At 41.4% G+C, this 553,853-nt stretch overlaps 11 protein-coding genes, 1 long non-coding RNA gene and 1 other non-coding gene across 39 annotated transcripts; 7 read left to right on the top strand and 6 right to left on the bottom strand.

Annotated features, from left to right (window-relative positions):
- Nucleotides 1-15,184: 15,184 nt before the first annotated feature.
- KCNE3 (potassium voltage-gated channel subfamily E regulatory subunit 3) lies at nucleotides 15,185-27,037 on the top strand. Of its 3 annotated transcripts, none has more exons than XM_069555703.1 (2): nucleotides 15,185-15,376; nucleotides 25,097-27,037. In XM_069555703.1, exons 1-2 carry the CDS (start codon nucleotides 15,369-15,371, stop codon nucleotides 25,431-25,433), a joined length of 345 nt encoding a protein of 114 aa, XP_069411804.1. In that variant the 5' UTR covers nucleotides 15,185-15,368; the 3' UTR covers nucleotides 25,434-27,037. The 3 variants fall into 3 exon arrangements, with proteins under 3 accessions (XP_069411804.1, XP_069411805.1, XP_069411806.1); XM_069555704.1 differs by lacking the exon at nucleotides 15,185-15,376 and adding an exon at nucleotides 16,815-16,904; XM_069555705.1 differs by lacking the exon at nucleotides 15,185-15,376 and adding an exon at nucleotides 23,989-24,076.
- Nucleotides 27,038-75,581: 48,544 nt separating this feature from the next.
- PGM2L1 (phosphoglucomutase 2 like 1) lies at nucleotides 75,582-148,720 on the top strand. 3 transcript variants are annotated; one of them, XR_011249166.1, is made up of 17 exons: nucleotides 75,582-76,027; nucleotides 106,237-106,404; nucleotides 108,531-108,637; nucleotides 109,364-109,448; nucleotides 112,309-112,392; nucleotides 118,311-118,504; nucleotides 119,899-120,088; nucleotides 120,637-120,734; nucleotides 121,470-121,650; nucleotides 123,890-123,983; nucleotides 124,304-124,433; nucleotides 124,657-124,846; nucleotides 128,522-128,655; nucleotides 145,185-145,276; nucleotides 145,860-145,980; nucleotides 146,449-146,982; nucleotides 147,657-148,720. XR_011249166.1 is itself a non-coding variant. In XM_069553053.1 (17 exons), exons 1-17 carry the CDS (start codon nucleotides 75,896-75,898, stop codon nucleotides 147,996-147,998), a joined length of 2,253 nt encoding a protein of 750 aa, XP_069409154.1. In that variant the 5' UTR covers nucleotides 75,582-75,895; the 3' UTR covers nucleotides 147,999-148,581. The 3 variants fall into 3 exon arrangements, 2 of the variants coding, with proteins under 2 accessions (XP_069409154.1, XP_069409155.1); XM_069553053.1 differs by having other exon boundaries at nucleotides 146,449-146,604; nucleotides 147,902-148,581; XM_069553054.1 differs by lacking the exons at nucleotides 145,185-145,276; nucleotides 145,860-145,980; nucleotides 146,449-146,982; nucleotides 147,657-148,720 and adding an exon at nucleotides 130,480-133,104.
- Nucleotides 148,721-157,311: 8,591 nt separating this feature from the next.
- On the top strand, nucleotides 157,312-212,184 carry P4HA3 (prolyl 4-hydroxylase subunit alpha 3). Of its 7 annotated transcripts, none has more exons than XM_069553055.1 (14): nucleotides 157,313-157,571; nucleotides 165,945-166,087; nucleotides 167,089-167,312; nucleotides 172,429-172,578; nucleotides 177,531-177,582; nucleotides 179,541-179,704; nucleotides 179,949-180,125; nucleotides 188,501-188,565; nucleotides 190,793-190,952; nucleotides 191,906-191,968; nucleotides 194,941-195,009; nucleotides 196,334-196,414; nucleotides 197,423-197,560; nucleotides 197,677-198,038. In XM_069553055.1, exons 1-13 carry the CDS (start codon nucleotides 157,372-157,374, stop codon nucleotides 197,549-197,551), a joined length of 1,677 nt encoding a protein of 558 aa, XP_069409156.1. In that variant the 5' UTR covers nucleotides 157,313-157,371; the 3' UTR covers nucleotides 197,552-197,560; nucleotides 197,677-198,038. The 7 variants fall into 7 exon arrangements, 4 of the variants coding, with proteins under 4 accessions (XP_069409158.1, XP_069409156.1, XP_069409159.1 ...); XR_011249168.1 differs by lacking the exon at nucleotides 197,677-198,038 and adding an exon at nucleotides 210,766-212,184 and having other exon boundaries at nucleotides 157,319-157,571; nucleotides 196,334-196,430; XR_011249167.1 differs by having other exon boundaries at nucleotides 157,319-157,571; nucleotides 196,334-196,430.
- PPME1 (protein phosphatase methylesterase 1) lies at nucleotides 207,458-258,663 on the bottom strand. Of its 2 annotated transcripts, none has more exons than XM_069553062.1 (14): nucleotides 258,241-258,663; nucleotides 237,017-237,110; nucleotides 236,382-236,474; nucleotides 232,575-232,632; nucleotides 232,074-232,125; nucleotides 227,470-227,624; nucleotides 226,506-226,596; nucleotides 222,649-222,714; nucleotides 218,812-218,935; nucleotides 213,265-213,394; nucleotides 212,379-212,423; nucleotides 210,786-210,850; nucleotides 210,003-210,070; nucleotides 207,458-209,871 (listed from the first exon to the last, which is right to left on the bottom strand). In XM_069553062.1, coding segments are annotated over exons 1-14 (1,143 nt in total). In that variant the 5' UTR covers nucleotides 258,342-258,663; the 3' UTR covers nucleotides 207,458-209,870. The 2 variants fall into 2 exon arrangements, with proteins under 2 accessions (XP_069409163.1, XP_069409162.1); XM_069553061.1 differs by having other exon boundaries at nucleotides 207,458-208,674; nucleotides 258,241-258,653.
- On the bottom strand, nucleotides 243,385-243,456 carry TRNAE-UUC (transfer RNA glutamic acid (anticodon UUC)). Its single transcript has one exon. It is a non-coding gene; the product is annotated as a tRNA-Glu (tRNA).
- A 53-nt stretch (nucleotides 258,664-258,716) lies between the features above and the next one.
- On the top strand, nucleotides 258,717-380,114 carry C2CD3 (C2 domain containing 3 centriole elongation regulator). 2 transcript variants are annotated; one of them, XR_011249155.1, is made up of 33 exons: nucleotides 258,717-258,995; nucleotides 261,639-261,908; nucleotides 264,057-264,214; nucleotides 274,078-274,283; nucleotides 274,864-275,111; nucleotides 284,466-284,598; nucleotides 285,064-285,180; nucleotides 289,468-289,615; nucleotides 292,394-292,542; nucleotides 293,129-293,335; nucleotides 293,762-293,874; nucleotides 300,764-300,882; nucleotides 305,291-305,413; nucleotides 309,720-310,214; nucleotides 311,870-312,021; nucleotides 314,060-314,306; nucleotides 315,947-316,127; nucleotides 317,608-317,791; nucleotides 318,562-318,734; nucleotides 320,371-320,494; nucleotides 325,695-325,963; nucleotides 326,420-326,509; nucleotides 329,645-330,247; nucleotides 333,675-334,013; nucleotides 343,226-343,364; nucleotides 344,839-344,903; nucleotides 348,524-348,729; nucleotides 349,703-349,836; nucleotides 352,103-352,264; nucleotides 356,193-356,413; nucleotides 358,163-359,419; nucleotides 365,251-365,362; nucleotides 379,340-380,114. XR_011249155.1 is itself a non-coding variant. In XM_069553014.1 (33 exons), exons 1-33 carry the CDS (start codon nucleotides 258,941-258,943, stop codon nucleotides 379,478-379,480), a joined length of 7,005 nt encoding a protein of 2,334 aa, XP_069409115.1. In that variant the 5' UTR covers nucleotides 258,717-258,940; the 3' UTR covers nucleotides 379,481-380,114. The 2 variants fall into 2 exon arrangements, 1 of the variants encoding a protein (XP_069409115.1); XM_069553014.1 differs by having other exon boundaries at nucleotides 358,498-359,419.
- On the bottom strand, nucleotides 351,935-414,745 carry LOC138420030 (uncharacterized). Of its 7 annotated transcripts, none has more exons than XR_011249163.1 (7): nucleotides 414,692-414,745; nucleotides 379,128-379,235; nucleotides 378,664-378,777; nucleotides 365,907-366,072; nucleotides 365,384-365,493; nucleotides 359,568-359,697; nucleotides 351,935-352,495 (listed from the first exon to the last, which is right to left on the bottom strand). It is a non-coding gene; the product is annotated as an uncharacterized lncRNA (long non-coding RNA). The 7 variants fall into 7 exon arrangements; XR_011249160.1 differs by lacking the exon at nucleotides 414,692-414,745 and adding an exon at nucleotides 383,613-383,711 and having other exon boundaries at nucleotides 352,031-352,495; XR_011249158.1 differs by lacking the exons at nucleotides 379,128-379,235; nucleotides 414,692-414,745 and adding an exon at nucleotides 383,613-383,715.
- Nucleotides 383,352-394,678, top strand: UCP3 (uncoupling protein 3). The gene is made up of 7 exons (XM_069553049.1): nucleotides 383,352-383,445; nucleotides 387,641-387,860; nucleotides 388,339-388,549; nucleotides 388,807-389,007; nucleotides 390,113-390,214; nucleotides 390,908-391,088; nucleotides 393,452-394,678. Exons 2-7 carry the CDS (start codon nucleotides 387,735-387,737, stop codon nucleotides 393,564-393,566), a joined length of 936 nt encoding a protein of 311 aa, XP_069409150.1. The 5' UTR covers nucleotides 383,352-383,445; nucleotides 387,641-387,734; the 3' UTR covers nucleotides 393,567-394,678.
- Nucleotides 413,715-420,714, top strand: UCP2 (uncoupling protein 2). The gene is made up of 8 exons (XM_069553034.1): nucleotides 413,715-414,247; nucleotides 415,023-415,179; nucleotides 417,562-417,785; nucleotides 417,942-418,152; nucleotides 419,073-419,267; nucleotides 419,349-419,450; nucleotides 419,775-419,955; nucleotides 420,268-420,714. Exons 3-8 carry the CDS (start codon nucleotides 417,660-417,662, stop codon nucleotides 420,380-420,382), a joined length of 930 nt encoding a protein of 309 aa, XP_069409135.1. The 5' UTR covers nucleotides 413,715-414,247; nucleotides 415,023-415,179; nucleotides 417,562-417,659; the 3' UTR covers nucleotides 420,383-420,714.
- Nucleotides 420,715-423,719: 3,005 nt separating this feature from the next.
- Nucleotides 423,720-436,316, bottom strand: DNAJB13 (DnaJ heat shock protein family (Hsp40) member B13). The gene is made up of 8 exons (XM_069553033.1): nucleotides 436,163-436,316; nucleotides 432,163-432,266; nucleotides 430,960-431,121; nucleotides 427,636-427,793; nucleotides 426,485-426,598; nucleotides 425,008-425,121; nucleotides 424,652-424,728; nucleotides 423,720-424,059 (listed from the first exon to the last, which is right to left on the bottom strand). Exons 1-8 carry the CDS (start codon nucleotides 436,228-436,230, stop codon nucleotides 423,906-423,908), a joined length of 951 nt encoding a protein of 316 aa, XP_069409134.1. The 5' UTR covers nucleotides 436,231-436,316; the 3' UTR covers nucleotides 423,720-423,905.
- An 8,976-nt stretch (nucleotides 436,317-445,292) lies between these two features.
- PAAF1 (proteasomal ATPase associated factor 1) lies at nucleotides 445,293-486,842 on the bottom strand. 8 transcript variants are annotated; one of them, XM_069553022.1, is made up of 15 exons: nucleotides 486,642-486,710; nucleotides 485,600-485,711; nucleotides 485,340-485,450; nucleotides 485,041-485,081; nucleotides 482,996-483,114; nucleotides 481,447-481,550; nucleotides 477,760-477,849; nucleotides 470,069-470,167; nucleotides 469,301-469,451; nucleotides 461,482-461,676; nucleotides 457,732-457,823; nucleotides 456,259-456,374; nucleotides 454,643-454,725; nucleotides 448,521-448,603; nucleotides 445,293-446,441 (listed from the first exon to the last, which is right to left on the bottom strand). In XM_069553022.1, the coding sequence occupies exons 8-15, from the start codon at nucleotides 470,102-470,104 to the stop codon at nucleotides 446,364-446,366; spliced, it is 834 nt and encodes a 277-aa protein (XP_069409123.1). In that variant the 5' UTR covers nucleotides 470,105-470,167; nucleotides 477,760-477,849; nucleotides 481,447-481,550; nucleotides 482,996-483,114; nucleotides 485,041-485,081; nucleotides 485,340-485,450; nucleotides 485,600-485,711; nucleotides 486,642-486,710; the 3' UTR covers nucleotides 445,293-446,363. The 8 variants fall into 8 exon arrangements, 7 of the variants coding, with proteins under 7 accessions (XP_069409123.1, XP_069409117.1, XP_069409124.1 ...); XM_069553016.1 differs by lacking the exon at nucleotides 482,996-483,114 and having other exon boundaries at nucleotides 486,642-486,729; XM_069553023.1 differs by lacking the exon at nucleotides 485,340-485,450.
- A 39-nt stretch (nucleotides 486,843-486,881) lies between these two features.
- Nucleotides 486,882-490,111, top strand: COA4 (cytochrome c oxidase assembly factor 4 homolog). Of its 2 annotated transcripts, none has more exons than XM_069553050.1 (2): nucleotides 486,882-486,969; nucleotides 489,408-490,035. In XM_069553050.1, exon 2 carries the CDS (start codon nucleotides 489,420-489,422, stop codon nucleotides 489,672-489,674), a length of 255 nt encoding a protein of 84 aa, XP_069409151.1. In that variant the 5' UTR covers nucleotides 486,882-486,969; nucleotides 489,408-489,419; the 3' UTR covers nucleotides 489,675-490,035. The 2 variants fall into 2 exon arrangements, with proteins under 2 accessions (XP_069409151.1, XP_069409152.1); XM_069553051.1 differs by lacking the exon at nucleotides 486,882-486,969 and adding an exon at nucleotides 487,159-487,232 and having other exon boundaries at nucleotides 489,408-490,111.
- A 7,891-nt stretch (nucleotides 490,112-498,002) lies between these two features.
- MRPL48 (mitochondrial ribosomal protein L48) lies at nucleotides 498,003-549,811 on the bottom strand. Its single transcript, XM_069553040.1, has 8 exons — nucleotides 549,276-549,811; nucleotides 538,767-538,819; nucleotides 537,700-537,737; nucleotides 526,661-526,749; nucleotides 511,336-511,505; nucleotides 500,643-500,745; nucleotides 499,009-499,098; nucleotides 498,003-498,303 (listed from the first exon to the last, which is right to left on the bottom strand). The coding sequence occupies exons 1-8, from the start codon at nucleotides 549,294-549,296 to the stop codon at nucleotides 498,229-498,231; spliced, it is 639 nt and encodes a 212-aa protein (XP_069409141.1). The 5' UTR covers nucleotides 549,297-549,811; the 3' UTR covers nucleotides 498,003-498,228.
- Between the last annotated feature and the right edge of the window lie 4,042 nt (nucleotides 549,812-553,853).

Below are 553,853 nucleotides of genomic sequence, written 5' to 3'. Positions count from 1 at the left end.
GGTGCAGGTCATTAAGGGCTGTCTTGGAGACTGGCTACCACAGGCAGTTAGAATAAGAAGTCAGGCAACCTCAGTTCCAGTCCTGGCTCTGTAAAACAGTAACCAACAACATTCTAGATGGCAGCTGCTTCCTGAGGGACTGCAGAGAACAGAGCTCCCTGCTGTTGATTGGCATGTACTGGAGGTAAGCCACCAAAGTGTTCATTTGTGCCACAACTAGTGAAGCCCTCACCCTTTAGAGCCCGTACTCCACAAGAGAAGCCACCACCGTGAGAATCCTGCTCGCTGCAACTAGAGAAAGCCCTCACACAGCAATGAAGACCCAGAGCAATCATAAATAAATGAATAAATAGTCAAGATGGTAAATTTTAAAAATCCAAGAGTGGAGCTGCGGCTGGCTCCTGAACAAAACCAGAACTTGTAGTCCTTAGGAACCCACATGGTCTCTTCTGTTCTCTGCCGTGCTTCCTGGTGTGTTTGCTTCATTCTGTCTTACTCTAGTCCAGCTTTCTCTGTTTCTCAGGCCATGTGGTAGAAGATGGCTTCTGCTGCTGTTACCCATGTATGTTGGAGTAAAGTCAAGGAAAATCCCCAGGTTTCTGGATGCGAGGTATTACTGGAACAGAGAACACTGGATGATGACAAAGTTTGGAGAGGATGATAATGAGTCTGCTGCTGCTGCTGCTGCTGCTAAGTCACTTCAGTCGTGTCCGACTCTGTGCGACCCCATAGATGGCAGCCCACCAGGCTACCCCTTTCCTGGGATTCTCCAGGCAAGAATACTGGAGTGGCTTGCCATTTCCTTCTCCAATGCATGAAAGTGAAAAGTCAAAGTGAAGTCGCTCAGTCGTGTCCGACTCTTAGCAACCTCATGGACGGCAGCCTACCAGGCTCCTCCGTCCATGGGATTTTCCAGGCAAGAGTACTGGAGTGGGGTGCCATTGTCTTCTCCAGATAATGAGTTTAGTTTTTGATGAGTCAAGGTTGAGATACTTGTGGAAGATGCATGTGGAGAGGCCCAGTTGGGTCTGTGGATCTGGAGCACAGCTGTCTTGAGTGACAGTTTATGTCTGGAAGCCCAAAGAGAGAAGGGGAGGGCAGAGGGCTGATAAGTGTGAGGTGCAGGCCAAGGAGACCGAGAAGCAGTCTAGGCAGAGATGTAGCACAGGACCCAGAATGAGACAATACGCCGATCTCATTCACTCTTCTGGCTGCATAGCAAGATAGGGAGGTTTATTTCACAGATGACAAAACTGGCTTGGGAGGCGGAGTGACTTCTATGAGGTCATGCACTTAGGGGCAGAGTCAGTCCCTGGCTCCTAAGCTGGGTCTTTCCGCTCTTGCACAGCTGTCTCTGAAGGGAGAGCAGGGAGAGCCAAGGAGGTCGCTGGGCCTGTGGAACTGGGTCAGGCCACTGCTGCGGGTTCCCGACTCCTTCCTTCCTGGTCAGAGCCCACCTCCGGTTTCCCACCCGGGGCCCTTCCTCAAGGAAGGAAGCTAGGCATACGAAGGAGGGTAGTTAACACCCTGGCTTTCCCACCTCCAAAAAGTCTCTTCTTGTTTATGCAGAGTCTTTTCCTCCTAAATAAACAAACTGTCCAGGGTCTGGTAAATGAGTGCTAAGTGCGAGGACGTGACTGACTGCAGTGACTTTTCCAGCATCTTGTTCCTCAGCGAGGCTGGCAGGAAACCAGACAGGACCTGCTCTGGCAGTATGACCAGGTGCGCCTCGCTTCATGGCAAGAGCCTCTTTCTGAAAACCTTTATGGAAATCAGATGTTTGCAATCAAAATGTGATTTTTTTTTCACTAAATTGTAATTTACGTATCATCACACCATGTTACAATAACTATACAGTTTTAAAAAAACAAGAAAAATTTCACTCCCACCTAAGAAACATCCTTTCCATTTGTGTGTGTTTCCAGTACTTGATCGTAAGCCAACATCTTTTATTATTCTAACCCATTATTCTGTCTTATAATTCTATTATTATGAAGTATTACATGGAAAAAATTTTGTATATATAAGGACTCAAAATGTAACCACAATATATTAACACATGTAAAAAATACATCTTCAATATGAACAAATATTCAATTAATACTCAGATCTCTCTTCGCCCCTCCCTCTTCCTATAGGCGACTTGTTCAAACCAGAATTGAAACAAAGTCTACACACTGAATTTGGTTAAGGCTCATAAATGTCTCTTAAGTCTTTTTTCACCTATAGGTTCCTCCTCCCTCTTTTGAAGATCTTTTCCTCCTGTATTTCCTGAAGATTAAAACGTAGATCCTGATATTTGGTCTGATTCAGATTTGATTTTTTTTTTCTTTTTTTAGCAAGCCTCCTTCATAGGTGATGATGTGTTTTTACATCAAGTGGCACACAGTATCTGTTTTGGGGTTTAATTTTTTTTTTCCCTCTTTCTTGTGATGGCTAGACCCTAGATCTATTATTTTATTGAAAGTGAAAGTCACTCAGTTGTGTCTGACACTTTGAGACCCCGTGGACTATACAGTCCAGGCCAGAATACTGAAGTGGGTGGTCTTTCCCTCCTCCAGGAGATCTTCCCAACCCCTGATACTATCACCCCTTCTTCATTTACCAGTAGGAATATGTCTATAGAACTGACAGCTTCAAATGAACTCAGTATGACCTGTAGCATTAGTGTTATCAATATTAGCATTTTATTAGCTTATTGTTTTGTCCATTTTCATTAAAATGTGTACTTAAACACTGTATAAAAGAGTAGCTTTTACAGCTGCCTTGAAGTTTAAACTGAGTTTAAATTTGAATCATATTTAGATTATTAGCACTGAGTACTGCCTTTGAAAAAGGGGGTTCATACATCATTCAAGTCCAAGAGACACTAGCATAAGGCTACAGTGTTACATTTTTTCAGTTTACCTAAACTGTGAGCTTTTTAAAGCCAGAGATCTTTTCTTTATTTTGTTTTGTCTTTGTATCCTAGCACGTGAAAGGAAACAGTGGTTCAATGACTTGTAATTATGAGGAATTCCCTGTAGACTCCCCTTCAGTCCTTCTGTTGACAGACGTCAGTGTCTGTTCTATGAAGAGGTCATCCCAGCCCCAGATGTAGAGCATTCTTTATAGTTCCGATTGTTAGAAAGTTTCCTCATCCCAAACTGAAACCTGCCCCCAAGCGTCATAATTCTGTCCTCCTGCAAGTCCTCTTCTGAGAGCCCTTCCCTGGCCACACCCTGCACCCCCGTCACTTGTTTCCAAGTCTGAGCCTGTCCAGACTGGGAGCTTCCCAGGCAGGGACTATGGCTGTATCACCCATGGCCCCTCAGGACCAGCCCAAGGCCTCACATGCTGATGCCCAGTAATGCCTGTTGAGTCAGTAGATGAGCTCTATCCTAAGAGCAGTCTCATCTTCTCATTACACGTTCCTGATTTTTCTGCTCTTCATAAAATGTGGCCTCCGGACTCTACCCCACTTCAACAGGCTCCACTTGGCTAACATGCCCTTAACCTGTGTTGCTTGAAGATAACATGCCTGGTGTGGTCTGGCCAGTGCATGGTGTGTTACTGGGGACACAGAGATATATCAGACTTGGTTCCTGTCTTCAAGCAGTGTCACTGGGGACTGGGGACTTGGAGACACATCAGACTTGACTCCTGTCTTCAAGGAGCTCACGGCTTTGTGGAGGAGACACACCAGTAAAGAATGTTCACAGTAACCAATTATAAGGACCATGAGAGAAGTTTGCATGGGTACTGTGGAACACAGAAGTGAGTAATCTTAACAGGGAACAGGGGAAGAAAAGGCTCAAGTGACTCCTAGCTTGTAAGTAAGAGAAAAATCTAGCTCTAACTCAATGAAAAACAGTATCTTAGATCTGGGGATAGACATTAGCACAGATTCATCTCATCCCTGGAGTAGGAAATAGCAACCCACTCCAGTATCCTTGCCTGGGAAATCCCATGGACGGGGGAAGGAGCCGGTCAGGATTTCTTCACCCCTTTCTTTCTTCACCTTCTCTTTCACCCCGTTGCCCAGAGGAGACTGGAAAGGAATGGGAGGATCCCATCCATCTGACTGTTGCCACCGCCTCTGCTTGCTCCTCCCACTTGCCCCGCCAAATGCTCACACACTTTTTCACCTAACAAGGGCCTTACCTCCTTGCTCTTGAGTTTCCATCTGGGTTGGTGAATAAAGAGGCACCATAGAGTGGGAAGAGACAGAATGGGGGGAAAGGAGGAGGGGTTCCTACATGACGTCACAGTCCCAGCCTGGCTACCCTCCTTAGGTTCCAGTAAATACACCCCACCCTGGCCCTCCAAACCTAGCAATGCTTTCCCTCCTCACTGTTGCTACCAGACCTGCTTCCATTCCCTGTCAATTTCCTAAATCTGCCTTCATGCTCTCTTCAGAGTATCTAGTTGCAAGGTGCCATCTGACTTCTGCCAGGATACTGACTTAAATACAGCCCTGATTTGCAGTCAGAGGCTGGACAGGGAACATGCTATGCCCTGTGAGATGGGTGCTGGCAAGGAGTTCCTGTTATTCAGCTCAATTTCACCCCTCTAGCTCAACCCACATGGGCACAGGGCTATACTAAGCATAACTTTATAGTCATTACTTAATCATCACAGCAAATAACAAACCCACAAGTTTGTATTGCTGACTGTGTTCTGAGAAGAAGAAAGTGGCTCAGATGAAGAGTCGCCGAAGTTCATACAGTTAGCTAGAGGCAGGTCCATGATTTGAACTTGGACTCCAAAGACTGTACAATAAACAGCACTCCTATTGTAGGGGAAAGAATCTCTTTCTACTGGCTTTATTCACAGAATATAGTGTATACATGGAACAGCAGGCAGACCATCTTGTTACCACAAAATGGGATCCTGCCTGAACATGGAGCATCGGTGAGAAAAGCAGAGCCCAAAGATGCAAAAAGATAGATTCCTGAAAACATCATCTGAGCTTCTGGATCTAGCTATGGCTGAAGCTACATATGTCAGGATATTGAAATTTTGTGCCACGTGCTCAGTCATGTCCAACTCTTTGCGGTCCCATGGACTGCAGCCTGCCAGTCTCCTCTGTATGTGGGATTTTTCAGGCAAGAATGCTGGAGTGGGTTGCCATTTCCTCCACCAGTGGCTCTTCCTGACTGAGGGATTAAATCAATGCCCCAGTGTCCCCTGATTCTGCATTGGCAGGCAGAGTCTTTACCACTTATGAGCTGATAAATTCCCTTTCCTACTTAAGTCAGTTCGCACTGAGTTTTCTGTCTGTTACAGCTAAAGTTCCTAATTGATACACCTACCTCCTCTATAAACTCTAGTCCTCACTGAACCCACATTCTTCTGGATTCACATAGTCCTTATTGTTTAAACCATTCAAAAGTCCATATTCATACAACCATGAGCACACGTGCCCTTTTAATTAAAAAAAAATTTATTTGCCCATGTTGCATGACTTGCAGGATCTTAGTTCCTTGACCAGGGATTGATCCTATGCCCTTGGCAATGAGAGCAAGGATTCCTAACCACTGGACTGCCAGGAAATTCCCAATAGTTATTCTTTATGAAACACTTGCTATATGCCAGGTACCAAGTGAAGCACTTTAAATATAATATCTTACTGTAATTCACACAACAATAAGATGCAGTTGTTTTTATACCCATTCTACAGATAGGGAAACTAAGACTCAGAGGGGTTAAGCGCTCCCAGCTGATAATAATTGGCAGGGCTAGGATTCAAACCCAGCTCCACTGGACCCCAGAAGCTGTGTTCTTCACCACTGTTCTACCTTGCCGGCCAGGACCCAGCTTGTGTGAGGGTGAAGTGGAGAGAAGAGGCCACTGAGATGTTCAGTCTCCTGACACTGCACCTTGCTCCACCTCCTCCAGAGCTCTTTTCACTGCTTTTTGCTGCCTGAAGAGGCAGGAGAATGGTTAAGCTCAGAAGGAGAAGACAGGGACTTCCCTGGTGGTCTAGTGGCTAAGACTCCATGGTCCCAAAGCAGGGGGCCCAGGTTTGATCCCTGGTCAGGGAACTAGATCCAACACCCTGCAATTAAAGATCCCGCTTGCTGAATCTAAGACCTGGTGCAGCCAAATATATATATATATATATATATAAAGAAAAGAATGAGAAGACAAGTATTCTGCAGGTTAGACTGACAGGTCAAAATGAGACAAGATTGCGGAAGCACAGACACAGGCTCCTGATGAGTAATGGAATAAAATAACTTGATGTGACGATTAAACTTCCTCTGTGATTCATGCTGTATTTTCCTTGGTAACCTAGGCTTCTGAGACTGTTGACGACGGATATCGTTCATGCTCATCCTCCCTCCCAACGCTTGTTCCCCCACCTCCTAGATAGACACTGAGTTATATCCTGGGTATTCCGTGGTGAAAAAGATACCTCGTCTGTGTTCTTATAGTGCTTACCGTCCAGCAGGAAAGACAGACCCCAAATCAGTACACGGAAGTGAAAAAAGTGAAGTCACTCAGTTGCGTCCGACTCTTTGTGACCCCATGGACTGCAGTACCCCAGGCTCTTCTGTCCATGGCATTCTCAGGCAAGAATACTAGAGTGGGTTGCCATTTCCTTCTCCAGGAGATCTTCCCGACCCAGGGGTTGAACCCAGGTCTCCAGCACTGCAGGCAGATTATTTACTATCTATGCCACCAGGGAAGTCAAATCAGTACATAGATAAATAGAAAACTGCGTTGACTCTTATGAAGGAAACAAACAGGGGACTGCATGGATGATGGTTCTGTTGACCAAGAGATAGAAGACTCAAGGGAGCCAAGGAAGAAGTCACGAGTTCCAGTCCCAAAACGTTATCCAAACAGAGACTTTAGGTAGGTAGTTACATATAGAGTCTAGCGTTCAGAGGAGAGAGGTCTGGCCAAGAGGCTGAAAGAGCATCAGCTTCTCTAAGGTTCTATCCCTTCCTGGAAGCTTTCCCTGATAACATAATTCTGAGTGATCTTTCTCTTCATTACTTTTATTCATTCATTTATCAACAGGTTCTCAGTAAGGTCTACTCTGTGTAGACTCTGTGTTAGCTTAGTGCCCTTAAGGAGCTTATATTCTAAGTGTGGAGTCAACAAATAAAGTAGGCAATTAAAAGTACTGTGTTCAAGGGAAGTGCAGGGGGCTGTAGGAGAATGGCCTTCTGCATCAGCCAGGTCTGGCAGGAAGCAGGTGGCCTTCTCCCGTCAATAATTTGAGGAGGTCCTATTCAAATAGGTGGGCAGGGAGTAGGGAAACCACAAGGTGTTGTGAAGTACCCTGGATCTTGAAACATTTGGACATCACTACCACCCAAGGCCTGAAGGGGAGCAGGAAGGAGGTGGTAACAGAAATTCAGAGAAGAAAAGAGTACTGAGATAGGACTGACTGACAGGAGCTGTGACCTTCACTTGAGGGATGCAGCAAGAACAGTAGACATATATATCCCATCACTTCATGCCAAATAGATGGGAAAAAAGTGGAAACAGTGATAGACTTTATTTTCTGGGGCTCCAAAGTTACTGCAGTCAGTGACTGTAGCCATAAAATTAAGACGCTTGCTCCTTGAAAGAAAAGCTATGACAAACCTAGACAGCATGTTAAATTAAAGGAGAGACACCACTTTGCCAACAGAGTTCTGTATAGTCAAAGCTGTAGTTTTTCCAGTAGTCATGTATGGATGTGAGAGCTGGACAATAAAGAAGGCTGAGTGCCAATGAATTGATGCATTTCAAATTGTGGTGTTGGAGAAGACTCTTGAGAGTCTCTAGAACTGTCAGGAGATCAAACCAGTCAGTCCTAAAGGAAATCAACCCTGAATATTCATTGGAAGGACCAATGCTAAAGCTGAAGGTCCAGTATTTTGGCCGCCTGATTCAAAGACCTGACTCACTGAAAAAGACCCTGATGCTGGGAAAGATTGTGGACAAAAGGAGAGGAGGATGACAGAGGATAAGATGGTTGGATGGCATCACCAAGTCTATAGACATGAGTTTTAGCAGATTCCAGGAGACGGTGAAGGACAGGGGAGCCTGGTGTGCTGCAATCCATGGGGTTGCAAAGCATTGGACATGACTTAGTGACTGAACAACCACAACATATATATAAATATATATGTGTGTGTTTGCGTGTATATATATATATATATATAAATTTTTTATTTAAAAAATTTTTATTTTTGACCACATTCAGGATCTGTTACCCAACCAAGGATCAAACCTGTGCCCCCTGCAGTGAAAGCATGGAATCTTAACCACTGGACCATCAGGAAAATCCCTATTTTTTAAAGTTAAGTGTTGATAGATTAGATGATGTTAGATGTTATTGCAAAGCAAGGCAGGGAAAGGCTTTGGGGAAGGCAGGAAAAGGAAGGGATTAGAACTTGTAAATAGATGGTCAGGGAAGGCCTCACTAAGAAGTGGCATTTAAACAAAGACTTGAAGGAGGTGTATCTCGAGATGAGTCTTCAGTTGGCCCACTCCACTCCCTCACCCTCCCTGTTTCAAGGTCCAGGCCTTGTCCCCAACCTCTCTGAATTAGAGAGTTCCCTGAAGGTCCTTCTCAGGTTTGTCCAGAATAGGAATTCTGTTTTGTTCTTCCTTTTCTCATCTAATAATAATGGAGGCTGCCATTTATTAAGTATGGGCATCATATTCTTATCATGTTACACATCCGGTCATCTAAGCCTCATAGTAAGACTGAAAGTCACAGATGGGGAGATAAGGCAGTCTAGCCTACTTTCCATCGACTCTTTGGCCAGCTGCCTTTCCTGACAGGGTTCCTGCCCCATCCTCACTCCAAAGGAAGTGGAAGATAGACCTAAAGTTTTTGAAGAACTGAAAAAAGGAACAAAGCATGTACTTAATGTCTCCATTGGGCACAAGGACCAAAGTGTCCTTAGAAGGCAGTATTTGTTAAAATGTGAGAACATCCTAACAATCAGAGCTTCAGATCCCTTGGAGGCAATGAGCTCCTAGTCACTAGAGGTGTGCAAGAGAAGCTGATCAATCTGTTGTCAAAAATTAAGTCTTGCCCATTCCCCAGCCATCAGTTTCACATGCCCCAAAGGCTGAGGGCCTGTGCGTGACTCTCCTCTGCCCTGTGAAGGGTGTGTGCCTCCTGCAGCTAAGAGCCTTGGAGCCACTGCCCTCATTTTCTCTTGTTGTCTTGAATGTAGTCCAAGGGAGGTACCCTGCAACCAGCATGTTGAGTGCCAGCAAAGACCAGGAAATGGAATTGGAGGCACCATGTGCTATATATGAAGGAGATGAAAAGTTTCCAGGAATTAAGTCCAGTTTCATTTCATTATAGGATAGTAGAAAATGGTGACCCCAAAGCCTTTTTTATAGAAGTTTCCTGGACAAAACAAATCCTCAAACACCTCCAATCATGTCTATGAACGCATCTTTTAACACCATATCATCAGGTATAAGGCAGCACTTATCAGCCAAGTTACAGGAAGCAGTGAAAGTTAATCTCAAGATGGCCATGTTGCTTGTATACACCAAGGATAATAAAGAGTAGTTTATGGAGAATCACCATCCCCATTAATTCTACCACATCCAAAAACAATAACATCTTGGCTGAAAATCCTAACACATCCCATCAAATGAGAAAAAAAAAGATAAAGAAAACAACTTTCAAAAGCCCAGAGGGAACTACATCCAATCTCTTGGGATAAACTATAATGGAACAGAATATAAAAAAGAATGTAGTGACGAAAGAGCGGGGGCTGGTGCATGGGGATGACCCAGAGAGATGTTATGGGGAGGGGGGTGGGAGGGGGGTTCATGTTTGGGAGCGCATGTAAGAATTAAAGATTTTAAAATTTAAAAAATAAAAAACTAAAAAAAAAAATTAAAAAAAAAATTTCCTACTTGTGTTGTATAATATGCCCTTATAGTTTTCTAATAAAAAAAATAAAAATAAATAAAAAAGAATGTACATATGTGAATAACTGAGTCACTTTGCTATACAGCTGAAATTAGTACAACATTGTAAATCAAGTATATCTCAATTTCAAAAAAACAGTGACTAAAAAACAGAAGACCAGAAACATAAATTAACAGATAAACCATAAAGGAGAACTTCCTCAAGGATGGAATTGGATTGATATAGGAAGAAAAGTTATGACCAACCTAGACAGCATATTGAAAAGCAGAGACATTACTTTACCAACAAAGGTCTGTCTAGTCAAAGGTATGGTTTTCCCAGTAGTCATGTATGGATGTGAGAGTTGGACTATAAAGAAAGCTGAGTGCTGAAGAATTGATGTTTTTGAACCGTGGTGCTGGAGAAGACTCTTGAGAGTCCCTTGGACAGCAAGGAGATTCAACCAGTCCATCCTAAGGGAAATCAGTCCTGAATATTCATTGGAAGGGATGTTGAAGCTGAAACTCCCAATACTTTGGCCACCTGAGGGGAAGAACTGACTCCTTGGAAAAGACCCTTATGCTAGGAAAGATTGAAGGCGGGAGGAGAAGGGGACGATAGAGGATGAGATGGTTGGATGGCATCACTGACTCAATGGACATGAGTTTGAGTAAACTCTGGGAGTTTGTGATGGACAGGGAGGCCGGGTGTGCTGCAGTTCATGGAGTCGCAAAGAGCTGAACACGACTGAGTGACTGAAATGAACTGAACTGAGTCAAACAAAACTGGCTCTACAGATGATGAATGGCACTTGGAATTTGAGACATGGGAAGAGTATCCTTTAAAAACTAAACTGCGTTCAAAATCTTTTATTATTCTTTTTTAGGACTGAAGTGGCTTTTTATAAAACAGATTTCGTTGGTTTATTTCTTACATTAAAAATATTTTAAGCTGAAAGTCATGAGGATATCTGGTTGTATTAAATTATTTTCACAAACTTGCCTTAATAAAAGGTAAAAATGTTATTGATTGATATACTTTATGAAGCCATTTGAGCTTTTTAAATGACAAATATAGGGAATAATAATCATTGTTAACTTATGTGATCTTAGTCTAGTGGATGTAATTTTTTCTAGAGAAATATAACGCTGTTTTCAAACTCTCACTCCAGTGGAACAGAATAATGAGTGAGCAATTAGCCCACAGCGTGATGCATACTAATAGGCTCCTCATCTTATGAGGGAGCCTGGTGGGCTGCCGTCTATGGGGTCGCACAGAGTTGGACACAACTGAAGTGACTTAGCAGCAGCAGCATCTTAATAAAGTCTTCATCACTTCTTTCTCTTAATTACTGAAGCATAAATTGCTTCAGAGAAACTTAAATACTAGTATTTGTACTTTATACATAATATTCTTTGTAGTTCCTTTTTCTTTTCAAGGGCAAACTGCTTCTTTATAATAAATGAGAAACTGTTTATATTGATACTTTTCTCTTGGTTTGGGTCACAATGTTTAATTATGAGAGCTTTCCATGGAATTTTGAACAGGAGAATATAAAAACAAATCTGCCAAATGCATCAGAAAGTATTTGAATAGAAGTGCTGGTTCCTATTTAAAATATTTCTCTTTGCTGCAGATAGATGCCTTATATCTAATTTTTGTATTATTAGAGACCATGGTTTTAAGAAATTCCTATTTATCTGTTGTATGTTTTTAGTTGTTTGGTAACTGAGGTCTTCTAAATTTTTTAACACAAAACCACATTTGCAGTCTTGCTTCTTTTCAAGTATCCAAATGTATTCTCAGGGATTTCCCTGGTGGTCCAGTGGTTCAGAATCCCCCTGTCAAGGCAGGGGAAGTGGGTCTGATCCCCGGTCTGGGAAGATTCCCACATACCTCCGAGCAACAAAGCCCATTCACATATCTACAGGGCCCACACAAAGCAACTACTGAAGCCCAGGCGCCTAGAGTCCATGCTCTGCAACAAGAGTTCAGTTCAGTTCAGCTCAGTTCAGTCGCTCAGTCGTGTCCGACTCTTTGCAACCTCATGAACTGCAGCACGCCAGGCCTCCCTGTCCATCACCAACTCCCAGAGTCCACCCAAACCCACGTCCGTTGAGTCGGTGATGCCATCCAACCATCTCATCCTCTGTCGTGCCCTTCTCCTCCTGCCCTCAATCTTTCCCAGCATCAGGGTCTTTTCAAATGAGTCAGCTCTTCGCATCAGGTGGCTAAAATATTGGAGTTTCAGCTTCAACATCATTCCTTCCAATGTAGCCACCACAATGAGAAGCCCTCACACCGCAACTAGAGAAAGCCTGTGCACATCAACAAGACCCAGTGCAGCCAAAATAAATAAACAAATACATTAAAAGTTTTAAAGAACCAAAAGAAAAAAACAGAAGTATTTCTTAGTACCTTTGTCAGAGAAGGCAATGGCACCCCACTCCAGTACTCTTGCCTGGAAAATCCCATGGACAGAGGAGCCTGGTAGGCTGCAGTCCATGGGGTAGCTAAGAGCTAACACAACTGAGTGCCTTCACTTTCACTTTTCACTTCCATGCGTTGGAGAAGGAAATGGCAACCCACTCCAGTATTCTTGCCTGGAGAATCCCAGGGCAGGGGAGCCTGGTGGGCTGCTGTCTATGGGGTTGCACAGAGTCGGACATGACTGAAGCGACTTAGCAGCAGCAATAGCAGTACCTTTGTAATAAAAGACACAGAAGTCTCTCAAAATGCTGAACTGTAGTATATACTTACTTAAAAAAAAAATCATTCATAGGGGAAACTATTGGTGTAGTTTTACCAGGAAGTTTTTAATATATACATGTGATTCACAGGGATTCTGTATGCACTCCCCAGCTAAAAAAAACACATAGGACTACTGCGGTGGTATCTGGGAGAGTTGCTTGTTGGTTCATCAAGTCACAGCTGTGCAGCTTGGGTCTGAGTTTTTAAAGAATAGCTGTTATTAAAAAGTTTCCTTAGCAAAAGAGCAAATGAGCTGTGTCCATGAATTTTACTGGGCTAATGTTGGCATCAGTTAAATCGTTTGAATTATGAAGTATAATTACAATAAAGAAGATCAGCTTCATGTTTGAAAACTGAGTCACATTTCTTAAATTAGTATGATAGAAACATTAAAATTTAGGACCATTGGGATATTTTGATTTGTTTGCTGTGTTTTTTTTTTCTTTTTAAAGAAATTGAAACTAATACATTTGCTAGTGGAAGAAAATGGTTTGTTTTGCTTTGAAGATTCTGAAATTGTTCAGGCTTATTATGGTTCATAGATTACAAAAAATAATGCTAGTGAAATGCAAATCTACTATTTTTACTCTTTTTTTTTACATGAAATGTACAAGTTTCAGCGGGGTGGTGATGGTGGCAGTGGTGCCTCTTTACTATCTTATGTAAAACAGTTGAACAATCTCATCAATAGTGCCATCATCTATTTAACACTCCCAGTACATTTTCTAAGTTTGTTTAATTAAAATTATATGAAATGACACAATTAACAAGCAATAAAATCTCTATTACATACACACAGATACACACAACACAACTTAACACATACACACAGATACAAAGAAATGTAGGGAATTCTTCAATTCAGTTCAGTTCAGTCACTCAGTCATGTCTGACTCTTTACAACCCCATCGACTATAGCACACCAGGCTTCCCTGTCCATCACCAGCTCCCAGAGCTTCCTCAGACTCATGTCCATCGTATCAGTAATGCCATCCAACCATCTTATCCTCTGTCATTCCCCTCCTCCTCCTCCTGCTTTCAATCTTTCCCAGTGTCAGGGTCTTTTCCAATCAGGGGGCCAAAGTATTAGAGTTTCAGCTTCAGTGTCAGTCCTTCCAATGAATATTTTGGGGGAATTCTTGGGTAAGAGATTTGACTAGATAACTCTGAGTCCTTTCAACTTAGGTTGTATTACTAAATGATTCTAGAATTCTAACATGGTATGATTCTAAGGCTGTGACTCCAGAATTTTATTAGGACAAGAAACAGTCCCTATTTTCAAAGAACTCACAACCTAGTAGATGAGGAAGACAAATAGTTACTTTTGATAACTGTAATAAATAGTCCTATAGATTAGATGCAAGGCCTTGGCAGGATATGGGAAGGAAGGCTTACTGAGGCAGGGTTTGTTTCCTCAAGGCTGGTCTCAAGAACCATTTACATCACAATCTTTCCGGAAGCTTTCTTTAAAAAAAAAGAACAACTAATTTCTGGGCTCTATTCCAGATCTCCTGAATCAGAAACTCTGAAGTGGAACCCAAAAGTCTACTTCACTTAAAATAAGGGCTGAGGGGATTCTTAAGTAGACTGAAATCTGAGACTGCCTGCTAAGGGATTTCTCTGACAGATGATATACAGTCTGAGAAAAAGAAGTAGCTGGGTCAAAATATGAAACTACAGAAGTCACACAGAAGTAGTGTTTTGATGAAGATTTTGTACAATTTTGTACAACATTCCCTCCATGGGATAGGCCTTTTTTGAATGATAGCACTTCTTAGGTAAAATCTGAGGTTCTGTGATTGAGGGTATATGCTTCAGATGTCCCAGGACAGAGTTTTCTTTGCACAGGAGTCAGAGCTGACCTCAGTTTGTTAATAACTATTCCAAGGCCGTAGGCTGGCAAAGAGGTCCCTGATGCGGACTTCCCACAGAGTCCCTGAGAGTCTACTCCCTGCCACCGTCCACTCCATTGCCAGGCCTCCTGGCCCTCATTTCCCAATTGTCCCTGGCGTCTTCTTTTCTTTGGAACCTGCAGTGTCTACAGTAAGGAAGCAACAGCTTGAGTGAGGGCCTGATAGCCAGAAAGCACACAGTGTGCAGGATAGGGAGCAGTAAGACGTGTATCCCTTACCCAAACTGTATCCTGTCTGGAAAAGAGGGTTTGTGTTAAAATCAGATGATTCTCCAGTGACCATCTGGGTTTAGCATTTTGGATTCTAAGATCTCGAATCCTAACCATCGTCCTGTGAAGAATGCATGCAAGAATTGTACCCATTTTACTGCGAGGAAGCCGCGGCTCAGTGACGAGCAGTGACTTGTCCACCACCACACAATCACGGAGGAGTAAAGTCGGATTCCACCAGCACCCGGCTCTCTGCCTCCTCAGACCGGGCAAGCCGTCGTGAAGCAAGAAAACAGTCGGTCTCTGCTCCAGGAAGCAGGCGCTGCAGGGGACGGAAGGGTCGGAACCCATAGAGCTGTGGGGCCAAGCAGCTGGGCGGAGGTGCCCAAAGCCAGCTCGGGGAGGAGAAGTGGGTGGGTTAGGGGCCGGGCGGGGCCGGGGGTGGGGACGCCCGGGGGGAGGGAAAAGAGCTCAGAGAGCGGGTCGGAGAGCGAAGCAGAGGGGGCGCAGGCAGGGCTGGGCGCGGACTGCGAGCCGAGGGGCTGGCGGAGCGCCTTGGGGCGCAGTGAGGGCACCCGCGAGCCCAGGGCGAAGAGTCCAACAGACTGCGCTCTGGGAGCCTTACAGATGGGCAGGTAAGACGCACTCGGAAGGCCGAGCTGGAGCCGGGGATAGAAATGAGCGATCCGACCGTCTCCCTGGAGGCCGGCGACCCGACCTTGGGGGCAGCTCGGGTACAGACCCCTCCTCTCCAGGAACCCAGCCACAGGAATCCAGGGGCGCACGTGGCGAGGCTGGGCCCCTGGCACTCCTTGGCCGGAAATCTGGGGGTTTGGATCGGCACTCACAGGCTCCGGGAGGGCGGCACCAAAGCTCCTTCTACATCCACAGATGTGCGAGGGAGCACCTGCGGCTCAGCCGCGAGCGCACACGCGAGTCTTCTCGCTGGGCGGGAGCCGCTTGCTCTGCGAGTGGACTTGCCAGTTCGCCACTTCGTTGTGTTTCTCGTCCTAGGCGCCCCAGTCCCGGGAAAAGCCTTGGGGCCCCTTTAGCCATATTCCAGCGCTAATAACATAGATCTAGGCTGGGGGTCAGGAGACTTGCGTTCTAGTTTACAGCTTGTGTAAAGCTGTGCCAATCGCCCATCTACCTGCTCTATGCCTTGTGCCTTCTCCTCTTGGGTTACCACCTGTAAGATGAGCCTCCCGTTCCTGCCGCCCATGTACTCCGCATGGCCTGTGGGGAAGGGGGACTGGACCCGAGAGTCTCTGCTGTAGAAAGTACAGGAGTTCAGTCCCTTTTGTGAGGGCTCGTGGAGCAGTATCTCCTCCTATCCCCTCTTCCCACTTATCAACAGTTTGCCTATGGGGAAACAGGTCCAGAGAGGAGATGGCTTGCCCAGGGTCACAGACAGAAGTAGAACTCAATTCTCCTCACTCCTATCTCAGGGCTGACTCCGCTTCAACAAGCTGCTGTTGTTCAGTCACTATGTCCAACTCTTTTGCAACCTCGTGGACTGGAGCCTGCCAGGCTCCTCTATCTGTGGGATTTTCCAGGCAAGAATACTGGAGTGAAGAATACCCCATATCCTTCTCCAGGGGAATCTTCCCTAACCAGGCATTGAACCTGTGTCTCCTGCAGTACCAGGCAGACTCTTCACCACTGAGTCACCAGGGAAGCCCCTTCAGCCACAAGAGTGCATTGAAGATGTGTTAGCTGCTTCTTATCTTCTGGTATCCAACCAGTTGTTGGCTCTAAGTGGGGGAGAGCCATACTGGAGGCAAGGAAACTGCTTTCAGATTTTCTTGATTCCTTGAGATGATAGCAAACAAACTTCTTCATTCCTTTCTCAGTCCACGCTTTGCAAAGCACGTTTCTACCTATAAATTGAATAGGTGAATCCTCCAAATTACGACTAAGAGGGTAGCAAGACAAGAAAGCCCATCTTACTGATGGGGAGAATGAGGTCCAGAGTGAAGAAATGACTTAACCAAGACACACGGCTAGACATACCTACAAAACAGAACGAGTCTCTTGACTCCAATTCCATTGTGTTCTCTATCACCAGCAGGACTACAGAATAGTACCCCTAAATGGAGAGAGATTACAGGGCTGATCAGAAAGGATGAGAAACAAGAAAGATACTCTTTATTTCTGAAAGAGGTAAGTGTATCTGAGAATCAAGAATAATAAAGAACCTCCTGGCTTTCTCTGAGGCTAAGAGAAGGAAGGGAGGGGAGAGGAGACATAGAGTTGGCTGTTCTTGGTAAAACTGGGAGGCAGGGTAGGGGAGGTAGATAGGGAAACAGAAAAGAAAACAAAGTGACTGGCTGCCCAGTAATTCTCTCTAATGTTTATATGATATGTTGCAATTTCTTTTTTTCTTGTTTTCTAAATATTTATTTATTTGACTGTACCAGGTCTTAGTTGCAGCAAGTGGGAACTCTTAGTTTCAACACGTGGGATCTAGTTCCCCTATCAGGTATCCATCTGGGGCCATCTGCATTGAGTCTTAGCCACTGGACCACCAGGGAAGTCCTTGCAATTTCTAAAACACTTTTCCCCCATGGTCTCTCTCCAAATTGCGGTGTGAGGCAAGTTGGGGGGTGGATAATTATCCCCATCTCATAGATGAGATTCAGAGGAAATAAATGCAGTGCTCAAGGTCGCACAGCCAAGCAGACAGCCGAGATTGGAACCATGAAAGGCGCACTTGAAAGGCAAGATTAGAGGCTGGGAGACTGGGATTTGGACTGTGTGTGTGCAGCAGGTGGGTGTGTGTAGCCACACCCTGGGTAGGTACACAGGGAAGAGGGTTGCAAAGCCGCTGCTGGTGTTCCAGGCCAAGAATGTTTGCCCTTTGGATTGAATGGGGTTCAGGTGCAGGGAAATCTGTGCTTCTAAAGGCGGCTTAGAATGCCTCCTCCCCAACCTCGCTTCCCCACCTGACCAAGATAGTGTCTTTTCTTTGAGCTTTCCCTTCCCATGACCAAAAGGAATCTATTTCCACCTGCCCTTGAAGTTGCTTTGTAAGTGCTTTCATGAATGTGTATTTGTGTGTGCAGGAGGGACTAGTCTAATAAGAAGAGGTATTTATCCATGTGTTCTTGAGTGCCTACTATAAAGAAACGTATGAGGCACAGGTCCCTCCCCTCACCCTTCCCAGCTCACAGTTTAGCATATACATCTATATCTATTTATATTTCTACACCCCCAATATCAGTATACACCCCCAATATCAGTATAGTATAGTGCTCTAATAGGATTTTATGCAAAGCCCTTCAGGAACAGACAAGAGGAAGAGACTTAACTGGCTAGGGAGTGGAGAAGAGGATGTCTCAGGAGAGGGTCTACCCAGGTGACATTGGAGTGGGTCTTGAAGAATGTGTGGGAGTTTGCCAGGCAGATAAAAAGAGGATGGGCATTTCTGCCTTAGCAAACATCATGAGCAAAAGCAAGAGGGGGCAAAATGCAAGGAATGTTTGGAGAATGGCCTGTAGCTCAGTATCATGGGGCATGGGCAATGGGGAGAGCTGCAGTGAGATGAGGCTGGAGGCAGGGTCATATCTAAAGGAGCTTGAATGATAATCAGCAGAGGTTAGACTATCTTATAGAGAACAGAGAACTTACAGTGAAAAGATACGGAGATAACTGTTTTTCGTCCCAGTTCCCAGGCTATGAGACCTTGAACAAGTGACTTCCTCTTGGCGGTTGGGGGGCGGGCAGGGAAAGTGTATGGTTTTTCCCACTGGTTGAATGAGGGGGTTACACCAATGACATGATTGTTAAGATCCCTTCCAGCTCAGATTCTATTTCTTTGTCTCCTTCTAACTGTATGTTAAGCTTCCTTTCACACCAGCCCATGGTGGTGATAAGACCACCAGGCGGGCCAGAGGCAAAATTTGCAGTCCCAGGAGTTATCTTTGGATTCCCTACCTGCTTTATGTGACTGCTTTCCCATGCCTTTCTACTACACTTCCAAGCACTTCAGACACTCTTTCTTGAAGAATAGCTAAAACAGAGCAGTAGGGAAACCAAAAGAACCAATAGTGGAGTTTTACTTTTCCCCAGAGAAACCTGAAAGAAAACCTCACTAAGATACCCAATTTATCCTTCAGGTCACAGCTTTATGCCTCCACTCCCAAGAAACAGGTCAGGCAAACTGAAGTCAAGAACACGTTGGGTGAATCTGTTAATGTGCAGGGAAGAGTAGCACCAGGGTGTGGAGGAAGAGGGTGCACTTGGTTTGTATGGGGGCAGAAGTACATCTGGAGCAGAAAAGACCGTGGGAGACAAGACTGTAAAGTAAGGTGAAGTGTTAGTCACTCAGTCGTGTCTGACTCTTTGTGACCTCATGGACTGTAGCCCGCCAGGCTCCTCTGTCCATGGAATTCTCCAGGCAAGAATACTGGAGTGGGTAGTTTATTCCCTTCTCCAGGGGATCTTTCCGACCCAGGGATCAAACCTTGGTCTCTTACGCTGCAGACAGATTCTTTACCATCTGAGCCACCAGGGAAGGTTAACTCCTCCCAAAGTCACCAACTTCTGCCTTTATTGGATCCTCAGTTACAACTGGTGAGAGGGACTTCTCTTGTGGTCCAAGAGAAACCAAGAGCTTGGTCCATAGAGAACCAAGCTGTCCCTTTAAGAGCTCTCTGCCTCTCCTGAAGCCACAGGATGCCCTTGCACACAGGCCCTCCCTCCCACCTCAACCCAGCTTCTGCTGCTAAGTTGCTTCAGTCGTGTCTGACTTTGTGTGACCCCATTGACAGCAACCCACCAGGCTCCCCCGTCCCTGGGATTCTCCAGGCAAGAAAATTGGAGTGGGTTGCCATTTCCTTCTCCAATACATGAAAGTGAAAAGTGAAAGTGAAGTTGCTTAGTCGTGTCTGACTCTTAGCGACCCCATGGACTGCAGGCTACCAAGATCCTCCGTCCATGGGATTTTCCAGGCAAGAGTACTGGAGTGGGGTGCCATTGCCTTCAACTCAACTTCTAAAGACATGCGACTATGGCTCTTTTGCGCCCTCCATCAGAACCACAAATATCCAACCAGTGTGTCCAGAGAGGAGCTGGAAGAAAGTCTGAGGAATGAATGGTTTTGTGAACCTTTACTTTCCTCATTGAACCCTACCTCAGAACCCACCCTGTCCTCCATGCTTTCCCCCTAATCCCACTTTCTAACACAGAGTCTGTCTCCCCAGGCTAGATCTCACTGGCAGGTGAGCTATAAAGAGGAAAAATGAACAAGTCAACAGATTTGGCCTTCAGTTTATCTGGGCTGGAATATTAAATGTAACAGTCCTGGGACTCTGAAGAGTCTTAACCTTGGAGGAAAAAGTCTGCAGTCTTCTCTATCTTGTCATCTGTGGGACTCTAGAGAGCCCCCAAATCCTCTCCCACCAGCCTACCCAGTCTCCCAAATCTCACAGTGTGGTTTTATGGTATCTTCATGGGATGTTAGATCGGGACCTTACAGAATCACACAGTAAAACCCGTTCATTTTACAGATACACACAGGAGCTGGGGCCCAGAAAAGGGAAGTCACATACCCAAAGTCACACAAGTAGCAACTGAATCAAGACAGCTCTTTGGTTTTCATTTCTTTCACTGTAAAATGAGGGAGGTTAGCTAGATGGACTCTGAAGCCCCTGCCAGCCTCTGCTCTGCACAAATAAAACCACCACCACATCTGTGGTGTGTCTAGTGCCATGCACTCCCTCATTTTCCCCTTTAATTTTCACAACAAAGCTATGCTACAGCATTGATGTCATGCCTGTGTTTATACCCAGTCTATCCAAATAGGCAGATTGGTAACATGGTTTTTTCCTATGTAAAACAGCAACCCAGTTCTGGCCGCCATTCTGCCACTCACCTCATTTCCTTGGGTCTCAGGTCCTTTCAGCCTTTTAGAGACTCGTAATGAGATGTCAATACTCAGGGAAAGGGAATGTTTTAATTTTATTTATTTATTAGACTGCATCAGGTCTTCGTTGTGGCACTAGGGGTCTCCATGGAGCACAATTGCATGGAGCACAGTTTCTCTTTCATTGCGGCACATGGACTCTCTAGTTGAGGCACACAGGCTCAGTTGTCGCATCAAGTGGGCTTAGTTGCTCTGAGGCATGTGGGATCTTAGTTCCCCAACCAGGGATAGAACCCACATCCCTTGCATTGCAGGGTGGATTCTTAAACACTGGACCAGTGTTTCTTAAACCCAAAAGGGGATGTTTTAGACTGCACTGTTAGCTGATCCCTGAGCAGCAGCTCATGTGTTGAACTGAGGTTTCTCATGAAGTCACCCAGTTGAGACATTGTGAACCTGGTGTTGGGGGACAGCAATCAGGGGTCCCTTGGTCATGGCACAGTTCCCTTAACTACAACCCTAGGCTGGCCTGATCCCGCTGCTGCAGGAAGGGGAGGGGAAGTGGGAGGGAGTGATCACCCACAGTAAAGTTATTGCACAATTCTTGGGGCTTGGCCTTAGGCGATCCACAGTGGTTCTGAGGGGTTTTTTCCTGTGTGTCTGGTTCCTTCCTTTTCTGTCCCCCAGCCGCCCCCGCCCCCAGGTCTGGGCCTTCCCAGCTTCCAAAGTCCATGTGTTGCAGGAAAAGGGACCCCTTCCAGGGCCGCCTGAAACTGGGCTCTTGTCTAACACTCGGAAATGAATTGTCCGAGGAGATACATCTGCTGACAAAGCAAGAGATTTTACTGGGAAAGGGCACCCAGGTGAAGAGCAGAAGGGTAAGGGAACCCAGGAGAACAGCTCTGTCACGTAGCTTGCAGTCTCGGCTTATGGTGATGGGATTAGTTTCCGGGTTGTCTTTAGCCAATCATTCTGACTCAGAGTCCTTCCAGGTGGTGCACACCTTGTTCAGCCAATGTGGATACCAGAGAGGATTCTGGGAGGTGGTCAGACATGTGGTGTCTCCTTTGGACCTTTCCCGAACTCTTCCTGTTGGTGGAGGCTCATTAGTTCCATGTTCATTACCAGGATCTCCTATCCTAAAACAACTCATGCAAATAGTTACTATGGCGCCTGGCCAGGGTGGGCGGTTCCAGTCAGTGTGCTTCCCCTAACACATGCTGAGACCTCAGATGTGTCCAGGGACATCCTGAAGAGGCTGCAGAGCTAAGGAGCCTTGGGGCACCCACAGGGAGATTCCTGGAGCTGACGAGGAGCCAGTGAATTTGCCCGTTGTTCCATAAGCCTTCCCGGGGGAGGTGGCCCTCCACCTGCCCTGTCCGTTCAAGCCCCCTCACAAGGATATCTAAGGGAGGTGGTGACACTATCTGCCCTGGGAAGGAAACCTGGGCCACTGGAAACAGAGAGACTGCATTTTCGTCTCGCATACTGCTTCCGTTTTTCATTGTGTATATGTATTTACTTCACAAAAACAACAAGTAGATTTTCATTTTAATGAAAGCCGTGGTCTTTTTTTTTTAAATTAAAATGTGTTTTAAAACTCCTCTTCACCATAATAAATGTATATGCTCAAGCAAGCCTGAAGAGGGGGCAGAGCAAAGATAATAATCTTCTTCTTTCTAATTAATGAGATTTTTAATGTGGTTAAAAAAAAAGCAATGTAAATGTTATCATCTCAACCATCTCAGTAGTGTTCATTGTTATGAAACAGACCTCTAGATCTTTTTCATCTTGCAAAACTGAAACTCTACCCATTGAACCACAATTCCTGGTGATAATCTTTTTTGATAGATGAGGAAACTGAAGCGCAAACAGGGCAAGAAACTTATTTTACTCAAAGTGAGTTCCTCTAGCATTTATGCTATCTGTCTGTTGTCTGCCTATAAAACTATCTGAGGCCCCTTCTTCCTGCAACCATTACACTAGCCATCCCCTCCCTCAAGTGCCCCTCACATCTTCCATCTGTCCCTGCCCCCACCTTTATATCCCCTCCAGCTCAGCTCATGTCTCAGCATCTTAAACCTAGACTATTTCACCTGTCATGTAGCTCCCTGCCTCCATTCTTGCCCCTTTCACTCCGCACTCCACATGGCAGCCAGAGAGCCCTTTCCAAGTACAGATCTGATCATTTAACCCCACCTTTAAAATGTCATTCTGTGGTTCTTCTCCACCTACATGATAAAGTTCCAGCTCTGTAGTCTGGTACTCAAGGCCCTCCCTGATCTGGTTTGGACCAGCATCTCCACCCCACATCTTATCCTTCCAGACATATTATGCTCTTTTTGCTACTTTTCATTCTTTAAAACATGCTTTCTTGTTATGCCTCTATCCATCTGTTTCCTCCCCTTGCCTCCTCTACTTCCAAAAGATTCTTCAAGGTCCAGGTCAAATCCTTCCATTGCTGTGAACACTTTCCAAGCACCGATCAGAATTCATCCCTTCTTGCTTTAAGCCCCAGTACCTCCTAGGTTGTCTCCTACATTAAGAACTGGCGATGTGCCCTATGTGTAGGGACTGGTCTCCTGGAACTCCCAGGGTGAGCCTCCCAAGAGTGAGCCCCATTAGTGATGACTGGCCAGATGATTCATTGAGCCATTTGTCTCATTGTGCTGCTCCTGCTTCTCATTAGCCCATATGAGGAAACACGAAGGCACAAATTTCTTGCCTGGTAAGTGGGATAGTACATGAGAACTTATGCCTCCCAGATCTTAACTCTTCCCTCCTCCATCCAGACAAGGTTGTCCAAGTTCTAGATGGCAGAGGGCCCCAAACGCCTTGCACAAAATGTGAGCCAGTCCTGGGTTATTGCTGTATTACTTAGATTCTTCCCCCCAACATCTACATTCATAGCATTATTCATGAATATTTCTTATGAACATAACTAACTGTCAACTTTTCTGGGGAAAAGACCTTATGGTTAATAGTCAAGTGTGTTAACTTTGGTTGACAGCACTACCTTAGAAAAAAGAGTTGGAACCAATGTTCAGTGAACACTGAGTGCTTGGCCCGTGAAAAATCCAAAGTGGCCATTTTTACTGGAGACCACCAAGGGAAAGAGAGCTAAGGTAGTCCCCACCTTGCCAACCAGGAGCATGTGGCTGCTGATAACCCTTATCAGTAACAAGAGGACAGCCTCACATTGCCTCATATGTAAGTGCTGGGGCAAAGGGAAGGCTGTGATGATAAAGCTTGTGGATTGTGGTGGGAGTGCACAAAGGCTTCCTGAAGGAAGTGCGTGTGGAGCCTTGTTTAAAAGGAATGACATGTGTTTTTTCAGAGACTAGGATGCAAGGCTGTCTTTGGCAGTTTTTCTAAGCCATAGACTAAGGATATCTGAGCCACGTACACACACAGTGATGTTGTTTCGGAAGGCAGAGTAGTGGAGGTGGCCAGTGTCTTTTTATCTGAGGTAGGTAAAATCCCAAACCAGACTGAGTGCTCCTTTCACTCCACTCCCCTCAGGCCCAGTGCCTGCAATGGTTTCAGCCCCTCCCTGCTTCCCCAGCCACCTGTTTTCCGACAGAATTTCCTCTTAATAGCTATGAATACCTAGAGTGGGACCTAGGATGCTTTAGTGGTCAAAAGACCCAGTGTCTGCTTCTCGAGGCAGGGGGAAATCTAAGCCATCCCCAGACATCTTCTACATGGTGTCTGTGAAGCATGGAAAAGAACTGAGCTGTGGTAGAGTTCAGAGGCCTATCTTCTCACTGTGCTACATGGTCCTGCCCATAGCTGGCGTGGAGGCTGCAGGAGCTCTGAGCTAGTCATCAAAGAGCAGGGCTCTGTCTCGGCTCTACCGCTGATATTCTCTGTGATCATGGACAAGCCACCTGGTCTCTCTGGGCCTCAGATTCCCTATGTGTAAAATGGAAAGAATTATAGCATTAAATAATTCCTAAGGTCCTTCTAGCCTAAAGCTCAGTGACTTATAGAGTCCCCAGAAGAGGATAGATCAGCATGGTTATAGTGCTTAAGGAAGACTTCCTTCCACAGGCATTTATTGAGCACCTACTGAGTGCCATCATGAGTGCTTATATATAGCAGTGAATAAAACAGACATAGCAGGATTTCCCTGGTAGTCCAGTGGCTAAGAGCCCATGCTCCCAATGCAAGCGGTGTGGGTTCAATCTAGGGAACTAGATCCCACAAGCTGCAAGTATGAGTTCACATGCCACAGCTAAAGATCCCACATACCACAATAAAGGCCCAGCAGAATCAAATAAATAATATTTTTTTTAAACAACAACAAAAACCCAAAACAGACATAGTCCCTAACTTCCTCGGGCTTGCAGTCTAGTGGAGAAGGTAGGTAAACAGGTAGTTAGAATAAACTGTGAGGCTGGGATTTTAGCTGGGGTCTGAAGAAATGGTAGGGTCATTCAAGCTTTAAGTAACAGAAACCATCTTCTCTCTTTTCTGTCACTGCCAGGACATCCTCCAATTCTTCCCTCACCTTCCCTGTTGCTATGGAGACCACCAGTGGGGCTGAGACCTGGCATGAGAGCCTGCACGCTGTGCTGAAGGCTTTAAATGCCACTCTTCACAGCAACTTGCTCTGCCGGCCGGGGCCAGACAACCTGACTGAGGAGAAGCGGGCCAGCCTGCCTGGCCGCAATGATAACTCCTACATGTACATCCTCTTCGTCATGTTCCTCTTTGCTGCCACTGTGGGCAGTCTCATCCTCGGATACACCCGCTCTCGCAAAGTGGACAAGCGCAGCGACCCCTATCACGTGTACATCAAGAACCGTGTGTCTATGCTCTGATGCTAAGAGGCCGGGAATGGCAGAAGATCAAGACACCTGAGGATTATCTTCTGGGGCCTCCAGAACTCAGCTAGGGGCCATATCCAGCCTCTGTGTCCTTATCTGTAAGACTAACAAGGAACAGTGCTAAGGGAGGTCATTGTCAGGGTGGGAAGAGAAGATCTGAGGGACCTGGGCCTTGTGGATAAGGATTTTTTCCAGCAAAGATAGACTTTCTAACCTGTGGGAGCCCTATGAACAAATACATAGACACAGCAACATGTAATAAAAAGTGAGTGGCCTAGTTGCCAGAGTGTTGGGGGCTAGGGGTTCAAGGAAGGAGAAGAGGAACTCATAGCAAAGGGAAATGAGATAGGAAAATACCCCGAGGACACAGTTTTTTGATGTGTTATGGTGATGATTATCCCATATCACAGATAGGAAATCTAAGTTATGTTGCTTTTTCATAGTTGTTCACATTTTACGTTTTTCAGCCCATTCAACATTTGTGATGTTACCACCCCGTGAAGGAAGCAGAGCAAATGCTCTTCTGCCCATTTGGGCCAGAGTGGTGCCATGACTGGAACCCAAGATCTCTGGTCTCTTTGCCTAGTGCTTTGCAAAACTCTGTGCTACCTAAGAGTGGATCTAAGCCTGAAATTTACATAATTCTAGGGAGTCCTCCTTAAGAAGAGTAATTTTCAAATATCTTATTTTTGCAAATATTCCAAAAACATATCAGCATATTAATACATTGTTAGGTCCCCTCCTAAGACCTTAAGAAGGAGCCATGTGAGTACAGAACCCTAAATGTCAAGCCTCATTAGCTCCATGGTTCCTGTGCCCTTCCAGCCATGTCCCCCTGCCCTTCCCAGTCCCATCGCCAGTCCTGGGAACTTCACTACCTCTAAGGCAGCTTCTAACATTCTGATTGAATTCTGTGAGAAATCTTCTGATACAAAGTTGAAATCTTGCTTCTAGAAAATTATTATTACACCTAGAAGATATCATATTAAAAGAAGCAGGTACCTGATTCAGTGGAAAGAGAACCAGCTCTGATTCTACTACCAGTGTGGTGTATGATCTGCTAGACACTTTTCTGACTCTTGTCCTTCTTCAGAACCTTGAAATAGAAGGAAAATTGAAATAGTTGAACGTCTCTAAGTGCTCGATCAGATCTGACATTCTAGGTTTCATGTACATTGATTTGAACCATATAAAACTGCTGTGCCTGTAGATTAAAAAAACAGCTGAATATCAGTAGTCTCCCATGGTTCAGCTGAATTCCTCAAATGTGGCAAGCTACAAATCCCAGAATGGAACCTTCCACTCTTCTGTTTCATTTCTGTTTTTAAGGGATCTCCATGGGGTCTCCAGAAAGCCCTGTCAAAACATACACATTTGTGTACAGCAAACACTTTGAAAGAATATTTTGATAGCACTTACCACTGAAGAGGAGGATTATGGGTGATTTTCCCTTTCTACTTTAAAATTTTATGTAATATTTGATTTATTTGACTATAAGTATGTGTCTTATACGATAAGGTCAGGTGTGGGGGAGGGAGCTACTTCTGCTTCGAAAAATAAATGCCTGTGTGTTCCTTGAATGGAGGATCACAGAACAACTTTGCTTCCCCGAGCAGTTAGTTATGTTGATTCCGTGCAAATTCATGTGCTCAAGCCTTTCCTCATATCTTCTCGAGGGAGAAGGTGGAGACCTCATTAAGAATATGTGATGTAAGAGTGTACAATGGACTTGGAAGTCTACAGCTGGATGGGACTTTGGCGACCACCCAGTCCAAACGCCCAAATAACATACAGAATCCCGTGAGGTATGAGAATGAATGTCAAGTGATGGGTGCTATCAGGATTTGGGGAGATGAGATTGAGGAGATGTAGAGGAGCCACAGAAAGGTAGGATTTGAACTGGGCTTTGAAACAGGACAGATCCCAGTGGACAGAGTGAATGAAGGGAATGAAACAAGGAAGCCTGGAGGCAGAAATGTGGTGAGACCACCCCCCTGAAGAGAGCAAGGTCAGGTGGATGTTGGATGGAGCAAGAAGCAGCCCAGAGTGGCTGCATTGGGAGTTCAGTGTCCCCATCGATGGGGGAAACTCCCCTTCACACACCTGGAGAAGGAAGTAGCAACCCACTCTGGTACTCTTGCCTGGAAAATCCTGTGGACAGAGGAGCTTGGCAGGCTGGGTCCATCAGATCACAAAGAGTTGGACACAATGGAGCACACACACATGCCCCTTCACACAGTCCTTATAACTCACAGGGCTTAATAATAAAGTAATACAAATGCTTTGGAACACGAGTTACAGAAATCCAATGTGCATTAGCATACGCACAATAGAGGATTTACTGAGAGGAATATGAGGTAGTCACCAGTCCGAAGGAGGAGCTATAGACACTAGGGCAATTCCAGGGATCTGGGGCCTGGAACTACTTAATTGTATGGATTTACAAAGTCGGGGCTCAATAAACTTCATTGTGCACACCCACAGTTGGGCTAAATAGAAATCTAGGCTTTTGAGGTATAATTTAAACATATTAATATTTAATGATGTAGGTACATCCCGGCCCTCCCCTCAGCTCTAGCTGACTAGCTATCCCACTACCTCCTTCAGCCCACGTGCTCTTTTTGGCTGCACTGGTTCTGCCCCCTGCTGGCAAGATCGCAGCACGTCACCTCGAGCCTTCAAAACAAAACTTTGATAATCACATCAGTTCAGTTCAATTCAGTCGCTCAGTCGTGTCCGACTCTTTGCGACCCCATGAATCGCAGCACGCCAGGCCTCCCTGTCCATCACCATCCCCCGGAGTTCACTCATACTCATGTCCATCGAGTCCGTGATGCCATCTAGCCATCTCATCCTCTGTCATCCCCTTCTCCTCCTGCCCCCAATCCCTCCCAGCATCAGAGTCTTTTCCAATAAGTCAACTCTTTGCAAGAGGTGGCCAAAGTACTGGAGCTTCAGCTTTAGCATCATTCCTTCCAAAGAAATCCCAAGGTTGCTCTCCTTCAGAATGGACTGGTTGGATCTCCTTGCAGTCCAAGGGACTCTCAAGAGTCTTCTCCAAAACCACAGTTCAAAAGCATCAATTTTTCGGCACTCAGCCTTCTTCACAGTCCAACTCTCACATCCATACATGACCACAGGAAAAACCATAGCCTTGACTAGACGGACCTTAGTCGGCAAAGTAATGTTTCTGCTTTTGAATATACTATCTAGGTTGGTCATAACTTCCCTTCCAAGGAGTAAGCGTCTTTTAATTTCATGGCTGCAGTCACCATCTGCAGTGATTTTGGAGCCCAAAAAAATAAAGTCTGACACTGTTTCTACTGTTTCCCCATCTATTTGCCATGAAGTGATGGGACCAGATGCCATGATCTTCGTTTTCTGAATGTTGAGCTTTAAGCCAACTTTTTCGCTCTCCCCTTTCACTTTCATCAAGAGGCTTTTTAGTTCCTCTTCACTTTCTGCTATGAGGGTGGTGTCATCTGCATATCTGAGGTTATTGATATTTCTCCCGGTAATCTTGATTCCAGCTTGTGTTTCTTCCAGTCCAGTGTTTTTCATGATGTACTCTGCATAGAAGTTAAATAAGCAGGGTGACATACAGCCTTGACGTGCTCCTTTTCCTATTTGGAACCAGTCTGATGGTCCATATCCAGTTCTAACTGTTGCTTCCTGACCTGCATACAGATTTCTCAAGAGGCAGGTTAGGTGGTCTGGTACTCCCATCTCTTTCAGAATTTTCCACAGTTTATTGTGATCCATGCTGGCGACGGAATGAAACCAACACTGCAGAGTGGTTTGAATCTTTATATTTTAACACTTGCTTCTTACAGCTGCTTTATTTTATATCCCTTGCACAACAACCTACAGGGCAAGCTGCCAAGCACTATGATTCAGAGACTATACAGTGCGCAGGCGTAGGGCGAGATAACCTTTACCTTGACTTATTTACTGCAGCTAAGACTTTGTTTTGGGGAACTTCTTTATCAACTTAGAATCCGTTTTGTCCCTGGGTCTGTTCCTTTTGAGGAATCAGAGAAACATCCTTGTGTGCAAGAAATGTTCTTTTCCCACAGGAACAAACAGGATTCTTGGCTGAACATCTCGTTTGCAAGAATGTTCAGCCCTGGTTGAGAGTCTCGTTTGCAAGCACTTCTCAACCTTCCTTATACCTAGTTCCCTACAGATCCACACAGTCAAAGGCTTTGGCATAGTCAATAAAGCAGAAGTAGATGTTTTTCTGGAACTCTCTTGCTTTTTCCATGATCCAGCGGATGTTGGCAATTTGATCTCTGGTTCCTCTGCCTTTTCTAAAACCAGCTTGAACATCAGGGAGTTCACGGTTCACGTATTGCTGAAGCCTGGCTTGGAGAATTTTGAGCATTACTTTACTAGCATGTGAGCTGAGTGCAATTGTGCGGTAGTTTGAGCATTCTTCGGCATTGCCTTTCTTTGGAATTGGAATGAAAAGTGACCTTTTCCAGTCCTGTGGCCACTGCTGAGTTTTCCAAATTTGCTGGCCTATTGAGTGCAGCACTTTCACAGCATCATCTTTCAGGATTTGAAACTACTCATCTGGAATTCCATCACCTCCCCTAGCTTTGTTCATAGTGATGCTTAATCACATAGTGGCTACTATGTGTCATCGACTCATCTAGGCACACTTGAAATACATAAGCAAACGAAGATCAAAGAAATCCCTGCCCTAATACTTAAGAGAATGTAGGATACTGACTGTGGCCTAAACATTTTAAGGACATTAACTCATTTAGCTGTTAAAACCTTCATGATAACCCTTTGTGGGGCTTCCCAGGTGGCACAGTGGTGAAGAGTCTGCCTGCCAATGCAGGAGATGCAAGAAATGCGGGTTCGATCCCTGGGTCAGGAAGATCCCCTGGAGGAGGGGAAATGGCAACCCATTCCAGTATTCTTGCCAGGAGAATCTCATGTTCAGAGGAGCCTGGTGGGCCTACAGTCTATGGGATCACAAAGATTTGGTCACGATTTAGCAACTGAGCATGCACAACATCCCTATGTAGTAGGTATTACAGCTACTTCAGTAGAGCCCATTTGTTCAGTCAGCCCCTCAGCCCACTTTCAGCACCAGAGAATGGGTCTGAACAGTCCCCAGAGATGGATGGGAAAATGATTTTGGAAGATGATGGCAGAGTATTAACACCAGTAGACTGAAGTTGGGTTCCCTAGAAGCAGAGTCTGAGATAGGCATTTACTGAGGGAGCATTTCTGGGGGGAAACAGGCAAGGGAAAGAGTGAAGTAGAAAAGAAAGGAAAGAAGACAAACAAGGAATGTGTCAGGTCACATCTAGCCCGGGGGCCTGACCTACTGGGAACTGGAGCATAAACCACATGGCAGAATCACACCCACTTGAGGGTCAGACACCACTGAAGCGACTTAGCAGCAGCAGCAGCAGCAGCAGCAGCAGAGGCAAGAGGGGGCGGGGTTTTATGCCTCATATCAGTCAGTCATTGGTTGTGGGCCACCCTGATGGGGCGGGGGATGAGAGGAGGGTTACAAGGAGGTTCCATCATCTGAGAGCAGGTCTATGGAGAAGAGTGGCATCTGTGAGCAGTTGCAGCCTAGAGCAGTTGGCTTGGGTGGAGATTTGCAACAGCCTAGTTCCTCAGGAAGGTTCAAAGCTTAATTTTCATCACAGGATCAGTCTCATCTTTTGTGACTGTTTCTACTGCATGTCACTCATCACTGACTGCTGGATGCTAGAGGGGGCACATAAACTCCCACAGATGCTTACATCTGTCTGAGACCAAAACTCTGGAGAAGGGGCAGGTCTGAGCTGATGACAGCCAACACTCACGGCAGCTGGAGAAGGGGGCTGCATGGGGGCTCCGTCAGCATCCGCAGCAGCTGTGTCAGTGGGGAAATGGGAGCAGAAGCAGACCGTCACATCTTGGGATCTTCTAGCTTAACAGCCAAGAAGCACGCACTGAATAAAAACAAAAACAAGATAACACGAAAAAGAACCAAGTAGGAAACAATACAGTTAAGTATCAGAAAATGTAGGAAATGATATTAAATGTGATGATCAAGAAGAGGGAGAGAGACATATTCATAAAGTTTCCTGGCGACAGGATTTAATTAGAAGCTCTAGTGTATATGGTCCAAGGCAGCATTCCAAGTAGGTGGATGGCTGTCCTCTATGCGGCCTTTTTAGGGACTTGGGATGATGAATGCCATTCTCAGCATGTAGCTTCCAAGTTTACTCTGTAGAAGCACTTACAGTTAGTGGGGAGAGAGGAAGAACAGAATTCAAGGGCCAGAGATTTACTCTTAAGCCAGCAAGGCAAAAGCTGCCTGTGTCCCATCTGCTCACATCTCTTGACAAGGATTTGGTAGCATAGGCACAACTGGCTGCAAGGGGAGCTGGCAAATGATGTTCCTATCTGGGCAGTCACGTCTCAGTCAAGCCTCAATTACTATGGGAGAAAGAATGGATTTTGTAAACAGCTGGTTCTTCACTCCATCCTCCTCACTTTCCCCAGAACAGATCATGATCAAAAAAAGTATAGTCCTGGACTTCCCCGATAGTTGAGGAGTTAAGACTATGCTTCCACGGCAAGGGGCAGGGGTTCAATTCCTGGCCCAGGAAATTCCACATGCCATGTAGAAGGAAAAGAGAAAGAAAAGAAAGAAAACGTTCAGTCCTGCCAAGAAGGAAGAAGTGTTGTTTACTCTGATTCTATCATGTTTTCTGAGGGGTGCAGGTGGGAGCCTTGTAGGTCTAACTAAGCACGTCCTGGGAGTGTGACTTGCACTGGTGAGTCTGGTCTCTTCTGGCACTGGAGTGGTAATACCCACGATATTTGTTTAGGCTAAGGGGAAATAGACAAAGTAAGGCTTTCAGCCAGCTTTGTGTAGGATAAAGAATCCTCTTTCAGGTGCCGCTAAGAAACCAAGAACATGATCTGCCTGGATGAAACCAGAGAACCTATCTGAGATTAAACTGTGACAGAGAATCAGGTCTGGGAGCAGGAGAGAAAGAAATTTAGTGAACAGGAAAGAAAATGGGAAGAAAACCTAATATTTGATGAGCAGTCTATCTCTGCCAGGCACTGTGCTGGGAAACTCTTGAGGTGATTATTTTTTTAACCTCATTTTATAGACAAAATAACAGAAGTTCAGAGATGAAATAGGTTAACATTCACTTAATTATTATGGAGTGCTGTCTAGATTTTAACACAGACCTGTCTAAATTCAAAGCCCATGTTTTCCCCCCTATAGCTGGTCCCTTTGAAAGTCACATTAGATCTTTTCTTGAGACTCATGGTGATGATTTAGCTGCTTAGCCGTGTCTGACTCTTGCGACCCCGTGGACTGTAGCCTTCCAGGCTCCTCTGCCCATAGGATTTTTAGAATAAACATTCCTAATCTCCCAGCAGATTCTGTGGCTGGCCTCTCGGCTCCCCTTCCTGGCTCTAATAGAGAGCAGCCAGGATCCTGTCCTCACCTAACTCCTTCTACACCCAGGCAAGACGATTCAAAGAACAAAGAGGGAATTGTCATAGTTCTTAGGGGGAATAATAAGCCAACGGGGACAGCTTTTGGGTGAGAGTCCTTAAGTCCCTACTGTGCTAACTCAACACTGGGACAAGAGAAGAGACCAGCCACAGAAACTGTTTGGAGATTAGAAATGTTAAATCTCAAGAAAAGGTCTAACGTGAATCGTTGGTGACTCTCCCTCAGTTAGAGAGAGGATGAGATTATTTAAATACATTTCAAAAGATCTCTCTTGGACAGCTACAGGCTTACCCCTGCTCTTGGTTTATCATTCATTCATTCAAGTAATATATTAAGTACCAAGATGTTAGGCAATGTGTTTGGCAAAAGAATACAGCAAATGTGAAAGGCACAGACTCTTTGTGGGCAAGGATTAGCTTACTCACTTCAGGTTTTCTACCTATAAAACTCTTCTGTTTCTATGAAGCTCTACTTTGAACTCCCTTCCTCTGCACAGGTCAAGGCTTCTTTCATTCATGTTATGGCCCTGCTTACAATTCTTTGATAATTTTTACCACATTATACTCTCTAGGCATTTCTTTTCCCCACCTAGAAACACTGCAAAGGTGCAAGCAGGGACCATGTCTAATGCATCTCTCTGCCCTCATCAACTAGGCTGAGGCTTGGCACAAAGTGTCTGCTCCATAAACACTGGTGAAAAGAATCAGCATGATTATGAGTATTGTGCTACATAATCTCACCCATGTGTATGTGTACGGTGCATCCAACCTTTCAAGACATCTCCATCTCCATTCTTTCATTTGGTTTAGAGAGTTTGGTCTGGTGGATTCCGTGGATGTGAGAACACTTTGTAAAATATGAATGGTACGGATTGTTATGAACCATATTGAATATGACCAGCCCTGAGGCCAGGATACTTTAGGTAACATACTTAAGGTCATGCAGCAGGAGTCTGTGCTAGAATCTGTGTCTCGTGACATCTGTTTCTGGACTTCTCCTCCCTGTATCAGGGATCACTGACAAAAGAAAGGAACAGACACAGAACTCAGGAACCCCCTAAATTGCAAACTCCCAGAAGTGGAGATAGTGGTGCTCTGCCCAGATCTTTGGGGCCAATACACCCATCATCCAGCTGCTGAGAACATGGGCTACTGACAGCTCACGGCTGCAGCCCTCGCTGTGCATTTTCCTGGGCACAGGGTCATAGCTTTCATCCAAGGCTATGACCCCTTCTGGGGAGCAACTCATGGCCAGTGACACTGATGCAAGGATACAAAGATCTGGTTCCATCGTATCAATTTGGGACAACTCTGAGGAGCCATCTCAGCTTCAGAACTCCCAGGAGGATCAGCTGAGGTTTCAGTTGTAACCACGATGTGGGTTAGCTTCTCCCTCTGCCCACTCTGGCTTCCTCACTTCCTTATTGATGTGTCTCCCAAGAGCGCTCTCCAAAAGACCTGCAAGCCACTCTCCACCTTAGTCTATTTCCCAGGGAATTGATTTCTCCCTCAAGAACTCTTCCCTGGCACTGAGCCTGTTCCAAAGTAGTTGTCAGTAATAATAGAGAACTGGGGTGATAGAATATAGATGGAGACAGTTAGTGGTTCTGCTGCTGCTAAGCTGCTTCAGTTGCTTTCAACTCTGTGCAACCTCATAGACGGCAACCCACCAAGCCACACCATCCCTGGGATTCTCCAGGCAAGAACACTGGAGTGGGTTGCCATTTCCTTCTCCAATGCATGAAAGTGAAAAGTGAAAGTGAAGTCACTCAGTCATGTCCGACCCTTCGCAACCCCATGGACTGCAGCCTACCAGGCTCCTCTGTCCATGGGATTTTCCAGGCAAGAGTACTGGAGTGGGGGTGCCATTGCCTTCTCCAGTTAGTGGTTCTAGCAAATCCAAATTGAAGACAAGGCAGTTTGAGAGACTGGCAGTGTAGGAAAAGGCAAGTTATGGTCACTGAGTAAGAACTGGCCACTAGAGGGCCCAGCACTACACTTCTATAGCTCTGCGGCTACCATAGAGCAAAATTCTAATTTTGCCCTTGACTTGGCAGACACCACCTAACTGTCTACACTAGGGGGGAAGCTGCTGGTCCAATGCGTCCTTCTCTTTTATCTATGCTATGCACATCAGTGTCCTAGCCTGTTCCAATCCCCTGTCACCATCTATAGCATTACATATAAATATGTTCCCATAAATCAAAGCTTCCAAAACCTGTGTTTTTCCCACCCACTGCTCTCATTGTTCCCACGGGGTTCCAAAGATCAGAAATGTGGAATTCCAAACAGTTGACTGCTGCAGTTCTTACCCAGAAATGGAGAGAATCAGCAGCATAACCTGTCTAGTCCTGTCATACCTCCTTCCCCACCCTGCTTCCCCAGTTTGCGGTAAAGACACACAGGATTGCAGGTGAATTATAGTGGCCAAGGGAGAAAGGGGTCATGGGAGTCTACACAGAACATGAGAAAGTTTGAGAACCTCGTGTATGAATTAATGATTACTTGATTAAAGCAATGATTTTTTTTTCCTGTGTGGACTTAGTGAAAAGATTTATAGAAAATTTTTCTCTATATCCTTTATGGAAGGACAGTTAGTCCTTTGTAGGCTGGGAAGCTTTCTTTGAGGAATTGGGAGGGAGGGTCTGGACCATTTAGAGGTCTCTGTTTCCAATATATACATCCTTTTTTAAAAAAAATGTATTCTTTTTTTAACTGAATAAAAATTCTTTAAAGTCTGTAGCTGCTTTTTATGATTTCCAAAAGTTCCACACACAGAATTTCATGTAATCCCATAAAAACTTTTTCCCCCTTACTTCTATATTACCCTTCCCCCTTCCTTCTCCCCACTGGTAGCCACTAGTTTGTTCTCTAAATCTGTGAGTCTGCTTCTTTTTTGCTTTATTCACTGGTTTCCGACATACACATTCTTAAAAGGACAGAGCTGGGTTGTTTGGGTGGAGGAAAGCTCTGAAGATTAAAGAGGAGCAGACTTGGAGTCTACACAGGCAGGAGGATGGAGGGGAGGTGCGGACCTGAACTTGGCTCTCTCCCAGTGTCTCTGGCAGCGGTGACTACAAGCACACCTGAGGAATGAACACCAAGCCATGGCTTTGGGAGCGTGCAAGAGTTCTTGGGGACTTGCTTTAGAACAGAACGATCAGATGCTTTGAGCGACAGGCTGAGAGACATCTGACTTGGAAAAATGAGCTACAACTTCAATGGACCAAAGATATTTCCCCAGGTTTTCTAGACTGGGTAAGCTCTGAAGGTGTTAGTTTTGTTTTGTTTTGTTTTTAAATCCCCATAAAAGTTCTGATACTGAATGTCCCACCAACCTGATAGGTGAGGCTGAAGTTAAATTTGATTTGAATTAGAAAAAATAAAATTTAATTTGATTCAGAAAAAAAGTAGCTACATCTAATGTCCTTGCACTTGCAACTGAACATGTTAAATGGGTTCCAATAGTTGGAGCTCTGATGTGTGCTGGTCGCACAGTTGTGTCCAACTCTTTGTGATCCCATGGACTGTAGCCCACCAGGATCCTCTGTCCATGGGATTCTACAGGCAAGAGTACTAGAGTGGGTTGCCATTTCCTTCTGCAGGGGATCTTCCCAACCCAAGGATCAAACCCTGATCTCCCACATATCATGGAGCTCTGATATCACGATAGTAAATCTAGCCTGGGTAGGTTAATAAAAGAATAGGAATAATGTTTTGAGAGACTATCATGTGCTAGGCAATACACTATTGCACAGCAGTCCCCAACCTTTTGGCACCAGGGACTGGTTTCGTGAAAGACAATTTTTTAACAGACCAAGGTGGCGGGCATGGTTTCAGGATGATTCAACTGCATTACATTTATTATGCACTTTATTTCTATTATTATTATATCACCTCCACCTCAGCTTATCAGGCATTAGATCCTAGATATTACATTAGATCCCTGATATTACATTCAACCCTCACACTCTACCGATGAGGTAGGCTGAGACCAAGAAAACTTAGCTGGGTCAACCCCAGGTCACGTGGTTAGTAAATGGCAGAATCAGGTTTGCTGGACTCCACTTCTATCTAGCTTCTATAGTCACACATTCCCCGTCATCTAGCCAAGCATTCACAGACATCTAGTCCATTGCTCACTAATTCATTTAGTCAGATATTCACTTAGACAGTGAGTGGTATCAATATAGTTATTCTGTTATTTGAATAGTAAGATAGATCGAGTAGTAGCTTGAAGAACAAAAAATCTTAGAATTATAGAATGTTTGCCCTGATATCTGTATATTACAAGTACTAATACACATATATTAGACTGATGTAAAGATGAGAGATATAATCTGTCTCATACACATATATACACGCACACAGAAAAAGCTAAAAAAATTGCTACATTATTTTATGAGATCCCGTGCAAAATGATAATGCAAAACCCCATGTTTAAAAATTATTAAGAATTTCGAAGGACTTCCTGGTGGTCCGGTGGTTAAGAGTCTGCCTTGCAATGCAGGGGAGGCAGCTTTGATCCCTGGTCAGGGAACTGGGATCCCACATGCTGAGAAGCAGCTGAACCTACATGCTGCAACTCCTGAAACCCGTGTGATCTGGAGCTTGTGCGCTGCAACTGCTGAGCCCACGTGGCACCACCAGAAAGCCTGAACCACAGCAAAAGCTCTCACATAATTTAATGAAGATCCCACATGCCACAACTAAGACCTGATGTAGCCAAATAAATGGATGAATGAATGAAGAAAGAATTTCAAGATGATGATAGCAGATTATACTAAGCATGAAGTGAAGTGAAGTCGCCCAGTCGTGTCTGACTCTTTGCGACCCCGTGGACTGTAGCCCGCCAGGCTCCTTGCCCATGGGATTCTCCAGGCAAGAATACTGGAGTGGGTTCCCATTTCCATCTCCAGGGGATCTTTCCAACCCAGGGATCAAACCCGGGTCTCTTGCATTGCAGGCAGACGCGTTATCCTCTGAGCCACTAGGGAAGCCCCTAATACCAAGCATGGGGCCCCTCTAAGGACCCTGATGGCATGTCAGTGCCTGGCACAGAGTACATGTGCAATAAATGGTAGTCCTTTTTACTCTCTAGATTATTGATTGTAACCCTCTCCCTTTGCGTCTGAGGAAACTAAAGTCCAAAGAAGATGAAAAATGCAAGTTAACAGTGGAGCCAGGACCACAACCCAGACCTCCTCTCTTCCCAGTCAGTAGTCTTCCCTCTGCATTTCCCAAGTGTTCTCTGTACAGAAATAATAGCTATTCCATGAATAAAAGTTTCCATCAATAAGCAAGTTTGCAAAACACTGGGTTAGGGGTAAGGACACATCCTTTTCAGAGCTCTTCAAGACTTTTTTATGAATGAAATGAATCTCCATGACAAAGATATAAAGTGGAACATCCCCCCACTGCCCATCCCCACTGTATGAGTATGGAATCCTTTCTCAGGAGCGTGTTAAATATCTCCTAGAATGCTTTCTTATACATTGCTGCACGGCAGTGGAAGTTTCCATGGATTTTGATCTTAAGGGTGTGGTTGTTCTTATTCTAAATTAGAAGTAAACATATTCCTTCCATTAGGCCTTTCTGTCCACATCTCTGCCTCAGCTGACTTGTGAGCCTGAGGATATAAAAATAATGAAAACCAGACTCTAGAAAGAACATATTTATTTAGAGTCACCTAATTGCATCCAAAAGGCAGATCCATTCTGCCTCTCTCCCAGGAGTAGGAATATAGAGAAAAAACATGCATCATGACCCCTGAATTCTTTCCGTTCTTGGTAATTTGCTCACAGCTTCCACATCACAAAAGTATCAGTAATAGTCCCTTATGAAAGCACACGGGAGGCCAGGAATGCATGATTCTCATGTTAGCTCTTCCTCTATTAGCTGCTGGACCTAGACTCATTCATACATCTGCAGATTGGAGGACAGGGAAGCCTAGAGTGCTATAGTTCATGGGGTCACAGAGTCGGACACGACTTGGCTACTGAACGACAACAATCCTCTTATTCTTATTGAAAACCCTCTTGCATCAAATTAACCTCTAAAGGGCTACCATACACTTATATTTTGTCTGTAGCACTCCTCCCCCTAGGCCCTTGAGTATGTCTTTGGGGCACAGTTGGAGAACCAGCAGACTAAATGATATCCACAGTCCCTTTCAGTTCAGATAATCTGTAATTCAAGTTTGTATGTAGTTTTGCAAGCTATTGCCTCCACCTGTTAATAAAGGACCCTAGCTCCTTGAGAAATGCATCTCGTAATTTCTTAGAGGCCTGAATTTCTTAGATTCTCACTCACTGGGTTGTGAGATGCCAGGTGATGCTAACTAACCCTTCCTGAGTCCCCAGTCTATAGAATCCATTATATGAATTGTGCAGAGGAGAGAAGAACACTTTTCTCCCACCATTGTGCTATATGAGCTCTCAGTATGTTCTCTTTATGCCTTTTGCAGAGGCTTCCCTGGTGGCTCAGCTGGTAAAGAGCCTGCTTGCAATACAGGAGACCCAGGTTTGATCCCTGGGTTGGGAAGATCCCCTGGAGTAGGGAATGGGTTGCCTGGGAAATCCCACAGACAGAGGAGCCTGGTGGGCTACAATCCATGGGTCACAAAGTGTCAGACATGACTGAGCAACTAAGAATGCATGCAGGCATGCCTTTTTGACTTGCAGAGTTTTTAGCAAAGCAGCTCTTCTATATTTTGCTGATTACTCCTCACCCCCTCCATAAATTACTAAGCTTGAACCAATGGTGGGGTAGGGACAGGGCTGCAGTGAGGCCAGGAAGCAAATGTGAGTGATAAACCTAGCACTGATTGAACTTTGACTCACTTCTGTTTGACTCTGACGATTCTGTTGCTGGACATAATTGCCTAACTTCTTGCTTTTTTTAGGATGAGTTCCTGCCCGAAGGGACCTAAGGTCTTCATGAAAAATAGACTTTGTGAGTTGAGCCCTCTAAGGTGGAAGTGCCTGTTTGGGTCCTCTGGGAAGCAGATGTCAAGATGAAGCAAGAGGTGCAAGAGACTTACTAGGAGAAAATATCTAGGAAGGATACAGAGGAGAAGGAGGAGTAGGTGGGAGAGCCATAAATTGCAATGCAAGAGTGATGCCTTTGAAAGGAAAGCGAGAAGGAAGGAGGCTTGGGCAGGAAAGTCTCAGACTGATGCAGCTCTGAGACTGTCTGAGCCAGGCCAATCAAATGCCACAGAACAAGACTGACCATTGGAGGATCCCCATGTTAGGCAGCAATGGCTTGGTTCTAGCATGTCTGCAGAGCTCATTGACAGAGAGAAAGAGAAGGAGAGTGCGACTGTCGTATAAACACAGCAATACACTGTGAAGGTGTTACAGCTAGAGGCTGTCAGTTCACAACACTCTTCCCAGCAGGCTCTCTGTGTGGGAGATCTGAGCAGGGTACTCTCCATTCCTGCCACACTAGGCATGTACACATCTGTGTGAACTCAAAAAGTGAATACAATTTAAGTTCAAGCTTAGGCACATTTGATATATTTATTACAAATATTTATTGAGCCTATAAAAAGTATTACACTAGGCACTATAGCAGCCCTACCCTCTCCAGTGGAATGACTAAGTCTGAGAAGGTTTCAGATATCCTGGTAAGTTTTTTACTACCATTATTGTCAACACAAGGCATGTTTTATTTTCCTGGGCTCCAAAATCACTGTGGACAGTGACTGCAGCCATGAAATTAAAAGATGCTTGCTCCTTGAAAGAAAAGCAGTGACAAACCTAGATAATGTATTAAAAAGCAGAGATATCACATTGCCAACAAAGGTCTGTATAGTCAAAGCTATGCTTTTTCCAGTAGTCATGTATGGATTTGAGAGCTGGACCATAAAGAAGGCTGAGTGCCAAAGAATTGATGCTTTTGAACTGTGGTGCTGGAGAAGACTGAGAGTCCCTTAGACAGCAAGGAGATCAAACCAGTCAATCTTAAAGGAAATCAATCCTGAATATTCATTGGAAGAACTCATGCTGAAGCTCCAATACTTTGGCCGCCTGATGCAAAGAGACAACTCATTGGAAAAGACCCTGATGCTGGGGAAGATTGAAGGCAGGAGGAGAAAGGGACGACAGATGATGAGATGGTTGGGCGGCATCACAAACTGAATGGACATGAGTTGAGTCAACTCAGGGAGACAGTGAAGGACAGAGAAACCTGGCGTCCATGGGGTTGCAAAGAGCTGGACATGGATTAGCAACTGAACAACAACAAGGCATGTTTTACTAGCCTCCATTGTAAGTGGTGCTAGTGGTAAAGAACCCGCCTGCTAATGCAAGAGACATGAGAGACATGGGTTTGATCCCTGGGTCATGAAGATCCTCTGAAGGAGGAAAGGGCAACCCACTCCAGTGTTCTTGCCTGGAGAATCCCATGGACAGAGGAGCCTGGTGGGCTACAGTCTATAGTGTCTCAAAGAGTCAAACACAACTGAAGCGACTTAGCACACATTGTCTACTAACACTGGGTCAAGCTTAATACAACAAAGAAAAATCCTTAGGAAGCTCAAGATAAGGTTCCAGTATAATATCCCTCCCCCTTAGGGAGCTCAGAGGAGATTTTTTGAAGATTTCTTTCATGCCAATCACCAAATGTACCAAGGAGGAAGGAAACTTTTAGTAGAATTGACCTTGGAGTTTACCAGAGAGACCTTGAAACACATCTGGCAGCCATCCGGGTGGCACAAGGGCTTGCTCCACCCCCAGGACTATGCCAGCCAAGAGTCAGGATTTGCTGAGAGGCAGGCCCAACACCTGTTGTAGCTCCTGGATCACAGTCAATTTTGGGAGGGAAATGGGGGAAAAGAGGAAGGAACTGGGAAAGAGGGATTTGTAGTGGGAAGAGATAAGACAGCAGGCTTTTCAGAAGCATGCCAGAACTCATCTCAACCTCACCACTTGGCAAAAGAGATAGTGTCTGTGGCAGAAAGAATACTGAGCATGACACCCAAGCTCTGCCTCTAACTCCCTGGCTGACCTTTGTCACTCAATGCCCCTGTGGGCCTGTGCTCCTTGGCTATAATCTGCAGAGCTAGGCCAGACACTCCTTAAAGTTCTTCCCATTTGAACATCCTAACATTCTTTTCTACCCCGCCCCCCCCCCCGAATGGATTTTTACTGTATCTACCAACAAAATGAACCAAATACTATTTTTTCATTTTAATCTCATAGTTTTTTGATACTTAAAAAATTTTAATTAGAGGATAATTACTATAAAATATTGTGATGGTTTCTGCCATACATTAACATGAATCTGCCATAGGTATACATATGTCCTCTCCCACTTTAACCCCCCTCCCACCTCTCTCCCACCTAAACAGACATTTCTCCAGAGAAGACATACAGATGGCTAAAAACACATGAAAAGATGAACAGCCTAACCTTGTAACGGCTTCCAGAAAACAATCCTGGAAGAGCCTGCAGAGAGGCATGAACAACTGGGGGTAGAGGATGAAAAGAATTTCCAGTGAACTCAGGAATAATACAACATAATATAATGTAAGGAAACATAAAGCAAGCATTGTGATAGGTAGCAGAATGTAGGAATAGGGGCCAGTAAAAACCTCTAAAGTTGGGTTCATTTAATGATCAAGACATTCAGGACATCCAAATATGACTTTATATACAGGTACAGTTGATCCAGGGAGGAAAGTATTTCCCCCTGTCAGCTGGTTCTAAAAGATCTGAGTTCATAAACATTCCATCAATACATGAACCTTCACTACTATCAAAACGAAGAGAAAGCACTGTCCCTGTTCTTTGCTGAACTCTTCTCCAGTTTTCTCTTATAAAAACAAACCATTTCTACCCTCCTTTCAGCCTACATTTTCTGTCTGTTTTCTTACAGATAAGAACGCTGGGAGAGGAGAGCATACTGTGAGGGTTTCCCCCAGGCCTAACATTTTAGGATTCTAAGAACAGGATTGCATCCTCCCTTCTCATCTATCTCTCTTATTGAGCTAAGAAAACATCACAGTTAAAACACAAAAACAAAAAACCTGCAGTCCAAGGAATGGCATAATTAGCAGCCAATCAGGAGAAGGCTCCAGGCCCTCAGACACTGCATCTTCCAGGCTAGCCCCTCCCAGAGAGGATCAGGTTTTCTCTTGGGGTTTCTTCCCTTTTGAATTAAGCACGACTGACGGCTGCAGTCCGAAACACAAACCCTAAACCTAGTCTCCGGTAGACAAACAGGTCTGGGAAGATTGTATGACCCACAGGGATAGAGTGCTCTGGGCTCCCTGGGAGACCAGGCTGGGGTGAAGGGAAAAGGTGTCCATGGGGACGCAAGAGCAGCCATGGGAGGACTGAGTTACCTAAATAAATAATGGCGTGTTTGGCAGCAGACCCAGCTTATGTCTGGGCCTCCAGGTAGGGAGTCTGCTGACTCACTCTCAGCCTGTGGGTCTCAGCTTAAGTCGGATCTCCTCGGGAAGCAGGTGCCTCACAAGGCTGCGCAGGTTGCACACGGCACATACCTAGGATGTGTCGCAGTATAGGTATTACAGATTTACATGTTTTTATGACAATTTTCCAGCAGTTGGTCATCAAGGGTTTTGAGGAAAGGCATCTTGCTTTGCTGATTCATAAAATGGTGCCACATGGGCTGGCAGTGATCCTGCTGAGAAGCCTCCCCTAACTCAGCTCAGGTTCAATGCCCCTCTCATCAGCTGCAGAAGGACCCTGTACTTCCCCTACCATCACATTGGCCACACTTTATTCTAAATGCCTGTTTACTGGTCTTATCCATTCTGGATCATCAGCTTTGTGCAGGCAGAGTCTGTGTCTTGTCCAACAGTGTACCCTGCGCTGAGAAGGGTACTTGGCCTAGTGCAGGCTCCACGGTATTTGGTGAATGAATGAGCAACATATTCTGAGCCAGCCCAATGCTCTTGCCCAAGTGGACAGAGAGCCTAGCATAGTAGAAAGAGTCCTAACCACATCTTGGGTTCAAGACCTTGCTCTTCCTGTCCCAAACTATGTGATATTGGGTAAGTCATGCTGTAATTTTACCCCAGTGTCCTTGATGCAGAATAGGGACAACCCTGCCTTGCCCTGTCCACCTCAAAGTGTCATGGTGAAGGACAATTTAAACTTCCACTTGGCAAACTATAAAAACAGACGAAACATGCGAAGTAAACAGCTGTTCCAGGGAAGCTGGATTTTGAGAAGCCCAGGACCAAGAGTAGCCTTGTATCTGGACACAGTGGCCTCCAAGAGAAAACTCAAGACTTCTGGGTCAGGACAGTACTTGTTCAGTTGCTAGGAACAGTAAACCCAAAAATGTTAAAAAGCAAAATGTATTACTTCATATAACAAGGGGAAAGGTGCAGCTGGGCCTCCGGGACAATGGAAATAAACACAAGGATGCAGCGAGGTAGACATCCTTCTTGTTCTCCCCTTTATCCTTTCCCTCGATGCCCCCATCCCCAGCCCCTGCATCTGTCTCCCTCTCGTTTCCTCCTGCCTACTACAAATGGGCTCACTCAACATAGCAAGGGACATGGCTACCTGTAGTTTCTGGCTCCATCTCACAGTTTTGCCATCTGAGAGGGTTGTTACTATTTAGTTGCAAGTCAAATCCAATTTTTTGTGACCCCACGGACGGTAGCCTGCCAGGTTCCTCTGTCTGCGGGATTTCCTAGGCAAGAATACTGGAGTGGGTTGCCATTTCCTTCTCCAGGGGAACTTCCTGACCCAGGGATTGAACCCACATCTCCTACTTGGCAGGAGGGTTCTTTACCGCTGAGCCACCAGAGAAGACCAACTGAGGGAAGTCTCTCTGAGAGGGACTGAGCCCCTTCTCTTAATTCCAATTTGCAGAATCTCCCTTTGCCCTGGCTTGAGTGATGTATCCAACTCTACACGGATGGTGAGGGACACAACCTCTGGCCCACATTGGAACCACATGACTAGAGTGGGGCAATCAATGTGCCAACAGAAGGGAGGTTACTGTTCCAAGAAGAATGGGTGGGTGCCAGGCAGACAAAATAATAAATGTGGTCCATCTCCCTTTTCTAAAAGAATTCCCACACTGAGACATGAAATGCTACCATTTGCAATCAATTAGCTTTGGTTTGGGTTCTGCTCCTCTAGACTCATTTTGTCATATGAGTTCCCTATAACACAAGGAGGTGAGCAGAAGGATGAGCAACAAAGTAAAATCAGAGTGTGATTTCCTCTGCAAACCTTCGGTGAATAACGAAAGACCAGCCACAAGTCTAGAAAGGTTTACGTCTTTTTTAGATATGGTATCTACTGACCTCACCTGCTCAACGTGAGACGCTAAAATCCTCTGTACTTTGACCAGGTTGTGGATTGAGAGATGATTTTACTGAAACAGAATACTATTCATCCATTCTGACCTCTTTCACTTTCGGTCCTACAGCAGAACAGAGACAAGACCACCCTCTTTCTCATTGTAAATAGTCCAAACCACACACCTCACAGATGGAGAAACCAGTCTCTGAGCGGGAATATTTCTTATCCAACCTCACATATTAAAAGGGGGTTAATGGCCACATCAAGAGCAGATGCCATGTCATCTGACACTTGTTTTTCCCATGGGGCCACCCTTTGTTTTTCTGCACACTTATGTCCCGAAAAATGAGCTACCCTTTCATCTCACCTTCTTCCCAATCTTTTGTCTCTCTGGATCACCTACTGGGCTACTTTCTCTAGGTCAGTTTTACTGTATTACTGTTTAGTCACTTCTAGGTCCCAGTCAATTGGCTATTGCCTTATTCTCAGCTGTCAGAAATGAGAGATTTCCCCATCAAATACAAAATATTCTCTTCACTACTCTTCAACATAAATCCACTATTTAAGCAAACCAGTCTTGACTTGTGGCAGAATTTCAGGCATCAACTTGTTCACTCATGTTTATCTCTCAGATATCCATTTAGATTACTTCATTTTGGAAGTGAAATATTTTTTATTTGGTCTGTCTCTCCTGGCTGAGTCAGGAGCACCTCCTACAAGCACCATTAGTGCCCCATACTTCCTCCAACAAAACAGTTACAATATCACCCTGGATAGTAATTGCCTGCTTATTTTATCTCTGTTTTCTACTGTAATTTCTGTGAGCACAGAGACTATTCATTCCTGTTTCCCAGGACCATTGTTTCCCCCAAGACCTGAGAGTGCAGCACATGACAAATGCCGCATAAATATTTATTGAATGGATGACCGAACTCTGACTCAGTGGTTTCTAATTTATTTTCACAGTAGTGATCAAATGACAAAAAGATGTGAATATTAATACTTTACAGTTGAACACGTTATATGAAGGACTTATGTCAAAGAACTCATTAAGCTGGCTATCACTATAATAAAAACCTTCTTTGCTTCTGGTACAGAGATGCAAAACAAACAAAAAAAAAATCAACATTTCATCCACAAAAGACTCTTAAATATTTAAAAGGGCCCTGCTACTGCCATAGGTAAACATCATCACCAGAGTCAAATGCTGCCTTTGTGACATTATCCTGACCTCAAGGGCAGGCTGGACTCCCTGCCTCTGGTCTCTTCCTCAGTCTGCTTGGTATTCCTGTACTGAGTCTTCACTGTGAGTCAGTTCCTAAATTTTCACATGCTTTATCTCATTTAATTCTTACAACAGCCCTAGGAAGAAAGTTCTATTTTTATTTCCTTTTAACGATGGGAATACCAAGACACAGGGAGGCTATAAAACTTATGCAAAGACACAGAGCTATCACCTGGAGTATTCAAACCCAGCTCTTGCTCTTAATTGCTATAAGACCCTTCTTTCTAATAGTTCATGGACAACAATCTTCCATCTTTCTTAGAATGGCCTCCTCCTGTTATCTAAACACACCTAAGGCCAACCAGCTAGGAATTGAGGTAGATTAAGTATGGCCACAAATTCTTTTCAGTTCCTTTTCCAACTCCATGAATCTAGAACACAATTTTATTAAGAATTTGAAGAAGCCTGCTAGACTATCTTAGTGAATAATCCTGTGGTTCAGACAATAAAGAATCTGCCTGCAATGCAGGAGACTCAGGTTTGATCCCTGAGTCAGGAAGAGCCCCTGGAGAAGGAAATGGCAACCCACTCCAGGATTCTTGCCTGGAGAATTCCATGGACAGAAAAGACTGGCGGGCTACAGTCCCTGGGTTGCAAAGAGTCGGACATGACTGTGCTACTAACACTATGCTATGCTACGGTGTCTCTGACAAACAGTAGCATGTACCATGGAAACAGTACTACCTTTGGAACAAGGAAGGCCTAAAGTCAAAACTTGACTGTTTTTGTTACCTATGGTTGTGTAACAAACCACTCCATAACTTAACATTTAGAAAAACAGCAATTTTTTATTTTTCACAATTATGTGAATCAGCTGGGCAATTCCTCTGAGGGTTTCACTTGAACTCATTCATGGACTGGCAATTAGCAGGATAGAATGTTCATCATGGCCTCATGTCTGGCTTCGTTGGGGTGCCTGCCACATGGCTATTCATCTTCCAGAAGGCTAGACCAGTTTCCATAAATGGTGGTGTTGGTGAGAGGAACTGAAAAGATTTGTGGCCATACTTGATCTACCTCAATTCCTAGCTCTTTGGCCTTAGGCAATTTATTTCTCCTGAGATCAGTTTCCTTATCTGGGAAATTGTGAAAGTAATCCCAGTTGTCTCCAGTTCTTATAAATATATAAGATAATATATGTCAAGTACCTAGGAAACTCCCTGCCATTAAACAGCTATTTATCTACTGTTATTTTCATTTGCTCTAAGTCTTATAGTTACTCAACATTCCTAGGATCTGGAGTGAATGCTTCCTCCCACTCCCCATCATCTCTGCAGTCTGCTTAAATCCTATACTTCACAAAAATTTCCAAAGTCAGTAGGCTTCAATAATTGTCCATATTAGGAAATTCCAAAGTTCTATTTATAAATTAAAAGTTCCCAGCCTTTCCTCATCCCTGAAGAAAAAAAATAGTTAAATTACATGTGAAAGAATTTACTGTTGTGCACAATTTGTAACTTCTGGATGCTGCTGCTGCTAAGTCGCATCAGTCATGTCCCACTCTGTGCGACCCCATAGACGGCAGCCCACACGCTCCCCCGTCCCTGGAAGTCTCCAGGCAAGAACACTGGAGTGGGGTGCAATTGCCTTCTCCAAACTTCTGGCTGCTGCTGCTGTTGCTAAGTCACTTCACTTGCTTCCGACTCTGTGCGACCTCATAGACGGCAGCCCACCAGGCTCCCCCATCCCTGGGATTCTCCAGGCAAGAACACTGGAGTGGGTTGCCATTTCCTTCTCCAATGCATGAAAGTGAAAAGTGAAAGTGAAGTCGCTCAGCCGTGTCTGACTCTTAGAGACCCCATGGACTGCAACCTACCAGGCTCCTCCATCCATGGGATTTTCCAGGCAAGAGTATTGCAGTGGGGTGCCGTGGCCTTCTCCGGAACTTCTGGCTAGTTGGATATAACTCTACCCCGTTTCCCCCAATTGAAGAAAGTATACTGAAATGTGGATAGAAATGTCTTTATTATCCTAATTTATTTTATAAAGGCAAATTGTTTGCAAAATTTGCTCCGTTATTAGCAACAACTTACTAAATCACTCATTTGGCACTAAGCATATGCCCCTTTATTTTTTAAATCTTTTTAAAGATATGTCCTGTCTTCTAACAAGGTTAAAAACACTAATAAAAGCAAAGACCCTGATACATACACATATACCTATATAAATATGTGCATATATATATATTTAACTTATCTTGTGGTTCTATCAAAGTGAACTGAGTGTACTAGAAAGGCAATACATATATACCAAACCCTTTGTGTTGAGATTTGTGTCGAGAATAAGCATGAAGCCGCTTGGACAGTGAGAAAGAAAATTGGATTTAGAAGCACAGGTTCCAGGCTTATATGCTGGATTCTGGATCAAGAAGTACCTATTTATTCCTAAAACTTCTATGTTAAAATACAAGAAAAATTGGATGAATAGAGTGTGGGCCCTTGGGCACTCAAAACTCACTGTCTTAGGCCAATAATTCCCAAAGATTGGAGGGGAGGCCTTTTTTATCAAAATACACAGGCTTGATCCTTCCCTCCTCTTGCTCATTGTTGTACTCTTGGATGGGAATGCAACAGAGAAAGATATATTTGGGAAATGGTGTCCTGCTGAGAACCACTATAGTATTAGAATCAGATTAATTGGTGTAGTTAGCTCCAACAGCTTTGTGCAATGGCAGGGAGAAATCATCTTTCTCCATGAATTCAGTTCAGTTCCGTCACTCAGTCGTGTCCAACTCTCTGAGACCCCATGGACTGCAGCACACCAGGCCTCCCTGTCCATTACCAACTCCCAGAGTTTACCCAAACTCATCGCCATTGAGTCAGTGATGCCATCCAACCATCTCATCCTCTGTCGTCCCCTTCTCCTCCCGCCTTCAATCTTTCCCAGCATCAGGGCTGTTGCAAATGAGGCAGCTCTTCGCATCCGGTGGCCAAAGTATTGGAGTTTCAGTTTCAACATCAGTCCTTCCATGGACACTCAGGACTATTCTCCTTTAGGATGGACTGGTTGGATCTCCTTGCAGTCCAAGGGACTCTCAAGAGTCTTCTCCAACACCACAGTTCAAAAGCATCAATTCTTTGGCGTTCAGCTTTCTTCACAGTGCAACTCTCACATCCATACATGACTACAGGAGAAACCATAGCCTTGACTAGATGGACCTTTGTTGGCAAAGTAATGTCTCTGCTTTTGAATATGCTATCTAGGTTGGTCATAACTTTCCTTCCAAGGAGTAAGCGTCTTTTAATTTCATGGCTGCAGTCACCACCTGCAGTGATTTTGAAGCCCCCCAAAATAAAGTCAGCCACTGTTTCCATTGTTTCCCCATCTATTTGCCATGAAGTGATGGGACCAGATGCTATGATCTTAGTTTTCTGAATGTTGAGTGTTAAGCCAATCTTTTCACTCTCTTCTTTCACTTTCATCAAGAGGCTCTTTAGTTCTTCTTCACTTTCTGTCATAAGGGTGGTGTCATCTGCATATCTGAGGTTGATATTCCTCGTGGAAATCTTGATTCCAGCTTGTGCTTCATCCAGCCCAGTGTTTCTCATGATGTACTCTGCATATAAGATAAATAAACAGGGTGACAATATACAGCCTTGACATCCTCCTTTTCCTATTTATAACCAGTCTGTTGTTCCATGTCCAATTCTAACTGTTGCTTCTTGACCTGCATACGGATTTCTCAAGAGGAAGGTCAGGTGGTCTGGTATTGCCATCTCTTGAAGAATTTTCCACAGTTTGTTGTTGACCCACACAGTCAAAGGCTTTGGCATAGTCAATAAAGCAGAAATAGGTGTTTTTCTGGAACCCTCTTGCTTTTTTGATGATTCAGTAGGTGTTGGCAATTTGATCCCTGGTTCCTCTGCCTTTTCTAAAATCAGCTTGAACATCTGGAATTTCATGGTTCACATATTGTTGAAGCTTGGCTTGGAGAATTTTGAACATTACTTTACTAGGGTGTGAATGTAATTGTGTGGTAGTTTGAGCATTCTTTGGCATTGCCTTTCTTAGGGATTGGAATGAAAACTGACCTTTTCCAGTCCAGTGGTCACTGTTGAATTTTCCAAATTTGCTGGCATATTGAGTGCAGCACTTTCACAGCATCATCTTTCAGGATTTGAAATAGATCAACTGGAATTCCAACAGCTCCACTAGCTTTGTAGGTAGTGATGCTTCCTAAGGCCCACTTGACTTCACATTCCAGGATATCTGGCTCTAGGTGAGTGATCACATCATCGTGATTAACTGGGTCATGAAGATCTCTTTTGTACAGTTCTTCTGTGTATTCTTGATAACTCGTCTTAATATCCTCTGCTTCTGTTAGGTCCATACCATTTCTGTTCTTTATTGAGCCCATCTTTACATGAAATGTTCCCTTGGTATCTCTAATTTTCTTGAAGAGATCTCTAGTCTTTCCCATTCTATTGTTTTCCTCTATTTCTTTGCACTGATCATTGAGGAAGGCTTTCTTACCTCTCCTTGCTATTCTTTGGAACTCTGCATTCAGATGGGTATATCTTTCCTTTTCTCCTTTGCTTTTCACTTCTCTTCTTTTCACAGCTATGTGTAAGGCCTCCTCAGACAGCCATTTTGCTTTTTTGCATTTCTTTTTCTTGGGGATGGTCTTGATTCCTGTCTCCTGTACAATGTCACGAACCTCCTTGTATCATGACTGTTCTGATTATTAAGAGCTATTTTTATTCAATTGAAACCAATAACTGTTTTTTGAAGAAGAGTTACCAACTCCAGGAGACTGAAGAGGGAAACACAGAGATTCATAAGTGTCCCAAGCTCTCTACAGTCTACTTACAGAACCCACTTGGCCAGATTCTAACCATCACCTTCAGTCCTTTCCCTCTTGTCATGGCCAACTCCTAAAAGCCCTTATATTGATAAGAGTTTGCATAATGCCTAGAAGATAGCACAGTAAATGTTTGTTGCTTCTCCAGTTATGTTGGGCTTCCCTTGTGGCTCAGAGGTTAAAGTGTTTGCCTGCAAGGCGGGAGACCCGGGTTCAATTCCTGGGTTGGGAAGTTCCCCTGGAGAAGGAAATGGAAACCCACTCCAGTATTCTTGCCTGGAGAATCCTATGAACGGAGGAGCCTGGTAGGTTACAGTCCACGGGGTCGCAAAGAGTCAGAAAGTTCACTTTTCCAGTTATGTAGAGGGACTACTCTGTAATAATTCATGTTAACAATTTGTTATGGTGGTGGTGTTGCTCAGTTGTGTCCGACTGTTTGCAACCCCATAGACTGTAGCCCGCTAGGCTCCTCTGTCCATGGACTTTTCTAGGCAAGAATACAGGAGTCAGTTGCCATTTCTTCCTCCAGGCAATCTTCCCCCCCCCAGCCAAGGATTGAACCTGGGTCTCCCACATTGCAGGCAGATTCTTTACTGTCTGAGCCACCAGGGAAGCCCCAACAATTTGTTTTGGTTATATTTATATCTAGCACAGTAGGAGATATCAGAACTGCTTAATAAACATTTTTGGATTGACTAGAATGACCTGTACATCTTGGTTCTTTTCCAAGACAGTCAGGGGAACCCTCTAATTTAATACCACTCTGGATCTTAGTACCTCAGAGAAAAGTCTCTAATGAAAAGGGAAGAAGATGAAACCTTAGGGAAGTTGTAAGCAATTTAGCATTACTGAGTCAGGTGGGAATGTTTAATTTGCCTGCTAAAGAGAGCAACATGATCTCCAGGGTATGGCAAGAACAAAGCTACTGCTAATAAAAAGCCTTCACATTTGTTAAGCCCTTTATATTAGGTTACAAAGTGCTTTCATAGTGCTCATCTCACTTGAGCCCCCAACAACCTTGTTAGGCAGATATTATTCATCTTAATTTTATACAAGCAGAAACTAAATCTTAGATGGCTTATGCAACATACCCAAAGTCACACAAATAGGAAATGCAGCAGCGCTAAGACTATTCCAAAGTTTTCCTCGTTGAATTAATTAGGGCTTTTTCAAGATGAAAAAGAAATTTAACATACAATAGTTTAAGCAGGAAATGGTTTAGATAGCTAATAGGGTATAAAAGATATGTGATTATCTCCCCAATATCTATTTCCTTTTCTCTTGGTATCTCCCCTGTTTGTTGTTCATTCTCTGTTCTCCCCCTCCATCCCTACTGTGAAGCCCACGTGCTTTGGGAAAACTGACCCACCCCTGCCTGACTCAGAGAGGAGCTCATGCTCAAGTTTAAACTGATCGGTGTAATCCCACCTCCTGGCCGCAGTTATCAGTTCAAAAATGAACATGTGACAGACAATATATGGACTAATGAGAAGCAAGGAGGGGTTTGCTAAGAGTTTTAGGGAATTTAATGAGAAAGTATATGGAAGGAAATGTCTTCCATCAGATGTGAGGGGAATGGACACAACTTCCCTTTTACTATGTAGAAAACCAGCCTTAGAACAAAGATGTCGATGTGGATGGCAAACGGTCTTTGGTAACATTACTAAACTACTAGATCAACTATTTTGGAAGCCCAATATATCTCTGGACTTTGCAGTTTCATAAGCCATGAGCTATCTTGGTATACTTCATGGCAAGTAATAGAAAACTCAACTCAAATTGGCATAGACACTCATTGGCTTCTTGTTACTTGCCTGTTTGGCATGGAGTCTGCTAAGGTAACTGAAGAGATGGAAGGAAGAGCTGTAGAAACAAGTGCTCCAGGGACTGAAATTCAAATCTTGGTGGCATCAGGACTTTCCCTCTTCACCTTGTATTTTCATTCTCTCTGTTCTCTTCTACTTGAGACACGCCTGTTCCATTATATGGCAAGTAAATGATCACCTGGCACCTCAGGGTATCAGAGAGAGTGCTGACAGGAAAGAGAGGCCTTTCGGTTTGAGTCATGAGGAGCGTGCAAAGAGATTGCATACACACATATGGGTAGAAACACCACAAAGGATAATGTGGTATTATCTAGCCTGGACGTAGTGCCTGGGGGGGAGATGTTACCTCCCCAAAGCCTGACAGGTTAGGGGAGGCAACAGTTACTGGAATCAGAGACCAAAAACCTGCGTGAAGAGGGTCACTTGACAGGAGGTGTGCCAAGGGATAAATCAGACTGAGTTCCAACCTAAATCTCCTCCTTCCTCTAGTGAGCTGCTGGTGTTCTCCCTTGCCCAAACAGACTGGAAGCGGAGGAGAAGGAACCCTGTGGATGAACTTCATACAGGTCAACCCCATGAGGCAGAGTGAGCTGTGGAAGGGTGGAGGGTGGATTTTGAGAAGCCTTTGACTGTGTGGATCACAATAAACTGTGGAAAATTCTGAAAGAGATGGGAATACCAGACCACTTGATTTGCCTCTTGAGAAACCTATATGCAGGTCAGGAAGCAACAGTTAGAACTGGACATGGAACAACAGACTGGTTATAAATAGGAAAAGGAGTACGTCAAGGCTGTATATTGTCACCATGCTTATTTAACTTCTATGCAGAGTACATCATGAGAAATGCTGGGCTGGAAGAAGCACAAGCTGGAATCAAGATTGCTGGGAGAAATATCAATAACCTCAGATATGCAGATGACACCATCCTTATGGCAGAAAGTGAAGAACTAAAAAGCCTCTTGATGAAAGTGAAAGAGGAGAATGAGAGAGTTGACTTAAATCTCAACATTCAGAAAACTAAGATCATGACATCTGCTCCCATCACTTCATGGCAAATAGATGGGGAAACAGTGGAAACAGTGTCAGACTTTATTTTGGGGGGCTCCAAAATCACTGTAGATGGTGATTGCAGCCATGAAATTAAAAGACGCTTACTCCTTGGAAGGAAAGTTATGACCAACCTAGATAGCATATTCAAAAGCAGAGACATTACTTTGCCAGCAAAGGTCCATCTAGTCAAGACTATAGTTTTCCCAGTAGTCATGTATGGATGTGAGAGTTGGACTGTGAAGAAAGCTGAACGCCAAAGAATTGATGCTTTTGAACTGTGGTGTTGGAGAAGACTCTTGAGAGTCCCTTGGACTGCAAGGAGATCCAACCAGTCCATTCTAAAGGAGATCGGTTCTGGGTGTTCTTTGGAAGGAATGATGCTAAAGCTGAAACTCCAGTACTTTGGCCACCTCATGCAAAGAGTTGACTCATTGGAAAAGACTCTGATACTGGGAGGGATTGGGGGCTGGAGGAGAAGGGGAAGACAGAGGATGAGATGGCTGGATGGCATCACCAACTTAATGGGTGTGAGTTTGGGTGAACTCCGGGAGTTGGTGATGGACAGGGAGGCCTGGCGTGCTGAATTCATGGGGTCGCAAAGAGTTGGACACAACTGAGCAACTGAACTGACTGACTGACTGACTGGGTGGCTCAGATAGTAAAGAATTTGTCTGCAATGTGGGAGACCTGGGTTTCATCCCTGGGTCAGGAAGATCCCCTGGAGAAGGAAATAGCAACCCACTCCAGTATTCTTGCCTGGAGAATTCCATGGACAGTACAGTCTACCGGGTCATAAAGAGTTGGATATGACTGAGCAACTAACACTTTCACTTTCATGGAAGAATCCAATGTACTAAGGTTAGCAGCCTCTGCAGAATAAGAGCATTTCTTTCCCACATCATCTGAATGTCAACATATAAATAATTCCTTTTAGGGTTGACCTTGGAAGAATATCAGGGAGAAGATTATTATAAAGGAGTATCAGGGAGAAGTTTATTATAAAACATAAATATTACCATGAGTGGGCAGAATATTTAGATCTTACTTGATTTTCCACTGACCTTTTAAATTTATGACATAAAATACAAGGCTAGGCTATTATAAACATCTCAGATCAATGTAGCAGCTTATGATGGCAATCATGTCATTTCTTAGTAGTAGTACCACTAGATTAGAGTATTATTTTTACTACTGTTAAAACAATGTATTATTATTATATTATAGTCTAATGGTTAGAAGTTGGACCTTTGCTCATAACAGCAAAACTGAAAACAACCTAAACTTTATTGTTATGTGCTTACAATGGAGTATTAATCAGGAATGAAAATAAAGTGACAAGAAAACTTTAGTAACACAGAAAATCCTCAAAGATAACATAGATTATTAAAATCTTTTTATAAGAATAAAAAATAAGTAAAACAAGCAGTATGTGATAAAAAAATACACCCCCTCCCCTTAAAGTAATGATAAAAACAAAATCAGGAAGGTGGGAAACTAGGGGAATCTAGGTTTTTCTAAGGGGGAAGCTAGGGGTAGGGATAGGAGTAGGGAACACAGAAAGATGTAAGTTAGTTGTTGTTAGCTTGGATGGTAGATTCATGGATGTTTATGTATTAGTACAGATAAAAAATTGGAAAGAAATACATGAATAATAGGTCTCTGCATTGGACCAGTGATGGCATTGTATCATAAACCAAGGATCATATTTAATCCAATACTCTCTTTACCAAGATTAGGGTTCATAGCAGCTTTATTTGCAATAAAGAACCTGAAAATAAACCAAACATCCAATTCAAACAACACCAACTGAAGTAGTGAAAGGTTAAAAAAAACTTGGTACCTCCATACAGTGGAATACTACCCAGCAAAAAAAAAAAAAAAGAAAAAAAGAAAGCAGAGGGAGGGGTGGGGAACTAGTGATAAACACAATAACCTGGATGGATATCAAAGGCATCATGTTTAATGATAAAAGCTAATTTTAAAAGGCTGTTTACTGCATGACTCCATTTAATAACATTCTCAAAAATAACAAAGCTATAGACATGGCAAACAAAGTGGTTGCCAGAAGCTTGACAAGGTGGGGTAGGAATATTAATGGGTAGTGCCAGGGAGTTCTTTTGTAGTTATGAAACAGTTTTACATATTGAATGTGGTGATGGTTTCACAAATATACATATGGGAGAAAATTGCACAGAGCTACACACACACACACACACACACACATACACACACATACACACACACACACACACACGGTATTTTTAAAGATACAGTATTCTGTGCATGTGGGCTTCCCTGGTAGCTCAGCTGGTAATGAATTGACTGCAATGCAGGAGACCCTAGTTCAATTCCTGGGTCAGGAAGATCCCCTGGGGAAGGGATTGGCTACCCACTCCAGTATTCTTGGGTTTTCCTGGTGGCTCAGGTGGTAAAGAATCCACCTAAAATGGGGGAGACCTGCATTCAATCCCTGGGTTGGGAAGATCCCCTGGAGGACAGCAGGGCAACCCACTCTGGTATTCTTGCATGCATGTTGGTACAGACACATGAATGGACAAAAAAGATCAATGAAATGGAAAACAGATCAGTTACAGACCTCAAAACAGAGACATTAAGTATCTGATAAGATATTTCAATCAATGACAAAAAGACAAAAATAATTTAATAAAAATTATCTGCCCTAAATAGGTCAAAGATATATATAAGTAAAAAAGAAAAAGAATTAAAGTGCTAGGAGAAAGCATGAGATAATTTTTCTTAAAATAATCAAGCAGATACTCTGAAAGCATAAAGTAAAATACTTACATAGATGACCACATCAAAATTTAAATAATACAATAAAGTCAAAAGATAAATGACAAGATGGAGAAAATGCTTGCAAGACGTGTGACAAAGAAAATTGTTCTTGATAAAGAGTTCTTACAATAAGAGACAACCAATAAAAAATAGAAAAAAACACAAACAGAAGTTAATAACAAGCTAAAAAATGGCTGCAAAATATATATGATGTGTAATCTCATTCATAATTTTAAAGATATAAATTAAAATAAAAGATTCTTTAAAAAGTTGATATTAATTGTATTGAACAAGGTTTAAGGGGAGAAAAAACGAACTAATTGATACCTTAGAAGTCCAGACACCTTAAACCTTTCTAGTAAGTATCATTCAGATGTTTGTTCATTCAGCAACTCACAATACATAGCATTTACGTGTGCCAGGTATTTTTTATACTGAATGTGCAACAGTGAATAAAATAGATCACAAAAGAAAAATCCTGCCCTCGTGAAGCTCACATTCATTCTGGGAAGGAATGGAGAGGCATCCTAGGAGCAAGCTTTGGGGGAAGAGAAGAGCAAGATGGGAGAGACAGGAATAAACTTGACCTATTTTACACCTCAGTATATGAATTCCTTCTCTCTCAACTGTCTGGCAATGGCCTACCTGTCTATATCAGGGTTCATCTCTAATGAATCTTACTGCCTACTTGACTGCTTCCCATCCATCCCAGATTGTAAAAAATATTTTTAAAAATTATGAAACAGTATATAACGTGGTGTTGTTTTCACATTTCCTGCAATGTGTACAATTGTGCTGTGGACATATCAGATGTCAGGTAAATGAATAAGTGAATTTTTGTCAAAGGCAGCATGTAGGATATGTAAGCAGTAGAGCTGTCACAAAAGAAAGCAGATGGCTTGCAGAGAACGGGCAGAACAGATGACCAGGCTGCTGCTTCAAAACGCAAAGTATACCTCATATTAACTGTGTAATAAATGTGAATCATCAGTACTGTGTCAGCAAATATGACATCATTTTTAGTAGGTCATAGTGTAGCTAAAGGAAGTAATTAAATACAGGAAAGGCAGTCTAACATGCACACACATTTTTTCTTTTTTTTTTTAACTAAAGTATAGTTGATTTACAATGTTGTATTAGTTTCAGGTATACAGCAAATTGATTCAGTTATGCATATATCTATCTACTCTTTCAGATTCTTTTCCACTATATGTTGATACAAGATACGGAAGTATAGCTCCCTGTGCTAGACAGTACGTTGTTGTTGTTTACCTATCTTGTATATAGTAGTTTATGTCAGTTAATCCCAAACTCCTAATTTATTCTTCCCCACATTTTCCCTTTGGTAACCATAAATTTGATTTTTTGTGTGCGAAGTTATTTCTGTTTTATAAATAAGTTCATCTGTATTATTTCTTCTTTTTAAATTTTTTCCTTTTTTAAATTGAAGTGGTTTGTATCTTTTTTTTTAATTCCACATATAAGTGATAGCATATCTGATTTACTTCACTTAGTGCACTAATCTCTAGGCCCATCCATGTTGTGTAAATGTCACTTTAATTCTTTTTGAGGACTGAGTAATATTGATGGCTGTGTGTATATATACACACACAAAAGACATCGTCTTTATCCATTCATCTGTCAATGGGCATTTAGGTTGCTTGGCTATTTTAAATAGTGCTGCTATGAACATTAAGGTGCATGCATCTCTTCAAATTAGAATTTTCATCTTTTCCAGATATATGCCCAGGAATGGGATTACTGGATCACGTGGTAACTCTATTTTTAGTTTTTAAAGAAACTTCCATACTGTTCTCTACAGTGGCTGTAGCAATTTACATTCCCACCAGCAGTGTAGAAGGGTTCCCTTTTCTCCACACCCTCTTCAGCAGTTATTTGTAGACTCTTTGGTAATGGCCATTCTGACCTGTGTGAGGTGATACTTCATTGCAGTTTCCATTTGCATTTCTCTGATAGTAATGTTGAGCTTTTCAGCTTATGCATTTTTGCTTGTCTATTTGAAAACAAATATTAATAGCTAACCTGGTGGCTCAGTGGTAAAGACCTGCCTACAATGCAGGAGCCGCAGGAGACATGGGTTCGATCCCTGGGTCAGGAAGATCCCCTGGAAGAGGGCATGGCAACCCACTCCTGTATTCTTGCTTGGAGAATCTCATGGAAAGAAGAGCCTGGCAGGTTATGGTCCATAGGGTTGCAAAGAGTCAGACATGACTGAAGTGACTTAGCACAGCATTAATAGCTAAGGCTATAAATACAATTAAAATACATGTAATTAATAGCTAAATAAAAACTATCAGGTCAAAGAATTATTTTTTAGGCTCTTCATCACCCTAATTTTAACTAGCTACAGCTCTTTAGAAGTAGAGCCTATTCAGTCTTTTTGAAATAGAATATATTCCCTAGTGCTATTATTATAAAGCTGGAACACAACATCCTTGCCTTAGCATGTCATAAAAGCCACTTCTTTTGTGTATACTTGTAATTCAAGCAGGCAGTAAAGAGAGACTGCAGAACATTCAGGAGTAAAAACTGAGAACGAGTGGAAAAGAAGCATAATAAAAAGCTGGGATCATACTGCTCAAATGACGTGGTACTGGGAGCCTTAATGATTGCGCTTTTCAAAGATTACACACCACCAAACTCTCTCTTCACTAACAGGAGGCCAGGGAGATAGAAGAAGTAATACAAAAGGCAGATTTACAATAAAGATGTGACATAATTCAAATCAGCGATTCATTATGGAAGAGTTCCTGAGGGTCAAATGACTTATCAATTTTAAGCAGTAAAAATTTCCAAATCCTATTTTGGGGAATAAGCACTTACTCTATCCCTACTTGGAATCAGTATTGCAATAAACAAAAAGACATGAGTAAAAAAAAAATTTAATATTAGAAGTTTTAAAATGAAAAACAAGGGAGGGGTTCTGCATCTGTGATGGACAGAAATCAGAATCAGTTCTGAAACGGTCCCTGCGGCAGCTGAAGCCCAAGAGGTGGCTGTGCCCATGGCAGAAGTGGGCAGAATGACTTGCCAGGAACGGCATCCTGTGTGAGCACAAGCCTTTACCAATGTGTACCGAATCAGGCCAGGTCCAAATTAGGCCATGTCCAGCTTGGGAACAGCAGCCCCCTTCTAAGTTAGTCTCAGCTTGCCAGTTGCCAGTACCGATCCCCAGTGTCCCTGAAGTGGATGATGTTCCCCCACACACCTTGGCTGATCCATGTTAGGGAATTGCTGACTTCTGCACTTTGGAAAGGACTTGTCAAGGCCAGCTGCTGCTACTCTGCCACCAAGTCCCTTCCCCAAGGGCACTCTAGCAAGACAGCATCAAGCCGTATTCTTGTCAAGATGTATTCTTCTGCCCAAGATGTCTTGATAATGGGGAATGGGGCTGGGGGAGGGGAGGGATTTTTATTTAGCTATTAAATAGATATATTTTCACTGTGTTAGTGCCTTGGCTGATGAACCGGGTAGATCAGGCACTCATACCCTGGGGTGGATTAAGGCACAGAATCTGTGGTGGGAGAGAGCAAGGGACAATGTGGCTGCACAAGAATTTTCTGCTCCACTGCCTCTAGGTTTTCCATGACTCGCTCAAACACTCTGCTTTGTAATTTTACTCAACATCATGCCTGTCTTCCCCATAAAATGACATAAAATGCTCAGTAGTCTCATCTACATAGCTCCCAGCTCTTAGTGAATTTGTTGTTCAGTCATGTCCAGCTCTTTGTGATCACATGGACTGTAGCCCACCAGATTCCTCTGTCCATGGAATTTTCCAGGCAAGAATACTGAAGTGGGTTGCCATTCCCTTCTCCAGGAGATCTTCCCAATCCAGGAATCGAATCCAGGTCACCTGCATTGCTCAGCAGAGACACATCCAAATAGCCCCCAGCTCTTATGTTCCCTGATTTAAATCCATGTTTCTACACCTGTCCCAACTCTTCCTCCTACTCAGTCCAGCAGTCAAAACAATTTTTCTCCCTGATGAGCCCTCCAGTTGTCATGGTAACCAAGACATGTGCAAAGAAAGAATCAGGTAGCGAGCGTAGATACAAAATTTGAGCTATTCCCAGGTGACTGGCTAAGAACACTTCATTTCTTTTTATCTTGAATGCATGTAATAAATAAACTACAGTCTGTGTGGTTGGTTTTAACTGTTAAACTTGACTAGCTAAAGAAAGGAGGTGGGGGGGGTGAGGACTAGCTCAACCTATTTTTTTAGAAGCCTTTTTTCCCTTAATTTATTTGGCTGCCTCTGGTGTAGTTGCAGCACTCTAGAGATCATTGTGTCCTGTGGGACCTTCCACATCCCCTGCATTGCAAGGTAGATTCTTAACCACTGAACCACCAGGGAGGTCCCTCTCAATCTATTTTAAAGAGACTTGTTGCCAACCTTTAAGGTAGCTTGCTTTAACTACTTCAGGTTTTATGGACCTCTGAAAAAAAAACTTCAGATGGACTCACCAGTGAAATTAATGAATTCCACTCCAGGCAAATAATACTCCATCACTTGATGATAAAGAATGCTTTAAGTAAAAGCAAGTAGTCTACAGCAGTCCATCCTAGCTTACTTTGCTTTAAGATCAAACATAGAAACAATTTCTCCAAGTACTCCATAACTCCATATCATAGGGAGAAAGGACTGCTCTCAGGACAGACCTTATGCCAAATATTTGAAAAAAATGTTTCATGAGGTCAATTATTATTTCCTCTAATGTAAAAGTCCATGCACCGAAAAAAAAAAAAAGAATTGAACACCTGCTAATCTCTACATTAACTTGTCTCTCTCTTGAGGACCTGTGGAAAATATATGACATTTTGATGCCTTCCTCCCCCAGGAAATGTTGATGTTACTGTGCATTCAAGAGCTTAGGATTGTATAGCCTCTGCCTCTTGCTCACTCTTTTATGTCTCTGTCTCTCTCTCCTTGTTGTTACTTTTCCTGCCTTTAGCAGATATTGTTGAACCTTTTCCATATGCCACTTCTTCCTTTTCTCATGCCAGCAGACCTCCACTTTTGAGTAGAATCCATCTTCCTGCCCCAGGCTCTCCTGCCTATGCCAGGAGTGAAGGATGGTGATCCAAAGCATTCATGTGGTCTCATTCTCCTTGCCAGGGACTGATTAGGCATGGATCTAATTTGGGCAATTAGATATGAGTAGAAAGCTGCCAAGGACCTCTGGAAAAGGTTTCTCAGGCTAATAAAAAGATACACACAGTCGTTTTTTGCTCTTGGACATTACTGGATTCAGATGTGACGATTGGAAATAAATTAGTCCCTTACAACTTTGAGGATAAGAGTGACACACTGAGGATGGCAGAGTTCTGAGCCACTGAATGAATCAACGCTGTTGTAGTCCCAGGGCAGAACTTCTAGTTGTGGGAAATAGTATATTTCTCTAAGGTCATAACCAGTTAAAGTTGGTTGTTATTTACAGCTGAAATATCCTAACAAAATTTCTTACAAGTTTTCCATGGATAGCTAAGAAATGAACACACTATCAAATTTTATTCAGTTTGTAATAACCATTCAGTCCAGTTCAGTTGCTCAGTTGTGGCCGACTCTTTGCAACCCCATGGACAGCAGCATGCCAGGCTTCCCTCTCCATCACTAACTCCCAGAACTTGCTCAAAGTCACGTTCATTAAGTCAGTGATGCCATCCAACCATCTCATCCTCTGTTGACCCCTTCTCCTCCTTCCTTCAATCTTCCCAGCATCAGGGTCTTTTCCAATGAGCCAGTTCTTCGCATCAGGTGGCTAAAGTATTGGAGTTCAGCTTTAGCATCAGTCCTTCCAATGAATATTCAGGACTGATTTCCTTTAGGATGGACTGGTTTGATCTCCTTGCAGTCCAAGGGACTCTCAAGAGTCTTCTCCAACACCATAGTTCAAAAGCATCAATTCTTTAGCACTCAGCTGTCTTTACAGTCCAGCTCTCACATCCATACATGACTACTGGAAAAACCATAGCTTTGACTATATGGACCTTTATCGGTAAAGCAATGTTTCTGCTTTTTAATATGGTGTCTAGGTTGGTCATAGCTTTTCTTCCAAGGAGCAAAGGTCTTTTAATTTCATGGCTGCAGTCACCATCTGCAATGATTTTGAAGCCCAGGAAAATAAAGTCTGTCACTGTTTCCATTGTTTTCCCATTTATTTGCCACGAAGTGATGGGACCGGATAACCATTACTGTTTGAACAATTAACATCAGACTAAAACTGACAATGGCTAAAGTTGCACACAGTAAAATTTGTTGTTTTCAGAGAATAAAATCTTTTCAAAGGATTTACCTATCTCATTTTTTTATTGTGGAAAAATTCAATATAATTCAAAAGAACAGGAACTAGTATAATGAAGTACCATGTACTTATTATTTAATGGCAACAATTGACCTTGTTATCTCAAGGTCAATTCTGTTTTACTTATACTCACATCTACTCGCCTTACGTCTAGAATGTGCGAGTATATGCTAAGCTGCTTCAGTCGTGTTCGACTCTTTGTGATCCTATGGACTGTAGCCTGCCAGGCTTCTCTGTCCATGGGATTCTCCAGGCAAGAATACTGGAATACTGGAAGAATACTGGAATGGGTTGCCATACCCTCCTCCAGGGGATCTTCCCGACCCAGGGATGGAACCCATGTCTCTTTTGTCTCCTGCATTGGCAGGCAGGTTCTTTACCACTAGCACCACCTGGAATCCATCTCTGGAATTCAGTTCAGTTCAGTTCAGTCCCTTAGTCATGTCCAACTCTTTGCAACCCCATTAACTGCAGCACGCCAGGCCTCCCTGTCCAACACCAACTTCCAGAGTTTACCCAAACTCATGTCCATTGAGTCGGTGATGCCATCTAACCATCTCATCCTCCGTCGTCCCCTTCTCCTACTGCCCTCAATCTTTCCCAGCATCAGAGCCTTTTCAAATGAGTCAGCTCTTCGCATCAGGTGGCCAAAGTATTGGAGTTTCAGCCTCAGCATCAGTCCTTCCAATGAACACCCAGGACTGATCTCCTTTGGGATGGACTGGTTGGATCTCCTTGCAGTTATTTTGAAGCAAATATGGAGACCTCAGTATTGTTTCATTAAGAAATACCTCTAAGATTAACAATTTTGTTCAAGATACACAGACTTGTAAATAGATAACAGAAAGAGCATTATCATACCTAAAAATGAATGACTCATTTCCACCAGTCATTTTATTTTATTTTTTGGCTGTGCCACATGGCTTATAGGATCTTAGTTCCCTGACCAGGGATCAAACCCATATCCCCTGCACTGAAAGGCAGATTCTTAGCCACTGCTCTACCAGGGAAGTCCCTGAATAACTTATTATTACCATTATATACCCTGTCAATATTAAAATTTTCCAAGCTGTTTCATGCCATATATATATACACATACATATATACACATACATACATACATATATAGTGGTATAATTTCCAACATTTCATGTATAATTTTAATTTTGTTCATTTTCTTTACAGTTGGGTGCCTTGACTCCTTTAAGTTGTTTCATAATTTTTATGGCTGCTGCTGCACTCCTGCGAGGTTGCTTCAGTTGTGTCCGACTCTGTGCGACCCCATAGACAGCAGCCCACCAGGCTCCTCCGTCCCTGGGATTCTACAGCCAAGAATACTGGAGTGGGTTGCCATTTCCTTCTCCAATTTTGATGGCAAATTATTTAAATCAGGCTCAAACAAGTTACACAGATTGGATCTGAATGACATGTTTCTTAAGTTCGTTTTAATCTACAGTTTTCCCTCTCCCTGTTTTTCCTTATAATATATTTGCTTCTCAACAAAATAACATTTAAAATATCAATACCAGAAAAATTAGATTTTGTGTAAAAAATGACCACAAAAGGAAATGCACAAAGGCAGAGGTTATGGAAACATTTGACGTGCATGACAACTTATCAATGAATTAAATCTTTGTTGTAAAACATAAAGGGAAAATAATTTATTTTAAAACAATTTTTAGACAAGATAAAAATAGAGAAAACTAGGAAGAAATAGGATAAAATATAAAATTTATCATGCCAATAAATTAATTTGATAGAATTTACTCCATAAAATGAGATTCTTTACTCTCAAAATGTCTTCATGGTTGAAATAGTGGTGTTAAAATAGTAAAAAACAATCAAATCAGAATATTTAATATTTGTCTATGAGATATCCAAGTGAAAATACTTGATAGGATTGGGAGGCCAGAAGAAAGACAAAGGCTTGTGTCCTTGGTTGACAAACATGATCAATTAATTCATGATTGAAGCCACAGGAACATTAAAAAAAAAAATCACCCAGGATAAATGGGAAAATTAAGGTCTTCAAAGAGAACATGGATTTAAATAATGTGCTTATAGAAGAAAAGCCAGCAATGCAGACAGCAAAGAATGTCATAAATTGTAGAGGAAAAAATAGGAGAATGTGATGTTTTGAATACTATGGCAGCCTAGAGAATATACCTCCAGACTTCCAACCATAGGGAACGTAACTGATCAGGGTTCCCACTACCAGACTCTGTAAGCTACTGCTGTATTTGCCACAGAACCATGCTAGGTATTGGTCTAGATGTTGTCTAAATCATGCTGATATGCTCATCAACTTTCCAGAAAACATGCTATAGTTTCTAAGAGGTTAAGATGATAAACCCCTAATAATACATTATATAGTTTGTAGATTATCAAGGTCTTGAGCCTCTATTTGCCACTTCTGGTAAATACCTACTGATAGCCATTCTTCTTTTTCCTTACCATTAGAAGTTTGATTTGCCAGGAGTGGCCAGGTGACATACTTCTAACCAATGAGATGTAAGGGGAAAGTCTACTGGGTAGGGGTCATGGGAAAACAACTGCTTTTTCTGGTTTAAAAGAAGATGGGTGGGCTAACTTGACTGACATACACTTTAAGCCCTTTACCTTTCACTCCTCTTCTTATCTAGAATTCAGATACAATGATAAGGCGGTTTAGTGATCTTTTAAAAATAGTCTCTTTTTTTTAAGAGCAATTTTAGGTTCACAGTAAAATTAAGTAAAAGAGTTGGACATGAAGATACACAGATTTCCCCAATACCCCTGCCTCTATACACACATAGTCAGCCTCTCCAACTATCCACATCCCCCACCAGAGTAGTAGTTTGTTACAACTGATGAACTTGCATTGGCACATCTTACTCACCTAAAGTCTATAGTTTACATTACCTTTTATTCTTGGGGTTACATATTCTATGAGTTTGGACAAATGTATTGTGACCTATATCCACTGCTACAGTAGCATATGGAATAGTTTCACTGCCCTAAAATCCTTTGTTTTCTCATTCCTCTCTCCTCACTAATTCCTGACAAACAATAGTCTTTCTACTGTCTCTATAGTTTTGCATTTTGGAATCATACAATATTAGCCTTTTCAGATTGGCTTCTTTTGGCTTAAGTTTCCGCCATGTCTTTTCATGGGTTCATTTCTCAGGAGGGAAGAAGATAGTTGACTCTTGGACAACACAGATTTGAATCGTCAAGGTATGTTTATATTGTACATATAATTTTATATTGTATATACATATATGGCTTTGATTAGAAGGACCTTTGTTGGCAAAGTGAATAGTATGAAATCTGGGAGGTGGAAACACAAATAAAGCGGGCCAACTATGGAGTTCAAGCATCTGTGGATTTTGATAACTGTGGTTAGTCCTGGAATCAATCCCCTGCGAATATCGTGGGACAAGTGTACTATGCGGTCCAGATAATCCAAGTGTTTTTATCCACTCACCTACTAAAGGACATCTTGGCTGCTTCTAAGGTTTGGCAATTAGGAATAAAGCTACTATAAACATCCATGTGCAGGTTTTTGTGTAGGTATTAGTTTTCACCTCCTCTGGGTCAATACTAGGGAGTATAATTGCTGGATTTAATGGTAAGCATATGTTTAGCTTCATGAGACACTGCCAAAACTATCTTCCAAAGCAGCTGTACTATTTTGCATTCCTAGCAGCACCAAATGAGAATTCTTGTTGTTCCACATCCTTGTCAGCATTTGGTATTGTCAGTGTTCTGAATTTTGGCCATTCTAATATGTGTGTAGTGGTATCTCATTGTTGTTTTAATTTGCATTGTCATGATGGCAGATTATGTGGAACATCTTTTCATTTGCTTGCTATCTGTGTATCTTCTTTGGTGAAATGTCTGTTGAGCTCTTTGGTCAATATATATATTTTTGGGGTCCATTTTTTTAAATTGGGTTGTCATTTTCCTATTGTTGAGTTTTAAGAATTTGTTGTATATTTTGAATAACAGTCCTTTATCAGTATGTCTTTTACAATTATTTTCTCCCAGTCTGTGTGTTTTCTTTTCATTCTCTTAACATTGTCTTTCACAGAGCAGACATTTTTAATTTTAATGAAGTCCAGCTTACCAATTCTTTCCTTCAGGGATTATGCTTTTGGTGTTATATTTAGAAAGCCATCACCAAACCAAGGTCATCTGTCACGGCAAGGTGTAGAGGGAAAAGAAGCGTTCTGTAGTTCTAAGACTGGGTTGCTGTTGTTTCGTTGCTCAGTTGTGTTTGACTCTTTTGCGACCTCATGGACTGTAGCCTGCCAGGCTTCTCTGTCCAGGGGATTTTCCGGGCAACAATACTGGAGTGGGTTGCCATTTCCTTCTCCAGGGGCTCTTTCTGATCCAGGGATCAAACCTGCATCTCCTTCTCCAGAAAGCTTAAACTAAGTCCTCTACTTATTAGATATTTCTTTTCTATTGTGAGATAATATCCACCCAATAGACATTATTAGATATTATTACAAGGTTTATAGCTACAGGCGCTGGAATTCAAAAAGAATGTCCTTTTTGTTGTGCTTGTTACTTCAGTGGTATTTTTTCCATGGCAGTATGATAAAAGAGGCTTGATACTTGTCATTTTGATCTTTCAACATCCAAATATTCTTATGGTTGCTGTGGAGAAGGATGGAGGGAAGGGATAGTTAGGGAGTTTGGAATGGATATATACACACTACTATATTTAAAATGGATAATCAACAAGGACCTTCTGTATAACATATGGAATTCTGCTCAATGTTATGTAGCAGACTGGATGGGAGGGGAGTTTGGAGGACAACGGATACATGTATATATATATGGTTGTATCCTTTTGCTGTTCACCTGAAACTGTCACAACACTGTTAATTGACTCTACCCCAATACAAAAAAAAAAGTTTTTTTTCAAATAGTGAGACTTATTTTATTAATTTTGCCTAACTTTCCATATCCCCATTGCCTAACTATTTATTCTTCAGTTCCAAGCTATGCTATAAAATGAAACCATTTATATCTGTTTAAAAGAGAAAATATTTAGGAATATGCTTAAGACTTGTAAGACCTCTACACGGAAAACTATATAACCTTCCTGGGAGAAATTAAAGAAACCTTTTAAAAATAAACAGATACATCATTTTTATGGATTGGAAAATTCAGTATTGTTAAAATAACTATCCCCAAATTGATGTAGAGATTTAACACAATTCCAATCATAATCTCAGTTGGCTTTTTTAGGGTAGAAATTTACAAGTTTACTCTAAAAATTACATGGAAATGCAAAGGACCTAGAAAACTCAAAGAATACTGAAAAATCAGGACAAAGTTGGAGTACTAAGGCTACCTGTTTTCAAATTTTACTATGCATAGCTATTAGTTCTCTTAGGATATCTTCCATGGCCCTTCCAGCCTGGGTTAATTGTTTCTCTTCTGTTCTTCTGTAGCATTCTGTACTACCGTCATTAAAGCACTTACCACAGTGCATATCAATGATGTATTATTTGCTTATGTTCCCCACCTTAGGTTTCATAAGGGCATAGACCAGGATCTATCAGGTTTATCACTGAATCTGCACCACCTGCAGAAGGGTGCCTGCACACTACAGACATGCAAGTATTTACTGCATTAAGTTGTACTTAAATAATTTTTATTAAAAAGTTAATATTTTAAAAGAAAATTCATAAAGATCATCTTTTACTTGAGAGCTATTTATACAACTGGCCAGGATTAGTTTATCTGGCTTAATTTTAAAAGACAGTACTATGGTAACCCACTCCAGTATTCTTGCCTGGAGAATCCCATGGACGGAGAAGCCTGGTAAGCTACAGTCCATGGGGTCACAAAAGAGTCGGACACGACTGAGCAATTTCACTCACTTAATATTACCATGGAGCTTCCCAGGTGGCGCTAGTGGTAAAGAACCTGCCTGCCAATGTAGGAAATGTAAGAGACGTGGGCTAGATCGAGAAGATCTCCTGGAGGAGGTCCTGGCAACCTATTCCAGTATTCTTTCCTGGAGAATCCCATGGACAGAGGAGCCTGGTGGGCTATGGTCCATAGGGCCACAGAGTCAGCATGACTGAAGCAACTTAACATTCATACAAGCACAATATTACCATGAAAGAAATAAATAGATTAAGATCATGCAATTCAACTCAAAAAATTATATCAACCCTTTGGAAATTAAATGTCTTAAGCACATACAATATATTGCTCAGTAATTGTACTCCCAAGAAGCTAGATGTATGAAATAATGTAAAAGGCAAAACAGCTTTATGAACAAAATGTTCATTGCTATTGTTATTTTTTATAGAAAAAATGGAGACAAGCTAAGAGTCACACAAAATGAGATTCATTTAAAAAAATTATATGGCAGATCAACTTGATGTAATATTTTACAGACAAAAGATGATTATCAAAATAATATAATAGCTCTTAAAATGGGTTTTTTAAATTAACCTTCCTGCTATATATAAGTAGATAACAAAGCTCAATTAATATTTTTCACCTTATTTTAAATCATGGGAGAAAGGTGACAAGCCAACAAGAAATTACCAAGCCAAAAGTAAAGGAAAAAGAGAGGTAACGATTGAAATGTGGCTTTTTTCTTGAAAGCATTTGTCAATCCTTAAAATTTTGAACCTGAAATTAAAAAAACCTTTTGGGCAAGAAAGAAAATAAACCTTAGAGCCTACAAAAGACTGAGAGTCTCAGGAGAAACTTCTCACAACATGTTGGGACTTCACACCCAGAGTAAAGATAAACTAGGAGAAAAATATCTTACACAGAATGACACCCTAAGTAGGATGGTAAGAGCACCAGAGAATTATAAGCCTTAACGTAGTTGAACTCAGGAACTTAGCAGAAGCAAATACAAATCCTCTCTAGATAAAAGTACTTTCCTTGCAAGTCTAAATTTATTCACACAAATAGTTGGTCAAAGATAATGTCCAACACAAACACAAAACTCACAAAGAAACTATAATCAAGAACTCTATAATCAGACTCTATAATCAAGAACTAGGCAAAGGAAACAAAGTCACAAAGATTTCACATACTGAACAACAATGCTGACTATAGATAAAGGACATGAGTTTGAGTAAACTCCGGGAGTTGGTGATGGACAGGGAGGCCTGGCGTGCTACGATTCATGGGGTTGCAAAGAGTCGGACACGACTGAGCAACTGAACTGAACTGAATATTCCATTATATAGGTTTACTATATTTTATTGGTCTATTTATCCATTGATGGACATTTGGGTTATTTCTGCCTTTGGCTATTATGAATAATGCTGCTATAAACATTTATGTACAGTTCTTGTGTAGAAAAATAAACTGGACCTCTTCATGACAAAAAACTTCTGTTCTTCAAAGAGTATCAAAAAAAATATGGAGAATTCCCTGGGAGTCCAGTGGTCAGGACTCCGAGGTCTCACTGCCAAGGTCCCAGTTTCAATTCCTGGTCGGGGAACTAAGATTCCACCAGTCATTGCCAATAAATAAATAAATAAATAGGGATACTTAAAAATATATGTATGAAAAGACAACCCACAGAATGAAGGGGTGAAGTGAAGTGAAATTGCTCATGTCGTGTCTGACTCTTTGCAACCCCATGGACTGTAGCCCACCAGGCTCCTCTGTCCATGGGATTTTCCAGGCAAGAATACTGGAGTGGGTTGCCATTTCCTTCTCCAGAAGATCTTCCCCACCCAGGGACTGAACCCCGGTTTCCCACATTGTAGACAGACGCTTTACCATCTGAGCCATTTGCAGATCATATACCTGATTTAGCTCAGGGGCTATGTCCAGAAACATAAAGAAAAGTTACAACTCAATAATTAAACAATTTAAAAAATGGGCAAAAGATCTGACTTGATATTTCTCCCCAAAAGACAAATGGCCAACAAGTACATGAAAACACCTAAACATGATTAATCTATAGGGAAATGCAAATAAAAACCACAATGAGAATCCACTTCACAGTCACTGAAATGTCTAGAATCAAACTGAGATAATAACAAGTGTTGGAAAATCTGTGGATAAACTGGAATCCCAATACACTGCTGGTGGTAGTATAAATGGTGCAGTTACTGTGGAAAACAGTCTGATTGTTTCTTAAATGATTAAACATAGAAGTTAGCACATGATCTGGGAAATTAATTCTTAGGTATATACCAAAGGGAAATAAAAGCATTATATACAAATACTGTACATAAATGTTTATAGCAGCATTATTCATAATAGCCAAAAGGCAGAAATAACCCAAATATCCATCAATGGATAAATAGACCAATAAAATATAGTAAACCTATATAATGGAATATTCAGTTCAGTTCAGTCGCTCAATCGTGTCTGACTCTTTGCGACCCCATAAATCACAGCACGCCAAGCCTCCCTGTCCATCACCAACTCCCGGAGTTCACTCAAACTCATGCCCATTGAGTCGGTGATGCCATCTAGCCATCTTATCCTTTGTCGTCTCCTTCTCCTCCTGCCCTCAATCCCTCCCAGCATCAGAGTCTTTTCCAATGAGTCAACTCTTCGCATCAGGTGGCCAAAGTATTGGAGTTTCAGCTTCAGCATCAGTCCTTCCAATGAACACCCAGGACTGATCTCCTTTAGAATGGACTGGTTGGATCTCCTTGCAGTCCAAGGGACTCTCAAAAGTCTTCTCCAACACCACAGTTCAAAAGCATCAATTCTTCAGCGCTCAGCTTTCTTCACAGTCCAACTATCACATCCATACATGACCACTGGAAAAACCATAGCCTGGACTAGACGGACCTTGGTTGGCAAAGTAATGTCTCTGCTTTTTATTATGTTATCTAGGTTGGTCATAACTTTCCTTCCAAGGAGTAATCATCTTTATTATTCAATTACAAAAAGGAATGAAACACTGATATATCTACAACATGGATGAACTTTGAAAACACTAGGCTAAGTGAAAGAAGTCAGTCACAAAAGACCCCATATTCTATGATTCTATTTATATGAAATGTTCAGAACAGGGAAACCAATATAGAAAGTAGATTAGTGGTTGCTTAGGTCTGGGAGTGGGAGATAGGGCAACAGGATAGCTCAAGGTGATAAAAATGTTCTAAAATTTACTGTGGGGATGTTTGTGAATAAAACAAAAAAAACATTAAATTGTATACATTAAATAGGTAAATTGTTTGGCATGTGAACTATATCACAATAAAGGTGTTTTAAAATCTGTAATGGGACACATCCTCAGGTGCCAATTCTACAGTTCCATAAACCTAATAGGAAGTGTCTCCTTAGATTTTGCACCCTAGGTTCTTTGCCTTGCTTCATCCTAATCCTAGGTGTGCTCTTTATCTTTCCCCTTATACAAAGAAAACCACTTCTTCTTTGTTGTTGTATCCCTTGTCTCAGCAGAGGTTTTACATAAAGGAGCTAAAAGTAGAAAGTTGTTTGTAAGATACTCATTTACTTTCCTTCCTTTTTTTTTTTTTTAAATACAGCATTCACTAGAATTTATGACAAGCATCTTTGGGAACAATAAGAAAATATTATTCTTTTCAGAGTGATCACAAGCAGAATGATAGATTTCTTCCTATTTTAAAGTTTTAACATAGGAGGGTAACAAGACCTGAGCTCCGCTTGGTGGCAGTGTTTCAAGGAACTGGTAGGATTTAGAGGGGATGGCCATGTGCCTAGACAGAAGCTTTGGGGTTTGTAGCCTCAGTCAAGTTTCCTGGCCATACCTGAATGGTATGCAAGGGGAAAGCTATCAGACTTCAAGACCACTATGACCCTGGACAATATAGATGTTAGCAGAAACCTTGATGATCTAGAGCTGTCTGCTCTTCCTCTTTCCCCAGTATCATTTAAAGCCTGGGCTGGAGATGAGAGGCTCCAATATTGATGAAAATTTAATTTCTTGCTACCTTGACCAAAAGAGAGCTTTGACTATCTTAATTAGATTTTTAAAAACAATAAATAAAAGGTGTATATTAGGACTAATAGAGAGATTCTCTTTCATAACCAGAGAGTTGTCACATTTAGCAAATAAAAATACAGGATATTGGGCAAATTCCAACAGAAATGAAAGCTTCTGAGCTTTCCTGACTAGGAAAACTATTATATTCCCTTTTCTGGACACACTTTTAGATATTGTTCTTGAATTTGATGAGTTCTGGGTCCTCTTGCTTACCCTTCAAATCCTAAGCAACAAGTTGGAGATGCTGGGCAAAGCTTCTGGTAACTAGTTTATGTCTGTCATGACCTTGATGATAAAAATGGGGACTAGTTAATTCTGGTATTGAATTAAAACTTGCATTTCTCCCATCCTTTATACTTGCGCTATACAGTTCCACCTCTTGAAAGTTCTGTTGACTCAGTAGTGTTTCTCAGAATTGAATTAGAGTTGTCTTTATAAAAACCACTGCTTAATCACATTTAATATATATATACAAATCATCACTGGATCTTGTTAAAATGCAGATTCTGATTCAATAGAATTGGGATGGGGCTTGAAATTTTTTATTTCTTATTAAGTTCCCAGAGGACTGGTCCTCCTATCACACTTTGAGTAGCAAGATTATGACCACTTATGTCACAATCAATACAGTTGATTGTGGCAAGCACTTGCTGTTTATCATGAGCTCTTTTCTTGTATACATATGGTCTTCCCAGACAGATTTCATTCTTACTTTCATTTTTTATTTCTTGAAATGAACAATTTTATTATATACTTTCTCTTAGCCTCGGCCCCTAGCATAAAACTTCGCATAGAGTACATGTTTACTTAACGTTCATCACGGACAATAATGGTGATGATAGTGAGTGATGAATTTTTCTCCAGGACTCATGTGTATTTCCCAGGCCTAGTGTGAATAAAATAACCTGCTGATTCTGTAAAGGAAATACTTAACTGACTAGCAAAAACTGTAATTCTCAACTATGGCACACTATTTTTCAGGGATAGGTAATATAATCCTTCTATACCTTGGTATTTGGGATTTTATTATGATAAATGGCATTTTTAAAGGAAAGTAAAACTTTGAATTTATTATATCTTTTATCTGTGAACCTCCAAGTACTTCAAAACCATTTAAGTTACTGCAGCCAAGGTGTAAATACTATTTCACTCTCCTTGCAAAAAAACTGAGGAGAGACAGAGTCACTTGGTCAAAATCGTAGAACTACTGTTGAAGAAGCTACACCAAGAGACTCTGGAGCAGCTGTGTCTGACAGGTAAGCACTTGTCAGAATCTCCCACACCTGTTCTGTGACTTGAAAGGTGAACATTCGGTAGAAGAGAGGAGGCCAAAATAAGGAGAAATTTAAGACTACTTCTTTTCAATCTTTCTTCTTGCTCCATATTTCTATTGCCAGTATTTTTTGCACGCTAACGCTTATTCATTTTTGTGTTATGGTTAAATGCTGACACATCCTCCCTCTTTCACAACTTGGTTGTTTTCCCCAGTTATCTTCTCCCTACCTCCTAGTCCACTGTAACAACAGAGGAAAATGAGCTGCTATCTGAGACCTAAAATGAGGTTGGATTGCTCGTTCAACTACTTTTGAATTCCGCCTCTTTGAAAAAGTCAGTTCACTCAGCAGCTTCCTCTTTGTGTGTAAAATGAGAATGGATCACGTCACACGATGGTTTAGACTTCAGAAGGCAATTCATAAACTGTAAAGTACTGAATAGGTATCAGCTGTACCCTTCCTGCACCTGCCCTTGTTTAATCTAATTGAAGCCCAGGGACACAACTGCAGTAGACCTAACGCGGACGGGAGGTTTCTATAGGAAACAGCCTAAAGGTGTAGCTTTTTTCCTTTGAGAAAACGCAGGGCAAGGAGCTGCTGGGAGTTGTAGTCTGCGGTGGTCTTTACACGCCTCGAGGCGGGGGGGATGGGGGGATGAAGAACTACAACTCCCGTGAGGCCATGCGGGGACAGCCCTCGCACTCTCCCGCCAGGCGCGCTCCCCAACACGAAACAGGAGGGGGCCTTCGCGCGCCATGGGATTCAAAAAAGCTAACTCTGAGGCGGGCGCGTCGTGGTGGACATGGCGTCTGATGCAGAAAAGGAGACGCGTGGGGATGGGTGGGGATTGTAACAAGAATAAGACACGTGGAAAAAGGCAAAATAAGAAATAAAATGGCCCTGCCCCTATTCCTCACCCCGCAGCATGGTCCTAAATCGCGCCGCTGGGAAGGCGTCGGGAGCGCGCTTCCAGGCTCGCACCGCGAGTCCCGGGAGCTTAAATCGACTGGGAAGGGGGGCGGGGCCAGAGGCGCGAGGGCGGGGCCTAAAGCTGAGGGCGGCGGTAGCGGCGGCGGCCAAGACCCAGACATCTGGGACTGTTGTTGTTCTCTCGAGGTGGGACCGCCTCAGTCCGTTCGCCCAGAGAGACCAGGAGCTCGTCTAGTGGGAAGGAGGCGGCCGCGTAACCCCTCTCTCCTGTTTCCCCAAAGCTGCGGCAGGACCTGGCACATACGTCCTGCGGTAGGTCTCCGATGCCTTTCAGTGAGGAGGGGTCGTCGAGGTCCCGGTGAGCGCACGTCAAGCTCCTCTAGCTCGGTGTCTTCGCTGGATCCCCATTCATGCACCCTAGACTGGCTGCCATGACTGAAAACGCAGAGGGAGACCTGAACTCCAACCTGCTCCACGCCCCCTATCACACTGGGGACCCTCAGCTAGACACAGCCATCGGGCAGTGGCTCCGTTGGGATAAGGTGGGTACCTGGTCAGCAGGGCATCCTCCCCCTCCTCCTGCACGCCCTCCCACACCGTGTACGCCCTTGCCCGTCCCCACCCGGTGCTCGGCAGGCTGTGGGGGAGATGGCTCAGGCCATGCGGCGGGAGCTAGCGGAGCTGGGCGTTGCCACCCACCTATGCCTGTGCTGCCTCCCTGGGGCCGTCTGAGCTGGAAAAGGACGCCTGTAGTCGCTTCATTTTGCAGGGCGAGAAATTGCTACCTTCCTTCCTCCTCCCCCCTTCCCGCCCCCCTTCTAGTGTATATCATGTCCCTTTTCTCAAAAAAAAAAAAAAATTAATCATCATCATCGTAAGTTATACCCTTAATAGAGATATTTATTTCCTTCCCCCTTTCTTCTCCCTTGACTTCCTTCTCTGCAAATCTGAAAGTGGGTGGTTTTTGTGTTGTTGTGTTTTTTTTTGTTTTTTTTTTTTTTTTTCCGCCTTCTGGGACGATATCTAACCACTGTCTGCTTTAGCGCTGGTCTGATGTGTTTCCACCTTACGTCGCTAGGTAGTCGCTGGTCTTTTATCGCTCCCGCTCCCGTGTATTCTCTAATACCACCTTTTGCTCTTGAGAAATATAAGGGTTCTCTTTTTTCCGCTGGCCAGAAGTTATTTTCTGAAAGTGTCCTCTTCCAAAAATCATGTTTTCCAGGTTTCATGCGATGCTCGGGATACAGACTTGTATCCCTTCCTCCTCTGTTCCCCGACCCGTACTCTCTCCAAATTGTTGCGGTGTTTATCTTGTGGAGGCATACGGGATGGATATATGAGAGCTAGAATTAAAATGCAGCCATCTCACTTGTAAAAGAGGCCCTTAGCTCCAACAGAGGAAGATGATCCAAGCTTTTGCTTTGTCGAGTATATTAAATGCATTTGTTGAAGCAGAGACGGCAGCGTATTTTAAATGGAATTAATAATACTGAATAAAAGAATTAATGTGGTCATATGTGAAATCACGTTATTCAACTTCCTAAAGGATTATTAGCCTTCTGAAAAAGTTTTATTTTCACTCTGTTCAGTCATTCATGCGTTCAGCAGAAAATATCCATTGAGTACTGGGTGATGTTTCAGGGCCTGTTGGGTCCAGGGCATGCTAGAGGTGAGGAGGCTAGAAAGGGTTCCTACCCTCAAAAAGCCTTCAGTCAGCAAATAAGGAAGACCAACAAATAAGCAATTACTTCTTTAGTGTTACATGGTCATATGTATCTTGGACATTCTAATTCTTCCTCTGGAGTCTAAACCAGTGCATTTCAAACTCTTGAAGTGCATGCAGATCACCTGGAGATCTTTAAATGCAGATTGTGATTTAGGAAGCCTGGGGTGGGGTGTGAGATTCTGCTTCATAATAAACTCCCAAGTGATACCAGTGCTGCTGGTCTGTGGACCACACTTTGAGTAGCAAGGCTCCAGAATGTTCTGAATGAGCTACTAGAGAGCTAACACCCTCTTTGTAGGATTTGACTGTTTATGCAAAAAATACATATGTACACACACTTTTTTTAGTCAGGTACAAAATCTGTGGTATCCCGCTGATTACAAGGATGTGAAAAATGCGAATAACTTTACATCCATTTTGCCTGTTTTTATTATTGCCTGCTGTGAATATAGTTCCTTGTTGTGGAAGGATAGAAAAGAAGTGAAGATTTACAGATTACTCTTCTGCTTTTGGTTCATTAGGGAGGAGGAAGCCTAGTAGGAAAAAAAAAGCTAAGGCTTAGCATACTGTAAATGATATATGCTGTAAACTGACCATATATATCTCTTCAGCAGAGAAATCTAAATTACAAATGAATGTTATCTTTGTAGGTTTAATATAGGTAATTGCTATTGTTTAAAGCCATCTGCTGTCAGTAAAGAAATGTGATTGCACTTGTGTCTTTGTGAAGTGAAAGGAAGATGTATGATATTCAAAGACACTTGTAGAATTCCAACACAGTTTAATTTACTGGTAACTATTATGTGTGTCAAAGCCTTTGGCCCTTCAACAGTAGGAGTTTGTTTCATTGCCACAGGTGAAATCTTTTGTTCTATTTAGGTGCCAATTTTGACTATACTTTTCCTAATGGGTCTTTTGATTTGATTATTTCTAAAAATATTGGCTGAGTGAATTTATATTAATTGTTCATGCTGTACCTAGACATTGTTGGATATACTGAAATGTGACAAGACTATGAAATACATATACACGTAAAAAGATAATTCTGGGATGGTATTGGTGGCAATTTAATGGTTTATAGGCAGTTGGTTTTTATAGGAGTTTAAAAGTAAGTGACCTGTGGACTGGGATAGTCAAGGAAGACAATAAGAAGATGGGATACATATAAAAAGAATGGGGAGAGCCCTCACCGAAAGTGGAAGAGAAATTAATTTATATTTAAAGGGCCTTCTGTATACAAGGTACTGACTGAAAACCTGTGGGAGACACAAAGAGTAATTAGATATGGATCATATTGTCAAAGAACATAGAAGGGAATATAAAACAAAAGCTTACAAATATAATACACGTAGCAAGTAACAAGGAGAAGGAAATGGCAACCCACTCCAGTGTTCTTGCCTGGAGAATCCCAGGGACGGGGGAGCCTGGTGGGCTGCTGTCCATGGGGTCGAACAGAGTTGGACATGACTGAAGCGGCTTAGCAGCAGCAGCAGCAAGTAACAAGTGCTTTTAACAGATTTAAATAAGTTTAATAATTATTTAATAAAAATATTTACTTAACCAATCCCTCTCTCAATGGGAAAAATGCTTTTAATTAGTAAGGAAAGATACATCTATTGTAGATTAATAGTATAGGTAAGCTAGACTATGGTGTCCCAGGGCATTGAAATGTGGAGTGCAGAAATGTGAAACAATAGTTTGGATTTACAGCATTTATTGCATTACATATTGGTGATGACATGTGTGGTCTTCCAGCATAGAGAGAGTGAGGTAATACCTGATTAATACCTTTTTTTTTTTAATAGTGAAACAAAGAACCTACCAAATGCCCTGATCCTTGATGACTCTGGTGAGATACATAGTACCAAGTCATAAGTTGATGTAAAAGCAATTTGTTACTTGCCCAGGTCACTAATATTGCTAGTTTTAGTCATGGTGGGTGGTGTTCTTTGAAATTTCTTCATAAAACAGGTGTTATCTGTGCTAAACCCTTCAGAATTAGTTAAAATTTAGACTTGTCAACATTGAGAGGAAGAATATTCCAAGTAGAGATAAAAACATTAATGTGTATACTTAGAAAATTTGTTTCTGCAGTAGCTTAGGGTACATAGAAACTGTTTGAAAGGCATGTAGACCAGGTCATAGAAGGGCGTTAGTATGTGGTTAGTGGCCTTGAATAAAGGTTTATGAAAGTGTTAAAACAAAAATAGTGCAAGAAGACAGGGTGTTTATTGGAGATGTCCCAGGTACCCCTTGCTGTTGCTATGGAGTGACATTCTTTTGCTCTGTTTACTATAGTCCAGGATCTGACCCTTGGTTCTTATGCCTTCAGACTAATTTGTTAGTCTGTCTTGTCTCTAGGATGGACTCATGCTGCTCAAGGTCACAGTAACTGATGTCAGAATTCAGAAAGCTGTTTTATTAATTTATGGTATAGATGTAATATAGACGAATTTGTCTCAGTCAGGCCATTTTCTAGATGCACCATTAGGGAAGTGAAAGAATCTGAAGATTTGTAGTGATTATGAAATCAAATCACAAGGAGTCAGATATATGGCATAAATGTTTAACAGCATTAGCCTGTAATAAGTAAATGCATCCATCTCTCTGATGGGACTGTCCTACCACTGGAATCCAACAAGTTTGTGGATCAAAGTGTTCCTCCTCCAGCCAATGCACAGATAACACCACTGCAGTGCTCTCCCCTTCTATCTTTTAGAGCTAAGGTCCCCACTTCCTTCATAATGCTTTCAGACATTCTATCAAATTACAGACAACCTGGCTAGAAGCTAGGTTCTCTATAAACATTGACAACTCTCTCCTGTTTTTGATATACTGTAAATTTTACCATTTTTGAAAACAGTCTCATCAAAGACATTAAGCCCTGTCCAAGTTTGGGTGTGTAAATATGGGTAGGGAGTGGGATGAGGCCCAGGGCAAAGCTGCTCAGCCAGCTGTAGTGGCAACAACTATATACATGTTGACAACAGTGTGGAGGCAGGAATTGGCCATGGCATTTTGAGAAATAACAAGTAGAGTGCTGTGGTCTCTGAAGGTAGGTTTATGTTGAGAAAGAGTAGAATGTAAAGATAGATTAATCAGGTTACAGTTATGAAATGCCTGAAAATAGAAATAAAAGACTTCATCCTAAAGGCAGTGATTTTCAAACATCTAGCAATGAAAGTTTTCAAGCAAAATACAGCCCGCATTTTTTAAAAAATGGTGAGTGAATTTCCTTTTGAATCATCATGGTGTAATGGAAAACACACCCATGAAGCACCTTTACAGAGGTTGTCTAGTCCAGTTTCGTTGTGCAGAGACCCAAAGAAGTGGAAATTATCAATGGTGGTGGATAGAACCTGAATCAGAACTTGAATCTGCCACCTAGTTCAATACAGTTTTTATAATGGTTTAGTCACTAAGTCGTGTCCGACTCTTGTGAACCCCATGGACCCCATGTGACCCTGCCAGGCTCCTTTGTCCATGGGATTCTCCAGTCAAGAATACTGGAGTGGGTTGCTATTTCCTTCTCACTTTTTTTTTTTTAAATAATACTAGTCTATATTACATTTTTTGTTAACCTTTTTCTAATACTTTACATAATTTGGCATTTGATTGATGAAGAATACTTATCACCTTGTTAATTTTAGAAAATATTAGTAGTTATTACTTGAATTTATTTGCGTAGTGTTTCAAACCTTGATGCTCTAAATAATTTGATATTCACAGCAACCCTGTATGGTAGGCAGGTTAGGTATAGTTATCCCCACTTTGACTACTAAAGAAACTTAGTTTCAGACAAGGAAAATGACCTGCTCAAGGACATATGGCTTTTAAGTGGTAGACTTGGAACTAAATCTAAGGATATCTGATCTTTACTCTAGCTTTCTTATCACTGTACTAGACTCTGTAACTGGAATGTTTAATAGATGTTAGTGACATCATAAACCAAGTTTCAAGGACCTCATTAAAACCATTTTATTGGTTTTTGTAAAAGCTGAAGTAGACTATAATATTCTGCAGAATAAATTGCCATGGAATTTTTTTTTAAAGAGCTGAATTTGCTGCTTAACAGTTGCTTTGGTTTCCTTGGCAACAACATTCTCCCTCTGTCCAAGACATTTAGTATGTAGAAATTAGGGTTTGGAGATATATATACACATATATATGTATGTATGTGTGTGTGTATATATATACACACACACAAACATACACACATTTATTTGTTCCTTTTGTATATTTCCAAATTTCTTACATTTGCTCTTTAGTTTCTACAATTTTATTTTTAAATTTATTTTTATTTATTTCAAAGAAATACATGCTTATGGTTTTTCTAAAAATAGTAAAAAGAGGTTATAATGGAAAAGCAGTGTTCCTACTTACCTCTTCTCATCCTCAGTTTGCTCCTTAGAACCCATTTTTGACTTCTTAGTTACTGTCATGACCATAAAAGCTAGTGCCACTATTCCTTGATTTATTTTACATATTATCTGTCAGATACATACTGTGAAAAATGAGAGCTCACTCACCCTGTTCTCTGTCCTGACTAAATTACATTATGCCATTAGTTTTACTTATTCTTTTGAAAACTTAAATAATTTAATTAGTGCTAACAAAGTCTCCAGGACTGTAAGCCCAACTCACAAACACAGAGCTCCCAATTAGCCATTCTGTTTGAGAAGAGATTAGCAGAAAACATGCCCATGTATTAAAAACCAGAGAAAACCCGTACCAGCTTCCCAGAAAAATTGGTAGATATCAGTGACTTACCAAGGATCAAGTTATGTAAAAAAAACAAGCAGCATGAAGAGTGAAAACAAAGCAATGAACCCAGAAAAGAACCAAGGTGAAGGAACCTAACAACTTAAAATCTATTTTAAAAGGTAACCTCCAATTAAATAAATTTATATTAAAAATAAATAAAAACATATTATTAAATTTTAAAAGAAGGTAATTATTCTATCAAAGAAAGATGCTATGTAAAAGGAACAGGAAAGAAGAATGAGCTCTTGGAAGTTGGGGGGCAAAAAACTGTATCCCTTCACCCCCTGCCAAATGCAATAGAAAATATAAAAGTTCAAGTTGAAGAAACCTATAGCAAAAGGAAATAGAAAATATGAGAGAAGCTGACATGAAGGAACCACCCCAGGAGTCCATTGTAAAGAAATCACACGTGCCCTGTGCACTAGTTCGACACTGGGCTTTAGAGAAATGTATCTTAAAAAAGAATGCAGTGTCTGTGCCATAAAAGAGAGCTGGAAGATGTTAATGATAATGATGACGATGGCTTGTTATTTCTGGCAACAGCAACATCAAAAAAAGAAAAGCAGTTAACCGCAGATGGAAGAAAGGGAGGAAGGGGAGGAGGGAGGGCAGGGAGGAAGGAAGGAAGACAGACTTGAATAAGCAAGTTATGGTTCAAAAGTGAAGCAAACTAAAATAGGGTGTGATTTTTAAGGACTTAATTGATGGAGCTTAAGGGGAAAAAAATCCATTTGATCTCAGCACCTTCAGGCGACTCAAGGTGAGCCTGGAAAGATGACATTTTATCCAAGCCCGGGGTCTGTAGTGAACAATATTTACATAATCTTAACCTAATACTGTTCACTACAGACCCGGGGCTTGGATAAAATGTCATCTTTCCAGGCTTACCTTGACCTGGGGTCTGTAGTGAACAATATTTACATAATCTTAACCTAATACTTGGAGAAGGCAATGGCACCCCACTCCAGTACTCTTGCCTGGAAAATCCCATGGATGGAGGAGCCTGGTAGGCTGCGGTCCACGGGGTCGCTAAGAGTCAGATATGACTGAGTGACTTCACTTTCCCTTTTCACTTTCCTGCATTGGAGAAAGAAATGGCAGCCCACTCCAGTGTTCTTGCCTGGAGAATCCCAGGGACGGGGGAGCCTGGTGGGCTGCTGTCTGTGGGGTCACACAGAGTCGGACACGACTGAAGCGACTTAGCAGCAGCAGCAGCAGCAACCTAATACTTGCAGTATTTTCAGTTTTGAGGATTAAATCTGAAGACAAAACAGAAAATTTAAATTTTTATTGTGGTTAAAAACACATAAAATTTACCATCTTCACTGTTTTTAAGTGTGGGACTTCCCTGGTGGCTCAGATGGTAAAGCATCTGCCTACAATGCGGGAGACCCGGGTTCAATCCCTGGATCGGGAAGATCTCCTGGAGAAGGAAATGGCAACCCACTCCAGTCTTCTTGCTTGGAGAATCCCATGGATGGAGGAGCCTGGTAGACTATAGTCCATGGCGTCACAAAGAGTTGGATGCGACTGAGTGACTTCACTTTTTCAATAGCATTAATCAGATTCTCATTTTTATGAAACAGATTTCCAGAACGTTTTTGTTTTGTGAATCTGAAACTCTGTACCCATTAAAGAAGTCCCCTTACCTCCATTCTCTCTAGCCCCAAAACACAGTGTTAACAACAGGGGAAACAGGTGGGATAGGAGGGTTTAAGGGAACTACCTGTTCAATGTTCTGTAAACCCAAAATTTTTCTAAAAATTCAAGTCTTTGATTAAAAAAAAAAAACTTGAAAGGATTCTTATTTGAAAGCACCCTCTTCTTTCCCATCTAAAAATGTCAAAATAGGTAGACTGACTATTTCTTCCTTTTATTTAGGGTCTTCTTTGCCCTGTTTTTTCTTTCAAAAAGGAGTTTTGTTTAGTTCCTTTAAGTTTTCTACAAGGCCATTAGAAATCTATTTGGTTATATCTGTAATCTAGAATTATTTTTTCCCCATCTCTTCCTTTCCTCCTTTTTGAAAAATCAGAGAGCCAAGAGAAGCTAACGAAAAGAATTTGTCTTTATTTGGCTCTTCCAAATTATACTTACAAAAGTGAAAGTGAAAGTGTTAGTTGCTCTGTAGTGTCTGACTCTTTACGACCCCATGGACTGCAGCCCACCAGGCTCCTCTATCCATGGGGTTTCCCAGGTAAGCATACTGGAGTGGGTTGCCATTTCCTCCTCCAGGGGATCTTCCCGACCCAGGGATTGAACCCAGATCTCCCACATTGCAGGCAGATTCTTTGCTGTCTGAGCCACCAGGGAAGTCATGGGAAAGTAGCAGTCACTTAGTCTTGTCTGACTCTGCGACCCCGTGGACGGACTGTAGCCCACCAGGCTCTTCTGTCCTTGGACTTCTCCAGGCAAGAATACTGGAGTGGGTAGCCATTCCCTTCTCTAGGGAATCTTCCTGACTGAGGGATTGAACCCAGGTCTCCCGAATTGCAGGCAAATTCTTTAGTGTCTGAGCCATGACTGGGACTGCCACAACAAGAGACACCTCTGCTTATAAGATACATTAAATTAACCAAAGAATGTAATTATTAAATGCCTCTAACTCGGATTTTCATGGTCTCTCCCTGGACAATCTAAATTTGATTTATCTATCCTTGTGGGAAGAGAGTGTGTTTTGCTTATTTAGTTGTTTTTATTTATTTCATATGTCTGTTCTATATTTTAAAAACACTTTTTCCCCCAAATAAAAGGTTGGGTAGTAATTTAGTGTAGATTTTGCTAAAGGAGTATTTTTTTCCATTAGTTACTCTCCGCATTATTGCTAATTAGTACTGAAGCTGCTGCCCTCTGGTGTTGGGAGTTGATGAAGAAAATGATTAATGCTGGTGGAAAGGGTACAGATAGTGTATCCAGTCTTGCATAGGCTCTCTTATACCAAGTAATTTAATGAGGACTATATTTTACCAAACAAAACTATGAAGATGGTCTTATTGAATGCTCAAAAGAGTATGAAAATTATAATGTAAATGAATATACTGGGCTTCTTAGATGCAAAGTCATCTTAGCTTTCAGCTCACCAGACTTTGTTAGAAAATCTTTTCAGTGTAAGTAGTTTTGTGGTTTCTGCTTCAAAATTTTCTCATGTAATTTTCCCTCTGAAATATTTTATTATTTATTGCAAGTAAAAACTATTAAAAACCTAAATGCCCACCAATCAGAGAAAGGATATATAAACTAGAATACTGCAGCAGTTGAAAACCTATCAGGGAAATTGAACTGAATAGGGGACATGCAATAACAGTGAAGAGATTTTTTAAAATTGAGGTATAGTTGATATACAATATTGTATGTCAGGTGTACAGCATAGTCATTCAAAATTTTTATAAATTATATTCCATTTGAAGTTATAAAACATTGGCTATATTTCCTGTGATGTACAATATATCCTTGTAGTTTATTTTATACCTAGTAGTTTGTACCTCTTAATCACCTACCTCTATTTTGCCCCTCCTCTCTTTCCTCTCCCCACGGGTTTTTCTCTGTATCTGTGAGTCTGTTTCTATTTTGTTACATTCATTTGTTTTATTTTCTGTATTCCACATATAAATGATCACATACGGTATTTGTCTTTCTCAGTCTTATTTTATTAAGCACAATACCCTCCAGGTCCATCCATGTTGTTGCAAATGGCAAAATTTCATTATTTTTTATGGGTAAGTACTTTTGCATTGTGTGTGTATGTGTGTATTACATCTTCTTTATCCATTCACCTGTGGACACTTGGGTAGCTTCCATAGCTTGGCTATTGAAATACTACTGCTATGAACATTCAGTTCAGTTCAGTCGCTCAGTCATGTCCTACTCTTAACAACCCCATGGACTGCAGCACGCTAGGCTTCCCTGGCCTTCACCAACTCCTGAAGCTTACTCAAACTCATGTCCAACGAGTCAGTGATGCCATCCAACCATCTCATCCTCTGTCATCCCCTTCTCCTCCCACCTTGAATCTTTCCCAGCATCAGGGTCTTTTTCAATGACACAGTTCTTCACATCAGGTGGCCAAAGTATTGAAGCTTCAGCATCAGTCCTTCTCATGAATATTCAGGACTGATTCCTTTAGGATTGACTGGTCAACCACTGTTTCCACTGTTTCTCCATCTATTTGCCATGAAGTGATGGGACCGGATGCCATGATTTTCATTTTCTGAATGTTGAGCTTTAAGCCAACTTTTTCACTCTCACTTTCATCAAGAGCTGTTTAGTTCTTCACTTTCTGCCATTAGGGTGGTATCATCTGCATATCTGAGGTTATTGATATTTCTCCGGGCAATCTTGATTCCAGCCCAGTGTTTCTCATGATGTACTCTGCATATAAGTTAAATAAGCAGGGTGATAATATACAGCCTTGATGTACTCCTTTTCCTATTTGGAAAAGTTGTTGTTCCATGTCCAGTTCTAACTGTTGCTTCCTGACCTGCATATAGGTTTTTCAAGAGGTGGGTCAGGTTGGTCTGGTATTCCCGTCTCCTTCAGAATTTTCCACAGTTTATTGTGATCCACACAGTCAAAGGCTTTGGCATAGTCAATAAAGCAGAAATAGATATTTTTCTGGAACTCTCTTGCTTTTTCGATGATCCAGCAGTTGTTGGCAATTTTATCTCTGGTTCCTCTGCCTTTTCTAAATCCAGCTTGAACATCTGGAAGTTCATGGTTCACATATTGCTGAAGCCTGGCTTGGAGAATTTTGAGCATTCTTTACTAGCGTGTGAGATGAGTGCAATTGTGTGGTAGTTTGAGCATTCTTTGGCATTGCCTTTCTTAAGTATTGAAATGAAAACTGACCTTTTCCAGTCCTGTGGCCACTGCTGAGTTTTCCAAATTTGCTGGCATATTGAGTGCAGCACTTTCACAGCACCATCTTTTAGGATTTGAAATAGCTCAACTGGAATTCCATCACGTCTAATAGCTTTGTTCATAGTGATGCTTCCTAAGGCCCACTTGACTTCACATTCCTGGATGTCTGGCTCTAGGTGAGTGAGTGATCACACCATTATGATTATCTGGGTTGTGAAGATCTTTTTTGTACAGTTCTTCTGTGTATTCTTGCCACCTCTTCTTAATATCTTCTGCTTCTGTTAGGTCCATACCATTTCTGTCCTTTATTGAGCCCATCTTTGCATGAAATGTTCCCTTGGTATCTCTAATTTTCTTGAAGAGATCTCTAGTTTTTCCCATTCTATTGTTTTCCTCTATTTCTTTACATTGATTACTGAGGAAAGCTTTCTTATCTCTCCTTGCTATGCTTTGGAACTCTGCATTCAAATGGGTATATCTTTCCTTTTCTCCTTTGCTTTTCGCTTCTCTTCTTTTCACAGCTATTTGTAAGGCTTCCTCAGACAGCCATTTTGCTTTTTTGCATTTATTTTTTGGGAGATGGTCTTAATTCCTGTTTCCTGTACAGTGTCATGAACCTCCGTCCATAGTTCATCAGGCACTCTGTCTATCAGATCTAGTCCCTTAAATCTATTTCTCACTTCCACTGTATAGTCATAAGGGATTTGATTTAGGTCATACCTGAATGGTCTAGTGGTTTTTGCCACTTTCTTCAATTTAAGTCCGAATTTGGCAATAAGGGGTTCATGATCTGAGCCACAGTCAGCTCCCAGTCTTGTTTTTGCTGACTGTGTAGAGCTTCTCCATCTTTGGCTGCAAAAAATATAATCAATTTGATTTCGGTGTTGACCATCTGGTGATGTCCATGTGTAGAGTCTTCTCTTGTGTTGTTGGGGTTCAGTTTGTGTCAAATGCTTTTTTGATTTTTTTTAAATTAAAACTTTATTTTTAAAGCAGTTTTAGGTTCACAGCACAATTGAAGGTAAAGTACAGAGAGAGATTTCTCATATTCCCCCTACCCTCACTCATGAATAGCTTCCCTCATTATCAACATCCCCCACCAGTGTGGTACACTTGTTAGAACTGATAAACGTACACTGACACATTAATCACCCAAAATCCGCTGTTTCCAGTATGCTGTTGGGCCTCACCCCACAGACCTTCATGCCTTGTATTTGCCTAGCCTCAAGGCTGAAGAAAGAGCCTACAGTCAGCAACAGAGACATCAGTGACTTAATGGACAGGGGCATCTTACATGTCTGAAGCAAGGCCCTGGAGCAACACCCCATCATGTATGGCAGATGGCATGGCAGTAGTCTTAGTTATTGGGAAAGGCAGTGAGGGAATTTACCAGTTAGCAAAGGAAATTGATGTCAGGTTGGCACATCAGTTACCAGGGAAACCAGCAGAGGAGCATCACTGCCCCTTTGAAAAACTATCATATTGGAGCTGTTCTGATCTGGAGATTAGAGCAATCACTAGCTGGAGCTGGGGGCAAGTATGTCTCTGTGATTAGGAAGGAAGGTTAGTCATGTGAGTAGAGTGTAGGTGAAGCAGGGACTGATCGAATAGGGTGTATTCAGGGAGGAAGAGAACAGCCATCTTGGCCAGCCTTATTATACGTATGTTTTATTCTTGGTAGTGTACATTGTATGGGTTTGGACAAATGTGTAATGATGTGTGTCTACCATTATATTATCATGCAGAATAGTTTCACTATTTTAAGAATCCTCTCTCTCTCTGCTTAGTCGTGTCCGACTCTTTGTGACACCATGGACTATAGCGCACTAGGTTCCTCTGTCCATGGGATTTTCCAGGCAAGAATGCTGGAGTGGGTTGCCATTTCCTCCTTAAGGGCATCTTCCTGACCCAGGGATCGAACCTGCATCTCCTGCATTAGCAGGTGGAGTCTTTACCACTGAACCACCTGGGAAACCCCAAGAATCCTTTATGTTCCACCTGTTCATCACCTCCTCAGCCCTCAGCCTCTGGTAGCCACTGATCCTTTTAGTTTCCACAGTTTTCCCTTTTCCAGAATGTCACATAGTGGGAATCACACAGTAGTTAGCCTTTTTAGATTGGCTTCTTTCACTTAGTAATATGCTTTTAAGTTTCCTCCATGTCTTTTCATGGCTTGAGAGCTCATTTGTTTTTATCACTGAATAATAGTCCATTGTCTGGATGTACCATAACATTAAACAGTTTTTTTACTTTGTGATATCATGAATTATAGTGATTTTTGAATGCTGATTCAACTGATATTCCTCAGATAAATACTACTTGGTCATAATGTATTATTATTTTTATATATTTTGTTAAGGATCTTTTTGTATATTTGTTAGATTTTTGTATTAGGATTATGCTGGCCTTGTAAAATTAATTGAAATGTTCCCTGCTTTATTTTCTGAAAACCTTTTTGTATGATGGTATTATTTTTTCTTTAAATGTTTGATAGAATTTGCCACCTAACCCATCTGGGCCTGAAGCTTTTTGAGAACAAATACAATTTCTTTAATGATTATTGGACTTTGAGGATTTTGTTTCATTAGTTTCAATTTTGGAAAATTAACTTTCCTCAGTTTATTTAGAGTTAATATTATACCACTAATATTGTAAGTTCTTGCAACAGTGTTGGCCCATTTTTTATCAATACCACCTCCATCCTTTATCATTTGTATCACTTTTTATAAAAGTGTTATAGTTTTTGCTTTAGTCAGTCCTCTGCATTTTAAAGACATTAAGAAGAAAAAACAGTCTGTTTTTATTTATCCAGCTTTCTACTATATCCAGTGCTCTTCGTTCTTTCCCCAAAATTCAAGTTTCCAAATGATATCCCTCCCCTTCAACTTAAAGAATTTCCTTTAGCCCTTATTATAATACAGATTTACTGGCAATGAATTCTCTTAGTGTTCTTTATACATATGTTAGATTTCTTGGTATTGGATACATCTCTGAGACTCTATTTATTTTTATCTTTTTTCTCTCTGTATTTCAGAATAGATCATTCCTGTTGATCTGTCTTCTAGTTCGTGGACCCTTTCGTCTCCATTCTGCTATTAGGACCATTCAGTGAATTTTTAATCTCAGATATTGTATTTTTGAGTTCTAAAATTTCCATCTGGTTCTTTTCTATAGTTTCTATTTCTTCTATGAGATGTCTCATCTTTCCCTGCATTCCAAGAGCATTTTTCTTTAAGTCACTTATAATAGCTCTGTTGAAATCCTTGTTGGCTAATTCCAACATCTGGATATGTTAGGGTTGGTCCCCACTCATTATCTGTGCTCCTGAGAGTACATCGTGTTTCTGTATCTCTTCATTCGTCTGATAATTACGAATGCATCATGAGCATGATGAGTGTTATACTGTGGAGAGCCTGGAATCTGTTTTTCCTCTGGAGACTGTTTATTTTGTTTATTTTAGTATGTAATTAACTTGGTAGAACTCAGACTATACACACTGTTTCCTGAGAGGTTTCTCAAATCTCAATTTGTTTTTTTATCCTTAGCTGATTGTCTATCCCACACTTATGTAGTAGAGGAGTCAGCTAGAGTTTGGGACAGTTGATGGACAGAATGTGGGGTTCTCCCTGTCTAAATCTCCCCTTTCTTGGATGTGTACTCTAGTGGGTATGGTTGCCCGGTGCTCTGTTTCTTCGGGCCATAAGGACCGTGGGATTTCCATTGGTATTTCAGCCACTGCACAAGGCTCTGACTGCTGTCTGTTCTCAAAAACCATAAACTTAGGAAACTCATCTGTGCTGGTTCCTTCTCCTAAGTGTTAATTAATTCCCTTTTAGAATCAAATCTGTATTTATTCACTCTCTCGGACTTTAAGGTCTTGTGGATTTTGTTTTTGTTTCTTTGTTTTTCATTTGGTCTGAGAGGTCACAGTTGTTATCTATGGGAAGGTCAGATATGGTTGGAATTTTCTTGGCCAACACAGGAAACAGGTGGTACATGATATTTTCTATGCCATTTAAAATTATTACTTTCTGTTTGCTGGTATAGAGAAATACAGTTGTCTTTTGAACATTGACCTTGTATCAAAAAACTCTTACTATATTCTAGTAATTCTAAAAATTATTCATTCTCTTTAATGTGCCCAATCATTTCATCTGCAAATTATGTGAGTTTCATTTCTTCTCTATTCTTGTACTTTTTGTCTGTTTTTCTTGCTTTATAGGTTTGACTAGGACTATAGGATTTTCTGTCTTGCCACCCCATCCCACCCTGCCTTCCTCCTTCTCATTCTCCTCCTCCTTATAGCTTGCCATTATCAGATTCAGGAAGTTCCTTTCTATTCCTTATATGCTGAAAGTTGAAAGTTTAAGCTTACTTATATATATCTTAGGGGTTTGTTCCCTAGAAGCAAAGAGGAATTTCTGTGCAAGTGATTTATAAAAGGAATGCTCTCAGGAGAAACCTGTAAAGGCGTGAGGGAATCAGGATAGGGAAAGGAAAGAACTAAGCAATGATATAATTCCAGGTGAAGTTTAATTAATCAAGTTTAATCAGCTTGATTCTATGCTTTCTGGAGTGTTAATTGCACAATAGAGTTATACTTCTGCACCAAATATCATTAGCTGTTGGCCATGAGGAAAAGGTGTGTATAACTCTCAGGTCTTTTGCATAAGCTGGTTCCAGTCATCCCAAGGAAGTTCTCCAGAGAATGTTGCATGTGGGAACTCATAGCAGTAGTACCTATAGCTGCTAGAAATGGACACAACCATCCATTTAAGAGGATCTCTGGAGAATCTTAATGGGATCTTAGGACACACATCCTGAGTTTTTCTATATTCCTTGTTTGCTAAGATTTTATCATATGTAGTAAGTGTTTTACTTTATTAGGTACTTTCTCTGTGTCTGTTCAGATTATCATTTGATTTTTTTTTTAAACCTGTCAATGTTGTGGATAACCTTGATTAATTTTCAAATATTATACCAACACTATATTCTGGCATAAAAACACATTGTCATGATTTATTATTGTTTTTATATATTGCTGGATTTGATTTGATAGATTTTACTTAGGATTTTTGCTCCTTTGTTCATTGGTGAGGTCAGACAATGATTTTTTTCTTTCTGATGATGTCTGTTGTATCTAGGTTAAGCTAGACACAGGAGAAGAATTGATGGGAGTACACTCTTTTACCTTCTCTGGAAGAGTTCTTTTAAGATTTGAATGATCTATTTCTTAAATATACTTTGGAAATTGCCAATAAAGTCAACTGAGGCTGGAGCTCTCTTTATGGGTACATTTTATGGTTTAATCTCTTGCATGTTTATAATTCTAATCAAGTTTTTTTCCCTTTAACAAAATTGTCTATTTGTCTAAAATTTCAAATTAGAGTTTTTGTCTTTTCCAGGAAAGTGGGATTTTTGTATACCAGAGTGAAGTTGCTGGATCATATGGGTTTGTTTTTTTTTTCAGTTTTTTAAGGAACCTCCATACTGTTCTCCATCATGCCTGCACCAATTTACATTCCCACCAACATTGTAGGAGGGTTCCCCTTTCTCCACATCCTTTTCAGAATTTATTACTTGAGAATTTTTTGGTAATGGCCATTCTGGATAGTGTGAGGTGATACTTCACTGTAGTTTTGATTCACATTTCTCTGGTGTTAGAGGTGTTGAGCATCTTTTCATGTGTCTGTTGGACATCTGTATGTCTTTTTTGGAGAAATATCTATTGAGAACCTCTGCACACTTTTTTTAATTGCATTTTTGCTTGTTTTGATTACAAATATTTTTTCCTCAATTTGTCTTTTGGATCTATTTATGTAATTTTTATCATGCAGAACATAATTATAATTTTATTGACAGATAATATTTGGCAGATATGTCACACTTAACATTTTCTGTTTGTTGAACATCTTAAAGTGTTTCTGATGTTTGTCCAGTTTTTTTTTTTTTGAGAAATAATTGATATACATCACTGTATAAGTTTAAGGTGTACAGGACTTCCCTGGTGGTCCACTGGTTGAGTCCATGCTTCCACTGCAGGGGGCACAGGTTTAATCCTTGGTTGGGGAACTAAAACCCCACATGTCTCACAGCGATATATGGCATGATGGTTTGATTTACATATATTGTGAAATGATTACCACAGTAGGTTTAGTTAACATCCATCATCTCATATAGATAAAATAGAGTATTTCTGATTTTTTAAAAGCTACTTTAAATAATGCTGAGAGCACTGTTTTGCATGTAGCTTTTTTCCTCTTGTTTATTTCTGTAGCGTATGTAAAGATGACATATACATGAGATAAACCTATTTAATTTTTGACCATAGACCATTAGTCAGACCATAATTGTAGCATGATTTCAGAAGAATATGAAAATTGGGCTTTATTAAAAAAGAAAAAAATCCATCTTATTGTTTCCTTTGTTGATAGTTTTCATTCTGATGGGAAAATTTTTCCTAATTATTGGTAGTATTTTTACTACTTCAGAATATATATTAAACATCAGGCCATGAATCTTTTTCTGGTACAAATTGAATTAAGTATATTTATAGAATCTCAATTGACAGGATTCTAGATATCATCTTGTTTAAGCTCCTGTTCAGAATTAAAGTGTCTAAAGTATCACTAATAGGTAACTTCATTGTCAGAATATCCCTGGTACTGGGGACTCTTGTCTTACTTGGGAGCTAGATTCTAAACTCAATAAATAATGAAAATTCCATAAAGTAAAAAATTACTCTTGGAAAACTCTTAAATTGCCTATGAACTATAGAATATGTGACTTCAAGTATCTATCTTTATACAGTAATATATAACAATAATGTATATAGTACTTTGGGCTTCCCTGGTGGCTCAGTGGTAAAGAATCCACCTGCCAGTGCAGGAGACACAGGTTTGATCCCTGGGTTGGGAAGATCCCCTGGAGAAAGGAATGGCAACCCACTCCACTTGCCTGTGTAATGCCATGGACAGAGGAACCTGGTGGGCTATAGTCCATGGGGTTGCAAAAGAGCTGGACATGACTGAGCGACTAAACGACAACGTATAGTAATTCACTATATATAATGGAACACGTGCACAAAATGTAATTCTTAGCAATGCTTTGGGAGGTAGGGCTAAGTACATACAGTTGACTATGTGTAAGTTAAGTGTATATGAAACTAATGTAGTACAATATTGTATAGCAGAAGGATTTCTGGGTCTAATAATGGCTTCCCTGGTAGCTCAGCTGATAAAGAATCTGCCTGCAGTGCAGGAGACCTGGTTCGATCCCTAGGTTGGGAAGATCCCCTGGAGAAAGGAACAACTACCCACCAGTATTCTGGCCTGGAGAAACCATGGACTATGACAGAACCAGACATCCTGGAATGTGAAGTCAAGTGGGCCTTAGGAAGCATCACTACAAACAAAGCTAGTGGAGGTGATGGAATTTCAGATCCCAAAAGATGATGCTGTGAAAGTGCTGCACTCAATATGCAAACAAATCTGGAAAACTCAGCAGTGGCCACAGGACTTGAAAAGGTCCATTTTCATTCTAATCCCAAAGAAAGGCAATGCCAAACAATGTTCAAACTACTACACAATTGCACTCATCTCACATGCTAGTAAAGTAATGCCCAAAATTCTCCAAGCCAGGCTCCAGCAATATGTGAACCGTGAACTTCCTGATGTTCAAGCTGGATCTAGAGAAGGCAGAGGAACCAGAGATCAAATTGCCAACATCCGTTGGATCATTGAAAAAGCGAGAGTTCCAGAGAAACATCTACTTCTGCTTTATTGACTACACCAAAGCCTTTGACTGTGTGGATCACAACAAACTGTGGAAAATTCTGAAAGAGATGACAATACCAGACCACCTGACCTGCCTCCTGAGAACCCTGTATGTAGTTCAGGAAGGAACAGTTAGAACTGGACATGGAACAACAGACTGGTTCCAATTCTGGAAAGGAGTACATCAAGGCTGTATGTTGTCACTCTGCTTATTTTACTTATAGGCAAAGTACATCATGAGAAACACTGGGCTGAATGAAGCACAAGCTGGAATCGAGATCGCCGGGAGAAAGATCAATTACCTCAGATATGCAGATGACACCACACTTACAGCAGAAAGTGAAGAACTAAAGAGCCTCTTGATGAAAGTGAAAGAGGAGAGTGAAAAAGTTGGCTTAAAACTCAACATTCAGAAAACGAAGATCATGGCATCTGGTCACATCACTTCATGGCAAATAGATGGGAAAACAATGGAAACAGTAACAGACTTTATTTTGGGGGGCTCCAAAATCACTGCAAATGTTGATTTCAGCCACGAAATTAAAAGATGCTTGCTCTTTGGAAGAAAAGCTATGACCAACCTAGACAGCATATTAAAAAGCAGAGACATTACTTTACCAACAAAGGTCCATCTAGCCAAAGCTATAGTTTTTCCAGTAGTCATGTTTGGATGAGAGTTGGATTATAAAGGAAGCTGAGTGCCGAAGAATTGATGCTTTTGAACTGTGGTGTTGGAGAAGACTCCTGAGAGTCCCTTGGACTGCAAGGAGATCCAACCAGTCCATCCTAAAGGAAATCAGTCCTGAATATTCATTGGAAGGACTGATGCTGAAGCTGAAACTCCAATACTTTGGCCACTTGATGCAAAGAACCGACTCACTGGAAAAGACCCTGATGCTGGGAAAGATTGAAAGCAGGAGGAGAGGGGGATGACAGAGGATGAGATGGTTGGATGGCATCACCGACTTGACAGACATGAGTTTGAGTAGGCTCCAGAAGTTGGTTATTTACAGGGAAGTCTGGCATCCTGCAGTCCATGGGGGTCACAAAGGGTCAGATGACTGAGCGACTGCACTAAGTATATTCCTTGTGTGAAAGATTGTATTTTTCATATATATTTTCCATCCATATGTATGAAATGTTATGTTGCTCTGTCATTTTTTGGTATCCTATGCATTTTTATTTTGTGTGTCATATATGCAGATCCCATCTAACATGCTGTACATTCGGTGCACCTTATTTGAAAGGTAGGATGTTTAGTTCCTCATCTGACACCTGGGGAGACTTTTGTAACTGTCTCCAGAAATACAGAACAGTGGAAGTGAAGCTTCCTGACTTTCTTTTTTTGTTGTTGTTTTTAAATATTTATTATTTATTTATTTGGCCTTCCCAGGTGGTGCTAGTGGTAAAGAACTCGCCTTCCGACACAAGAGACATGGGTTCAATCTGTGGGTCAGGAAGATCCCCTGGAAAAGGAAGTGGCAACCCACTCCAGTATTCTTGCCTGGAAAATCCCATGGACAGAGGAGGCTGTTGGGTTAGAGTCTGTGGGGTCGCAAAGAGTCAGACATGACTGAGTGACTGAGCACAGCACATTTATTTATTTGGCTTCACCTGACTTTTAGCTGTAGCATGTGGGATCTTTAGTCGCAGCATGAGAACTCTTAGTTGCAGCTTGTGGGATCTAGTTCCCCAACCAGGGACTGAACCCAGGCCCCCTGCATTGGAAGTGTGGAGTCTTAGCCACTGGAGCACCAGGGAAGTCCTTGAAGCTTCCTGACTTCCAAGGCTAGATCATAAAAGGTAATGTAACTTCCCCCTGGCTTGCTTGTTCTTGAGATACTTGCCCTTGGAGCCATGTCACATATAGTGACCACTATAAATATACAGCTGACAGCCCCAGCTAGCCCCATCCTGGCTCTGCCCTTTCTAATTCATGACCCATAGAAACTATGAGAAATAAATGACTATTGATTAAGCCACTAAGTTTGGAGTGGTTTGTTACCCCTGCCATTGTAATTATTATACCCTCCCTTCCCAGCACTGGGCTTACAATTTTGAAAACTCTTAATAAAATTTCTAAGTGAAAAATGGTATCTTATTTCAGTTTTTATTTCCTTGATTACTGGAAGAAGCTATTGGGTAGGGAGGTAATAGTTGGCATGCTAGCTATAGATATCATTTCAAACTTAATAAATAAGTCTAATGCTGAAGGCATTATTTCTCTACCCTCAACTTGATCTTCATCCTTTTCCCTCCAATTTCTACTCATATTTCAGCTCAGATATTACTTCTTCCAGTTAGCTTTCCCTGGCTCTGCTCTCTATCTTTCAATCCATTCTGGGTTAGAGGCTTATCTTATGTGCTCCTGTAGAACCCTGTTACTTACTCCTATTTTAATACTTTTTATATTTGATGTGGTAATTGCCCTTTTACTTATTGTTATGCTTCAGTAGATCTTGAGCTTTACAAGAGCAGAGACACTATCTTGTTGTTCCCTATAGCGTTTGCTATGCCTAGCATACAGTGTGTGCTTAAAAAGGAGATATTTTTAATTAATTCAACAAACATTTGAGTATCTACCAGGTACCAGGTTCTGTTCTTGATAGTGAAAATACATTAATAATTAAAGTAATATTTTGATTGATCACAAATAGTATGTATTTGTGATTTAATTTAACCTCAAAGATAACATGAAATTATTTTTCCAAAGGCCTTTATCTTAAAAACTATATCCACTTAATTAGAAAATTCATTTCAATTGGGAATTCTATTTGATCGCATGGTTACTTAAACATGTTCTAATATTCTCTTTCTCTAATATTTATGTTCCCTGAGAGAACATGGCTATTTTGTCACTATTTATGATTCTGAGTCAACACATCTTCTGTGTACAAAGTACAAGCTAGCTACTGTGACTGATATAATGTTGTTGAAAATATGGTCACTGCTATCAACTATGAAGATACCACCATTATGTAGTTGGGCTTCCCTGGTGGTAAAGAATCCACCTGCCAATGCAGGAGACCTGTGTTCATCTCTAGGATGGGGAGATTCCCCTGGAGAAAGAAATGGCAACCCACTCCAGTATTCCTGCCTGGGAAATCCCATGGACAGAGGAGCCTGGCAGGCTACAGTCCATGGGGTGGCAAAAAGTTGGACACAGCTTAGCAACTGAGCACATGCCACCATTATGTAAGTGATTACTCTTTTTAAGGAAATTTCTACTATCATCTGTTAACTTTTATTTTAACATTGCATTTGGGATTGTAGCAAAAATATAAGCATAGTTATTTTCCCCATAATGTTTGCAAAATAAAGACTTTGATGAATGTTGATTTAATGTATTAATGGCAAGAAGAATGCTTAGATAGGTAGGAGAAGGAGAAATGATAGGGGATGCAATTCAGTGTATTGAAAAACTATTTTATTGGGAGTCAAGAAGGCTTAACCTTATTTCACATCAGAACACAACCATCACCTACTGTATTAGGGTACAGTCAAAGGTGTGTAGCAAAGACTATGAAATATAATGGTTCAAAGCAGAGAGAAAATAATTTCTCTTATAACCTTCAGAGGTTAGTAGCTGACCAGGTCTGGTAGAGGGGACCTGTGCCATCCTCAAAATGTGACTGCCATTACTGATCCAAAATGACTTCAACCCATGGGAAGAAGAATAAAACTTAGGAGAGTGTACACTTAATCCTTTCCAGGGAAAGACCTGAAAATGGAACATATCATTCCCGCTTTCATGTCATTGGCCAGAGTTTAGTCACATGGTCACACTTATCTATAAGGTAGACTAAATATAGCCCTTAGCCAGGCTGCTGTGTAAGTACCCAACTGTATGATTAAAGGAGAGAGAAATATTGGCAGATATCTAGCAATTGGGTGCTATTACCAGTCTGGGAACCTCAAATGCCTGACTTAACTGTCAACCTTGTAAAACACCTTGGGAAACTTATATATGTGTCTGTTTATCATCCATATGAAATACTAAGTTCTCTTTGTTTTTGATTGAAATTAGGAGTGTATACGGTAGTACTTGAGGAGGGCATGGCATTCCCACTCCAGTATTCTTGCCTGGAGAATCCCCATGGAGAGAAGAGCCTGGTGGGCTATAGTCCATGTGGTTGCAAAGAGTCAGACACGACTGAGCAACTAAGCATATGGTAGTACTTAAGATGCATTTAATTTTTAGCAATTGGCAATTGTCCTTGATTTAAAGTTTTTAAATAAGCCGATGTATTTTGTTGGACAAAAATATTTCCAAGTATGAACTTCATTGGAGAAATAATTAATAGAGAGCAATGAAGAAGTTAAACTGTTGACTAGATTCCAAAGTGAATCTAACAATCAAAATGTTAGAGTTTGAAGGGATCTTTTCTTGCTTCTTTTTTTAAAAAAAATGCATATAGAGAAGCTATATACCAGAATGAGGTCTTTTCAGATTAAATTCCAACCCCTAAATTGTACTGATGAGCTTCAGAGAGAAGTGACCTGTCCGAGGGCTCATAGTTTATTCAATAAAAGAGACTGAATAAAGAACTCAAGGCTTTTAAGTTTTAATCTGTTAAAGAAACTGACAACGATATGGAAAGAGTAAGCCCAGCCAGGATACTACATAAGCCCTGAAGATACAAAGTGAAGTAATTACTTTCAGTCTACCACCCCAAAAAAGTTTTGAGTGGTATGTGATATTCCTCTGTGAATACTAAACTAGGGCAGGTTAGCTGTAGTAGCAAATACTCCAAAATTTGTTGGCATATTTGTGAGGTAGGAGGTAGAGGGGAATTTTGCTCTGTGAATCACCTATTCCGTCTTGATGCTACATACTCCTGTAAGTCCTTGGAGCCCTCTCTCTTTTGTGGGTTGATGGGGAAAGAGAGGATGGGGAGGGGGCAGAGGTGGCTGGTGGTAAGGGAGTGTTTAATGGCCTGGATCGACACACATCTCTTTTACTCAGATCTGTTGACCAAAACTCTGTCACATGATCTCATGTAACTCTAAGGGAGGCTGGAAGATATATTCTATCTGTGTCCCCAGGAAAACGAGCAGAACATCATTTCTGTTTCTTACAAGAGAGGATACTGGAGTAAAATTATCTGTTCAAAGTACTAGTAAGAGATGCTACTGACTGGAGATTTAATATAGTCCCTCACATGATCTCTTACTGTAGAGCTTGAAAAGATAATCTAAAAAGTTATCACACTCTACTGAGAATATAAGGTCTAGGAGGAGGTCAAGTGATTTGTTCTGGATTATCTAGCTAACCAATTGCAGACTCAAGATCAGGACCACTCTTCCTAGAATCATACGGTCTGTAGTCTCTTCATTACCCTGCAATGACCTCCTGAACTAGTTGACCAACAGTTGGGTTCTTCATTTGTCAAAAAAGGTGAGATGTATCAGAATAAATAAAACAGTAACTATTTGAAATGTTTTATTTTGATTACCTTATATGAGAAATATTTTTATGTAAACCTTTATAGAGATATATATTACTGTGTCACTAAATAGTCAACTTCAATTAAGTTTATGTGCTTTGTGATTACAAAAAAAAAGAGTTAAAAAAAGAATGTTTATGTAATCTTAAGCTTTGAAATAAACTGATTGTTTTTATATTTCACACTAATCTTGGCATGATCAATGTTATACTTAAATGGTAACAATGTATTTTTCAAATTTATTTTCTACTTTTGGAGTAGTTAGCATCTTTATTTACTGGATTTGACTTTTATATTCATTTAGTGATTATTATTCAGATTTTATTAAGCCAGTTGTTATTAAGTAAATATCATTTTTTATGACAAGTGTAATCATTCAAGTTTTTTCCTAAACCAATTTAGTTTACATTTATTTCCATAATTTTTTAAAGATGGAGAAATTAAATTTAGAATTAAACCAAGATTAAAGAGAAAAAAATTATTGCTTTAACAAGAGTGTATTTTGGACTCAGTCAGGAAGCATCTGGTTTAGAAAACATGTTCTGCTTCAGGACTCTACACTTGGATCTCTAAGCTGGCTGACCCTCAGAAGTAAATGTCAGTTACATTCACTCCTCAGATTTTCAGATTGCAGTTTCCTATTTTAACTTGTCTAGAAATAAACTAGAAAAAAAATAAATTTTTTCTCTGTAGTTAATATAAAACTGATGTTTACTGTTTAGACACTCATCTCTATCAGAAACATTTTAAAGTGTTATTTACAGTTTTATAATTTTAGGTATATTTGAGTTATTAAAAAATCAATTTTATATATTGTCTCCTATTTAAATGCTTAACAATATTAAGATTTGGAATTGTTAATATATCTATTCTTTCTTCAAATTACAGGCTTCCTAAGAACCAAGAATTAGGTTAGAATTGATTGTGATATATAACAGAAAATACTTTTAGGCTTTATTCTAGTAGTTGTGCAATTAAATATTAGGAAGTGTACTCAGTAACCTAATAGCATTAATGTCTGGTGATCATTTTTATATTTATATAGCTATAATAAAAAGGAATATTGTTTGCTTTGTAGCTGGAGTTAATTATTGTTAGAAGTATTATTAACCTGCCCTACATAATTATTTTGTTTATAGTGAAATGGTACAGGCTTTAGAAATAGAGGAAAACAATAGAATGGGAATGACTAGCAATCTCTTCAAGAAAATTAGAGATACCAAGGGAACATTTCATGCAAAGATGGGCTCGGTAAAGGACAGAAATGGTATGGACCTAACAGAAGCAGAAGACATTAAGAAGTGGTGGCAAGAATACACAGAAGAACTATACAAAAAAAGATCTTCACCACCCAGATAACCACGATGGTGTGATCACTCACCTAGAGCCAGACATCCTGGAATGCGAAATCAAGTGGGTTTTAGGAAGCGTCACTATGAACAAAACTAGGGGAGGTGATGGAATTCCAGTTGAGCTATTTCAAATCCTAAAAGATGATGCTGTGAAAGTGTTGCACTCAATATGCCAGCAAATTTGGAAAACTCAGCAGTGGCCACAGGACTGGAGAAAGTTTTCATTCCAATCCCAAAGAAAGACAATGCCAAAGTATACTCAAACTACCACACAATTGCACTCATCTCACACACTAGTAAAGTAATGCTCAAAATTCTCCAAGCCAGGCTTCAGCAATATGTGAACCATGAACTTCCAGATATTCAAGCTGGATTTAAAAAAGGCAGAGGAGCCAGAGATCAAATTGCCAACATCTGCTGGATCATCGAAAAAGCAAGAGAGTTCCAGAAAAACGTCTGTTTTATTGACTATGCCAAAGCCTTTGACTGTGTGCGTCACAATAAACTGTGGAAAATTCTTAAAGAGATGGCAGTACCACACCACCTGACCTGCCTCTTGAGAAATCTGTATGCAGGTCAGGAAGCAACAGTTAGAACTGGACATGGAACAACAGACTGGTTCCACATCAGAAAAGGAGTACATCAAGGCTGTATATTGTCACCCTACTTATTTAACTTCTATGCAGAGTACATCATGAGAAACGCTGGGCTGAGAGAAACACAACCTGGTATCAAGATTGCCGGGAGACATATCAATAACCTCAGATATGCAGATGACACCACCCTAATGGCAGAAAGTGAAGAACTAAAGAACCTCTTGATGAAAGTGAAAGAGGAGCATGAAAAAGTTGCCTTAAAGCTCAACATTCAGAAAACTAAGATTATGGCATCCGGTCCCATCACTTCTTGGCAAATAGATGGGGAAACAATGGAAACAGTGATAGACTTTATTTTTTTGGGCTCCAAAATCACTGCAGATGGTGACTGCAGCCATGAAATCAAAAGACACTTGCTCCTTGGAAGAAAAGCTATGACCAACCTAAACAGCATATTAAAAAGCAGAGACATTACTGACAAAGGTCTGTCTAGTCAAAGCTATGGTTTTTCCAGTAGTCATGTGTGGATGTGACAGTTGGACTATAAAGAAAGCTGAGCACCAAAGAATTGATGCTTTTGAACTGTGGTGTTGGAGAAGACTCCTGAGAGTCCCTTGGACTGCAAGGAGATCCAACCAGTCCATCCTAAAGGAAATCAGTCCTGAATATTCATTGGAAGGACTGATGCTGAAGCTGAAACTCCAATACTTTGGCCACCTGATACGAAGAACCGACTCAGAAAAGACCCTGATGCTGGGAAACATTGAAGGTGGGAGGAAAAGGGGATGACAGAGGATGAGATGGTTGGATGACATCACTGACTCAAGGGATATGAGTTTGAGTAGACTCCAGGAGTTGGTGATGGACAGGGAGGCCTGGCATCCTGCAGTCCATGGGGTCACAAAGAGTCAGATACAACTGAGCAACTCAAACTGAACTGAACAGGCTTTAGAGCCGGATCAACTTGGATTCAGTTCCTGTCTAGACTGGCAAAATTAACTCAGTGTTAGGAGGCTCCGTCTCTAAATCTTAATCTCTTCATCAATATGATGGTAATAATACTACTGGCAGTAAGATACTGCAATGGATATTCTTGTATGAATGAATCTTGTTCATTTGAACATATTACTGTGGACAGAGAAATCTATGGGTCAAAGGCATATGCAGTTTGATATTGATAATTGCTGCAAAATCTTTCTAAAAAGCCTGTCCTAATTTCAGTGTAACTAACTGTGTGATGCTGCCTTGTACCGTGTATAGTACTGGAGTTTCTCAGTCTTTTCATTTTTGTTTTTCTTTCTTTTTTTTTTAGTTTTATTTTTACTTTATTTTACTTTACAACCGGTGGCTCAGAGGTTAAAGTGTCTGCTTCCAATGCGGGAGACCTGGGTTCGATCCCTGGGTCAGGAAGATCCCCTGGAGAAGGAAATGGCAATCCACTCCAGTATTCTTGCCTGGAGAATCCCATGGACGGAGAAGCCTAGTAGGTTACAGTCCACGGGGTCGCAAAGAGTCGGACACGACTGAGTGACTTCACCTTTGTTCCTTACTTTACGATACTGTATTGGTTTTGCCATACATTGACATACATCCACCACGGGTGTACATGAGTTCCCAAACATGAACCCCCTTCCCACCTCCCACCCCATATCATCTCTCTGGATCATCCCCGTGCACCAGCCCCAAGCATCCTGTATCCTGCATCAAACATAGGCTGGTGATTCGTTTCTTATATGATAGTATGCATGTTTCAATGCCATTCTCCCAAATCATCCCACCCTCTCCCTCTCCCTCAGAGTCCAAAAGTCCGCTCTACTCATCTGTGTCTCTTTTGCTGTCTCGCATACAGGATCATCATTACCATCTTTCTAAATTCCATATATATATGTTAGTATACTGTATTGGTGTTTTTCTTTCTGGCTTACTTCACTCTCTATAATCGGCTCCAGTTTCATCCATCTCATTAGAACTGATTCAAATGTGTTCTTTTTAATGGCTGAGTAATACTTCATTGTGTATATGTACCATAGCTTTCTTATCCATTCATCTGCTGATGGACATCTAGGTTGTTTCCATGTCCTGGCTATTATAAACAGTACTGTGATGAACATTAGGGTACATGTGTCTCTTTCAATTCTGGTTTCCTCGGTGTGTATGCCCAGCAGTGGGATTGCTGGGTCATAATTTTGAAATGTTGCTGCTGCTACTGCTGCTCAGTCGCTTCAGTCATGTCCGACTCTGTGCCACCCCATAGACGGCAGCCCACCAGGCTCCCCCGTCCCTGGGATTCTCCAGGCAAGAACACTGGAGTGGGTTGCCATTTCCTTCTTCAATGCATGAAAGTGAAAAGTGAAAGTGAAGTTGCTCAGTTGTGTCTGACTCTTAGTGACCCCATGGATTGCAGCCCACCAGGCTCCTCCGTCCATGGGATTTTCCAGGCAAGAGTACTGGAGTGGGGTGCCACTGCCTTCTCCAATGTTAATCCTCTTCAAATCTCTTTGACTTCTGTATCAAATTTGGTGACACTGGAATAATATATAGTAGTCCAGATAATTTTATTGTTTTATTGTTTTATTTTATTGTTTTGATTTTTCTCTTAATAGCTATTCATATTTTAAAAGTAACTATTTTTTAGTTTGTGTCATTTATGAAATAGAGACTCCTTAAGTCAAGACATGCTCACACTCTCTCTCTCTATATATATATATACATATATATGTATGTATATATATATATACATACATTTTTATCATCCATCTAGTTTAATCAGATTACAATTTCAGTTAATCGAAATTTCCATGTCTTCTCATTAGTTTTTGGCATGTATCCCAATAACTTTAATTTTCACTATTACTAGAAAACTTTTTTGTTTAAATTATATATTAACATGATTTTATTTCTCTATAAGTGCAAATATACTCTAGTATCTTTCATATGTCTTGGCTTATCATTCTGAATATTCATTATCATTGTATAGATTGTAGATACAGACAATCTAAGAAGTTAGTAGGGACTCAATCCATATTATGTATGGTAATGGAAGAGAGAAGTTATGTTTTACCTTATTTTCTTACTTTTGACTCTTTCTCCTAAAAATAAACTACTGGAAAATTCCATTTAAGTTTTATTCTTATTTATAATTACATTTCCATTTAAAACTTGCTACTCACTTGTGAAGCACTATTTTCAGTTATAGACATCCTGAGCTTTATGAAAATAACTTGAAGTATGTGCTAATGAAATAGGAATCCTAAAATGAAGATATTGGCAAGTCTTGCTTCACAAGCCAAGTTTGAACTGAATTTTCATTCTCATTCTTAATCAAGTCCATATTTAAACTTAAGACCTTTTTATAGTCAGAATTTTTTTGCTATAGATAAATTGAACAGTTTTCTGTGATTTTAAAGAGCAGTAAGGCTTATCTGCAACTTCCCAGTTGGTGCAGTGATAAAGAATCCACCTGCCAATGCAGGAAATGCAAGAGACACGGGCTCAGTCTCTGGGTGGGGAAGAGCCCCTGGAGGAATAAATGGCAACTCACTCCAGTATTCTTGCCTGGAAAACCCCATGGACAGAGGAGCCTGGCAGGGTATAGTCTGGGGTGTCAAAGAGTCTGACATGACTGAGAACACACACACGCACACACACACTCCCACACACAAGGCTTATCTGACCATTTTGAATTATAGATGTTTAGGAAGTATTTAATAGGCATGTTGTAATTACATTTATTTAATAGCTCCCATATTTCTTTTAAAACTTAACATAGTTGGTAATAATTGATGTCATTTTTGACTGAGTTTTATTTTGGGTCCATAGCTCTTAAGGTCATCAGTTTGTTAAAATTTTCTTAAATATAGTATTTTTAAAAATATGATTATAAGAATTAAAGACTTTAAAATTAAAAAATAATTTTAAAAAAGATGAAAAAAAAATAAAAATAAAAATATGATTAGAGATATATAAACCACCCTCATTAGGGTCTGGGCACTTTGGGGACTCAGTAAATAGCAGGTGTGTTTTATTACTGTTGCTGTTGTTCAGTTGCTCAGTCATGTCCAACTCTTTGCGACCCCATGGGCTGCAGCATGCCAGGCTTCCCGCTATACTAATATATTTATAGTAAATGCAGAACCTTGTAATATATGAATAAAACTTATTGGCTCCTCAGAAGGGCTTCCTATTAGGACTCTACTTGTGATTCTGATTAAGTTTTAATGCATCTTTTTTTTAATAGAATCCAAAAACAAGAGAGCAAATTGAAAATCTGTTAAGGAATGGGATGAACAAGGAGCTGCGAGATAGGCTTTGTTGCCGAATGACTTTTGGAACTGCAGGACTTCGTTCTGCTATGGGGGCAGGATTTTGCTATATTAATGATCTTACAGTAATACAGTCAACACAGGTAAGTATTATTATTATATGTGTACTTTTATCACTGTTTTTTGCTTTATAAATTAGGTTTAAAAAAAATAGTAAAAAAGCTTTATATCCAGCAAGATACTTACAAATGAAAAATGTTATATAAATTCTGACCTTTGGTCTTACACAAGACTCATCTTAGAGGTCATGTATGTATCTTTAGGGTTACAGACTGACGTTCTGGTTATTTTGGTTGCCATCATCAACTTCTTGACAGTATTACTTTGCATTTCAAACCAGGAAATGGTTATTGACATTTTCATTTAATACAAAGAAGCAGACTTAGATAGAAGGCGATCTGTTTTGGCATGTGGCCACTGATAAAGGTGAACCAGAGTATTTGGAAATTTTAGTTGAAAATATTTCCCTTTAACATGGCTTTCCATATAATTTGAGAGTTAAGGCAGTGTTGATATGATTCCATTTGTTTTATTTCTCCCCATTTTTATGCAGTTTATTCTAGAAACAATTGTCTTTCCAGTGAATCATCTTTAACTGTTTCAGGGAGCTCCACTTTGGAGGCCAAAATACATTTAGCATATACTAAAAATAGTCCTAAACTATAGAATTGCTCAATAGATATGATTCTAATCAATACTGGCAAACAATAGATCTTATTCTGAGGAAATTCTTTAAACTCAATGGCTAATGCAGGGGTTTGGGAACAAATAATGACAAGATGACTGAATAGTAGGATGCTTGCTAGCTCCTGTCCCCATCCCCTTTCTTTTCCTCGTTCAGAAAAGCTTCAGTTAGATCTTTCTGATATGTTGGGATTCCTCATAAGATTTCATTTTGACTAAAGATTCCTTGATTTTACAAAAAGGAGTGGAGGAGGTGTTTGAAAATCAGTTTCTACAGAAGTGCAGATTTTTACAGGAGCTGAGATTCCAATATGTGAAGTAGAAAAGCCAGATTGAATCTGGTTCTTAAACTCTTAGCTTTTTTTCAGAACCTAGGTATAGTGGGATAAGATAAGATGGATTTTTACACCAAAGTATGAGATTCTGTGAGATTTTAGGATAGCATCATCATTAGAAATAAATAAGTTGGTCAGTTTGGGCTGTAATACATGCGTGAGTGCACGTGCACACACAGACACACTCACTCATAAGGAGTAGGTTGGGAAGAATAATTATACTTGAAAGAACTGTGAAAGAAGTTCCCAGTTCCCAGAAGTCACTGGGACCTTATTTGATACTGGCATCGTAGTTACGTGGCAGTGCCTGCCATATCGTAGGTCTTCATTAAATTAGTATAACATTGTGAATGAATGGCCTTGGGCAAGTCATTAAATGGAGCTTCAATCTTATTTTGTCTCCTTTCTTTTGGAAGAGATGTTGAACAACAGAGACAAAAATAAAACTGGTACCTGCATTTCTTTCTTTTGGGGTTATTGTGAGGATTAAATGTGGCAACATTTTAAAAGTGTTAGTTTTGTATAGTTGAAAGTGTTTATTAAAGTTAGCAAATCATTCATAAAATAGTTAAATGGCTTTGGCTTATTGTGGTATTTTCAATATTAAATACTTTATTCTACTTTTTGTCTCCTTTGGTGCAAATTTTCCTTGTTTATAAGATTTTCTTTGTGATTTTAAAACTAAGGAATGGGATCAGCCATCTTAAGAAATATTCTAATGAAGGTTTATATTGCTGATTTAAAATGTTTATGTCATAAATAGATCAACTCTTATGGTTAGCTTCAATCTTATGATTTAGTAAGACCTAAAATGGTCAAACTTCCATTCTCTAGAGCCTTAATGCAAACAGCAATTTCTTTTGGTTCTTCTAACAGTTTTTCTTTTTTAGCCTACTGACTTTCACGTCCCATCATTTTTTACCTAATGTTTTATGCATTGTATTATATTTAACAGTTTATTGATATTTCTGTGTATCAAATGTGTCCAAAACTTCAGGGAACGGGTGTTTGTCATCTCACATTTGAGGACTGAAATTTGTTGCTCTCATGTTGGTGAACACGGGCAAAATGAGGAGGCCAGTTCCCTGGGAGCCAATTAGCTGCACACCACACATAAAAAGCATAGACTTTAAGTCACTGAAAATGCAGGCATTACTCAGGAATTAATCTTTTCTGTTTATCTGCTTCAGGGGATGTACAAATACCTTGAGAGATGTTTCTCAGACTTCAAGCAAAGAGGCTTTGTAGTTGGGTATGACACACGGGGTCAAGTAACTAGCAGCTGCAGCAGCCAGAGGTACAGTATTAATTGTTTCAGAGATTAGACTGGATTGGAGTAAAATCTGAAAAAAATTTTACGCCCAGTAATAAGAGTTCTGAAACAGGAAACTGTCCAAAAAATGTGATCACATGCTAGTGTTTATTTAGAGCTGAAACATCAGCATTTCAAAGATAACCTTTGCTTTTTACAGAAAAGAGTAAATTTTTAAATGTTTAAAGTTAGTATTTAGAATGACATCATAGATTATCTTATGATTTTATTATTTTGGCAAAGGCACTGGGTAGCAATATTATGTAAGTTGTATTCTCTTACTATAATCCCATTTTATTAGATTCGGCATATTTTCACACATAGATAATCATGATCTAGTGATACTTTTTTTAGGGGGTAAAAAGGTATATTGTGTTTGTCAAAGTCTCTGGTTTCACTTTCTTCCATGTTTTTTGCCTTTTGCAAAAGGAAAATTTTATTTCTTGGTAAAATAGCCACCAAAAGCTGAATCAGGAAAAAGGAGAAAATTAAAATGTCAATTCTCTTCCCTGTTAAAGTTCCTTTTAAAAAATCTTGTTTATTAACAATTTAAAGTTGAAGCATGAAGCTTAAATAACTAGTGATTATAAGAATTGGTTGGATTAGATTGCTGTATGTTCAGAACAATTGTAATGCATTTATTTTGTGGGAGGTTGGTTTTTTTAAGTATGGTAAACTAAGGACCAAGTGAAATCTCTGTCCCTTTTTCAGGCTTGCTAAGCTAACTGCTGCAGTCTTACTGGCCAAAGATGTTCCTGTGTATCTTTTTTCAAGATATGTTCCTACACCTTTCGTAGTAAGTGTGTTATATCATTGATCATACAGATTGCTGCTCTTGAAAAAGTATTTCTTAAATCAAACAGGGTTCAAATCTTTGTCATGCATAAAGTTCTGTATTAAATGATACGAAGGACCTAAAGAAAACAAATATTGCTCTGACTTTATTTTCATTCAACACATATGTGTTGAACCACATAAGAATTTGATCTATAACAAGTTGATAAGTCTAGAGTCATGGTGGGATATTTTAATATTCTTCTTTCAGAAACTGATTTATCAAGCAGGCAAAATTACTATAAAACACTCACTTGAGTGTTCTATTTCTTCTTTAAAAATTCAAGAGTGTGAACAGTGCTTGCTTCTTGTCATATAACTTAACAATGAGTGTGCGTCTTTTCTATGCCTTGGTGAATTATCAAATTCCCTTCTAAGTCTGGGTCAACTTTCCACATTTTATCTTTTGCACATTCAGTGTCATAAAATGTTTTCGAGAATTTCCATTTTTGCCAGTATCACTTACTCTAGGACAGCCTCATAGTTTTCATCACAAACACATCCTTAACTTATATCCATACATTCACCTTCACTAAGCTGATCTGATTGCCTGTCTGGAGTCTCTTGAATGACAGCAGTGTCAATGTTCCCAGCTATTTTTCTATAACTTCATTTATGATTGATTCATATGTCACTTCCACCATTATTACTTTTTGCTTCTTTGCTGCACTTTCATCTTTGTTGGCCATTTCCTAATTTCAGTCATTCAGTTTTGCAAAACTGTCACATGAGTTATCTCTGGGAGGTAAAGCAGCAACACAGCTACATGTTTTGCTATCTGTGCAATAGCTCACAGATGCACAGTGACCAACAGTGACGTGATCAGTTACTAATCATGATGGATCTCATATATACATAGTTGTTTCAGACTGAAGAGCCAGGAGCCAAGTTTTTACTTAATATAGTTACAGCATAGGCAGCTGAAATTTGAGCATGTTTTTAGGAGACTGGTATTATTTACTTAAACATGGTATCAGAAATTCATGTGTATTGGAACTTTGCAAAGCAAGGACTGTCTGGATTTTAAGAGCAGCAATGAAAACACTAAGTAGCAAAAAAAACTATGAGATTTAACTAAAGCTCTACTTCAAGGGAAATTTATAGTCTTGATGAATATATTAGGAAAAAAGTTTTAAGTAATGAACTAAGACTTTAGTATGTTAGGATAAAAACAGAATAAATCCAAATAAAATTTAAAAAATAATAATGATAAAGGAAAAATCAGCTAAATAGAGAATAACGAAAAGGAGGGTATCAACAAAAGCAGGAGTTGGCTTTCTGAAGAGACAAATAGTAAAATAGACCTTTTGGCAAGAGTACTGAAGAAAAAAAGAAAAAAGACAATCCCTGGTGGCTCAGATGGTAAAGAATCCTCCTGCAATGCAGGAGACCTGGGTTTGATCCCTGGGTTTGATCCCTGGGTTGGGAAGATCCCCTGGAGGAAGGCATGGCAACCCAGTCGAGTATTCTTGCCTGGAGAATCCCCATGGACAGAGGAGCCTGGTGGGCTACAGTCCATGGGGTCGCAAAGAGTTGGACATGACTGAGTGACTAAGAACAGATTAAGAAAACCACAATATTCTGAACGTGATGCAAATAAATGTGAAACTTAAGAGAACTGGCCAATTTTCTTGAATAATTAATACATCAAAACTGATAAGAAATAGAAAGCCTGAACAGACCTGTAGTCATTAAAGAAATTGAACTGATTTTTATTACTCTTCTTAAAATAAAAATGTCAGGTCTACGTGATTTTGTTGGCAAGTTTTACCAATTGTTAGATGATTAGATAATGTCTCCATAATCTGTTACTAGTGATTTATTGGCTGTATACAGAGTGGATCAAAGAATTGAAGGAATTTTTAAACAGTTAGCTCTAATGAATGACAGTAAGCAAGGAGGGCCCAGAAACGCTGAACTTTTTTGTAGGAGTCTGCCTCTGGGTTACCATTTCCATCTGTAACTGTGTGTTGGCCTTCCTCTCTTATTGCAAGTGGATCTGCTCTAACTGCTAGGGAAGTTGTTTTTGGCACTCTTTATCACCATGTCTTTGAGTCAGAGGAAATCTACTTGCAGCAAAAACATCTTGGAGAAGAATTGGGTCTTATGAGCCAGCCTCTGAGTTAAATCATCAAAGGAATAGGTTACTGTAGTCAGATCAGTGTCATATGCCCATTCCCCCATGGCCAAGAGGAGAGAAGTTGGATGTGATGGTAGAATGGAGGAACATCTTAGGCAAATAAATAATAACTGTGATGAAAAAGGGAAATTCAACCTGGCAATTAACTTTGGGAGAAATGGTAAATTCATTTTTATATGCCATAGAGGCCACAGAGTGTATGTAAAGATCTTCAAATCAAAAGGCAAGAGACCTATGTTCCACGCTTATATAATTCTTGCTTATGATTACATAATATTGAATAAACAATATATAGTGTGTAAAATATGATAGATTAGATTATTTCTAAATTTACTTCCAGGTATAATATTTTATGAGTAAATTCCCCTCTCATATCTCCAGAGTCTGGTGGAATATCTGGTATATAGTAGGTGTTTGTTAAATATTTGTTAAAGGAACAAAATAATTGTAAGACTAAGTTAAATGAGACTGGGGGGGAAAGCATTCAGTCTAACAGTTAGGTGGTTATTGATGACCTAATAGTTGGCTTTAGTTATATCCCACCTAGTGAACCTGGAGTTGATTATTAAGTTTTTAGGCTATTTATATCTTAATGTCTTTTCCAGTTATTTAATCAAAGTTATTCTTGTGTCAAATGTATGAGTAGCTAGGAAACAGAATTACAGTATTATTGCTTTTTTAGCCTTATGCAGTCCAGGAACTCAATGCAGTTGCAGGTGTGATGATCACGGCATCTCACAACCGCAAAGAAGACAATGGATACAAGGTAAACCTTGGATTCTTCATCTTTGGTTATTTCATAGTTCTTATTTTATTTAAATAATATGTGCTGAGTATATTTTCTACAGTGGGAAGCAGGGTTAGACATTAGAAGCAGGAAGATGAAAACACTGAGGCTGCCTCTCAGAGAATGGCTTCCCAGGTGGGTAAAGAGTCTGCCTGCAATGCAGGAGACACAGGAGATGTGGATTCGATTCCTGGGTCAGGAAGATCCCCTGGAGATGGGCAGGGCAACCCACTCCAGTGTTCTTGCCTGGAGAATCCCATGGACAGAGAAACCTGGCGGGCTACAGTCCATAGGGTCGCAAAGAGTCGGACACAATTCAAGCTACTGAGTACCACCACCACTCAAAGAATGTGTATCCTTACTGGCCCTTATTACATCTCAATATGTATTATTGTACTTTATATACTTTTGTACTATTATGAAAGTCTCTTCAGTGGTCTTTTTACTTCTGATATCTTACTGCCCTTGATTTCCCCAGCCCATCCCAAATCATCCTCTCTACCATTTCAGAGATAAAATCATTTTGTACCAAGAACTTGAAGAATGAGTGGTAGTTTGAAGGAAGAGAGCTGGAGGAATGGTACTTTGACCTCATTCTCCTCCTTTCCCTCCAGTCTTCTGCTGGGACTCCTTATTGGCCACAGGATCTGTTTGTATGTCAGGCTTCATGGCAGAAAGCAGGGTGGGGAAGGGTGAAGGGTGCTCAGAAGGGGCAAACAGAAGATACAGCAGTGTTGAACCAGCATTTGGGGCTCCTGGCTCATGAGTCTATAATTTAATATTTCTTTTTCTTGTTGTGTAGGGGGGGACTCCAGGCACACTAAACTCTGGTTTACTGGGGAAAAGAATATTTTATACTAATCTAAGATTTTGACCCTTTCCAGCTAAGTGGGGACTATTACCATTTACAGAAGCAGTGAAGAAGCCTAATTCATTAGTTTGGGACATAATTAAGTTTGAGGGATTTGTGGGTCAATCAAGCAGCAGCAACCTTTGGCCAGTTGAATATGCAGATCTGTTGTTCAGGGAGAAATTTGGGATCACTGTACATATTATGTTAGAGCATTTAAGAATATTTGGAAGTTCTTTATTTGGATGGGCAGCCCAGAGACAGTGTAGGTTAGAAAAAGAGGACAAGAATGGATCTCTAGGGAATATCAACTTCAAAAGAAGGGAGAAAGAAGAGGATCTGGAGATGGGACAAAGATAGGAAGAAACTGATGTTACAAAAACCGAAGGGGTAAGAGAGTTGCAAGGAGGGAGAGGTCAACTGTCAGAGAGTAAAGAACCCAGATCTGTTCTCTGATCATCAGACTCCTACATCCAGCTGACAACCTGATATCCATTGGGATGCCTAACATGTCTCAAAATTAGTATCTCCAGAACAGAGGCCTTGATTCTTCCACAACCTGCCATATATACACTCGAGTGTGTTCCTCCCCAAGTCTTAACCCATCTCTATAAATTCAAACTACCACCCACCCAAGCAAAAACCAAAATTCATTCATGATTACTCCCTTTCCTTCACTCCAGACATTTAATTTACTAACAGGTTCTACAGATTCTGCATCCAAAATCTATGTAGAATGTGTTTACTTCTGCCCATGTCTTCTCCCTCCACGGTTCTAAACCATTGTCTTTGCCTGAACAACATCGTCCTAGCTGGTCTCTTCCCTGCTTCCATTCCTCTTCCCTGCAGTCCATTTTCCACTAAGCAGCCAGAGGATCTTTTAAAATATAAACAGGTCATGTTAGCTTTCCTGCTAAATCCAATCTCCTTACCTTGGGGCTTATAGGATTCTGTCTCTTGCCTGCCTCTTCCACCTCATTCCACTCAGTCCTCTTCTGTGCTCACTGTGTCCTGGTCACACTGTAGCTTCTTTCCATTCTCCCAGTTCCTCCAGAGCCTCCAAAAGGCTCTGAGCCTTTTGTTTGTTCCTCTGCTTGGATTGCTCTTCCCCAAATCTTGCAGACTTGCTTATTTTCATCCTTAAGTTTCCTGCCCAGATGTTGCTTCCTTGGAAAGACCTTCCTTGGCCACCTTATCTGAAGTGGCTTCCCTCAATGATCTCTTCATTTTATTTATTTTCTTCACAGAACTTATCACTGTCTATAATTACCTGCTTTCTTTATAATGAATTATCTTGTTTGTTTATTGACTTGTTTGTTCAATCCTCCTCCCCCACTAATTCCCCAATATAAGCTCATGGGTGGTGGGACTTTGTTTTGATATTTACTGTTATTGAACATACTTGTCATAGAGTAGACCCTCAAAGATTTTTTTCTATATTATATATGTATTTTTTCTTATACTTTAAGAAATATAAGCACAAGGTAAAAAGTATAAAAGTTAAACATTATAAAAAGTTAAAACAATAAAGAGTATTTCTCCCACCCCTTGCCCTGAGCATCTCTTTTCAGAAGCAAATACTGTTTCTGGTTTTAGTTTCCTTCCAGAGGTAATCTATGCCTATGTAATCATATGTGTAGTATTGGTCAGTCCCTCTTTTTCCCCTCTTAAATGTCAGGGTATTATATATAGTGTTCTGCACCTTGTTTTTTTCACACAACAGTGTGAAACAGTCTCAGAGATCATCCTCTACATCAGTCGATCTATAAATAGGTTTGCCTCATTCATCTTTAAAAACCTATATGGATGAATCCTAATTTATTTAACCAGTCCTTGTTGATAAACATTTTATTTTGTTTCTAATCTGCTACTGCTTTCAAATAATGCTACAGTGAATGTTTTTCTACACACATCTTTGTTTGTATACACAAGTAGATTTATAGAGTCCTTATAGAATAGTGGTTAAGAGTGTTATCTTAACCACTTGGGACTTCCCTGGTGGCTCAGATGGTAAAGCGTCTGTCTACAATGCGGGAGACCCAGGTTTGATCCCTGGGTCAGGAAGATCCCCTGGAGAAGGAAATGGCAATCCACTCCAGTACTATTGCCTGGAAAATCCCATGGACAGAGGAGGCTGGTAGGCTACAGTCCATGGGGTCGCAAAGAGTCAGACATGACTGAGCGACTTCACTTTCACTTTTCACTTTCAAGAGTGTTATGGACTGGGTTTGAAACTTACCTCCACCACGCAGAAGCTTTGTAACCTAAGATAAATTACTTAATTTCTCTATGCTTTGGTTTCCCCAGCTGTAAACTGAGAGTAATAATAGAACCAGTATTTTAGGGCAAGAGTTATGATTAAGGGAGACAGTGCATGAAAAATGCTTGTATAGTATCTGGCTCTGATAAATACTCGATCAGTGTTACCTGTTGTTTTTATTCTTATTCTCGGTAGCTGCACTGTCCAATCTGATAGCCACCAGCCACCTATGATTACCCAACACTTAAAATATGACTAGTCTGATTGAGATGTGTTGTAAATGTAAAATACACACCAGATTTCGAAGACTTAATACAAAAAAGGCATGTGAAATATGTGGCTTGCATTGTGGCTCACGTTATATTCCTATGGCCCTGCTGAGTTATAGAATAAGTTTCTAGATGTGAAACTTCAGAGTCAAAGGATCTATGAAATAAAGGTTGTCATTCTCTATTCAAGGTGGTGGTTCCAGCTGCTACTCCCACCAGCAGTATAGGAGGGTCTTTACCCCACACCATCCATTATTGTTTGTCAGACCTTTTCATCTTTGCCAGTCAGATATGTGGAAATGTCATCTTGAATCTGTGCTTGTCTTGTGAGTGAGACTGAGCATCTTTTCATACATTTATAAGATATTTGTGTTCCCTTTCCTGAAAAGTCTATTAAAGGCTTTACTCATTTTTGTCTTCGGTAGTTGCTCTTTTCCTTGTAGATTTGTGAAAACTCCAAAGTAGCTCTTGGTCATCTGTCTTTCAGGTATTTCTCCCCATATTATTGTTTACCTTTTGACTATTTTTCTGTGAATGTTCTTATGGTATTTTTCTCCATCTGGAAAAATTATTTCGGCTTTTTTATTGGTATCATATTTCACTTGTACATTACTTTAGAGAGCTTCAGTATTTTTGTAATTTTTGAGTCTCTTTATTCAAGAACAGAATGTATCTTTCTATTCTTCCAAGACTACTTTTTAGACCCTTTAAGCGAAGTTGCTCAGTCGTGTCCGACTCTTTGCAACCTCATGGACTGTAGCCTACCACGCTCCTCCATCCATGGAATTTTCCAGGCAAGAGTACTGGAGTGGATTGCCATTTCCTTCTTTTAGACCCTTTAGTCACATTTTAAAGATTTTTCATCTTTCATATTTCCTTTTAAGTTTATTCCTGGGTATATTTTTTTGCACCGATTTCTCTGTTACTGTATCAGGGAGGGATGCTTTCTGCTACAGGTTCAGAAAACCCACAAAAGTGGTTAAAGTTGATAGGAGTTAATTTGTTTCACATAACAAAAAATCCAGAAGTATGTGGCAACTGGTATGGTTCTACAGCTCAATGTTGTTGGACCTAGCATCCCTGCAGTTTTGTTTTGGCCTTTTCTTCAAGTGCTCATTGTATAAGGGGTGCTGTACCTCTAGGCATCACATTCACATATAAGGTGAGAAGAAAGGCAGGGAGAAAGGCCAAGATTATTTTTCTCATGTTAAATAAATTTTCATGGAGAGCCTTCAGGGCTCATGAACAGGATCTTGTTGGCTGCTTGGAATGTGGGAGCATCCCTTCAACTGGATTTTTGGTTTTGTTTTTTAAATTTCTGCAGGAACCTCAGGAGTTTCACCAACTGGGAGCAATTCTTATGTTAATGTAGGCCTCAGATTTGAAATTTTTTAATCAGCCAGAACTTAAGAAGAGAGACATGCTACCTTATCATCTTTCAGTAATAGTGGACAGAACTTTTTCTAATCTTCATTTCCACTAAGAAGGACATCTCAGTTCCATTTTCCTGCTTTCCACCTGGGCATTACAATCAAGAACCAGATAAATGGCAAGTTGGCCTTCTCAAAGGCCAGTTGGCCACAGCATCAATGCACAGCTTTATCATTCAAGTTTATCATTCTTTCATTTTTTCCCACTGCCTGGAGTTTTCTCTTTCATTTTTGTGAACTAAGCTGTGCATTTTAGACAATACTTTTTCTACTTTAGCTTTTTGAGTCATCTAGTCTACCATATTGCTTGGCACAAAGTTTAGTACATAGTATATATTCAAGTATTTTTCTTTCCTTCATTCAAGATGTGGTAGAAGGGATTGATGTCAGATACATGGGAGAAGTTGGTATAGATGAGTCCCTTCTAACTTTGAGATCCTGTGAATTATAGAAATATATTTTCTGCTTTTTTTGTTAACTGTTCCTAATGTCTTGTTGATTTGGCTGCTTGACAGACTGACAACTTAATGAAATGTATTTTCATTAAATACTGAAAATACGTATACTGAAATGTGTATGGAATAATTAATATGTTTGTTGTCTTCCCTGGAATAGACTTTATTTGGTGTGACATAAATTCTAGTTTAATTTATAGCTGAAAAATAAATTCTTCTTTATCATATAACAGAACCACTTTATAATGCTAAAATTTTATAATATCAAGTTTTTTGCATGGTTTCTTAGATCTTCTTTAGTATATAATTATAGATCTAAGATTATGATTGGATGCTACGATATATGCATATTTTAACAATATCATAATGGTGCCCTGATTATATTTTACTTGTATTGTTATTAAAATGTACTTCTTCTAAATGAGAAAATAATACAGAATCATTTTGTTGAAAAGTCCCTTTGGAATCATTACCATCAATATCCTTAGGTATTTATTAAGTTAGTCCAGCATTGACATTGTCTACTTGACTAATTTGGTATGCTTCTTTGTAAAGTCAAATATCCCTACTGTAGCTAAGAAAACATATGGTCAACATTTCAAGTGCTTATAGCTGTGTTTACCTATCTTCTAGGTTTATTGGGAAAATGGTGCTCAGATCACATCTCCTCATGATAAAGAAATTTTAAAATGTATAGAAGAATGTGTGGAACCCTGGAATGGTTCTTGGAATGATAATTTAGTGGATACCAGCCCACTAAAGAGAGATCCTTTGCAGGACATTTGTAGAAGATACATGGATGATCTGAAAAAGATCTGTTTTTACAGGTATCCAAGGGGGAATGTAGGATAATATCACCTTAACATAAAATTAACAACAACAAAAAAAAAGGATAAAAATGTGTTGGCTATTCATTATATTAAAATTGTAGGTAAATAATACAGTTCATAGTAGTCAAAAAGTAGAAATAACCCAAATATTCAAATATTCATCAATAGATGAATGGCTAGAAATATATTCATAGTATATCCATACATTGAAATATTATTCAGCAGTAAAAAAGAAATACTGTTGCATACTACAACATGGATAAATTTTAAAAATAGGCTAAGTGAAGGAAGCCAGTCACAAAGGACCACATATTGTATGATTATATTGATATGAAATGTCTGCTGCTGCTGCTGCTGCTGCTGCTGCTGCTGCTACTAAGTCGCTTCATTCGTGTTCGACTCTGTGCAACCCCATAGACAGCAGCCCATCAGGCTCCCCCATCCCTGGGATTCTCCAGGCAAGAACACTGGAGTGGGTTGCCATTTCCTTTTCCAGTGCATGAAAGTGAAAAGTGAAAGTGAAATCGCTCAGTTGTGTCTGACTCTTAGTGACCCCATGGACTGCAGCCTACCAGGCTCCTCCGTCCATGGGATTTTCCAGGCAAGAGTACTGGAGTGGGGTGCCGTTGCCTTCTCCAATGAAATGTCTAGTGTAGACAAATCTATAGAAATAGAAACAGAAAGTATATTAGTGGTTGCCTATGTCTGGGAAAAATGGGAGGGTTAGGGTGTGGTGGCTCTGGGGTATGGAGTTTTTTGGAGGGTAATTAGAATTTTCTAAAATTGATTATGGTAATGGTTGAACAACTCTGTGAATATGGTGAAAACCACTGAATTGTGTACTTTAGAAGAATAAATTTATAGTATATTGATGGGTTTCCCTGGTGGTTCAGATGGTAAAGAATTCACCTGTAATGCAAGAGACCTGGGATCAATCTCTGGGTCAGGAAGATTCCCTGGAGAAGGGAATGGCTACCCACACCTGTATTCTTGCCTGGAGAATTCCATGGACAGAGGAGCCTGATAGACTACAGTCCACGGGGTCACAAAGAGTCAGACATGACTTAGCCACTAGCACTTTTAAACTACTTTTTAACTACTACTAATACCTCTTAATAAAGTTTTAAAAATTATAACTCAATATATATATTCACTGTATATAAGATAAGGAAATTTCCTCTAAAATTTGATGTTTCTATACAATTTCCATGTTTCTATAACTGTTCCATAAATAGCTAACACTGTTTTCAGAAAACATTATGGTTTATGGTTTGTTGAGTGTAGTTTTCCTATCCTGACAAAATAGATTTTAGCCTTTTCTTGAGATTATTTTAATTATACCACAAGTAATGAGTTTTATGACAGTGATTGAATGATATTTTCCTTTACAGGGAATTAAACTCAAAGACCACCTTGAAATTTGTACATACATCTTTTCATGGAGTCGGACATGACTATGTACAATTGGCTTTTCAAGTATTTGGTTTTAAGCCTCCAATTCCAGTACCAGAACAAAAAGATCCTGATCCAGACTTTTCTACTGTTAAATGCCCAAATCCTGAAGAAGGAGAATCTGTACTGGTATATTTTTTCTGTATTTAAATTATGGTTTAGTATATTAAAGTTTATCATGTGGATAGGACTCTGACAATTCAAAGATTACTTACAGGAGCAAAAACTACTTTAGCTTACATCTTTTAAATTATATTAGAGCCATATATTCTGTTTTGTTTGAAATCCCTATGGTGGATTTCCCTACTTCCTAGTCTTATTTTAAATTTAGCCAAACTAGATTAGCAGATGCAAACTATTACATATGGAATGGATAAACAACAAGGTCCTACTATATAGCACAGGGAACTATATTCAATATCCTGTGATAAACCATAGTGGAAAACAATGTGAAAAAGAATGAATATATATATGTGTACCTGAACCACTTTGCTGTACAGCAGATATCAACACAACCTTGTAAATCAACTATACTTCTACGAAATTAAGTTAAAAAAAGTTAGCCAAACTATATTCCTTCTGAAATTCATTATCACTAATATAGTGCCTACATTTAGGAATATGAACTTTGAATTTAACATCGTCAATGTAATTCAGCTTTTGGGTCACTATTTCAGGAACTTTCTTTGAGACTGGCAGAGAAAGAAAACGCCCGGATAGTGCTGGCTACAGATCCTGATGCAGACCGACTGGCAGTGGCAGAACTTCAGGAGAAGTAAGTAGAAACTGTTACTTGATTAAAATCTTAAACTTTGAAAAACAGTTTTTGATTTTAAGTCTTACAGGCTCATTGGAAATAAATTTAAAAAAATAAAAAGAAAAGAAATCTCCTGTAAGCCCACAATCCAGAGATAACCGCCTAGGTTGATATTTTGATGTTTCCTTCCTATGTTTTCTTCATTCAAATATTCAAGATATATTTGTTTTTTATAAAATTGTGATCATCCTGTATATATATATATATATATATATATATATATACTTTTGTGTCTTGATTATTTTCCACATAATACTGTACTATGAGCATTTTTCTCTATCTTTAAATATTGTTTAAAATATTAATTTTTAAACTAGTGTAGTATCTCAAAACATTGCTTTATGAATGTAATCATTTCCTAATCATGGTTCTTTGGGTTGTTGTGTATTTTTGCCATTATAATGTCATGACTAATGTCCTTACATAAAAAGGACACCATATTATAACCTTTTTCTCTTTAAGTAAGAAAATACAAGTAACAGTGTCATAGCTTTTCAAAGTACATTGCTGCCATTCCTACCCTAAGCTCACCCTGATCAGTTAGAAAAGTAATAGTAAATGTTTTCTCAAAAATCCCATACAGTAGTTTTTAGGTTTTCCTTTGTGAAGGATGGTAATTTGTAGGTCCTGGGGTCAAGAAGTTTTAATGAGAAGTTACAAAGATCTTGACTTGAATTTTCATTCTCTCTACAGTGGTGTTTGGAAAGTTTTCACAGGGAATGAGCTGGCCGCCTTGTTTGGGTGGTGGATGTTTGATTGCTGGAAGAAAAGCAAATCAAGAAATGCTGATGTGAAGAACATTTATATGTTAGCCACCACAGTCTCGTCCAAAATTTTAAAGGCAATTGCACTAAAAGAAGGATTTCACTTTGAGGTAAGAATAGGTAATATCTGTGTGCTCCTTTTCTAAACCTATTTCTGTAAGCTAAAGCCATCTCCCCACCAAAGTTGACTTCTATTGATTTCATTTCTAATTCCCTTTTTTTTTTTTTTTCAAATTCTATTAACACTTAACTAAAAGATTAAGTCCTTTTGATAGTTTGGAAACCTTGAGCCAAATTCATCCTGTATGTGAGTTTCTAAAACTAAGATAAACATTCTTACAAATTGCATTAATGCTCATTTTTCCATACAACAGTATCTGGCTTTCTTACCAAGAAAATCTGGCTCCCAGTGACCTCATAAATAACATAAACTCCACTCCAAAAAACTGTAGGTGTCATGACCACTTGTTTAGCCTCTTCAGGTTCAGTCTTAAGAAACTTTTAAATAAAATTTAAAAAAAGAAACTTTAAGTAGTCTCCTAAATTACAAATTAAGACCCAGTGATCTACATCAAAAAAACATAATGATTCTCTCTCAGCACAGATCATTAACCTTTGTGAACCTCGGGCAGTTAAACTGACCCCTTTTATAGCTACTGGGACTAATGCCAATTAAGTTGTTTTTCCTCTGCCCACTTGGCCAAGTATCAGTGAAAAAGTCATCTCTGGGCCTTGAGCCACGGTCAAGCTATAGATCTTAACACTAATAGGCTAACTAAAAGAAAATTGTACCTTTCTTAATGAAATAGAACTTTCAATCTCTGGCTTTCTAAATTACAAACAGCAAAATAGAGGAAATTGAAAATTCATTCAAACCTAAAATTCTGAATTACTATTGTTGTTGTTCATTCACTCAGGCATATCCAACTCTTTGCGACCCCATGTACTGCAGCACGCCAGGCTTCTCTGTCATTTACTATCTCCCGGAGTTTGCTCAAACTCATGTTCATTGAGTCAGTGATGTTATCCAACCGTCTCATCCTCTACTGCCCCCTTTTCCTCCTGTCGTCAGTCTCTCCCAGCATCAGGGCCTTTTCCTTGTAGCAAGAAAATCCATGATAGGCACAAAAGAGAAAAAACATGATTCTAAAGACCAATATTATATATGTGCTTTCTTGTTTTTATTCCTGGAGGTGGTGCTGCAGAGATTTTGGGCTTTTTTTTTTGTTTTTTTTTTCCCAGTGAGGAGGTGGAGAGGTGAATGAGAAATCTTAAATTAGTAAGAGAGCTCTAGAGTCACTGTGTATCACATGCTCTTTCTGACTCTAAAGCAGTTCGTGTCTTTAAAATGAACACTAGCTCATCAGACGGAGAAGGCAATGGCACCCCACTCCAGTACTCTTGCCTGGAAAATCCCATGGACGGAGGAGCCTGGTAGGCTGCAGTCCATGGGGTCACTAAGAGTCGGACACGACTGTGCGACTTCACTTTCATTTTTCACTTTCATGCACTGGAGAAGGAAATGGCAACCCACTCCAGTGTTCTTGCCTGGAGAATCCCAGGGATGGGGGAGCCTGGTGGGCTGCCGTCTATGGGGTCGCATAGAGTCGGACACGACTGAAGCGACTTAGGAGCAGCCACAGCAGCAGCTTATCAGATGAAAAGTCCTCAAATCTAATTACCAAAGAAGAACCTAGTAACTTTCTTGATGGTTTTATTTGGGCCATGGTGTTATGGTAAAAGGATACTTGGTTCAAGTATATGTTGTGATAATGTTGAAAGTGCATTGTTAAAAAGCTTTATGGCCTTTGGTTACTCAGAGGGACTAAATTACAACCTTTGTAGGCACTTTTACATTAGTGCTTTCAATGCAACTTGAAGAGCAGTTTCTGAGAAGTGATATTGAATCCTGGCTCTCATATGTAGGGTACTCTTGGGCAAATTTACTCAACCTCTGAGCCTCTGTTTCAGTAACAGAGTTTTTGTGAGCATTGCAAAAGATAATGATGTAAAGCACCTATTACAGTGCTTGATATACAGTGCTTGATCATAATATATGTGTGGATTTATGGTACTTTGTGACTATATACATCACCACTTATTGGATTATATTTGGTGAATTATATCATTATTACTATGCTCGATAAATAGCAGGTCATCAGTTGTGGCAATGTATATATATCCATGCACTTTATGACTATGTTTACCACTGTATAAATCTTTGTGGACTGAAGACCATAACAGAAGATCATTATTGAAGTGTTACGTGCATTTAGTGATGGGCTTTTCTCTAATATATATATTTTTTGAGAGAGTCACTTAACTAGAGTGGCCTCTTCTGCATTTCAGGAAACATTACCAGGTTTTAAATGGATTGGAAGTAGGATAAAAGACCTCCTGGAAAATGGGAAAGAAGTCCTTTTTTCATTTGAAGAGTCTATAGGTATGTAGTAAAAATTAAAATATTTGAAATATGAATGAGAGCACTTTTTTCAAATATAATGATTCTATAGAGAGGAATTTTTGTCATCTGGTTTTACACTTTGAGTTATAAAAACTATCAAGAACTCAGAAATGTGTAGATACATTTCTCATCAGAAAAAAAACAAACCCTTAAAGGTCCCCTACATATGCTCAGTATCAGTGGGTTTCCTTTATTACCAGGTTCTTAAATGCATTGATCTTTCTGAAGAAATATGAAACTACTGAAATTATATGTAGGCTTATGTTTTCCTCATTTTTAAAGAGTTTTTTAATTCTTAGGTTTTCTGTGCGGAACTTCCGTTTTGGATAAAGATGGTGTGAGTGCAGCCGTTGTTGTTGCTGAGATGGCATCTTACCTGGAAACCATGAACATAACATTGAAACAGCAACTGATTAACGTTTATGAAAAGTAAGTTCTACTATTTGGAATTTCGTGTTCTGATTTTTTTGGTGCTACTTTTAACTTTATAAACTTGTTTTGAGGAATAGTCATTCCTTTTTAAAAAGTACTAATATTGTCTGCATTAAGTACTGCCACTATCTGCTTAACACAATAATAGGCTTATCTTTAATTTGTACTTTTCTAAAGAGTGACTTGAAATGTGATTTTAACACTTTAAATCTTTGTACAGATATGGTTATCATATTTCAAAAACTTCATATTTCTTATGTTATGATCCAACTACCATCAAAAGTATATTTGAAAGGCTTCGCAATTTTGATTCTCCAAAAGAATACCCCAAGTTTTGTGGGACATTTGCTATATTGCACGTACGAGATATTACCACTGGATATGACAGCAGCCAGCCTAATAAGAAATCAGTAAGTACCTATATTTTTAAGTTTTTAACAATTTGTAATAATTCATACTACAGCAAAATGGAAGGTCAAGCCTGTGAGTTTCTTAAAACTTAGGATCCTTGTTTTTCTCCAGAGCAGTTGTAAGTTCACTAACTGACTCTGACTCTCACCTATCCCATCCTCATCACTCCCCGGGGGTATAGTATGCCCTGAGGGTGGGGAATGGGAAGGAGGATGAGAGACAGAATGAGGAAGGGAGGGTGGGAGGGAGGGAAAAAGTGTGATAATGCTAAGTAATGTTGAAAATTTTTTTAAGTCTAAAAGCCTAGAATTTCATCATATGATATTGCTTTTATGTGGAATCTTAAAAAATATACAAATGAACTTATTTACAAAACGGAAACAAACTCACAGACATAGAAAACAAACTTTTGCTTACAAAAGAAGAAAAGGGATGGGGGATTAAGTAGGAGTTTGGAGTTAAAGGTGGCTCTGTCGGAAGATGGAGCAATGAGAGAGACCTGGATTCCATCCCTGGGTCAGGAAGATCCTCTGGAAAAGGAAATGGCAACCCTCTCCAGTATTCTTGCTTGGAGAATTCCATAGACAGAGGAGCCTGGTGAGCTACAGTCCATGGGATTACAAAGAGTCAGACACGACTAAGTCACTTTCTTTGGAGTTAAAATGTACACACATTAAATAAATGACCAACATGGACCTACTTCATAGTATGAACTATACTCAATATCTTGTAATAACCTAAAATAGAAAATAATCTAAAAAAGAATATATATATATATATATATAGCTGTACACCTGAAACTAACACATTATAAATCAACTATATTTCAATTAAAATTTAAAAAATAGACTATATAATTTTAAAAGATGAATGTTTTACTGATAATCTTAGCACCTAAAAAAAATAAATTAATAAATAAATAAATGCCTATAATTTCAAAGCTATGTGTCTTTTTAGGGAAGTTTTAACTTCCCATTCAACCTTATTTCCTATGAATGCATGGCTTCCTAGGTGGCTCAGTGGTATCCCTTTTCAACCTTATTTCCTATACCTCTAACCAAATGGAATAACTTACAAATACTTCTTACCTATATACATTAACAATTATTTTTCTATTTTTGCTCAAGCTTTTTCCTTAATCCACCTTTTCTTCCTACTGCTGCAGATTCACACTTTAGCCATTATTTAAGACTTCATGCAGATGTCACCTCCTCCATGTACCCTCCAGGTCTCATAATCAGATATCTTCCTCCTGAGGTTTCTTTATATATTGTGCCTTCCTCTGCTCACTTATCACTTTCTATGTCATGTTACCATTGTCTTTTGCATGGCAGATTCATTTCTAATTTACCTTTATGCCTCTCAAAGCTCTTGCCTACATAGTAGGTGCTCAACTAACATTTAAATGCCATAGATTGCTGATTATATTTATTTTATTATTATTATGATTGTTATTATTAACCTAAATTTCCATGTATAATGGTCTGATATTGTCTCAAGAGTCTAGGAGCATAATATATTTTGGAAAATCTGCCTCTTATGTAGAATACTACTCATATTCCCTTTGTGTATTTTCATCCAGTCAACCAGAATTGGCTCTTTGTTGTTGTTATTCTGTCTGTATGCACGTATGTTCTTCTGTGTTTATAAACTACTTGAAAAGAAGAACCAAATGTTTTGCTTCTTTTTGTTTCTCTAGTGTTGCTATGGTTAGAATAGTTCTTGGTATGATGCTTTTCCCCTCTTGACTCCCTTTAAAGTTTATGATATTTGTTATTCCAAGTGCTTTCCTATCTATTCTCCACTTATGCTTGCAACAAATTTTGTAAGGCTTGTAGTATGGATATTTGTTAATCCCCTGGGGTCATATAGTGACTGTCAAAGACTTCCTGAGTTCTTTCTTCTCCAACTTCAGATTGACATTCATCTGTGTGTTCAACAGGCATTTATCAAAACCCTTCTGTGCTACACTGAGAAGACAGTAATGACAAAGACACCATAGGAGTCTAGTAGGGAAACAGTCAAGTAAACTGATTACAAAATGATTAGGGGGTGCATAAGAGTGCCATAAAGGAGCATAGGAAAGACCCTTACTCAGATTTGAGGGGCTCATGCAGGGCTTTGCAGAGGACTTTGTGAGCAGAGTTCTAGAGTTTGGGCAGGAGTTATCCAGGTGTGGGAGGGACAGAGGATGTTTGAGGCAAAGGGAGCAGTAAGCGCTATGTCTGGAGGTGAGAAGTCATGTTTTCTTTCAAGGAACCGCAAGTAGTTCTCTACAGCAGTAGTATGGAGTGCAAGGAAGGATGGCATGTACAGTGAGTGGGTTGGAGAAGGGTGAGAAGAAGATCAATTAGTATGCTGTTTCAGTAATGGAGATGAGAGACGACAGGAGCCGGAATGTAATATGGTGGCAGTAGTGAAGGACAGAGCCTGACAAAGTTGAGTTAAATAAAGGATAGAATAACCAGGACTTGCTAGTTGATGGTCTGTGAGTGGAACAAACGGGAGGGAAGGAAGGTCTCTGTCTTAAGCAACTAGGAGTACCAGTCACAGAGAGGACCAAGCTCAGGACACCTGAGGAGAGGCTCCACTGTCAACCCCTCCACCCTAGTACAACCCCCATGGTTCCCTCAAGATACCTTCACAGACTGATTTGTGGTTCAGGAAGAGTACCTGTGTTAATCTATATATTTATGTCAGTAAAGCTTCATTCTTGTTTAATTTTTAGGTAATTATATATATTTGTACTCCAGTGGATTATTTTGCCTGCCCTCTAGGATGTGTGCACGCTGCTTTGGAGACTGTTGAAAAACTATCTGCGAAAGTGTCTTGAAATTGTAAAGCACTTTGCAAAAGTAGGGGTAGTTTGGACTTTGGGACAGATAGGCCAGGTTTCAACTTCTTGCTCTGCCACTTAGCTGATTACCTTGAACAGGTCATTTACCCTCTTTGAACCTTCTCTGTAAATTGTTGGTAATATTAACTTTGCAGGATTATTGTTGAGACCTGGAGATCATCTGTATAAGGTATATAATCCAATACTTCTACAATTATAAATAGTAAATGGTACAGTTATGAATTATTATGAATGTAATCTTTTGTATTTTAAAGTTCTTTAAAATATTTAAAAATTTTTTAATTGCAGTAAAAAAAAAAAATGCAGGGGCTTCCCAGGTAGCTCAGTAGTAAAGAATCTGCTGCCAGTGCAGGAGCCACAGGAGACACAGGTTTAGTCCCTGAGTCAGGAAGATCCCCTGGAGGAGGAAATGGCAACCCATGCCAGTGTTCTTGCCTGGATAATATTATGGACAGAGGAGCCTAACAGGCTATAGTCCATAGGGTCGCCAAGAGCTGGACACTACTGAATGACTGAGCACGCAAAAATAAAAAACATAAAATTTATCATCTTAACTATTTTTAAGAGCTCAGTAATGTTAATAATCACATGTTGCATAACAGATCTCCAGAACTTCATCTTGCTAAACTGAAACTCTATACCCACTAAATAAGTCTCCATTTCTCCCTCCCCCTAGCCTTTGGCAACTGCCTTGCTTCTTTCTCTTTCTATGAGTTTTACTGCTTTACACACCTCATATAAGTGAAATGCATTTTACAGCTCTTGAAAATGAGAAAGGTACCAAGTGTAATTGAGCCGTTGTTGCAATTGTGCCTAGGTGCTGCCTGTAAGCAAAAGCAGCCAAATGATTACATTCACTTTTCAAAATGGCTGTGTTGCTACTCTTCGGACTAGTGGAACAGAACCGAAGATAAAGTATTATGCAGAGATGTGCGCATCACCGGACCAGAGGTAGGAATCAACTTTTAAAATATTATGTATATATAAAAGCTTGATTGATTTCAGAACTGATTTCACTTTGCTGTACCCCAGAAGCTAACACAACATGGTATAGCAATGTACTCCAGTAAGCATTAACTAAAAAATGCTTTATTTAAGAGATGTAATTCACATACCCTATAGCTCACCCATTTAAAGTGCACAATACAGTGGTTTTTAGTATATTCAGAGTTGTAGAAACATCACTATAATCGATTTTAGAACATTTTCATCACCTCAGAAAGAAAGCCCCTCCCAGTTAGCTGTCACTCCCTATTCTCCTTCTTCCCAGCCCTAGGCAGCCACTAATCTACTACTTGTCATTCTGGATTTTCTTATTCTGGACATTTCATATAAATGGAATGACACAATATGTGGTCCTTTGTGACTGGCATCTTTTATTTAGCATAATGTTTTCAAGGTTCATCCATGTTGGCATGAATCAGTACCTTATTCCTTTTTTAGAAATTTTGTTTTCATGGCCCAGTGATATTCCACTGTATATACACCATATTTTTAATCTGTTTAGCAGAGGAGGGACATTTAGGTTATTTCCATATTTTGGCTGTTATGAATAATGGTGATCTGAATGTTTGTGTTCAAGTTTCTGTGTGGACATATATTTTCTTTTAACTTGGGTGTATATCATATTTACATAAGGAGAACTGCTGGGTCATATGGTAAGTTCTATGTTTAACTTTTTGAGGAACTGCCAGATTTTCCCAAAAAACTGCATTATTTGGGAACTGAGTCTTAATTTTTTAGTGAATTTATATTCCTGGGAAGACTCTGCAAAGCTTGAACTATTTAGGCTAAGCATAAAGAAATGATCAACAAGTAATTTGTTCATTGCCAAATATTCATTTTCTACATTTAATATGATTTGACTTAATATGCTGAATTAATATCCTTTTAAGAGTATAAATTGTGATTAACTTGACTTTAATAACATTTAGAGAGTATTTAAACTTTTGTGAGTAGTATCTCCTATAATGTTGTCATTGGTCAATACCTATTTGGGAAGGAGATTTTTTTTCTTTGGAATTGCCTTCACAGCAATGTACATTAATTATTTAGTATTTCTGTAAACCTTTGTGTTTAAGAGTAGATTTTATTTCCTTTGGGGGGAGAAAATGACCTCCTGAAGTCATTCAGAGCAGAGTTTAAAGTAAAGCAAATTGAACAGTGCTATCTTTGATTTAAAATGAAAGGTGATTATTAACATAATAAAAATTAAATTTGTTGCATAGCTTGTAGAATGACTGTGAAGGCAGTCCGAAAAGAGAGATATTTGGGGTAATGGCAGCTCTTCAGGTGATGACTTTGAAGGGAATACTTGGTACTTTTTTAAACATCTTATATTTTTAGTCACACTTCTTTCTTTACTTCCTAAAAGATATGCTGTATCATCCCATAATAATCGGTAAGAGGTGTGCCTTGAAGTATTTCAGGAAGCCAGTTTATCTTAATACCTGGTGTTGGTGTTCTGAGCCATTTAAATTGCCTGCTTTAGGAGCAGTCTTTAGATATACTCTAACTCATCCATGTTTCATGTACCAAGGACCTCCTTTTAATGCAGTGCAATTTCAGTTTGTGAGAAAGGTGTTTTCTGTGAGTGTGACTCCCCTCTTGCCACTTTCGGTCTTGTTTTGTTTTACCCGAGTGAATTTCTGTCTTGTTTACCAGTTATTTAATCATCCCATAAAGTGTATGCACTCTTAAAAAATGACAACAATTTAAGCACATTTTAAGGCTATGGAAATAAAGAATTTCAAAACTGTTAACCTTTTCCCTCAGTGACACTGCCTTACTAGAAGAGGAATTGAAGAAACTGATTGATGCTTTAATTGAGAATTTTCTTGAGCCCAGTAAAAATGGACTGACCTGGCGTTCTGTTTAGCCTTCGCCAGAACATCGTTGCTCTGCCCCGGTCTGTGGAACAGAGCAACCAAGAACTCCATGCATTGAACTCATGTTAGCATTCTCTCTGTGTGTCATCTGGCCAAATATCTTTTTCCTTTATTTTCTTTCTTTTTGGTTGGCTGGCTAAACTGTATAAATATGAAATGAAATGGCTGGAAAGAAATAATTCAAATTTTTTCATAATCCTGAACAAAAGTCATTACATTAAAAGTATTATGGTAACATGTCATTCTTCCTTCAACAGAAACAAAATACAAATGTAAGTGTTCTTATTCAAGTGTGATTAAGCTTAGTTATATATTCTTGTGATTGTGTATAGCACAGTTTTTCTTAAAGGAAGATAATGTTGTATAATTGTAGAGTTAGTTAAGGAAATGAATCCATAAGATTGGCAAGAAAGTGGCACTGCTCCCAGAATACTGTGGAAAAGTGTCATTGTTACATCGCAGATATTAACTTACAAATTAGAGTATTTGAAATAGGATATTTAGCATTTCTAGGTTAGAATAGGTGTTACAATTTGTGGTTTCAGCACCTCTGTTTCAGGTGCTCTTGGTGCAGTGTAAATTTATTGTATTTATTTAAAATTCTAACATTTATCGAACATAAAACAATAGTGGCAACACTCCTAGTGGCTTGGTTCTTTCTCAGTGCCTTTTCAAGGCATGGTTTGAATTGAAATAGTGTTCTTCCATTGAGTATAATTTAATCACTTAATTTGCAGACAGTTAAAGAAAGTCTTCCAAACTATATAGGTACTTCTCCTCTATTTAAAACAGATTGTTGATTTAAAAATCTTATGAATGTAAGTAAAAGTCTTAATAAAAACAGGCTCAGTATAACTAGCTAAGGATCTTCATGTTAGAATTGTGTCAGTACAGCCTCTAAGTAAAGAAAAATACTGGAACTAAGAAAGGAGCTATGAATTTTTAATTTAAAAGTCTGACCTTTAAATTACATTTTTTTTTACAGCCCTTCATTTTTGTAAAATTTAAATTTATTTATTTTAATTGGAGGCTAATAAGAATATTTGTTTCTTTATCACATGAAGTAGTGCTCATTTTACTAAGAAATAAAACATCCAGATTTTAGATCTTACAAAACAAGCAACATGGTTTTTTTTTTTTTTAATTTTATTTTTTTCCATTCATTAGGTTTTCCTTTTTTTTTTTTATTTTAAAATCTTTAATTCTTACATGCATTCCCAAACATGAACCCCCCTCCCACCTCCCTCCCCATAACATCTTTCTGGGTCATCCCCATGCACCAGCCCCAAGCATGCTGCATCCTGCGTCAGACATAGACTGGCGATTCAATTCACATGATAGTATACATGTTAGAATGGCATTCTCCCAAATCATCCCACCCTCTCCCTCTCCCTCTGAGTCCAAAAGTCCGTTATACACATCTGTGTCTCTTTCCCTGTCTTGCATACAGGGTCGTCATTGCCATCTTCCTAAATTCCATATATATGTGTTAGTATACTGTATTGGTGTTTTTCTTTCTGGCTTACTTCACTCTGTATAATCGGCTCCAGTTTCATCCATCTCAACAGAACTGATTCAAATGAATTCTTTTTAACGGCTGAGTAATACTCCATTGTGTATATGTACCACAGCTTTCTTATCCATTCATCTGCTGATGGACATCTACGTTGTTTCCATGTCCTGGCTATTATAAACAGTGCTGCGATGAACATTGGGGTACATGTGTCTCTTTCAATTCTGGTTTCCTCGGTGTGTATGCCCAGAAGTGGGATTGCTGGGTCATAAGGTAGTTCTATTTGAAATTTTTTAAGGAATCTCCACACTGTTCTCCATAGTGGCTGTACTAGTTTGCATTCCCACCAACAGTGTAGGAGGGTTCCCTTTTCTCCACACCCTCTCCAGCATTTATTGCTTGCAGATTTTTGGATCGCAGCCATTCTGACTGGTGTGAAGTGGTACCTCATTGTGGTTTTGATTTGCATTTCTCTAATAATGAGTGATGTTGAGCATCTTTTCATGTGTTTGTTAGCCATCCGTATGTCTTCTTTGGAGAAATGTCTATTTAGTTCTTTGGCCCATTTTTTGATTGGGTCGTTTATTTTTCTGGAGTTGAGCTGCAGAAGTTGCTTGTATATTTTTGAGATTAGTTGTTTGTCAGTTGCTTCATTTGCTATTATTTTCTCCCATTCAGAAGGCTGTCTTTTCACCTTGCTTATATTTTCCTTTGTTGTGCAGAAGCTTTTAATTTTAATTAGATCCCATTTGTTTATTTTTGCTTTTATTTCCAGAATTCTGGGAGGTGGATCATAGAGGATCCTGCTGTGATCCTGCAACATGTTTTAAAACTAAAGTCCAGTTTATCCTAACATCTTGCTGACTTCTGTAGAGTTTTTTTATCATGAGTAATATTTATCTCTCTTAGTGGGGGAAAATTTTTTGGGAAGGGAATGTCATTTTTGGTTGATTCTGCATCTCTAAAAAAGAGTTAATAGAGAAGTGTTGTTTAATCTTCTCAAAGTGTATTCTGTCCTGTATTGCTCACAGGGTACTTAGCACACATGGTATAGTTAAGAGTTTACCATCATGAGGCCTTGGATGTACATAATTATACTAAACAAATTGCCTGTGGGAGATAACTGGTATGAGAGAATTTATTTCCTTGAAAAATAATACAAAATTAAAACAGACTAGAATATTTGTTAAATCATGGTTTGATTTATTGCAGTTATCAGCTAACATTTGGCTGACTCCAGATAATCCAAATGTGATTTTCAAATTACTGTATTGCCACTATTGTTCATTTGTTCCTTCCTTACTTTCTTATAGCTGAATCTTGTGTGACTGTAGATAATAGAGCTAAATGTAGAATACTATTCCTGAATGAGTTTGTTTCCAAAGGCTTTGCACTAAAGAAGAAATGTGTAGAATGTTTTGCTTTATTTGCTTTTAGGAATGTAGATTGTCATTTAGGAAATGGCCTATATTCTACAAAGTAGTATGAACAATGCTATATATATATATATATATGAAAAATAATGTATATTCTGTTTTAGTATCTGTGTTTCAGTGACTGAAGAACAAAATGGAGCTAAAATGATACAACAACTCATTCATAATCACTAAAGCCATGCTTGTCATTCTATTATAAAGAGAACAGTTTTGAATGCAACAATATAATGCAACAGGAGTCGTATTAACCAAGGTGAAAAGTCATTAAGGCTTGGATTCTTATGTCAAAAATTTAAATATCCAAAGTTAAAATTTTACAAATGTTCTCAGAGTATAGATTGAGGGAGTTATTTGATTCTAGCCAAGCTCTTGAGCATGATATTTAACAAGAGCCCATAGTGGGTGTACACTTGTCAACAAAATAAATTCAGTTGCCCAAGACAACCAAGAAAAATAGAAGTACTGGCCAGTAGGGCTCAGCCTTAGGATCTACATTATCTTTTTCTTTATGAACAGTATCATGGAAATGAATGCCTTCTCATTAAGTGTGTAGATCAAAACTGCTATTTTTCTAGAGCTTTGAGGAAAAGAAAAGAATTAAGCAGGCAAGCTTAAAGCACTAGAAATAAACAGTAGAAATAAACAAGAGAAAAGTCAGTAAAGTGGCAGAGAAAATGCTTCATGTGAAGAGCAAACTTACCACCTGAAAAGTGGGAAATGAACTGGCTGTGGGCAAGTTGTTTACTTGTTGTTATGATGAGTAGATAGTGATGCTTTTGTCTCCTTTATTTAGTGACTGCTAAGAAGCAGCCAGGGAGGCCTTTGAGGTGGTGAGAAAAAGTACCCCTCATAGGATTCAGTTCCTGTTAGGATGTTATGTTTTCGGATTGTACGGGAACTGGAGAGGGGTGAATATAGCAGAAATAAAAAGGAATGAAATATAGATTGAAAAATAAGACCTATAAGAAAAAGCACAAATGATTAAGATCATTTAACTCGGAGAGGAGGAAGTTGTTGAGATAGTTTAGTAAATCTTGAGTTATTATTTAAATCTTTTATTGAAGAACTCAAAATAAGAGGTAATATGACAGACTGTTCTCCATCTTCAGCAGGGACAGTATAAGAGGGAATAAGGATTTTTTTAATACAATTAAACATTTCAGAATTATGGCATATGCTAAAAAGCTGTTTAGCACTTTTTTAAAGTTCCTTCATTGAAATCTCAGGTTGGAACAAAGATGATATCATAAAGAGCATTGAAAGTAACATTTGAGTTTCACTCCATATCTGGAAGAATTTAGCTCACAAGATAGTTTTAGTATATGTTGAGTAGTAGATGCATGAGTGCAGTCTTTATTCACTGTCTAAAGAACTGCCTGATTAAACCTGTAAATTAAGTGCGACTTGAACATAATTCCGTTCATCTTGAGGAATGTATAGGATATTTGAGGAGTTTGTTTTAAATATAAATTATTATTACTTGGATGTTGTAACTTCAGCAGACAGAAAGGTTCTAAGAGAGTGGATGCCTTGGAATATCTATGTAAGGAATAGACCTCCTATTTCTTAAGCAAGTTGCTTCTGGAATTGATGCAACAAAGATACTAGCTGAAGTTTAATGGAGAAATTGTTCTACAAACTGCTGCTATTGGTGTTTCTCTCAGATGCTTTCCATTGATGTTTGTGATGCTTGAGAAATCCAAATTCTGCTTGGATAAATTTGTTTTATGCCTTTTTCTCTCTACCTCCCTCCTTCCCTAGGTGCCCTTCCATATTCTGTTACTGTGAAACACTGTTGCCCTGTTACCTCACTTATAAGAAATCTTAACTGTATTCATTCAGACTGCTTTAAACTTATTCCTAAGCTGTTTTTGTTTATGGACTTTTGGTTATTTTGTTATTACTGTGAGAATATTTAAGACATTGTAAGAAGTAATTTTAAATCTATTGCATAATCTTTTCTGATCTGCTTGGATACTACTGTATATTAATTTATTATAGCCTTTTACAATTCACTTGTTTTCTGAGATTGCTCTAGAAACTGATGAAGAAAGACTCCTACTAACCAAAATGAATGGTCAATTGATCTGGCATTTTATTTCAGGTTTCCTTGTACTTTGGGCATCCAAAGCACAAGCTCTGAGGAAATAATTTTTTTTTACATTTGTCCCTCAAACCATCTTACCATAAACCATGAGGAGTCTAAGTGGAAAGGAGGGAATATCTCATTGTTGGACTCTTTACACAGCCTAAGTTTACTCCTGGTTGGAAACAAAGTTAGTGTTTTCTGTTGGTGACTTTAAAATATTCACCATACTATTACATTCATTAAGACATATCTTCCTTTGTTAATTCAATACTTAAACATAGAAGAATGACTAAAGTGACCAAGATAAGGGCAAAGTGGCATATCTTTGAAGTTTGCCTCTCGAATTTTTCCACCAGCATAATCCTAAAGCAAAGGAACATGAATGTTTGGGGGAAGGGGCCTGAGAGCAAAATCAGAAGCAGCCTGCACTTGAAATTTTGTGTTCTGTCTTGAAAATGTGATTTTTGCATTCTCCGTAATAAAACTGTTTCAGTGAAAAATGATGCCTTCAGTCTTCGTGGAAACTGATGCCACCAGAAAGAGGCACCATGTTTATCATGTGGGCTCTCAGTTTTCTCCCCCATCCCCTGCCTCAGTTGCTGTATACCCCTGAGGGGACACACGCTGACTCTAGTGTGACAAATATATGTAGAATGTACGTAAGATATTCCCTTTAGAAGGTGACCTTTGAAGATATTAATGCCAAGTTGAAGTGACCTGAAATAGTTTTAGTACCACTGAACCTTATAATATAACCCAAGGCATTTACCAGTTTGTTCACATTAATTATTAGCATCCCTTGGCTAGGAAGGAGCACCTGACTCTCAGCTCCCTGAAAGCAGGGATCATGGTTTATTATTTTTCATATCCACACCACCCACCACCTGTTATAGAGTACTTAGTTGGTGAAAATAGGAATTATGGAATTTTGTTCTAAAGAAACAAATAGTTTAGGTAATCGAAAACATGACTTTTCTGATTCAGCTTTTAAAACAGTTTTCAGTACTGATATGTACACTAAGTAATGTTTATCAAGCATGCACACTCTTAAATACTCTGTTTCTTTGGCAAGAGGAGAGCATATTCCTATTTTGAAATTGTATGTAATGCCTACTATTTTACACTCAAAGCAAGATGCTGGCCAAGAAGGTTAAGAAAATATCTGTGTAGACTTGGTATCACTAGTATTAGTGCTGTTATAAGCCTACTAATGCTGCCTTCCAAGGGAGTCACAACTAATTGGATACTGTTTGGTAAATTTTTGTCCGGTGTATGATTCATCATATGTCTGAAGAGAGCCACCCAAACAAGATTTGCACCTGTATGTGATGAGGCCTTGTGTTATAGGCTGAAACAAACTCTTTGTATGTCATTGAATATGCCAGATAAAATATATGCAGTTAAGAGTTAATTATTTTTCTGTATACCAGTAGTCCAAAATTGTACCCTTGTTTTAATAGTTTCTGTCAATATCTTCTCATTTTTCCTTACAGACTACCAGGGTGTATCATAAATACTCCCTATGACAATTTGCACTTTAAGTATTTGTGTGCGTGGTTTTAGCCAAATGAAGTGTTATCAGTAATAAACAGGTCTCTTCATAGGCATAAGTTTCTGTGTAATTTTTATTATTTTAGATATTATGTAGTTTATAAAGTTTGCTATCCAAACTGAACATGTTCTTGAAATATGTACATGATATTCCCTAGAAACTACTTTGACCATAAAAAAGTAGTGTAGCTCATTACTCGGTAAATATTTCTTGATTGGTTAACCAAAAGCTTCCCTGGTGGCTCAGAGGTTAAAGCATCTGCCTGGAATGTGGGAGACCTGGATTTGATCCCTGAGTCGGGAAGATCCCCTGGAGAAGGAAATGGCAACCCACTCCAGTACTCTTGCTTGGAGAATCCCATGGAGGGAGGAGCCTGGTGGGCTATAGTCCATGGGGTCGCAGAGTCAGACACAACTGAGCGACTTCACTTTCACTTTCACTTTAGCCTAAAGTCCCAGAAGAAAGAACTAATACTAAATATTTTTCCACATTATTTTTCTCCTTCTCTTCTTTAATTGACCTAATTTGTCTGCCCATGTTAGCATCAACTAAAGGAGAAGGCAATGGCACCCCACTCCAGTACTCTTGCCTGGAAAATCCCATGGATGGAGGAGCCTAGTGGGCTACAGTCCATGGGGTCGCCAAGAGTCGGACACAACTGAACGACTTCACTTTCACTTTTCTCTTTCATGCATTGGAGAAGGAAATGGCAATCCACACCAGTGTTCTTGCCTGGAGAATCCCAGGGACAGGGGAGCCTGGTGGGCTGCCGTCTATGGGGTCGCACAGAGTCCAACACGACTTAGCAGCAGCAGCAGCAACATAATAAAAAGTTAAAGATTTGGAAATCCCTCAAAGAAGTAACTATGTATCTGTGATAGAGTGGTGATCATGCAATTAGTTTCCAGGATTGTTAGGACTCTGTGGTCCTGGTCTCCACTGCCTGCTTCCTCTGATAGGTTCAAAGGTAACATGAATGAGAATAACATTCTACAAGATCATTTTATCGCCTTCCTTGTATATTCTGAAAACCATGCTAACCCCAGCCTTACCTTTTCCTCTTATTTTATTGTTGTTTAAGCACATAAAAAATACAGCAAATTTAAGTAGTAGTATTACCTATCTCTGTAGTCTGCACAAGCATAGCCTTTTCACTACATTACTATTGCCTAGAACAGTGCATGGCACATAGAAGGTATCCAGTAATATTTACTGGTTGAATTAATCCATCTCACATTTCTGCATGAAGAAGAAAAGCCCTGAATTCTGCTTTGATTCCACACATGCACAGGGTTGCACGTGATGAGAAATATGCAGCAGTGATTCCACCCCCTTTAGAGATTTACAAGCCCATTAATCAATATCTCATTCAGGCAACACCTACTTCTCACTATCTCTGGGTCGTCTCTGCCCACGTCCTGCTGAAATCCCAAGCTAAGCATTTTCTTCCCACTTTCCTGGCCCCATATTTTCCTGGCTTGAAACCTCCAAGTCATCTTTTACTTATCGTGCCACAGGATATGTACTAATTGACAAATTAATTTGTTTTACTTGGAGTACTATATTAGTTGATTCGCAGTGGTGTTAGTTTCTGGTGTACAGTGAAGTGATTCAGATGTGTGTGTGTATTTGTGTTTATGTGTGTGTGTATTTTCTGTTTCATATTATTTTCCACTATGGTTTGTTACAAGATGTTGAATACAGTGCCCTGTGCTGTACAGTAGGAACTCGTTGTTCATCTATTTTATACATTGTATCTGCTAATCATAAACTCCTAATTTACTCCCTCACCCCTCTTCCCCTTTGGTAACCAATTAGTTTGTTCTCTATATCTGTGAACCAGTTTCCGTTTTTATAAATAAGTTCATTTGCATCATTTTTTAGATTCCACATAGAAGTGATATCATATGATACTTGCCTTTGACTTAGTGTGATAATCCCTAGGTCCATCTACGTTGCTCCAGATCACATTGTTTCATCCTTTCTAATGGCTGAGTAATACTCCTTTTTATATGCACACCACGTCTTCTTCATTCATTCCTCCATCCGTGGACGTGTAGGTTGTTTCCATGTCTTGGCCATTGTAAACTGTGGTGCTATGAACATTAGGGTGCATGTATCTTTTTGAATTAGTTTTCTCCAGATATATGCCCAGAAGTAGGATTGCTGGATCATATGGCAACCCTATTTTAAGTTTTTTAAGAAACCTCCAGACTGTTTTCCATAATGATTGCACCAGTTTACATTCTCATCAACAGTGTAGGAGGTTCCTTTTTCTCCACACCCCCTCCAGCATTTATTATTTGTAGACTTTTTTTGACCAGTGTGAAGTAATAGTTCATTGTAGTTTTGATTTGTATTTCTCTAATAATTAGCAATGGTGAGCATATTTTCTTGTGCCTATTGGCCACCTGTGTTTGACAAGTTCTTTAACAGCCTCTGAAGGTAAGGACAAGTCCATTGGCCTGAAACCCACCTAAAACAGAGACCAAGAAGCTAACTCAGCCTAAAACAGCAATGGGACTGTTACCATCCCCAAGGGAGAATTCATGTGTATTTAGATTGAGATGTATTAGAGGAGGGATTATAATAAAAAGGCTTCCCTTGTGGATCAGCTGGTAAAGAATCCGCCTGCAATGCAGGAGACCCTGGTTGGATTCCTGGGTTGGGAAGATCTGGAGAAGGGAAAGGCTACCCATTCCAGTATTCTGGCCTGGAGAATTCCATGGACTACAGTCCATGGGGTCACAAAGAGACACAACTGAGTGACTTTCACTATAATAAAAATGTTTGTTTATTCTCCGTCTTTCCTCTCTTGTCTTCCCCAAACTAGCACTTCTTCATTCTTGTTAGTGATGTGACCGTTCTCCTGTTTGTCTTTATTTCCCTCTCTTTACCTCTAGTTCTAATCATTAAATAGACCAGTCTTACATGTGATTTGCTTTAGATTATGTCTTTGACCTCTGCTTCATTAAGGGCACTGCAGAAGGCTAAGAAGTAGGAAAAAAGACACAGCAACCATGTTACTGCTGGAACAGCAGGATCAGAACACTGTTGCCACGGCCCCACACCACCAGATCACCTGTGTTTCTTCTTGATGTTTTTGGAGTCAAAGCACCTGAAGAGAAGGCCTCAGTGGCCTGGACTCTTGTTGCATGCCTGCCTCCTGGCTGAAACTAGATCCTGGTAATGGAAGGATCTGACCCCTCAGCTTCCTTCTGAATGACAGCTGCAGTTACCCTTCCATCAAGACACAGTGACAGGAAGTGAACTCATCAGTTGAAAACTCTGGTGCAAACAGAAGGTGACAGTTCACTGCAGTGCCAGAGAACTGGAGAAGAAGTAAAAGCTCGGGCACAGGAAGAGGGGGGCATCTTAAGCACAGACACAGCACATGCATGCAGAGAACCACGAGCAGTTCAGTACTGCCATGCTGGGAGCAGGGATGTGAGCGGAGACTGGGGAGAGGGCCCTGTGTGCTGTGCTGCAGAACTTAGACTTCAGTCAGTAGATAATGAGAATCGTGGGAGGGTTTAAGCAGAAAGTCTCCGAGAGATGGTGGTGGGGGCAGGGAAAGTATGAGAGAATCCACCACTGGAAAGAACCTTGAAGTTCATCTTATCCAATCTCATCATTTTCTACCATTTCACTACCAAATGGGATAAAGATTTGAACTCCAGTGACAACTTGCCAAGACAAGTTATTCTCTTTGAAAGAAAGACTAGTAGAGAGTTTTTATTATGTTCAGCTGAAATCTGCCTCCTGCAGCTTCTATTCTTTGGTTCCACTTGAAAACTCAATGTTATCCAAAAATCTGTTTCCTTGTCACTTGAAGGCTTTTCCCCTCAGTCTGAATATGTGTAATTCAGTAACTGTTCCATGTGTGACCTGATTTTTAGATCCCCTTCACCTTCCTAATCACCCCATAGACAATTTCCAAAGAGCTGGGTCCAACATAAATATAATACCATAAGGACTCTAGACTGCCAGGCTCCTCTGTCCATGGAATTCTCCATGCAAGAATACTTGAGTGGGTACCATTCCCTTGTCCAGGGGATCTTCCAGACTGAGGGGTCAAACCCGGGTCACCTATGCAGACAGATTATTTACCGTCTGAGCCATCAGGGAAGCCCCCATAATACTATATATATATATATATATATGTATATATATTATATAAATTTACTAAATATAATTTATAAATATAAACTATCAGTTCAGTTCAGTCACTCAGTCATGTCCAACTCTTTGTGACCCCATGAATCGCAGCACGCCAGGCCTCCCTGTCCATCACCAACTCCTGGAGTTTACTCAAACTCATGACCATCGAGTCGGTGATGCCATCCAGCCATCTCATCCTCTGTTGCCCCCTTCTCCTCCTAGCCCCCAATCCCTCCCAGCATCAGAGTCTTTTCCAGTGAGTCAACTCTTCTCATCAGGTGGCCAAAGTACTGGGTTTTCAGCTTTAGCATCAGTCCTTCCAATGAACACCCAGGACCGATCTCCTTTAGAATGGACTGGTTGGATCTCCTTGCAGTCCAAGGGACTCTCAAGAGTCTTCTCCAACACCACAGTTCAAAAGCATCAATTCTTCAGTGCTCAGCTTTCTTCACAGTCCAACTCTCACATCCATACATGACCACAGGAGAAACCATAGCCTTGACTAGACAGACCTTTGTTGGCAAAGTAATGTCTCTGCTTTGAGTATGCTATCTAGGTTGGTCATAACTTTCCTTCCAGAGTAAGCGTCTTTTAATTTCATGGCTGCAGTCACCATCTGCAGTGATTTTGGAGCCCAAAAAAATAAAGTCCGACACTGTTTCTACTGTTTCCCCATCTATTTCCCATAAAGTGATAGGACCAGATGCCATGATCTTCGTTTTCTGAATGTTGAGCTTTAAGCCAACTTTTTCACTCTCCTCTTTCACTTTCATCAAGAGGCTTTTTAGCTCCTCTTCACTTTCTGCCATAAGGGTGGTGTCATCTGCATATCTGAGGTTATTGATATTTCTCCGGGCAATCTTGATTCTCCCACAATCTTCCAGATTGTGTTTCTTCCAGCCCAGCGTTTCTCATGATGTACCCTGCATATAAGTTAAATAAGCAGGGTGACAATATACAGCCTTGATGTACTCCTTTTCCTATTTGGAACCACTGGTTTTCCCTACTTTCTTCAATTTAAGTCTGAATTTTAATATAAATTTTGTTTTATATTGTTTATATAAATTTTTATAAAATATAAATTTATGATAAATATAAATATACATTATATAAATTTAACATATAAAATTTAATATATAAATAAGATTAATATATATGCCAGCCCAGAGTAGAAAAAGGTGAGATTTCTAAGTGATATGGGAGCAGCACAGCAGGTGTCAGGGAAGAGGGCTCTGGCCTACCGCACACTCTTTTGTTGCAGGAAGGGAGACCTCTTCCAGGACCTGAGAGTGGGCTTTTGTCTAACAGTTGGAAATGAGTTGTCTGATGAGACACAGAAGCTGACAAAGCAAAAACCTTTATTGGGAAGAGGCACCTGGACTGAGAGCAGGAGGTTAAGGGAAACTGGGAGGTCTGCTCTGCCATGTGACTCGCTGCCCTGGGTTTTATGGTGATGGCCTTGGTTTCTGGGTTGTATCTGGCCAATTATTCTGACTCAGGGTCCGTCCTGGTGGCACATGCATTGCTCAGCCAAGATGGGTGGCAGCAAGAAGGCTTCTGGGAGGTGCTAGGACACGTGGCATCTCCTTTTGACCTTTCCTGAACTCCTTCAGTTGGTGGTGGCTTATTAGTTCCATGTTCCTTACTAGGACCTTCTGTCATAAAATAACTCAGGGAAATAGTTACTACGGTGCCTGGCCAGGTTGGGTGGTTTCAGTCAGTGTGTTTCCCCTAACACTTTGACATCTTTTGCTTTATGAACAACTGCTCCCTTAATCCTCAACTCAAGCATCATCTCTTCCAAAAAGCCTTTCCTGGGAACTTCCCTGGTGATCCAGCAGTTGGGACTGTGCCTTCCAATGCAGAGGGTGTGGGTTTGATCCCTGGTCAGAGAGCTAACATGCCTCTCAGCCAAAAAACCAAGACATAAAACAGAAGCAATATTGTAACAAATTCAATAAAGACTTTAAAAATGGTCCACACCAAAAAATCTTAAAAAAAAAAAAAGGCCTTTCCTGCCTGCCAGAACTCCCTTTGTTACAGCACTTCCCACGCCACAAGGAAATGGTTTCTGAATGTGTCTGACTCTCCCAGTGGATTGTGAGCTCCCCAAGGGCTGGAATTGGCTGACTCAGTGCAGTTCCCCAGAGCCCAGAACCAAGCCAAGAGGATAATGAGCCCTCAAGGGGGAAAAAATGTTCAGCTGAAGTGAACTGAATTGGAATTTGAGCTGCATTACAAGGGCAAGTAGGCTGTGAATAAGCAAAGGGGATGAGGCATACTTGGTATATGAATAAATTCCACTCAAAGCAAAGAAAATCTATGGGTGACAACTGGGAAACAGGGAGACTTGAGACTTGCTGGAGGCCTTCCTGCCAGACTGGCTGCAGCAAAGTCATGAGCTGAAGTTGGAAGGGTGGGTAGAAACCAACCTGAGGCTAAATTAGGAAAGTTGGAGTAGGGAAAGAGTAGGAGAGTGGGCAGGGAGCAAGGGCAGAAAAAAATAGTAACTGGATTCGAGGTGTTTTTTTTTCAGTTGTTTGCTGTTCCCACATCTGCATGCTTCCCCCTAGTGGACAGAGATCAGAACCCCAATTCAATACAAGCATCTCTCTTTACAGTTAGGAAAGTCTGAGGGTCAGGTTGGGGATCAACTTGAGTCCACAGAGTGGATTGCTGCAGAACCCAAGTCATCTTCTTCCCCTTGCTCTTTCCTCCATGACCTGAGGGTGCCTGGTTAATATTCATTCAGTGAATCTTAGTCTTCAGCCAGGAGTCCTCTCTACTTGTAGTCAGAGAAAACTAAGGTCCAGAGAGCAGTGATCCTTTGATTTACAAAGCAGTTCAGGGGCAAATCTGGGACTAATACTCAGGTCTCCCAAATAGCAGTCCCTTTCTCCTTCTGTATAAATATTTAGTAATCAGAGCTTCCCAGGTGGCTCAGATAGTAAAGAATCTGCCTGCAATGCAGGAGACCCAGGTTTGATCCCTGGATCAGGAAGATCCCCTGGAGAAGGGAATGACTACCCACTCCAGTATTCTTGCCTAGAGAATTCCATGGACAAGAAGCCTGGTGGACTACAGTCCATGGGATTGCGAAGAGTTGGACACATCTGAGTGACTAACACTTTCAACCTACCAGGAGCAGGACCCTGAAGAAAAAGTTGGTAAGATGTAACCCACATATTTAAAAGGACAAAAACAATTACAATGCAATAGAATTGCAGTAGTAAAAGTAAGTATAGAATGCTGCAGGAATAGAGGGTTATCTTTACTGGATCCAGGAATGGCTCTAAACAATTGCTGGGAGCCTTGAAAGAATAGCTAGAGGTAGAGAAAAGAGGAAAGACCTTGTAGACACAGGAGACAACAAAAAGAAAGCAGGAAGAAGCATCCTGCAGAGACTGGAAAATAGGTTTCTGATCTCAGCCAATGGCATAGATTTTACACACTTTTTCTGGGTGAAATGTCCGAAGTTCCAACTATCACTCTGAAGCTGGTGACTTACACACAAGTCTATGTGTGTGCATACTCTCGTATGTGCAACCAATTTAATCTCTAAGCTTCAGAGCCACACAGGATTTCAAGAAGAAGACCTGAAACATGCTCTTGAGGCATCTTGAGGCTTCATAGTGCCACTGCTTCATTCCATAGGCCAAGAATGTCACAAGGCCACTTCAGATTTAAGGAATGGAGAAACCGTCTCCAACTTTCGATGGGAGGAACGGCAGCGTCACAACCCAAAGAGTATGGATTCAAGGAGGATTGAAAGGTTGTGGCCATTTTTTAATCCACCACAGTATGTACTCCGTGACTGTAATTGTTCGCATTCCTTCCACAGGCAAAGTATGCTTACCTCCATTTCAGAACCCCTAAAGTCTCTTGCTGTTACGTCATCAGGCTGGAAGTCTAGGATCTTATCATCTACATCAGGTTTGTAGGTGCCTTGATGAATGTTGTTCTTTCTGATCTTGATACCCATGTATTTAAAAGACAGCTGGCATTTCTATTCAAGAAGGAAAAGCATGAGAGATACATAATCATCCTTAAACAGAGGCAGTTCTGGACTCCACGTTGGCAAAGTTTGTCAGGTCCCCTCTCCTGGGAGAGGGAGTATTCCTTGCTGAGGCCTAAATTCTGCTCCCCGGGAGCAGTTCCCTAGTCTATTGATCTCTGTGCTTCTTGCTCTGCCCTCTGGACTATGCTTTGTCCATCACCTTCCTTGCCTGCTTCTGAAGAAGTGGCTCATATTGGCAGCTGAGTGGCAATTCGAATTATTTAAGTCCCTTTTAGTCCAGGTTGGTGATACTCTCATATGTGCAACCAATTTAAAATTTTTGTGGGTCTTTTATGTATCTGATTGTAGTCTACTCCATACTCTAAATGCCACCCAATCATTTTTGAGACATCTCTCAACTTTATCATTGCTATTTTGGTATTAGGTTTCTGTGGATATTGCGCTTAAGATTTCAAGAAGTCTAGGAGTCTACTAGACATCACTTTAATTCTCTCATAGGTCTTTACAAAGTGTGTTACAGCCACACCTTTGGTGTGATTCACACCTCCAGGCTCTATTTCCCCATAAGAATTCTTCGCTGGCTAGAGAGCCTCAAGATGAAGTTTTATTTTTTAACGTGGTAAGTCCTGGCCCTCTCTCTTCTCTCTAAATTCGTGTTTCAAGCAGGCCAGTTCTTTCTTTAACTCATACCTCTCTTCCTGTTATAAAGTTATCACACCCAATTGGGAGCACCCAACTGACACAACATTCTCCGTAGAAATTTCCTTAGTTGAATCAAAATTTTAGTATTTTCCCCCATCTTCCCCTAGTTACCACAGGCAACAGTTTTGTCCATTGTTTTGCCACTATAAAACGCAGATTACCATTTTTCTAGCCAGTCACAATTTCCTCATCATTTTCCCAGATTTCACTGTTTACTTGCCAGTTTTCCAATCTCCACCCATCCCTGATCCCAAAACCAATGCCATGAATTTTGGGGCTTTTCTTAAAAGCAGCATTTCAGACACCAGTTCTATAACAGTCAACTTTTGCCATAAAACAAACTACCCACAACTTTAGTGACTTAAAACAATTATATATCTCACAGTTCTGAAGTTTGGACTGGGATCAGCAGGCTGGTTCTTCTGGTCTTAGTTGGGTTCACTTATCAGATGGAGGTCAGCTGCCAAGTCAAGTCGCCTGGGTGCTGCTTAGCTCACGATGGTCTCAGCTGGGTCGGCCAAGCTCTGCCATGCTCCAGCAGGTGAGCCCAGACTTGTTCACATGGGTGCCTGCATGGGGTTCCAAAAGAGGACTGAAGCATGCCAGGCCTCTTGAGGCCTGGGCTCAAAACTGGCACATTGTCCCTTTTGTTGTATTTCATTGTCTAAAGAAAATAATAAGGGGAAATTGGCTCCTTGTTGGAGGGAGATGCAAGCTCACACCACAAAGGGTGTGGATACAGGGAGGAGTAAGGATCATGGCTGTCTTTATAGTCTACTTTGCCTTCTCAGAGGCCACCTCCTGTTGAATTTTTTGTGTCCTTCCCTTCCAAATTTTAAAATTTATGTATGTGTATATATATACATGCACACATATGGTAGTATTTTGTCAGTTTTCAGTTCAGTTCGGTTGCTCAGATGTGTCTGACTCTTTGCAACCCCATGGACTGTAGCACGCCAGGCCTCCCTGTCCATCACTAACTCCCAGAGTTTACTCAAACTCATGTCCATTGAGTCGGTGATGCCATCCAACCATCTCATCCTCTTTCGTCCCCTTCTTTGACTTTAAATGAATAGCTTCATATATACTAAAGAACTTATGTAACCTAAGTATAAAATGTAAAGAATATAATACTTTTGTACCTACCACTCAGAGAAAGAAATGGAATTTTACCCACACATTTAAAGCTTCCCATGTACACCTACCTCCTAACTAAACATTCGTTTCTCACCTGAATTATGCAGCAGCTTTCTAACAGGTCTTTCTACCTGTGACCTTGCCTCCTCCAATCAGTTCTACCCACTAAAGTCAGAATGATCTTTAAAAAGCAAAAATCTAATTGCATCATTCCTCTACTTAAAACTGTTCAGTTGCTTCCCATTGACCTTAGTGTAAAAGTAAACTTAGAGCCAGGGGCTTCCCTGGTGGCTCAGATGGTAAAGCATCTGCCTGCAATGTGGGGGACCTGGGTTTGATCCCTGGGTCAGGAAGATCCCCTGGAGAAGGCAATGGCACCCAACTCCAGTACTCTTGCCTGGAAAATTCCATGGAGAGAGGAACTTGATTGGCTACAGTCCATGGGGTTGCAAAGAGTCGGATACGACTGAGCAACTTCACTTTCACTTTCAAACTAAGAGTGACCCTTCAACATTTGGCTCCAGCTTTTACTTCATGCCTCATTTTTGCCATGCATCCCTCCATGTGCTGTGTTTTTTCTCAAAACTGTTCATTGGTTTTTAGCCAAATGGCTACCATAGTTCCTTGCACCTCCCCCTACGAGGCATATATCACCATTGTTCTTGACTGTTTGCTTGCCCGTCTCTCATACTTGCTATAAGGACTCCGAGGACAGGGAAGTCATCTGGCTCCTCTGCTGTATTGCTGGTTACCAGGAACAGCACCTGGCACAACGGATGCTCAGTAATGGTTAAATGAATGAATGGATGGGTGGTACGCTCTGGGGACAAAGAGACACTCCACAAAAAGCTAGTCCCTAGCCTAAGGGCTTCCCTGGTGGCACAGTGGATAAGAATCCACCTGCCATTGCAGGGGACGTGGGTTCAGTCCCTGGTCCACCTGCCATGGAGCAACTAAGCCTGTGAGCCGCAACTACTGAGCTTGCACACCCTAGACCCCGCATGCTGCAACTGCTGGGCCCATGCACTGCAACTACCAAAGCCTGCGCGCCGAGAGCCTTGCTCACCAACAAGAGAAGCCACTGCAGTGAGAAGCCCTTACACAGCAACAAAGAGTAGACCCCACTCACAGCAAAGCAGCGAAGACCCAGCATAGCCATAAATAAATAAATATTTTTTAAAAAGCTCCTAGCCGTCTATGGGGTCGCACAGAGTCAGACACGACTGAAGCGACTTAGCAGCAGCAGCAGATACATACACTGAGAAATTAATCTTGTTTCTAAGCAAACAGCAAGTGTTTGACAAGGATTATGGTTTTGAGTTGACTTCTAAATTTCACCAGGGGGCGCTATAGGAATGCCTCAGGTTTCTTAAAAAAAAAATCAGGTTTCTATAAAAGAGCTGCTGCTGGGGCTGCTAAGTCGCTTCAGTCCCTGGGATTCTCCAGGCAAGAACACTGGAGTGGGTTGCCATTTCCTTCTCCAATGCAGGAAAGTGAAAAGTGAAAGTGAAGTCGCTCAGTCATGCCCGACTCTTCGCGACCCCGTCGACTGCAGCCCACCAGGCTCCTCCGTCCATGGGGTTTTCCAGGCAAGAGTACTGGAGTGTGGTGCCATTACCTTCTCTGCTACAAAAGAGCAAGTAGGGTCTTTTCAAGGAAATACTATTTTCAGAGATGGTAGTGGTGGTTTTGTGTTAGAATAAACTCCCTATTCTGTCCATTTGAAAGAGCTATAACAGCCATCTGCAAATTTGAAGGATTGAAGTAACCTCTCTTGGTGTCCATTTTATATACCTGTAGTGGTTCTTCGATTTGGAATCAAAAGAAGTTTGAAATACATGATTTAATTTATCTTCCACACCAATTACTAGAAGCCAAAATAGGGGTTGTTGTTATTATTTCCATCTTAAAAGATGATAACTCTAAGGCTCAAGAAGTGAAGTAATTTTCCCAAGGAATCACAGCTGGTAAATACCCAAGCAGGGACCTGAATCTGTCTTCCAAATTCGAATGTATTCATTTACCAAAAATAGTATGTATTGAGTTCATAGCTCTGGAAAAGATGATAGGGCTATAGAAGCCTGGCCTCCAAATTCAATGTCTTAGAAGAAAAGACTGTCAGAGCTGGAGGAAGCTTTGGAAACCACCTAAGGAAGCGTTCTCAGCTTAAACGTGCACAAGAATCACCCCATGAGCCTGTTAAAAATGAGTCCTGGCCTTCGCCTCCCCTTCTCCTACATTTTGATTCGATGAGTCTGACAGCACTGTGTCTCCTAAGCACATCCACTTCCCCCCACTATGATTCTGGGGCAGATGTACTGTGGACCACGCTTGTAGGAACACCAGTCTGTTGGTTTAAGCCTTTCATAACACAAAGGAGAAGAGAATGAGACATGAGTATCCCAGAAATGCTCCTTGAAGGGAGACTGAGCCAGGAGCTGGTAATGAGCACCTGAAGTAATGATGTAATGGAAAGGGTACTCAGCTGAGAACTGGAGACCCTGGGTTCAATTTCAGGCTTTACCATCTTGCTGTTGAATCACTAATCTCAATGAACTATGGTTTTCCCAACCATAAAATGCAAAGGAACAATACATATCTCATAGGCTTATTGTGAGGATAAAGGAGATGAATATTAGAAAAGACCTGGCAAAGGACTGTCACATAGAGGACCCTCAATAAACAGATTGAGTAGTAGGATTATTCTGAATGCTCTATTTGCTCTATTCATTCTTTATAAATGAGTACCCACTATTGCCAGGTACTCTGCTAAGCACAGTCCTGCCTACATAAAACTTATGCTCTGGTGGAATAGATAGACATGAATTATAGAAAAAAGAAATTACAACTGTAATAAGTGCTACCAAGGGAAAATATAGGGGGTGTTTTGAATATTATGGGGATTCGACCCTAATCTGCAAGCAAATGAAAGATTCTTGAGGAAATGAGTCAAAGGATGAGTAGGAGTTAGTCAGAAATTACACATGAATCAGGAAAGAGGTTGGCAGGAGCAGGAAATGAAAAGGCCAAAGGCCAACGTGGCTGGTGTGGAGTGAGCAGGGGAGAGTGGCATGACATGAAGCTGCTGATGATTTCTGGGAAAGCCTTTCTCTTCTCTGCCTTGATATTTATTTTGAAAGTCATGATCTTTTCCTCGATCCTTTTATTTCTTAACTTGCTGTTTTTGCACTTAAAAAAACTAAAATAATAGCAACATTTCTTTAAAGCTAACATCATTTTTTAGTTTTTAACATTCCAAAATAGAAATTGTGTAATAATACAGGTCAAAAAACAAACAAAAACACCTTGCTGAATACCAAACAGGAACAAAAATTGAACCTCACAAACTTAGCTCCCTTGGAAAAGATCAATTCTATTGTCACATAACTATTTGTCTTTGTAATATAATTTAGTTAAAATTCAGTTTGGCTTTAGTCAAACTTGGAACCCTGTTGTAATTTAGAGTGACTTAAAGTCCTCTCTGATGCAGAATTAAAATAAAATGTTATAATGTAGGAAATTCTGTTTGTTGGAAGATGTCTTGCCCACTGAATGCAGCTATAAAATCTAGACAGAATAGAGTAGGCATTTGAGGACTCTGTAGTCAGATTCGGGGGGAAATGCCAGAATTTGAAGCACCGCTGAACTGGCAGTGAGTTTCCTCTTTTTGATCCTCAGTTGCCTTAAACCTGTAAGTGGACCCCAGGTTGAAGACTGGGAAAGCTACAGGGGAAGCCCTCTAGCTCTGGCTCAAGAACAGGGAAAGATGACCCTCACATTGATGTGGAGGGGCGGGGTGGGGGGGTAACATCCATTGTTTTTTATCTTCTGTTCTCCATCCTCCTGCACCCCTCCCCTCAGGCAATCCTGCAGTGATGAGCCACAGTGGAAGTGGTGTAGTGAGTGCCTATTCAAGTTATCTTATGTATTCTATTCGCGTACATTAAAACCATATAAAATAATGCAATAATTTTTTTCTTTCAACAGTCCCAGTAGGGTGGGGTAAACCCCTGTTGAGTTTTTTCCTCCCTCTATCCTCCTGTGACTTGGCCCCAGATACATGAAAAATACACAGGAGAGAAGAGGAACTGAACCTCCAAGTTTTTTGGCCAGAGGGCTCAAAAGTGGGGGTTTATAAAGACTGGAAAGTATCAGAGAAATCACAAGAGAGGGAGGAGCTCAGGAGAACAGCCCATAGTTTCTGACCTCACCCCTGAACTGTGCAAGCATCAGTCTGATTCTAAATAGCATACCACATACTTGGGTACTGAGTATGGAATAGACAACTATCCAGATCTGAAACTGATAACTGGGTGGCGTACACCCAGGACAAATCTGAATAACATGGCAGAAACTTTGAAAACTGGATGACATTTTGGAACCACAGAAGCAGGTCAGTACTTCTGAATCAAACTGGGTGAGCTACATGCTAAAACAAACAGCAAAATAAATAAATACTATTATCTATTAGATTTAAATGAAATCTAGACATTTATAACATAATATTCAAAATGTCTGGGGCTTCCTAGGTGACACTAGTGGTAACTAGAGGTATGAAAGTTAAAGTGTTAGCTCCTCAGTCATGTCTGACTCATTGCAACCCCATGGACTGTAGAGTACCAGGCTCCTCTGTCCATGGAATTCTCCAGCCAAGAATACTGGAGTGGGTTGCCATTCCTTCTCCAGGCAATCTTCCCAGCCCAGGGATTGAACCTAGGTCTCCTGCATTACAGTCAGATTCTGTACCATCTGAGCCACTGGGGAAACCCAGTAGTGGTAAGAACATGCCTATTAATGCATAAGACAGATATGGATTCAATCCCGGAGTCAGGAAGATCCCCTGGAGGAGAGCATGACTACCCATTCCAGTATTCTTGCCTGGAGAATCCCAATGGACAGAGGAGCCTGGAAGGCTATAGTCCATAGGGTTGCAAAGAGTCAGACATGACTGAAGTAACTTAGCATGCATGCATACATTCAACATGTCTAGTGTTTAATCCAATGTTATTCAGCATATAAAGAACCAGGAAAATCTCCATTAGTATGAGAAAAGACAATCAACAAATGTCAAGGAAACACAAATGTTAAACACAAATGTTTAAATGATTGAAGATTGTTATAAAATGCTCCAAGAAGTAAAGGTGAATGCTCTTGAAGTGAATGGAAAGGTAGAAAATGTCAAGAAAGAAGAGATATAAACAGGAGCCTAATGAAAATACAAAAACCAAACTAAAAAATTCACAATTTATTCAACAGCAGAATACAGCTGATAAGGGAACAACTCACTGAACTTGAAGATAAATCCATTAAAATTCATCTAATCTGAAAAACAGAGGGAAAAAGATTTTTTTTTAAATGAACAGAACCTTAATGACCTGTGATGCAGTACCTAATTTATGTCATCATAATTCCAGAAGATTTTGAAAAAAAAATATTTGAAGAAATAATATACAGATATTTCCCAGATTTGACAAAAGACAAAGTGAGAAGTTCAGTGAAGCACAAACAGCAAGCTGAATCCAGAAACAAAGAACAAGGTTTATCCCAGAATGCAATGTTGGTTTAACCAACAAAAATCAATCATTATAATACAAAATATTAATACAAAAAATAACCACATGATCATCTCAGTAGATGCAGAAAACATATTTAACAGAAACATTAAAAAAATCAGGAACAGAAAAGATCTTCCTCAACCTAGGTAAAGCATTGACAAAAAACCCACAGCTAACATCATACTTAATGGTGAAAGACTGAAACCTATCCATCCAGGATCCGAAACAAGACAAGGATATCTTCTTTTGTCACTTCTACTCAACATTACACTGGAAGTCCTAGCAAAGTGTTGATAAATTAGTTAAAAAGATATAGCATCTAGATTCACATGGAGGAAATAAACTTCATTTTCCAGTGTTTTGATCTTTCATGTATATAATCATAAGGATTACACACAAAAACATTAGACATAATAAGCAATTTCAGTAGAGTCACAGGATACAAGATCAATATACAAAAATCAATTGTATTTCTATTTGCTAACACTGAACAATCTAAAAAAATGAAATTAAGAAAACAATTTCCTTTACTGTTCAATAATATCAAAGGGAAACTATTTATATGAAGCATCTATAGTAGGTAAATCCATATAGACAGAGGTAGATTGGTGTTTGTCACATGGGAGGGGGATAGAGTGATAGCTAATGAGTATTTTTGGCGGGGGGAAGGTGAAGAAAATGTTCTAGAGTTAAATAGCTGTGGTGGTTTGCCGGGGGCCAGCGTGAGGAACTCCGCCCATGGCAAAGGTCATGAGGAAGGAAGCTTGGCATACGCAAAGGCGTGATCAAGCCTCAGGAAACACCCTGTTCCCGAGCATCTACCCCCAAAACCAGAGTACTTTACTGGGGGCTCTCCCCCATAACCATTTCTCTCGGAGAAGGAGTTAACTTGCAGCTCCAAGTTAATAAAAATTCCTGGGCGTGACAAGAGTGTTTCAACTTAGGAACTCTGAAGTTTCTCTGGCCTGCCTGATCAGGTTCGTCCGGCTGCATGTGATTGTTTACAGCCTCCCAACTGTGAGAGGCACGGGATGTTTTAAAACTTTCTAAATACAGACTCATTTGAGAAGTTAGAAAATTATTAGTATAGTATAGTGGGTTGATTAGAAATTATATTGGTGAAGGGATTTTTCATTTGTCGTGCCAATAATTACTGCTAATTCCCTGCCCTGGATGTGACCAAGGGTGTCTCAGGTCAAACCTCTCTGCTAACAGACTAGCTTGTGTGACAACCTCTCAACCATAAACAGCGCAGAGAGTTTGGAGTATTAGCATAGGGCTTTTTTTCATTGATGAGTCAATGATTGCCGCCAGACCTCCATATCCTTAGGCACCTGGGAATATATTAATCAATGTATTTGGAATATAGAAAAGGAAATATAGTAGTTTTTGATGTTGGCAATACTAGACTTTTTGAGTTAATGAATTTTCTCTTTTGTTATAGATCACTGTACTTTGTTATAAATCACTGTGTCCTTGCTATGTAAAAATGTACCTTTATCACTATCTTAAGACTAAATAGATCTTAAGGGGAACAGTGGTCAAGGGTTTATATTTGTTGAGTCAATATTTGCTGATAAGTCCCCATATTCCTTGCCGTTATAATGAATATAACTAGCATATAGGAGAAATAAGTATTAACCTTTAAGATTAATCATGTTAAACCTTAGGTTAAGTAAATTCCTTTCTTGATTGTAACTCACTACACCCTCACCCTATAGGAATGCAACTTTATTTGGAGGGTGGCACCTGATTTAAAAAAAAATAAGTTTTCTGGTTAACTGACCGGTATCAGAAAGGGCCATAAAATGTCAGCAGACCTCATGGCTAGAAGATGATGTAAAAACCCATAAGACCTTTGTATAATTTTATGTGAAGCACCTGATTGTGACAAGGGTCATGTCTGCTGACCCCCGCATGACTCTGTATTCATCCCTATGTATAACAAAAAGGTATATAAACAAACCTGAAAAATAAAGAAATCGGATCAGTTTCTGGAAAGACTGATTCCCCTGTGTTGTTTCTTTCTTGCTCCCCACTTTCCTGGCTGAATTCCCATCTGAAATGTGGGTACTCACCAAGCCTGCTAATTCTGCCTGGGCTTCTGAGATCGGACCGGGGAGGCCTCAGTGCCTCCTCTCCTTCGGGAGAATGGAAAGACGCCTGTGGCCTATGTAGGTGGTGATTGGTATTCCACGTAAACCAGTTATTCAGCCTCTTTTTCTCCACTAATTTTCGTACTACACTATCCGTTTCTAATCTCTCTATATATCTGTAATTAAATAAGTTTTTTCCAGGGCGCTGATTCCGTCCCCACCTTCGAATTACCCTGGATCCACCGGGGCTGGACCCTGGCAGTGGTTGTACAACCTTGTGGCTATGGTAAAAATGAATGGATTGTATAATTTAAAAATGTAGATTTTTATCATATGTAAATTATACCTCAATTTTTTATATATATCTCAATTTTTAAAAGAAAAAAAACACTTAGGAAAAGTTTAACAAAGTTATATATAATTATCTAGATATGTCTGCCTAAAGGACCTGGGAGCAGAGACATTTCAGTTGCAATCAGCATACCTAGCACCCAGATCTTGGTTTCTGAATACAAGGAACCAGGGCTCATGGGGGGAATGCTTGATTCCAGGGCAGGAGAAGGGAAAGTACAGACAAGTTGGAATATCTTGAAAGTAATAAAGTATGGAAGTCCTCAAGGAATAAAGGGAACATATCAAAAGGACACAGGAGCCAGATTGAAGGGCCTACCACTGGCTAACTCTAGGGCAATTTGAGTTTCAAAATAAGCAAGTAATGAATTATAATTCATTCAATGAAATTCACGAGCCCATACTGATGTCAAATAAGTGAATATGTAACTGGGGCATCTCAGGATCCTTAATCACACCTGCAAATTTCCTATTGCTATGTGAGGCACCATAGTCAGAGGCTTTAGGAATTAGGACATTAGCATCTTGGGGAGGGGGTATTATTCTTCCTACTATAATGCTCAACCTTCTATGAGCAGAAAGCAGGCTAAGATGACTACTCAGTTGCAAATACAGACCCTTAGCCATTCCAACATTGCCACCATAAGGGGACGTGTGATAAAGAGGAAGTCAGAGTGGAAAGAGAAAACTTAAACAATTGTGGTTAAAATACCTTTATTTTGCAAATTTTACAAATACATATAACAATAAGAAAATAATGTTGGGTTCTGCCACCCCTCAATCCTGAGGGTGTTAGGAAAGGATTTGTGCAAGTTAGGGGCCTTGAAGCTTAAGCTTCAAAAGCTTCATGGTAAATCTGCCTCTGGTAGCAATTAAGAAAATTGTACCCAGACCCAGACCACCTGCGTTCAGGTTACTGCTCTACACTTAGCAGCTGTGTATGTTGATTGTGCTGCTGTCACAGGTTGGGTTCTCCAGAAGCAGATGCTGAGATGATGCTTGATATTGCTAGGGATCAGGGTCTGTGAAAGCACAGGAAAAGCAGGAAAGGGCAGAGGAAGAGGTCAAAGAAGCTTGACAAAGCTTCGGTCTATGTGTCAGGACGACTAGAGCCTGTCAGAGCTGTCTCATGTTGGCCTAAATAACTGGGCTTTTATTACCTCACCTTACTCAGTCACTGGACGACTATTAATGCCCTTAAAAAGTTTCACTGGTGGGATGCAGAGGGTGAGAGGGAGGTTAAAAAAAAGAAAGAAAGAAAAGGTTTCCACTGGATTTTCATAGCAAACAGCCCAAATTTCTTAGCATGACATGCAAAACCCCTTCACAATCTGACAGTCCCAGCCCCAAGGAATTTCTCATCATTTCTGCAACTCAAACTATTTTCCATCTTCAGATCTTGGTATAGGTAAGTACCTTCTCCAGGAAAGACCATCCCTCCCGTGCAGTAGAACAGGTGCTAAATATTGTTAAATGAATGAATGAGTGAATCAACATTCCCTGGGAAAGAGGGGGAAAGGGTAAGGAGTAGGATTAACAGTACTTTTGTTTGCTTAAATGACCATGGGTATGCAGTGCACAGCAATGACCCAGGACCCCATAAGTTTTGGTTGTATAGGTCCTAGATTTGTCACGCACTGACCCTAATGGCCTTCACCCTCTTCACCTCCGGTCAATGTTCTACTCATCCTTGGAGATAGTTCAGACGTCAGGTCCTGTGTGAAGTGTTCTCCTCCTCCCTGGTCTGTCACAGCTCTTTATTCACACCGCTGTTACCATTCCACAACGTTTACTCTCCTGATTTGTCCATCAGAATCCAGGGATGTTTCTGTATTTCCACCCCTTGATCCAGGGAGTGAATATTTTTGAATGACGTTGTGCAGCCATAGACTGATGAATTAATTCCTCACCACACCCGTTGCCTTAATTTCCCCAAGTGCGAAATAGGCGCAGTGGAAATGCTTCCCCAGGGATGTGATTGGGGGAGGGCGGGGAACACTGAGGTTGCAGGCAGCCCACATGCAGTCCGAGGGGCAGGAAGGTGGGGGGTGGAGAGCGGGAGGAGGGGTTAGCGAGGAGTCGGGGGCGGGGCCCGGGGGCGGGCGGGGGCGGAGCGGCGAGAACGGGGCCCGGCGCGACGTTCGGAGAGGACGCGCGCGAGCGCCGGCGATGGGCCCCGCGGCGCGGCTGGCGGCGCTGTTGGCGGTGCTGGCGCTCCGGGCAGGGGACCCGGCCGAGGTCGCGGCTCGCGGGGACACGTTCTCGGCGCTGACTAGTGTGGCGCGCGCCCTGGCGCCCGAGCGCCGGCTGCTGGGACTGCTGCGGCGCTACCTGCGCGGGGAGGAGGCGCGGCTGCGGGACCTGACCAGGTGAGGGCACGGGGGGGCGGGGTGTGAGCCGGAGAGACTGAGTCTCGGAGGACGGACGAGGCCCAGACTTTGTGCCGCCGAGTGGGGGGTAACAGGTTCGTGGTCACCCTGCTGGGACTTCGGACGCGGTGTCCAACCCGGAGACCAAGGTACCTTGGCCCAGTGTGACTCCCCAGAGCCATCGTCATCCTGAGGGGCACCCCGAGACACCGTGTCACACTGCGTAGCACGTCAGACTCCGTGCCTCGCACACACGCAGTGGCACCCCATCCAGCCTCACGCCGCCAAGTTGGTCCGCTGTGGGGACGTGCGGTGGAGCGACTGTGGGGCGGAGTAGAGCTTCACAAGGTCAAGTAGTGTGGGCCCCCAGGTTCTCTGTTACAGAGACCCAGCGACCCTGAGAGAGTGAAACGGAGAGAATACGGTGACACTGTAGCCACACGTGTGTTGACCATGTGACCCAGGGAACTGATGTTTAGTATGGGGGGACATTCTGTGACTATGTATGAGATTTACATGTCATGGTGACTGGGGGGCACGACCCTATGGATATCATGCCAAGGAATTGTCCAGGTCTCAATAGGAATAATGCTTCAGGTTTATCAGTTCATTCAAGGTATATGTTTGAGTGTCTACTATGAACCAAGCACTGTTTGAGGCCCTGGGGAGAGAATGGTGAACAAGAACCTACCCTGCCGTCTAAGAGCTTGGAGTCTGTAATATCATGATTGTTAATCTGAGATGTCTTTTCTCTACACACACATAAGAACTCTAAATACTATCACTGAGATGTATATGTGTATGGAAGTATTTGACAGCAGGAAAACAAAACCACTGGGCAAAACCATACTTGATGCTTGGAGATGCTGAGTGTAGCACACACTAATAGATGCTCAGCCAATGTTGTTTTGCTATACAATCAACCAGGAAAACATCTACTTCTGCTTTATTGACTATGCCAAAGCCTTTGACTCTGTGGATCACAACAAACTGTGGAAAATTCTTAAAGAGATAGGAATACCAGGCCACGTAACCTGCCTCCTGAGAAATCTGTATGCAGGTCAAGAAGCAACAGTTAGAACTGGACATGAAACAACAGACTGGTTGCAAATCAGGAAAGGAGTACACCAAGGCTGTATATTGTCACCCTGCTTGTTTAACTTATATGCAGAGTACATCATGAGAAATGCTGGACTGGATGAAGCAAAAGCTGAAATCAAGATTGCTGGGAGAAATATCAATAGGCAGATGACACCACACTTACAGCAGAAAGCGAAGAAGAACAAGCCTCTTGATGAAAGTGAAAGAGGAGAATGAAAAAGTTGACTTAAAACTCAACATTCAAAAACTAAGATCATGGCATTTGGTCCTATCACTTCATGGCAAATAAATGGGGATACGTTTCACTGGAAACAGTAAGAGACTTTATTTTTCTGGGCTCCAAAATCACTGCAGATGGTGACTGCAGCCATGAAATTATAAGATGCTTGCTCCTTGGAAGAAAAGTTATGACCAGCCTAGACAGCATATTAAAAAGCAGAAACATTCCTTTCCCAACAAAGGTCCGTCTAGTCAAAGCTATGGTTTTTCCAGTAGTCATGTATGGATGTGAGAGCTGAACTATAAAGAAAGTTGAGCGCTGAAGAATTGATGCTTTTGAACTGTGGTGTTGGAGAAGACTCTTGAGAGTCCCTTGGACTGCAAGGAGATCCAACCAGTCCATCCTAAAGGAAATCAGTCCTGAATATTCATTGGAAGGACTGATGCTGAAGCTGAAACTCCAATCCTTTGTCCACCTGATGCAAAGAATTGACTCATTTGAAAAGACCCTGATGCTGGGAAAGATTGAAGGCAGGAGGAGAAGGGGATGACAGAGGATGAGATGGTTGGATGGCATCACCGACTCAATGGACATGAGTTTGAGTAGGCTCGAGGAATTGGTGATGAACAGGGAGGCCTGGCGTGCTGCAGTCCATGGGGTCGAAAAGAGTTGACCATGACTGAGCGGCTGAACTGAAACTGAAAATACAATCAACAAACTCTACTGTAAGACTTGGAACACTGAGGCGCTGTAATCATGTATTGACTCTCTCAAACAATGAAAGATAAATGAGTGGATATAACACCATGGTATGAATATGTGCTGTGCACCTTCTCTTGGGAAACTGAGAAACTCACAAAGTGAGAAATGGGTATAACCATATAGTTACTTGAATATTTAATGCTATATTTATATCCTGTGACCCTCAGCTGAGCTGGGACAACAGAGGGTTATCTCACAGTTTGCTGCTTATAAAACTATGAGTGAGTGTATGTGGTAATACTGTTTCCAGGGCATATGGGAAGAAGGTGTGAGGGCCACGATGGCTATGTGGGAGAGCCCATGTAGAAGAGAGTCAGTGATTGTGAGGAAGTATGTGTGAGAGATCTTGTTTGTTACTCAACGGTAACTGAATGATGATATAATTTGGTACATGCTGTTAAGCATGTAGCTTGTATATAAGCAGTTGTATGCCTGTTTAAATTTACTGTTAGTTTGATCTCACAAGCTAAGATCCCACAAGGTGCATGGTGTGGCCAAAAATAGCATGGTAACACACACATACACACACACACTATATATAGTGTATATAAGTGTGTATTAATTATAATAATCTGCTGTGCTCAGTTGCTTAGTCGTGTCTGACTTTTTGCGGCCCGTGGACTATAGCCCGCCAGACTGCTCTGCCTATGGAATTTTCCAGGCAAGAATACTGGAGTGTGGTGCCATTTCCTACTCCAGGGGATCTTCCTGATTCAGGGATCGAACTCAAGTCTCCTGTGCATCTCCCAAATTAGCAGGTGGATTCTTTACCACTAGCGACACCTCGGAAACCCAATTATAACAATAAATGATAATTTTAATAATTCGTGTCACTCTTTGGAGTAGCATTGTTGCCTAGTATTCTGTGGACCCATATTTACAGAGTAAAATAATTTAATTTGGGGAATCCTTGATGGTCCAGTGGTTAGGACTCTGTACTTCCGCTGGTGGGAGCCAGGATTCAATCCCTGATAGGGAGAACTAAGATCCCACAAGCCACATGGTGTGACCAAAAAAAAAAAAAATTCATTTTGTTCTTAATCTGTATTCATTGGAGTCCAAGTTCATTGGTGGAAATAGAGGAGACTTTTTCCTTTGGTTTGAGGTACCATCATGCTCCCTGCTACCCGTGTGCTTGTTCGCATTCTACTAATCTCTTTATTTGGGTGGCTCAGATTGAGATAAGGGTCAGAATCCTGATGCTAGGCTTAATAGGGAATAGAATCAGAAGAGCGAGCTAGAGATGTTGATCAGAGTGGCTGGCTAGAATTCCCCCTTCCAACATGCATGCTGGTCTCCTTTACCATCTTCTCACCATTGTCATTGTCACAAATTTGTCACAGTGGGAGTCTTGCCACAAGCCTTATCTCATTTGATTCTCTCTCACACAGTGTTTTGAAATAGGTTTGTATTACTCTTTTAAGCAAATGAGAAATCATTGAAAAGTGTGAAAACTACAGTTTAAGTACCGTAATCCAAGATTATAAAATCTAGTAAGTAGCAAGGACTTCCCTGGTGGCTCAGTGGTGAAGAATCCACCTGCAATGCTGGAGACACCGGTTCGATCCCTGGGTTGGGAAGATCCCCTGGAGCAGGAAGTGGTAACCCACTCCAGTATTCTTGCCTGGGAAATCTCATGGTCAGAGGAACCTGGCAGGCTCCAGTCCATATGGTCACAAAGAGTCAGACATGACTTAATGACTAAACAGCAAAAAATAAGTAGCAAAGCTAGGACTAGGACATAGTTCCTTTGATTGTTTCTTTCTATCACGCTATAATGTCCCTGCTGCTTGCTTTGTATGATATGCCAGGATGCTGACCAAGCCCCATAGCTGTTGAGGTTAAATGGCAGCGGGAGTACATGGTGGTTAAGAGTCTGGATTCAGGATTGTAACGTTTGTTAGAATGCTTGGCTCTGACCTTGGGCAAGTTCCTTTACCTCTTTAAGAATTAGTCTCCTAATCTGTAAAATGATGATAAAAATAGTACCTACCAACATGGTTTGTTGGAAGCATTAACTACCATATAAAGGAAAGTAGTAATTGCTCTACAAATGTTAATTCTTTATGATTGTTGTTTAAGACTTGCTGGTGAAGCTAGACACAACTTTTGGCTCTACACAGTAGCTAGGATTGTGAGAGCCCAGATAATAAAAAAGAATCAGAAAAATTCTAGAGTCTCTTTCCATATGACTTATGAACATTTAATTCCAGAAAGCTTAGTTTGATAACTTAGAGACTGTCTGTTCTCTAGTCACTGCTCTAAAACCTGGTGAAATATTTGCTTTTTAAAACAAGAATTCTGGCAGTTCCTGCTCATTTTCCTATACTTGCAATCTGGTGATCTAATGTAACTTGAGATATTATTTCTAAGAGGCCTAAGTTGATATTCTTTGAATTTCTAGTTAGAAATTAAAATATTTTTTGATATTGAAACTATACTCCCTACCCCAAATTAATGAATAAAAATTATACTAGTTACAATATATATAGCTATGTACTAATATAATATTGTGTATACTCATCATATAATATTTAGATAGTTAACCCCTAGCTTCTTTTGTTGTTGCAGTTTTTAAAAAGTACCAAGATTTAGAAAGTAGTATCATCAGCGATGACTTCTGTGCTAGGAATTAAGCATTCAGAATGTCTCAGAAGAACTGAGACAAAGCCATTTCTGAATTCCAAAGGAAAAACATAGTGAATTACAACAGCCCATGTATTGTGGTTGGGTAACCTGTCCCAGGCTATGTTTAATGCAGGGATTGGGTTGCAGCTTTTATGTGCAGATTCTTGAAGGAAAGGATCCGATTTTCCACTCTCAGCAGCATTTGTTAAAGCAAAAAAGCTGTTTAGGAAACCCTGAAGTTTGAATTCAGCGTTCAGTAACTTGGTCTCTAAAAACCAGCTATTGGCTTAGAGGCTGGGCACAGGGCCAACGTTTGGATTCCAAACCAGCCTCAGATATCGATTGATAGGTTTTTTCTTTTTTCTTTGTGTGACAGAAAGATGACGTACATGAACGTTGAACTGAATTATGTTCTTCAGTAGAGATCAAACCTCTGTCCTAAATAAATTGACACCGTAACACAAAGTGGGATGTGAAGAGAACAAGGAGATGGTACCTTTGATCTTCACCCCTCTGTCATGCTTCCTTTGCCCCTCAGTTTCCTCTGAGGCTTGTTATATTGGGTTGGCCAAAAAGTTCATTTAGGTTTTTCAGTCAAGATGTTATTTTTTGGCCAACCCGATACATTAGGTCTCAAGCACCAGATGAGGAGTTTGTTTATTCGGTTGTGGAAAAGGTGATGGAAAGAAAGAACAGAATGGCTGGCCGAAAGCATCCTTAGAGATCTTCTAGACTAGACCAGGTTTACCGTTTTGTAGGAGAGGAAACTGAGGGATAGCTAGAGGCTGGGTCAGGATACCTCTTACGTCTCCTCCCAGCTCCTCTCCATGCAACTGTCTTGTAAAATCCCTGCCACTCAGCCTCAGTGGTCCCTGGACACTTACCCTTCAGTCTGAACTCAAGCCTGAGTCTCTGCTTGTATTTTCGTCTAGCAGTGGAATATCTTTCACTAAGTAGTTCCATATGGAGCTGAAGCAGAAAATAATGGGTATTAAAAAAAGTCCCACACCCTGGAGGCTGGTTTAGTTTTAAAACCCTTGAGTAGGTTTAATTTTAAAACCCCCCTGTCTTGGGGATCAGAGATATCCTGGGACTTAACAGGTTTCCTGTTTCCTCCCTGGGGCACCCAGGAGCAGACTATTTTTCTTAGTTTATGCTTGAATTGAATATTTGGCTCACTAGAAGCATCTCTACCCAAAGCAACTATTCTGTTTCAGGCTGTGTTTATAGTTGAGGCCTCACCCTTGAGAAATCCTTAACTCAGACTGTTTCAAGGGATTGAAGTCCTGCACCTTCCCCCCACCCCATCGCTCCCTCTATTCCTCACTTCCATCCTTTCCCACTCACTGAAGTCCTCCACTCTGGCCAGAAAATTCTTCTATTCTCACATGCTCTTCATACATTCACTTTGCACCACAGACACCTTTTCTTTTATTTCTATTGTTATTATTATATTGTTTTTGAAAATAATGTTTAAAACAAAGGGAAAAAGTCTTAGAGGGCAGAACTAGAACTCTTAAGTCTGCCTTACTGTAACTAATAAGTTTCAATAATATAAATCCTAGTAGGGAATTAGAAATGGGATAACCATAGTATGCCAGGAAAGTAAACAGTTATCTCTTAATTGTATGAACACACTTAAAGGACATTGAGGAGGAGAGAAATTGATGAAAAAGATGATCACTTCTGGCCCCTACATTTCTGCCCCTTTACTGCAAATGTTGGTAAACCAGAAAGGTTGGAAGCGTGCTGAATAACCCACCTGTTCATTCCCCATTACAGTCTTCACCAGTTTCTGTATGATTTGCTTCCTAAATCTCTCTCTTGAAACCATTCCATTCTCTGCCCCCACTGTCACTGTTTTGGTTCAGACTGTCCTATCTCTTGCTTACAGCTTTGAAATGGCCTCCTAACTGGCCTTTCTGCTCTGGTAGTAACCCTGCCACTTCTAATCCCTTCTCCTCACCCTCTCACAGATTTATATATGTAACATATCATAGTCCATCCCACTCTCACTTAAAACTTTTTGCTACTCCTAATTGCACTCAGGGAAGAACCCAGATTTCTCAGCAAGGTCTATGAGTTACTCCTTGCTTCTCCAGTCTAGTCTCCCCATCCTCCTAATACACTGCGTGCTCCAGCAATACTCAACAGTTTGTAATTTCCCTACTGCTTCTCTCTGTGCTTTTACACATGTTGAACTGTCTCTGCCTTCCTGGAAGGAGACCTCCTTCTCCCTCCCTCATTATTTGCTTTTACTCATCAGGTCTCAGTTTATTATCTCCTCTGTGATACCTACTGTGATCTTCTCTGGCAGATCTGGGTACTTTCCTCCAAGCTTTGTTCTTAAATCTGGGGTTGCATCTGTAATGTAATTATCTGTAATCTCAAATGTTTTGAGACCAAGGTTTTTGTCTTATTCAAAATTTTGTATCTAGCTCATAGAAGAATATATTTCATTCATTGTTTCATAGAAATATATATTGAACTTAGGAAAAGGGTGATAAGAGGAAATTCCCTGGTGGTCCAATGGTTAAAACTCAGTAGTACTTTCACTGATGTGGCCCAGGTTCAGTTTCTGGTTCAGGAACTAAGATCCTACACATTGCACAATGTGGCCAAAAAAAGTGATGAGAAATCAGCTATTTTCTTGTTCATGAAATTCTTGATCATTGGACCCTGTCTTGCCTTTTTATCCCCAGCTTCCAGCATGGAGTTTGACTTCTAGCAAGTGACTTACTGAATGATTAAATATATGTCAAGCCTCTGCGCCTTTGGATACATTGGTCCCTGTTGGCTCAAAAAACCCACTCTCCTCCCTTCTTTGTTCTGACTCCATGGGAAACAGTATGGCAAAATCAGTCAAGAACCCCAGCTTCAGAGTCAGCCAGGCTTCAGTTCATTCCTGGCTTTGGTGTTTTCCAGCAGCATAGCCTTGTCCTCAGTTTCCTCTTCTGTAAAATGTGCATGATAATATCTATTCTGAGCATTTGGGGCAGGGGGAATTAAATGAGACAATATGTTTAAAACACTTAACAGGATGCCTGGTAATGGTAAGGGCTCAGTAAGTAGTAGCTACGCAAAGAGTCGGACACGACTGAGCGACTGAACTGAACTGAACTGATCAATATTTTAACCAGTCCTTCCAAACTCCAATTAGGTGCCGTATCCTCTGTAAAGTCCTCCCTTACACCTTCTAACTCCCACCTGGGTCAGGTGCCCTGCTTACAGATTGCCAGAGCATTTCATAGCATTATATGCTCTCTTCTCTCATAGCACATACCACAGTTATCGTTATTAATTCAACAATGTTTTTTAAGCTTCTATCAGGTTCTAAGTTTTGATTATAGAATAATGAGAGAAAAAAAGATTTTCTTATTTGTAACCTCCTAGAGAGCTCCACCCTCTCTTGCCTTTGGGTCTCGAGCATCTAGCATGATGCCTGACATATAGTGATTGACCAGTGGAGACTGACTTGAATGAACAAGTGAGTGGACCTGCTTTTGTTGTGTTGATAGTTTTCATCCTCTTTGTTCATGTTGCTTAGAATATTGCGTGAGTCTCAAGGGGTTCAGCATTTCATTTTTAGCTGCTCTAACTGTGCCTTCACTTGGTAGAGCGTTTGTATCAGTGGGTGAGGTCATTCTACTCCTCTCTTTCAGATTCTATCACAAGGTGCTATCTTTACATGAAGATTCAGCAACCCCTGTGTCTAACCCTCTGCTTGCATTTACTCTCATCAAACGCCTACAGTCTGACTGGAAGAATGTGGTACATAGTCTGGAGGCCAGTGAGAACATCCGAGGTAATGAGGAGGAGGGCTGGAGGGTAAGAGAAGATTCTATCTCCTGACTCAGTGGAAAGGAGAGAGATTCTGATGGGATGTGATGAAGGATAATGAAGTGGGTAGGTATTACTTGATCTCCTTAGCTCTGTTGCAAAGAACTAGGTTCTTTTGTTAATATGTTCATGCAATTATAATTATAAAGCAATTTGGTATCCATTATCTCATTTTAAAAAATAGTTTTTTGGCTAAACTGCATGGCATGTGGGATCTTAGTTCCCTGACTAGGGAGTGAACCCATGTCCCCTGAAGTGGAAGCATGGAGTCTAACCACTAGACTGCCAGGGAGGTGCCTCCATTATCTCATTTGATCTTCAGTCCTGTGAAGAACTATAGGTTATATCATCCCATTTACATATGTGTAAAAGTGATGTTGTCTATTAATTTCTGTTTTATTAAGTTGCCACTACAGTGTTATCTGTAGTAAGATCACTTTCCTAATTTACTCTACTTTGTACTTGAAAGGCTTCCCCTGGGGCTCAGCTAGTAAAGAATCTGCCTGCAATGCCGGAGACCTGGGTTCAATCTCTGGGTTGGGAAGATCCACTGGAGAAGGGAAAGGCTAACCCACTCCAGTATTCTGGCCTGGAGAATTCCATGGACTGTATAGTCCATGGGGTCTCAAAGAATCGAACACGACTGAGCAACTTTCATTTTCATAATTGAAGAAGTTTGTTGACTTTGGGGAAGTTAAGAAGAAAAGTTTTCCCCTCAAAAGGCAAGACTCCTGGAGACAGAATGGAACAACATGATAAAGATGCTTAGTTTTTACTCTGAAATGTTTATTCCTCATTCAGAAGATTTTATTACCCTGGGAACAAAATCAGATAAAACATTATCTTTGCTCATGAAAATATTACAAGCTTAGTGATTATAGTAATTAAGGTGATGATGCCTCGCTGTATCAAATGCTCACTGCCTGTTTTCTGAGTGATGGATTGACACTTTCGTGACCTCCACAGCTCTCAAGGATGGTTATGAGAGGGTGGAGCAGGACCTGCCAGCCTTTGAGGACCTCGAGGGAGCAGCAAGGGCCCTGATGCGGCTGCAGGACGTGTACATGCTCAATGTGAAGGGACTTGCCCAAGGCGTCTTCCAGAGAGTCACAGGCTCTGCTGTCACTGACTTGTATAGTCCCAGGCGACTTTTCTCCCTCACCGGGGATGACTGCTTCCAAGTTGGCAAGGTAACGGTATTCAGAGAGAGGGCAGATTGCTCAGCTCTCTTTCTTTCTAGGGGATAAATCACTCTACTCTGATTGCTGTTATTAATACATATTTCTAATCCTGCCAGCAAAATTGGAAAGTGGGCATTATCTCTATTTTCAGATGAGATGAAGAAACTGAGGTTCAGAGAGGGTAAATGACTTGCCTAAGGTTATACAAGTTTAAGTAGAACTAAATTTTGAACCTATGTCTTTTAACTCTGAATCCCATGTTGGCTCCATAATAGCTAGGGTAATCACATACTTAAGACACTCTTGAGAGTGAAGGAAGTGTTATTAGCCAGGCTGACAGACATAAAATGGGACTGTCTTGGGCAAAATGGCCCTTTGGTCACCATAACCATAGCACTCCACCAGTAGATGGACAGCCAAGTGGAAAGGAGAAGCAAGGTCAAAGGATGCGGGAAAGGAAAGGAGATGGTGATGTGAAGGTAAGATCACAGAAACTCAGCCTCCTGGGGCTTTATGAAATCCCTTGCAACATTTCCTAGCCACTTAGAGATACTAAATTAAAGTAGTGTCATAAAACAAACCATTTGGGAATTCCCTGGTGATCCAGTGGTTGGGACTCCATGCTTCCACTGCAAAGGGCATGAGTTCAATCCCTGGCCAGGGAACTAAGATCCCACAAGCCAAGTGATGCAGCCAGAACTAACCCCACATTGCTATAAGATTGTTTGAGAAAATAGACTTTAGGAACCTTCCATATGAGATCGTTAACTGATCTTTGTTCAGAAGTTTTGAGTCCACTTGAGGTTATTTTACAATATACTCTTTGTTAGCCTTTGCCCAGGATGTAATGGAGTAAATCCTTTTTAATTTTGAAGATGCATGCTGCAGGAAGGTGAATTTCCCCAGCCCCTGCAGTATTTGTTCACCAGTCTGAGAGTGGGCCTCATGTGTCCTAAATCCAAGTTTTGAGACTACATCCTCCAAATTAACACAGAGTGGGTTGCCCTAAGCCTCTCCATGTATAACTTTTCATTTTCTGAGATCCTAATAGAATCAAGCTCAATCATCGTGTTCATGGCTAATTTAAAATGAAGTCAGTTAAAACAGTTCCATATATGGTATCAATATATGCTTCCTTAGTGATTCTGAGACTAAAACCATATGTTGAAAATTCAGTGAAGTCATTTCCTAAAAGTCTCACTGACAATCATCATTTCTGTATTTACTTATTTTGAAAGATAAAACATTTCAAATATAAGAAAAATACACATAAATAAGCAGTTTTATCTACAATTGAAATGAACATGTTCAAATTTTGCTGTATTTGTTTCAGATTTTTTTTCCAGATTTTTAAAAAAGAATGTAAAGATAGCCAAACACCCACTCCTTTTCCTTCTCACCACCCCAACCCTTTCTGTTCTCCCCTTGCCCAGGTACCAAGCGACCACTGTCCCAAACCAAAGAGTAAATGCTCTTGAGTCACTTAGCACCTTGGATCTGTGACATTTTATCCGTGTTGCTGCATTTATCAGCTCAGTTCAGTCGCTCAGTCGTGTCCAAGTCTGCAACGCCATGGACTGCAGCATTTATCAGCAGTTCATTCCTTTCTATTGCTGAATAGTATTCTGTTGTTTGCCTATACCACAGACTGTTTATCAGTCTCATGTTGATGGATTCTTAGATTTGTTCCCAGCATCAGCTGGAATAACGTTGCTGCTTTATTGATGTGTCTTTCTGTGGACATTTGGGTTCATTTCTCTCGGTTAAATACCTGGGTTGAAGAATAAACGTGGATAATTATTAACATGTAGACAAGTCTGTTCTATCTACATGTCCTCAATTCCCTCCTGTATTGATTATTTTAAAGCAGATCAGTCTTTTCTTCTGAAATGTTTAATTGTCTAGTTCTTCTGTTCCACTGTTGTGTCAGTTGACTCTTGCTCATGGTCTGTTATTTCCTGACATAGTTTATCATGTTTGATTGTGAGCTTATTTTTAGCAGGATTCCTCCCCCACCCCCCGAATCGAGTCTTTCTGCCCAGAATTGTGGGAATATCCCTTCATAGAGTTTGGGGTTTTCTTCTTTCAGGTACTCTGTGGTATCACTAGCCTTAGAGTCCTTTCTTTTTCCCCCTCTACATTACATCCCCATGACTTATTTATTTTATAACTGGAAGTTAATACCGTTTGACCCCCATCATTCATTTCGCCAGCCCCCTACCCTGGCCTCTGGTAAGCAAGCTGGTTCCTATATTTACGGGCTTGGGGGTTTTTGTTTCTGCTTTTTTTTTTTTTTTTTTTTTTGTATATTTAAAGTTTATTTAGATATACGTACATATTTTTATCATTAATACCTATTTCTGTTGCTCTTCATCCCTTCCTCTATTTCTTTCTCTTAATCTTTTTTTTTTAATTTAATGAACTTTCTTTTTTTTTTTTTTTTAGTCTCTCCGCTTTTTTTGTTTAAGATTTTATATGTAAGTGAAATCATATGGTATTTGTCTTTCTCTGTCTTATTTCATTTAGCATAATGCTTCAAGGTACATCCATGTTGTCACGAATGGCAAGAGTTCATTCTTTTTAATGGTTGAATTATATGTGTGTGTGTGTGTGTATCATCTTATTCATTCATTCGTCTATTGATGGACCCTTAGGTTGTTTCCATTATCTATTTCTCTGAATTGAAACCAGACAGAAACAAACCAACTTTCTTGTCTCCTTGTCACAGTGGATAGATTATTTTTCTGGTCAATTCTTTCCCTTAAAGTGTAGTTTTTCATGGGTTTCAGTTTTATGAGTGTGTCTTAAATCCAGTTTTTAAGTTTTTTGAGGTCTACAAAAGGCTCGTGTACTGTCCTCCTGTGGGCATTATAACCTCAGACTACCAAGTACGGAGGTTACTAGGACTAACACCCACCCCATCCCAGGCAGCTTCAGCATTTGCTCATCAGCTTGTTACTTGGATTTTCAGCTTCTCTTTTATTTCTGGTACTTGGATATTTCCCAGTCTTTCTAGAAAATATATGATTAAATACTTTTTATATTTTATTCAAAATTTCTAAGTCTTTGTGATTAAGGATGGATTCCAGTTACCTGTCTGCCATGTTGCTAAGACTTAAATAAATTGTTAACTTAGCAGGAAAATTTCAGTCAATTTTTGGTTATTCTTCAAATTAATGTTTTTCAAATAGGAAACTTAAGGACCAGAAAGATAACACAGCAGGCTAATGGCAGATGGGGATAGGAATGGACTTGCTGTTTGGGCAGCAGAATTGCAGTATCTCCAGGTTCTGCTGTTTTTCTGCCTGTGGGGAATTACGCCTAAATTAGATCAGTTTGCAAGAGGCCTTCCAAATCTGTGACTCTGTAATTCCATGCTGTTTCTGACATCAATTTCCAGGAAATTCCACCTGCAGGTCTGGTATTCTAGTTAGCTGTAAACTCTTAGGAGACAGGAGCTATGTCTAGTGCATGTTGCACTGAGCTCTCACAGCATTCCAGTGTCCACCTTCATTAAGGTGTCTAATGCATTATGTCACAATTACTGGTTTACTCACGTGCCCCTTGGTTGACTGCAAGCTCTTTAAGGGCAGGAATCTCCAGGTACATTATAAATACAATAAATAAATAAATGCATTTAATTCATTAGTCACATTGATCCCAGCAGTATCTTCCTAAAAACATGACAGTCACAACTCTAATTAGTGAAGCCCATGTAGCCTTTTTATGTTTATTCCCTGCTTCGCTTTGCCTTAGACTATAGTCACAATATACTACTTGAACACATTCTTGATTTTGGCTTCTGTTTCTACCATTCCCTCATCATAAAATGCCCTTCATCCCAATCTCTGCTCATTGAAATTCTTTTCCTTGTTTAAGGAAGACTCAGATGGCATTTTTTTCTTAAGTTCTATATTTTTTATTGGAGTATAACTTCCATGGTAGCTCAGATGGTAAAGCATCTGCCTACAATGTGGGAGACCCAGGTTCAATCCCTGGGTTGGGAAGATCCTCTGGAGAAGGAAATGGCAACCCACTCTAGTACTCTTGCCTGGAAAATCCCATGGATGGAGGATTGTGGTAGGCTACAGTCCATGGGGTTGCAAAGAGTCGGACACGACTGAGCGACTTCACTTTACTAGAGTATAGTTGATTTACAGTGTTGTGCTATTTTCTTCTGTACAGCAAATGAATCAGTTATACATACATATATCCATTCTTCAGGTGGCACTTCTTCCATGAAGCTTGCTGAGATTCTCAAGTCTCCTCCTTTCTTTATGCCTCCACAGCACGTCATACATATTTCTTTCAAGTAATTGTGCCATTCTGCTCAGTATTCTAGTTAGTTCAGTTCGTATTTCTCACCTCCCATTTTTGGCTGTGCTGAGTCTTTGTTGTTGCACCTGGGCTCTCTCTAGTTGTGACGAGTGGGGGCTACTCTCTAGTTGCAGCGTGCAGACCCCTCGTTGCAGTGGCCTCCCAGGTAGTGCAGTGGTAAAGAATGTGCCTGCCAATACAGGAGATGTAAGAGACGCAGGTTCAATCCCTGGGTCAGGAAGATCCCCTGGAGTAGGAAATGGCAACCCACCCTGGTATTCTTGCCTGGAAGATTCCATGGGCAGAGGAGACTGGTGGGCTACAGCCCATGGGGTCACAAAGAATCTGACACGACTGAGCACACACGTACCCTTGTTGCAAAGCATGGGCTCTAGAGCATGTGGGCTTCAGTAGTTGCAGCTTATGGGCTCCAGAGCATGGGCTCCAGAGCATGGGCTCCAGAGCATGGGCTTGGCAGTTGTGGCTCATTGGCTCAGCTGCTTCTCAACATGTGGAGTCCTCCCAGACCAGGGACAGGGCTGTGTCCCTTGCATTGACAGGCTGGTTCTTAACCACTGGACTATCAAGGAAGTACAATATAAATTTTTTAAATGTGAGAACACTTCAGTATTCTCCACACCTAGTTACATTGTCTTGTATATAATAGATGCTTAGCATATTTAACTTAAATGAGTTGGGAAGAAAACTTGCCTTCTTGGGTTTCAAAGGCCCCTCACATTTTTGCATTGTTATTTCCTTTCTCTACCTGGGGACTCAACTTTAGTGATGGTACTTATGTTCCCTGCAGGTGGCCTATGACATGGGGGATTACTACCATGCCATTCCATGGCTGGAGGAGGCCGTCAGTCTCTTCCGAGGCTCTTATGGAGAATGGAACACAGAGGATGAGGCAAGTCTTGAGGATGCCTTGGATCACCTGGCCTTTGCCTATTTCCAGGTAGGGGAGTAAGCAAGAGACCCACTCCTTTCATCACAGTAACCATAATGCTTTATATCTGCTTTACCACTTTTTCAGCATTTTCATGTCTCTTAATTTATTTCATCTTCCCAACAGGACTGAATGTGTCAGGCAGGGCAGTTTTTTTTTTTATTATTATTATTTCCATATTTCTCATGTGAGTAAACTGAACCTTCAAAGAATTCCTAAATTGTTACAAAGCTCACAGAGGTCAGATTAGAGCCTGAGTCTATTTCTTCCTCAGTACTCTTTCTAATGCACTGACTACTTTAAAATCATCATCTCCAATGTCAGAGGTGGTTTCTCACCTGTATCAGCAGCAGCTGCACTTACAAACGTTTAGTGGCTTCATAGTCAATGCAGGTCACTCTTTGGCACTCTCAACAATTCATAACTCTCGCCATGATATTGCCAATGTCAAGGAAGAAGTTTGACTGTTATCTTCTCCCATCTACTGTCAAGTCCAACTGTGACATGAATCGTGTCCAGATACAGAGCTGGTGTCATTGGTCCAGAGCATCAGCTCATTGCCTCCTGTAGGTGTTGATTTTCATTGGCACCATTGACATGTGATCTGTTGTGTCCCTCATGAAAGCTCATATCTCTTCTTGTGGGAGCTGCCATCCTAACCCCATGTCCCCCAGAGTTGTACAGTCTTTAAGAATAGGCTGGAAAAATCACTACAGAGTCAGTTCCCTAGAGTTTCCAGAACTAATAAACCATTTCTGCTCCACACATTCCTTTTTCTTTCCCCCTTTTCCTGAGAAAGGGAGGAGGATGTGGGTGGTCCAAACCTGTGTTTTGCTGCCAAAACAGATTTAGTCTCAGTGCTGCAAATGGTCCTTTTCTTCTCATAGAAGTTCCTGGCTCTTTGTTGTAAAACTTTCCAAGGTGCTCTTCCTATCTCTCCTGTTTAATTGCTATTAAAGCTGAAATAGAGTCACTGTGATGCAATAAAGGGTGAGAAGTAATTTAATTTTAACAGAAGAAAATGGAGAATTGATATGGAGACTCAGAGAAGATAAACTAAAGCAGCCCATTCTGAAAGATAGAGTTTCAGATACCGTGTCTAATAGTTTTGTTTTTTTTTCCCCTATGATAACTTAGATTTCTCTTCTTCTCACTTGTAAACTCTCCCATTCTACAGTTGTGCTTTGTCTGGTAACTGTTATTCATCTTAGCAGGTGTAGCTCAAATGTCTCCTATTTTGTGAAGCCTTCTTTAATTCTTTTTAGACCCCTCAGACTCTCCTTCTTTGTGCTCTTACAGTGTGTGTGTGTGTGTGTTTATGCCACAATAGTAAAACACATTGGTATTGTCTTATAGGCAATTTCTGGTCCCCTTTTTACCACTAGTAAATTAGGGATGAATGTTCCTCATGGATCTTTCATTATCATATAAAATTGTGTATCTATATACACCACAAAAAGTATAATATATCATATTATATGTAGTACTATCATTTAATACATTTTCAGGATATGTTTTAGTAAAAAATCATTTCAGTAACTACAAATAATGAGAAACAGTGTGTAGTAACTAAACTATAGGCTCTGAAGTCAGGCAGATGTAGGTTTAAGTTCTGTGAAAACTTGGGTAACTTACTTAACCTCCCTAGACCTTAATTTTCTTTCTTTTTGTTTTAAAGCTTCAGTTTTCCTCTGTGATCAGACTTTTCTTCTTTCTTCTATTTTTAAAAAATACTTATTTACTTTTATTTATGTGTTTATTTGGCTGCATTGGTTTTTTGTTGTTTTTTTTTTTTTTGCATTGGGTTTTAATTGCTGGACTTGGGATCTTTGGTGCACAGGCTCAGTAGTTGTGGCCCGTAGGCTTAGTTGCTCTGCAGCATGTGGGATCTTAGATCCCCGACCAGGGATCGAACTTGTGTCCCCTGCATTGGAAGGCAGATTCTTAACCACTGGACCACCAAGGAAGTCCCTAATTTTCTTAACTTTAAAGGAGAATAGTAATGATAACGTGGGAGTGTGGAAATAATTTTCCTCATAACCTTCTGAGTTTTTGGCTGAGCCCTCCCTGTAATATAAGACAGATTAATAAGAGGAACAATAAACATGAGTTAACTAACATGTATACCTCCTGTAGACATGGGAGATACTGAGGGGCAAGGCATGAGTAGCTCTCTGAGAGGATCTAAACCTTCATCTTAAATATGATGTATCCAGCTAAAGACAAAAGAAGGAAAGGTATGGAGGAGCCAGTTCTGGGAGGTGACCAGACCAAGCAAGCAAGAGTAAGGCTGTTAGGTACCAATAGATTTAGGGTGCCTTCTCCACTGGTAAGGTTTTCTTGTGTTGCAGAGTCATCCTTCTCTTTCAGGTACACGGGGGAGATAACCCTCACAAAAGGAGATTTCCATTGCAAATATAAATTTCCCTTATGAAAGCGTAGTTTCTACTGTGGTTTAAAAAACTTCTCCTGTATCTCTGATGTTTCTCAAAATAATTAGCTCAAAATAATCCTTATGCCAAAGAAGCATATTTGGGGATGGCATATTCTGCTACCCTTTGTTGACTTAAAAAAATGCACAGTGTGAGAGTTGTGCATCAGGTTTTATTTGGGGCAAAATGAGGACTGTAGCCCAGGAGACAGCACCTCAGATAGCTCTGAGAAACTGCTCCAAAGAGGTTAGGGAAAAGGTCAGTATATATGTGATTTTAGTGAAAGGGGAGTGCATGCAATCAAACACAAATATATATATATATATATTTTTTTTTTTTGCAGAAAGTTTCTGTTAGTCTTGAGGAGCAGTTGTCACCATGAAAATTTTTAGTGCTTTTCTAGATATGAGGAAATACAAGAATTGGGCTTATAAAATCAGCTTCTGAAAATATCTAACTATATGAAGACCTGTTCTGCTGGTTTTTCCCAGTGTGCAGAGTGCCTCATTTCTGCTCTCCACCCTGAACTATTTTCAGGGGCGTGTTGAAAGCCAGTAGCTGTTGCAGCTCGTGATTTAATCCTTGTGGATATAGATGGACGTGCCCATGGCAAGTACCAGTTTGTAGTTGGCACATTCAGCGCTCACCTCAAAGGGTCGGCATGAGGATTAAATGAGCTAATACACGTAAAGCCCTTAACCCATTCATAGCACATATGTTCTCAATAAATGTAAGCTGTCTTTACAATATACACAAGTGTGTGTTCTGCTTTTTCATTGAACATTATTTACTATACACATTTCCAGAGAAATTTAACTGGGATATCAAAAGTAGCTCTAACTGTTCTTGATAAAACATAATTTTATCTCCTGATAAAGCCCTTGAGTTTTAAAAATATATAAAATTAATATTTTAGCTTTCTTCATCTCAAAGGGTTTGAAAATCTATAACCCTGAGTTAATATCTGACATTATAAGATATTAGTAGATTAACTACCCGTCTGTTAAGTACACAACAGAATAATCATGATATTAATTAATTAGAAACAGTCTATATGCCTAACAGTGGTGGAATGGTGAGATTGTGACGGAGCTTCTGGATGGAGTGATATGCAGCCATTAAAAATGCTATCTCTCTTGTACACGCATGTTCGTAGCAGCACTGTTCACAACCGCCAGTAGGTGGGAAGCTTTCCAAGTATCCATCAGTGGGTGAATGGACAAGAAAAATGTAGTGTCTATGTACAGTGGAATACCTTCAGTCTTTAAAAAGAAGGAAATTCTAACACATGCTACCATGTAAGTGAAACTTGAGGACATTATGCTAAGTGAAACCAGTCACAAAAAGACAAGTATAGTTTGATTCCATTTATATGAGATTTCTAGAAGAGTCAAATTTATAGAGAGAGAATGTAGAGTGATAGTTACCAGGGGCAGGCGGGGAGGAGATAATTGGGAGTTGTTGTTAATAAGTAGAGTTTCAGTTTTGCAAGATGAGAAAACTCTGGAGGTCCTTTGTACAACAGTGTGAATATATTTAGTACTACTGACCTGTACACTTGGAAATGATTAAGATGGTAAATTTATGTTTACCACAGTGAAAAGTACTAATTTAAAAATGCTGTTTCTGAGGACTATGTAAAAATATAGAAAGTACTCTGGATTACACTGTAGAGGGAAACAATCAGGATATGAAAATGTGTAATAAATATGACTGTAACTGTGTACACAGTATGTATTGTTCCAAAGTTTTTGAACTGTCTGGGTTTCAGTGAAACCTTTACCCCCATTTCTCATATGTTTTATAGTGTCCTTCTTCTTGCTTTTATCATTAAAAATGCATTTTTTTAACATGCAAAAGCAAAATGATCAAAAGGAAATACAGGTCTAGTGACTTATCATCATTTCACAGCACCCAGAGCAGGATGACAGCCCACCCGCCCCGAGTTCTGTTCCCCAGACTTGTCTGGAAAGCCCGTGTTTACTTTCAACGGTGTGTAGCCCAAGGTTGAATGGCTGCAGGGAGAGTCATTGCTATGCAGTGGGAATGGTTCAGGTTTAGCTCTTCCTTTTGCTTCCTCTCACTAACTTTATGGATTCTCAGAAGTTCTGAACCTGGAGAACACATCATATTCTTAGTAGGATTGTTGCAGTTCCATATTAACGTTTACTAATAAAATATACCAAAATAACAACACTGTACAATTACATGGTTTTGCATGCTTTGAAAGATTTGAGGGAATTTTAAGAAAGTTTATTTTTATTTATTTTTCTCCCTTCCCTGGTAAGGGTGGTAATAAGTCATTTGTAAATGAGGAAACTGAGGAGACCTGATTTGCATCAGGGCTGCAAATCCTGAATTAGGACAGAGAACCTCTACATTTTAGTCTGCAGCTCATTTCAGTGAGTCTTACTATCTACTATTGGGAAGCTTATTTTAGAGTTTTTTTTTTAATCCATTTAATGGTTCGTTAGGGGAGATATCCTCAGCGCCGTTAACTCACTCTTTTCCTTTTTTCTTTTTTTACAGGCAGGAAATGTTTTGTGTGCCCTCAACCTTTCCCGGGAGTTTCTTCTGTACAGTACGTAATGGTAAAAGATAACCACAGGTCAGACCTGTGGAAAATCCTTCTTGCTCTTGGCCTTTCATCCCTGCAGATGAAGTATAGCTGTCTATTTTTATTTTTTGAATTTCATAATCCAAGGCACATTTCTAATTTTTGATTAAATCTTAACATACTGTTCAGTGCAGCAGGGGTAGTTTTTAAGTTCATTGGAAGTGCTAAGAAAAAGATACCAGCGTGTGCCTTCCTCCTCCACCCCTATTGAGTCATACGTATTAGTGTTGCTTCAGTGGGGAACAAGTCCTAGGTTGGGAGCCAATTTCTTCAGGGACATTTAAAGATCCAGGTTTTGGGAATAGACCTGGGAACAAGTGCAGTCAATGAGAGCTGTGTGTGCAAGAAGGAGAGCGACTCAGCAGGGTTGTTCACTTTGGCTGCTCACAGAAAGATAGCAATTCTTCTCTTTATACTGGAGCTCACTCTGCTATGCAAGCCTCCTGCCCAGCTGGCCACAGAGTTCAGCTTCAACCCTCTCAGGCAGCGTTTCACCAGAGTTAAACTGGGAGAGAGATTTGCTAGCTTAACTCTGCTTAGATATTTTTGCTTAAAATTTTGGAGATAGATGGCTTCCCAGGTTTTCTTTTAATAAGATGAATACTAAAAAATAGGTACATGTTACAAATATGTGTATATACAGATATGTATATGTATCAGGTATGTTAAGATACGTAATAACCATTCACAAAATTAGGTTGGCCAAAAAGGTTGTTAAAACCCCAAACTTTTTGGCCAACTCAGTATTTATGATGTATTTCCTGTAGGACTTCACAAAAATATGTATCACTTTTTAATGAATACATTTAGTAAAGTTATTACTTTGTGATAGTTTGGCAAACAGTAGGATAAGGCAGTAGCTGTGTGGTCTGGAAACATGTGGACAGTTAGTGGTACAGACAAAGTGATAACCCAGCCCCTCTATTTTTTTGTGCTTGAACTATTAAAATCTCTGCATATCCCAGAGAATGTAAATTGTGCACTATTAAAGGTGAATAAGTAGACACAGCAAATTGAAATTCCTTGTTCCATAAATGGTCTCACAATATTTTCATTGGTATTTTGGGCCCACTGTTTCTATTCCTCCAAACTTCATTTCTCCTTTGGTTAAAAAAAGGATGATATTTCTGTCCCCTTGTTTGCCAGAATGATGGTAATGGTGGAAGTGGTTAGAAGCACATTGAGCTCCTCAGAGAAAGATGCTTTGTGACCCTTACAGCAGTGGAGCTCCTCCTACCGAGACACACTGAGATAATGCAGAGGCTACTACTGGCCATGGGTAGCTGCCAACTCATGGCGGATCTGCACCTAAAGTGGGCACAGACAAGACACAAGATCCCTGTCGGGACCTTGGCTAGAACCAAAGTCTAGAACACCTTTTTCCCATACTGCTCTGTTGTGTCTAGGCCAGGCAGGGATTCTGAGGAATCTAGTAGAGCTGGGAATAATTTAGCTTCCAGTTCTCTAGGGAAGAATAGAGCGAGTCTCTCTGCCGTAGGCTTTGGCTCTCTGGACTTCTCTTTCATAGCACTTTCTTGTGTTGTGTTGTATGTAGTTAATGTGTCTTTTCTCTGATAGATTCTAAACTCTGAGAGTTTAGCCTCTAGCACTGGAGAGTTACTGAGTGGACGGGTGAATGAATGATTGAAGCTTCTTCCCTGTACATAAAACTGACCATCACACAATCCTGCAGCCCCATCCTCATGATCCCTTGGTCTAAGAGTGTTCCTTCAGCTCTACCAGGCCCTGCTTAATCCTACTCTAGGGGTGAGGGCCTTACATCCTCCTGTGCATGGACATAGGAAGTTGTCCAGGTGCTGGTGGTGTGTAACAGTGAAGCTGCAGGAAACCTTGGCAGCACTCCCTGGGACCACTGTTTGTTAGTCTGTTAATTCGTATTTTTCCCTGCTGATTTCTTCCAGGCCCAGATAATAAGAGGGTGGCCAGAAATGTCTTGAAGTATGAAAAGCTCTTGGCGGAGAGCCCTAACCAGGCTGTAGCAGAGACTGTCATGCAGAGACCCAATGTGCCCCACCTGCAGACCAGGGACACCTACGAGGGGTTATGTCAGACCCTGGGTTCCCAGGTACCACTGCTCACGGGAAGAAAAAGGGGGAACCAGCTTGGGGGATGGGAGAAAAGGTAGAATTGGCACAATTTGAAGAGAAAAACTGGTGCGTTAAAAAAAAATAATAAAGCTCACTTGGACAGCATCAGTGACTGAATTCTGAATCTCCTGAATTTCAGGTTTTTTATGCTGGAGTTCCCATAAATTGGTTTCCACTTCTAGACCCTTCTTCTTCTAAGCTGATTCTAGTCTTTCCTTTCAGCCTACTCACTACCAGATCCCCAGCCTCTACTGCTCCTATGAGACTAGTTCCAGTCCCTACCTGCTGCTCCAGCCGGTACGGAAGGAAGTCATCCACCTGGAGCCCTATGTTGTTCTCTACCATGACTTTGTCAGTGATGCTGAGGCTCAGAAGATCAGAGGGCTTGCAGAACCATGGGTGAGTGTCCCCAGGGCCTGCCGAGAATCTCCCTTTGTTTCTTTGCATGACTGATGTTCAGAAGTGTGAGAATAGGCAGCCTGAACAACTAGATAGTTCATCTGTTCAGGAGTTCAAAATACCAGTCATTCCATAAAACTAATCAGCGGTGAAAAAACTCACAGTCGTGGTTGCTTCTGGCTGAGAAAGGTACAAGGGGATTTTCTGGGGTGTTCACAATGTGCTTTCAATATATTGTTAGGGATGTGGAGTACATGGTTGTATGTTTGTGAAAACTCAGCAAATGGTACTCTTGAGATCTATGTATATCACTGTATGTAAATTTAATCTAAAAAAATTAAAGGAAGCCCCCCATCCCCAGTATCAATCATTCCATATAAGTGATAGAAGGAAAAAAAAGGTGGGAGAATTCTGTGGTGTTTCAGTGGTTAAGACTCAGCGCTTTTAATGCCTGCCTGGGCCTGAGTTTGACTCCTAGATGGGGAACTAAGATCCCACGAGCTGTTTGTTGTGGCCAAAAACAAAAAGAGGAAGAAAAGGGGTCAAATGACAGGGGAAAGGAGAGATTTCCTAGCACAGAAAAAAAGCATGAAGATTATTTAGTTAAACTTCATTATTTTGTTAAAAAGAAATCCGAGGCCCAGAGAGGGAAAGAGACCTCGGGTCACGTATATGGCTTGGCCCAGAATTGGAACCCAGAAGTACACTGATTGCTGCTCTGCTATTCAGCCTTTATGTATCAGTTAACTTAGGCTGTTACATTTATTTGGTAATGTTGCAGGAAGTGGAGGGACCCCCTTCAGGGCCTGAAAGTGGGCTCTTGCCTAACACTCGGTAATGAATTGTCCAAGGAGATACACGTGCTGACAAAGCAAGAAGCTTTATTGGGAAAAGGTGCTTGAGCAGAGAGCAGGAAGGTAAGGGAACCCAGGAGGACTGCTCTGCCATGTGGCGTGCAGTCTTTTTTTTTTTTTGGTGATGGGATTAGTTTCCAGGTTGCCTCTGGGCAATCATTCTGACTCAGGGTCCTTCCTGGTGGTGTACACATTGCTCAGCCAAGATGGATTCCAGCAAGGAGGATTCTGGGAGGTGGTAGGACATGTGGTATCTCCATGTGAGATGAATTTTCCCAAATTCTTCTGGTTGGTACTGTCTTATTAGTTTCGTGTTCCTTATCAGAACCTCCTATTATAAAATAACTCACACAGATGGTGCCTACAGAATAGGCAGTTACAGTTAGGGTTTCCTCTAACAGTAACAAGCAACCCCCAAATCTCAGGGAGGACAACAGCAGTAGAGGCTGGCTTGGTCCTCACATTATGTGTCTGTCTTGTGCTGGTTGCTGCTCTGCCCCATGTTGTCTTTACTCTCGGACCCAGCCCAACAGAGCAGCCTCTGTCTGGAACATTGCCATCTCATGGGAGAGGAAAAAGGCAAAGATGGCAAACTACTAGCTGGCTTGTAAAGCTTCTGCTTGGAAGCACCAGGCATTACTTCCATCCACATTTCCCTGCTTAAAGCAAGGCTTGTTGCAGTCAGCTTGGCAGGTATATCTCCTTCTTCCATGGAGAAGGCTCTGCAGCCACTGTGCCAGGCTTTATGTTGATGGGGAGGGGAGTTAGTCCTCCAGAAAGTGTTGTTGTTATTCAGTCCCTCAGTTGTGTCCAACTCTTTGAGATCCCACGGACTGTAGCACACCAGGCTTCCCTGTCCTTCACAAATTCCTGGAGTTTGCTCAAATTCATGTCCATTGAGTTGGTGATACCATCCAGCCATCTCATCCTCTGTCATCTCTTTCTCCTCCTGCCCCCAATCGTTCCCAGCATCAGAGTCTTTACCAGTGGGTTGGCTCTTTGCATCAGGTGGCCAAGTATTGGAGCTTCAGCTTCAGCATCAGGCCTTCCAATGAATATTCAGGACTGATTTCCTTTAGAATGGACTGGTTTGATCTCCTTGCAGTCCAGGGGACTCCCAAGAGTCTTCTCCAACACCACAGTTCAAAAGCATCAATTCTTCAGCGCTTACCCACTCCAGTATTCTGGCCTGGAGAATTCCATGGACTGTATAGTCCATGGGGTCGCAAAGAGTTGGACACGACTGAGTGACTTTCACTTTCACTTTCCAGCCTTCTTTATGATCAACTCTCACATCCATACATGACTACTGGAAAAATCATAGCTTTGACTAGATGGACCTTTGTCGGCAAAGTAATGTCTCTGCTTTTTAATATGATGTCTAGGTTTGTCATAGCTTTACTTCCAAGGAGCAAGCATCTTTTAATTTCACGGTTGCAGTGGCCATCTGCAGTGATTTTGGAGCCCAAAAAATAGAGTCTGTCACTATTTCCATTGTTTTCCCATCTATTTGCCATGATCTTAGTTTTTTGAATGCTGAGTTTTAAGCCATTTTTTTCACTCTCCTCTTTCACCTTCATCAAGAGGCTTTTTAGTTCCTCTTTGCTTTCTGCCATTAGGATGGTATAATCTGCATATCTGAGGTTATTGTTATTTCTTCCAGCAATCTTGATTCCAGCTTGTGATTCATGTGGCCCAACATTTCACATGATAGACTCCATATATAATTTAAATAAGCAAGGTGACAATATATAGCTTTGACATACTCCTTTCCCTATTTGGAACCAGTCTGTTGTTCCATGTCCAGTTTTAACTGTTGCTTCTTGACCTGCATACAGGTTTCTCAGGATGCAGGTAAGGTGGTCTGGTACTCTTATCTCTTTAAGAATTTTACACAGTTTGTTGTGATCCACACAGTCAAAGGCTTTAGCATAGTCAATGAAGCAGAAATAGATGTATTTCTGGAATTCTCTTGCCTTTTCTATGATCCAACGAATGTTGGCAATTTGATCTGTGGTTCCTCTGCCGTTTCTAAATCCAGACTTGTATATCTGGAAGTTCTTGGTTCACATACTGTTGAAGCCTAGTTTGAAGGTTTTGCCCAGTTGTGTGGTAGTTTGAACATTTTTTGGCATTGCCCTTCTTTAGGATTGGAATGAAAACTGACATTTTCCAGTCCTGTGGGTACTGCTGAGTTTTCCAAATTTGCTGGCATATTAAGTGCAGCACTCAATAAAACTATGAGCCATGCTGTGCAGGGCCACCCAAGATGGATGGGTCATAGAGGAGAGTTCTGATAAGATGTTGTCCATTGGAGAAGGGAATGGCAAACCATTTCAGCATTCTTGCCTTGAGAACCCATGAACGTATGAAAAGACAAAAAGGTATAACACTGAAAGATGAACCCCCCAGGTCGGTAGGTGCCCAATATGCTACTGGGGAAGAGTGGAGAAATAACTCCAGAAAGAATGAAGAGCCTGAGCCAAAGCAAAAAACGATACCCAGTTGTGGATGTGTGTGATGGTGAAAGTAAAGTCTGATGCTATAACCAACAGTATTGCATAGGAAACTGGAATGTTAGATCCATGAATCAAGGTAAACTGGAAGTGGTCAAACAGGAGATGGTAAGAGTGAACATCAACATTTTTGGAATCAGGAAACTAAAATGGACGGGAATGGGTGAATTTAATTCAGATGACCATTATATCTATGACTGTGGTCAAGAATCCCTTAGAAGAAATGGAATAACCCTCATAGTCAACAAAAGAGTTCAAAATGCAGTACTTGGATGTAGTCTCAAAAATGACAGAATGATCTCAGTTCATTTCCAAGGCAAACCATTCAGCATCACAGGAATCCAAGTCTGTGCCCCAACCATTAATGCCAAAGAAGCTGAAGTTGAACAGTTCTATGAAGACCCAGTAAGACTTTCTAGAACTAACACCAAAAAAAGATGTCCTTTTCCTCATATGGTGCTGGAATGCAAAAGTAGGAAGTCAAGAGATTCCTGGAGTAATAGGCAAGTTTGGCCATGGGGTACAAAATGAAGCAGGACAAAGGCTAACAGTTTTGCCAAGAGAACACACTGGTCACAGCAAACACACTCTTCCAACAATACAAGAAATGACTGTACACATAGACATCACCAAATGGTCAATACTGAAAATCAGATTGATTATATTCTTTGTAGCCGAAGATGGAGAAGCTCTACACAGTCGGCAAAAACAAGACCTGGAGCTGACTATGACTCAGATCATCAGTTCCTTATTGCGTAATTCAGACTTGAATTGAAAAAAGTAGGGAAAACCACTAAGCCATTCAGATATGACCTAAATGAAATCTCTTATGATTATACAGTGAAGTGACAAAAAGATTCAAGGGATCAGATCTGATAGAGTGCCTGAAACACTATGGACAGAGATTCGTGACATTGTACAGAAGGTGGTGACCAGAACCATCCCCAGGAAATGCAAAAAGGCAAAATGGTTGTCTAAGGAGGCCTTACAAATAGCTGAGAAAAGAGAAGAGAAAGGCAAAGGAGAAAGGGAAAGATATATCCATCTGAATGCAGAGTTTCAAAGAATAGCAAGGAGAGATAAGAAAGCCTTCTTAAGTGAACAATGCAAGGAAATAGAGGAAAACAATAGAATGGGAAAGACTAGAGATCTCTTCAAGAAAATTAGAGATACCAAGGGAACATTTCGTGCAAAGGTGGGCACAATAAAGGACAGAAACAGTGTGGACCTTACAGAAGTAGAAGATATTATGAAGAGGTGGCACAAATACACAGAAGAACTATACAAAAAGATCTCAATGACCGGGATAACCACGATGGTGTGATCACTCACCTAGAACCAGTCCTCGTGGAGTGCGAAGTCAAGTGGGCCTTAGGAAGCATCACTATGAACAATGCTAGAGGAGGTGACAGAATTCCAGTAAGTTATTTAAAATCCAGGAAGTGTGGCAAATATTTAGAAAGGTCAGGCAGTTGACCTCACTGCTGTAAGTATATTGCCTCTTTACAAATGGCACATAAGACAGTTTCAGAATTCCTGTGTCAAAGCAGACATCATGCCCTTCATGGTGTGCTGTTTGCCCTGGCAGCCAGACAGTCATTCATCACTAGAACAGAGCATGCTGTGTGCTAGATGCTGTACTGGGTTCTGGGCTGTTACACAGTTAAGTATTGCTCCTCCTGATTTCAGAGCTTCCTGAAGAAGGGGAAAGAGGTATTTACAATGCACTGTGATACATCCTGTAATAGGTATTGGTGTTGTGCTACAGCAGCATAAAAATGAGAACCTTCCTCCAAGGGAAAGGCAGTCAGGTGAAGAGCAGATAGGGGCAGGGGGGCCAGGAAAAACAGAGGCTTCCCCGTGGATGTGAGATTCATCCGAGTGAAAGGTGACAAAGGATATTCCAGGAAGACAGGCAGTCCGTGCGCAGGCCTGCTGTGTGCTGTTGAGAGAGTAGGGGGAAGCCAGGGGCTGAAGTGGGCAGGGGTGGGTGTGGGAAGTGATGCGAGATGCAAGGTGAGACACAATTAGAAGCTCCAGAAGTACCACGCTGGGGAGTTTGGATCTTATCCCAAAGCCAGGGGAAGCAGTGGGACAATTTGAAATCGGAGAGCGCCCTGATCAGGCCTGCAGATTTTGAGGGAGACTTTGGCAGCAGACAGAATTGGAGGAGCAGAATAGCAAAATAATTCCATCTAAAAGCTCTTCAGACGAATCTGGAATCTTTGTACAGAAAGTTTTTGAAGCCATTAAGCTCCCCGTGAATTGGAACGATGTGTTTTCAATATCTTTGGCTTCTCCGTGAGCCAGCGGCAGCATTTGGCCTGAAGCTCCCTTTTCCTCAGGACAACTCTGTTGCTGTGGTTACAGGACAGGCGGCACACTTGGAGATGTTCATTTAATCCCCCGTGGCCAGGTCATCTGTCTGGCATCCACAGACCTTGCCACACTCCCTTCCCCCAGAAGTGTCTTGCCAGGGTTGCTGGGCCCTGTCTTGCCTTTGGCTTGCCCAGGAACAAGTCCTGGGTGTGTGTGGTAGTGGCTGCCCCACGGGAACCAAGCCACCTCAGTGGCTTGTGTTGAATTTCTCTGCTCCTGTTCACTGTCTGTTTCTCAAAAAAGAATTTCTCTGCTCTCTCATCATTCCTCCCCCATCTGCATTCTGCCCATTCTTGAAGACTCAGTTGAAACTGGACACCTCTTTTCGCTTCCTAGCCCTTACCACTTGGCCCACTTTCACAGATGCTTTCAGTAGGAGCATTTTTTCCAGAGCACTTTTTGGGGCCATCTCCAATAACCTTCCTCGTCTCAGCTCAAGAGTTTTTGTCTCCAGTTGCTTGGTATTTTCATTTATCCTGCCATTTACGTGTTGTCTGGAGTTGCTCACAGTTTTGCGAGTTAGTCCCTCATCACCCTCAGCCAGACTGTAAGCTAGCAGGGATCATATGTTGTCCTTGAATGCCTGGCCCTGTATTATGCCTGTTGCAGCTAGAGCAATCTGCAGCCGGTCACTTGCAGCTGAGTCAAGCCATTGCTTAAACTCTTTAATGGGTCCCTTTGCTCTCAAATGATAACAAAGCCCCTTGGCCTGGCTACCGCCACCCTTTCTGCAGATGCTCCCTTACACTGACACCCCAGAAGCACTAAACGACTGTGCCTCCATGAACAGGCAGTGCTCTCACTGGCCTCCCCGCACACTCCTCTCTCCGCCAGAAGCACTCTCCCCTCGGCCTCTTTTCACCTGTGTGATTCCAGTTGTCTTTTGGGCATCCTGGGAAGCCTTCCTGTCCTTCATAAGAATGGCTGGTTGTTCTTCCGTAACCCTGTACTTTTCCAGTAGGGCCTCACTGAATGACTTATGGTTATCCTATATTGTGTTTACAATGTCTAGCACGGTGCTTAGTCAGAGAACAACCGGTGAGTATTTGTCCCCACAAATGAATGACTTGTGGAGGCACGGTAAATAATTGTTATGCAGAGTGTATAGTGCAGTATACAGACAATTTACACAAATAATTGTGTAAATGCAGTGTGGCTCTGGAAGGGAGCGCTGGCAGAGTGGAGTGGCGATTCTGTTTTTGAACCATTGATATTGTCCCAGAAGAGCAGCAGGGACTCTCTCCTCACTATGAAGGCTCGGGAGAGGAGCTAGACAGAGGACCACACAGAGACGGTATCAGTCACTTACCAATTCTCTGCATCCTAGCATTATAGAGAGAGAGGCTAAGAAGGCCTCCAGGAGTGTGTTGTTCACATGCTGCATTTTATAGCTGAGGAAATGGGTCTAGGGAAGGGGAAGAGCCTTTTCCAAGGTTCTCTACCTGGTTTAGCAGCAGGAACAGTAATATTGTTGAAACCTCTGAGAAAGGAAAGGGTGCCCTTTGTTGCTCCATGCTCTACTCTGACTGCACATGAAGCACCAGGACTGTGTCGTTAGGCTCAAGACTGGTTCATTCACTCCTGGATGCATTTCACCAATATTTAGCACCTACTCCCTGCCTGGCCTATTCTGCACCCTCGAGATACAGCACTGAAAAAGGGCCAAGCGCTTGCCCTCATGGAGCTGACATTCTGGTGTCAGATGCAGGAGCAGACATCCTCATGTAGATACTTCTCTTTCTGTCCTTGGTACAGTATTTTTGCAATTAGAGCCTACTTTATTTAAAAGTAATTTAAAATTTCTATCCGAACATTCAGAACAAAATAGAGACATTCAGTTGAATTAGTGACTTCAGACCTGTTTGGTTGTTTTTCCCCATAACAAAGGCAGCTGCAAGCAAAACAGATTTTGGTTCTCTGTAAGGAAGGGATTTTATCTGAATTGTTCAGAAGGAGCAGGCTGTCTCTGAGGGTAGCGTGTCCTGTCATTGTCATTTAATTTGACCAACACTAAAGTCAAAGCTTAGCTGACCCAGACACTGGGATATAAAGATGAATAAGAAATAACCCTTAGGGACTTCCCGGGTGGTCCAGTGGTTAAGAATCCTCCCTGCAATGCAGGGGACATGGGTTCCATCTCTGGCTGGGGAACTGAGATGATCCCACATGCCATGAAGCAATAAACCCATGTGCCACAACTAGAGAATCTGTGTGCTGCAATGAAAGATCCCACATGCCGCAACTAAGACCCGACACAGTCAAATAAATAAATATTAAAAAAAAAAAGAAACAGCCTTGTTCTTACAGAACTTTCAGTCTTGTAGATGCAAAAGGGATTAAAAATCACTTTTATTTTAGTTCCAACAGACTTTTTTGAACATTTAATATTTACCAGATATGAAGCTCAAGTTTACTGTCAACTCTGAGTTTTTATGTCACTTATTATTATTTTATTTTCAAGATCAATAGCTATCACTAAATTAGTAGCGAGTGTAAAATATCCTTTAATTAAGGAGAAACTGGTGATTGTTAGGTTTATGCTAAGAGAGGGGAATGTCTATGCAAATGAGAGTCCTTCCCTTTGCGTGGTAACCACTTGGACTTTCTCTTACATCCTTCACACCAGTTACAGAGATCCGTGGTGGCGTCAGGTGAGAAGCAGTTACCAGTGGAGTACCGCATCAGCAAGAGGTAAGAGGGGTCCTTCCTTGGCAGGGACTCTGGTCACCCCTGCTGGCCGCCCTGGCACAGATGACTAAAGGTCAGCAGCAGTCATTCAGGTGCCATCGGAGATTCCACTGGAGAACCTATATAGTTCAGGTTTTATCTGTGCATTCTTGCTGAGAGGGAGCAATATCCACTCCCCTCACCCAAGGGCCTTTCACAGGCTGTTACCTGGTCTGAGGACTTAACTAGGAGACCATTAGGGGAAGAGCTGAAAAAGCTTCTAAGCCCTAGACCAAAAATTAAGTATGTAGTTGTTCTCCTAAGCAGGATTGCTTTTCCAGAAAGTCTCTATTCAAAATTTGACTTTACAGAATTCTAGTTCCACCTCCTGATTCATATTCAAAGTGTGACTTGCCACCACTCAGGCAAGAGGGAAGGCCAGAATCTCTGGATCTGGTGGCTTCTCTAGAGGGGAAGATCCAGCCGCATTCCCTCCCCTCCATCCCTCATCAGCCCCACTGCAGCCCTTGGTTTGCGCTCTAAGGACAGTATGGATGATACAGTAAGGGGAGGGTCCCCACCGGAGCCGCGGGAGACAGCGAGGACGTCCTTGGGGAGAGGCCAGACCTCAGGCTGGGTGGATGGTTTTTGTAGTCTGGGAAGTGAAGTGAGTGATGAAAGCTTTGATTCAGAATCCTTTGGCTTAACTTACTTGGTCTGGTTTACATTAGGAAGTTATTTTCTAAGTTTGGGACCTTTTACATTAGGAAGTTATTTTCTAAGTTTTGAAAGATCCATATAACTTCAGCTTCATTGCTTTGCTAATCTTTCTGACATTGAGGTGTCAAGGGGAAAATTCCACTTTCTGTTCTGCTTTCAGGGGAAGGAGGTGGTATTCTCCTTACTTTCCAGGTAAAGAGACGGAGCCCCTCATTACCTCCCCTCAGTCACCACCCCCACCCCCAGCCACTACATTGCACTCATTTGAATTGGGGTTCTGCCCTCACAGGGCTTCCCAGTGGCTCAGATGGTAAAGAATCTGCCTACAATGTGGGAGACCAGGCTTCAGTTCCTGGGTGGGAAAGGTCCCATGGAGGAGGAAATGGCTACCCACTCCAGTGTTCTTGCCTGGGAAATCCCATGGACAGGGGAGCCTGGCGGGCTACAGTCCATGGGGTCGCAGAGTCAGATACGACTGAGTGACTAACCTTTCACTTTCTGTCCTCACAGCTTCACTAGAACTTCTCCCTCAAAGGTCACCAGTGAATTCCTAATCACTAAATTGTTTTCCTGCACAGAAACCTCCACTGACTCTTCGTTATCCACTAAGACCAGATTCCTGAACCCAGGGTCCTCAGCTTACACAACGTGCCCTGAGCCTGCTCTTCCAGCCTGATTTCCCGTTACTTCTCTCATAGACCAGATGCTTTCATGTAGATATATGTCACCCCGCCGCATCTGCACCTACACTATTTCTTCAGCCTGAAATACCCCTATGTTTTTTGTATCTATTGAAATTTTATGCACCCTTCAAAATTTGGCCTACATATCCATCTTACTGCCATGCCAGTCAAAATTAACATCTCATTCCTCTCTGCTGCTCAGGACTTTAGGGGCTGGTTCTCATTTTTCTACTTCGATTTATACTCGTTGTATTTGTGTATATTTGTGTGTCTCTTCAAATGAGCTCTTTGAACACAGAAGCTTTGTCTTGAGTACCTTTGTAAACCTTAGCTCCCACAGCATAGCACTATGCATGCACTCTGTACAAAGGAATAAACAAATTAATCCATCATTTATAGACCCAGATGTGCCGGGATACTTCCCTTAAGAGCCCTCACCATCTCCCTAGGAGACTCACTGGTTTGCTTCCTTACTTCCCAGGGACCTACATTCTGATCCCAAATCCTCCACTTTATCAGAACCTCAATAAGACATTCAGGAAAAAAGACTGAACTTTGCTCTTTGGCCTTTGACCTATCATGGTTTGTCTTGGAGTAGAGCAGAACAGAGATTTTTCTGCGTTTTACAGCAATCACCAGCTTACAGCCTACAAAGCATTTTCATAAGCATAGTCTGTCATGATCTTCATAAGTCTCTGTAATAGATATTATCACCCCTGTTTGATGGATGAATGCATTTCCTGTCCTCCCTGCCTGCCTTCCTTCTGGCAGTTGACATCATTCATTCATTCACAGTTAGTCATTTCTGGCATCAGATCACTAATGCTTCAACTTGTGGTGTGTTTTAGTGCCTGGCTGAAGGACACAGTTGACCCAGTGCTGGTGACCCTTGACCATCGCATTGCTGCCCTCACGGGCCTTGATGTCCAGCCCCCCTACGCAGAGTATCTCCAGGTGGTGAACTATGGAATTGGAGGGCACTATGAGCCTCACTTTGACCATGCTACGGTAACTATGGGGTCAGTGACCATCTCCGGGGGGTAGGGAAAGAGGGTATTATTTATTTCTCTGAGGCAGAGCTCTAATAGGGCCCCCAGGGAACACTGAAATCTTAGAACAAAGGTTCATGTTCTAGGTAGATCTGAAAGTCTTAGTTTCAAGCTGATAGCTGCTGACTCATCTTTTTACTAAAACTCATTGAAAAACACTCCTACAATGACTGGATTTTATGACATGTAAATTATATCAGTTAAACTTTTCTGTAACAAAATAATATGTCTCTTTGGCAAATAATTAGGAATTCCAGTCTTATTACTTGGCATGTTTACAGAATAATTATCTGTAACATTTTATATATTATTTCACTAAAAATCTGAAGATACAATGAACCACCAGTCCTTTCACTGAAAAGTGAGAGTCACTTAGTTGTGTCTGACTCTTTGCTACCCCATGGACTGTACAGGTCAGAAGACTGGAGTCGGTAGCTTTTCCCTTCTCCAGGGGATCTTCCCAACACAGGGATCGAACCCAGGTCTCCCACATTGCAGGTGATTCTCTACCAGCTGAGCCACAAGGGAAGCCCAAGAATACTGGAGTGGGTAGCCTATCCCTTCTCCAGCTGCTCTTCCTGACCTAGGAATTGAACTTGGGTCTCCTGCATTGCAGGCGGATTCTTTACCAGCTGAACTATCAGGGAAGCCTTTCACTACTAACAAGCAATTTAGTTTGATTAGTATACAATTCACTTATATGTGTATCTAATAAATTGGTAAAAGGAAAAAAAGTATACTGAGTAACTGCCAGCCAAGACAGGCACATAGGTGACCAGGTATAGCTCAAGCTCTCCGTCTGGGACTCCCCCATTTTTCTCCTCCCTGTATTGTGGTGGAATACCGGTACCTTCTGGTTGTCGCTCTGGTACCTTCTGCATAAAATAATGATGTGTTCTATTTTTGTCTCAGTCACCAAGCAGCCCACTGTACAGAATGAACTCGGGGAACCGGGTCGCAACATTTATGATCTATGTGAGTCTTCCTCTGGAGGGACCGGGGTTTCTTAATGATTATTCCTCTCTCTTTTATTTTATGGTTTTCAAAGCAATATAAGATACTGATTTTATGTGATATTCACAGCAGAAAAAAATCTCCAGGATGTTTGTAAGTTTCATATAGCACTCTCATTAGGCACCATAGGAGGAATAAAAAAATACATGTCAGCTCCTGCCCTCAAAGAACTGACGTTATGTAGACCTAACTGTGACCTTGTCGTTGGCTGTGATTAGGATGGGAAGTAGCGTTACATGAAGGCCAGGAGATCCTGGGACCTGAACAACACAGAAAGGGGATGTGGTTCTCTTTCTTTGAGGTCCCATAGACTACTTGCTGTTTAAAAGCATGGAGCTTTTAAAGGTCCATGATGAGGTCATGGAGCTGTGAGGGTAAGAGAGGAGAGAAATGAAGCAGCTGAGATTATGAGAAGGAAGAACAGAGATGCCTACAGAGAAATTCAGTAAGTGTGGCTTTCTCATATGTAATGAAAATTTTCTTATCTCCTTATAAAGTCTTCAGTTAACTCTACATTACACCCCCTTAAAACAGTAAATTGGCCTCTTGTCCTAGTTTCTGATCTGACCCTATCGAATTTGGACCCGGTCTTTATTATCTCACCGGTCCTCTTCCTGTCAGATCATGTGGTTTTGCCTCCTTCTCTTTGGACAAGTCATAATATCAGTCATCTGTCCTTTAAAGCATAAGAGGTGTATTATAATGTTAAATATAAATGCTCTACATTACGGCCTAGGATGAGGGCCTGGTTTCAGGCTCGTTAGAGTAGCAGACACCCCAGCCTAGCACCCCCGCTTTCCTTAGCCCTGTATCTGGTCTCCATGGTGCAGCCAAGAAAGGACAGACGCCAGCACTCTATAGTCTTATTGCTGGCAATCCCAACGTGGCTTTTTTCACATGGCTCGGTTTTCACTTTCTGCAAAACTGGAAAGCTGCCACTGCCAGTGGTGTCTGGCCTCTTGTGGTCATTCTGAACATTCTGATCAGGAGGAGGGATGGCTGATGTCAGCTCTCCGGGCAGGGCACATGGCTTGGATCAGCAGCTAGTGCATCTCTGGTTGATGACTCAAGCTGGCATGGGAGGTCACAGACGTCCAGGGGCCACAATCTCTCTGTTCTTTATCCCCCTAGTGTCTTCTGCAGCTGACTCCCTGACTACAGAGGCCTGGTTACCATGGTAAGGATAGCACAGATGCAGGAGTCCAGCAGTTTTAAATGGCAAATGCAAGAGTGTGTCTGTGTTTGGATTTTAAGCCTCTGATACACAGTGGAATGGCATGTGTTTGGATTTGGAGTCAGTTGGCCTGATTCAGGTTCTGCCACTTAACATATGGCCTCAGCACAACTCACAAGTCTCTGAGCTTGTTTTCTTGCTCTGCACCTCCTCACAGGGCTGTCAGGAGGACCTGATGAAGTCAGGTGAGGGGATATCTCTCTGTGAAGTTTCATACAGTATATTTTTATCGTTCTATCCTAGAAAGCAAGTATAGGATTCCATGAAAGGGACTGTGGGACCTAGGAAACGATAGCTTATTCCCAGTTCTTTCATCTTCAGATTAGGGTTAAGACCATCATAAACATTTCTGAAGACAAGAGATAAGGTTTGTGGAGAATATAAGAATAATATTATAGGGGGAAAATAATCTTTAAGAAGTAGAGGATTGAGTTGAAATCAGGTTAGTGATTTTCTGCTCAGACTGGATATAAGATCAGTCCCAGTACAAAGCAGTGGAAGGTTTACAGAGGGAAGATTTCCCTGCCCTCCACCAAGCTCACAATCCATGCCCTGCTCTGGAGCCTCTCTGCACACTGATCCAATTCTCTTCAATCTGTTGTTTGAGTCCTTCCACCCCACTGTGCTATGACAACACAGGTAGTGTGCAAGAGTGCCGTATAGTGGTTACCAGCAGGGTCTTTGTAGTCAGATAGCATTGGCTCAGCTCCAGTCCTGGCTTGGAGTTATGTGACCTTTTGTAAACCACTCAGTCTCTCTGAGACTTGGCTTCCTTATCCCTAGACTGTGAATAACAGCAGTCCTATCTAAGGATGATATATTTGTTGTGAGGAATAAGGACTTAGTATGATGCCTCACATACGGTCATTGCTCAATAAATGTCAACTATTATAAAGTGGTTTTTTTTTTCTTGAATGGTAAGATGATGAATAATATAAAGTATTTTAAAGTATTTTCCAGTATTTTTCAAAGTGTTTAGGTTGTGTATTCTTTGAAAATCAGTAAAAAAAAACTCTTCAAATTAAGTAAACATATCTATAATTCTAGAATATACCAGTGGTGAAGCTCTTTAGCTGAGGTTACCTGGAGAGGGTCTGAGTGATCTGGGTAAGACATAAGACACCAAAGGGGCAATCAGTAGTTCCTATGAAGCCCAGCTTTCAAAACAGCAAGTGTTCTGTAAGCCATTGGTCATGATGCATTACTAGGCTGTGAAATCAATTTAGTGGATCTGGTCAGCATTTAAGAAATCTGAACTAGAAGAGAATAAAATAAAATGGAAAATAACAGACAGTATCTCATGTAGTAAGAATGTTCTATGAAACTTAGGGACATGTCTGTGTGTCTTGGGCTGTGATATAAACTAAATTTCTTCCTGAGGGTCTCAAAGTTTGGACCTACTCATGGTAACCCTCAATAAGGATGTTAGCTGGAAGGATAAGGATGTTAGCTGGAAGGGTAAAGAAAGGGGGGATTTCTAAACGTTGTCCTCTCGTGGCCATGCAGGCAAACACTGATGCCACTGAGTAGGCTGTCTTCATTCCTAAATTGGGTGATTGTCTTTCCATAAGTATTGCTCCTAGAGTCGAAAGAGGGGCACACAGGAGGGAAATTTATGCAGAAATGACATCATATGTCACAGGGAGCAGAGTAAGGCAGTCGGGCTACTTCAGCTCTGGCTTTCCCTCTGGCCTTGTAGTTGAGCTCAGTGGAAGCCGGAGGAGCCACAGCCTTCATCTACGGCAACTTCAGCGTTCCTGTGGTCAAGGTGAGTGTGGGTCTGATGCCAACGGGTGATTTTTAGGATTGTTCAAACTAACACCTCAACTTTCGTGCTGTCTGTGCTTGCACGCCTGTCCTGGGAGGAGCCAAAAGAGAGGTCTTTCTTGATTTCCAGAATCAAAGATAGTTCCTCAGTTTTCTTGACTACTGCATTTACTTGTATCTCTATTTATTTAAATCTTATTTACACTTGTATTACAAGTAGATGCCTTCCTATTACAGTAGAAATCCTCAAAGGTGAGAAATCTTTTATTCCTCTTCAGAATCTCAGCAACAACTGGTCCCTTCAATCATTCTTTCAGTAAATACTGGGGACTAGAGGCACTCAGAGTACAGAGGAAAGGTCATAGTCCTTGCCTCCAGGAGCTCACCGAGAGGTTAACAGGCAGTAATGGAATATACTGCAAGAAGAGCTAAAAAGTCAAGCAAGGCATTAAAGGAGGGCCAATGTGGTAAGAGGTTTACTTAATGAATGAGTATCTCCCCCAAATTTCAGAGCAATCAATCAGTCAATCAGGGATGACAGCCCTTAATTACTTCAGGAATGAAATGAAGACAAATAATTGAGATCGTGCCTTCTAGCACTTAGCACAGTGCCCAGCACATCCTAAGCATTCAATAAGTAAATGCCGGGTGTTTAGCAAAATTCAGCGGTTTGGCCAGGGATAAAGTAAGTGTATAGGAGAGAAATCTGAGTATAAGAGGTAGAAAGAATATAGAAGATTTGGAGTCAGAACACTTGGGTTTGAGTTCTGACATTGATCCTCCTTAGTTACATTATTTAAAGCCCCTAAGCCTCAACTTCCTTTCTGCTAAGGTGGAAATGACAATGATGCCTGCTTCCTGGGGGTGTTATTAGGAAGTGCCTAAGAAAGGCTAAGAATCAGAATGAAGTTCTTAGTTGTGTGAGGAATATTTTGCTCCCCCTTGTGCTTTTTGTTGAGTGCCTGGCCTCAGTGATCCTGTGACACCCTGTGCTCCCCTTTCCCCTGACACCTGTCAGTCTCCTCCTGGTTTGTTTTTATGTCTCTCTCCCACGAGACTATGAGCTCCCTGAGAGCAGAATTGATCATGATTTGTCTCTGCATCCACAGGGTCTGGAGAAGAGCAGGGCCCTGTCAGTAAGGCATCAGTGAATGAGTCAATGGCAGCTTGTCTACCATTTTGTGCCATTTTATGTATTCCTTGCCCCCATCTGCATGGACGGTTTTCTTGGTTAATGACATGTATGCATTTGTCCTCAGTCAGGTGCTTCCCTAGCACTGAGACTCTGGGCTGACCTTGCCTGGGGCGGGGTCTGCTTCTTTCAGAATGCAGCTCTATTTTGGTGGAACCTGCACAGGAGTGGTGAAGGGGATGGTGACACACTTCATGCTGCCTGCCCTGTCCTGGTAGGAGATAAATGGGGTAAGGCCTGCCTTTCTGGGCATGGGAAAGGGGTGAGGGGTTCAGGGGAAAGTGAAATCGGGGTTGGATAGAACATAACATAGCCTGTCATTCCAAAAGCTTCGTAACAGGGACTTCCCTGGTGGCCCAGTGGTTAAAACTCTGAGCTTCCATTGCAGGGGCCCTGGATTTGATCCCTGGTCTGGGAACTAAGATCCCACATACTGTGTGGCAAAAAGAAAGAAAGAAGAAAATTTCTTGAACTGAATAAAAATGAAAAAACAACAAATTAACTTTAAAAAAATTAAATGGAAAATAGCAAAATTAGGGGAAAAAAAGCTTCATAGCAATGTCACATTATACTGAGGTGATCAGATTCTGGGCTAGTGGCCACCAGTACCTTAGGAACCCATAAAGGGGAGGCTTCTGTCCTATAGCCAGTGTCAGTAAAAGTTGACTGGCCTGACCAGACAGGCCTGATTCCTCAGGACAGCTAAAGAAGAATCAGTGCAAAGTCCCACTCCTCTGTTCCAAGGAGAAAACCATCAGGTGCTTTCCCATAAGGAGAGGTCAAAGAAAGATAAGTAAGGGACACACGCACATCATACATGTGTCCACGAGAACTTAGCTCTTAAGACAGAAACAGTAGAAGAGGGACTCTTGTGCTGAGGTGGACCTGACCAGGGAGGGTCCATGCCTTTTCTCTCACTACCCTGAAATGGTACCCTGTGGGAGGAGGGGCTTTCAGGAGCTACATGAAGGGGAAATGACCACAGTACCCATGGGTTTGAAAATTAAGTCTCTAGTAGATAGGACCTGTGGGGATTTTTTCCAGGGACCACTGCCCTTCTTGCTCTTTATTGCTACTGGAAGCAACATCTTGTAGTCTGTGACAGGCCTGGGACCAAGGTGAGGCAAGCGAGTCCCCAGGGGTATGGAATTTCATGGCCCTGTGAGTATCGCCTCTGTCTGATCTGCTGAGCCTGCTCCTCTGCCTCCCCGTTCTCCCTCAGTGGCCAACAAGTGGATACACGAGTACGGACAGGAATTCCGCAGACCCTGCAGCTCGAGACCTGAAGACTAAAGTGTTGGCAGAGAGGAGCTGGAGGAGGCCTTCGGCTTTCCAAAGAAGCCGGAAGTAAAAAGCTAGGGTAAGAGAGTAGAAAGGGGAGCAAGCTTCTGGAGGAGGCCCTTGTCAGCACTGTCTGTTCCTTGCAAATGGGAGACAAGGAAGTGGTCTCTAGCAGGGACATTGTTTCTCCTCAAGCCATGACTCACAGCAGAATGACCAAGACAAAGGAGGGGGCCCGAAGGCTGGAGAGAGAAGTTTCTGGAGCTCAGACTCTCTTTTGGAAACAGGGCCTATCAACAGTCTCCAGGGTTTGGTCGGTGGGGCCTTCGCCACTTGAGCCTTGACCACAGGGGCCCAGAGTGGCAGTGAGGCCCCTGCAGCCGACGCCTGACTCCCACGTGCCCTTCTGCCCACTGACTCCTGCTGAAGGCTGAGCAGGGGGTGTCTCTGTATCAGGAGTGTACCTCATGTGATGACTTTTTTATAGCAGACAGTAACTTTTTTAAAAAATATGATTTTTAAATACAGCCATTAAAATGTTTTAATAGTCATAAAAAGTGTTTACAGATCATTTTTCACAACCATGAACATTCTTATGTTCTGAAAACAGCAGAGCAGAATGTTTTATTTATGTATAATCTCATCTTGGCTCATCTCCCACCACTCCCCACTCAGTGCATTCCAGACGCATTCTATTTCTTAAAACCGACATTGGTCCCACTCTTCAGGTCTTTGCACTCACTGCTGCCACCGGGGCTGAGCCCTCCTCATCATTCCACTCTTGAATCAGTGTCGCTTCAGAGAGAACTTCTTTGACACCCATCCTTCTAGCCATTTTGTTCACATAGGCCAACTTTATTTTCTTCCTAACACTTTTCTCAAAGTTACTTTATTCATTTAATTGTGGTCAGTTGCCTGCTCTGCATGGTGAGTGCTTTAAGATCCCTCTCTGCTTTGTAAATGCCTCACTCCATTTTTCAGTATTTGTTTATTTGCCTAGCTGCTTGCACTCCTTATACCTCTTGGTATACCCCCCAGAAAAAGGTCTGTTTCAAATAAGTAGGCATTCAGCAAATATTTTTGGATAAATGAGTAAGAAGGCCTCCTTTGAGCTATGCTTTGGAGGACGGGTAGGATTCTTATAGGCAGAGTCTAATGAGGAGCAGCACTTCCCAGCAGGACTGGCATGAGCTAAGGCTGCAGTGATGAGTGACTGATATTTGAGCACTTGTGCAAAATGAACATTCTAGGCAACGTGGCTATTTCCTCAACAGGAGATGAGGGTGTGTGTTGTGCTCACAGAGAAGCCACACAAGTAAAAGGCTAGATGCTTAGAGGCTATGCTGCCTCTGCCCCCTCCCTGTACCACACACACCAGGATTTCTGCCTCCCAGAGCTCCGTGGGCCCCGAGGAAAAGGTCCTGGTGTGCTGATATCCGGGGTCCAGCAGAGCCTCTGTGAGCACCTGTCACCAGTAGTTCTGCTGAGTGCATCAGGACTCTGGACGCCCTCTTACTAAATTACTGTCACATAAGTGAGCAAAAACACTTTCCCCCTCCCCTTCTGAATTCTTAGGAGCTCTGAGTTCTGAAACCTCTATAGTAAAAGACATTAACAGGAGGAACATAAAGAAGTTTATTAACATGTATATATCATGTATACATGGGAGATACCCAAGGGAAAATGAGTAATTTCCTGAGGTGGCTTAGAACTCAGAATGAAGTACTGTCTTAAGAGAGAAAGGAAAGAGGGGAAGTAAGCCGCTTAGATTTTTAGGAACAATGAATAGTCCTTAGAAAGGGCCCACAGATGGGAGATACGATAGTGATTGTCTGGGCGTGGTGTCCACTTGTGGTCTCGTCTCCTGTGCAGTTTTCCTTGGTTGGTAAAACTCTCGAGGGAATTTCAGACAACTGAGTTCCTTTTGGAGCATCTGTCTTCAGGCTGGTGAGGGGAGTTTAGAGAAAAGGGTGCAGCTGTGGGGTCCCAACAATGCTTAGTATGTAGGTAGCTATTTCTAAATAGGACTGACCATGGCTTGGTGCATAGCTTGTTTATAATTTTGCTTTTCTTTCTTGCACTGTTCTTCGGCCATTTTTCTAACAGCTTTCTCTCCAAACTGGGCTCCTGGTGTTGCAATTGTATCCTCACAAGACTTGCTCCAGGGAAGATTATTTACGTTAATGACTGTTAACATTGTCAGTAGTAACATACTAACCACGTACTCTTGGCCAGGCACTGTGCTAAGAACTGAGGTAGGTGTACTTGCCTCCTTCAAGCCTCACAATGAACAGATACTATTATCTCCACTTTATAGATGAGGGAAACTGAGGCAGAGAATATGTAACTTGCCTGAGGTTACATAGCTATAAAGTGGCAGAGGCAGTATTCAAAATACAGGTGTCTCCCCAAAGATCTTTTTCAAAATTTCTTTTAAAAATTCACACAACACTGTAAAGCAACTATATTCCAATAAAAAATTTTTTATAGCAATGAAAAAAATTTTCAATTGAAGTATAGTTTCAGGTATACAGTGAAGTGATTCAGTGACATATGTGTCAGGGATTCAGATTCTTTTCCCTTATACATTGTTACAGGATATTAACTATAGCTCCCTGTGCTGCACGGTAGGTCCGTGTTGGTGATCTGTTTTATCTATAGTAGTGTGTATATGTTAGCCACAGACTACTAATTTACCCCCCGCCCTTTTCCCCTCTGGTGACCATAAGCTTGTTTTCTATGTCTGTGAGTCTGTTTCTGGTTTGTAAATAAGTTCTTTTGTATCATTTTTTTAGGTTCCACATATAAGCAGTATCATGAGATATTTGTCTCTCTTTGTCTAGCTTACTTTACTTAGTATGATAATCTTTAAGTGCATCTATGGACTAGAAAGAAATAGAAAATATGAATTACCAATTCCTATTTACCAGTACTTAAACAAAATTCTCCAAGCCAGGCTTCAGCAATACGTGAACCGTGAACTTCCAGACGCTCAAGTTGGTTTTAGGAAAGGCAGAGGAACCAGAGGTCAAATTGCCAACATCCACTGGATCATGGAAAAAGGAAGAGAGGTCCAGAAAAACATCTATTTCTGTTTTATTGACTATGCCAAAGCCTTTGACTGTGTGGATCACAACAAACTGTGGAAAATTCTGAAAGAGATGGGAATACCAGACCATCTGACCTGCCTGTTGAGAAACCTGTAAGCAGGTCAGGAAGCAACAGTTAGAACTGGACATGGAACAGACTGGTTCCAAATAGGAAAAGGAGTATGTCAAGGCTGTATATTGTCACCTTGCTTATTTAACTTATATGCAGAGAACATCATGAGAAATGCTGGGCTGGAAGAAGCACAAGCTGGAATCAAGATTGCCGGGAGAAATATCAATCACCTCAGATATGCAGATGACACCACCCTTAAGGCAGAAAGTGAAGAGGAACTCAAAAGCCTCTGATGAAAGTGAAAAAGAGAGTGAAAAAGTTGGCTTAAAGCTCAACATTCAGAAAATGAAGATCATGGCATCTGGTCCCATCATTTCATGGGAAATAGATGGGGAAACAGTGGAAACAGTGTCAGACTTTATTTTTGGGGGCTCCAAAATCACTGCAGATGGTGACTGCAGCCATGAAATTAAAAGACGCTTACTCCTTGGAAGGAAAGTTATGACCAATCTAGATAGCATATTCAAAAGCAGAGATGTTACTTTGCCAACAAAGGTCCGTCTAGTCAATTACGGTTTTTCCGTAATTGGTCATGTATGGATGTGAGAGTTGGACTATGAAGAAAGCTGAGCGCTGAAGAATTGATGCTTTTGAACTGTGGTGTTGGAGAAGACTCTTGAGAGTCCCTTGGACTGCAAGGAGATCCAACCAGTTCATTCTAAAGGAAATCAGTCCTGGGTGTTCTTTGGAAGGACTGATGCTAAAGCTGAAACTCCAATACTTTGGCCACCTGATGCGAAGAGTTGACTCACTGGAAAAGACTCTGATGCTGGGAGGGATTGGGGGCAGGAGGAAAAGGGGACGACAGAGGATGAGATGGCTGGATGGCATCACCGACTCAGACATGAGTTTGGGTGAACTCTGGGAGTTGGTGATGGACAGGGAAGCCTGGCGTGTTGCAGTTCCTGGGGTCGCAAAGAGTCAATTCATGGGGTCGCAAAGAGTCAGACACGACTGAGCGACCGAACTGAAACTAATCAGTGTAAAACTCCCAACAGAACTCCCAGGTGGCACCAGTGGGAAAGAGCCCGCCTGCCAGTGCAGGAAACATTAAGAGACATGGGTTTGATCCCCAGGTCAGGAAGATCCCCTGAAGAAGAGCACAGCAACCCACTCCAGTATTGTTGCCTGGAGAATCCCATGGGGACAGAGGAGCCTGGTGGGCTACAGTCCCTAGGGTCAGACAGGACTGAAGTGACTTAGCACACATGCAGTACACACGCAGCAACGAACAAGTCCAGCACCAGATGCCTTCACAGGCAAATTCTACGAAACATTTAAAGAGTTAATACTTATCCTTCTGAAACAATTCCAAAAAAAACTGCAGAGGAAGGAACACTTCCAAGCTCATTCTATGAGGCCACCATCACTATGATACCAAAACCAGACAAAGATATCACAAAACAGAGAGAAAATTACAAGCCAGTATCACTGATGTAGATGCAGAAGTCCTCACTGAAATGCTAGCAGACTGACTCCAGTAAAAAGGATCATACAGTATGATCCAGTCGGATTTATCTCAGGGATGCAAGGATTCTTCAACATCCACACATCAGTGTGATATACCACATTAACAAATTGAATAAAAATTATATGATCATCTCAATAGACGCAGAAAAAGCTTTTGATAAAATTAAACATCCGTTTATGATAAAAACTCTCCAGAAAGTGGGCAAAGAAGGGACCTACCTCAACATAGTAAAGGCCATATATGACAAACCCACATCTAACATACTCAGTGGTGAAAAACTGAAACATTGATTATCAGGGGGAAAAACCTCTCTCCTTGTATTGCTCAGTTAACTACCCAGTTAACTGTTTCCTCCATCCACCTATATGGCCAGCCAGTTGGCTAGTCTCAGGTTCCGAGGTTTCGCCTGGCTACAGGCTGGGTTTCTAGCAAACTGCTGGGAGAGGAAGCCAGCTCTAGGAATATGGGAGCCTCTTGAGTTTACATAACTTTCTGAGCCCTGGACCCAGACTGAGAATGTGTTGACTCTGGCCACTGATGGGGCAGCCAGCTGGGGCAGAAGAGTTGGCTTGAAGATTACAAACAAAACACTGTCCCTGCAGTAAAGGGTATGACTGCTGTTTGCTTTCTCAACTCCTGCTGTAGATTCTCTTCTTACTTTCCTCTTGTTAAAAGTCATGACCCTCTTAATTCCCCAGCTCCAGTTTTGATGACACAGGCCCTTGAATCCAACTTAAGGGTCCTTGGCACCTCACTGTCCAAATCTGTTTGTTTTATCCATTCCACCTCTAAAATATCGAGCCTTTCTCCTCCCCTCATCCCTGCAGCACTTACCTAGTTCAGAATACTTTTGCCTTTTACCTAGACTACCACTGCCTCTGTACTGCTATCTAGTCCAGTGCCTGCAGTCCAGTTCCACAGGTACCAGAGTGACTCTCCTTAGTGTCTGGCAACTCGCCATCTTGCCACTATAGGCCTTTATATCCTGCCTCCTCCAGCGTCTCCTGTCACAGCTTTTACTCCAGCCACACTGATCATACTCATCTACCAGCCGTGTCAGACTGACCTTGGTGGGCTTGTGCATGCTGCCTGCTAGCCCTGCAGTGTACTTCCCCTTCTCCACCTCTACCTTGTAATGATGCTTCAAAGCTCAACTCACATGCTACCTACTTTGTGAAACTATCCCTTGCCTGTTTCCAAAGAGGTTTAGTTGTCCCCTTCCCTTTGTACAGTGTGGTCACTGTTTCGATAATGGTCTTTCTAGACTATGAGCTCATTTGAAAGGCCTCATTATTTATCTCTGTCTCCAGAGTCAACTGGAAGCTTGGCACAGAGCAACTGCTCAGGTTTGCTTAGTCAGCAAATAAATGTTTGTAATAGCAGCTTTAGAAGAGGATAACAAGCAGTCGTGCCCAACTCTCCTCAGCCCTTTGAGTCTTCTCAATCACAAGATTCTGGCCCCCAACATTAGATCTGTGTCTGCCCTATTTGCCCACCTTCTTCTTTCAGGAAGTTCTCCTTGGACATTCTTTAGTGTATGTGTCTGACAGATTGTCCTCTGGTTTGACGCAAATATGTTCCTTCTGGCTTTGTGGAAATACTTCATTCAAAGGGTCCAAGGGTCTCCTTTATTCTCTTCCTGAGTTTGGAGTGCTGATCTGTAGGCTTCACAAGGATGCTATATCCAGCACATAGTAGGTGCTCCTTAAAGAGTATATTATGTGGAAACCAACACAATACTATAAAGCAATTACCCTTCAATTTAAAAAAAAATACATTATCTGAACATATGAATGGTCTCTTCTCTACTAGGAGATAGTGCAATGCTCAAAGATCCTGCCACCTCCTAGCCATGTCTGTGGGCAAGTCATTTTACATCTCTGAAATTCAGTTTCTTTGCCTTCAAATTGGGGAAAAACTGGATAGCTACATGGAAAAGACTGAAATTAGAACATTCTCTAACATCTTAAAATGGATTAAAGACCTAATAAAATAAACTCAGAATGGATTAAAGACCTAAATATAAGACCAGATACTGGACTTCCCTGGTAGCTCAGTGGTAAAGAATCCACCTGCCAACACAGGAGATTCAAGTTCAATCCCTGGTCTGGGAAGATTCCATATACTGTGGAGCAACTAAGCCCATGTACCACAACTACTGAGCCTGTGCTCCACAACAGGAGATGCTACTGTAATGAGAAGCCCATGCATTGCAACTCGAGAGTAGCCCCTGCTCTCCACAACTAGAAGCAATGAAGATTCAGCACAAAAATAACAAAATCATTAAGAAAAAAGACTAGATACTATAAAAATCTCTGAAGGAAAACATAGAACACTCTTTGACATATAATCACAGTGATTTGTTTTGGATCTGTTGCCTAAAGTGATGGAAATAAAAGCAAAAATAAACAAATGGGACCTAATTAAACTTAAAAGCTTTTGCACAGCAAAGTACAGTGTAAACAAAATGAAAGGAAAACCTACAGAATGGGAGAAAATATTTGCAAATGATGTGAACGACAAGGAATTAATTTCCAAAATATACAGACAACTCATATAGCTCAGTATCAAAATAACCCGATCCAAAAATGGGCAGAAAATCTAAATAGTTCTCCAAAGAGACATGTAGATGGGCCAATAGGCACATGAAAAAATGTTCACCATTACTAACTAGTCAAGAAATACAGATCAAAACTACAGTGAAGCATCACTTCACACCAGTCAGAATGGCCATCATCAAAAAGTCTACAAATAATAAATGCTGGAAAGGGTGTGAAATGCTGGAAAAGGGAGCCCTCCTACACTGCTGGTAGGAACGTAAATTGGTGCAGCTGCTACGGAAGACAGTCTGGAAGTTCCTTAAAAAACTAAAAACAGAGTTGTCATATGATCCAGCGATTCCACTCCTGAGCATGTATCTGGAGAAGATGAGAACTCTTAATTTGAAAGACACAGGCACCCCAGTGTTCACCACAGCACTATTTACTGTAGCTGAGAAATGGAAGCAACCTAAATGTCCATCAACAGATCAATGGATAAAGATTTGGTGTGTGTGTGTATATATGATATGTGTGTGTGTGTATGTATACACAATGGAATACTACTTAGCCATAAAAAGAATGAAATAATGCCATCTCCAGCAACATGAATGGACCTAGAGATTATATTGAGACAGAAAAAGACAAATATCATATGATAACACTTCTATATGGAATCTAAAAAAATGATACAAATGAATTTATTTAAAAAACAGAGACTCACAGACTTCAAAAACAAATTTATGGTTTCCAAAAGGGAAAGGTTGGGAGAGGGGTAAATTAGGAGTTTGGGATTAATGTGTACACAAAATATATACAAATAAAGTAAACAACAATGACTTATTTCATACCACAGGGAACTATATTCAATATCTTATAATAACCTATAATGGAAAAGAATCTGAAAAAAGAACACACATATATAACTAAACCACTTTGTTCTACACCTGAAACTAACACATTGTAAATCAACTTAAATTAAAAAAATAATATACTTAAATTAAAAAAATGATAATTTATGTGAACTTTAAAAAAAAAGATAAATTGAGAATAATGCCCATACTTCACAAGGATTCAGAAGATTAAGATGTAACTAGGAGAAGGCAATGGCATCCCACTCCAGTACTCTTGCCTGGAAAATCCCATGGACGGAGGAGCCTGGTAGGCTGCAGTCCATGGGGTTGAACAGAGTCGGACAGGACTGAAGTGACTTAGCAGTAGCAGCAGCAGAGTATCTAATATAAAGTTAAGTGAATGTTTCTTACTTTCCATCCATCAAGCCTGGTCATCATCCTCTTGCCAGGTATCTGTACCAAAATGACCTCTGCCCAGGGTCACCTATATTGTCCAGGAGGCAGTGTAAAGAGGAAAAAACCCTAAGTTTAAATTCTGACACGTCTTCTGAGCTATATGAATTTGGACCTAATGCCTGCCTGTCAAATGACATCACCTACCTCATAGGGTTGTCATGAGGATTAAATAGTTGTGTGAAAAGTCAAATAGCTGCTCAACTTTGGTAACTATTATGACTTAATCTGGTGAACAAAATTGGCTGTGTCCCTGAAAAACACACATTTGACCATGCTGCCCCCCTGTGGACAGAGTGCAAACAGGCCAGCAAAGAGACCTTGGTAGGCCCCTCCCTCCCCAAGAAGGGCTTGGTGGAAGCGCACAGAACACAGGGACTTTTCTTCTCTGCCAGGGAGCTCATGCTTTACTCAGATATATTTAGTGAACATCCAAACCAGAATTTCTCAGAATAATGTGCTTCTTGGAGTGTAGATCCGTACTGACTCAATAAGGACACAATCTTGAACAAGCTTCCAGATGATACTTAATGCTGCTGACCACAGGCCACTCCGAGTAAAGAAGGTCTTGGGAGTGACATGATAGGAACTATTTATTAGGTGCTTACCCTATGTCAGTTACTGAGAGAGTTAACCCATATTAACTTGTGTAGTCCTCAAGACCCTATGGGGTAAATACTGTTGACCTCTATTTTTCAGATGAGGAAACCAAAGCACAAAGAGAGGAAAGTACTTAGCTATCTGATACATCCAGCAAGGGATGGGCCTTAGGTTCTAATTTAGGCAGCCTAGCTCCAACACCTGCTAAGACTCCAGCAATGTGTAGAGAGTAGCCAGGGGAGGGGCTGCGGCAAGGAGAGGAGGAGACATAGAACACAGAGTGGATGGCAGTTGTGAATGTGAGAGAGGAAGCCATCAAGGACACTTTGGCTGCCTTGTTTAGACCAGTCGAGAGATGGGGGAACCTATCACTACTGAGCTAGGAATATGGGAGAACAAGTTTTAGGGGGAAGGTAGTTCAACTTAGGAATGGTCAATGTGAGTGGCTTTTGGTCATCTGGACAAGTAGACAGACCTAAGTGTCTAGAGTTGAGGAGGTGCTTGAACTTGTAAAGAAACTTTGGGCATTAGCAAATGCGAAACTCTGAGAGCTTGAGGTCATGTGGACAGTGCCCAGACTGTCCTGTTCTAGGCCAAAGTCAACACAGTACATAACTAGAAGAGAGAGGATGGAATCTAGTCTCCCTGGCTGCAGTGGAGGCTGGCTCTGTCCATTCTAATGGGCATTCTGATTCTGGGGAGCAGGCAGAGCATAAGATGTTGATGGGCTGCAGGCAAAAAACAGGTTTTTCTGGAGCTCTATGGTGTCTAAATCCAATGAACTGTCCCCAACCCCTAGATCAACAGAAATAAGGACAACTCCATAGAGAAAGACCAGATAAAGGTTGAGAGATATTTATTTTCTTTAAACAAGGTCATAAATAACAAAGAAACAAAGAAGGTCCCAGACTTCGGACCCTGAAGCAGGACAGGGATAGGAAGTTGTGGGGTCAAAAGGTGGAGGGGGCTACGCATCACCTAAGACAGTCACAGAGAAGATGGGCTGCAGGAGACTGCCCCTCCCTACCCTTGGAAATGGCGTGCCTGGGCAGCAGGGAGGCTGAAGTGCTGTGATGAGGCAGCTAGAAGAGGGCAAATGTTGAGGATGCTGGACTGTACTGTTTCTATGAAGGGTGACATGGAAACCACAAACAACTAAGATAAGCTGTGGGTCTAGAAAAGGCAAGCGGGCACTCTGCATACCTCCAGGGACCAACTATGAAAATGGTTAAATCTGCTTCTTAAAAACAACTCCACGGGCCTTAGCCTGTGGCTTTGTGCATGGGCTGTAGTGAACCTGGGTTGCTTTATGGCAGGTGAGGGCTCAAGAGGCCCCTGGAGCAGCCTGGCCTCAGCCCAGGGCAGGTGCCCAGAGATGTGGGAGTGGGACGTGGGCCCTCCCCAGATGGGAGGCCATGTGCTTGGACTGGCTGAGCCTGATTTTCAGGCTAGTTTCTTGTGATGCTATCCACCACCCCTCTCTCTACCTAAGGATGAGATCCTGACCTCTCTGTGTCTTCCAAGCCTAGAAGAATAAGATGGGGATAAAAAGGTATTTGACTGGTGTTTTATCTAAAAGGGAAAAATAGAGACCATCTTGCACATGGTCCAGCCCCTGAGGCAAGGCAGGACCATGGCAAGAACAATCTCAAGCAATGGAGGTTCCTGTACCTGGGGAAACATGGGGACCCAGGTACATTACCTAATGCCAGGAACAGGGGTCAAGGGTGGCAGTTCTGATGGAGGCTTCACCCAAGGCAAGGCAGGGAGGACAGGCAAGAGCTATCCCTGAACGGGGAAGGGAGAGGAGCTGGGGAGCCTTAGACTGGGGAGATCAATGTTGATCGAAGGCCCTGGAAAATAATGCTTTGGGCAGGAATACACGAAAGGGTTTGTATATCTGGGGATGCCCGTCTACAGGGAGCCGGTGTCACATGGTCGGGCGGGATGGTGAGCAGACAGCGGCATCACAGTGGCCTCTGGTGCGATGTATTTACAACAGAGCTCAATGTTGAGGGAGGGAAGGAGAGCAGGTCACTAACAGCCAGGAAACACACTGTGAAGAGTGGAAAGAGAATGGAAAACAAATGTGACTCTCACTGGCTTACCCCGCTTACCCTGTCTCATCCAGGAAGCCCTTCCTAATGATCACCAAGGCCTTTGCAGATCTCTGCACCTCTTCTCAGCCCCATCCAGGGCTAGATACAGGGTGTGCTCTCAGTGTACGGCTGATCAGACCACAGCTCCAAATGGGCCAGGGCCCCCAGACACTGCTTACTGAGAGAAACTAAGTCTTTATTGTTGATTCCTGGGATCCATCAATGGTCAGCTGCTTGAGGGGTGGTCTGACATCAGGGAATCACTGTGGCTCACTGTACCAGGCTCCTGGCATTTTCAATGCCCACCTTGCTTTGTCATCCAAACCGCTTAGGCCCTGGCATTTCGAACTACCTTATGTAGAAACTATTTATATTTCTTCAACATTTTTTCTTCAAACTTTCTGAGGGTGGGGAACAAGTTCCCTTGGACCATCATCAGAATCAGAAAAGAGACTTTCTGACTGGCCTGACTCTTCACATGGCCTGCGGAGCTCTGTGAGGATGTGGGCTTCTGCAGCAAAGACTGGGAGTTCCTTGAGGTGGGACCAGGACCATGTGGTTTGGGTCACCATGCCCCTCTTCCTCCTCCTCCTCCACAAAGAAATCTACTGTGTCTCCCAATCCGACATAGAGTTTCCCAAGAAGAGAGGCATCCTTTTTCCTCTAGACCAGTGGTTCCCAAATGGGAATGACTCTGCCTCCCTTAAGACATTAGGTAAAATCTAGGGATGTTTTTGCTTGACACAACTATGTGTGTTGAGAGGGTGCTACTGGTTCCTAGTATGTAAAGTCCAGGGATGTTGATCATCATGCTACAGTGCACAGAATAGCCCCACCACCACAAAGGATTACCTGCCTCAAACGTTAACAGTGCTGAGGCTGGAAACCCTGCTCCAGATCTCTACATAGCCTCAAGGTCTGCCTCACCTTCCTCGACAGCAGGGCGGGAGAAGGCATATAGAATTTTTCTAAGAGCCTGGAAATGGACAATTCCCATCCCAGCCTCCACAGGAAGGGGCATCTCAAGAAAAAGTACACATCACAAAGGGGGTAGGGGACTAGGCACTGTTTAATGTCAGTTTAGCAACAACTCACTGGACCAGAGCACACGGAAAGAACCAACCACGGCTTTGCAGAAATACACACGCTGGGCTCTGTGTTGAGGAGGAAGAAGAAAGGCATGGTGACCTAACCCAGGCAGGGGTAAGGCAGAGATATTTACAACCTTGCAAATATCTCTTTGTTGGGGTACTGCTGGGCTCTTTAAATCTTTGTACTTCCTTACCACTGGAATCCACCGATAGGCTCTGCAAACCTGTGCCGAATCAGGAAAGTGGCAACAGCTTCAGCTACCTGGAAAAGGGAGAGATATTCCAGGCTATGTTAAGGGTAGCTACGGGGTTCAGCCTTGGAGGTCCTATGGGCTTCTGTTGGAAGTTAAGGCGTTATAGTGTCATGGTCCTGCAGTTCTGGGGAGCCTGAAAGCAAAAGGACCTGGGTCCTGCAGGGATGGCTCCAGAAACGCCAAGAGGAATGATGTGAAGGCTTAGTTATCCCCGTAGAGTTACAAAGCACTTTTTTCCTACAGGAAGAGCACATATTAATTCCTAACTGCGTGTGTTTTAGGGAACAGTGTCTACCACAGTTATTTCTTCTTCCATCTGGCTTTGGGGATAATAGAGAAGTAGAGCTTACAATCTTAACCACAGTGCGTTAGTCGCTCAATCATGTCCAACTCTTTACAACCCCATGGAGGAGGCTCCTCTCTGTCCATGGGATTCTCCAAGCAAGAATACTGGAGTGGGTTGCTATTCCTTTCTCCATTTTAACCACAGGGCCCTGGGTAAAACAGCAGGGCGCCAGTAGCTCCTCAGCCCATACACAGAAGGGCAAGACCAAAAGCAGCTGCCAGGGAGAGGTCTGGGGGGCTGGTGGGACTGCATGTGTGTAGGCCCCACAGCAGCTGCTGCAAGCACCACAGGCTGACTCAGAGGCTTATGCTGTCTTCCATGAGACTCACAGTTACTCTCTCAGTTGCCCTTTTACAGGCATCCAGCACCAGACTCACCTTGTCTGGAGCATCCTCATGGACTGCGTGGCCACACTGGGGCAGGACCTGCATCTGGAACTTCCCTGGGGAAGATATAAACCAAAGCCACCTCAAGGACTAAAATGGCCCTCTCCTTACCATCTTTGCAGCCTCACAGGTCACGTTAGCAGGCCAGGACCTCCCCATCACCCCACCCCAACAGTCTGGACCCAATTAACAAGCCTGTGAGGAAGATGGTAATACCTGACATTGTAACCTTGAGCAAATCATTTCCCTTCACTTCTTCCTTCTTCACCTACTTAATATGCATTTACTTTGGGCCAGACACATAGAAACAGTTCCTGTTTACACTATAGTCTAGTGGGAGAGCAAAACATAAAACTCAGATTTTAATGCAGCATGTAGTTCCTAGGCTAACACTAAGCACATAGAACTGGAAAAAAACAGGAATTGGGTCTTTGCAATAAAACAGGGATCCAGGAAGGCTTCCTACACAGAAAAAGTAACTTACACAAAGAAACGGAGGATGAAATGGTATTTGCTCCTAAGAAGAAAAACTTTGGCATGGTGCTCATCAGAGTTAACAATGAGGCTGGAGATGTAAGCAGGGGCCTTATCATTAAGGGATTTGTAAATTAAAGATTTTGAGATTTATTATTACAATAATAAGTTACTTAACTATGTTCCAGACAGTACTAAACACTTTTTCACACTGTCCTGTATAACACTGTAAGCTCAAACAAATGTGATCATTTTATTAAGAGTGGACAGAGATGACTGATAGAGAGAGATCTCTAAGGAGACCAAAGAATATGGAACCCATCCCCGGTCATCAAGGCCGTGAGACATCGCTTTGTGAGTTATCAGGGTGTAAATGGGAACCATGAGATTGCCCAGGGAGAGTAAGTAGAAAAGAAAGAAAGTCAAGAACAGAATCTGCTTAAGCCTGAAACCTTGGCTCTGGAGTTGGCACCTTTTTTCATATAACCCGAAGTTGCCAATGCCTAGTGACTTCACCTTCATTAAGCCTTTCATCTGCTCTAAAGCCAAGAGCTTCCATGAAATTGGTTCCACTGCCTCCATAGTCATCTGGCCAACACATCTGAACCTGAGCACATGTCACTTTCCTACTCATTACACCTCACAATCCCTGTCAGGCTGCCATCAATTTTCTCATTCTACAAATTGAGAAAATTAAAGCTGAGGCAGGTCAAGTAACCTGCCCAGGGTGAAAAAAAATTAGTAGGAAAGAAGTAGTACTCAAACACAGTTCTCCCAACCGCAGAGTCCTTGCTTTTACCACCTCATCATGTTGTCTTCTAAACAGAACTTGTATCTTTTTGTATTTGGGTTATCTTGGACCTTTCCTTTTCCTAAGAATTCTAACAATAATAAAAATACTGTCTAGTATTCAGAATATCTCCTTTCATAATATATCTGCACACAGTACTTTATAATGCCCCTTTCAAAGACACTGCATCACTTTAATTCTTACAACTCTGAGGTCTATGTGGTAATATAATTCCCATTTTTAGATAGAAAATTTCCACATGACTTTGCCCATTTCTCTGCCCTGAGGGGACCTAGGAATGTAATTTCTTCATAACTTACCTTGCATTTGGCCAATAGTCAGATCTTTATCCAATCTATCAACACCTAGAATAAAATAAGAGAATCCACAAGTAGCTTACTTGAAAAGGCTGTATGAAATAGGTTTTGCTGTTATGAAGTAAAAATTGTTACAAAGTGGTAAACAGGATGACATTCTCAATTCATGTTAATGCCAATCCTAACTTCCTGAGTATATAGTCTCATCACATGAAGCTTTCGAGGCTGATGTTCCCTATAATCACTTTGCTTGTTTAAGCTGCTTTCTGAAAACAGGCTTTACTTTTTAAATTTCCTTTTTACTCAGAATATCCTTATACCACTCAAGGAAAAGGACTTGGGTTTGACCAGGTACAGAGTCCAGGCCAGAATTAGCTCATCCCTGGTGGATGCTCATGCTTAGTTAGTTATGGATTTGTCAGAGGAAGGAGAAAGGGCACAAATGAGTAAGCATGGTATTTCACTTTGGAAGTCGCTACCCATATGGTAAACGCTTTTAACAAAGACATAACTGAGATGACAGTATACATACACTGCCAGAGACTGAATTGTGTCCCCCCGCCCCAAAATGTATATGATGAAATCCTAATTCACAATGGGAACACATTTGGAGATATGAAGGTAATTAAGGTTAAATGAGGAAGTAATGAAGGTTAAATGTGGTCACAAAGGTAGGGCCCTCGTAAGATAAGCCTGGTGCTCTCGTGTGCTCTGCCACATAAGAACACAGTGAGAAGGTGGTTGTTTGCAAGCCAGTAAGAAAGCTCTCAGCAGAACTTGACAGGCTGGAGCCCTTATTTCAGACTTACAGCTTCCAGAACCGTTTAAGCCACCCAGTATCTTGTTATGGCATCCCAGGCTGACTAATACATAACACATGCACACTTACCAGCCAAGAGCAGCAATTTAGGAATAGGACAACTAAGAAAGAGATTGGATAAGCCTCGGAACCAGCCATCCCAGTATTTTTCTGTTTTTGCCAGTTCAATTCTCCAAGTGTATGGATGGTCTTTCTTGGTCTAGAGGAGTAAGAGCAAGTTTTGAGTCTCTGAGGGCAACCCCAGGAGGAACAGGATAAAAACTAGGGCTTTGGGAAAAGGAAAGGGAAAGGAATTAGCACATATTAAGGGCTTACCATGTCCCAGACATTTTAATATACATTTAATCCTTATAACAGCCTTGTGACATAAGTTATTGTTGGACTTGCATGTTTAGATGATTAGAAGCATACTTTTTACTTTTTATTAGTTTCAGTGAACCTAGGAAACTTTCATAAGATCACAAAGCCAGTAAACTGGTACAGCCAAGATTGAGCTTCTTATACTCAACTGGCAAAAAAACATATTATCCAAAGAATAACTACAAAAAACACTGCAGTATGGAAAAATGCTTATGACGTAACATTAAGTGAAAGAAGCAGAGTACAACATGTCATCTAAGTTAGGATTACTACTGGAAAAATATGGTATGCTTTGAGAAAGAACTAGAAGGGAAAACTGAAAATGATGTTGATAAAATATTTTTTCTTATATTTTTATATGTGACAATGATACGATGTAAACATGTATGTTAGTGTGTGAGCGTGCTCAGTCATGTCTGACTCTTTGCAACCTCATGGACTGTAGCCCACCAGGCTTCTCTGTCCATGGAATTCTCCAGGCAAGAATACTAGAGTGGGTTGCCATTTCCCTCTCCATATGTATGTTTATATAAACAGAAATTTATATATAATTTAAATAGCAATTTTAAGAAGGAAATGACCAAATATAACAAAATCTGTTAAACCTCAATATAAAGTAGATGGCACAGAGTATGTGCTCATCAAATACAAGCTGAACAAATGTGCATCATGAAAATTTTGAAATATTATAACTGAAATAAGTAACTGGAATACCACATCAACCACAATATGAAAATCTAGAAGTAAACATGAGACAGCATATATTGTGTTAAATGGTTAAGGTGTTCATGTTACCCAAAGTGATTTGTAGATTTAACACAATCACTTTCAAAATCCCAATGGCATTCTTTGCAAAAATTCATATGGAATATTAAGGGATTAATATTTATTAATTTAGGCAAAAAATTCATATGGATATTAAGGGATCCCAAACACCAAAACAATTTTAATAAAGATGAACAAAACTGGAGGACTCATACTCTATTTCAAAATATATTACAAAGTTACAATAATCAAAACAGCACAGTACTGGTATAAAGATAGACAAACAGAGCAATGGAATAAGCTCAAGAACCCAGAAATAAACCTCACATATATGGTTGAGTGATCTTTGAGAAGGATGCTGAGACCATTCAATGGGGAAATGACAGTTTTTTTCAAAAAAACAGTGCTGGGGAAACTGACTACCCACATGCAAAAGAATGAAGTTGGAGAATATATAAAAATGAACTCAAATGGATTAAAACCTAAATATAATAAGAACCTACAACTAACTATAAAATAAAGTTGTAGGTTCTTGTAAACTTTTTAATAAAGCAGTTTAAAAAAACAGATTTATGCATAAAGAAATATCTCTTGGACAACTGAAGGTTATTCAAGAACCAAAATAATGTTTTCCCTTTTTTTCCCTGTATTTTAACCATTATATATTAGAGTCCCCTCATCCCCAATAAAAATGTATAGCTTGTTTTCTTTTACAGAACAGAATGGATGCAACTGACCTCTTATGTATGTCTCAGGGCAATTTCAAACACAACTTTTTATACTGTGCTAAAGAGAGATGCCCCTAAGAAGCTGTGCCTGGTTTTTTGTGTTGTTGTTGCTACATTTAACTGGCATTACTAATATTATCTCCATCATTTTACTCTTCCTTTATTGTGACATCACTGACATACAACATTGCTGCAGGTGTACAACATGTTGATTTGACACATGTATACACTGCAGTGATCACCACCATAGCGTGGTGATCACCTCTATCATGTCATGTAGTTATCCTTTATCTGTAGTGGGAACAATTAAGATCTGCTGCTAAGTCGCTTCGGTCATGTCCAACTCTGTGCGACCCCATAGACGGCAGCCCACCAGGCTCCCCCGTCCCTGGGATACTCCAGGCAAGAACACTGGAGTGGGTTGCCATTTCCTTCTCCAATAATTAAGATCTAGTCACTTAGCAACTCTGAAGTTTATAATACAGTACTGTTGCCTATGATTACTACTGTGCATTAGATTTCCAGTACTCATCCACTAGCTGCAAGAAGTTGTGACTATTGGGGTTTCTCTGTGTCCTTCCTCAGGTGGAGACTGTCTAGCTAAGTTCCTCACTGATTGATGTGCCTCAGTTTGTCCTCCTAACAGAACTGCTGGAGTTCATAAAACCCCATATATTAGGGCCTATAAAAATGATAAGAAAAAAATGAGTTGGAATTAAAAACCAGAGGATCTGGATGTGTGTTAGCACTAACATTTACATGTGACCATAGGCAAGTACCTGCATCTGAGTCACAAAACTTAATATTTACAATGCAGAGCCAAAATGAGAACTAGAGAGGTTAATGTGAATCATTCAGTATAGATCCTAGCACACAAAAGAGAAAAAGTAACTGACAATTTGTAGCAGAGTTTCAAATCTACTAAACACTATTTGATTACCTTGGACAAGTCTTCATCTCTTGAGTCTCAGTTTCTACACTGTTAACGTGTGAGAAAAGATCTCTCCTCACCTCACAGACTGTGGGAGAGCAAACTGATCACGCATTATTCATAATTTTGTGAACTCCAAAAAGGTACAAAGTATTATCTTAAGGATGACAAGAAGATCCTCACTAAATTAAAAATACTGTTTTTAAAAATGTACTCTCCTTGCTGACACTACCATCTCCAAATGCAAAGGAATACATGGTGTACACTGAGTCCATTCCCTGGCATAAGTAAGATAGTCATAATCCATCCCTGAAAGTCTGTGGCTCATACTCACTAATCATTTCTCAGAAAAAGCACCCCTTCCCACTACCATCCTCAAACCAGTTGCTCAGCAAGTTGTCACAGAACACTTACTATGCACACAGCCTTAAGCTCTATGTTGAGGGAAATTCACACATAACATCAGTTCCTCTCCTCCAAACACACAGGTTATTTTTGGGGGGAGACAATGCTTGTTATTAGAGGACAGTGAACCTGTATTATAGGAATGACTATTAGAAAACCATATATTATGAGTGTGGCTTAAGAAAATCAGTTATATGACTCAGTCACAACTTCAGAAAAGAAAGTGCTAAGTTGTGTCCTACAGACTCTCAGTGCTATACTACAGACGGACTAATATAAACTGAGGTCAGAAAGCTTCCCAAGGAGATACACCCTGAAAGACGGGTAGGATCTGATCAGTTCTGTGTAGACTGGTGGTAGGAAATGGGATTTTCTCATGAGATAAACCACAGGAACAGAAGTAGAGGTGAGAAAGGGCCTGGTGAGAGAGCAGTTCTCTCTGAGGGTAGGGTAATACTGTGAGTTTTATGTTCCAATTTGTCAGAGTTATCAAGAAGTACTTTGCCAGGAGCCAGCATGAGGAGTCCCTCCCGTGGCAAAGGTCATGAGGTTAAGGGGTCCGACAGGCAAAGGTAAGTCCGGCCTTAAGGGAGCCTTGCTGGATTTTCTCGAGCATCTACCCCCAAAACCAGAGTCTGCTTGCCATACTGCATTATGCTTTTCACTTACGCTTCCGACATTAACAGGGGTTGTCCCCCCACCACCTTTTTCTGGAAAAAGTTAATTTAGAGCTTTTAGATAGTAAGTCTTCTGGGCATAATAAGAGTGTTTCAATCCAAAAACCCCTCTGGTGGCTTTCTAGCCTGCCTATAGGATTCCTACAGCTGCACATGTGATTGTTTGCAGCACAGGAAGCTCAAAACATCCTAGGAATGTAGGGGCTTCCGAGGAGTCAAAATCATTAGAATAGGACTGTTGAGCCAACACCTGCTGCCAAATTTTCATATCTTTTATTTGTTGATATAGTTGGTATATAGAAAAAAAAAACAAGTAACAACATAGATCTTTGAGTTAAGTACCTTCTTTGTTATAACCCACTGCACCTTTGCTCTATAGGGATGTAACTTTAGTGCTTGAGAGTGATGCAGATTAAAGAAAAACACTTCAGGGGAAATGAGATTAACATTCATTAAGGAAGAGAGCCATAACGTGTTAACGGGCCTCTTGGCCAGAAGATAATGTAAATCACCTGAGACCTTTTGTATACAAAAAGATATACAGAAATGGTGAGGACTGCTGCCCCTGCATGACTCTGTATCTTCCATTATGTAAAACTTAGGGTATATAAACACCTTTTAAAAATAAAGTTGGGGGTTTTTGCACAAGCTTGGCCTCCCCTGTGTCAACTCTCTTTCTCCCTCTCCCTCCCTCTCTTCTTCAGGCTGATCCCTTGGAACACAGAGGCTCCCCACGTCTACTTATTTGCCCGGGCTTCTAAGACCCACGCGAGAGGGAGCCCAAGGTGGGGCACCCTCCGCTATTCAAGCAGGCGCCTGTGGCCTAATGTAGACGGTGCAAGTTTCTTGTCTTGAAACTTTATTAGCTTTCCGTGTAAACCAAAGAATACCAGCCTCTTTTCTCCACTAATTTTCCTACTACAGTAGTTTTTCCTAATCTCTCTTTATATTTCTAATTAAATAATTCTTTCCTAAGACACCAACTCTGTCCCCCCTTCGAATTGCCCTGGATCCACCGGGGCTGGACCCGGGCAGTACTCTATGCTTTCAGCCAGAACCACCATCTTCCAGTAATTCGCTAAAATGACCAACACAAAGAGAAAGAGGAGGGGCAACTGCTACATGTTCTCTAGGCCTTTTAGAAAATACGGAGTTGTTCCTTTGGCCACATACACGCAAATCTACAAGAAGGGTGATACTGTAGATATCAAGGGAATGGGTATTGTTCAAAAAGGAATGCCCCACAAATGTTACCAGAGCAAAACTGGGAGTTTACAGCGTTATCCAGCATGCTGTTGGCATCACTGTAAACAAAGAAGGGCAAGATTCTTGCCAAGAGAATTAATATGCGTATGGAGCAATTAGGTACTCTAAGAGCTGACAGCTTCCTGAAATGTGTGAAGGAAATGATCAGAAAAAGAAGGAAGTCAAAGAGAAAGGGACTTGGGTTCAGCTGAAGCACCAGCCTGCTCCACCCAGAGAAGCACACTTCATGAGGACCAATGGAAAGGAGCGTGAACTTCTGGAGCCCATTCCCTATGAATTCATGGCATTTTGGGTGTAAAAATAAAGACCTGGATTGTAAAAAAAAAAAAAAAGTACTTTATATCTTATAGTCAATCTAAGTATCTATTATGATAGTATCTTTGTCCCTTAAAATATCTAATGATGGACAAAAAGAACAATGTCACCTTCCTTTCCCCACCTTACACACTATCCCATCCTTCGAAGAATACTGATTTTCACTCACCTCCATGTCATCTTCCTTTTTCCTCTTGTTTACTGACTCACTTCCTTCTTCGTCTTCTTCTTCTTCCTCTATGATTCCTTCCACTATAGACTTTGAGCCTTCTGGACTTGTAATTCCTTCACATCTAGGTATTTTTTAAAAAAAAGTGCTATCACACACCTCTCTCCTACACACAAATTAGAGAAGCTGATATTTATAGCTTTTTATAATCAAATACAAGTTAAAATTTAACAATGCTCCAGGAGAAGGGTGTGAAAAATGTGCATTTAAAAGTGTACGAAAGTAGACCAGGGCTATAGAAGGTCATGGCCAACATTTCACTATACTCCAAGGGCTGGTTTCTGGTTCTTGAACCGATGCATGTTTTGTTACTCAGTCGTGTCCAGCTCTTTGTGACCCCAAGGACTGTGACCTGCCAATCCATGATCCACAGTCCATGGTCTACAGGGTTCTCCAAGCAACAACACTGGAGTGCGTTGCCATTTCCTTCTCCAGGGAATCTTCGCCACCCAGCGACTGAACGCAGGTCTCCTGCATTGCAGGCAGATGCTTTACCGTCTGAGCTACTACTGACCCACAGAAGGTAGTAACCATTTCCTGAGGCCTGGTGACAAGAGTTTTATTGGCATTATCTTATATAATCCTCATAGCAATCCCTTAAAATAGCTCTGAAGAGTTAAAAAATTGTCCAGGATCATTTAGCTCATGAGTGGATGAGGCTAGTGCTTTTCTACTGTACCCTGTTTATAGTACAACAAGGCTGAAACAGATTGGTAAAAGGCCCCCACTTTTAATTAGCTGACAGAAACTGGCAATTACAATAACCAGGGCCAGATAAACCTTAGAGATTAGTGCATCTGATCCAACCAATTATTGTTGTTTTGCATCTAAAAATAATACCTCTTTATTTTATATAATTAGGTAGAAAAATTATTACAGGAACAGCTGGTACCATAATTTCTTTTAAAGAGAACTCGTTGAACAAAAATACATTGGCAGATGCTAAAAGTAAAACTTCAAGAGCCTAGGTAGCAGCTAGGGCCAAGGTCTGTTGTTCATGATCATTTCTCATTTTGCCCTTGAAAAAGGAGAGAGAAGGGAGACGAGGAGAGAGAACAGCAAGATAGAGAGAAACTGGGACTAATTGAAGGGTCAGTCAAACTTCAGTTGTAGATTTTTTAAGAATGATAACTTCTGTCTTCTCTACCAAACCTTCAGTGATGTGTATGTTGACAAGTGTTTTGTTAAGTGGGGGTTTTCTTAGGAACTTGAGGTGTCAAGTTTCACAATTAGGTCAAAGTATTAATGAAACAATATGTGCTTTGGGCTTCCACAGCAGTAATTTGGGAGGTTCAGGGGAATTATACCTAGATCAAGAAGGGCAGGGAGGTACCAGTGGGCATCTAAGTGACAAAACACAGATTCTTACATATATAGTTTTACATATTTAGAGAAACCATCACTTGAAGTAAAAATGTAAAGATAACTGAACTACCTGAATACAAACCATGTAACTCTTCACTGCTTAAACAAATCAGATCTCAAAATACTCAAACGTTGAAAAATGAGCATTCTCACAACTTATTTAAAGTCTCTGCATTGTGCCTGCCAGATATTACTACTGAAACTGCTCTTTTGGATATAAAATCCATTATGTAGGCCTTAAAGTCAAATACATAGGAGTTTGAGTTCTAAGAATATGAGTTCTATCATTCATTAGCTATGTGATCCTGGGAAAGTCACTTTACCTTTCTGAACTTCCATTTCCTCCCATATAAAACAGTCACCTTGAAGAGGTATTTTAAGGATTAAATGAGGTAGTGCAAATGAACGAATGAATGAAATGAATGAATGAATCCAGGTAGTTATCATCAATGGCTGCTAATATTAAAAAAAAAAAAAGACAACCAGACATTATGTGCTTCCTGATAGCAGTACACAAGATCACCTATTGCTGTTGCTGTTTAGTTGCTTAGTTTTATCTGACTCTATTGTGACCCCATGGACTGTAACCCACCAGGCTCCTCTGTCCATGGTATTTCCCAGGCAAGAATACTGGAGCGGGTTGCCATTTCCTTCTCCAGGGGATGTTCCCAACCCAGGGATTGAACCCAAGCCTCTGGTATACATCTCCTGCATTGCAGGCGGATTCTTTGTGAACAAATAAAAAATCAAAATAACAACACACAAACCTGAATTTGATCAAACCTCTGACCTAACAATTTCCAGAAAATACAAGGAATAAAGGAACATGTTAAATTACACCTTGAGGAATCAATCAGCAAATCCAGATTGTGGGAGCTTCTACAGAGCAAACAACCAGGTTTCCTCAACAAATAAATTGCCGGGGGGAAAAAAGAAGAGAGACAGAAGGGTAGCCTATAGATTAAGATACTTATGAGATTTATTAATCAACTGCTATGTATAAATTCCTATTATAGTTCTGGTTTGAACTAAAAAAAAATTAAGACAATCAGATAAGTAGATACTGAAGACATTTGATGATATTAAGGAATTGTTAATTATTTTAGGTGTGATATTGTTCTTATGACTGTGCTTAAAGTGTCCTTACCTTTTAGAGCATACTAAAATTTTACAAAGGAAATTATATGTGAAATTTTTTTCAAAATATTTTGTCCTTAGGGGAAATAAAAAGGGGCACAGATGAAACATGAGTTCATAACTGTTGAAGATGGGTAATGGGTACATTGGGCTCATTCTATTTGTGTATGTTTGAGAATTTTCCATTATACAAGGTTTTAAAATTACACAGTGTATATAAAATGCCTTGCACAATGCCTGGCAAAGAGCAGGCATTTAATAATGCCATTATCATTTTCATCCACTCTTGTACTCCCTGTCTATCCTGGTGGGCAACCTTTTCCCAATTCACCTGAAGTTTATTTTGTGACTACACAGCAATACCCAGGACTCATGTAACCCTGTCTAGGAGGATCAACTGGGCTAAATAATCTTTTGAAGTCAAGTGTTAGTTGCTCAGTCATGCCCAACTCTTTGTGATCCCATGGCCTATAGCCCACCCAGCTCTTCTCTGTCCATGGAATTCTCCAGGCAAGAATACTAGAGTGGGTTGTCATTTCCTTCTCCAGGGGATCTCCCCAACCCAGGGATCAAACCCAGGTCTCCCACATTGCAGTCAGATTCTTTACCATCTGAGGCACCAGGGAAGTTAAATAATAAATAATCTTAGCTCACCCTTAAAATCTGACTTTCACTCAGGCTGTGCCAAAGCTTTTTATAACGTGATTTCCTCACAACCAGGTTTGGCTTAGGAGACTGTTACCAGAATGAAACCATGGCTGCCAGCACCAGAGTGAACGCTTAATGTCCTTTCTCTGGTATTCTTCATCTTTCAACACCTATAGTTGTGCTAATAAGGTAATCCATTATTATACAGAACAGGGGTCCCCAGCCTCCAGGATCTAATGCCTGATGATCTGAGGTGGAGCTGATATAATAATAATAGAAATAAAGTACACAATAAGTGTAATGTGCTTGAATAATTCCCAAACCATACCCCCTCGTCCCCCAGTCCATGGAAAAATTGTCTTCCATGAAACCAGTCCTTGGTGCCAAAAAGGTTGGAGACCACTGATATAGAAGACATTATTTGGCTTTGGGATTTCTGAAAAAAAAAAAGAAAAAGAAGAGAAAATCTATACAACTGGCCAAACTGAGTTCTCTTATAAAAATAATCTAAAATAATGAAGGCATTCACCAACATGGTAGAATAGATGTATGACCAAAAAAGCAACCTATAATTCCTCATTATGTTTCAGCCTCTGACCAGTCCAAGGGGTTAAAAATAAAACCTACTGTTTGACTTGGCCAACCATTGAGACACGGGCAGACTCCAGATTTCGAATCTGGCCACTCTTCACACTAGAAAAGTGAGACAGGAGAGAGAAGGTTATTCATCTTTATCTTATCATATCAGCAGGGTCAAATCAACAATTTTGCGATTCTGTGGGAGCTACTAAAACGGTGTAGTTATCCATGTAACTTACTATGGAGATTACCACTACTTCCCATTTCGTTATTATGGTGATAAGCCAAGCAGTAAAAATTAAGGCCCTGAAATCACTTAAGTCCTGGCAATACTTACCAAGAGGTAGATACCATATCCCATGCCTGAGCTCAAGAAGCACATAATTTAGTGGGGAGAAAGAAATGAAACAAATAATTTTAATAGAATAAGGTTCAAATGAACCTCATTTATTCTGAATGAAGTCAGAGAAAACTTCCCAAAGTTTTGCCTAAACTGAGGACTAAGGATAAGTGGAAGATAAGAGAGGGTGGTCAGAGCAAAACAGGCAGAAGGCACACTGTGAACGAAGGTACTGTGATGTGAAAAAATCAGCAGGACGATGATCTTAGAGGGAAGAGAGCAAGGAGGAACAGAGGAGAGTAACAGGAGAGTGTGACAGAACAGGACAGGCAGGGTTAGCTCCTGGAGGGTCTTACATGCCATGATATAGAGGCTTAGGAGCTCAAACTCTATAAATAGAATTGTCTTCCTGGAGTTGGCTAAGGGCCAAGAAAATGACTGCCTGTCCCAGGGGACCTGAAAACACTGCCTGAAGCAAGCCATAAGAACACATTTCTTTAAATCTCATTTTTAGCTTAAAAAAAAAAATCACATAAAATTTTATACTGTAACCCCCTTTAGATAATGACTTTGTTTCTTTTTTAATGATAAAAAGAAGCAATCAGAATTACTATTTCATTTTTCTACCACCAACTAAATCTACAAATCCACCCGTATTATAATCATATACTCTACCTTGAAGAGTACGAATATATGAAGTTATCTCTGTTCCTATTCAAGCCCAACGCTGGGCACTGGTTGAATCCTCTTTTGTTCATGAAGATCTTGTTCCTTTACTTACCCTGTCTCTTATTTGTGTCACTTTTTTCCTCTAGTAGATACTACATAAAACATCTAGTGGATATTATAAAACATCCTTTAAAAACATCTTCAACCCCACATTCACTTCTAGATACTACCTTACTTCTCTGCTCTTCTATCTCAAAAGAGTTATCTTACTTGCTTTCTCCACTTTGCCACCTCACATCCTTTTCTCAACCAACATCCCCAACATACATCAGCTTTTAATCTCCTACTTACTTTCGGAGATTTCCTTTGTCAAGGTCACCTTCATCAGGCCAATTCTAATGGTCATTTCAGTCTTGACCTCACTCGATCTCTCAGCAGCACTTAACAAAGATTTTTTCTTCTTCCAAGAGAGTGCTAACACACTCTTGCTTTCCTTCTATCTCACCAACTGTGCCTTTTCAGTTTATTTTGATGGATATTGCTTTCCTTTCCAAGGTCTAAATACTGTAGTGTACCCCAAAGCTCGGTACTTGGATCTTTTTTCTATCAACTAAATGACTGCATTCAATCTTTTTTTTTTTTTGCATATTCAAAGAGAATATTTTTATTTGACCATGTGAATAAAAGGCCTGATTCCTGCCCCTTGCCTGCCCTCAAATCTGCTGCTCTTTGTCATTCATCAATTGTTGGGTTAAAAACCTAGCAGTCATCCTTGAATGCCACATCTCCCCTCACCTGCTCTCCCAACACACAATCCATAAGGCAATGCTGTCAGTCTGCCTTTAAAATACATTCCAAATATGACCATATAATTTCCTCTGTTGCCATCACAGTCTATGTTGACCAGCATTACTCTCTTCTACAATTGTTTCCTAACCAATTTCTCACTTTTGTTATCACCTTTCCTCCTCAACTGCTTCCCCTATTCTGCTTTCCTCAGAGCATCTAGGTGGTAGAACCAAGATCCAAATCCATTCCTGACTTCAAAGCCCAGGCTTTTAATGACTACACCCTACTTCCTCTTATTTGCATGACCAAGAGAACAAAAGCAGAAATTCACTGTGCTTTAAATCTTTACTGGATTAAATAGATGGTCTTGTATTTCAACATCTTGTCCCCACCTCGAATCTGGAATAACCAAAATGGCCATGAGTCATAAACTATTCAGATACCCCTCAGACACAAAATAAAATGACCAAAAAGCTGGTAGTATTCTTTCTGATTCTTACGCTCAAAAGATATCTAAAAATCAGTGGCTGTCATAGAACCCAGAACATTTTAACATTCAACAAATAGAATGCTTATTCTATCCCACATCTGACACTAGAATCAAGACTCTGTCTCCCCTTAAGAGAAGGTGCACCATGACCCTCAGACTGGTTTGGGTACTTGTCTTCTGTACCTCCTTCATTGTGTTGTATTTATATAATTACTTGTATGTATTCCAGTTTTTGATGAAAGGAACTAAGCCCAATTCCTTAGTTCCAGGAATTCCTTAATACCCAGTTCTTAGATCAGGTACTGATACATCTTAGGTACCTGAAAAAAAAGTGTTAACTGAATAAATTTTAAAAGTTATCTGTGATAATTTTTCCACTGGTTGTTACTGGGGAGGCAGGTAGGATGCCCAAGATACATGTTGAGCTAGTAGCAGTTGCATTCTCAGTGTGGCTGCTTAAGCGATCTTTGGTACTCCCAAGAGAGCATCTTACATCATGGTAGTAAACAGGGGAGGCAAAAGCAACCATATCAAAGACAAACATCATTCTGGCAAGCCATATTTGGCATGAGATCCTCTGTCCTAGGAGGAATCCCTAAGATACATTTGCCAGGTTCTTAATTCTCACTCGATATCTCTGACTCAGTAAATAGATGCATTCTGCCTGCTAAAGCCCCCTGCAGTATGGTATATGTTATATGAAAGTACAAAAGAAATAGAGAATAGCTTCTGATCTTATGATGCAGGAAGAGCATTAAGATAGAAATAAAAATTAACAATATAAGCATGTCCCTTAAAGAAGGATTAGAAGACTTAGGGGTAAACAGTATGATGTAATATAGACTTGAAGGTTTTTAGCAGTTTTGCCAAGGGAATGACCGGGGTGGTTTGGAGGAGTTATAGGAAGTATTCTGGAGAGGGGAGTAGAAATGGATTTTGAGGAATAGGTAGGAAAAAAGGATACCGAAGACATTTTATCCCAAAACTGATCTCTGTAGGGGAGGGACAGTGTTTTACTCATCTTTGCATCATTACCCTTTAGCACAAAGTGTTCAATAAATATGTGTTTAATAAATGGTCAAATAATTTATTGAATTAGTGAATAAATTAATGACTGAACAGCCTTTACTTAAGTGGAAACCATAGCCAATTCTATCAGTAATTTCTATGAAAACTATTTAGCAAAGGGTTTGTATTTAGGCCAAACGCAAATAAAAGCCGAGAAGGGAACCTAAACCCATCTGTTTCTCCACCTTCTCTGAAATAGAGAAAGTGAATCTAGAATCATGGCACATCAGAGGTGGAAAAGGCCTTACAGTCGCATTTAGTCCAAAATCTCACCTTAGAGATGGAACAGCTAGACAGCAGGTAATCCATAATTGTTAAGATTCTAGGAGGTACTATAGTATATTAGATAAAGGATGGGTTTTAGACAACTGAGCCAAGTCCAAAACGTTTATTTTTTAAAACTGCTCTTTATATAAATGTTTCCATACATGATATTACAACAAAGCTAAGGCTTGGAAACTGAACCATTCCCTTCAACTTGGTGCTTGAGCTGATAAAAAAGCTAAAACCTAACATTTAAAATATAGATAATATAAATTTGTGGGTTACCTCCATTCAATGGCATTCTCCAGAGACTTGAAGGTTTTAGGACGACCACGTAAGAAATTCTGCATGCTGTTAAGTGCGTCCATGGCTGTACCTAGATGTTAAACAGAAAATTTTAACCACAGTACTTAACATATTCTGAGTCAACATAAAGAGTCAACTATATACTATGTATCTCCCCTCAATGACAGAATTAAGTGACCATGGAGGGAAAAATCAGTTTAAAAAAATTCAGAAGGCTAATGTGATTGCCTCCTTCTAAGATGTCCTCCAATGATTTTTGCCTCCTGGTATTCAGTAGTTCCTCCACATTGACTAGAGCTAACTTACACAAGCAATAGTGTGACTTCTGAGGCTGGATCAGAAAAAACATGGTAGTTTCTTTTTAAACAGTAAATAAAACTATGGGATATACATACAATTGAAATATTATGCAGCCATAAACGATGTTTATGTCGAGTTTCTGATGGCATGTAAAATGATTATATAATGTGAGGTGTGGACAAAATGAGTGAAGGTGTGAAAAGTACAAACTTCCACTAATAAAATAAGTAAGTCCTAGGTATGTAATGTATAGCATGGTGATTATAGTTAACAATACCATATTGCATATATGAAAGTTGCTAAGATCTTATAAGTTCTCATCACACACACAGATACACAATTCTGTAACTTTGTGTGATAACATATGTTAACTAGATATGTTGTGGTGATAATTTCACAATATACAAATATATCAAGCCATGATGATGTACATTTGAAAAGTTAAATGTCAATTATATCCAAATAAAAAAATACTTGGAATGCCTTTGCTACAAAATAACACTAAAAATAAAAGATACAAAAGACAGAGGGACATACTTCAAGATGAAAGTCAACAATAAATAAAGACAAGATAACAATAATCTACCATGGATATCTTTAATATATCAAAGATTTTGATTTAGTCAGCACTAAGAAAACTTACCTTCCACAACATCAATCATGCACAGACCCAAGAGGCTTGGTACCAGGTTGGACGACGCTGTGTGGACTGCAATAGCACCGCCCATGCTATGTCCAATGAGCATAATTGGAGGAGGGAGGTCCCCATACATGGCTTCAACCACATTGCCAACATCTCTGCAGAGAAGAGAAGGAAGTAAAGCATGGACTATTACTAACAACACTGTAAAAATAGTTTTCTTTCCTAATTATCTCCTTTGGTCTGTAACTAATAATCCCAGGACTGTAAAGGTCTAATAGACCATCTTGCAAATGCACCTAAGTAAACCTAACACAGTCCCCAGTACCTATACAAGAAGAGCTAAGAACTAAAACTTTGATTTCCCTTTACATCACACTTTCACTGTTCTACACGTTTAGTTCAATTACATAAATATCTATCTTTATTTTAAACTGAAAATAAACCTGAAACTCTGAACAAATCATTCAACGGCTCTATGCCTCAGTTTCCTATCCATGAAACAGGAAAACAATCTTTTTAAGCATTATAATGTAGCGGTTTGACATCAACTGCAAGATGAACTGTGGACCTAGTTTATTTTTTACTATGTGAACTTGGATTAGCTACTTAATCTCTTAGAGTTTCAACATCTATAAAATGAAGATAAGAATATCAATTACTATTCTGGATTGCTCTGAGGATTACTGAGACACTCAGTGGTGAAAAGACTACTTTCATCACTTTACTCTGAAAAGAGTAAGGTGTTATACAAATATTAATTATTATTTACAATTTGGCATGTAAATTTGCTTGAAGTATGAATGCAAATTTAGTGTTCTGAGAAACCAGAAAAATGTTCAGAGCTAATTTTTACTGGCTTCTGTTCCAGTCTTTAATCACGAGTGAACCTATTTAACACAGTCAAACCCCAAAGCTTTGAAAAGGAGAAGTAAAGCATAACTTTGTTTTTCATTCGTGTATGGGCCTTCTTTGCTATAGGAAGAGTAAGCAAGGTGTGTCTCTAGAGACCACTGGCCCTGTTTCTGGGAGTGAGTCAGTCAGGCAACTTCAAGCAGTTTTGTCTTGTTGAATGTCACTGCATACCTCAGGCACTCACACACTGTCAGCCATATAGCAGCTGTGAATGCAGGGACACAGTCTTTCAAATATGGTTCTCCAAAGTATTCAGAATGGCAAAAATAAATGTTATTATTTCTGAAGGAATTAATTTTAAAAATCTCATACAACAATTGTAGATATGAATAGGATAGTTGTAATCTCTACAGACAATGTGAATGAAAAATAAGCAGGCCACTCAATTTTATAAGCAAAAACAAATAATTTTTAATATTCCCTCAGAGTTAAATTTAAGGCTAAAAGTTTTGGTTTGTCAGGTATAATGAGTAAAATAAAAGGATGCTATGAAAGATTATCTAGTTAGTAACTGAATATATAATTTTGGTAGATGCTATCTAGGGGAATCCTGTCATATTTATTAATACTAGTTCATTTCCTGAAAAGCAGTATAGCGTATCACAGACATAACAGAAAATGGAGTATCAGAGTAAGCTGAGCTCGAATCTTGGCTCTTCTACTTTCAGTGGAGTTTCATTTTACATAGAGTTTAGGTTCTAAGTTGATGTGAAAGGCAAAACCCATGCTGTCAGGGCTACTTGAAAACCCACCAACTGCCCATTAAAGTGCCCATTTAAAGATTTTTGTTTCACAAAGTGATTGAATTCAGAAACAATATAAATGTTTTATTGCTTCACCTATTTCAGTAAGAATCCAACTTGTTGACTCTTCTGATTCTTGGTAATTATCTTCAGCTCTTACAGAAGGTTTTAACCATTTATTTTCTTTTGAACTTTTTGTGTGAGTTATCAACTTATTATCTCTTAGCTCTTATTCACCTTTTACATGTTCCGCAATAACTGGATGAGGCCTTTAAATATTTTTCCTTTGCTAGCTGGCAAGATGTCAAGCTATGCCAGTAGAGGGCAAAGGAGAGAGTGCAGAAAGAGAGGGTTTTGTTCCTGATGTGCACTGACTCCACAAGCTCCTGTAGCTTGTCTAGCATCCAAGACCTGCAGCACACACAGCTTTTCCAGTGACCAGCTCTTGCAACACACAAGGATTCTCCAAATACTCCATCTCCCCATAATGTTCTTTTATTCTCCCTAGATTTTTGAAGTATAATTGGTATATAAAAATGGTACATAAATTAATGTATACCATTTGGTAAGTATACACTCCTGTTATTATCACCATGATCAACTCCTGTTATCATCACCATGATCAAGGGAATAAACACATCCATCACCTTCAAGATTCCTTGTGCTGTTCGTGTGTGTGTGTGTGTATGTGTGTGTGTGCGCACGTGCACACATATGCATGGTAAAAAGACTTTACATGAGAGCTACCCTCCTAACAAACTTCTAAGTGCACAGCATCATTAACTATAGGCATTATGTTGTACTGCAGATCTCTGGAACCATCCCTGGTAATTTTGCTACAGAGTGCCTCTGGTGAGACAACTCTATGAGAACAGCTTCCCCTGAACCCGAAAGGGCAGATTTCTGGCAAGTTCTGCCAACAAAACATCAAAGTGACTTCTATACCTTCAGTAAGTCATCGTTAGTACCCTCTCCAACAAGGGGATCTCAATCTTTTCCACTCAGGTGCTGTCTCAGACTGAGGGAAAATAGGAAGTGGCTGCTTCTTACATCTACTATTTCTAGTCTTTCCTTCTCTTTTTCAAACCTGTTCCCAGTTTTACAGAGATGTAACTGACAAATAAAATTATATTTAAAAAGTGTACAACGTCATGATTTGACATGTATACACTGTGACATTGATTCCCATAATCAACTTAATTAACCCTATATTCTTTAGAAATCTTACTTTTTACTAGCCAATTCCTCATTACTCCAGTCCCGTTATAATTAATAAATCTTTATATTAAGCTTTCCTTGTTTATTACTATCCGATTTCTCTCTCCTGATTGTCCCAGATTCATACATGATTAGGCAGTATTTCCTTAAGGTCATTGTCAATTCTTTAATTTCTTCTTGAATGTCAGTCAAGCTATCAGATCCTTGTCTGGCTGCCTGGCCACTTAAGATGATATATTTCACTTTTTTGTACCCTTTAAAAATCATCTGCAAATCTTTCTATGGGTATTACATGCTTGATTATTTCAGGCATTATTGTTCTCACATTACAAAGGGAAAAATGAGGGAGCAGATTCTTGGCTCTCCTTTCATGGTTTTTCAGGCACACAATTATTGAGTGGAATGGTTCTCACACATTGTTATTTCTCTCTCTTTGCCAAGCACTATGGTTGAATGATCACAGTTCAGGTCCATTAACTGTGTGACCTCGCATGATTAGTTACTGTGCCAATTTCCTCATTGATAAAAAGGTGACAATATTTACACTATGGATTGAAACAAATAACTTATTCTAAATGTATGTTTAATTTATACTTAATAAAGCCTGGAAGATAGAAATCACATAAATAACATCTACTGTAACAATACAATTTTGGCCACATGAATTTGGGTTCTGAAGGAAAAACAGAACTTTTACATCCAGATTCAAGCTGCTAAAGTAAGAAGGGACAAGGTATTTTTGGTGCCAAAAAAATACTTGAGAGAGCATGCATTAAAAACATGAGAGACCATGTATTAAAAGCAAGGTAGCTTGAAAAAGCCTGTTTACAAAATAGAACATTGTATGTGTATGTACTCAGTCATGTGCAACTCTTTGTGACCCCATGGACCGCAGCCCACCAGGCTCCTCTGTCCATAGAATGTTCCAGGCAAGAACACTGGAGAGGGTTGCCATTTCCTACTCTAGGGTAACTTTCCAACCCAGGGATCAAACTTGTGTTTCCTGCATTGGCAGGCAGATACTTTACTACTGAGCTACCAGGGAAGCCCATACAATACAGAATAGTGGTTCCCAAATACCAGTCATGGGACTGGCTGCATCAGATTCCTCTATAGAAATTTATCAAAATATAAATGCCCAGACCCACTGGTAGAAGCATGAATTCAAGAGCTGTGAGGCAGGGCTGAATGATCTGTACTTTAAATCATTTCTCAGATAATTCTGATGAATGGCCAGGTTTGAGAGCCACTGTAGGTGCTATACTCATCTTTTACTTTGCAGCCCAGGGTATAATCAGTTATTCTTTAATACCATGTTCCCATCTTACTATAAAGCTGGAAAAAGTATGTGGGCAGGATATCTTAAGAACACCTTAGAGGGCCTTTTGTAAACAACTATTTTTCAAGCTTGGGTCCCCAGTAGATATTCAGGTTCTATTCACCTCTGTGAACAGAAAGAAACTTTTCAAAAGCTAACAGAGACTAAACTGTTCCCTGAAAAATTTTCAGGGCACCATTTTAAATGATGACTATCATACTGAATATAACAAGAAACTGGGGGTTTCTTTCAATATTAAATAGTAAAGAAACACCAGATATAGAGGGGAAAAAAAGAAGTAAAATGTTCTCTGTTATTTATTGTTCAACAATCTCACCAGGACAGCCATAAAGATATATTATTATTTATGGTAGTAATGTAAGCCAGGTGATTGTATAAACAGTATTACTTACTTTGCCATTGTTTCTGCAGACAGGTCTTCAGAATTCCTGACTTTTGTTTCGCCTAAAAAGAAAATATTTTAAAAATAAAATTCCCAAGGAGATAAATGATAAAATCAAGAGTACTGTCTTCCAAAAATCTCACTTAAGGATAATGAAATGGGGACTTTATAATTGTACATGATAGGCACAGCAAGGATTTTCTGTTACAGACATATCTTTATGAAGGATAATTACAGTAGCAAAGAAGGAGGATAATTACAGTAGCAGATTTTTCCACATTCCTTATACACCACCAGCATTGGAATTTGGTTACATTAGCAGACATTTTCTCAACAAGATATACATGTGTGTGAATTTATAAAATATTTGTGAAAACTAAAAGCTAGGATTTTCCTCAAAATGCCCAAATGGAAATGACCAGACCCAGTGAACTTTTTTAATACTTTACACTATTCAAAAGGGTTGGCAAATGTGTCATTGAGTCAGTGAGTAATTAAGAACTTCACTCACCATGACCTCGAAGATCCAAAGCCACAATCCTACACTGAACTCTACTAATGATTGCTGCCTAGGAGGAAAAGGAAAAGTATTAAGATACATCAAGGTTAGCAAATCTTTCCCCATTACTAATGATAACTTTGTTGGGTGAACTGCTATCAGAAATAAACGATCCCAAGAGAATTAAAGGAATTCCCCTTTAAAGAAAAAATTTTAAACTAATGACTGTTTTTTTGATACACATTCTGGCTCTATCCCAACTTCAAAATATGAAATCCCTCTTTAAAATTTAACTCTTCCTAGCTTTCCATGAAACAAAATAAGCACCTCTAAGCTAAGCCCCTCTGAACTCTGCTATCACCTATGATTTTCATCCACACTCAGTGGTTATCTTTTCCCTATTCTAGAAGGGAAATTCTCTAGGTAAGAACCGTGAGTCAGTCTATATCTTGGTTCAGCATATCACACAAATATGACACTCAGATAATGAAATAACCTTGAAAGCAGCACAAGTCATAAAATCTACCAAAGATTCACTTAAGATAGAGCAGCAGTACACGTAAGTTTGTGCCAATTAAAAATATATTGAAAAAGAAATCATAATATCATGAGCCAGTACAATTTTATTGGTTTAAACAAAGCTGAAATTGAGGATCTTCTTCCTCAAATGAACTAGACTCTTTGAGAGTAATACATCACAATTAGTGTTAGTAAACATCATCAACGCTTTTTTAACTTTTAAAAAAAGACAGGACAACTATCTAGGCTAACTCCTACATTTCATGAACGAGGAAACGGAAGTCAAGAGAAAGGAAACTGTCTTCTCAGGATCACACAACTAGCAGTAAAAATGAGAACCAAGGTAAGCTACTAACATAACAGTCAATGTATAACATAAAACAAATCAAAGCTCTTAAATCACATTTTCTTATTTTATTTTTAATCAATGTTTTTCATATATTCACATTATAAAAATATGGAAAATTAGTAAGAAAGAGAGGAGAAAAAAGCTCATATGATTTGCCATCTAAATGTCATCTCTTTGGATGTTTCCTATGATCTTTTCTCCCAACTCTGCTGGAATATTATTGACATATAATATTAAGGCACCGGATGTGATCATTTGATACATGTGTATATGCAAAATGGTTATCACAATAACCTCCAACCTCTCACATAATCATCACCTGTGTGTGTGGATAACATTAAGATCTATTCTCTTAACAACTTTCAAGTGTGAATACCATAATTAATTACAGTCACCATGCTGTACATTTAACTGATTCCCAGAACTAATTCATCTTACAGCTGGGAGTTGGTACCCTTTGGCCAACATCTCCCCACTTCCCCCACCTCCTAGCTCTTGACAATCATCATTCTAATCTCTATTTCTATGAAGTCAGCTTTTTTAGATTCTACATATAGCTGAGAACATATATTATTTGTCTTTATCTGACTTATTTCATCTAACACAATGCGCTCAAAGTCCTCCATGTGGTTGCAAAAGGCAAGATTCCTTTCTTTTTCATGGCTGAATATTCCTGTGTGTGTGAAAAAGATACATGTTTTGCATGGAGCTATTCAGTTTCCCCAACATCATTTATTTTAGAGATTATCTTTTCCCCATGGAGCCTGCTTGGAGTCCTTGGAATTTTTGGTTTCAGTAAAGTTGAACTTATTAACCTTTTTTTTATGGCTTCCACTTCATGTGGCTGCACCATACCATATATTAATGTTCTTATCACCTTTTTAAATTCATTAGTTAATCCATTAGGATTTTTTTATATTAACATTTTTATACATGGCTTATTTCTGGATTCTTTCTGCCAATACCATACTACTGATAAGAGTTTTAGAATATGCTTTGGTTCATGTAGTGTTGAAGCCTTGCTTAGAGAATTTTGAGCATTACTTTACTAGCATGAGATGAGTGCAATTGTGTGGTAGTTTGAACATTCTTTGGCACTGGAATGAAAACTAAGATTTTCAGTCCGGTGGCCACTGCTGAGTTTTCCAGATTTGCTGGTATATTGAGTACAGCACTTTCACAGCATCAGCTTTCAGGATTTGAAATAGCTCAACTGGAATTCCATCACTTCCACTAGCTTTGTTCAGTGATGTTTCCTAAGGCCCACTTGACTTCGCATTCCAGGATGTCTGGCTCTAGGTGAGTGATCATACCATGATTATCTGGGTCGTAAAGATCTCTTTCGCACAGTTCTTCTGTGTATTCTTGCCACCTCTTCTTAATATCTTCTGCTTCTGTTAGGTCCATACCATTTCTGTCCTTTATTGAGCCCATCTTTGCATGAAATGTTCCCTGGGTATCTCTAATTTTCTTGAAGAGATCTATAGTCTTTTCCATTCTGTTGTTTTCCTCTATTTCTTTGCACCGATCACTGAGGAAGGCTTTCTTATCTCTCCTTGATATTCTTTGGAAGTCTGCATTCAAATGGATATATCTTTCCTTTTCTCCTTTGCCTTTCACGTCTCTTCATTTCACAGCTATTTGTAAGGCCATTTTGCTTTTTTGCATTTCTTTTTCTTGGGGATGTTCTTGATCTCTGTCTTCTGTACAATGTCATAAACCTCCATCCATAGTTCATCAGGCACTCTATCAGATCTAATCCCTTTAATCTATTTCTCACTTCCACTGTATAATCGTTAAGGGATTTGATTTAGGTCCTACCTGAATGGTCTAGTAGTTTTCCCTACTTTCCTCAATTGAAGTCTGAATTTGACAATAAGTAGTTCATGATCTGAGCTACAGTCAGCTCCCAGTCTTATTTTTGCTGACTGTATAGAGCTTCTTGGCTGCAAAGAATATAATCAATCTGATTTCGGTATTGACCATCTGGTGATGTCCATGTATAGAGTCTTCTCTTGTGCTGTTGGAAGAGGGTGTTTGCTGTGAACAGTGCATTCTCTTGGCTAAACTCTGTTAGCCTTTGCCCTGCTTCAATCTGTACTTCAAGGCCAAATTTGCCTGTTACTCCAGGTGTTTCTTGACTTCCTACTTTTGCATTCCAGTCCCCTATAATGAAAAAGATATCTTTTTTGTATGTTAGTTCTAGAAGGTCTTGTAGGTCTTCACAGAACCATTCAACTTCAGCTTCTTCAGCACTACTGGTCAGGGCATAGACTTGGATTACTGTGATACTGAATGGTTTGCCTTGGAAATGAACAGAGACCGTCATTTTGAGACTGCATCCAAGTACTGCATTTTGGATTCTTTTGTTGACTATGATGGCTACTCCATTTCTTCTAAGGGATTCTTGCCCACAGTAGCAGATATAATGGTCATCTGAGTTAAATTCACCCATTCCAGTCCATTTTAGTTCAGTGATTCCTAAAATGTTGACATTCACTCTTGCCATCTCCTGCTTGACCTCTTCCAATTTGCCTTAGATTTGACTGATTTCCAATTTGATTCATGGACCTAACATTCCAGATTCCTATGCAATATTGCTCTTTACAGCATCAGACTTTGCTTCTATCACCAGTCACATTCACAACTGGGTGTTGCTTTTGCTTTGGCTTTGTCTCTTCATTCTTTCTGGAGTTATTTCTCCACTGATCTCCAGTAGCATACTGGGCACCTACCAACCTGGGGAGTTCATCTTTCAGTGTTCTCTCTTTTTGCCTTTTCATACTGTTCATGGGGTTCTCAAGGCAAGAATACTGAAGTGGTTTGCTATTCCCTTCTCCAGTGGACCACGTTTTCTCAGAACTCTCCACCATAACCCGTCCATCTTGGGTGGCCCTACACGGCACAGCTGATAGTTTCACTAACATTAACTTCCACTATCAACTACTTACCGTGAACACAGCCCAGGAAAGGGCAGAATGGCCTCCTCCATGCAGAAGGAGTAGGACTGGACCCTCTGAACCACTCTTGTAAACTCGAAAAGTGTATGAATAGTTAAAGAGAACATATTTAAGCTTTTGCTCACTGAAATTTTTGATTACTTAGTTATGATGATACCAATCAGAAAATTCAGACAGGACCAAATTATAAGCAAAGCTACAGCCTTCCAAGCTTAAGAGGCACTTATGGAGAAGTTTCTGAGACACCAGACTTGTTTTTGAGGCATGGGAGCTGTGTGACCACTTTTTCAATGGAAAAAAAAACACCGAACTATTCCCTTTGCCCTAATGAGGACAGAATTCCTGGTTTCTAGACACTAAACTGGTTCAACTCACTTGACTCATGAAACCATCCCCTCAAAAGATATATCAGTTTCAGGAATTTAATTCTTAATCCCCTGCCATGTGTTAGACAATTATAGCCAAATAAGGTATTAATAGTCTTACAAGTAACATCCCATGTCATGCAAGGAACAGACAGAATAAAAATGAAATAAGCAGCAAAAATAAAGAACATTTTAGCAACTACACAAATCTTTGTAGACACTATAAATTTATTAAGGAATAAGCCAGTTTGCAAAGGATATATCCTTGCCAGTTTCATTCTCTACTTCTACATCTTCCATGGACTCAAAGTACTGACTCCAAGGAACAGGAGAAAAGTCCCGCTTTCTTCCAGGGCTAAGGGCAAGAAAAAGAGAGAGATTACAAATAAAACATAGTCATGCATAAAAAGATAAAATCTTGATCAAAATATTAAACCTGAAATGAAAACAGCAAGATATTTTCTCATAAAGATATGAAGTTTTTATACAGTTGTGTTTTAAAAAGCTCAAATATGTATAAAAACTTTAGATTTTAGGAAATTTTATTAGTATATTTTAATCACAAATATATTACATGTATATACACAACACAAGTTCTCTCACCTTATTCTTGGCTATAGGCTCATTCCTATCCTTTCAATCCAGTTTAATATTGTTCCTACTACAATAATTTTTGGTCACTATTGCTTCATCGTACCTTTAATCTTCCATATTTTTTCATGCTTCTATTTCATTTCCCAACCAAATGGCAAACTGGCCGTATCAATACCTTGAATTTCAGGGTATTTATCTGAAGATAAGCTTACACAGAACTGAAATGACTTATCTATTCAATGTACCATTGTCTGTAATAGAGAAAAACTGAAAATAACCTAAATATCAGCAGGTAACTGATTAAAATAAATTTTGGTATACAGAGAAATAATAGTTATAAAAAGCAATTATATATTGATAAAATTCCTTATTTATAGATATGATACACTGTGAAGTAAACAAACATGATGCACATACTACCACATGGGTAAAAATGGGAAATACATATAAATGCAGTTCCTTATGTATGTTCAGACTATCTCTGGAAGTATACTGATATAACACTCATGGTAACCTGGGAGAGGAACTATGACTAGGAGGTGAAGAGGAACAATTTTCAACACACATCCCTTTCTATCTTTCTATTTTTGAACCATGTATAATTTAAAAATATTAAATCATTTAAAAACAAAGCTAATCAATAAATATCTACTTACAACCTATGTCTTCAACTTTGGATGGAATATAAGAAAGAAATCCTGAGTCTTCCTTTATTTCCATATCTACTCTTCTTTCCAGTAATGAAGGAAATTCAGAATTCTATTAGAAGCAAAACATTAACTACTGCCTGAGATCTTCTTATACATGCTATGGGACCAAACCGCGGGTATGTATAAAGTATAATATAAAGTCCCTCTTAAAAATTTAAGTGAATACAGAAGTACTCTAGGTTGGCTATAATATGGAATGAATTATAGTGGGGTAGCTGGGCAATCAAGGATGTATTCGGTCAACAGTCAAGTATTTATTGAATATCGTTTTCTACTAGGCACTGAAACAGATTAGTGGGTCTCAATCCATGTAATAAAATTACCTGAGAAGTTTATAAAAATACTGATGCTTAGGTCTAACTCTAGAAATTGATTTAAACCATCTGGGATGTGGCCTAGGTACTGATAATTTTTAAAGTTTCCCAAGTTGAGAGAGAGGTGCTAGAAATACAAAGGAGTATATGGTTTGGAAGGACAGAGGAGTTCAAACTCCTCATAGTTCCTACCATTTTCCTGTAATTCCTAACACAGTATGAACTTGAGCAAATTCAATTGATCTAAACTCTTTCTGCCTTAAATTATAGTGACTAAGTAAAATAAGATATCTTTTAAAAGAATCAAATAAATCTGGTAGTTGCTCAGTAAATGTGTAAACCTACCTTCTGATACAAAAACTTCTGTGGAAGTAAACTATAACGTTAGTCTAGATCTATATTTCTGGTTTGCTGGTTACACTTGAATTCCTACTGGAAACCTAAGAGCAGAACTCTTTAATTTTACTTATACTCACAAACTCATCTATGCATATATTAATTTGGGTATATATAATACAACAATAACACGGCATGCCAAACATATTATAATAGAGTCTAAGGATCTTGAATGAAGTTTTAACGTCTAGACCTAGGGATATGGTAGCAGTAGTACCTAATATTTACTGTACACAACAGTGAGTCACTGTTCCAATTTACAGGCATGATTCTATTTAATTCTTACAAAACTTTGAAAGTTATTTTTATCCCCATTTCACAGATGAGAAAACAGATTAGATACACAAAGCAACTTGCCCAAGGTTATACAACTACCAAGTGGCAGTAACAGTATTCAACCCAAGTTCCATCACTCTTCAAAGTCTCTGTTCTTTATTCCAATGCTGCACTAATTCTCAGATTTTTAAAAAAAATCTATTTGGTTGCATCAAGTCTTAATTGTGGTACACAGGACCTTTGTTGCATCATGCAGAATCTTTCACTGTAGCACGTGGACTCTCTAGCTGTGGTGCAAGGGCTCAGTTGCTCTGTGGCATGTGAGATACCAGTTCCCTGACCAGGGATCAGACCTGCATCCCCTGCATTGCAAGGCAGTTTCTTAATCATAGAACACCAGGGAAGTCCCCTCAGACTTTTTTTTTTTTTCTTTCTCACGCTCTCATTTATACTTCTGAAAAGTAATAAGGCTTTATTTAGAGCATATTATCAAAGGTTTCCTGTTCAGAATCTAAATATGATTAACTTTGCCAAGGCCACAGAAACTTTCTGAGTTGGCCAGGCACAAGTTAAAGAAAAAGTACTTTCTACAATCAAAAATTATTGACAGGAGAACAGCCTCTACTTCTATCTAATCTTCCTTTAAAAAAAAGTTTCAGGGACTACCCAACTTTACCAACATATGAGTAATTCCCATTTAGTTTAAAAGGCAATAATCTACACCTCAAAATGCTATTCCTACTACCACAGAGATTTTTCAGACATACTCCTAATATCTGCATTTCAACAGATAATTGTTTATACACTCCAAGACTTGACGACATTTGGTAATTTAGACAAGAAGTAAAATAGTAAGGGCCTTGTATGAAAACTAGTTCTAAAAAATACATGTACCCTAATATTCATAGCCGCACTATCTACAACGGCCAGGACATGGGAGCAACCTAAACGTCCATCAACAGAGGAATGGATAAAGAAAATATGGTACACATATTCAATGGAATATTACTCAGCCATAAGAAGGAATGAAATAATGCCACTTGCAACAACAAGGATGGACCTAGAGATTATCATACTAAGTGAAGTAAGTCAGAAAGAAAAAGACAAAAACACCATCTCACTTATATGTGGAATCTAAAAATACGACACAAATGAACATACCTATGAAATAGAAACAGACTCACAGATATGGAGAACAGACTTGCGGTTGCCAGCTTGTGATTGGGGTGGGGAGAGAAAGGATTTCAAGTTGGGGATTAGCAGATGCAAACCAGAACACATAGGACAGATAAACAAGGTCCTATATATTCCATGATAAACAACAGAAAAGAATATATATTTATAACTTAGTGACTCTGCTGTACAGTGGAAATTAATTCAACATTGTAAATCAATTGTAGTTTGATTAAATAAAAGACCCCTTGGCCTATATGTTGACCTTAACAGTCTATTTCCAGCAGAAATTGGAAAAATTTTTACGATGAAAAGAATGAGGGGCTACTGCACTCTTAAAACTTTTAAAATCTAAATTAATTTTCCATTTGCTAGAGACTAAAGCGTTGTTCTCCCATTATTAATTGTGTGACCTTGGGCAAGTCACTTAACTTCTCAAGGCCTGAGTTTCTTCATGTCAGATAGGTTTGTAGCATCAGTTTTATATGCTTTGTTGTGAGGATTAAAGTAGTCCTTTGGTTACTCTCAAATTATCCTCTTCTATTCTCCGGTGGCTCAAATGGCAAAGAATCTGCCTACAATGCAGGAGACCTGGGTTTGATCCCCAGATCAGGAAGATTCCCTGGAAAAGGGAATCTTTTCCATGGCAACCCCCTCCAGTATTCCTGCCTGGAGAATTCCATGGACAGATGAAGATGAGCCCAGTGGGCTACAGTCCATGGGTTCACAAGTCAGTTGTGAGTCAGTCAGCAACTAACACTTACTACTTTTGTCATGGAGCCAGTCATTTTCAAAATTAGTTTATTCCCTGGATGTATGGATACCAGTGAGGCTGCAGGAGAGGGTGGTGAACTGGGAGAACAGGACTGACATATACAGTATCATGTATAAAGTAGGTATCTAGTAAGAACCCTACTCTATAGCACAGGGAACTCGACTCAGTGCTCTGTGGTGACCTACATGGGAATGAAATCCAAAAACACTCCATTTTATTTGATGGAACACATCCTCCATTAGCTTCCCGAGAAAGGGGAATCAATTTTGAAACTTTGCATGTCAAAATGCTGTTACCCATTTTTACACTTGACTGACAGCTTTCTTTGATGTTGAATTTTTATGTTACAGACCATTTCCATACTGTGGGAGGAAGTACTTTGATAGATTCAACTTTGGAAGCATTCGCTAAAATTATATGTACATTTGTATAAAAATATGTGAATATATAAAAATAATATATATAAGATCACATTTATATAATTATATTTTAAAACATACACAGGGAATTCCCTGGTGGTACAGTGTTTAGGAGTTGGCACTTTCACTGTGGTAGCCTGGGTTCAATTATTGGCTGGGGAACTAAGATCCTGCAAGCTATGTGGTGTGGTCGGAAAAAACACAAAAACAAAAAACAAAGGACACCACTGAAAATATGAAAAATCATAGATCTGGTAAGGAACTTGTATGTAGACTACATAAAGAACTCATAATACAATGACAACCCAATTTCTTAATGAACAAAGGATCTGAATAGACATTCTTCCAGAGAAGATATACAAGTGGTCAATAAGGACATGAAAAGATATTCAGCATCATTTAGTTATTAGGGAAATGCAAATCAAAACCACAACAAAGAACCACTTCACATCACTAAGACAGCTTTTGACAGAAAGACTGCCAATGACAAGTGTTGGCAAGAATGGAGAAAGTTAGAACCTACATACGTTGCTGATGGGAATATAAAATGGTACAGCTGCTTTGAAGAACAGTTTGTCAATTCCTCAAAAGGTTAAACAAAGATATCATATGATCTAGCAATTCCACTCCTAGGAAATTACCCAAGGAAAATGAAAACATCATGTCTACATAAAAACTTCTATACCAATGTTCACAGGGGCATTGCTCATAATAGTTAAAAAGGAGGAACAATTCAAGTCTTTATTAACTATTGAACAGATAAACAAATTTGGTATAAATCCACACAATGGAATATTATTTGGCAACAAAAAAGGAATAGAATAATTCAACATGCTACAATAAAGATGAACTTAAAATATTATGGCAAGCAAAGAGGTCACTCACAAAAGATCACATATATTAACTCCATTTATTATAAATGTCCTGATTAGGTACATCTTTTTTTTTTTTTTTTTTAGGTACATCTATTGAGAAAGAAAACGATGGCTGCCTAGGGCTTGGAGGTTTAAGAGAACGTGAGAACTAAAAAGCAAGACATATTGCTCATGGGTATAAAGTTTCTTTGGGGATGCTAAACATGTTCAAAATTGCCTGTGGTAATGGTTGCAGAACTTTGGGCATATGCTTAAAAAAAAATTGACTGTACACTCTAAATGAGTCAGTTGTATGGTATGTGAACTCTATCTCAATAAAGTTGTTACCAAAAACATGAGAAGGGAAACATTTAAACAATAGATTATATCATTACTACCCTAATAGAGAAAAAAATGAAATGAGAAAAACACAGGTCAGATGAGACAAAATATGACGGCAGAAATAAATCCAAATGTATCAAAAATAAACTAATTACTCTAGGTTTTAAATCTCTTAAGATGAGTTTTTTTTAATTTCCAACTATATACTTTTTAAAAAAGACAAAAAATTCCAAAATAAAAGAAGATGGACAAAAACATAGTAGGGCAAATATTAGACAAAACAATTTTAATTTACATTTTAACTTACATTAATTTTATATTATTCTCTATCAAACTTTAGGGCATTTTTCTATCAGCTTCTAATGGTATTGCTGTTGAGTTCTTTAAATTTATAGATTTTCTGTCATTTCTTACCATTATATACTTTTTAAATTTCATTTTATACTGCAGTTGAGTTTTAAAGAATTTTTTTATCCCCCACATTTCTAAACTTTAATCTTAAAGTAGAACAAGCCTCTTCTTAGGAGATCCCTTAAACTTTCTCTTCTACTGAATTATATCTACTATACATGTTTTTATTCCCAACATTTACATTTTGTTCTCTGAAACCAGGTTCCTCTTTTTTTTTTTTTTTTTAATATAAAAGAGCATTCTCTTGTTTCACAGATGCCATACTGTCTCATCTCTAACAAGAGATGTTGGGGGGCGGGGGATGTGTTTGGTTTTTTGTGGGGTTTTTTTGGCTGTACCCCAAGGCTTGGCTTGCAAGATCTTTGTTCTCCAACCAGGGATTGAACCTGGGCCATAGCAGTGAAAGTGCCAAGTCCTAACCACTGGACCACCAGAAAATTCGAGATGCTCGCTTATTTAGTATTTTATTTTTTTCTATGCACTACTGTTTCCTTTTCTCATTTTGTTTTGGTTTCTGTCTTTTGCACTGGAGGCTTTCCCTGGATTGCTGGTGATTCTATGAAAAAGGAGGGTTTGCTGACTATTGAGTATCATTGTACAGTTATCAAGTAGAGACCTACACTTTTAAATGACGGACTCTTCCCCTTCAATATCAATATCTATATGTCTTTTCTCTTAGGCCAGCCATTTCTCCAGAGATAAATCCTCCAATCTTCTGCTTGGGGACATAAAACTAGCTGTGAGCCTTCTGAAAAGGATCTAAAGAGTCTCATTTGTTCACTCAACAAACAGGCATTAATAAGCACCTATGAGATATTATTTGAGGCACTGGGAATACTGCAGTGAACAAAAGACAAAACCCCTACTCTTGTGTTTACACTTAACAGGAGACAGGAGCAAAAATTTGCAAGGTGGCAATAAGGGCCATATAAAGTCAGGAAGGGTGACAATGAATATCAGAATGAGAAGGAATGAATTTTAAATCAGGTGATCAGGGAAGGCTTCTTTAAGCAAAGACCTGAGGAAAGTAAAGAAGAAAACACAAACATATTTAGAAGACAAAATTATGTCCTTTCACTTAATACCTGTTTCATCCAGCTGCTTTATCTTTGCCCTCATATCCCTATTGTCTCTAAGTCCAGAGCCACTCTGGTTCAATTTTTCCAGAAGTTAACCTGTCTCCCAGTATTGAGAAATATATTTTCAATAAATAGAAGGAAAGGAAAAGATGTGAGAGTCTAATGGAGTCAATCAATCCTATTTTTAGCCCCCTTTCAGAGGTACCTAGCATCTACAATTCCTGAATCTTTATGGGGTTATATGGATTAACTTCAACTTTCACTCTCTTTCTACAGACAGTTTGCTCTTCCCTGTCAGAGAATTAACAGTCTTCAACTTGCCATCTTCCTAAATCCTGCTGGTATCTTACCTTCCCTCCTCTTTGTCCTTTGATTATTCCTTTTTCCAAGTTACTTTACTATAATTTCAAGGGACTTGAGGAGAAAATGGAGATGAATTAATGAATTAATTTCAACAACTCTCTAGGGTAGCTGCTATAATTCCTCTTTTGCAAATGAGAAAGCTAAACCCAAGAGAGGTTAAATAACTCATCCAAAAGCATAGAAAGTAGCTCAGCTAGGGTCACTTCGTTATTAGTTTTTAATACTACCCTCAAAATAATATTAGGTTCTCTCTGCACTCTTAAAACCATCAAAGCTAACAATAAGCACCCAGAAATCCCCAGGAAGAAGTGGAAGAGGACTGGTTCCTGCCATAGGGATAATGATTGGTAGAGGACTCTTATTAAAGCAAGCCTGAGTACCATGGAGACTAAGAAGAAAGTCAAGGTTTACTACTATAATTATCATCATGGGAGAGAGCAGAAGGGTAGGGTGTAAAGGAAGAATCAAAGACAATTCTCAAGTCTCTCTGAAGTCATTCACAAAGAAAGAACAGAGGAAACCTTTTAAAAGAGTTCCAACTTACAAAACACTGATTTACCAGGTGCTTGAAAATTCTACATCCCACTCCTAATACTTCTCTGCATTGGCCACTGATGAAAATGTTCCTTATTAACCGGGCATCATAGAATCCAAAAATGGAAATAGTAGGATTTTACACAACATCCTGTATTAGACAAGAAAGGATATTTATGGCCCAATATACGACATGGTTGTATGAATGAAACCTTACCTTACTTAAAACCACTTTCAGATAAGATACTTAGTCTATGGGAACTTCCAACCTGCTGAGTCAGATCACACAAAAACCTGCTTTGTTTTAAATGGATGGATAAAGACAACTGCTGCAGCACAAGAACAGCTCTAATCTTATACTTCTGCTAATAAAGAACTGTGCTTTACCCAAGTTAGAAAGTTTTCTAAATTTTATTTCTACCAGTCACCCAATATAAGAACAGCGTAAGTAGTAACATCGTTTTCGAAAACACTAAAGTAAACAGAAAAAAGGATATAACGTGATCTGGCCTCAAACAAAAACACAACCACTGAGACATCAGTAATGAAAGCAAAAAAGCAGACAATAGAACACTTTATGATATTCTACAAAGATCAACTGGAGTTGTTCACTCTCATCACTGATGCATGGCCATTCTCAGTCATCAGAACACATGTAAGCTGCTATTCTGCTTAGACATATCACAATAGGAAGAAAGAGTTTTGAGGTCAGAGCTTAAAGCCAATAAAATCCTTATAGAAAACCCTAATATTTCAGAACCAATGGTTCTATAACCCCTACCCTAGACCCATCTAAATGCCATGATGATCCAGGATAAAAGACAAACAGCAAATATCTTTAGGGCAATTATTTAAGGGATTTTTTTCCAGTCACAACTTATTTATATAAGCAGCTAACTTAATTTCAATTAAAGAGACCTTTGGGTATGCCTTGTATGGCAGGCCCTGATACACTTTCTGGGCATGAGGGAAATCAGCAGGCCTGAAATTTTCATCAATGAAAACTTGGTTCTTTACCTCAAAGAGCTAATGCTTGGAGGGAGATAAGCAAGGAAACAGTCACTGTATACTATAGCTATGACAGAAATAAGAGAGCTCACACATGGAACATTCAAGCTTGTTCAGGACACTTATGGGGATGGAACCAGGTCAGAGAAGGATTCACAAAGGTTACATCTGGTGGGAAAATTTTGTTAAATCAAATGCTATAAAAAGTGGAAGTACTATTTTTATTAAATAATGACTTGGATAGTGAATAGGCAAAAGTACAAACCTAACTGTCGATAAAAATGTAATTTCCCAATAGTCAGTGGAAAAAAATGTTAGTGTATTCTCCAACTTAAAAATGGGCTTATATTCCAAAGGTTTGTAAAGTAAGTTGTTGGAAAAACTGAAGTACATTTCCTCTGATTAACAGTATTATAAAATATTCATAGATTCTCTGAGAAGCTCCATCCCCAAGTCTATTTAGCCATAATATGTTACAATGCTATTTGTGATGAAATTCAGTTAATAACAATCATGTAGTTCAGGTGGTTCACATAGGAAACGGAATTTAAATTGATATTAATACATCTTGAACCATGGTTCTTATGCTTAAGGAAAAGCTGGTTTAATTAAATGGATGAGAAGGATTAAATGAAACAAACCAGACACATGTGCATTTGTGCTGGGCACTTGACAAGCATTATCTAAATTTAATCCCCACAACAACCTGGGTTGCATTTTCTTAACAGGATAAACACAGAGGGATATTAAATATGGAATCATAGAGGGATGTAATAGGGTACAAGTTCATATTTATATACTGTTAATAACCAGTTTTAAAATTTCACTTCTATGCTCAACAAATCTGGCTCTTCCCTCACATTTACTTCCCTGCTAAATTGAGGGTGCACAATTCTAAGCTGATGGAAAAAATGTCATATATCCACTGTATCTGAGCATCATTCATTCATTGATCAAATGTTTATTGACCTCCTGTGTGCTAACCACTTCGAGGCTACTACACAAAAGGAGATTACTGTTAAATTAGTGAAGACTAAGCAAAATAGATCACAATCAAGTTGTTAGATGAAATACTGTATGTACAAGGCACCAATGACTTATGATAAACCATGATTTTTGTAACACTAAAAAGAGAGCTACCAGGGAATTCCCTGGTGGTCCAGTGGTTAGAACTCTGCACTTTCACTGCCAAGGGAGCAAGTTCAAGCCCTGGTCAGGAAACTAAAAATCCCACAAGACATGCAGTGTGGCCAAAAAAATAAAAAGAGCTACCAACTAAAGTATGACACAATACGTTATCACGCAGAATTCATTTTACATTTCTTTTTGTAACTTCGTATCTTTAGTTAGCTATTTTTGGCTACTCTGGGGCTGTACTGCTGGGTGTGGGTTTTCTCTGTTGTGGCGAGTGGGGGCCACTCTCCAGTTGCAGTGCACAGACCTCTCATCACAGCGGCTGGCTTCTCTTGGGGCAGAGTACAGGTTCTAGAGTGCAGGCTCAGGAGTTATGGTGCCAGGATTTAGCTGCTCCATGGCCTGCACAGTCTTCCTGGGCTTCACAGGTGGCTCAATGGTAAAGAATCACCTGCCAAGCAGGAGACCCAGGTTTAATTCCTGGGTCCAGAAGATTGATCTCCTGGAGAAGGAAATGGGAACTCACTCCAGTATTCTTGTCTGGGAAATCTCATGGACAGAGGAGCGTGGTGGGCTACAGTGCATGGAGGCACAGAGTTGGATACGACTTAGCAACTAAACAACTAACTACTCTTACAGTAAGGACTCACTTCAGTTTTGGAGAATGAGAGAGAAAGAGAAAAAGTGTCAAGTTTTGTTGAAGTAAAACTAAGCAACAGGCATGAATCTTTATATACAAGAGACAAACTCCAAGCACAAGTTTCAACCATATGAGCATTTTAAATCTCAAATTAGTCAATGTATTTGTAAACACAACACACTCAGCCTAAATGGCTTGGTGTTGAAATAAAGTATTGATTCTATTTATGAACTGAAACGATTTTCAATGGAGTATCACTTAAGTTACCCCATCTTAATGGAACTGGTGAGGAAATAAGGTTTCTTTATAGAATGAAGCTAAACAGGTCTAGGATTTCAGTTTCTCATTCAGTCAGCACTTAAGCAGCCAGCACGTTAGACACCCAGGAAATTAAGACATGATTCCTACCCTTAAGAAGCTCACAGACCTGAGTAGACAGCAGATCAATAATTACAGGAGTCAGAGGGCTAAGTGTTGTATTTACAGAAGACTATGGGGACATAGAAGATGTGCTCCTTGACTACTATGTGATAATGCCTACTAGGAGATAATAACCAAAACCAACAAAACTGTATGACCACTATGTATCAACTGTTAAGGAAATGAGGGAGAGGAGGAAGAAGAAGAGAGGAAAAATTATTCCCTGCCTAGAGACAAGGAATAAGAAATAAAAGTTGTATGTCTTTAGGTGAATGTCTCAAATCCAAATAGATATAATAATATTTCAACATCTACTAGGCTGCTTGTCTGTTAGGAGGGCGAGTAATGAGTCATGAGCTGCACAGTAGCAGTCCTAGTCACTGCTGTCACAAATTCTCCAGCTTAGGAGACTTCTGGTGGGGACAAAATACTGAAGTTTAATTGCAGCCAGCTATTTAAAGCAAGGCACCACTGCTCTTACACATAAAAAAGAAAAGCTCTCATTAGCAATACTGAAGAGAATGGAAAGAATGGACAGGAAGGCAACCAAATGGCTGTCTGGGATCATGAGAGTTCACTACTATTGACAAGGGCATCTTATTAAAGCAGATGACTTAGATTCTAAAAACTGTGTACTGAAGCAGGCTGTTAAGAGATCATCTAACTCAAATCTTACTTTATGGGAAGGAATAATTAGCTGTCTATTATGTAACAAGCTGGATTTTGAATTCAGCAAGAAAAATATTCCCTTTAAAACATGTGAAAGACTCAAAGACATAAATTTCCCAGAGCCACTCTCTACAGGACTGGAGCTTAAACTCAAGCATGTCTGGTGCCACCGAAGTCTTTACAGTACACCTCAGAGTTCCTTCTGAGGCCCAGAAAGAGGAAGACTTGACCAAGTCACATGGCCTATTAGTGGCAGAGATAGGATTCCCATTTACACCTGGAAAAAGTCCATGGCAAGGACATACACAGAGACACAGTGGAAAAAGACTGATAGTAAACAACTTCAGCCTTCTGCCATGATTTTGAATGACTAGAATTTTCAACATAATCTCTTATTCAATCTTCAAAATACAGAGTTGACCCTTGAACAACACAAGAAGAGGGGCTGGGTTTGAGGGTATATGTGTGTGTAACCCTTCACGCAACTGAAAATTTATGTATAACTTACAGTTGGTCCTGCATACCTGTGGGCCCTCCATATTTGAGATTCCACAGAGGCAATTTCAACCAATCATCAATTGTATTAAGTGTAGTACACCTGACCCTTCCACAACACAGTATGAACTGCATGGGTCCACTTATACAAGGATTTGTTTTCAAAAGCAAATATTACACAAATGTAATGGTAAATAAAACAGAAGTGGAATTTGGTAGAAGCTGCAGACACTAAACCATGGAATATGGAGGGGGCCAACTGTAAGTTATACCTGGATTTTTCACTGTGGGGAGGGTCGTCACCCCAACTCCCTGTTGTTCAAGGGTCTATGGCATTCACTCTCAAAAAAAAAAAAACCCACGTATAACAGGACTTGCTCAGTTAAACCATTGCTGTTCAAGGGTCAACTATATAGGTAGTATGTGCTTGGGACTGGTTGTCAATACTGAATTTGAAGGACATCTAAGTGTGGTATATAAGTGGACCATGCTTTTAAAAGAGCTATTTATTACTTAAAAGTTTCCTCTCTAAAAGTAACTATTTCACAGTATAAAGGAAAAAGTTTTTCGTAACCAATCAAAGGTGTTTCCTCAAATCTGACATCAAGTAACGTAACAAGAAAGTCTCATCAGGTTAAAAAAATTCCAATTACCCAATTATGGAGAAATAGATTTGCTGGCAATAAGTCTAGCAAAAATGGGAAAATCGACATTCACTCAGAAGTGCTCAGGTCAAGGGGCTCAAAAGTGGCATATAGGGGAAAGGGAGAAAATGGGGGAGGGAGGGAAAGAGAGAAACCACTTCCTAAACCTGTGCTGTAAAGAAAACAGTAGGGAATCTGAAGTCAGATTAGCCTGTTCCTCTTGTTAATATCAAGACTTAGAGCAGTTGCTGTTTACTCTCTACTCCAGACATCCCTTTCCCACTTCCCAACATTCTCTATTCCCTAAAAGAATTCCAAATAAACAGTAGCTAATAAAGATCTTTGTTATCTCTCCTCCACCCCAAAAGAATGAATCAGAAGTGGTCTAAATCAGTCACAGTAATCCCATTCCCTGCTGCTAAGTCACTTCAGTCCTGTCTGACTCTGTGCGACCACATAGACGGCAGCCCACCAGGCTCCCCCATCCCTGGGATTCTCCAGGCAAGAACACTGGAGTGGGTTGCCATTTCCTTCTCCAATGCATGGAAGTGAAAAGTGAAAGGGAAGTTGCTCGTGTTCGACTCTTCGCGACCCCATGCACTGCAGCCCACCAGGCTCCTCCATCCATGGGACTCTCCAGGCAAGAGTACTGGAGTGGGGTGCCATCGCCTTCTCCAGAATCCCATTCCCTACTGTCAGTGATTAGTTTTAGGATATATGTGTGAACCAGTTCTAGACAGAGACTTAAGGGAAAAACCTGCTGGGGAGTTTTCCATTCTAGGGGGAAAAAAAAAAAAACAGGGACAAGCTAAGTCAGGAAAAGGTCTTTGTTTCTTCCTTTTTATTTGGAAAGACAGAATAACATTAAGGCGCAAGTGGAGTTGCAGCAGAGCAGCCATCCTGCAACCATAAGGTGACCAGTAAGAGAAGGAAAAGCCAACATTTCTAAGGATGTCAAAAGAAAGGATGCCAAAAGTCTGGGTCCTGATTGATACAGCTGAATAACTGAATCAACTCTGAACTTCGTATTTATAAAAAGTATTACTTCAATAAATAGTATTTCTGCTTAAATCACAAGTTGTTAACAAAAAATTAATTTCACATTAACGTAATATTGTTAATCTGAATTTGAGGAATTTTGTAGGCTGTGTTTAAATAGTAAATATATTTAAATAGTTTTCTAATTATATTACTCTTATACATAGGAATTTATCCCTTGTTTTAATTTGTACATATTTAAGTAATATTAAATACAATATTAAACAAGTCTACATTATGTAATATAAAATATTAAATGCAACATATCAGTACTTTCCATTGGAAATATTTTTCATTCAAAAGGGATTTATACAAATTGAAGAACATACTTCAAGGAAGACTCAACGTCATCAAAATGTTGATTCTAAGTTAATTTACATATTTAATATAATGCCAATAAAAATACTATTAGGCAATAGTCTAGTTGATTAAAAAGTTTACATGTAAAAAAAGTAAGAGGAGCCAGGAAAATCCTGAAAGAGAATGAAGGGGAAGCTATCCCTACCATTTACTGAACATATTAAAAATGCCTCTCTGATTTAAAGCATAGCAGCGGCACATAAACAGACTAATGGAAAAGGAAAGAAAATTTGTAAACAGACCCAAATCTACATAGATATTTGGTGTATGATAAAGAAGTAATTTTAATTAGCGGGGGAAAGGACTAATTTTTACTGAGGTGAAATTCATGTAACGGGGTAAGGATAAAGACTTTTAAAAAATTGTGTTACACAATTGGACCGCCTATGGATAAAGATTAAAATGGCTTCCTAGGTGGCTATAGTGGTAAAGAACTCGCCTACCAATGCAGGAAATGCAAGAGACATGGGTTTGATCCCTGGGTTGGGAAGATCCTCTGAAGGAGGAAAAGGTAACCCACTCCAGTATTCCTGCCTGGAAAATGCCATGGACAGAGGCACCTCGAGGGCTACAGCCCATAGGACTGCAAAGAGAAGCAACTCAGCATACAAGCACGCAAAAGATGAAAAAGATACATCTGTTCACTTTGCATATCAAGATAAACTTCAGATGGATGTAAAAAAGAAAGCATACAGGTCTCAGGGAGAAAAACATATGAATTACTTTATAACCTAGAAGAAGGAAATATCTTTCTGCAATCCAAAATCCAGAAGCAATGGGTTTTTCTACAGAGGTCTGAGTATATTAAAATTTTAAAACAGAACTTTTTACATGGCAAAAATTATTATAAGCAAAGTAAAAGGGCAACTTGGAAAAATATTTTTTAACACTTATAAGGAAAAAAAACTCCTAATATATAAAAGGCTTTGAAGCAATTCCATTCTTAGGTTATATCCAAAGAAATACAAACATTATTTCCACACAGAGATTTGCATATGAATGTTCACAGGATCATCATTCATAAGAGCAAAACACTGGAAACCCAAGTCCAGCAACTGAAAAATAACTACATAAATTGTGATATATCTATACAACGGAATATCATTCAGCAGGAAAAAAAAAAGAATGAAGTACTAATAAATGCTACAACATGAAAATACTACGCTAAGTGAAAGAACCCAGTCACAAAAGGTCACATATTGTATGGTTTTATTTATATATCTCCAGAACAGGCAACTTCATGGACACTGAAAATAGATTAATGGTTGCCAGGAGCTAGGGGAAGGGGATGTGACGTGAACAGGTAAGTAGTTTCTTTATGGAATGATGAAAATGTCCTGGAATTAGTGATGATTGCACAACCTTGAACATACTAAAAAATCACTCAACTGCATACTCTAAAAGGGTGAATTCTACAGTATGTGAATTATAAATTAACTGTTTGATTATTAGCATAAACAGATTACTCTTTTAGTAACATAAGATTTAACTCTTTTAGTAACTTAATATGCAACCTTGAGCAAATCACTCCACTTTGCCCTTTATTTCTCTATCTGTGGTAAACAGCCCCTTAAAGCCTTCCTAAGAGGCCCTGATATTTGTAACACATTTAAGAAGTTGAATGAAAAACTGTCTGATCAGATATGAATAAATACACAGCTTGAAGGGGAAAAAGCTAACATAAGATACTGAAAGAAGTGCTTCTATTTCTTAAAGAATGAGCCTTTCTCATTGTTCTTAACATAATCTACTAGTTACTATTCCTTAAGAGCCTGTGTGTCAGGAAGCATAACTGCTTTTCATATATTATCTCGTTCTCACCGCTCTAAGGTAAGCAGAAATATCCCAGTTTTAGAGTTAAGAAACAGACCATGAGAGGTTAAATGACTTAACTAAAGTAAATTCAAGCTAGCCTTCAAACTCAGATCATTATCACTTCAAACAACCATCTCTTTTGCACCAAAGTATGAGAACTGGGCTCCAGAATCACTGTGGATGGTGATTTCACTGCAGCCATGAAATTCAAAAACAACTGCTCCTTGGAAAGCAATGACAAACCTAAACAGTGTATTAAAAAGGAGAGACATCACTTTGCCTACAAAGGTCTGTATAGTCAAAACTGTGGTTTTTCCAGTAGTCATGTATGGATGTGAGAGTTGGACCATAAAAAAGGCTGAGCACCAAAGAATCGATGCTTTTGAACTGTAGTGCTGAAGAAGACTCTTGAGAATCCCTTGGACAGCAAGGAGATCAAACTAGTCAATCCTAAAGGAAATCAACCCTGAGTATTCATTGGAACGACTGATGCTAGAGCTCCAGTGCTTTGGCTACCTGATGTGAAGAGCCAACTCACTGGAAAAGACCCCGCTGCTAGGAAAATATTGAAGGCAGGAGAAGTGGGTTGCAGAGGATGACATGGTTAGATGGCATCACTGACTCAATGGACATAACGTTTGAGCAAACTCCGGGAGAAAGTGAAGGACAGAGGAGCCTGGGGCGCTGCAGTCCATGGGATCACAAAGAGACAGACACAACTTAGTGACTGAACAACAACAAGTAAGAACAACAATAGTAACAAAAACCCAATATAAATCTGGGTTTCTGAAGTCTTGTTTCTGCCACTTAAGGATTCTGTGATATTAGGCAGGTCAATGAACATATGACTTTTGAGTTTTCTCAATAAAAGAAAATATTAACCTTTGCCCCAACTTACCACATGGAATAATATAAAAAAGGGACTAATATATATGTCATTTAAAGCACTATAAAACTGTAAGAGATAATTGTAGAAACAAAGTACTTACTATTGATGAACCAAAACTATACTGAAAAATGACTTACAGTCTCTCTAATCGTAAAGGAATGTACTAAAATAGTGACTTTCAAAACACCCTTAAGCACACCACAGGATATAGACTAAATGTTTGTGCCCCCAAAATTCATGTTAACTCCTAACTTCCAATGTTACTTTTGAAGGTGGAGCCTTTGGGAGGTGATAAAGTCATGAGGGTGCAGCTCTCATAAAAGTGATTAGTAACCTTATAAAAGAGACCCTACAGAGCTTCCTTTCCCCTTCCCACAGGTAAGGACACAGTGGGAAGACTGCCGTCTATGAACCAAGAAGCAGTCCTCACCACACACAGTATCTGCTGGTGCCTTGATCTTGGATTTCTCAGTCTTCAGAACTCTGAGAAAAAAAATATGGTATTTTTTTAATGGTAACCCTAACAGACTAACTCCAGTTGCAAGCAGGGCTCTAAAGTCAGAGTAGTTTCAAAAACTTTTAAAAAGTTCAAAACCACTGTTCTGAGCATCATCTACTGGCATCTATCAGGGAACAATAAAACCAGGCTTTCAGGCCTTACCCAAGAAATAACATACATAAAGCTACTGCCACAATGCCTGGCACACAATACTAACAAAAACAAAAAAGTAATTGCTATTATAGCTTTATCCAGTAATACTTTGGAATTACCAAATCCAATTGGAAAAAAATAAATTATGGAAACTCAAGAAAAAACAAAATTTCAAAACCACCCTGAATATGCAAACACAGCTAAACAAGGTTTATTGAAACTAAAGGCAAGAGATTATGAAAAATAGTTGAAAGAGTAAGTCATATAAGATACTGCCAAAGGAACAGGTCTAACCTGAGAGTAAGAGAAAGGCTGGGGAGTGGAAAAGATGGGAAGATTAAAAAAAAGCAACTGAGAAGAAGTTAGAAATAAAGGATGATTCGAAACTGGCAGAAGTGACACTTTATAAACTAGGACTGACTAAAAAAAAAGGAAGACTGAATCCCAGGGTATTTGCAAAGGAATAAGACACATAACTCAAATTAACTATTGCCAACAATAATAATTATGAACCCAAAAAACACAATGGGTCTCAGAGTCCTGAGATCCAAGTCCTTAGAGGCCCTACTGCCAAGCTTCTAGGAGGCGTAAGTATGAGGAAGATCTGCATTTCAGTTTTCTCATTTATTAAGAGAATATACTACTCCCTGCTTCCTAGTTTACCTAACAGAAGTCTCCAAGGCTCAGTTTCCTCAACTATATGGTGAAGCAGTAAGACCATTTCAAAGCTCTCTTCTAGTTTGATGACTCTAGGGAAGGACAGTCATTATCACTAACATTAAGGTTACATGAGGCATAACTATGCTCCAATAAGGAAGTAAAAATTCAGGAAAATAAGCCCCTTGAGGAACACATAAAATTCACCAATATATGCTCTTCTTTCCACAGTACTATAAAGCAGCATCTTTCTAAAGAACTTTATTTTCCAGAATAAGCAGTTAACCTAAATTAAGAGGATCAAACCATCTATTTAAAGAGGTTAAAGTGAAAGTCACTCAATCATGTTCAACTCTTTGCAACCCCATGGACTGGTCCATGTAATTCCCTAGGCCAGAATACTAGGGTGGGTAGCCTTTCCGTTCTCCAGGGGATCTTCCCAACCCAGGGATCAAACCCAGGTCTCCCACATTGCAGGAGGATTCTTTATCAGCTGAACCACAAGGGAAGCCCTCAAAGAGGTTACTGCTGCTGCTGCTAAGTTGCTTCAGTTGTGTCCGACTCTGTGACCCCAGAGACAGCAGCCCACCAGGCTCCCCCGTTCCTGGGATTCTCCAGGCAAGAACACTGGAGAGGGTTGCCATTTCGTTCTCTAATGCATGAAAGTAAAAAGTGAAAGTGAAGTCGCTCAGTCGTGTCCGACTCTTAGGGACCCCATGGACTACAGCCCACCAGGCTCCTCCATCCATGGGATTTTCCAGGCAAGAGCACTGGAGTGGGGTGCCATTGCCTTCTCCGTTAAAGAGGTTAAGTTACTAACAATTAAGCTAATCAGTAGATTTTAGTACATGTGCTGCCCCAAGTGGACGCTAATCAGATTTTACTCTCTTAGCATTTTTCTTCAGTTCTTCATCTTCAGAGAACTTGTTTTGCCAAAACGAGAAGCTAAGCTCTAAACTTATCTGAAGCACATATGGTTATTAAAAGGCTAGTATTTTTATGTATTTTCACAGAAGAGCACAGGAATACTGAAAAACCAAAGTTTAGATTAAGAAAGGCACCAACTAAGATACATATTAACAGTAAATGCTACATTAATTTTATAGTCCAGGTTAATCTTCCCCAAATAATCTACTACAGATCAGCTTGCAGATCCTCCATGATCATGTTACAGCCCTACCTTAGTCTTCCAAAGTCAAAACAATCTTCATTTTACCTTACATGCAGCCTTCTGCCACCTCTTCGTACTGTGTGCGTTCACTGACCTACCTTTTACCTTCATCTGTCAAGGTTTTCTCATTTTTCTACTCTGACCCATGGCCAGGTCTCCACTTCAAGTTTTTGTTTCCTTCTCCGGTTTTTCCAACCATTCTCACTACCCCTCTACCCTACTGTTTTAATCTCCTTTCTCTCCATTCCTAGGACCTGTTTTCACAGCACTGTATCTCCTATCTTTGTCTCCTTTTTGGTAAGCTTTTGTACATGTTACTTCTTCAGAACCTAAGACTTTTTTTCTCTAGTCCTTATTCCAAGAATATCTATCACTCCATCTCTAGAATTCCAAACACACTCTTGATTACCACATACCTAAGTATTTTTTCTATCCCTTACAGTCACTAGTCTCCAGAATCCTGTCTGATTCTACAAACACACCTCAAAACCGACTACCTGATCAATTACCTATTTTCTAGCAATTACCTCTCCCAGGTGCAACTCATTACACTCTCTCTCCTACATCTTAGATCCCCCAACCCGGCCCAGTCATTCAACAACCTAAAATTCCAAATGCCAACACAGCTCCTCCCATTCGAGCAAACAGTGGTTTCCCTCAAAACATTTTAAGATGCTACTCTCAATACTTCACTGAGTTTTATCAGACCAGTACATAACTTCCACCAGACCTACCTGCCCTGCAAAAATCAATTGCCCAAATCTTCGTCTTTAACCTTTCCCAGACCTTCTGTCTGCAGTAAGCCATTAGTTAAACCCGTTTTCTACTCATTTCTCAATCTCTGGAGCCCACACTCACTCTCTAAATCCCTGCATGCTCTCTCTCATCACTCCTCCCCTTATTCCCTACCCTCACTTCTCAGCACATTCCTATCACCCCTACCCCTAACAGTCTTCCTGGCTATCCTATCACCCCTACCCCTAACAGTCTTCCTGGCTATGTTCTCCATCTTTCCTTAGGCCTATTACCCACACTTTCTCAGCATCCCTTAAGAGACCTAATCTCTAAGTCACTTGCTCACTCCCTGAATATGCCTCTTCACCTTTAGAAACTCTCTCCAGAACCTTCTGCTCCCTAGTTCTCTTTCCTTCTCCAACCCTACCTCAGGTGTCCCGTTTCCCCCAGCTTCTTTCTCACAGTTTCTCACAGAAACTAGATAAAGATTTACTCCTCCCAAATCTTTCCCTAGTTCTCCTCCTAATTTCCCTCAACTTTTCACTCAGTCATTTCTCATTTCCCTCAACCGTCCCTGGAAGATTTCCCTCCACCTTTGTCACAACTCTTTTTCCTTTTCTCAAGCCTCCACCCGTTCTTCTGAGGTGCCTCCTTCATCTCTTAAACTATCTTCTCAGCTTCCTCAATCTCTGCCTCATTCCCTTCTCCCTCCAATACTATTTGTCCTCTAATTTCCAGTGACTTGGCGCCTCCCCTAGTCCCCAGATCTGCCTTCTACTTCATGTAAAGGTCTCCAGGCCGCCGCCAACATTCTCTCAATCCTTAGCCTCCCTTGCCATGCCACTCTAAACGCCGAGAGCCACCATTCTCCAATGGTCGGGGCCTGGCCTCTAGGGAGAAGGGGTACGGGTCACGTACCCCATTCGCATCTTGGCTCCGCTCTGACTGCCCCCGCTGCCGGGTAGTGGAGGGCGAGAGGGCAGGCGCCCAAGATGCATACTCTTCTCGAGGGCCGACATGAAGGGGAGGCCGCAGGTAGTCGAACAGTAGCCGAAGCTTCGTCCCAAGCTAAGCGCGGCCCAACCGGTCACAGCTCACTCCCCTAGCGACGCCCTGTAGCCTTTAGACAGCACCCAGCTACCGGCAGCACCGCCCACCGGCTCTGTAAACTCCACCCCCTCGCCCCAGCACTTCCACCGGAAGTGCGCAGCAACACTCCACAAAGGGTGCTGGGTAACGGAGTCTCTGACCCTTCAGACCCCTACCGGAGAACTCCACGACCTTCGCCGGAAAGAGAAGCGCTCCTATGTACCCTGGGCAATGGAGTCCGCAAAGAGCGCGTTCTGCGCTTGCGCAGTTGGAGGCGACCGCGTTCAACCCTGCAGAGGTAGCGTAGCAAAGCATCCTGGGTGTTGTAGTCTACTGGTAGGAAAGCGTCTTGGCGCCTTCTTTTCCCGTCGCTTCCCAGAGACTGTTAAAGAAAGAACCACTTCTTCCTGCCTCCCAGGCTGCCCAGCGGCGCCGGTTGCTGGGGAACGCCAGCGCCCTGGGAAGGGATGGCGGGAGGCTACAGCTTAGGTGCTGGAGCCGTAGTTGAGTTGAAGAGCTCGGGGTCGTCATGAAGCAACGGAAAGCTCAGGGGCCTGGGGGCGGCCGTAGCCGCAAGAAGAGAGGTAATCTGGACGACCAAAGGTGGAAGAAAGCTTAGTTGGGCGATTGGGCGGAGTTCGGGGAGCGGGGCGCTAGGCATTCTAGGAAGACCTCCCACAGCCGCCTGTTAAAAAAGGGGGGAAGAGGATTGCGGAGGGAAAATAAACCCAGGGCATCGGAAGGTTAAAAGAGTGCATTTAACCCCCCCTAGAATGGAAACGGTATAGGGTCTTGACTAGGGGACAAAGTGGGTGAATAAATGGAATGAGGGGAGGGCTAAAAGGAAATGCTTCCAAAGGAAGAGAACAAAAAAAATTGTAGGTTTTGTTTTGGCTTTTACTTTTTAAAAATTGAGGTATAAGTAACATATAACATTATGTTAGTTTTAGGTGTACGTTTGGAGTGGATATTTGTATATATTTCGAAATGATTGTCAGTTGTCTCGTTAGCATCCTTCACCATACATAGTTACAATTTTTTTTTCTTTTGCAGAGAACGTTTAAGATCTACTCTTTAGCAGCCTTCAAACACACAGTACACTACCATTACCGTCACCAAGTGTACCTTAAATCCCCGTGACTTAGGAATGTTTTTGATAAGCGTGTGAGGGCAGGAAAAGGGGATGTAGAGCTTTGCGGGTCCGTATGGGACTGGAAGGAAAACAAGTTGGAGAGTGTGTCGGTAATCCTAATAGGCAAGAATCACGTTTTAGGCCTTAGCGAATCCCCCCAAACTAGCACACAACAGAACTCGATAAATGTTAGTTGAATGACTGAGGTGTGAGGCAATCATGAATCATGAAGGGCTACAGATGGGAGTAGAGAAAAGCCAGTTACAGAGGAGAGAGAAAGAAAGACTGGGGATTGACAGTGTGATAGGAGGTGAGGGTATGAAGATCTCTGAAGGATTTGAGATGGTGAAAGTGTTGAACAGGACTTTATCAAGTTAGTCCACTTAAGGAGACCAGGGGAATGTTAGCTTCAGCAAGAACAGTCACCCTAGGAACCCAGGGCAGATCAGGAAACAAAATTAAATCTCTGCAGAGCTGCCTCAAAACAAAAACTGGGTGACTCTGCCTTTTTACATTATAGGCAAAGAGGTATTTGGAATAGTGATAGTGCCTTAGGCCACTGGGTTGAGGACTAAAGCTGCAGTCTAGAAATGAATCTTATCTGCTGTTTAAAGATAACTAAGGCAGTTTTGAGGCAATGTGTTTCCTTCCAGGAATGATGCAAGAGATGAAACAGAAGTGTGAAAGTGTTCAGTGCTATGCTACCTACATCAAACCAAAGTAGATTTGGTTGATAGGAGGGAAATCAAAATTGAAATAACATACTAATGTCCTTCTCACTATACCATCTGCATGTACAGTAATAGTCATGCACACGCCTGTGTATAATTTTTATATTAAAACTAGTTATTCATAAATATTATGGTGGGTCATCACTCAAGAAAGCAGAGGGGGTGTTCTCTTAGAAATCCAAAGAATTAGTTATATAAATTTCTGATCTGGTAGACTTCAGGGTATTTTCTTCTTGAGGCATGACCACTCTCCAAAGGAAAAGTGAGAAGAATAGAAAGGTGTGTATAATATTGGAATGAGTTCTTAAACTTCCTGTAAGTCATGGTTAAAAGATACTGTGAAGGGGAAGACAATCAGGGTCATTAAAGGAAAGCTGTATAGAAAGTCAGGGTTAATTGCCTTATTTACATGTTATTATCTGTCTAAAAGCCATAAATATTATGAACATGCATGCTAAGTCGCTTCAGTCATGTCCGACTCTGTGTGACCCCATGGACAGCAGCCCATCAGGCTCCTCCGTCCACAGGATTCTCCAGGCAAGAATACTGGAGTGGGGTGCCATTTCCTTTTCCATACTTACTATAGGGTTGGCCCCAAAGTTCATTTGGGTTTTTTGTAACATTGCATGGAAAAACCCCAACGAACTTTTGGGCCAACCAATATATTTCCAGGAAGTGACATGCTATTCACAAAGTGACCTGAATTAGCTGGGGAGAATTGACCTTCTCTCACTGCCAGAGTTACATAGCACTATGCTAAAGAATAGTGGCGGAATCTAAAGCTGATACTTTCTGTCCTCATTGATTATATGATATTGGCAGGAAGAAAAGACACAGTTTAAGGTGAGGTCTTTATGGAAGCACTGAGTTGTATGGTGTACATGTCATTTGTGAATTGACAGGAGTTGATGCTGTTTATATTTAGTGACAGTTTTAAAGTATGAGAATTATGTAAAAATAGTGTCTTTTAAAACTGGACATTGCCATAATCAGAATAGCAGTACTTGGAGGAAAAATTTCAACTACTTCAGAGGTTTTTTAAAATCTATATACTGTATCGTTGTAGTTTTCATTTAGTATCTTTCAGTTAAAGAAGCGTATGTCTTAAGTTGGTGTGTTCTTTCCTCACAGTAACCTGAATCCAATCCTGAATACTAACTAGTTTTCAGGGTGGCTTAAGTGACCAGATAGGTTATTTTGTGGTCTGGTTTGCCAGTTGCTTCTTCTCGTATATTAGGATAAATAGAATTAGCCTTCTCTCTGTAGAGATTAAAATGTTTTTATGTGTTTTTCATTCAAAAAGCAGATTATATGTTTTCTGTATTTAGACTAAATTTTGACTTTATTCTTGGATTCCTCCACAGGTTTAAGTGACATTTCTCCATCTACAAGCTTGCCACCCTTGGTTGAAGGCCAGCTACGCTGCTTTCTGAAACTTTCTATTAACAAAGTCATATGGAAGATTGCAAAGCCTCCTGCTTGTGTACTTGTCCGGGTGAGATGGTGGGGAGAAACATCGGAAGGAACCCTCTTTTGTCCCAGAGATGCATTGCAGACTGAACCAAAAGCTGTGAGAACAACTACACGTTACGCTATTCGCTGTGGTCCGAAGCAGTTTACCTCTTACCTAACAGGTATGTTTTTGTCTTGTCAGTTCATCTGCAGGCCTAATAAGAAGCATGTAGCTATGTCGTTAACAGTAGGTATTATTATGTTCCTAGCAGCTGTGACACTGTTAGTTATTGAGGATTCAGAGATGTTATAATTGCCACCATTATTTTGAGTATACTATGTGCTACCAGTTGATCCATATTATTTCTAATCTTTAATAACCCTGAAAGATAGATATCTTCTCTGTTTTATAGACAGTGAGACCAAAGTTCAGAGGGATGAAATGAATACTCTATATAAGGTTCTATAGTTGATAAATGGCAAAACTAGAATTTGAACCCACTTCTCTCTGACACCAAGACTCATTCACTTGTCACTACGTTGTACTTCTTTAAGTAATAACTATAATCTCTACTCTGGAGCTTCCATTATACTCAAGGAAAAAAACTACTAATAATAAGGATATAAAATTTACTAATAGAAAATTTAGTAATAATACAAGATAATACATGCTAAATACCAATTGAGTGTTTTAGTGAGTTAGTAGTACAGGTTTTCAGAGAAGGGAGAATCCCTCTACTGGGAACCAAGAGCCAAAATTTCATTTCTATTCAAGGAAGGCATTCTGAATATACTGTGTTATTTCTCTATTCAAGTCAAACTTTCATATAAACATTTTAGATGGTGGACTTACCAAATCAATTCAAAGTCAGTGAAAAGCATTTATCATGCAAATATTGTTGGGCTAAGAATACAAGAGAGCCAGAGGTGAATTAAAGATTAACTTGTGCTTAAGTTTACATTATTTCCAGAAGAAATTTTTGAAGACATCAAAATATACAGAAAATTCAGTTATTCAAAAAATATGTATGGAATACTTAGCATGCATCAGACATTGTGCTTAGGTGCTGTGGAGATTACAAAAATGAATCAAAAGATTTAATCCAAATGGTATTGAATTCTAACCAAATTCACAGAGAAGTTTAGTTATGATGTTAGATAGAAAGTGATAAGAGCTTTTAAAAGATACCCATAGATATCTGATTAAGAAAATTAATGAGACATAGGTGAGCCTGGCTGTTAATAAATAAGCAACAAATATTGATAGATTTCTCATATTCTATACATGCACATTATTTTATATTCTACAGAGCACTTTTATATTTATGCATAGAATTTCCAGGTAACTTACATGATTAGATAAGTCAGGGACTGTGATATGTTAAGTAATTTGCCTAAAGTCATAAAACAGCCATTAAGCAACTGCCATATAAAAGGATTCTGTGCTATGTGTTTTATTTACAATACTACGATTCCTCACAGCCATGATACAGGTATTGTGATGCTTATTTTATAGGCAGCTGTGGCTTTCACAGAAATAGACTGTGAATATCAGAGCCACAACACAATCACAGATCTTGTAATTGTAATCCAGTGCTCTTTTCACTACGGCATTCAACAGATGGTGAAAAAAAATCATTTTCTCAACTTTGGTAAGAAAATATTCAGAAGTTACACTGTTCTGAAATAATCTCAGATTGCATATGCATGCATTGTATTTCTCCTGCTATAAATTGGGACCGTGAAGGTGTTAAGTCAAAGCAACCAATTGAAGAATCCAGTTAAGGAGTTTATTTCCATTCCTTTTGGTTCTAAGTGCTCTCAGCATTTCAGTCCTCCAGATATTATTGAGGAATAAGTAATAAAAATACTCCTGAGAAGCAGGGACCAGCTGCTGCATCTATATAAGAGAAGCCCTTTGTCCAGTTCAAAACTAGATACGGTGAGAATTTAAAAACTGAGAATTGTTACTTTTTTATTTCAAAACTAAAGCCTGAATCCTTGCCAAATATGTAAAAAAAAAAAAAAAATACTCTCTTAAAGGTATTTTCCTTATCAAATAGTTGATATGCTAACTATTTCTGTGTGATTTTTTTCCCTCCATTTGAGATATTTGTCATTGCTTTTCTTTAAAACTTTGTTTTTTGATCTTGGGTTCACTCTTTCCCACCCCCTGAATGATATGGTAATACATAGTTTATTTGAAAATAAAGTGATTTTTTTTTTTTAAGTAAAAACATTTGGTAATGTATACTCCTCTGCCCACTTCCAAAAAAAAAAAAAGTAAATGAAAAATGTCTGCTGATGTTGTTATAACTGTTTCTGATTAGATATGGCTGTGCTGGTGCTGGAAGTAATCACCAAACTTGAACATCTTCCAGTTGGTAGAGTTCAGATCAGTGGACTAGCTCAGCTTTCTCCAACCCATCACATCGATGGATTTTTTACCATTGTTTCACCAGCATCTAAGAAACTTGGAGAACTCCAGGTAAAAATATCATAATTCTCTGCTACATAGAGTAAAACTTTAGGGGCACAAATATTTGAGTCTGTTTGTAGAATGGGAAGGTACATGACTCCCAAATGCCATGCAAATACTGACTCCATGCCTTTGTTCTTACCCAGTGACTGTTTTGTACTTATTTCCCACTTATCCATATCCTCTTAGATCTTTGCTGCCCATCTCAAGTTCCAAGAATCCTTCACAGCTCCTACTGTACTCATTCTTCTCTGTGCTCTCTATTAATTTTATAACATGAATTACATAATCATTGTTCAGTTATAATCTTACATAGTCTCCAAAATCATGTATCTGTAGTTTCCTTTTAATTTCCTTCCCTTTTAGTTTATAGATTCCTTGAGAGACAGGACAGTATTTTCTACTTTCTTTGTTTTTCCCACACCTCCTAAGGTAGTGACCAGCAGTAGTAGCTTGTTTGACTCATTTAAGTGGTATCTTTGATGTTCATTCATTGATTCAGCCTACATTTCTTTGATAGTTTATTATGTGCCATTAACTTAGGATAGGGAGATAAGAGATAGTCCTTTCAATTAGTTTTCCAAAGTCAGGTAGGATGAAATAGAAGATAGTAACAAATAGAACACAGTGTGATACATATATAGTAGATATATGTACTGGATAGTGGGAAAGAACATAGAAGGGTCCCTTTCTGAGGGAGACTGGGAGTTCTTCCTGGAGAACTCTGAATATTCAAATCCTTGAGAAATTTGGTGAGTTTAGTACTTTGTCAGATATATTCTAAAATATGTATAGAAATTTAAGAAGATATTTAGAAAGCAGTTCGAAAAAGAACATATAACATTACCAGATTTAAGAACTTGTTACAAAACCACAAGCACATAGTTGTGTCAAAGGAAGAGAATAAAGTCCAGAAATAGATTTAACTACATAAAAGAACTTGAGCTTCCCTGGTGGCTAAGTGGTAAAGAATCCACCTACAATGAAGGAGCCTCAGAAGACTCAGGTTCAATGCCTGGGTCAGGAAGATTCTCCTGGAGGGAGAGCATGGCAGGCCACTCTAGTATTCTTGCCTGAAGAATCCCATGGACAGAGGAGCCTGGTGGGCTACAGTTTGTAGGATCACAAAGAGTTAGACACAACTGAAGAAACTGATTTGGCATGCATGCAAGTGAAAGAACTTAGCATTTTCTATACTCTTTATCATATTTTTATTTATAATATTATTGAAAGATAGTGACACCTTATAGTGGTAACTTTGTGGTAAAATGAGACTGGATTATTCCTGCTTTTCTCATATGGTACAAAATTGCATCAGACCAGCAAAAACAGTTTGGCATTGTGTTTCAAGAGCCATAAAAATGATCATATATCAGTTACCTGAATAATTCTACTGCTAGGGACTTATATTAAGGAAATACCATAAGAACTGTACAAAAAAGATCTTCACGACCCAGATAATCATGATGATATGATCACTAATCTAGAGCCAGACATCTTGGAATGTGAAGTCAAGTGGGCCTTAGAAAGCATCACTACGAACAAAGCTAGTGGAGGTGATGGAATTCCAGTTGAGCTGTTTCAAAACCTGAAAGATGATGCTGTGAAAGTGCTGCACTCAATATGCCAGCATATTTGGAAAACTCAGCAGTTGCCACAGGACTGGAAAAGGTCAGTTTTCATTCCAATTCCAAAGAAAGGCAATGCCAAAGAATGCTCAAACTACCACACAATTGCACTCATCTCACATGCTAGTAAAGTAATGCTCAAAATTCTCCAAGGCAGGCTTCAGCAATACATGAACCGTGAACTCCCTGATGTTCAAGCTGGTTTTAGAAAAGGCAGAGGAACCAGAGATCAAGTTGCCAACATCCGCTGGATCATGGAAAAAGCAAGAGAGTTCCAAAAAAACATCTACTTCTGCTTTATTGACTATGCCCAAGCCTTTGACTGTGTGGATCACAATAAACTGTGGAAAATTCTTCAAGAGATGGGAATACCAGACCACCTAACCTGCCTCTTGAGAAATCTGTATGCAGGTCAGGAAACAGCAGTTAGAACTGGACATGAAACAACAGACTGGTTCCAAATAGGAAAAGGAGTACGTCAAGGCTGTATATTGTCACCCTGCTTATTTAACTTATATGCAGAGTACATCATGAGAAATGCTGGACTGGAAGAAACACAAGCTGGAATCAAGATTGCCAGGAGAAATATCAATAACCTCAGATATGCAGATGACACCACCCTTATGGCAGAAAGTGAAGAGGAACTAAAAAGCCTCTTGATGCAAGTGAAAGAGGAGAGTGAAAAAGTTGGCTTAAAGCTCAACATTCAGAAAACGAAGATCATGGCATCTGGCCCCATCACTTCATGGGAAATAGATGGGGAAACAGTGTCAGACTTTATTTTTGGGGGCTCCAAAATCACTGCAGATGGTGACTGCAGCCATGAAATTAAAAGACACTTACTCCTTGGAAGAAAAGTTATGACCAACCTAGGTAGTATATTCAAAAGTAGAGACATTACTTTGCCGACTACGGTCCGTCTAGTCAAGGCTATGGTTTTTCCTGTGGTCATGTATGGATGTGAGAGTTGGACTATGAAGAAAGCTGAGCGCCGAAGAATTGATGCTTTTGAGCTGCGGTGTTGGAGAAGACTCTTGAGAGTCCCTTGGACTGCAAGGAGATCCATCCAGTCCATTCTGAAGGAGATCAGCCCTGGGATTTCTTTGAAAGGAATGACGCTAAAGCTGCAACTCCGATACTTTGGCCACCTCATGCGAAGAGTTGACTCACTGGAAAAGACTCTGATGCTGGGAGGGATTGGGGGCAGGAGGAGAAGGGGACGACAGAGGATGAGATGGCTGGATAGCATCACGGACTTGATGAATGTGAGTCTGAGTGAACTCCAGGAGATGGTGATGGACAGGGAGGCCTGGCGTGCTGCGGTTCATGGGGTCGCAAAGAGTCGGACACAACTGAGCGACCGAACCTGAACTGAACTGAACCGAACCATAAAAATAGAGGAAAGTAATATATTTAGGACTGGTTATGGAAATGCACGTCTAATATTGAAAAAATTCAAACAATTTCATTAGACAGTATTACAACCAAAGTCTATTAGTGGAATATTTTGTTTCCATAAAAGATGAAATTATGTAGTTATGACTGTGTAGCAACATCGAAAAATTATTTTAGATTGATAGCAAAGAGAATTGAAAGTGTACTCACGTGTGTGTATGATCAGTGACTAGGGGGAAAAAACAAGGGAAAATAAAAACAGTTGAAATATAGAATTCTAGATGGGTTCTTTCCCTATTTTTTAAAAGATCTATGCATTTATTTTTGAGTGTGCTGGGTCTTCATTGCTGCACACAGGCTTTCTCTAGTTGCAGCGAGCGGGGCTACTCTCTAGTGGTGCACATGCTTCTTAGGATGCGGTGGCTTCTCTTGTTGAAGAGAACCTCTCTTGTTGGAGTGGGCTTTTGGCGCACACGGACTTCAGTTGTTGCAGCAGTTGAGCTCAGTAGTTGTGTGTCGGGGCTCTAGACCACTGGCTTGGTAGTTGTGCACAGATCCAGTTGCCCTGTGGCATGTAGAATCTTCCTAGACCAGAGATTGAACCTGTGTTTCCTGCATTGGCAGGTAGACTCACAACCACTGGACCACCAGGGAAGTCTTCTTTTCCTATTTAAAAAAATTAGATATACTTCACATGCCATAAAATTCACCCTTTTAAAGTATACAACTCTGTAATTTTTAGTATATTCATAAGAATGTGCAACCATCATGATTATCTATTTCCAGAACATTTTTATCACCGCAAAAAGAAACAGTATACCCATTAGTAGTCATTCCCCTTTTTACTTTCTCCATCCCCTGGCAATCACTGATCTACTTTTTGTCTCCATAAATTACCTATTCTGAGTATTTCGTGTAAATGATGTAATATGTGGCTCTTTGTGTCTGCCTTCTTCGACTTTTTATAATGTTTTAAAGGTTCATCCATGTTGTAGCATGAAGCAGAACTTTATTCCTTATTGTAGCTAAATAATATTCTATTGTATGGATATATCACGTGTTGTTTATCCATTCTTCAGTTGGTGGACATTTGGACATTTTTTTCAACTTTCTGACTTTTATGAATAATGCTGCTATGAACATTTGCATACAGGTCTTTTGTGAACAGATGCTTTCAGTTCCTTTGTATATACCTTGGTGTAGAATTGTGATCATGTGGTAGCTATTTAAACTTTGAGGAACTGCTGGCCTGTTTCCTAACTGTTTTCTAAGGTGTTGGATCATTTTTTTCCCCTTATTTGAATGTCAGCTGATAAAATAATACTATGTTTTTAATTTAAATATCATTGGATTTGTTTGAGAATTGTGTTTATAGAGTCTTGGAGATAGAGGTCAGATTTTGAAAGATTATGGAATAAGTACATGCATAGTAATTACAGTGAAGAAGTAGAAATAACAGAGACTTCTATTTTCCAGAGAGATAGTGTAACCTAATGGATATAGCACCAGACTTGGACATGGAAAAATTGGTTGGTGTTCATTTGTACTCTCTGAGTTTCAGTATCCTATTTTATAAAATAAAGATCATAACATTTACCTTACAGCCTTGTTGCAGGGATTAAGTAATATGAAAAAAAATATGGAAGTACTTAATGTGGTGCTCAGGCATATGAGAGGCACATATAAAATTTACTTGAATTGTAGAGGAAAAGATTGATAGTGAGTGGTAGAATTGAGAAATTTGTTGATACTTTAGAAGAGGAATTGGCACACTTTGCCTAGTGGTCTGAATCTGGTTTTCTAACTGAAAGTTTTCTTACATTTTTAAAGGGTCATTTAAAAAAAATTGTTCAATAAAGCTGAAAATATTTACCCTCTGCCCCTTTACAGAATGAGTTTGCTGACCCCTTGTAGAGAGTAAGAGACCCGATTTGTAGACCAACAGAAAAGCAAGTGAAGAAAGATACAGAAAATAAAGGAGGATAATTAAGCAAGGTTAATTATCTGGAAAAGGTCAGTTTTCATTCCAGTCCCAAAGGCAGTTTCAGAGAATGTTCAAATGTACAGTTGCACTCATTTCACACACTAGCAAAGTAATGCTCAAAATCCTTCAAGCTAGGCTTCAATAGTATGTGAACTTAGAACTTCCAGATATACAAGCTGGATTTAGAGAAGGCAGAGGAACCAGAGGTCAAATTGCCAACATCCATTGGATCACAAAACTAGAAAATTCCAGAAAAACATCTGCTTCATTGAATACTGTAAAGCCTTTGACTGTGTAGATCACAACAAACTGGAAAATTCTGAAAGAGGTGGGAATACCAGACCACCTTACCTGCCTCCTGTAAAACCTGTATGCAGGTCAAGAAGCAACAATTAGAACCGGACATGGAACAATGGACTGGTTCCAAATTGGGAAAGCAGTACATCAAGGCTGTATATTATCACCCTGCTTATTTAACTTATATGTAGAGTACATCATGCAAAATGCTGGGCTGGATGAAGCGGAAGCTGGAATCAGGATTGCTGGGAGAAATACCAATAACCTTAGATATGCAGATAACACCACCCTAATGGCAGAAAGTGAAGAGGAATTAAAGAGCCTCTTGATGAAGGTGAAAGAGGAGAGTGAAAAGGCTGACTTAAAACTCAACATTGAAAAAACTAAGATCATGGCATACAGTTCCATCACTTCATGGTGAATAGGTGGGGAAACAATAGAAACAGTGACAGACTTTATTTTCTTGGGCTCCAGATTTACTGCAGATGGTGATTGTAGCCATGTAGCTCACTCCTTGGAAGAAAAGCAATGGCAAATCTAGACATCATATTGAAAAGCCAGAGACATTACTTTGCCTACAAAGGTCCGTATAGTCAAAGCTAGTTTTTCCAGTAGTCATGTATAGCTGTGAGAGCTGGACAATAAATAAGGCTGAGCACCAAAGAATGGATACTTTGAACTGTGGTGTTGGAAAAGACTCTTGAGAGTCCCCTGGACATCATGGAGATCAAACGAGTCAAATCATAAAGGAATTCAGCCCTGAATGTTCATTGGAAAGACTGATGCTGATGCTGAAGCTTCAATACTTTGGCCACCTGATGTGAAGAGCTGACTCATTGCAAAAGACTCTCATGCTGCAAAGAATTGAGGGCAGGAGGAGAAGGGACGACAGTGGATGAGATGGTTGGGTGGCATCACCGACTCAACAGACATGAGTTTGAACAAGCTCCAGGAGTTGGTGATGGACAGGGAAGTCTGGCGTGCTGCAGTCATGGGGTCACAAAGAGTTGAATGCGACTGAACTGAACTGACTGAAATACAAAAATGAATTTGCAAAATAATATCTTAGATAAATAAGATATTAAAAACAGTGAATATTCTTTGGCTCCTCAACCAGGAGGGATTAACATTTCTTAAAATGTTAATAGGGGGGAAAAGAGATATTAACTGGAATAAGTCAGGTTTGATAGTCATCCATATTATTTATGTATCAATACTTCTCTTATAGAGTTGTGTTCCATTGTATGGATATTACACAGTTTTTATCCATTTGCCTTAGATAAAACAAGGGAGATATCTTTGCCTTGTTCTTGTTCATGGGAGGAAAGCATTTGGTCTTTTCACTGTTAAATATGTTAGATGCAGGTTTTTCATAGATGCCCTTTATCATTGAGAAAGTCCCAAGTTTTCTGATAATTTGATCATAAATGAGTATTGTATTTTATCATACTCAATTGTTGCTAGAGGTTAAAGGTGAGAAGATATGACTACAAAGGGAGTATTTTAGGGGTGATGCAGGTGTTCCATATCTTAAATATGGTGGTGGTCACTTGCATCTAAGCATAGTTTTGGCCTTTCTTGTTGGCTCAGCAGTAAAGAATCCACCTGCCCATGCAGGAGACACTGTTTCTATCCCTGGGTCAGGAAGATCCCCTGGAGGAGGAAATGGCAACCCACTCCAGTATTCTTGCCTGGGAAATCTACTCCAGCTAATTTTTGCCACATTGCAATGGGGACCCAGGATTGTTGGAACTTCTGATTATTCGAGAGAAGCCAGAAATTCAAATTTTTACCTAAAATCTGTTTTTTAAATCACTGTTAAATAATTTTTAAATCTTCACAAATGCTATATTGACCAGCATAAGTCTGAAAAATAGATACACTAGTTTTCTCTCTCTAATACTGATATGTTGTAAATGTAGAAGATGACTGTGGGCAGCTTAGTGCTAAAGAGAGCATTGAGTCATTGAGAGAACACTGAATTGTGTTCTTAAGGATATTTTATTACACATGTGTGAATCATGTGGTATATTCAAGGCATTTGTGGATGGCATGGAATTTAGAAAAGCTGTGATATGTTTGGGCAGTAGAATGATGGTCTGGCAATGGCACCAAAAAGGAGTAAGTCAACCTCCCTTATCCTAGCTAGTAAAAGAAGTAGTTTCCTTTGGAGAAACTTTGGGGGAAATGAGGATACTTTAAGAAAGAGATGTTCAGTTAAAGTGTAAAGTGATAAGGTAGTATGTATCCAATAGAAAATCTACAAGGCTCACTGAAGGGGTTGTCAAAGGAGCATCAGGATGAACTTTGATTGGGGCAGAGCATAACTGCTGTGGACTGAAACGAGGATCTGCCAAGATGAACACAGGAGTGTATTGGGTACACTGTATGGAAACAGAAGGGTTAGGAGTCGAGATCGCTTGGACTGGTAGGAATTGCTGGAACAGTATTCTGTTTTACACCTGCAAAACTTGACTCATGCTTTTTTCTCTGCCTGGAATGTTTTACCTCAGTCCCTGCTCAACTTTATTGCTCATTCATATTTAAGGTTCTGAACTCGAGTGTTTATTTTTCAGTCCTGGAAGCCATCTCTAGCCCTTCTTTCTCACTTCTTCCCCAAGCCCAGACCCCTCTTTCCTGTTTTTGCAGCACCCAGTACACATACTTATTCTTAAAACTCATCATTTTATATTAAAATTACTTCTTGTTAAATTTCCCTACAAGATGGCTTCCCTGGTGGCTCAGATGGTAAAGAATCTGCTTGCAATACAGGAGACCCAGGTTCAATCCCTGAGTTGGAAAGATCCCCTGGAGAAGGTAATGTCCGCCCACTCCAGTATCCTTGCCTGGAGAATTCCATGGACAGAGGAGCCTGGTGGGCTGTAGTCCATGGGGTTGCAAAGAGTCGGACACTACTGAGCAGCTAACCCTTTCACTTTCACAAGATACTCTGATCCTGTGGGTCAGATTCCATGTTTTATTATCTCTTTGCCCCAGGCAGGTAGCACAGAACTTGGCACTGAACTGATCTCAAAAAATACTTGTTAATTGAACAAAGGAGTTAGACCAGCACCTGTATTTTCATTGTAAAGTAGGTGTGGCGGGTACCTGGACTTGCCTTTTTTCCCCCCTCACTGGTAATAAAGACCTTTGAGTTGTTTCGTAACTAGGTCAAATTTTTTAAGGAAAAAGCAAAACTATGACCAGCCAGTAGGTCATTGTTAATGCCAGGGACTCTATCTTTATTCTCAGTGTCTCCTTTGTTTTTAGAATACAGTGGCAGTCTTCTGGCAAGTGATGAATGGTAGGGGACAATTTTCTGACGCATTTGGGCAGCGAGGATTTTATGTGATCCTCTTAGAGCAATGACTGCATGAAGTATTTATCCCACTGCATTCTGGTCATTTGTAGAAAATCTTGATGAATAGATTTGAAGGACTTTGTGCTACCTTCATAAACAAAGTTCTCATCAAGACCCAGGTGTGTTTATTGAGTCTCTGCCTTCACAATTTCTCCACACAAATTACTCCATTGACTTCTTAAAATGTTTAACTGCAGTCTTTCATTTTGGCCTTAGGCCATTTATCATTATGTAACTCTCCGGCTCCTTTAACAATTCCTCTGCTTTCTATGTCATTGTAGCCTAACTTTCAACACTGCTCTTCTTTTCTTTGGGGGAGTACATTATTCAGTTTCTTCTCTAAAGTTTTGCTTTAGGCTGTTTTACTTCTTACTCCCCCATTAGACTTTGTTTAGCTTTTCGGAGAACTGGAGAGTTTTTCAGTAGAGGGCCTGAATTCAGTGGAGTGAGATGATAAAACTTCAAGAAAACTAAAAGTTTACATCTTACTGTTCTTCCTCTTCACCCTGCCTCCTCCCCAGCATAGAACTAGGGCCTTATTTTTCTCAAATGACCAGCAATAAGGATGCAACAAGTTGTTTTTTTATTTGTCAGACCATTAGTCATTGTGTGTACTAAGTGTGTGCTTATTCTGATTAGTCTACAGAAACATGAATAAGACAGTCCATGCCTTCGAGAAATTCATAATCTAATTAGGATAACAAATAAACTGAAAGTACAAATACCTCCTTTAAGCATCTGCTTTTTTTTAATCTTCAAATTAGGATAATATACTTTAATAACAATTATATCATCGCATCAGCTTCTCTATGTGAGGAATGTAGCACAGTTTCTGACCTCTTATAGTATTCAATAAATGGAGGTTATATGAATGGATAGATACAGAGTAAGTAGAAAAATGGAAAACGGAGTGGCCATAACGTCTCTTCCTAGACACAAAAAAGTTTTCATAGAGGAAGTAATACTGGAGGAGATCTGCATATAGAGGCATAAAGGAATGAAATATAAGGTAAATTTAGAAAACTCTTAAGTAATTAGTAAATCTAGGAGAGGGATGGGGAGGAGAGCACAGTGAGAGATGAGACTTCTGATGTAGGCAGGAATTTGAACTTGATCCTATAAGAAATGGGGGTCATTAATTAATATTAAACAGTTTAAAAATTAACCAATGCTAAAAAATAAAACTTCTAATACATGTCTCTTTCAGGTCTCACTTGCCCTGGAGCCTTTGTCAGAAACTTATGACAGCTATAATCCTCTTCCTACCACAGAAAATGTGCTTTTATCTGAGCAGGGATTCAGAGAATATTCTGAAGCAAGCAATACTCAATTTCTGGTTCCATCAAGGATCCCTACTACCAAAACTGATGGAAAAGATTTAGCAGCTAATAGCAGTAGGTCAACCCCGCCAAGGTAATTACCACACCTAATACCAATCAGTCTGTCAGCTAACTCCCACTGAATGCATAATTTTTGTCTTTCATTTGAGGTTGCTTAAAAGACTAAAGGTAGTCATTTCACCAAATAAGTATTAAGTACTCACTGTTTCCTGGTGCTGGGCATAGAAATTAATGAGGCAGTTCCTGTTTTGAAGAAGGCTCATAATCTAGTGAGGAGGCCAATACACAGATAAATAAGTATGTCTAAGTCATATAGAGATGCTATGATAGATGTGCAATGAGGGAAAGAGGGGAAAGGCAGTGTTTTATGAAAGGGAATGAAGGAAGAAAGATAGATTTTGATTTTAAGTAGTTATCAGGCATTTGCTTTGTGTCACGCTCAGCACTGAGCTCTTTGTTTCATTGTCTCACTTTAGCCACAACCATACCGTAGGTAAAACATCAATTATTTATTTCATTTGGGAGATGAAAACAGATTTACAAAGTCTGAGCTACACTGCTATACGCCAGTGATCCCCTTTCTGTCTCTGATGAAGCATAATGTTACCATGACGGTTAATATACTGCTGAAGTTCTCCTTTATTTTAAAACAGGGGGAAAGACCACTTGTACTTTGCAGAGAACTCTGATACAGTAAAGGACTCTTTCTCTGGACTCCAGCACCATCTTAATTCAGGACAGAGTTTAGAGTCTGTGACTCTGAAAGGCAAAGCCCCATGGAAGCAGATGTCCCTTCTCAACAGTTCTGAATTCCAGCCTCAAATTAGCACAGTTGTCAAGAGTCACAGTGACTCATGCGTTCTTTCTTCAAACAACCCCCCTACCAAGGACCTTCTTTCAGGTATGAATGTATCTGTGAACTGAGACTAAGCTATGTTTACTGGGACTCTGCTCGTTAAGCAACGTACAAAGAGAAACAAGACTTCTGTTTGAACTAAATAGGCAAATAAAAGTGAGTAATCTTACTAGAGTCCAGAATCTCTAACCATTGCATGGCAGCTCTATTAAACCACTGAATTACTTATAAATAATTATTGGGTGCTTATAATTTTAAGTTTAGAGAAGGCCATTTAAAGTGAACCTGAGTGTGCAAGAAAAGTCTTTATCACAGAAAAATATTCGTCCTTGTTTTTTCCCAGATAATTCAAAGGGAATAAGAATTTTGTCTCCTCATCAGAGTTTACTTATACCATTGTGCAGAGGCTAGTACTAAATCTGTTTCATATTCTGAAAATTGTTGGTTTCATTGGGAACATTCATTGCACAAAAACTGCTAATCTTAAGCCTGGGAGTTAAATATGACTGACAGCCAAACAGAAAGGAGTAGTACCTGTGTAAGAACTTAGACTGAAATTTTAAAAGAAAATAGCAACTGAATCGGATCACTTCATGTTGGAGAGTGGTATTCTAAAAGCAGTTTTGGTACCTTGTGTTGCACTGCAATGGTCAGCCATATATCTCTGTGACATCAACAGCATGACATGAATTTGTTGCCATCCTCACAAGTAAAATTTCCAAAGTAGAATATCTATGACAGTAGTAGAAAAATCTTTTAAATTAAAACTGCTTGGGTACATAATTTTCATTAATAAGGATTTTTTTTAATGAAGAAAAACATTGTGTTCATTATTTTTCAACTAAAGTGTCTGTGATCTCCTATTTTTAAAAATATATCCTGATTATAATATTTTATGCTTTAATGTAACCCTAGGCTGCACTAACGAAAATTGTCCCACTATACTCAGCACTTGTCATCTCACACCTGGAATGTTTTGTATAGACCTGGAAACCAGACTTTGAGAACCAGGCTTTCATTAAGCAGTTGCTTCTTCAGTGCTTATCAAATGTCTAACACGCTTCTAGGTGTGAGGAATACAGCAATTTATTTTTTTTTTAAGGCCCAAAATCTTACCCTATGGATCTTCTATTCTAGATGGGAACAGATGATAAACTAGGTGTATGTAGTGTTAGATGGTGATAACGGCAGTTGTGAAAAATGAAGCAGGGAAAAAGAGGGAATGCTGTTTCATGCATCTTGGCAAAGGAAGGCCCCTTTAAGAAGTTAATATTAAAGATCTATAGAAGATGAGTTCCTTCTAAGGAGAGTATCTACACTAGAGTACTAATTTCACATGCTAGCAAGGTAAGGCTCAAAATCCTTCAAGCTAGGCTTTAGCAGTACATGAACTAAGAACTTCCAGATGTACAACCTGGATTTAGAAAAGGCAGAGGAACCAGAGATCAAACTGCCAACATCCGTTGGATCATTGAAAAAGCGAGAGAGTTCCAGAAAAACATCTACTACTGCTTTATTGACTGTGCCAAAGCCTTTGACTGTGTGGATCACAACAAACTGTAGAAAATTCTTAAAGAGATGGGAATACCAGACCAGCTTACCTGCCTCCTGAGAAATCTGTGTGCAGGTCAAGAAGCAACAGTTAGAACTGTACATGGAACAACAGACTGGTTCCATATTGGGATAGGAGTGTGTCAAGGCTTGTCACCCTGCTTATTTAACTTCTATGCAGAGTACATTATGAGAAACACTGGGCTGGATGAAGCACAAGCTGGAATCAGGATTGCCAGGGGAAATGTCAATAACCTTAGATACGCACATGAAACCATCCTAATGGCAGAATGCAAAGAGGAACCTAAGAGCCTCTTGATGAAAGTCAAAGAGGAGAGTGAAAAAGCTGCCTTAAAACTCAACATTCAAAAAACTAAGATCATGGCTTCTGGTCCTGTCACTTCATGGCAAATAGATGGGGGAAAAATGGACAGTGAGAGACTTTATTTTCTTGTGCTCCAAAATCACTGTGGACGGTGACCGCAGCCATGAAATTAAAAGACACTTGATCCTTGGAACAAAAGCTATAACAAACCTAGAGAGAGTACTAATTAGCAGAGGCATTACTTTGCCCACAAAGATCTGTCTAGTCAAAACTATGGTTTTTCCAGTTGTCATGTACAGTTGTGAGAGTTGGACCATAAAGAAGGCTGAGCACTGAAGAATGGATGCTTTCAAACTGTGGTGCTGGAGAAGACTCTTGAGAGTCCCTTGGGTAACAGAGAGATCAACCCAGTCAATCCTAAAGGAAATCAGTCTGGAATATTCACTGGAAGGACTGACGCTGAAGCTGACGCTCCAATAGTTTGGCTACTTGATGCAAAGAGCGGATTCATTGGAAGAAGACCCTGATACTGGGAAAGATTGAGAGCAGGAGGAGAAGGGGGCAACAGAGGACGAGGTAGTTGGATGGCATCACTAACACAATGGACATGAGTTTGAGCAGACTCCAGAAGATCGTGAAGGACAAGGAGCCTGGTGTGCAGCAGTCCATAGGGTCCCAAAGAGTTGGACATGACCGACTGAACAACAACTTAGACTAGGGAAGGAACCACCACGAGATATTTAGCATTAAGAAAACAGCTAAACAGCTACCATTTATTGAGTATCCATTATTGCTAGCTACTATGCCAGGTGCCTTATACACTTAACAGAAACCAAGTGAGATTGTGATTGTTCTGTTCAATCGCTCAGTCGTGTCTGACTCCTTGCGACCCCATGGACTGCAGCACGCCAGGCCTCCCTGTCTGTCACCAACTCCCGCAGTTCACTCAAACTCATGTCTGTTGAGTCGATGATGCCATCCAACCATCTCATCCTCTGTCGTTCCCTTTTGTTCCCACCTTCAATCTTTCCCAGCATCAGGGTCTTTTCAAATGAGTCAGTTCTTTGCATCAGGTGGCCAAAGTATTGGAGTATCAGCTTCAACATCAGTCCTTCCAATGAATATTCAGGACTGATCTCCTTTAGGATGGACTGGTTGGATCTCCTCGCAGTCCAAGGGACTCTGAAGAATCTTCTCCAACACCACAGTTCAAAAGCATCAGTTCTTCAGCACTCAGCTTTCTTTATAGTCCAGCTCTCACATCCATACATAACTACTGGAAAAACCATAACCTTGACTAGACGGACCTTTGTTGGCAAAGTAATGTCTCTGCTTTTTAATATGCTGTCTAGGTTGGTCATAAATTTTCTTCCAAGGAGTAAGCGTCTTTTAATCGGATTGTTATTCCTTTTAATGGGATTGTTATCCCTATTTTAAAATGAAGACATGGGCTCACTTGGAGTTTCTGTTCTATCAAGGGGGAGAGCTGCTTCTTGGCTCCAGTTCATTGTTATCTTGGACTCTAAGGCAAGTCCTTTGCTTCAGTCCTGTTGTACGTTCATTGTTTTCTTAGACCTGCTTTAAAAAAGAAAAAATCAAGAACTCTGCTGGCTAACTGTTCAAGCCAAACAAAGTATGCCAGCTGCAACCCATGGGCTGCCAATGTGCAAATCTCTTCCATAAGGGTTACTGGGATCATTGGGTTTAAACATAAAACATGACAGATTGTGACTAAGTCTAAGTTAATAGTCCAGTATTCCTACCTGTGCAAAAATGGGAAAGGATAGCTTTAAGAGAGAGTGAATTCTTTATCACTGATAATGGTCAAGTGTGGACTGGATAACTTTGTGATGGGACTCTTACAGATGGGATTAAATCACCAAGTAGACGTCTATCTTTAAGATCCCTTCCAACCACAAGACTGTGGAGAATGAAGATTTAAGTGGACCACTTTAGTAAGAAGGTCTAGAGCTAAGGTCATGGAGGATTATAATACATAAACCTAACCACCTTCCTGGTCTTTATTAAAATGACCTCATAAAAGGGGATACAGAGCTAAATTAGTCATCAAGCTAGGATTTATAAAACACTAACTATACTTCCCTGGTGGCTCAGACAGTAAAGCGTCTGTCTACAATGCAGAAGACCAGGGTTTGAGCCCTGGGTTGGGAAGATCCCCTGGAGAAGGAAATGGCAATCCACTCCAGTACTATTACCTGGAAAATCCCATGGACAGAGGAGCCTGGTAGGCCCCAGTCTATGGGGTCGCAAGAAGTCAGACACGACTGAGCGACTTCACTTTCACTTTCCAGCTATACATCCTACTTATAAGAGTTGGGATTTAGAATAGATAGCAAGGAGTAGGAGCAAAAACCAGAAGCTTTATACCTCCCTGTTTAGCAAGGGCTGTGCCCCTGACATGTAAGAAATAAACAAGGGAAACATTAGTCCTAAACTCACAAGTGCCTTTCCTTTGTGTTCAGAAAATGATTATTGAGTTGACGTGCAGGCAGATCCTATGACAGCTTTCTTAGTGTGGAAACCAGCTTCCTCTTATAAAGAGGAGATAAGGTGTTTTTGTTGCCATGCCTTAGACTTTAGAGAAACTTTTCTAAGACTGCTTGTTTCAAGGAAGAAACCAATCAATGAAAGCCAATCAGTGAACCATCCTTGCTCAGATTTGTTCATTTGTTGCCATCAGTGTTTCTTTTTTAAAATATGCTATTGGAAAGAATCTTCAGTGCCTGTTCTTATTCAGATGTTAATAACTAATTAAATCACTTTTAAAATATTACCATTTCAGAGAAATTTTTATTTAGCAAAAAAATGCAATTCAACAGAAAGCTTTTGAGTGCCTATTTTATGTCAGCCATTGTTTTGAGTATTGGGGTTACAGTGAGAAATGAGTCCCTGACCTTAATGAATTCATTCTAGTAAGAGAAATAGACTCTAAAGCCGATATGGTATAATTATATATGATATATACAACAGTGGAAGTATTTATTAAAACATTTAATCAGGGAGGGAAATGGGAAGAAGGTTCAAGAGGGAGGGGACATATATATACCTATGACAGATTCATGTTGAGGTTTGACAGAAAACAACAAAATTCTGTAAAGCAGTTATCCTTCAATTAAAAAAATGAATGAAGTGAAAGTCACTCAGTCATGTCCAATTCTTTGTGACTCCATGGACTATACAGTCCATGGAATTCTCTAGGCCAGAATACTGGAATGGGTAGCCTTTCCCTTCTCCAGGGGATCTTCCCAACCCAGGTCTCCTCCATTGCAGGCGGTTTCTTTACTAGCTGAGCCACAAGGGAAGCCAAAAAAAAAATTTTTTTAATCAAATTCCTGATACGTACCAGGCAACAAGGATACAGAGACTCACAAAAGCCAGTCCATCACCTCAAAGTTGATTGGGTGAGATAAACAATTTTAATATTGCATGATAATTCTTTGATGGAATGGAATACCTAGAACTTTGAGAGTACAAAGGAAGTATTGTATTTAAGGAATTAAAAACAGTTGTGTATGAGTAGATCATGAAGTACCAAGACTCTGTCTCTGGACAATAGTCCATGTCAGTTTTCCATGTCAGTAGAAAAACTATTTTTCTACATGGCCCTAAAGTCAAATGAAGTTTATTATTGACACTGCTTTTCATTAACTACTTTATTCATAAAGCATTTATTGAGTGTGCCTACCTCATTAAAGATCTTTAAACCATATCAAATTAAGCCAAGTATTAACTGGAAACTAAAACAAGGAGGACTACATGTCATATAACAAGCTTCTTTTTCTTTTTTTTTAATTAATTTATTTTAATTGGAGACTAATTACTTCACAATATTGTGGTGGTTTTTGCCATACATTGACATGAATAAGCCACAGATGTACATATGTCCCCCCACCCTGCCCCGAACCCCCCTTCCCACTTCCCTCCCCATCCCATCCCTCTGGGTCATCCCAGTATACTGGCTTGGAGTGCCTTATTTCATGCATCAAACTTGGACTGGTCATCTGTTTCACATATGGTAATATACATGTTTCAGTGCTGTTCTCTCAAATCATCCCACCCTCACCTTCTCCCAGAGTCCAAAAGTCTGTTCTGCCTCTTTTGTTCTCTTGCATATAAGGTCATTGTTACCATCTTTCTAAATTCCATGTATATGCATTAGTATACTGTATTGGTGTTTTTCTTTCTGACTGACTTCACTCTGTATAATAGGCTCCGGTTTCATTCACCTCTTTAGAACTGACTTAAATGTATTGTTTTTAATAGCTGAGTAATACTCCATTGTGTATATGTACCACAACTTTCTTATCCATTCATCTGCCAGTGGACATCTAGGTTGCTTCCATGTCCTGGCTATTGTAAACAGTGCTGCAGTGAACACTGGGGTACACGTCTCTCTTCCAGTTCTGGTTTCCTCAGTGTTTTTGCCCAGCAGTGGGATTGCTAGGTCATATGGCAGTTCGATTTCCAGTTTTTTAAGGACGATTCCTTTGGAGGGAATGATGCTGAAGCTGAAACTCCAGTACTTTGGCCACCTCACGCGAAGAGTTGACTCATTGGAAAAGACTAATGCTGGGAGGGATTGGGGGCAGGAAGAGAAGGGGACGACAGAGGATGAGATGGCTGGATGGCATCACTGACTCGATGGACGTGAATCTGAGTGAACTCTGGGAGTTGATGGACAGGGAGGCGTGGCGTGCTGTGATTCATGGGGTCGCAAAGACTCGGACACGACTGAGCGACTGAACTGAACTGAACTGAACTGAACTGAAGGAACCTCCACACTGTTCTCCGTAGCACCTGTACTAGTTTGCATTCCCACCAACAGTATAAGAGGGTTACCTTTTTTCCACACCTCTCCAGCATTTATTATTGTTTGTAGACTTTTTGATGCAGCCATTCTGACCAGTGTGAAATGGTATTTCATTGTGGTTTTGATTTGCATTTCTCTGATAATGAGTGATGTTGAGCAACTTTTCACGTGTTTGTTAGCCATCTGTATGTCTTTGGAGAAATGTCTGTTTAATTCTTTGGCCCATTTTTTGATTGGGTCATTTGTTTTTCTGGTATTGAGCTGCTTGTATATTTTGAAGATTTATTCTTTGTCAGTTGTTTCATTTGCTATTATTTTCTCCCATTCTGAAAGCTGTCTTTTCACCTTGCTTATAGTTTCCTTCATTGTGCAAAAGCTTTTAAGTTTAATTAAGTCCCATTTGTTTATTTTTGCTTTTATTGCCATTACTCTGGGAGGTGGGTCATAGAGGATCCTGCTGTGATTTATGTCAGAGAGTATTCTGCCTATGTTTTCCTCTAGGAGTTTTATAGTTTCTGGTCTTACATTTAGATCTTTAACCCATTTTGAGTTTATTTTTGTGTATGGTATTAGAAAGTGTTCTAGTTTCATTCTTTTACAAGTGGTTGACCAGTTTTCCCAGCACCACTTGTTAAAGAGATTGTCTTTTCTCCATTGTATATTTTTGCCTCCTCTGTCAAAGGTAAGGTGTCCATAGGTGCGTAGATTCATCTCTGGGCTTTCTATTTTGTTCCATTGATCTATATTTCTGTCTTTGTATAGCAAACTTCTTTAACCAGATTTTCAGTGCTAGCAGACCATGTTTTCCTCATCCTTTCTCATTGAATAAACAAGATAACCATTTTCTGGCTGAATCCCAAAGAGGTTTTTTAAAAAAATAAAAATGCATACAGTGATTTCTGAATGGAATATTATAGAGCCATTATTTATATAGAAAAAAGTTAATGCATATTGTTAAGTGAAAAGGCAGTTATAAAACAGTATACATGATATGCCATTTTTGCAAAAGAAAAAGTTTATATATATATATATATATACACACACATACATACACATACCTGTACAGGAATATGTATGCATAGATTAAAAACTACAGAATATACCAAAATGTAAATCAGTATTCATGGGTAGTGCCATTAATGGGAATATTAATTTTCTATTGCTATATAACAAGTTACCACAAACTTAATGTCTTAAAAATAATACCCATTTATTAGTCACAGTCCTGTGGATCTGAAGTCCAACAAAGGCTAAAATCAAGTTGTCAGTCCAGCTAAATTCTCATCTGAAAGCTCTGCGGGGGGAATTCACTTCCAAGTTCATTCTTGTTGACAGAATCCAGTTCCTTGTTATAATAGGACTAAGTTCCTTGCTGGTGGTCAGCTGGGGTCCACTCTAAGCTCCTAAAGGCCATGTGCATTTCCTGCCATGTGGCCATCTCCATCTTTAAGACAGCAGCGATACATTGCATCCCTCTCATGCTTTAAATCTCTGACTTCATATCCTGCAAACGGCCAGAGAAAACTCTGCTTTATAATGGTTTGGGACGACCAAGATAATCTCCCAATCTTAAGATAGATTGATTTGGAACCATAATTACTTCCATAAAATCCCTTTACAACATTGTCTAGATGAGTAAATCACTAGGAAAAGGCATTTGTATTACCAGTGGCTGGAAATCTGAGAGGAACTATTTTAGAATTCTACGTACATCATTTCTCAGCCTTTTGGCTAAGATCAAGTGAAGAATTTTGCATACCATAATTGGTAACCTTTATTTTTCTTTTACTTATAGTTTCACATAACACATTGAACATATGACATTTCAAGGTTTTGGGGGGTTTGAGTTTTGAGTTTTTAAGCTATATGTTGAATTCTTTATACTAAAAAATGTTGAATGTTTATGGATCTGTTTGGGGTTTTTTTGGCCTGACTACCGTATCTTTTTTATTTTTAGAAGCTATAAAAACTCTAGATCAAGATAGACAAGCACTTGGTATCTAGACTTACTTTACCTCCTAAACAACTGGGGAACCTCAAGAAAATAATAATTCTTCTCAGTATTCCTTGAAATAATGCCAGTGGTCCTAAGCTTTTAAAAAGTCTAAGAAAAGGTGGGGTCATATATGTATAGTGATGTAGAGTCATCCTGGTTATACTGCATGATATATTGGGCAAGTTACGCATTCTCTGTGCCTCAACTTTTTCATCTGGAAAATGAAGGAAATAATAGTACCCATTTCAGAGGATTGTTGGGAGGGTTAAATCAATTCTTGTATATAACATACGTAGAGAAGTGCCCAGAAAGTGGTAAGGGTTCAGTAAATGTTATCCACTATAATTGTTGTTACTTAAGGATGGGAAAATTATTTTACTAAATTTATTATGTACAACCACCAGTTGGAAGAGTCAATGTATGTATATAACAACTGCAATAAGGAGGTCAGTCTCTGTGGAATAGAGAGACTCCATTCATTGCTGTAAAGCCAACATCTAAAACAGTTCACATAATAGAAGCTCAGTAAAAATTTGTTGTAAAGTGAATGTCCTCAAGGGATTCTCAACCTAGTGGGGCACAAATAAGCAATTATAGTACACTATAGTAAGTTGTGTGATAGAAGAATGGGGGCTAAATATTGCAACTATTTCTGCTGGATTTAGATTTCTTGTGTTCTGCTTTTGCCCTCTTCAGCTCTGTTAGAACAAGGCAATAAACTGCGTAATGCCATGGTGATTTCTGCAATGAAATCAAGTCCAGATACTAGCATGTTGTTGGAAGAAGTTCATCCTTCTATGAAGGAAGATTTTCTTAGAGCATCATCACAGTAAGTTATGGGATAAACATGAATTCCAATAGTTCATTTCTTAATAGTTGTTAATGTGTCTTTTTTGTCAAGATATGGACTAAATAGTCTTGGAAATGTTCAGCAAGTAATTTTTTAATGTGGTGGGAAAGAAGCCTAAACTAGGAGTTAAGATACTCAAAATCTAGACCTAGGACTGACACTTGCTAAATATGTAAATAGCTAAATCTTGATCTTTCTCAACCAGCATGCTTGTATATAAAATAGGTATATTTTTTCCTCCCTCTCTTACATAAATGAAATGAGATTCTAATGTAGGAAAAGGCTTTGTAAATTGTGAAGTTTTATATATATATTTAAGGTAAAGTCTAAAACATTTCAAGTCTTCCATGTTGAACTGTCTCCATGTATACTTCTCAGCTCATTAAATTCTGATTTAGATTTTCCCATATGTTAGCCACTGAAAACATTTTTTTCCTTCCTTAGAATCAAAGCCTTATCTAGGAATCAAGATAAAGACCACACTGAAGATCACCTCTTCCCTCCAACTGAGAAACATGACACAAAGGCTGATACCAGAGCCATACAGCTGCTGTTGGGCAGGTGAGAGCTCTTAACTCTCTTTTCCTTAAAATTTTCCTCCAGTTTATCGTGTATATTGTTAACAGATTCATCCTCCTAAAGCAACAACACTTCTTTTGAATAACTAAGTCATTCCCTTGTTATTCATTATATATTAAATCATTATTCATTATCTACTAAATGAAAATCCAGTCTTTAGCCTTTTATTCTTAGCTTCACTTATAGAATGGGCTCCAGTCTACCTTTCCATTCTTATTTCTTACCTGTTTCCTTAACTCCAGTGTCAGCAGTGTATAATGAAAAGAACATGGATTTTAAATAGACACAGTTGCAATTTGGGGTCTCTTATTACCTATATGGCCTGTACAGTTAGGCAGGAAAAAAAATAAAAGGGTTCCAAATTGGGAAGGAAGAAGTAAGAGTGTATTCACAAATGACATGATCTGTTATGTAAAAAATCCTAAAGAATCCACTGTGAGACAGATTGTAGGATAACATGATAAGTCAGTTATACTTCTATTTACTTGCAGTGACCAATCAAAAAATAAAATTAAGGGAATTCCCTGGCGATCCATCAGTTAGGACTCAGGGCTTTCACTGCCAGGGCTAGGGTTTGATCCCTGGTCAGGGAACTAAGATCCTACAAGCCATGCAGTAAATAAATAAAATTAAGAAACAATTCATTTATAATAGCATTGACAAGAATAAAATGCAAATAAATTTAGCTGAAGAAGTTTAAAACATAACTGCAAATTGTTGAAAGAAATTAGAGACCTAAATAAATGGGGAAAATCTCATGTTCATGATTCAATAGAAATCCCTGTCAAATTCATAGCTGACTTCTTCATAGATATTGACAAGCTGATTGTAATTACTGTGAAATTACAGGGTACCCAAAATAACCAAAAGAATCTTAAAAAAGAAAAAAATAGAAGAATTTACATTTGCTATTTTAAAACTTACTACAAAGCCAGAGTAAGCCAGTCAGTTTGGTACTGGCATAAGGATAGACATGTAAATAAATGGAATAGAATTGGTAGTCTACAAATAAAGCCATGTCAACTAATATTCAACAATGGTGTCAAGACCAGTAAGTGGAAGAAAGAATTGCCTTTTCAATAAATGGTACTGGGACTGCTGGCTAGCCACATGCAAAAAATGAAGTTGGACCCTCAAACCATATTAAAAAAATTAATTCACTACGAATTAGATAGCTAAATGGAAGAGCTAAAACTATAAAACTCGTAAAACAGAGTAAGTCTATGTAATCTTGAATTTGGAAAAGGATCCTTAGATATGCATCGGAAGTACAACCAACAACAACAAAAGATAGATAAGTTAAACTTAAGAAAATTAAAAATGTTTGGGCTTCAAAAGATACTATTAAGAAGTGAAAAGATAATCACAGAATAGAAGGAAATATTTATAAATCTTATATCTGATAAAAGACATATTAGAATATGTAAGGAACTCAACAACTTAATAACTAAGGCATAAATAATACAATTGAAAAGATAGGCAAAGTTTCTACATAGAGATTTCTCCAAAGAAGATAGTTAGGTGGCTAATATGCATATAAAAGTTGTCAGCACCGTTAGTTATCAGGGAAATGCAAATCGAAACTGTAAACAAGATACTACTTCATACCCACTAGGATCAGTTCAGTTCAGTCGCTCAGTGTCTAACTCTGCAACCCTGTGGATTGCAGCACACCAGGCTTCCCTATCCATCACCAGCTCCTGGAGCTTGCTCAAACTCATGTCCATCAAGTTGGTGATGCCATCCAACCATCTCATCCTCTGTCATCCCCTTCTCCCACCTTCTGTCTTTTCCAGCATCAGGGTCTTTTCCAATGAGTCAGTTCTTCGCATCAGGTGGCCAAAGTATTAGAGTTTCAGCTTCAGCATCAGTCCTTCCAATGAATATTCAGGGCTGGTTTCCCATTAGGATGGGTGAAAGTGAAAGTGAAGTCGCTCAGTCGTATCCGACTCTTTGCGCCCCCGTGGACTGTAGCCTACCAGGCTTCTCTGTCCATGGGATTCTCTAGGCAAGAATACTGGAGTGGGTTACCATTTCCTTCTCCAGGGGATCTTCCCGACCCAGGGATCGAACCCAGGTCTCCCGCGTCGGAGGCAGACGCTTTAACCTCTGAGCCACCAGGGATGGTTAGAATCAAAAAATCAGATTAAGTGTTGGTGAGGCTGTGGAAAATTTGAAATCTTCATAGACGGCTGGTAGCAGTGTAAAATGATGCAGCCACTTTGGAAGATAATCTGTCAGTTCCTCAGATTGTTGCACATCAAGTTATCATGTGACCCAGCAGTTCAACTCCCTAAGTATATATCCAAGGAAAATGAAAACATAAGTCCACACAAAAACATGTACATGAATTTCAATAGTCATAACAGTAAAAAACGTTCATCAACTGATTAGTAGATTTTTTAATGGAGTATTATTTGGCCAGAAAAAGGGAAAAAAATACTGTTAACATGCTGCAGCATGGGTGAACCTTGAAAAATCATGCTAAATGAAAGAAGCCAATCACAAAAGAGGACATAAAGATCAAGAATCCAGCACAGGGACTTCCGTGATGGTCCAGTGGCTAGGAATCCACACTCCCAATGCAGGAAACCAGAGTTTGATCCCTACTTGGGGAACTAGATCCCACATGCCACAGCTAAGAGTTTGCATGCTGCAATTAAAGATCCCACATGCTGCAACCTGAGTGCCACAACTAAGACCCAGTGGAGCCAAAAATAAATAAATGTTGATATATATTTTTTAAAAAGACTTTCCTACGAGCTCCATGGAAGGCAGTGGAGTGTGACTTTCAGGATTCTGAAAACTCTTAATTATCAATCTCAAATTCCATTTCCAGTCAAACTATCAGTCTTGTGAAGGTAGGGTAAAAATATTTTCATACATCCAAGGACTCAAAACATTGCCTCTCTTGCACTAGTTCTCAGGAAACCACAGGCTACTCTCTGCCACAAAGAGAATCTAGAAATAAAGAGCAAGGCTTGGAGTCCAAGAAGCAGGGCATGTAATAGAGAAAAAAGAGAAAAGGAGCTTTATGGTCTGTGTCCATATATAGAGAGCAGACACTGCTTGTGGAATCAGGACAGGGCTTCTGTAGTGATACTTCCTAGGAGAGGAAAGGATAGGTGGAAACACATTTCTCCTGTGTTTGACCAGATCGAGAGGAAATGTTCCATTCTTTTGGAGAGTTCAATAATGAAATAATAATTGTCACATAGAAAGCTACTTTAAACAAAAATTAAGGCAGTTATTAAAACAAGAAAAGCTAGATGTTGTAAAGAAAGTTTAGTAAATTATACTTGGCTCTGATATGATGTTGAAAAGTGAAGTTGCTCAGTCGTGTCCTGCTCTTTGCAACCCTGTGGACTGTAGCCCGCCAGGCTCCTCAGTCCGTGGAATTTTCCAGGCAAGAGTATTGGAGTGGGTTGCCATTTCCTTCTCCAGGGGATCTTCCTGACCCAGGGATTGAACCCAGGTCTCCCAAATTGTAAGCAGATGCTTATAATTTGAAGATAGTGATTGTGTATTATTTTCTTGAGAAAGAAGGGGAAAAAAAGTATAGCAGCTACCTTGGAAGCAGAGTTGAAAGAATTAATTGCAATGCTTAGCGCAGTGTTTGGCACATATTCGGTAATTAACATGTTCATTAAGAATCAATAAGTTCATTTATAGAATATTTATTAAATGCTAATTACTATAAGAGAAACTAAAATATACATGCATTTGTATGATTCTCTTCCTTATTAGTTTACAAACTCTTTATAAGTATCTGTTTTACTTATTTCTCTATTCCACATAGAGCTGATCTTTCCATAAATAACCTAAGTACATATATTTTTGCTAAATAGAAGACATGTTTATGAATTAGTCATTCTTCATAAAAACAGTATATAACATTTAACTCCATTGAATTATAGTCAGTTCTTTACTTTTTTTCCCCTCCCTACTAGACCATGAGCAGCACAAGAGTAGAACAAGTTAGCTTAGCCATCTCTGTACCATTCAGGACTTAACATCATGCCTGGCACATAATAGGTGCCCAGTAAAATGTTTGTTCAGTAAATGAATGAGATCACAATCAGTGTCTGTAATGTATTTTTTGAGTGCTAGTTGTTGACATCCCAGAAGAGGAGGAATATGATATAAAAGTATTAGATAGTCTTCTATATAATGTAAGTCTTCTGTTTCATGTGTTTTTACCCCCCAAAAAAAGAATAACTAAGATGAAACTTCTTTTAAAGCTCTGTTTTATTTTTCTTATTTCTGCAGTGCTGAATTGTCCCAAGGTCGCTATTGGGATGGCCTAGGCTCTCCTCCAGATTCCCCATCTCCTGGGAGTGATGTGTATTGCAGCAGTGAGCCCAGTGACCCTCAGTATGACCAGAGTCTCCTGGAGAACTTATTTTATACAGCACCTGTAAGTTACTGAATCTGAAAGCTTGGGAATTGGAGAAATTAAATAATTACTTCTCTTGTGTTAATCATAGAGTTATTTATATTATTAATGGGTATAGGCACATTACCACTTGCCGGACAGAAAGCTATTCATTTTACATACTTTAATTATAACAACAGTCTGAAAAGGAGGGTGTTACCTTCATTCTACAGATGAGGAGATAAGACTAGTAAGATTAATTATTTTATCCAAGTACACATACAAATAAGTATTAGAACCAAGATTCAAATTCAGGTTTGCCTGAGTCCAAAGCCTATGGTCTTAATATATTGTATGGCTTCCTTAGACCTCTTTGAAGGAAGAGCTAATGTAGGTATACTCTCAGAACCACCCTTGACTGGTATCTTTTCAGATACAGATGTTCCAGAAGTACCTCTACTCATGGGGAACGAATATCCCTACTGATCCTTAAGAAAGAACATTCTCTTTTCAGGCAGTTTTAGCATTTTCCAAGTTCTTTCTTATATCAAGCTATATGTTCCATTCCTTGGTTTAGCATCTTGTAGAGTCTATGGGGCTTCCCAGGTGGCACAGTGGTAAAGAATCCGCCTGCCAGTACAAGAGATACAAGAGACTAGGGTTTGATCCCTGGATTGGGAGGATCCCTTGAACTAGGAAATGGCCACCTGCTCCAGTATTCTTGCCTGGAAAATTCCATGGACAGAGGAGCCTGGCAGGCTACAGTCCATGGAGTCACAAAGAGTCGGACACGACTGAGCCGCACAGAGTATATACAAAATAAGTTCATTTACTGTTCCACAAATAATACTTTTTATTTTTGAAGATCGCTATCATATTCCCCATTTTCTGTTTCTCCAGGTCAGCACAGATACCTGAAATACAATGTAGTTTATATCAGCTCAGTGGAAAGACTGAGAGCTACCAGGGTACAGAAGAAGCAGGGAGAACTTTAAATGAGATTGTCAGGAAGGAGCATCATGAGGGATAAGGGATTTTAACTGAGACTTGAAAAATAGTTTCAGAGCAATAAAGGATGTGAAATAGGAATAGAAAGAATGACCTGTTTAGAGAAGCAGTTTATGTACTACCAGGCATCTAGTTTGATTAGGTAAGAATTCATGTGGAGGGGATATCAACAGGGTGAGCTAGCGCACTGCAACCAGTCTGTGAAAGTATTTGAATATTATGTGAGGGGGAAACGACATGACCTAAATAGTGTTCTAGCAATGTTAACCTAGCAATTATGTAGGAGGCCGGCTGAGAGGAGAATAACAGGAGCAGATAGAAAGCCATTTTTGGTATTGTAAGCATGAGACAGAGAGAAAGACAGAGACAGAAAGAGCCCGGATGAGAGTGGTAGCTACCAGTGGCGTTGGAAAAGAGGAGATGGATTTAAAAGACATTGTGAATTGTTAGGATTTCAAGACTTTCTACAATAAAAGTCATCACTGATACTGTTACCGTAGGAGAAGAGAAAGGGAGCTTACTTTGTTCTTTAATTGGAGGATAATTGCTTTATAACGTTGTGTTGGTTTCTGCTATACAACAACATGAATCAGCCCTAAATATAAATGTATCTCCTCTCTCTTGAGGCTCCCTCCAACCCACCCTATCCCACCCCTCTAGATTGTCACACAGCACCAGATGGAGCTTCCTGTGTTTTACAGCAACTTCACACTAGCTATGAGAACGTACATTGATTACACATTTTCTGTGTGTCAGAGAATTTATGTTACCTGTTATTAAGAGCTGTCCAAAATGTTTTAAATTGATTGTTTCACTTAATTCTTTTGCTAGCCCCATGAGATAATGTCATCTCTTTTACATATCATGAAATAAAGACTTAAGAGATGTTAATGCTAGTAATTATTAATAGGTGGCAGAACTAGAATTCTTACCATAGTCTGGCAAAAAGCCCATGTTTTTCCCCCTAGAACAGATTACCTCCTAAGCCTTGAGCACTGCATTAGAGTGGTGAAAAAAATTAAGTCTTTGCACCCATATAGTTAGGTGATACTGTACAATCATTTTGCCCCAAACTGTGGTAAAAACAGAGGCTTTGGAACCCACGGAGAGCAAGATCTACCTCTATTACTGACAGCTGTAAACCTTGGAGAAAGAAATTGCTACCCAGTCCAGGATTCTTGCCTAGAGAATCCTGCGGACAGCAGAGCCTGGTGGGCTGCCGTCTATGGTGTCGCACAGAGTCAGGCATGACTGAAGTCACTTAGCATGCATGAATGCATTGGAGAAGGAAATGGCAACCCACTCCATTATTCTTGCCTGGAGAATCCCAGGGACAGAGGAGCCTGGTGGGCTGCCGTCTATGGGGTCACACAGAGTCAAACCCGACTGACATGACTTAGCAGCAGTGGCAGCAGCTGTGAGTTTTAAAGGCTCCTAACTTCTCTCAGCATTCATTTTCTCATTTGTAAAAATTAAGATGAGGATGCCTTATAGGAATGTAATAAGTACTAAAAATACACATGCAGCATTTAACATAGTACCAGATACATAGCAGGCAATCAGTAAATAGTCATTGTTATTGTTATTGAGTATTTGAAAGAAGAATCTAATTTTGTTTATTTTCTTTGAACTGAACTTGTAGGTTATTTTTATGAACTTCGGGCTATTTTTGTGTAGCCAAGAGAAACATGGGATTGTCTCCCTAGTATCAGTTTGTTCTTGATTGCTACTTTCAGAGAAATGTTTTCATTACCTCTGTTCCCAAAGCAGTTATCTTTTAGTGCCTCTCTTCTCTTTTCTCTCCCTCAATAGAAATCTGATACCAGCGTCAGTGATATCTTCAGTGAAGATGATGATGTCCCTTCTAAAACAATGAGCCAGTCAAAAGCTCTTGCCAGATCTCCTAAGGTTCTAGAGTCAAATGATCATAAGTCGAAGAAGGAGATGGGTAAGAAAAATAGGTAAGCCTCTTTATGAATGCTTGTTTAGAGGCAAAAACAAGGAAAGATTATTTTCATAAGATCTCCTCATGTGAAATGACCTGTGTTTGCCAACGCTGTCAGACTGGTTAAGTGAATTACAGTAATGCATTAAGTATTGCAATCCTTAAACATGTAATAACACAAGAAGATGGATTTAGTAAAATGATTAAGAGAGAAAGCTGAATTCTGGGTTGTGTTTGTACTCTGTTACACTTAATGTAGAAAGTATACATAAAGAAAGCAAATGAAAAGGAGTACACGAAAGTGATGATAGTAGTTTATATTAAAGTAGTAACTCAAGTAAAGTCTTGTTGAAAACCTGATTCTATAATATCAGTTTCTATACTTGTGTGGAGATAGATAAGCCTTTGGATTACAAGAATGTTTTTATAGTTTTTGAGATTTTTTTCACTGTAAATTAGGACTAAAGCCGTTTCTCAGTCCTTGATAACTTGTGCATTAAGATGCCTGCTGCCCTTCTTTCCTCCTGTTGCCTGTACAAACTAGATCATTTCATATTTGGCTTCTGACAGTCTGCCTCACTACCTGTATGAACTCCTTTCAGAAATCTTGTTGAACAGCAGATGCTATCAAAAACTCCAGAAGATGCTCAAGTGATGACATTAAGTGTGGATAAACTGGCCCTTCTGGGTAGAACACATTCAGCCAGAATCATCATTGAAACAATGGGAGTTCTTCCAGATAGTCCTCAGGATACCTCTGGCAAAAAAACTTTTCCTGGGAGACCACCTAAGCTGACATCAAAAAAGCGGTATGTCTCTCACATGGGAGAACTAAATGTGACATTTCTGGAAAGTATTTGTGATGAAAAGAAATGATTATATTGTACTGTGTTTTCATATGCTTCATCAATCAATAAAATGTACTAAATCTCCCACTAGGTCCCAAGCACTAAAACTCTTGAGAATAAAGAAACTTAGAAGCCAGGCTCTGTTCTTCCATGCCTTACAGTCAGCAGGAGAGAGAAACGTTTGAATGGCTGCTGTAATAGGGCTTTAGGGGCCAAAAGAGATATTTTATATGAAAAGTGCTATAGGAACACAAGATTGGTGAAGGCTTTGAAAAGAGGAAGTCCTCTGAGGACCTGGGGTTCTAAAAACAAGGCCTTGAAAGATATGTAGGCTTTATCAGAAGATAAGTTTGTTGTTTGGTTTTTTAATTGTTTTGATTTTTTTAGCACCTTCTTTGTGGAATATCACTTTCCTGTGGGCTTTTCCAAAAATGGATTGACAAAGACCACTTTGATCACTGAGGTGGTTCGACTTGCATCCAGTAAAATTATAGATGGAGGTAAGAGAGAATTTGATTTCTGCTCCTTAGACATTTTGACTTTGGGAGGATTTGTGAATCTGTAATTACTCATATATTCGTGTATTATCTTAGAATCTTAGAGGTAGAAAGAATTTTGAGGTGACTTTATCTTATTCCTTTTCAAGTGAGGAAACTGGCCCAGGTTTATCCTGTCCTCTGGCTGGCCTCATACAGGGCAGTGACATAGCTGATACTGTAATTCAGAACTTGACTCGTAAATCATGTTCTTATAGCTCTTACGGTTTTTCTCTGCTTCTCTTTTTAAAATATCTTTATCAAGATAACAATTCACATACCATGTCATTCAACCGTTTGAAGTATACAACACAGTGATTTTTAATATATTCACAAGTTGTATAACCATTACCACAATCTTAATTTTAGAGCATTTTTATCTCAACTAAAAGAAATCCCATACTTACTAGCATTCATTCTTCAGTTCCCTCTTAGCCCTCTTTCACTAAGCAACTCCTATCCTACTTTGTCTCAATTTTCCCATCCTGGACATTTGATTTAAGTTGAATCATACAATATGTGATTTTACTGACTGGTTTTTTTGACTTGCAATAATACTTCAACTTTCAGTATTTAAGTTGCTTTCTATACATTGCTATTAAAAACAGTGCTTCAGTGAATAGTATTGCACATACATCATTTCTTATTTGATATATTTCCAGCCCAAATATTAAAAATAAATACCCTTAAAATAAATCCTTATTTGCCCTTAAAAATAGCACCTAAAGTGATTTAAAATACTCTTTAAATGACTTAATAATTACTCTTTCAATTACTTACTAAAATACTCTGTAAATTACCCCACTGGAGTGGGGAGCAATGGCAGCCCACTCCAGTACTCTTGCCTGGAAAATCCCATGGACGGAGGAGTCTGGTAGGCTGCAGTCCATGGGGTCGCTAAGAGTCGGACACAACTGAGCGACGTCACTTTCACTTTTCACTTTCACGCATTGGAGAAGGAAATGGCAACCCACTCGTGTTCTTGCCTGGAGAATCCCAGGGACGGGGGAGCCTGGTGGGCTGCTGTCTCTGGGATCGCACAGAGTCGAACACAACTGAAGTGACTTAGCAGCAGCAGCAAGTTACTGATAGCAACAAAAGGTACTGTATAGGTTTGTTCAAAGCATTTGAGAGTGTATAATTGATTCTGCTGGCTGAAGTATGTTTGAGAAGCTTTAACACAATTAATCTGTTTTTATCAAACCCCAATGCAAACAAAAATGTTGGATTCTTTTCTCAGGTCTTCCCTCTTCTACCTTCTCTCCATATGATATTTGATGAGCTCCTTAAAACTTCTCTGAGCCTCATGTTCCCCATCTATAAAACTGAAATACAGCAAGGACATGGTTCTGATATGCATGAGTTTCAGTTAACATAGTATCTCCAAAGCAAGGGCTGCCTGTACTACACAAGAGCTTAATGTACAGTCAGATAGGATAATGAATGTAAAAGCATTAAACTCTAAAATAGCATATAACTAATAGTAGTTTTCCCACTAGACCATTCAGGTATGACCTAAATCAAATCTCTTATGATTATACAGTGGAAGTGAGAAATAGATTTAAGGGACTAGATCTGATAGACAGAGTGCCTGATGAACTATGGACAGAGGTTCATGACATTCTACAGGAAACGGATCAAGACCATCCCCATCCCCATGGAAAAGAAATGCAAAAAAGCAGAATGGCTGTCTGAGGAGGCCTTACAAATAGCTATGAAAAGAAGAGGAGCAAAAAAGCAAAGGAGAAAAGGAAAGATATAAGCATCTGAATGCAGAGTTCCAAAAAATAGCAAGGAGAGATAAGAAAGCCTTCTTCAGCGATCAGTGCAAAGAAATAGAGGAAAAGAACAGAATGGGAAAGACTAGAGATCTCTTCAAGAAAATTAGAGATACCGAGGGAACATTTCATGCAAAGATGGGCACGATAAAGGACAGAAATGGTCTGGACCTAACAGAAGCAGAAGATATTAAGAAGAGGTGGCAAGAATACACAGAAGAACTGTACAAAAAAGAGCTTCACGACCCAGATAATCATGATGGTGTGAGCACTCACCTAGAGCCAGACATCCTGGCATGTGAAGTCAAGTGGGCCTGAGAAAGCATCATGATGAACAAAGCTAGTGGAGGTGATGGAATTCCAGTTGAGCTATTTCAAATCCTGAAAGATGATGCTGTGAAAGTGCTGCACTCAGTATGCCAGCAAATTTGGAAAACTTAGCAGTGACTGGAAAAGGTCAGTTTTCATTCCAATCTCAAAGAAAGGCAATGCCAAGGAATGCTCAAACTACCGCACAATTGCACTCATCTCACATGCTAGTATAGTAATGCTCAAAATTCTCCAAGCCAGGCTTCAGCAATACGTGAACCGTGAACTTCCAGATGTTCAAGCTGGTTTTAGAAAAGGCAGAGGAACCAGAGATCAAGTTGCCAACATCCGCTGGATCATGGAAAAGGCAAGAGAGGTCCAGAAAAACATCTATTTCTGCTTTGTTGACTATGCCAAAGCCTTTGACTGCATGGACCACAATAAACTGGAAAATTCTTCAAGGGATGGGAATACCAGATCACCTGACCTGCCTCCTGAGAAACCTATATGCAGGTCAGGAAGCAACAGTTAGAATTGGATATGGAACAACAGACTGGTTCCAAATAGGGAAGGGAGTACGTCAAGGCTGTATATTGTCACCCTGCTTATTTAACTTACATGCAGAGTACATCATGAGAAATGTTGGGCTGGAAGAAGCACAAGCTGGAATCAAGATTGCTGGAAGAAATATCAATCACCTCAGATATACAGATGACACCACCCTATGGCATAAAGCAAAGAACTAAAAAGCCTCTTGATGGCAAGTGAAAGAGGAGAGTGAAAAAGTTGGCTTAAAGCTCAACATTCAGAAAATGAAGATCACGGCATCTGGTCCCATCACTTCATGGGAAATAGATGGGGAAATGGTGGAAACAGTGTTAGGCTATTTTTGGGGGCTCCAAAATCACTGCAGATGGTGATTGCAGCCATGAAATTAAAAGACGCTTACTCCTTGGAAGGAAAGTTATGACCAACCTAGATAGCATGTTGAAAAGCAGAGACATTACTTTGCCCACAAAGGTCCATCTAGTCAAGGCTATGGGATGTGAGAGTTGGACTGTGAAGAAAGCTGAGCACCAAAGAATTGATGCTTTTGAACTGTGGTGTTGGAGAAGACTCTTGAGAGTCCCTTGGACTGCAGGGAGATCCAACCAGTCCATCCTAAAGGAGATCACTCCTGGGTGTTCGTTGGAAGGACTGATGCTGAAGCTGAAACGCCAATACTTTTTCTACCTCATGCAAAGAGTAGACTCATTCACAAGACCCTGATGCTGGGAGGGGTTGGGGGCAGGAGGAGAAGGGGATGACAGGAAGAGATGGCTGGATGGTATCACCGACTCGATGGACATGAGTTTGAGTGAACTCTGGGAGTTGGTGATGGACAGGGAGGCCTGGCATGCTGTGATTCGTGGGGTCGCAAAGAGTCGGACACGACTGAGCAACTGAACTGAATAGTAGTTTACATTTGGGGCACACTATATTATCAGTGTTATAGGTACGTTCATCATGTGATCCTTTAAAACACATAAAGATAGATGAGGAAAAAGGAAGCTAAGGCATAAATCAATTAAATAACTTGGCTAAGATAATACAGCTGATTTATGGTTGAACTAGAATTTGCACCTAGAACTTTTTTGATTCCAAAGTGTATTCACTTAATCTGTATTGTTTCTCATGCATTATTATTTTTGGCCACAGAGACTGAGTTTTCCTTTTGTCATTCTGAGAAGGATAATATGGGCCATATGGAATAAGCATCAAGTCAAGAATTGGAAAAGTTCTAGCTCTGGTTATACCAGACACTTAATTCTGTGGCCCTGAACACAATGGCCTTTCCATCTGTGGGTCCCTCTCAATAATGACATGCAATGGACAAGATATTTTCAGTATCTGCTTCAGCTCTTTTAAAAAAAAGTGTTTTAGGGATATTGCTAGCAATTTGTTATATGAATTTCTTCTTCCATTATTGCCTTAACTCACTTTTAGTTTAAAATAATAATGAGCTTATGAAACAGAATTATATAAGAAATAAAATAACAGTGCCAAGACATACTTAAGTAGTAAGGAGAAATCCAAGTAGCACCAGGTTGATATAGAGTTATTTTTGTAAAAGAGATTTTATAGTGTTTTAAATGTTTCATAGTGTTTTAAAGTTTTAAAGTGCTCTTTTATCTGTTACCTCAGTTGATCTCAGCACACCAGTGAGGTGTAGGTGTTGTCTTACTTCTCTTTCCATGGTGGGAGAAGCAGGGAAACTGCTCTAGTGAGTGTGGGCTTGCTGGGACCAGACCTTTTGTTAACAGTTCCTGTGGATGGATCCAAATAACAAGGCCCAGATTCTGTCCATGAGTACCAAGAGAAATAAATAGAGTCAAGAATTAAGATGGCAAGGATAGAGATCAGTGGATCAAGTGGGCTGTTTGAATGAATATTAGAGATAGTGGATTCCCTGTATCTGGGCATTTTTGTGTGGGTTCTTCAGATCCATTTTAAGGGTCTAGAAGTAAATGAACTGGAAGATCATTTTACAGGTGATAAATTGTGGCTGAAGCGGTTCATTAGTAAATAACAGAACTTAGTCATATATCAAATGATTCTACCCCACATTCCTGTTTTTAAAAACCTAGTAAAGCCCCATAGCAGGGAGCACAGACTCAGATACTACCATCATTTATCCCATTCACACTTGCTATTACAGCAGAAACCTTTTCTTTCTGTGTAAAAAACAGACTTCATTCTGCCCAACACTGCAAATGAACATCACACTTGTCCAATTGTGACAAGAGGAGTCCCCTAGTCTTCAGTCAGAAAATAAACTCATTTTCATTATCATAGCTTTTGATTCAGTTCTTCTCTTCATTTATCCCTCATTGTCCAGCCATCTCCCTTCTTTCATTATACTACCTATCAACTTGTCTTTTAAAACACTAAGCCATACCTTACACTCAGTGAAGTGTATGATATGTCTCTTTACACATCCAGTGTGCATATGCATGACACTGATTATTTCTCATAGCAAAGCAGAGCAGCGTAGCCCTCCTTATCTTCTCTGTACTGTACCCAGGGTTTTCTCTTTGTCTTTGTTATTTCAGTCTTACAGGAATAGTCGCTCAGTTGTGTCCAAGTCTTTGTGACCCCATGGACTTAGCCCGCCAGGCTCCTCTATCCATGGAATTCTCCAGGCAAGAATACTGGAGTGGGTTGCCATTTCCTTCTCCAGGGAATATTCCCGATCCGGGGATCGAACATGGATCTACTGCATTGCAGGCAGATTTCTTTACCATCTGAGCCACCAGGGAAGTCTACTATTAAGAGACATTTCTAAGTATAAAGACAGGTCAACTTAAAATGGCTGATTCACATTGAGATTTGATAGAAAACAACAAAATTCTGTAAAACAATTACCTTCAATAAAAAAATTTTTGTCTAAGTATCAGCAGATATAGCCTTGGTGCTGCTGCTGCTAAGTCATGTCAGTCTTGTCCAACTCTGTGCGACCCCATGGACGGCAGCCCATCAGGCTTCTCCATCCCTGGGATTCTCCAGGAAAGAATACTGGAGTGGGTTGCCATTTCCTTCTCCAGTGCATGAAAGTGAAAAGTGAAAGTGAAGCTGCTGAGTCGTGTCTGACTCTTAGTGACCCCATGGACTATAGCCTACCAGGCTCCTCCATCCATGGGATTTTCCAGGCAGGAGTACTGGAGTGGGTTGCCATTTCCTTCTCCAATATATCCTTAACTTGACTTTACAATCTGTAGACAATACATTAGAATATGTAATGAATCTCTACCCCTTTTCCAAAGTAATACCCGAGATAGAAATAGCAATAAAGTTATAAATGGCTGTCATCAATCATATGAAATAATTTAGATGAAGCTTATCTCTTGAAGAGATGGGGACTGGGAAAGTGGTCAGGAAGGAAATACAATTGCTCTTAACTTTGTATGAAAAATAATATTCAGTTCCATGTTGCTGAACATTGTTCTGTTTTTGCCAAATAAATCCTCTACTTCCAAGTACTGTCTGAATGCTTTATTAAAACTCTGCTTCTGGCTTTGTTTTGGAATCTGTTACTTGTGTAGCCACCTCCTGCTCGCTGTCCTCTGAAGCTTCTACTTCTTTTCCGCTGTTCCCTGACACCCTCGTTAGCCTCACACTGTCCCCTGAAGCCTCAATTGCCTTCCCTCTGTCCTCAGAATTTGTAATATCCTTCCCATGGTCCTTCCAGCTCTGGTTGCTCCATGGCCACAGAAAGCTGCCAGCACCGTGAATCATGCCACTTTTCCTGTACTTCTGTTCCTGATGCAGTAGGGATATCAAAGCAAACACCCTGCTTTCCTTTGAGAAAGACCTTTCCCTTCACTTTAGAATCAATATCTTCACCCAGTTGCTCTTTAAGTTCTTTCCGAGCATAACTAATGTTTGGCATTTCCATTGAGCACCGCAAGATCATGGTCACAAAGCCCGCATCTCAAATAAGGAGCACTGGTCTACCGATAGGGCCCTGAAACATGGGCCAGCACTGCTGCCGGGGCTTCCATGGCTCCCTCTCCTCAGCCTCTCGGCTGACTGCTCAAAGTGACTCATCACAGTGGGAGGAGCAAAGTCCTGTAACCCTAACACTCTGGGAAATTACACTGACTGGGTTCCTAGAAGAGATTTTAGTTAGATTTGAAAGAGAGGTGGGTGGTATCAAGGCATGAATTGATGAAATGGCTCTAGTTGGATGGTATGACATGTACTTATGTGTCTGGTTCTTCTTACAGTGGTGAAATTCCAGCAGAGATCTGTGTTTCCAGTACAGTTTGGTGGCCCAATGATCAAACACTGGTGGAATTCCAATCTTACTTTCCAAATTTACACAAAGAAAGCCCCACAGAAAAAGGTACTTCAAGTGATTATGACTTTTGTCTTAACATTTAGTCACATCAGGATTTGGAGCATACTTAAAATTACGCTCGTATCTTACACTAGAAATTTTTCCAGTCTCAAACAATAGTAATACTTATGAATTATTGTCTATTATAATTTTAAATTTCTGTTTAAATAAGGTAGATATGCTAAAGACTCTGCATGGATACTATCAAATTTAATCATTAAAACAAGTCTGAATTAGGTACCTGTTATCTTCAATTTGGGCTTCCCTTGTGGCTCAGCTGGTAAAGAATCCGCCTTCAATGTGAGAGACCTGGGTTCGATCCCTGGCTTGGGAAGATCCCCTGGAGAAGGGAAAGGTTACCCACTCCAATATTCTGGCCTGGAGAATTCTACGGACTATATATCTATAGTCCATGGGGTCGCAAAGAGTCGGACACGACTGAGCGACTTTTATCATCATCTTCAGTGAAATAACTTAGGTCTAAGATCGCCTGAATAATAAAGCTAATAAAAGACAAAGCCAGGACTATTCCAAGTCTTTATAGATCCTAAGTTCTTAAGCTCTTTGCTGTGCTCCCTGCTGTGGAGAGTTGACTATTTGGATTGATACAGAATAGTAGCCTTAATCTGAGACTCTACTTTCTTTTTTCAGACAGAATATATAAGATATCCACCCCATATCCAAAATAATATATTGTGGGTAGCAGTTTTATCAGCTAATTCCAGCTTTATAAAATCCACTTGCAGTTGGTACAACAAAAATCAATAATTATGAGCAATTTTTACTTCCTTCAACTAAAAGAGTAGTTTTTATAACATTTGAACTCTCTGGTATGGTTAGCATGAAGAATGCACCTTATTTTCTTTTTGTTTGTATTTTCAGGGGATTTAAATAATATAGGTTCATTTTGGAAAATACAGCAAAATAGGAGCATTTCAGTATATTTGCATTGAATCAGTAGTTAATAGCTTTTTCTAGTTGTAAAGAATTATGTTTTTAATAGAAAAATATTTTTAAAACACAAAAATCACCTATAATTTCATCACCAAGAAATAGCTGTTGTTAATGTTTATGTATGTCATTTTTATCTTCTTCAAATGAATGCAATATATGTATAAATCTTTGACAGTATTAGGATAATTTTATATGCAACTTTTATCCTTTTTTAAATTTAACATTGTCTTAAGCATTTTTATTCATTTTTTTCAAAAATGCATATTTACTCTTCCACATAATTTTATAAATATGGGAGGTTTTACTATATGTATATAACTTAATACCCTATTTCTCATAAACATAACAAAAATTGTTCATATTATTTCAAATTTTAGTAAAAATCATTTAACAGCTATGTATTCCATTCTAGGAATGTGGTATAATGAATAATCCCTGATTATTGAACATTTAATCATTTCTCATTGTAACTTTTAAAATATACATTGTATATAAAATTACCAAGTATTGTTATTTCTTCAGTATAAATTTCCAGAAGTGAAGTAACTGGGCCAAAGAATATGAATATTAAAAGCTTTTTATATTTTTTGCTAAATTTCCTTTCAGAAGTAATGCTGCCAGTTTATATTCCCAACTTCAGACAGATGACAGCCTCTGTTTCTCCATAACCTTGACAGTATTGGGTATATTTTTAATAGTTTTCCTAGTTTTAATGGCAAACATTTGTATCATCTTAATTGCACTTTTTATTTTTAAGACTGAAGTTAAACTTTTTTTGTAGGAACTAACTCTTAAAAACAGAAAAAAAAATCTCCTAACTTCTTTCTGACTCCTGAAACGCTCTCTGATCTTTCACGGAGAAGTGGTGAAACCCGAAAGGGAGACCACAATGGCAGAATATGGGCTACCACTTAAGAGCTGCTTCAGCCAAATAATTAAGCTATTGGGGACTGGAATGCAAAAGTAGGAAGTCAAGAAACACTTGGAGTAATAGGCAAATATGGCCTTGGAGTACAGAATGAAGCAGGGCAAAGGCTAATAGAGTTCTGCCAAGAGAACGCACTGTTCATAACAAACACCCTATTCCAACAACACAAGAGAAGACTACACATGGACATCACCAGATGGTCAACACCGAAATCAGATTGATTATATTCTTTGCAGCCAAAGATGGAGAAGCTCTATACAGTCAGCAAAAACAAGACCAGGAGCTGACTGTGGCCCAGATCATGAACTCCTCATTGCCAAATTCAGACTGAAATTGAAGAAAGTGGAGAAAACCACTAGACCATTCAGGTATGACCTAAATCAAATGTCTTATGACTCTACAGTGGAAGTGAGAAATAGATTTAAGGGACTAGATCTGATAGAGTGCCTGATGAACTATGGATGGAGGTTCATGACATTATACAGGAGACAGGGATTAAGACCATCCCCAAGAAAAAGAAATGCAAAAAAGAAAAATGGCTGTCCGAAGAGGCCTTACAAATAGCTGTGGAAAGGAGGGACGTGAAAAGCAAAGGAGAAAAGGAAAGATATACCCATTTGAATGCAGAATTCCAAACCATAGCAAGGAAAGATAAGAAAGCCTTCCTCAGCAATCAATGCAAAGAAATAGAGGAAGACGATAGAATGGGAAAGACTTAGCGATCTCGTCAAGAAAATTAGAGATACTAAGGGAACATTTCATGCTAAGATGGGCTCAATAAAGGACAGAAATGGTAGGGACCTAACAGAAGCAGAAGATAATAAGAAGGGGTGGCAAAAATACACAGAACTGTACAAAAAAGATCATCACAACCCAGATAATCATCATGGTGTGATCACTCACCTAGAGCCGGATATCCTGGAATGTGAAGTCAAGTGGGCCTTAGGAAGCATCACTACAAAAGCTAGTGGAGGTGATGCGATTCCAGTTGAGCTATTTCAAATCCTGAAAGATGATGCTGTGAAAGTGCTGCACTCAATATGCCAGCAAGTTTGGAAATCAGCAGTGGCCACAGGACTGGAAAAGGTCAGTTTTCATCCCAATCCCAAAGAAAGGCAATGCCAAGGAATGCTCAAACTACCGCTCAATTGCACTCATTTCACATGCTAGTAATGCTTATAATTCTCCAAGCCAGGCTTCAGCAATACATGAACCGTGAACTTCCAGATGTTCAAGCTGGTTTTAGAAAAGGCAGAGGAACCAGAGATCAAATTGCCAACATCTGCTGGATCATTGAAAAAGCAAGAGAGTTCCAGAAAAACATCTATTTCTGCCTTATTGACTATGCCAAAGCTTTTGACTGTGTGGACCACAATAAACTGGAAAATTCTTCAAGGGATGGGAATACCAGACCACCTGACCTGCCTCTTGAGAAACCTATATGCAGGTCAGGAAGCAACAGTTAGAACTGGACATGGAACAACAGACTGGTTCCCAATAGGAAAAGGAGTATGTCAAGGCTGTATATTGTCACCCTGCTTATTTAACTTATATGCAGAGTACATCATGAGAAACGCTGGGTTGGAAGAAACACAAGCTGGAATCAAGATTGCTGGAAGAAATATCAATCACCTCAGATATGCAGATGACACCATCCTTATGGCAGAAAGTGAAGAGAAACTAAAGAACCTCTTGATGAAAGTGAAAGAGGAGAGTGAAAAAGTTGACTTAAAAGCTCAACATTCAGAAAATGAAGATCATGGCATCTGGTCCCATCACTTCATGGCAAATAGGTGGGGAAACAATGAAAACAGTGGCTTACTTTATTTTGGGGGGCTCCAAAATCACTGCAGATGGTGACTGCAGCCATGAAATTAAAAGACACTTACTCCTTGGAAGTAAAGTTATGACCAACCTAGACAGCATATTCAAAAGCAGAGACATTACTTGGTCAATAAAGGTCTGTCTAGTCAAGGCTGTGGTTTCAGTGGTCATGTATGGATGTGAGAGTTGGACTATAAAGAAAGCTGAGTGCCGAAGAATTGATGCTTTTGAACTGTGGTGTTGGAGAAGACTCTTGAGAGTTCCTTGGACAACAAGGGGATCCAACCAGTCCATCCTAAAGGAGATCAGTCTTGGATGTTCATTGGAAGGACTGATGTCGAAGCTGAAACTCCAACACTTTGGCCACCTGATGCGAAGAGCTGACTCATTTGAAAAGACCCTGATGCTGGGAAAGATTGAGGGCAGAGGGAGAAGGGGATGACACAGGATGAGATGGTTGGATGGCATCACCAACTCAATGGACATGGGTTTGAGTGGACTCTGGGAGTTGGTGATGGACAGGGAGGCCTGGCGTGCTGCGATTCGTGGGGTCACAAAGAGTCGGACATGACTGAGTGACTGAACTGAACTGAACTGATTGACTTCATAAAGGATGGATTCCTTTATAAGTCATCATATGTTGTCTTATTTAGTCCCTGTGGCTCCTCTTTAATTTAACCTAAACTTTTTCTTTCCCTCTTTTCTCAGCCAGAAGTCATTGGTTCTGCATCACTTCCTTTACGAACGGTCATTCAGTCTGAGCTGCTTTCTTTCAGTGACCAGCTTCCAGTACAACAGGAGAATGGTCAGACTCCTCTTGGCCCCATCAAGGTAGGTTGATACACATTCAGGTAGTCAAGCATTTATGGAGCATGTGTTACTGGCCTGGCCTGAGAATGTAGCAGTGAATGAGAAGATCAGCATCTTAACTTTTGCAGCTTATGTTAAAATAGGATAACACAAGTTCTGTGAAGAAGCTAAAGGGTGTGCTATGTGATACCCTGGAGGAGGGCATGGCAGCCCCCTCCAGTATTCTTGCCTGGAGAATCTCATGGACAGAGGAGCCTGGTGGACCACAGTCCACGGGGTTGCAAAGAGTCGAACACAACTGAAGCAACTTAGCATGCACACACATATGATTGTAAGTACCTGGGAGGAAATAGGAGATGGAAAGATGTCTCCAAGAAGGTGACATTTAGGTGGTAATTGAAGAATGAGAGGAAGAGACCACCAAGTTAAACGCACGAGGAAGATCATTCCAGAGAAAAGAATGGCACATGCGAAGACCCTAAAGTGAGAATGGGCTGACTTCATCAGGGGACAGAATGTTGCCACAGGACAGTGATCCAAATGGGAGATTGGCTAGACAGGCAGGAGTCATATTGTTCAGAGCTTTGTAGTAAGAGTAAAGGTCTTAATTTTATCCTAAGAGCCAAGAAGAACATTGAAACAAACATGAAAGTAATACCTGATTTACATTTTAAAAGATGGCCCTGTGGAGAATATTGTAGGGTACAGGAGGGAAAATAGTGAATCGATTGCATCCAGAGAAGAAATGATTGATGGTTAGGATTAGAGAAGTGGCAGTGAACAAGGAGAGAAGTGACTGAGTTTGTGCCTGGATGCTGAATGTGATTCATCAGAGCGAGAGTTCTTTCCTTTTATTCAGAAGCATCAGTTTCTTAGGTGAAAGAAGTTTTTTTAGAGCTTACCCTAATCATTTCTTTAATTGAAATATAGTTGATGTGCAATATAAGTTATGGGTGTACAGTATAGTGATTCATGCTTTTTAAAAGTTATATTCCATTTATAGTTACTGTAAAATATTGACTATATTCCCTGAACTGCACAATATATCCTTGCTGCTTATTTTACATTGTACATAATAGTTTGTGCCTCTTAATCTGCTGCCTCTGTTTTGTTCTTGCCCCATCTCTTTCCCCACCATTAATTTGTTCTCTGCATCTGTGAGTTTGTTTTTTTTTTTTGGTTATATTCACAAGTTTGTTGTGTTTTTAGAGTCCACATATAAATGATACAGTATTTCTCTTTCTCTGTCTGACTTATTTCCCTTAGCATAATACCCTCCAGGACCACCCATGTTTTTGCAAATGGCAAGATTTTTGTTCTTTTTTATGATTGAGTAGTATTCCATTGTATATACAACATCTTCATTATTCATTCATCTGTGTTGGATACTTAGGCTTCATCCGTATCTTGGTAATTGTAAATAATGCTTGTATCATTGAGGTGGGTGTATTTTTTCAAATTAGTGTTTTTGTTTCTTTCATTTGTGTATCCGTGAGGGAAATTGCTGGATCATATGATAGTTCTGTTTTTAGTTTTTTGAGTCACCTTCATACAGTTTTCCACAGTGGCTACACCAATTTACATTCCCATTAGGTGGAAGAATTTGAACGTGTGGCTTCAGTATAGCTCTGTCCTATTGTCCTGGTGGGCTTTTGAAATCATCACAGCCATGCTTAAAACATTTCCATGACTCCTTATGACCCAAAGGATAAAAGGGCCCATCTTATGACCCCAGACCACTGCAGCTATCTCTCTTGCAGCTTCCCTACTAATAGCCATGTCAAACTATGTAAAGAATTGCCAAGGTGTTCATGCTGGTTTATGCATTCTTGCTTTTGTTCTTGATTTTTGTGCTTCTTCTCCTTGGAAGCCCTCTCTGACCTCTTTCTGGCCTTCTTAGTAATAAATACCGTTTAGAGACTTGTTTCGCTTATCATTGAAGAAAATTAATATCACATTATTCTTCCCCTACCAAAGTCTAATTTTTTTTGCTTTCCTAGTCCATTCTGGACTCTAAGGTTTGTAATCAGAAAGGAGTAATAAATAGAATTGATGGACTAGAACTTGTTTCTCTTTGTTGAGAGAAGTACTGTTCTAGATAGATTGCAGTCTGTATTCAATAGAGCAAAAGAGTTTTGCTGTGGATTTCAAATAAAAGGTACAAGTCCCCATTATCTCTAGTAATTCAGTCTCATAAAATAGTGACCATTTTCATTCAGCATTTATCCCACATCCTTTTTTATTTTTTAACATTTTTAAACTTTGAAAAATAACTTCAAACTTAGACAAAAATTGCAAAAAATAGTACAGGGAATTCATATACCCTTATTACCTGAACTCAGCAATTATTCTTCATATTTGCTTTATAATTATCCACCTCTTCTCTCTCTTTTTTTGTCTCCTTCCCCAGTCTCTGTTTCTGTACACATATACAATTTCTAGACTATGTTACAGACATTAAACCTTTCTCCTTGAATTCTGTGTTGTTTTTCCTCATAACAATTAGGAAAATTGTTATTCTTGGGTTTCCCTGGTGGCTCAGCTGGTAAAGAATCCTCCTGCAGTAAGATCCCCTGGGTTGGATCCCTGGGTTGGGAAGATCCCTTGGAGAAGGGAATGGCTACCCACTCCGGTATTCTGGGCTAGAGAATTCTATGGACTGTATATATAGTCCATGGAGTTGTAAGGAGTCAGACACAGCTGAGCGACCTTCACTTCACTTCCTAATAACAATGGCAGCATCATACATAATGCTGTACAGTGATGAAGATCAGTTGAACAGCAAAACTGTATCTATAGGTCATACTCCGATTTCACCAACTGTACCAATACTTCCCTTTGTAGCATTTTTTCCAGTCCAGGATCATCTGTTACATTTATTTATTTATAATGAATTAAATTTTGCTTATTACCTTTATTCATATGATAAGTAAGAGAGCTTGCATGTCTTACATGAAACATAAGATAATAGGGTAGCTGATTCTGAAGAAGGGAAGAACCTTTAAACAATTAATTAACCTCAATTTACATAATGGTCTTATTTGCATAGCAAATAGGGAGGGTTTGATTATAGGCCATTAACAGTCATTAATAAGTGAAACTGTGTTAGAAATACTACTTGGGTTTGTATTTCAGACTCAAGAACCAAAGCTCTGTTGCATTTAAATGTTGTATCTCTCTCATCTCCTTTCGTCTGGAACAGTTGTGCTGCCCTTCTTTGTCTTTCAGTACTGTACTGTTTCTGAAAGTAAGGCCATCTCATTTTCCTTGTTATGGCTTGTTAGAGCATTTAAAAGTGGACATTTCATTTCCAAATACATGGGCTTTTGTTTAAAGTATTGTTAATAATAATTTATCATTTTATTATTAATTTCTCATTTAAATGCTTTCTTTTCTGCAATCACTCTCTGAAAAGTTTTTGGGGTTTTTTTTTCCAATAATAAAGATACTTCATTACCTTTGATGAGACTTTTGATGCCTAAGTCAAAGATCTCTCTTGGTAAATGTCACATTACACTTGAAAATATGTGGATTATTCTCAGATATCTTTTAATATTGATTTCTAATATAATTCCACAGTGCTAAGAGAACAGACTCTGTTTGATTTCAGTACCTTTAAACCATGACATTCTTGCACCTTGTTTTATGTCCCTGGATATGTTCCAGTGTCTCCTAATTTATAGTCTATGGGAACTTGAAGAGAATTTGTATCCTACTGTTATGTGAAAATTGTATAAATCTTAATTGTGTTAAAAAAAAAGTAAAGCCAGTTACTTTGTACAGTGTCCTCCATTTGGGGTTTATCTGAATGACTTATTACTGTGATAACTGAAAGGATGTGATTTTCTAACTTCACCATTAACTCCCCCCACCCTGTGCATTTATTAATTGGCATTCTATACAGAAGAGTTGTCCCTTCTCCCTTATTTGTTGATAGTCATATGGACTCATGGATTCTGACATTATTCAAAAGCTTATAACCCACTACTATTATTATTCATTTTGAAACTCAAATTGTCCCATATTTTTGTCCAATGGGAGCCCCTTCAACTGAATTCTGTCCTTACAGTATGTCTCCATTCTTTTCTGAGCATTTCCCTATTTTCTGGCACAAGATGATGCTGTAGGCTCATCTTGTGTTATTGATGAATTATCTGCTTTTCTTAATCCTGGTAAGGTAAGGCAGTCTATTAGTGTTCCTACTGTTGTGATATTTGAGTATGAATTAATTTATATCCTAACAATCTGATGCTGCTTCTAGCTCCAAAATTCTGATTCCGATTCTAGAAGATATCCCTATTAACTTTCTTCCTTTTATGTTTTCTAGGTAACTGTGGAGCTTGTTTTAGATAACAAGGATTTCACTGGTGTCAATACAGAGTTGAATAGCAACACCCAACACACCCCACTTAGTGCTCTTACAAATCCAGATAAGACACTGCCAGAAACTGTTCGAGATGTTACTTGTACCAAAAATCCACAGACCCTAAATCAAACTTATGAAGAAACTGTAAAGAAAATGCAGAATCTGATGCTCCCTACCCCAAAGTCACCTAGCCCTTTTATACCAAATTCTTCAACCTTCATGGCAGCGCCGGCCTCTCATGATTTGGTAAATGAGATGAATGGGTCAACAGAAGAGAGTGCTTTGCTCTTGCATGTGCTATTGATGGTGCCAGATGGAAAAGATTTCGTTACTGGAGAATCTGAGAAACAACCATCAAGCAATGTTTATTTAAATTGCAAACTCTTCAGCACAGAAGAAGTCACCAGATCTGTCATTGCATGGGGCACAACAAAACCAGTCTTTAACTTTTCTCAGGTAACTTTGTACATGTCTTAATGTTCCATATGCATTAAGGATGAAGATGGGAGTTGGGGAGGGAAGAGAAGTATGTTTCCCAGATCACAAATACACTGTAAAGGAAACAGAGAATGTTCAGACTTGGAGGGGATGGGCACTTTTATCATCATCTGGTATGCAGATCCAATCCCACTATTGGATAGGAGGAAGAAAAGACATTGCCAACATTTTGAAACATTTTGTGTCTTTCTTTCTTTCTGTTCTGTTTATATGGTTTCCTGCTATTTCTTTTGCCTGAATTCTGAGTTCTATTTCTTTCTGTTTCCTCTAGGACTTAGATCAGTTAAACTTTTTTCTTTTCTGTTTCCAGTCTCTCATTTATTTTTCCTTAGACTCATTTATTCCTCCGCTGATTTAAATAGTCATCTTAGTTGATTTCTCAATAGATTTTGTTGCTATTGCTTAAATTCTTTCCTCCCTTGATTTTTGTGGTTCTCTCCTCTCATTTTCCTTCTGACTCAACAGCTGTTCTTCTCCAGTCGTTGAGCTAGTAGGAACCCTAGGAAAAGGACTGTGACCCCAGCACTTCTCCGTGTCTCCTACTTCTAATTGTTAGTATCCCTGTTCATTACTTTATGCTTAGCATTCTCCAGACCAACCCTCTTTTCCCCATAGTCACCTCATCTACTCCCATAGCTTCATGTGTGTGAAGATGACTTCCAGATCCACACTTCTTTGTAGGCCAGGCATTTCCTTCTGGTTCCAGATCTCTGTGTCTAGCTGCCTTCTGGTCATCACCACCTAAATCTCTCAAGCCCTTTCCTCTTGGTACCTAACATGTCCTCTGGCAAATTGCAGGTATTCAATAAAGTTGTGTAAATGGAAAATTAATTCAGATGTATTCAAATCTGAATTTATTATTCCTCCCAAATCTGTTCCTCTTCCTCCTATCTGCCCTAATTCATATTATAATTCACTGAGAAACCCAAGCAGAACCTAGAAGTTGACTTTGAGTCTTTCTTTACGTAAACTTACCAAATCCAGTAGATGCTACAAACTTAGTTATCTCTGGAATAAATTGTCTTACCTCTACTCCATTGCCACTGCTTTCATTCAAGCCCTCAATCCTGTTCCAGATAGCTCGCCGACTGTCCTACCTGTTTGTCTCTCGCTGTCCATTCCTTCTTCTGTGTACCAACGGTAATGATCTTTCTAAAACACTAACCTGAATATTTTACTCCCCTGCTTAAAACATTTCAGTGATTCCGCATAGCCTTCAGGCTAGAATTCGGATCCTAATTTGGACTATAAGACCCTGCCTGTACTTCTCCAGTGTCCCCTTCTCTGCACGCTGGATACTCCAGCTGTGTTCAACTACTTGCAGTTTTCTAAACATCCTCTTTTCCCACCTGTGCCCCAGAAGCCCTGTCTAGATGAGCTTTGTCATCAGAGAATTCATGCCTTTATGAATTTGGCCTTTATGTGTTTGTCTCTAAACAAGGCTATGGCTTGAGACTGAGGATACAGAGTGGGTTTTATTTTGATGTCTTCAGCTCCTACCACTGTGCATAGCAAATAGGCTTTTAGTAAATGCTTGTTAAATAAAAGTATAAGTTAATACTTTGTCTCAGATGTGGGGTTTGGTTTTGTTTTTTGGTTGTCTCTCTCCCCAGGTGATTCCTGTCTCTCTGTCTTCCAAATGTCTGGAAAGGCTTAAGAACAATGTGATGATAATTGAAACTTGGAACAAGGTGCGGAGCCCAGGACAGGACAAGCTTCTCGGGCTGGTGAAACTCCCCCTGCATCAGTTTTACATGTCATTCAAGTAAATAGGACCTTTTGAAGTATTCTTTTTTTACATTTTTAACTTTGTATGAACTTGAATAGGAGTATTTGCAGTTTGCAAACATATCCAGCCCAATAATTCCTTGGAGGACTTTTCTCAATTTCACTACATTTGCTGCTCTTTCTCCTAGGTTATAGCAATCATACAGATACTGCTTTCCATGTTTCAGGCCCTATGCTAAGAACCTTACATACATCAAGTCCTTTAATCCTCACAACAATCCTCTGAGGCAGGTAAATTTTATTTCCCGTTTACAAATGAGGTAACAGAGGCACAGGAAAGTTAAATATTAATTTGTAATATGTATTAAAGTAGTGGAACCAGGATTAGAACCCAGAGAATCTGGCTCTCTAGTCCACTCCCCTCACCAAGAAGCTCAGTTGCCAAAGTTTATCACCTCACAGAACTGGTGGTTTATCTCTGTCACAAACTTTAGTTAGTATTGTTCACATCAACCATTTGTAAGATTTCTATACTGAGCATTGTCTTTTAGACCTTCAGATTTGATTGCTGTACCTCATTTATCACTATTCAGAGTTAGATGGGATATTGATTTATCTGAAAATCATTTCCATCCTCAGTACAAACTGTTCAGTTTTTGTTTCAAGGTACTGATTTTTAGTTATTCTAGAACTGAACTCTTTCCTAACCACCTTTTCATGGTTCTGTGTTTTAAATGCTGCACCTTGCACTTTGCAAAGAGCACTATTGTGGGCAGTGTCTGACAGGAGCCTTTCTATAACTCCAGGAAATATTATCATTATCCCCATTTTACAAATGAGGAAGCTTATCATTTAACTTGGAGATGTCAGCCTCTCTGTGTGTGTGAAGTCGCTCAGTCGTGTCCAACTCTTTGTGACCCCATAGACTGTGGCCTACCAGGTTCCTCCATCCATGGGATTTTCCAGGCAAGAATACTGGAATGGGTTGCCATTTCCTTCTCCAGGAGATCTTCCCGACCCAGGGATTGAACCTGGGTGTCCCGCTTTGTAGACAGACGCTTTACCATCTAAGCCACCCGGGAAGCTCGTCAGCCTCTCTGGCTTTCTTTTTATCATCTGTAAAATGAGGGTAATCAGAGATATCCTACCTCCTTCTTGGAGCAATTATGAGGATCCAGTGAGAAAATAAAGGAATAAGCCTCTAGTGAACAGTTTAGTACTTACATGATGGTAACAGTGGGAAGCCTGGTCAGCCTAAGGAGTTCTGCTGGAATCATGGATGTTGTTGTCAGCTGTAGGCGTTTGGCTTTTTCCCCTTTTTTGTTGTGGTGTTAGACTGGTCTGATATTCCCCTTTGTTTTTCATTTCCTTAGACCCCTTTCATTTCATTGCTGAGTGTGTAGAACAGTAATAGCTATCAATTACTAAGCACTTACCATGTTGGCATTTTATATCGGTTATCTCAGTTTAGTCCTAACAACAGCCCTTTGATGTAGGTTTTCTTACCTACAGTTTACAGAGGTGGAAACACTTTCAAAAGTTATACTGATTACTTAGTCATACAGTAAGTAAGAGGCAGATGTTAGATTCAGCATGGTAATGAAGAGCATTTAGACTTTTTTCTCATATGTGAATAGTGAAGAATAGCAACCTTTGCCATGTTAGAAAGATTGAAGAAACTAAAGTCCTTATGACATAGTAAGTACTCAGTAATTAGCAGATATTATTTGTAATATTACTCAAAACTTATCTGCTGGACTCCAAAATTTATATGCTTTTTCTAGTTGGCCACACTGCCTACCTCTAAAATATGCTCTTTAGCAACCCTTGGGGCCATGATGATGCAGAGATAAGTTAGACACATCACCTCCCCCTCAGATTGCTGCATTTGGAACTTATCTGCCTGTCATTTTTACTTGATGGATTACGGGTAGAATCCTATTTTTTCAAACCACCATTACTTTTCTATTTGTAGCTCTGTTTTTAACAAACTGAGAAAACAAATAAGAAATGGAGCAACTCTATGACATGATTGATGATTGTTGTTTGCTCATGCACAATTTCTCTCTCTTTAGAGATCCCAAGGTTTCTCGCCTGCTGCTTGATGCTCGGTATCCAGTTGTTGCTGTCGACAGCTACATGCCTGTGATTGACGTGTTCTCAGGCCACCAAAATGGGAGTCTTCGGGTCTTTTTAGCTATGGGCTCTTCAGATCAGATAATAGCACTACAAAGATTAAGGAATGAAGAAGGAACACTTACTCCCTTCAACCCCAGGCCAGCCCATTTCCTGGACCAGCCGTCTGTAGCATCTGTTGCTATGGTAGTGACCAAACACTTGATTGTTTACAAAAAACATAATCTTATTTTAAGGATTATAAAGTGATGCTTTAATAATTGAAGTGAACCTAAATCTGCCCTAAAAAAAAATAGTCTCAGTGAAAAAAAGAAGGTAATCTGGGGGAGAAAATGGGGATGGGGTGAAGAGTGATCCTAAATGTAAACCAGCAAAATATTCTATTTCTTGACCAAAACCATGTTGCAGTTTTCAAGTGACATTCTTAACTTTTCTACTTATAACTTAAAAGGAATTTGTTCTGTACAGTTGTTAAGAAAGCACATTGACATACTTCATTGTGTTTATTCCCTTATACATGAGGTAGGTCATTGTCATTCTCTTTTTTAAGTAATGAAATATAATTAGAGTTTATGTTACTCATCCAGGGTCACGTAGCTGAGAATGGGAGAATTGCTGTTCAGCAGGTCTTCTTGACTCTTAAGTCCACTATATCAGGTCCTCCTGTATCTTACATTTGATGTCTTTACTAGAATAGTCAAATCTTAGTCTCCACTGTATGTTATATTTTTAAATCTGAATCTAAATGACAAATTGATTGCCTCTAGCAGAGAAAGAACTATTAGGAAAATATCTATTCATTTCAGTTCAGTCGCTCAGTCATGTCCGACTCTTTGCGACCCCATGAATCACAGCACACCAGGCCTCCCTGTCCATCACCAACTCCTGGAGTTCACTCAGACTCAACGTCCATCAAGTCAGTGATGCCATCCAGCCATCTCATCCTCTGTCATCCCCTTCTCCTCCTGCCCCCAATCCCTCCCAGCATCAGAGTCTTTTCCAGTGAGTCAGCTCTTCGCATGAGGTGGCCAAAGTACTGGAGTTTCAGCTTTAGCGTCATTCCTTCCAAAGAAATCCCAGGGCTGATCTTCAGAATGGACTGGTTGGATCTCCTTGCAGTCCAAGGGACTCTCAAGAGTCTTCTCCAACACCACAGTTCAGAAGCATCAATTCTTCGGCGCTCAGCCTTCTTCACAGTCCAACTCTCACATCCATACATGACCACAGGAAAAACCATAGCCTTGACTAGACGGACCTTAGTCGGCAAAGTAATGTCTCTGCTTTTGAATATGCTGTCTAGGTTGGTCATAACTTTTCTTCCAAGGAGTAAGTGTCTTTTAATTTCATGGCTGCAGTCACCATCTGCAGTGATTTTGGAGCCCCCAAAAATAAAGTCTGACACTGTTTCCACTGTTTCCCCATCTATTTCCCATGAAGTGATGGGACCGGATACTTAGCTGCTTCAAATATGTGTTCTTTATCTTGTTAAGGAAATAGCTTTCTATTCTTAGCATACAAAGAATCAGAAACATCTGATTAAATTTTATCAAATACCTTTTCAGCCTTTATTGAGGTAGTCACTTTTTTCCTTCCTCTATTAGTGCATTGGATTACATTTATGGATTTCCTAATGTTGACCCAAGTCTCACAGTCTAGAGTAAATGCTCCCTGATCTGATTACAGTGAGCAGTTGTGAGATTTATGCACAATGAATATTAACTATCTGCTTATTTCTTCATCTCTTCTCAGACTATAAGATAATAAGCATGAACACTCTATACACATTACTCTTTAAAGCTCACCAGCATCTCTGTTTCGTTTCATAGGCAGGGGACCATGGAAATGGATTGATGGAGCACCACTTTGAACTCCTTGTAGACAAGGTTAAAGGGCTCGCCCCTCTTCAGGCCACAGTCTGGGGAGAAGCAGATTGTTATGTCCAGTACTACTTTCCAGTTCAAGACTCACAGTCCAATGTGCTGAAAGGACCTGAGTTCCTTGAAAATGGTAGGTTTGGGAGATTAGGCCTTCTTAGTCTTCTGTGGCTCTTTTATTGAATATACTTAGAGATTTTTCTTCCTGAGTGAGTCTTGTGTTCCTCAGTATTTCTAGTCTTAGCTGAGCAATGCAGGAGATACCCTGAGTTTTTGCTTTTCTTAAATTGTTTTTCATAACATTTTATTTTGATTTGATTTCAAATTTATGGAAAAGTTTCAAAAATAGTACAAAGTATTCCTGTATACCCTTTACCTAAATCCATCAATGATTTACATTTTGTCTCATTTAACATCATTTACAAGCCTCTTCACTCTTATCTATTAACATATAGTCAATTCTTATTATCCATCATAATTATATTCTATAAGGTCATCAAGAGTGCTAAATTAAGAGAGAATACTGAACCATTGTTACTAGGGGAAATATATACATATATATCTCACGTAGATCATAATCTTAAATCCTAAAGCAACTTACCCTGGTAGATTCTAGTGTCTTTATTTTATAGAAGAGAAAGCAAGGTTCAGAGTGTTAGTGACTACGGCCACCCCACTAACAAGTCCCAAGGTTGGCATTTAAACCCTGTCCAACTGGCCTTAATGTCGAGTTCCTGCAGTACATTGTACTGTCCCTTACTATCTCTATCCTTGGGTCATCTCTGAGAGCTCGAACAAGAGGACAGAAGTGTCGCCTTGTTTGATTGCAGCTGGGAATGAGCAAGTTGGGTGACTCAAATTTTCTGTCATTCTGAGCATGTCCTTAAGTGCTGCCAGGATTGGTTTTGAGGTTCAAATAATGGACTTGTACCCAGGATATATAAAGCACTCTTAACAAATCAGTAATAAAAAGACAACCCAGTTTAAAAACGGGGAAAGGATCTGAATAGACACTCTATATAGAAGTGGCTAATAAGCACATGAAAAGATGGTTAAAATGATTAGTCACTTGGGAGATAAAGATCAAAACAATAGCAAGGTACCACTTCATACTCGCTGAGATGGCTATATATATATTTTTTAAATAGATTAATAAGTGTTGGTAAGAAAGTAAAGAAAATAAAGTGCTGGAGCCCTCACACACTGTCCACCAACAAAGGAATTTCTTCTGTATTATCGTGGCACCTTAGGCGACCATAGCTACTAAGGAAGTGGACCTTGGTAGGAGTAATGCAGTCAGAAGATACAGTTTCTGGTTCCAAGTCTATGACGTACTAGCTCTAAGACCTTTGGATTGACTGTGTAACTTCAAGGTAGCCATATCCTCATCTGTGTAACAGGAGAAATACCTGCTTTCTTTTCCCCTGGAGAAGGGAATGGCTACCCACTCCAGTATTCTTGGCTGGAGAATTCCGTGGACAAAGAAGCCTGGGGGGCTACAGTCTATTATGAGGATACAATTGAATAATACTGGATATTAACATTCTCTCTTATTATATTTAAGGCACTTAATGATGTGTTGAATTTTTCTGAACTTCTTTTCTTTTCCAAAGGAATCACCCTGAAGCCTTTTAGATCTGCAGCCACACTCTGTGTTCCAGACCCCGTCTTTAACAGTGGACACCATCACACTCTCCTGTTGCCAGCTGAGGTTCCAGTGCAAAGGCTCCTGCTTAGCGCCTTCTCTGCACATGGGCTTGTCCCTGGAGGTGGAGTCCAGTTTGAAATCTGGTGCAGGTACAGTATGGATAATCCATCCCTGTGCCTGGGAAAGAAGTGCACAGTCATAGAGCATCCTTCCGTTAATTAGCCCTGGTTGAACTGTAAGCAAAGTGACCCCTTCTGCCCTGTTTAATATTATTTAGGATTTTGGTAGTGACTCTTATCCAGCTTTTATCATAATCTGTTAAATTATTAGGCTTTTGGGAGCACTTTGTATCTCTTGCTTCTAACCACTACTTACATTTGGAAGAGAGGTTTTCATTTTTATCTCCTACTGTCACTTAACATGTATTAGTCACCTTTCTTCTGCTTCTCTTTTTGCCTTACGTTATTCAGGCCCTTGCTATATCATGCCTCAATTACTGTAATACCCTCCTAACTGGTCTCTTCACTTCTAGACTCATTTCTTGTAATCTGTTCTTCCCACCACCAGAAGACTAGCCTTTGTGAAATAATAATCCCACTCATGGCACAGAACCACTTGTGCTGCAGGATGGATGTTGTCAGGAGCGGCTACTCCCAAAGGGCAAAGCCAGATGCTGAGTCCTCAGCCGAAAACCTGTGAGAAGCTGGGCTTTGTCTTGAACACAGAGTATAATTTATGGGGTTCCTCCTGCAGGTTATGGGCAGTAAATCCAGCCAGACACAACCACAGCTGCATACCACAAATACAGAACAGTCGGGCTCCAAAGAAAACTGGATACTGAAAGCTTATCCCTGAAACTGAATCATTCGTCCACCTAATTCTTTGAGCTGACGACAGCTTGTGCTTTTGTGGCTTACAGATACTATTATCCTAATGTGAGAGACCAGATGGTCGCCAAAGGAACCTTGCCATTATCGAGGATCTGTGCCTTGGTAACCATGCAGCACCGTGAGGATGGGGGCATACAGACCTTTAATCTCCCTTTAACCCCCAGGCTTGAGAATAGGAAAGAACTGAGGAACCAGTCATCAGGTAATTGAAGATGTTTACCTTTCGCTTTCAAAGGTAGGATATGTGAGTATCCCTTTTCCCTCTAAATTAGTGATTCTTCACATTTTGTGGTACTTACCTTTTCAGAATTTGATAAAAACTGAGGTACCTTCTCTTAGAAAGTGAATAGAATACATACTGCAAATTTTGAATATAATTTTAGAAAATTCATAGTTATGTAGATTGTGTACATAAATGTTGCTTATCTCACCTTTAACTTCAGTAGCATTTGACAAGCCCTCAAGACACAAATCCCAAGTATTATGTAGGTATACTCAGAAAATTATTATTCTAAGGCAACATGATGTAGGATTGGAAGAAAATGGCATGAAGTGGAAATTCACTGTGAGGGAAGAGAGAGTCAGGATTTAAAGTTAGAAGGGATTAGTTAGAATTGGAGTTTTGGATTCTATCCTAATGGTTCCAGCAAGATGACCTATCCTTCTAATACATCATGAATAACTAGAATGAGCCTCATAAATCAAGTTACTCTTCCCTCTTACTGGAGAGTATCTGCCTAAACAAAGGCTTTATCTTGTTAGATTGAGTTGTTCCTCCTTACCCTCACTGATCAGCTTGTTCTGTTCCTTAAAGCTTTCCCTGGGGACTTCTCTGGTGGCACAAGCGATAAGAATCCACCTGCCAGTGCAGGGAATATGGGTTTGATCCCTAGTCCAGGAAGATTCCACATGCTGTAGAGCAAGTAGAGCCCAAGAGCCGAGACTGCTGAGCCCACCTGCTGCAACTACTGAAGCCTGTGAACCTAGAGCCTGTGCTCTGCAACAAGGGAAGCCTCCGCAATGAGAAGCGTGCATACCGTAACTAAGAGGAGCCCCCACTCTCTACCACTAGAGAAAGTCCACATGCAGCAGCTGAGACCAGTGCAATCAAAAATAAGTAATTTAAAAACAATGTTTATTTTTATTTTTGGCTGTACTGGGTCTTCATTACTATGTGGACTTCTTCTCTAGTTTCAGCAAGTGGGGGCTACTCTTTGTTAAGGTATGTGGGCCCTCTTGTTGCAGAGCATAGGCTCTAGGGCACATGGGCTCAGTGGTTATAGTACTTGGGCTTAGTTGCCCTGCAGCACATGAAATCTTCCTGGACCAGGGATCAAACTCATGTCCCCTGCATTGACAAGTAGATTCCCAACCACTGGAATACCAGGGAAGTCCAGGAGAATTCTTATTAAAAGATGGCATGTGAAGGTGTTTCAGGTGGTGGTAGTAGGAGGGTGATAGAAATGTGTGAGTGTGAAAACCTTTTAAAGATTGTAGAAAACAAAGGTTAGAGTCCATCTCGATTCTATAAAAATAATTGGGATTACGTTCTGCCTCTGTTAGTTATGTGATTTTTACAAGCAGTTGAATCTCTGAGCCATAGTTTTCATAGATATAAAGTGAAAATTGTGACTTCTATTCTGCTTTATTAATCCTAAAGTACAAAAATATAATGTGATTCTGACCATAGACAGATTGTTTCACTGCTGAGGCCCCTTACTGTTCATTAGGATTATAGTGTTTAACCTCTTCCTTCCTTCCTGACTAGGATTTAGGATTTGGTAGAACAGATTATTTCAACCAACCATTTGATTTTTCCTTTCACCCTCATTCTTCAGGTTTACTGGATGTGGGCCTAAGGTACAGGCGTACTCCAAGGACAGCAGAGGGAGTTCTCGCTGCCCGAACTGTCTCCATCTCAGTCCAGATTATCAGAGCCTGTGGTTTACAAGCAGCAGCCAAGTAAGTTCACCTTAGAAAAGCAGTTCTCAAACCAAACCTTTCTCCACTGCAGTCCACAGAATTTGTGATGCTCAGATAACATAAAACTTCCTTGGGTACAATCTTCAGTTTATTAACCACAATTCTGCTCTTTTCTTTTTCTCTTAAGAAAGCACATAGGAATATAAGTGAATAAATCACTTGCAGATATTGCTATTTTAGCTGTTATTAGCAACTTAGTTCCTTGACCTTGTCTAGCAGTTTATCGTCTACCCTGTTGCTGCTGATGTTGAGTCTCATAAGTCATGCCCGGCTCTTTATAACCCCAAAGACTGTAGCCCACCAGGCTCCTCTGTCCATGGGACTCTCCAGGCAAGAATACTGGAGTGGGTTGCTGTTCCCTTCTGCAGGAGATCCTCCTGACCTGGGGACTGAACCCAGACCTCCCCCGTTGTAGGCAGATTACCATGTGAGCCACTAGGGAAGCCCTCTACCCTACTCACCCCTTAACCCAAGGTCAGACCCTATGCTCTCCACCATGCCAAGACCAATCACTATTACAGATCCTCTTATAGTATCATGTTCAGTCTGAGTACCACCTTCTGTTTTTCTGGCTCATTCCCCTTTAGTCTGTTGTCAGTACAGAAGCCAGTGAGCTTATAAAAACTTAAATAGATCTTGACACACATCTACTTAAAACCCACCAATGCCGTTCCATCTCATTTAAAGTAAAAACCAGAGCCTTTTAAATGGTTGTAAGGCCCCCATGATCTGACTCCATTATCTTTATGCCCTCTCCTGGAAGTTGCTGCTCTGCTCACTCCACTCCAGCCACTGGCGTTTTTATTGCTTCTGCACACATGCTCTTCTTCCCCTCAGGGCCTCTGCCTTGCTGTTTTCTCTGCCTGAAATACTGTTTGTATAAACAGCATGGCTTCGCTTGCCTCCATTGCTCATTCCTCTCTCTACTTTGGATGTTCTTCCTTATTTTGTCCTCTAAACAAACTTCCGTTTTCATCAAGGCTTTGCAGCCTTCCTCCATCTCTCCCTACATGTTGATAGAATTGGTGCTCTGTCCTTTGTCTGCTAGCTCCATGTTGCAGCACATAGTAGTCTGTTTCCACTACTTGCAGACATGAGTTTTCCTCCACTAGGCTGTGCATTCCTCTGCATGCACACACTGCCTGAACTCTTCTCTGTACCCCTACCACAGAGCATTGTTCCAGCACATAACAAGTGCTCAGCTAAGAAGGAGAATTTGGGACTTCCCTGGTGGTCCAGTGGCTAAGACGCCATGCTTCCGATCCAGGGGGCCCAGGTTCAGTCCCTGGTCAGGGATCTGGATCCTGTATACCGCAAGTAAGAGTTCATATGCTGCAACTAAAGGGCCCATATGCCGTGACTAAGACCCAGTAGAGCCAAATAAATCAGTTCAGTGTAGACACTCAGTGGTGTCTGACTCTGTGACCCCATGGACTACAGCATTCTAGGCCTCCCGTTCCATCGCCAACTTCTGGAGTTTACTCAAACTCATGGACATTGAGTCAGTGATGCCATCCAACCATCTCATCCCCTGTCATCCCCTTCTCTTCCCACCTTCAATCTTTCCCAGCATTAGGGTCTTTTCCAGTGAGTCAATTCTTCATATCAGGTGGCCAAAGTATTGGAGTTTCAGCTTCAGCATCAGTCCTTCCAATGAATATTCAGGATTGATTTCCTTTAGGAAGGACTGGTTGGATCTCCTTGCAGTCCAAATGATTCTCAAGAGTCTTCACCAACACCACAGTTTAAAAGCATCAATTCTTTGATGCTCAACTTTCTTAATAGTCCAACTCTCACATCCAAACATGACTACTGGAAAAACCACAACTTTGACTAGATGGACCTTTGTTGGCAAAGGAATGTCTCTGCTTTTGAATATACTGTCTAGGTTGGTCATAACTTTCCTTCCAAGGAGTAAGCATCTTTCAATTTCATGGCTTCAATCACCATCTGCAGTGATTTTGGAGCCCCCAAAAATATAAAGTCTGCCACTGTTTCCATTGTTTCCCCATCTATTTGCCATGAAGCGATGGGACCAGATGCCATGATCTTCAATTTCTGAATGTTGAGCTTTAAGCCAGCTTTTTCACTCTCCTCTTTCACTTGCATCAAGAGGCTTTTTAGTTCTTTGCTTTATGCCGTAGGGTGGTGTCATCTGCATATCTCAGGTTATTGATATTTCTTCTAGCAATCTTGATTCCAGCTTATGCTTCCTCCAGCCCAGTGTTTCTCATGATGTACTCTGCACTGAAGTTAAATAAGCAGAGTGACAGTATACAGCCTTGATGTACTCCTTTCCTGATTTGGAACCAGTCTGTTGTTCCATGTCCAGTTCTAGCTGTTGCTTCCTGACCTGCATACAGATTTCTCAAGAGGCAGGTCAGGTAGTCTGGTGTTCCCATCTCTTTCAGAATTTTCCACAGTTTGTTGTGATCTACACAGTCAAAGGCTTTGGCGTAGTCAATAAAGCAGAAATAGATGTTTTTCTGGACCTCTCTTGCCTTTTCCATGATCCAACGGATGTTGGCAATTTGATCTCTGGTTCCTCTCCCTTTTCTAAATCCAACTTGAACATCTGGAATTTCATGGTTCACGTACTATTGAAGCCTGGCTTGGAGAATTTTGAGTATTATTTTGCTAGCGTGTGAGATGAGTGCAGTTGTGTGGTAGATTGAACATTCTTTGACATTGCCTTTCTTTGCGACTGGAATGAAAACTGAACCTTTCCAGTCCTGTGGTCACTGCTGAGTTTTCCAAATTTGCTGGCATATTGAGTGCAGCACTTTCACAGCATCATCTTTTAGGATTTGAAATAGCTCAACTGGAATTCCATCACCTCCACTAGCTTTGTTTGTAGTGATAATTCCTAAGGCCCACTTGACTTCACATTCCAGAATGTCTGGCTCTAGATGAGTGATCACTCCATGATTATCTGGGTCATGAAGATGTTTTTGTATTGTTCTTCTGTATATTATTGCCACCTCTTCTTCATATCTTCTGCTTTTGTTAGATCCATACCATTTCTGTCCTTTATTGAGCCCATCTTTGCATGAAATGTTTCCTTGGTATCTCTAATTTTCTTGAAGAGATCTCTAGTCTTTCCCAGTCTATTGTTTTCCTCTATCTCTTTGCATTCATCACTGAGGAAGGCTTTCTTATCTTTCCTTGCTATGCTTTGGAACTCTGCATTCAAATGGCTATATCTTTCCTTTTCTCCTTTGCCTTTCACTTCTCTTCTTTTCACAGCTATTTGTAAGGCCTCCTCAGACAATCATTTTGCCTTTTTCATTTCTTTTTCTTGGAGATGTCTTGATCCCTGCCTCCTGTACAATGTCACGAACCTCTGTCCATAGTTCTTCATGCCAAATAAATAAATACAAATATATTTTTTAAAAAAAAGAATAACTGGATCATGATCCTGAAACAAGCTAGCTCACTTTGGACATGAATTCAAGAAAGAAGCAAATGCTTCTTAATTTGGTCCCTGTTACAACTTAAGAGTCAGAATATTTACCTTTAACTTCATGGTCACTAAATAACTATTGGGATTACTGCCATGTGAGATCTTACGTGAAAGTAGCTGATAATATGTTCAGTCTAATTAATGCTTTTCCTCACTGAATTCTCCAAATAGACTTTTCTAGTAACCACTCAAGAACATCTTAGTGAGATACCAGGGAGGTTTTTTAATCATGTTCTACCATATAGTCAAACTTCTAATGGTTTCTCATAGTCAGTAACAGTGGTCTCCTAATTTTAATTCTACCTTCCTATCATTTAAAAAAAATTAGCATACTCTCTAAATATATGGATACTTATTCATATATGAGTCATCTTCATGTACTACTGTACTAATACATATATTGTTAAGAGTAGTAAAACTTTAATATATGAAATAACAACTCTAGAAATTTTAATAAATTTTTTCCTATGCCCAAATAGTTTACTGTCTGAACCCCCTAGATGGTACTCACTACATTCTAGGGTGGTGGTCCACAGGATAAGGTCCAACCTGCTTGCTCAACATGGCATTCAGGACCCTTCAAAATAATCTGAGTCTTGAAAGAAGAGTAAGAGTTGATTAAAATGCCCAAGAAAGCTGAAAATTATTCCAGTCAAAGAGAAGAACATGTGCAAAAGCCATGGAGGCATGAAACTTATGTATAATGGAGTACCCGTTCTGGGTAAGACCCAGCCCATGTCAGAATCATAAACATAGTGTTAAATAAATTGGTTACTATGTAACTGACAAATTAAAAAGCAGAAACATTACTTTGCCAACAAAGGTCAGTCTTGTCAAAGCTATGATTTTTCCAGTAGTCATGTATGGATGTGAGAGTTGGACTATAAACAAAGTTGAGTGCAGAAGAATTGATGCTTTTGAACTGTGGTGTTGGAGAAGACTCGTGAGAGTCCCTTGGACTGCAAGGAAATCTAACCAGTCCATCCTAAAGAAGATCAGTCCTGGGTGTTCATTGGAAGGACTGATGTTGAAGTGGAAACTCCAATACTTTGGCCACCTGATGCGAAGAGCTGACTCATTTGAAAAGACCCTGATGCTGGGAAAGATTGAAGGTGGGAGGAGAAGGGAACAACAGAGGATGAGAGGGTTGGATGGCGTCACCGACTCAATGGACATGAGTTTGAGTAAGCGGGAGTTGGTGATGGATAGGAAAGCCTGGTGTGCTGCAGTCCGTGGGGTTGCAAGGAGGCAGACACGACTGAGTGACTGAACTGAACTGAATTGACAGAAAAGGACTCAGAATTTCAGTACTCAGATCTCAGAGAGACTGAGTAATAGGTACGAAATTCAGTAGTTTCTCTGGGAACACATGGGGAAAGTCAGATTAGATGGCAGGCAGTTTTTTTTAAGTCCTGCATCTGGTCTGTGTTGTACTTTCAAGCAAAAAGGGCAAGAAGCCAGACCAGGGCAGTGGAATGTCCTTGTAGTATCACTCTATTAGGCAGATGAATATTGTCTTCTTCATACACACGTATGCTGTGACATCTCTATTACTAAGAAAAAACGCTGTGGCCCTGCCAAAGCCTAGATAAGAAACACATGGTCTGTGAGCGTTCTTGGTGGCCTCATGGGAATGGTGATATTCCTTAGGCAGTCTACTGATTTCTGATACTGAATCCTTCTCATTTCTGATATTCCTACCCTTCTCCCCTACAGGGCTTTGGCTGAGCAGGAACCTGCTCTGCAGTTTAGTGCCACAGTCGGGGTCAATGCCTTTGTCACCACTCATCTGTCCTTCCTGCCCAAGGGAGAACAGCGTCAAACCCACCCTGTGGCCTGTTCCTTCTGCCCCGAGTTCTCCCATCACAGTGAGTTCTCATGTAACTTGGTAACTCAGCACTGCAGTGGAGAAGCCTGTTTCCTGGCAGAGCTGTTAGAGTTTGCAGAAGTTACTTTTGCTGTTTATCATGAAGATACCAAGTCAGGTGAGGACAAATGGCTCACAGTCACAATTAAAAAGAGTTCTGTTTTGAATGGTATAGTGCTTCCAACTTACTTCTAAAGGGTATAGCAAAAATATGTAGAATATGTATTGAGTGTGTTTAAGAGAATGTAGAAAAGTAAGGCAAATGTGTCAAGTTGTTAGCAAGTGAATCTAGGTGAAGGATATATAGGAGTTCATAAATATTCTTGTAACTTTTCTGTATGCCTGAATTTTTCAAAGTAAAATTACTCAAGTGTGGGTATACACATACTTAATGATTTAATTTAAATGATTTAGAAGGCATTCAAGATTTGACTGGAGCAAGATGATCTCTAATGCACCTTCCAACACTGAAATTCACTGAGTGTAAATGGATTCTCATATGGCTATATTGTAACACAAGCCCTTCAGTCAGTAGACCACCAACTAATTTCCCTTTTTCTGTTTGATTTAACAGCCAGTGATATAACCAGTATCCACTCATTCAAAGATTACCTGCTTGGAGTAGTAAAGATTCCAACAAAAGATCTGCTGATGAAGAGATCTGGTAGGGATCCTGGATTATCAGTTTCTGATCCTGTCCTTTCCTGTTCACCTCCCTGCTTGAGATCATCTTGTTTGGCTCTCTTGCAAGATATTGGGTAGGCAGGGGGGAGGGGGGGAGACACCTTAGCACATACTTCTCAATTCTGCCAGATACCTCAGAAGTTTTCTCAAAAATATTGTTAAGTCCTTTGCTAGTTATTTCAGAAGTCTTCTAATAAAGCAAAGAAGCTCAAAACAGTGTACTGTCATCTTCCTCCAGGAAAGAGAATGATGATGATACTACTTATAATAAATATGGCAATACCTATTGCATTATATAGCACTCTGTAAAATATTTTCTCAGATCTCATTTGAACCTCAGGGTAACTCTTACTGTCAGGAATACTAGGATTGTCTTCATTTGACAGATGAGAAAATTTAGGCTCACAGAGTTTAAGTGATTAGTCAGAACAACACAGCCACGTAGTAGAGTCCTGGAAATCAAATTCAGGTTTGCCCATTCTTTTTCACTATACTCTTCTGTCTCACTGAAGAAGGAATGAGGCTGTGAGATAGAGACCTGAAAGAAAGTACAACCACCAAGACAGCAGTCTGGAAATACTGGTCCCATCCTGCTTTTTACTAGCTCAGTGACCTTGACCTCTCTGAGTCCCACTTAGAGATGGAGACTGTTAATGGTAACAAGTCTATGAGGTAGGACTCAGTGAGATAGGATATGTAAAGTACCTGACACATAGTAGGCACTCAGTAAACATCAAGTTTCCTTCTTTTGCCCATCTTCCTCCCTAGGATTATATGATCTATTTTCCAAAATTTAGCACACATCTCCCAGTTTTAACTGTGAATTGAAATTTGAGCAATACTCGATAAGCAAATACTATGTGCCTGCCAGAAAGAATCTCTAAAGCTTGATAAAGCATTCAAATCTCACTTCTGTCTGTCACTTTTTGTGATCTAGGACAAGTCACTTCATCTCCCAGCTCTCTAAATGGAATCTCTGAAAATGGAAGTAATAGGATATTGCAGGATTAGTGAAGCATTTGATGAAGTTATACATTTAAAAAGATCTCTGCACAGGGCTGGCCACATGGTTTGTTTCCTTCTGAAACTTACTACAGAGTGTCAGCAAATAGGCACCATCTGAGAAATCCAGCTTCACATATTAAATTTAACCACTTGGAAATAAACCTTTTGACAATTTGGAATGTAGCATTTGTCTTTATAGTCAGTTATTCTAAAGTGAACATTCTGTTTTGTTTCCTCCTGCCAGTAATCTCAATTATAGAATCACAGAGCCAGAGGAACAGTCCTGTGTAGCAGTTCTTAAGTGCTAAAATGGTGTGAAATTCTTTGTGGATTTATATTTGAGCATTTTTCTGGGCCAACTTTCGTTGCCGCCAAAGGGATCTGTGACCAAATAATATTAAGAACCACTCGGTTGTAAGGAAATTAATACCCAGTGATGAGAAATTACTAAACCAAAGCTGTAGGTTTTTAGACTAAAGTTAAAAGGAGTCTTGGAGATCTACATTCTCATTTCAGCATCCTCATTTTATAAATGAAAACTTGGAAGGCCCCCCAAAATTAAATGCGTTAAATCATAACACCGTAAGTGACCTTTGGCAAATTCATCTCAATAAGTCTGAATCTTCTAATCTGTAATTTTAATTAATAAAATCTCAGATAATTGCTGTGAATATTATACCAGTCTATAAACTGCTTGACATAATTATGAAATCCAAAAAACTCAGAAAATTACAAGTTTTTTTAAATTAGATAAGCAGCCAAACCTGACACCAACTGACATGAGACTGTTTAGGCTTCATTTCTGACTTGGGCCACTTCCTGATTATATAAAGTTTTATTGGAGCACATTGTGCCCATTCATTGACATATTGTCTATGTCTGCTTTCTTACTACAGTTGAATAGCTGCAACAGAGACTATAGGGCCGAAAAGCCGAAAATACTTACCATCTGCCCTTTTACAGAATAAGTTTACCAACCCCTGACCTCCATGACCACTGAGTAGTACATAGTATTCAATTTATGTACCATATTACCTTTCTAAGATCTGAACATTTTTAAAAGTGTAAACAAATCTGATCCTGAAGATTCTAGATAAGATATTATGAACTTATAATAGGTGGACTGTAGACTTTAAAGCCAGCTATACCTGGATTCAAATCCTAGCTTTACTGCCTGGTAGCTGTAACAACTTGGGAAGGTCTCTGAGCTTTCATTTGCCCATCTGTAAAATGTGGATTATTGTCCTGTTTAATCCTCAGAACATGACAGGGTTACCAAGAAAATTAAATGATGTAATATGTATAAGGGCTTCCCAGGTGGCGCTAGTGATAAAGAACCCGTCTGCCAGTGCAGGAAATATGAGACATGAGTTTGATCTCTGGGTCGGGAAGATCCCCTGGAGAGTGGCATGGCAACCCCTGAAGTAGTCTTACCTGGAAAATCCCATGGACAGTGGAGCCTGGCGGGCTACAGTTTAGGGTCACAAAGAGTTGGAAACAACTGAAGCAGTTTAGAATGCAATATGTATAAAGCATAAGAGAATTTCTGACACATAGTAGATACCCAGTAACAAGTAGCTAATATTTAAAATTTTTATTTTGAAGTCTAGTGCCTGGTCCTTTGTATGTGTTCCGTAAGTGGCAGTTCCCTTGGTCAAAGACCTGTGGCTAGACATCTCTCAGATCTCCTGATCCTGTCCCATGCCTTCTCCATTGTACTCATCGTATCATAATAATATTTCACATTTTTAATTCTCTTTCAAAGCTCTTGCAGAACCATTATTTCATTTGACAATCATAATAACTTTGTCTGGTAAACAAGATTGGCACTGTTTTTCCCATGTGTCAGGTAATGAAATAAGGCTAAAAGAAATTAATGGCTTACCCAGACTGAACCACTAATTTTGAGCTGAGCCAAGGAGAAAATTGAGATCTTCCGGCTCCTAACCTTTGTTCTTCCACCTGATTTCATTGTCTTTCAGCGGTCAGATGAAACAAACTTCAGCGCACTGTGGGTTTATGTTTTCTTTTCTATATTGGACCAGGGTGATGGCAGAAAGTCTTTTTACTTATAAAACAATAATTGAAAAACTTTCTTTTCTCTCATAAGGGATCACAGGATGGTATCCTATCGTTTTCCCAGAAGAGGGGGGCCTGCCTCATGGCTTGGAACTCATGCAGAAGATTGTTGGTGGTCTGGAGCTTTCAGTCTCCTTCACCCATCCTGGAGACAGAGAGCGGGTATTGGAAGCTGCTAAGCTATTGGGCTGGAGCTTTGAGAATAATCTGAAGGATTTTGTCAAGATGGATAAAGAGGAGCCAGCCACTGTTACCATCTCCACCCCGAGGCTCTGGCTGCCCATCCATTGTGTGCTGCTTGCCGGCCACAACCACATTCATAAGAGTACATATTGCTACCTCCGCTACAAGCTATATGATCACGAAGGCTTTTGGACCCCTCTCAAGAAGCCTAAGGAATCTACAAACAAAAAGCAGGTCATGGTTACTTTCAAGGCATCCAAAAGAGCAGAAGTCACGAGGAACCCATCACTGCTTTGGTACTTCAGAGAGGAGAGGTTAGAGATCCAGGTGTGGCGGGCTTATGGCAATGAGAGCGTGGAGAGGCCCCACCAGACAGACAGCTGGATTGGCTCAGCCTATGTGGACTTGACCAGACTTGGGGAGAGGTCAGCAAGGACACTCACTGTCAGTGGTAAGTGATGAACAGCCTTAGCTCTTGTGGTTTGAGCACCTCTGCTCTGTGACAAGCACCACGTGAGATATCCTCTCTGACATTATTTTATTTGGTCCTCCCAGAAATCTATAAGATAGATATCAAACTCATTTTTCAGTCATGAAAAATGGAGGCTCAGGTAGGTTGGGTAACTGCCCAAGGTCACATATTAGTAAGTATTCTGGCCATTATTGCATGTTGAAAGATTAATAATAATTTAGTAATGCTTCTTGAAAGTAAAGAGATTTCCGAAAGAGGTCTGCTAGCTGCTTTAAGAAGGGCATTATCTAGTGACAGTATACCTTAGTGGAGCCTAAGGTATATGGTCTAAGATCTAAGAACTGGCTCTGAACTTTGTAGCCTTAAAGTACATCCAAATTCATCAGATTGTTGCACCTAACACAGTGCCTAGAACACTAAGTCCTCAGTTAATACATGTGAAATAAGAATGAGTGAATTTAGGGTCTACCTATAATCCCGTGTATAAGAGCCTATATGATAATCTAAAATGTTGGTTTTTAAATACACTGAGAAGTGTACCTGCTAATGAGATTAGGATGTCCTTTCTCTCTGGTCAACACATCTTGGAATCAGAAAATCTACATGATAATTAACTGGTTCACAAGACAGAAAGGAAAAAAGGTAGTATTTTGCAAGTGGCATTATGAGTGCTTTTCTTTCAAGCGTTTGTTCAGTATTTGCTCTATGTACATGACCCTGGGAATTCAAAAGAGTCAAAAATAGTTAATGAGTTTGTTGTTTAATGGGGGGGTGGAGTAGTAAACACATACAGTAAAGTGTAAGAACTATGAAAAGGTATTCTCAGTGGCGCTGTGGGAGCACAGGGACACAACAGGTCTTTGGTCCAAGGATGACATGTCAGTGGAAGTGATGCTTCACCTGAGTTTCAAAGGATTTAGAAATAAGTCAAGAAAAGGCGGGGGAAACGGTTTTCTAAACGAGAATAGCATGGGTGAAGGCATAGAGTCAGGAAGCAGCCTGATACATTTTAGGTGTTGTAAGTAATTTGGTGCTGTTGGATCACAGGATATATAGGTTGGGAAATGGTGGAGAATGAAGCTAGAGAGGTGAGCAGGAGGATTGTGTGGGAAGCCTCTTCTAAGCAGGAGAGTTTAGGCTTTTTTCTGAGAGCTATGGAAAGCTATTTTAATGAGTTCTGAATAGAAGAGTGACATAGCTTTACTTTCTAGAACAATAAGTCTGGCAGCTATGCTACAGAATGAATTGAAGATGACCAGACTAGACTCTTCCAGGTCAGTTCAGTTCACTCTGTCAGTCGTGTCTGCCTCTTTGCGACCCCATGGACTGCAACACGCCAAGTCTCCTTGTCCGTCACCAACTCCCGCTTACCTAAACCCATGTCCATTGAGTCGGTGATGCCATGCAACCATCCTCTGTTGGCCCCTTCTCTTCCTGCCCTCAGTCTTTCTCAGCATCAGGGTCTTTTCCAATGAGTCAGCTCTTCGCGTCAGGTGGCCAAAGTATTGGAGTTTCCGCTTCAACATCAGTCCTTCCAATGAACACCCAGGACTGATCTCCTTTAGGATGGACTGGTTGGATTTCATTGCAGTCCAAGGGATTCTCAAGAGTCTTCTTTAACACCACAGTTCAAAAGCATCAATTCTTCAGCGCTCAGCTTTCTTTATAGTCCAACTCTCACATCCATACATGACCACTGGAAAAACCATAGCCTTGACTAGACGGACCTTATACTCTTTACAAATGTCATATTTATGTACCTTAACATTCCTATAAGGTAATTTTCCTCACTATACAGTTGAAGAAACTGAGTCACAACGCTGTCGTAGCTCTGTTAGCCTTGTGCTCCTACCGTATTACCGAGCAGGTAGCCCAAGCTAAAGGAGGACTATCAGGGTGATCATCCTAGATTTTCTGATTCTCTCTGGACCCAGCAGGTATAATTCTGACTCTGGTGAGCACCTTATCAAATTCTATGTGTCCTGTTCTGTCTGGGCTTCAGACAGACTATACTTCAGAGAGACTACAGAAAGAATCCTTGAGGTATGCAGAGCTCACTGGAACTAAAGTTCATAAAAATAGGCTTATTTATAACTTCACTCGGCTGAAGCAGGTAGGTTTGGAAAACTGAATATAGATTTAAGGATCAGAACTTGAACATAAGTAACTCTTCTCCCCCCCTCACTCCTGTCAGCTTTTTATCCACTTGTAAAAGGGCCTTATACGAAGTGTAGCATTTTATGTTTATTGAATGGGTTGCAATCAGTTCATCTAATCATCCATCCAACCATCTTTCCAAGTACTATTAAATTACTTGAGGATAAGGAGGTAACAGTGTTGCTTTTGGTATCTTCCTTTCTATGACTTGCCCTTATTTTGTGCCTGTTATAATCATAATAATCTACACATTGCATGGGAAAAAAACAGATTGCCTAAAAACAGAAAAAGACAGGAAAGACTCCCTCTTATAGCAGTCTGAATCAGTAAAGTCCATTTTCCTGAATTGTTTCTTGTTGTTCAGTTGCTAAATCATTTCCAGCTCTTTGTGACCCCATGGACTGCAGCAGCACATCGGGCTTCCCTGTCTTTCACTGTTTCCTGCAATTTGCTCAGATTCATATCCACTGAGTCTGATGCTATCTAACCATCTCATCCTCTGCTGCCCTGTTAATTGGAATGAGTCTTATGAAGCAAACTTTGAGATTCTGAAGAAACTATTAGTGCCCTCTGCTCTATAAATAAAATCTCATGTTAATACCCAGCAAACCAGAAAAGTTATATCCCGGGGTTTAAATCTGCCACTTATTGGAAAAGTCATTTCGCCAGGTTACTTAACTGCTCTGAGATTCTAGCACATAAAAAATACTCAACAGACTCCCTTTTCTTTTTGCCTCCTGCCACCGCCTCCTCTTTCCCTTCCAAATGATCTTCAGGGCTACTGCTAAAACCTATATTTGGTGAAACAGGCTAAATTGAGCATCAAGTCAGATTCCTAATAAGAGGCCTAAGAAGAGGAACCAGTAGGACTTATGGAAGAAAAGACAGGCTACTCTTGATTTCATCAAATGTTAAAACTTTTAAGAGACTCCAAAAGTCATTTAAGTCTAGCTACCCCCTCAGCTCATGGATTCCTTCTATAGCAGCTGTACCTGGTAGTCATTCAGCTTTGGCTTAAAATCCAGCCTCTCATTGCTTTCCATTATTTCAGATAGAGTTGGGGGGTTGCGGGGGAGACAGTAAAGTCTCTCACAGTGTATATTAACCTAACAGTTTCTTTTGCAAATTGGTATGTTAGGGCCTGTGGCCCTACCAAACAAGAGTGGACCACGAGCACCCTCAGTGAACATCTCCAGGCTTAGAAAGTGTCCCTGCTTGCCTCAATTTATTCTCCTCCATCCTCTTGCAGGTATTTATCCCCTATTTGGACGAAACGCTTCCAACCTCTCAGGAGCTGCCTTGAGAGTTCATGTGGTTCTTTCCTCTCTTTCTCCACACCCTGGGCCCACTCATGAGCTGGACTCCATGGACTGCAGCAGCCACAGTGAGTCTGAGCAGGTCCCCAGAGGAATTGATGAGATCCAGCTCTCTCCACCACATGGCCACCGGAAGTCTCCAGCCTCCACCCAGGTCCCCTGCAACAACACCACAGCTGAAGTCTGCGCAGCCCAGGAGGGCCCTCCTGAGTCAGATGGAACTTTCACAGTCAGCATTCTGGTAGAGAGAGCAATGCACTTAAGCTTGAAAGGTATGTTCTTCTCACTTATCTATAAACAGGTATCTGACTTTGCGGGCTAAAGTCCTGTCTTCATAAATCTTTCTAATCATGACTGAGTCTGGAGGAATTACTAATCATCTTAATCAATAATAATTATATTTTTCAAGCCTAAAGGTTTAAGCAGTGTGAAAGCCTTTCTGAACTTAAGTGGGCCTTGTCAGTTATCTTGATTTTGTATATCATAAATTCCTCAGTCCAGAAACCAGAGTATCAATTTAGATGCACCTCTTTTCCTTTTTCACCATCCATTAAATTACTGTGTCTCTGAAATTTCTGTTAGATCTCCACCTTGGTCTCTATTCATACCAACTTTATCCCTCTTCATTATACACCTAGGGTCAAGGATTCTTAGCACTGGATCCATAAGCCCTCAGGAATCCAAGGACTAAAGTCAGGGTAGGTGATCTTGGATAGGAAAATAATTACATCTTTATTTTTATTAACCTCTAACTAAAATTGAGGCTTTCCAGGTAGCCCAGCGGTAAAGAATCTGCCTGCCAAGCAGGAGACACGGTTTAATTCCTGGATCAGAAAGATCCCCTGGAGGAGGAAATAGAAACCCACTCCAGTATTCTTGCCTGGGAAATCCCATGGACAGAGGAGTCTGGCAGGCCACAGTCCATGGGGTCGCAGAGTTGGACATGACTCAGCAACTAAACAGTAGCACAGCAGCAACTAAAATTGAACATTTCTTCCAATTGTGAGTGTAGGCAATAGAGCCTAGTAGGAGAAAGCAATGGCGCCCCACTCCAGTACTCTTGCCTGGAAAAGCCCGTGGACAGAGGAGCATGGTGGGCTACAGTCCATGGGGTCAGTCGGGAAGAGTCAGACATGACTGAGCAACTTCACTTTCACTTTCCACTTTCATACATTGGAGAAGGAAATGGCAACCCACTCCAGTGTTCTTGCCTGGAGAATCCCAGGGACGGGAGCCTGGTGGGCTGCCCATCTATGGGGTCACACAGAGTTGGACATGACTGAAGTGACTTAGCAGCAGCAGCATGAAGCTGTCAACAGTAGAAATCACAGGTATTTTCATATCCCATTTTAGTTACTGCAGATATCTTGGCATGTCGTTTATTCCTGTCATTACTTCAGAATTTCAGTAGTTATTCAGTTCAGTTCAGTTCAGTCGCTCAGTCATGTCTGAAACCAAAGTAATTATTAAACCTAAAACTTAATCTTGTTATATATTAATAAAACACGTATATTGCTGTGTCACAGTTTTTTAATGTTTTGGTAACTTTGATTTCTTTGTAATCTTATGTATTTTACATTATTCATTAAAAAAAAAAACAAAAAACTACTACTAGAAGAGGCCCATAGACTTCCCCAGATGGCCAAAGTAATCCATGGCACAAAGAACCCCTGCCCTACATTTTTTTCGCCCTTGCCCTACTTGTATTCAGCCTTGTAATCTCTCCTAAAATTTTCCCTTTTGCCATCACCTTACTCTTTTGCCTACTTAATTCCAATTCCTCTCTCAAGACTCAGCACAAACATCACCATTTACCAGAGTTTCCTTGATGTGGGCCACCACCTATTTGCCCTTTTTATCATAGCATATATTGCATACATTAATGCTAACATTTGCATGATTTTCTTCTCTGCTAGGTAGGAGCTGTTTTAAGACCAGAGACCTTATCTCATTCATTTATTCATTCATTCAGCAACAAAACATATCCTGTTTGCTGTTTGAGCACTGTCCATGGTGCTGGGGATAAAGCAGTGAACAAAATGACAATAATAGTGCCATTATGAAGCTTACATTCTAGTAGGAATATATTCAACCCTGTATTTCCAGGCAATAAGTCGTGTATGTTTGTGACTTTGAGCAGTTATTGTCTCTCTTTGTCTTGAATTTCTCATCTGTAAATGGCTTTGATTATCAGTTCTGAGATGTGTGATTATTCTGAGAACTAAAAATCCATAGCTTTGTAAGTCCAGAAGATTTCAAAATATATCTTTTGATTTGGCCTTCCTACTTGGCTCCTACAGATTCTGTGTTGCCTCTCAGTTTTTGCTGTGTATCCTTATTTGGAACAGAAACAAAATTCATGTTCACAGTAACTGTTGCCTATCTTTATTTCTATTTCTCCATATACATACTACCAACAAATGTTACATCCAGAATTATAAGCTTCTACAAAGACCCTGAGGTTCTCAACCTTCTCATCACCTTTGTGTGTCAGAGACCTTGAAGCGTTCTGTCTCAGGACAGAGTCTTCTCCACATACAGTCTTGCTGTGCTGTATTAGAGATACTGAGGTGCTGCATGAGTCACAAAATTAGGAAACAGTTTTCACTTTTTGGCTGCTCTACCAATGCAGCCCATCTGTGACAAGTCTGATAAGGAATGAATTTAAGGAAAGCACAAAAAAGCTTTGATTTTTGCAAAAATTGTTTTGTTTTTTTGTTTTTGCATTGAAAATAAAACTTAATTTGCAAAAACATGCTTATGTTCCATTTTAGGGGTTGCCTCCATGTTGCAAAGAGCAAAATATGCTTATAACTTCTCAGTTAGAAGATTGTATTTTTAAATATGGCTTGACAATTAGCAGTAATTTATTGAACATCTCTTTGTACCAAGTTCTATTCTCACTTTTGAACATTAATTATCTCACTTATTCCTTACCACTATCCAGTAGTCTTGGGCTTCCCTTGTGGCTCAGCTGGTAAAGAATTTGCCTGCAGTGCAGGAGACCTGGGTTCAATCCCTGGGTTGGGAAGATACCCTGATTTCCCTGGTGGCTCAGATAGTAAAGCGTCTGCCTACAATGCAGGAGACCCAGGTTCGATCCCAGGGTTGGGAAGATCCTTTGGAAAAGGAAATGGCAACCCACTCCAATACTCTTGCCTGGAAAATCCCATGGATGGAGAAGTGTGGTAGGCTACAGTCCATGAGATCGCAAAGAGTCGGACACGACTGAGCAACTTCACTTTCACCCACTCCAGTAGTCTGGCCTAGAGAATTCCATGGACTCTATAGTCCATGGGGTCACAAAGTTGGACAAGACTGAGTGACTTTCACTTTAATCCTTACCACAAAGGATTATTTTATGAGCAGATTACAGTATATAACCATTTTATAAATGAGGAAAGTGAAGCTCACAAAACTGAAATGACTTGAGTTACACAGTTGATAAGCTCTATAGAGCTGGAATTTTAATCCTAAAGCCTGACCTAAAAGAATTTCACCTAAATCCTGTGCTCTTTGGTCTAGTACACAGAGTCTTTACCTTGCCTCTCAGGATGTATTTATCAGTGTATCTGTGTTTATCATGTAGTCCTGCTTACACTCTGTATTACCACGGTAATTATGTACTGTGTGTCCAGTCCTGTGCTTATGTTGCAAGAAGGGTAGTTCAGTTCAGCAAGTAGTAAATGCTAGGCCAGTGCCAGGTACAGAAAGCGCAGAGCAAATGGCACACGGTTTCTGTCCCCTAAGAGCTGATAACCCAGATACGGGGATATGATGAATTGACGTGATTTTAGAGGGGCCGTGGACACAGTGTTGGCACCATGCTGACTTTCTTTCCCTTCTAGTCATAATATATAGCAAGCCAGTCCCTGGCTCATTCACCTTTCTTAGCCTAGATTCCTTTCTCCCTTCCCCAGGTACCAGTTACCAAATTTTCCCCAGCATCCTGCTCTTTCTCTCTGTCACCTTGTTCCAGCCATGCTGATCTCTTTGCTTTTTTCCTAAATGTATAGGCAGACTCCTGCTTTGAGCCTTTTGAATCTGATGTTCACTGTATGCCTGGAACATTCTTCACTTTTGGCCTGGCTTTACTGAAATCGCTGGCTCAGCCAGACCTTCCTTGGTTACCCGTCTAAACTTACAGCCTCCCCCAACAATACCTATCCCTTTTTCCTGCTTTATGTTTGTCTAAACATAAAGGCCTTTAAATAATGTATTTTGTTTATCTTCCGTCTTTCTAGAAAAAGATTAAGTCCTACAGAGACAGCAGTTTTTTGATTTATTGACTGCTAAATCCTCAACACCTCAAACTGTGTCTAACACATAATATAAGCAGTAAATATTAAATGAGGAAGCAGAGACCTTGTTCAAATCCCCTTTCTCTCCTTTTAATATGTTCTCTGATTTTCTACTTTGCTTCTGCAGGAAAGTTGCTTATGTGGAATTTAACAGAGGATAGTAGGGATTAGTAGATTCATTCAACAAATAGGTATTAAGTTCCTGCTGTATCCAGTACAGGGTATAGGATCATGTACTCTTACCCAGAAAGTTTTATATCACCTTTTCTCTATTCTCACTGCTTCCTTGCATGTTCAGGCTTCAAGAATTTAGATTAATGGGATTGCCCTCTCAACGATTGCTGTGAACAGTATTCTCTTTCAGTATCTTCATTCTGCTACTGAGATTATCTTATGTCTGGTCAACAAATGTGACCTTATCTCTCCACTTAAAATACTTTGTTGACTTCATGTCACTGCAGTCACAGTGGCCTAGCACGCAGAGTACTGCTGTGTGGCCTAATTAGTCTTTCCAGCCTCATCTCTCACTGTTTCTTATATTAGGCAATTTGCTTTTTGCCAGTGCCCCATCCTCTATCATGTTACCCTTGATCACGGTCTTTCATCTACCTGGTATGGCTTCTCTTATTCAGTGAACTTGCTCCTCATCCTTCAGGAGTAAACTGGATGATACTAACACTTTGCAGCCTACTGACCACCTCTATTAGTAGAATACTTTCCTCTCTGTTCCCAAAATTTTCTTATTCCACCACCATCCCTACACAGGTTTCCTCCTTCATATCACTTATTATTCTGTACTGAAAATGTTTCTTAACATGTCTCTCCTTAGGCTGCCTGTTCGTTGGGAACAGGGACTGTATGTTTATTTCTGTGTCTCAATACCTGTGCCTTCATGATGCAGCTAAGCAGCCATAATGTCCTTTTGTTTGTGAATATGGTACTCACTGCCTCTTGTATTTCTGGCATGAGTTACAACTCTGTAAATCACTTGTTCTTTTGCCTCTTTCTGTTTAGCCGGGGCAGATTCAGCATCAGAGTGGACACTTTCAGAGGTCTCTTGTCTCCCACGTCCTACTCTTGCAGTGATAGGCCCATATAGTCCTTCCCCCGCAAATATTGATGGTTCACTCAGGCCATGTGCTGGGCCCTTAGTGTACAGACCTGCGCATCATCTCTATGAAATGTGCTTCCAAATGATGATATAATAGGAAGACTTCTGGAATGGGATTCAGAAGACTGGCTTCTGGCCCTAGCTAAGCCATTAACTTGTATAGTGACTTGGGGCAACCCGTTTCTCTTTTCTTTGACTGTGAAATGTAATAGTCTTATAAGATCATCTCTAAGCATATGGTGCTGAGGGCAGCATATCCCGCGCTGCGAGTCAGCTATAAATTGCCAAGTTCTTATGAAAGTTCTGGGTAGATGCTTCTTTAATATCCAAATTGACCGTCCTGCCTTCAGCAGTGTTCTCAGTGTGTCCGTCCCTCTCATGCCTTAGAAGCATCTTCATTGATGAAGGAAACAAATGACTCTTTAGTGCAAAGCTGAATGCAGAGGCTTCATAAACAGCCCTGAATTATGCCTTACACCTGAGACAGTATAGTCCCCACTGTGGTCCTGGTTCTGAAATACAAGAGTTTCTTGGATACTTTTATTAGGAAAAACTCTGAGGAACCTTCAAGAATCAGCTTCAGTACTCATAAGATTTGTGTCATAAGATTTGTGTACATACACTAGACGTGACCAGTATCTCTAGCCCTGTCTTACAGATGAAGCCATCAAGGAACAGAGAGGGAAAGTGATTTGAGGTCATCTAAATTATACCCAGTGAAAACCAAAACCATCTCCAGTATCATCAGCCTTTAGAGGCTCTCTTTAAACTACCCAGGCAGGGTTAGGGGTCCTTCTGCGTTCCCATAGCCCCCTGTGTTTCTGGTGTAGTCTTTATCGTACTGTATTATAACGATCTGTGTGTGTCTGCCTCCAGATCAAGAATCAGACCTGACTCATCTGTGCATGTAAGCCACAGAGCAGGGGTCAGTTAATGAGAGCTTAGCAAAACTGAGCCAAGTTTTTACTACTGTGCAAATCTGGGCATTGCTTGAGGGAAAGTTTCCATCTGTTTACTCCAGGCCAGAAGGAGAGCTTTTCTTTCAACCAGGTAGAACTAATTAGAACTTTTGCAATGGAATATCCCTGGAATAGGAGTTAGGAAACCTTCCAGTTGACCAGATATGTGACGAGCATGCCACTTTACCTCTCTGTTCCTTGGTTGCCTTGTTTGTAAACTAGAGATAGAGACCCATCTTATGTGATTATCAGGGATGTTATCAGCACAAATTTAGTGTTGATAAGAAAACTTATCAACACTAAAATAAGGAGTTATGGGACTTCCCTGGTGGTTAGGATTCTGAGCTGCCAATGCAGGAGGCACTGGTATGATCCCTAGTCAGGGAACTAGATCCCACATGCTGTGTGGTACAGCCAAAAGATTTTAAAAATTAAAAAAATAAGGAGTTATTGTTTTAATCTCATTGGAGAAATTATGCCATTTTTGATGCATGAAACTACTACTTTCCACACTTAGGTGAAACACAGAAAATTCAGTGAAAACTCATAAATGATAAAGATGGCTCATCTCAAGTCCTCTTAACTGCTCTCAGTGTGTGTCCCAATTCAGTAGGAGGTGTAGCAGTTTTCATCTTGGCTGCCTCCCAGAGTATTTCAGAACTTGACCTTTTTCAGGAAGGGAAACAGGCCCAGCCAGATTTCCAACTGCAAGGGGAGACTTGCTCTCCCAAGCTGATTTATCACCCGCCTGTTTGGCTGAAAGGAGTGTTTCTGTTCAAGACTGAATAAGGAAAAATTTTTTCCAAAGTAGAAATAGTACTTCTGTTTCACGACCTCTAGCAAATAGCAGCCTCAAAAATAGTAATCTAAAAAGAGAGGGTTGAGGTATGAGAGAGATCTGGGCAGTATTAGTAGGTATCTAGCATCATAGAATTTATCGTAGGTAATTATTGAAGTAATTTGAGAGTATGTGTTTCTCATGAAGAAACTTGACCCAGAGGGTCAGAATGAAGCACCCAATATATCACGCTAAATCAGTGCAGAGTACACCGGAACCGAGGAGTCCTGTCTCCCAGAACCCCAGGTGGCTCTCTGCTGGCCTCTCAGTACTGACCTGAGCAGATGCTGCTCTCCGCAGGTACACGCTGCACACACACGAGGCAGCTTCTCTCTCTCCTCCTCTCTCTGTGTCTCCTCCTTCTTAGTAGCTCTCTCTCCTTCAACCCTGGCAACCCTCTCAGACCAAGGGCAGCAGGGAGTCTGCAAACCATTCATAAGAGCTGTGGGCCTCCTCTGTGCATTTAAGAGACTCTTAGTTTAGTGAGGGAAACATAGACACAGATTATTGTAGAATCTCCCTTGCTGTGAGGATCTGTGACATTTTATTGGAAGAAATCAGTTGAGAAACTTGAGACCTACTAAACAAAATGGGAGACAGAGAGAGGAGGGGTGAGACTGAGAAAGAGAGAAATGGAAGCTACGTCAGGGAGAGTCTAGTTGCCGGAAACAACTCACCCCAGCTGTTTTAAACAGAAGTTTAATGTAGAATGTTAAGGTATTCAAGTTACTGGAAGGGCTCAGGGAGTTGACTGTAGGCTAAGCTTTTAAGAAAGAACCAGTAGATCTTTTAAGTTAGAAATAACAGTGCCAACAGTGCAGTCCAGGGATCAGGAAATCATCTCTATTACCATTGGGCCTCTGGGGACCCAGAGACACAACCCCTGAGCAGGAAATTCAGTGTCGTCCATGCTAGTAGCAAATGGAAAAGGAACATGTCCTCTGCCTCCCGTCTGCCTTCCAAATCTGTTGTAATGGCATCTAATACATAGAGACCAGTATGTATCCATCCATACTCTAGCAAAGCAGAGTGGTGACCCTTTCAATCTCTACAGTAAAGGAATACAAAACAGTAAAAGTAAGTGAGGGTGGATGCTGAGCAAGTCAGTCCGTGTAATACTGTTAAGTTTCACGAAAATATACTTTTAAGACGATAGCTCAGTAGATAAGGTAATATTAGTGTTATTCTGTACATTTCACATTACTAATGATGAGAGCTGTTTTATTGATTTCTCTTAGTTATTCTTTGATTACTGCCATTTTATTAGAATCAGTGTTTTTCCTGCTCTTTCAAAAATATGCTTGTAAATTGGTTTTACCAGGTTGTAGCCAGTCTGTCTGTACCCCAGTTTTTTTATCTACATAATGAGAAGAATAATATCTTCCTCACAGGTTTGTTGAAAGGATTAAATGAGTTAATACATGTATAGTTCTTAGAAAAATGCTGGCATACAGCAAGTGATATATGTTATCTACTATTATTATTTTTAAGGTTATATACTATGTGACTCCATCTATGTGATAATTTTTTAATCATTTTGTTTTTATCTGTTTTTGGCTGAGCCTCGTTGCTTCATGGGCTTTTCTGTAGTTGCGGTGAGCAGGGCCTCCTCTAGCTGCAGTGTGCAGGCTTCTCATTGCAGTGGCTTCTCTTTTTGCTTAACATAGGCTTTAGAGCACACAGACTTCAGTAACTGCAGCTCCTGGGCTCAGTAGTTACGGCACATGGGCTTACTTGCTCCACAGCATGAGGGATCTTTCCAGACCAGAGATCAAACCCGTGTCTCCTTCATTGGCAGGCAGATTCTTCACCACTGAGCCACCAGGGAAGCCCTGTTATTTATTTTTAATCCTTACAACATCCAAAGAGATGTAAATATCATACACATCATTTGAAGAGGGAGTGGCCAAGATAGGCCTTGCCTGAGGTCACACATTGCCACAGTCACACAGAATGTGTGTGGCAGAGCTGTCACTGATCATTGGACTTTTAAGTCCAGGTTCTTTGCAGTTCTGTCTTTTTCCTCTTAATCCAGTGTTTTCCACAGAGTACAAGGAGATGGGAGAAGTTGTTTCTTACTGGGTGGTATTTATGAACTGAGCCTTGAAAGAACAGTTTCAATAGCAGAAACATTTCAGACACAGGGAATAGCTCAAACAAAGACCCAAAGGTAGAAGATAGGAATGGTTCTTCTTGTACCTGTATAATGAGAGGCTTCCAGCACATTCTTTTTTGGTCGCCTAAAGTTTAGTCACTTCACTGTTTCCTATTTCAGGGAGCCCCTTGACACAGCGGAAAGTATCAGTACCCAGCTGTTGTGTATCCTTTGTAACAGCTGATGAGCCATCTCCTGTCTACACCCAAGTGGTTGAAAACACAGATTCCCCCATCTGGAATTTTCAACAGCAGTCAAGGTTTGTATTTTATGATGTACCATCAGCCTTCCAGAATCTGCTTTCTATTCCAAGAGACAGACTCAAACCGAGGAATGTAACAGACACTGCAATACTGAGCAGACTTGGAGAATGCTTTCCTTAGCAAACAATTATTTAATCCTAGTGCTTATGAATTCACAGCTAGTGGTGGTTTAAAGGTTTTGTTGTGGTATTTTTTAACTCTACTCAGTACAACTCAAAAATTATTCAGTGGAGTCCTCTTATTTGCTCTGCTGTGTTCTTGGGCAGTGGGAATTAAAGACAGTGGATTAAGACAGTCCCTGTAGACACCTCAGCTAAGTGTGAAAGAATGTATACAAGTTATCTAAGTGAAAAAGGTGGAGATCTCCAGAAAGGCTGTGGATTATGCATCTTTGGGAAAGATTTCTGGTGCAGTAGAAAGAGCCTGGGCTTTGAAACTAGAGAGACTTGGCCTCCAACCCCATCTCTGTCATTCACTAACTGTGTGAACGAACAAGTTACATAACATTTCTGAGCCTCAGATTCATCATGTGTAAAGTTGAGGTAATTTTTACAGAGTTATTGTGAGGTCCAAATTACATGAAATTTAGGAATATTACCTCATGGTACATGGTAGGTACATAACAAATGTCAGATCTGATTTGAAAGCTCAAAAACGGAGGAGGTGGAGGAGTCCTGTCAACCATGTGGCCTGCAGCTCAGAGGTTGGGGGCTGGCACAGAGGCCTGCTGCACAGGGCTCTCCTCCCTTTTCTGCTGTTACCTGTTTCATCATTATTAAAAGTGCGAGTTCTGTTACTAATTATTGTTAAGATTATCTTTACACTGCATCACTTTTTGTAAAATTTAATTCTTGTCCACCAACACGAGCCACACACATGGTATCTGATCTGCTATTTTCTCACAGTGTTTATGTACCTAGTTGAGTCTCAGCAGTTGCTCACATGTTCAGTGTTTTTGAAATTTGAGAGGTTGACCTGAGTCAGGAGCTCTAACTGCAGTGACAGTTCAGTACTGTCTGTGGTGAGCTACTGGAAACTACAGAAATTCTGGCCATAGTGGCCAGTACTGTATCTAAAATACCAAATCTGCCTCCAAAGGTAGGCGATCCGAGGGCTAAGCCCAGCGTAGGTGCTCAATAAACATTCTTTTCCTCTCTTCTCACTGCCTCCACCTGCCACCACGAGACATGAAAAGAATCCTTACCTGTTCCAATAAAACAGGGGCCACGAGTGTTAGGGGAAAGAATACCACGTCTGGGTTGCATGTTTTCAGTTCTTGACAAGTTACTCATTACATCACCTCTCTGAACTTCCATCCCCTGCTTTTAGAGGATAAAAATATATCCTAGAAGATGGTCATGAGCATGAAAGGAAAGTGATTTGCAAATTTTAAGATACCCTTCAAGTCTGGGTTTCATACTAGAGAAGCTTCCTACACAGTTAATTTATGGTGCTTGTTTTACTTACTAGGCTTTCGAAAGAGCTTCTTTTGGACCCACAACAAACTCTGGTCTTCAAAGTTTGGCATAAAGGAGGTATGAACTGTTTCTTTGGTTATAAAATAAGTCCACATCATATTAATTTACCAATCTTTCTTTTTTTAACCAAGTAAAACCATGACATGGTGCTGGGAACACATGAGTGTGTTAGAGGTGATCTCATAGAATGGCATGTCATTCTCTGGTGGAATTTAAATCCTTAGAAACCATATCATTTTGTTTGACTGCTTGCTTTGTTTTTATTAGTGAATGGCAGTATACTTTTATACCTTCAGAAATATCTGTATAATCTTGTAAGGTAAAAATACAGCTAGTTAGATTTTATATATATAAAAACTGAGGCCCAAGAAAGTTTAGTGGCTTGACTAAGGTCATATATCTATTAACTGATGGAGCTAGGATTCAAACTCACTTTTTTTTTTTGGCCACACACAAGGTTTGCAGAATCTTAGTTCCCCAATCAGGGATTAACCCAGGTCCCGGCATGAAAAGTGCCAAGTCCTAACCACTGGACAAATAGGGCATTCTCCTCAAACCCAGTTCTGACTAGCTGTTTAGCCTTTACCGTTTGTACTTCACCAGACTAGTAAGATTGAATAATTCAGAAAAATAAGGTGATTAGGACATTCAACTATCTCACAGCTTTTAGAAAATTTTGTCTCACTGAATGCCTCCTTACAAACCTAGCTCCTTTAAGATTCCTGCTGGATCTTGCTTTCCAGACCTTCAGTGATTTTGAGTTATCTATAGCATCATAGTGTTTGCTTGCCCATAATGGGTAACCGTAAAACCTAGTAAAGACCTGAGGGTAGTCTGGGGGTAAAGGAGATCGACTCACCAGGCTCCCTTCTTGTGCTCCTCTTTGGGAGTGATGCCTCGGATCTGGTTTTGATGATTGGTCCCATGCTGCTGCCAAGGATTCCCAACCCCGCCCAGCCTCATTAGTGGGTCAGGAACTGACCGTAATTCAGTCTTCTCTGAATCATTACAAGGAATTCCTGCTATATTCAGCTCAGCACAACACTCCTCTCTAGTGTTCTATTCCTGTCTTCTGTCTAAAGTATTCAGAAATTATCAAGCAGACCAGACTTTGCCTCAATTCAACAGTTACTTCAGCAGGAAAAAAGAATAAACTTCAGTCTTATGCAGTTCTGTATTCAAATCTTGGCTCTGCTATTTACAGACTGTGTAACCTGAGAAAATTGTTCTACCTGTTTAATTCTTTGTTTCCTTATTTATAAAATTAAGACTAATAGAACCTGCAACGCAGGGTTTTTGATGGAGAAGGAAATAGCAACCCACTCCAGTATTATTGCCTGAAAACTCAATGAACAGAGGAGCTTGGCAGGCTACAGTCCATGGGGTTGCTAAGAGTTGGACATGATTTAGCAACTGAACAATAATGACAACAGTTTTTGTAAGGGTTAAAGATAATTATATAAAGTATTTGGGACAAATTGGCACTTAATAAATGGAGCTATTTTTATTATTATGCCTACTATGTGTAAAGTACAGTGCTAGGCCTGTTAGGTATGGAGATGCAGAAAATACATTCCCTGCCTTTCAGGACCCCTAGACAATCAGGTAGAACCCCGGTGTGGGGGACAGAGCTCATCCAGCTCTGTCTCTCAGTGTATGTAGACTTACTTAACTCCATCCTTTTCTTAACTCCATCCTTTCCACACAGATTGAAGGAACCTATTGTAAAAGGTACTCAGACCAGACCAAGCTGTGTTCAATAAATATTTGAGTTCCTACTCTATGCCAGGAACTGTGCTAAGTGATGGGGATACAAAAGTAAAACAAGACATATAGGGTGCTCTGGTAGCAGACATCTAACCCAGACTTAGGATGTTAGAGAAAGCTTTGAGGGGCATACCTCTGATGAGAAATGAAGGGACTTGACATTGTATGGTCAGAAGGGATAGCAAATACAAAAGCCTAGAGTAAAGAAAGAGTACACAGGAAGTTCAGGATCACTGGAACGTAAAACTGCGAAGGGAGAATGGGGGCTTGGCTGCTAAATCTGATAGTAAATTTAATTACAGGGGACTTCCCTGGCGATCCAGTGTTTAAGACTTTGCACTTATACTGCAGAGGGTGTGGATTTGACCTAGGATAACCGCGTGCTTTGTGGCACAGCCAAAGAAAAAATTTTTTAATAATAAATAAATTTAAGTTGCAGCTTGTGGGGTTTCAGTTCACTGACCAGGGATCGAACCTGGGCCACAGCAGTGAAAGCCCGAAATCCTAGTCCTTAAGCAACCAGGGAACTCCTGATTTTTTTTCTTGATGATCAATTTAGCCGGATTTCTCCTCCACTATGTTTAGGATGAAGTGCTTTCATGTTAGGCAGAACCTTCAAGTGGGATTGCCTAAAGTTATTATATAACAAGAACAGGTTCCATCTTTGATAACCAAAGAGAGCAAGATTAGCTTTCTTTGAAAAGCAAGAATATCTTTGGAGAACAAATCAATGGCTCTCCATCATTCTTCACACCCAGTGGGTAAGAATTACATGACCCCTACTCTGGGAAACACGACTTCAAGTGTTCCTATAATCTAAGACTGTCCAAGTTAAAGAGAATCTTACATCTGGTTCAGCACTTCTCCTATGTATGAAACTTGAGGCCCAGGAAATTAGAATAATGTGTTTTCAAGTCAAAGCCACATTTGGATTTGCCGTTGTAGTGCACTGCTTCTTAGTCTCATTTTACAGTGGCTGGTTCACGCATGCACTCAGTGGATGTCTTATCAAGTTCCTGTAGGGTAGGAAGATATTATGCCAGGTATGGAAAGTTCAGGGAACGTAAAGTGAGTTATACTTGGTCTCAGCTTTTAGGTAGGTCCCAGTCTAGAGAAGAGCAAACTGTGTAAACAAATGTTAGACAGTGTGTGATGAGTCCAGTGTCAAAGAAATCGGAAAACTCATGACCACTCTTCTTGAAAATTTGCGTTCCTTGATTTATTCAGCAAATTGAAAACTGAGAATTGTGTCCGTGTTGGGAAGAATCAGTCCTTGATTCAGTGTAGGGAGTGGAGCCTATGCAACACAGAAGCATGTAAAGGGACAGGGGTCTGTTTGTCCTCAGTTACTTTCATGTCAGAAGTGAGAAGCAGTAAATCTGAAAATAAAGGTCATTGCATGGTAGCTCGTCCAGTCAAGAAGTTTTTTAGGGGGTTGTTTGTCATGTGTGTATATGTGTTCTTAATTAAATATAATACATGTGTATGTTTTAGAAAATTTGAAAAATACAGACAACTATAAATAAGAAAATGCAAATCATTCATAATTCTAAGAGTGATGGTCTTTCAAGTGATTTTTTTCAAGACCCACTTCCCTAAGGAAAATCAGTGAGACCTGGTGCCCTAGGGAGAAGAACAAGTGTCTCTTATGTTTAAGGGATGTTTTCCAATTGCCTATATCAAGAGGACAGAGCTCAACCCTGCCAGCTTTTCCCTACCATACAAAAAAATATACAGTAGTTCGAAAACAGGCTGTGGTTGCCAGTCTCTGATCCTCATTATCGGTGTTCTCCGTTGATTGTGGAATCACTGAACCCTCCCACCCCCTGAATCACCTCTGTGTGCCACCTCGAAGCCCAGTGGCAAGACGTGCCCAGCAACACTGCCCAGCTCTTCTTTCTCCCCCACAGATGAGGAGAGGGTGATTGGCTTTGCCTCTGTGGACCTCTCCCCACTTCTCTCTGGCTTCCAGTTTGTTTGTGGCTGGTACAACATTACAGACTTCAGTGGAGAGTGCCAAGGGCAGATAAAAGTTGCTATCTCCCCTTTGGAGAGTTTGATGCATTTCAAAGAAGAAAGGCAAGCAAGACGTGAGGTGGAGAACCCAGGATCACTGGTATGTATCTTTATTCACATCCTTAACCAATAAGATTCTACTGAGCAAAACCTATGAAAAGATAATTTACATGTGTTTGGTACTTTCCATTGTACAGAATGCATTTCTGTTTTATATTGACTTCATGACCTTTTGGAGTGTAAAATGTTCTGAAATTACATGGTGGTGATGGATGCTATTGAAAAACCACTGAATTGAACACTTACTTTCAAAAGGTGAATTTTATAACACATGAATTAAATCTCAATTTTTTTAATAAAATAAGGTTAGATACAGTGTGGAATCTGAAACCACATTAGATAAACTTTAAAAAGTTACATTAACATCTTTGGTCTCTTAAAAAAATTTAAGAGAAAATGGGAAGAGGGAAATTGATGACAGTAAGTATAGACAACTCTTTCAGGGAGTTTTACTGTAAAGGAAAAGAGAATTTTCCAGACTGTCCCAGATAGGGGAGCTCTGTCAAGGGAAGACTGTGTCACGCATGCCTGATCCAGGGTTGGCAGAGTGGGATTCAGTAAATATCAGATGAGTTACTGAGTGAATAAATGAATGGATGAGAAAATGATAGTTTAAATAATCCCCTTTGTAGGAGGGCCTTTTCTTTACATCAACCTGAGTAATCATGAGATAAGAACTATCACAGCCAGATTATCCTCACATGTAAAGAAAATGTAAGATGTCCAACCAGGGGTTCACAAACTAGATGGAGGAAACAAGAACATAAATAAAAATAAAGCAACTTTTAAAAAGCAGTCTGACATTGTAGTTTGTGAAATGGGGATGATGATAGTACCTCCCTTATAAAAGTGTGATATTTAAATGAGAAAATACATATAAATTGCTTGGTACAGGGTTCAACAGAAAATAGTAAGTTCTACATATACAATAAATTTTACAAATTCATTTATACTGCTTTATTCCAAAAGGATTTGTGACAACAAGTGTGCCGTTTTCCTCATTGCTTCTGCAGATCCCAGTATACAGGGCCTTCTCCTTCCCTGCCTCTGCTGTGTATGCTGCATTCCCTGGCCGCACTGTGGGACAGACTCCAGAACTGCCTGCTCACCCCTCATCAAAGGAGGCTGATTTCTCCTCTCCTGGGACGTGAGTGATTTCTTGATGACAGGAAGAGATGGGGTCCAGAACGGAAGTGTGCAAACTAGCTTGTCATTTCTCTTTCCTTTATTAGAGGGAGAAATGAGAAACAGGCAAAGACTAGTGACCTTCTTTCATAAGCCCAGGGAATCCCTAGATCATATGAAAACAATTTTTATAAAATTAAGTACTAGAAGTTTTACTGCTATTAAAAAGGTAGCTTCAGTGCAAGGGACTCGTTTCTCCTCAGAGGCCTTGAACCTTCATGCCTAAAATCAATCATCAGCTATGTGAGAAACATATCATGACCTTTCCCCTCCCAAACCTATGTGCCAGGTTATTTTGTAAAAAGCACCTGGCGTTCTCATTTCACCAAACTAACTGTATATGCTTATGGATATTAGGGCTAGAGTACATTCCATCCTGTCAAAGGATAGAATCTAAGATTTAAGGTTGCTTCTTTCCACCCCACTCTCCTCAGGTCCTAGCAGTGGTTCTCAGACATTTCCACTTCAAAATCCTTTTATACTCCTAAAAATTACTGGTGACCTCAGAGAGGTTTGTTTCTATAGGTTTTAACTATCAGTTTTTACCGTATTATAAATTTAAACTGAGAAACTTTAATGTCTTACAATTCTTTTAATTTTTATTGAAATATAATTGATTTACAGTATACAATTTTATTGAAATATAGTTGATTTAAAATACCATGTCAGTTTCAGGTGTACGGCACAGTGATTCAGTTATTCCTTTGCAGATTCTTTTCTCTACAAATTATCACAAAATGCTGAGTACAGTTCCCTGTGCTCTACAGTAGATTCTCACTTTTTTTTTTATTTATTGGCTGTGATAAGTCTTCATTGCTGCACATGGGCTTTCTGTAGTTGCCATGAAGTAAAGTGAAGTGAAGTCGCTCAGTCGTGTCCGACTCTTGCGACCCCGTGGACTGTAGCCCACCAGGCTCCCCCGTCCATGGGATTCTCCAGGCAAGAACACTGGAGTGGGTTGCCATTTCCTCCTCCAGGGGATCCTCCCGACCCAGGGATCGAACCCAGGTCTCCCGCACTGCAGGCAGGCGCCTTAACCTCTGAGCCCCCAGGGAAGCCGTAAGTGCGGCCTGCTCTTTGTTGTGGTGTGTGGGCTGCCCGTCGTGGTGGCTGCTCTTGTTGCGGAGCATAGGCTCCAAGTGCCCTGGCTCCAGTGGTTGTGGTGCATGGGCTCAGCTGCTCCTCAGCATGTGGGATCCTCCTGGCTACTAGGGATTGAACTGGTGTCTTACATTGCAAGGTGGATTCTTAACCGCTGGATCACCAGGGAGGCCCTATCTTTTTTTTTTTTTAATGTTTTTATTAACATTAACATTTATTAACATTAACATTTATTAACATTAACATGTAGCACACGGGATCTTAGTTTCCCAGCAGGGGATCAAACCTGTTCCCCCTGCATTGGAAGTGCAGAGTCCTAACTGCTGGATCACCAGGGATTCCCAGTTATCTATTTTATATATAGTAGTGTGTATATATATTAGTATGCTAGTTTTATATATATATATATATATATATATATATATATATATATATTAGTTTTATATATATTAGTATGCTAATCCCAACCTTCTAATTTATCCTTCCAGCACCACCCCAAATTGAGAAACTTTTAAAACATAATATATAAAATCAGTTGTGTTTCTATACATCAGCCATGAATGATCCAAATGAAATTGAAAAAATGAGTACATTTACAATACCATCAAAAAGAATAAAATACTTAAGAATAAATTTAACCAGAAAAGTGCAGAACGTATTCTCTGAAAACTATAAACCATTGTTGAGAGAAATTAAAGTTCTAAATAAATGGAAAGATATCTGTGTTCATGGATTGGAAGACTTAATATTGTAAAAATGACAGTATTTCCCAAATTGATCTACAGATTCAACATATTCCCTATATCACAAGTCCTTGCTGGATTCCTTATGGAAATGGGCAAGCTAGTCCTCTATAAATATTGTGGTTACTGTTATTTCAGATCTGTGTATTTTAAAAATCACTGAGGCTATAAGGTAGATAATTTATCAAAGGAGAATGAATAAAACTGTAGGCAGAATTACTCAGGAGGTAATTGTAATGCAAGCACTTGAGCCAGGGAAGCCAGGACTGTGGTGGTGGGGATGCATTGGCAGTGCCATGGCAGGAGGGTGAGTTGTTTGTTGTCACAAATTTATTGTTTTCTCATCGGTTGGGAATATATTTTGCCCCCACTTATTCTCAACAGAAGCGGTTCCACAAGAAGCCAGACATCGCGCCATGAAGAGCATGTGCAGAACATCCGCCGATTCCATGAATCCCTGCAGCAGGCAGAGGCAGTCTTGCCAGACGCCGACAGACTGGCCGCATCGCCCTTGTCCTCGCGCACCTCCATTCTGACTTCTCTCAGGTGAGACTCCACTGAGAAGGGACGCAGAGAACCATGGTGGAGCACCAGGTGGATGGGCAGAGGCAGCCTGCAGTGTGTTTTCCATCAGCTGCCGCTGCTCTGGGATGTTTTGCAGGGGCTTTCGTTGTATGTTAGTGTCAAGGTGGACCTGGAACCTCGCAGGGTTCTTCACAGATGAATCTGTCTCAGCTTGGTGCCTTCCATTCCTTCGGGGCTATAGTACTGGCCAACCTATAAATACAGAAACTTTAGATGAGTCACCAAATAACCACCCTCACATCTACTCTACAATTTACAAAGCCTCATCCTGCCTACTGTCTTTATCCTCAACCACTGGGTTCTTCCAGACCAGCATCTGCTCTGTTAATGCTTCCCTGTCTCTTTCTTAGCTCAGTCAGCATCTGAGCCAGAAAAGCACTGTGAGAGTTGAAAGGATCTTTATAGATCATCTGGACCAGCCCCTGGATTACCTAGTAAGAACAGTGGTGCAGGGGGAAGGATTTGGCTTCAGAGTCAGATAGACTTGATTTCCAATCATGGCTCTGCCATTCCCAGAGGAGACAGCCATGTTGCCATTATAGTTATAACCATGTATATATGATAAGAGTTCCAGATTTCCTGGCCAAGAGTACATGGAGGAATGAGTAACATTCTAGGTTGGTCATGGAAAGATATAAAGAAGTCACATTTGAACTGGTCCTTAGAGGAACAAGTCAACAAATGAGAAGGGCATTCTGTTCAGGAAAAAACTGTTGTAAGGAGCATGAAACAATAAGCCCAGTTTGGGAAAGCAGTGAAGTTAGAGTGAAGCTGAGCATAAGATGTAAGGAGCAGGGCAAGTTCTGTGGGAGGCAGATCTTGAAGGGCATTGAGTGTCAGGCTGAGTTTGGACTTGATTCTCAAATGGAAAGGTATGGGGCTGGGAGGAAGACAATGTGTGAAATTTGACAAAACAAATATAAAAAAGGATTTTTTTTGAAAAAATTAATAACCTATTATTTGATTTCATAAAACAAAATGAAAGATTAGCAGAATCTTTTTTGGTGGGACATGGGTTAGAATGGACTGAGCAGTTGCGCTATAGACTGGGGAACTGCTCAAACTTATAAGGAAGCAATATGTTCAGTTTCTCAGGTTAGTAAGATGCTGGAGACTGCAGGCCAAGTAAAACCATCAACAGTTTGGCTGCGTGTTATTAGATCATTCACATGACACGCTGGAACCCAGTGAAGAAAGAGAAAAAGGAACTCTGCTTTGCTCTAGAGCAGTTTCTCTCAGCCTCAGCACCTTTGACATCTGAGCATGTATTTTGTCTGTGGGGGCCTGTCCTGCGCATTGTAGGATATTTAGCGGCATTCCTGGTCTCTGTCCACCAAATACTAGTAGCACTCCTCCCCCATTTGTGACAACCAAAAATGTCTCCAGATGTCCCCTTTGGACTACAACCATCAGGCTATAAGCCACTGCCCTAGAGGAGTGGTTCTCAAAATTTAGTGTGTATCAGAATCATATGAAGGGCTTATTAAAACAATGATTGCTGGAACCCACCCATAAGTTCCTAATTCAGTAAGTCTAGGATGGGGCCTAAGAATTTGCATCACTCAGGTGACGCTGCCGCTAGTCCTATAGCCAGGTTTTGAGAACCATTGCCGTAGACAGATTCTCTACAAAATAGAGATGAAACAAGATACTGTCAATTTTGCATTATTTCTTTGGGTTCACGAAGCCCTAAAACAAGTGTTTCACTTGAGTCACAGCAATCCTGTGAGGCCTGCAGGGTGAGTATTACCAAACTTTTTTTGCAGATGAGAAAATTGCAGCTTGGTGTCAGTAGGTTCCGTACCCAGAACCTCAAACAAGGGCAGTTGGGTTGACATCTTTTCTAAAGCTTCACCACGTTTACATGTGGCTGCATGCTCCTACTGCAGGTATTTAATCTGTGTGGCATAAACCCAGATGTAAACACCTAAGTAAATCAACTGTGGTTTGATAGAGTTGTGGCTTCTAGTGATAGAAGGATCAGCTTTGTCCTCCCATTTAATTTAGATTTGACTCTAAGATATGCAGACTGTTCTGGTTTTTTTTTTTAGTTTTATTTTTTTAATTTTAAAATCTTTAATTCTTACATGTGTTCCCAAACATGAACCCCCCTCCCACCTCCCTCCCCATAACATCTCTGTGGGTCATCCCCATGCACCAGCCCCAAGCATGCTGTATCCTGCGTCAGACATAGACTGGCGATTCAATTCTTACATGATAGTATACATGATAGAATGCCATTCTCCCAAATCATCCCACCCTCTCCCTCTCCCTCTGAGTCCAAAAGTCCATTATACACAGCTGTGTCTTTTTTCCTGTCTTGCATACAGGGTCGTCATTGCCATCTTTCTAAATTCCATATATATGTGTTAGTATACTGTATTGGTGTTTTTCTTTCTGGCTTACTTTCACTCTGTATAATCGGCTCCAGTTTCATCCATCTCATCAGAACTGATTCAAATGAATTCTTTTTAACGGCTGAGTAATACTCCATTGTGTATATGTACCACAGCTTTCTTATCCATTCATCTGCTGATGGACATCTAGGTTGTTTCCATGTCCTGGCTATTATGCAGACTGTTCTTAACAAAAGGATAGAAAGACTTTCTGTTTACTTCACAGGAGTTTAATGTCTGTGTTGTGCCAGTTGTGCCAGGCACATTGAGAAACCTAGAGAAATAAAAGTTTGATATACTGTCTTCTGTTAGCAGATGCTCATGGCCTAATTAGGGAAGCTAAACTAACACATAGTGAAAAAACTAAGGGAAATTTTAAGGCAGAAGGTTAGATGCCAAGAGTGAAGGAGCTGAAGGGAGAGGTGGTCCACTGATTTGGGGCAGTAGACTCTGAAAGGGAGAGATATGACCTATACCTTAAAAAAGTGAATAGAATAGGGACAGAGATGAGAGCAGCTTGAACTCACATTCTGGCATGCAGAGGTAAGAGGCAGAAATGAACCAAGTTGGAACAGAGCCTTTACTGTAATGGAAAAAGCATAAGTCTTGGAGTTCCAATTTCTGAGTAACTGTGTGCTACTGTGTGTCAAATCATTTAAATTCTCTGAACCTCACATTCCTTATTTGTAAAACAATAATTGCTGGCCTCATCTGGTTGGATGAGTATTAAACAAGATAATGTATTTGAAAGCATAAAACATAAAATGCTATGCAAGTGAAGGTGATCGTGGTTGGTGTGATTTCTCATTGGAATAGTAAGAATGAATGGGGCCCCATTAAAGACTTCTGAATTAAAGATTTAAGTCATTTATTCATGTCTGTTTATCCATTCAGCATTCATTTTTTGTGCCAAGCACTGTCCTAGATGCAGTAGATACCAAGGAGTCAGCACAGTTCACATTAGGGGAAATTGATGTGAAACGAATCATGTGGTTGAAGAGTACAGAAAGAACTGTAGAGCACAGAGGAATGGCCCTTAAACTTAGAGGGTCAGGGAAGGCTAAGAGGTCACTTGCTTAAAGGGTCAAGAATGGTGGTGGTGGTTCAGTCACTAAGGCGTGTCCAGCTCTTTTCAACCCTATGGACTGAAGAATGCCAGAAATGGTTTTAAGATAGTACGGATCAGTGCTAGCCCAGAGTTAGGGAAAGTGAGGACTAGAACGATAAGAATGGTTCCCTGTAAGGAGGTAGACTATTTGCTAGACATGAGAAGAGGAATTACATTAGCCAGACAGAAGGAAAAAAGTGTCCTTGGCAGTGGGATTGTAGTCAGTGAAGGATGAATTGGTGGATTGGAGAGAGAGGGGCCCTGCTGTTAATAGATCAAGTGAGAGTAAGTTCCTAGCTCAAGCAATAGAATGTCAAGGGAACATAAAAGATGCTCATAGTCCTAGTAAATGACCCTTTTGTCTTCTCCCTCTCTTCTTTTGCAGGAGGAATCTGAGTGAGCTAGATCAGATGCAGCGGTACTTCAACCAGAAGCTCACCAAGCCTTTGCTTCCCCTCAGCCCTCAGATGCACACTGCCATCTTGCAGTGCCAGGAGAGTCAGACGGACTGTCTTCGGCCGGCAGCCAGCAGCCTAGACCCCGAGAGCCAGTGCATCCTGGAGAAATCCAATAACCTGGTGTTGCAAGTCAGCTCCTTAATCACGGGTATGGCTCTTGTTGAGTTACTGTCACTGGGTGCTTATTCAAAAAGCATTTAAATGTGTGCAGACAAGCCCTTGTGACAGATACAGACCAACAACTGTCACCATCTTACTTACTTGTCATCTTCCTTTTGGAAAGAGAAAATGTGTGCAATGGAAAGAGCGTTGGACTAAGAGGCATGAGACCCAAGTTGAGTCCTTGATGGATTTCTGGCATGGACGTACTATTTGACTCTTGAGTATATACTTTCCCTTCTTAAGCTTCAGTTTCCCCAACCAGAAAAAGGGTTGCTGGGGAGTGGGTTAGATGATTCCTGCAGTGGCAGTTTCTGAATACATGCCACTGTATTTTCTGAAAAACTCAACTACAAATATTAAAAATCTTAATTCTCAAAGGCCAGAAGACTGCATTTTTAGCAAGTATCCCAGATGATTCTAGATGTTGGTGGTCCACAGTCCACCCTTTCAAAAACCCCTTAAAATGGTAATTCTTGCTTAACTGCATTTAAATTATTGAGAGAACTTTAAAAACTCCAGATCCCGGGCTGCACTACAGGTCAAGTGGAGCAGAATCTCCGAGGGTGGGGCCCGGGCATCAGGATTTTTCAAAACTCTCTGGGTAATTCTTTTGTGCAGCCCAGACAGACACTGCTCTAGAACGAGTATTTCCAACTTGCCTGAGCATAAGAATCACCTGGGAGACTTATTTTGAAATAGGAATTCCCAGGTCCTGCTCTGCTCCTCTGAATCAGAATCTAGGGTTGTTAAGCTCTGGAAAACTGTACGAAGCGCACTCGAGGGAATACTGAGAAATTAACTAGATCAGCATCTTTAGCCCTCACTTGGTATCACTTTTGCTCAAGCAAAATGTGTAGATTCTACAGAGGGATGAGTAAGTCCAGTTTTTTCCCTTTAAAAGGAGGGAAAAAGCCACCATGGTTGCTATTAGACACAAATCTAATCTTCTCCCAGATATAACCTGTTGGTAGCCAGGACCACAGAAGTGTACTCTGTATTTGGCTTCCACTTGCTTGGAAATAATCAGTCAGCTCTTTATTGATCACCAACTATGCCAGACATTATTGTGTTTCTAGTTTCAGCAGTATACAGTGGTGGACGACAGGCATTGTCTGTGCTTTCATCAAGCATACATTCTATAGTCCCCAGAAAGAAAGCATAAGAACACAACAGAGGGAGGCTTGTTTGAGGTGGAGGTGAGGGTGGATTAGGGGAATCCCTTTAAAGGTTAGAGGTAAAGAGAGCAAGGAGAATCAAAGGCTTAAATCCAAAGGGCCTTAAAGACAAGCTTGGGGGTTTAATCTTTATTCTGGAAGAAAATGGGGAGTTCTAAAGCAAGGAATGATGAAGGAAAACTGATTTTCACAAGGAGAAAATGAATGTTGAAAGGAGCTACTGACTGCCTATGTATGGGCTCATTTATGTTCATTCATCTCATGTATTTTTTCACCATAACCCTGTGAAAAAGGTGGTGTTTTATCACGTTGTAAAGATAAACAGACTCATGATAATTTGCTTGTAACCACAAAGTTGACAAGTGACAGTAGAGATTTGAACCCAAGATTGGCTCCAAAGCCTGTGCTCCTTTCACGCTGCCTCCATTCTCTCTGTGTATCTCCCTTCCCTACCATTTGGGTGATGGGTATTTCCTTGCTTTTATTTTCCAGGTAAATAGTTCTAGTAATTGTCATCAAATAGGTAAATAAGTGGATTCTCATTTTGGTTTTTGATATAGGTAATTACTGAAGTAAATGGAAGCTTGAACATGCCCACCAGGACTCCCAGCTCCCAAGAATTCCTGAGCATGAGCAGATAGTCTCTGAAAGCTTTTCCACAGATGTAACCACAGCTATAAATAGATTAGATTTTGGTCCTCCGATATTAGAATAAAGTGCTAGAAATTGTATTGCCTTGAATATAGTTTCACTGATTCTTGGGAGTGAATTATTATCTTTGAGGTTTGTTCGAAGTCTGATTGCAAGACTCCATCTGAAACTGGAAGCTGGTGTGGGAGAGTTGAGTGGTCTGTGGCCATACCTTGTAGTAAGAGTGATATCTGTTACTGTTCAGATCTGCAGACTCTCACCAGAAATTCTCAAGGATCTGTGAGTTCTCACCAAGCCAGGAGTAGAAGTAGAGAAGTCACCACCCTCCCAGATGCTCAGGACAGAGGGACCATGCAAGAACGAAGCACAAGCCCAGACCTGTCATTGGCAAGAGCTCCAGATGAGAGCAGGAGCTCCCCACCTCCCTGTGCTCTTAAAGAGACTTCAAGTGGAAGAGGAAAGCTTCATGAGGCCCTGGAGCACAGGATACCCATCACAAAAATGCAGAGCACTGAGGACACCGAGGCAGGCCTGGCCTTCAGTGACGAGGACTATGAGGAAGACATCGTTGAGCCCAGGACCCTCAATGAGATCACCACTGCGACAGACAAAACTAGCCCGTGGTCCAGTTTCATGTCAGATGCAAGTGAGGGCAGGAGCCCTCAGCCTGATGAGGCCCAGAGGGAAGGCTTCTCTTGTCCTTCAGAGTCTTTCCCCAGAGAGGAGCTCAGGATCAGAAGTAGCTTTCTGTCCAGCCCGGAAAGGAATGTCGATGCCCACTTCCATAGGCAAGGTTCTCCGAGCCAAAGTACTGTGTCTTGTGAGGGTGTGCTGTCTAAGGCCAGGGTTGGAGAGCCTGCCTCAGCAGACCCGCAGCTCACCTCCCACATGACCCTCTTAGGAGGCCAGCAGAGTGACACTTGTGTTGGGTGGCACTCACCAAAGGCAAACCAGGACCAGGGCCCCAAGCCACAGTCCCAAGCTAAGAAGGAAGTGGCCTCCGATGAGCTAAGTGACTTTGCTGATAGCTCCGAGAAACTCGCTCTGCAGCCAGCATCCCAAAGCAGAAGGGAAAACCATAAGGAACCACCCATCACCTGCCCTGACATCAGGCAGAAGCAGACAACCTCTGGGTCAGAGGTGTCCACGAGGCAGAGCCTCCTCCTGTATCCTTTGGTGTTTCCCCCAAGTAGCCCCTTAAGCCATCTTTAGGCATTTTGGATGCTGGTATTTAGACCAGCCACTTGAGTGACCAGTGCCCCCCATCGCAATCAAATGCACTCAGAGGCATAGGAATATCCCCTTCCAACTCACCTGCACTGACCAGGTGCTGTGATTCTACCATTATCATCAGACCTCTGGAGCGTAATGCTTTGCACTGGGTTTAGCTGTTGGCAGCACAGTCATTGGGCTTCCCTCATGGCTCAGTCAGTAAAGAATCCGCCTGCAGTGCGGGAGATAGGGTTTGATTCCTGGGTTGGGATGATCCCCTGGAAGAGAACATGGCAACCCAGTCCAGTATTCTTGGCTGGAAAATCCTGTGGACAGAGGAGCCTGGTGGGCTACAGTCCATAGGGTCACAAAGAGTCGGAGTGACTAAACACAGCACCTTCATTAGCCTATCCTAGCCTGATTTATCTGATTAATTTCGGGTATTTTACACCTGAAGGCAGAGCTCTCCATCTGAGGTATGAGACAACTAATCTCTCAGTTGAAGTTTCAGGGGAGGGTATAGAGAAAGGGGAAGAAGAGTCCTACCAGTGATTGAGCATTTACCATGTGCTGGCTGCTTTACATACATTCCAAGTTCAGTTACCACAAGTCTTTAAAGTCGGCATCGTGTTTTTCTTTTGTTTCTTTGTTTTTAATATTTGTTTATTTTGGTTGCACTGGGTTTTAGTTGCAGCATGAAGGGTCTTTAATTGTGACATGTGGAATCTAGTTCCCTGACCGGGGATTGAACCCAGGCCCCATGCATTGGGAGCTTGAAGTCTTAGCCACTGGACCACCAGGGAAGTCCTTAAAGTCAGTATCATTTCTGTTTTGCATGTAACGAAACAAAGACTAAGAATTATAGTGACGTCTACTATTTAATTTTTTTTTTAGGCAAGGGATGTAGCCAGATAGAGGGGAAGTGGATACCTCTGAAATGGTCTTTGCTCACTACCCCCAGGATGGCAGTGTTTGTCAGGAGAAGTGTATCTAACACTCCCTCTCTTCCTCCTTTGAAATGCAGATGGGCATGTTATGGGGAAAGGAAACCTCTTAGCACCATCAGTAACCCTCTCACCCATAGCCTAAACAGCTGATTGATCAGCTCACATGATGTCACAGTGACAGACGGGTTGTCGCATGGCCAGTGGGGAAGCAGGCTGCCTTTGTGGTGCTTTGCAGTGATTTCTCTCCTAGAAGTCAGGGACCTGGCTTTGACCCTTCAAGACCCAGCTCTTACTACTTTTATAACTTTAGGTATATAGTTTAACCCTTCTGAGCTTCAATTTCTTCACTTATAAGATGGAGGTAATCATCCCTTATCAGACTATATGCTCCAGGGAAGTCAAGGGCCTTGTCATTCTCTATGTCTGGCATTGCACACAAAAAAGGTCAGTGATACAGACTGAAGTGAACTACCAGTTTTGCAGGATTCTTGAGAAAATCAAATGGGTGGGAACATTTGGACATACCACACAGATATGATTCTGGATGCAAGACAGAAACCCGAGGGTTGGGGAGTATGGGCTCAGGAGAGACTTAAGCAGGAAATGGCTGGAGGCTGAGCACTGAGAGAATTCTGCTCGAGGTTCTTTCCTGCCTCATTCACCTGGCTTCTAACACTTCTGCCTCTGCAGTCAGTTTTTGCTCAGAATTTGAGATCACTGGAGGAGCAGTCACATGTGCCCAGGTCCTAAGGGCGTTCCAAACTACTCATTCTTCCAAAAAGTAAGGATAGCCAGGCCCTGTGCTGTGTAATTGCAGGCCTAAAAGCACAATCGTTAAAGTGCTGCACTCAATATGCCAGCAAATTTGAAAAACTCAGCAGTGGCCACAGGACTGGAAAAGGTCAGTTTTCATTGCAGTCCCAAAGAAAGGCAATGCCAAAGAATGCTCAAACTCCTCCACAACTGCACTCACACACTAGCAAAGTAATGCTGAAAATTCTCCCAAGCCAGGCTTCAACAGTATATAAACCATGAGATTCCAGATGTTCAAACTGGGTTTAGAAAAGGGAGAGGAACCAGAGATCAAATTGCCAATATCCACTGGATCATAGAAAAAGTAAGAGAGTTCCAGAAAAACATCTCTTTCTGCTTTATTGACTATTCCAAAGCCTTTGTGTGGATCACAACAGACTGTGGAAAATTCTGAAAGAGATGGGAATACCAGACCACCTGACCTGCCTCTTGAGAAACCTATATCCAGGTCAGGAAGCAACAGTTAAAACTGGACATGGAACAACAGACTGGTTCCAAATAGGGAGAAGAATACATCAAGGCTGTATATTGTCACCCTGCTTATTTAACTTAAATGCAGAGTACATCATGAGAAATGCTGGACTGGATGAAGAAGCAAAAGTTGGAATCAAGATTGCCAGGAGAAATATCAATAACCTCAGATACACAGATAAACCACCCTTATGGCAGAAAGCGAAGAACTAAAGAGACTCTTGATGCAAGTGAAAGAAGAGAGTGGAAAAAGTAGGCTTAAAGCTCAACATTCAGAAAACGAAGATCATGGCATCTGGTCCCATCACTTCATGGCAAATAGATGGGGAAGCAATGGAAACAGTGAGAGACTTATTTGGGGGGGCTCCAAAATCACTGCAGATGGTGACTGCAGCCATGAAATTAAAAGATGCTTGCTTCTTGGAAGAAAAGCTATGACTAACCTAGACAGCATATTGAAAAGCTTGACCAACAAAGGTCCATCTAGTCAAAGCTATGGTTTTTCCAGTAGTTATGTATGGATGTGGGAGTTGGACTGTAAAGAAGGCTGAGCGCCAAAGAATTGATGCTTTTAAACTGTGGTGTTAGAGAAGACTCTTGAGAGTCCCTTGAACTGCAAGGAGATCCAACCAGTCAGTCCTAAAGGAATCAGTCCTGAATATTCATTGGAAGGATTGATGCTGAAGCTGAAACTCCAATACTTTGGCCACCTAATGCGAAGAACTGACTCATTGGAAAAGACCCTGATATTGGGAAAGATTGAAGACAGGAGGAGAAGGGGACGACAGAGGATGAGATGGTTGGATGGCATCACCGACTCGATGGACATGAGTTTGAGCAAGCTCTGGGAGTTGGTGATGGACAGGAAAGCCTGGTGTGCTGTAGTGCATGGGGTTGCAAAGAGTCAGACATGACTGAGCAACTGAACTGAACTGAACTATATAATAAGGACAGAGGTTTGAATCAAACCCTCCCTCAAGAAGTTCCCATATGAGGTAGGAGACAGGTAATGACAGTAGCAGATTAAAACAGTACTTTCCTTATGGGGGCTTTGTGAAAATTAACAATGTAAACTACTTAGTATAGTGCTGATAGGCAAACTGTTCAGCAAATGTTAGTGGTAAGCAAGTGCATGGTTGGTCAGATTTACACATTAGAGAATTCTCCCAGTGGCTTGTAGAGGGTGCAGTAGGTCAGGAGAGAACAGGTAGGAAACTTGGGAGTGATAATAACAAATAAAGAAAGTCTGACCTAATGCATAAACTGCTTTATGATGAGGAAGAAGGGGAGGGATTTGATAGGATTAAATAGGGGCAGGGGATGAGAAAGACAAAAACAGAAAGATATGACTTAGAGATTTCTGTCACAAGTAGGTCATTTACCAGGTAGGGAACAGCGCACAGTTAATCTGGAGGGAAGAGGCAGATTTCCATTTTGCATATTTGCATTTTGCCAAGAGAAGAGGACATGCCAGCTTGGAACTCTGCTATAAAGGTCAGTGTCTCTAGAAACAGACGAGGTTGGCAGGGAGAACCACGTGAGACAGAGCCCGGAGGATCACCAGCATGTGAGGGCAGGGGGAGCAGAGACCAGCACAGAGGAGGCAGAGGAGGGCTGGTCAAGAGATGAGGGCAGCAGATTCAGGGAGTGGTGGTCAGCACCCGGATGCGTAAGGTGGATCCAGCAGAAAGTGGGCTGACGTGTATTCTCTGGCTTTTGTGTTAGGAGGACAGTGCAGAGGTGGGAATGGAAAGCAGGTTTCAGTGAGGGAGGAAACCAGTGGTAACTTTTCCCTCTCAACTGAGGAGACAGGAACAGCTGACATTGAGTACATGCTCTGTATCGGGTGCCATTCTAAGCACTCTGCATGTATAACATCATTTAATCCTTAAAAGGTATAATTATTATATCCATCTAATAGGTGAAGGAACAAGCCCAAAATGTGAACTTGCCTGAAGTTACCATCTAATGTGAGACAGATTACAGCTAGAGTAGGACCCTTAGAGGAGAAGGCAATGGCACCCCACTCCAGTACTCTTGCCTGGGGAATCCCATGGACAGAGGAGCCTGGTGGGCTGTAGTCCATGCGGTTGCTAAGAGTCAGACACAACTGAGTGACTTCACTTTCACTTGTCACTTTCATGCACTGAAGAAGGAAATGGCAACCCACTCCAGTACTCTTGCCATGGACGGGGGAGCCTGGTGGGCTGCAGTCCATGGGGTGACACAGAGTCGGACACGACTAAAGCAACTCAGCAGCAGCAGCAGCAGGACCCTTAGAAAGGCAGGTGGTTGCCGGGCTGGCAAGGGAGCTTGGTGTTTCAGAACACCTCACAGCAGAGCTGTTCTCCCCACAGTATCAACCGACTCTCAGGCAGAGTCCCCAGCAGTGAGAGCAGCAACAACAGCTAGGCCCTACCTCACTGAGGCCTCTGAGGATGTCTGAGTTTAAAGAGTTCTTTTCTTCATGGTCTCCAACTCCACTCCCACTCATTCTGTAGATATTTATTAAACATTTATTGTGTCCCAGGTACTATAGTAGGTGACAGGAATGTAGTATGAAAAAGAGCTCATATTTGCCCTCCCCAGGTTCAAAGTCTAGCATTAGAACAGCATTAGACCAGCTTGCATCAGAACCATACTTAGCTTACTTAACAGAAACAAAAATGTAGACCATCAAAATAGTCCCCTCCCTGGAATTCCCTGGCAGTCCAGTGGCTAGGCCTCGGTACTTTCATTCCATGGCGCAGGTTCAATCCCTAGTCGGGAGCTAAGATCCTGCAAGCCTCGAGGAGGGGCCAAAAAAATAGTCCCCTCCCAAACTCAATCAGCACTTTGAACCAATAGGACTGGGTATCCCCAGAGCATACAGAGAAGTGCAAGTACAGTACCTGCCTTCTAGAGCTCACGTCGTGATGGTGGGTCAGCTGTGCCCAATCAGAGCCATTTCTGGATGTGAGCACAGAACACCCCGTAGGACAGGCCCTCCTTCAGTGCCCGGCACCACCTTCCAGCCTCAGGCACTGCCCTGGAGCTGCCTTCCCACCCCGACCCTGTCTGTCAGGTTCTGACCAGCAGGCCCTCAGCAAGAATGATCCAGTGCTTGCTACCTGTCAGCCTCATGCAGGCTCCAGGGAGTTAGTGAGGTGACTGAAGGAAGTACAGTGCCTCTGCCTTTGAGAAGCTTAGTAAATATTGAGGGAAACAAGTGGAGAATCATATGAGATTAAATAAGCATTAGCTTTTGTTTCAGACTCTGCTCTGGACTAGGAAGGAGGGATCATTGTGGGCTATAATTTAGAGAAGGCTTCCTGGAGAAGGTGAGATTTGAACTGACCTATAAAGTGTAAACTGATGTGTGTCTATACTATATCTGTATCTATACTCCTGACGGAGTTCACGGGGCCTTCTCAGCAGAGGGAACCACTTGAGCAAAGGAGTCATGCACAGGAGTAAGTTGGGTGGGGCTGGGGGAATAAAGGAGTGGTTGAGGTCAAAGGATACTGGTCAGGAGACGGTTTCCAGGTATTTGTGTCCCTTAACTACCTTTACAGCCCAGAGCCCGTTGTGGTCCCCAACTTCTTTCTACCTCCCCAGGAGTTGGAGGCCTCCCTGCGGATGCTGTCCATTTCCGCAGCTTTGCCACCACCCGCCACAACAGATCAGGTAAGAGGATACCCAGCCGACCTGTTTCCTGTAGAGTCATCTCTTCAGTGAAAGTGTACAGAATGCAGAGTGGCCCCGGCCACACTCCTGTGTGGTGGTCACGGTGGTCACTGTCTTGCGCTGAGCTTATCCTGTGGGCACAACAGTGAAGGAGCTCAGGAAAAGTGAGGAAGTGCACATGTGTAAAGAGCAAGGCATTGTTCGCTAAGATGACAGATAAGAGAATTAGCACAGAAGCATAAAAACAGGACTCGGCTAAGATATGCATACTGAGTGCTTTGGAAGCTTCAAGCAGGAGATGCAAAGACAGATGATTCATCATGCAGCCAAGTTAGGTGCTTAGAACCTTGGTACAAATCCTGGCTGTCTTTTCTGCCTTGGCATAGCACCTCACCTTTCTAACATCTACTTCTTGAAATCATTCAGCATATATTTACTGTACCTGTGCTGTATCAGGCATTGTGCCGGGTGCTGAGTATACAGTAGTAAATAAGGCAAATTCCCTGTCTTAATGGAGTACAAATCGTAAAGAAAAAGTATTTACCAATTGTGACGAGTACTGGATGCTCTGAGAAAGAACAGCTGTCTGAAGAGGCAGTGTTTGAGCTGAAAATGATCGTGGCAGTGCTGGCCAGGTTCCCCACACTGTTTGAAGCACTTTGTTAGCTCTTTACTTCAGCAACCTTATTATGAAGTACATCCTTGTATCTCTGTTTTAAGAGGAGAAAACCGAGGCACAGAGAGGTAAAATAACTTGCTTCACACAAGTAGTGAAGTGGTAGAAACAGAATCGGAACCCAGGCATTCTGGTTTCAAATCCTGTGTTTCCAACTACTGTACTCTGCTGAGGAGACACAAAACCACTGCCTTGGGCAGCTTTTATTTTTAATTCCCCTTTTTATTATTTGGGCACCCAATTTATAAATGAAATTTTGGAGTAAATTTCTATTGGTTATACAGTCACAATGATTAAGGTCATCTCACCTATAGTCCAGTAAAGACTTTTTTAATTTTTATTTTATATTGGAGAATAATTGATTTAAAATGTTTCAGGTATACAGCAGATTGATTCAGATATATATATATACACACACGCACACATTCTTTTTCAGATTCTTTTCCCATATAGGTTATTAGAGAACATTGAGTAGAGTTCCCTGTGTTATACCGTAGATCGTTGTTGATTATCTGTTTTATATTTATTAACAGTGATGTCTGTATGTTAATCCCATACTTGCAGTTTACCCCTCCCACACACACACCTTTTGTCTTTGGGAATCGTAAGTTTGAAGTCTGTGAATCTATTTCTGTTTGGTAAACAAGTTCATTTGTATCATTTTTTAGATTCCACATATAAGTGATATCATAGATATTTGTCTTTGACTTAATTCACTTAGTATGATCAGCTTTAGGTACACCCATGTTGCTGCAAATGGCATTATTTCATTGTCTTCTATGGCTGAGTAATATTGCATTGTATATGTCTACCGTATCTTCTTTATCCATTTTTCTGCCATTGGACATTTAGGTTGCTTCCATGTCTTGTCTATTTTAAGTCGTGCTGTAGGGAACACTGGGGTGCATGTATCCTTTTGGATTATGGTTTTTCCCTTGATATAAGCCCAGGAGTGGGATTGCTGGATCATTTGGTAGCTCTGTTTTTAGTTTTTGAGGAACCTCCATACTGTTCTCCTTAGTGGTTGTACCAATTTACATTCCCTTTTCTCCACACCCTCACCAGTATTTATTATTTGTAGACTTTTTGAGATCCAATCAGTCCATCCTAAAGGAAATCAGTCCTGAATATTCATTGGACGGACTGATGCTGAAGCTGAAACTCCAATCCTTTGGCCACCTGATGCGAAGAACTGACTCATTTGAAAAGACCCTGATGCTGGGAAAGATTGAAGGCGGGAGGAGAAGGGGATAACAAAGGATGATATGGTTGGATGGCATCACCAACTCGATGGACATGAGTTTGAGTAAACTCCGGGAGTTGGTGGTGGACAGGGAGGCCTGGAGTACTGCAGTCCATGGGGTTGCAAAGAGTTGGGCATGACTAAGCGACTGAACTGAACTGATGATGGACATTCTGACCATTGTGAGGAGATACCTCATTGTGGATTTGATTTTCATTTCTCTGGTAATTAGTAGTATTGAGCCATCTTTTCACGTACTTTTTGGCCTTCTATATGTACCCTCTGGAGAAATGTCTGTTTAGATCCTCTGCATTTTTTGATTGAGGTCTTTGTATGTTTTAGAGATTAATCCCTTGTCAGTTGCTTCATCTGCAAATATTTTCTCGCATTCTGTGGGTTGTCTTTTCACATTGTTTATGGTTTTCTTTGATGTGCAAAATCTTTTAAGCTCAATTAGGTCTCATTTGTTTATATTTTATTTTCATTACTCTAGGAGGTAGATAGTAGAGCTTTGAAAACCATTTTAGAGAATAATACATGCTGTGAGCAAAATGTATTAGCTTGTTTGTTAATTATAATAGCTAACTCCTGTTTAATGCTTACTATGCACTAGACATTATTCTAAGCACTTTACATATATAAACCAATTTAATTCTCCCAAGAACCTAACAAGAGAGGTACTATTGTTATCTCCACTTAATAGATGAGAAAACTAAGACTAATACACAACTTCCCATACAGACCTACAAGGTATTGTAGTTTTTATTCTATAGAAACTGAGACACATATAAAGTGAAGTATGTTCTCACCTGCCCAGGGTCTCCTAACCAGTAAAGAAAAACATATGACTCCAAACTGTGCTTTCCATTGCACCATTTTAAAATCATGACATTTGGCTTACAGTATATTTTTCTAGCTAATTTACCTTCTTTCTGTAGGTCTTCTGTTGCAGTTAACATTTGAACATTCTTTGTGCTCTTCTAGAGCCTACTTTGATGACAGATGGAATCAGTCCAGAAGTATCCTGGAAACCTGAGGTGTAGTCCTACAGAGATGTCTGTTCTTTCACTGGTTTCCTTTCCCTCATCTACCCCAGCACCGTTTTAAGGACACCTCATTTATTTGGCACATAGATCAGTCTTAAGTTCCCACACGTCTCAGTTTTTATCAGATATGTATTCCTGTCCTAGAGGAGGAGAGGTGCCAGTCCCCACCAGGAGCTCTGCACTTCTGGGGCCTTATTTCTACCCTGGCTCAGGTCACTGGTTCATCTTCTGCTCTGCATCCCCCCCTTGCATGTCCTTTGTATACACATCAGCACTTACGCTAGCGTAGCAGGGCCGTGTCCAGCACCAAGCACAAGCTTTAGAGCAAGACCACCTGTGAAGTGAAATAATGTCACGTAGCCTAGTGATCTTGGGCAGGTGACTTGGCCTTTCTCTCTTTTTTTTTTTTGGAAGTAACATCAGGCTAATATGATTCTTACCTAATAAGAGAATGATAAGAATTAGCCTAGAGAAAAAAAGCAGACCCTGTTAGTTTCCTTTCCCTCTTCCCCTCCCAGCCAAGTGGGTGAAATGTCAGTGAATTGTGCCCTGTAGGAAGGGAAGCCTTCGAATCACTGTGTCCAAGCCAAACAGAACTGCTCTTCCTGCTTTTGTGTTTCTGCCTTCATGATATGCCAGCTCCTGGGTGACTTATTGTCTGTAATCTATTAAAGATAAATACAAAGGATGGGAGGGAAAGATATAAGAATGTTTACTTCAGTTAAAGGGCACATCTAGTTCTGAGAAAGATAAGTCTCAGCCTTGTTTCATTGTTATTTATTTTGGGTTGCGTTGGGTCCCTGTTGCTGTGCGGTCTTTCCCTGGTTGCGGTGCCCAGGTTTCTCATTGTTGTGGCTTCTCCTGTTGCAGAGAAACTCCAGTGCACACGGGCTCAGTAGTTGTGGCACAAAGGCTTAAGTTGTCCCGAGGCATGTGGAATCTTCCCAGACCAGGGATCCCTGAATTGGCAAGCAGACTCTTAACCACTGGATGACCAGGGAAGTCGGCCTTTTTTCTTTCTTTCCCACAACAAAACTCCATTGTGTGCCGCTCTCAGAACACCTGTCTCCTCAGGACCTCATCTTGGGTCCTAATTAGGATAGCCAGTCGTCACAGTTCACCCAGAATTGTCTCATTCAGCATTGAAAGTCCCCAGGACCCAGGCAACATCAGGATGTTGGCCATCCTCCCTGGTTATGAGCCTCTCACTCCTTGATGTGTTGGGAGCAGTATATTTTCTCCATCCTATGCTCTTGGCTTCATTCCTCCTTTACACCCTGGTCTCAGCCTATTACCGTTTCCCTTCAGCATGAAGAACTTCCTTCAGAATTTCATATAGTGCAGACCTATGGGGAACTGATGCTTTCAGCTTCAGTTGGCTGAAAATATATTTTACCTTCATTCTTCAAACATTCTTTTCCACTGGATATAGAATTCAAACTTGAATTGTGTTTGTTTTAGCATTTTACTTATTTATTTTTGGCCACTCGAAGGATCTTAGTTCCCTGACTAGAGATTGAACCCAGGCCCTCAGCAATGAAAGCTCTGCATCCTAACCACGGGATCACCAGGTAATTCCATTTAGAACTGTCCCTCCACATTTAGAACTATCCCTCCACATTCTACTGACATCCAATGTTTCTGATGAGAAACAACTATAATTCTCATTGCTGTTGCCTCAGATGTTATATGACCTCTGTTCTTTGGCTGCTTTTAATATTTTTGTCTCTGGTTTTTAACAGTTTGACTACAACCGTTCATAGTTTGTAGAGGCAGGGGATTGGATGAGGAAGAAGAGCACATAGTCTATTCAACAATATTGACGATGCTTTAGTTCTTAGGTTGGGTTGCAGATTTATAGATGTTCATTTTTATTATGCTTCATAATTTACATATGTTACATATTCTCTGGTATGTTACACAGTGAAAATACAAAATCATATGTAATTTAAATTTTAAGAATGATTGAATGGTGGCAAAATGGAGACACCAGCTTCTTCCATAGATTTGGCTATGACTATGGATCAGAAGTGTAGAGTAGTCGGTGGAGTAGCATCTGAGATGGGGAGTTTGTTTTTTGTTTTTATACAAAAGGCTACAGCTTTTTCTGAGTGCCAAGTACAGTGACCAGTAGAGAAAGAGAGAAGAGGAAGATGCTGGAGAGGGAAAGAGAATAGAGAAACTACGCCCTGGGTTGTAGAGATTGCATGGGATCCAGAGCACATGTGGGTTAGCCTTTTGACAAGTAGAAAACTCACCCTGCAGCATCCATGCAGGCAGAGAAGGTGGGTACTAAAGCAGATGGGGTTAGATGTAGTAATAGAGTTTCCTGTTTGATGAAAGCTTCTGTTTTCTTGTCTTCTGTTTTTGGTTAGGGTTCAAGCCCAGTCAACAGCTCAAAGTGAGAGGTAGACAGGGGAGGGCAGGAGCCTTGTCATGTGTCCCCAGCTTGAGGACTCCATCTATTCTGCCTCTTCCTAAGGCCCTGAAGACTGAAGAGGAGCCTTTGAGAAGCTGGACTTTTCTCAAGCAGTGTCCTGGGACAGCTATATAGTAGCTCACCTGGCTTCACAAGATCTAAGGGAAGGCCTAGTCCTTCCACACTGAAACCGAGCACCTGAACCCAGGAGCTTCCCAGACAGTCTCCACTCCAGCGTTTGTGAGGCTGGCATTTCCCCTCCATCCCCCACAGTACAGCGGATACGACTCTGTGTGACCTTCGGCAGATCTTCTGATCTGAGTCGGTGTCATCTGTCAGATGGGGTTATGAGGCCTGAAAGCCTGGTTGTACTGAACAGAACCAGGTGTCACACAGAGAGGGTAAGGGGAGCTCTCAGCCCTCCTTCCTCATGACTGTTTGATCTTCTGGTTTTCACCTCTTCAAGAAGCAAAAGAGGGAGAAGGATGGCGGGTCTGGCAGGGAACACTCCAGCGGCACATTAGAAATTATTGGGTTGGCAAAAAAAGTTTGGGTTTTTCCATAACATCATGCAGAAAAAATCCAAACAAACCTTTTCGCCCACCCGATACTTATGAATCAGTCAGGTTCTGCTATTTATGCTTTCTCTTCCTTCTTTATGATAAAGTAACTCTTCACCGGGACAGCTCCTGGGTTTTATTTATAGTTACATCTGATTCTGTTTGCTTAGTTGCCAGGGGCAAACTAATTTTATCAGATTCCCTAAAAAGGAGGTAGAGGGTGCAACAGCGTTAATGTATGCGTTGTTTGCCCCAGGCTTACGTCTTCTGCTCTTGCACATGTTTCTTTGGGAAAGTCTCAACCACTTCAGTTATTTCAGTTGTTATTACAGTTTGACTCTCGAATCCTTACTTTCAGCCTAGACTTCTCTGCCATGCTGTAGACACATGTGGGTCCAGCAGCATCCTGAAGTCTTTTAGCTGATGTTACAAACAGTTCAACACATCCAGAACTTGAGCCTGTTATCTTCCTTTGCACACCTGCCCCTACTGCGTTCATCCCTTATCTCAGTAGATGCGACCACCATCCTGTAGTTACCCTGCCAGAGTGTATGTGTCATCTTCCCGTCCCCACCCCCCCACTCTTTATCCCCCACACCTACAGCCGGTCTATCACCGAGACCTGTTAATTCTGTCCCCTAAATACCATTGAATCCACTCACTTCTCACCATTCCATTATCTCATCCCAGTCCTCTCCTCCATAGCTGTTTCTAGCTAGTCTACTCATACCCACACCCTCCCACTACGGTGCCTCCCCATACTGCATCTCCACCGGGCTTGCCCGCTGTAATTGACTTTTACCACACTCTACCTCCAGAGGATGGAAGGATTCTTCAAGGTTGTCCAAAAAAGAAACTTCTGTATTCCTAAACTGGTTACTCAGTCCGAGTGCCCAGTTTATTTGACCTGTCAGCAGCATACGATACACTTGATCTCTCTCCTTTAAACAGTTTCTTCACTTGTTTCTAAGGCATCAGTGCTTCTTGGTTCTTCTCCTCCCTTGTTGGCAGCTCCTGCTCAGCCACCTTTGCTGGTTTTCCTCATTTCTTCTACTTGTGAATACAGGGGTGACCCAGGATGTGGTCTTAAACTTCTCTATTTACACTTACTTTCTAGATGACCTTGTCTGATCTCAAGGCTTTGAATCCCATTTATACATTGAAGACTCATAATGACCATCTTAGCCCAGACCTATCCTCTGACTCGAGGCTCATATGTCTGACTGCCTATGTAGCATCTCAACTTGGATATCTAATAGGTATCTGAAGTTCAGCATACCTAAAACTCAGCTCCAGAGTATTCCTCAAATCTGTTCTTCAGTCTTTTCCATCTCAGTTAATAGCTGTTCTCTCTTTCTGGTTTAGTTGTTCCTGCCAAAACCCATTGAATCCTCCCTGATGCCTTGATTTCTAATCCACCAGGGAATTCTGGCTGCTCTGCCTTTAAATTCAGACCTAGCTCACACTCCCAGCATTACCTGGTCTAAACTGCCATCATCTCCCACCTAGGAGCCTCCTAACTTGCCTTTCTGCTCCTGCCCTTGCCCCTTGCAGCCCACTCCACATACAGTATCCTGTCAAGTTTTTAAGACATTAAGTAATTCATGGGATGAGTCGTGTGACTCCTCCACTCAGAACCCTCCAGTAACTTACCATTGATGACTAGGAGAGCCCAAAGTGACCGGAGGACAGGCAGGCCAGAGAGTAGGAAAGTAGTTAGGGCCTCAAACTTGAAATGTACATCTTTCAGCAAATTTCAAAGTCCTGAACTCTGTACACAAGTAGAGAAGGAGCTGTGGCCCCTTCCTCACCCCCACGCTTCCACACACCCCCACACCCGCCAAAGCTTACAGTTCCCCAGGGGACTTATCTGTATATGTTAAGTTCCACCAACTCCATCAAGTTCATTTATCTGATGTAGAAATGGTGGACCTGGTGCCATGGACCCTGTCTTCAGGGAGGGCACTGGCCACCAAACTACTCAACTGACTTTCTCAAATGCCATTTAGCCTATATTAGTCCTGAACAAAACAAAGAGAATGAGTACAGGGAAAGGCTGACAGAGCCATGTAGGGCGGCATGAGCAGAAGTCAGCAAAGATGAAGGAAAGGCTTTGCAGGCTGTGGATATGGAGAAAAGAAACCTCTCAGAGAATCAACAGAAGGTGGTAACCGGGAGGTACAAACAGTATGTGCTAGAGAAGAGGCCAGAGATGGGGCGAGATCGGCCTGGCCTGGGTTGAAGCAGTCAGGAGAGAAAAAGAGAAGAGCAAGAATCAAGCTGTCATCTGAGTCCCTGGAGTACCGCAGGCCTGGGGCCAGGTGCTGTTGATCATGAGGGGTCCTATAGGAGGCGGAAGACAAGGCCAGGCATAAGTGTCCCCTTGAAAGCCTTCAGTTGCCCAGCCCCCTCCCACCCAGCAGTTTCAGACATCACAGGGATCGAGGTGCTCCAGGCCAGCTGGGGAGCTGAGAGCTCCTGGCTCTGCTGCTGACCTTCTGAGGTCCCACACACAGTCGAGGGGGCCAATATGGACCTAGTTTGTAGCCGTGCCTCCCTCAAAGACTCCCACACAGTTCTGTATCGCGGTTAAGTGCCTGGCCTCCAAGTAAGACAGCCTAAGTTCAGTCAGCTTTGCCACTTTCTAGCTGTGTCACCCAGCACAAGCTACCTAACTTTTCTATGCTTCAGTGCCTTTATCTGAGTCCTGAGGCAGCTGCTTTTCTCCCAGGAGCTCAAATAATATTTCTGTCCCTTGGTTTTCCTTCCCCAGCCTAGAGCCATTTAAGAGAAACACAGTCTTGCTGGAGGAACCCAGCCTATCACAAGATCACCAGACCGGATGGTGGGAGTCCAAGGGAACTTCCTGGCTGACCTGCCCCTCTTGGGGCAAAAAGCCTGACCTATTGCCTCCCTCTTTCAGCTGCCGAGTCCCTAGCCCTCTGCAGAACCCCAGGAGGAGACCCAAAGGTCAAAGCATTTCTGATTAAGGCCGCACAAAGCTTTAGGGAGGAGAAGAGCTCTCTGGCCAAGGGTGTACAGAAGTCAGGGGACACAGCCACAGTTGGCTGGTGGCCGCCCTGGCCCACAGGCATTCAGCAGGCACCGAGAGGGAGAGGGCCTGCAGGGCTGCAGACAGGTGCTCGGCTGGAGTTGCCTGAGCAGCTCTGCGGCCAGAGTCTTCCGGGAGTGTCACTTTACCTTTTCCTGCCCAGGAACCAGGACTTTTGAGCCCTCTTCCCCAGGCGGGGCGTGGGTTCAGAAGGCTAAGGCGTCTTGATCTAGCCCAGCTTCCTTGTGCAGATTAGGAGACTGAGGTCTGGGCTGAGGGGTAACTCAGGGCCTGTGGAGTAGGTCTGTTTTCAGGGAAGCCTTCTCGGAGGAGGGGAGGGAGGCATCAGGGCGTGAGGAAAGGTGGGAGTGTATAGGTAGTGAGAGCCACATGACCAGAGCTCTACAGCAGGATTACAGGGGGCCCGTAGAGCATGGAGCCCCGCCATGCTGCAGCCAGGCCCAGTCAGACTTAGGACTTGCCTGTCAGGGCTGGGCCCCCGGCCTGCGCATCTTGTCCTAACTTACCCCCTGCTCCAAGTTGCAGCTGCTGAGTCTGCTACTTCCTGCAGCACAAGGAAGTCCTAGTCTCAGCCTTCAGACGGGACTCTGGGCGCCGCCCCAGGGGAGGCAGCCAGCCAAGGGGGTGAAAGGTGAACAGGCGGCCGCAGTGCTGAGCCTCGCTCAACTCTCAGCAGCGCCATCCAAGCCAGAACCGGGCGCTGTTTACTTTCAGTTTTCAGCTCTTTGAAAAGTTTTACTTCTGGCTCCTGAGTCAGTGTTTATGTCATATAAGGGATCTGCTCTGGAGTAAAAAGCGACTTCAGCCCCATTGCCAGGCCCAGGAGCTCACTGGTGGGGGGCGGTAGGAGGGGAGCGTGGCCAGCGCTGGGCTTGCCTTGGGAGGCGCCGCAGCCACTCGCACTGCACCTTAAGTGCAGTGAGAGCAGCAAGTCTTTGTTCTGCTCTCCGCTCTGGTGCCACTTAGCCCTTCCCTTGAGAGGATGGCATATCGGACCAGAGCCTTGGTCATGTCTGAATTGTATTTCAGCTTCACAGTAGACGTGGGGCAAGGAAGGGGAGTTCTCTTGGTAACGAAGGTACTAGGACCCAGAGAGAGAGCGTTTTGGCCTCAAGCAAGTGAGGCAGTTGAAGTGGCTGTAGCCCAGTGTCCCTTCCACTCCACCCTACCACCTCCCCTCTGAGAAGGTCCAGGGACACCCTGAAGCAGGGGTAAATGGGGGCACCTGCACCCACCACCCTCCAGGGAACATGTGGCCTATTTAGGGACATCCATCTGGGGACTGGATGGAGGGAACCCAGACCACAGGGGCTTCGATCAGATCACATTTCAGACCAAAGAAGAGGGCTAGAGCATTCTGAGAAGGCATTGCATCACAGGGAGTTGGCCGAACAGGAAGCCACGGACCGAGAGAAGTCCCTGGGTTACAGGGCAGCTCCTCTTGTATTATCTGCTCATCTTGATCTGTTCTCAGATGAGGAAACCAAGGCCCAGAGAAGTGACTTGCCCAAAGTCACTTGGCTAAGAAGTGGTAGAGCCAGGACTAGAACCAGCTCCCTGGCCAAGGTTGGAGAACCCAGCTCCTCACTTTGAGGAGCCCCAGGAGGCCCCATGTTTTCCTGCCACCACTGTTCCTTACTTGTTCCCTGATGCTTTATTTTCTCCCGGTGGAATTCTGCCTACACTGAAACTCCTTTGAGACTTCAGTCTCAAACAACAGACTGAAAGGCCTATCCATGTTCATGGCCTGGGTGTCGAGGTGCCCAGAAAAGAGCAGGTCTCCATATTTGGAAGTGGAAGAAGTTAATGGCAGGCCTGCATAGACTGGGTGGGACAGTCACACCCCTGATGTAGTGCCAGGCTTAACACACAGACCACTGAGAAGTCCAAGGGCAGTATGGTCAGTTGCTCCCCAGACATTCAGGAACTGTAGCCCCCGCTCTGGGCTTGTCTTCTGCCCTCCATTTCTGCAGTCAGCCAGGCCCGTCCCCACTGTTTTCCCAACAAAGACATTCCACACCTTTGCTCAAGTTGAGCCTCCACCTGGAACATCTTTTCTCACAGGCTTTGTTCAGATTCCACCTTCATGTTGTTTTAAGTCCCTCTTCTGGAAAGGACCCTTGCAGGGACTTCACCCCCCATATTACATCCTCAGTCTGATGATCCTGCTTCCATATGGGCTCCTTCTGCCTCCCCAGGAAGGCTGAGACTCCTCAAAGCACAGCCATAGTGACAATTTCCCAGTGCCCCCAGAGCTCCAGTGAGGAATAGTTAGGGGTGTCCTACTCTGCTGCTAAGTCCCTTCAGTCGTATCCGACTCTGTGCAATCCCATGGGCAGCAGCCCACCAGGCTCCCCCGTCCCTGGGATTCTCCAGGCAAGAACACTGGAGTGGGTTGCCAGTTCCTTCTCCAATGCATGAAAGTGAGAAGTGAAAGTGAAATCACTCAGTCATGTCCGACTCTTCGCAAACCCATGGACTGCAGCCTACTAGGCTCCTCCGTCCATGGGATTTTCCAGGCAAGAGTACTGGAGTGGGGTGCCATTGCCTTCTCCGGTCCTCCTCTAGGCAGCTTCCAATTATCTGGAGAGGAGACTGCCTCTTGCGGCAAATACCTCATTCATTTTTTCATTCATTCCAGAACCAATGATGGCTCAAGCTGGAGGGGAGACAGATGCTGATGTACCCGACAACCACAGAGATGAAGCTCAGAGCCTAGGAGCTTGCCCAGCCCCTCTAACGTTGTATGTCCTGGGGTAGCAGCCCTGATAAAGAAGGAAACTTTACTGTTAGGACGATTTTAGACCCTTTGGAGATCAACATAAGCCAAATGCTGCTGACCTTCCATAGCTCTGCTCTGCCCAGGACACAGAGCCAAGCCCCGTCCTGTCCGGGTCCCTGGGTCTGGGCCTTGCAGATAAGCGCCCCCGCCCCTGCAGGTTACTGGGCCCGGGTGTGAGTACTGGGAGGTTGCCTGTGGCTGGTTCACAGATGTGGGCCCAGCTGGCAGGTACAGGCCTCGCTCAGGCTGCTCCCTCCAATGGCATGACCTCACCCCCACCCCAGCTGGGCTGAAACCCTGTGTGTCTCGGGTACCACCTCTGTCTGAAGCTGCCCCGTCCTTCCCACTGTCATGAATTTCTCTCTGTGCTCCCAGGCTCTGAGCTTCATATCTGTGGTTGAGGGGTGCATCAGCATCTGTCTCCCCTCCAGCTTGAGCCATTAACTGGCTCTGGAATGAACAAATGAAGGAGATTCGCTGCAAGAGGCAGTCTCCTCCCCAGGTAACGGAAGTCTCTGGCCACCGTGGCTGGACCCATTCACCGGTCCAGAAGCTCTCAGTCTCCCGTCTCAGGCCTGTCCCAGTGGGAGACACAGCACCAGACTCCGGCCATGCCCTGCAGGAGCACTCAGTCTGGAGGGAGAAGGCCTCAGGCAGTGGCTGGGTGGCTGGTCTCCCTGGCCTGAGGCATCAGGGGTTGCAGGTACCACCAGCACAGGGTGGGTTTCCTTTTTCCCCTTTTAGCCTCGGCCTGTCTGGGAGATTGGGAGCGGTATGCTCTCACCTCTGTTGAGCATGCCCAGCCACACGCTACGTTCTGCTCTCAGTTCTCCAGCAGAGACCCTACCTGTGGCCTCTCGGTGCTGAGAGCTTGTCAGGGTGTGTGCCCTCCCTTGGCATCTAGAATTCCAGATTGGTGGAGACCCTCAGGATTGCCTGACTGCCATTCCCCGTATCATATCCAAGCTGCTGTTTTAACTCCTGAAATAGTTCTCTGTCTTCCCAGCTCAACTCTGAGCTGTGGAGGTCAGGAACGGTTGGTCTCTCCCTCTCACAGTAGACAACAAAGTGGGGAAATGAAGGAAAGAAGGGCCGCTCAGTATACTGATCCCAGAAGCAGCTGGAGCTGGGCCTCAGCTTCCCATCAGCAGAGCTACTAAAGAGCAGGGAAAGTCTCCACCTCTAGGATCTCCACCAAGCTGGTTCTAGGTGCCTAGGGAGTGGTAGTGTGCGTCCAGCATGTGGGGGCGGGGAGGAGATACCCATCCACGGGATAGACTGCATGCTGTGAGGTCAGCCAAGTTCACCTGCCTCTTCCTCTGCCAGGCCTCCACCTCCGCCCGAGGGCCTTACTCTCCACCACCAGCCTGGGGTGGCTTTCCTTTATCCTTCAAGCTCCTTCAGGGCAGGAACCCAGCACAGAAATAAAGGATTGGTTAAACAAATGGATGAAGCATAAAAGAATCCAAAGGACCACAATGCTATAAGCCAAAAGCACTCACCTTAAAGGAGGAATTAATGGGACTTCCCTGGTGGTCCAGCGGCTAAGACTGTGCTCCAGTGCAGGGGGCCCAGGTTCAATCCCTGGTCGGGGAACTAGACCCCACATGCTGCAACTAAAAAAAAAAAGATCCTGCATGCTGCAGCAAAGAAAATTGAAGATCCCACATGCTGCAACTAAGACCCAGTTTAGCCAAATAAATAAATATTAGAGGTGAGGGGATTAGTGATAGCCATCAGCCCGAGACAGGGAAATGTTTGGTAGCAGGGCTGTGGGTATGTGCTTCACGTTACCTGGCAGGTCACACACAGGACACCCACATTTCAGAGGACAAATGACTTGCCTAGACTCGTGCAGCAAGAGAGAGACCACCCCTCCTCCAGAGGCACAGGAGGAGTCTGAGCAGCGGTTCACATCTTAGCTCTGCTACTCTGTGAGGGTGTGTATATCCTGAGTTTATCTCACCTGAACTGTCGTTTGCTCATCCATCCATGAACCACATACCAGCCTGCAGGGTCGAGGTGAGGCTTACACACACTCAGGTGTGTAAGGTGCCTTGTGAATCCGCCAGCTCTATACCAGCATTAGCCGAAGGAGCGAAAGACGAGAGGAGTCAAAGTCATCTCTAGGCTGTGCCATGTGCGCAGTGCTAACCTTGCTGACCTCTTCCTCTCCAGGACAAGAGCAAGGCCACCAGAGGATCCCTGTCCCAAAGGCCTTGTCGCCCCAGACCCAGCTCGCTGCCGCCCACCCTGCCTGAGGAAGAAACTCGCAGGATTGCACGGATATTTTCTTCCCAATTCTCGCAGAAGGACTAATACAGCCCAAAAGACTGAGGGAAGGACGACCCGCCCACTCACCCTCAGCCTTGTCCGGCTTCCTTCAGGGCTGTGAGAGCCCTAAGACCACCACCAGCCTAGTCCCTGGACACCAGTCACCCCAGACTAGAGGAGCATCCCAAACCGGGGCCGTGTCCACCTGCCAGGACTTAAGCTTCCTGAGGCAAAGGCGGGACACAGTGGATTCCAATGCCCAAGTGGCCCACCATCTTTTGACGAGAGGACCCAAGCAGACATCCTTCAGCTGGGAAGCTCCTCCCGTGTCCTCCACAGAGTCTGCTGCTGACACAAGCCTACCCTCTCCCTGAATATGATGGGCCCTTTTGCCTTTAAGGGTTGGGGAAGGTGGGTGGAGAGTTTGGGCATCAGGCATAGCCAGGGAAATCCAAGGACCACTTCCAGTTTATTTGCTTGCGAATAAGGGTATTTTATAGATAAAATTATTTTTATGCTGTGTTGAATTAATCAGTAGGAAAGGAGGGGGAAATTACCTCCTTCGAACTTTTTATCTGATTGTCTGAAATTCTAACCATGCTTTTAACTTATTGTTTTTACCCAGCTCTGAAGGTCATTGTTCCTGCCTGTGTTTGAATAAAATGATACTGTATTTGTATTCTGTGCACAAGTGTTTACTGGGTTGGCCTCTGGAGTGTTAGGAATTTGTGCTCTAACAGCCACAGGGAAAGCTTGACAACCATACCGGCCCTTGGAGAAGCTCATCTGGAACCAGGGGGCTAGGGTCACCATGAGACTTCTGACTCCCCCAAAGATTAGGTTGGTCCAGATTGGAGTAACACCTAGTATTTCCTCTGCTGGTTCCTCAAGTCTGTCAGCCAAGTAAAGGGGTCGCATGCTACAGGCCTGCTTGAATCCCCCATCTCTCTGGGATGAGTACATGTTTCTGGCTTAGACTGTCAGACTCCACACATTTGAGCAGCTACCACAGACAGGCCCTGTGTGGAGAGGATTAGAAAAGGGCAGAGGGGAGGGGAGAGGAGGGAACATGAAGGGCCCCGCTTTCCACCCCAAGCACAGGTCATCTCAATCCTCAGAGCAGCTCTACAACCCACATACTGTGGTTCACATCTTATAATCTGAAGCTCAACAGAGTTACGTGACTTGCCTCTGTTCATGTACCTAGGAAGTAAGTCACCACATGAGACACCTCCAGACACATCAGAAGGCTTCTGTGCCCAGGGTACGGTCAGTTAAGTGTTGTGAATTCAGAGGGTTTGGGGAGGTTGTTGGGGGTGGGGGGGGCGGACCATGTGGACTGGAACAGTCAGAGAAGGCTTCCTGGAAGTCTGGGGGTTAGCCAGCAGGGCATCTGGGGCCACATGCTGTGGAGGGGAGAGCAGAGAGCGGCTGGTTCTGCTGCTTCCTGATAGGCGCCCTCAGGCCTGACTACGCCTCTGTCTGAGCCTCTGTCACCTCATCTGTAAAGCAAGATAACAAGCCCCATTTCAGTGGGTTGCTGCTAAGCTTAGATGATGACATTTGTGAAAGTGCTTCGCCTGCACTTGGCCCTTGGCGGAAGCTCAGGAAATGCCAGCCCCACCCACTCCTCCCCCACTGAGCAGAGCAAGTCAGTAGACAGGCGAATTCACCACTAACCGTGAGACAGGCAGGACAGGCCCCAGAGGGGACCCAGAGGAAACAGGCTGCCTTCGTCGTCGGTCAAGTGCCATCAGACCAGCGGGTCCCCTTCATCTGTTCATCTGGGCCCCTAACCTTCAGGCTGCCAGCTCACCCCCTCCCCAGCGTCTCCCTCTCAGCTCACCAGCTGCCTGCCTGCCAGGAGATTTCAAGGCCCAGGTCTCCACCTGCCTTGAAGCTACACACAACCCACAGAGGGGCCATCAGAAGTCCAGGCCTGAGGGCTTTAGCCTCAGGTGATGAATATTTGTAAATCCTGCTCCAACTCCTGTAAATAACTTGATGGGTTCGAGTTAGGATAAGGACTCCTACCCAGGCGGAGGGCAGCCTCTAGTAACACAGAGGTACCCTGAGGGTCTGAACCCCCCTCTACTCCTACAGATACTCTACCAGCGTCTTCTCCCCAGAAGGTAGTTGTCTTTCCCAGCAACAGCTCAGAAGCACCCTGCCGAGCATGCAGCACAGGGTGAGGCCGGAAGGAGCATGCTTGTTCCCACCACAGCCAGTAGAACCAGCCGCTGTCTCCCCACTGCCCTCAGCACCCCCACCACAGAGCCCCGCAAATGGGTGCTGCTGATCTCCCAGAGGCTGGTTGATTTCAACCCATAACAGCCAACTTTGGAACTTCTAGCACAGGCTGGATTCTGGGGAAACGGAGCCAAAGCAGACAGGGCTGGCCCTGCCCTCAGAGAGCACCCAGGCCCACGTGAGCTCAGCTGCCCACACTCTGGGGTTCTCCAGGGCCCACTGCCCCTATTTACCCCTCCACACCTCCTGGCTGCAATTCCCCCACCGCCTCCAGACTGCCATTCTCAGGTCTGCATTCCAGACTGCCAAAAACCTCCTTCCAGAGCCCTCCTCACCTCGGCGACCTGAGCAGCTCCCCTTATAGGACTAACCCAGCTGCCTGTTCTGTTGACATTAGAGCAGGGCCTGGCCCGAGGAGGAGGACCTTGGTATTTGATCTGGACCCATAACCACTTGTTCTGTGGCCACGGCTCTACACCCAAGTCTAGAAGTGGCCTCTGCCCCACCAAATTAACTCCCATCCCTCTCCACCTCTTCCTCTCTCCTCCTCTTTCCCTTCCCCTCCCTCTTGGTCACCAGGTTCCCAGGTTCAGACTTGCCCAACCTTTACCCTCAGTGCCTATCACTGGCTGCTGCAAGGGACCCTCCCCAGATCCCTTTAGCTCCAGTGGTGTCCATGCTGAAGCCTCCAAGTGTCATGTCACAGAGAGTAGTATTCACAGCAGATAGGTCCAAAGTACATTATCATTTACAGGCTGGAAGTCAGGCCCTGCCACATAACTGTCCCTCCCTATCAGTTCTCTCCTCTGTAAACTAAGCATTAAAAAATGCATGAATCCTCAGTCATAAAAAGGCATGAAGTGCTGACACATGATCCAACAAGGATGAACTTGGAAATCACTATGGTAAGTAAAAGAAGCCAGTCACAAAAGGTCACATATTGTGTGATTCTATTTGTATGAAATGTTCAGGAGAAGCAAATCTATAGAGACAAAGTAGATTAATGATTGCCTGGGTGGCTTTGGAGGGAAGGGAAAACAGAAATGACACTGTTGTGTACGGAGATGTATGGGGAGGGAGGTAACGAAAAGGTTCTAAAATTGTGATGACTGATGGTTGTGTAACTGTGAATATGCTAAAAACCACTGAACTGTACCAGTTAAACAGGTAAATTGCACGGGAATTATATCTTAATAAAGCTTTGGGAAAAAAGACTCCTAATCATACCTACCTCATAAGAGTTGTGAAAGAAATAATGTATGTAAAGTTTCTAGCACGTGGTAGGCACCAAGAAATGAGTTAGCATCCATTGTTACTATTAAGAGAAGGCCCAGGGAAGCCCTGACAAGACCATCGTGGCAGCCTTGGCCTTTGGACTCTCAAAAGTGACAAGTCCAACCCCCACCACCCCATATACACCCTCATCACCCAAAGGAGAGCTTCTCTCATCAACTGCAATGGGGTGTTTTAAAGAAGCCCAAGTCAAGGGAACTGAAGCAGGTCTGGAACTCTGACCTCCCCCCTCACATCCCTGCCCTGCACCAGCCGCCTCTGGTCAAGTGACCAGGCTGTCAAGTAGCTACTCCAGGGTAAGGTTTCAGGTCAGCCAGAGTGTATAAAGACAGGTGCCAAGCCAGAGGCTGCGGAGACACCAGCAAATGGCAAAGGGGCGATCAGATCCCTGCTGCCGCCTCCTGGGATGGAGCCCTGAGGAGCCTTAAAGAGGCCCCATGCTTCCGCCACCCTGGCTGCCCCTACAGGTAAGACCCCACCCTCCAGCCCATCTTCCTCCTCCATGTTCTCCCAAAGGCAGCTGGCAGCCAGAGCTGGTAGCACACAGCAGGTAGAGCCTGAGTCAAGAGGAGGGAAAGAGCCCTGATGAGGGCGCTGCTGGCGCCGGGACTCCACCCCCACTCCTGTCTCTCACCAGGGACTCGCTTCCCTTTTGCTCTGCTGGCGGCCTCTGCTGTGACTTTGCAAATCCCCAAAGAGAAGATGTGGTTTTCTCCTTAGTCTGGCCCAGAGTACCCGCAATTCCTCCAGAGCATAAAGCCCTTTCCGAACCAGGAGGCCCTCCTCCCTGACTCAGCAGGCGTGCAGGAGAGGCTTTGCCGGGAAGGTGGGGTCAAGGGCATCTCAGAACAGGAACTCTGATCCCTGCTCCAGAGCCACCACGGAAAACTTGTTTCTAATGCAGATTTCCAGGGCCCTGGCTCAGACCTGAATCTCCGGCTAAGGGCCAAGAATCTGGTCTGTAAATAAGCAGCTCCAGGTACCCTGAGCTTGCTCTGAAGTCTGAGACTGGGAGGTGGGCCTGGAGCAGGTGCCATACACTGGGCTCGAATCCCTCTCCATCCCTCTAGCCTTGTGACTAGCTGAAGCCCTCAAAGCCTCGGGGCCCTTGGACCCAGACAGTCATAGTAACTATCTCGTAGCCTTGTAAAGGGGTTGAATTAGTCACTGCTTCTAAAGCCCTCAGCGCAGTGTCTGGTGCGAAAAGTGCTCAGCAGATGTTAACGGGGCACCACTACTCTGGGTGTGCAAGGCTGGAATGACTCATTCCTCATGCTCCAGCAGAGCAGAGAGAAACTTCTGCTCTACCCTTCACCTATGTCAGTGGGATAGGTCTGCTGGCCGCTGCTGCTGTTGCTGCTGCTAAGTCGCTTCAGTCGTGTCCGACTCTGTGCAACCCCATAGAAGGCAGCCCACTAGGCTCCCCTGTCAGTTGCCATTTCCTTCTCCAATGCATGAAAGTGAAAAGTGAAAGTGAAATCGTTCAGTCATGTCTGACTCTTTGCAACCCCAGGGACTGTAGCCTACCAGGCTGCTGGCCGCTAGGGCTTCCCAAGTACCCTTTCAGGAGGCTGGAATAAAGGAAGAGGTTGGGGAGCACCAGCCTCAGGACCCGTATCTCTGCCCACCCTGGTGGCCTCCCCCTGTCCCGCCCCCACGTGACCAGTGAAAGTCTAGAGCCCACCCCGCCTGAGTCCATGCCCATCCACTCCGCCCCTGTCGGGGGCTCAAGACAGCCTCTGGAACAAGTTCTGGCTTGCCTCCTGGCCGCTGCTCTTGACCAAGGCCAGGCTCCAACACCTCTGGTGCACCATCCCTTCAACCTCACTGGTCTCAGAGCCTCCACTGGCTCCCTCCCTGTCCAGCCCCAACACCTACACCAGCCTGACCTAAACACAGGTCTGATGGTGTCATCCCTCAACTTGAAAACACCAGCCAGTCCCCATTCTTGCTAGATTAAGTACAGCTAGAGCATTTGAGGCCCTCCATCAAAGAACACTGTGGGCATCTATCTCAGCTTCTTCCCCATTTCCCCACGTCGGCCCATGGGGTCCCTTGGTCAACTGGTCCTCCCTGGGCCCCTCTGGCCCTGGGCCATCTGGATACCAGGCTGCACCGAGAAGCGGGATAAATAGCTCCTGTCCTTGCTTTGGGGCCCCCATCTAGGGAAAAATCACGGCAGTTAATGAGCTAATTCTAGGGACTTCCCTGACTGTCCAGTGGTTAAGATTCCATGCTTCCACTGCAGGGGCCACAGGTTCGATCCCTGGTCAGGGAACTAAGATCCCACATGCTGTGCAGCCAAGGGAAAAAAAAGTGAGCCAATTCTAAAGAAGGTCTGGGACAGAGGCAGCCAAGGACAAAGGAGGTTCAGAAGGGAAGCCATATCTGATGGTTCAGCCCCCTGGCTGGGGACACAGGCTCCCCAGCGAGACAGACCCAGCCCAGAAGGCACAGTTCATGAAGCGCTCAAAGCCACCCAGTGGGGCCTGGCCCATCACAAACACTCCATACCAGGCGCCAAGGGCAAGGAACATGCAGTCACACAGCTCTAGGGGCCCCACCTCTGCACCTCAGTTCCTAACTCTTGAGAGTGGAGTGAAAATACCTAACTTGGCAGAGTTCTTCTATTAGAGCCTGGGTGGCCACCAAACATTTTGGAAAAGGGACACTCGTACAACCAATAAGAGACACTAGAGAACACAGCGCCCCAGGGTCTCTCCTGCCCTGGGAGTCAGGCTCTCAGATTTCTGAAGCTGAGGATCTCGGCAGCCCTGCTCCTGTCAGAGGAGGAGCTGGACAGGGGAAAGGCCGGGGCCTGAGGGAAGAGAGGCTGAGGGATGTGGACACTGGGAGCTGCTCCTGCACTCCCTCAGACACATGCATTCCAACCCCAAAAGAGGAGCCAGAGCCTCCCCACCAGGGACCAAGCCTCCTGGCAGTTGCTGGGCTTCTGTCGGGTGAATGGGAAGGAGGACGGTATTCCCTCGGCTGGCCCTCCATGCTGTCCCCTCAACCAGACTCAGCTCCGCATCGGCCCTCAGGGAGCAACGCAGAAAGGCAGGCAGATAGGCTGTGGGGCGAGCACTGCCGGGGGAGCCCAAGCCCTGACTGTGACAGGAGCCGGTCTCGGCCTCCCCGGGCGCTTTGTCTTCCTCTGCCAGCCTGGACAGCCGTGCCCACCAGACCTCCTCACCAAGCTGCTGTTGCACATGCTTAGCACTTAAGTCCCCAGAGAGGGGGGTTGCATGTAATTCAAAGGGCTTTGAATATCCACAACAAAAAGGCAAGATGGTGGACATCCATTCTACCACATCCATTGGGGCCGCTGTGTGGAATGAACAGCGAAAGGGGTCTTATTGCCACCACAAGACCCTGGCTGCAGTTCTGTGAATTTGAGGAAGTCTCTCTCCATCTTAAGCCTCTCTTTTCCCATCTGTAAAATAGATTTAAATGCCATCCTGCCCTCTTTCCAGCACTGTTTCAAGCCTAGCAGAGCAGAGCAACCCACGCTCTGACACTGGTGACTCTGAGCAGGCCAACATCTCTGAGCCCCCACTGAATCAGCCCAAAGTGGGGAGAGGAGAGAAGCTACCCCACAGCCAAGCTGTGAGAATTCAGTGAGACGGTGTGTAGAGGTCCGCCCCCAGAGCCCCATGCCCCAGCCATTCCCTCCTCCTCGTCTAAACCTGCCCTGGACTGCCTCACAGAGCAACCTGGAGCCCCCTCCCACTTCTCCAGCTGCTGCAGTCTTGCCCACCTTCCCAGGCTCTCCTCCCACCCCTACCATGTTGATTTGGGATGGCAGGACCTAAAGTGATAAGGCTGGGTAAGCTCTCCATATACCAGCATATTAAACAAATAGAAACATCACTTTGCTTACAAAGGTCCATATAGTCAAAGCTATAGTTGTTCCAGTAGCCATGTACAGATGTGTGAGTTGAACTATAAAGAAGGCTGAGCTCCGAAGAACTGATGTTTTTGAACTGTGGTGCTGGAGACAACTCTTCAGAGTCCCTAGGACAACAAGGAGATCGAACCAGTCCATCCTAAAGGAAATCAACCCTGAATATTCATTGGAAGGACTGATGCTGAAGCTGAAACTCCAATACTTTCGCCACCCGATGTGAAGAGCTGACTCATTGGAAAAGACCCTGATGCTGGGAAAGATTGAAGGCAGGAGAAGGGGACGACAGAGGATGAGATGTTAGGATGGCATCACCGACTTGACGGACATGAGTTTGAACAAATTCTGGAAGATAGTGAAGAACAGAGAAGCCTGGCGTGCTGCAGTCCATGGGGTCACAAAGAGCGGGACATGACTGATCAACCACACAACAACCATACCCCAGGGAGCAGGCCTTCCCCAGGAAGCAGCTTGAGGCTGGGGAAGGCGAAGAGGGTTGTGGTGTGGAGTCTGTCTCTGCCTGAGCCTTTATGCAATAAGGACCACTTCCAACGGGGAAGGGAAAGGGCAGGGTGAGGATGGCAAGAGATTAGGGAGGAAAGCGGCCTGTTCTTATAAGTCAAATCCACACAGCTAAGACAGCCCTGCTCAGGCTTTTCACTTAGAAACCCACTCCTGGTGCCGAGGGGAATCTGGGGATGGGCCTGGAGGGCACACGTCCCATCTCCTCCCCTGGCCTGTCCCGTCCCCTGCAGCCTTCTCCATGCACTGAAGCCCAAGGCTGGGCTGCAGCCTCTCTCCTTGGACCTCCACTGGGCCCTGGAGGGACCGGGCAGAGCCTCTGGGACCATGGTTGGACTGCAACCTTCAGAGAGGCCCCCCACAACGGCTGTGAAGTTCCTGGGGGCGGGCACAGCGGCCTGCTTTGCTGACCTCCTCACCTTTCCACTGGACACAGCCAAGGTCCGCCTGCAGGTAGGTGCCCTTTGGCCAAGGGTCACTGTTCCCAACAATGGAGGGGCTTTCTCCACCAGGGCACCTACGGCGTCTGCCCACCTGCCCTTCCTCACAAAGAACCCTGAGCAGGTCACTCACTATCTACGACCCTACCTCACCATCCTCGCATCACCATCACCCAAGATCTTTAATTTCTTGGCAGGACATGCCAGGGTCCTTATATGGCCTTGCCCTACTTTGTAAGCCATAAAGTGAGAAGTAAGGAATTACCGTGTGAGCGTGGGCAAGTCACAGACGACTTGTAATGAGAAAAATCATCACCCTCTGTTTTACCACACTATGTACAACAGTTTGTGAGCTGGCAACTGCTACACAGAACTGTCATTTTTACTGAGACGTGACACTGTGACCAGGCTTGTTCCGAGGTCCAGCCCCAGGCAGGGCCCCCTGCACACAGCCCCACCCAAGTCCTCATACTCTGTGGGGTGTCCCTCAGATCCAGGGGGAGAACCAGGTGGCCCAGGTGTCCCGGAGTGCCCAGTACCGCGGGGTGCTGGGCACCATCCTGACCATGGTGCGCACTGAGGGCCCCTGCAGCCTCTACAGCGGGCTGATCGCCGGCCTGCAGCGCCAGATGAGCTTCGCCTCCATCCGCATCGGCCTCTACGACTCCGTCAAGCAGTTCTACACCCCCAAGGGATCGGACCGTGAGTGCTGAGGGGTGGGTCAAAGCAGGATCTAGGCTGTGGGTCAGGAGATCAGGGCAGTGCAGACTCAGAGGCAGAGCTGAGGCTTGGGAAGCTGGTAACAGGGGCTCGTGAGGAGACTGAGCCTCTGTTGTGGATCCAGAACCCTGGCCTGGGAGAGGTGGGCTTGGGGCAGGGGCAGCCCCCAGAGACCAGCATCAGGCCCGCAGAGGTGCGGGGTAGTACAACGCTGGCCCGCTTGCTCTCCTCCTCTCCAGACTCCAGCATCGTTACCCGGATTTTGGCAGGCTGCACCACGGGGGCCATGGCAGTGACCTGTGCCCAGCCCACGGACGTGGTGAAGATCCGCTTTCAGGCCAGCATGCACACTGGGCCGGGGAGCAACAGGAAGTACAGTGGGACAATGGATGCCTACAGGACCATCGCCAGGGAGGAAGGGGTTCGGGGCCTGTGGAAAGGTAGGTCTGGACTCCAGATTTGGGGGGCTTGGGCAGTGTCTTCTCCACCCTAGGGTTGGGACAGGGAACTGAGCAAGCAGGGAGCTCCCATCACGACTATTCCAGCAGTTCTAAAGGAATATCCTAACATATCCCAATGTGCCAGCTGACCAGCCATACTGCCCCAAATTCAGTTCAGTTTACCAACCCTTCACCACGGGCAGGGCTGTGAGGGAGACAGAAATGAACAGAGGATACCCTCAGGGCTCACAGTCACAGAGGAGGGGGCCATGTCAAGGAGCAGCCATTCCACAGGGCAGGATGTGCTGAGTTCACACAGAGGTGCAGGCCGGAGGGCTTAGGGGGTTGGGGGGCAGAGGCAATGTGAAAGTTGGGCCTCAAAGTTCCAGTGAGCTCCAGGTGTGTTTAAAGGGAAGGAAGGGCCTCCCCTATGAGGGGTGACTGCTGTGCATGGAGAAGAAACAGTGGCCACTGAGGGAAGCAGTCATGAGGAGGGGGCTTCCTTGGGAACAAAACTTTCAGGTTCCCTGTGTGTTTAAGTGGTGACCACCTTGACAAATAACGTTGTCTCTCCCACATGCGGCCAGGGCTTACACGAATCTTGCAGAAGAAAACAATGACCCAGTGACGGTTAAAGGCAGGACGCCTGAGTCACAGCCTTGCTTGCTGCGTGCCTTCCTGGAGCCCAGCCCTCATCTGTGAAACCAGCAGGCAGTCTTGACCCTCTCCAAGGGCCCTGCCATGGCTGCAACCTGTCACTGTTTCAAAAGCCTACCATTCCTCTCCCAAGAAAGGCTTCCTTTTCTGGGTCTAGCCAGGTCTCAGGGAGGCATGTTTTAATTTTGATGGGTATTGCAGTTTATCCTCTGAAATGTGGCCCAAACACACACAAGAGGGTCTCTCTGCTTTTTGTCTCTAAAATGGAAGTGGGTAATCTGAGAGCTTTTAACATCGGAAAGGAGAGTATGGAATCTGCCCGTCTAGGGTGGGCTCCTCTAGACCACTGGAACGAGGCACCATATCCCCACACTGCGCCTGTGGCCTTGCAGCCAGGGGGTCTGCTTCTTCTATTTCACACTTATCAGCCCCACCCCCTTCCTGACAGGAGTTCTGCCCAACATCACGAGGAATGCCATTGTCAACTGTGGTGAGATGGTGACCTATGACATCATCAAGGAAAAGCTGCTAGACTACCACCTGCTCACCGGTGAGGCCCTGGGCTCCAGGCAGATAGCCCTCCCAGTCTGGAGGGGACTGGGACTCCGCAGAGTGGGTACCACCCACAGGCAACCGGGCTTTAGAAGGAGTGGAGGGAGGCACGGTGCCCAGCATTGTTAGGATGAGTAAGGAAGAACCCTAGATGGGAGGCCAGAACCTGGGCTCCAGCCCAGCACCATTTCTCCCTGTGCACCTTCAAGCAAGGGCCACCTTCTCTGACCAGTTTCCTCTAATGAGGTGATTGGGCCGGATTAGCTTCCAACTCTGGGACAGCCCAGCTTTGTGAGTCCTTATCAAGAGCCCCACCTTGGCACTGCAAGAGATTTGGAAAACACTATCCTCATACTTGGGCTTCCCTGGTGACTCAGACGGTAAAGAATCTGTCTGCAATGCAGGAGATACAGGTTCTATCCCTGGGTCAGGAAGATCCCCTGGAAGAGGAAATAGAACCCACTCCAGTATTCTTGCCTAGGGAAGTCCCATGGGCAGAGGAGGCTGGTGGGCTACTGTCCAGGGGCTCGCAGAGAGTCAGATATGCCTGAGCACAGGAACTAGACTATACCAACCTCATGCTCAAGGAGCTCAGCTTCATCAGGGACAAACGACGAACACACGTGAAACAGAAAACAAGGGCCCTCTTCATCTCACAGCCCAATATCTGCTCTTCCCCACCCTGCGACAGACAACTTCCCCTGCCACTTTGTCTCTGCCTTTGGAGCTGGCTTCTGTGCCACCCTGGTGGCCTCCCCAGTGGACGTGGTGAAGACGCGGTATATGAACTCGCCCCCAGGCCAGTACCACAGCCCCTTCGACTGTATGCTGAAGATGGTGACCCAGGAGGGCCCCACAGCCTTCTACAAGGGGTGAGCTCCCCTCCTGCCACCAGCACCCCTTCCTAGAGAACCAGGCCTCCCTCCCCGTCTCCCTTCCTCCCCTCCACGTACAGTGTGTCTGCCATGGGATCACCTAGAAACGCAGTGTTGAACAGCACAGATGTAAATGCCACAAAGGAAAATCACAATATAAAGACCTAAGGAAATGTTTCTTTGAAAAGAGGGGACCAAATCTGAATTGAAGATCAGGGAGGCCTATCTGAGGAAAAAAAAAAAAGGAGTCTAGGCATAGGTCCAAGTGCATCCCCAAACACACAGGAAGGGGAGGAGGAGGGAAAGGTGCTTGGTAATCCTGAGGCTTTTCCCTGACCCACCGCCACCACTACGGATCACCACTGCCAACAGCCCATGTGCTTCACATGTTCCTGGCATTTACCATTCCCTCTGCATGGAAGCCATTCCTGCGCCGTCCACGTGCTCTACACCTTAACTGTCCTTCAAGACTAGTTCAAACACCACCTTCTCCCTAACACTCGCAGATACAAATTCTCCCCCTCTGTGAACTTCAGTAATACTTCCCTGATACCATTTTTATGGTACCCACCACTTCCTACTTTGTAGGATAGTATTTGTAAGTTTAAATGATCCCGCATGCTAGAGTGCAAGCTCCTTGCAGCTAAGGACTGTGGCTTATACAGCTGACCCTTGAACAAATGCCAGGGTTACAGACACGCACCCCATGCAGTTGAAAATATCAATACATGTACAACTTATAGTCGGCCCTCCATACATGTGGTTCCTTTGATGCCATGGTTTCTGCACATCCCTCGTCCCACACCCACAGATTCAACCAATCTCAGATCATCAGTATTTAATATTAAAGAAACTCTGTAAGTGGACCCACACAGTTCAAACCTGTGTTGTTCAAGGGTCAGCTGTATACATCTTCCACTTCCCAGAGTCCCCAGCACAAAATCAGCTCTGTAATAAAGTTATGAACAGTCACCATGACCACCAAGTCGCTGAGCATGAGGACTTGGGTTAACGCTTCATATATATTATCTCCACACTCCCCTTGAACTGGGCCAGTTCTCCACATTTACTGAGGAGGAGAATGAAACTCAGAAAGGTCATGGAACTTGTTCCAGCTCACAAAGTTTAAATGGAAGAGCCACGGCTCAAACCCTGACCTTTAGATACCACCCACTCCATCCCACACTGAGCTCTTTGCTTGGCCCTCGTACCTCCACCACTGAGGATGGTTTTCTGGCACCCATCGTTGGATTAGGCCCAACAAGCACACATATCCTCGACCCCGGGATGATGTCACGAAACTGAGTTTCAGCTGACAGTTCTTTTCCTGTAAGTGCCGCCATCAGAAGGCTCTTCATCCCACTTGTCTCAGTTTGTACTTTCACCTGGGAAACATTCCCTGAGCACTTCATGGGTGCTGGGCCCCGTGCTGTGCTTCTTTTGAAGAGCAGCTAACAAGCAGGGAACATTTATTGAGGATTTACTAATACTGAACCCTGTCCATTATCACTGAATCCTCTCGACAATGTCCTCCAGTTACAGGTAAGTAAACTGAGGCTGAGAAAGATTAAGAAGCTGGTCAAGCTGGGATTTGAACTCAGGACTATCCCCAGAGTTCACATTTGCTGTCCCCGTGCCATCTTCCCTGTGAGAGGCCCAGGCTGAGGGTTCAGGAGAGGCCCTGGTGTGAGATTCTGGTGCCCAAGCCAAGTCCCACAGAGACAAGAACAACCAGCCCAGCAAGGAGAAGAGCAAGCAGAAGGACCAACGTGGGCAAAGGTGTGGGAGGAAGGGTCTGACAGGAGCTGAGAGAACCAGGAGGGGATTAGCGGAGAGACAGGCTGAAGAGGAGAGCAGGAGCCAGGCTCCTCCCGGAGTCGGTGAACCATAGCTGAGGTGAGGTGGCCACAGGACGGGCTGGCTCTTGGGAGATTAGCTAAATTTGGCATCAAGTTGTTTTTGCCTTGCGATGCCTCCAGCTGGGGGCAGGGGCCTCCTCAGGGATGGCTGCTCAGGTTGTAAACGAGCCCAGAAACACTCAGCGGTGGAGCGGAGTCAGGGGTTTCAACTGAGCTATCTCACGTGGGTCTCTAAAGAGAAACTGGCAGCAATCATAGCTACCTGATAAAACGGTGAGAATTAACTGCCTAACACAGTAACTCTGCTCAAAGTGCTAGGTTTCTTTCCTTGCCTGACTCCGACTTCTGCCTAAATTCCTTCAGTAGGAAGGAAATGACAGAACAATCTCAGAAGTGCTCCTGACTAACGGAAGTTCAGCAGCAGCACCGAGTGGGGAGGGCACACAGATCTATGCGGGACTCCAGTCCACCCACCTGACCAATGGTTGTCTCTCTCATCAGATTTACACCCTCTTTTCTGCGTTTGGGATCCTGGAATGTGGTGATGTTCGTCACCTACGAGCAGATGAAACGGGCCTTGATGAAAGTCCAGATGCTACGAGACTCTCCATTTTGACTAAGACAAGGCTACTTAGTATTTAACTAGGACAAAACCAGTTCAGGTTGGAATAAAGCACTGGGTCCACGCCACAGGGACACAGACCCATACATGTTTGTTTACAGAACTGTTTACTTGATGCTGACTCAAGAGACAGAAGAATAGGAAGGATTGTGGTCTTCAGTGCTTTGTCTTAAGAACACCTTTGTTTTGCACTGACAAGGTGGAAAATAAATTATATTAATTTGTGAAATCCATCAGGTTGGATGCCTAACATTTAGGCAAGGAAAAATAAACCAAAACAGATCTATTTGGGTAAAACAGAAGTTTGCATACTTATATCCCCTGGAAGATCTGATTAGATGATGAATTATAAACAGGAATGACTGCAAGCATGGAACAAGAGTGTCCCGCACTTCCCTTGGAAATCAGCTAAGGAATCTAGTGAGACACCACCAAAGCAACACAAAGACTTTTGACTGCAGCCTTCGGTTAGCCACAGATGATCAGCTGTATTTGTTATGTGCCTGCATGTAGAATCCACTGGGATTGTGGGAAATGTGAGAGAGGAAAAAAGAGAAAACCTAGAAACTGTGTCAAAGGAGCACGGCTGGGCCAGTGTGAGGCTGAGACCCGTAAATGTTCGCTGACAACACTGGAGAACCAAAAGGGCAGCCTCAGTTTCCTTTCCTGTAAAATGGGAGTAATAATCCTTTTCCTCCTATCTCACTTGGGGTATTTATGAGGATCAAGTGAGAAGCTGGGCAGAAAAGCACATTATAAAAGCAAAAGCTCTGGACAAGTGTGCATAAAAGGACAATGCCTTGGAAAAGATTTTGTCGATTAGTGAGGAAGTGCCAGGGAAGAAGTTTTTGAAAGACACAGTTGCCTAGAGGTGAGACCAAAGGAACCAGGAACTCGGGGGCCAGGGGTGACAGAGAATGGTGTACAGCTGCCGGAGCCCCACTCCCAGGCAGCCCCCACTGCCCCACTGGACTGTGAGGCACCTTGAAGGGTGTGGAGTCTGGGGACAAAGAGGTAAAAGCTGGGCTAATGTATCAGGACTCAGAATTTTTGAAAATTATCATGACTCAATAAAGGAATTCACACTTTGAGTGTGGGAATGAAAAGAGCCACTTTTCCGCCTTCTCTTTCTTAGATGGAATTTCCCTTTCTCATTTCAGGCATCCTGTTCATCAGCGCAGGGCCATGCCTGGCCCCTCACACATACACTGCCTTCTGCGCTCCTGCAGCCCGGCTGCTCAGCATTTTAAGGGTTTGACTCCTCCATTTATAAAAGGCAGGCTTGAACCAGATGACCTTCCCCTAAACTTAACTGAATATATTTCATGTTGATAATTGGGATCCAGAAGATCAGTCTTTTTCTGGTTCTTAGCAGCTTATGTGGCTCTGATGTCAGAACTGGGTTCCAACCTCACTCACCCACACACACAGTTACTAGCAACCTAACCATGGGGAATCCTTGCATCATAGAGTCCTACAGAGAAGTGGGAAGGACAATCTACACCTCACAGGAAGGGCTCAGTGATGTCGCCCTTCCTCCCCACTCTGACTCCTCTGCATCCTGGGGAAAAATGAACATCCACTTACCCTGAGCACTTTTCTAAATCTATATCATAATTTGAGATCATTTACATATACAAACTGGAAAGTCCAAGCAAAAGCAAACAAGTAAAAATTATTTTGATTTAATGTCAGGTTTGGTTTTCAAATAAAAACCACATTTAAAACTTTTTCTTTTCACTTGACAGCAAGTACAAATCATTTCTAAACACTTGCTCTTGATTTGTAAGTTGCTAGAGACCAAGGACTATGCCTTCTGTGAATTTCTATCTGGCAATATCAACCCATCATCTACCAGAGCATACTATTTAGATGATGCTGCTGAAACAGGATAAATGCTTCTGAGCGATGTTTTGATTGAGATCAGAAAGCCAGTGACTTTCAGGTTTCTGGGAAAGGGAAAACAAGACTAAGGAGGTCATCTAAGGTTTTCTGGGCAAAATACTAGATTTCTTTCCCCATTTCTTAAAGGCAGAAGTGGAACCAAGTGACCTCAGAATAAAGTTCTGTGATTTTAAGAACAAAAAGACAGCTTCCGCCAAGCCACTGCCCGCTGTCTCTGCCACCAGGAAGCCATGGATGCAGACTCACAAGGTCAGATCATCAGCTGAGGCCCACACTCACTCCCCTCACCGCACACTCACAAACACCTGCCTCCATCAAGTCATTCGAAAGGTTACCAAACTTGGACTTCCCTGGTGGCCCAGCGGTTAAGAATGCTCTTGCCAATGCAGAGGACATGGGTTCAACCCCTGGTCCATGAAGATTCCACATGCTTCGGGGCAACTAAGCCACGTGCCACAACTGCTGAGCCTGCAAGCGCCCTAGAGCCCGTGCTCCGGGCAACAAGAAAACCCACTGCAATGAGAAGCCCACACGCTGCAACTAGACAGCAGTCCCTCTCAACACAACTAGAGAAAGCTGGCATGCAGGAATGAAGACCTAGGGCAGCCAAAAATAAGTAAATAACATTAACAACAATTTTTTAAAAAAAGATTTACCGAACCGAATGGGTCCTCTTGCTTGAGCAGTAAAGCTGATATACTGACATCAGGATGTGGTGAGGGAAAGCGCCGCACTTTCTTGCAGGTACCATCAATGAGTCCAAAACAGCTAGTGCTCAAAAAGCTCAAACTCCCCAATGGACTTCAGCAGAGCATTTTGAAAGGCAATGTGAGGGAGGGGCATCCCAGGGTCCGTGATCAGCTTGCGCGCAATTCTCTGATTGGCTGATGGTGAGGAACAGGGCTGTGTCTCTGGTGTTAACATTATCAATCCTTAGGCACCAGGAGGCCTGGGGGTAGCATGCTTATCAAGTATATTCCTTCCCTTTGGTGGGGGGTTTCCACATCTATAAAACAACTCAAGAAATGTGCATCAGATACTACTACTAGGTAATATTATCTAGGTACTTCAGAGAGGATTGAAAGCAGATTGTATAGGGGAGAGGTCTGTCCCAGGTAAGCCCCATGGGGTCTCACTGGGTTAAAAAAAAAGATCTGCTTTCTCACAAACTCTTCTAGTATATTAGGAAAAATGAGATAGTCTGGCCCCTGACTCAGTCACATTAGTGACATAGTGGATTACTGACTTCATAGAAAGAAGTCTTATCAGTAAAAGTAATATTTTTAAAGGAATATTTTATTCAGGAAGAATGGATGTTAAGTACAGAAATATAATTATACCTCTATAGATGAGTTCATCTGTGTCAGGACACTTTGGAAACTACAGAGTGCTATACAATGAGAGTATTCATCGTGCCTACATTGTTAGCCACACATTGGACTAGGTGTTGAGGTGAACAAGGCCAGCGCTGCCTTCAGGGAGTTCACTGGGGAGGTGGATGATCAAGCAGAAGAGGCAAACGATACAGCAGGATGAAAGCCTCTGTACAGAAATGCACAAGGCACTCAAGAGCAGGAACACACATGAAGGATACCTAACCTGGTTTAGGAGCCAGGAAGCTTCTTTGGAGAAGATACCTAAAGGACAAATAGGAGTTATCCAAGTAAAGGAGGGGTAAGTCATGCTAGGAAGAGGGAATGACTCATACATACAAAGGCCCAGAAAGAAGCAAGAACTAGAGGCAATCAAGTATTGCCAGCTGCCAGTATGGCTAGTTTGCAGAACTAAAGGGAAGCAGTGAGAGAGATGAGCGTGAAGAGAAAAACAGGGGCCCTGAAAGCCTAGAGAATCCACGTATGATGGACTGAATATTTGTACCCCCAAAATTCACATGTTGAAGCCCTAACACCCAATGTGATAGAATTTGGAGTTTGGGCCTTTGGAAGGTTATTAGGTTCAGATGAGGTCATGAGGGTGGGGCCCCCATGATGGGATTAGGGTCCTTATATGAAGAGGAAGAGAGATCAGAGTTTGCTCTCTCTCTGCCACATGAGGACATGGTAAGCCGACTGCCTGCAAGTCAGGAAAAGGACCCCCGCCCCACCAGGGAGCCTAAAGGACGGGCACCTTGATCTCAGACTTCCCAGCTTCCAGACCGATGAGAAATAAACTCCTGTTGTTGAAGCCACCAGGTCTGTGGTACTTTGTTATGGTAGCCTGAGCTAAGACACCACATTAAGAAGTCTGGTTTATTTTGAGGGTAGTGTGGAACCACTAAAGTGTTTTAGGTAGGAATGACAGACTGCAGTGCAGAGAATGAATTAGCAGAGTGGACTCTGGTCATAGGAAGATGAAACTCTTGTAACCCAAGCAAGAGTACTGGAAGTGGTAATTACGTGAACAGAATAGTAATAAAATCAATAAAAGATTCCATTTGGAAGGGGTAGTGAGATCCTGCTTTCCATGCTTTGGGGTATAAATCCAGAAGTGGAATTTCTGGATCAATTGCTAAAGCGTTCTACTTTTCGATTTTTGAGGGACTTCCATACTGCTTTCCATGGGAGCTGTACCATTCTACATTCCCACCAACAGTACACAGTGTTCCAATTTGTCCCATCCTCACCAACACGTCCCATTTTTAAAAATAATAACCATCCTAATGAGTGTGAAGTGGTATCTCATTGTGGTTTTGATTTGCATTTCCCTGTGATTAGTGGTATTGAGCATCTTTTCATGTGCTCATTTGCTATCTGTATATCTTCTTTGGAGAAATGTTGATTCAAGTTTTTTGCTCATCTTTAAACTGGATTTTTGTGGGTTTTGAGTTTTAGTTCTCTACATATTCTGGACATTAACCTTTCATGAGATATGTGATTTGCAGATATTTTCTACCATTCTGTAGGTTGTCTTTTTACTCTGTGATTGTATCCTTTGATTGACAGAAGTTTTTAATTTTCATGAGCCCCAATTTGTCTATGTTTTCTTTTATTTCCTGCACCTTTGGTATCATATTTAAGAAATTATTGACAAAAGTAATGTGAAGCTTTTATGCTTTGTTTTCTTCTAAGAGTTGTTGTTGTTTTTTTTTAAAAAGCGAGAGAGTCCAGAAAAACATCTACTTCTGCTTTATTGACTATGCCAAAGCCTTTGACTGTGTGGATCACAATAAACTGTGGAAAATTCTTAAAGAGATGGGAATACCAGACCACCTGACCTGCCTCTTGAGAAACCTGTATGCAGGTCAGGAAGCAACAGTTAGAACTGGACATGGAACAACAGACTGGTTCCAAATAGGGAAAGGAGTACGTCGAGGCTGTATATTGTCACCCTGCTTATTTAACTTATATGCAGAGAACATCATGAGAAACGCTGGGCTGGATGAAGCACAAGCTGAAATCAAGATTGCCAGGAGAAATATCAATAACCTCAGATATGCAGATGACACCATCCTTATGGCAGAAAGCAAAGAACTAAAGAGCCTCTTAATGAAAGTGAAAGCTGCTGCTGCTAAGTCGCATTAGTCATGTCCGACTCTGTGCAACCCCATAGACAGCAGCCCACCAGGCTCCCCCGTCCCTGGGATTCTCCAGGCAAGAATACTGGAGTGGGTTGCCATTTCCTTCTCCAGTGCATGAAAGTGAAAAGTGAAAGAGGAGAGTGAAAAAGTTGGCTTAAAGCTCAACATTCAGAAAACTAAGATCATGGCATTTGGTTCCATCATGTCATGGCAAATAGATGGGAAAACAATGGAAACAGTAAGAGACTTTATTTTGGGGGGCCCCAAAATCACTGCAGATGGTGACTGCAGCCATGAAATTAAAAGACACTTGCTCCTTGGAAGAAAAGTTATGACCAACCTAGATAGTATATTAAAAAGTAGAGACATTACTTTGCCAACAAAGGTCTGTCTGGTCAAAGCTATGGTTTTTCCAGTCATCATGTATGGATGTGAGAGTTGGACTATAAAGAAAACTGAACACCAAAGAATTGATGCTTTTGAACTGTGGTATTGGAGAAGACTCTTGAGAGTCTCTTGGACAACAAGGAGATCAAACCAGTCCATCCTAAAGGAAATCAGTCCTGAATATTCATTGGGAGGACTGAGGCTGATGCTGAAACTCCAATATTTGGCCATCTGATGGGAAGAACTGACTCATTGGAAAAGACCCTGATGCTGGGAAAAATTGAAGGCAGGAGGAGAAGGGGACGACAGAGGGTGAGATGGTTGGATGGTATCACCTACTCAACGGACATGAGTCTGAGTAAGCTCTGGGAGTTGGTAATGGACAGGGAGGCCTGGCATGCTGTAGTCCATGGGGTTGCAAAGAGTCGGACACGGCAAAGCAAGTGAACTGAACTGAACTGAACTAACAGGCAAAACAAATATTTGGTGTTAGAAATTATTATAGTAGTTACTCTTTGGGTAAATAGTGACTGAGAAAGAATATAAGAGTTTGTTTCTGGGCTATTAATAATGTTTCTGTTTAAAGTATTTTAATTTTGTTGAAGTATAATTGACATATTATATAATTAAATAATGTTAATTATATATTAAATAATGTTAATAATGCTTCTTGATGTGTGCAAATTATATAGAGACATTCACTTTCTGAAAGTGTATCTAGACTGTGCACTGTTTAATACATATGTTACACTTCTATTAAAAAAATTACTTAAAATTGCACTTAACTTGGGATCCCTGGTGATCTCTAAAGTGTATGTGTGTGTGTCTGTGTGTCTGTGTGTGTATCTGTGTGTGTGTAGGGATGATGAGAGGTGCTAGCCAGGTAAAGATCTGAGGCAAAGTGTTCCAGGAGAAGGGAACAAGCAGTCCACAGGCCCTACAGGAAGGAGCTTGGCATGTTCAAACAGAAATAAAGACTTGTGTGGCTGGCATACAGTGAATGAAGAGATGAATGTGAGATCATTCATTTATTCATCCATCAGATATGTAAGAGTTGTGCCAGAAGCTAAGCCAGAGGACAGCCAATTGTTCAGAAAGTTTGGCAGAGAAAAAAAGGAGAAAAAATAGCCACTGTAAAGGGTTAGGAAAGTCCTAAGAATATCTTTTACACACAAACACACACAGTAGAAGAAAGGAAAGACTGAAGATAGGGGGAAAATTCCTAGAAAACAGAGAAGCATAGCATAACGGGTATGGGTGGGAGGGATCACTCTGGAAAGGATATGGTAAACCTAAAATAAAATAGAGTCACATAGGCAAGGATTTTGAAATGGAGAGAAGCAAAATGAAAGCATTCTCCATGCTTTCACTGAAATTTGAGGAATAGTCACATGTGAGAGTAGTGAACCTGCAGAATTATTTACAAGAATGATGATTTTAAAAATTCTTTTTTCCTTCAAGTATAATTTAATGAAGAAACTGAGATCTCGGATGCATCCCTGACACTGTCCCCTGCCATGCTGAGCTGTCCAGAGCCCTCACCGTGCGGCAGCCCAGGGAACTCTAAACTGTAAGGCACCAGGCCTCCAGCAGGCTCCCCACCAGCTGTCCCAGGGCCTTCCTAAACAGGAAGTTACACATCAAGCACAGCCACTCACAGAGCCAGCTGCCCGCCAACACGTGATAGGGAACTTCACAGAGGAAATATGCAAAGCTGATTGTCCTCTGCATACCCACGGTCAGTTATGATACAGAAAGATAACTTCAACATGTCAATAAAGATGAATGCAAATGCTCTGAGGAACTATTTAACAGTCAAGATGATTTCAGGCTGTGCATTTTACCATTTATTGAGTATTAGGGTAAAGGGTCTGAGGTTAACACCATTATCATAGTATACTGAGATTATAAAGGACATTATGAACAATGTGAAAAGTTATGCTTTAGGAGTTCCCTGGTGGCCTAGTGGCTAGAATTCCGGGTGTTCACTGCTGAGGCCCAGGTTCAATCTCTGGTCACAGAACTGAGATCCCACAAGCCAAGTGGTATGACCCCCCAAAAACAGTTATACTTCATTGCCCATTTTAACTAGGACTGAGTTTGTTTTCTTGGCATAAAAAGATAGCAGTTCATTGGTATTCTGAATCAATGTAGATCATTACTTCGTTTTGAAATCGGAGGAATAGTCACATCTTCTACCAATAAAGTCAGTGTGTTCATGAGTGCTCAGCCGCTTCAGTCCTGTCCAGCTCTTTGCAACCCTATGGACTGTAGCCCTCCAGGTTCCTCTGTCCATAGAATTCTCCAGGCAAGAATACTGGAGTGGGTTGCCATGCCCTCTTCCAAAGGATCTTCCCAACCCAGGGATGAACCTGTGTCTCCTGCATTGCAGGCTGATTCTTTACTGCTGAGACACGGGGGAAGTCCAATAAAACCAGTGGAAACTGCCAAAAAGTCCTCGTGGAGTGGTATAAGCCAGTCAGATCTCAAGAATGACATAAAGATACGCATTTTGCCTGAGACATACACTCAACTCTCTGAAGCACTATATTACAATATGCCACACAGTTTATATAACAAGGAATGGATTTTAATGTGTTAATATCTTTTATTAATATATTATTCTCTTGATGGTTTTATAATGAATTGAGTTCAAGATGACTAGGTGATAACTTTGAAACTCTATATTTCTTTCAATAAATGATCATATGAATGTTGCAGAGCTTGCATATATCCTTGAGATAGACATATCCCTGGCTAAGAATGTTTTCATATTGTTTCACATTGTTGCTTGGACTTTGCCCATAAGAAAAGACATAAGTAATAAATGTGCATCAATTATATTCATCATGGTGCAATGTTCTATCTGCAAAAAGATTTTAAAGTACTTTCTATCTTCAAAAGATACTCCTTTTATAAGATGACACAGAAAGTAAGAATCCTAAAAAAGAAGTTTCATCAGCTCTGATACTGATAAAAATAGTCAAGATCCAGCTGACACAGCCAATATAAGCAACTTGGTTGGATCTGTATATAGGACTTACAAAGCATAATACTGCTTTCATACTTGACTCAACACTTTTCCTTTGTAATGATGAGACATCTTGCACCAAAAGTTGACAGACTTTCACATAAATCTCTGGACAGCTTCCTTCAGTTCAGTTCAGTTCAGTCACTCAGTCGTGTCCGAATCTTTGTGACCCCACGAATCGCAGCACACCAGGCCTCCCTGTCCATCACCAACTCCCGGAGTTCACTCAAACTCATGTCCATTGAGTCAGTGATACCATCCAGCCATCTCATCCTCTGTCATCCCCTTCTCCTCCTGCCCCCAATCCCTCCCAGCATCAGTCTTTTCCAATGAGCCAACTCTTCACATGAGGTGGCCAAAGTATTGGAGTTTCAGCTTCAGCATCAGTCCTTCCAATGAACACCCAGGACTGATCTCCTTTAGGATGGACTGGCTGGATCTCCTTGCAGTCCAAGGGACTCTCAAGAGTCTTCTCCAACACCACAGTTCAAAAGCATCAATTCTTTGGCACTCAGCCTTCTTCACAGTCCAACTCTCACATCCATACATGACCACATGAAAAACCATAGCCTTGACTAGATGGACCTTTGTTGGCAAAGTAATGTCTCTGCTTTTGAATATGCTATCTAGGTTGGTCATAACTTTCCTTCCAAGGAGTAAGCATCTTTTAATTTCATGACTGCAATCACCATCTGCAGTGATTTTGGAGCCCAGAAAAATAAAGTCAGCCACTGTTTCCACTGTTTCCCCATCTATTTCCCATGAAATGATGGGACCAGATGCCATGATATTCGTTTTCTGAATGTTGAGCTTTAAGCCAACTTTTTCACTCTCTTCTTTCACTTTCATCAAGAGGCTTTTTAGTTCCTCTTCACTTTCTGCCATAAGGGTGGTGTCATCTGCATATCTGAGGTTATTGATAATTCTCCTGGCAATCTTGATTCCAACTTGTGCTTCTTCCAGCCCAGCATTTCTCATGATGTACTCTGTATATAAGTTAAATAAGCAGGGTGACAATATATAGCCTTGACGTACAAGACAAAAAAATACTGGACTTCAAAATACTGATGATGAAGAAGAAGTGGAAACTTGAAGAGATATTTTAATCAGTCAATCACTCTGAGAAACATCATACTGTCTCTGCATCATAATAACAATATAGTCACACAACTACATAGTCAGGAAAATCAATTATGGTTTTCTTCTGAATTTCTTAAAAAGTATGAAAGCCTTCTTGATTTGGACCCTGTGACTTGTATCAGAGTTCTTTCAATGAAATTTTATTAATTTATTTATTTTTGGCTGCACTGGGTCTCTGTTGCAGGCTTCTCATTGCAGTGACTTCTCTTGTTGCAGAGCATGGACTGTAGGTGTGTGGGCCTCAGTAGTTGTAGCACAGGGGTTTAGTTGCTCCACAGCATGTGGGATCTTCCCAGACCAGGGATTGAACCCATGTCCCCTGCATTCTTAACCATTGGACCACATAGGAAATCCATGCAGTAGAGCTCTGAACAAAATCACACAATGCTTGTTTCTATGGCTCTTCTCACTAATCAATACAGACCATCAGGAACAGTACTCCTCCGAATACTAGACCGGTTATCCAGAAGCCACTGCTCAGAAGTCAGATCCCCATTTCTTTTACTTTGGTCAAAAGTAAAAGACTTCAAAAACTCTCAGATATATTTGAGAGCTAATACTGAACATTAATGATATTTTGGAGTGATAATCCTGAAGTAATCCCTACTTCACATTAGCTCAGATGTTAAATGATAGGATGAGAAAAACAGAACTACAAGGGAAGTTTGCTTGCATCAATATGAACGTTCATCAAACACTACAAATATTAAGGAAGAAAGTGGGCTTGCAAGGATTTCTATGAATATGTCACTACATCTAAGCTTCTAGTCAACATGTAAACAGGAAACATGGAGATGCTTCTGATGAGAAAGGAGAACCTGATTTAACTTATTTAACTTCTGGCTCAGAGCAAATGAAGAATCCTGTGAAACGGTCATTGAGGAAGCCACAACAGATAACAACAACAAAACACGACTCTGATGTTGCCACAACAGAAATGACTGGCTTCCTCTTGAGCTGTGCTTTGAAACTTCACTATTTGGCTCTGCATTAAATAAGTCTGCAGAAAAACTGCTACATACAACCAATGCAGAAAAGAAAGCTTTTAAAGACCCTGACATTCCAGCAAAAAATTCTCTCTACTTGTCCTTAACTTTGTTCATTCATTCAAGGAAGGTGTTTCAACACTGGATATTCACACGGAAGTCAGCTTTCTCAAGACTGCTTTACCATCTTATGCTGATATGGGAGTTCCACTTCTTGGAAAGATTGTAATGTCAGAAATGCCATCTTAGCACAATAGTTTAGAAGGTCATCTCCCTCATGTCTCGCTGCTAGTCTTCATTGGCTGTAATTTAGTTACCCCATTTGTTTGTTGCACTTGGTGTCTTTTTTTTTTTTTCTTAAGAGTGCCAGTTGCAAAAACCATTCTGCTGGTGCAGTATAACTTACCATTAAATGATGCCAAAAGTGTGTTGTATTGCAGTTGGCAAACATTTAATTTGCCAGGAGTCTTGCTCATTACAGCATATCCTAATGCAACAAAGAGCTCCTTTTTTTTGTTTGTTTGTTTAAATTGATCCCTAGGTTGTTGGTTTCTTTTTAACACAGAACTTTTTAGCAATCAGCACTGTATTTTTATTTTCAGGTAAACCTACTTTTTTCCCCCTCAGCAAGCAGCACAAAGGATCTTTGTTCCCAGATCAGGGAGGGGACCCAAGTCCCCTGCAATGAAAGCACAGTCTTAACCACTAGACCACCAGGGAAGTCTCTACATTTCTTTAGGATAACCCTTGTAGGTTTTATGATAACTGTAAACATTTATAAGCAGTCACTGAATATTGTAGTGGAGATTTTATATAACTCTAAGAAACTTGTTTACTTTTATATTTTATTATCTACGCTTTTGGGAATAATGGAAAGGGATTTGACTCTTCCTATAAACAGACTTTTTGGTATTTAGACTATAAAGAGTATAAAACAATAAACACCCATTACTGCCAGAAGATTTGATGACACATTAAGAATTCCTATGGAGGGAATTCCCTGGTGTTCCAGTGGTTAGACTCTGAGCTTTCACTCCTCCTTGGTCAGGGAATTAATATCCCACAAGCCATGCAGCTGTGCATCGAGGCAAAAAAAAAGAATTCCCGTGGATACCTAATAAATTATGTATATCAGCTGAACTTTGTCAAAGGTATGCAAATCAGTATAATTTAACTTTGTTTGAAATACTGAAGGTATGCAAATCAGTAAAATTATGTATAATTTGACCTTGCTGTATAAGGCCTTAATTCAGACTATAAAAGTTAAGACATTTCATGAGAAGTTTTGGAAAACATTCTCTTTTTTTTAATGCATTTAAAGAATCTGCCTGCTAAGCAGGAGACATGGGTTTGATCCCTGGGTTAGGAAGACTCCCTGGAGAAGGAAACAGCAACCCACTTCAGTATTCTTGCCTGGGAAATCCCACAGACAGAGGAGCCTAGTGGGCTATAGCCCACAGGCTCGCAAGACTCAGACGCAACTGACCAACTTACCAACTAAACAATATCCTTAAAAGGATGTTAACATGGTTTGATTTGCATTTGGTTTTGTTTCTCTCTCTTCCTCTTTTTTTTGGGGGGTAGCAGCAGCAGCAGCATTATTGAAATGTAATTCACATATCACACAATTCATCCATTTAAAGAGTAAAATTCAATGCTTTTTAGTAAGTCAGAGATGTAAAACTATTACTACAATCAATTTTACAACATTTTCATCACCCCAAAACAACCACATCCCCTTAACATGTCAGCTGTCATGTCCAAATCCTCCCATCCCCCCAGCTCTACTTTCTGCTTTCTCTATAGATTTGCCTATATAAATGGGAACATACATTATGTGGTCTTTTGTGACTGTTTTTTTTTACTTAGTATGTTTTCAAGACTTATCCATATCATAGCAGGTATCAGTACTTCACCCATTTTTATTGCTGGAGAGTATCCCATTGTTTGGGTAATGACATTTTATTTATCTACTCAACAATTGGTGGACATTTGGTTTATTTTCTATTTTTGGCAAACATCCTAGTTTTAAATAAAATTTATATGTAGACTTTTTCACATTGGGTTTTTCTTTTCATAGACTGTCTAAGGAAAAATAGAACTTTTTTCATTTTGGTAGCAGTGGTTGCTCCGTGATATCATCTTGATTTAAGAAGTTTTCTTTAGTTTCTATACCAACTAACATAAAGTTGAATTTGATGTTTGCAAACCAAGGACTATGATTTGAGGTTAAAATCACACATTAGAAGCATTGAGGCTATCTATGTCTTCAGGTCAAAATACTCTAGTGATAAATCCACTATGAAGACATTACTTTAGGCAATCTAGATATTAAACTGGGATTTCCTGAGTGGTTCCACGGTTAAAAATCTGCCTACCAATGCAGGAGTTCAGTTCAGTCGCTCAGTTGTGTCTGACTCTGTGACCCCATGGACTACAGCATACCAGGCCTCCCTGTCCATTACCAACTCCCAGAGCTTACTCAAATTTATGTCCATTGAGTCGGTGATACCATCCAACCATCTCACCTGTCGTCCCCTTCTCCTCCTGCCTTAGATCTTTCCCAGCATCAGGGTCTTTTCAAAAGAGTCAGTTCTTCACATCAGGTGGCCAAAGTATTGGAGTTTCAGCTTTAGCATCAGTCCTTCCAATGAATATTCAGGACTGATTTCCTTTAGGATGGACTGGTTTGATCTTGCAGTCCAAGGGACTCTCAAGAGTTTTCTCCAACACCACAGAATTCTTTGGCACTCAGCTCTCTTTATAGTCCAACTCTCACATCCATACATGACTACTGGAAAAACCAAAGCTTTGACTAGACAGACCTTTGTTGGCAAAGTAATATCTCTGCTTTTTAATATGCTATCTAGGTTGGTCATAGCTTTTCTTCCAAAGAGCAAACATCTTTTAATTTCATGGCTGCAGTCACCATCTGCAGTGATTTTGGGGCCCAAAAAATAAAGTCTCTTACTGTTTCCATTGTTTCCTCATATATTTGCCATGAAGTGATGGGACCAGGTGCCATGATCTTAGTTTTCTGAATGTTGAGCTTTAAGCCAACTTTTTCACTCTCCTCTTTCACTTTCATCAAGAGGCTTTTTAGCTCCTCTTCACTCTCTGCCATAAGGATGGTATCATCTGCATATCTGAGGTTATGGATATTTCTCCTGGCAATCTTGATTCCCACTTGTGCTTCATCCAACCCAGCGTTTCACATGATGTACTTTGCATATAAGTTAAATAAGCAGGGTGACAATATACAGCCTTGACATACTCCTTTCCCTATTTGGAACCAGTCTGTTGTTCTATGTCCAATTCTAACTGCTGCGTCTTGGACCTGAATACAGATATCTGAAGAGGCAGGTCAGGTGGTCTGGTATTCCCATCTCTTTCAGAATTTTCCACAGTTTGTTATGATCCACACAGTCAAAGGCTTTGGCATAGTCAATAAAGCAGAAATAGATGTTTTTCTGGAACTCTATTGCTTTTTCCATGATCCAGTGGATGTTGACAATTTGATCTCTGGTTCCTCTGTCTTTTCTAAATCCAGCTTGAACATCAGGAAGTTCACGGTTCACGTATTGCTGAAGCCTGGCTTGGAGAATTTTGAGCATTACTTTACTAGCGTGTGAGATGAGTGCAGTTGTGCAGTAATTTGAGCATTCTTTGGCATTGCCTTTCTTTGGGATTGGAATGAAAACTGACCTTTTCCAGTCCTGTGGCCATTGCTGAGTTTTCCAAGTTTGTTGGGATATTGAGTGCAGGATTTTCACAGCATCATCTTTCAGGATTTGAAATAGCTCTACTGGAATTCTATCACCTCCACTAGCTTTGTTCGCAGTGATGCTTCCTAAGGCCCACTTGACTTCCCATTCCAGGTGTCTGGCTCTAAGTTGGTGATCACACTATCGTGATTATCTGGGTCATGAAGATCTTTTTTGTACAGTTCTGTGTATTCTTGCCACCTCTTCTTAACATCTTCTGCTTCTGTTAGGTCCATACCCTTTCTGTCCTTTATTGTGCCCATCTTGCAGACAATGTGTTCAATCCCTGGTCTGGGAGGATCCCACATACTGTGGGACCACTAAGTCACTGCACGACAACTACTGAGCCTGGGTGCTGCAACTACTGAAACCCAAAATTTCTAGAACCTCTACCCTGCAACAAGAGAAGTCACTGCAATGAGAATCCCCTGCATTGCAGCTACAGAGTAACCCCTGCTCTCCACAACTAGAGAAAGCCTACATAGCAACAAGGACCCAACACAACCAAATAAATAAATCAGTTTCTAAAATAATCAAAAAAATTATTTTTAAAAATGACAATTTTTTAAAAGGACATTAAAAAATGTATGGATCAATTTCATCTCTTAAATGTTTTTAAAGAAATTCAGCTTTTATATCATTTTTTAAAGTATGATCATCAAATTTCCTTGATTTCTTTTTTTTTTATTTCTTTTTAAAAAATGCAATCGGATAATTTTGTATTTGCTTTGGGAGGGGAGTTAATATGGCTAACAATATTCTTGGCAAAAAAATACCAGAGACATTTGAGAGCTTTTTTTCTCATGTTGGTTTTCATTACCTAATGTTTTCAGCTTTCTCTGTCATTCTTGCTTTTTTCTCATTTTCAGTGTTTCAATTTGTTTTTATAACTTTAAATTTCCAAAATTATAAGTACAGTGGATTGCTTTTCAGCATGATGTTAACATTATAAACTGTGTCAAATTGATTACTGGCATATATAACATGCAGCTTTCCAGGCGATGCTAGCAGTAAAGAATCAGCCTACCAATGCAGGAGATGCAAAAGAAATGAGGGTTCGATCCCTTGGTTGAGAAGATTCCCTTGGAAAAGGAAATGGCAACCCACTCCAGTATTCTCACCTGGGAAATTCTATGGACAGAGGAACCTGGTGGGCTACAGTCCTAGGGTTGCAAACAGTCAGACACACATGTAAAACACGTTTACAAATAAACTGGGATTTCTTTTTTCAATAAACTAGATGTGCAAAAGGTTTGTAAAATGCACTTATCTGTACTCATTGTACATCCTAAAAGATGATGCTGTGAAAGTGCTGCACTCAATATGCCAGCAAATTTGGAAAACTCAGCAGTGGCCACAGGACTGGAAAAGGTCAGTCTTCATTCCAATTCCAAAGAAAGGTAATGCCAAAGAATGCTCAAACTATCGCACAATTGCACTCATCTCACATGGGAGCAAAGTAATGCTCAAAATTCTCCAAGCCAGGATTCGACAGTATGTGAACTGTGAACTTAAAGATGTTCAAACTGGTTTTAGAAAAGGCAGAGGAACCAGATATCAAATTGCCAACATCCACTGGAGTATCAAAATAACAAGAGAGTTCCAGAAAAACATCTATTTCTGCTTTATTGACTATGCCAAAGCCTTTGACTATGTGGATTACCACAGACTGAAGAGATGGGAGTACCAGACCACCTGACCTGCCTCTTGAGAAATGTGTATGAGGTCAAAAAGCAACAGTTAGAACTGGACAAGGAACACAGACTGGTTCCAAATAGGAAAGGAGTACGTCAAGGCTGTATACTGTCACCCTGCTTATTTAACTTCTATGCAGAGTACATCATGAGAAATGCTGGGCTGGATGAAGCACAAGCTGGAATCAAGATTGCCAGGAGAAATATCAATAACCTCAGATATGCAGATGACACCACCCTTATGGCAGAAAGCCTCTTAATGAAAGTGAAAGAGGAGAGTGAAAAAGTTGACTTAAAGCTCAACATTCAGAAAACAAATATCTTGGCATCTGGTCCCATTACTTCATGGCAAATAGATGGGAAATGGTGGTAACAGTGAGAGATTTTATTTTGGGGGGCCCCCAAATCACTGCGGATGGTGACTTCAGCCATGAAGTTAAAAAGACACTTACTCCTTGGAAGAAAAGTTATGACCTACCTAAACAGAATATTAAAAAGCAGAGACATTACTTTGCCAACAAAGGTCCATCTAGTCAAGGCTGTGGTTTTTCCAGTAGTTATATATGGGTATGAATGTTGGACTATAAAGAAAGCTGAGCACCGAAGAATTAATGCTTTTGAACTGTGGTGTTGGAGAAGACTCTTGAGAGTCCCTTGGACAACAAGGAGATCCAACCAGTCCATCCTAAAGGAAATCAGTCCTGAATATTCATTGGAAGGACTGATGCTGAAGCTGAAACTCCAATATTTTGGCCACGTGATGCAAGAACTGACTCATTTGAAAAGACCCTGATGCTGGGAAAGATTGAAGGCAGGAGGAGAAGGGGACGACAGAGGGTGAGATGGTTGGATGGCATCATCGACTCAATGGACATGAGTTTGGGTAAACTTCAGGAGTTGGTGATGGATAGGGAGGCCTGGCATACTGCAGTCCATGGGGTCGAAAAGAGTTGGACATGACTGAGCGACTGAACTGAACTGAACTGTACCCACTGTGGACAAAGAACGTCTGCCTGCCAGAGGAGTAAACAGAGATGTTAATACCATCAAGCCACCTGCCACAGTACTCCCTGAGGGGATTCAAGATGGCAAAAAACAGGATACTGTCCCTAGATAGTTGAGGTGCATATCAAAAGAATAATTTCAGTAAGTCCAGACTGCTGCACTTTCCCATACATAGAAAAGTGCTAAATTCATTAACTTGAGATGTCTGTTTTTTCTTTAATTAGCTGTAATCTTTTGATGTTCAACTACCTGGGTTTGTTTTGTTGTTGTTTAAGAACTCCTGTATACCCAGGTGGCACAGTGGTAAAGAATCCGCCTGCCAATGCAGGAGACGCAAGAGACTCAGGTTCAATCTCTGGGTTGGGAAGATCCCCTAGAGAAGGAAACGGCTACCCACTCCAGTATTCTTGCCTGGAAAACTGCATGGAAAGAGGAGCCTGGCATGCTATAGTCCATGGGGTTGCAAAGAGCTGGACATGACTGAGCAATGAGCACAGCCTGTATACCCTGGCTCCTCCTCTACTTCTTCAGAATAGTTCCTCAGAGGTATCTGAGAGGCTGTATCCCTGGCTTACATCTTCAATAATGCCCCAAGTAAACATCATTCTCAACTTTTAGGTTGCTCATTTTTTACAGTTAATACTACGCATTCTTCTTTCTCCATAAGACATCTTATGACTTGGATAAGTTGCTTGCTAAAGGTCCAGAGGTACAGTGTCTGTAGCATTGTTCTCATCTGCCTAGCCCATTCCAACGAAAAGAGAATTTAACAGGACTTCTTAAGAAATCCATATTGAATCATGGTGATACCTACTTCCCTTTTTAAATGTCCACATATCATCCTTCTAACAGTCCCTTGAATTTTGCTAGGGATGAACAAATATCTCACAGGTATGGAGCCTTTGAAATACAGACTCTTCCCTATTTCGGCAATCAGGGTAGCACTTTTATTTCCAGGTTTTTGGTTCTACTCTAGTTTTCATGTCTCCTCAAAGATCACCAACCAGTTCAGTAGTCTCCCCACAAATTTGCACAGCATCCTGGGAATTTGTTCATCACAGCCAAAGACAGAAGCTCATGTACAAAACCTAGGCCAGCAGTGGATGGGAGACTCCAGTGCCAGAAATAAATTTTGGGCTTGATTCCTCCAGGAACATATGCTTATTGTGTTTTTTCTTTTCTGCTGTAATTATCCAGTCCTGTTCCAGCTATGGTCTCCTGGCTGACAATTCCCTCTGCTTACAAGAAATATCCAAATGGAGCTGACTGAGTTGGGCTTAAATCATGGTTCACCATTTCCTGACATTGTGACGCATGTGGCTCAGTGGTAAATTAACCTGCCAGGGCTTCCCTGGTGGCTCAGATAGCAATGAATCCACCTGCAATGCAGGAGATATGGGTTCGACCCCTGGGTCAGAAAGATCCCCTGAAGGATGAAATGGCAACCCACTCCAGTATTCTTGCCTGGGGAAATCCCATGGAGGAGCCTGGTGAGCTACATTCCGTGGGCTGGCAATGAGTCGGACACAACTGAGCACAAGTACTAGACTTAGACAAGTGCGACATCAGGCAGATGATTTAACCTCTCTGGCACTCATTTATAGATCAGAGGTTAATACCAGTCTCACAGGATTACACAGAAGGGAAGTATCCACAATGAACCTGAACATAGTAACTGCACACACTTAATGTTCATCTTCTCAGATCTTCCCACTACACTTTCCAAGGGCACTTTCAACAACAGGCCAAACAGCTGCAACTGAAGAAAAACACACAACCTGAAAGCGACCAGTTAAACTTTACTCGGGAATCTTACTGAAGAAGATAGCCTGTGAGAGGGCCTCTCAGATACCTTTGAGGAGATGTTTCAAAGAGGTTAAGAGAAAAGCCAGGATAAATATTTTGCTGGGAAAAAAAAAATGTAGTTGAATATAAAAAAATTACTGTCAACCATAAAGAACAGACATCTCAAATTAATGATTTTAGTGGTTTTCTGTATGTAGGAAAATGTAAGAAGCTGGATTCATTTAAATTATTCCTTAGGTACGCATCTTAAATACAGAAGGCCAGTAGTACCCAAAGCACAGAATGCTTCCTGTTTTCCTCCATCCGGAATTCCTCTCAGGGCTCACCATGGTTGGGTGGTTACAGTGGCTGATGGCCAGAGCATTACAGAACTGAGATGGTGGGCAACTTTGTTCACTAGAATGGAAGACAACGTCCACAATTTCTCACAACAGTCCCAGACAGCCTATAAGGCTGAAAAGAGACAGTGGGGGACAGAAGGTACACAAAAGTAGGGACACAAGAGTCCAAGGGCGAACATAGAGTCCTTCCACACTCCATGTGCACATGTTTGTCTGGCCACAGGACACAATTACCGCTTATTTACGTGTCTGTCACCCCCAAAAGACCACCTGAGGGACCAGGTTCCTCGCCTACCATCCCTTTCTCATGCTGGGGCCTAAGCATGCGGCAAATCCAGGCTTGTTCGGCCTTCTCACTTGGGCCCGTTGGCTCGACTGTAACTGGGGGCGAGAGCGCCACGCTCGGTACCCCGGCCCCGTCCAGAAGTCCCCGGGCACCCAGGATAGAGCCCTCAGGCGGCAGGAAACCCGGCTGCGCCCAAAGGCCGGCCGTTGGCGGTGACAGGCCACCTGCTGCTGCGAGGCCGGTCGGGAGGCCCCGCCCCGGAGAGCCCGCGCTGGCGCCTGGGGAGAGCGGGCGGCTGGCGGAAACACGGGTGGCCGAGCTGGGGGTAGCGAACTGGGCCCGTGAAAGCACGGAGTGCTCTTCTACCCGAGCCTCTGCGCGCTGTTAGAAAGAGCCCCGGCTAGGGGCCAGAGGCGTGTATGACCCTGGGCAGCCTCTGCTTTTGCCCGCGCGTCAGTCTCGCCATCCTCACAATGAGGTTGGCGGGGCGAGGGGGAACCCTATGGGGTACAAAAGGGCTGACGCGGGGACCGAAGCCCGGAAATGAGAGTGAAAGAAGGCGCGAAGACGACCCTGGGGCTTGGCGGCCTCTGCGGCTAACGGGTCGCCGCCCAGTCCTCGGAGCCCGCAGGCCACGCCCCCGCCCAGCAGGCCCCGCCCCGAGATCTTAAGTCTCACGGCACCCTCCTCCCACCTCTCTGGAAGCCTAGCCGGCCGCGCCTTCGGATCGAGTACTGTCTGCGCTCCGTGGACGCGCCCTCCACCTGCCGACCGACAGAACTGCCTGTACCCGCTTGTTCTCCTTGCGGCCCGGTGAGCCCGGCCCCGGCCCGCCCCAGCCCTGCACCCTCAACACCTGCCCTCCTCCCTCTACTCCGGCCGAGGGGACCCACGCGCCACCTTTAATTTCCCTCCTCGCCTCCCACCCTATTTTGCATTTTACCGTTTTTTTTTTAACCTCTCTTCCTTCACTCTTTTCCTGTTTTGCCTTTGTTCTTTACCTCTCGCGCTCAAAAGGCTGTAATATAAGCCCTCTCCTCTGCCAGGGTGGGGGGCCTTCAGCGATGATCACCTCTCCCATTCCAGGCGGCTACAGGCCTTCCTAGGGCTCTTTCTGCTGGCAGGAGCTTTGAACTGCTTGATGCGGCCTCCACTGGGCCCATTCCAACCTCTCTAACCTCAAGCCCTGCTCTGGGCCCTAGTCTCTGAACCATCCTGATGCCCCCCCCCCACCTCACTTCCAGCACCCCCACTCACCAGAGTCTGCTGTGTTATGGGATGCTTCCCCAGAGTACTGAATTACACTAAAGCAGAAATCTGAAAGAGCAGCGTGTGATACTAAGAGGTCAGACCTGGGAGAGAGGACTTCTGGGTTCACCCCTTCCTCCCCTGTGTCTGTCCCTCTCCTCCACTGTGTGGACTTAATTAGCCCCCAGCTGCCTGTGGGAAATGGACCCTGTTCCCTACCCTCACATCCCCCAGGCAAGGACTGAATACGCTAATGTGCCTTGGGCCTTTTCCTTTTGCTGGGTTTGTAGTCCTTTTAAGGCCCATTTCCCTTTCTAAACTCTCCTCCTTTGCTCTACAGGACACATAGTATGACCATTAGATATTTCGTCTACCAATCATTTTCTATGGAAAACCAAAGGGACCAGGCCATGATAGCCACTGGCAGCTTTGAAGAACGGGACATCTTTAGAGAAGCTTGACCTTGAAGGCCTCAGTGTGGGACCTAACAAAGCCGGGTAAGAGTCGAGTCTAAGGGAGGAGTCTTCTACTGCCTCAGCCCTGTGGTCTGGGGGCGGGGTCAGCAGGATATTAACAAAAATAACTGGCACCACCATCCCAGTAAAGTCACTCTTAGAGTTCACAAAGCACTTTCCTATATCCTTGGTCTTCTTCTGGCCCTTAAATTGACCCTGACAAGCCAAGGATGGTAATCCCCATGTTACAGAGGAGGAACAGTGAGGCCTCAGTGGGACAGTGATTAGCTCCAGGAAATCAGCAGCAGAGGAGAACCTAGTGTTCTAAATACATGTTGTCGACTCAAGCTTTTGACTACCCTTGAGATTTCGATTAGGAATCAGATGTATGTTTTGGACTGTCCCTGAGACTGTGATAATCAGGTGAAACTGATTATTTGCTGGGGAGTAATATATGATTAATTCTTTCCAGTTAGACCTTAGTTTAATCTTCTTAGTAGGGTCTTTAGCACAGGGACCTTTGCTTCCCATACCTATGCCTCTGAAGGACCTGACTTATGGCAAACCCAAGGTAATATTCAAAATGGCAACTTAGCCTTTGCACTTGTCTCCAAGATGGGCTGGGTCTTATATTTCTCTGACCTTCACAACACATTGCAATCTAGATCAAGGTCAGGACATGATTGACTCATGTTGTTATCATGTCTCCAATGCCCAGAAGGGATGCCATTTTTGCCTGAACCTTCTCAGAACTGTCATATTGTCACAAGAGAACTGGGATGTTGGACTTCCTCATGAAAGGCCCTGCCTGGGCCTGGGGCTGAGAAAACAGGAATGAAGTGACCTGGGCACCAGTGTAAAGCAAATTGTATAAGCTTTGGAGCCTGCAGACGGGACTCTTACTAAGTTCCCTCACAGGGCTGCTCTGAGAAGTAAGTGAGCTAATAGAATGTGCCAGAGGGGTGAGGAAAGGTGTGGAGCACTTCCTGGGAAATGAGAATGTCAGGGCAGGGACTCTGCGGGTTCGGGAACACCCTCATCAACCCCTTCTGTTTCCTGAGTGCAGCCTTCGCTGAGCCTCATGTGGGCCAGGCTCCAGGGAAACATGAATAAGGACAGCAGCCGAGTGCTGAGTAGCCTTTGGATTTCCCAGCCACCTGGGATGAGAGGCCCAGAAGGAGGAAGCCTGGTGAACATCTTGCTTCCATCCGTCTGTGTGTTCACTACTGTCACCATGTCATTCCTCTGTTGGCCAGCTCTTTCCTCACAGCCACAGCAACAGGGATAGCCAATTAGGTGGGGCTCAGAGTAGCCACTCCTCCTCAAAGTAAACTCAGGGGAGAGAAGCAGGTCACCCTCCCCCACTAGGGTGCTGGGCTCACTTCCTCCCAAGGCAGGGGAGGAGGGTGTTTTTCCAGTTCTGAGAACAAAATGGGGGTTTTGGTTTCCTTCGTCATTCTTTATAGCTCTGACCTGCACTACTTCCCCATCCCCACCTCTCATGAAGACATGGCTCCCCCTGTATTATAGGATGAGAGGAAACTGGCCAGAGAGGGAATAGTTTTCCTGTGTTACACAGCAGGCTGGGAGAGGAAGGAAGATACTCTTAGCCCTAAGAACTGCACAGTATCCTTCAAGTCCCAGCCAAATGTTACCTTTCCTAAGTCTTTTCTGACTACCCACCCTTTCTTCTCTCACAGTGGGGGTGGATGTTCCCTCCTTTGAATTTTGAGAATACGATTGATTCTGCAAGCCCCAAATGCAGCTTGAAACACCTGCCCACCCCCAGTGCCAGACAATAAGCCTCCCTCTAGGGTAGATATTGTCTCAGTGAACCAGCGCCCCGCAAAGCAAAGCGAACTCACTGAAAGAGTGACTCTAGAGAGTCCAAGCTGTGTGTGGGCTGGTGGGGAAGAGTGAGGCCGAATTGAAAGGGCTGAATAGGTCTTGTTCACTCCTTTTCTTCTAGACTTAGACAGTTCCAGACTCCTAGGAACCTCTGCTGCTTAAGACATTCAGGGCATAACGCCTGTGGGTTTGTACCTGTCAGGTCTTAGTCTGGCTGAAACCTTCCCCCCCTTGTTTGCCTGCCCTCTAGACAGAGCTGCAGAATCAGGAACACGGGGATCAGTGAAATCTCTGTAGCCCACAGACAAAGGGCTGGGCCAATGCCTGTTTGCAAGGCAGTACTAGGACAGCTGTGATCCGGATACTCCACGTGGTGAAGGAGAGGACTTCTCAGGCAGAAGTTACTTCTCCAGCCCCTGTTTCAGTACCTGTGGAGCTCACTCCTATTTGCCTTCAAGGGGCAGCTCTGAGCCCTTGCTTAGGAGGGGGTGATGCTATCAGAGAAGGTAGGGGCGGGATAGTAAGAGAAGTTCTGAAGGTTTGGCTGCTGATGGACCTTATCTCTCCTTGGCTTAGTCTCCGGCAGAGTTCCTCTGTCTCGTCTTATTGCTGACAGAAGGTGCCCCCTTCTCCAGTTTTTGTTCATCTCCTGGGAGGTTGCAGGAATCGTCATTATGGTTGGGTTCAAGGCCACAGATGTGCCCCCTACAGCCACTGTGAAGTTCCTGGGGGCAGGCACAGCTGCCTGCATTGCTGACCTCATCACCTTTCCCCTGGATACTGCTAAAGTCCGGCTACAGGTGAGTGGATGAAGCCTGCATTTCTGAGGGTGGCTAGTCCGCTCCCTCCCCGAGACACAAACTCCTCAAGGGCCAGTGGGGTTTTGGGGACTGTAAGTTTTAGAGCACAGGGATGGCAGGAGATGGGGAGGGCAACCAGCTGCCTTGGCCTTGCAGATCCAAGGAGAAAGGCAGGGGCCAGTGCAGGCTGCGGCCAGTGCCCAGTACCGCGGGGTGCTGGGCACCATCCTGACCATGGTGCGCACCGAGGGCCCCCGCAGCCTCTACAGCGGGCTGGTCGCCGGCCTGCAGCGCCAGATGAGCTTCGCCTCCGTCCGCATCGGCCTCTACGACTCCGTCAAGCAGTTCTACACCAAGGGCTCTGAGCGTGAGTGTGGAGCTGGGCCATAGGCCTCTTGGCCTCTTCTCAGTGATGGTCGATCCTAGCTCTTCCAGCCGCACAGTTCCTTTAGGCCCCAAGACCTCTAGGAGGAATTTCAGATCAGAGGTCCCTGATTATTCTGATGATTCCCAGGCTGAGTTAGGCTCTGAGCAGGGCATCAGCTCATGACAGTTTTCATAGCCACTTCAGGAGCAGGTGGTATCATCCCCGTGTTCCAGCTGGAGAGGCTGAGGCTTACCTCGGGTGGAGGAGGGGACTCAGCCAAAGGCTCACAGTGAAGAGCCAGGAAACTCCCAGGACTTCAGCTTTCAAGGCCAGTGCTTTTCCATTTCACCTTCTCAGCATGCCACGTCCACCCTCCAGTTTACACTTGTGGAAACTGAGAACCCAGATTCAAAGGTTTCCTTTTCCCAAGATCACATGTCAGGGAAAAGTAGATGAGGGATGAGAACCCAAGTCCTGTGAATCCCAGTCTGAGAAAGCCTTTCATGTTTTTCAAATGGAAATGATTCTCGGGAATTCCCTGGTGGTCCAGTGGTTAGGGCTTTCACTGCTGGGGCCTGGGTTCAGTCCCTAGTTGGGGAACTAAGATTGCACAAGCTATGCAACGCAGCCAAAAAAAAGTTTCTCATTTCTCAGGGCCATTTAGGAGGTGAAATGAAGTGAATAGAAATGCTTTATGAAAGAAAATAGCATTAAGTCTCATTTTGTCCTGTTCCTTGCTCTGTCCCAGTGCCTGGCACATAATAGACACTGTATAATGCAAGACATTCTTAGAGCAGAGCTGGATTGGGTCTTATTAACAGGGGACACTGAAGACAGGTTTCAGTGATGTGGTTCTGGTGAGGAAAGGTGGACACTAGTGGAATCCCAGCTGGCCACTGACCCCCATGGCTTTCCGACAGATGCCGGCATCGGGAGTCGCCTCCTGGCAGGCAGCACCACCGGTGCCTTGGCCGTGGCCGTGGCCCAGCCAACGGATGTGGTGAAGGTCCGGTTCCAAGCGCAGGCCCGGGCTGGAGCTGCCCGGAGGTACCAGAGCACTGTTGAGGCCTACAAAACCATTGCCCGAGAGGAGGGGTTTCGGGGACTCTGGAAAGGTGTGTACCAGCTGTTTTCTCTTCCCCGTCTTCCCCTCCCCCTACTCCCTGGTCTCACATAGACACCCTTTCCTCCCATAGGGACATCTCCCAATGTCGCTCGCAATGCCATTGTCAACTGTGCTGAGCTGGTGACCTACGACCTCATCAAGGACACTCTCCTGAAGGCCCACCTAATGACAGGTGAATTAGGGGAGATGATGCTGGGTCTCACCCTTCCCCCAAAGCAGGAGCCAGTGTGGATCTGCCTGGAGACCACATCCTTCATCCCATTTCCCCTTTGCTTATGCAGTGAGTTTCTCTCACTGAATTGAAGCCAGCTGGGGTGAAGTTGCCACCGTGCACCTTGAGGCCCTGAGGCTACATGGGCAAAACGACTCAGAGGCACTGGGAGAGTTTCCCACTGGAGTCCCTGGGTCTAAAACCACGAGACCATAGTTACTTCAATCATCTCCTTCTGGAATTATCGGGGGAGGAGTCCTGATGCCCCCTACTCCTCCTTGACAGACGACCTCCCTTGCCACTTTACTTCTGCCTTCGGGGCGGGCTTCTGCACCACCGTCATCGCCTCCCCTGTCGACGTGGTCAAGACGAGATACATGAACTCTGCCCTGGGCCAGTACAGCAGCGCTGGCCACTGTGCCCTCACCATGCTCCAGAAGGAGGGACCCCAAGCCTTCTACAAAGGGTGAGCCTCTGACCTGTCCCCCCCAGTTCCAGGCCTCCTGCCCCCCGTACCTGTCACACAAATGAGAACCACTGGGCCTGAGTGGCAACCACATGTCAACAGTTTCTGATCCTGGTCTTGGCATTCTCATGCTCTTAACTCCTCCCTCCTGGAGCTGCTGTCATGCCTGTTTTATGGGTGTTAGAACGGAGACTCCCAGGAGACTGTTGCCCACAGCTCCATTTCTTGGGCCATCCTGACTTCCTGGGAGGCAGAGCATCTGTCAGGATGCCAGGGTGCACTAGAGATGACCTGTGTTTTCTCCCCCTCTAGGTTCATGCCCTCCTTTCTCCGCTTGGGATCCTGGAACATGGTGATGTTCGTCACCTACGAGCAGCTGAAGCGGGCCCTCATGGCTGCCCGCGCTTCCCGGGAGGCTCCCTTCTGAGCAGCTGCTGACCCGATCAGCATTGGCTCCAGCTGCAGCCTGGCCCTGCTTCCTTTTTCTTCCTCCCCTTCTCCCCTTCCCTCTCTTCCCATCCCTCTCTTCTGCTCCCTCTCCCACCACCTCCCTTCCCCCTCCCCACATTCTCACCCCTCAGCTCCCCGTAGCCTCTCACAGTCCAGGTGGAGTTGACCCCAGCTGACACTGTGGAAAGCCTGGCACTATCCAGGATCTCAAGCCCCCAGTCCCCTAAAAAGCCCTCAGCCTGACTCTTCATCCTGCTTCCTGCCCCTGAGCCCAACTAGCACATCATCCATAAAACAAGCTCAACCTTGGCGTCTCCTCCCTCTCTATCACCACAGGTCTTGGTCTACTGGGCCCTTTTGGCACCTGGTGGGCAGGGGAGGAGCCACCTGACTTGAAAAGTGGGGGCGGGCCCGTCTTCCTCCAGCAGTCCGCTCTGGTTGGAGACCATCTGGTCCACCTCCGTCTCCAGACCAGGCCAGGGCTGAGATGGGAAGTGAAGGAGCGGCCTGGAGTCCACAGTTGGCCTGGCTCTCTCGCCAGACCACTTGAGCTTTCTCTCACCAGCTCCTGGTACTCCAGCACCTGCCTCCAACCCCTCAGTAGGCCCTGGGCGTGTTATTCTGCAGAATGAGTGTTCCTGTTTGCCCTCCATCTCCTGTGCTGCTTGGACGATTTAGAGGAACTTGGGGATCTTGGATGCTGTGACTAATTTTATTCCACTTTACAAATGGGAAACCCACCTCCCCCAAGTCCCAGGCCTAGTGAGGGCAAGTCCATCCTCCACAGCCACACCCTTAGGGGGCAGCATGGCCTACAGCAGGCTGCAGAGCAGACACCCAGCCTCAGCCCGAGGAGTCTTTCCGTTTAGTCTCACCCTCACCCCAGGCTAGAGATCCCAGGCAGGGAGGTGGTGACAAGCAGGGGTGTCAGCCTCCCTGCCCCTCTTCCTGCTGCCTGGCCTCAGTCAGGAAAACAGATGGGCAGAGCTATTCTGTTTCAAGGGTTTGGGGACTCTGAGGTTCCCTTATCTCAAGGCATCTCATGCACAGCTGGGCCCTTGGAATTAAGCCATCCAGGCCCATTTTATAGATGTCTGAAGAAGCTGAAGGATGGGACAGGTCATGCAGCCAAGGACACATAGGAGATCTGCAGCTGAACTGAGTCTGGGAACCAGATTCCTCCCTCCCCCTGTGTACCAGTGCTGGGGAGCTGGTGCTGGGGTCCTTCAGGAGTCCTGTTAGGTGGCTGTGGAGCCAGGCCCAGAGACCTTCCTGCTTCAGCCAGCTGGTGCTACCAGGCCTTCCCCACTAGTCAGAGTTGGAGGCTGGGCTCTTCAGTGCTCAGGCAAGGGGTCTCACATGTCAGGGTTGTGGAGAAGGAAAGAGGGCCCAGGATTCCTCACTTGAGCTGAGGTCTCAGTCCCCAGGAGGGACAAGGTTGGGTGTCATGAATCAAGCCAGGGTGGCAAGGGGTCAGCCTAAACAGGGGATCCAGTCAGTGTGCTTAATCCACCCTAATTCTCACATTAATCCTGTGAAACAGGTTATTCACTGTTTTGCACGAGAGGAAACCGAGGGGCAGTTTGTTGCCCCAGGTGTATTTGTCAGCTGGCTCATGGAACAGTCTTGTGTTTCAGACACTCGCTTGGGCATGAGACCACCAGACTTCATTGTTCTAGGAATGATCCTGAGACACGAGCTGGGAGAGGTTGTAGGAACACTGACCAGCATACCAGTAGGCCGCAGTAACTCCTCCCTCGCTGCCTGCACCAGACATGCAGCACTGAAGACCACACTGACCTAATAACAATCTCCTAAATGGCTCTCAGCAGGCCTGAAACCAAGCTTCCCTGAGAATCACCACGAGGCAGAGGTTAGGAGCAGGCCCTGCTGCTGGCCTAGAGGAGAGCTAGACTGCCAGAGTTTCACCAGGCAGGTCCTCACCCACTCGCTGTCAAACCAGGGCATCTAGTACCATCTCTCCACCTAGGTCCTGCCTCACGGCAGAGTCTGCTCCACTCCTCTGGTTTCCACTCATAACCTAACCCTGTCCTTGGGGGCTATAAGACTTCAGCTCAGAAGTAAGGTGTGGAATCCTCGGCCTGCAAGATAGGGATCATAAATAGCTTCAAAGAGGTGAAGCAATTTGCCCAAAGGCACACAGCTGGCAAGAACTGGGGGTGTACCTAACTCCAAAGCCCACATTATTTAATGAACCGTGGGTCAGATTCTACATCTCAAGGTCTGCGGCTTTCTCCCTGATGGTTTGAAATGGCTTAAGCTAATATGATATTTTGAATGGTGGAATTGAAGCAATATCTATTCTACGGGGCCCTCTTTTGGCCCACCTCTTTGTTTTTTTTGGGGGGAGGGGCTGCACTGCGAGGCTTATGGGATCTTTGTCCCCCAACCAGGGATTGAACCCTCACTGTTGACAGGGAAAGCAGAGTCCTAACCACTGGACCACCAGGGAATTCCCTCTGGTGTCTCTTAAGTCATTCCATGTAAGTGTCCACCCTCTCTGTCATAAGCTTGAATCTCTCCTAGCCCAAGCCCAGACTTCAGTGAGGGGTGCCTCCCCGGGCACAGAAGGCAGACTGGGGAAGCAGGTGTGGTCTGCACAAGCCCAGGTGGGCCTGGAGGCTGGCACTCCCATAGGCCATATTGGCAGCAATGCTGTAACCCTGATACCTATGCCATGAGTTCACCAAGCACCTTCACATCAGTGAGCAGCCTGAGGAGGCTTAGGGGTTCTGCCTTACCAGCAAGATGGATAATAATGTCCAAAGGGGCAGGGGCAGGATTAGAAGCAGAGCCCAGTTCTAAGAACCTGCCTAGTTCTAGCTCAGGACCCACTGCACAGAACCAGCAATGGAGACTGGCAAGGCAGAAACCTAAGCCATTTCTGGCACTGTGTCCTTTGCGCTGCCTCTAAGCAGAGTGAAGTTGTGAGAAGTGGCCTTCAAGGTTCTGATGTAGCTTTGCCACTGAGCCCTGTGTGACCTGGGACAAGTGTTTTGCTCTCTGTGCTTCAGTTTTCCTGAGTACACTGTGACTATATCACACTAGAGACTGCCCTTCCAGAGAGTTTGTGTCATGAGAAATAGATCTGGGGACCCTCAGAGATGATGCCTCACTGCACCTCACTATCAAGGTGGGAGCACAGAGGCTCTGAACCCTCAGAGACCTGGCCAGGCTCACATAGGATGGGGTCCCAGCTCCTCAATTTCTTGGGCCCCGCCCTTGCCTCTGCTCCACGAGAAGGGCTGTATAAAGCTCTTCTCCATCTAACACATAACTCTCCTGGGTGTAGCTGGAGGATAGGAAATAAAACTTTATTGTGTCAGTTCAAAAGTCCCATGCCATCCAGTCCTCATGTCCTGTCTGTGCAGTGGGCAGGCTCCCCTGCACACCCTGAGGCTGGGTAGGGGTGGGATCAGGCCCCGCTCACCTTCCCCTCCCCCTGCTCAGCCTCCAGCCCACCCTAGTTACGAATTACGTTATGTCAGCAACGCCTGGCGCAGCATCTGCTTCTTCTGGGGTGTGAGGCGGGTGGGGAACTGGATGTCGAAGTAAATGAAGAGGTCCCCCTTCTTGGTGGGGTCCTCCGGCAGTGGCATCCCCTCCCCTGGCACCTTCTTGAAGTACTTGGGGCTGAGATAGGGGAAGATGAAAGAAGGGAACTCAGAGGGCACGAGAGCCAGACATCTGCCCCTGCTCACATAACCTCAGGCATGCAGCAGTCACCAGCTTCTAGAACCAGTGGCAGGGGAGAGGAGACTGGCTTGTTCCAGACAGCTTGCTCCCTGGAAATCCATTTACACTGAGTCTGTGATTCCAGAGGATTCCAGGAATCTCATTTAGATGGAAACCAGGACAAGGAGGGAAGGAAAGTGAGCAGACCCTGGGTTGGAGTGGGGAGTGCTTGGTTGCCAAGCTTCTCACACAGAGGACTGGGGAAGGGGCTTGGGGGATGCATCTCAGAGTTCTGGAAATTCTAGAGGATGAGGACAACAGGGATTTCCTAACAATGGGGGCCTCTAGCCTCCACGATGACTTCATACAAGTGAAAAAGGCACTCCATTTGTCAAATAAATGCAGCCCACAGCTTGGCCAGAATGGGGGCTGGATTTCGATCCCTCTCACCCCCTTGAACTGGGTGCCACCTGAACAACTGTACCAGGCAAGCCTCTAAGGACCAGGAAGCCCTTCTCCCGTCTATTGGGGCCCAAGTAAATAGACTCACTGGACTATGTCATTAATGGGGATGTTGAGCAGACGGTCATCTAAGGTCTTCACCTCTACGGTGCAGCAGGTCAGAGCCTAGGGGACATGAAGGCCAAAAGTGGGAGTGGTCCCTATGTCCATTTTGTTTGGAAGGTACTTTATGAGACTATCTGATGCCAGGCTCTAAGCTGGACCTCAAGGAGACAAAAGGATGTTCAAGGACTAACAGGTGAGTGAACTGAGCAATTACCTGCCTTCCGGAGTTCACAGTCTGGGAGAAAAGAGTGACATTGATATATGTTATGATGGAGGTAAAGGGGTTGGTGGAGCCCAGGTGATCTGCCCACCCTTTGCTCCTCCACTGTGCCCACTCACCTTGCCCAAGGGGATGGAGTTCATAAAAAACAGGTTGTCATTCTCCCTGCGGAAGCGAGGGTGTAGCTTCTCTTTTACAATGAAGATAATGTCGGCTGGGATGATGTTGGGACCCTGGGCAGGGGAGGCCAAGGGGTGACATGGACTAATTGGCTATGGACCTTGGCCAAGTTCCTTTCTCTATTGTCTCCAAATCTTCATCTGAACAACAAGGAGATTAGACCAGTTTTTCTGGAAGGGCCTTTCCATTTTGGCCTTAGAAAGAAACCTACCCCAATGACTACACACACCCACTCCCTGCCCATCACCCTCCCCTTGCCATTACTCTGCAGCCCAAGTAGATCAACACAGCTGGAGGGCAGCATACTGGGTTGGGGTCAGAGTATTGCCTGCAAGACTGTCCTGCCAAGCTTCATGAAGCCCCAGAACTCTGCTGGAGCTCCTGTGGGAGTTCAACAGAGGAACAGAGGAATCAGACTGGCCCCTACCCACCAGGGTTTCCAGTCTGGGGGAAGCAGGGACACAGTGAATCCTCAAGACTGAGATAAAGGGAACCCAGCGGTGGCAGCTCAGAGAGAGGTCAGGGAAGGCTGCCTACAGAGGGGAGCTTTAGAATTGGGTGGTTTTTTTTTTTAATTTAATTTAATTGGCTGTGATGGATCTTGGTTTTGTGACATGTGGAATCTAGTTCCCTGACCAGGGATGGAACCTGGACCCCCTGCACTGGGAATGCAGAGTACTAGCCACTAGACCACTAGGGAAGTCCTAGAGGTAGGTCTTGAAGTGGGTTTTCAGAAGTAGGTGTTTCATAAGTGAGAAAGGCAAGAGATATGGGCAGAGGAATTCATCTCTCTGGCTCCAAAAATACCATCATTCCTTCTCTTTTCAGAATTTGAGGAATCAGCACACTTTGGACAATAATTTTATATTCTTATTTAAATAAGTAATTTAAAATTATTATAAATAAATGGCTTCTGAGTAGCTCCTACAATTGAGCTTTACTCAGAGAAACACACAAGAAAATCAGGAAGGGTACTTCCCTACAGTCCAATGTCCAAGATTCCACATTCCCAGTGCAGGGTCATGGGTTTGATTCTTGCTCAGGGAACTAGATTCCCACATGCTGCAACTAAGACCTAGCACAGCCAAATAAGTAAATAATTTTTTGAAAAGAAAATCAGAGCATTGATGTTAGGACTGGGATCTTCTTTCAGCTCTGGTGCTCTTGCCCTGGGCAAGTCCCTTCTCTCTCTGGGCCTGTTTCTCACTCTGCAAAATGAGGAGAAGTCCTGGGTGACCCACTCACTGAGGCACTGTGGGAGGCTCTGTCCCTCAGAAGAGGCAATAGGGATCAGCTCATCTCCCCTGCAGACTGGTCTCCCTTCCAGACAAGGGCTCCCAGGGGCCTCCTTCCTCCTCAGTCTTCCCATCACATGAACCCAGGTAACTGACCTTAGACAGCTTTCCCAACCCTCACCTGGTCCCCTTCCTTCTCAAAGGTGATGCGTGTGCCCTGCCTCCAACCAGGCTTTACATCGATAGTGAGGATCTTGTCTTTGATGGTAGAGGAGTACCCATCCTCGTTCAGCACCTGTAGCGAGATGATGGGGAAGGAGGTAGGCTCAGGATTTCCCAGCTGGCTTTAACACACGTGAAAGATGCTCCATGGGATCTGTGTGCAGCTCAGTCCTCCAGCACTGGGAGAACCTGTCTGAGCCATCCCTACTCCCATCCTATTCCACTGGAATCAAGAACTTATGATTCCAGGATGGCAGGATATGTCATAGGGTTGGGGCCTGAGGTGCCAAGCATTCCCCATGAGTTGATCAAGGTCACAACTCCAGCCCTAGAAATTACGTGGTCTTAATGACTGACAGACACACGGTGAACACGCACTGACTTGCTCTCCCACCCCAGAGGCTCTGACCTGGAACCTCTGGCAGATCTCTTAATCCCAAAGGGAAAAAAACGGAGGGCAACATGTCTTGGCCTCTCCCAAAGCATTCCTCTATCGTCCATCTATTTCCCAGTCACATGCCCAGTTGGGTGCCCTCCCTCCATGGAAAGCATGGCTGCGGCTGGCATCTCCTCTGCTGGGCAGATGTGTGAGGGGTCTTGCTTGGGTGCCTAGCACAGGGCTGGACCAAGGGACAGGGGCCAGGATGGGGTCTGGGACCTGAGGCACTTGAGGGTCTTCTTCAACCAGTCCCCTTCGGAAACATGCCATGGCCCACCCTCATGCCCACATGGCTCCTTCTTACTCCTGAGGCGAACACCCAGAAGAAACCTGCAGGGGACTGGCAGGAAACACCCAGAGGGCAGAATTCACAGGCGACTCCTCCCGTCCAGAGCCTTCCCACTTCCCTCAGGGATGGGGCTGAGCTGAGAAGGGAAAGAGTTGGTCCCCAGTAGGAAAGCACACAGAGGGGATTCCTACAGGAGGAAAGAGCCATGCTAAAACCCTCAACTGTCCCTTCCAAACTTCAGATTCTAGAATTCAACCATCCTAGGGCTCCAAATCTAAGATTCTATGCTTCTGTGAGACCATAGCTGAGGTCTCCACTTAGGATCAGGGAGGAGGTGACCAGTAGGGTTGGAGGGGATAGAAGATGGCTCCCAAGTACTCACCCTTCGGGAGATCTTAATTTTCTTGGTGCAGCCAAAAAATAGGTCCTCCAGGGACAGGTAGAGGTCTCGTTCGATTGGAAGATCCTGTTTCTTGACCCCTCGGCCCCGGAGCCCCCCAAATTTCAAGTCCACCTCATTTCCTTCTGGATCAAAAAACTCTGCAGGAGGTGGGGAGAGGTGAGGAGTAAGAGAAATTATGTCCAGAAACTCAGATTCACAGACTATCCCTCACCTCTTCAGTCCCCAAGTGTAACACCTAGCCCCTCATTCCCACCTCACAGACTTGAGGCCTGCTTGGCCAGGCTAGTGTGCTGCCCTTGTAATAGGGAAGCACCTTTGAATTCTATTACAAGGTAATCACTAAATGGATATTGCTTATAAGCTTAAATTATACATAAAGGCCCATCTCTGGGAAAAGGAAATGGCTACCCACTTTAGTATTCTTGCCTGGGAAATCCCACAGACAGAGGAGCCTGGTGGGCTACAGTCCATGGGGTTGCAAAGAGTCAGATACAACTTAGCAACTAAACAACTGGGAACCCCGCCTCCCAGGTGATGAACATTAAGCTAAAATGCCTTTGCTCCGCTCACAGGAGACATGCTGACCAGGCTCACCTATGAATGACTGAAGGGAGGAAGAAATGAATACATCCTCTTCTAAGGCTGAGTGAAACTAGGAGATGTTTGACTTTCAGTTCAGTTCAGTCGCTCAGTCATGTCTGACTCTTTGCCACCCCGTGAACTGCAGCACGCCAGTCCTCCCTGTCCATCACCAACTCCCAGAGTTTACCCAGATTCATGTCCACTGAGTCAGTGATGCCATCCAACCATCTCATCCTCTGTTGTCCCCTTCTCCTCCTGCCCCCAATCTTTCCCAGCATCAGCTCTTCTCAGCAGGTGGCCAAGGTATTGGAGTTTCAGCTTCAACATCAGTCCTTCCAATGAACACCCAGGACTGATCTCCTTTAGGATGGACTGGTTGGATCTCCTTGCAGTCCAAGGGACTCTCAAGAGTCTTCTCCAACACCACAGTTCAAAATTCTTCGGCGCTCAGCTTTCTTTATAGTCCAACTCTCACATCCATACATGACCAGTGGAAAAACCATACCTTTGACTAGATGGACCTTTGTTGACAAAGTAATGTCTCTGCTTTTTAATATGCTAAGTTGGTCATAACTTTCCTTCCAAGGAGTAAGCGTCTTTTAATTTCATGGCTGCAGTCACCATCTGCAGTGATTCTGGAGCCCAGAAAAATAAAGTCTGACACTGTTTCCACTGTTTCCCCACCTATTTTCGATGAAGTGGTGGGATTGGATGCCATGATCTTAGTTTTTTGAATGTTGAGCTTTAGGCCAACTTTTTCACTCTCCTCTTTCACTTTCATCAAGAGGCTCTTTAGTTCTTCTTTACTTTCTGCCATAAGGGTGGTGTCATCTGCATATCTGAGGTTATTGATATTTCTCCTGGCAATCTTGATTCCAGCTTGTGCTTCTTCCAGCCCAGCGTTTCTCATGATGTATTCTGCATAGAAGTTAAATAAGCATGGTGACAATATACAGCCTTGACGTACTCCTTTTCCTATTTGGAACCAGTGTGTTGTTCCATGTCCAGTTCTAACTGTTGCTTCCTGACCCGCATAAAGGTTTCTCAAGAGGCAGGTCAGGTGGTCTGGTATTCCCATCTGCTTCAGAATTTTCCACAGTTTGTTTGATCCACACAGTCAAAGGCTTTGACATAGTCATGTTTGACTTCACTCCTCCCCTTTTAGTTTAAAGGAAGGCTGAATTCTAACTCAGGCAAGATGGTTCTTTGGCACAATGGGTCCCACCATCTTCTTGGTCTCCTGACTTTGCAAATAAAGTTGCTATTCCTTGACCTAACAACCCATCTGTTAATTTATTGGCCTGTCCTGAAGTGAGCAGTACAAGCTTGGACTCAGTAAATCCTCAATTGCAGATCCAAAGATAATCATCTCTTGAGGCTCTCCACCGCTTCATCCTCCTCTTTAGACTCCCTTCACCCACACTTCCCTATCTCCCATCCCCCCCTCCCCTCCCCCAACTCTGGGCAAGTGCTCCTCAACTCTGGCTGCCTCAGGAGTGGGAGGAGTGTCCTCTGGTGGCAGTGGTTGGTAGAGCCAGAAATGACGTGTTAGCTTCCGTAGAAGACCGGTCACAGCATGCAGTCCTCCCTACCCTCCCCCAGACTTTATTTCTCCTCACTGTTCAGCCCAGCTCAAGACCACTACAGATCTCAGACTCAAGTTCCTATAAAGTCAGCAGCTGAGATCCGGGAAAGGCAGGGTTAATCACTAACCAGTTAGAGAGGTCACCAATATGTCCCCAAACTCCTCTTTCCTCAACTTCTTCTACCCCTACCCAGCTCTGTGCTGTACAATGGAATCTTATATGCAACTATTAAAATAAATAAGGTAGATCTGTATGTAATATAATGTATAATAAGAGAATCTCTAAGATATAAGTGAAAAAAATCAGTGTAAACAGTGTGGTCCCATTTCCTTAACAAGATGAAAGGCTGTGTGAAAATAAATCTAAACTCATAAATGCACAGAATATTTCTAGAAGGATACATAAACTGTAACAGTGAGTGGCTACTTCTGGGGGAAGGAATGGAGGGCTGAAATTTATTTCTTTTTCAATAAATAGGGTTTTTAAAATATATATATATATATATATGGGGCTTTCCAGGTGGCTCAGTGATAAAGTGGAGAAGGCAATGGCACCCCACTCCAGTACTCTTGCCTGGAAAATCCCATGGATGGAGGAGCCTGGTAGGCTTCAGTCTATGGGGTCCCTAAGAGTTGGACACGACTGAGCGTCTTCACTTTCACTTTTCACTTTCATGCATTTGGGAAGGAAATGGCAACCCACTCCAGTGTTCTTGCCTGGAGAATCCCAGGGACAGGGGAGCCTGGTGGGCTGCTGTCTATGGGGTCGCACAGAGTCAGACATGACTGAAGCAACTTAGCAGCAGCAGCAGTGATAAAGAATCCACCTGCCAATACAGGAGACAACAGGAGGTGTGAGTTTGATCCCTGGATCAGGAAGATCCCCTGGAGAAATGGCAACCCATGCCAGTATTCTTGCCTGGGAAATCCTGTGGACATAGAAGCCTGGTGGGCTACAGTCCACAGGGTCACGGTTGGACACGACTTAGCGACTGAGCATGGATGACTCTCTCTCTATATATATATTTTATGACTATATATATATTTCTTAAAGTAAACAAAACTACTCAAAGAAAAGCATCTTCTACAGCTATATCCTTCCCTAGTAAGGCAGAGGGGCAGGCAGGGCCTCTTACCGTTAAAGGGGTTATCTCCTCCAAAGAACTCATGGAAAACCTTTTCTGGGTTGCCATGGAAGACGTAACCAGTTGTCCATGGGGTCTGCGATCCAAACTCCAGAGGAATTCCGCCCTTCAGACCCTCCTCTCCAAACTTGTCATAGATGCCTCTTTTCACAGCTGTGGATATGCGTCACCTTGACAAGGGGCCAGCATGGGGGCTAAGAGAGCTGGAGGGCTGGGAAGCCAGAGGATATGGGGCAGAGAGGAAGAAGCAGGGTGAAAACAGCCTTATTTCTAAAGTGGCCATGGTCTGGAAGTCTTTAGAGGGAGACACTAGAAGTTAGGGATTTAATTTCACCCTGGGTGGACCTACGTATGGCCCCATAGCCCAGAGGAGAGATGAGAAAAACTAAAACTTGCTGGGGAGGGTTGGGGATTGGAGAAGAAACCAGGAGACTGAGGGTCGGGCTATTGAGCTGGCGTTTGGTTTAACTCAGTCATTACAGCTACTGTCTTATGTGGGTAAATACAGTCCTAGTGCCTTGAGCCTGTAGGATATAAGAAGTCAAGAGCTGCCAAATTCTAGAGCTTGGAAATCCAAAGTCCTGAAAACCTGGGGCTGGGGAAACTTTAGTGATCTTCTGGCCACTCTTCTGCACAGTATCCACACAGCCTCCAGGACAGTGTTTAGGGAACCCACGTGGGCACTGCACCCCACAGAGGCGAGGATCTCTTTCCCCAGGCTTCAGGTTGCCATAGCAGAGAGAGATTTCCCAATCACAGACCTCTCTCTGTCCCTTGGTACTTATGCTGTCCTCAGGGAGAGAGAGATTTGGCTTCTTGGCACTCTGGGAATAACTGGGTATGTCTGCCTCAGCCTTAGCCTTCTTCCCTGGGCAGCAAGGATCTCACTTTGCACCCCTGCAGGGGACAGGTGAGGCCTGGGCGGTGTTGGGGAGCCCCTGCCCCGGGCCCTGCACTGCTGAGACTCGGGAAGCAGGTCAGCCTAATCTGGGGGCTCTCCACACCATGTCCTCTACCTTAGCTTGTGTCTACTTTGCTTAGATTCTGGGCCGGGAAGAGGAATGCTTGCTCTCCATTGGGCCCCCTCAGAAAGCCTGACACTCTTCTGAGTAAGCAATGACATTGAAGGAATGACATTGAAGGGGGGGGCGGTTTGCAGAGGAGCCACCCTCACGCTCAGCCCCAGTCACTCACGGTCACTCAGCACATCGTAGGCCTCTGCTATTTGCCTGAATGTCTCCACTGCACCTGGCTCAATGGATCTCAGCGGGTGGTTCTTAAGGGCAAGTTTCCGGTACCTAGAGAAGAAGGATTAATACCTTGAGGCACAGTCCAAGGCTCAGAGCTGGCTCTGCTGTCAGCTGCCTGCCATTTGTACAGAACCTGAAGTGGAAAAGCTGAGTATCTTTGGCTCCAAGTTTTCCTTTGACCCTTACACCCCTGTTCCAATGAAAACTCACACTGGCTTTTCGTTCTAGATAATGCTTTCTTTTTGCCTCTTCATTTCCACAACTATTGCAGAACCATGTCTTCCTATTTCCAGTTCCCCCCACTCCCACCCGCCCCCGACTCCAGTTTATTCCGTGTGCTGCCACCAGTTTGATTTCTCTCTTTTTGGTTAACTCGCCCTTTTAAGATGCTCCCTGACCAAGTCACTCTCTGCCTGAACCCTTCACTGGTTCCTCCTTTGTCTTTTTTTGTTTTTCCTTCAAGGAGTCAGGATTCAAATCTCATCCAGCTCCAGAGTTTCTCTCTTTTTAAAACAACAAAAACATTTTTAAAAATATTTATCTTGCTGTACTGGCATGAGAAATCTTTAATCTTCATTTCGGCATTTGAGATCTTTTAAATGATGCTTTCAAACTCTCAGTTGCAACATGTAGGATCTAGTTCCCTGACCAGGGATCAAACCTGGGCCCCCTGCATTAGAAGTGTGGAGTCTTAGCCACTGGACCACTAGCGAAGTCCCATAAAAACTCAAAAAAAATTTTTTTGGCCATACTGCACAAGACCAGGGATTAAACCCAGGCCATGGCAGTGAAAGCGCTGAATCCTAATCACTAGGCCACCAAGGAAATCCCCGCCCTTTGAATTTAGTGTAAAACCCGAATGTCTCTCAGATTCGACTCCTCCTTCTCACTCCGCCCTTCTCACTCACTCCCCTTCCTTGCTGCCACAGCCTCTCTGGTTCTTCTCTCCAGGCTCTGCACTCTGCACGCTGCACTGCTCATGCCTTCAACACTCTCCTGCTTTTACCCGGAATGATCAACCCTCTCCAGCCCCCTTCATCTCCTCCTGGCAAATATTTATTCATCTTTCCACATTCAACTCAGGGGTCCGCTCCTCAAGGATGCCTTCCCTGACTGCAGCCTCCATTCTAGATTAGATTTCCTTTCCAGCAGCACCAGTGCCTTTGATGCTGGTATTTAGCACACAGTGCTCCCGCTGTTTGATGGGCCTGTGAGTGAGTCCCTTCAGCTGCTGTGTCCAGTTCTGCGTCCTCAGTGCCTCTCACCAAGTGCAATGAGTGAATGAGCGACATGAACTCACCATTCCACAAGGCAGCCCCTTTTGCTGTGGGACCGCTCTGACTCTTGAGTAACACTTTTCTCTTCCTGAGCTGGGTCTGCTGTTCTGCAACTCTGTCTCCATCCACAAGGGTCACAGTTCTGATCTGGGGCCTTACAGATAGAATCTGCTCCACCTTGAAGGACTTGAAGGCAATTGTCACAGCCTCCCTGAAAGTCCCAAATCAGCCCTTCTCATTTGCAAAGGTTGTAGTTAAGTATGAGAATTGCAATAAAACTCTAACAGTGAGTAAAAGTAATGAGGTTTGAGAAGAGTTCAGCTTTTCATATAAACTTGAGGGATTTTAAGATGATTCTTGGGGCACCTGCTTTCCTGAGTGGGAGAGAAAGGGGTGAAGTCACAGCCTAGAAGTGGCAGCCTAAAATGAATAAGAACTTAATAGCTGGGTGATTATGAATCACTTTGGTACTTTACTTCATTATATGTTTAGTCTTTTGGGTGTGCGTGTGTGTCAAAATCTAGGTACTCCCATAACGGAGTGTCTCAAACAAGTGATTCACGCTTTAAGGGTTGTTTCAGGGAAGAAGGGTTAAAAACTGTCATTTAGAACATAAATTGTTTTTTTAATCACTCTTTATAAGACATGGTTTCAGATGCAAATGACTGCTCTGGATTTTCATCTCATTATCTCATATAATTCTATTTCAGTACCACAACAACTTTTTTTTTTTTTCGAGAGATGGGAAGACTGAGGTTCAGAAAGGTTAAGTAATTTGCCCAGATCCTACAGCTAACAGGTAAGAGAACCTAGGTTCAGACCTCACTCTTTCTAATGCTTCAGTCAGTTCAATTCAGTCGCTCAGTCATGCCCGGCTCTTTGCGACCCCATGAACCGAAGCACGCCAGGCCTCCCTGTCCATCACCAACTCTCGGAGTCCACCCAAACTCATGTCCATTGAGTCGGTGATGCTATCCAACCATCTTACCCTTTGTCGTCCCCTTCTCTTCCTGCCCTCAATCTTTCCCAGCATCAGGGTCTTTTCAAATGAGTCAGTTCTTCCCATCAGGTGGCCAAAGTATTGGAGTTTCAGCTTCAACATCAGTCCTTCCAATGAATATTCAAGACTGATTTTGTTTAGGATGGACTGGTTGGATCTCCTTGCAGTCCAAGTGACTCTCAAGAGTCTTCTCCAAAACCACAGTTCAAAAGCATTAATTCTTCTGCGCTCAGCTTTCTTTATATTCCAACTCTCACATCCATACATGACTACTAGAATAACCATACCTTTGACTAGACGGACCTTTGTTGACAAAGTAATATCTCTGCTTTTTAATATGCTGCCGAGGTTGGTCATAGGTTTCCTTCCAAGGAGCAAGCATCTTTTAATTTCATGGCTGTAGTCACCATCTGCAGTGATTTGGGAGCCCCCCAAAATAAAGTCTCTCACTGTTTCCATTGTTTCCCCATGGAAACAATGCTTCTAATGCTTAGGTTATCTTTCTGCTTTCCAGCTGCGCTTTCTCCTTGTGACATTTCCCTAGACACGTTTCACTGGCCAACCAAATGCTATGAACGGTGGATGACATCACAGACTATCCTGAATTGTTCTCTAATTGATTCATGAGTTTGTGTCTTATTTCTCAACCACTGTAGACTCTCTCCAGTTAGCTCACTGAGATCCCTTACTGGATGTGATCCATGGTAGGCAACAATAGTAGGCAAGGTGACTGAATATTCGCTCTGCCGGTTACTAGGCAAATGGTCCTGGGATAATAATGGTACCTGCCGCTCAGGCTGTTGTGAGGATTAAATGAAATGATAGAAGGTTCTCAGAACAGCATCTGCACAGTTCAATGGAGTGTAGCTATTGTCACTAGTCCATGAAATTATCCTAGATTCCTCCCTTTTTCTTTACCCCTCAATGATCCAATTAATAACTAAGTCCATTCTCTCTTCTCTCTCCAGCTCACTGCCCTGCTTCAAGCCTCATCTTTTTGCCTTGATTATTGTGACAGCCACTGAAGGGGTCTCTCTTTTTCCAATATAGCTTCCACATGCCCTGTATGTCCCCTTTAGTAACATTCATCAAGCTTACTGTGACTTATTCAACATCTGTATTCATCAACAAAATTAAGCTGCACGTCTGATTCACAGTAGTATCTCCAGCTGCTGAGACCACACTGAACCCACATAATACTCACCAAAAAACATTTTTTCAGAAAAATCTTCTGATTCCTGCCCCAGATTTCTCAGAAATACTACAAAGTCCCCGAGACTTGATGGGACTATTCAGAGATAGGATTTATTCAATATCAAAATCCCACGTGACAGCAGAATAAAATTTGTAACATATCTGGCCAGGTCACTCTCCCGTTCGCAATCATGTGGGTCTCTACAACATTAAGGGTAAAGTCTCCTTTGTTCTCACTTTATTTCTAGGAAGACCATGGTACCCAGGAGAACAGACAGGGCATAGAGGGTAAGGGATGATGAATTGGGAACCCTGATCCAACCCAAAGCCAGGATGAGGGTGTGCAAGAAGTAAGAGAAGGAACATGGTTTACCTTGCCTGCCCTAAACTGTGCAGGAAAGTTCAGTTTGGAAGAGATGAGGGTGAGGCCTGTCCCAGCACAACCCAAAAGCTTTGCTCCTGCCCCAACTTACGCATTCTTGATCTGAGCATCTTCTGAATTGCGAGTGATCTGGAGCACAGAGTAATAATCCTGGCCCATGGCTGGCCGGTTGTCAGTAGGTGGATAGTCCTGACTCCAGTGGCAGGTCTGTTAGTCTGCATTCCTTGGTTGCTCCTGACAACCGCACAGGGGCACTCTGGGAGTTGTAGTCCTTCCTTCCTAAGCAAACCCCCTTCTCACCTGTGCCTGTAGAGGAGGGATTGAGAGAACTAGGACTGACTCTGTGAGCCTGATAAGAAACCAGGGTTTTTAGGGAGAGTAGAAATCAGTTTTAATTAAGTTTTCAGAGCAAACAGATTTGGCTTTTTTTTTTTTTTACTTTATTTTGCTTTACAATACTGTATTGGTTTTGCCATACATTGACATGAATCCGCCACAGGTTTATTTTAGAATGTTTTCAGATTTTCAGAAAAGGTGTGAAGATAGCATTCTCATATGCCCCACACCAGGCTTCCCTTATCATAAATACATTACACAAGAATGGTACATTTGTCAGAAATAATAACCCATATCCATACGTAATCTATGGGGGCTTCCCAGGTGGAGCCAGTGGTGAAGAATCCATCCACAAACAAAGATGACACAAGAGAGGCGGGTTCAATCCCTGGGTCAGGGATTCCTATTCCTCTGGAGTAGGAAATGGCATCCCACTCCAGTACTCTTGCCTGGAAATTTTACATGGGCAGAGAAGCCTGGTAGGTTACAGTCCACGGGGTCGCAAAAAGTCAGACATAACTGAGCGACTGAGCACATACATAATCTATAACTCCATACTTTATTCAGATTTCCTAGTTTTCACCCTAGTGGAAAAAACCCTAGTTGTTTTTTTTTTTTTTCCTGTTCCAGGATCTGATCCAGGAAATAACATTACAATTACTTGTCATGTTTCCTTAGGCTCCTCTTATTTACAGCTATTTCTCAAAATTTCCATGTTTTTGATGACTTTGACAGTTTGAGAGTATTGATCAGGTATTTTGTGGAATGTCCCTCATCTGGATTTGTTTGATGATTTTCTTATGATTTAGACTGGGGTTGGGGTGCTTTTGGAAGGAAGACCACACAAGTAAAGTGCTATCCTCATCACATCAGGTCAAATGTGTGTACCATCACGACTTATCGCCGAAGACATTGACCTTCCTTGATCACCTGCTGAGGCAGTGTTTCTCAGGTTTACCCATTTCTGGCTTGTACTCTTTGGAAGGAAGAGTACATAACCCGCCGTTAAAGAGCGGGGAGTTCCATTGCACCTCCTTGAGGGCAGCAGTGCCGTTTTCCTCTCAGTCACCCACACCCAGCCACCAAGCTCAGACCATTTCACCTCCTAGACACCTCTCGAGCTCCTGCTCCGCTTGTCCTTCTCCTAGCCATGGCCTTGCTTTGGCTTTCTTCTCTCAGCAAGGCCACCACGACTTCCTCCCTGTCCTGCCACCTTACCTCTACCCTGCCAAGACCTCACTCCACTGACTGCCCAGTTAATCCAAGCTGTTCATCCTGGCACACACTCTGTGATCGGCCCCCTCGTACTTGCTCTTACCTCTCACACCCACCTGTAGCACCAGCAATTGCCCAACTAACCATTCTCTCTCTCATACTCACCTGTGCTGCCACCTCTGCTCAGACCCTCCCCACCACACCCACCACGGACCCTGGCTTCAACCCAGATATTTTTTTCTTATGAAATAGTCTGCGTGCACAAGAGTAGCATTAGAGCATTTGTTATTGAAGGACAGTTGCCCCTGTGTTCCCCTCCCTACTTAGCCCTCTCTTACTCTATTATTATTGAGTTGGCCAGTAAGTCTGTTCAGGTTTTTCCAAATCATTGAAGAGAAAAACTAGAATGAACTTTTTGGCCAACCCAATACTATGCATCTATGCAAATAGCATGTTGGTGCATGTGTATGACATCTTCATAGTGGCTCTTTAGCACTCACTGCTGATCCTGAATATTTGGGCATGTGTGTCAACTCTGCAAGATAATGTCAGTTTTCTGATGTGGAGATTCTAATTTATAATGGCAATGTAGTAGTATATGTGCGCTCCTTTTTGCTCCACATTCTCACAATTCTTGGTGTCAAAGTTTTAAATGTTTGCTGATATAGGTGTGAAATAGCATCTCACTGTGGATTTTAATTTGCATTTCTTGGTGGAGGTCTTTTCATTTTTATTGCCAATTTTTTTCTTCGTTGTGAAGTGCCTATTTACATCTTTTGTCCACTGTCTTTCTGGGCTGTCCTTTTTTAGAAAATTGACTTTTTACTCTTTATGTTTTATGTTTCTTTGTTGATAATATAAAATACAAACCCCTTCCACCTTGGAGCTTGTCTTTTTACCGTTTTTTTTTTTTAATGGGGTCAAATTTATCAATCTGTTTCTTTTGGGTTATCCTTTCTGTGTCTAGTTTAAGAAATATTCCCTATACAAGGTCATAAAGATCTTCACCTATATATTCTTCCAAAAGTCCATTTGACTTTTAAATCTTTAATCCACTTAGAACTTATTTTTCTATATATGGTTCCATGTAGGTTTTTTTCTTTTTGATATCCCATTGTTCCAGAACCATTCATTCAACAGTCTGTTGCTTTCCCACAAGTCTGTATGACTGCTGTGTTAAGTACAGAAATCACCTAAATGTATGGTTTGTATCTGGACTACTGCTGTGGCTCCATGGGTCTGTCCCTGAGTCAGCACCTCGCTACAGCCCTTCCTCTTCTCCTCCTTCTTCCTCAGGGGTAATTTCTCTAGATACTTAGCCTCCTATTCCTCTCAAAGGGAAGTGTGTTATTAAGAAAGGAACTAATATCAGTCATACAGGGAAAGAGAGGTGCTACATTTTAAAACTCATCTCTCATTGTGGATGGAAATTCTTGATCGTTCCCTGATGACATTTCGGATACTAATGACGAAAGAACTCTCCTGGGTCCTCTGAAGCCACTACTACTACTGCCTCAAAGTATTATAGAACTTTCGTGTTGTCTGAGGCAAAAGATCTATTTTAGGTATATTTGGAAGTGACAAAACACACTTTTGGAATTGGGTCAAAGGACAGAGAAATCAACTAGAAATCTAAGACGTAAAGGATAGCTGTTGGGGGAGTTGAGTGGTCAGAGTGACCATATCTTGATGTTGCTGAGCTCACATGGCATCTGGGTGACTTGAAGGAGGTGTACTTAGTGGCCCCAAGTTTAATTTTACTTGAATAAATGGGAGTATTACTTCCACCACTGAGTTGGTGCGAAAATATTACATAAAACTACACAAAATCATGTATCACATGGAAGATGTTCCCTTAGCTCTGATGCAGCAGAATCAGAGCCAAATCCTGTTAGCGACTGGTTTTATGACCTTAAAACAATCATTTCTTAGCTATAGTTGTCTGCTTGTAAAATGAACATACAAACATACATACAAACAAATATACATCATTGTCTGCTTGTAAAATGAAAATGTGGAATTACTCTTTATATTTTTTGCATTTCTGAGCTTTCTCATGGATTTAATTTGCATTTTTATTTAACTACTAATATTGAACATTTTTTCTTGGGTACTGGCCATTTGTTTTACCTTTTTTTTTTCTGGTTATGCAGCTTGTGGGATCTTAGTTCCACAACCAGGGATCAAACCTGGGCTCCTACAGTGAAAGCACTAAATTCTAACCACTGGACTGCCAGGGAATTCCCTGTTTTACTCTTATTACCAAAAAAAAAAAATGTTATTAAACTCAGAGGGTTGGGGGAAGGCTTTGCTTTATCTGGGACTGGCTGAATGGAGAGGAAGAAGGAGACTCTAGAGGAACACCAGCTATGCAAGAGCTGTGGTGAAAGGGAAGGAGATGACCTGGGTGGGTGGAAAATTGGTTACTCACAGTGGTATTGAGCAAATGTGAATATACTGAGAATTATGAGAGCCAAGCTTCTCATTTTTGGAGAAAGGAGGTATATATAGAGAAGGTGGAGTTGGATTGGAATTGGTGACATCAGTGTGAACTCATGATTTTTAATATATATAGAATGATGGATGTAGAGACAGGTGTATAGATGTACTATCTTCTGATAGGGCCTAGAAGCAATAATACCCCAGGAGTAAAGAGCATATTATTGCCCAGATCTTGATTTCTGAATACAATTATCCACTAAAAGAAACCAGAGCTATTTAGACAAATGACTGATTCCAGGCCTGGAGTGGGAAATGATAACTTGAGGCTTGACTATCTTATGGGGCTAGAGAATGTGCAGCAGCTCAAAGAAGGATGGAAAAATGTTAAAAGGACACAAGATACAGCTTGGAGGAGCCCCCACTGGCCCAAATGGGACAATCTAAATATCAAAATAAATCACAGTATAATTATAATGGATTATAATCACAGTATAATTATAATGGATTATAATCTATAGAATAAAAAATGAATCTATGAGTTATTTATAATAATATATCTATGACAAATGAATGAGTGAATGAACAAATAAATCAGGGAGAAGGGAAAGTTCTTCCTTACAGTAGCATGCTGATTATAAATGTAAAGAGAATAATGGAATTAGAAAACCACCATTTGGCAATTATCATAGGAATAACTGATTCAGACAGAAATCATTAAAGAATGCTAAACCTAGTTGTTTCAGTTTTACAAGATTGTTGAGGAATAGGATATTTATATAGTTTCAAAGTAGTTCTCCCTCAAATACTTATTAAATTTGCTGTGGAGAAATCTCATAGATATAATTTTAATTGACTTAACTTTATCTGACTAAAATAAAAAGGATGGACAAAAACAAGAGTTGGCAAGGACATGGGAAAAAAAAAAAACCCTTACATTGGTGGGAATGTAAAATGGTGCCGCCACTTTGGAAAATAGTTGGCAGTTTCTCTAAACATTAAACCTCGAGTTACCATATGACCAAGCAGTTCCATTGTTAAGTATATACCCAATAGAACACAGCAGCACTATTCATAATAGCTAAAAAACGTAAACAACCCAAATGTCTATCATCTGATGAGTGGATTAAAACACTGTAGTATATCCATATAATGGTGTATTAGGGCAACTAGTGGCAGAATAATTTTAGGAGACAATTTTAAAGCTGCAGGCAAGAGTAGAGATTGACTGTTGTCTGTGAGGATGAACATGGGAAGTACAAGTGGAGGAGGTGGACCATCCACAGTACTTGATGACTGATTGGCTGTGCATTGTAAGAAAAGATAAAGGAGTCAGAATGACTTCAGACATTCTAGACTTGCAGTACCTTGATCAGAGATAGGGACCACTGGGAGATGAGCACAGAGAAGGCAATGGCAACCCACTCCAGTACTCTTGCCTGGAAAATCCCATGGACGGAGGAGCCTGGTAGGCTGCGGTCCATGGAGTCACTAAGAGTCAGGCACGACTGAGTGACTTCACTTTCACTTTTCACTTTCATGCATTGGAGAAGGAAATGGCAACCCACTCCAGTATTCTTGCCTGGAGAATCCCAGGAACAGAGGAGCCTAGTGGGCTGCTGTCTATGGGGTCACACAGAGTTGGACACGACTGAAGTGACTTAGCAGGGTTCTCTAGAGAAACAGAGCCAATAAGATATGTTTGTGTGCATATAGAGAGATTTATTTTAAGGAATTGGCTCATGCAATTATGGAGGCTTAAAGAATCTAATTTTGGGGGGCTCCAAAATCACTGCAGATGGTGACTGCAGCCATGAAATTAAAAGACGCTTACTCCTTGCAAAGAAAGTTATGACTAACCTAGACAGCATATTAAAAAAGCAGAGACATTACTTTGCCAACCAAGGCCCATCTAGTCAAGGCTATGGTTTTTCCAGTGGTCATGTATGGAGAGTTGGACTGTGAAGAAAGCTGAGTGCCGAAGAATTGATGCTTTTGAACTGTGGTGTTGGAGAAGACTCTTGAGAGTCCCTTGGACTGCAAGGAGATCCAACCAGTCCATCCTAAAGGAGATCAGTCTTGGGTGTTCATTGGAAGGACTGATGCTGAAGCTGAAACTCCAATACTTTGGCCACCTGGTGCGAAGAGTTGACTCATTTGAAAAGACCCTGATGCTGGGAGGGATTGGGGGCAGGAGGAGAAGGGGACGACAGAGGATGAGATGGCTGGATGGCATCACTGACTCAATGGACGTGAGTATGAGTTTTCTGGGAGTTGGTGATGGACAGGGAGGCCTGGTGTGCTGTGATTCATGGGGTCACAAAGAGTCAGACATGACTGAGCGACTGAACTGAACTGAAAAAGTTCAAAATCTGCAGGACAGGTCTGCAGTGCAGTAGGAGACCCAGGGAAGAGTTGCAGTTCAAATCCACAGGCAATCCACTGGCAGAATTCCTTCTTGCTTGGTGGAAGTCAGTCTTTCTCTATTAGGGCCTTCAACTGATTGGATGAAGCCTTATATTACGGACAACAATCTGCTTTACTCAAAGTTCACTGATCTAAATGTTAATAGCATGCCCAAAACACAGAAACATCCAGAATGTTTGACCAAATATCTGTGCAACATGGCTCAGTCAAGTTAACACATAAAATTAACCGTCACAAGTGGGTTAAAAGAATGAAGTACTGATGCATGCTATTAATGCTATTAATACAACACTGATGAACCTTGAAATTTTTATGCTAAGTGAAAGAAGCCAGACACAAAAGGTCACATATATTCCATTTATTTAAAACATCCAGGATAGGCACATCCACAGAAACAGAGTCCGCTGATCAGTGGTTGCCAGGGCTGGAGCATGGGGAGTGACTGCTGAAGTATATGGGGTTTCTTTCTGGGGTGATGAAATGTTCTGGAACTGGTAGTGATGGCCACACTACCTTGTAAATAAATATACCAAAAACCACCAAATTGTGTAATTTAAAAGGGTGCATTTTTTGGTTTGTGAATTATATCTCCAAAGGAAAAAAAATGTTAACATCACCAGTAGAGAGACAAATCAACATTGCCTGGCTCCCAATACGATGCTTTTAGGATGGAGAATTACTTTGGGAATATTCCTGGCCAAATGTATAACCTGAATCTAATCATGAGGAAATATCAGACAAACCCATAGTGGCCTATGTTCCAAAAATATCAGGGTTATAAAAGGAAAAACTGAGGAAGTACTCCAGACAGAAGCCAAATAAATGCAATGTGTGATCCTGGATTAGACCCTGGACCACAAAGGAAAGAGTGATTATGAAAGACACTGCTGGGAAAACCAGCAAAACTTGAATGGGGTCAGCAAACTGGATGGTAGTATAGGATTAATGGGGGTTTCCTTGTTTTGATAGATGTACTGTGATTATACAGGAGTGTCCCTGATTTCAGCAAATGCATACTGACGTACTGAAAGCTGACAGGACGTAACATTTGTGTATTACAAGTGATTCAGAAAAAATATATATACAGCATATATAACCTGTGTTAAAAAAAATATATATATATATATAAAGAGAGAGGGAGCGAGAGGGTGATAAAGCAAACATAATGAAAAGTTAACAACTGGAAGTTATGTGTGGGGATATACTGGAATCCTTTGAACTATTCTTATAGCTTATCTGCTAGTTTGAAATTATTTCAAAATAAAAAGTAAATTTAAAATATATCCACAAAGAGATCTGTTCAAGAAAAATCTTTACAAGGCTACTGTGAGGCCTGCCTGGCACACAGTATACGCTCAACAGCCACTGCCGCTGCCAGTTTTTCAGGTCTGAGAAACAGCGGTACTTTTCACGAGAAGTCACAAGGGGGCACCTGAAAACCAAGAAACAAAGTCTAAGCACAGAGCTTCCCTGGGCCTGCAGTGTTCCAGATGGGGGCTGTCAATACTTTTTCACCCAGAATGCACTTCTTGACCCAAAAGAAAAAAACTCTGCTGCAAACTGGGGATGATTCCATTCACAGTAAATAAGGCCTGGGGTACCTGAAAGCTAGCCTTTGCTTCTGTTGTTTGGGTCTGGATTTCAGGACAGCTGTCAAGAGTCACTGCATCCATCAAGATCAGGATGTCAACTCTGGAGACCTATGAAAAGGGGTTCGTGAATGTGATGGTAATAAACAAGAATGAGTCCTGGAATGGGAACTCAAGAGGCACACTTGCTGTTTGAACCCAGTCAAAATCTTCCTCCTCCTGTTTTGTTAATCTGACATATTAGAGGTTCCCCCAGACCTCCTAGCTTTCAATGTTTCTGAGCTCTGGAATATGTCCTTTTGAGTCTGCTACTGCTAAGGCACTTCAGTCATGTCTGACTCTGTGCGACTCCATAGACGGCAGCCCACCAGGCTCCCCCGTCTCTGGGATTCTCCAGGCAAGAACACTGGAGTGGGTTGCCATTTCCTTCTCCAATGCGTGAAAGTGAAAAGTGAAAGGGAAGTCGCTCAGTCATATCTGACTCTTAGTGACCCCATGGACTGCAGCCTACCAGGCTCCTTCGTTCATAGGATTTTCCAGGCAAGAGGACTGGAGTGGGCTGCCATTGCCTTCTCCGCCTCTTGAGTCTACCTGACCCTATCACAAATCATTCCATGAATGAAACTGCTCTAGTCCCTGAGGTCTCGTGACCACACGGTGTAGTGGAAGGAGCACAGGCCTTGCAGACACACTGAGAAAGGTCCAAATCAAGGCTCTGGTACTTCATTTCTTGAGCCTCAGTTTCTTTATCCTTTAAATAGGAATAATACCAATTCCTTTTTAAGAGTGTTATGAGGATTAAGTATCTAAATACAGTAACTAGAACAGAATAGATATCCAATAGATATTCATTGAATTACAGTATTTTATTTTCAATTTGGTTTAGGCAAAAGCAATCAGAAGGAAAATATAGGATTTAAAGCTCAACTACGTTCAAGTTCCTACTCTGTATGACCCTTGGCTAATCACTAGATCTCTTTGAGTCTTACTAGCAGTCTTTTTTTTTCTTTTTTTGGTTGCGCTGGCACAGTATCCAGGATCTCATTTCCCCAACCAGGGAACAAACCCATGCCCCCTTGCAGCAGAAGTGCAGAGTCTTAACCACTGGACTGCCAAGGAAATCTACACTTTTTATTAAAAAGAATGAGGAAAGTCCAACTGTATTGAGATGGAAAGAACTCAGAGACACTAAGTGAAAATAAACCATGGAATATATATAATTATGATTCCATTTTTATTTTTATGTTTAGGGAAAAAAAGAAGTGACCATGTTGTACCCTTGCTTAAAAAAGTGTTCTGTGGTTCCCCAATGCCAACCGAGTGAAGCTCAAGCTCCTTACCTGGCATTTAAGCCCCTTCACTATTTGGACCCTGTCAACCTCTTCAGCCTCATCCATGAGCACTGAGTTCCATCTATGACTAAACTGCCCCTAACCATCTCTTTTTGTCTCTCATATTTTATCAGGAATTAGAATCACCTGGAAATTGTTAAAATATTGACTGTGGGCCCCATTCATAGGATTTCTGATTTAAGTTTGAAAAGGGGAGGCAGTTCCCAGAATTTCTGACAAGTTCCTGGGTGATCTGATACAGCTATTCTAAGAACCACACTTTGACAGCTGTCACCTTTACAAAGATATGACTCAACTTCATCACCTGTATAAAGGCTGACCAATCATATCAGTTTGCCCAGGACAGAAAGTCCCATGTAGCAGAAAACCCCTTAATCTAAGGAAAACTGGGATGGTGGTTACTACTCTTCCTGTATAAGAATCCTTCCCAGGTTACACATGGGATACTTACTGCTACTGTCAAGTAGCCCTTCCCTATAGCCAGGCTGACAGGAAGTACCTGAGAAAGGAATCCCATCACTGTGACTGACTTTTTCCTAGAGCAAGAATATTTAACAAAGTTTCTCAAATTCAGACTCCTCCATATTCTCTTTATTTCCTGCAGAGAACAGGTTGTAGTCCTCCAGTCCTTATAAACCCTGAACACAATCGGTGTGGAATCACACTATAAGCATCCATTTCCTTGCCCTATGTTGCTGGGCTGAGTTTAAGGGAGAAGTTGGGACAAATGCAGCGAGCACATGTGAGCTTCTTACTCAGTTCAAAGTGCGTCTTGTCATAGAATGACAGCTCCACATGGGCCAAAGCAGCTGACTTTCTATTGTTTCCAAAGGGTACCCAATACAACAAAGGTCACTCATGGTCCTTCCATGGTCCCTGATGATGTTCCTGCTCACTGTTGATCAGAGTCGATCTTTTTCATTGACTGACGGGGTCAGAGGTCTGAGAGCTGATAGCGTCGCACAAGACCATCTCGACAACATGTGTAGATCTGCTTCTCCCATGTGGCTACCTGGAACACAAAGAGTTCGCAGCTCAAAGGAAGCCTGGGATTCTTCCACTTCAAAAACATAAGAGTCTTGTCATTGACCCCTACTAGTACAATGGAGTCTGAGAAGATTTACTGACTCCAAAGACAAGAATTATATCCATGTTATATATTTTAAAAATAGCTGACCAGAATCACGGGAGCTCACGGGTACAGAACAGAGAAACTAAGTGGCCAACTGGAGAGAAAACGCACTAGTGCTGTGCATGGTTTAGAGCAGAGGGGTCTGCACAGGGGAGCATATGGCCTACAGAAAAGCCTGGGTAGAAGCGGGTGGGAGAGGATGAGCTGGTTAGATAGCATCACCGATTCTATGGACTTGAGTTTGAGCAAACTCTGGGAGATAGTGGAGAACAGGGGAGCCTGGTATGCTACAATCCATGGGTTCTACAGTCAACGGGGTCAAAAAGAGTCAGACTCGACTTAGGAACTGACAACAACACTGCCTCCTCCAGAAGAGAACGGTGTCACATAAACCCTAAAATCGCCTTTGACAGAGCTTAGGAATAGAGAGTTTAGGAGTAAAGAGGGGGTGCAGCTAAAATTAAGTTGGTCCCTTACATCTGTTATTAAATTATACTTGGAAGCCCTCAGGGGAGGAAAGAAAAAAAAGGAAGGCCTGGGTATCCACGAACCTCATAAAATTATATGCAAAGAAGTTCTCAATATGTGCCTTTTTTTACTGAGAAGGATTTCATCAAATTCTCAAAGCAGTCTGAGACAAAGGAGATTAAGAACCATTGCATTAATTTAATGCAAACAGCATGAATTCTGGAGTTAGCTTTAATCACAGGTGTGCCAATATGTAGCTGCATGACCTAGGGCAGCCTTCTCAACCCCTTTGGTCCCATTTCTTCATTTATAAAATGAAAATGATGTGTTAATTCACAATATAGAACACTATGCAGGAATTTTATAAAATGAAGTATATCTATAAGCATTTGTCTGGAAAGTGCTCTAAAATGTTAAGTAAAATAACCCAAGTCATACAGCAATATGTAACAGAATGATCCCAATTATGTATAAAGATAAAACTATATTATTTACATAACTACATAAACGAAGGTCTAAGTATAAATTCTCCAAAAACAGTTTTAAAAGATACACAACTATTAATGCTAGTTACTTTAGGAAACAGTGGAACCAAAAGTCTTAAAGCAGACTTTTAAGTCTGCACAGTTATGCACTGTTTGAATTTTTATACATGTGCATAAATTATGAATTTTTTTTAAATATAAGAAAATGATAGGAATAATAATATCTATATCTCAAGCTATGATAACTATTAAATCTGATACGTAAAACAGCTAGAACAATGACTGGTCAACAAACATTATTTCCCCTTTCATTTTTCTTTTTCTTCAGTTCAGCTCAGTTCAGTCACTCAGTCATGTCCAACTCTTTGTGACCCCATAGACTGCAGCACACCAGACCTCCCTGTCCATCACCAACTCCCAGAGTTTACTCAAACTCATGTCCATTGAGTTGGTGATGCCATCCAACCATCTCATCCTCTGTCGTCCCCTTCTCTTCCTGCCCTCAATCTTTCCCAGCATCAGGGTCTTTTCAAATGAGTCAGCTCTTCACACCAGGTGGCCAAAGTATTGGAGTTTCAGCTTCAACATCAGTCCTTCCAATGAATATTCAGGACTGATTTCCTTTAGGATGGACTGGTTGGATCTCCTTGCAGTTCAAGGGACTCTAAAGAGTCTTCTCCAACAACACACTCTAATCAAATCAGTCTTGAACTTAAATAATAACAACAACAATAAAAGTAATATTTACAGATTATAGAGTTTTCATATGCATTATTTCACTGTTCTACTCATTTTACAGATAAACTGACAGACTGAGGAAGTAAAGTGACCTTTTCAGTTTCTAGAGCCAGTAAATGATGAAGACACTGACTCAATTATTTCTTTCTGTCCCACTCCTAAGTACGGTATTACCCCTAGTAATCACGAAGTTTCTGGATTCAGTTCCCTCCAAAGCCCTGGGTCCCAGGTGAAAATCACCCAGGCCTGGTTTTTCTCATGTCTGTACCTTGTACACAGGATCACAGTCAGCCCCAGTGAGCTCAATCACATAGTCTAAGTCTTGCTGGACAATGAAACAGCTTCCATCACCTAAAAGACAGAAAGAAAACTTAGATAACTAAAGAGAAAGTTGCATGCAAAGTTACCCTCAATATTTTATTTCTGTACATCACTAGCCTAAAGAAAATTGTCTTAAGACCCAGAGTGGCAGACAGGAGTCATGGTGGGCCAGATATGAGGTCCTATAGGGACTCCCTAAAATGCTGGGCTCAAGAGGATTTGAAGGCCATATGCACGCTTAATGGGAAGAGTTGTCTTTGATTAGCAATAACTGCCAAGAGCACAGAGCAAGCAACTACAGACTTTTACAAGTATTTGCAAACTTATCCTAGACAATGATTTTTAACAGGGAATTTCTCTATATAAATGTTTTCGTTAAGACAGCTATGTTCCCAGGGACTTCCTTGGTGATCCAGTGGTTAAGAATCTGCCTTTCCTTCTGCACAACAAAGGAAAATATAAGCAAGGTGAAAAGACAGCCTTCTGAATGGGAGAAAATAATAGCAAATGAAGCAACTGACAAACAACTAATCTCAAAAATATACAAGCAACTTATGCAGCTCAACTCCAGAAAAATAAACGACCCAATCAAAAAATGGGCCAAAGAACTAAATGGACATTTCTCCAAAGAAGACATACGGATGGCTAACAAACACATGAAAAGATGCTCAACATCACTCATTATTAGAGAAATGCAAATCAAAACCACAATGAGGTACCACTTCACACCAGTCAGAATGGCTGCGATCCAAAAATCTGCAAGCAATAAATGCTGGAGAGGGTGTGGAGAAAAGGGAACCCTCCTACACTGTTGGTGGGAATGCAAACTAGTACAGCCACTATGGAGAACAGTGTGGAGATTCCTTAAAAAATTGCAAATAGAACTACCTTATGACCCAGCAATCCCACTGCTGGGCATACACACCGAGGAAACCAGAATGGAAAGAGACACATGTACCCCAATGTTCATCGCAGCACTGTTTATAATAGCCAGGACATGGAAACAACCTAGATGTCCATCAGCAGATGAATGGATAAGAAAGCTGTGGTACATATACACAATGGAGTATTACTCAGCCGTTAAAAAGAATTCATTTGAATCAGTTCTGATGAGATGGATGAAACTGGAGCCGATTATACAGAGTGAAGTAAGCCAGAAAGAAAAACACCAATACAGTATACTAACACATATATATGGAATTTAGGAAGATGGCAATGACGACCCTGTATGCAAGACAGGGAAAGAGACACAGATGTGTATAACGGACTTTTGGACTCAGAGGGAGAGGGAGAGGGTGGGATGATTTGGGAGAATGACATTCTAACATGTATACTATCATGTGAATTGAATCGCCAGTCTGTGTCTGACGCGGGATGCAGCATGCTTGGGGCTGGTGCATGGGGATGACCCAGAAAGATGTTATGGGGAGGGAGGTGGGAGGGGGGTTCATGTTTGGGAATGCATGTAAGAATTAAATATTTTAAAATTAAAAAAAAAAAAAACAAAAATTAAAAAAAAAAAAAAAACCAAAAAAAAAAAAAAAAAGAATCTGCCTTTCAACGCAGGGGATGTGGGTTCAATCGCTGGTCAGGGAACTAAGCTCCTGAGTGCTGAATAGCATGGTATCCAGAAAAATTAAAAAGAAAAATAAAGAAATAGAAGTTTAAAAACTTATTCATATCTACCACTCAAAGATAAATACTATTCACAGTTTAATGTATTTTTCTAACCTTTTCTGTATAAATTTTTATTTTATATGGTTGAGAGCACATTACATAGAAGAATATCTTTATGCATAAAGTTTTTTCTATATTAATATTATGACTTTGTATAGAACTCTAGAGAAGAATCAAAAGATATTAACCATTTCAAACATTTAAAATTTGAAAAACCACTTTCCAAAATTATATATGTTTAATCAATTTTATCTGTTAATCAATCTATACTGGAAAATTCTGAAAGAGATGGCAATACCAGACCACCTGACCTGCCTCTTGAGAAACATGTATGCAGGTCAGGAAGCAACAGTTAGAACTGGACATGGAACAACACACTGGTTCCAAATAGGAAAAAGAGTACATCAAGGCTGTATACTGTCACCCTGCTTATTTAACTTCTATGCAGAGTACATCATGAGAAACATTGGGCTGGAGGTAGCATAAACCTGAATCAAGATTGCTGGGAGAAATATCAATAACCTCAGATATGCAGATGACACCACCCTTATGGCAGAAAGTGAAGAAGAACTAAAGAGCCTCTCGATGAAAGTGAAAGAGGAGAGTGAAAAAGTTGGCTTAAAGCTCAACATTCAGAAAACGAAGATCAGGGCATCCAGTCCCATCACTTCATGGCAGATAATGGGGAAACAGTGGCTGACTTTATTTTTCTGGGCTCGAAAATCACTGCAGATGGTGACTGCAGCCACAAAATTAAAAGACGCTTACTCCTTGGAAGGAAAGTTATGACCAACCTAGACAGCATATTAAAAAGCAGAGACATTACTTTGCCAACTCCAGTGGTCATGTATGGATGTGAGAGTTGGACTATAAAGAAAGCTGAGTGCCAAAGAATTGATGCATTTGAACTGTGGTGTTGGAGAAGACTCTTGAGAGTCCCTTGGACTGCAAGGAGATCCAACCAGTCCATCCTAACGGAGATCAGTCCTGGGTGTTCATTGGAAGGACTGATGTTGAAGCTGAAACTCCAATACTTTGGCTACCTGATGTGGAGAGCTGACTCATCTGAAAAGACCCTGATGCTGGGAAAGACTGAGGGCAGAAGGAGAGAGGGATGACAGAGGATGAGATGGTTGGATGGCATCATCGACTTGATGGACATGGGTCTGGGTGGACTCCGGGAGTTGGTGATGGACAGGGAAACCTGGTGTGCTGTGGTTCATGGGGTTGCAAAGAGTCGGACACGACTAAGTGACTGAACTGAAATGAACTGACTGTACCCAGCAGTATACAGAGGATCTTCTTCTTTCCTGCATTCTCATTATTAAAAATAATCTTTTCCAAAAAAGAACCCTTATATTTTAGAGGTACAGGGAGGTAAGAAAGTGCAATTACTGTAGCTCTTCCTCTGCATTCAAGTTTCCACACACAAACCTACTTGATAAGCCCAAGCTTCATTCCCATTCTGTCTAGGAAGCCATCTCTAACCACCCCATATAGTAAACCCTTTCTCCCATCGACCTCTTGTAACACTTACTATTGCTCTGCAACTTCCACATACATATTTTCCCCTACACCATAATTCTAATTTTGGTGAGTGTGTGCTCCGCCACTGGATCATGATGATCAGAAACACTTTTTTAGGAGGGCACAGGGCAAGGGTTATGAGCAGGGCTTCCCTGATAGCTCAGTTGGTAAAGAATTTGCCTGCAATGCAGGAGATCTGGATTCCATCCCTGGGTTGGGAAGATCCCCTGTAGAAGGGAATGGTTACCCACTCCAGTATTTTAGCCTAAAGAATTCCATGGGGTGGCAAAGAGTCAGACACAACTGAGCAACTTTCACTTCACAAGGGCAAGGGTTAGTTACAAGAGTAAGAAGAAACTATCACTTACAGAATATCTACTTTATGTCGAGTACCTATCTCTAAGTAGAGACTTAGAAAAGTGAACTGGTTCACCAAAGATCATATGATGATTAGATTAAACCATACACAACTGCCATTTTTATATAAACATAAATTAACAAATAAATAAACGAAGACCTATTCACTAGGTCTTCATTGCTGCATGCAGGCTTTCTTGAATTGCAGTGAGTGGGGGCTACTCTTCATTGCAGTGCTCAGGCTTCTCATTGTGGTGGTTTTTCTTGTCGTGGAGCATAAGCTCTAGGCATAGGGGCTTCAGTATTTGCAGCATGCAGGCTCAGTAGTTGTGGCACATGGGCTCAAGAGCACAGGCTCAGAAGCTGGGGTGTACAGGCTTAGCTGCTCTGGAGCATGTGGAACCTTCCCAGATCAGAGATCAAACCTGTGTTCTCCTATCCACTGGGCCACCAAAGACGTCCAACACGACATCTTCTTAAGCAAGTCACCTGCTGATGGACATGGGTTGTTTTTACATCTTGGCTATTACAAATATTGCTGTTATGAACATGGGGGCACTAGCGTGCCCTAGACAAAAAATAGAGTTTTTGTCTTTTTTATATATATATCCAGGAGTGAGTAGGATTGCTGGATCATATGGCAACTCTATTTGCAGTTTTTTTAAGGAACCATCATACTGTTTTCCATGGTGGCTGTACCAATTTAGATTCCCACTAACAGTGTAGGAGGGTTCCATTTTCTAAACACCCTCTTCAGCATTTATTCTTTGTAGACTTTCTGACTGGTGTGAAATGATACTTCATTGTGGGTTTGATTTGCATTTCTCTAATACTGGCATTGCTGAGCATCTTTTCATGTGCCTGTGGGCCATCTGTATATCTTCTTTGGAGAAATGTCTATTTAGGTCTTCCGGGCATGGCATATATTACATAATTCTGATCAATGACGTAGGAGATTAGTAAATCTGCTGGGTTGCTCCTGAGGAAATGTTTCTCATTCTTAAAAAGGATAACAATATGCATGTTATGTGAAGATAAGATTTGCTGCAGCTGTCCTGCACTGTAACCTTGAGGGAATAAGCCTGAGGACAAAAGCCAGTATGCTAAGGAGGAGAGTGCCAAAAAACAGAGAAAAGCTGCATTCTTGATTTCTTCTCTTCTTCTTAAAGCTTTATTTTTTTTAACTCAATACTTTTTTGGATTTTACCAGTCTTTAAACATCCTGGATACAATCCAGGATACCACACTGAGTTAGCTGTCAATTTTTCTTATTTTCTCCACTGAATTTGTTTTCAAATCACTAAATTAATATAATCTGGAGCCACCACCATAAATCTGGATTTCTTGTAAACGAAGTACTACATTTTCTGAGTTATTGAAGCCATTTTCAGTTGAGTCTTCTGCTACTAATAGCCAAAAACATCCTAACTGATACACTGAAGTATTAAGGTAAGATGGTCCCTCCAGGCCTATAGGCCAGTCCTCCTCACCTAAATCATTCCTATGAGGATTCAGTGTCCCTTAATGGACACCTTCTTCTATGCATTTCTCCCAACCCCACTCCCAAACTCCCAAATATTTTGTACTGCTTACACCAAGGTACTCACTCACTTTACCCAGACTGTCTTTGTAAAGCGTCAAACACAGTACCTACTGCATGGTAGGTAGGCACCTAATAAAGGACAGATCCCTTCTTTCTGCTCCCTTTCACTCATCTATGACTCTGAACACACTACAGCTTTAGCCATCAATGTGCATTTTTACATTTCCAGTTGGTAAAATAGTCACTGGATTACATGTCACTTAGTCCATGAAGGAGCTTCCCAGGTCACTCAGTGGTAAAGAACCTGCTTGCCAATGTAGGAGATGTGGTTCAATCCCTGGGTGAGGAAGATCCCCTGGGGAAGGAAATGGCAACTCATTCCAGTATTCTTGCCTGGGAAATCCCAGGACAGAGGAGCCTGGCGGGCTACAGTACATGGAGTCGCAAAGAGTCAGACACAACTTAGCGACTAAAACAAGCCAACAAGTCCACAAAGACATGCCTGCAGTACTCCTACCACTCAAGTTAGCTGTTCCCCACATTCCCATACAGTATTCTGCTGCAGTACTTATCAAACTGTATTCAAGCACATGTCCACGTGTCTGTCTGCCTTACTATGAGCTCCTTTAGAGCAGAGACCATAACTGATTTGTTAACTGAATTCTCAATTATTTGTAATAAGAGCCAGTATATTTATTCTGACAATGTTTATTGAGCACCAGTTACATGGTGGACACTGAACTAAAATGCTGGGGGTAACGTGATAAGGCACAGCGCACTCAAGGAGCTTAGATTGGAAGGGGCACAGATAATTACAATTAGGGTGTTAAACGTTACGTGAAAAAGCATAATATGCCAAAGAATCATGGAGGATGATGCCCTTAGCCCTGCCACAGACCAAGAATTAAATCTATGTTTCACTGAATGATATAGAGCCACCTCCCTCAATTGGCCCCTGGACCCACCTTGGCTAGCAATGAATCCGTCTCTGAAACTCAGCAGAGACATAACTGGTGCTCCTGATCTGTGGATGACTTGCACTGGAGTCCTAGGATACAGAATAAATGGAGCGATTTTACTCTTTCCCTTAAATAGCAATACTTGACTATATTCAACCTACAGTACTAACTGCATAACAGCACACTGGACAAATGTGGACTGAGATTAAACATTCATATGGTTTCTTTCCTGGCAGGATCCTTAGATAGTAGATCAAAGTAGTCCATTCAAAACCACCCTGGAGGGAATCTAAACATGTCTCTAAATATCTTAATGAGCTGAATAAACTAAGTAACCACTGATACTTCCAGTTTCTAGGGGAAGTCTGACAAGGGTTTAAGATAACAATGTTAACAATATGTTAATCTCTTTATAGACAGAATTAAGTCAGCTGTGATATATTAAAATTGTTAGGACTCTGTAAAATCAAACAGAAAGATCAGAATCAATTTTTATAATTGATGATTTTATAATTTTTATAATTATGAGACTTTATAACAGTGATCAGATTCCCTATCTCTATGGAAGCAAAAGCAAGTACAAAAATAAAGTAAACTATGGAAGAAAAGGTATACAATAGTCACTCTTTAACTGAAATTTTTTCACTGCTCTTGGAATAAAGTCCAGACTCCTTGGGATGGTATATAAGTCCTCTCTAAGCAAATTCCAGTTTTCCAGTCTGGCATCACTTCTCATCATTACTCCACTGGCAGGGTATATACTTCTCTTGTCAAACTACTCAGAGATACCTTACAGTGCCATACTTTCACAGGCCTTCATGCTTGTCTATATGCTATTCTACCTAAGCCAGGTCCTTCTTTTCTTTACTTGGTAACTTTCTGCTAGACAAGATCGATTAAAGCTGCATTTCCTCAGAGAAGTCTCACTTTCTTTTCTCTCCTTCTCGGTGCTTCCTCAAATTCTTGAGATCACTGATCACACTGTGTCTTAACAGTCTTTTACTTGTCCATCTTTATTATCAGACTCCAAATGCCTCAAAGGCAGAGTCTTTATCTTTTATTTCTGTTGTTTGGTGCCCTGAACAAAGCCTAATGCCTACAGGAGCCATTCAATAAGTATCAGTTGAACAGAGGAAGGAAGCAGAAAGTGACAGAAGAAAATGTTAAGTCCTGGGACAAACAGGTTATAGATTCTTTTTGGGTATCTGTAAGACCAGGACAAAGCCTATATAAGATAGGTTATGATCACAGCCAAATAAAGAATCAGAGCTGGCTTTCTTGAACTATAAATGATCAATCTCAGCCCAACCCAGATGTAACACCATGAAGAAAATTATTAAGGTCCTTAAAATTAAAGGTTTTATATAATTATTGTGAGATGTTAGTTCATTATTTAAGCTTAATTTACAAAGGAATCATGACAGTATGAATCAAGTTACCTTTCAATGTGATTCCAGGAATAATAAGAACAATCAGACAATTCACACTGGAAAGCCTTTATGAATGGAAAAATATACCCTTGATTTAACAGCCATCTATATGCCAGATTCAATAACTGTGAAAGCCAATAAAAATTTCCACTCTGCAGAAGACCTGCATCATGCAAATGAATGGTGACTCACCTTGGACTCCTTACATCCAGCTGATAAATGTTTCCATCCTGAGTCCCAGCCAATAGCAAGAAGCCAGAGAGAAAAGTGCAGCAGTTGAAGGCATCTGAGCCAATAAAGAGGAAGAGCTGGGAACAAGTAGGAGACAAAGATGCTGTTTAAAGATTCATTTGTTTCCAGGAATAAACAGGCACCAAGAAAAGAAGAATTTCACTATTTTTAGTATAGAATTTCTTTCTTCTTTTAAGAACTCCTGATCTAAACTAAGTATTCATCAACAACTGAGGGGGAAGCACTCCTAGGATTTCAGGAACCTGAGGCTGGCTGACGACTTAAGCAGGTTACATAGCATCATAATATCATAGTCTAAGGCAGCAGTTTTCACACTATTTCCCCTCAACACATTGTCTCATGGGATCCTAAACACCAAAAATGTTTTTTTCCCTGTTTTCAGCACAACCTTCCATTTGCTAAACACTTGCAATTCACACATTTAAGTTTTGCTTCAAGACACTGGTGACAATCTTTTGAAAACACACTTAAGGTGGCAATGTAAGAAATCACAATTTACCCATGTACTTAAGAAAATAAAAAACGATTATATTTTTATTTCTTACTATTAGTTCAAAGAGTAAAGTTTGAATGTTCTAAAAAAAAAAAAAAGAAAGAAAGAAAGAAACAAAACAAACAAAACCCTCTGACTTCCCTTTGGAAATGAAAGCCAGCATGGAAATTCAGAGTGTAAAGGCAGTATGAGCAAAAATAGTGATGCTCCCAGAATAAACTCCGAAAATGGAAACATCACCAGCACAATGAAGTAATGAGATAAAATGAAAACACAAAGTCTGTGGCCAAACCAAATCATTAATGTTGTCTGGGTGATGATGACAGCAACTGGAAAGAAATTTAATCAATCTAATCTCAAGGAACTCCAAGTTTAATTAAGAGCATAGCCTGCTTGGCAAAATCTCAGGAAATGAAGGAAGAAAACCCCATTCTTCTATAAGAGACATTCTGGTCTAATTAACTGAGAGCCCTGAATGCATAAGACCTTTACTCAAAAAATCTCCACATTACCTTAGAGGAGGAAGAAAATAGATAGAACCTCATCATTTTACATGTAGCACATTAAGGGCAGGAGCGAAAGTGACTTAATAACGGTCACAAAGCAGTAGGTCATTTGATATTATCACATAACCCCACATGTAAGTCCTACTATGACAAGTTTAGTGATGAGGAAACAGGCTCACAGAGGTTAAGTAATGAGTCCAATGTCATAGCCATTAGGAAGAGCTGGGATTTAAATGTTGCCCTTATTCCATACCACATTTACTCTCAATTACTATACTGTACTGCCTTTCACACATGCAGCTTCTGCAAAAGGTGAACATACAGAGAAATTAGAAATGTTTTCAAAACAGCTTTCCAAGAATCAGTGTGACCCAGGTTGCCCCAGTGTTCAAAGGTCTTAGAGGAACCACTTGCCGGCTGCCTGCTCTGCAGTCCCAAGCACTGAAGTTTCTTATCTTCTCGGGCCAACAGCAGCATTTTCGACTCTGTTCCAACCTCTCGTTCACCTGCATGACAGATGAGCTATGTCAATAATGGACTAGGATGATTAGCTGGCAGTACTCAGAAAGCATAGCTATTGACAGCTGTTTACTGAATTACTCTGCTAGTCACTCACTTAATAGTTTTAAAAAACATTTATTATGTTCTATATCTTGACACTGGTACTGTTTATATGACTGTACATATTTGTCAAAACTCACAGAACGGTGTGATTTAAAAAAAATGACTTTTACTATATGTAAAATATACCTCAATAAACCCAATTTTAAAATATTATGATTATCAAGTCCTTTGTAACATGGAAAGATACCATACTTGGAACAATGTACAGAGTACAATGATAAACAAAGTAGGGCCAAACATACGTAACAATATAAACGGAGGCTGCTGGAGGAGAGGAGGGACACAGGAGAGTAATACAGCTCGGTTTACATTTTTTAAAAAGTAATTTCATTTATTTTTGGCTGTGCTGGTCTTTGTTGCTACGTGGGCTTCTTCTCTAATTCTGGCAAGCAGGGCCATCATCTTGTTGCAGTATGTGGGCTTCTCTGTGGTGGCTTGTCTTGCTGTGGAGCACAGGCTCAGTAGCTGTGCATGGGCTTAGTTCCATGGCACGTGGGATCTTCCCGGACCAGGGATCAAACCTGTGTCTCCTGCATTGGCGGGTGGATTCTTCACCAGTGAGCCACCCTGGAAGCCCTGGACTTATGCTTTTTAAATGAACATGATGATTCCTATGAGAATGGATTACAAAACAGAGCAGGCAACAGGTACCGGCAGACTGAATCAGGATGCTGGCAGGAAGAAGAGAGACCTGGAGGGAGAGGATGAGGTGGAAAAATAAGAAACATTCTGAAGGTAGAGATGACAGACTTTGCTGATGTGGGACAAGAGGAAAGGTGGCAGTGGATCTTCAATGAATCTTAGGCTTTGGGCTTAAGCAAGGAGATGGTGGTGTCATTAACTGAGATGGGAAAAAACAGATTTGGGGTTGGAAAGAATCAAATGCTCCATACAATAAGTTCAAGCTGTCTACTAGACATTTAAATAGTCTAAAATGTAAGTAAAAGATCTATGTTTTAGATATTTTTTGGAAATCACCAGCTTAAATACAATATTGAAAGTCATGGAAATGATAAGATCACCTAAGAGAGTAACTGCAGGGCTGAGGGCCCTCCAATATTTAAAGGTCAAAGGAAACACAAAAGGAGACTAAGAAGCAGTAGCCAATGAGCTCTAAAGAAAAGCAGTGTCGTGCGGTATTACAGAAGCCAAGAAAGAGCAGGGTCCTGAAAAGAAGAGTGTCCTGTGCTGCAACCTACTGAGAATTTGGAAAGATAACCACAGAGAAGTAACACTGGATTACACAACATGGAGTCGCCGGTGACCTTGACAAGAGTTGCTGCCAGTTAAGTAGCTGGGGCACAAACCCAACTGGGACAGGCTGAAGAATAACTAGGAAGTGAGGAAATAAACAAAACAAGAATACCTTCATTTAAATTACTTTAAACCAACTGATTTTAAAAAACTCAACCTTATTTTAAGTAATATCTGTGAAATCTTAGGTTTGAAGTAAGATGTGTATGTATTAATATATAACTTAAAAATGAGTACTACCTGAAATGATCTTGTTTACCACTAGCTGCACATGCATCACACTTTGGGGAACAGACTTTTCCTATTAATCCACTGTGGCGCTAGTTGTAAAGAACCTGCCTGCCAATGCATGAGATACAGAGACACAGGTTTGATCCCTGGGTCAGGAATCTTCCCTGGAGAATGAAATGGCAACCCATTCCAGTATTCTTGCCTGGAAAATCCCTTGGCCAGAGGAGCCTGGTGGGCTACAGTCTACAGGGTGGCGAAGAGTTGGACACGACTGAAGCAACTTAGCACACACACATTCCATGGCTACTCAGTTCCTGTCTCTTGGATTTCCTTTCACAATCCATTAATTCCCAAAGAGGGGCCAGGCTGGTAGTCATAACAGTTTTAGTTCTTGGACCATAGTGCATCTATATGGGAAGTTTAAGAGAATGAGAATACTGTCTATAATGATCGGCAAAATTAACCCAAACATACAGAGGAATACTTAGAGTAGTTTTATTCATAATTGTCCAAACTTGGAAACAACTAAGATATCCTTCAGTATATGAATGGATGAATTAACTGAGGTACATTCAGACAATGGAATACTGTTCAATGCTTAAAAGAAATGAGCTATCAAGGTACAAAAAGACCCAGAGGAACCTTAAATGCATATTACTAAGTGAAAGAAGCCAATCTGAAAAGGCTACATAGTTTATGACTTCAAAATTCTGGAAAAGGCAACACTATGAAGACAAAAAAAATATCAGTGGTTGCCAAGGGTTATAGGAGAGAAAGGAACAAACTGGTGGAGCAAAGACAATTTTTCAGATAGTGAAATTTCTGCATGATACTATAATGACAGATACATGACATTGTACATTTGTCCAAACCCACAGAATATACAACATCAAGAGTGAATCCCAATGTCAACCTTGAACTTTGAGTGTTAATGATGTTATCAGTATAGGTCTATCAACGTGACAAATTTACCATTCTGTGGGGGATGCCAATAATAAGGAAGGGTGTGCCTTTGTGGGGGCAGAGGGTATACTAGAACTCTGTACTTTCTGCTCAATTTTATGTGGATCTAACTGCTCTAGAGAAAGCAATGGCAACCCACTCCAGTACTCTTGCCTGGAGAATCCCATGGACGGAGGAGCCTGGTAGGCTGCAGTCCATGGGGTCGCTGAGAGTCGGACACAACTGAGCGACTTCACTTTCACGTTTCACTTTCATGAATTGGAGAAGGAAATGGCAACCCACTCCAGTGTTCTTGCCTGGAGAAGCCCAGGGATGGGGGAGCCTGGTGTGCTACCCTCTATGGGGTCGCACAGAGTCGGCCATGACTGAAGTGACGCAGCAGCAGCAGCAGCAACTGCTCTAGAGGCAGAGATACTGGGAGGAAAAACAGTCCTGTTTCCATCAGAGAAGCAAATATGTTATAATCATAGGAAAATTAGAAAAGAACACAAGTTGCCTTATTAGGATCTTTATCATTCTGACTCACCAAAACTATCATTCTACTCACCTATTTCCCCTTATGAAGCTTACACCAACTTTTGGCCCAGCCAAGCGTACCTTTACCCAATGGATAATTTTACCTCCGTACTGTTTTTTAATGTGAACTGACTACCTCTACTCCTGCCCTAGGTCTCATTCTCCCATCTTTCCCAGTTCAACTTGAATCCATCCTGGCAAGGTTCAAGTCAACTTCTTTTGTGACTCCTTTCTCATCTATACTAACCTAAAATACTCTCTCCTTAAAAAAAAAAAAAAAACTATTATATTTGCATTCAGTGAATCATTATTTTAGCTAAAACTGCACTGATCTCTGTTTTACAGGCATTAGCCTCAACCGTTAAATTAAACTGTATTTACTCAAATGTAGTAACCATGACATATACTTCCTTTGTAAATTCAAAGCAACACAAACATAGTAGATATGCAATAAATATTAGTCACGATGAAAACAGAAATACCTACAGAGCAGGAGAGGAGGAGGAAGAAAAGGAGAAACTAAGGCAAACACTGAAGGAACCTAAAGAAACAATTCATATACTGTCATCAACTCACTGGGCATCTGCTCAGGGGAGCCGAGGTTTATCGAGTTGTCAGCAGCACCCACAGCCACTCCATTGATGGAAGAACCACAGTCTGCAAGGACTCCCAGGCAGGCTGAGCGCCCACAATCCCAAAGTCGTGCTGTCCCATCACGAGAACCAGATACCACATTCTTTCCCCGATCAACAATGGCTGTATCCAGGATACCTGGCGAGAGAAAAAAGAAAAGACTGTAAGAAGGAGCAGACAGTAAAGGAATTAAAGGGCAGAGTACATGCATGGATCTGCATAAATGACTATTTCTTTACAAATGAGTACTGGATATGTACTACATGCTGGGTACTTTCAACAGAGTCCCTGTTTCCCAATAGTTCAAAGACTAGCTATGAGAAACAGACACGGAAAAAGGAGCTTTGGATTTAATTTTTAGTGGCATGTTCTAGAACCGTGGTTTTCCAGGGTTTTTTTTTGTTTTGGCTTCAAAACATGTTTTTTAAAAACAAAAGTGAAGAAGTCATTTTAGGCAGTTCAGTATGAAAATTACTGTCTTAAAAGCTCCTGCTGCTTCCATTGAGAAGTAATTGAAAGGGTTAGTCTCTCTTCAAAAAAAAAGAATGTGACTTCTCATCTGGCCAAGATCAAATAGCTCCATTCCTCCTAGGTCCTTCCCTTAAAACTGAAAAAACCTGGACATAAGACAACAAGCAAGCTCAGTTGAAAGATGTAAGAAGGCAGTTCACCTAGGGACCCCAGGACTTGAAGAACAACAGGGAAATGAGTTTCCCTGCATTTCCTTACTGCCTCCCATATATCCTAGACAGGACACTGCTGAAGCCTCTAACATAGAACTGATTTTTTTTTTTAAAGGCACACATCAATAATAATAGCAAAAAACAAAAACCAAACAACTCCAAGGAAAGTCTGTTGCTTCTAGGTAGAAGACTGAGAAAAGGGTGGCCTAACAGAATAGAAAACATTTTGGCAATATCCATCTTCCTCAAACAGCCAAAGAAAAACTGCTACCTCCCCCGCTTAGAGTTTCACTGGGGCTGAACAGGGAGTGATCTTCTATCCCACCCCTGCAAAGAAGCAGGAGACAGAACTCCAATTTTCCCCACCCAGCAATGCTGAGCAGGTCCAACAGGGTACTGTCAGTGCGGAACTGAGCCTCTACTCTCACCCATGGGGGAAAGAGGTCATCTTTCCTGAGGGAGCAGGAAGTAACACTCCACTATCCCCACACCTCCCTTGGTGTCAGTCCACAGGGAACAGATCTTACAGGCCCAAGGGGAGGCAAGGAAGTGGTGTAAAGTTGAGGTGATGCAAGTTGGTGCCCCACTTTCACCAGGAAGGCATCAGCACAGTCAAAGGGAAGCTGAGCTTCTACCTCACCTGTTTGCAAAGAGATAGTGTGAGCCAATGCTCCACTTTTGCCAGAGTAGTGTTATTACAGGAACCCAGCAGGAAGCTGCGTATATACACCTCCTGGGCCCTTGCATCATACCGTGACAGGGGACTGCCTGCTAAAAGAGATCAAACAAGATCCAGAGTGTTATAAGATCCAAAATGTCCACAGATTTTATAATTTTCAAAGCCCTTGTTACCTGTTATCTATTTGCTATGATCCGTGGCCTCAGGAGCACATAGCATAAAAAGGTAGAGACAGTCATGGACATAAAGAGCTACAATTCAGGGACACGTGTGGTAACACAGGACTGCGGAGTAGAAAGGGAATCTGACCCTATGGTGATATAGGCAGGGCTGATACTTGCTTTATTAAAACCCATGTAATTATCCTATTATAGGTGCCCAATAAACACTTGCAGGTTGAGTGATAAGTACCTGACCAAAGGTTACTGAAGTAAACACATGCTCTTTGGCTTGTTCCTATTTCTCTCAAGATGAGACAACTTCAGATATACAAACCTTGACAAAAACTCAACATAATGCACAAGAGATGGATGACCCATGCGGTTAACAAAAGGCCTCAAGTCCTACTGGAAATTTTACTCTGAAAGCCTTTTCCAGAAAAAGATGCATTAAAAAAAATGCCACAAATTGAAAAAGTAGCCAGTCTGGGGGCTGTTTGAGAAAATATGATTAGAGACAACTCAGGTAGGACCTAAGTCACAGGGTAAGTTTCCAAATATATCCAATTTAAAATAAAAATTAAATACAACCTATGTAGCTGGTTATAGTTGTTGAAAAAATAAAATCCAATCCTCATAATTATATATCAATTGGATAAGGGCCAAATAGATAAGCTTTTAAAAGTAGCCTTTCCCTCAGAAGTAGATTGAAGGAGGCAACATGTCTTATTGCTTTTTTACAGTTATTTATAACATATTTTGTCATTGTAAAGTACCTTAACTTTAGAAAATTCACCTTTCCACTCTTTTTCCATAACACAGCATTCTAGCTAGAAAAGGATTTTAAACTTTTTAACAATCATGAAGAATCACCAATAGGAACAAAAGGAAGGGCCTTCAGCTCTTCCCAAGAAATCAAAGATTTATATCCTTATTGGAAAGTTCCAACCATTATTTAAAAATACTGAGTTCCATGGAAGTGATACAAACTTTAAAGAGAAAATAGTTATGAAAAATATGTACCCAAGGAGGATGCTACTGTGGCTAGGGAGCTGTGAATGGTATAACTGTGTACAAATTTCAACTAATACTCAGTAAAGAGGTTGGAGGTTTTCCCTTTTTATGAAAAGCAGAGTGGAAAACTATCACCCCCTCTCTAATAAAATGTCACAACATAGGGGCATCTAGTGTGGGTTTCTTCACTCTTAGGTGGGACGAATAAAAGAAAGAGAAGCCTTATAGGAGCAGGAATCTGGGAGGAATGACTTTAAGAAAAAGCTATAAAAGGAGTAGGAATGCCTTTGTAAGAGGAGAAGCCACACTTAACGACGTAACAGAGCTACCAAGGCTTTAGTTATCAAACCAGTCTTCAACATATAAACCAAGAAGAAAAAAAACTGCATTCAAGAAAAGATTCAGCTGATTGACATATAAACATCCTAGCCAAAGTCTGGGAAATAAGATTAAACTATGCCTGAATAAATAAATAAATGAATAAATAAATAAGAAGAGGTGGCAAGAATACACAGAAGAACTGTACAAAAAAGATCTTCATGACCAAGATAATCATGACGGCATGATCATTCACCTAGAGCCAGACATCCTGGAATGTGAAGTCAAGTGGGCCTGAGAAACCATCACTACGAACAAAACTAGTGGAGGTAATAGAATTCCAGTTGACCTATTTCAAATTCTGAAAGATGATGCTGTGAAAGTGCTGCACTCAATATGCCAGCAAATTTGGAAAACTCAGCAGTGGCCACAGGACTGGAAAAGGTCAGTTTTCATTCCAATCTCAAAGAAAGGCAATGCCAAAGAATGCTCAAACTACCGCACAATTGCACTCATCTCACACGCTAGTAAAGTAATGCTCAAAATTCTCCAAGCCAGGCTTCAGCAATATGTGAACCATGAACTTCCAGATGTTCAAGCTGGTTTTAGCAAAGGCAGAGGAACCAGAGATCAAATTGCCAATATCCTGTGGATCACTGAAAAAGCAAGAGAGTTCCAGAGAAACATCTATTTCTGCTTTATTGACTATGCCAAAGCCTTTGACTGTGTGGATCACAATAAACTGTGGAAAATTCTGAAAGAGATGGGAATACCAGACCACCTGACCTGCCTCTTGAGAAACGTATATGCAGGTCAGGAAGCAACAGTTAGAACTGGACATGGAACAACAGACTGGTTCCAAATAGGAAAAGGAGTACGTCAAGGCTGTATACTGTCACGCTGCTTATTTAACTTCTATGCAGAGTACATCATGAGAAACGCCACAAGAAGCACAAGCTGGAATCAAGATTGCTGGGAGAAATATCAATAACTTCAGATATGCAGATGATACCACCTATATGGCAGAAAATGAAGAGGAACTAAAAAGCCTCTTGACGAAAGTGAAAGAGGAGAGTGAAAAAGTAGGCTTAAAGCTCAACATTCAGAAAATGAAGATCACGGCATCTGGTCCCATCACCTCATGGGAAATATATGGGGAAACAGTAGAAACAGTGGCTGACTTTATTTTTCTGGGCTCCAAAAGCACTGTAGATGGTGATTGCAGCCATGAAATTAAAAGATGCTTATTCCTTGGAAGGAAAGTAATGACCAACCTAGACAGCATATTCAAAAACAGAGACATTACTTTGCCAGCAAAGGTCCATCTAGTCAAGGCTATGGTTTTTCCAGTGGTCATGTATGGATGTGAGAATTGGACTATAAAGAAAGCTGAGCACCGAAGAATTGGTGCTTTTGAACTATGATGTTGGAGAAGACTCTTGAGAGTCCCTTGGACTGCAAGGAGATCCAACCAGTCCATTCTAAAGGAGATCAGACCTGGGTGTTCTTTGGAAGGACTGATGCTGAAGCTGAAACTCCAATTCTTTGGCCAACTGATGCGAAGAGTTAACTCACTGGAAAAGATTCTGATGCTGGGAGGGATTGGGGGCAGGAGGCGAAGGGAAAGACAGAGGATGAGATGGTTGGATGGCACCACTGACTCGATGGACATGAGTCTGAGCGAACTCCGGGAGTTGGTGATGGACAGGGAGGCCTGGCGTTCTGCGATTCATGGGGTCGCACTGAGCAACTGAACTAACTGAACTGAACTGAATAAATATTAGTAAAAAACAGGGCAAATTTCATATTTCTATACAGGTTTCTAACAAGTTTAATCAATTCAGTTCTCAGAAAATAAGGAGTCTTCAAGCATCTTCTATTACTTGGAGGCAGCATATCCTATTTCAAAGAAAGTATATTAGAGTTTGAAAAGAATGGCCCAAGTGCTGAAAATGTAACTTGATTTCTGAAATGTAAGTATCTTTCCTACATTTGTAAGCAAAAAACCTCAAATAATCAACTGAAATGGTGCTTCATTTGTTCTCAATATTTTCAAAGATTATGAAAGATCTGGTGCTTACTACAAAAAATTAAAACTATGAATATATATATATATCCAAATTCAGCAACCTTAATTAAATGGCCTGGGCAAGTAAAAAACTTCAGACTGATTAAAGCACACTTTAGAGCTACTTAGGAAATTCATACATTACAAACAGAACACTACTTTTAGTTTATTTTTTCATTAGAAAAATTTAGAAACACACAAAAATCTTACCTCTGCTTGTTAATTAAATAATGAATACACTAATCCTTTAATTACATATAAAATATGTATCCAAAAGTATTAGAAAAGACCAATTACATAACAACTAAGATAAAAAATATCTATTTTTCTGTTAGAAATAACAATTTCTGCTTTTCACAGTTGACAAGCATGTTACAACATCACAAGGTTCAACTTGCCTGGCAGAGTTTAAAGTGCAGTGTTACATTTTTAATGAACAACAATAATAATATTCACTGTGCATTTATTTTATACCAGGGATTATGCTAAATCGCTTATATGCACCATCTCTTTTAATACTACTATCCCCATTTTACACATGAGGAAGTAAAGACTCAGAAAAGTTAAGCAACTTTAAAAGGCTTCACAGGCTACGATGTGGAAGAATTAAGATTTAAACCAAGATTTGTACGTCTCCAAATCCTAAGCTTAACCACTCTACTATACTGCCTCCCTTACTATCATGTTTCCATATACTAGAAGTAATACAGAGTCAGACATGACTGAAGTGACTTAGCAGCAGCAGAAGCAATAAACAAGCCAGGGACTTAAGCTAACAAAGATTATCCTTTATAGCAGATCTTTATATAAAGCTGCTCTATTAGTGTCCTAATGATTCTTTGCAGTAAGCATCAGGTGATGTTCAGTCAAGTCTTCCTTTTATATCTTGCTTGCCAAACTTACCTAGGCAATAAAAGACCATGTTCACTTTTTGATACTATCTTCTGCTTTTCTTATTTAGTCACCAGTTGTGAAGCTACCAAAGATCACAAATGCAGGTAATAATTCTTCTGTTTTTTACATGGTAATCTCAGAACTAGAAAGACTGTAGAAAAGGAGTCACACAGAGCAATTTGGAAGTCAACTGGGTAAAAACAATGACCCACACATGCTGCTAAATTACTGGAGATTAATCTTGATTTTGGCTCCAGACTTTTTAAGAACTGGTGGTGGTGGTTTGTTTAGTTGCTAAGTAGTGTCCGACTCTTGGCTACTCCCTGGACTATAGACTGCCAGGGTCCTCCGTCCATGGGATTCTCCAGGCAAGAATACTGGAGTGGGTTGCCATTTCCTTCTCCAGGAGATCTTTCCAACTCAGGAATCGAACCCAGGTCTTCTGCATTACAGGCAGATTCTTTACCAACTGAGCTATGAGGGAAGCACTTTTTAAGAATGGGCAAGCCCAAACCAGTCAGCTAAACAGAACTAACTGGAGAGGAGTATTCAAGACCTGACAGACATTAGCCTGGATCTGACTAACTTATGCAATTTCCCCTAAAAGTTTATTTCTGTTCAATCTAAAAAAAAAAAAAAAACCAACAAAAAAAAACTCTCAAGGAAAAAGAGTCAGGGTTGTTATACTCTAGAGAAGCCTCCACCCCAAAACTTTTCTCTTAAAAGAATGGAACAATTATACGAATAAAAGCTTAATTTATTAGTGAACACTCTCTATAGTTCACTTTGAGCGACATGCATGGACTCTTAAGGAGAACTGGGAGGCTTAGGAGTCATGTGGAGGGCACAGTCCATAACTGCAGTAATCCAAAGGTATTCTGAAGTTGAGCGTGCACTGATGCTGGACATACATCTTGTTAAGTTCAACACGCAGGGCCATGCCTTGTTTCACTGGAAAGCTGCCCCGTGCCTCACATCGTCACGGTGGCCAGATCTGAGGTGAATCCCTTAGTGTTCCTCAAGACTCCCCAACTGTGCAGGCCACTTTGATGCTTCAGACCTGTCAGTTCTTTGGCCTGAATGTGAGGAAAGCTCTAAATATCCCTTCTATTCCCTCTCCACACCCATGTACTTGAGTCTAAGAAGAAAATTCATTTATTTGCCAAGGTTAACATATGTGTTTGCTAGATGATCTATATGTAATCTGACAAACCATTATAAAGAAAAATATTAAAACTTAAAAAAATCAACACACAAGTTATTTATAATATAGTCAGATACACAAGGCAAAAACACTACATTAAATACCAAAGTATAGGGTGATATATAACAAATTCTCAAATGGGTGGTGAAGATGATGTGTATTATGGTCCCAAACGAGGGATCAAGGTAAGAAATTACTGGAGGATGTTTTTACAGTTTCAAAAATATCCAAACCCATAAAAATTAGAATGACATATTTATCACTTTTTTTTAAACATTCCTAATTAAGGATAAAATGTCTAAATATCTTTTTTCCCAACAAACCAACCAATCATTTAAAGAGGGAAGATGTTCTCACTGTATCTCTACAATCTGATATCAGCAGGTTAGGACCAAGGTCTGACTCGTGTCTGGTGAGGCAGCCATTTGCAACCCAGCTTTAATCTCAACTCAGTGGGCACAGCTCTTTCTTTTCTCCCAGCACACAGAAGATGATCTCCTGTGGTGGCTCTTTTTATCTTATCAATTGTGGAAAATAACTATCTATGTAGGGCAGTTAGTTCTAGATAGCAATAACAAAACTGGGTAAGAAAGGAATTTTTAATCCCTGGGGAAATACCACTTCACTTAAATAGCCAGTTATATAAATTATTTCTGTTTTTGTGGATTACTAGATTCTATCTTTTTGGTGCTTCATTTCTGGGGATCTAATTACAGAAGCCTTTAGGAAAATCACTCTTCATACCTCCTTTGTGACCTTTGAAGGTTACCACACAGCTAGCATCTTCAGCTGACCATATCTTCAGCTGGGCATCCATTCCCCCACTCAGAACCACAAGGCCTGATGGGAAAAACCTGCAACAATTCACATCAAACACATGTCCTTCCAATACTCTCTGGAAAAACAAAAGAGAATTCCATGCTAGTTCTCTTGTCCATCCCTTGATGTCCTCTTACCTCCCATATCCCTGGTCCCTTAAATGATACATCTACATGCTGGATTTTAAGACAAAAGAGATCCAAAGAATCTGTTTAGTTCATCTGTCTACCAGGTAATGTTCTAGGAGCTGTTGGCTCCCTTTCCTGGACTTTGGCTGCAGATGTTGTGAATTTGATCTCCAGAGCTCTCGCAACTATCCATAAATCTATTTCTACACATAAGGAGCTGAGGAGGTTTGAGGGCTCTTTTACTTACAATCCTCTGTACAGGTTGAGAGGCTCAGCCATACAGTCAGTGTAACAGCCTATGTACTCTGTCTTAGAAATGTATCACTGAAGGCAGTTCATATCAAGGTACCATCCAGACATTCACTAGCCGGGCTCTCCCACCATTTCAGCCCCAATTTGTTCTGGCAAATCATCAAACTTGAGCCTGGTTCTCATATTAACAAGTGGAAGAATAAAGACCAATCAAAGTGTAGTGTTCCTACATTTTCAGAATGGGCCACTCTTCTTCCCATGGCCCAGTCTAAGGTTTCTCAGACCACCCTAAAAGTGTATCCAAAGCCTTTACTCTGAGCTCTCCATTGGAAGCCTGCCAGATCTTCATGCTTCCATCAGTGCCAGAAGACACACCAAGGCCTCCTCCGCTGGAAATGTCCAGGCATGTTATCTGTTCAAAAGACAAAACCAGTGTTGTAACCAGTGTTACAAATAATGAAATGCTCTTCTTTCCTTGAAATGTTATAAACCTCTCTCAGTTAACACTCCTCTAAGACTTCTTCAAGCCTGTGCTTCCCAATCCAAAGAACATGTATTTCATATGAAGGCTGAGTTATCATCGCTGATCTCCCAAAAAGGCTAGAGCCAAAACATTTTATTTCTCAAAACAAAAAGATATTCTTGTAGTCATATATAACCTCCTGCAGCTTATATAACTGTAAAGTCCCTTATTCCCATATCATTTCCATAGTTTCCACCTTTTGCTATGTTACTTTAAAATTAAGATACCTCTCCTGATTCTTGGGAACCCACTTACACAAAAGACAGACTTCCAAGATGCACCAGAAGGATTCAAGGAAAAGCAAAGATGCTTCCATTCACTACTTCACACTGCCTCTGTAAAACCTTAATTGTGTTTGTGTATTTCAGAACAAGTAACAGGAAATTCAAATTGCCAACACCGAATGCATCATCGAAAAAGCAAGAGTTCCAGAGAAACATCTATTTCTGCTTTATTGACTAAGCAAAGCCTTTGACTGTGTGGATCACAGGAAACTGAGGAAAATTCTGAAACAGATGGGAATACCAGACCACCTGACCTGCCTCTTCAGAAATCTTTATGCAGGTCAGGAAGCAACAGTTAGAACTGGACATGGAACAACAGACTGGTTCCAAATAGGAAAAGGAGTACGTCAAGGCTGTATATTGTCACCCTGCTTATTTAACTTCTATGCAGAGTACATCATGAGAAACGCTGGGCTGGAAGAAGCACAAGCTGGAATCAAGATTGCTGGGAGAAATATCAATAACTTCAGATATGCAGATGATACCACCCATATGGCAGAAAATGAAGAGGAACTAAAAAGCCTCTTGATGCAAGTGAAAGAGGAGAGTGAAAAAGTAGGCTTAAAGCTCAACATTCAGGAAACGAATATCACGGCATCCGGTCCCATCACTTCATGGCAGATAGATGGGGAAACAGTGGAAATAGTGGCTGGCTTTATTTTTCTGGGCTCCAAAATCACTGCAGATGGTGACTGCAGCCATGAAATTAAAAGACGCTTACTCCTTGGAAGGAAAGTTATGACCAACCTAGATAGCATATTCAAAAGCAGAGACATTACTTTGCCAGCAAGGGTCCGTCTAGTCAAGGCTATGGTTTTTCCAGTGGTCATGTATGGATGTGAGAGTTGGACGGTGAAGAAAGCTGAGCACCGAAGAATTGATGCTTTTGAACTATGGTGTTAGAGAAGACTCTTGAGAGTCCCTTGGACTGCAAGGAGATCCAACCAGTTCATCCTAAAGGAGATCGGTCCTGGGTGTTCATTGGAAGGACCGATGTTGAAGATGAAACTCCAATACTTCGGCCACCTGATGCAGACAGGTGACTCATTTGAAAAGACCCTGATGCTGGGAAAGATTGAGGGCAGGAGGTGAAGGGAACGACAGAGGATGAGATGGTTGGACTCCAGAAGTTGGTAATGGACAGGGAGGCCTGGTGTGCTGCAGTTCATGGGGTCGCAAGGAGTCAGACACGACTGAGAGACTGAACTGAACAGAAAATTCTAAGATTCCCTTATGCAATTTCAGTATTAGGAATCACTTCCTGAATAAGCCATGATTAGAATGCCAAGTCTTTTTCATATACATGCATATGTAGTATCCCCTTTATATTAAAAAAAACCCAGCTGTAAATATTCCAGAAATGTAAGACTGAGATATATAATTGCAGCCATATTCCCAGCAACTATGATTCTCACATGACCTAAATTATTTTTTAAAAAGTAGGAATTTTGGCTTTAGTTATTCAACTTTCCAGTTTACATTTCTATGCCAATTAAGCCATAATGAATAGGTGTGGCAAAACTAAAGGGATTATATAGGTCAGCTCTAACACTAAGATTTTCTCTTCTTTATTTTGATTCCTCAATAAAAGGACTGTTAACTTAATTGTAGTTCCAATTTAAGGATTATGACAACAATTAACATTTATATCACGATTCATCACTTATAAAACATTTTCAAATACACTGAATCATTTGATCTTCATAATAATCCCATTCTGCCCCTAGCTTCTCATTGGTGGATTCTGCTTTCACACTCATGTCTAGGAGACATTTCTCAGACCTTTCTTCTCCCACTGCTACCACCCTAATCCTTGGCCTGACAATGACTAGCAGTACTGTCAATTTCAACTCTGTTCTGGCTTCCCAACTACATGATGAGCTTTATAAGTGTCAGAACCATGTCCAGCACCACCTTCTTACACAAATCATAGGCTATGTACATAGTAACTATTCAACAAATACCTAATCCCAGTTTGGGAATAAGGATGAAGCACCTCATCAACAGATAAGAAAGTAAAGCCATCTGACCTATATCAAGGAGACCAACTACTGTCCCCATTCACAGGGTCTCAGAAACAAAACATATTTAACACTTTCCTACTCACCCTGAAATCAGTTTAATCCCTAAAGTAACACAGCAAAACATCTTTCCTGACTCATGTGGCATCTATCTTTGGCTTTATAAAAGACACCTGAAATTTAACCTGTCCAAACAGAACCCTTTTTTTCCCCTGAAAGTGAAAGTCACTCAGTTGTGTCTGACTCTTTGCAACCCCATGGACTATACAGTCCATGGAATTCTCCAAGCCAGAATACTGGAGTGGGTAGCCTTTCCCTTCTCCAGGGGATCTTCCCAACCCTGGGATCGAACCCAGGTCTCCCGCATTGTGGCAGCTGAGCTACAAGGGGAGCCCTCTGCTTCCTACCAATACAACTACTTGTCCCCCACTTAGTAAATGACCCCAGAATTTACCCAATTCTCAGGCCAAATCTTTAGGATTATCCCAACTCCTCATTTTCTCTCTCTCATATCCAAGTCATTGACAAATCCTATCTGGTCCCACACCCTAGAATATAGGCTCTACACCACCATTCTATTCATTGCTATAGCTCCAGTGCCCAGAAGAGTATCTGGAATACAGTAGGTGATTAGTAAATGGGTGAACCACCTAATAATGAGTTCAAATAAGAGAAAGAGAGTAAGAAATAGAATAAAAGAACAATTAATGTGTGTGTGTTTTTAAATGACCTATTCCACAAAAGGTAAGCAGTTCTCCGAACACCTGAAGGAGTTCACCACTTCTTCCCCTCGAGGTCTTCAGTTCTATATTTATATATTACAGTGGGTGTCAACAAAGAGCAATTTGTTTCTAGAGGGACATGCTGCTACTGCTAAGTCACTTCAGTCGTGTCCGACTCTGTGTGACCCCATAGACAGCAGCCCACCAGGCTCCCCCGTCCCTGGGATTCTCCAGGCAAGAACATTGGAGTGGGTTGCCATTTCCTTCTCCAGTGCATGAAAGTGAAAGGTGAAAGGGAAGTCGCTCAGTCGTATCCAACTCTTAGTGACCCCATGGATTGCAGCCTTCCAGGCTCCTCTGTCCATAGGATTTTCCAGGCAAGAGTACTGGAGTGGGGTGCCATTGCCTTCTCCAGGGGGACATGTGGTGATGCATAAACACTTTTAGTTGTCACAGCCGGGGGCGCTATCTAATTGACCACTTGTAGGTAGAGGCCAGGGATGCTGCTAAACATCCTACAGTGCACAGAATAGCCTCCTATGAAAAAGAATTATCTAGCTTAAAATGTCAATACTGCCAAGGTTGAGAAACTCTGACATACTGTTTGGTACCCTCTCAGTTAATAAACTCTCCCTGGAGGGGATGGGGATATTATGTTATCATCTCAGTTACAGATCTTTGAGGCCCTAGTTCCTCGACCTAAAAGATAATTAAGTCTGAACCATCCATTTCTTCCAAAGTGATAGTACACTGAAAAGTAGATTATAGATCATACCAGCTGTCTCCTTCCTCCAAATTTTTATTAAAGGAGGAAAGAGAATTAACATTTACTGAACAGCTATTATATGCCAAATATGTAACAGACACTATTCTCATATAATCCACTCAAAAATCTTTTAAGCATTAGTAAGAAATCAGATGAGAAACCTGAGGTTTAAGAGGTAGTTAAGTAACTTCCCTAAAGTGACAGAGCAGAGCCAGGATACAAACCTAAGTCAGAGTCTAAAGTTAAACATCTATTCCTTAGTTACAGGAAAAGAACAGACAGATCAAAGGAGCAATTATAAATACTAGATATAGATGACAATTCACGTCCCTGAGATAAAGGATGGATTATTTTGTAGTACTGGAACATGCTAATCATTTCAAAAAGAATTGTTACAAACACTGTAAATCAGATATACTTCAATAAAATAATTTTAAAAAATTAAATTAGACCCCTACTTCAAATCAAGTAACAGAAATAAAGTTTGAAATGTAAAAAATAAAACATAAAAATTCAAAAATGATCATATTTATAATTGTATTTAACAAACACTATTTATATTGTGTTTGCCAGGTTCCAGGCCCAATTATAATTGCTTCAATCCTCACAACAACCCTAAGAGATAAATACTTTTACTCCCACTTTAGCACAGGAAGGTTAAACAACTGGCCTGAGGTCACACAGTTAAAGTGGCAGAACCGAAATTCAAATCCAGGGGATCAAATCCAATGAGCCTGACTCTAAAGTCCCTGCTCTTACCCATTACACTGTGTAATTTAAAGTGTGTGTGTGTGTGCGTGTGTGTGTATATATATATATAAAATCACAGACTACCCTAAGCAGGATCCCAAAGGCAGTCATCATAAATTGATAGGTTTTATTATCTAGAAAATTAAATATTTTATATGTCAAGATACTATAAACAAATAACAATAAATGATAAACTAGAAAAAAGCTATCTGCAAAATACACGGCAAAAGGTCAATACTCTAAATATAAGAAGAGTTCTTATCAATAAAGAAAAAAATTCACACTTAGAAAAATGGGCAAATGACATGAAGAATGGTCAATAAATATATGAAAAAGTGGTTAATTTATAATTAATCAAAGGAAATATAAATTAAAATAGCAATGAAACATCACCCCTCAATGGTAAAACTTTAAAAAATTTGAATAGCCAGCATTAGCAGAGAATGTCAAGTCAGACTGGCACAAAAGCGATAAAAGTAAAAAAAGTCTTTTTAGGCAATTGATAGGGCCCAGTTGTAGGTCAATCAGTCAGAAAATTCAGTACAAGTAGAAAATAATAAAAAAGGATATAAAAATGCCCCTATATTTTATTTTAACTCAAATACTAATCTTTTCATGAGTCCACTAATTACTATAAAGACTTGACTTTCTTGTAAAAAACTATAACCAAACGGTACACAACTTCTAGTTTCTTGAAAGCAAAGCAAATCTTTAGTCACACTTACAAAGCAATCTAAGAGCAAAAATTTATCCAGGGTTTTTTAAAGAAATCTTTTCCCTCATACTGTACTACATTTATTTTGTCCAAACTACCAAAATAGCAGGTTTAAAAAAACTCTTCTTGGGACTTCCTGGCAGTCTAGTGATTAGGACTCTACTCCAGGGGGCACAGGTTCAGTCCCCAGTTGAAGAACTAAGATTTTGCACGCTGTGTGATATAGCCAAAAAAAATCCTCTTCTGTATCAAGTCTCTATAAAGCAATCAAACTGAGTTTCCAAAGACACAGTCACTCTGCCTTTCACACTTATATTTCACTGGCTTAACATATTTAATTAACATAATTTCAAAAACAGTACAACAGACATTGTAACTGACCCTTGGTAAGCATTCAACTTAACTGGTAGCGTCAGCATGCAAACCTCAAAGACCTTACAAGCTGCAAATGTGCTGTGAGCATGAATCAGAATGGTTTACAAAGGAAATGCACTGCGACAGTTGACTCAATAAATCAGTTAAGTGGAAGCCAGGTAGAGCATACCAAAAGCCTTATGATGTACATTCCCTGTGACTCAACAACTCTACTTTTATAAATGTACTCTAGTTTTTTCTTACCTTTGTGAGTAAAGGGTTAGCTATAAGTATATCATCAAAACTATGAAGTCAGAAAATTAGAAATACATGAATGCCCAGTAATATAAGATGAGAAAAATAAATTATAGTAAAGCCATACAATGGGATACTATGTGACTCTTAAAATAATACACATAAAGTAAACAAAGAATGATGTACACAATAAGAAATAAAAAATAACTTATAAAACAGCATGTACTATATGGTAAAATATTTAAAGAAAAAAGATTGGATCAAGGAAAATAATGATATGGAAAGTATGGTGCTGGCACATATCAAGCAATCAATAAATGTTAGCTATTACAAATATGATTATTATTAATTTTACTTTTAAAAACTGAGCTATAGTTAATAGACAATATTAGAAAGTTACAGGTATACAAAATAGTGATTCACAATATTTTAAAGGTTATATTCCACTTACAGTTATAAAAATACTGACTATAGTCCCTGTGTTGTACAATATGTTCTTGTAGCTTATGTATTTTATACATAATAATTTGAACCTCTTAATTCCCTACCCCTATCTTGGCCCTCCTCACTTCCCTCCCCCTATTTATATCCATTAGTTTCTTAATCTGCGAGTTTGTTTCCTTTTTGTTATATTCACTAGTTTGTTTTATTTTTCAGATTCCACATCATATAGTATTTGTCTTTTTCTGTTTAACATATTTCACTTAGCATATCCTCCAAGTCCATCCATGTTGTTGTAAGTGGCAAAATCACTGATTATTATTAGTAAGTGCCATATAACAAAAGCTCACGTTATCTTTATATTATAGAAATGAATGATTTTCACTTTCTTTTGTATTTCCTAAATTTTGATCACTAAATATATATTTGTTTCACAATAGGGTAAAAACAGCTATTTTTGAAAATGTATCACACAATAAGAAACAGTAGGCTTTAATATAATCCTTCATTTCTGCTTCCAAAAAGCCTATGGTACTAGAAAGGGCTTTATCACAAAAATCTCTGAAAATTATCCCTCAATATGCTGTTCTTGGAATTTTGAGAAAATGCCTCTTTCTATAGGCAAAGGGAGAGAAATATGAGCAGCAGCAAATTACTCAAACATCAAGTACTATCATCATTATCCAAAAGTAGGTAAGTAGCACTAAAGCATACGTAAGAAAATTTCAAAAAAAAAAATTTTTTTTCACACAATTCCTCTCTTTAAGATTACCAGTAATTTGAATGTATCGCTGTGAACTATAGTTTTGCCCAGGTATGCGCCCAGGAGTGGGACTGGTGGATTATATTGTAATTCTACATTTCGTTTTCTAAGGAACCTCCACACTGTTTTCCATAGTGGCTATACTAACTTACATTCCCACCAACAGTGTAGGAGGATTCCCTTTAATAATAATAATAATAATAAAAATTATCAGTGAGTGGATTTGTACATTTATTCTAAGGACCCAACTACCAGTTTTGCCAAACATATTGCACTTTATCGGCTGTGTTATAACACAAAGTAAATGAAAACCACATTAATTATTAATATGTTTATAGCACTAGACAAGCAGATAAAACGAAAAACTAACATGTTATTATGTTTTCTCCTCATTTTATAAAAATACTTACACTCTTCGTATGAATTCTGGAAAAAGTAGTATATGGTGCCAGAAACTTTGAAGATACATTTTCCTTTGGACATGAAACATGAATGCTTTTCTAAACAGAGAAGGAAAGATGAAATCCATCAGTAAAGCTACATCAATAGAACTAAATAAAGCTTCTTAAAGAAAACATTAGGATGAAAGAAACTCTTACCTTTTAAGTGTACCCTCCTTCTCTAATCCTCTTTCCCCAACCCATAAAACTATCACTCCCCTATACATAAGCAGTCCTTTTACTGCAGAGGGTTGCAATGTAATTTGATATTGCTGAGCCATTATGTATTTATGTTGGTTTCAACCGAAGACAAACCAACAATAAGATACAAATGACAAACATGAGAACATTAATTTCCATAAAGAAAATCCAATACCAGTACTCTCAATCAGCAGTGTGGCAAAAAACAGGACCAACAGCATCAGCCCGCAGGTCTAGGGCACAAAAGACTTATCTAAAAGTAAACCTGCCGCCTACAAGAATTTTCAGAAAGAATGTTAGACTACTGGCATGTATAGTTACCAGAGTAAGAAAGTAGGTAAATTATGGTATGCTCATACAATGTGTAGGCCCTGGTCAGGCTTACAATCCCACCCAGGCTGAAACTGACTATATATGTTCATAGACTGGTCATGACCAAATAGCTGTCTTATGGTATCCCATGTGTTCTGCCTAATCATTACCACGTATTATTTCAGCTACCGTAGCAAGAAACCACTAGTGACATAGTATTAAATTATACCTAGGACCAGACATTAGATTCAAGTGACATGACTTGCTAAAGGCAGACTGTAACCATTTAAGCATGTTGGTGTTTCAAGGCCAAGATATAACAGGCTTGGTAAACACCTCCTCAAGGATTCTTGCAATACAACAATCCCCTACTCTAATCAGCAGAACACTAACACTGTCCCCTAAGTGTGTATCTCCTACGTAGAGCTGAGGAGCTGCTCTCACCAAAGGGACCCTAATCTGTTATCCCTTATGCAATAGTACTTAAAAGTTTCTGAAAATTCTTCTGGACAATGAAAATGTCTTCAACAATCAAGACTTTCTAAACCTCTTTATGTACAACAAGCACAGTCTTCACAGTTCATTAGAAAGAATAGTTTCAAAGTTATAATATTCTCATCACTGAAAATCAATATTCTCTTATTACAGATCTTCTATTCCTTTAAAAAGACAATTAGGTGATCTACATGGACCGTTCTTTCTTAGCCAGCATATCTATGCCTGGCTGCCTGCAGGCCTTTTATTAAATGAGTTTTTGCTCTAACCGCATGACAAAGCACATACAGCTGCAAGAGAGCTGACCTGGATTTGGAATTGTCTCCTGTACCCGAAACTAAAGTGTCAGCTAAACTTTCCTGGCTAAATATTCATACCAAGAAACGACATGAGGAGCTCTAAAAGCTTAGTGTTCCGGCCTCTGGAAGAACTGGGTTTTCTCTCAGAAGACTTTATTTCTTTGGAGTTAATTATATAAAAGATTTCAAGAAATGAGTGGTTTTCTCCTGCTCATCAATCCTGCAAATCACATTTTAATCCATAAACAGACAATGAAGGAAGATAAATGTTGAATTATCTTCCAGCAGTAGAAAATGTTCATGTTGTTAATGAGAAGATTTAAAAGAAAAGCTGTGGGAAGTATCAAAACAGACAAAATTCAGTGTGAAGGGGAAGAGTGAATACTCCACACTAAGATAAAATTAAAAGTCAAAACTTTTATCTTTTGAGGGGTTAGGTTTTTAAGCATAATGACAGATCTGTTTTAACAGGATAATGCAGCAACATCAAATACAAAGTGACTCATGGTAGTTAGGAAACATGAATGTTCAACCACAAGCACTTACTGTCTGACCCAGCAGGTATTCAGCAATAATTAGCAATGATGTTGGAAGGGCCTGAGTACAAAGGGAAGAAAGGAAGTCAGCACCCAGGCCATGAATGGATACTGGCAAACCACCTGGGGAAAATGTAGGCTTGCAAGGTGGTGTTATACTTGAAGTTAATAGAAATGGGTTTCAATTCTGACACAGTCTAGCCAGCTTTGATTATCAAGGGTTAATTAACCTCTCTGAGTCTGTTTGCTTATCTGTAAAATGGAAATTTAAAATGCTAATCCCACAGGATTGTTACAATAAACAATAACTCACTTTTGAAATATCTTAGTTTCTTTTATATGCATTCTCAATCCCCACTAATCAGCCTATGAAGTAGAATACAGTCTCTGTTTTATAGATGAGGAAACTGAGGCTCAGGTAACCAAGTTATTTGTCTAAAATTATATAGCTAGTAAATGTCACAGTAACTAAGACTTGGACTCAGATCTTCTGGCACTTTCTACAATACTGTTTATGAAAAACAAATATAAAAATATATAAAAACACATAGCTTATTTTGCACAGACAGTAGTAAATGAACATTTGCTAAAAATCTTATGTAAAAAACAAAGTACTCTATTCTTGTCAGTACACCTGAAACATCTTATAACTAAGAAAGCTTAATTACACCAAAAAAAGAAAAAAAAAAAGGCTGTTTCACCCTTTGGGAATCATCTCACTAGAACACAATGACTGCAGCCATCAGAACGAAGAAGGAAAGTCAGATCATGAGTTCTGCAACACTTAGATGGCCATCTACTCACCTCAAAGACTGATGAGAAAAACAATATATTAAGTACCATAATACAGGCCTTCACCAAGGTGTGGCCAAACACATAATGCTATATTGTACAATATGGGGTACTAGCTACATAAACCTACTGAGCACTTGAAATGTGGCTAATACAAATGAGTGACTGAATTTTTAATCTTAAAGTTTAATTTAAAAACTGATACTTGATCCAATTACTGGAAAACTTTTTAAATATGTTTGGAACTAGTTAGGTACATGAATCATCTGTTTTCAACTGTAAATTTTTGTAAACCTAAATACATATCAAGTATTTCCAATTAAGAAATTAGAGTTTGAATTGAGATGTTCTCTAAGTTAAAATATACAAAGGAGCTCAAAGACTCAATAAGAAAAAAAAAAAGAGTAAGAAGAAAGAAGTGTAAACTATTTCTAATAATTTTTTATATTAATTACAGGTAGAAATAACATTTTAGATATATTGGGTTAAATGAAATACATTATTAAAACTAATTTCACCTTTTTTTTTTTACCTTTTATATGTGGCTACTAGAAAATTTAAAATTACACATGGATACATACTGCTATATATAAAATAGATAAACAAAAGGACCTATTGTATAATACAGGGAACTATACTCAATATCTTATAACAACCTATAATGGAAAAGAATCTGAAAAAGAATACATATATAATAGCCATATACATATATACATAACTGAGTCACTTTGCTATACACCTTAAACACTGTAAATCAATAAGACTTCAATAAAAAATTACACATGTGGCTCACTAATGAACAGCACTAGTATAAGAGACTTAAGAGAAAGTTTGCATTTAAAAACCATGTCTAAGTATAAAAGAAAAACTGTTGACATTCAAAGGCAATAAAAATTATGATTATTATATGAATGGAATGGAGATGACAGTGATACACAGATGAGTATAAATATTAAAAGTAGATATATAAGATACTACCATAGTTTTCGACATGATGCCATCTAGAAGACATAAAAACTTACCTTATTTATTTCATTCACAATAAATCCTTCAGAAGCTGTAACCTCTGGGATGCCATCAAGGCCAATTCCTTGACAAGTTAGGCTGCCATACAAAGTTGGTTTCCCTATATAGACAAAGATGCATGTTTCAAAAAATAAGAAGAATTAAACATCTTTCTCCTTGAAGGCCCAATTCAGGCATCTGTATATATGGGAGGAAACTGGCTCATGAAAGAAAAGCAGGTACTTGTGTTAGTAGTGAGGTGAGTAGAAAGAAAAATAGCCTAGATGAACCTAATTTGGAAGAAATATACTCAAGGGCTAAAAGCCAGGAACAAAGATTTTGAGATATAATATAGTATTTGTAAAGCTACTAGAGTAATCTCAACCTCAGTTTTACTGCCTGTGAAATGGAATTTTCCCAAGATGAAAGATGAAGATCAACATGAACATATGCATTTATCCACAGTACAGACATATTAACACAGACTAAAGAGTTAAGCTTCAATAACTGGGAAGTCTGCTTAAGCAGGACACTGCTTTTGTAGAAATATAGGCTAAATAAAATTCCTGCACATAAATGTTAAAATGTTCTCTTCTATTCTTCTCCTATAGTGTGTGTGTGTTGTTCTGTAACAGCCCACAATGTGTGTGTGTGTGTGTGTTGTTCTATAACAGCCCACAATATGTTGTTTACATTTCTGGCCTCCCCACCAGACTATGGAGTCCTTGAGTTCAGAAAACTAGCAAAGTGCTCAAATTATTCAGTAAATAACTGGTGCATGAAAATTAAATTCTAGGAGTAAGAGGGAAGTAAAAGTCATCATGCCAAAGTCATTCATGCAGAGTAGGAGAGCTTCCTAGAGAGGGTGGGACTTGAGAAGGATCTTAAAAGATACAACTAGGCAGAAAATAAGGGAAAGGAAAGGGGAAGGAAACGGCAACCCACTCCAGTATTCTTGCCTGGAAAATCTCACAGAAAGAGAAGCCTGGTGGGCTATAGTTCATGGGGTCACAAAGAGTCTGAGTGAGTCATGACTGAGTGAGCACAAGGGAAAGGAACCTCCATGTCAGGGAAGGGCATGTCGAAAATAAAGAACAGTCACACAGGAACAAGGGGAGAGGAGGCATCAATTAATATACTAGTTTAGTCACTGAAAGATATTAATGGAGTAACTCACAATCTAGGGTAGAAGTCTGGACTAGAGAAGATCTAGTGAAGAAGGTGTGGCAGGGAAGTGGCATGAAATGTTAGTTCAGAAAGATGCCACAAAAACAGGGTTGAGTGAACTCCGCGTTTTGTCCCTCTCCATGATTCCCTCCTGGCTTCAAATTATCCTAGGAAGTCTGGCCCTTTTGGTATATTATTTCTACCAATCTCCTGTCAGCACTGTCAATGACCTCTCTACATTTACAAAGCTACTGAAACGATCTGAGTCTCAGTATCTTGTCTGTGTAACAAAAGTGAGATTAATCTAACCATTCACCTTTCTACATTTCTACATATAGGCTGCTGAGTGCAGATACAGAACAGGACACAGCTGTGCAAACTGGCGCCGTTCCAACTTACCACAGTTTTCAAGCTCTGCGTAGTTTTGGAGTCCTTTTGTCCCTTTTGTTCCCAGAGCAGCCAATTCTCACTATACCTAGCCTATCAGCAAAACCTTCTTCCTGCATAACAGCCAAAAACTGGAAACAATTCAAATGTTCGTCAGCTGATGAATGGACAAAAAATGTGATATGTCCTTACAGACTATTACTTGGCCATAAAAACATACGAATGCCACAAAATGGATGAACCTTGAAAATGTTATGTTAAATGAAAGGTGCAAAAGGCCACATATTATGACTCTATTTATAAGCAATGTCCAAAACAGGCAAATCCACAGAGAAAGTCAATTAGCGGTTGCTAGGAGCTAGGAGGAGGGGAGAAAGTAGAGAGACTGCTAAACAGCATAAGGTTTCTTTTAGAGGTGATGAAAATGTGTAGAATTACTGACAGACACACAACTCTATGAATATACTAGAAACCACTGAATTGTACACTTTAAAAAGATAAACTTTACTGTATGTGAATTATATCTGAAAAGTTATTATCTTAAAAAAAAATCAAAATCCTAATAGTCCCTACATGTTATGGTTGACATCTAGCACATAGATAGCATGCATTTTATTTCAACAAAACTGCCATTTCAGGGGAAAACAACTCTTCTTTAAGAGCTGACTCTAACTCCAACATCACAAAGAAAATATAGGCTATAAGAAAATTTCACATTTCTATATCCAGGTCTATGCATGTATCTATTAATACATCTACACTTACCCTCACCTTTCATCTTACTCTTTTAGACTTAATTCAATCTCGTTCATCTAAGATACTGATTTTTCAGCTGGTCGTCTTTTCTACCTACAGCCTAAGTATTTGTTTCTTTTTTTAAAATATATTTATTTACTTTTAAATAAGGGCTTCCCTGGTGGCTCAGACTGTCAAGAATCTGCCTACAATGCGGGAGACCTGAGTTCAGTCCTTGGGTCAGGAAGATCCCCTGGAGGAGGGCATGGCAATCCACTCTAGTATTCTTGCCTAGAGAATCCCCATGAACAGAGGAGCCTGGCAAGCTACAGTCCATGGGGTTGCAGAGTCAGACACAACTGAGTGACTAAGCACAGCATTTTTAAATGAAACAAAGATGAATATTTTTAATGTATAACCTGTATTTTAATTGCTCTCCAATTAGTTCCCATCTTTAAAAATAAGACAAAAATCCTTGATTCTGAGACCTCCCAGCTACCACCTTTCTTTGACACAGCACCAATGTCCTCCAAAGAAAACTGTTTAAAACTCTATTTCTCCTAGAATATCTTATTATGGAGAGACGTCAAAGGTCTCTGAAAATGAAAAATAATCAGCAAAACAAAGCTTTCTTACAAATTTAAAAGCAAAAAAATTTTAATGTTACCACACTAACTGAAAACAAATGGATGAGAATAATACAGGAATGTCATTGAAAGGAAAAATTTGGAAGACTTGGGAACTAACTATATATGGTAGGGTGAGGCACCAGGTTTTTCACTCTAATGTCTAGAATAGTGATAACTTAAGAACTGAGAAAATCTAGAAAGAAAACCTGTTTGACAACAGAAGCGCTCAGCATCAGATTCTGGATCTGATAAGCTCAAAACAGCAGCGAGAGTTTTAACCAGAAATATTTAGCAGGTAACTATTCAATCTCTGCTTGAAAATGAAGAGAGGTCAGAACTAGAGCTGTAGACCGGGAATCATTATCAGGAAGATCACAACTGAAGCTACAGAACTGCCTAGAATACAATAGTATATGGCAAAGACACTGATTAAGATGCAGCAGCAATGTCTCCACAAATGTCTGTGGCTCCCAATGGGACACCAATAGGAAGCCCTTCCCCTAGAATGGAGGAGTTGCAGTGGCATCCATTCAGCACAGAATGGTCAAGAACATCTGAAGACTGTTGAAGCACATCTCAAGACTACTTGAAGCACTGTTCAAGTAGTCTAGGCCAGGAGAAAGTAGGAAGCTCTTTCCTAGGGGTTGTAAATCCTTTCTCTAAAGGGAAGGCATAGAGATTTAAGGATATTACCTGGGGGGTGACAGCTCAGCCAGGCTTCCCCTTCGTCCTTCCTATGAAGAGAAACAAAAACGTAATTAGACTCACTCAATGTCAAAATGGATGTTATTGATGAAGGGGAGAAAGAACATATAATTTCCAGTTTAGCCAGAGCACTTACACAAATCAGTCTAATACGTTATCCAGGCATAGACAAACTTTATTGAAGAAATACTTATGGATTGTGTTTAATGCATAGACCTGTTAGTTAAGTGAAGCTCAAGTACTTCATCATGAAACACTTATTAGCTGCACTATCCTGGGCAACTTACTTCTTGATTCTGAACTTGTGTTCTTGCAAAGGTAGGTGGTCCTCAATAAATGCCAGTGTTCTTCCTATTACACATCTGGTGTTGTAGTAATAAGGTTTATTTTCAGCCCACCTAGTAAGGCATAAGTTTCTTAAACTCAGGAGACTATGTTCCATTCATCTTCACCATTGTTTCCATTTTTAAAACCTATTAGTATAATAGTTGCCATTCATGGCACTGCTGTTGGAGAAGGAAACGGCAACCCACTCCAGTATTCTTGCCTTGGAAATCCCAAGGACAGAAGAGCCTGGCCGGCTGTAGTCCACGGCAGACACGACTTAGCGGCTGAACATCTCGGTACGGCTGTACTCATTCTGGTGCCTGGCAAAATAACTTGCACAGTATATGATACACAATAAATAAATGAATGGTTTGTTGTTCATTCCAATTAAGCTGTTAGCGTCTCAAAGGCAGAAACCACCCTTAAGTTTAGAGTACACATCTGAACTCCGCCGAGCATCTATTTAGGTCAGAGTCTGGACATGGTTTAAGTGTTACACTGTTCCCTGAAAAGACCTGTGAAGTGAAGTGAAGTGAAGTGAAGTGAAAGTCGCTCAGTTGTGTCCGACTCTTTGCGACCCCATGGACTACACACAACATGACTAACACACCACTGGGAGAAGGCAATGGCACCCCACTCCAGTACTCTTGCCTGGAAAATCCTATGGACAGAGGAGCCTGGAAGGCTGCAGTCCATGGGGTCGCTGAGGGTCGGAAACTACTGAGCGGCTTCACTTTCACTTTTCACTTTCATGCATTGGAGAAGGAAATGGCAACCCACTCCAGTGTTCTTGCCTGGAGAATCCCAGGGACGGCAGAACCTGGTGGACTGCCGTCTATGGGGTCGCACAGAGTCGGACACGACTGAAGTGACTTAGCAGCAGGGGTCGAGAAGCATGCCAAGACTCCTGGTAATGCAGATTGCTGGGACTTTTGGAAATAGCTGATAAGTAAGTATTTGCTAAATGACCATGACTATTTGGCCAAGAGTCTTCCTGCCTCTCAGTTTTCCTGTCTTTCTCCAACTCATTGATGCTATTCTGCCTCTGCCATCACACGACGCATACGTGTTTCCTGGGATACATAACTCTTCTGAGAATGAAAAACAATGACCATGTGGCTTTGAGACTTCTAGGCCCAGGGTTCCCTCAACAATTGATGAGGCAACCCCTATGGACATCCTGGGTCGGGGATGGCGCTCCTTAACGTAAAGGCAACATCCGCTACCCGCCTCCTATGTCCCAGTTCTGGACCTGGATTCACCTGAGAGCCTGGGCCCAGTCGCTCTGAATCCTCAAAGGTACCGCCATCTTGGCCCGCCTCCACCAGCCCGCCCCTTCCGCTCTCTCCCGGAAGTGGATGCCCCACAGAGCCTACGTCGAGAACGAAGGGCGGGATCTACCCGAAAAGCCGCTAATGGAAATACGTGATGTATTCTCCTTCTCTCCCCGCCCCTTTGCGCGCGCGCTCCTTGCAGGAAGCTGGTTCCTGACCCGAGGTTTACTGGGTAATTCGGTAGAGTTACAGCTGCCTGCGAAGCCGACGCCGCTGTGCAGCAGCGCGCGTTCGAGTCCTCCTGTCTGCCTGTTCGGTGAGCACTGTGTGCCGCGATCTTACGCGGTGAAGCCTAGCGGGCACAGCGCGGGCTCGCGAGTGCGCTTGCGTCCTCTCCGGAAGGTGGTCGAGGAGGTTTTAAGTAACTTGGCCGCCTGGGTTTTTCTGCTTACCCATCCTTTCAGTGCCTTCTTAGTCCAGGCTGGCCTTCGCGAACCAACTGCCGACCTTCCATCCTGCCCTGGTGTCTGAGCGAGGGTCTTCCACTTTTTACTTATGAGAGACTGAAGCCAGGTTGAGGTGGGGAATTAAGTCCTTTCGTAGCCCATGCACTTGTCCCTTATTAGCATCTTATTCCTTGCGGTAAAGTGAGTTAAATATTACCTTAAGAAGGAAGGAAACTAAGGGAATTCCTGTGTGGTCCAGTCGTTAAGAGTGCCCTTCCGCTATAGGGGACACTATATAGTTCGTTTCCTGGTAGGGGAACTAAGATCCCACATGCCAAAAAACCGGGGGGCGGGGGGAAGGAATGCACGCTAAGGCTTGCGCATAGTAAAACGAGGTGCCAGTATTTGAATCCGGATTTCTTGGCTTAGAATCCACGGCACTGTTCTTTCCACCATATTGTTTCAAGAGGCTTGCCCTTGCCTTTAAAGAGCTCAGTATATTTAGAAAGAAGAAACATGTATAGTAATAGGAGTTATCATTTATTGAACTCTGGACGTGCCAGGCTCCTTACGTGCATTATCTCATTTAGTTTTCAGTCCTGTGAGATAGATTTGATGTGTGTTTTTCAAGAGAGATTATAAAGTGTAATTTGCTCAAAGTATCCCAGTGAGTCAGTGACCAGGCTAATTTTCCAATCCAAGTTTGTTTTCGAAGCCCATTTTCTCCCTCCTCCCTTGCCTTCAAAGCAAATGAATTTTGTGTAGGGCCAGTACTCTTGCCTGGAAAATTCCATGGACAGAGGAGCCTTGTAGGCTACTGACTATGGGGTCACAAAGAGTCGGACACGACTGAGTGACTTAACTTCACTTAACTTATAGAGTTCTTGGGCTCTCCCAGTGGCTCAAAATGTAAAGAATCTGCCTGTAATGCAGGAGATCTGGGTTCAATCCCTGGGTCAGGAAGATCCTCTGGAGAAGGAAATGGCAACTTGCTCCAGTATTCTTGCCTGGAGAAATCCATGGACAAAGAACCTGGCGGGCTACAGTCCACGGAGTATCAGAGAGTCTGGACAGGACTGAGCGATTAACACTTTCACTTTCATAGAGTTCTTAAAACCTTTTTGTGACTTCCCCATTGCCCTCTTGACAACTTAACATGTGGTCTTCCTGTGATCAGATACTTTCTCAACTCATCACTTTCATTAATTTTCCTGTTCTCATACTCTATTCTCCAGTCATGTAAAACTTTCAGTTCATCTCATGTCAAATTCTGTCTCAAATCCCCACCCTGCTCTTCCATTGACTAGAAATATTCTTTACATCTCTGGCTCTTCCCTTTTCATCTTTCAAGTCTCAGTCTAGAAATCACTTTCTGCAAGAAAAGAAGGCTTCCCTGCCTGTTTGTCCCCTTGTCTGGCTTAGGTAGTCTCCACTGTCTTCCCAATTTTAGCTGTTTATAGACACTGTACACAAGTAAACAGCCTTTTAACTTACCTAAATTATAAACTCTATGAAGGCAGGAAGTGTATCTGTCTTGGTCACTCTTGTTTTCTCAACTCTAGCATAGAGCTTGGTACATGATAGATACTCAATGATAATTTGTTAAATGAATCAGAGACCCAGGAAAGGCATTAAGGAGTCTTAGCTTATTTATAGCCTGTCATGGTTAAATTTGTACAAAGGCTGAGTCATTTATCTTCAAACCTCTCTTAAGTTCCTTCTATATGCTACCTTGTGCTGGGTGCTCTGAAGCAGGTGATCGTGGAAAGGCAATGTGGGCAAGTGCACCTCACATTAAGTATTCTCACACTTCACAAACTTAGTTCTTGCCCTGTACCTTGTATGCTCTTTTCTCCACACAACTCTCCATTCTCCCAAATGTCAAACCCTACCCATATATGGTTACTCTCTTAAGTACTAAACTCTGTTCTCCTCTAGCCATAGAATAAGGCTAATTGAAAAAAAGAAGATTGCTTCTCCAATAGGAGAACAGAGATAGCTTCCCCAGATATGTGACATTTCACCTAATTCCAATTCTATTAGTAGAACCCATTTGAGCTTATTAGTGCTGTGCTGAGCATTCTCACATACTTTATCTCATTCTGTTCAGTTGAGACCATTTTGCAAGCCTGGTGCTGGGGGTACCAGGATGAATCAGGCCCAGTGTTTGTCCTCAAATAGCTCACAATCTCCAAGGGGAGACATAGGCATAAATAGGCTATAACAGTGCAGTGGTAAGTGTTGTTTATAACAGAGGAACATATATAATCATGTCCCTACTCTAATCTTGCTCCCATTGATATTCTAGAGACTCCAGAAGATGTCAGCTCAAGGCCATGCCTGGTCCCGACAGGTGAAGAAGGAGGATGAAGAAGAGGACCCGCTGGACCAGCTCATCTCCCGCTCCGGCTGTGCTGCTTCCCACTATGCAGTGCAGGAGTGCATGGCCCAGCACCAGGACTGGAGGCAGTGCCAGCCACAGGTGCAGGCCTTCCGGGACTGCATGAGTGAACAGCAGGCAAGGCGACGGGAGGAACTGCAGAGGCTGAAAGAGCAAAGCAGCGCCCACCGCTGAGACCCCAGACCACCTATCCCCAGAGGATGGCCCTGCAGAAACTAACACCCAGACAGATCATGGGAGAAAGAAATCCTGAACAGTGGAAGTTTGTGCCAAGAACTCTAAGACTTGGGGATAGTATTTGGGCCTGGGGCTGAGAGCCAGGCAGCCATGGGTTTGGACATGAGCTATCATATTGATATCCCACACATCCTCATCCATATTGTGTCACCAATATTAAATATTGACCAGTATTTGCCATGTAAAATAGTGGGGTTAAGGGATGCTCTCCTATGCTACATCTTGGGTCAGTGTGCCAAGTACTGTGCTGATTACATGGACATTTAATTTTAAAGTAAATTCACAATCTAAAGGTAAATTGGTTTTATGAGACCTCATGTGCCATGCACTGTGTAGGAAACTGATGTAATGCAAATATATCTCCCTTCATATTGCTTTAGTCTGGTTTGAGAGAGAAACAAAACACTGGAACAACTAATTTCTGATAATGATACAAATGACTTTATCTTTCATCAGTTGTTCTGGATGTTTCAGTCAGTCTAATGGAAGGAAGAAGGCAAATGGGGAAACAAATACTAAGTGCCTCTCATATGTCAGACTCTGTTGTATTAACAGATACAGAGTCTGATTTCAACATGCTCCCAACCAAAGAAATACATAAAGTTGACTTGATGTTTAAAAAGCAATTTAACATAACATACAGATTTTCAGCTTTTGAAAAGTTTTTAGAATCTGTCAACATGGAGCTTATATTCCTACTTTAACAGCAATTTGCTGGAGCTGAATGAATGATTCTTCTTTTAGGTGGATGTGTACTGCAGCTCACAACAGTTGCCATTGCTTTCCATTTTTCTTCCATAGAAGTGCATTACCCATTCTGTTGTTTTGCCTCTGACATTTGAGAGTGGGAAGGGAGTTGAGAGGGTGACCATTGCTATAGAACTGGAATGCAAAAGGACATGACATATGCTGTCATCATCATCAGAAACATTTCTTAGCGTATGTATATATATACACATTAGAAGCACAAATCTGAAATAGAATAGGCCCTAAAACTACTTTGAGCCTTTCTGTTGGTATTTGGGAAGGAGAAAAAGAGAAAAGAGGAGAAGTTAAGAGGAATTCAAGTTCGAAGAACCATAAAATCCCATTTCAAGCAGAAAGAAATAACTGTGTAAAAGGATGAATGAATCTGTTGGGCCATGTGTGCTGTGCTGTGGTTCATCAGAGGTAGCAGTATGAACTACATCCGTCAGCAAGAGTCTCAAAGAGAAGGGAGTTAGTTGACACTGTTAAAGACGAAGTAAACATTACATATTTGTAATATATATAGCAGAAAGGATTACAATCTGCAACAAATAAAAAGTACCTAGAGGGATTTCCCTGGTGGTCCAGTGGTTAAGACACCACGATTCCATTGCAGGTGCATGGATTCGATCCCTGGTCAGGGAACTAAGACGCTACATGCCACTTGGGACAGCCAAAACAAAACAAACAAAAAAATGTACCTAGAAATCAGTAAGAAAAAGCAAATAGCCCAACTGAAAAGTGAACAAAGTTAACTATGCCCCCAAAACATAGGAAAATGTAAATATATTCTACATCACTCATAATCAGAGAAATACAGATTTTAAAAACAAAAGTACAATTAGGTCATCCTGTTGACAAAAATGAGAAGTATTTATAATGACCAATGTTCTTGAGGATGGAGAGAGACACATTCACACTACTGTAGGGATCATAAATTAATAAAGTTTTTTTCAGGGCAATTTGGTGAGATTTACAAATATTTTAAATATTTAAAAGCAATTCCTCTTTTAGGAATCCTCTTAAACATAAAATGTGTACACTATTATTTTCATTGCAGCATGTGTTTAATAGTGAATTAATGGTCACGGTATGAAGTTGCATCAGTGAGGACTATTTGCTTATACAAACATTACAAAAGAAACATACCTATTTATTAATTTGTATAATTAAAATAGAAATAATAGGTCATGAGGGGCAGGGAATTCTAACAGAAAGAGTAGGAGAATCTTCTCAGCAGGAGGAATGGCTTTCACACCAACTAAGTGGATGGAACAGGTTTGGAAGGATTCCAGTAACAGAGAGCCAACACTGGGAGGGTCACAGAATGTGTTTGGGCAAAGAGGGCTCTATTGACACCCAAGCCTGTTTCCTTAAGTATAATAAATGGGGATAATTCCTATTTAATAGGCACACAATAAGAATTAAATGAATTAAATATGTAAATACCTGGTAATAAAAGTTGTTAGCTTTTACCAAACTATTATAACTAATATATATGGAGCATTTAACCCTGGCTATCTGATTCCAGAGTCTGTGCTCTCAGTCCCTATGATATGCGGCTTTCAATCCTACTTACTAGATTAGGGGTTAGTATAGTTTGGGGCAAACTACTTAACATCTCAGGATCTGTTTTTCCTTCTGTAAAAATGCAATTAGCAATACCTTCCTCAAAGGCATCAAAGCTAGTAAGTGTAGATCTTCTCCATAGGGTTGTTGAAAGAATGAGTTAATGATAGAGAGCTTAGGAATAGCATCTGGCACATCGGTGGCACCCCACTCCAGTACTCTTGCCTGGAAAATCCTATGGGCGGAGGAGCCTGGTAGGCTGCAGTCCATGGGGTCACTAAGAGTCAGATACGACTGAGCGACTTCACTTTCACTTTTCACTTTCATGCATTGGAGAAGTAAATGGCAACCCACTTCAGTGTTCTTGCCTGGAGAATCCCAGGGACGGGGGAGCTTGGTGGGCTGCTTTCTATGGGGTCACACAGAGTCGGACACGACTGAAGTGACTTAGCAGTAGCAGCAAACCTTCACTAAATGCTAGCTATTATCATCACTACTGTGTGCTAGTCGCTGTCCTGAGTTACGTTACCTCATTAATCTTCATAACACTACTAACTCCCCTTTACAGAGGAGGAAGTAAAAGGCAGATTGCAGATCAGACTCCAAGTATGTCTTAAGCCTATGTTATTCTCCACTCTGTGCTCTCACAAGCATCTCATGCCTAGCACAGTGCTTAACACAGTAAGTAACCATACTTATGTGGAAATACTACTTTGCTTTTTCTTAGTGCTTCATGAAAAGGAAATTAACCAGTGCAAGTTGCCCACAGTTTTCTAGATTAATATGGTGTTTTTAGTCTCTCAGTTCTGCAACCCACAGCCGTGGAGCTGGAGTTTAGGGTGGTCCCTGCCTGTCCCTGTACACTCTATACCTACCTCTGCAGAGAGGCTCAGTGCCACGGATGAGCAGAGACCTTTTGGCTGGGTGCCACTGTTGGCTAGGCCTAAGGCAGACATGATTTGGCTCTTCCCTGCAAGGTCCTTGGCTGGGGACGTGGCCAGTGCTCAATACAAAGGTGCACTGCGAAGTGTTCTACTAGATGAGTAATCAGATACTCCTCCCACTTTCCTCCCTCAGGTAAAGTTGCCAGACCAAGTCCTGGGCTGCTGACTTTAGAAATCCAAGGAGAACTGGAGGGAGTCCAGGCTGAAACCCTGTACTTTCCCCACTGTTTGGAAGGGCAGGGCTCCCTGCTCTGCTCCAGCAGGGACTTGAAGCAGGCAGAGGAAGCAGGGGGGATTTCTTCCTTTGCTAGCAATTATCTTCTGAAGAGTTTTCATTCCTCAGAGCCTGGACGTCTTGCAGAGCCTTGCTACTCTGTCTCAACGTGAAGCTGGTTCTGTAAATCTGAAATGTCTGAGGATGCAAGTTACTCCAAGGGGAATATAAGACCTAAATGAATCATTTCAAATTCTTCAGGGAGATCAGATGTTTGAAGACAAAAATGGCACAAAGAGATCAAAGTACAGATTGAACAAGTACAAGACACATTGGCTGCTTCTACCTGTAGTGCCTTGTCAGCAATTCTAGTTCCAGACATGCCCAATTCATGCTCAGAGACCTTTCCTCCCCTGAATATACTTTACATCCTAGAACAGTGAGGACTGGGGTCTGTGAGCATTGTTCCAGTGTCTGAATGCCCCAAATATCCAGATTCCATTTCTTTCTTTGCAACTAAAAAACACCCTTTCAGAATCCACAGCTGGCTTGATGGCAGAGGAGTAAGGCATCCTCAGCCAGAAGAAAAGGAGTAACATGAAGCTGAGGAATCCACCGCCTTCATGAGGAAAACTGCCCATTTAACCTGGACATTCTGTCCTTGAAAGTTACTGATCCACATAAGAATCCATTTCTAAAAATTTCAGCAATGTGTACTGAACCAGGAATCCAGTGACTTAAAGCTATCCCTGTGAGTGACCTCGGACAAGTCTCTTTCCCTCCTGGGTCAGTTAACTCATCTGTAAAATGAAAACCAGAACGGATTATCCTAAAGATTATATACTGATAGAGCCAAAACTAGAACCCAGCTACTCTGATTCCTAATCCATTGACCTTTCGTTTCTTCTCTCCTGCCTTCTGCTGCTGCTAAGTCACTTCAGTCGTGTCCGACTCTGTGCGACCCCATAGACAGCAGCCCACCAGGCTCTGCTGTCCCTGGGATTCCCCAGGCAAGAACACTGGAGTGGGTTGCCATTTCCTTCTCCAATGCATGAAAGTGAAAAGTGAAAGTGAAGTCGCTCAGTCGTGTCCGACTCTCAGCGACCCCATGGACTGCAGCCTTCCAGGCTCCTCTGTCCATGGGATTTTCCAGGCAAGTGTACTAGAGTGGGGTGCCATTGCCTTCTCCTAGCCCTCATGTTTTTGCAGCAGTACTAGACATATTTTAACCCTAACTGGGTCCAAAACTAAAAGTATGCTAAAGGAATGAACTACAGTTACATGCAACAACATGAGTAAAAACAGCAGGGTAAGTGAATGAAGTCAGACACAAAAGGGTATATACTCAAAGCTATTTATATATTGTTAGACAAAACTAACCTATGGCAATAGAAATGAGATTGGTGGTTGTTCCTGGGAAGAATGACTATCAAAGAATGTAGAGGAATTTTCTGGGGGGTGGAAATGTCTTTAATACAAGTGTAGGTTTCATAGGTGACAGCATTTTCAAAACTGATCAGATATACACAACATCTTCGTTTCACCATATATAAATTATACTTCAATGAAAAAAATAATCTTTAAAAAAAGTATAGGGAAGTTTAGATGGGAAGGTAATCTAACATTTACTGAGCACATGCTTGCCCATTTTATACATTATCTCCATCTCAAGTTCCTAAAAGGGATTACCCCCATTTTACACATCAAAAAACAGGTTTGATGAGATTAAAATAACTCACCTGAGGCCTCAAAACTAATAAATGTAGAAATTAAGAACAGCTCAGTTTTGTCTGCCTCTTTTCTTTATAATAGGTTCTTTCAGGAAGGCAGGAGAAGGAATTAATATTTTCAGCCTAGAGCCCAGAGACTTGTATTCCATTTGATTTCACTGCCATGTGTTCCTAGGGAAGTTCACTTCCCTCTAAAGAGTGAAATGAAGCTCATAATTGTTTTGATAACTCTGAGGTTCTAGCAATCAGAGTATCTGTCCCTTTTACCAGGATAAGGCATGATGAGTAATTTTCATCTGTTTCAGGGCAGACTAATCACGAGCAACAAAAGCCCTTTGGCTCTAGTGAGAGGATAAATCACTAACTAGGTCAGTGACACAAGAGCTCCAAGGTGACAACCCAGAAGCCTCCTGTTTAAGAGGGAAGCCTGACTCATCCCTCATGATGTAATGGAAAGAGATGGACTGGGAATCAAAAGATCTGAATCCTGCTCCCAGCTCTGCCAATGAGGTGCCCTGTCACCTTGACTAAAGCACTGCCCTTCCTGGGCCCTCACCTGCACTTGCAGGGTAAAAGAGGTTAGGCTGGCCGGTCTCAAGTCCCTAAGCTCTAGTATCTTGTCAATTTGTGAAACCTTGCGTTTTTCTGTCACAAATTATTAACAAGGAAAGGTGAGCAGCTGGAAAATACCACTGTATTCCACGTTCCTAAATGGGGCCCACATGACATTGCCCATTGCCCATGTGATATGGAGGCACTGTGTGTCTGTGTGTATGCTTGTGTGCTAAGTCGCTTCAGTTGTGTCCAACTCTGCAACCCTATGGACTGTAGCCCCCCAGGCTCTTCTGTCCATGGGGGTTCTCCAGGCAAGAATACTGGAGTGGGTTGCCATGCCCTCCAGGGGATCTTCCCAACCCAGGGATCGAACCCTGTCTCTTATGTCTCCTGCATTGGCAGGCGGGTTCTTTACCACTGGTGCCACCTGGGAAGCCCGTCTGTGTGTATACATATGTTTAATTCACCTTATTTTCAAGTCACTACACATCCTCCAATTTTATACTCATCCATTAGCTGCTGCTCTCTCAACTTCCCTAAAGGAAACTCAGCAATGATTACTTCTCCAACCAAAATATCAGTCTTCACCTGGCAAATTCTGCCCATACTCCCAGTGGGGTTCCCTTCTAAGTCCTGGCCTGCTGAACCTTCAATTTGAATTCAGAAAAGCATTTTAATTGAGGGCACCTGCTATCTTGACAGCCCTCCCCAGTGTTACACCTTGAGAAGAAATCTGAGTTTCCCCTTGTTGCTTTTGGAAACCAAATAAACCAAAATAACTTCAGAGCTGAAAATTTCTGAAAAATTTCAGGAAAGTACATGCAATACTAAGAATGCTCTAAGCTCTCCCAGACCTCTGTATAGGTTATCCAAGAGAAGTAGGGGGTAACAGAGGGGAGAGGTGTGCCACTTATTAGCCGTGTGACCCTAGGATGTCGATTCAGCTCTCCAAACCCCAGTTTCTTCACCTGTAAAATTGGAAATACCATCAACCCCAAGGATAATCTGTATAAAGCATAGAGCATAATTAGAGTTCAATAAATGTGAGACGCACTCACACATTTTCACACATGGTTACTATCTGCATGCACACACATATGAAGTGAAGTCACTCAGTCGTGTCTGACTCTTTGTGACCTCATGGACTATAGCCTACAAGGCTCCTCTGTCCATGGAATTTTCCAGGCAAGAGTACTGGAGTGGGTTGCCATTTCCTTCTCCAGGGGATCTTCCCAACTCAGGGATCGAACCTGAGTCTCCCGCATTGCAGGCAGACACTTTACAGTCTGAGCCACCAGGGAAGTCCTTAAGGCTGCTGCTGCTGCTGCTGCTAAGTCGCTTCAGTTGTGTCCGACTCTGTGCGACGCCATCGACGGCAGCCCACCAGGCTCCCCCATCCCTGGGATTCTCCAGGCAAGAACACTAGAGTGGGTTGCCATTTCCTTCTCCACTGGGTGAAAGTGAAAAGGGAAAGTGAAGTCACTCAGTCGTGTCCGACTCTTCGCGACCCCATGGACTGCAGCCTTCCAGGCTCTCCGTCCATGGAATTCTCCAGGCAAGAACACTGGAGGAGGGTGCCATCGCCTTCTCCGGCCCTTAAGGCTAGTGGTTCTCAAAGAGGACCAGCAACTTTGACCAGCAGCAGCAGCACCCTTGCTCAAGATCTAAATCAGAAAATCTGGGATTGGAGTCCAGTAATTTGTGTTCTTAAAAGCCTTGCAGGTGATCCTGATGCTTGCTTAAGTTTAAAAACCAATGACTTAGATCCATGTTTGACAAACTATTTTTATGAAGGGCCATGTAAAAATGTTTTAGCTTAACCGTCTTTGTCACAGCGACTCAGCTCTGCCATGGCAACATAAAAGCAGCCACAGACAATATATAAATGAATGAGCAGGGCTCTGTTCCCATAAACCTTTGTCTATGAGGGTTTAAAATAGGGTTTTGGAACTGGATAGAGATTGCACAACACTGCAAATGTATTAAATACCGTGTGATTATTCACTTTCAAATGGTTAGTTTTGTGACATGTGAATGTCACCTCAATAAATTATTTTTAAAAAGCAAATAGACAGTGGATGGGATTTGGCTCACAGGCTGCAATTTCCTGACACCTGACCAAGATCAACCTTTAATTCTCTGCTTAAACTTATTCCAGGCAACCCTAATTTGCAGTTATGTAACATCTACCTGCATACTTATGACAGGTCACTCACTACCCCACAAGGTAATTTTTTTTTTCAGTTATAAATAGACCCTGATTCTATCCGGAGGGATTTTTCATATACAAAATCTCCCTCCCTGTGCCTTTTATCCATGGAGAGTTTACTTATGATTGTCTGCCTCATTAAAGGGACTCCATGCCAGGTTGATTTAAAGGATGAGTTCACTCCTAATTGGAGAAATTCTGAAGGGGAACACACTTGTGCACTAAAGCACCAGGCAAAGAGAAATCCAACCCCTTAGTTAAAGATACTCCACAGGATGGACTGACTTCTCACATACATACACATATCCATCAGCTTTTTATTAGATGGAGGATACCCAGGGTTGGCTCAAAAAAAAGTGGTGACAATTGGTAAGCGAGGAGAGGAGACACTCCTGGCAGTGGAGATGGGTACTTATGATGTAGAGGGTCTGGGTCTCCTGCTCAACTCTGGCCACCCAGGAAGCTCTTCCCCTTGCCACTCAGTATCACCAGTGCTGAAAGGCATGAAAGGGTCTGCAATGAGCTAGTTCAACTTGGCTAACAGTTCTTCCAGTTCTGGCCGAGGTTTGAACCTTCCCTTGAAGTCTTCTTCAGTGTGCTGTGGAGGAGAAAAAGAAAATAAGAGGGAATTATTACAGAGTCACTCAAATATGCCCAGCATCAGAAAAGGATACATCAGCCAGCTCTGTAGAAAATTATTTCAATTCAACTAACTTTTACTGAGTAGCTACTATGTACCAGGGTTCTATCCCTGGGTCGGGAAGATCCCCTGGAGGAGGGCACAGCAATCCACCTCCAGTATTCTTGCCTGGAGAATCCCCATGGACAGAGGAGCCTGGCAGGCTACAGTAACAGTGTTGCAAAGAGTCGGACACGACTGAAGCAACTTAGCATGCACACACATACTATGTACCAGACTTATATTAGGTATCAAGGACTCAAATTTGAATTGGACTTCCTCCATGCCTATTTGTGTTCTGATTACTTACACTGTATGTGACCTTAAGTCATATTCTTTCTGCTATACGGCTGCCTCAAGGGAGGGAATTTGGGGGTATAATGGGCTACCCCTAATATCAGGATGCTCTGACAGAGTTCATCTTTCATGGTCTATGAAGTATGATCCCTGATGCATTGGAACAGTCAGACTAATAATCATGGTAAAGCAGCCTGCACACCTTTCCTGATTATTAGCTGGGTTAAGTTATCCACATGCCTTTTCTGTTTCTAAAGTCAGCCAGTCCAGATTTTCTTATCCATATTTTGAGCCCATCAGTGGGCCTCTTCTCAAATTAGCACCTACCTCCCTCACTGACAATTTGACTCCTTCAGGAAGATTGCTTTGGATTATTTCCAAGAAAATCTCTGCAAACGTAGCACTCAAACCGCTGATCTGCAAAAGGAAAGAAGATGCTCAAAGAGAGTCACTAAAAGTTAGGTGGTTGGGCAGAAAGGGCAAGGGCTCAAATGTCAGCACCAGTAGAGCCTGAGGGCCTTTGGGTGAAGGATTAACACCCAGAGCTGGTCTTGGAGCTCAGATTTCACAGGATTTCGATTTTTCTTGCTGATCTGCCAAGTTGTCTGATTACTGAGATGGTCATGGCCAATATCTGCTCTTCCCACCGCACCCCCCCCCCCGCCCCCATAACTGCTCTTGTAGGCAATGAATGTCATAACTGGATTAAGAGGTTAAGTCCAGGATGACTTTCTGAGTCAACTCAAGTTTACCCACATAGATCACCCACTATCTGATTGTCGTCAGACCCTGTGCTGAGAATCCAAAGATATATCAGATGTGTTGGAAGAAAGGCATGCAGGGGGCAGGCAGAACCCAGAAGAGAAACATCTACCTAACTTAATCAGGGAGGTTAAAAAAAAAGCTTCCAAAAGAGGTAACATCTGGTTGGAGTCTTGAAAAGCAAGGGTAAATTGGGAGAATTCAACTGTAGTGTGGAGTTGAGTTTTTTTTTTAAGGCAGAGGAAATAATATTCAGTAAAATGTGAAGGAAGAGCACAGTACTAGAGAATTAAAACTAGTTCCATGTGTGACTGGAATGAATGAAGGTGTGAAGAGGAAAAGCTAGAGAAGAATCATGAAGCCATTTAGGTGCTAATCAAAAGAGTTCAAACTTTATCCTATGGGCCTTGGTGGCAAGTTAGATCTGTCATAAAATGAAGCTCAAATAATTTATTCCTGATAACACTTAAAGAACCAAGATTGTAAGTACTTTAATCATTTAAAAATTTAACATAGATTTAGGGTGTTACTATCTTAACATCCTGCTGGTTATCTTCCTGATACATTTCTTGAGTGGATCAAAAAGGGTGAAGTCCATGTGTTGGAATATTACTTGGCAGTAAAAAGGAATGAAGTATTGATATGTGCTACTACTACAACATGGATGAACCCAGAAAACATTATGCTACATGAAAGAAGCTAGACATAAATGGCCATATATTATATAATTTCATTTGAAGAAGAGTCTAGAAGAGGTAAAACCACAGAAATGGAAAGTAGATTAGTGGTTGCCAGGAGCTAGGGGAATGGGGGGAAAGGACTGACTGCTAATGGATACAGAGTTAAAGGGAAGCCACTGAGGGGGGGTCTATGTGGGAAAATGACATGATCACATTGACATGAATGTAAAGCAAAGTGGATGGATCTGAAAGGTTTTTCGGGGTAGAAACCATAGAATCTGGAGAATGAATGGATACCCAAGGACAAAGAAGGGTCAAGCATTAAGCTCAAAGGTGAGGAGGATTATAGGCAAAAAAACCACAATCCTCTACAATTAGTCTTGCATACACTGAGTGCAGGGTACCTGTTGAACATCTTGGCGGAGAAACCCAGTAGACAACTGGATATCAGGTTTGAAACTCAACCAAGAAAGAACCAGGAGAGGCAGAGACATTTCAAGTTTCTTCCAGAGTACCTACCTGAACCACTCGCTCGTGGGTGGTAAGAACTGAGTCCAGTAACATTTTGTTGCCTTGGTCCTGAAGCTGCAACACCTCCATGGTTTTGGTGGGCATCGCATAACTGTGGGAAGGAAAAGTCAGCTATTGGGAGGGTTCCTTTAAGCCAGCCACACCACTTCAGTCAGGGTAGTGCCTGAGTGCAGCCACCACTGCATGCAGTAGCTCCTGCAACCTTGGGCTGTCTATCTGCAGCCAGGGGCAAAGTAACCAGATCCTCTTACACCTTCTCCAGAAGCCTTTACACTCCGTGAGGGGATAGACCACGTCTAATACTTTTATGCATCCCTAGTCACGCTTAATATAACACTCTGAGTAAAGCCTGGTGATTAATAAGTATTTGCTGCTACTAAACAATAGCCAGTTCTAAAAGAATTAAGCTCGCCACTAGGTACACTCTGGAGGCTAACCTTGGGTATTTCATCTCTTCTGAAGAAATGAGGCGTGAAACCCAATCCTGCTCCAGTTGTATTTTTATTTTACTTATTTATTTTTTTTAAATTTGGCCATGCTGTGAGGCATGTGAAATCTTAGTTCTCTGACCAGAGACTAAACCTGTGCACCCTGCAGTGGCAGCACAGAGTCTTAACCACTGGACCACCAAGGGAGTCCCCTGCTTCAGTTCTACAGCAGGATTTCTTAATGTCAGCACTATTGACCCTTTAGAACAGATAATTTTTATGGTGGGGGCTGGCCTATGCATCCCTAACCTCAAAGTGATAACAATCAGAACTATCTCCAGACATTGTTAAACGTCTCCAGGTTGAGAAACATTGTTGTAATCTATGCTCACTATAATCAGCTTCAGTGGATCTATATACCACAATGAAAAGAGTGCTGGACTTGGGGTCACGTCTTAGCCCTGCCACTTATGAGTAATATTTAGTTAGGCAAGTCCCTTCCCCTTCTTGGACTCAGTTTCTTCATGTATAATGGGGATTACAATCCAGGATTTTATCAATAGACAATTATGAGAATCAGATATGGTGATGAGATAGAACTGATGACTACACAGAAATATGATATTAGTATTGTGTTCATCTTATCAAAAAGTTCCTCAAACTGAATACTCAAATGGAATACTAATAACAACAGTAGGATTGCTGACTTTTCATGTTACACAAACTTCATGAATTAAGGGAAAGAAGCATGACCCTCTTAAGATGAACTGCTACAAAAAGAAGTCTGGTGTTATGGAAAGTGTTTTGGAAACATGCAAGTCAGTACTGGATTTAAATGTTGGCTCTGCCACTTATTACCTATTTGACCCTGGACAAACTAATTCAGCTCTCTGGGTCTTTGTTTCTTCAGCTATTAAATGAAGATAATAATACCTAGTTCATAGCGTTTTCAGTTCAGTTCAGTTCAGTCACTCAGTCGTGTCCGACTCTTTGTGACCCCAAGAAAGGCAGCATGTCAGGCCTCCCTGTCCATCAGCAACTCCCGGAGTTCACTCAAACTCACGTCCACTGAGTCGGTGATACCATCCAGCCATCTCATCCTCTGTTGTCCCCTTCTCCTCCTGCCCACAATCCCTCCCAGCATCAGGGTCTTTTCAAATGAGTCAACTCTTCGCATGAGATGGCCACATTATTGGAGTTTCAGCTTCAACATCAGTCCTTCCAGTGAACACCCAAGACTGATCTCCTTTAGGATGGACTGGTTGGATCTCCTTGCAGTCCAAGGGACTCTCAAGAGTCTTCTCCAACACCACAGTTCAAAAGCATCAATTCTTCGGCACTCAGCTTTCTTCACAGTCCAACTCTCACATCCATACATGACCACTGGAAAAACCATAGCCTTGACTAGACGGACCTTTGTTGGCAAAATAATGCCTCTGCTTTTGAATACACTATCTAGGTTGGTCATAACTTTCCTTCCAAGGAATAACCATCTTTTAATTTCATGGCTGCAATCACTATTTGCAGTGATTTTGGAGCCCCAAAAAATAAAGTCTGACACTGTTTCCATTGTTTCCCCATCTATTTCCCATGAAGTGATGGGACCACATGCCACGATCTTAGTTTTCTGAATGTTGAGCTTTAAGCCTACTTTTTCACTCTCCTCTTTCACTTGCATCAAGAGGCTCTTTAGTTCTTCTTCACTTTCTGCCAGAAGGGTGGTGTCATCTGCATATCTGAGGTTATTGATATTTCTCCCAGCAATCTTGATTCCAGCTTGTGCTTCTTCCAGCCCAGAGTTTCTCATGATATACTCTGCATAGAAGTTAAATAAGCAGGGTGACAATATACAGCCTTGATGTACTCCTTTTCCTATTTGGAACCAATCTATTATTCCATGTCCAGTTCTAACTGTTGCTTCCTGACCTGCATATAGGTTTCTCAAGAGGCAGATCAGATGGTCTGGTATTCCCATCTCTTTTAGAATTTTCCACAGTTTATTGTGATCCACACAGTCAAAAGCTTTGGCATAGTCAATAAAGCAGAAATAGATGTTTTTCTAGAACTCTCTTGCTTTTTCGATGATCCACAGGATGTTGGCAATTTGATCTCTGGCTCCTCTGCCTTTTCTAAAACCAGCTTGAACATCTGGACGTTCATGGTTCCTGTACTGCTGAAGCCTTGCTTGGAGAATTTTGAGCATTACTTTACTAGCATGTGAGATGAGTGCAATTGTGCAGTAGTTTGAGCATTCTTCAGCATTGTCTTCTTTGAGATTGGAATGAAAACTGACCTTTTCCAGTCCTGTGGCCACTGTTGAGTTTTCCAAACTTGCTGGCATATTGAGTGCAGCACTTTCACAGCATCATCTTTCAGGATTTGAAACAGCTCAACAGAAATTCCATCATCTCCACTAGCTTTGTTCATAGTGATGCTTTCTAAGGCCCACTTGACTTCACATTCCAGGATGTCTGGTTCTAGATTAGTGATCACATCATCATGACTATCTGGGTTGTGAAGACCTTTTTTGTACAGTTCTTCTGTGTATTCTTGCCACCTCTTCTTAATATCTTCTACTTCTGTTAGGTCCCTACCATTACTGTCCTTTATTGAGCCCATCTTTGCATGAAATGTTCCCTTGGTATCTCTAATTTTCTTGAAGAGATCTCTAGTCTTCCCCATTCTGTTGTTTTCCTCTATTTCTTTGCATTGATCGCTGAGGAAGGCTTTCTTATCTCTCCTTGCTATTCTTTGGAACTCTGCATTTAGATGATTATATCTTTCCTTTTCTTCTTTGCTTTTCGCTTCTCTTTTTTTCACAGCTATTTGTAAGGGCTCCGCCCCAGTTAAATAAGATTATGTAAGTAATTTGCCTGGCATACTATGCCTACAAATGCCAATTCCCTTGCCTTTACAACAGTGAGTAAATGCTAGGTATTGCAAACTTCCAGGTAAAGTCCCCTAAATAACAACCCCTTCCATTTTATAGCACAATCTCTGATCACTTGAAATTTACACTTGGCAATAACTTGTTTATAAAAACAGGGACTTCCCTGGAGGTCTAGTAGTTAGGACTCCACACTTCCATTGCAGGGGACATGGGTTCAAACCCCGGTCAGAGAACTAAGATCCCGCATACTGCATGGCACAGCCAAAAATGGGGAGGGGAGCACATTCCTAAACTTGTTATGGAAAATAAAATAAAGCAATTATGTAAAAGCTTTCAGAAAAGTAAACAGGCTCTAAAATGTTCTTTTTCTTTTTTGACATTCTACAGATAAGACTGAATAAAGTGGGACTTGTTCATTCCTACCACTGAGCATGCATTTTATTCTTCAACACTTACTTCAGCAAGATTTCATTGATTTGTTTATTCATTCACTTATTCAACAAACATTTACTGAGATCCTGTTCTGTCCTAGGTGGTCTGATGGGCACAATGCAATTTATGCTTTCAAGGAGCTTGCTAAGAATGTTTTGGAGACAAGTAAGTACACAAACATTTGCACTACAGGAAGACAAAGGCAATATAGGTATATACCAAATATTACAGAGACAAGAGGGAGAAAAGGGGGAGAGCCTGGGGAAGGCTTCATAGGTGAGGCAGTGCTTTATCAAGATGTAAAGAATGAACATAAAAAAAAAAAAAAAAAGAATGAACATAGATGTTTGCCTGGAGGGCATTCCAAAAGAAGGCAGCCTATAAAGGCAAGGAGGCATGAGGCCCTCAAGGAGAACCAATAGAAAAATCAGACATAGTTTGATTTTAAAAAAATATACTGGGAACTCTAGTCATTTTAAAGTAGAATAGACCTTTGAGTCACAAGAGTAAAGGTTATTTTTCTTTAGTATCTACATATTTCTGTACTTCCCCAGTTTTCTACAATAAACATTATTTGGATGATCAGATAGTGAAAACAGAAGGGAAGAAATGAAGTAGTGGAATTTCAAGAGTCAGCCTAACATGACAAAATAGTGCTGCTTTTGAGGAGTACTGCTGGGATAGGCAATGGCACCCCACTCCAGTACTCTTGCCTGGAGAATCCCATGGACGGAGGAGCCTGGTGGGCTGTGGTCCATGGGGTCGCGAAGAGTCAGACACGACTGAGCAACTTCACTTTCACTTTTCATTTTCATGCACCGGAGAAGGAAATGGCAACCCACTCCAGTGTTCTTGCCAGGAGAATCCCAGGGACGGGGGAGCCTGGTGGGCTGCCGTCTATGGGGTCACGCAGAGTCAGACACGACTGAAGCAACTTAGCAGCAGCAGCCGCTGGGATAGGACACAAGGGGGCCTGCTAGGATGTTAGGGAACTTAGAACCTGTGGACTTTACTATATATGTTATACCTCCATTTGAACAATGTAAGTGGATTTTTTTAAAAAAGGAAAGAACAGCCTTACAGAGAAGGATGCTTTTACTCTCTACAGAGAACAGGAGCTGGTCAGGTTCAGGCTTGGAAGCTGCTCCCAGATAAGTAAGATTTCCATCTCTTCAGACAGCTGCTCGGCAAGGGAGACAGGAAAATTAAAGGACCCACAGGAGAGGCTTCTTCCTCTCCTCCTCTGGGTGAGCTGCAGCTGCAGTGATGCAGACCATTTATAGAACAAAAGCTAGCACACAGCTCCCTTGCTCAATTCCATCTCAAGGTCAGAGCCCTATTCCCAACTCCTAAAGGAAAAATGGATCAAGATAAAATGAAAATCAGAAGAAAAGAAGATCATTTTATCTCTGAAAAGCTGGGCAGCAAGAATACCTGATATAATGGTCTGAAAACCTCAATCATTCCAAAGAAGTGAATTGCTAAAAGTGAACATTTCTTTATGCTCTGCACTATTTGGAGCAAAGAACAAGGAAAGAGGCAAAAAGCAGCACATTGTTCATTCTGTTATACTAGGAATTTATCTTTATGGCTATTGGAACTAAATCCAAGGCAACAAGTATTCATCCAGTGCCCCCTATGTGTCAGATACTATGCGAGGTCTTAGCATGACTGCTGATAAAGACAGAAATAGTCCCTGCCTCACAGATCTTAGAGTCTAGTAATAGTCAAGTAATTATGAGGGTAAGGAATTAGCATTATAAAAGGTAAGTTTTTTATTCTTTACTTCTCCTAAATATATAACGTAAAGACCTAACTTAATGAGGTTCTCTGAAGAAGTGACATTCAAAATAAAGCCTAAGGAAAAAAAATAGGGGTTGATTAGCTGAAGGGGAAAAAATATTCCAGGCTTTAGAGAGCATATGCAAAGGTCCTGAGGTGGGAAAAGACAAAAAACAAAGTCAGTGCAACTGGAGATAGAAGCAGGAAAGAGAAGTGTGCGTTAAGGCAAGAGAGACAAGCCCACCCAATGGAGCACCTAGCAAGACATGTGAGGAACTTTTATTTTGATCTTAAAGGAATGGGAGGCCATGGAAGAACTTAAGCATGGGAGTGACACGATCATATTTCCATTCTAGAAAGATCATACAAATAGCAGTGTGGAGAACCAGTTAGAGGGAATTAAGAATTTGAAGGAAAAGAAGTGGGTTCAAATCAAGAACTTGCCACTGGTTAGATGTATGACTATAGGCAAGCTTCTATTATATTGCTACTACGACTAATAGCAGCCAACAGTTTCTAAACTTAACTGTAAGCATTTTAAGTATATTAACTCCTTAATTTTCACTACAGCTTTATTAGATAGGTCCTTTTATAACCTCATCTTACAGATGAGGAAACCAAGACAGAAACAGGTTAAGAAAACTGCCCAATGTCTGTCACAAAGTAAGAATGTAGCAGAACAAGGGAAAAACTGAAGCAGTCTGGCTCCAAAGTCAACGCTTGTACCCACTATGGCAAGGTGCTTATATGAATTCAGTAAAGTAATACACAGAAAAGTATTTGGCAGAGTGGCTGGCTGACAGTAGGTGCTCAACAAATGCTACTGCTTCCTACCTTTATTCAAATGTAGTCAGAGCTTTTCACAGCCAGTTTTTAAAAACAAAATATCTTTAAAAGTTCTCTGAAAATTTAAAACACTACTTCAAGGAGCTGATTCACTGAAGGTATGATAACATTCTGTAAATGGCATTTAATGCTCCTTTGCCACTACAGCTTCTGAGATGCTATCCCTAAACTGTGCCAGTTGAAAAAAACTCATTAATTATTAATAACAATAATATTATTTACAGAATGTTTACAATATGCTGGTCTCTCTGTTAAGTGCTATCATATATTTTCCTATTTAATTTTCAGAACTCAAAAAAATAGGAAAATTATCATTGCATTATGGAGTCAAAGAAACCAAGGTCAGAATTTCTCAGGTCATCTTGATGATAATGGGTAGAACTAGGATTTCAATGCAGGCAGTTTGATTCTAGAGTTTTCACTCTTAATCATTTGTTACTCAGTATGATCCAAAGACAAGCTGCTGATAAGCAAACTTGTTATCAATTCAAGACAAGATAAGAAGCATGAAACCGACACTATACACACTTTTATTCAATTAATATTTTGTTTTCAATAGCTTCCAATAGAAAGTCTTTCAATAGCAAGCCTTTCTTGATGAAGGAAGCAAAGTGTTAATGTACATTTTGGCACAAGCTCGTAATAGCTTCACAGAGTGGTACTTTGAGAAACATAGCCCTAAATTACTATGCTACTCTGTCTTCTTGAACTGACATTAAACTTTATCTTCACTTACCATCTTCCACATTATAATTATTTTTATGTGTGTGTACGTGTGTACACACACGTACACACACACTCTCCTTGAAATTAGGGGCATTTACCTTTGTATCCTCCAGACAAAAGATACAAAGTGCCTACACTACAGAGCAAGAAGTCCAGTGCCTTTTAGTTCACTGAGCACATGGACCACAGAGCAAAAAGAGGCTCAGCCAGTAGTTTTTGATTAATTAAAAATTCGTTCATTAAACTTTGGGAAATGTATACACAACTGGATTGTGCAATCATATTCAATGACCTGTCGTTCTTTCCAGAATGGCTTAATGTCCCCCATGGAACAGTCTTTATGCTAGGTACTAAAGAAATAAAGAACATAGTCCCTATGTAGTCAGTGGGGAAGGAATCTGACACATGAAAAGATCATTACAGCCCAGAGCACTAAGTGACATGATAGAGCTATGTGTCAAGTGCTGAAAGAGCAACCAACTCTCCCAGGCATCAGAAAAAAGATAAAGCACATCTTTAGGCCTAAAATAATTGAAGTATTATCAGCTATGAGTGCTTAAGTCACAGCTGATTATCCAGTCTTCTAATGAGCACATTTAGCACAGTTATACTGTAAGTAATAAAGGTTTAAAAGTTCAAATTCAATGAAGGTGAAAGAGGAGAGTGAAAAAGCTGGCTTAAAACTCAACATTCAAAAAACTAAGATCATGGCATCCAGTTTCATCACTTCACGGCACTAGATGGGGAAACAATGGAAAGAGTCACAGACATTTTCTTGGGCTCCAAAATCACTAGAGACAATGACTGCAACCATGAAATTAAAAGACACTTCTTCCTTGGAATGAAAGCTATGACAAACCTAGACTATGTATTAAAAAGCAGAGACATTAGTTTGCTTACAAAGGTCCGCATAGTCAGTTCAGTTTAGTCGCTCAGTTGTATCTGACTCTTTGCAACCCCAAGAACTGCAGCACGCCAGGCCTCTCTGTCCATCACCAACTTCCAGAGTCCATCCAAACCCATGTCCATTGTGTTGGTGATGCCATCCAACCACCTCATCCTCTGTTGTCCCCTTCTCCTCCTGCCCTCAATCTTTACCAGCATCAGAGTCTTTTCTAATGAGTCAGTTCTTCACATCAGGTGCCCAAAGTATTGGAGTTTCAGCTTCAATATCAGTCCTGCCAATGAACAACCAGGACTGATCTACTTTAGGATGGACTGGTTGGATCTCCTTGCAGCCCAAGGGACTCTCAAGAGTCTTCTCCAATACCACAGTTCAAAAGCATCAACTCTTCAGCGCTCAGCTTTCTTTATAGTCCAACTCTCACATCCATACATGACCACTGGAAAAACCATAGCCTTGACTAGATGGACCTTAGTCGCAAAGTAATGTCTCTGCTTTTGAATAGGTTATCTAGGTTGGTCATAACTTTCCTTCCAAGGAGTAAGCGTCTGTTCATGTCGCGGCTGCAATCACCATCTGTAGTGATTTTGGAGCCCCAAAAAATAAAGTCTGATACTATTTCACTGTTTCCCCATCTATTTCCCATGAAGTGATGGGACCACATGCCACGATCTTAGTTTTCTGAATGTTGAGCTTTAAGCCTACTTTTTCACTCTCCTCTTTCACTTGCATCAAGAGGCTCTTTAGTTCCTCTTCACATTCTGCCAGAAGGGTGGTGTCATCTGCATATCTGAGGTTATTGATATTTCTCCCAGCAATCTTGATTCCAGCTTGTGCTTCTTCCAGCCCAGAGTTTCTCATGATGTACTCTGCATAGAAGTTAAGTAAGCAGGGTAACAATATACAGCCTTGACATACTCCTTTTCCTATTTGGAACCAGTCTGTTGTCCCATGTCCAGTTCTAACTGTTGCTTCCTGACCTGCATACAGGTTTCTCAAGAGGCAGATCAGATGGTCTGGTATTCCCATCTCTTTCAGAATTTTCCACAGTTTCTTGTGATCCACACAGTCAAAGGCTTTGGCATAGTCAATAAAGCAGAAATAGATGTTTTTCTGGAACTCTCTTGCTTTTTCGATGATCCACAGGATGTTGGCAATTTGATCTCTGGCTCCTCTGCCTTTTCTAAAACCAGCTTGAACATCTGGAAGTTCACAGTTCATGTATTGCTGAAGCCTTGCTTGGAGAATTTTGAGCATTACTTTACTAGCATGTGAGATGAGTGCAATTGTGCAGTAGTTTGAGCATTCTTCGGCATTGCCTTTCTTTGAGATCGGAATGAAAACTGACCTTTTCCAGTCCTGTGGCCACTGCTGAGTTTTCCAAATTTGCTGGCATATTGAGTGCAGCACTTTCACAGCATCATCTTTCAGGATTTGAAATAGCTCAACTGGAATTCCATCACCTCCATTAGCTTTGTTCATAGTGATGCTTTCTAAGGCCCACTTGACTTCACATTCCAGGATGTCTGGCTCTAGATGAGTGATCACACCATTGTGATTATCCGGGTGGTGAAGATCTTTTTTGTACAGTTCTTCTGTGTATTCTTGCCACCTCTTCTTAATATCTTCTACTTCTGTTAGGTCCCTACCATTACTGTCCTTTATTGAGCCCATCTTTGCATGAAATATTCCCTTGGTATCTCTCATTTTCTTAAAGAGATCTCTAGTCTTTCCCATTCTGTTGTTTTCCTCTGTTTCTTTGCATTGATCGCTGAGGAAGGATTTCTTATCTCTCCTTGCTATTCTTTGGAACTCTGCATTCAAATGGGTATATCTTTCCTTTTCTCCTTTGCTTTTCGCTTTCCTTCTTTTCACTGCTATTTGTAAGGCCTCCTCAGACAGCCATTTTGCTTTTTTGCGTTTCTTTTTCTTGGGGATGGTCTTGATCCCTGCCTCCTATACAGTGTCACAAACCTCTGTCCACAGTTCTTCAGGCACTATGTCTATCAGATCTAATCCCTTGAATCTATTTGTTTTATTTATTTATTTTTATTGAATCTATTTGCTTTATTCATAATTACCAATAAACTAGAAAGAATCCAAATGTATACCAACCAGTGAAGGCATAAACCAACTAAGGTTTACCATTTAATGGAATACTACTCAGAATTCTGAATAGGTATTCAGAATTAATGGAGTACTGAATAGATATTCAGTATGGAACTCTGAGTATCTATTCAGAATTAATGGAATACAATTCAGAATTCTGAATAGATATTCAGAATAAAAGAATGTCTGCAGAACCCCAGCTAAATCTTAAATCCATTATGCTAAGTGAAAGAGGCCAGAAACAAACAGCTACATACTATATGATTCCATTTATATGATATTCTGGAGAACTTAAAACAAAAGGGACAGAAAATCAATCAGTGGTTGCCAGGGACTCTAGAGGCAAGACAGAGGAGATTAACTATACCTCAGGCACCAAGAAACTTTTTAAAACTTAATGGAGCTGTTCTGTATTTTGATTGTGACAAACTATATACATAAAAAGAGTGAATTTTACTACATGTAAATTATTTCTCAAAACAAAAATTATATCTCATTTAACAACAACAAAGTAGAGCATGCTACTCACACCAAGAACATCCCATGCAAAGGCATCTTTCATACCTTTCCTCGACTTTAATGGAGAGATGATTGCAGAGGTTGTGAACATACTGGGCATAACTCTCTGTCAGGGCCATGTCATATGCAATCAGGTGAATGTTTAAAGCCCCATATTCATAATCTGTCCCCAAATTAATGGATCTCACTTCCACTTTTCCCTTCTTCTTTTTGGGCTGAACACAAAACAAAAGAGAAAGAAAAGTCAAAGTATTATACAAGAAATTCTAACAATACCATCTTGATATATACATGTATATATATAAATCAATCTTTCAATTAAATTTGTTTACCATGTTTCTCTCTGATTACCCTACCTACAAACTGAACTTTTCCTGGGTAGGAATGGGCAGCCTCCCTTGCCATTCTGGGCTGTAGTATCAATCAATGAAAGGAGAGGAAATCACTGATGTTATACTAGATAACAGATTCTTGAGGAGTTTCTCTTTTTTTGGCTGCCTGTGCAGCTTGTCAGATTTTAGTTCCCTGGTCAGGGATTGAACCTAGGCCCTCTGCAATGAGAGTAGAGTCTTAACCACTGGACCACCAGGGAATTCCCAACAGATTGTTTTTTTTTTTAAGAATTCTTTCTCTTTTAAAAAATTTTATTTCTTTATTTCGGCTTCCCTGATAGCTCAGTTGGTAAAGAATCCACCTGCAATTCAGGAGACTCTGGTTCGATTCCTGGGTTGGGAAGATTTGTTGGAGAAGGGATAGGCTACCCACTCTAGTATTCTGGCCTGGAGAACTCCGGGGTCGCAAAGAGTTGGACATGAACCTAGGCCCTTGGCAGTGAGAGCACAGACTCCTAACCACTGGACCACCAGGGAATTCCCAACAGATTTTTTTTTTTTTAAGAACTGTTTCTCTTTTTTTACATTTATTTCTCCTTGGCTGCACTGGGTTTTCAGTGCTGCGTGCAGGCTTTCTTTAGTTGCGGTGAGCTACTCTTTAGTTGTGGTGCGTGGGCTTCTCAGCATGGTAGCTTCTCCTGTTGTAAAGAACGAGCTCTAGAGTGCAGGCCCAATAGTTGTGGCACAAGGGCTTAGTTACCCCGTGGGATGTGGAATCTTGCAAGACCAGGGATTGCACCCATGTCCCTGCACTGGCAGTGGGATTCTTATATGGACCACCAGCAAAGTCCCAACAGATTCTTAATCTAGAACCCATTGAGGAATTTTAAGAGGTTTGTCAACCCCGAAACTTATATGCAAAATTTTACATATGTGTGTATTTTCCTAAGGAGAAAATCCTTAACTTTCATCAGAATATTAAGGAAATCAATCACAAGAAAGCACAGAATTAGTTCTCTGCCAGCCTTCCTAGCTTTGAAATTCTACAGTCCAATTATTTAGACAGCCTTTCTTTTAAAAGTTTAGAGGCAGAAAAATTATTTTATTTCTATCCTTTTATTTCCTATAAAGTACTGCTTTACTACAGATCAACCTGTTCAAACTGCTGTAAAAAGTTAAAATGAGGCCTGGAAAAATAGATATGTAACACAACATAGATCAGGATCAAGACAGCTTCTCAACCAGAAATAATTTAACCTAAATGCCCATCAGGAGGGGAATCTATTAAATAAATCATGGCACATTCTTTCAGTAGTACATTATGCAGCTGTAAGAAGAAATAAGGAACTTCTTTATGTAGTGATATAGAAAGATTTTTAAGATAAACGACAAAAGCAGACTATAGAATAATGTGTTCAGAATATTGCCATACATATAAAAAGCGTAAGCGGGGAAGAATAGATGTGTGTATGTTTAAATACTTATATATGTATTTGCTTGCATATTAAAAAATAACTCTGGAAGGATACACAAAAAGACTAATACTATTGGTAACCTATGAGGAAGGGAACTGGACGGTTGGGCAACAGGGTTGGGAAGCAGACTTTTAAACTATTTCCCTTCTATATTTTTTGAATTTTTAATAATATGAATCTTTTATCCATTCAAAGTTAGAATCTTAAAATCTACCTTGTTTTTTAAAAATTTTAAGTCAAAATATTTTTACAATATAATATTCTTGTGATATTAAAAGATGCTTGCTCTTTGGAAGGAAAGCTATGACAAACCTAGACAGCATATTAAAAAGCAGAGACATCTCTTTGCTGACAAATGTCCACACAGTCAAAGCTATGGTTTTTCCAGTAGACATGTACGGATGTGAGAGTTGAACCATAAAGAAGGCTGAGCAACGAAGAATCGGTACTTTCAAACTGTGGTACTGGAAAAGGCTCTTTAAAGTCCCCTGGACTGCAAGGAAATCAAACCAGTCAATTCTAAAGGAAATAAAAACCTGAATATTCATTGGAAGAACTGATGCTGAAGCTGAAGCCCCAATACTTTGGCCACCTGATATGAAGAGCTGACTCATTAGAAAAGACCCTGATGGTGGGAAAGATTGAAGGCAGGAAGAGAAGATGGTGGCACATGATGCGATGTTAAGACAGCATTACCGACTCAATGGACATGAATTTGAGCAAACTCTGAGAGACAGAGAAGGACAGGGAAGCCTGGCGTGCTGCAGTCCATAGGGTCACAGAGAGTCTGACACAACTTAGCAACTGAACAACATTCATATGAAAATTGCATAAATAAGTACACAGCTCAATGAATTTTCACAAACTGAAAACACTTACATAAACAGTATCTTGAATAAGAAACAGATCACTACCAGCACCCCAAAAGTATCCTCTCCCCCAAATTGGCAAACCACTATTCTGACTTCCAAAACCAAAGGGTTATTTTGCCTATTTTTTAAATTTGTGAAAATGGAATAATATACTAGGTTCTCTTTTGTGTACAGCTCCTTTAACTGATTATGTTTGCAAGATTCATCATTTTTAGGTGAAACAGTAATTCTTTACTTCCCATTGCCCTAGTAGTTTATTTATATGAATATGCTATAACTTATTTATACTTTTTACTGGAGGTAGAAATTAGAGTTGTTTCAAATTAGAGTTGTTTCCAGTGTGGACCACTATGAACAGTATTGCTACTAATGTTTCTGCATGTATCTTTCAGTGAACATGTGTATGCATTTGTGTTGGGGATATACCCAGAACCTGAAACTACTGAGGTATTTCATCTTTAATAGTTCTCTCAAACAGTTTTTAAAAATCATTTCCAATTTAGACTCCCACCAGAGTACATAAGAGTTCTAAGTGCTTTACATTCTTGCCAGTACTTACAAAACCTAGTATAGTCAGATTTTCTGGTTCGTTTCTTTTACCCATTCTGGTTGGTATGAAGTGATAATGCACTGAGCCTTTAACTTGCATTTCCTTTAAGTCTACTGAACTTGAGCACATTTCCGTCATGGCCACCAGCCATTTGGATATTCTCTTTTGTAACCTGTTTATTCAAGTATTTTGCCCATTTTTTAGATTGGGTGGTCTTTCTTTCTCTTACTGATTTGTAGAGGTTCCTTCTATATTCTAGATATGATCCTTTGTTAAACGTACATGTTACAAATATCCTCTTCCTCCCTGTATCTTTCTTTTTCACTTTTTAATGGTGCCTTTTGAGCAAAAATTCTTGCTTTTTAATGTAGTCCAATTTACTCATTTTTTTCCTTGTATAGTTGTAATGACTTTTGTGTCCTATTTAAGAACTCTTTGCTTAGTTTAAGATCATGAGTATATTTTTGTATGTTACCTTCCAGAAGTTTGATAATTATAATATTTACATTTAGATCTACAAAAATTTTAAATGCTTTTTGTGTACAGTGTGCAGTAGGAGTCAAGTCAGCTTTTGTCACATGACTGTCCAATCCAGTTGATTGGACACCACTGCAATCAGTGTTGTCATATAACGAACGGTCATATGCTAAATGTTCATAGATACTTGGATCTGTTTCTATATTCTTTATTCTGTTCCAGTGGGCTGTTTGTCTATTCTTCAGCTAATAACACACTGTCCTAATTACCGGAGATTTAATGTAAGTCTTGCTATTTGGTAGAAAAAAAAATTTTTTTTAAGAAATAGTGAGGAGGGACAATCTATTTACATGTCTTAAGTCACCACTATTATTAGCCAGCAGCCTAGTTATTGCCACAGCAGAGTTGTTTCTGGCTGAGCACAGGTCAGTCTAAGAGAGGAGGGGCCCAACCTGAGGGGGCAGGGGGAAGACCAAGAAATGGTCCTTTCAAAAGGCCAGTAAAACTGATGATAAACCTAGTCTCATAGGGATATTCTGAGAACTGAACAAAACATTGTATATACTTAATTCAATCTGTGGCACATATTTAAACACTCAGTATGCATTAACTTTTATTATTTTTTTTGTTTTCATATTCCTCATATCTAGCACAGGGGCCAACAGAGACAAAACGTGCAATGAATCACTAGTTTAGAATTTTAGAACAAGATGGCATTTAGAGATAACTTTGTCCCAGTTCTTCATCTTTGCAGGGAAAGAATATGAAGCCCATAGAGATTAAACATGTCCCCCAGAGTCACAGAGCCACACAGGACAGATCCTAGGAATTAACCCAGACCTCCTGACTCCCAATGCAGAAATTTTTCCATTGTAGCCTCTGCATTATTAAAGTTCTTAACAGGGTAGTCACCCCAGGGTCCTAGACTTTGCTATGATTGAGAGGCCAACTTCTGTCAACCAACCATCAAGGTGCAGGCGTGGTGGTGCAGAGCCCACCATACCTGAGGCCGAATGCAGCAATTCAGACTTCTCGTCATGACAGCACTGCAGTAGGAGCTGTGAAGAATGTTAAAGTCAGAATGCAGTGCGGCTGAAATTTTCCAGCAAAGAAGGGAGGAGCTTCTTTGAAGCCTGCAGGAGGCTTTTCTTAACCAGGGAAAATGCCAGGGCTCTTCAAAGGTGTCGCTTTAGGAGAACAAAAAGAAGGTTGATTCTAGTATCCCTCTTGGCAACTCACTTGCTTTTCCATGTTAACCTAGATCTGTCTGGACCGATCCACACCATCAGGAGCCCATTGTGATATTATATTTCAGTTCTGAGCCAGGACACAACATAGCCAGGAAGAGTTTGAGTGCATGAAATTTCAGATACCAGTTCCTATCATTTTACCTTCACAATCTTTCTTATCCTATCCTTTCTATTCTTACTGCCTGAGTTCAGACCTTCATGCCATGGGGAGCTATTAAAGATATCTGTGCTAGGGATGTATATGACTAGAGCTGTGTTTTGGGAAGGTTACCCTGCCTGCCTGTGAAGGAGAATTAGGCAGGAAATGAATGGAGGCTAGGAAAAAGTTGGTAGGGAAGATGGACTGCTATCTACCATCAAACTGTATACTGCTGTGACTGACCTGGATTCACTGTGGGATGGCCCAGGGCAGATATCCTTAGATCCCTGAAGGAGTACACTATGATGCCCCAAATGGGTCATGGGATAAATCACTAAACTATTTTTGTACAAAAATACCCATATTACTCCTATTTTACAGACAGAAAACTGAGGTCCTCTGAAGGGTCCTCTGAAAGGATGCTGTATTTGGCCAGGGTTACTGGGAAACTTTGCTGGCAACGAACAGATAAAGAAAGGAGTCAGATTAGAATCACGGACTGTTACAGCTGGAAGATATCTTAGAGATAAATTAGCTTCTCCTTCCTTTTCCCCCTAATTTTATATAAGGGGGAAGTCAAGGTCTAGAATGGGGAAATGACTCGTTTAAAGATTACAACAGTAAGGAAATGGAAAAGGCAACCACTTTATGTCTAGCCATAGCTAGAAGCTGAGTCTGTGGCCCAAACCCAAGCTCTCTCCTCTAGTTTCCCCCCAAATTATAATAATAGTATCCACCTATCATTATATGCAGCATTCTCCAGGGTGGGAAAGTTGGGAAGAAACTGTGTCTTCTTAATCCTCAAATGAAAGCTGACACGCCTGCAGCATATATACTTCCAGGAATTCTAGTGATGGAAATTTTAAAAATTACACCTGGGACTTAAATGATTTTGGTGATGGTACTCTGAACAGTCCATAATAAGCAGTAAGGTACATAGATATCAAGCGGTTACGTTTATAACTAACATAAACATGCTAGTTTGAGTGCAGCACACTCAATAAACACATGCCAGGCAGAAGGCATGGCACTGATGGGGCTGGCAGCCTGGTGCTGCATAAAGAGCCCTTGATTAAGATGGAAGCCCAAGAAAATCTGGGGGGCTTCCCCGGGAGTCCAGTGGTTAAGACACCATACTGCCACTGCAGGAGGCTTGGTTTGATCCCTGGTTGGGGAACTAAGATCCCACATGCTGTGTAGCATGGTCAGAAAGAAAGAAAAGAAAATCTTGGCTCAAATACCATCTGCTTAATCACTACATTACACTGAGTAACCTTTCTAGGTATCAATCTCAACACCTAAAGTTTCTGTGAAGCTCAATCAAAATAGTGAATTTTTGTGAAATGGAAATAGTGTGGACATTAGATGGATTCTGACCATCCTTAATTAAAATATCGGCTCTGGAAATTATTGTTACTTGGGCAAGTCATTTAATCTGTCTTAGATTCCTCAAACAGGACCCTTAATTACCACAGTATATCTGAGGACTAAATGATATCATTTGTAATACTATAAAATGAAATAATGCTTTTAAAAGCCTGGCACATAGTGATGACATGATCTGGTATATAGTAGTTGCTCAATAAATGATATCTTTAAAGAAAGACTAAACAATGTACACAGATAGGACAATATAGGACATTATTATTATTATTGGACAGAAGCATGCTCCTATTGGTATGCTTCACAGAATGAGGCACTCATTAAACCCCTGTTAATGCAAAGTAATGATTCAACCACTCTAAGGAAAGACACCAAAGAGAAAACACAGTCCCAACTCTAAAGGAGCTTACAGTTGAGAGAGAGACAGATATACATAAAAGAACCAACCCTCTCAATTTAATCATAACGAGAAGGCCACCTCCCATGGTAAGTTCAGCACAAGCTACCTTGCTGCACCATGGCAATTAAAACCCAAAAGCAATGACTTCAGGTGGTTGAGCCTGAAAGGACAATGAGCAAGTCAATACTCCTAGGTTTTTTGTATAACATATAAGAGTATACAGCAGTTACTCAATATAAATGGTATCTTTTTAAAAAGTTGATCGAGACATGTCTACTTCTCAGGTCTCATGTCCCATCATCTTCTACATGCCTCCTCAAGATTCCAGGATTAACACAAACTGCTTAAAGTTTCTCAACTGCATCTCCAGGATCAGTGACTCCCCACTTTTGCCCAGAATGTTTCCCCTTCCAGCAGAGAGTTTGACTCTTCACCCAACACCCTCAATGTGAGGAACTCCTAGTCATTTTTCCCCCAACCAGGGATGGAACCTGTGCTCCTTACAACGGAAATGTAGAGTCTTAACCACTGGACCACCAAGGAAGTCCCACCTAGTTTAGTCATTTTTTAAGACTCCATTCATGCTCTTTCAGGAAGCCTTTCCTCATTCCTCATGCTGAGGTAGATACTATGCTTATATGTTCCCATAGCAACCCTCTTTCCCTTAACACCACTATCACTTAGCACATGTATCCATTTATTCAACAAATATTTTCTGACCACTAGAGATAAGCCAGGGCTTCCCTGGTGGCTCAGATGGTGAAGAATTCGCCTGCAATGTGGGAGACATGGGTTCAATCCCTAGGTTGAAAAGATCCCCTGGAGGAGGGGATGGCAAGCCACTCCAGTATTCTTGCCTGGAGAATCCCCATAGACAGAGGAGCCTGGCAGGCTACAGTCCAACCCATGGGTTCACAAAGAGTCAGACACCACTGAGTGACTAAGCTCAAGTGATAAGCCAGACCAGGGTTAGCAATGGGGATATAATAGTAAATAACACAGCCACAGTTTCTGCCTGTTGAAACTTGCAATCTATTGGAAAAGGCATATATATAACAAGTAATTATAAGAGGATGCATAATTTGAGGGAGGAAAATAGAGTACTATGGGATTGTAAAAAGAGGGACTAATGCTATCAATCAACATCATCATTATTACCACTACTAACTACTCATGGGCTCCTTGTTTCAGACACTGTGCTAAGTACTGTAAACTTTCTTTTTTAACTTAATCCTCACAAAACATTTAAATAACATAGCTATTTAAAGGCAAGAAAATTGCAGCTTGGAAAAGTTAAGTAACTTACCCAAGGACATACACTAGTAAGCAAAGAATTGAATCCTTAACTTGGGTCTGCCTAATTCCAAAACATTTCTCCTAATCTCTGCCTTTCCCTTTAAGGATGGTGTGCAGAGCCTGCCAGTTTTCTCAATATTCTCTCTTTTTCCATTAATCGTGGAACTGCTGAATTTTTCCTGGGTACATGACCATTCATAATAAAAATTACATTTCCCAACCAATCCTGCAGCTGGGTATGGTTCCATGACTGAGTTCTGGCCAGTGGGATATTAGCTCATGCACGTGCTTTCCCCTTCCCCTGCCTACAGGCTGGAATGTGGACATGCAGGCTGAAGTAGGAGCAGCCATCTCAGACTACAAGATGAAAGCAGTAGGATACGTTTGCAAAACAGAAAGCTGGAATATCTACCTATACTTTATATGACAGAAAAACAAACTCTATCTTATTTAAGCCCCTTGATTAAGTGAATTTCTATTATGACAGCCAAATCATTATCTCAACAAGGAGGTATTATGTCTCATTCATTTCTCTATTCCTAGAGTCCAGCAACACCCCACTTCAGTACTCTTGCCTGGAAAATCCCATGGATGGAGGAGCCTGGTAGGCTGTGGTCCATGGGGTCGCTAAGAGTCAGACACGACTGAGCAACTTCACTTTCACTTTTCACTTACATGCGTTGGAGAAGGAAATGGCAACCCACTCCGGTGTTCTTGCCTGGAGAATCCCAGGGACGGGGGAGCCTGGTGGGCTGCCGTCTATGGGGTTGCACAGAGTTGGACATGACTGAAGTGACTTAGCAGCAGCAGCAGAGTCCAGCAACATTAAATGCTGAGTTGAACTTTATTAAATTCTGGTTCTAGTTGGATTATTTACTGGCAGAATATATATATTGTCAGAGAGAAATCACTTATCCTCCTCAGTTTCCTTTTCCGTCCTGTCTACCTCACAGGATAGTTGGTGAATCGAAAAGCATGGTTTTCAAATTTGTTGGTTACAAAGGGCCTAAAAAAAACCTCATGTTTCCCTTTGTGAAGCACATGAAATACTCATCAATGTGCTTTCATCATATAAAACAAGAATGACTTAACTAGCAGAAAATATGGTTATATTATATAAATGGAGTTGTCTGCATTTCAAAAAATTATGAAACCATATGAGTTTCTCTGTTAACATTTATTTTCATCAGATAAAACTGATGGGAGAAAAACCTGAAATTTAGAAAACTCTATCCATTAGCTTAATATTTTCTAAAATATGGCAGATTTCCATCATTAAACTTGAAGAAGGGTTCCACTCTAGTATCACCAGTGTTCAAGGGCCTATGGTATGACAGGCAATGAGATAATGGACGTGAAAGCACTTTGAAAATGGAAAGAGATCATTACTTTTATTCACATCAAATATGAATCTCTAAAACTCTGACACTGTTGTAATTTAACAGAATAGGCAAGGCAGAATGAGAGCCCAGTGGGCTGGAGACCAGGGCGCTCTAATGGCGCAAGCTAAAAGTCAGGTCTTCACAGAAGTCACTCTGTACCTGGAAAAGCTCTGAGAAACTCTAAAATAGTTTTTACAGCCCCAGTGTTTCCTGCTACCCAAAGCAACTGGATACTCCTAAATGAGTATCAGTTCACTTTATGTACTTAGTGCAAGAATACAGATAGTATTTAATAAATGCTTGTTGAGTAATTAGCCTCCAATTAAAATAAATAAATTAATTTTTAAATAAATAAATAAATGTTTGCTGAGCTGAACTCTGTAAGACCTCCACTGGCCCTTTCAGGGAGAACTGCTCCTTTAGCTTAGCTCCACTGATATTTAGTTCATTCCTCTAGTAAAGCATTCCCCACATGTATTTTAGTTACATTTTTGAGCACTATCCTTCCCAGCCCACTTTATAGTTTTTGTAAGAAGAGACTGTGCCCCACTCACCACAGCATCATCTGTGCAAAGCGCTGTGCTGGCACATAGCAGATGCTCAATGCCGGTTGTTCTTTTCAGTGAGTTACAAGAGGCAGACTTGAGGGAAAACACGGATGCCAGTTTAAAACAGCTCTCTGTAAGCCAGTCCTAAAATCCATGTCTAGCCCTACAGTCACTAGGCCAGCAAAACCAATCTTTCTGTTTCAAGGAAGCTAGGACTGTCACCATAAAGTGGTTTTGATCTGCTGATTTTTCTGGGAATGATGCCACAGTCTCTTCACAGACTTGTGGCTCTAAGCGCTGATCAATCTATGAGTGCTACAACAAAATAAGTAGGTGTCAGAAATGACAAACACCTCCATTATGTCAAGAGTCAAAACAGTATGAAGTTTCCAAGAGAAAAGACATCTTGATTTCCTAGGGGCCATTCTACAAAGAGCAAGTAAATTGTCTGAGTTCAAAAATCTTACTCTCTTGCCCCAGAGCCTGAAAAATAGAACGTGTAACAGCTAAAACTGACAGCCATTTATGCTGCCTCTATTTCATCCTCACACATCTTCCTCTTGGCATTGCTTTTATTCTTCGGCTGCTATTACCCTAGGATTGGAGTTTGAACAACAGCTGAGGGCAAGTAAGTGGTCTTGGGAGATATGACCTAGCACTATACAAATGTGAAGGACTACATTCTTTTTATTTTTATCAAATAAAAATCACTGTAAACAATCTGAAGCTTTTAAAATTTTAACAGAATGATGCAGCTCCCTTGAAGGAATAATGAGATCTACACACTGAGACACAGTGCTACGCCTGGAGATATGCTTTGAAGTATGGTCCCTCACTGCCACAAGTCAAGGTGGATCTCACATGATGAGAAAAAAAGGAAGGGAAAAAAGGGAAGATGTGCATGTACAAGGACACAGAGGCATGAGACGGCATGGACGTATGAGAAGATGCACCTGAAGCACAGAGTGAAAAATGGGAAATCACTGAGAAGGAGGCTGGGTCTGTGCCAAGAGACCTGGAATCCCATGACTTGCTATCATCTTCATGCTGCCACCCAGGGGGAAGCTTCATTTTCACCTCTGCTGTCACTAACTCCTCAGAGAGGCATCAAGGACAGGATGAAGGGATGGGAATGAACCTAGAGTTATAAACCAGGCCATGCAAGAGAGAGATAAAACCAGTATTGAAAAGGAAAGCTGAGTGAAGATGTGCCTTTCCTTTCCCAAAGTTCAGGAGTCATAAGACTGAGTGTGGGACCTTTGGAAGAAGGAATGAAGAGATTAGCAGAAAAGGGACAAGAGCTTGCCACTTTGCACATGAGAATTAACTCTTGTCTCAGGGCTATAGGGTTCAAGAGAGTAGAAGAGTCAGCCTGAGTCAGAGAAGAAAAAATGGAAATCTGTCTGTTTATTATTTTGTATAGGGTCTTACTTTAGGGAAAGAAAGGAGGCCAAAGATGCCTTCTAGCTTTTCCAGTCCAATTTACCAAGGGTACAAGAGACAGGGACTTGGGACAGGGCCTCTGAGAGCTAGCAGATGAAAGTCTTCATTGTGCTGTCCCAAGCGTAAAGTAAGGAGTCTCAAGCAGCCTCCACCACTATCCAGCACTATTGTGCTAGCCACCCTGGAGCATGAATAGTATCTGGAGAAAAGCCTACAGCCCTAACGAAAGGGAGCATCACTCCTTTCAAGCAAGCAAGGTCAGCTGGAGACAGCTGTTTACAGAGAGTGGGCCGTGTTTGCCAGTTCTGATTTACAAAACCTCGGGGCAGCTCCAATAACCACATTTAGGTTCAGCTCAATCAATGTTTATTGTCCTCTACTTGATGCCAGACCCTGGGCTGGACACTGAGGACACAGAAGAAACATGAGACAAGGCCTCTACCCTAAGGATGCACATCGTTTAGGCATAGAAACAGTCGTCAAAACAGGGTTAAAATAGAGCAGCATGTCCTACAACAGAGGAAGCACAAGGAGCCCCTTGTTCATGGTAGGAGAAGTAACCCGGTGCAAGCAAGTGGAGGTTCCTCAAAGAGGGAGATTTGTTTTCCCCCTCCTCATCCTATATTCCTCAATGGGATTTAAAGGTTCTGGATGTATTAACCAAGAAGGAAAGTCTTGCAAGTAGACAGAACAGCATGTGAGAGGTTTTGAAACAGTATGATGATCCATGAGATGGGAGAAAAGCTGGAGGGAAAGATGGGACAGATGGCATTAGACATATCATTAAGCTTCCTTTTCTAAAAAGCCAAGGAGTGGGTCAGAGCATGGTATACACAGAAAATTATCTATGAGAGAGGATCCCAAGAAATTTTAAAAAGCAAAAAACTCACACCCAAACAAAACTAATTTTATTTCCTGCTAATTTATGTAAGACTTTTAGAAGGAGGATATTCCAAAATAAAACAACTCCAAGAACTTACTCTAAGGTGTCACAACTCAGAAAGGGTGTAAATCACTCTTTCTTCTGAATTTTAAAAGCACTTTGTATCCTCCTTTTAGCACTTGTCACTTTCTCCTTTGGAGCATAGTTATTTGTGTCTTATCTCTAGTGGTTTATCAGCTCCCTGTGAGCATGAACCAGGTCTTACTCTTTCATACTATAAAACTTTATTGCAACTCAGTCTGAATAGGCAAGGTACCCCCAACAGTACCTAGCATGTAATAGATCTTGGAAAAAGATAGCATGATGGAGTTACATGATATCAGAGCTAAAAGACTTATGAAGATATTCTAATCCAGACTTTCTCAAACTTGTGAAGAATCTGACAAAAGCTATGGATTCTCTTCCCAGAAAAACTCATACATAGAAAACATTTTACACACAACTTCATGGCCAGCCATACCCAGAGAGGTATGGTTCGGTTCAGTTCAGTTCAGTTCAGTTGCTCAGTCATGTCTGACTCTTTGCGACCCCATGAATCGCAGCACGCCAGGCCTCCCTGTCCATCACCAACTCCCGGAGTTCACTCAAACTCATGTCCATCGAGTTGGGGATGCCATCCAGCCATCTCATCCTCTGTCGTCCCCTACTCCTCCTGCCCTCAATCCCTCCCAGCATCAGAGTCTTTTCCAATGAGTAAACTCTTTGCATGAGGTGGCCAAAGTATTGGAGTTTCAGATTTAGCATCAGTCCTTCCAATGAATACCCAGGACTGATCTCCTTTAGCATGGACTGGTTGGCTAACTTGCCCCAAATCACAAAGCTAATAAGTAGCAGAACCAAGCCTAGAATACAAGTTTCCTGGTTCCCAATTCAGTACTCTTCTCATTACAAAGGAAAAAATTTAGTAGGGTTGTTTCCTGCTGGGAGGGTGCCTGATACAAGCCTCAGGTGTGGCAATGTTTCTCTTAACAAAATTCCTTGATATAAGGATGATGCTCAGAAGAATGTGGCTTCTGAGGTCCAAATGCAGTGGCCCTGGACCTCTGCTAAGGTGAGAAACAATGGGAGATGTGCAGGGTTTCATGGGACCATCGAACTAAGCCAAAGAACCAAAAATGACATTGAAATCTCCCCAAGAACAGCAAAATCTTCCTAACTATACTGTTTGCAGGTCAAAAAGCAACAGTTAGAGTGGAACAATGGACTGGTTCCAAATTGGGAAAAGAGTACATCAAGGCTATATACTGTCACCCTGCTTATTTAACTTACATGCAGAGTACATCATGTGAAATCTTGGCTGGATGAAGCTGGAATCAAGATTTCTGGGAGATATATCAAAAACCTTAGATATGCAGATGACACCACCCTTATGGCAAAAAGTGAAGAGGAATTAAAGAGCGTCTTGATGAAGGTGAAAGAGGAGAGTGAAAAAGCTGTCTTTAAACTTAACATTCAGAAAACTAAGATCACAGCATTCTGTCCCAGCACTTCATGGCAAATAGATGGGGAAACAATGGAAACAGTGACAGACTTTATTTTCTTGGGCTCCAAAATCACTGCAGATGGCCCCTGTAATCATGAAATTAAAAGACACTTGCTCCTTGGGAAAAAAGTTATGACAAACCTAGACTATGTATTAAAAAGCAGAGACATTACTTTACTGACAAAGGTTCATCTAGTCAAAGCTATGGTTTTTCCAGTAGTCATGTATGGATGTGAGAGTTGGACCATAAAGAAGGCTGAGCATGGAAGAGTTGATGCATTTGAACTATGGTGCTAGAGAAGACTCTTGAAAGTCCCTCAGACAGCAAGCAGATCAAACCAGTCAATCCTAAAGGAAATCCACCCTGAATATTCATCGGAAGGACTGATGCTGAAGCTGAAACTCCAATACTTTGGCCACCTGATGAGAAGAACTGACTCATTAGAAAAAGCTGATGCTGGGAAAGATTGAAGGCAGAAGGAGAAGGGGATGACAGAGGACGAGATGGTTGGATGGCATCACCAACTCAATGGGCATGAGTTTAAGCAAGCTCCAGGAGATGGTAAAGGACAGAGAAGTCTGGCATGCTGCAGTTCATGGGGTCACAAAGAGTCGGACATGACTGAGCAACTGAACAATACTGTTTACAGGAAGTGATAGAATCCTGACTCAAAGACAGACTGACTTTCAAGCCAACATTGTGTCCATCCCACCACAGTCCTCTTCAAATGCACAAAAATCTAACTACCACAGAAGCAATCCTGAAGCTAGAGCCAGAACAATAGACTAAATAATCCTAGAATAACTCCCAGTTATCTGTGATAAGGGATTCAAGAAACACACACATCTTTTAAATCTGCTAACACACAAGCGAAAAGAATCAGTGATTTGGCTGAAAATGTTGATCCACTTCTATATGCCACAAACCATTCATTCAACTAAACTAAATGTATCATTTTCATTGTGAGGTCCATATTGAATGAAATACTAAGACGGTTATTTTCTTTAAGTGTCACAGATAATAAAACCAAATCATTTGCTCTTCCCTGTGATAATCTCACCTAGGGACAAGGTTGGGAACTGGCAATAACATTCCCACTCTGGATCATACCCAAACTACATAACTGGAGAGAATTGAGGGACGACCCCCTATCCTTTCTGGCTCCAATATAATCCAGCCTTTACACATCTGATCTTCTGGGTCTTTGCAAAAGCTATATACTACCTTTTCCTAAAGGACCCCTAGGGACTTCCCTGGCAGTCCAATGGTTAATACTGCACTTCCACTGCAGGGGGCATGGGTCCAATCCCTGGTTGAGGAGCTAAGATCCCACGCGCCTCGGCCAAAATGGCCAAAAGAATTCTAAAAATAAATAAAAGACTACTGCCCCCTTTACCTCTTCTGGCTTAACTAGGTGCTTGTATCTTCCAATGCCATGCGTGGGCTTTGACCTGTAGTGCCGACTGGTGGTCAACAGAATGCCACCTGAAAGAGAAAAAATAAGACAAACCTGTTTCAAAATTCTTCAGGGACAGACAGATCATACATGAGGAGACAAATTCTCCACTGCAAGATGGAATATCTGGGGACAGCAAGCCTCTCATTGGTTTAAAGAACCAGAGTTATTTATTGATCCTGAGCTGACATTCAATTTACCCCTTTTCTCTCTCCTTTTGGCCCCTGGACTACATCTAGTCCCTGCTTTGAGAAATTCTCTCCTATTAGAGCCACTGGTGTAGGGGGACAAAATACATTCTTACAATATACATATTCTCCTTTAATCCCCGTTATTTTAATTTTCATTTACAAATAAAGAAACTGCAGCTCAAAAAGTAGGAATTGGAGAGAATGCCAAGGTGATCAGTGGCTAGGACCCTGTGCTTCCACTGTAGTGGGCATAGGTTTGATCCCAGGTTGGCAAACTAAGATCCTGCATGCCATGCTACAGCCAGAATAAGTGAATAATAAATTAAAAATAATAATCAATTAATATAATAAATAACAATAATATACTAATAATATATTTTTAAAAGCAAGAATTGGCAAAGGTCATCCAGCAATTAAAAGGCAGAACTGCAATTTAAACCCAGGTCTATCTCACTAAACAGCCTGTGCTCAGATGTGTTATAACATCTGAATTTCTAGAATACAAAATCTAGCTAGACTTGATCATTCCCATATCTGATATCAGTTCCTTAATTTTACCCTTCACTGGAACCAGCTCTGTTATGTCTGTGCATCTCTCTTGCTCACTCCCCACCGTCTGGAAAAGTACTGGTCCTAGGTTCTGCCTTCTTTCCTCCTAGTTCCTGTGGTCCTGCCCTCATCTCCCCAAAACCACCACTTTGTGGGGTGCTAAATACAAAATGGTGTGGAAAAGTTTAATGACATCTAGTAAAATACTTCTTAAGTTTCTCTTTTCTAAAATGTGCTTCCAAGTAGTCTGGTCTGTGTCAGGCCAATCAAGAGTCATGGCTTCAACTATGGAGAACAGTATGGAGGTTCCTTTAAAAGCTAAAAACAGAGCTACCATATGATCCAGCAATCCGACTCCTGTGCACACATCTGGAGAAAAACATGGCTGAAAGGATACATGGACCCAAATGTTCATTGCAGCACTATTTACAATAGCCAGGACACGGAAGAAGCCTAAATTGTCCATCGAGAGAAGAACGGATAAAGAACATGAGGTACATAAGTACAATGGATTACTGAGCCATAAAAAGAACGGAATAATGTCATTTGCAGCAATAGTGGACCAAAGAGATTGTCATACTGAGCGAAAGAAAGTGAGAAAGAGAAAAACAAATATATATCACTATATGTGGAATCTAAAAAAAAAGTACAAATGAACTTATCTACAAAATAGTAATAGACTTACAGATGTAGAAAAACTTATGGTTACTAGGAGGCAAGAGTGAGGAGAGGTAAATTGTCAGACTGGGATTGACATACACACACTACTATATATAATATAGATAACTAATAAGGACCTACTATACAGCACAGGGAACTCTACTCAGTATGGGAAAAGAATCTAAAAAGGAGTGGATATATGTACATATATAACTCATTCACTTTGTTGTACATCTGAAACTAACACAACATTGTAAATCAACTATACTCCAATAAAAAGTTAAAAAAAAAAGAGTCATGGCTTCAGAAACTTTCCCTGCATTCATAATCCACAATATTTCATCAAGACAACCCTAGGATATCATGGATCCCTTCCATGATATGCATTAGCCTGCATTTACAATTACATGCCAACAACTGTACAGATACTGGGACAGTTACAAAGATGACTATAATATGCTACTTTTCCTTGAGACACTCAGTATGTACTGGCGAAGGATAATGGGAAGGCAGATAACTACCTTATGGTGTACAAAATACTTTAATGGAGATAAAAGCAAGGAACCTAGATGAAAGAACAACTAACTCTGTCTGGGGCGTGAGGTGGGGGTGAGGGAGTGAAGGAGGGTACCAGGGAAGGGTTCAGAGAAGTAACAGCTGCATTCTTGAAAGAGAAGTAAGAGTTTACCATGCAAGGAAGAAGGAAGTATTTTTGGCAGAGATTTCCAAATAACTGAGGTATTTTTTGGTCATGGTCCCAACAGACCCTCTGAGCCTTCAGGTTCCAGACTCTACAATCAAGGGTACCACCCAAAGAGCTAATATGCAAAACCCCTTGATGGGTACACAATCATGCTCAGACCACAGCTTTGAAAATGAATTCATCCACCAAGATTTTATTATGACTTTAATACATGACCTTCCAAAAAGTACTGAACTCCCCAAAGCATGCTTACTCATTCAAAAAATATTTATTACTACCCAACAGAGTAGCCAGCAACAATTATACCCTCTCAACCATGTGACTTGCACATACCAAGAGTTATGCAGTGTACAAACCACCCAATATCCATGGAAGGCCTGGTTGGTGCTGCCCTAGATGCTGGAGCTCTAACAATGGACAAACACAAAGCCCCTGCAATACAGAACCTATGGTCTGTTGGTGAGACTAATATCAGCGCTGGGTGAAAAGGGCTCTCTATGATCAGAGCCATATACATGGGATAGGCATTAAGACTGGACTTGTGGTGTCAGGAAACGATTCTTAGAGCAGGAGAGTTTTAAGTAAAACCTGACAGGTGGCTTGGAGTTAGTGAGGCAACAACACAGAATGGGGAGAGGAAAAGTCAGAGAGAGAATTTCAAGGCAGAGTATGAGGAGAAAGGCGGCAAGAGACAAGCTTACAGAAACAGGCAAAACTTAGGAACAGCTTAATTATTCAGTAATTATGATATATCAGACACTGTACAAAGAGGTGGAGATATAACAGGGGACATGACCAACAAAACTCTGCTTATGGAGCTTATAGTCTAATAGGAGGAGGGAATAGTCACACAAGAAATATGAAGTTACAAATTGTGAAGAATGATAAAAAGAGCTATGGCAATTCAAACGGTGGATCTATTTTAGACTGAAATATTAGGAAAGGCTTCTCTAAAATAGAATGACCTGTGAACTAAAACTAGATGTCAGAGGAAAATAATAATAGTGGTTATCCCCAAGGAGAAGTGGCTAGAAGGAGAGAGAGATTTACTGCTGACTTTATACTCTTGAATCTTAAATTTTTTTTTTGTATACATGCATTATCTACTCAAAAAAATAAAATAATAAATTGAGACCCAAAAGACAGATATGGAGTTTATTAGGTAAAAGATAGAGTGAACGTTCCAGGCAGAGGGAATAACATGTGCAAAGGCCTCAGTAGGTGACACAGATTGGCATATTCAAGGAACTAAAAAGGCTGTCCATGTGGCTGAAGCAAAGCAAGAGGCACTGCATGCACCAGACATTAGGCTGGGGGGTTGGAACCTACCACTTTGGGCCTTGTTAAGGGTTTGGATTTCATGCTGAACATCAAAGAAATTATATGCCTAATGTGTTTTTAAAAGATCACTTTGGTTGCTGTGGGGGGAAGGCGAGTGTGAACGGAACTTCAAGCAAAGATTCAAGTAGTAGCCTTGGCTGAGTTGTTGTTAGTCTTCCTGTATCCATACCCCCATCTCTATTCCATCCTCTAAAGCTGACAAATGAATCCTTCTAAAACACAAACCGAATCATGTTATTGTCTTTCATTAATTCAACCATTTATCCATTGCACACACACAATTTTTAAAAAGGTCTTTGCAGTATTTCAAAATGTTTGATAATTTTCCACTGTCTGAAGTTTGTACTCATTAGGCAAGCTTTTAAGAGCCTTAATTTTGTAATTTAGTTCCAACCACTTCATGTCCTCACTCTCCATCCTCCAGGCCTTTGAAACTTTGCTTCTCAGCCGCAGAGCTACACTTGGCATTCTGTATAAACCATGAAGCTCTCCTGCCTCTGTGCTGTGCCAGGCTGTCCCCCCGTGCCAGGACTGCACCTCTCTGGTGATATCCTTCATCGCCTCCAAGGCCACCTTAAATGTCATTGTCTCTGTGCTTCCCTAAACATACAAACGTCATCAAGAGTTTACTTTATGGTTACAGCTCTCCCATGCCTCCACTGTATAGTAAAATATTTGGTGTAAATTAAAAAACAACAACAACCCAGGTGTTAGTCACCATCTTTAAGTACATAGAAACTCAATCACCCACCGCTGGCTTTACATAATAGAACCAAAAGTGATCTTGAGATGATGACACTCCTTAGGTGAACACGCCACAAATGCTTGCCTCAGCTTCCCATCTACTGCAACTCCTTGGCAAGGAGGCATTTGCAAGTTCAGTTTGGGGCAATTCCTATAATTAGAGCAGCTGGTTAATTAAGAAGTTAGTTCAAACTACTGTTAAATTAACCATTTTCTCTCTTAAATGAACGGTTTTGGTCAAATTACCAATGGTTAAACTGCTTAATTAGCCAGTTGTTTTAATTATAAAATGTATAAGTTTGAAAGCCTCTGATTTCCACTAAGTTCAACTGAATTTTTTCCCCCTGCTTGGGTCATCAAGCTGGTTTCCTGCTGTCATATCAACACTGCAGCCTCCTGAGAGAAAAGGCAACTCTTTTCACTGAAGAAGACACAAAACCCCAGGACTTCAAAAGGAGGCTTTGAAAATCTTTCAATTGGTACAATTATAGATGTAATCATGTATTGAGTTTTCCCGCAACATATCCCTTCCCTTTATATATGCCAGCGTCAACTGTCCTTCAATGTCCTTGTTTACTAAACTGGGAACTAAACTCATCAATCCAGGATGAGGATACACAACTTCTTTTTAATTATTTCTCCTTCAAGATTGGAACAAGCATTTAGAGCAGTGCTATGCAGGAGAGAAAGAGGGGAAAACTGGGGTAACCCCAGCCAAGAATCTAATTACAGGATATTTTTTCCATTCAATAGACCACAAGTCCCTGAAGGGCAGATACAACCTCCAGCACCTGGCAAATAGTGTGTGTTCAGTCAGTGTTGGGGTGCTTTTGTTTGCTTGTTTTGACATTCTAGAGATATTTTAACAAGGCAATCTGCGATGATTTGACTCTGGCAGCTACCCACTTTTTTCAAAATCTCTTTTCAAACTTCTTTCAGTTTTTCTAATTACACTGAACTACTTGGACTTGAATGTACCATGCTTTGCTGACTCCAGCTTTTTGCTCATGCTATAATAAGAGGAGTCTGAGTTCCCTTCATTTAACCTCCTTATATATTTACCTCTCCATGTACATTTAAATCAGTAAAAAAAAAAAAAAAAAAGATGGTCACTACAATCAGGCTTTTCCCTTAGAGAGAGCAGCTGGGATGGTAGCCAGGACCCACAAGGTATGATGGGTAAAGGGACACTGCTTCCTCCTCATTTTTTCTGAACACCTTATAATTCAATTTTAAAATATCTGACTTTATAGAAATGTCAAAGACCCATAAAAAATGCCAACAAAGCTGTGTCCTTTCAAAGAGAATTACCTTGGCATGCAAGGTAAGTTACCCTGGACCTGGGAGCCTTCTAGGCACTGAGATTCCACAATTGAAATGGGCAAAGGAAAAGATCAATGGCCTTGAAAATAATGTTTGTAAATGTTTGAAAATATGTTCAACCAACTAGTAATCAAAGACATGCAAATTACAAATAAAAGGGATGGCATTTTAAAACTTATTAATATCAGTAAATGTAAAAGAACAACACCCAATATTGATAAGTATATAAACAGGGATTCTAAAATACAAAAAAAAAAAAACCTACAAAATGGTGCAATCTTTCTGAAGAGCAATTTGGTAATACACATCAATAGCTGTAAAAACATGCATTTTCAAAGACTTCCCTAGCAGTCTAGTGGTTAAGACTCCAAGCTTCCAATGCAAGGGGCTCAGATTGGAACTTTGGTTGTGGGGGAATTAAGATTCCAAGCACAACCAAAAAAAAAAATCAAACCTAAAAATGTGCACTTCCTTTAGCCCACCAATTAGACTTTTAGAAATATATATCCTATGTAAATAATCACACAAGGGCACAAATACTAATGTGCAAGCATGTTTATCATAGAACTGTTTACATTTCAAAATTTTGGAGACAACTTAAAATTTCTCCAAATAGAAAGCTAAGTAAACTGCTATTGTCCATCTTTCTTTTCAAAAGGATCTTTTTTTCAATTGGACTTTTTTCAATAGCATTTAACATGCCCCCATTTGATCTAGCTTTAAAATCAAGAATAAAACAAAAAGTTACCTCAGGATTAGGTAGTTATCAGATACTAAAATACATTACAAAACTATAGTAACCAATAGTATTAAAACAACTTGGTACTGCTATCAAATATACAGATAGATCTATGAAACAACACAAAGTTAAAATACAGTAGGTTCTACATCTATATGAAAACTTAGTATATGATAAGGTAACATCCACAAATGTATGGGGAAAATGTTGGATGTTTCAATAAATGTTAAAATAACTGGCTGCCCATTTGCAGGGGAGAAAACTGCATCCACACCCATTTCTAATTCCAGATGGACCACATGTTAAAAAAAAAACAAAAACAGAAGATAAATGAAGGATTTTTAAAAATAATTTTGAGGAAGGGAGTAGAGATCTTTCTAAGCATGAAACAAAATCTAGAAATCAAAGATTAATGAACTGAGCTACACAAAAATTTTAAACTTCAATTCAGCAAAAAGGAAAAAAACAAAAGTCAAGGAATAAATGACTAGAAATAACACAAAGCATTTATGATAGGAAAATGCTTATTTCCTTTCTATATGAAAACTATATAAAAGTTCTTACAAATAAATGAAAAAGCATGCAATTCAAAAGAAAAATGGGCAAAAAATATAAACAGGCAGTTCACAAGAAAAGAAAAAATGGCCAAAAAAAAAGAGAAAAGATGACAAACTTTCTTAAGAAATGCAAATTAAAATCAGACATAATTTTCACCAGCAAAAAAGTAAGATGTTTTGTAAAACCCAGTTTGGGGCAAGAAAATAGAAATGTAAATTAATACAACTTCTCTGAAGGGCAATCTGACAATACTTACCAAAATTTTCAACTCACAACTCATTGACTCAGCAATTTCAATTCCAGGAATTTATCTTACAAATGTACAGGAACAACTTTATAAAGATGCATAAAAATGGTTGCTGCGGCATTTTTGAAATAACAAAACCTGAAAACAATCTAAGTATCCAGCATTAAGATATAGTAATATACATATATAACATATATGTTCATATACCACAAAACCTTCCTGAAAAATATATAAGAAACTGCCATCAACGCATACCACTGAGGAGTAAGACCTGGAAACAGGAGTAAAACCTGGAAACAAAAGCTTTCATTATATACCCTTTAGTACAATTTCTATTTATTTTTAACATGTGCATGCTTTTATAATTTTCAACAGTTGATAATTTTAATTTATTTTAAAAACCTTTTCCTCAGAATACACATCAGTTCAAAATGAACTTATTATCTGGTTATGGGATAAGGGATGAGTCCAACACTAGGGGACAAAAAGGTCTTGAACATAATCCTTATTTTTTAGTATACAAGAAAAAATAAAACAATGAAAGTCTAACAAAATGTGCAGTGCTTAGTCGCTTAGTCATATCTGACTCTGCGACCCCATGGACTGTAGCCTGCCAGGCTCCTCTGTCCATGGGGATTCTCCAGGCAAGAACACTGGAGTGGGTTGCCATGCCCTATTCCAAGGGATCTTCCCAACCTAGAGATCGAACCCAGGTCTCCAGCACTGAAGCCAGATTCTTTATCATCTGAGCCACCAGGGAAGCCCACAAACAGAATGTGAATAACTGCTAAATCTGGGCTCACTGACATATTATCTTTTCACTTTTCTATAATTTTTTATATCTTTCAGAATTAAGTGTCATTAAGAGAAACATAACCATTAAAAATACTCTTTCCAGACCTCCCTTTTGGGCAGTGTATAAGAATTTACCCGTGGATGCAGGAGACATGGGTTCTATCCCTGGTCCGGGAAGATTCCACACACTGTGGAGCAACTAAGCCCCCACAATACAGCTACTCAGCCCCACTCTAGAGCCCTCAAGCCGCAACTACTAATCCCGCAGGCTGCAACTACTAAAGCCCAAGCACCTAGAGCCTGTATTCCACTACAAGGAAGTCACTGCAACAAGAAGCCTGTGCACAACAAAGAGTAGCCTCTACTCGCTGAAACATGAGAAAGCCCACACAAAGCAACAAAGACCCAGTGCAGCCAGAAATAAACAAACAAACATATATAAAATGATTAGTTTTTCATCTTTCCTTAACCCCACATCCCTCTCCAGCTCCTGCCAGTTCTCTCTCCTTCCATTCAAAAACAAACTTCTTAAATATATTGTCTGTAACAGCTTTCTCTAACTCCTGAATTCCCATTCATTTGTCGATGCAGTTGATTTTCACAACTGACCTCACCACACCTACACAGATACTACTCTCCCTACGGTCACTTCTATGTTGTTAAAACCAAGGGATATTAATTAGTCTATATCTTTTGCAAGCCCCTCTCAGCAGCACACAGATGAAACTGGTTAACCACCCTCTCCTTCTTAAAGCACTATCATTTTGGTTGCCATGATACTATACCATCATGGTTTTCTCCTACCATGCTGGCCTCCCTTTTCAAGCTCATTAGCCTCTCTTTCACCCTCTACCCAATTGTTTAATGTTGGAGTTCCTCAGGGCCTGATCCTTGGGCCTCTTCTCTACTTGTGTTCCCTGGATAGTCTAATTCATTCTCAAGAAATATCAACAGTATGATGACTTTCAAATTTAGTTTCAATGCAGACCTACATTTTGAGCTCAAGATCAGTGTCTCCAGTGGACTACTTAGCATATTTTCCTCATAAGCACTCCAACTTAACATATTCAAACACCAGACTCAGATTCTTACCCTACAAATTGTTTCATTTAAGGCAGTATATTCAAAACAAGTATGTAGAATATTTATTTATTATAGTGGAAACATATTCACCATAGATTAAGTGGAAGAAAAAAGCAGATTATGAAGCATTATATATAATTTGTTCCCATTACTGCAAGACAAAAAAATACATATATACACACAGAGATAGAGACAGACAGAGAAAGAGAAAAGGCTAGAAAAAGATATACCTAGGCTAGAAAAGATACACCTATGTTAAGCAATAATTTCTGGAGGATAGGCTAGGATTACAAGTGATTTTTATTTTCTTCATTTCCTTCAGTTTCTTCGTGTGTGTGTGTGTGTGTGTGTGTGTAGTATTTATTTTCCATATTCTCTAAAATGCATGCTTTTCACTTTTATGATCAGATTTTCTTAGCTCTTTTTCCCTTCCTGATAGGATGTAATATAAAATTCAGAGCATCAATTATTAAGTTTTCTTGCTAAAACTATTTAATTTAAATCTAGTGAGAATTTTAGATCTAACTTCCAGTTTGCAGGAAGGGGACAGAAGAACATGTCATAAAATACCACAAGAAAATAATCAGACAAATTAAAAAGCAAGGACATTCTATAAGTCAAACAGTCTAGCCTAATCAAAAAGCATCTGCGGCTGAAATAAAATAGTGAAAGAACTGTTCTATATTAAAGGTGACATTATAGCAAAATGCAAAGCATGACCCTTCTTTGGGCTCTTGGTTATAAACAATCTCATAAAAGACTTTTGGGGGACACCCAAGGAAGTAGATAGAGTATTAGATGACACTGAGGCATTATTATTAATTTTCTTCAAGGAGATAATGCTATTGTGGTTCTCTAATAGAATGGTAAGAATATCCTTGTTTCTAGAAATGCATGCTTAAGTATTAGGATTGAAACATCATAATATCCGATCAAGAAAGCTGAACCTGACAAAATGTTAACAACAGTTGAATTTAAGTGATGGCTCTAGAAGTGTTCATTATATTAGTCTTGGAAAAAATAAGAAAATAAGAAAAAAATATTTCTTACAACACTTTAAGTTTTCTAATGGCAAGGACCATATCATCTTAATTTTGTACCCCCAGCACCTAAAACGCAGCCTAGTCCAATAAATATCTGTTGAGAGAATGAATAAATAAAAAGAAGCACATATTTTGAGAGGTTGGGCTTTAGGTCTGGTGGAAGTGGTGATTCTCTACACATTGCTGCCATTGTCCAAAATAATTAAGAGATGTAAAACTTAGGTCATGCATGGCACATAATAAGCACTCAGTAAATGTTAGTTCCATTCCTTACTCCCATTCTTTTATTTCTGATACTTTTTTTTTGGCCACACCATGTGGCTTGTAGGATCTAATAAAGTTCCCCAACTAGGTGTCAAAACCATGCTCCCTACAGTCGAAGTGATTCCTAACCGCTGGACCACCAGGGAATTCCCTGTTTCTGATACTCTTTAGTCATATAACAGATGTCATTATCTAACGGCTGCTTTGAAATCTGTCACATAATAAAGTAAAAATGGCAAGTAATAGGATTGAAATGTTGAAATTCATTGAGCTAACCAGATTGAATGGATTTATTTTGGATACAATCGTGTGGAAAAAGCCTTAGCCTGGTAGATAATGGACATGAAAGACAGGTCTGGAATAGTAGCAATAATAATAATAACAATAGTTAACATTTTTGAGAACTTTATATGTTTCACCTCACTGAATCTTCAAATAATTCACTGTAGTTTGTACTATAAATTCCCCTCATTTTTTAAAGTGAGAAGACCAAGTCATAGAGAGGTAGTCAAAGGTCACAGAACAGTATGTGTGAGAGCTGGAATCTAAACCTACTACAGAACTCTTGCTCTTAACCCACAATTTATGTTCTTGCCCACTGATCAATTCGATGCGAGGGGTAGGACTTAGTCCCAGCCAATCTTCCCGAAGATATATTTGGCAACTTTTCAGACAAAATTATACTAGTGCTATAGGGTCACTTAAATCAACTAGACCACATCAGGAAATAATTGCTTACCTGCAGAACAGATGGGATTCTCTCCTGAAGTTCTGAACCTAAAAAGAGGGAGAAAGCATGTTCAGTACAGTTAGATATGCACATTTTATTTGCACAGCTACCAAAACTTGTATGCTCCTCATTATAGATATGTCAATATGACACTTTTCCTTATTCTATCCTTCTCTTCTTTCCATAAATATTATTAAGTACTTACTATGGGGCAGACAATGTGTTAGGTCCTGAAGATGCAAAAGTAAGTAAAATATCTCTATCTATGGTCTAGTTGGAAGAGAGATGTGTAAACAGATATGAGCCACAATATAGTCCTGGTACAGAGCAAAAACACATACAAGATTTAGTGGAATACACAGGAAAGTGTGATGATTTCTACCAGGGGATGAAACTAGTGGAGCTGAGTTTTTAAAAACAAAGAACTATTCTCAATTGTTTAGCCTTACAGAAAAAGCATTCTAGGCAGAGATATGAAAGCAGTATATCTGGGAAACAGCAAGCAGGTGGGTGTGAGTGGCATTTCAGCAGCAGGGAAGGGGGCAGGGCAAAAGAGGCAACCAGGGACCAGCTTACACCAGATTATGAAGACTTCATAACCTGCGGCGAGGAGTTTGATCTTTGCTCTGCGAAGGCAGTGGGAAGCTCCTGGTAGAGTTTAATCACAAAAGTGATGTGATCAGGTTTGTTTTGGAAAGTTAACTCTGGTGAGGAATGAATGGGAAGAAGTGAAACTGAGACAAGAGAAACTACCAGTAAAGTGGTTCTTACAATAGCCCTGTGTTATTAGAACATATTTCAAAAGTAAGGCTGATGGGATTTGTCCAGGAATTAGATGTAGAGTAAGAGAAACAACAGTATCAAGCATGACTCCAAAGATTCTGTCCTGTGCAACTAGATAATTGGAGTTGTCATTTACCGAGAATGGGGAAGGAGTAAGATAGCAGGGGAGTTAATGCTTGAGATGCTTAAGAAACATGTAAGGGGAGATGATGAAAGAAGAATGCTGTGTGAACGAACATTCTAGTGGGATGCAAATATTAGCTATATTTAATTACTGTTATTAATATCCTTACCTCAACAGGGAAAAGGCTTGCTTAAAAATGGTGTCATTCTTCAGACACAGCACCTATAGCAAAACAGCCACATTAGACCAACCATAAGCATTCATAGACCTCCAAGTACCTCTTCACCAAGAGGCTAGAAACCCACAGCACACAAACCAAAACAAAACCCAAGTCTCTTGTCTAGCAAAGAAGCTTCTCTACAGTTAATACTAAACATGCAGGCAAACCAAGGCCATGTTCTTTCCTATTTCACCCACCACAGAAAATGCTGGAAAAATAGAAGCCCCCCTTTTGGGGGCTGCTTTTTTTAAATTCACCCTATTTCCCCTTTCTAATTTCATTTATATTTTCTAATATCAACAACCATTATGCATATGTCAAGCACAGGCACCATGCAAGGGACTTTGGATTCTAATTCTCAAAACACTGCAAGGCAATTCTACAGGTGAAGCAACTAAGGCCCACAAAAGTTATATTCCAAGAAATTACAGCTAACAAGTGGCTAAAATGACTGCTTTACTCCAAAGACTATGTGTCTATTACAGAATACTGTCTCTTTTAATAGTAACAACAATAATAACAACTATACCAACATGAACAAAATAATTATAATGAAAGGAGGTAGTTGCAGTGGCAGCCTCCCTTCCCAATCTTACCCCTGATAACCCAGTTATTTCTATCTCACTCTGCCCTGCTGGCACTCACTCAAAAGATCACTGGTACAGCTTTACTAAGGTAGTCCTTAACATAGAGGAGGTCTTTTCATAAAGTAACTAGATAGAAAGCAATAAATGGCCTTAAGGTTCCATAACATAAAGAGAAAATCCTGTCCACTATGATAACAGTTTCAATTCCTTCAACATGTATGTGTTAAGTCCATTATGTATAAAACCCTTCAGAAACAAAGGAAAGTCTGAGAAACTGTCATAGACAAGAAGAGTCTAAGCAGACATGACTAAATGTAATATACTAGGTAGGATCCTAGAACGGAAAAAGGACCCTAGATTTTTTAAAAAATGAAAGAAATATTAGTGAAACATGGACTTGATAATAATATATCAATATCAGTTCATTAATTATAAAAAGTATACCATACAAATATAATAGGGAAAATCGGATATGGAGTATATCCAGTATTGTCTTTGCAACTTTTTTGTAATTCTGAAACTATTCTAAAGTTTTGTTTTGCTTTTTTGGCTGTGAGGCATGGCACGTGGGATCTTAGTTTCCCCACCAGGGATCGAACCCATGCCCCCTGCCGTGGACGCACAGAATCCTAACTACTGGACCACCAGCAAAGTCCTCTAAAGTTTATTTTTTATTTCTTTAAATTTTATTTATTTATTTAATTTTTATTTTTACTTTATTTTACTTTACAATACTGTATTGGTTTTGCCATACATTGACATGAATCCACCACGGGTGTACATGAGTTCCCAAACATGAATCCCCCACCCATAAAGTTTATTTTTTAAAAGCCTAATAGGTGCCAACTATTGTGGCACTATGAAAGGGACTAGAAGAACAAAATGCAACAATATGAATGACCTTGGAACCATTATGCTAAATAAAAGAAGACAGTCACAAAGGGCCAGTATTGTATGACTCCATTTATATGAAATATCCAGAAGAGCAAATCTATAGAAAAAGAAAGACTAGTGGTTGCCTTGGGTTGGAGGGTCTGGGAAGCTGGGGATGACAATTAAGGGATATGGGACATCTTTGGGACTTCTTTCTGGGGTGATAAAAACGTTCTAAAATTGCTAGTAGTGACGGTTACACAATCCTGAATATATTAAAAGTCATTGAATCATACACTTTAAATGGGCAAATTGTATGGCATATGACATATCTCAATAAAGCCTTTTTAAAAATGTAAGCACGACCCCCGTTTTATAGGAGTTTGAATGGCTGGAGATATAAACATACATTTGTATTAAACAGCTAAGTAATACCATAGCATCATATGATTAAGTCAAAATAGGTGGCACAAACAACTGATACCTCTAGCAGGAAATCTGGGTGTTAATGGCAAGGAGTTCTCTAGCTTTGGAGATGTTACAGATATTGCTGAGAATCTGCCCAAAGTCATGAACCTTCTCCCCAGACATATATAGACACAAATATACAAAAGGCTGCATACTGAGCACAGAGAATTATATTCAAAATCTTCTAATAACCTATAATGGAAAAAATCTGAAAAAGAATATGTATATATTAATATACGTCTATAACCGAGTCACTTTGCTATACACCTGAAACATACTATAAACCTACTATACTGTAAACCTACTATACTTCAATTTTTAAAAATGCAGGAAAAAAAATGCAAGATGTAGAACCAAATAAAGTGAGGGAGGAAAAAAAGTTTACATACTACTTCAAGAGATTCACTGAAACTCTTAATATCCCCCACAAACCACTATGCTAAAACAAGAGATCCTCAAAGGCAAGAGTCATGTCATCTTCCTCTCAGGCACACCATTGCTTTAATAAATAAATAAATGATTAGGAAGGAGTGAATGACTGCTAATCATTGCTACCATTGATTACTACCCACATCTATTTTGTTGAGCACCTACTATGTGTCTAAATCATAATTTCACTACCAGATAAGTATTATTATCCCATTTTACAGTTGGGGAAACTGAGATTAAGTATGATTAAGTAACTTTAATTGTAACAAAGTCAGACAGCTACTATCAGAACTAGCATAGGATATTAGGTTTCTGACTCCAAAGCCTGTAATTTTCCCCTATTCTACACCCTTTCTCCCATAAATGAAGGTGTTAGTGCTTAGGAAATCAGGAGGGAAATGTTCAAATTTAGGAAAGGTCTCCCGGAGAATGTGAGGTCATGAAGATTGGGATATGAATAGACAGAAGGAAGGACAAAGTATATGGACAATCCTAAAAACTATAATTAAACCAGATACTAAAAGACTCTGTAAACATGTGTACAATATTCTTAACCTAATGTTGGCCAGCAAAAAAGAGCAGTCACAGGGGCTCCAGCTGGCTCCCCCACCACTGGCCACCATACCTTGGTCAGTAATTTTCCCCTCTCTGGAGTTAGAGCCAATGACTCTAAGCTCCCTCCAGGGCCAAGATCTATCAACCACAACAAACAGAACAGAAATCAGAGTGAACAGAAAGTACTCTTAAATGGGTCACTTCATACAGAAGAGGTATTGGATGGGAAGAAAGAGTCAGGTAAGACTGATCTTTCCTCACTTTAAATGTTCAGATTTCTGAGTCTCCATAACTGCTATGAATTTAATTATCTAAAAGCCAACCCTTTTTAAGGGTGGACAACTGTCTGGAAGACAACCAAATTATGGCATGAACTCTTCCTTTCAGCTCTGGGAAATGTGCTTCCTCTTCCCTACAGTGCTCAGCATTATTTACCAGGACAAAAGTAATCTATTCTGGGACTGTATCCACAAATATTCTCTCTCCCCAGACAGCAAAGGAAGAGCAGCTCCAGCTCTGGAGCAAATGGAAGAGGAGGCCGGTGACTCTAGTGAATGAATGAATGAGGACATAAATGCCCCAGCAGTTTACAAAAACACTTGTCCCGTAAGCTTGGGAGTCAGGAACTGGGAAAGGACTACACAGCGACTTAAGAACCAGTCATGGGGCAAAAGCTATAGTGTGTGAGTAGCTTCAGACACCAGAGTCCTGGGGTGGGTGGTGACAGTAGTGGGTAAGGGTCCCATGAGGCAAGCACCTGAGAGCTCTTCTATGAGTATTAACAGAATATATCTGTATACTAACAAATATTACTTAAAATAGCATTGTTACTATCACTTACAGAGTAACCTTTGTTCTAAGCACTTTGCTCAATTTTTCATCAATCCTCTAATACAGGAATTGAAATAATTGCCTCTTTTTATAGAGGAAAAATATAATTTATATAATGATGTCCTTTTCATTATAGGGGATGGGATGCAAAAGAAGGAAGTCAAGAAACACCTGGAGTAACAGGCAAATTTGGCCTTGGAGTACAGAATGAAGCAGGGGAAAGGCTAATAGAGTTCGGCCAAGAGAATGCACAGGTCATAATAAACACCCTCTTCCAACAACACAAGAGAACGCTCTACACATGGACATCACCAGATGGTCAACACCAAAATCAGATTGATTATATTCTTTGCAGCCAAAGATGGAGAGGCTCTATAAAGTCAGCAAAAACAAGGCTGGGAGCTGACTGTGGTTCAGATCATGAACTCCTTATCACCAAATTCAGACTTAAACTGAAGAAAGTAGGGAAAACCACTAGGCCATTCAGGTATGACCTAAATCAAATCCTTTATGATTACACAGTGGTAGTGAGAAACAGATTTAAGGAACTAGATCTGATAGACAGAGTGCCTGATGAACTATGGACAGAAGTTCGTGACATTGTACAGGAGACAGGGATCAAGACCATCCCCGTGGGAAAGAAATGCAAAAAAGCAAAATGGCTGTCTGGGGAGGCCTTACAAATAGCTGTGAAAAGAAGAGAAGCAAAAAGCAAAGGAAAAAAGGAAAGATATAAGCATCTGAATGCAGAGTTCCAAAGAATAGCAAGGAGAGAAAACAAAGCCTTCCTCAGCGATCAATGCAAAGAAATAGAGGAAAACAATAAGAATGGGAAAGACAAGCAATCTCTTCAAGAAAATTAGAGATACGAACAGAACATTTCATGCAAAGATGGGAACAATAAAAGATAGAAATGGTATGGACCTAACAGAAGCAGAAGATATTAAGAAGAGGTGGCAAAAATACACAGAACTATATAAAAAAATCTTCATGACCCAGATAATCACAATGGTGTGATCACTCACCTAGAGCTAGACATCCTGGAATATGAAGTCAAATGGGCCTTAGGAAGCATCACTGCGAACAAAGCTAATGGAGGTAATGGAATTTCAGTTGAGCTATTTCAAATCCTAAAAGATGATGCCATGAAAGTGCTGCACTCAATATGCCAGCAAATTTGGAAAACTCAGCAGTGGCCACAGGACTGGAAAAGGTCAGTGTTCATTCCAGTGCCAAAGAAAGGCAATGCCTAAGAATGCTCAAACTTCCACACAATTGCATTCATCCCACACACTAGTAAAGTAATGCTCAAGTCTCCAAGCCAGGCTTCAACAATACGTGAACGATGAACTTACAGATGTTCAAGCTGGTTTTAGAAAAGGCAGAGAAACCTAAGATCAAACTGCCAACATCCGTTGGATCATCAAAAAAGCAATAGAGTTCCAGAAAAACATCTACTTCTGCTTTATTGATTATGCCAAAGCCTTTGACTGTGCGGATCACAATAAACTGTGGAAAATTCTAAAAGAGATGGGAATACCAGACCACCTGACATGCCTCTTGAGAAATCTGTATGCAGGTCAGGAAGCAACAGTTAGAACTGGACATGGAACAACAGACTGGTTCCAAATAGGAAAAGGAGTACGTCAAGGCTGTATATTGTCACCCTGCTTATTTAACTTCTATGCAGAGTACATCATGAAAAATGCTGGGCTGGAGGAAGCACAGGCTGGAATCAAGATTGCCCAGAGAAATATCAATGACCTGAGATATGCAGATGACACCACCCTTCTGGCAGAAAGTGAAGAGGAACTAAAGAGCCTCTTGTTGAAAGTGAAAGAGGAGAGTGAAAAAGTTGGTTTTAAAGCTCAACATTCAGAAAACTAAGATCACGGCATCTGGTCCCATCACTTCATGGGAAATATATGGGAAAACATTGGAAACAGTGACAGACTTTATTTCTTGGGGCTCCAAAATCACTGCAGATGATGACTGCAGCCATGAAATTAAAAGACGCTTACTCCTTGGAAGGAAAGTTATGACCAACCTAGACAGCATATTAAAAAGCAGAGACATTACTTTGCCAACAAAGGTCCATCTAGTCAAGGCTATGGTTTTTCCAGTAGTCATGTATGGATGTGAGAGTTGGACTATAAAGAAGGCTGAGCGCTGAAGAATTGATGCTTTTGAACTGTGGTGTTGGAGAAGACTCTTGAGAGTCCCTTGGACTGCAAGGAGATCCAACCAGTCCATCCTAAAGGAAACCAGTCCTGTATATTCATTGAAAGGACTGATGCTGAAGCTGAAACTCCAATATTTTGGCCACCTGATGTGAAGAGCTGACTCATTTGAAAAGACTCTGATGCTGGGAGGGATTGGGGGCAGGAGGAGAAGGGGACGACAGAGGATGAATTGGTTGGATGGCATCACTGACTCGATGGACATGAGTTTGAGTGAACTCCGGGAGTTGATGATGGACAGAGAGGCCTGGTGTGCTGCAGTTCATGGGGTCACAAAGAGTTGGACATGACTGAGCGACTGAACTGAACTGGAATGATAGAGGAAAAAAACAAAAGCTTTTAAGTTGCCAGAGTTTTAGGTTTGCTAAGACATGCCAAGAATTCAAACCAAGTCTAACTCCAAAGTCCATGTTTTTCATTCTGGGGTGTGTGTGTGTGTGTGTGTTTGTATACATGCGTGCTCAGCTGCTCAGTGGTGTCTGACTCTTTGCAACCCCATGGACTATAGCTCACCAGGCTCCTCTGTCTATGGGATTTTTCCAGGCTAAAATACTGGAGCAGGTTGCTATTTCCTACTCCAGGGGATCTTTCTGACCCAGGAACTGAACTCATGTCTCTTGTGTTTCCTGCACTGGCAGGCAGATGCTTCACCACTGCACCACCAGGGAAGCCCATTCTGCCATACTATCTCTCAAAAATACAACAGCAACTAACAGCAGCAAAATTCATATAATAATAATAGCCTAAACAGTTCTACCATTTTTTGAGTACTTGCTATATGCCAAACATGATTTCCATTAACCCTCGCAACCATTCTATGAAGCAGGTATTTATACCCCCATTTTACTGTGAGGAAACCAAAGCTCATAAAGATGAATTAACATACCTGATGCACATACCTAGTAAGTGATGTTTGAACTGACCTTTTCCTAAGTTCTTTCAAAATTGCTTTTGTTTGTAGTTTTCCCTTTGGCCATTCTTCTGAATATGTATAATATGGTGGCTATCAAAACCTGTCTTTGCCCTGAGTTGTTATAGCAGTTAGAAACACAAATTAGAGATTCACACAGACCTGGGTTTGAATATCAGCTCCTCTGTGTTACTAGCTGTATGATCTTTGGCAAGTCTCTTAAAAAATATTTGGCCTCACATACTATATGATTTCATTTATATGAAAAGAGCCAACTCATTGGAAAAGACCCTGATGATGGGAAAGATTGAAGGCAAAAGAAGAAAGGGATGGCAGAGGATAAGATGGCTATGATATGATCATAGGATATGATCACTGACTCAGTGGATATGAATCTGAGCAAACACCGGGAGACAGGGGAGGACAGAGGCTGGCCTGCTACAGTCCATGAGACTGCAAAGAGTCAAACCTGACTTAGTGATGAACAATATCAGCAACTTTAGGCCAAGTATACTGTAGGTTGGGTACCTACAGACATGAAGAAAATACAATTGCCCACCCACAATCTTTCTAATGAGGAAAGCAGATGTGCAAATTACTTATTATATTGCAATGAGAGATCAGTATAATGGGCTGCACAGGTCACAAAGAAATGAAGGACTGACAGCTGGGAAGATCAAGGAAGGTTCTCATTCCTCATTTCACAGATGAAGGAAACCAAGATTATTATCAAATTAGGGAGATGTAAAATACTCAGAAAAGGAAAAGCAGTGGGGTTTTAGGAAGGATAGAAAATCTAGGCTCCAATCTCAGTACTACCACAAAAGAGACTATTGACCTATAAGCAAGGCATTCATTCATACAGGCATTTGGTAAAGCATTTGAGAACTATTATGTATCAGGTATTGTACCAGTAGTTTCCATCTCTTTATTTGTTGCGCCTGCCAAGATTATCTCACAGTGAGATTAAATGAAATTATGAAAATGAAAGCAGTTCATTAGCTAGAGAATAATGTTAACATTCCTATTTGTATAGTTCTTCACACAAAATACTCTTACTGACATTTTTTCTATAATTTTTATAATTCCATATGATAGGCAATATCACTTGCATTTTACATATAAGAAACTGAAGCAGAGAGGCCAAATTACCTGCCTAAGGCCACACAGCTAGCAAGAAGTAGAACACAGCTCTGATGCAAATCCCATAAATGTAAAGTATCAACTAACACTTCAGACAGACAAATACAAGACTGCATATGATTAGGTGCCAAAAGATAATACCAGCTAAGAGTTCAAAAAATAAACAAGCACTTTGACTAGAATGGTCTGAAAGGTTTTAAGGAAAAGAGATCTGAGCTGCACTTTGAAAATGGAGCATTTGGAGCTGATGAAAAAGCAAGGGCATTCTGAGAAAGCTCCTGGAGATCAAAGATTAAGAATTCAGTATTGGGTAAATAAAGAAGACACTACCTGGTCAAAAGCGACAGGTCAGAATAGAATAGGGAAATCAGTAACAAAGGAATCTGGAAGGGAAGAGTGGCATCCGACTCAGAGGGGCCCTATATACTCTTACATCTTAAGGTGATAGCCTATGACAGATTTCCATGGGTTCTTCAGGAGTATGTGTGTTGTGTGCTGTGCTTAGTTGCTCAGTCGTGTCCAACTCTCTGTTACACCATGGACTGCAGCCCGCCAGGCTCCTCTGTCCATAGGGGTAGAATGGCTAAAAACAGTACACCTAGAACAATGAACCCTCCCTTTCAGCAGCATTCCTCAGATTCAAAGCTTTTAGAGTAGGAGCTTGGAGTCACCAATCTGACCATCTTTAACAAATTTAGAAACTTTCCAGTTTTTTTTTTTCTTCCTATAATCCCTTTCACCAGATCTAGTCAAATTCTCACAATCTGGCTAAAGTGAACAACTGGGAGTTATTTCGTTAAGAATAAAGTGAGGTTTGGGATGCTCAACATCACTCATTATTAGAGAAATGCAAATCAAAACCACAATGAGGTACCACTTCACACCAGTCAGAATGGCTGTGATCCAAAAATCTGCAAGCAATAAATGCTGGAGAGGGTGTGGAGAAAAGGGAACCCTCCTACACGGTTGGTGGGAATGCAAACTAGTACAGCCACTATGGAGAACAGTGTGGAGATTCCTTAAAAAATTGCAAATAGAACTACCTTATGACCCAGCAATCCCACTGCTGGGCATACACACCGAGGAAACCAGAATGGAAAGAGACACATGTACCCCAATGTTCATCGCAGCACTGTTTATAATAGCCAGGACATGGAAACAACCTAGATGTCCATCAGCAGATGAATGGATAAGAAAGCCGTGGTACATATACACAATGGAGTATTACTCAGCCATTAAAAAGAATTCATTTGAATCAGTTCTGATGAGATGGATGAAACTGGAGCCAATTATACAGAGTGAAGTAAGCCAGAAAGAAAAACACCAATACAGTATACTAACACATATATATGGAATTTAGGAAGATGGCAATGACGACCCTGTATGCAAGACAGGAAAAAAGACACAGATGTGTATAACGGACTTTTGGACTCAGAGGGAGAGGGAGAGGGTGGGATGATTTGGGAGAATGGGAATTCTAACATGTATACTATCATGTAAGAATTGAATTGCCAGTCTATGTCTGACGCAGGGTGCAGCATGCTTGGGGCTGGTGCATGGGGATGACCCAGAGAGATGTTGTGGGGAGGGAGGTGGGAGGGGGCCTCATGTTTGGGAACGCATGTAAGAATTAAAGATTTTAAAATTAAAAAAATAAAAAACTAAAAAAAAAAAAAAAGAATAAAGTGAGGTTTGGGATCTTAAGGAAACAAAGCTAGAGACATTCAGGGGCTCCCCCAAAGTAAGGACTAGTAGATCCGTGAGCGACAATGATCATGTTGATGTATATGTATCATGGAGGTATAGTCTCCAAATTAATTCCTCAAATAAAATTTTAACATAAATTGCTAAAAAACAAAGTCATTATTCTAAACAGTATGATACAACTGAAAAAGCACAATTTTAATCTGTTAAGAGGGCAAAGGAATGCTTTATGGTGGTTCATACGGTTTTACTGCAGTCACGTAACTAAGGCTTTGTAAGTCAAAACTTTCTTTTTATTATTACGCTTCCCTATCGCCAAGTAGCCTCACATCCCAATCTGTTCAGCGAGTCAAAACGGTACTCTTAGAAAAAAATCTGGAAGTTGATGACTTAAAGCAAAAATAAAATGACCTGCTCAAGGTCATAGACACTATCTGGACGTATACGGGTGATACCCATTGCAGATCTCTTCCCAGGCCAATGTGCGGGGAGGGTAGCACGGTGGGGGCGTGGCGCGCGGGTTACCGCAGCCATATCCTCCACGGAACAGAGAAAGCGCAACCCTTTGACAGGGCGCCGCACGTGCTGCCGGGAAGAGCTTGTTCTTGCCCAAGTCTCTTACCCGGATGTTGGCAGCCGCGTTATAGCCCCGCCGCCCCTTCCCAGCTCCGCTCTCCTCACCACCTCTCCCGTGCCCAGCTTGGATGGACTGCATTACCTTTCCTAGTGCTCCGTTCATCCTTGCCGGCAGCGCGGCCCGTACTTTTGCCAGATGAAGACGGGCTCAACAAGCCGCGACCCTAGGGTGTCTGAAAACACTGACGGAACGGCCTCGATCCAGTCCGGCAACAATATCCGACCGAGACTCACTCAACTCCTGTAGCACCTTGGTTCCGGCAGCTTCTGAGACTCAAGGTCTAGAAATACTCTCAGTCTCCGTTTTCATTACAGCTCAAATGTCACTTTCACTACTACTTCTCCAGGCAGAAATAACTGCCATCTCTGTTTTGCCCCCAATAATTTGCAGACAATGCGGCTATTTGTTCTGCCATACTATATATTATCGGTTTCCCTGAAACCTGATAGCTCAGTTGGTAAAGAATCCGCCTGCAATGCAGGAGAACCCGGTTCGATTCCTGGGTCGGAAAGATCCGCTGGAAAAGGGAAAGGCTACCCACTCCAGTATTCTTGGGCTTCCCTTGCGGCTCAGCTGGTAAAGAATACGCCCGCAGTGCGGGAGACCTGGGTTCAATCCCTGGGTTGGGAAGATCCCCTGGAGAAGGGAACGGCTACCCACTCCAGGATTCTGGTCTGGAGAATTCCATGGACTGTATAGTCCGTGAGATCTCAAAAAAGTCGGTCACGACTGATCGACTTTCACTTCACTCACTATATATCAACTATTTGTTAATTTCTCTTTCCCGTGTTTAATTGCGAAATTTCTCACACTAGGTAACACGAGAGGTAAAGAATCTGCCTGCCATTACAGGAGGCGCAAGAGATGCGGTTCTATAACTGGGTGGGGAAGATCCCCTGGAGAAGGGAATGGCAACCCATTCTAGTATTCTTGCCCGGAAAATCCCATGGACAGAGGAGCCTGGCAGGCTACAGTCCTTGGGGCTGCGGAGAGTCGGACACGACTGAACAAGTAAGCCGCAGCAGGGACTGAAATTCTGCCTGATTAATTCATGGGTCTAGCACAGGACACTGAAATCTGACTTCCAACCTCTATTTAAAAGCTGAATGACCCTCTTCCTGACATTCAGTTGCCTCATAATAATTGATAATAGCTATTTTTTAGTGCGTGACCACTGTGTGCAGCGCATTATGCTCAGAGCATCAATTTATTCCTTATAACAAGCCTATTAGTGAGATATTATCACTGGATTTTACATATAAGGATTTTGCAAAAAGGTTAAAAAGGCTTGTCTAGGGCCAACCAACCGAGGCAGGAACTGAGTTTCAAACTGTCTCCTTTATGCAAAGTGTTTTCCCTCTGACAGACACCTTCTCACGAGATAATAATGTCACAGCACACACTCATTTACTTATTTACATACATCAACCGTTTACTTAGTATGACTTTGTGCCAATCCATTGCTTGAACATTGGGAAAACAGAGATGAGCATTATACAGTCCCTGCCCTCAAGTGAGAGCTTCCCAGAGGGCGCAGTGGTAAAGAATCTGACTGCTAATGCAGGAGGTGCAAGAGGACGCGGGTTTGATACCTGGGTGGGGAAGATGCTATAGAGTAGGAAATGGCAACCCACTCCAGTATTCTTGCCTGGAAAATTCCATGGACAGAGGAGCCTGGAAGACTACAGTCCACAGTGTCACAAAGAGTAGGATGCGACCGAGTATCCTCCTCTTGTAGAGATTAGTGAGCTTCCTTGGTGGCTCAGTGGTAAAGAACCCACCTGCCAGAGTAGGAGAGGCAGCTTCAGTCCTTAAGTGGCTGATAGAGGATTGCATCAAAGTAAAAGTTTTCTGTGCAACAAACAAAACAACAGAGTGAAGAGACAACCTACAGAATGGGAGAAAATGTTTCCAAATAATACATCTGATAAGGAGTTAATATCTAAAGTATATATATATATATGGAACGCAAATTGATAGCAAGAAACCTGGTTTGAAATTTGACAAAGGATCTGAAGAGACATTTCTCAGAAGATGTACAAATGATCAATAGATATATGAAAAGAGGCTCAACATCACTAATCATCAGCAAAATGCAAATTATAACCACAAGGAGATACCTCACACCTGAGTGAATGGCTATTATCAAAGAGATATTTTTAAAAATAAGCATTGGTGAGCATGTTGAGAAAAGGGAATCCTTGCACGTTGTTGGTGGAAACGTAAATTGTTATAGCCATTATAGAAAACAGTAAAAACAGTATATGTATAATGGAATATTATAACAGCATTTAAAAAGAAGGAAATCCTGTCATTTATGATATGGATGAAACTGAAGGACATTATGCTGAATGAAATAACCCAGGCACAGAAAGACAAATACTCCATGATCTCACTTATGTGGAATGTAGAACAATCAAATTTGTAGAAACAGAGTATAGAATGGTGGTTACCGGGGTTGGGGTAGTGAAGATGAAGAGGAGAGATGAGGAGATGTTAGTCAAAGGGTAAAAATTTCCGGTTATGTAGGATGAATAAATCTAGCGATCTAATGTACAGCATGATGACTATAGTTGTTAACACTGTATTGAATACTGGAAATGTGCTAGGAGTATTTCAGGTGCTCTCATCACAAAAAAAAGCTATGTGAGGAGGTGATATATTAACTAGCTTGACTGTAGTAATCAATTCACTAGGTATACATATGTTATATTATATTTTATAATTTTTAAGTGGCTTGTAGAGATTAGTGAGCTTCCCTGGTGACTCAGTGGTAAAGAACCCACCTGCCAAAGTAGGAGAGGCAGCTTCAGCCCTTGGGTCGGGAAGATCCCCTGGAGAAGGAAATGGCAACCCACTCCAGTATTCTTGCCTTGAAAATTCTATGGACAGAGAAGCCTGGTAGGCTACAGTCTATGGGGTCGCAAAAGTATCAGACGAGACTTAGCAACTCAACAACAACATAGAGATTAGTAGGGAGGCCAAGTTGTAAACAGACAATTATAAAGCAATGAGGAATTCCACTTACAGAGATGTACACATAAACCCTGTATATGAAGGGAGTGCATGGTCACAAAGTCAACATCAAGTGAAATAACCAATATGCAGTCATTTTTCTTGTTGTTGTTATTATTACTTTGCTTCCTGTTTTTGTTATTGTCTTGTTCTTAGCAAGTAAAAGATGTAAAAACTGGTAAATATGAATGGGTATTCAGTAAGTCAGAGTTTGCTTTGTTCTCAGAAGCCCTGCCAAGGTACCTTATCCTATTACAAAGGGCTATTGTAGGTAGTTGCTCAGCAGCATGTGGGATCTTCCCTGACCAGGAATCAAACCAGCATTCCTTACATTACAAGGCGGATTCTTAACCACTGGAACATGAGGGAACCCCAGAAATGAGCTTCCAAATAGGGAACAAAACACTTCAAGTTCTTAGTTTGTATAAGGTCAGATCTCTTCAGGTATGTTTATTTGATTCTCCCAATAACCCTGAGAAGCTGGGCATCATTATACCCATTACATAGATGAGGAACAGAGGTATGAAGAAGTTACCTAATTAGCATAAGTCACACTATGAGTGATGGGCTGGCTGATTTCATCACCTGGACTCCTTCTACTCCATAGAACTGCAACTGCAGGTTTCCAAAAGGGCAGTCTCAGCTGGGGGAGTCCTGTGATTGCTTCCCTCTTAAAATCCCCCTTTCCCTCTCCTCCAAACCACTCAGTGTTGCCATCAGAGTGATGTTTTTAAACAAAATATGACCATATCAATATTCTGCCCAAGGACATTTTAAACTTCCCACACACTTCCTATAGCAGTGTTATCCAACAGAACTTCCTGCAAATATATTCGTGTACTATATCTGCTCTGTCCAAAACGGTAATTACCAAACACTTGTGGCAATTAAGCCCTTCAAATGTAATTAGTGCAACCTGGAAAATGCTATGGATGGAGGAGCCTGGTGGGCTGCAGTACATGGGGTCGCTAAGAGTAGGACACGACTGAGAGACTTCACTTTTCACTTTCATGCATTGGAGAAGGAAATGGCAACCCACTCCAGTGTTCTTGCCTGGAGGATCCCAGGGACGGGGGAGCCTGGTGGGCTGCCATCTATGGGGTCTCACAGAGTCAGACACGACTGAAGTGACTTAGCAGCAGCAGCAGGAGTTGGATTTTAATTTAATTTTAATTAAAATGTAAATAGCAACATATGGCTAGTAGCTCCCCGGAGTAGTCTATAGGATCAGGTCTCAATTCAGTTCAGTCACTTGGTCCCATCCGACTCTGAGACCACATGGACTGCAGCACGCCAAGCCTCCCTGTCCATTACCAATTCCTGGAGTTTACTCAAACTCATGTCCATTGAGTCGCTGATGCCATCCAACCATCTCATCCTCTGTTATTCCCTTCTCCTCCCACCTTCAATCTTTCCCAGCATTAGAGTCTTTTCAAATGAGCAGGTTCTTAGCATCATGCGGCCAAACTATTGGAGTTTCAGCTTCAGCATCAGTCCTTCCAATGAATATACAGGACTGATTTCCTTTAAGATGGACAGGTTGGGTCTTCTTGCAGTCCAAGGGACCCTCAAGAGTCTTTTCCAACACCACAGTTCAAAAGCATCAATTCTTCAGCAGTCAGCTTTCTTTATAGTCCAACTCTC

The sequence above is a fragment of the Ovis canadensis genome, chromosome 15, assembly GCF_042477335.2.
Source record: "Ovis canadensis isolate MfBH-ARS-UI-01 breed Bighorn chromosome 15, ARS-UI_OviCan_v2, whole genome shotgun sequence".
Lineage (NCBI taxonomy): Eukaryota > Metazoa > Chordata > Mammalia > Artiodactyla > Bovidae > Ovis > Ovis canadensis.
Note: the sequence above shows the minus strand (reverse complement) of the source record. Positions and strands in the feature narration are given on the sequence as shown.

What these genes read in the sequence shown, in the direction of transcription:
- C2CD3 (XM_069553014.1), top strand. Translation starts at nt 258,941, where the DNA reads ATGAAGCAACGGAAAGCTCAGGGGCCTGGGGGCGGCCGTAGCCGCAAG. An exon ending in GTTTACCTCTTACCTAACAG is followed by an intron (nt 261,909 to 264,056) that starts GTATGTTTTTGT and finishes GTTTCTGATTAG; the next exon opens with ATATGGCTGTGCTGGTGCTG. An exon ending in ACTTATTTTATACAGCACCT is followed by an intron (nt 289,616 to 292,393) that starts GTAAGTTACTGA and finishes CTCCCTCAATAG; the next exon opens with AAATCTGATACCAGCGTCAG.
- DNAJB13 (XM_069553033.1), bottom strand. Translation starts at nt 436,230, where the DNA reads ATGGGCCAGGATTATTACTCTGTGCTCCAGATCACTCGCAATTCAGAA. An exon ending in AAATTAAGATCTCCCGAAGG is followed by an intron (nt 426,599 to 427,635) that starts GTGAGTACTTGG and finishes ATCTCGCTACAG; the next exon opens with GTGCTGAACGAGGATGGGTA. An exon ending in CCCATTAATGACATAGTCCA is followed by an intron (nt 424,060 to 424,651) that starts GTGAGTCTATTT and finishes CCCCTATCTCAG; the next exon opens with CCCCAAGTACTTCAAGAAGG.
- P4HA3 (XM_069553055.1), top strand. Translation starts at nt 157,372, where the DNA reads ATGGGCCCCGCGGCGCGGCTGGCGGCGCTGTTGGCGGTGCTGGCGCTC. An exon ending in CCGGGAGTTTCTTCTGTACA is followed by an intron (nt 177,583 to 179,540) that starts GTACGTAATGGT and finishes GATTTCTTCCAG; the next exon opens with GCCCAGATAATAAGAGGGTG. An exon ending in TCGCAACATTTATGATCTAT is followed by an intron (nt 191,969 to 194,940) that starts GTGAGTCTTCCT and finishes CTGGCCTTGTAG; the next exon opens with TTGAGCTCAGTGGAAGCCGG.
- PGM2L1 (XM_069553053.1), top strand. Translation starts at nt 75,896, where the DNA reads ATGCACCCTAGACTGGCTGCCATGACTGAAAACGCAGAGGGAGACCTG. An exon ending in GTGGCAGAACTTCAGGAGAA is followed by an intron (nt 120,735 to 121,469) that starts GTAAGTAGAAAC and finishes TTCTCTCTACAG; the next exon opens with TGGTGTTTGGAAAGTTTTCA. An exon ending in GCCAGCCTAATAAGAAATCA is followed by an intron (nt 124,847 to 128,521) that starts GTAAGTACCTAT and finishes AATTGTGCCTAG; the next exon opens with GTGCTGCCTGTAAGCAAAAG.
- PAAF1 (XM_069553016.1), bottom strand. Translation starts at nt 485,691, where the DNA reads ATGAGTACAGCCGTACCGAGATGTTCAGCCGCTAAGTCGTGTCTGCCG. An exon ending in CACAAGTTCAGAATCAAGAA is followed by an intron (nt 485,082 to 485,339) that starts GTAAGTTGCCCA and finishes TTCTCTTCATAG; the next exon opens with GAAGGACGAAGGGGAAGCCT. An exon ending in CTTCCAATGGAGAGCTCAGA is followed by an intron (nt 469,452 to 470,068) that starts GTAAAGGCTTTG and finishes TTGTTTTTCCAG; the next exon opens with AGAGTATTGGAAGGACATGT.
- UCP3 (XM_069553049.1), top strand. Translation starts at nt 387,735, where the DNA reads ATGGTTGGACTGCAACCTTCAGAGAGGCCCCCCACAACGGCTGTGAAG. An exon ending in CAGCCAAGGTCCGCCTGCAG is followed by an intron (nt 387,861 to 388,338) that starts GTAGGTGCCCTT and finishes GGTGTCCCTCAG; the next exon opens with ATCCAGGGGGAGAACCAGGT. An exon ending in CACCCCCAAGGGATCGGACC is followed by an intron (nt 388,550 to 388,806) that starts GTGAGTGCTGAG and finishes CCTCCTCTCCAG; the next exon opens with ACTCCAGCATCGTTACCCGG.
- UCP2 (XM_069553034.1), top strand. Translation starts at nt 417,660, where the DNA reads ATGGTTGGGTTCAAGGCCACAGATGTGCCCCCTACAGCCACTGTGAAG. An exon ending in CTGCTAAAGTCCGGCTACAG is followed by an intron (nt 417,786 to 417,941) that starts GTGAGTGGATGA and finishes TTGGCCTTGCAG; the next exon opens with ATCCAAGGAGAAAGGCAGGG. An exon ending in GTTTCGGGGACTCTGGAAAG is followed by an intron (nt 419,268 to 419,348) that starts GTGTGTACCAGC and finishes TTCCTCCCATAG; the next exon opens with GGACATCTCCCAATGTCGCT.
- COA4 (XM_069553051.1), top strand. Translation starts at nt 489,420, where the DNA reads ATGTCAGCTCAAGGCCATGCCTGGTCCCGACAGGTGAAGAAGGAGGAT.
- PPME1 (XM_069553061.1), bottom strand. Translation starts at nt 258,341, where the DNA reads ATGTCGGCCCTCGAGAAGAGTATGCATCTTGGGCGCCTGCCCTCTCGC. An exon ending in TTTGGATCTTCGAGGTCATG is followed by an intron (nt 232,126 to 232,574) that starts GTGAGTGAAGTT and finishes TTTTCTTTTTAG; the next exon opens with GCGAAACAAAAGTCAGGAAT. An exon ending in ATGAGGATGCTCCAGACAAG is followed by an intron (nt 210,071 to 210,785) that starts GTGAGTCTGGTG and finishes TCCCTTTTCCAG; the next exon opens with GTAGCTGAAGCTGTTGCCAC.
- MRPL48 (XM_069553040.1), bottom strand. Translation starts at nt 549,296, where the DNA reads ATGAACGGAGCACTAGGAAAG. An exon ending in CAAGCCTTTTCCCTGTTGAG is followed by an intron (nt 537,738 to 538,766) that starts GTAAGGATATTA and finishes CCCTCTTTTTAG; the next exon opens with GTTCAGAACTTCAGGAGAGA. An exon ending in ACCTAGTTAAGCCAGAAGAG is followed by an intron (nt 511,506 to 526,660) that starts GTAAAGGGGGCA and finishes TTTTGTGTTCAG; the next exon opens with CCCAAAAAGAAGAAGGGAAA.